We start from the raw sequence: 457,829 nt of genomic DNA on the forward strand, positions 1-457,829 counted from the left end.
CTGAGGGCAGTATTTAACGTTTGGGAATATGATATTGTTGCTATCGTGGAGATGTAGTTGAAAGAAAGGCAGGACTGATAAATCAATGTTCCAGGGTATAGAATTTTCAGTCAGAACAGGGTGCTTGTGAGAAAAAAAAAGAGATGGCATTGCAATATTAATCAAGGCGTCCATTACTGCATTAAGGACGGTGAATATACCAGTTGGTTCTTCAAATGAGGACAAATGGGTGGTGCTTAGAAACAAAAGTGGTGGGGGTGATCACTGATGGGGGGGTACTACAGGCAGGAGACGGAGGAGCAGGTATGTAAGCAAAACACAGAGAGTTACAAAAATAATATGGTAATAATAGTAAGGGATTTCAACTGTTTACCAATAGTAATTGGGTTTGCCTTACTGAAAAACCAGGAGTCAGCAGAAATTTTAATACATTCAGGACAGATATAGTCTATACACAGATGGACCTGTTCAGGAAGGAGCGATACAGATTTAATGTTAGGGTAGGTAGCTGGGCAAGTAAAGACAGTGTCAGAAGAAGAACATTTCAGAGATAGTAACCTTAACAACCCTACATAGTTATGAAGAAGGACTGGATTGACTGGAGATTAAAGGGGAAGGCTGATTTCAATATAATAAGACAGGACTTGGCAGAAGTGGATGAGGAGCAGCTACATGTAGGTAAATCTATAAGCAACTGGTGGGAGGCATTCAAAAATGAAATAGTTGAGAGTTCAGGGTCAATGTAAGGCCAACAAGTCTAAGGAACCCTGCATGTCAAGGGACTTCAAGGTTTGGATAAAGGGGAGAAGAGGTAGTTTGTGGCAGGTTTAGAGATCTGAAAATAGGTGAGGCCCTTCTGGAGTTTAGAACATATAGCGGGAATTGGTGCTTAAAAACGAATGAGGAGGATGAAGAGGTGCCACAAAATAGCACTGGCAGGCAAGATTAAGCAAAACCCAAAGCATTTATAAGTATATTAAGAGCAACAATAATGTAACCAAGGAAAGATTAGGGACCAAAGTGGCATCTGTGTGTGGAGCCAGAGGATGTCGCTGAGGTCTTAAATGAATACTTCTCGAATGTACTCACTAAGGAGAAGGACATTGTTGTTGGAGAGTTCGGGGGTGGGATGGTGGCAGTCTAGACAAATTACAACTGAAAAGGAGATCTTAGATGTCTTAGTGAGTTTAAAGGTGGATACATCCACAGCGCCTGATGTCATGTATCCCTGGTTGCTATGGGAAGCAATCAGGAGATTGCTGGAACTCTTATAAATTCTCTCAAGCATAAAAGAGACGTCAGATGGCTGGAGGATAGTGAATATAGTCAAGAATTGTTTATCTATTTGGAAGCTTGAGACCTATGGTGTACCACAGGAACCAGTGCTGGAACCCTTGTTTGTTATGTACCTGAATAATCTGGATACAAATCCAGAAGTATGATTATCAAGTTCACAGATGACAAGGGGATTTGTGGTATTGTTGATAATGATGAGGGTGGTCTTTGGCTCCAGAACAATATTAATCAGTTGGTAAAATAGACAGAGAAATATCAGATGGACCTTAAACCTGAAAAACGTGGGGAGATATATTTTGGGAGGACCAATTAGGCTAGGATATAAAGAATGAGTGGTGGGACCCTTGGAGGTACTGAGGACCTTAGTGTACACGTCCAAAGATCCCTGAAGGCAGCAGCACAGGTACACAAAGTGGTAAGGAGGCACGTGGAAACCTGCCTTCATAAGCCGTGGTGTAGAACGTAATATCAGGGTAGTCATGGTACACTATATAAATCACTAGCTAGGCCACAGTTGGAGTATTGTGTGCAGTTCTGTCATCACATTACAGCAAGGATGTGATTGATGCACTGGAGAGGGTGCAGAGGAGATTCACCAGGATGTTGCCTTGGGATGGAGTGTTTCAGCTATGATGAGAGACTGAATAGGTTGGGTTTGTTTCCTTTGGAAATGGAAGGAGGACCTGATAAAGATTCACAAAGATGGATGGGATTATTAGTGAGAAATTTTTCCCCTTAGCAGGAGTGTCAAAGAACAGAGAGCATAGGTTTGAGGTAAGGTGAAAGAGATTTAGATGGGTTTGAGAAAAAAAATTTCATCTGGTATTGTTGAAACCTGGAAGGCACTACCTGAGGGGTGGTGGTAGCAGAGACTCTCACAACTATTTAGATGAACACTTGGATCACCATGGCTGAGAAATGGAATTTGTACAAATGGCTACTTGATGGTCGGCATGTGCACAATGGGCCGAAGGGCCACTTTACATGTTGTTAGACTCTATGATCATAGTGTTTGAGGTCCCCTGGCACATCCTCCTCTCCCTCAGCTGGGAAGAAGAGATTGTGAATTTGTGACTAAAGTTTCTCTCCATTTTCTCCCATGGCCTTGTCATTTTTCCAGTTGACCTTTTTGACTTCTTGTCAGTCGAGGTGACAGTGGAGCAGAACTGAATAGTTTGCTGTGAAATGGAGTGACAAGCACTGATTCTTCAAGGCATCATTTTCAGTGGGCTCTAACTGTCCCTCTCGTTCAGTGGGCCCACAACACAATCTCAGTGCAGACTGATGTCAAACAAGGCTGTGCAATCATCCAACAGTCTTCTCAAAATTTCTTGCTGCAATACTTCACCCTGTCTCTAATGCTACCTCCACTCAATGTCATTCCAACATTACTCATGGAACCGCAGTACGCAGACGATGCTTGCCCGTGACTTAGATAGACCAAGTTCAAAGTCATTGTTGACTGGTTCATTTAAACACATGAGAAAAGGACCTGAATAAGATCTCTACTCCTGATGTAAAACACAGTCCTCCAATAATAAGTGTGGCCCTTGAAAACTCAGACCACTTCTGAAGTTTCAAAGGTATATATGAGTGATGAAATTCACCATCACCTTTATGGTGGCAACACAGACTTTGGCTATCTGCAGAAGTGTCTGGAGATCAACACCCATGTAAAAGCTCCAGGTTTACCACACCACAGTGATCCCTGCCCTCTGTATATTCTTGAGATGTGGACTACCTACACAAGGCACCTCACATACTGGAGAGATATCATCAACAGTGTCTCTGCATAACCCTAAATCTACTGGCAGGATAAGTGAACAAACATCAGCATCCTCTCCAAGGCCAATATCCCCTGATTATGTTTGGGCCACATCTATCATCGGTCTGGCTTCAGAGACTCTAAATAAATCCTCCTTTCTGAGCTCTGTCACAGCAAGAGATTCCCAAGTGGACAAAGAAAGAGGTTCATGGATATTCTCAAAACCCTACGTGAAAATGTGTAACCTGTCCACTGGCTCCTTGGATTCTGGAATCAAAATGGAGAACGAGCATTTGGGATGGCATTGGGAACTTTAATCTATTCATCATGAGCACATGCTAGCCAGCGTAAATGGCAGAGAGAGTGCACCACCTTCCAAATCACCAACCCGTCCTGTCAAGCACTCCTGCCCCACCTATGACAGAATCTGTGACTCCCATGTTGGCTTCATCAGCCACCTCAGAAACTACAGAACTGGGTGTGGAAGCAAGTTGTTCTCCACACTGAGGGGCTGTCTTAAGAGGAACAAGCAGCACTTGGTCACTGTGATCCCATTTACCAGATCAGCAAGAAGAATTTTGTTCATTGTTCATACACTCTCATTACTACATTCCTTTGTGTTCCTTGCAGGGCAACATTTGCAGTAAAACAGTAGTTTGTTATGAACGTACTAAGCTTCTGGACAATACTTTGTGTTGGGACCTTGCAGCCTAACAGCATGAACATCGAATTCTCCCATTTTAAGTAAACAACCACCCCTCCCGCTACCATGCTGCTTCTTTTCTTCCCTTTCCTAGCCCCTTTTTTCTCCTCACCTTTTTCTTTTCTCCCCCCTCTCTTCCACTCTCCCCATGGGGTGCCTGCCTCCATACCTTTGACCCATCCCCTGGTGGATCTGCTCTCCCCTCCTCCCCCACATCTCCCTATCACTATCTCTTACCTGCATCTACCTATCACCACCCTGTGCCCACCCGCCTCCCCTCTTTTGTCCACCTGTCACGGCTCTATTCTTCTCCCCTATATATTGGACTTCCCCTTTTCCTATCTTCAGTCCTGAAGAAGGGTCCTAACCTGAAATGTTGACTGCCTGTTTTTCTCCACAGATGCTGCCTGGCCTGCTGAGTTCCTCCAGCATCTTATTGTTTTTTCCATCTAGATTCCAGCATCTGCAGTCCTTTGTTTCTCCTGTACAATACTTTCACTGTCAATCAATAATTCTTTCAAACCTCAATCCATTTAGCAAGGGACTAACATGCTGGGTGTTGATTCCATCAATATCAACAGCACCCTCAGAATATCATCATTCTGTGGATAAACAAGTATTATCACTGGATATCCACACACAAGGTAACACCTTCCAAGTCTGTTATTGAAAAAAAAAGCACAAATAATTAGCATTTAAAAGTTTGATTGTGATTGATGTTGGTTTGATGAATACAATTTGTAGTTCTCAATGGCCATTTGTCAGGGTTTTGACCATCTGATATTGAAGTGAAAGAAACAGTGGCTTTTGGTGTCTTGCACTGCAGATCCTTCAGAGCTCCTGGGTACCAAAGTGGTTACTGTTTGCACAGGGAATCCCTTCCTTGAGTTTCCATTGATTGATTGAAGTGAATAATACATCTGTAGTTGCAACAGCAAAAAGAAACCGAAAGTGGATAGAAGGCGGATGTGTTGACGAGGAGAGCGGTACCAGCCACTGTTCCCTGGAGCTTGCTGGGGATAAGTCAGGAATTGCTCAAAGGTTTGTCCTCAGTTTTTATTTGCCATCTCAGGTGATGGCAAGGCTGTTCCAGGGGTATCAGTTAAGGGCGTGGGCCGATTGCACCATCTGGGACGGAACAAGCTTTTGGCACCAGCTTATCTTTTCTTGTTAAGCTTATTCTCTTTCAGCACATATCTATGAAAAATAATAATTTAGAAGCTTAGCTACATGTTTATCTTCATTTACAATACCACCACATTTTTGTTTCCACAAACAACCCTGGATGTGTTACAGGCATCAAGGCAGTCCAATTATCCTCAGCTGACCAGATTCAGGAAGGGGGAATCTACCAGCAGTCCATTTTCTCTGCTCATTGTACTGTGTGGTCAATTGTTTGACTTCTTTGAGATTAATACAGGGGCAAGGAAATTTAGATAAGGGTTTCAGAAGGAAGAAATTATTCAGTGAAAGTTTTACTGATGCACTGGTGATTTGAGAGAATTAAAAATACCCTTTGAGTACAGTGTGACAAAGCAGCTTAACAGATATTCATTTTACAGGCAGCAATTAAAGATATTGAAGTAATCCTTGGAGTTACAATAGTGAACAAATCCAAAGAAGATCGTTCAGCCCCTCCATTAGAAGTAATGACATGAAGAACCTAATTCAGAGGACCTCTAGATATTGGACTGTAAATTACTTAACTCCAGTTCTATCTCACTGGAATCCTGCACTATTGTAAGCGATCCAAAAACAAAAGTCTAAATGTGTTTCACTGTTGCAGCTTTGTATTCATGGAAGCAAAGGAAATAATTATTAGAATCTGTTTTTCAATCAGGATATTGGTGGAAATGATCAAAACTTAGTCAAAAATGGCAATTAAAATGTTAAAGTTGAGATAAACAATGATTTGGGTTCTGCTGTAAAAAGTATTATATTCTTTGTTTTCTCATTCTCCCCACATCCCAAAGTGAGCAATCTACTTCCAGCTCTTTCTTTGAAACCCCCCAATAGGAGATGATCAAAACCAATGCAAAATAAGTGAATAATACATTATTAAACGGGTTAACTCTTGGAGCATCCTATCCCAACATAAATTTGCAGATAGTTAGCACTACCAGCATTGTTAATGGGCTTCTTTAGTGCACTATAAGAGAGAGGAGAAAACAATTCACATTAAGTGTTCTTCTGCAATCACTGGCAATCCAGTGTGCCCACAATCAATTGTGCTGTCAAATTTATTCAATATCATGAACTAGTCTAAATCTTGTCTTCAGTCAATATTTATACAAGGTTACACTCACTGAAGATAGTGGTCTGGAAATAGTTAATATTTCACCCCATCCTTGTCCGAGGTACTGAGATTAATATTGGGGCTTTACTGCCACACTGGATGTAATTGGTAGCATAAGTTAAACAACAAATTGAAAGAGGTTTTGTGTTAGAAACCACATCATTTCTGCAGAGTCCTACCACATCAGGACACATCCAGTTTCCTCCTTAAATTCACCTGATCACTCAAAGATACATTCCTCTTTCATTGCATACCTACCACTGTTTTGGATAGATAATACCCTTCAATACCTCAGCAGCAGAGGAGTCATTGTTCCCTGCCAATTATTTGATCTCAGTGTATGAATCGCCACCGCTTTTCTTCAGGGGTTAATTGAGCCCACCTCTACTGGTCTCGTTGAGAATCTGTCATTAAGAGAATCATATAGATAATTAACATATCTTGAGAGAACATACAATACTGGCTTCACCAAATACAAGATGATCACTTGGCCTGAGTATATTCCATCTATCTTATTAACATAATTTACAATAGATGTCTTTCACAAAATATTAATTATTCATCTGATTACAATATTCCACTATAACAACCTTTTCCAAACCTTAGAACTAGTCAGCCAATTACCATATTGCACAATAACTCCCACCTTCTGTATCAGAGTATTATTCATGTAATTATAACAAACACAGCTGATCCTATTTGGACCGTACTGTAGCACCTTCGATGGTTCAGTTTAACAACATGGCCCTGGTGTTATTGCTGTAGGTAGAAATCAACCATCAACTAACCACCCACCCCCCCACACCACCCACCAAGCCACCAATATTTCACATCAAAATGACTGTGGCAATCAGAACATTAATACTCATATCTTATATAGAACACATTCCCAATTTCTCCATTCTTTCTGTCTGGCAGGCTATTCTTCCAGTTCTTTCTTTGCTGCAGAAGTTATCAGACTTGCACCTTAGATCAGAGATCTTATCTGTAAGAGTCACAAGAGCTCTGTCTCGCTCCCTGATGGGTACCAGAATAACTAGAACATTCTATGGAAACCATAAGCAATATTATCATTTCATTTTATGCCTCCTTTTATTATCACTAAACATGTTCATTAGTTGAGCTGCATTAAAAAATGAGGCATACTTAAAAAAAAATGCAGGGGTTGCTGGCACTGTCCAAACAAGTGTCCTAGCAGTATTACTAGATTACACCAGTAACTATCCATGTTAATAAAATGGCAGGTAAATCTAAACTCATGACAATGGCAACAACTAAGTCCACTCAACAGGTTCCCAATATTGAGAAATCCTGGCACATTTAAATGGCTGTATAAATGCAGTTTGCATTCACAGGTTTAGCATCGGACTGAAGTTAGGCCATGCCCAATGAAAGTACAGGCAGAGAGGTACTACTGAATATACTCACCAAACTGTAGTATAACTCGTGCAAAGAGTCTGGCACTATGCTTAACAATTGTCTCTATTTGTGCTGTACATTTTGTGTTAGAAAAAAGAGCAGATATTTTCTGTAGAGTCTCCACTTGTCTGATAAGGGACTCTATACAAAATACCTGCATTTGACAGGCAGTTTCAAAGCTCAGATGTCCAAATCAGGGCTGACTGACAGCCAGTGGCAAGCTTGCAGAGCTTGTTATAATGTTCAGGATTGTGCAGCAATTCAGATGAACAGAGTTCCCCTATAACAACAAATTACTGAGTGGTTCACTCAGCAAATGAACCCTTTTCCCTGAACGAACCATTCTAATTACCTGAACTTTATTGTACGTTCCTTCATGGCAATTCTGTCTTGAGCTCCCAGGACTTTCAATTAGTAGCCATGGTCTCGAGCATAGACAACCATTCTGCAAAGACCAATATCAAAAATGTAATTTATGTTTAAAAAAAGTAATATTAAGCTTAGTATTATTTCCTAGTGAACTGACCTTTTAGTGTTTTTCTAAATTAGATTATTACTATTTTACTCATGAATTTGCAACAGAACTAAATGTATTTAAGGATTCAGTGACTTTGCAGTCACATTGCTTTCAATAGTACCTCTATGAAACAAAATGTTCTGCCTTGATTCCAGTAGCTCACAATTACTTGCACTACCAGACCTACATAGATGCCTTAGATCTAGAGCTCTGGTGAAATGTATTCACTGGAGTTTTTAAAATCACATGATCTCCTGCAGTCCTGTCCCCATTATCCCACTACTCTCCCAACAAGCCTATCCTGATTTCCCACAGACTACTGGAAAAGGGAAAGACACTTCATTGTTTACCTGCATGATTCTTGACAGTCACAGCCTTTTTTTTTAATATATCATTAATGAACTGAAAAGTTCAATGCAAATTAATCTTCCAATGACTTTTTGTTCCTTGAGAGCTGTGTCTCCAGATTCCTGCATCTTATGTCTCCAGAGATGATGGTATTGGAACACAGTGGGTGCTCCTAGATGTATTCAGAGGTCAGGATATTTGCAGGCAGAGAATTGAAATTCAATGATTTCATTAAATTTAACATTTGAAGGTAGAATTAGTAATGATGGCCACAAAACTACCGGGTTGTCACAGAAACTCATCTGGTTTGTTACTGCCCTTCTTGGAAGAAAATCTGCTTTTTGGATACCTGTTAAGCCAAAGACTTATCAAGTGAAATAAAAGATCCTCTGGTAGTATTTGAATAGCAGCAAAGGAGTGCTCCCAAATGTCATGAGCAATACTTTTTTTCTTCCACCAACATCATTAAAAGTGTCTGATTAATTATCTGTTTGTTATTTGTGGAACCTTGCTGTGCACAATTTAGTTGTCACCATGTTTCTCTACAATATAATGGTACTTTCTTAAACATTATTTCACCATCTGCAAATGTACTGAGATTGTGAAAAGTGCTATATAAATGGAAGTTGTTTATGACTTTGGTTTTATATTTATTGAAAATTTAAGGGATATTTGTCCCAATCGTACTTCCAGAGCAATCTGTTCTCTTGCATGGCAGCAAGTAGCATTTCCAAGTTACAATGGTAAAGCATGAAAGTGACCTCCAATTCCTATGTGGATGCTTACATACTGTTTAAGTTTAATATCAGATTGCAAGATATACACAGAAGTCGCAGTGTGGAAAAGGATCACTGAGTTCAAGTAGTCACAGTTGTCATTTATCTTTTCTCTATGCAAATACTCTTAATCATCAAACGTCGACTGTTTATTTCCCTCCATAGGCGCTGCCTGACCTGCTGAGTTCCTCCAGCATTTTGTGTGTGTTATTCATCGTTAGTACTGCCTATCTTTTTCAATCTTTTTATTGAATTTCAAATTAATTTCAAATTAATATACATAACATTAGTGATTATACACATGGTGCGAAGAGATCGGGATTACAATAATAAGTTGACATATACACTCACAGGGAGTTAAAATATATAATCTGGACCTCCCAGTCTCTTACTAAGTGAGCATGATACAAAAAAAATTTGAAAAGAAATTTAATTGTATGAAAAGAGAACCCCCAAATCAAAAAAAAAATAACAAACAAAAGCAAACCCAAAACTTCAAAAGATATTTCGGTTAAAAAAAACATTATTATGTCGTTAGCTCCACTCCTCTATATTCAAAAGTTATTGAAAGGGATTCGAAAATGGTCAGCTTATATCATATGGAAATACTGAATAAGTGGACTCCAAACTTCCTCAAATTTAAGCGAAGAATCAACAGTACAACTCCTAATTTTTTCTAAGTTTAAACATGTTATAGTTTGAGAAAACCATTGAAATGTGGTAGGGGGTTTCGGATCCTTCCATTTAAACAGAATGGATCTCCTGGCCATTAATGTAACAAATGCAATCATATGACAAGCAGAAGCGGATAAATGGCCAGAATCCATCATTGGTAACCCAAAAATTGCAGTAATAGGATGGGGTTGTAAATCAATATTCAATACAGTTGAAATAATATTAAAAATGTCTTTCCAGTATTTTTCCAAAAGAGGACAGGACCAACACATATGTGTCAGGGAGGCCACCTCCGAATTACATCTGTCACATATAGGATTTATATGGTGATAAAAATGGCCTAACTTGTCCTTAGACATATGGGTCCTGTGAACCACCTTAAACTGTATCAAAGAGTGTCTGGCACACATTGAAGAGGTATTAACTAATTGGAGAATTTTCTTCCATGTCTCTGTGGGTAAAAGTATCTGGAGTTCTCTTTTCCATTCATTCTTAATTTTATCAAGTGTCTCTAGATGTATTTTCATAATCAGATCATAAATTATTGCTATCAAGCCCTTCTGATAAGGGTTAAAACCTAATATTTTTTCCATAATTTCAATTTTATATGGTATCGGAAAAGTAGGTAAAATAACTTTTAAAAAATTTCTAATCCGTAAATATCAAAAAAATGTGATCTAGGCAAATTGTATTTATTAGACAGCTGTTCAAAAGACAAAAAAAGTTATCAATGAATAAATCACAAAAACATGTTATTCCCTTCATTTTCCATAAAGAAAAAGCTAAATTAATTCTGGATGGTTGAAAGAAAAAATTGAATAGAATAGGACTTGATAAAATGAATTTATTCAATCCAAAAAATTTACAAAATTGAAACCATATTCGTATTGTATGTTTAACTATTGGGTTAATCATTTGTTTGCTCAATTTAGTAAGCGCAAAAGGGAGTGAGGCTCCTAAAGTAGAAGCTAATGAAAATCCTTGCACGGACTCATACTCAAGATACACCCATCAGTACTGCCTATCAACCTTTCATTTTTTTTAAAAACCTCATCAACCTAGCCAATCTAATCTTGAATGTACACCTACTTTCTGCCTCAACTGCTAATTCTAGAAACAAAATCTTACTTTTAGCAGTTCTTAAGTTAACAGTAATTACTATGAGAACACTCCAAATTAATTTCAAGAATATGATTCTAACATTATCATCTTAGATGGATTGTAGCTAGCTATCTGTGGGGCAGTGACAGAGCAGTGTTGTCTCAAAGGCTAAATCACAAGTTCAGGCAGTTATTAGGCAAGTAGTTAGTCCACCATTGGAATTAATATTAATCTTGACCCTGTTATGTTACTCACTTGTTTTAATTCAGAACCAATATTGCTATCTCAGTGACAAGTGTAAATGAGTGCAGAGATAAATGAAATAGCACATCTGCTGCAAGGCACAAGTGAGAGGTGGACACTAGTGGTAAAAGGGATATTGTCCTCTGTCAACATTACAGCTTAATACAGTACTGCTCCTTCCCATCACATGATTCACAATCACAAAAATACTTTGATTATGGGAAACTGTAGTTAAATTAGTGAATTTTAGCATTCCCTTTAACCTGCTAAGGGATAATCCTTGGAAAAGAACACTTTACTACTTTTATGAGTTGGACAAAACTTCCACATTATGCACCATGATTCCACATTAGAGCAGCAGTGGTGCAATTAGTAGAGCCACTGTCTCACAGCGCCAGGGACCTGGGTTCAATCCCTACCTCAGGTTGCTACCTGTATGGAGTTTGCACATCCTCCCTGTGACCAAATGAGTTTCCTCGAGGTGCTCCAGTTTCCTCCCACATACTCTTGGGTTGTTAAGTTAGTTATCGCTAGTGTGTAGGTGAGTTGTAGAATCAGTGGAAGGGAGTTGCTGAGAATGTGGGGAGAATAAAAGTGGGATTAATGTTGGATTTGTGTAAATGGATGGTTGATGATCAGCATGGATTTGGTGCACTGAAAGGCCTGTTTCTGTGCTGTATCTCTCTACAACACCATCTGCCTGCAGAGTCCATGCCACGTTATTGTCAGTTATATCAGTTACAATATGTAGTGGCTTCAGGCAAGGAGTATTCAAAACCTATATACAAAATAAATGAAAGACACTGTGATGCTGGAGGAACTCAGCAGGCCAGGCAGCATCCGTGGAGAAAAGCAGGCGGTCAATGTTTCAGGTCAGGTCCTGACTGCCTGCTTTTCTCCACAGATGCTGCCTGGGCTGCTGAGTTCCTCCAGCATCATCTAGATTCCAGCATCTGCAGTCCTTTGTTTTCTCCTCCCCTAAATACAAAATTCTTCATTATGCTGAAGAAATCTAAAGGATTATCTGTGCCGGGGTTCAATGGAGTTGTAAAAATTTGCTTTCCCTCCCCTACTGCCAAGAATTTGAGTTTGAGACTTTAAATATGATTTAGTTGTTTGGGTGTAAAACATAATTACTTTTGCAAACAAGGACGTTAAAATATTTACTTGTTCTCTCTGAACAGAATGATTCTTAGCTCCACAGTGCCAGACTATTAACTTCTCAACTAAATATTCAAAATATAAAGCATTTATTGTATAAAATCGTAAAACTGGGAGAGTTTGAAATAGATTAATCACAAAAATCGAAAGCTTTTGTAAAACCTGAATAATTTTCACCAGAAAATGTCAATTTTCCCCAATTTGATTTGAGTTTGAATGTAAATTAATCGTTCTTTTGGTTTAAAGAAAAAAATCGACAATCATTAAATTCTGTCAAAGAGAAATACTAGTTCAACCGAGGAGCACATCTGCTCCAGTGGTTTCAAATGCTCATTGATTTTGTCCAACTGTTGGAACCGCATCAGGACGGGAGGCGGTAGGAACCATCCGACTGTGGAACCAACGTGTGGAGGAGCTGCGGCTGGTGGGAGTGCGAGTGCGGAGGGTACGAGGATGCCATGGTAACGGGGGGACGGGCAGGCCTCCGCTCCGGGCAGGGTGTCTCCAGGGCCGGAGGAGACCGATGAGGGGCGGCCGGCTGCCTGGCCGGCCAGGGATCCGGCGCTGGCGTGAGGAGGGACGGTCCGTCACACGCAGCGAGTCACCGTCAGCTGGAGAGCGTCCTCCTGGGAGGTGGAGGGAGCCGAGCCCAGAGGTAAAGGGGGGCTGGGACCACCGGGTCTGGGCTCACTGTGGCTCTCAGCCTAGAACATCATTATTTGTGGTTATAACGCGTCAAAATGTTCCCTCAACTGTTGCACTGAGCCAGGCTTTCCCCCTCTTGTCCAAACATTCAACATCATGAACTTAAAGTTTGAAATACGCCAATAGAAAGTGTTTGTCAGGGCTAATTTATAATAAACTCTATAATCATAAAGCTAGCACAGGCGTGATGGGCCGAGCGGTCTTCTGTGCAGCAGCTTTTTATGATGGCACCTTTCACCAGATCGAAAACAAAAACCAGGGCCGGTATTTGGCCACTGGTTCTTGGCAGACACGGTGCCCAACGTGTGCAGAAATGGCCAGTGAACGTTTCTGATTGTGCAGTTTGAAAGATTAATTTTCACAGAACACTGGAGAAAACATCTGTCCTCTCATCTCATCACAGGCCCAGGGACAGAGTCCATTACCATGCCTACTTTGTCATATTGACCTTGATCCTATGGAGTGACAAGAGTTGGTTCAAGGGGCTGCAAAACCTCTTCCTCCTCCTACTGTTCCAATTGTCCCCTCCTGAATTTGGTAAAATCCACAGAGAAATGAATCGAACATAGAGCAGTAAACAATCTGCTGGAGAAACTCAGCGGGTCGAGCAGCATCTGTGAGAGGAAAGGAATTGTTGACGTTTTGGGTCTTGATGCAGGGTTTCAACCCAAAATGGCAGCACTTCGTCTCCCCTCACAGATGCCGCTCGACCCACTATGTTCCTCCAGCAGATTGTTTTTTGTTCCAGCTTCCTGCATCTGCAGTCTCCTGTTTCTGAATTGAACATGGGATATTTATTACTCTAATTTTTTTTTAAATTTCACCCCTTTTAGAAAAGAAATGATCCCTACAAAATATTATAGCTGTTGTAAATCTGAAATAAAAACAAAAACAAAAAAACAATTACTGGAACCATTAAGGACAGGGTACATCTTGTCGATGAGGAAGCCAGGACTATTTTTTTTCATCCACTAGCACATAATCTACACTGGGAGTACATCCAGGTCCGAGATGCACTTATCCTGCCTTGCAAACTCCTATTATACAGCCCACAAAGCCAAAGCCCTTTCCTTTCTTCTGACCTGTTCTGAGCCTGGATCCAGAACCCACAGCTCAAGGGATGGAAACAATTGATTAGATGGCTTTCTGTCAGGCAGATTCATGCCATGTGCAAAACTATCACTTACTTTGAATATGCAGTTCCATGTTTATTGGAGGAACATTCAAATGGTCAATAGTTAATGTTTATCTGTCCTGGATTTGTTCAGAAGCATTTTATATTAAATTTTCATGTTAAGTTCGCCAAAAGTAAAAAAAACTTATATCACCATAGATTGAATTCTTCCAAATCTATGTTGTAGATCAAGTTACAGGACCATCATCAACTTGAAAATCTACCTAAAACTATTGTACAAAATGCACAGAGGGTGTGATTATCTATGTAGCTCAGATCATTACACTAAGTAAGCTCAGTGACAGCACCATTTAACGCTGCTCCTGATGCTCACACATGGAATACCATTCTTCAGTAAATCATTGAAGTTGCAGAAATGCAATTTCAGTTTATTGAAGGCTTCCTTTGAATCTCTGTTGTCAGCAGCTGGAATCAACTGCTCACAGTAAACATTGCTATTCTCCATCTATATCCTCCAGTTTTACACATTGAGTGCCCATTAATTTCTGATATTTTCTAGTGCAGAATCTCCTCTGAAGGTACAATCCATATTTTCAAATAACAATACTCTCTTGATAGCTCACTAACTTTGAAACTTTTTTTCCCCCACAGCAATGGCTGTGGTAATGAAGAGGATCCATGGTGCCCTACTTAAGATAATCTTTCACTCCTTTGGCTCCAATATTGCAAAGCCGAAAGCATCTGATGTCCTAACACAGCATTTACTTCAGAGAAATTTTCCTTATTGGACGTCATACTTTGTTAAATACAGTTCTGTGGAAAATGATCAGTTTGGACTCTCACATTTTAACTGGAATGTTAAAGGAATCAATTACCATATTCTGAGGACAGGCTGTTTCCCGTACATCAAGTACCACTGCTCCATGGCACCCAAATACAACCTGGAACCACAAAACAAGTTTTTCACTGCACTGAAAGTTATTAACCTGGGTGAGTTATTGGAGAACTGAAAACTCTTGTGGCACTTTCAGACAGATTATTTGTAAAGACAGCAACATAGACTGCATTGGTAAAGAATTCTTTGGATGTAGAAATGTGCCTGAAATTATTTTACTGTAGATAGAAGAGAAAAACTGGGAGAACATTGAGAGAAAATTAAGAGGTTTGAGCTTGGGAAGTTTTGAGAATGGGTACAAGGTGAAAAAAGGAATGACAAAGCAAATTTTTTTATTTTAAGGATGTTCAGCAAGTGGAGAACAGAGAGGCCTAGAAATCCAATTGCAAAGCACTTTTTTCCCCAGTGATATGCAGATCAGCTGAAAAAACAACCACAACTTCATCAAAATCCTCCTACAATGCTCTTTAAGAGCCTAGCCAGAAGTTAATTCTCATCATTCCAAAGTGTCCTCAGCCCAACTTGGTTTTAACAGGACTGCTTGCTTCGCTATTGTGCAACTTGAGGGGAACATCCCTGAGCAGGCCCAAGCCCAATGCTGAGAACCTAATTCAAGTATGTACCTACTGCTCCCCTTCAAGCCCCTCACTTCCCCACCCTTGGCCAACCATTCACCACCTCATTCTCTACACCTTGCACTCCAATCACTTGAATCACCCAGGCCTGAATTATCCAAACCTCAGTCAAGTGCCACCCACCGATGTCCCCTAACTGCCCATAGCAGATCCCTTATTTATTGTTTGCTGAGATCAATTACCCCCCCCCCCCCCCCATTCAGAATTCATGATTTTCCTAACCCCTGCCTTTCGTTTCACCATTCTGACCCATTTTCCTCACTTACTCTGTAGTGGTGTGGAAAGCCTTACCCTTACACAAGGCCAATTTATTAGCATCCGATGTCTCAGCCCTGTGGAGGGGCTATTTAATTTTCAAGTGGCAGATTCATGGTCAAAATGGTGTCTAGCCTGATGTCTTTAAGAGTAATCATGAATGATGGAAGTTAGGACGTGGTGAACAGGAGGATGCTGTCAGAGGAGGGAAAGATGTCTGCAGACACGGAGTTGAACAAGTTTGGATGGGGCAAGGCCATAGAGCCGTTTGAAGTTAAAGTTGGGAAGAGAATTAGATATTGCAATTTTCACAAAGGAACTGGAATCAGAATTATGGAAGTGCTCTGAAGTAAGAAGATGGCATTGACCTTCTGAATGAGTTGTACTCTATTTGGAGGAAGGAGGCTGTCAAGGAATGTTTGTAAACTCAAATCTATGGACGACCGATAATTCAACAGTTTTTGAAAAGAGGAAAGTAATAGAATTTAACTGAATAAGAATGATGCAAGCCTCAGCACATTTGGAATATAAAGTAATCTATTTTTTCTGTTCCACTCTTCTACTGGAAACTGTACAGGTATCCCCTGTTTGGCCTATGGGATTGGTGCATGGTTTTTTGTCAGTGTCACTGAGGTTGTTCACACCAGTTCTGGTCCAGTGAATATCTACTTTCTCTACCAGGAAGATTTAAGAGCCAGACACTGAATATCATCCTGCGTGCAACTGGTCTTGAATTCACAGAGTGAGTGCAATAACTGAAAAATAAAGTATTTATCTGAAATAAAATGTAGCCTCCAGAATTTTTTTTAATACATAAAAGAAAGGCAAGAATGTCCTTTGTTAGACCTTTATTTTTGTGAGTGCTTTTGATGTACATCCTGGCCTTTCAAAATAAATAAATTCTATGTCACTGGGTATTTGGAAGGGTGAATCTTTCTTTTGCTGAGGGTTTCAGGTAATCTGAAACTGAACTCCATCAGACCTGTAAACTGTATTGCAAACAATTTGCTTAAATGCAAAAGTAAATTCAATTCACCACAAGCCTTCATGCTACCCATCCTGTGGGCCTCAGAGTAAGAATACTATCACATGTGTACAGGCAACTTTATGTTGCAAGTTTGAAAATAAATCATTTATGTATGATGGAGACATGAGACTGCTGATGCTGGAATCTGGAGCAAAACAAAAACCAACCTGCTTGGGGAACTCAATGGGTCAGACAGAGGGAAATGGACAGTCAACATTTTGGTTCGGGACACTTCACCTGACTGAAAGAACAGAGGGGAGATAGCTAGTATAAAGAGGTGAGGGGGAGGGGTGCGGCAAGAGCTGGCAAGCGATAGGTGGATCCAGGTGAGGAGGGGTGACTGGCAGATGGAGGAGGGAAGGGTGGAAATTGCGAGAGGCTGGGAAGCAATAGGTGAAGGCAACAGAGGACTCATTTATGTATAACACTGCCTACTGTTTCCTATTTTAAGTATTTCTTTCCTGACCCATTTAATCTTTAAAATGTTTGAAAATATTTTCAGTCTGAAAGACTTTACTCTTATAAACAGTCAGTAAGACTAGGGTTCCTTTCCCCAATCTGCTAGATTCACCCTGTATTTTTGATTCATTCTTGCAACTTGAATATTATCAGGTTTTCTTACTGCTTCTCACCTGCCCTTGAAGACATTGATGGGTCAGCTTTTTGAACCACTGATTTGTGTGTGCTGAAATGCCTCCAGTGCTGGTAAGCAGGGAATGAGGAAACATCAGCCTTGCAGTGGATATCACTGTCCTCTTCTCACTGACAGGTCATTAAGTGACCAGAGCAAACCTTGTAAATCTCATCCTGTCCAAATTACCCCATCCATGGATAATTGTGCACTCCAGCAATGGACCAGCTTGTCTCTGTGTTTCCCTCCAGATAATTCACAAGTTCATGGTGTATGAATGAAATTCTACCTTAATATACATCATCCACTTAAATAGGGTCTCCTTGGATAGCTATTACAGTGCTTCATTTCATCAGATCCCTACTACTCTGGTGCTTTTTTCCCAACTTATTTTCACCATTCTTGTCGTTGATCTAAAATCCCCAAACACAATTAATTCTCACTGAGATAGGTTCATTGCTTTCTTCTATAAGATTCCGCACCAAGCAATGCATCTCATTCTCAATGATTTCAACTTTCATGTCAGTTTGTCTTGTTCACTGTTCTGCAAGTTTATTGCCCTCGATCCTTCCTTAACCCTTCTTTACACAAACACAACAATTCTATTCATTGTCATTCTCATAACTTTGCCACCTCGTATGACCCATCCATCCTAGCAGGCTGCTCACAGCTAGGGTCTGATAGTTCCTTGTACTGTGACCCACTCACATCACCTGTCCCCCAAAAAACTCAATTCCATGTGTCCATTCTGGAAAGCTTCTTCCAAATCACTTGTATTTGCTTTTCTTTCCAAAATTGCAGCCTAGGACCCTCCAATCGCAATAACATCCTTGCAGCCATCGATCTGCTCTGTCATTCTTGCCAGTACTTCAAAGACAAAGTCCCCATTAAACCATTAATCAGTCATATCCTGGCCACTTTCTAGCACAGGCTTCATCTCCACCCCCTTAAACCCAAGGGAACAGACTTGAGTGGAAATGATGGCCCACTGGTTTAGGCTTCATGACTAGATCACTATTGGGCTTTGCTCTCATCTGTTAGTCATTCATTTTTCCTAAAATCCAAAGGTAACCTAGGGAGTCCTTCCTGTACTGCAGATTATCTTGCTTGTCTTGACAACCAATACTGAACGAGCAGCCATTGTCTTTGACTCGATCACAAAGTGCATTTACGAGCCAGCAGCTCCAATCCTCCCTCGATCATCCAACTGGCTCTGAACCAGATTGTTCACAACTTTATTATATTTACTTCCAAGATGGTGTCATCATTTTGGTGTCATCATTATCACTGCCTACTTCCATCTCTGTAACATCATTTGATTCCACCTCCTGCTCAGTTGAACCTCTAATCCATGCCTCCCTTACCTACAATTTGGACCAATGCAATACATTCTAGGTTGATCTCTCTTTATGTATGAACTTGGACTCATCCAAAACTGGGCTCTCTGTGATCCAAGGTCGTTGTCACATTCCTCCATCATCCTTTGCTTATTGACCTACATTGGATCCCAGTTAAACAATGCCTTTCAATCGTCACCAGTTTAAATTGTTCCATCAGTGCCAGCCATGCCTTCAGCTACTAAAGCCCCAAGTTCTGGAATTCCTTCCCTACCTCTCTTCCCTCCTTTTAGGATGCTTCTTTAAAACCTACCTCTTTGATCAAGCTTCTTGTGTACCTAATCTCCATTTGTGATTCATTGCCAAATTTTATTTGAGACTGCTGTGAAACACCATGAGATGTTTTGGTGTGCCAATAGTGGTAAATATTTACAAGTTATTGTTATGATTTTAAAGTGAGCCTCAATTTGGCTATTAATGATTCCACAGCAGTGGTTCTTACTGAGGATTCCATTATTCAAAGAGAAACAAAGAGTCCTAGTATCCTGAAACATTCCTCCCTCAGCTAAACAACCAAGCAACAGATACAGGTCTCAGGTTATATCTGTTTGTAGGATCCAGCAGTGCACACCATAATGACTGTATAATCTTATACAGCAATACCAACTGCACTTCAAAGTAATTCCTTGCACTTGACGTGCCTCGAGATGTTGAGACTGTTTATTAAATTCTCTTTTAAGACCCTAAAATCACAGTAGCATCTGTTATGAACAAAATTTAATGTATTTTATTTAAATGACAAATCTTCGCAGGTGTACAAGTGTGTTAACCAACAGTGGACAGTTGAATTCACTCCTTTCAGAAGTGTAAATGCACACTTTTGAGCACGATAATGTTCATTCATTGGCATTTAGCCTTGTCAGTGACTCTTCCTAAGTTCCCATCTCGAGTACAAACTGATAAAATGTTTTTTAATTACCAGACAGTGAATGTAGCCTTTCACTGAAAGGCTGAACCTCTTGTCAGCTAGCTTGTTTGATTTCTGATAATGTGCACTGCTGACTTTGCTTATCTGTTATTCAATAAAGACAGACAATGGGGCCTCCTGACCGCACAGTGATGGGCAGTCTCCTTTGAGAATGGGCCTGACAAACTACCGTATTGATTTAAACAATTCTCTGCTGCTTGCAGCACTAAAAACCAAGCTTGATTTCTTGCCTAACACTTCCACTGTGTAACAATTAAGCAACCGAAATAATTTCTTGTATTACATGAAAGTCAATAGACCTTGCACACCCCCAGCGTTGATCACTGTGAAGGATGGACTGGAGGCTGGCAGAGGTCAGGGGTTGGAATATAATCATATCATTCAGGGGATTAGTATTGAGAGCCCCCTTCATTAAGGTTCACTTCCCATCTATTGTTGGATGTTTAAAAGAAAGAGTGGCAATGATAAAGAGGATTGCTTTAATGTGAGCAGTGCAGTCTCAGGTGGCCCTGGAAGTTAATTGCCGGCAAGACTGTTTGCTTCCAATGCAAAATTGGAAGAAGACATAACAGCATCACTAACTAGAGCCTGACAGCTAAGAAATACAAATCTATACTGTGCTGTGATATGGTTGATTCCCTAAAACTGCAAGTGCATTCTGATTCCAAATTTTACATATTTTTTATATAATTGAAGCTTCAGTCATTTGTGCTGAAATTTTACTCTCAAATTTCTCATCCTGTCTGCTGATATTTCTGGTGTTAGTGTGCTATGTTTCGTATATTTAGTACTGGTGTTTAGTGCAGGCAGTGTTCTATCTCAACCTTGCCCAAGCAGTCATTCTCCATTGAAAAATATTGGTAGGTTTATGAAATGTGAGCCACTACATCCCCTGAAACAACACTCGCTCTGTCAGATGCCTTCAACAGTGCAAAATCTATGCCATCTTTGGTACTGTACTTGGAGAGTGCTGCATTGTTGGAGGTGCTATCTTTTAGATGTTAAATAAAGGTCGTTATCTATTGCCTCAGGAGAACATGAAAGATCCCATGTTCCATTGTGAGAATCAGGAATTTGCACATATTTTTGTCCTGACAAATATTTATACCTTACCAACATCACCAAAATATAACTTCAATTCTTCAGTATGCCAACTGGTAAAAAAGATAATACTTGATCCAGAAATACAATAGAATTCCAGCTTTGGACATCAGAAGGGTGGATAGATCATTGGGCATTACTAAAGAGCTTTTAGACACAGAATGGGTATGTCCTTAATGATCTTAACAATTTTATAATGAAGAAAAAGTGGTGCGAAAGTACACTCAGAACGCTTGATTCCTGCCTGTTATTCATTGCCAGTCTGTTCTTGATTGGTACTTTTCCAACTGTTATAACTTTATGGATTGTTCATTGTAGCTTTCTTCTTGCTCATTTGTATTTGAGATAGTGTCATTTAACTGAAAATTACCGATTATGTTCATAAAAAGCAGCCAATCAGGATTTTGAAGTATGTTACATATCTTGCAGTATTTCATTTAAGAAGTGTGAGAAAATGAAAGGAATGGACACTTCCTCATAATCTACACAAGTGCACTAGATACAAGACTTTTAATTATATAGATAAGTGCTTCTATAATCACTTTTCATGATAATGACTTACTTCAGTCATTAGCAAAGGTCCCTGTGGCTCTGACCTTGTTTTGAGTATTATTATTCAATTTCTTTTCCTAATACAATAGTTATCCTGACATTTATGCTCAATAGCCTTTGGGTGCAGAGAGGGAGGGTGCACAATCAGGAAATAATTTCATTATTTCATTTTTTTTTTGCCCTTAAGTTTACCTATATTGACCTAGAACACTTGGGAGATTAAATAAACCCACAACATTGCAATTGTATGTGGCCAATTGAGCTTCTCTTGATAAGTATTTGAAAACTCATGGGCTGAGAAATTCTATTGCATCCAACTCAGTGGAAGGTGGTTGTATCAGCAAGCTAATGACTGGTCATGGGCCTCCAGCTGCAAGACATGCCTAGATATGTGTGTTTTGGCAGAGGTGGTGGGTGGGAAGGAGGAGTTGTGAATAAGAGGGTCGGTATATGTCGGCCAAGGTTGGGGCCTGGATTGAGGCTGAGGTGGGGATCAGGGCTGAGTGTTGTGCTTTTGCTGTGGAAGTTAGGTGGATGGCTGGTGAAATAGGTAATGAAGGACCAGGCCTGGGTCATAGTGACTTAGGGGCAAGGTAGTTTGTGGGGGCAGAGGGGAGGTGCTGGTGTCACATAATGAGAGGGACACAAAGGCAAGCATGGGACCCACAGTGGTCCAAAACCAGCATTACGTTGTAAGTGGCTAGCTGTCAGAATCGAGTGTAATCATGGTCACCTGTGGGGCAACTTGGTCGTATTTTCCCCACACAAAGCTCCAAAAGGAGCACTGCAGGAGAAACAAATGACTTTGTCTGGTGTGTAATGGAGAATTATGCCTGTAAGAATATTTAGAATGGAGCAAAATGACCTGAAATGATTGCATCACATTTCAATCAGGTAAAGTACATTTACAATCATTAACAACCTGGGAGTGAAGCAGTTTTATGAGACCAAATTTCTGCACTATGTCTCCCTACGTTCCTGTTCTGTGCTTGGTAAGTTGAAGAACAAGGTGACTTGAGTGGGAACTCGGTTGCAGGGAATCCAAATTTTGATATGTGGAAGAATAGTGGCCCAAAAATCAAATCAGATCATCAAAATTATTCATTTTTAAATTTTTTTTTAAGGAGAGGAAAATTTTGCTCTTGCTGATGATACTGGTGTTAGAAAATGAGTCATTATTTTGAGCCTCCCATTCTCAATGTGGATCCTCCCAAGAATAGTGGAGGTTTAAAGATCCTTTTGCTTTATTCCCTAACTCACTGTGGTTGCGATCGCCCAATAACTAGAATCACCCTGGACTTTTCTGGGAAATTGTGGGATTTTACTGCAGTAGGATTAGAATTGACAACATTTGAGTACATGTGCTGAATTATGAACTATTTGTCTGAGGTACCATATCAATCCTAGAAGGAATTTCTAACTGGACTCTTTTCACTGATAGAGCAAAATTGGATCCCTCGGTCTGAGCTGCATTCAAGCCCAGGTACACAGTAGTTGTCCAAACCACTAAATATTGTCTCCTCAGCAATTTCACGATGATGAAATGTTGGGAGCTCAAAACAGATTAGAGCAGAGAACTTGTTCTGTTGGTGGATCACTGGCACATGGAAAAGGGCCAACAGTAAATTATCATAACTGTTTTTTGTCAACTAGCCTAGCTCACACTCATGGAGGGGTGGGAGTTATACAGCATGGAAACTAGCCCTTCAGCCCATCGTCTGTGCTAACTATCAAGCACCTATTTACACTAATCCTGCACAGTTCTGGTTATTTTTTGATGATTCCCTACTAGAAAGCGATCAGTATCAGAAGAGGATGACATCAGAATGAACCATATTCGAAAAAACCTACCCGTGCTTATTGTCCAAGACCACTCACCACCACAGTGAAAGAACAAAGTGCCAGTGATCAGAGAATCACACGCAACCTGACATAATTTCAGTAGAGGTCAAGGGAAAGAATGTATCGTAAAAGTCAGTAAAAAAAAAAGTGCAAAACTAAAGGAAATAACAACATTAATTGTTTCCAGAAAGTTGTGTTGGTCAGTCCTGGGAGTGAATGTTTGAACACACATCACTCCTTTCCTAACACAGAAATAACTGTGGGGTTAATTTTTTAAATTAGAATTACCATTAGGAAAGCAAAGTGTTCCCTCCTAAATACTATATTTTATAATGTGAAAATTATGAGATCTATGCTGTCCTTTATTTTAACTTTCAGTAAGACAGGCATAAAATGGGAGCTTATGAAAATGCTACCTGATGAATTATAATTAATACCCACAATGAATCATAAATTATTCCAAATAATCACAAGTTTTTCTAATAATTTTCACTCTATCCATTATAAATATTGCTGTGTGGAACAGATTTATGAACAGTTAGAAAGAGTAATATAAAGAAAGGACTTAATTATGGAGCATGGGGACTAAAGACTGATGAAGGGACGATCACACCGTGAGTGAGAATTCAGGGGAGTTGAGCCAGAGTGAAGAATATGCTTCTTGTTGCCTGCCAGTTTAATTCTGCATTCCATTCCCACTCTGACCTGTCTGTGACCTCTCACACTGTTATTATGAGGACCAATGTAAGCTTGAGGAATTACACCCCTTCTTGTGCCTGGACATGGTGCTTTCTCTGTATCAGAACAGACCAGTTCTTCCTTAGATCATCCATCTGCAAGACTAACTCAATTCTTCTTTCACCATTAGCACTGCCTGATCTGCTGGGGATATCTCACAGTTCCTCATTCTGCAGCTTTTACATTCCTTTGTTTGTGTTCCCTCTCTCTAATACCTTTACTTCATAGCTTCTATGTCACTTTGTTCATGTTCACTCTAACCTGTCCTCAATCCATGAATCGGGCAACTTCATCTACAGCTTATTCCCACAGCAACCCTGAGCTCACCCTACTGGAGAAACTCCCAATGTCCTATCCATGCCTCCCCCACCCTCTCTGCAACTCAAAACTAACTTGTTTTCTCTTTCCCAGTACTGATAAAGTTTCTTCAATCTGAAATATTAACTGCTTCTCTTTCTACATTTTATTGAAGAACAGGCAGGCAGTTTGAACTAAGTTGTCCATTTTTACTTGGTGTCCATAGGTACACTGAAGATTGAGTTTATTTATAGTGGATTAGTTCTGAAACTGTCAATATATTCTCCAATGTTTCTGTAAATATGATTAATAACCAGCCAAAGTTCCTAACTTCTCACATTATAGACAAAGGTACCAAAAGTGATTTCCAGCATGGAAGAAGCTCAAAGAGTGGAATATTTTTGTAGAAAGTGGGGAATATAAAATGGGATTAGTGTAAATGAGTGCCTGAAGGTCAATGTGGACTCAACCGAACAAAGGATCTCCTACCACACAGTACGACTACGATTCTCTGACTTCCACAATTGCACAGACTGTACACAATAGAAAAAGAGTCTGTCCCAGCACCTGTTGTTGTTTTTATAATGGCAAGAAGAGAAAAAAAAATCCCTTCAAGCAAATTTCTTTAAAGCAAAAGTCTTTGCCTTAAAAGATGAAAATTACAGTTATTTCAGAAATTATTTTTGGTGTCAAAAGGCAAGAGAACATTCAACAAATGGCAGAATATAGAGTTGGAGATGCCTCCCAAGATTTTTAAAAGTTACTAGAGGTAAACAAAGTGATTAAAAGGCATACAGAACGTGTCCTTTGAGTTGAGGCAGTAGAATATAATAACAGGGTAATTACAATTGAACTGAATACAACACTAGTTAGCCACAGCGAAATACTGCATACAATTCTAGGTGCCACATTATAGGAAAGGTGTGATTGTACTGGAGAGGATGCAGAAGATTTATGATGATGTTGCCAGCACTGCAAAATTACAGCCAGAAAGAAAGGTTACATTTTTTTTGGGACAGAGAAGGTTATGGGGACACCTAACTGAGTTGCACAAAACTAAGAGGGCTTACATAAATAGGAAGGACCCATTTCCCCCAGCTAAGGTTCAAAAAACAGGAGGCATGGATTTAAAGTAATCGGTAGAAGAATTAGATGGGAGATAAGGAAGAAAAGTTTCATTCTGAGTGACATTCTGTGTTGTAAGTTTTGTATAAATTTATACGATTCTTTGATTTTGAAAGTCCATCTTTTACTGATGCTTGAGTAGGATTGGTTATTGTCCCAGCTACCAATTGCAGGACATTCCCCAAGCAGCTTTACTGGATAAGCATGGATCATGATTTTATTTTTGTTTGTGGACATGCCACACAACTCTTAGCTGGGAAATCTGCATCATCAGGTGTCATACCTGCAATGGATTTGCTCCAGGACCTACACAGCACTTTAATTGGCCAGTATGTTCTGAGATTCAGTCAGACTCCCACACTAGCAAGAATTTATTGAACTGTCAAATAAATTGTTTGCATTAGAAGGGAAGTACAATTAATCAAACATACCACTCCTTAAAACTGTAGGATAATTGGCAATAGAATTAAGAGGGTTATGATGATTTTTTTATGTGACGTTACGAGGATCTGGAGTGGACTACCAGAAAGTCAGGTTTCAGAAGGGGTGTTGGATATATATTAGTGTGGCCATAGAAAATGAGCAGGTGAGTGGGAATAACTGGAGAGTTCATTCAAGAGCCAGCACAGGCATAACACACCAAATGGCTTTTGTACCTGCTTTACATTTTAAGGACTTCTCCCAACCTCCATCTTTCAGCAGATTGCACTAGAAAAAGCCTTTATGATCTTGCAAATGGAGCAACAAACCGAAGAAGGAATCTCTGTCTGCCGCAATCGTATTTTATTTCCCATGGTGTAACACAAAGCTTGTGATGGAGTAAAAATGGTGCAGATTCCTTGTCATTGAGTGATATGTAAACCATACTGCAAGATAGATTAGCAAACCATAATTGCAGTTTTAAACAGTCACTTGTTGGAAAAATGTAAAGCTTCTCATCATAGATGCCTAGTATCTGTTCCAACGACGACATAACGTAAGTGTCTGGAAACTAACCTGCTCACCACCTGTCTGATGTAACTGAGATCACAACTCAAGTCTTCACAGTATTTCTTACATATAAACTATGACCGCATCCCATCAGGCTGACACTTTAAATGAACTTTGTACTTGGGTATATGACACAATGTTCCCAGATAACTAATAATAATTTACTGCAAGTTGTACTATTTTTCTTACATTTTATCTTTATAATTGCCATGGACTATTTTCCCTCCATAAAAAAATGAAACAGTTAAATGATCCTAAAAATGCAACAGGTTCACTTGTTGAGATTGGTGGTTCTCATTAACACATTGGTTGACGTCCATTTTTGAAGTCATCATTGAGAGATTGCAAGTTTGATGATGTCTGATATTAACTGGAATAGAGAATGTAGTTTTGAATCCTTGTGTTCATACATAATTACTTTCTGTAACCAGATTCATGGTTCCGAATCACTGTCTCTTCAACCACTGAGGTGCCGTGCACCACTCCATTTCCTGCTTCTGAGATGAGAAATCAGTGTTACTGAGTCAGAGTCTTTATTTAAAATTCAAACACCCTGCAATGCCACAGGATCCACCTATATACCATAAATTGCAATGAGAGATTTGATTGCCTATCTCCCATCCTGAATCCTTGGGAAGGTCAGCTCTCTTGCAAAACATAGCACAGACCTATGCTCTAATCAGGCACACTATTTTTTTTTGATTTATAAACCAATGTAAAAATACTTGTAAAGCAAAACAAAATATGGAGTTTTCTTTTGTCAACTGAAAGAATGTTTTCCTAAGGAGTTTGTACGTTCTCCCCGTGTCTGTGTGGGTTTCCTCCAGATGCTCTGGTTTCCTCCCACATTCCAAAGATGTACGGGTTAGGAAGTTGTGGGCATGCTATGTTAGCGCCAGAAGCATGGCGACACTTGCGGGCTGCCCCCCAGAACACTCTACGCAAAGATGCATTTCACTGTGTTTCAATACACGTGTGACTAATAAAAAAAATCTTATCGCCTCATTTTGCCTTGGCATCTTCTAATGTAGGATAATTTTTGACTGTTAATACTATAAAAAAATTATACAGTATATTGCCATAGAAGTCTGCAATAATTACTCTTACTACAGAAAGTGCAATGTAATAATAATTCACTGGTTTACTTTCTCAATGCTTACATGGCATGGACCACGAAGGCTTCAAGTTTGACCCCATTTCTGTGGGGAGTAAGCTAAGCTCAACAGATCTCAGTTGGGCATCTATAGTTTTGAAGAGAATCAGTATTGCAAAATATTTGTTTTGAGGTTGGGTTTGAGCCACAGGAAATGTATGGAATAAAGCACAGGAAATTTATGGAATAAAGCACAGGAAATTGACACTTTTTTTTGTTTATTAAGAAGGGCTTAAAAGTCCCAGTGTACCGGAATTAAAGGATCTTTATATTCATGAAGGAATATGGGGAATGCAGTATCATTGGCGAGATATCCTATATTCATTGCTTCTTACTCTCCAGTATACAGTCACAACTAATTTCACAATACTGAAACTAGAGTAAGCTATATGAGATGATGGAAGTAAGTTTGTGCTAGATAGCGTTTCCTAGACTCTGATAATAAGTCTTTGGCTGTCAGCATTAAATATCCTTTGAATGAAATGTCAGAATAGTTTAATACTTTTTCATGCAATTTACGATTCAGGTTCCTTCAGGATCAACCACATTGCTGTTCCTTCAATGGATGCAGTTAAAGGGTGGTCCTCTCATGTGGATCCAAGAGGTCTCAGATTTGACCACTCCTGTGGTTAGCTAATTCTAGCAATGCCAAGATGAGGAATTGATTTGACTCAGTGATCCAGATCATTGCTCAGTGTTTACAAACTTAATAGACAGTTAAGTCATTTCTTCTGGTGGAAGAGCCCAGAACAAGGGGCAAAATAGTCTTCCATGTGTTGGATTTGCTCACCAGAGGAACCAGTTTAGTGAATGAAGACCAGAGCAAATATGGAGTGTGTTCCTGAACAAACTGTTGAAATTAGGTCAGATAACAATTTCAAAAAATGTGTTAGGCAAGCATATGGAAGATTATGGAATCAAAGTTGGTAGACTGTTCTGAGATACAAATCAGCCATGATTTAATAAATTAGCAAAAGACTTGACCTTTGAATAGTTTTATCCTAGTTCTACACTTTGTATTGCAAACACTGGGGGATGTCAGGACCAGACATGACTGCAACTTGATAGTCTGTTCACACTGCCCAATGGTCAGATGTGCAGAAAGCCCAGATGGACTTGGATTGCTGCATCCATGAGATTGTACATTGAATCACTTACATTTGTACAGTGCCTTCCACAATTTCAAGATGTATCAATGTACTTAACAGCCCAAGAAGTATTTTTGCTCTGTTGTAACATAGGACAACTTGTGAAGAACAAGTTGCTACAAACAGCAGTAGCTACATAACCTATTCCTTTTAAAACAACATTGTTTGAAGGGTAAATACTAGTTGGTGTACCAGGTAAAATTTCTCTTGCTGCTCGGTTTAAAGCAGACAAGTATAATGTATTATGCAAACTACAGCACCCCTGACAGCGTTGCACTCCCTCAGTATTGCACTGGAATGTCAGCCTAGATTATGGGCTCAAAATTCCATGCAGAGTAAAAGGGAGAACTAAAACCATGTTGAAGCAGAAGGCCGTTCAACCCCTCATGTCTGCTCTATCATTTAATAAGATCACACTTGATCTTTCACCTCAGCATACTTTCAAGGAATTTGAAATTAATGCTGGAATCTTTTAATATCTTTAGATGTTATTCTTGAATATACTCAGCAACTGAGTCTCCACAGTCCTCTTGAGCAGTGAGTTCCAAAGACTTACTACCTTCTACATGAAGAAATTTCATCCTATCTCTGTCCTGAATGGCTGACCCCTTATTTTGAGACCGTAACCCCTGGTTACAGACACTCCAAAGAAGGGGAAACATCCTTTCTTCATCTACCCTGTCAAGCCCTTAAGAATTTTGTTTGTTTTAAGAATACCACTTTGGAAATATGATTTTTAATATCAAAAACAATTGCTCCAAGGTAGGTTTTATTCTTTGTATTGTCTTTTAAAAATACAAGAGCTTATTAGATGATGTTACTGTGCACTCAGATTCCGTGTGAACCTATGCTGTGGTGTTGGGGGGAGGGGGGAGTGAAAACAAAAGGGGTCACAAACTTTAGTAGGAATTTGTATTTATACAGCATATTTGACATGGAAAAATTGTCTCAAGGTGCTTAAACCTAAACTGTCCCAGACGATCAGGTTGCAGCCTGTCTTCTTCACTGTCTAGTTTAATAGTCATGATTGCTACAGAACCTTAAACTAAACAGCTGCTTAGTATTACACATTGCCTGGGTCAACTGTATTGGGTATCGGAGCTGAAATCATGTAACTGTAAATTAACGGAAAATGTAACTGCACTTTGCCAAGAGATCAATGTCCAATAAGGGCTACACAATCAAACCTGTCGCTCTGATTGAAAGTCTAAATTGCCTTTCAAAGATAAGGTGGTAATCAACATAGGTTTAACAGTCTTTCTTCTGAGTTCAATTACATGCTAATGACTTGTGCCAAGCAGAGATCTTTAAATACTATTCCTGATTAAATCTTATGTAAGTAATGAAAAATTACTTAAGCTAGACAATCAATAGAACAGGGACCTTAATCACTATATTTCTGCTTTATATTTTCTGATCTTGTTGCATGAGAGACTTCCCCAAGTCCCAGTCACAATAATAAGGTTAATAATTAAATGGAGTCATTTGAGTTTATTTATTTTTCTGGCTCATCGAGATGGGCAATACTTTTAACATTTCGGAACTGAATTAGGCAATTGTTGAACATTGTAATAACTGGCTGAGAACTAGAAATATGATGAATTGGTAGCCAGAGATAATTTTTATTTCAAAATTTATTATAGATTTGTGTCTGTAATAAAATTGAGACTGTGCACACTGAACAATAAAGGAGGAAATAAAAAAAAATGGAGAGGTTAACAATTCCCAAATGGCAAAGAAAATTACAGACTATCCAGCACCGGCAAAACCTAGAGTTATAAAATCTGGTTTAAGTAAGAACGCAAAATCATTGCCTTCTGCACAATGCTTATATGAAGAAAGGGTACAGAAATAGCTCTTCAAAGCCAATTTCAAAGTATGTAAACAAACTCAGCAGTCAATTTGCATTAAGTGAGATACACTTTCAATTCAATTAAATGACCTTTTGATGCACAAAACAGATGCTGGAAATTTGAAATATAAACAGAAAATGCTGGGGATACTCAGAAGGCCAGACAACATCTAAAGGAGGAGAAACAAAGGTTTGGGTTTATGATCCTTCATTAGAACTGGAACAGTGGGAAAACAAGCAATTTTTAAGTTGCAGAGAGGGAAAGAAGTGGATAATACAAAATGTCTGTGATAGGGTGGAGATCAAGTTTGTCCGAGTGTTACGGACTAGGTTACTATTGGTGAATGTCCCTTTAAGATAGAGCATAGTGGTGTGTGTGGCGTGCTTATGTCAACAGAAGATAAAGGACGTAATGACGTTTTTGAAGCAGTCAGTTGAAGTCAGAGGAGGGAGGGAGGGAGGGAGAGAGAGGGAGAGAGGGAGAGGGAGAGAGAGAGAGAGAGAGAGAGAGAGAGAGAGAGAGAGAGAGGCCTGTCTGTCTCTGTCGATGGATGAAAAAAAGTAACTGTCTGTCACTATAATCCATTATGAATTTTTGGAGTAATCCGGTGGAGTCCACTTTGTCATTAACCTGTAGAGGGAAACAGGTGTTTGTGTGAACGGCCACGTCTTGGATGCCTTTCAGGGTGGCAGATGCTTCAGAACAAAGCAGTGGAGTTCACTTTGTTGTTGACCTGTAGAAGGAAACAGGTATTTGTGTGGACGGCCATGATTTGAGTAGACACTAAGGTGTCATGTGGGTTCCAGAGTGGAACATATGGATTTTGTAATTACTCTCTATCTTCCCTCTACATCTATGTTTTGTCTTCAGTGGTTGTTGAAGAAGCCTTTGATCACATTTCACCTTACGGCTTGCTGAACTGAACTTTAAGAACCATTCCTGGACTTGGAGTTTGGGAGTTTGCCACACACACACTACGAGTTTAGTTTTTGGGGTTAATGTTTAAGACTTAACATTTTTACTTCTAACATTTTTACTTTTATTTTTCTTATCATAAGTAGTTATTAATAAAGTAGTTCTAAACACTTATCACATGACTCAGAGTCTTTCTTTTGTTGCTGGTTCGTAACACCAAGTGTCACAAAACTTTGGTGCCATCTAAGAGAGGAATCAGAACCAGATTTATTGTCACTGATTTAAATGACATGAAATTTGTTGTTTTGTGGCAGCAGTGCAAAGATATAAAATTACTATAAATTACAAAAATAAATTAATATTGCAAAAAGACAGAATAATGAGGTAGTGTTCATGGACCATTCATAAATCTGATGTGGGAGGGGAAAAAGCAGTTTCTGAATCGCTGAGTGTGGGTCTTCAGGCTCCTGTACCTCCTCCCCGATGGTAGTAGAGAAGAGGGCATGTCCTGAAAATGGATATTTGTTCATTGTCGCTGATCTATATGGAGATGTATAAACCGAGTAAGGTGAATGAGGGCAGTAGAGAGAAAAAACATACCAGAACTGCGAGATGTAAAGGGTCATCAATCTGAAATGTTAACTCTGTTTCAATCTACATAGATGATGCATGGCTTGCTGATTATCCTCAACATTGTTTGTTTTTATTTCAAATGACTATTTGATTTGTTTTTCCAATGCTGATTGAGGGACCAATGTTGTCTGGCGTACAGGGTGAATTTGCCTGCTTTTCTTTCAGTAGTGCCATTAGATCTTTCTGATCCAGCTGGGCACCTTATACAATGCAGCACACTTGCAAATGCCACCTTGGATTTTGAGCTTAGGTCCAGCAATTTGGTCTTGAACCTGGGACCTTTTGATTCAGAGTCACAAATAAAATCATTAAGTCCATGGATATAACAGGAGGAAATTTTAATCTATGTTGCTAAGCAGGAAACAAATGGGAATGCGTGGAATACGAGAGCTACACTTTATCAAATATTACTTGCCACTGATTTCAACATTGTACTGTAATATCAATCAGCTTTGTAGCTGATTCCACCATTTTCTCCAGTGGTTAGGTTAAGATTGTCCCCAGGGCTCCTCATTTGATTTTTTATCTCATAAAAATAAATCTAGGAGAAACCGCTTTATTTAGAAAGCCGCTGGAATGCCAAACTCACTGCCACGAGGCATGGGGAGTGTTTAAGATGAACAGCACTGACATGCTTAAGAGGAAGCAGGATAGGTACACGAGATGGAAAGGAATGGAAGAATATTTTGTTGGCTTAGATGATAGAGGGTAGGAGAAAGTTAGTGCCGAGCATAAAGGAATTATTATGCCAAATAAACCATTTCAGCTTGTAATTACCCTTTAAACTTTAAATAATAAAGGAATTATTATGCAAATGTCAGCCGAGGACAGAGTGCGTTAAATGTGATGCCTCCGTAGCTCTCTGAAGCTGACTAAGCTTATACATGAAAAGAAGTCATCTGGGTGAGGGCAGTGGGAATCCATTATACAACACATCAGCACTTATCGCCCAAGTCCAGGGGACATGGAAGCCGTTTATGTTCCCATGTCTGCCCTTGTGGTGATCAGCCAACAGAACGCTCCATGGATCAAGCCTATGACTTTCATGGTCCACCTGACCATGAAGCCAAATACAATTCTGCATTTGCTCACTAATGAAATGTTTTAAAACAGAATGGATTAAAATGACACTTGGGCTAGACTCAACCCATTCAGTCAATAGGCTGAAATTCAGACCTGGCATTAATATTCATAGAGCTTAGTGTCCTGTTCAATGACATTGTTTATTAATGTTCATTACATGTTAAAAAAGGACAATTAAAACAGTTTTTGAAATGCATGATTGTTTTCTTTGCTTATACTTTTCATCTTTTATATCCAAAGTATTTTGTCCTATTTAGAAGCACAAATTTGGGAAAAGAATGTACCCATGACAATGTCCTAGAAGATATCTTTCACAGAGAAAAAATATCAGAGAAAAATGTGAAAAACACCAAGACACAGGAGGTTAGGCCAGTGCACTAAACAAAATTGGTTTGGCCTCTGCTAATGATTGGACTTGAATTTAAATGCTTCAGGGGTTATATAATTGTTTCTGCCACCCCTATAAATATCTGAGTAACAATAAAATTAATGTGATTTTTCTTCCTAAATAATTTATGCTTTACAATGCATAAGTACCTCATGAATCACTAATCACAGAATGAGTACTTATCTTGGGATGTATTTTATTTCTGTCATTTTTAAATAGAACATTTGTAATTTTAATTATGTAGTTTTTCAGTAAATGATTAAAACAAAAGCAATAGTCCTATCACTTAAATAATTGCTTAAGCTCTTTAGTGCTGAATGGTTAGATGTTTTTTTCTGTTATTATCTGTCTTTTTAATATTTTCAGGAGTACCACAATATCTTAAAAAGTACAATGTTTTCAAAGCAATATTAATGGGTCTTCATTAAGTCCAGTGGGAAACTCCTTTTTGGATAGATGTTATATATAACAAAACTAATGGTTAAGAAAGATTCGCAATGATGATTTTAGGTTTCTAATGCCAACTCTAGGTTAGATATAAGAAGCCGGTTCTTTTCCGAAAAAATAGCGGGACAGGTTCCTGGTCTGAAATTTGTTTGAGAGGGCTCCTCACTTTGTCATTATTTAACATCTGGGTTTGGCCTTCCTAATACATTCAGGTTTTGCATGGCACAGGGAGTGTGTATGTTGCAGAGCAGCGGGTATCACACATTATGTGAGACAGGTGAGATGGAACCAGTGTCACAGGGCCAGTTGCTTCACGCTGAGCGGGACACTTCTGGTCACACTCACTGATCTGCCTATGGCCTCAAACAGGGTCACCTAGATGTCTCTTCACTCGTTCCTCACTCTTTGTATGTTTATAATACAGGTGTTCCAATGAACCACAGGTAGACTGGACACAATGAAATTACCTCATGTAGATTCAGCAATGCCCACATTCTGAGTGGATTGACACGAGATTTCACAAATAACTTCAGGACCATTTTGATCATGATGCCTCTTGTTGTTCAATAGAGAACTGAAATTTTCAAGTGTGCTAATGAAGAGTTATTTTGCATAAGATCACAGATTGAGGCTGGAACAGTTTGAACTATATCCTTGACAGGTACACCCCAGAAAAAAAAAGTTTGAGAAATGGCCCAAAAGAATGGAGAATTTACCATTCAAGTTGGGTGAAAAAGACATTTTTCCATCTCGGGATAACATTCAGTTTGGACAGGAGTAATAAACAAAATTATACAGTTAGTCCGAAAAGTCTAAACTGAAACAATGCCAAGTTATATATTCAATATACTTAACCTTGAGAATATTACTTCAGTAAATTAGCTTACCCAGTAAGACCACACACTCATTTTGGTAGATCAAATTACTGAAATAATTGGCTAAATGAGTTAAAAGAAAGTCAGACACACTGAGAATGGGGCAATTACAGAAAATGCATTAATTGTGCCTCACTTTGGTTGTGGTATGGTCTGGCGACAGTATTCAAATGGTCCAGGGCTGCAAAAACTACAGATATCACAAAATATTGAAAACAGCATAATGTTGCATTGTAATCCCAAACCTCAAAGGAAATAACCTTTCCCAAACTCAAGCAGGTTTCAGTATCCAGTACACAGACTCATCCATCAAAATGTTTTATTCCTGACGAACGTGGTTGCAAGGTCAAGGCTCCTTTTAACAGAACAGCAGCATATTTGAAAGGGAGGAAGAAATAAAATGAGATAACTCATGAACTAGTAACAAGATGATGCCAGTCTTGGGTCTAGAAGTGCATTCATACTTATAAGTTTTACATTGTGCTAAGTGCACTTTTCAAAAACACTAAACTGAGTGTAAATCAAAGGCCCTGAAGTATTGAGCTGCTTTTATACCATAACTGTGAACTGTAACAGTATTATGCCAGGTAATGTTTGCACCTTTGAAAGCATGTAGATTTTAAGACAAGAAGAATGAAAAGCTAACATGGTTTTAAAAGTGCACACTAGGACTTTGCAGCATGCAGCAGTAAGTTAAAAGCAGAGCAAAATAATTCGTGCTTGAGATATTTTCCTAAACCGTTTGAAATTCTCAGAATTGTGTTCTTAGCAATTATGTCAATTTCTGGCAGAAAAGTATTAAAATTAGTGTCAAAATTTAAATGTGTTTCATTAAATATAGTTGTATCCCATTGCATTTGTATCAAATGGAATGCAATTCCTTCCAGCATACTATGGTATACTTAATACAGTTAGTTGTCACTGGTTAATTCCCCAATAAAGCTGCAGATGTTACATTACACTTATTAAAGTCATGGAATCCTAGGAGGAGGACAATCTGCCCATTGTAACTGTGCTGGCTGTTTGGTAGAACTAAGCAATGAGACACGCTCTCTTTCCCTTTCCCCATTTTCCCTTCAAGTATTTACTGTATCTGTACTTTCTTAAAATTACTATTGAATTTGACCATAAAACCATTTTAGTCAGTGAATTCTAGATTACAAACATAGGCAACATAAATGTTCTATCTGAACTGTTTAGGAATACTGTTAATTTGTGCACTTGGTTACCAACCTTATGCTTCTGAGAATAGTTCCTCTTAATATTATTCGTTATTCCTTAATTCTGGATATCAGTGTGCAACACTGACACAACTGTCTCAAAATAAATCTATTTGCAACAAGATTTATTAAAGGACAGTGTAAAATTCCAGTCCCAGCTATGTGCAATTCCAAATCACTTTCTCCAGATGCTGTATCTTACAGAATTAATGATAAACTGACTGGGGAGAAAAATATAGACTGAAACACAGGAGACTGCAGATACTGAAATCTGGAGCAACACACAAAACGCTGAAGGACCTCTAGGCAGCATCTACGGAGGGACCTTAGCAGGTCAGGCAGCAACTATGGAGGGAGCATCTACCATAGATGCTGCCTGACCTGCTGGGTTCTTCCAGTGTTTTGTGTGTGGGGAGAAAAATATGTCTGATAGTATTTCAGCAGTGGTGGTGGGGAGTAGAAAGTTGGGGGGGGGGGGGGTTCAGGAATTGTTATTCACTTTTGATATGTGCAAAATAAAACAAATATTTTTAGTTTTTTCAGGTTGATGATCTTTCATCAGAACAAGGTTAAGTTAGAAGTCAAACATGTTGCAGAGAAGGGGAAGTGGTTGGGAGAGCGAAGGAATATCTGTAATAGGATGGAGACAAAGAGACTGAATAACACAATCAGTGAATGTGTTGGCTGAGGGAGGGTGATAAGGATTTGTTAATCACAGCTGACCTGTCTGGAGATGTCAACAGATGGAAATGAATGAAACGGAGGAGAGAGAAATAAAACAATCCTGAATCTGTGAGATACAAAACACAGCGAATGATGGAAATACTCAGCAGGCACCTGTGGAGAAAGAAAACTGGCCAGTTCTGATACAGACAGGAAAGGCTGGATGTCTGAAATGGCAACCTGACTCGAGTATTTCTGGCATTCATTTTTTATTTCAGATTTCAAGCATCTGCAGTTTTCTTCTTTTCAAAATATTTTCTTAATGGTAAATGATTAGGAGTGAGAAAAAAGATTTGTCTTTGTATACATAGATCATTAAAAATTATTGCATAGGCCAAAATGAATAAAAAGGGCTAATGGAATATTTTTTCGTCAAATCTATAAGTAGGGAATGGATGCATCAATGGTTCAACGCCTTAAACTTCTACCATAGGTACAAAACCTCAGGAAGGATTTATTGGACTTGGAAGAGGTACAACGCAAAATGAAACCAGTGTGTAAAAGGTGAAATTATGATGCCAAGTGCAAAACCAAAGATTTAGGAAGATTAAAAGGTGATCTAATTGGGTTTTTTTTAAAGAAATCAGAGATTCAAAAGGGTATTTCAGCTATTGAGCAATCCAGACTAAGAGAGCATCATTTTAAAATTAGGGATACTGTAGCAAAGTAGTTTAGTCACTGAATTAGCATCCCGATGTAGGAACCATTGATCTAGTGACAAGATTTGGAATCCCACTAAAGGACTGGAGAAACTAAATTCAAGTGATTAAGGTGGAATTATAAGCTGGTATCAGTAATGGTCTCCATTAAACGATCAGTTTGTCGTAGAAGCCCATCTGGCCTAGGGAGTCCAGAGCTCCCTGAAAGTAGCAGCACAAGTAGATAGGGTGGTAAAGAAAGTATATGGCATACTTGCCTTTATTGGTTGGAGCATTGAGTATAAAAGTTGGCAAGTCAAGTTGCTGCTGTATAAAACTTTGGTTAGCCCACATTTGGAGTATTGTGTGCAGTTCTAGTCACTGCATTACAGGAAGGATGTGGAAGCTCTGAAAAAAGTACAAAAGTGTTCACCATAATGTTGCCTAGATTAGAGAGTATTAACTATAAGAAGGGGCTGGACAACTTTGGACTGTTTTCTCTGGAGCATTGGAGGTTGAGGGGCGACCCGATAGAAGTATGTAAAATTTATAAGGGACACAGTAAGGATTGATAGAGTCTTTTTCCCTGGGTGAAAATGTCAAATACTAGAGGGCATAGGTTTAAGATGAGAGGTCTTTTTAGAAACAAAAGAGTGGTAGGTGCATCAACTGCGCTGCCAGGGGAGATACAATAGCAATGTTTAAGAGGCATTCAGACAGGCACATGTACAGGCAGGGAATAGAGGGATACAGACCATATGCTGGCAAATGGGATTAGTTAGATTGGCAACATGGTCGGTGCAGATCTGGTGGGCTGAAGGGCCTGTTCCTTTGCTGTACTGTTCTATGTTCTACATTCTTCCACTGATTTCCTTTTCTTATTTCTTTTGATGTTGTGTGACCAGATAACATGAAAACATGGCTGGTCTTGATGTACATCTACATACCTAATGTAATGTTCCATAGGAGTTTTTGAATTTGCTGTAACCTCGCCCAAAATGACATCCTTCATGTGCAAGGATTGGCAACCAGTTATGTGAGATTTGTGTGTCCTGTCACGAACCAGCAACAAAAGAAACACACTGAGCATGATTCAGCGTTAAAAACTATTTTATTAATCACTACTTATGATAATACGTAAAATAAAAGTAAAAATGTTAGTATGTTAGAATTCAAAAATGTTAAACCTTGAACATTAACCCCAAAAACTAAACTCTTCGTGTGTGTGTGGCAAAGTCCCAAACTCCAAGTTCAGGAATGGTTCTTAAAGTTCAGTTCCGCAAGCCATAAGGTGAAACATGAGCAAGGGCTTCTTCAACAACCACCGTTGTCTGAAGATAAGATGTAGACGTAGACATAGAGAAATATAGAGAGAGTAAATACGAAATCCAAATGTTCCACAATGGAACCCAAACGACACTTCAGTGTTTACTCGGTAGTGACTTCCTCACCCCGAAAAGCATCCGAATTGTGGTCGTCCACACACAAATACCTGTTTCCTTCTACAGGTCAGCAACAAAGTGAACCCCACCGGATTACTTCCAACTTCCATACATGGATTTCAGTGGCAGACACAGTTATTGTTTCTCATCCATCGATAGAGAAAACTAGCAGGCTGGTGTCTCTCTCCCTTCTCTCTCTCTTCTTCTGACCTCTTCAACAACGTCATTACGTCCTTTATCTTCTATTGACGTAAGCACGCCCCACACACACACACACACACACAATCTTAAAGGGACATTCACTGAGTCCGTAACAGTCCCAAGTACAATTATCCAGGAGAGGGATTACTTGCTGTTGATTTTTGTTCTACATGGAGATAAAAGTCACATTCCATTCCTAATGCAGCCTGAGAGATCAATGGAAAATAAACCTAGGATCCAATCTGATTTCCATTCTTTATTAAAAATATTTATCCACTGTTATCAAAACACTTAACATTCACAAAACAAATATGATCGCTGGTTTCTTATCACCCTCAAAAACAGTTTGGTGAATAGACTTGCATACAGATGCATTTGACAACATGGTGTTGAATCTCTGCAAGGTCCTCTTGGTTGTCTACCATTGGTAAACACCAAAACAAAATGTTCAATGTTTCTCCAAGGGTTCTGAAGCAATTCCAACAAAATTACTGTGGGAAAAATCACAGTGAGAATCGATACCTTGCAGCAAATTCATTCTCTATAACCAACTTCTGTACAATGTGGCTTCTGCCACACAGTAAAGCTAAGGCAATAGGTAAATGCAAATACATTCAGGAAAGAATTAGGTTTCTCAATACTTCAAAAACTGCAAGGGAACAGCTTAGGTAAGCAGTGCCTGTTTAAAACAAAATGACTAGGAAGGATGTAACCAGCTCCAACTAAAATGCAAATGAATGCAAACTGCACAGAACAGCTCCAATAGAGAAGTAATTTTAAAAAAAACACTAAAATTCTTAGCGATTAGTCTTTAACTGTAATTGTTAAGTAAATTGCTCTTTGCGAAGGCTTTTCACTTTAATTTCTTCCTGGGAGCAAAGGGGAAATACAAATTGCTGAAAATAACAAAATCACAATGTTTTTAATTAGTCTTTATTAATGACAGTTGAATGTTCTCTGGCACACTGTTCTTTCATTTCTGGAGCCTGGGGTTAAACCAACTCAGGTGCATTGACTGCTAGTCTCTTTTCTGTGTTAGCTGCAAGGATTTTATTTGAATTGTGGTTGTACAGAAAGCACCAAATGAAAAATTTGTCTTATTAGGTTCTTAGTTACTGTTAAGGAAGGCCTTTCAAAATGCCTACAGCCAAAAAAATAGATATCCCACAGCAAGCAACTGCCTCTCTACTGGCCAAAGTGCTCCTACCATATACAAATCAAACAGTCAGGACTATGATAGAATTCTCTCCACTTGTCTGTTTGATGGTAGTTCCAACAACATACAAGCAACTTAACACTGTCCAGGACAAAGCTGTGTCGTTGATTAGCATTCCTTTTCAGTACCCTAAACTATCACTCACTTCACTGTGACTACAATGTACCAATGCACTGTGGCCATTGTGCAATTCACCAAGATCTCCTGAACAGCACCTCCTAAACCTAAAAGTCTCTACTACCTAAAGGAAGTGAAACAGGCATATGGGAACATCATGTCCACATCAAACACTATCCTGACTTGGAAATATATAGCCAGTCTTTCTTCACTGTTGGATCAAAGTTCTAGAAGTCCTACCCAAAAATATTTTGCAAGTACCTTCATCACAGGGCCTGTGGTGGTTCACACCATCTGCTCAGGAATAATTGTGATTGGCAATAAATGCTGCTCTCACAAATTTGTTACATTTAAAAGTAGATGTTTGGATGACAGATTTATAAAGGTATGAGTTGAAAATGCAAATTTCTCCCACAGATAACAGTTTTGGTAAATACATAATAAACATTGGTTAGGTCTCAGCTAGTGTATCCAATGCTGGGCACTACATTTCAGAAGGAACCCAAATCATTGTGTGGAACTGAGAGAGGATTTACCAATATGCAGGGCTTCAGTTATGTGGTAGGACCTAAAAGCTGAGTTTAGAGACATAGAAAGGTATGGTACGGAAACAGGCCCTTCAGCCCACCGAGGCCATACTGACCATCAACCACTCACTTACACTAATCCTATTTTATTTCCCCAACATTCCCCCCCAGGTTCTACCTCTCACCAACATACTAGGGACAATTTACAGCAGCCAATTCGCCTACCAACTTTCACGTCTTTGGGACATGGGAAGAAACTGGAGCACCTGGTGGAAACCCACGCAGGGAGAACATGCAAACTCCACACACAGACAGTGCCAGAGGTTGGGATCAAACCTACTGCAAGCACTGTGCATAGTTCCAGTCTTCATATCCCTGGGTCAGACCACACTGGGAGCACTGTGCATTATTCTAGTCTCCATATCCCTGGGTTAGACCATACTAGGAGCACTGTGCACAGTTCTGGTAGTAAATCAGCAAATCCAAGAATTTCACAGCAGTTATGAGAATATTCATAAAGTATTTTACTTCTGCAGTTTAGTGGAAGACCAGGGTAACTCCATGAAAACATTTGTTTCATCATCCCCACCCTGCAGATATTGTGGAAAAGCAGCCACTGTGGAAATGCAATGCCACTGATCAGAGACCAGTAACTGGAGACTGAATGTGAGAAATGATACACATAATTAATGGCCAAGTTTCATATGGCAGGTTTAAAATGTTTTAGAAATCTAAGGCTGGGCTACAGTTAATAAGGCTTGGAAATAATTGCAAGAAATTATTTATCTTGAGATGAAGTCATAATAAATAGAAAAAGTGCAAGAGAAAGCCAAAGGAATTAGTGTTTTTAGGCAAAGGAATGTCAAATAGTACTAAACCTGAAAAAGGAACCTTGCTTTTGAAGAAAATCAAGACAAAGCAAAAATGTCTTGAGGAAGGTGAGATGCACCTTCTAACTGAGGACATTATCAGAATTAAGGGGAATACAGAATTAACATGCCTAAATTTAGAAATCCTACATTTCAATATATTAGGTCTTAAGTTATGGTGAAAGTTTGTACAAGTGCTTAGATTTTTCTTAATGGGATAGAAAATCCAATAATGCAATCTTATGTACATAAGTGACTGTACAATATTACAGTTTCACAATAAGGACAGTTAATAATAATTCAATAAATGAAACCCAATTCCAGGAAAGAAGCAAAAGTTATGAAAAAGGGTTATGATGATTTGAATTGCATTTTTGTCACAGCAAATAGCGCTGTCAAATACATTGTCATATCTGTAATAAAACAAAAAAAACTAGTGAATATTGATGAGATCTAGTACAATTTAAATCATCTTCTCCATCCGTTATTACACTCACATCATCCACACCTGTGAAGTGACATGTTTTAGTCCAAAATGCTGTATCAATTTTTTTTTAAGGTGTTGAGGGTGTAAACAAGAGTTCATTATTGCACAGAGATTGAAGAACATTGCACATATGACATTCATTGGCAACCTTAGCTCCATTGGATCAATACGTCAACAGAATTAATCAGTACATTCTACCAACAGCAGTTAAAAAGCAAAAAGCCATTTACCACCCTTCAGAAGTTTTAAGCTTTGGGCCCAAACAATTATACTGGTGTGCAAATGGAGCATAATAAATAAACCAAATTCCACATTAATACAAGTTTCAAACAACTTGAGTTAATTGAGTTATGGTGTCTGGGAAATCTGAAGCTACTTTTATCAATGTCGATAAATTACCTCAGAAGTGTTAAAACTTTATTCCCAACACTGACAAACCGGTTTGCATTCTCAGAAAGGACACTCATGCTACAAGTTAATTTAATGACTTGGCATAAATTATTTTGAAGGGCTTTGATAAAGTCAGTGAAAGAAAAAAAAAAGTTTAAGAGTAACAAGAAAACACACAGATTTAGTATAATCATCAAAAACAAAGTAAGTGATTAGAACTTTAGTTTTAAGCATGGCAATGTTGACTTATTCCACCCACACAATCAGAAAATGGTCAAACATACTTAAAAAAAAGTTAGAAGGCTATGAGAAAGTAGAGGAATGGGGCTAGATGGATGACTCTTCCAGCTGGAAGGCATAAAAAGCCAAATGTTTAAAATTCCAAAGTCCAGCAGAATAGTATAAATTTTTACATCAAAATCCTTCCATTTGGATTAGTATTTTACATGCTCCATTTAAATCCAACTGGGACCAGCATACTGAAGGACAGAAAAATGAGCTGGAAGAAACGGGTCACTTTCAGGTTGGGTGGCACAGGGAGCTGTGGGCCTTAAGAAATGTAATTTACGTTGACAGCGTAAATGAAAAGACTGAGTATAATATATTCAGTTTTGAAAATTATATAAAGCTAGCTGGGAAATAAACTGTTAAAAGGATGCAATGAATTTGCAACACAGATTAAGTAGGTGATGGCAGGACCAGAGTATAATGTGGGAAAATGTAAGATTATGCATTACGGTAGGAAGAACAGAAAAACACTGAGAAACCAATAAACACGTGAACAGAGAGCATGCTAATGAGATGCAGAAGGTAACTGTATAGCTACAGCAAGCAATTAAGAAAGCAAATGGTGCGTTGGCTTTTATTGCAAAAGGGTTGGAGTACAAAAGTAAGAAGCCATGCTGAGATTGTATGCGGCCTTGGTGAAACTTCTTTTGCAGTATCAAAAGGTTATACTTGCCTCTGTGACACTACAGCTTAGATTCATGGGACTGGTTCTTTGGGGGGGGGGGAGTAGGGGGTGGTATGTGTTCTTTTGGGGACAGATTAACATTGGGTTTATGGTCAATGGAGTCTGGAAGAGGTAATCTCATTGAGACATACAAGATTCTGAGAAGGGTTGGTGGCAAGGGTAGATGCAGAGAGTTTTGTTCCTCTGATTCTCTAATTGGATGATCTGGAATCAGGTGGCAGGATCTCAGCATAAAAGGACAGCAATTTGGGATTCAGGAAAGGGGAAGACATTTCTTTAGAGCAAGGGCTGTAAACAATTAGAAATCCCTACCTCAACATGGGTGTAAATGCTCACTTTGGTTCTTCTGCCAGTCATTCCATATCCCATAGTTCTTGTTCCAGCTGACAATCAGAACAGTTTCCTTCTACCTATGTTGTAAATATACTGTTTATGTTTAAAAGCCTCAATCAGATCACCTTGCAACCTCCTTGTTTCCAAGACAAATAGCCAAGAGTAGTTACATAACGAAAGCAAATCAGCCCTGAAATGATTTTCATAAATTTCATCTGGACTTTCGCCAAAGCCTTTATACCTTTCCATATGTGGAGCTTCCAGAGGGAAATAATATGGATTATTGAATTGATATATTATCTATTTCTCTTTGCACAGCTGCTGAATGATCTGCTGAATGCTCCTTCTCATTTCCCTCTGAAATGGGAGACCCCTTATTCTGAAAATACGTCACCTGGTTCTTTCAGCACCAACCCTGTCAACCCATTCAGAATCTTATACATTTCAATAAGTTCATCTCCCATTCTTCTATATTCCAATGAGTACCGGCGCAATCTACCCAACCTTCCTTCATCTGTCAAGCCTTTCTTCCTAGGAATTTTTCTGCACTTCCTTTAGTGCAAGCATTTCATTCCTTAACCAAGGAGACCAAAATAGTATGTAGTACTCGAGGTAAGTAAAAATTCTGAGATCCCTAAATTATCTTAGTTAACTCTGCCTTTCTCCATATAGCTATATAATTTTCATGAGTAAAACAGGTTTATCCAGAGGTCAAGTGGAAGCAAACAGTTGATATTCTACAGATTAACAACTACTTGACACATGAACTATGGAAAAATGGAGGGCCACGTGGGAGGGAAGGGTTAGATAGATCTTAGGGCAGGATAAAACGTCAGCACAGCATTGTGGGCCAAAGGGCCTGTACTGTGCTGTAATGTTCCATGTACTTATAAATTCCTGATTATAGCCTTTGCAAGAGCTACACCATTAGAGTCAGAGAAAAGTCATTCACTTTTTGCTTTCTTTATATCCAGCTACATAAGAATAACAGATTGACATTTTCACCTGTCATTCCTTCTCCAGTGTGTCTACTTTAGAAACTTGGATTTGATTTCACCATGGTTCACAGAACTGACACATGGAGGTGATACGAATCTAGTTTCCCCATTTAAGTTCTCACATTCTAAAATCATCATAATTAATAAATGCATTGCAGGATTCCACTCAAAGTGCTATGTATTTCTGGAGGCTTTTGCATTACTTATTGGACAGTTTTTGAATCCTACCCCCAAGAAGTTTCAAATAAGTTAACACATTAACCTTGTGCAACCCCCTGAGCTAACACACAGACAGCATCCATGACGGTACCTGTAGTGTTGGCAACGTTAACCTCCAGGGCAGAAAAACAAAGATGGCCGCCGAGATGGAGGCCGTGCTTCCTCTCACGTTTCCGGGTGATCTCCACTTCCCGTCATTTTTGTTCCGGTGTACGGCAGCAGAACACTTCCTTTTATTTACACGGCGGAGGGACGGTAACAGGGGTGGCAAAAGTCCAGCTAAATCGGCCGCAGCCGGTTAAAACGACAGCAGGCGCTCGGTCCCTGGGAGAGGCGAAGGTGTCGGTGGGGCGAGGGCGGAACGTGAGGGGCCGGGGCTGAAGGCGCGGCCGTTGGGCGCGGGCGGGCGGACGATGTGGCCGCGCGCAAGCGATGCTCGTGCCGCGTGAGATGGAGCCCAAGGCGCAGCCGCAGCTCGTCATCCGCATCAAGGTGTCGGGCGGCGACCTGGACTGGAGCATCCCGCCCGGCTCCCAGCTCCTCTTCAGAGACGTGCTGGTAGGTGCGGGGGGGCTGCTGGCGCCTGATTGGGGGGGCTGTTGGCGTCTGACTGGGGGGCGGGGGGGCTGCTGGCATCTGATTGGGGGGCTGGGGGGGTTGCTGGCATCTGATTGGGGGGCTGCTGGCATCTGATTGGGGGGCTGGGGGGTTGCTGGCATCTGATTGGGGGGCTGCTGGCATCTGATTGGGGGGCTGGGGGGTTGCTGGCATCTGATTGGGGGGCTGGGGGGGTTGCTGGCATCTGATTGGGGGGTTGCTGGCATCTGATTGGGGGGTTGCTGGCATCTGATTGGGGGGAATGGTGGGCTGCTGGCATCTGATTGGGGGAATGGTGGGCTGCTGGCATCTGATTGGGGGGCTGGGGGCTGCTGGCTTCTGATTGGGGGGGCTGGTGGGCTGCTGGCTTCTGATTGAGGGGGCTGCTGGCTTCTGATTGGGGGGTGGGGGGCTGTTGGCGTCTGGGGGGTTGGGGGGGGGCTGCTGGCATCTGATTGGGGGATGGTGGGCTACTGGTATCTGATGGGTGGGCTACTGGTATCTGATGGGTGGGATGCTGGCATCTGGGTGGGGGGAATAGTGGGCTTCTGGTGTGTGATTGGGGGACGGTGGGCTGCTGACGCCTGATTTTTAGGGGGGGGGGGTTAGTGGGCTGCTGGTGCCTGATTGGATGGGGGTGCTGCTGGGCTGCTGGCGTCTGATCGTGGGGAGGGGTATGGTGGGCTGCTGGCATCTGATTGGGGGGGTCTGGTGAGCTGCTGGGATTTGGGTGGGGCGGCTGGCAGGCTGCTGGCATCTGATTGGATGGGGGGCTGGCGGGCTGCTGGCGTCTGGGTTGGTGGGGTGGGGGGCTGGTGGGCTACTGGTGTCTGATTGGGGGGGGGGGGTGCTAGTGGGCTCAGGCGCCTGATTGGACGGGGTGGGGGGTAGTAGTAGGAAGGGGGTGGGTTGTGGTCTGCTGACCCATCATTGGTAGGGCACGGGTGGCTGCTGGTGCCTTATTGGGTGGGGGGGGGGGTGGCCAGTGGTCTATGCTGGCGCCTGATGAGGGGTGACTGATGGGTTGCTGTGCCTGATGGGGTCATGTGTTGGTGAAACCTGCTGGCGGAGAGGTCTCTGATGATTGGCAAGTTTATAACAACAGTTTATATTTATGTAGTGCTTTCAATGTGGTAAGAAATCTTGAGTGTTTGTCCGAGTTTAACCTGTTAAAATTGGGATCTCTGAGGGCAAGCACAAGTTAGTTGCTTAATATCGGTTATTTCCTTATTCTTCTCTATAAACTCTACCGTTGCTGACTCTAAGGGACCCATATTTTTCCTCGCTAGCCTTTTCCTTTTTACATGCCTTTAAGGATTCTTAATTGTTCATTTTTGTTTCTGCCTAGTTTAGTCCCATATTCTATTTTGCACCTTTACCAATTTCTTGATACATCTATGCAGAGTTCTAAAATAGTTCCAATCCACAGGCCTACTGCTATTTCTGGTAACAGAAGATTGGTGAGGCCTCACTTGGATTATTGTGTACGGGTTTTGTCACCCTGTTATAGGAAAGATGCTATTAACCTAGAAAGAATACAGAAAAGATTTACCAGGATGTTGTCTGGACTTGGGGGCCTGAGTTACAAGGGGAGGCTGCGTAGGCTAGGACTTTATTCCCTGGAACATGGGAGATTGAGGGGTGACTGGATAGATCATGAGGGGCAGAGACAGGGTGAAAGCACATAGTCTTTTTCCCAGGGAGGGGGTGCTAAAAAACAAGAGGGTATAGGTTTAAGATCAGAGGCAAGAGATTTAAAAGGGACATCAGGAGCAGCTCCTTCGTGCAAAGGGTGGTGCATATTTGCCATGAGCTACCAGAAATAGTGGTTGAGGCAGTAACATCAGCAACATTTCCAGGCAATGTACATAGATAGGAAAGGTTTGAAGGGCTCTGAGCCAAACACAGGCAGATAGGACTAGCTAGCTGGACAACATAGTCGGCATGGACAAGTTGGGCTGAAGGGCCCGTTTCCAGGCTGTATGATTCTATCAAAGAAATCTGCCAAAAGTAATTGATAACTGAACATGCTATAAAAATGAGCAAATGTGATTTGACCCCATCATAGTTGGTGCATTTTGAATTATAAATACGGAATAGTACAAATGGTTTAGTGTTAAAGCAGAAGGATTTGGAGCCAGAGGTGCACAGTGCAAAAGCAGCACTTTGTGTTGATGAGGCTGTAATGAAAGTAAAATCTCAGGCTTGCTGCAAGTAGAATAGAAATGTCAAGAGAGAATGATGAGATTATCAGGTGGTGGCTGGTTCAAAACATAATAAGAATGGTTTCTATTTTCCAGTGCATCTTAGAAGTTATAAAAGAATTGGATAGCTGGTAAATATTAAATGGCATTGTCATTGCCACGTCTCCCACCATCCAGATCCTGGATGACTACCATTGGCCAGAAACTTAACTGGACAAGCCGCATAAATACTGTGACTACAGGGGCAGGTTAAATGTTGGATTGAATGACTTACATCCTGTAATTTAGGCTACTCAAAACAGCATCTCCCAAACCCAATAAACGTAACACTCGCATCCAAAGGAGAAGAAAGCAGAATTACCAGTTGTTATGGGATCAAGAATGAGAATCTATAGATGTAAGTTTGATGCTAGTGATTTAGAATTCAGACAAGAAATTTTGGGTGGCGATCTGGAATTCAAGCCAGGAAGGGAGTCACAATTTTGTTGTACAAGTGAATGATGGAATTTGGGAACAGGTAAAGTAGTTATGGTTAGATGTATATGATCACACAGAGACTTAACACCAAGAGATAATGTTTGGGTCAATGACATGCTTTTTACATTGTAGCTTCTATTATTTCAGTGAATGTTTTCCTGTGCGTTTCTGTATTAAGAGTTAACAGCTATTTCCACTGCTCCCCATGGTTACAGCAGCTTTTTTTCACTGCTTATGTGTAAAAGTTATTTGTGAAGGTTTTTATTCACCTTTCGTTTCTTCATAAATATATTGATCACAAATCTGAAACATTAGCACTTATAATATCCACTAGTCTGACCTTGAGTCATTTTCAGCTTTTTGTTTCAAACTTCCAGCTGATATAACGTTTTGCTTTTATCTAAATAAATTTTTAACTTTTACAGTATGGTATTTCATATTTCTCACAACATAGGCCATTCAGCCCATTGAGTCTATGCTGGGTCTTGAAACAATCCCAGCAATCTCATTCTGACATTTATTTCGCAGTGACATATTGTAATTCACATGACCATCAACTCTTGATTCTTCTACCTCTCACCTACATTAGGGGCAATTTGCAGTAGCTAATTAACCTACTAACCAGCATATCTGGAAGGAAAGCAGGAGAACGCGGGGGAAATCCAAGCAGATGCAGTAAGCCTGCAAACTCCATAGGTGCAGCACCTGAATTCACAATTGAAGCAGGAACTCTGAAGTTGTGATTACAGTAGCGGACGCATTTTAACTTGTGTGACAAAAAGATCAAATTTGGACAATATCAATGAAATAAAAAATAAATACATTTTCCTTCAAAAATAATTTGCTTTCCTAAATGCATAAATCAAATAATAATATATTTCCCCTTAGATAAGGTATCAATTGGCTATTAAAGTACATATATTTCATTTAAAGTAAATTGCTATGAAAGAATCGGCTCTTAAAAACTTTCAAGATTAATATTGAGTCCAACAAATCTGCATTTAGGTATAAAATATGCATTTGCTGAAAATCTGAAATAGAAACAGAAAATGTTCAGGTTAGGTAGCAGTTCTTGGAGACTGAAATCCTTTTAACGATGTTGAGGTTATAACATGATAGCAAAAGTTCCATGAGACTGACTTAGAATTGTCCTGGGTCTAGTCTTACATCAGAATATTTGAATATTTCATTCTACTCCTAGCTGCATAAATGAAATCTCCATGTTTGCTGACCTCCATTGATTCTACCAATGTCTGTAGCCCTATAACATATCATAAACTTTGCTTTCATCTATTATAATTTCATCATCTTGCTCAATTACTTTAGGATTTGCCTCTTCAATAAAGAGTGTACCTATCAAGTTGCTGATATTTTTGATCAACAGGTTGACAATCTTTTGCTGTCAAATCTTTCTATCTTTCTTTAAAATATTTCCCTTTTTATTGATATTATGTGAAATATTTTGTGATATTTTTGAAAGTATTTTCTTTATATTCTTTCTTATCTGTTTTTTAAACTTATTGTTCACCCATGTTCTTTAATCTTTATGATTCTAGCTCTTACCGTATGCTTCAGTTTTAATTGGTATATAGCATTTTTTATTTATCCAGATCCTCAAATTGCTAATAATTTCCTTTTTAATAGAATAAACTTATTCTGTACTTTATTTAGAGAAGGTCTCATTATTTCTCTGTGATAATTTCTCCCCATATCTTCTAGCCTCCTCCACATCTTCCTGACATTCTCCCTGATTCAATCTTCTATTCCAGTTTTGGGACTGAATTTTTTCATTTCTTAAAATGTATTGCAATTGAGTACACGACCCCCATTAGACATTTGCGTAGAGGGACATGGAGACTGTTTTGATATTTTGGCTGACATGATGCCTTCAGTGTCATTGGATGGAAAGTTAGAATGAGATTGTTTGCATTGCATTATAGGCATAGATTGGAATTTATACCCATGGTGGTTTGTGGAATGTGGGGTTGAGTTTGTGATCATCCACATAATCAACTGAGCTGCTATTTAGAAGTACTTCCCTACTGGGATCTCTTTCCAGTAAACTGTAAAGTGTTGTGATGTTGATGTTAGTAGAAGAGCTGGTCTGGTTCAGCTCTAGCTTCTTGCTTAATATTAACACAACTAGATTTGCAGGTGCATCCATGAAATAGTGGACACATGGGTGAAATACCTGAGGACTGTTTTTGTGAACAAAAAGTTCACAGCAACAATTACTACATTCACCATAGAAAAAGTGTCGTGGTCTTGTTCCATATTCAGTTGGTATGTTTTGGGGTAATTTCCACTGTCATTATCGGCTCGAAAAGAATGCAGATAATCTGTCAAAAATTCACTTTAGTTTAGTATTTTGTTTGGGGGTTTTTAATCACAAATTGAAAAATATTGTGGAGAAATCCACAACTGAGTTTACAGAACTTTCGAATTTGTGTTGGAGGACACTGTCACAGGCTTTAATCAGTAAAGCTCTTTGAGCCATCTGTAGTACCAACTGAAGATAGTACAAAAAAAAGAATTTCAGTATGGTACATTAAAATAATTTATTATTCCCATAGGCAAGGAGGGCAAACAAAATAGCAGAGGGCCATAAGCAATGTTCTACCTCAATATTATTCCTTTTGCCTGAATTGTGCTTTCACCATATTTGGTATATCTGTCATTTAACAGTGTAGTCATTAACCGAAAATTTAGGAAGAAAAGCTCGCAGACTTTAGAGGTTTGCAGTGATATAGTATATAGCACAGTAGTAGGCTATTTTGTTCATTATATTTATGTGGGTCTTTGACTTAGCAGGTGTATGCTATTCAACTCCTTGGGCCTGTCCCACATTCGATTAGATTGTAGCTGATCATTTTTGCTTTTCTCTTATTTTGGTTGATATACCACCAACAGTGGTGGTACAGTGGGCAATGAAGGAGGTTGTCCAAGGTTACAGCTGGAGATACATAAACTGGGAAAGTGGGCAAAGGAATGGCAGATGGAACTTAAATCAGAATCAGATTTATTATCACTGACATATGATGTGAAATTTGTTGTTTTTCAGCAGCAGTGCCTTGCAAAGACATAAAATTACTATAAATTATGAAAACAAAAAGTGCAAAAGAAAAGGAATAACTAGGTAATGTTCATGGACCATTCAGAAATCTGATGGCAGAGGGGAAGAAGCTGTTCCTGAATCATTGAGTGTGGGTCTTCAGGCTCCTGTACCTCCTCCCCGATGGTAGTAAGGAGAAGAGGGCATGTCCCGGATGGTGAGGGTCCTTAATGATGGATGCCACCTTCTTGAGGCACTGCCTTTTGAAGATGTCCTCGATGGTGGGGAGGGTTGTGCCTGTGATGGAGCTGGGTGAGTCTACAACCCACTGCAGCCTCTTGCGATCCTGTGCATTGAAGCCTCCATGCTAGGCTGTGATGCAACCAGTCAGAATGCTCTCCACCGTACATCTCTAGAAATTTGTAAGAGTCTTTGGTGACACACCAAATGTCCTCAAACTCCTAACAAAGTAGAGCTGCTGGCATGCCTTCTTCATGATTGCATCAATGTGTTGGGCCCAGGATAGATCCTCCAAGATGTTGATGCCCAGGAACTTGAAGCTGCTCACCCTTTCCACCCCTGACCCTTCAATGAATATTGCTGTGTATTCTCTTCCTGAAGTCCACAATCAATTCCTTGGTCTTGCTGACATAGAGCGCGAGGTTGTTGTTGCGACACCACTCCTGTACACCTCTTCGTCACCATCTGAGATTCTACCAACAACAGTGGTGTCATCGGCACATTTATAAATGGCGTTTGAGCTGTGCTTAGTCACACAGTCATGAGTATAGAGAGAGTAGAGCAGTGGGCTAAGCACGCATATTTAAGGATCGCCTGTGTTGATTTGAACAAGTACGAAGTGATGCATTTTGAAAAGTTAAACCAGGGCAGCATGCACACTGTGAATGGCAGGGCTCTAGGTAATGTTGTTGAACAGAGAAACTTTGGGGTGCCTGATATAGGATCTTGACCCAAAACATCATCTGTCCCTTTGCCTCCACAGATGCTGCCTGACCCACTGAGTTCTTCCAGCAGTTTGTTTTTTGCTCCAACATACAGCATCTGCAGTCTCTTTTGTCTCCACGATTCCCTGAAAACTGGAACACTGATAGACAGGGTGGTGAGGAAGGTGTATGGTATATTTGCCTTCATTGGCCAAAGCACCGAGTACAAGAATTGGGACGTCGTGTTACAGCTGTGCAAAGCGTTAGTTAGTCTGCACATGGAGTACTATGCGCAGTTCTGGTTGCAATGCTATAGGAAGGATATGATTGTGAGAGAGGGTGCAGAATAAACTCTCAAGGATGTTTCCTGGATTGGAGGGCTTGATTTATCAGGAGAAATTGCATAGACTAGGTCTCCCTCCCTGGAGCGAAGGAAGCAGAGAGATGACATGATACAGGCATATAAGATTATGAGAGACAATGATAAGATATATAGCCGGTTTCTGCTTCCCATGGTAAGTGTGGATTTAAGGAGAGAGGGAGGAGGTTTAAAGGGGATCTGAGGGGTAAATTTTTCGCACAGAGAGTAGTTGGTATCTGGAATGAGTTGCCGGAGGAGTTGGTAGAGGCATCTTGACAGGTAATCGAATGAGCAAAGCATAGAGGGATATTGGAATTAATGCAGGCAAGTGGGATTAGTATAGATAAACATGATGGTCAGCATAGATGCGGTGGGCCGAAGGGCCTGTTTCTATGCTGAAGACTCTATGACTCGTAACAATCTTCTATACCTATGTATCTCAGCACTGATAACTTCTCCTCACCTACTGTGCACGACCTTTTGAGGCAGAAGCTACATTTCCACTACCTTTTATTTGTGAAAAAAGTGGTTTTTGGTTTTGCTGCTGAGTGACTGAGCTATAATTTTATTATATTGCTTATAATTCTCCACCTGAAGAAATGGGACAGATATGAAGAATCTATCAGATCCTTTTTAAAAAAAAGTTAAACAAGTTCCACTTGGAGTCTGGATGTTCAGCCTTAACCAATATTTATTTGATCGATTATAAGCAAGCAAGGGATGGGAGTCTCTTGGATTGATAGGATACATTATGCTTAAAAATTATCAATATACATACACTATTACAGCAGGAAATGATTAAATTGGTTTATTATTGTCACATGTACTGAGGTACAGTAGATAAACTTGTTTTGCATGCCATCCATGCAGATCATTTCATTACAACAGTGCATTGGGTAGTACAAGGGAAAACAATAACAGACTGCAGAATTAAGTCTTACAGTTACGGAGAAAGTGCACTGCAGGCCTACAATAAGTACAAGGCCATAACAAGGTAGATTGTGAAATTGAGATTCCATCTTATTGTACTAGGGGGCCATTCAATAGTCTTATAACAGCAGGATAGAAGCTGTCCTTGAGCCTGGTGGTGCTGCTTTCAGGTTTTTGTATCTTCTTCCCGATGGGAGGGGGGAGAAGAGAGAGCTGATGGTGATGTTTCCACAAAAGTATTGCTAGTGGACAGGTACACACTTTAGTACATCCTGTTTGCCTTCCATAACACCAAACTTCAGAAGTCTTGTGACTTATAGTTGCCTCTCATTTGGTTTTCTTTTTCCCTTGTCTCCCAATTCTTAAGGTGATCCTTACTTCATAGTTATCTCATCTATTGCCCTGGTTCTCAAGGTTCTAACACAATGGACAATCTTGTGTTGCCAGTGCTGAACTATTGAATCTCTTACTCTAGTCAAGTAAGTTGTCATGCCTTGTAGATAACTTGTATCTAAAGTGTTTTAATAGTATACATTTAAGACTGCAGTTTATATAGTTAGTGGTCTTACACACTCAGATCAGTCTGTACAGACCTACTTAACATTGAATAATCTGGTGATTAAGTTTAGTTGTTTCCAAGGTCTACCTTCCTACTGAACTATACCCAGCAACTCTACCTTACACTAACACAAGCCTCTAAACCTCTGGTATCATTCTGATGAATGTGTGGTACAATCCCTCCAAGGCTAGTGTAGCCTGCCTGAAATGTGGTGCACAAAACTAAACACAGTACTTGGATGAGGTCTGTACAAGTCCCTGCAACGGAGCGTAAGTTCCTCACATTTGTATTGTGATAAAAGCCAATATTCCATTAGCTTTTTTAATTGCTTTTTGTACCTGGTCTACTGGCTTTTAACGATTTGTGTATTTGGTCTCCAAAATTTCTCTGCTCCTTTGCAGTTCTAAGTTTCTCATCATTAAAGAAAATGTGTTTTATCTTTCCTGGGTTCAAGATAGATAAACACATGGTTGAGCATATTGAATTGATTTGGCATAAATTTAATGAATGGGAAAAACTAGTTATTTGTAAAACTTCCTACTCCCATTTGCACTACCAACTGTTCCTCCTAACTGTGTCAAGTGGAAATGAGGAAATACAATCATCTGAAGCTTCATCAGTGGTGTTAATAAAAATAGCCAAAGACCCAAAACAGAAAACACATCTTTTCGCATTGCCTTCATTCCAAGCTCCTACCCTTTGTTTGCAGTCTGTGGTTCCTCTCTCCTCATCAATTCCAGTGTTTCCAAAGCTGACCTTTCTAGGAATCTTGGTATAATAGTCGTGAAGTTCTTTTGGAAATGGAAACCCATGAGTACATTGATATTTTTCTTTATTCGTGGCCTCATCTAAAAATAGAATGTTTTATTTTTTATTATAATTGATGTATTCTTAACAAAGCCATGGTAGCTCTATCTGATTAGCTAAGGGTTTGTCATACTTGTGAAAATATAGAAATATCCAGTACAAGAGACCATTCTACCTCTAACATTTTAAATAACAAATCTGATTACCCTGTCCATGCTGTTATCTGTAATGTTTAAATGATTCACTTAAACCCAATAATTCACTGTCCTTTTTGTACGGTACATTGGCAGCACAACGCTTGATACCTGGACGAGTAATCCAGAGACTAACTAACAATTGATATCCCATCAAGAAGTTGAGGAATTTGGGAAACGCATCAATTAGTCTGAGTAATCATGACTGTAAAAAGTATTCAGTTGTAAGAAAAACAGATCTAGTTCAATAATACCCTTTGGGGAAGGAAATCTTTCCTTAACCAGCCTTGCCCGTATGTGACTCTGCACTCATTCCATGTGATTTTTGGGTGTGACAATCAAAGCAAGAAAGCTTTATTTTTGTGTTTTGTGTGTGTGAGAGAGAGAGCAATCATGTACACACACACACACACACACACACACACACACACACAATTTTAGATGTTTATATACTTTTGATTACTGTTACAAGTATAGCTCAAAGCCGAACTTTCACATTACTGGTGAAGGCAAAGTCCAGTTAAAATGTTGGTTTGCTAATCAGCACTTTAAAGTGAGGAAGTTGAGAAAACTATTCTGAGAGGAAATAACAACAGCAGAATTGAATAGTATAAACTGGCTTTCAAGATTTTGTTTTTTACTCAAAGATTGTAACTTTGAGATCCATTGCCATCATTTCATGTGTCACCCTGGTAAATTGTATGCTCCACTAACTTTGCAGTGTTTGGTATTCTGGTTTTCGGTGGTGTTGAAGTCCTGAGGCTTGACTCAGCTGTTGGCCAATGGCTTGGCAAATGGAATTAAAACAGAATGAGGTATGACATCTTAAAGCAGCTGAGCTCTGATGGGGAAAGTCCCAGAGCTGCAGTGATAAACAATTATACAGCAGGCACTGTCAAGATTTTGGTAATTTTCCTCTATTAATTATCCATTGTAGAGACTGAAGTCTAAAGGTAAAAGAGAGGAAGAACTAAAAAGGCAGTGTCTCTTTGGTATTTTGTGTTGATCATATTATTTAAATTGTGCTGTTGTTCAGGAAATCTAAAAAGTTTTATTTTAAATCGTGTCACAATTTGTAGGCACAACTCTCTCAAAATAAGGTTCTGGAATTTGATAAAGCTCAATCTAAAAGTGTATATTAATCAGCAAAGGTTTAGGACAGCAAGTTATCTTTGAAGTTCGCATGAAAGATACTTTCTTATAAGCACACTGGGTGTCATGTTGCCTTGTGCTTGGAGAAAGTGTATTGGTGTCTTCTAGAACTTCATATTCTTTGTTCACATCTTCCATAAGATTTTAGTATGAGGTAAATACAGTCCGAGAGCATCAATAAACAAACATAACATCAATGCTGAAAACAGAAAAAGCAAGGGATTGTTAGTTAATACATAACACGAGAAAGAAGTATATGAGAACAGAAAGACAGTTTGAGTCCAGTACAAGAGGGCACGACTTCAGGATTGAAGGGCGCCCGTTCAGAACAGAGATGTGGAGAAATTTCTTTAGCCAGAGAGTGGTGAATCTGTGGAATTTGTTGCCATGGGCGGCTGTGGAGACAAAGTCAGTGCGTCTATTTAAGGCAGCGATTGATAGGTATCTGAGTAGCCAGGGCATCAAAGGTTATGGTGAGAAGGCGGGGGAGTGGGGCTAAATGGGATAATGGATTAGCCCATGATAGAATGGCGGAGCAGACTCGATGGGTCAAATGGCCGACTTCTACTCCTTTGTCTTATGGTCTTAATGTGAAAGTAAATCCAAAAATTTGTTACTGGCATGTAAATATTTAGGAAATGGTAAGGGACAGGGTGGGGCATATTAGGAACAAAGTAGATGAAAAGTGCACCAAGGAGGCAATGCAAGCTGAAATACTTGATGACTATTTTGTATTCAGTGTTCATTAAGGAAGAGGATACTGACAAAATATTGGTAGAAGCTGAGATACTGGAGATAATGGATGGGGTGCAAACCAATATGCATGATGTGCTGGAAAGGCTGGCTTTGGTTAGGGTGAATAGGTTGACTGGACTGGATGGCTGGCATTTTGGGTCTACAAGGTGAACAAGCATGGACAAAGTGGAAGGGATTGCAAGAATCTTCCAACCTTCTCTTGTTGTGGAGTGTGGCAGAGGACTGAAAAGTGGCAAATATGTCACACTTATTCAATAAAGGATGCAAGGATATTCCAAAGAGCATGAAATAAAAACAGAAATTTTTGGAAACATTCGGCAGCTCAGGCAGCATTGTTACACGGAGATGAGTGTTTCTTGCAATTCCCAGCATCTGCATGTTTTGATTTCCAAGGAACGACAGATTGGACTGTTAAGTGTCAGTGTGGTAACGTTTTAGAAATGTTGATCAGGAAAATGTTAACAGGAATTTAGAAGCTTGAGTTGATCCAGGAGAACAGGCATAGATTAGGAAAAGGCAGATTATGTTTGATTAACATAATTTTTTTTTATTGTTGCAGTAAGAAAGAAGGTTGATGAAGGGACTGGAATGGATGTGGTCAGTGTGGATTTTAATAAACAATGAAAGGCAGATTTGCAAAATTGGCTGAAAGGGAGAATTTTAGGAATGATGCAGGTGTGGCAGATGGTGAGGATAATCCTGATTGCTGCAGGATGGGCATTCAAGTGACAGGGTAGTGTGGAGTGATGTATTTTGGCAGAAGATATAGGTAGAGAAAGTATACATTTAATTATTAGAGTTCTAAAGAGTGTGCAAGAACAGAGAGACCTGAGAATTCACGTGCATGGCATTTTTGATGGTAGGGAGAAAAATTGAGAATTGCTTCATAAATGGAATTATTGAAAGCAGAGAAATTTATACTGAACCTTTTGGTTAGGCTATACCATGAATAATGCATCTGGTTCTGGTCACCACACCTTGAGAAGGATGCAAAGGTCCGTGAGAGGGTGCGGAGCAGATTTACCAAAATAGTTGTAGAAATGAGGGATTTTAACTACCAAGGTTGGGTTGGAAAAGCAGGGGTTGGTCTCCTTGGAGCAAAGGGGATTGAGGGAAGATTTGATAAGCAGTGAACAGGATTATGATGGGTTTGGATAAGGTAGACAAAAAGGTTTCATCTAGGCTAGCTGGTTTCTTCCCACATCACAATGACATGCTGGTTGGTTAGTTAAACTGGCCCTAGTGTGTAGAAGCTGGAGACAGGGGTTGTTGAAAATGAAGGCAGAATATAAAAAAAAAGGTGGGATTAATGTAAATGTGTGGTTGATGGTTGGTGCAGACTCAATTGGCTGTAAAACCTGTTTCCGTGCTGTATCTCTCTATAACTCTGAAAGCTGCTTCCATTAGCTGATGACACAAGGACCGGGAGACACAAATTTAAATTCTGGGTGAGAGATACAGATTGGATGTGAGGAGACCTTTTTTATGCAGCAAGTAGTAATGATCTGCAACTTGCTGCTTATGAAAATGATTTCAAAAGGAAATTGGATGGGCATTTGAAGGAAGTGAACTTGCAAGGCTGCGAGGAAGAAGTGTGGGAATGGGACTAACTGAACTACTCTACGGAGAGCTATCTGGGTTTCTTTGTTGGAATGGCATTAAACAACAAAAAATAATTTATTGAAGGACATTGCTAAATTGTGGAAAGGGATCAAACAATAAATTTAGGTCGTGTCTTTGATTTGTGTAAAAACATTGCTTACATTATTTTACAAGGTAAACCAAAAGGAAGACATTCGATTTTTAACTTTCACCACAAAATAAATGACAATCTCTGCAAGACTGCTGTACTGTGCACAACTTTTCTATCTGTTGCTATTTTCCATGTTTCCCCCGTTCATTCCTAACTTTGTGTCAATGTTACTTATTTAATGTTATGACATCCTGTTCAATTCACATTTTGTGGATTAGTTGCTTATAAATTGACTATCACGTTTTGTAATCTCTGTGAATTAAAGCAGTACTACTTCGCATGACATCCATCTTAATTCACAGTAGCAGATAAATAACTTTCCCCTTTTAAAATCCTATAGAGCAACGTTAATTTGAAAACGGTTTCTTTTGTGTACCTTTGTTTATTAGTCCACTGGTACCCTGCTTAGTGCTACCCTGTTGAGCACTGATTCATTATAGCGCTCTTGGTTCACCATTCTGAATACTCAAAGGTTTGTACCACTCTGTACCTTACAAGAGACATCTGCTTGGGCTGCACATTTGCTGGGAACCTGGTGGAAATTCTCACCCCCTCTGCTGCTGTGCAAGAACCCGGGTGCAGGAGCCTACCCTGTTCTGGTACACCACCAGCAATGAATCGCCTCATCGATTGGTGTGGAGAGGCTGCCGGTAAGGGCTGGTGTGGGGCAGGATGGGGAGAGTGGTGCAGCCGTTCAGCACTGATGTGGGGCTTGGTGCTGCATCCTGGTCGGCATGGTGACTGTAGGCCTTTGCAGGAAACTGGCAGCACCTTCATCATATGTTGACAAACCGCCCAATCATACCGTCTCCCTCATCGACACGTGTTGGATCTGAAGGAAGCTGCAGTCTCACCCACTTTTTCCCTAGTCCAGAGAGGAAGGGCAGCAGCTTCTATCGCATTCAACAGGTGTTGACCATCGGCTTGGAGTGGTTTGTCAAGTGCTTGGCAATGGGGAGGTCAGCAGTTTGCACAGGTTCCCAGCACAAGAGTTCGGTCAATAACACATCTCTCAATCTATAATGACCCCTTTTAGCACTGATTTCATTAGCACTTTCATTCTGGTAAAGCATCCTGAAGTCGAGTCAAATTCAAAACCTTATTTCCCTTTTATAGCAAAGAGGCAAGATTGCACTATGTTCCAAAACCAGCTTTGGTGATTCTTGATGGGTTTCAAAGTTGTTCATTAATTCACGGTAATAAACACAGCATTCCTGACTCTCTGATTACAAAACTCGAGGTCCTTGCATTTCCAAAACCTGTTGTGGGGATTATGGGATTACCAGGTAAAACTCTTCACCTATCCTAGAATTGATACACTGGGCCATCGATTTGCGTTTGAGCATTTGTGCTCCAACATTGGGGTAGAAAGTGAGAGGGGAGCAGAGCAGGGATCAGATATTATCTAAAAGGGGGACCATTAGAAGGACAATAATCTGTATGTTTCATGTATTGTAAAGCACAAGTAGAAGTAGCTACCAATTACCTGGATAGGCATTTTCAAAATGAGATGAAAATATTGGATATCCACTATGCGGATGATGGAGAGATAATGGGAGTAGTCTTAAATTGCTTTTTTTTACTTTTGGCTGTGATAAAAGTAATATTTTCCCAGGTTTCTTTTAGATTAACTGGTTTTATTCCTTGTTTATAGGATGTTATTGGTCAAGTGTTACCAGATACAACAACGACGGCATTTGAATGTAAGTAGATTTTTTTTCACTGTTTTATTGTTTACTAAGTAACATGTCCCATTAATAGAGAGATCTATTCATTAGTATTAACAATGTATTTTGCAGGCTTCAAAGGAATATAAATTAGGAGAAATGTGTACATGTGGATTTTTTATAATTTAGAATTATTAATTTTTGGCTTGACCAGTTGTCTAACAGTTGCTTGGCACAGTAAATTATATATAATGCAAGTTTAAAAGTTTTGAGGATTAGAGAACTTCTGTATTTGGCTGCATTTGGTGATTTTGAAATTCACTGTTTGGAGAAATGTTAACTCTAGATCTGGTCTCATTTGAATTATTACATCTGGTGCACTGGTGACAGAGGAAACTTGGATCTTAAAAAAGTTGCATACATCTATCTATCTAAAGATTACCTTTATAGCAAAGTTGTTCATAACATTTTACTTATCATGTAGCATGAATGACATCATGCTTTTTCATCACAGATTTATGATTTTTACCCATGCCCGCTGTTCAGTCATCTATTGAATGTACTCTTGCCTTGTGCTGATCTCCTGAGGAGAATTTCCTTAATAAAATTTCTGAAAGGATTAAATATTTCTAAAGTAAAGTAAAAACGCATAAATCTTGGAAAATACTGAAAAGCAATTAAATACATATAAATTAATTTTTTTTAAATTTTATTTACAGCGTGGTAACAGGCCCTCGCAGCCTTAAGCAAAAAATGTAAATTCCATAAAATTTGTCCCTCTGTCTTGTCACCATTCTTCTTTGGTTAAAGTTCTGAACATGCATCAGACCTAGCACAGGTTTAGTGCCACATTTCCCATTGTAACAGCTGGAAAACTGCTGGAAGATCATGCACTACTGTTGTACACCACGTTAGAGTGTGCTCAGATCGATCGTGGAGTCCCAAACTTCCTGATGGTTACGTAGGTAAATGCTGCAATCTGCACAAAACTGCCATGGTTTATGTATTGTTCTTGGTACAGCAGCTCCTTCCGGAGTTTTGTTGCTATACTACATCCCATATAAAGCATCCATAACTTCCATCCTATCCCTGTTTGGTTATTATCATATCCAAGAGATTTTTCTGGATGGGTCCTCCACATTCTATCCTAGGGCTGTTCCATTTTGGTAGCTTCCTTCCAGTGTCATGTGTTTTGGAAACCATTTGTCAGCTTTCTGGTGTCATTTTCCCACAGGTGCAAAATGCCCTTTGTGCTGTAACATAGCACTTAAATTATGGAGGTACTTCTTTCTGCTATTCAGTAAAATCAGTATTGTGGAAATAAGAGATAACAAGAAACAGAAAAACATTACTTGAGGTAGTCTACAGGCCGTTTAACAGCAGCAAAACAAAACAATCAGTGAAAAGTTTGAATCAAAGTTAGTGAAATCATTGGAAGGGATTTTAATCTTTTTTATAAACTGAACTGGAGGAAGAGTTCATAGAATGAATTCAGAGGACTTTTTTTGGATCAATAGGTCATGGAACCAACTTGAAGACAGGTTATTTTAGATGGTCAATGAGAAGGGGTTGATTAGTATTCTATCACTCTTTAAGACAGCAATGATCAGAATGGATGGATTTAGTTGGGAGAAGTGCAGGAGAATCTCTCTTCAGAAACAATACTGGATAGATCTCTTACAGGAGCAACATCTCCATTCACTTTGTATGGAGCAGAAAAGTTAGAAGGGAGTAGGTTAAATATTGGGTACTTTATACTTTTCTTGGACGATTAAGTCATTCGATGTTCTCAGACGTATTTAAACTTCCATTTTTACTTTTAAGTTATTATTAACATTTGCTTTATTTCAAAGTTTCTGAATGTCAGAAATGGGCAGGCGGATTCAGTGTTTCTGACAGGTTTGACAGCTGGCTGACCCAAGGACAAGGCTAGCCAGATGTCAAAAGTTTTTATTAACCGTTTCCTGTTCTGGTTTATTCTACCCCCATGTGATGGCATTTACACATGCAAGGTCCTGCACTGGGTAGGGTCCTGCCACTGATATTGAGCCAGGCTTGTGAGCGCAACTTAACAACAGTGGTTCTGCGAAAGGTAAACTTGTACTTGGCTCAATGGTCAGGAGCAAGCACAGCAAAGCAGCTTGCTGTTGACTGGGATATCAGGGCCAAAATAATAGAATTTTGCATGCAGTTTGAGCAACAGACAAATAAGTTGGAAGCTGACATTGGAACTTAAATAAGGCCAATTTCAGAGGAATGAAGAGTGATGGGAAGATTATATCAGAAGGTTTGCTGGTAGATATGCAATGACAGACATTTAAAAACTTAACTGTCTGGCTCAAGAGGACCATGAATGTTTGATTGCTGAGTATGTTTAAGATTGAGATCAGTGAAGTTTTGGGCATGAAAAAAATAAGGATTATGGGGATCAGACTTTTAAGTACAAGGGGCAAAGGATCAACTGTCATCTTATCGAATGGTGGAGTAGGTTCTCTGGTCATTTTCCCTATTGTTTTTATTTCTTGTGTTCTTCGCACACTGATCAGTGCTTTCTCTCCAATATTCACAGAATGGTGCCCATTCCCTCAGTGGTCCCACACATCTGGGCAGCCTTTCAAAAGCCACATGTGTTTATTAACCTGGATCTCCTACTGATGCACCCCTTCACTCTTCCTGCAGCACATCCCTCATTTATAAGTGCTGCTGAATCTCAGTGCTACCCTCAAGCCACTGTTTGAGTATACAGCATTCCCAACAACAGCACTGCCCTTCCATACCAATGCTTGTCCTAATTCTAAGTACTTCCTCTGTAGCCAATAAAAGCTTAATCAGCAGAAGATAATTTTTTGTAATAGTATATTTGAAAGGATAAAGCAGTATATCTTCCTATTTGCCTTAAACAACATTGTGGAAAATGTACTGAGTTGTTAAAAACTGCTCTGTAAATGTAAAGGCTCACAGCGTTGAAGAATTTTACAGCAGTAGTCATATTCTTATGACTGAGAGCTTATGATGTCATCTTGATCGTTTTGCCCCACATCCGGTACCTAGTCAGCTATTTATAGCTGAGGAGTTAATACTCCACTTTGGTGTAAACTTAGCATTGAATTATCATATATTTTCAGGGTAAATTTCTGAATGGTCCATGAACCCACGAACACTACTTTGTTATTCCTTTTTTGCACTATTTATTTTGTAATTTATAGTAATTGTGTCTTTGCACTGTACTGCTGCCTCAAAACAACACATTTCATGATATATAAGTCAGTGATAATAAACCTGGTTCTGATTCTGATTAAATGTTTCATGTTTTAGTGATGTCGGTCTCAGCATTAGTGCTATGCTAAATCATCTGACATATCTTTATAAATAAAACTAATTCAACGTATACATGGCATGAGTTAATCACAGTGCTTGTTAGAAGTGATAGTTGTATGATATTTTAGTTAGCTTTTATTAATAGGTTAGAGGTTGTAACTTGTTCTATCAGATGAGAATGTAGTATTAAAGTATCTTGTGAAATTTCAGTTGGGTAACATGCAGATACTGATTTTCTTGTAGATGTTGATATGTTTATCATATTGCAGAATAAATGTTCAATATGTGGTTAAGTCTAAGTTTATACCAATTGTGTTTTACAGGCAATTAAAGTATTGTTGTCTTGCATAGCAGGATGAAAGCAAATTTTTTTTCAAACTGCAGATACCTTAATTCCACAATTCAGATTTAAATAAATTCAAATAGTTTGTAAACTCATAGGGATGTACTGTCTATTGCTGTCTTCCACGCTATCTGCCTGGAAGGGATAAACATTTATCAATGAAATGCTTTCCAAAATCCACATAACTATAATCAAGCTAGGGCATGATCCAAAGACACTGTAACCCGCACTGCCTCATTATAAATTCCAAACTGTATATCATCTGTTTCACATTCCTAGCATTCTTCGATTTAGTATAAGATGCATTGTCCAACTTATCATATTCAAAATGCATTTTTGTTTTGTTTTAAAGATGAAGATGAAGATGGGGATCGAATCACAGTGCGCAGTGATGAAGAAATGAAAGCCATGTTATCATATGTAGGTACAGTTGGGGCATTTTGTGTTGCCTACTAAACATTCAGACTAAGCGATATTTTCATGTTGAGAATCTGCCAGTTTTAAATTTGTTATAAAGTACCATGATACAATAAACTTTAATGAAGTAGACAGCTCTTTGGTTTCCCGTGTTTCATATCTTGACTGAAAAGTGATTAGTTTTGTAACTAATAATGTAAAGATTATTGTTACTCTGCTAAATGGGTTGAATAATTTAGAATATTTTTGTTTCAGTTTTTGTTCATTGTTTTGCCTGCAAATACGTTTAAAGCAAATGTTTTAAGTTTAATACAGTTTGAAAAAGAAATTGAAGTAAATATAGCCGCATTATTAAAGTACTTTGTTAAAGGGAACAAGGAAAATTGTTAATTAGTAGGTTAATCTAAGTTGACAACTACACATTTTCAAAGACTTATGTGCATCATACTTATTGTATCACAGATGGAAGCCATTCAACCCATCAAGTCACTGCCAGCTCTTGGTAGAGAAATCCCATTCCCCTCTTATTTCCCTGTAACCTATTCTCTTACTTGCACATCAACTCTTCCTAATTCTCTTGTCACCCATCTACAGGTGGTAATTTACAGTAGCCATTTAACCTACCAGTACTTCTGTGGGATATGGGGGGAACCTGCAGGATCGTAGGGAGAAAGTTCAAACTCCACACAGACAACACTTGAAGATAGGACCAAACCTGGGTCACCGGAGCTGTGAAGCAACAACACTGGATGTTTTCTTGATCCCTTTTACCACATTTGAAATGAGTTCTAATAAATGAACCATGAACCAATTTCCCTCATTTGCATGAATTCATAGAGTGAATGCAACTGGACTGTTCCACTGTGGAATGCCTTAACAACTGAGCACAACCTTGTTTCCAGTTGCATTTTCCAACAGAAATGCAAGGATAGCTGCTGGGATCAGGACTTATTTTTCTCCACTTCGGTGCCTCCAAAGCATACCAGTTCACCGGTGCAGGAACAGAAGCTGGAATGTTCTTATAACATATTGCTATGCCCTTATTGATAGCCAATAATAATTTCTGAACTAAAAGTTTCAAGTGGCATGAAGAATAAAAGGTGTCAATGTTACATTTTCAGTTCTAGGTACTGCAAGAAAGACTCCATGTCCTACAGCTCTGTATCTTCATTTCAAGTATTTATTTATTTTTCTGCTGAAATAATGTATTGTTCTCTGTCTCAACTGCACAGTCTTTACCTTCCTAGTTGGGGTAACTTTCCATCTTAATAAGGATTTTATGTGGGTGGTATTTAGAACTGTTTCCTTTGGTTTGGGAATTAATCAACTTGTATTCACTGTGAAAATCCTACATAATTTATAAAACCTTTATTAATCTCCTGCTAGCCTCCTCTGATAGAGTGGAAATAATCCCAGCATCTCAAATCACTCGTCATTATAGTTTTACACTGTTAGCAAATTCCAGCTGCAACTTAGTACTTTTCATGCACTTAGAATAACATGAGATCTTAGAATGGATAGATGTTATGATTTTCTATATTATTCAGTAATACAACTCCAGATACATTGCTAGCTAAACCATGTGGCATAATTATGGATATTATTTAATATAATGGTTACCAAAAGAATGACAAAAGGAAATGTTTTTTGAATTACAGTTATTATGTAGGATCCCTATAGAGTGAGCTATATGACGTACCTTGTGATGAGAAGTAGTGTAAACAAGCCAGCTTGGCTTGGCTTTTTTCTCGAAGGCTGTGAATCCCTGTTGTCTCAAAATTGTTAATATTTGGGATACATGTTCACCACACTGCACATAACATCTGAAGATCTAAATTTTGGGAACATAGATTTATTAGACCTAACAAATCCATTCCTTTTTTTTTGAAATCACCAAAGGTCATTTACTTCCTCATCATAATTCCCAAATTTAATACATTTTGAATTTAAGCAGTCTTCCTTGGCAGACAACAAGACTATCACACTCTGGATCAAAGAAAAATCTGCCTGAAGCCACTTTTCACTTCTGATTTTCTAATTTCTTTGATATCAATGATAGCATTGAATACATACAAATTTGCTTTGTCAACAGGCCACACACACACACAGAATGTTGGGATTTCCTAGAATCAGGATTTTATGCTAGGAGGTTTACTGAAATAATTCTTCTTTCGGTGTTGTAATGGAAGAAGGGATGTCCATTTGATATTTGAAGATCTCTAAAGGGGAGAAGGTTAATTCTGGGTTTAATTTAACCACCGTCATTGGCTCCTCGACTTGCAATAATGTGCAGTCCTGCAGCTATGGCTTGACAATAGTGACATTTTATCTTGCTCTTAAAATTGTATTTGTTGAATCCTGATGCTACCAGATCAAAGATTAACTTTGAGATATTCTGCATGAAATTGATGTCAAGACTATTAGTTTTTTTTTGCCACTAAGATATTACACAGTGCAGTAGCCAAAATAAATCTATTTGCACAAAATATATCTTTTGTTTTTTTTCTCTGACAAACCAATGACACAAATTTCCTGAACATTTGGAAAGAGGAAATAATTTAATCTTTTTATGAGTTACTCATTTTAGAAGAGCTTACTTTTGATTTTGTTTCAAACATAAATTTAAAATGGCGAAATTGCTAGTTAACCGTTCAAACAAGTGAAAATGAAATCACTTAGACATTTTAGAACACAGACAAAATAAAAGCAATACTTTGGTTTACCCATTGACATTGAATTAATTGCCTTTGGGACATATAATTATCCCATAACTTTCAGCACTTGATATTATATTTTAGTAATAACAATAAGGGTGTGCAAATTAACATTTTACTTTGAAAATAAAAATCTAATTAGGATTGGGCAGCAAAGGGGTCTGGAAGTACAAATTTCCAAATCACTATAAGGATCAACATGGCCTTATAAAGCCACACAAGGCAAATAACCAGGATTTATTTCTAAAAAAAACTACACCTAAAAAGTAGATAAGTTACAATAAAGCAGTTTCAAATCTTGATTAGATCACACTTTGAGTACCAGCTTTTATTCCACATTATTTAATTAACTGAATTTACATTCCCAGCTGGTGTAGTAGGATTTGAACTCATCTCTCTGGATCATTACTCCACACCTTGGGATTAATGAAATAAAAACAAAATAATGCTGTAAATACTCAAGGGGTCAAGCAGCATCTGTGTAGAAGAAATTGGTCATTGAGGTCAAACAGTGCTTTGATGCTGAGCAGTCACTTTCACTTCCCCTCTGGAGTTCATCTCTTCCATGAACTTTGGAACAAAGCATGTAATGAGTTCTGAAGATGTTTTCCTGGCAGAACCCAAACTGAATATCAGTGAGCAGGATACTATAAGTAAACTCCATGTTGTAGCACAGTTCGTGACCCTTTCCATCATTTTGATTGAGAGCAGATTGTTCGTCTGTAATTAGCTAGATTGTTTTTTGATGCAGATAGAATTGACCTATGCAGTTTTCCATTTGACATCTTGGTTCCTGTACTGAAATGAGGCATGGCTAACTTGGGATCCAAAATTGTCACTACAGTTGGCACGTAATGGAAGACCCACAGCCGTTGTTGTATCCAGGGCACACAGTCTTGATACAGTAAAACTTCGATAATCCAGCACCCTTGGGACTTTGGTGGTACCCAACAAGCAGATGTTGTTTTATGAATGTTACTCCTATTAATACCCAAACACACTTTATTTCATTATTTTTACATGTGGCACAGTAATATAATACATTTTAGAGTGAACCCAGTAAGTTTAAAGTGATCAGGAAATACATAAGCGCTCTGGCTGCAAACCTATGCACGCTTCTGATCCCTGGCATTCTAGACCCCAACCCTGGCTCTGGTTGCACACTCTTCTTGTGCTCTGGATCCCAGCTCGATTTCTGGAATACTGAGTGAGACAAATACTGGACTGTCAGGATTTCTGAGCATTTAGATGATGGATTAACAGAATTTTACTCTATCGTATGTAGTGAATGGAATTGTCTTAATGTTATGTTTTGTAAGCTTTGAAATCTCAGGAGATTGATCATCCATGGGACTCTTCTGGGGAAAGATTGTTGCAAGTGCTTTGGTGTTGGCTTTTTCACTGGTACTAGGTTCTATGATTGTTGAGAATTTAAAAATAGCCTCTTGGCATCTATGCTGCCATTCCCTCTTAGAAAGTTCTGCATCTCAATGAGATCACCTCTGATTCTTCTGAACTCCAGTGAACGTAGGTCACATCTCACTCAAATGACAATCCCCCCCCACCCCTGGAACTCTATCCTGGAAACAATCTCATGAATCTACATTGCACAGAGAAATCTTTCTTCCTTTGGGTACAGAGACCAAAATTGTGCACATTATCCCAAATGAGACCTTGCTGAAGCCCCGTACACTCTCAGCAAGACTTTCTTACTTTTATACTCCACACCTCTTATAATTGGCTTCCTATACTCTATCTGTAGCTGCCTGTTACTTTCTGCACTTCATGAACTGGCACACCAAAATTCTTCTGTATAACAGATTTGCTGATTTCTCTCTGCTTAAAGGGTATCTGCTTTCCCCAAAAATGCAAAACCACACATTTTTTGAAATAAGACCATGAGACATAGGAGCGGAATTAGGCCATTTGGCCCTTGGAGTCCGTTCCACCATTCGATCATGGCTGATTTACTTTTCCCTCTCAACCCCATTCTCCCGCTTTCTCCCCGTAACCTTTGACGCCCTTACCAATCAAGAACCTATCAACCTCTGCTTTAAATATACCCAATGACTTGGCCTCCACAGCCAATTGTGGCAATGAATTCCCACAGATTCACCACCCTCTGGCTAAAGAAATTCCTCCTCATCTCTGTTCTAAAGGGACATCCTTCTATTCTGAGGCTGTGCCCTCTGATCCTGGGCTCTCCCACCACTGGAAACATCCTCTCCACGTCCACTCTATCCAGGCCTTTCAGTATTCAGTAGGTTTCAATGAGATTCCCCCCTCATCCTTCTAAACTCCACCGAGTACAGGCCCAGAACCATCAAACACTTCTCATATGTTAACCCTTTCATTTCCAGGATCATTCTTGTAAACCTCCTCTGGACCCTCTTGAACGCCAGCTCATCCTTCCTTAGATATGGGGCTGAAAATTGCTCACAATACCCCAAGTGTGGTCTGATCAACGCCTTATAAAGCCTCAGCCTTACATCCTTGCTTTTATATTCTAGTCCTCTTGAAATGAAACCTAACATTGCATTTGCCTTCCTTACTACCCCACAGTGCTGCTGAATTACTAATAATTCTTCTGGCAACTTTCTTAACCTTTGTAGTGCTTCATGGTCTCCTTGGAGCTCATTTTCCCATCTAGTTTTGTATCATCAGTAAATGTGGAAATGATTATACTGTTCTTTGTTCCATGACTATACTCTTCATTTAAGTGTTTACTATAAATAGTGAATGTCTGAGGACCCAAACAGACAACAGTGGTACCCAGCTGAAGACAACATGCTTGTTCCAGGTTGGTCTTCCACCAATCTGCCCTCCATGCCGATACGTTACCCCAACATTCTGAGCCTTTACTCTGTGTAATAATTTTTTTGTGGTTCCTTCTCAAATGCTTGAAAACAGACACTACATCCACTGAATTTCCTTCTTGTACACTCTGGTTAGAAAAGCCTCAATTTGCTTAGTCAAGTGTGATTTTTCTCTTTATAAAATCACGTTGCCTCTGCTTAACAATATTATTATTTCCAAAGTGCCCCGTTATTACGTCCTAAATGGCCGATTCCAGAAATCTGCAGTAACAGATACCAGGCTAACAACTTTATAGTTGACCATTTTTTTTCTGTCTATCCTTTGGTTTAATAGCATTTAATTTTCAAGAAATACTTCAAAGTATAGGCAATTTAATATCATCATTAATGGATTCACTGTCTCAGCAGTTATCCCTTTTTGTTTAAATAGTGTTTAAAATGTTCTGCCAGTCATTCTCTTTTGTGCTTCTTTTAAATTGGCAAATTTAATCAGGAATTTGTTGATAAAGAATTTGCTTTTCTACCACTTTGTCATGCCATAGTGAACTACACCATCATGTCATATCTATGACAGTCTGATGAACATTAAAATCTATCAGCACTAATCTGTAAGAATTAATGGGCTTTCTTATGTCTAAATGACCAAAAAAGAACTAAGCACTTTGTTTGGATTTTTGTACAATTGTTTTTACAGATAAATTCAATACCAAGTAGAACTAAAGCAGTTTATGCAAAATTACAAAGACAATTACAGAAAAGTGTCCATTTAATAGTAATGCCTTCAACATGGAAAATATTTACATTTTCTAAGATGAAAATTATTTGTATTTCAATCTTAAAGCTGTGGACAAATACAGAGAAACCAGTAAATGCTGGACTTTGGGTAGCTGCATATACTTGTCATCTGTATGCAAGTGAAAGCCAACCCAAAAGAGGAGTTTCATGATCAAGGCTTGTAATATCGATGCTGCTTCTCCATCACTGAACCAGATCCTAGAATTCCTTGCACAGTGTGGGAGTATTTTCATTACACAAACTGGAGAAATTCAAGAAGATGACTGACCACCACCTTAAGGGATGGCAATAAATGCCAAACCTTGTCACCAATCCCATATCCAATCACTGTGATGAAAATTCTGTAGGCAGGGTAATTATTTTTGCACTTCCATTACCTTGGCCAGATGCAAGAGGAGGTCTAAGATAATCTCCAGACAAAATGGGACAAAGCGTTTCTTTTGACATTTCCAGAAGTAGTTCCATAGTTACTGATCAGATCATCATGAACATTAAGAAAAATAGTTTTTAATGATTTTTTTCCATTATATAATAGCTATATGCACCATAAATTTTAGTATCCTTCTATGCATTACTTAATAGTTAACAGCTCATTAAAATGAGCCCCTGGGCTTTTTTTAAATAACACTTTCGACAAGAGATGGCTTTAACCCTAAAAGACTATTATAAAATTGGTCTATGTTGCACTGTGTGAATAACAGGTAATAACTTGACAGTGTGGTATTTTAAAATTAGATTAAACTCCTGGCATAAATTAATGGTATTTGGTCAAAATTGTGCATTGAAACATTTCTTAAGGGCAATCAAGAAAGGACAACAAATGCTGGCCCTTGCCAGTGATGGATGTGTTCATAAATGAGCTAAGTACAGAAACACAAGACTATCGTGACTGGAATTTCTGAAATCTCAAATGTTTGAACATTTTTGTTTGAATATTGTGCCACCAGCTGAGAGTTTTGACCTCAGATTCTTTTTGTTCTTAACTCTTCTTCCTACTTCATCCACAATTGACTTGCTTTGCCATCTTCAGTTATAGATAACGTTTTTGAACCTTTAAAATCGAGCTACCAATTTGCATGAAATTCTGAGCTTGTATAAATAACAGAATTAAAAGTCACAGGATCTGGCCCAAGGTTAGAAAATGCAAAGCTAAAATTGGGTATGAAGAATGAATATTTTTTGAATGCTAGTTATCAAATTCAATCTAACCCATCAGTGTGGCAGTGTTATTCAACATACCTTCATATTGTGCTTAATGATGCTGTCATGATTAATTTGGATTTTGTACAGTTAGTTCTGCAAAGTATGATTGGCATATTAGCAGCACTAAACTGGGGAAAATGGATCTCCTCAGCTATTTGCTTCAACTAATGCAGCAAGTTTACTTTATTACAACTGTGGAGAAACCTGTAATTAGGAGCTAGCAGCACTAGCCTCAATATAAAATTGGATTTAATTTCAATAGCAGTATTGTTTAGAGACTAGCTATAATTTCCTGCTCGCTGAAACTGTTAAAGGCAACATTGACTGATGTAACTTTGCGGCAAGGGAGGGTAGAAGATTGCTTCAGTGATAATGGAATAGTAATTTCCCTTCTCATTTTCCAGTTATTTAAACAATGGTACTATTTTAAATGGGTGGTGTAGTGTGGTAAGCACATTTTTTTTTCATTTCCACTTTGCTGTGTTGGAATACCATGTGAAGAGTCACAAGCCTTTCTGTGTTGTGAGCTAACCTGTGAAACAAGCTAGAGCTGACTCATTCTAACTCCTAACGACTATCAGAGCTGTTCAATAGGTTCTGACAAGGGCATGAAGACCACTGGTGTGGGTTGTTGCTAAATAGCACACTGATTCTCATGCAATTATGGAGGGTGGGGGCTCATTCTTTGTAGCAGAATAAATGGAACCTTCATGTGCTGTACTTTTATACTTGGTAGAAATTAATAGTAACACTAGGTGATGAAAGGGAAGGTTTACATTCCCAAAAATTATTTGTTGAGATTTACCCAAGTTATGCCGTGAGGCAAACTTCAAAACATTTACTCATTAATTCTTATGCAAATTCAGCTTTCAAACCCCAATCCATCTGATATTCTCATTTTCCCCTCTTCTGCTTCAGCCTACACCCCCACTTCTCCTCCTCTGACCCTTACTAATTCTTGTGCTTTCTCACCCTTCAACTATCCCACTTCCCTGTCACTTCCCCGTCACTGTGGTTCACTCTGCCTCTTGTCTGCCTTTTCTCTTTCTGACTTCATCTTGGGGCGATAGTGGCGCACGTTTATTTGCATTCTCACTTTCTCTGGGGCACCCTCCTTCCTCTGCCGCTCTCTTTTTTATTTGCAACAACCCTACACTCATTCACTCTTGGCTCCCTTTCTGTAAATCTTTCTTTGCTGCCTTCCCCTCCTTTCTCGCACTCTCTCCGGATTGCCCCTCTCGGTCTGTTTGCCTTTCAGTGCTTTAACTTGTCATCTAACTCACCCACTCTGCTTCAAATTTCCTGCACACTCCAGATACTTTACATCACAATCTTGCTTGCTGGTTGGCAAGGGAGATTCACAGTTACCTTTGCATGTTCATCCAAACACTAGATAGTTTTTCCCTTTTTGCAACAATATCCGTTTGCATTCTCAGCAAGTTGTTACACATTAAATTTAAGAGCTGAATGTCCAAGGGTAAATGTAATGCCATAGGATGACCTGCTTCCATTGAACCTGCTGTATTATCTATTCTTTTTAAAAGAACCCAAACTTGTTGACAGCAAATATCTGTTGTGAAGGTACTTTAAAGCAAATAACTGCCCCAGCAACTTTAGGCATCTGGCTCACACATTGAAAGAAAATTCTTGTTAACATACTGTCTAGTACAGATAAATATCATCCCCTTGCTTCTGCTTGTGTCGAGCTGTTGGCAACCTCTTTAGACCCACACCTAACCTGTCCTGTCAATGTAAATCGCTGACACCTTTGCTAAAGACTGCTTAATAAATTGGATACAGCTTTTAGATGAATAATGTCTTCTATGGTTTCTCTGGTCTATTCCTTTTTTATGGATCAGCTGATTCTCATCTTGCTTATTGTAGGGCTTTGTTCATCATCTACATCATTGAGCAGTGCTCTGGTATTCCCAGAGCAATGGACAGTGAGTACTCCAGTCTTGTGATAAACGCATTATGAATTATTTTAATAGCTTGTATTCCTTATAGGATACTCGAGCCCATTATTTCTCTGATGGGGACATGCTGATCGTATAGGCAATCATTTTATGCAGGCGGTAAAGAAGAATTATGGGACTTAGAGTTGATGGATAGATTGAGGGATTTCTCTATAAGATGCTGAAATGTATTTGTTTTCATGCAAATGTACTTATTCTAGTCAAATAGCAGAGATTAGGGTAATATTGTATATACGATCCTGCAAATACTGTAATGGTTACTGTTCTCCTGTGGTCATTTCATATATGTTGAATCTGTGCTGAAAATCAGTTGTAACTTATCATTTTTTTTTAAGCTTGCAGTAATGACAGTGTAATCATATATCCTCTGTGAGAAGATCATCACAGGGCCCGAACTATGGTGCTCACTGGCATGTTAATTGACCAAATCAGAATAAAAACCTGCACATAAAAACTATTTGAATTAGAATCAATCCCAAGGAGTTACTTCAACTCCTGTAATCAAATCTCAGGATTGTACTGACTCATAATAATGAACTTGCATTTTTAAAGTTGCCCTCTGCAGCTTTAGAATGCCCAAAGCACTTCATGACAATGAAATACTTTAGATGTGTAGTCACTGTTGTAATTTAGAAAAAGCACTAAAGGTTCTATTATGGTTTGTCTTTTGTTAAGCACTTTTATGTTGTTCTGTAGTATAACTCAGCAAGTATGCTACTGAAGTAACCACACTTTCCCTGAATATTAAACCACTAAAGAACTGGAAGTACTCTAGTTTAAACTTACTCTCCTCCCCATTCAATTCCCTTCTATGGAAATAATGATGGGGTCACAAATATAACATCTATTGGAGACTCCGTGTGAGGCTTTATTGCTGCCCAGCAAAGTAAATAACACAGGGATTGGATTGGCAGAAGGAGTCAGGTAGGGGAGGGAAGGGTGGAGATAGTGACAGAGGCTGGAGGTGATGACTGGAGATAGCTGCAGATTTATGGAATCTGATAAGAGAGGAAGGTGAAGAGTGGACCAAAGGAAAGGGCAGCTGTAACAGGGGTGGGGAGGGGATAGAAGACCCAGTATGAGGAGTATGTGAGTGATGGGCAGTGGGGGAGAGGAAAAAAACTGGGTGATAGGGGGCTGGGGGGAGGATGGTGGGGTTGGAAAGAAGGGTGTATATGAGAGGATATTTGTGGATCAGAAGGAGAGAGAAAGGGACAGAGGGGGAGCAGGTTACCAGAAAATGGAGAATTCAATGTTCATGCCATTGGGCTATAGACTACCCGGGCAGAATATGAAATGCTGTTCCTCGAGTTTGCATTCGGCTTCAGTGGAGGAGGCTGAGGACAGACAGGTTGGTATGGGATTAGGAAGGGGAACTAAAATGGCTAGCAATCGGGAGCTCCAGGTGCCCATTGCAGACAGAACGCAGATGCTTGGCAAAGTGGCCACCTGGTCTGTGCTTGGTCTCACAGCGTATTTCTTGCCTCTTCCACCAAAGGGAATGCCAGCCCTGGCCCACTTGGCAGCACTTTCATCCCAGTTGTAAGGTTGTGGGCTGTAAAGTTGTTTAGAACATAGAACATTACAGCACAGTACAGGCCCTTCAGCCCATGATGTTGTGTCAACATTTTATCCTACTCTACCTAACCCTTCCCTCCCACGTAGCCTTCCGTTTTTCTATTATTCATGTGCCTATCTAGGAGTCTCTTAAATGTCCCTAATGTATCTGCCTCCACCACCTCTGCCGACAGTGCATTCCATGCACCTACCACTCTCTGTGTTTAAAAAAAATTACCCCTGACATCCCCCCCATACCTTCCTCCAATCACCTTAAGATTATGCCCCCTCATGTTAGCCATTTTCACCCTGGGAAAAAGTCTCTGACTGTCCACTCGATCTATGCCTCTTATCATCTTGTACACCTCTGTCAAGTCACCTCTCATCCTCCTTCTCTCCAAAGAGAAAAGCCCTAGCTCGCTCAAGATGATAAGATATCTTTATTAGTCACATGTACGTCGAAACACACAGTGAAATGCATCTTTTGCGTAGAGTGTTTTTTGCGTAGAGTGTTCTGGGGATAGCCCGCAAGTGTCACCACACTTCTGGCACCAACTTAGCATGCCCACAGCTTCCTAACCCGTATGTCTTTTGGAGTGTGAGAGGAAACCAGAGCACCTGGAGGAAACCCATGCAGACACGGGGAAAACGTACAAACTCCTTACAGACAGCAGCGGGAATTGAACCCGGGTTGCTGGCACTGTAATAACGTTATGCTAACCGCTGCACTACCGTGCCATGCTCAATCTATCCTCATGAGACGTGCTCTCCAATCCTGGTAAATCTCCTCTGGGATCATTCTTGTGAACCTCGTCTGGACCCTCTCCAGACAAGGGCCAGCACATCTTTCCTTAGATAGCGGGCCCAAAATTGCTCAAAATGTTCCAGATGCAGTCTGACCAATGCCTTATAAAGCCTCAGTAGCATATCCTTCCTTTTATACTCTAGTCCATCTTTTAAACGATGCTTAAAAGACGTTTGGATAGGTACGTGGATAGGAAATGTTTAGAGGGAAATGGGCCAAATGGGATTAGTGTCGATACATATCTTGGTCGACATGGACGAGCTGGGCTGAAGGGCCAGTTTCTGTGCTATATAACTATAAACAGTCCAATCTCTATGACTCTTTCATACTCAAAACTTTATCTTATTTATCCTGTCTGTTTCTTCTTCTGGAGGCATTTTCCTCCAGAGGGTCTCAGCAGAACCTCCCTGATTTACTTTTGTTCCTCCCCTTCTCACATTGAGGCCAAATGCATTACCACTGTAGACTTTTTTTGTGAGGTTTAAAGACATTTGTCTCCACTATAAATCAGTCAATCTGTTGTGCATTATATTGATTTAAAATATGCCACAATAATTAGAAAAGTAAAGGCCAAAGGCATCATTATGTTTTCAGAAGGATTCCTATAGCTAGGTGCCAGAAGTTTATTTTGATTTACTGAAGATTAAAGTTGTGAACTTAAAAGTACTTTGCCAGTGCATTTCACAGAGACCAAAAATGATTACAGAAATCAAATGGAATCAAATATATCTGTAGTTTCATTTTAATCATCTTGGGATGTTTGTTTGTTGAAGTTTTAGAAGGACAGAACTATTTAATGCTAAACAAGTGTTTTGTTCAGTCACTTAAAAGGGAAATAATGAAATTAGCGGCAGCTGGCACTATTGTTTGATAATGAGTATCAAAATATTATAGTATTTCAGGCCTTGAATGCAGCATCCTTAATGTCTTTACAGTCCATCAGTCACATTTTTCTGCTGCATTGTCTTTTGATTAATATCCAGTACATACCAGTTAATGGCACACCCTGTTAATGGGAACACTCATTTAAAGGGGAACGTTTCCCCAGGCACTGATTCATTCCCTGTGTAGTCCTGGTTCTTTTTTGTTGTTAAATCCTGGAAATTAGTGAATAAAATGAATACTTTACTTGCCAGAAACCTGCTTCCACTCAGCAAGTTTTTGTGTATCATCTGTGACATTTTTTGGTGCTGGTTACTGTTTTGTTCTCCCATGTTATTGAGCAACTCATTGGAAAGTCCAAGAATTACTTTGATTAGATGATTCAAAGCATAAATTATAAGAAGGTAGGTAGAGAGACGTAGGTCCAGAGTTCAATGGCTTCTTCTTGGCGTGGAACACCATTTTCAGATGTGAGATATGATGTTTTGCTCTTGTAATGTGTATTGTCAATAATTTTCTCAGGATTGGTTCTTCAGATTGAAGTGTGTGCTTTCTTAACCTTTGCAGGGGACAGTACAGGCAGTAGTCCAATGGAGAAATGATTTTGTGCTCTACTTTTGTAGTGGACTTCTGTTGCAATAAGCATATTGGTGCACCTTAACTAGAATTCGAGTGGGACAGAATAGTACAGAACAGTAAGGAACACATCAAGGAATTTACCCTCTGTTGCCCTTTTCATCCCTTTTCTTGACTCTGGGTCATTTTTCAGATTTAATGCAGTCCTTGGTTTATACCTCATTGAAGGCAGAGAAAGGAAGCCAAAAAAAAGGAAATATTTGATTTGAGAACTTGGGTATAATTCTGTGCAAGATTACTGTTTTTTTAATATCTTCCCTGGCTGGCTGTCCTTGACATTTATACATTGAGAAGGATCAATGGTAGGCTATATGGTAAAGGATAGAATGACATCCAAAACTAGTTGTGTTCCCAATTAGCAATGTTGACGGTGGGTGAAAATGGGGAAAAAAATGCAGATGCTGGAAAACAGAAAATGACAAAAAGACCTCAACAGGTCGGGCAGCATCTGTGGAAACAGAAACAGAGTAATGTTTCAGGTCAAAGCTCCTTCATCAGAGCTGGGAGACAGAGGAAATAAATTAGTTTTAAGTTACGGAGAAGATGAGGGAGAGAAGTGTAGGACAAAGAGAATATCTCCAATATAGTAAAGCCAACTGATAAGTTATTGTGGGCAATTAGAGAAAGAGAACATGAACATAAACTTAAGAATGTAAAACCTGTGAAATGCAGGGTTGTAGGAAGTGCTCAGAAGGTCAGGATGTGCTAATGGAGGAAGAAAATCCAAGCCAATATTGCACATGGGTGACCTTCAGTTCTGATACATAGAAAGCAAGTTACCTGAAGTTCAAATTCCTGAAAGCACATACCACCAGGCTCAAGGACAGCTTCTATCCCGTTGTTATAAGATTATTGAATGGTCCCCTAGTACATTAAGATGGACTCTTGACCTCACAATCTACCTCATTATAAGCTTGCACCTTACTGTCTGCCTGCAGTGCACTTTATCTCTAACTGTAACACTTTATTCTGCATTCTGTTATTGTTTTCCTTGTACTACCTAAATGCACTGTTGTAATGAAATCATCTGTATGGACGGCATGCTAAACAAGTTTTTCCACTGTACCTCGGTATGTGTGACAATAATAAACCAACTTACCAATTTTGTAGAATTCAGTTTTGAGTCTGGAAGATTGCAATGTGCTCAGACGGAATATAAGATGTTCCTCAAGCTTACATTGGGCCAACAGTGCAGGAGACCATAGACGGACAGGTCAGAATGGGATGGAGAATTAAAGTGGCAAACAGCAGGAACCTTGGGGCATTCCCTGCAGATGTAAAGCAGATGCTCTGCAAAGCGGCTACCCAATCTGCATTTAGTTTTTTCAATGTAAAGGAGCACTGAATGTATTATGCAAGTAAATCACTGCTTCATTTAGAAGGACTGTTTGGGTCCTTGGATGGTAGGAAGGGAAGAGGTACAAGGATAGGTCTTGTAGAGGATAACAGTTGGCATCAGCCAGATAGAACTAAGGAACGTAACACAGGCTCAGTTTGTGTCTTTCCAGCAATGAGGCATTAAAACCACATAATATCCTTCCTACCACTCAATTAGCTGCTCAGCATAGACCAGAACTTGAGTTTGGAAGTCTATTTAGGTTCATTTTTCTCCAATTTACTGTTCACGTTAAGTAAAAGTTTCCCTTGGACAAACGTTTAGAAGAAATTGCACTCCAAACAGTGAGCAGTTACTTAGTAATAAAACTTCGCCATCACTTTATATGATTTAGATTATCCTCTTTTTTTTAGGAGGAGTTGTAACCATGACAGATTTATAGATGCCATTGTTTGAGGGCAAAACATCTAAAAAAAACAAAACTCTCCAGGTTTTGCATCTAGTTATTCAGGCAATTACAGTCATAATGGAAAGAAAGGCCATAAAATGATAATGATTGGGTATTGATAATGTTGGGGAGACTGATTAAATCCGAATCTGATGTTGTGACTGAGCTCACTCTAACAAAAGTCAAATACCATAATTCTATACATACTTCACAGGCGGAAATACAACAGTGGATTTGCTGAATTCTCATTCATTTTCGTAAGTAACTTTTTAAAAGGGTTATTAGCCTGGGTTTTGCAAGTGAAGGCAAATAAACAATTCCAGCTGTCAAACTTTCACTCCCCAACAAACTTTCCTATAGGTTTTTGTCATTTCACTACAACATTCTGTACAGGAAGTCTGAGATCAGCGCAAATAGAGCACATAGCTGCACATCTCTGTATATAACCAATGTTTGGGCACACAGATTTTGAAGAAGGGAGTGTAAAGTAGAATAGTTAATTCCATGCCAGATTGTGCAGAGAAGCAAAACAAAAATAGCAAAAAGTGGTATTACAAAGGAGAAAAATGAAACAAAGATTCTTCCATTATAAAAAAATTATCTCTAATAATAAATTAAAATCTGAAAAAACAAGATGCTAGTTAGTAAAAGGTTACAGCAGGTCAGAGGTTTTGCTGTAATTAAGTCTTAATAATGCCATTAAAATTAATTTCCATGAATGGACAAGCTTGTTTTCTGCCAAGTTTAGCAGTTATCTCTCATAGAAGTACTAAAACTTCACTTCCTTTCATTTATTTCATGCAGAGTCACTTGATGAAATATTTTACATCACATTTCTAGAGGAAGAGATTCTGGATTGCATATTTTTGATTTCTGCCCTTAACTGTACCTGTAAAAGAGAAATTATCATCAAAATTGAACTTTAATCACATTATATGGGGTAAGATAGGGTAGTGGTTAAATTGCTAGACTAGCAATCAGAGTTCTGGACCTTTGATCCAGAGACATGAGTTTGAATCCTACCATAGCAACTGGGGAGCTTAAATTCAGGCAGTTAAATGAATCTGGAATTTAAAAAAGGCTGATCTCATTAACAGTAGCTGCAAAGCTTCCAAATGATCATAAAATCCCATCAGGTTCACTGATGAACTTCAAGATAAGATAAGATTTCTTCATTAGTCACATGCACATCAAAACACAGTGAAATGCACCTTTGCGTAGAATGTTCTAGGGGCAGCCCGCAAGTGTCACCACACTTCTGGCACCAACAGAGCATGCCCACAACTTCTTAACCCGTACGTCTTTGGAATATGGGAGGAAATAGGGGCACCCAGAGGAAACCCACGCAGTCACGGGGAGAACGTACAAGCTCCTTACAGACAGCGACCAGAATTGAACCCAGGTCACTGGCTCTGTAATAGCGTTACCGCTAACTGCTACACTACCATGCCTGTGGCTTCAGAGATAGAAATCTGCCATCTTTGCCCAGCCTATATGAGAGTCCAGATACACCAGTGTGGTTAACTTTCAATTTCCTCCTTAATTCGGGGTCAATTTGGAATGGACATTAAATGTTGCTGTTGCCAGGGATGTCCATATCTGCAGATGAGCAACTAGAAGTATCTACGACAAGATGTTTTGTTTGAATAAAATTCATTGTAGAGGACCAGAAGAGCTGACCAGTTCTACTTGTATACCAGGGAGAAGTAAGAAGACTATAGATTTGTAAGAACTTGAATTTGCCAAGGAAATTGTCTCCATTGATTTTTTTTGTGCACTAAATCCTCGTCATCTGTAAGGGATAGGGTAGTGGACTTCCAAAGGATAACAAAGTGTAGATGCCACAAAGGGCCTCTCCTTTGTACCCAATACATTCCACAAATAAATATGAGTATGCCCTATAATATTCCAATATTCTAAAAACATTAACACACCTTAACCACAGCTAACAAATTACTTGTATTGAATCTTGCAAGCAGTGATCAGTTCTGAAATCGCAAGATGCTCTATGCAAGCAAAGACCGTTCTCAAGTGGAACCACTTGACACAAGTAGTGTAGAAACAGGTTAGTGCGTTTATACATTGGTTAGTTCCTTACTGTTTATGTGTATATAGATGTATTTGCTCGGAAAAAAATTTCAAGATGGGGGCTGGAGCTGACCTCATGAGTATGAGGATCCGCAGACAGCAGATCAGCAGATAATGTGGACTAGGTGTATTGCCACCGCCAGAAACTCCAGAAGATAACAAAAATGTAAACTTAATATGGATGATGATATTAACTATCTCAGTTCCATTCACAGACATTGCCATGTGTTTGTGATTTATTCAAGTAGTTTGATTATATAGCAAAAGATTGCTCATTCTTAGTTTGCATAAATGTGCATTTTTCATAACCGATATTGTTTTGAGGTTTGGGTAAAGCACTGGCCAGAGTAGCACTATATTGAATGTCTCATTTTTGATATGCCTATTTCTGCTGAATTGGCTGATTTCTGCCAATTATCACAATTGCAGTATTAGAGTTTGCACAGGTAATCTAGCTGGGTAAGTGCCAAGTATGCAGGGTGCCTGGTGTGTAATTGCTGCCCACAGGTCCCTGCAGAAAAGTGTGTGGTATGGAAGTGATGTAAAGAGAGTCAGTCTTGAATACGATGTCAAATGCAGTAAAATATCCATACATGAAGTTTGTTCATGGATGGCGAGAGTCTGTGACTCTGGAACTACACTTCACTAAGAGATTGCACAGTCTCAAGGGAAATGAGTATACCAAAGTGTTTCAATTGAGCTCCACTTTACGGACGTCTTTTTAGGATCCTTTCTTGGAAGGATATAAATTTAGTGACAGATAATGGATCACTGCAGCTCAAAACACTGAATGACATTGAGATTCAGCAATCCTATGTAATGGAAAATATTGCTTTGTAGATTAGACATCTGGTCCTGCGTTGCTGTTCAGTGCTGCTTAATTTTTCTATGTCTAACTGTCTGGGAAATAAATTGGTTGTCAGAAGTCACTATTCATTGAAATGTTTTATAAATTTTAATTTATTTGTATGTGGTGCTGTATTGGGCTCTGTAATGTAGAATCAGTAGCGTTGGCAAATGGAAACCAAATTTGAACTGATGAAAGGACTGTTCAGGATGCAGACATAGATCAAGTACAGCTCATAAATGAGCATTCAGTGTTGCGCACTCTTGAGTGTATTATGTTTTGGTTGTAAAGAGTTTTCCTTAAACATTTTGCAGATTTGGAGATAATTTTATGTGGTTTGGAATTAAGTTCCATAATTGAAAAGCAGTAAAAGTGCTGCAAGATTTGCGAAAGTTGTTTTTAACAGCAGGATGCCAGCAATTTGCATTAGTGAATGATCTTATATTATAATGTGATGCTAATGCTATTCAAGACAATCTAGTGGATGGGTAAGAAAAAGCAGCATTATTGAAACATACAGTACTGGCATGCTGAATATAGCACTTGCTGTGAATTAAGAAATTTGAAATTCTTTCAAAGCCATGAAATAATTCAAAGAATAATGCGGCCACAGTTGAACTTCGCTGTTACAAACTCATCACCGTGCCTAAAATAATTCTTTCCATCCAGATAGCTTTATCTCTGCTTAATTTCTTATTTTGATATCAATAGAGCCTCATCTGAAACCACAGGAAATAGTTTGTTGGAACAGGAAGTTTGAGGGGAATCTGATTGGTACACTAAATCACCTCCTAGAACTGATTTGAAATCAAGTTAATCGAGTGAAAATACCTGCTTTGTGTTTTTGTAGGGTTCTAGGTGAAATGAACTTGGATAGCTCTGATCCAGTCTTTGGTAGTAAGTGATCAAGCTAAAAATATCCTTGATTTCATTCTAATTAACAACACCACTTTGAGGCTCTAAGTATAATCAATGTGGGGAATGTAAAATTCACACTGGTATATTGAAGATGCATTATTGACTGCCTTGCTGTATCTCATCTGTGCAATACATAGTACTAAATGTCCTTCATACCAACAAAGGATGCTTGGAATAGAAAATACTCTTCTTGTGCAATATTTGTCACTATAATGCAGAAAAAATTCTCTACCTGTCTTCTAAGTACAATGGCATTCATAAGACTTAAAACCTTCCCCTATTAGTTCATTTGTGTAAAAATAACCAGAATTTCTCTGTACTCTCCAGTTCAAATGGAAAACTTAAGTGACTAACATAAGAAAGAAGGAAGGGTTCCAACCTGTAGCTGGGTACCCTGGAGTTGGATTCACCCCCATAACAGCATGCCTCTTTGCCAAGGCTCACATGAGCATATGGATGTAGCAGTTGTTGATGAGAAAGTCGGGTATGCACTGTTGGTCATGGATATCTCAAATGTCAAAATGGCTGGCATATTTCAAGTTGCCTGCCTAGGTTCATCCATCTTGCTGAAGGTAGATGTCCACCATGCAGCTGTCTCAGATTTGGGTGACAGCCATTCTAAAATGCTGCTTGTGTGTCAACTACAATATCCTGGGTTCAAATATACATGTACGCAAATATGTCTATGTATTTCAGTCTATGCATGATTAAGCTTCAGAAAGGCAAGCAGCTGCTTTAGTTTCATAGCTACTGAATCCAACAATTTCTGCTGATTGAACTCTGGATTTTTTTTTGGAAACCTTCTTTGAGTGCAGCTTGGATAAGTGGATGTGCCCCTCCTGACTGAGGACTGTGTGTTTAACTTTGGGCAACACATGGGATCTTTAGGTTTTCTCACTGAGAACCACTGGTGTCCTCGTTTTGGCCAACTATTTAAGCACAGATGGGAAATTAAACTTAGGATGTTTTGGCCTGAGAGGTTGAAGCCCCCAAATTTAATGTACTAATTAAGAGTGAACCAAAATTTTCATTCTTTGTTTATATGTGGACAAAACTCAGTAACTGCTAAGCAGGTGGTGAAGTAGTATTTGCATTAACAGCAATGGTTAAATGAACTCACATACCTCTTTTACTTTAAATATAGACAAGATGGCCAGTGTCAATTGAGGGGTTAGTGTTAAAAAGTAGGTCTGCTGTTTAGTGACTTGCATAAATGTTCTTCAGTGACATTAAGCAAATAAAGAGAGGAGGAACATGCCTGTAAATCTTATGATTTTTGACAGCTGCTGATTGGAAAGTTGCTTGCAAGTATTATAGCTGCCTTAGGCAGACAGTACAAGCTGCGGATCGATAACCGGCAAATTTCCCATTAAAAATACATGAACGAAGCTCAAAATAGCCACTGGCGTCATATTTTCTGTGAAAATTACTATGTTTAGAAATGTCATTGTATTTTGGCAAGACTTTATTTTGAACTGTTTTTCAAGACTACTTGTTAACATTTATTACTGCTCTCAAAGGTCGATCCATAAAACTGTTACCCTTAAAACCTACATGTCTTGACCATTTGAGTAACAGACAGCAGCAATTATTTTTTGCAAGGATAATAAAAGCTTTTGAAATAGTTTTCCTTAGTGCATTGTTATTTTGAAGTTGGCTTTATGTTCCCAAATTGTTGGTACCCAGATGTATGAGAGAAAGAAAGGAAAATACTGTTAGCTCTTTTTGGCAAGCAAAGGTAGTCACTAAATGAGATGCAGGTTAGGAAAATCAAATTAAGTAAATGTTCCATTAAATTAATTCTGTTCATTATTCAGTGTTCTGGTTCTTTTATGATTTAGGTTCATTGGATATTAAAATATGATTCTTATCATTGTTATAATTAACTACCAAAGTTTTATGAAGCTGCTCATCTGTATTCCCTGCCTTCTGACTCTAAAACAACACATAAAGGAGCTGGAGGAACTCAGTGGATCATGCAGTATCTATGAAGGGAAATGGGCAGTTGATGTTTCCGGACGAGCCCCTTCATCAGGACTCTGACTCTGAAATCAGGATTTGGCTCCTTTTTATTACTCATTATTTTCTAGAACCTTGCAAATCTGGAATTCCCTAGACTTTCTTCCCACTTATAATCTGCAGGCTATATCAACTCATATAAGGTGACAGCGTAAGGTGATTTAGCTCATTATATACCTTATTGATTTTTAACCTTGATGTTCTGCAGTTTGGAGTCTCTGTCCTTTCATAACTTCCATTCATAAATCTGGCTGTTTGATTGTGATTCAAGCCCAACTGATGATGATGATACCTGGAGATAGAATAGCCTGTAGATGCTGGAATCTGGAGCAACAAATAATCTTCTGGAGAAACTTAGAGGATTGAGCAGCATCTGTGGGGGGGAAAGGCCTTGTTGATGTTTCGGGTCAAAACCCTGCATCAGGACTCGTTGTCAACATTTCGGGTTGCATTCCATCCTGATGCAGGGTTTCGGTTCCCCCCCTCCAGATGCTGCTTGACCTACTGCATTCCTCCTGCAGATTGTTTGATGATGAGGATATCTGCTGTTCTTAAACAGTCTGGCTTGTATGTGATTCCAAACTGGCACCACTGTGGCTTCATCACATCTTCACACCAAAATTATTTGAGAAACCTCTCAGCTGATAGAGTACCTCATTCAGAGCACCCAAACTGTAAAACAAAAATCATCACTGTATTCTTTGTAGAATTTTTTTCACCACTAACATTAAGCTGGATTGTGCTGATCGATAGGACAGCCTTTAGAAAACCACCAGCTAGTAGGAGAGCATGGGTTGGGGCGTTCCAAACTTCTACACCAGCATCCGACCTCCTGCTCTGATCCTGGACTCGCGATTGAGTCCAAGGCAGTTGCACAGTGACCTGGGGGGAGAAGCCAGGTACATTTTCTATCTGGCCTCTCAGCATAGCTGGTGCATTTAGCATGGCCCCACAGTGGGGCTGCCAACATTCATTCAAAGGGTAAGTGAAGGTAATTGTTTTTTTCACTTTAAGTAATTTTATTGTTTTAATTAATTTACATCTGATCATCAGACACACTTGGAAATGGTGAAAAGCCTTTTAAGACTACAAACTGGTAGTCTTGCCAGAGATTTGTTGTAGAAGGAAACGGTAATTAATTTTTTCCATCACTTTAATAATTGTACAACATGATTTTCATTGTCTACTTAAGTTTCCCCTCATGAAATAACTTTTGTTATTTCAAAGTTTTCTTCTGTGTCTCATTTTGACAATTGCCTTGAAATGTCTACATTAGAGTATTGATGACTGATACATTTCAAACAAATTCTAAAATAATCATTCTGATTTGTGGTATATGGGCTCTTGTCCTTTTAATCGGATGGTTTCTCCTGGAGTGGTATCTTGTATATCTTTTAAGCAATCAGACAGGAATAAGATGTCATGACTCTTATTTGTTATGTGGTTGTCACCAAAAATTCATAAAAGCTTTATGAAGGGCTAGAAATAAAAATTGTGCTGCTCATTGAACTGTGGAAAAACAGGCATAATTCAATACAAATATTATCCTTCTAAACTTCTATTAGGTGTGAGAGACTACTTTGAGAAAGGGTAGCAGTTGTAAAGCACTGTTTTGTGGTGATTGTAATAGGAGCAATTTAAGTTTAGGGTAGGACACCATACAAAAGAAGTATTGAAACATTAAAGCATATTGGCTTTGTGTATCTTTTCCTCCTTTAGTGTTTTAGGTACTAAAGCCCTAAATCAACCTAGAATCAGTGTAACTCTTAGGAGGGAAAGGGAAACTTTAATCCTATGTAACTGGTGGTAGCAATAGAAAATATTAAAAAATAGTTGACACTTTAAGCCTTATATTGATATTCATGATAATTATTACCAATACTTCTGTAGTTGTGTAAAAATAGAATTAGGTTCAATAGTGGTGTCTGCTATTGTCTAACAGTCTGTCAATATTTACTATTTGGATTACCACTTTTACAAGATCTCAAAAAGACAACTCCTGCTCGTAAAATCGTTCCCCAAGAAAGAGTCAGTACCATGAGTAGATAGAAAAGAAACTAGAAAACAGAATAAGAAGGCACCTTAGCTAACCTTTGCATAAAGTTAAACAAACATGAAACGATGCTTTACAAATTCAGCATATGCCATTCCATAATATCACATTCACTCAGTGTTACTACTGAATGAAAGCAAGAGATGGTGTTGTGATATTGCTTATGTGGGCTAATTTGCTAAACCAATCATATTTCTGGTGGGTGCTTGTAGATAAATACCGAATTTGCTTTATAATATATGGCTGCCATGAAGTCTCCTGTTAATCAGCTGCAAATTATTCTCAAGAAAGTTGCCATAAATTAGTCAATTTGTAAATATTAGTGCTTCATTATGAAACCACTTTGGGTTTCAACCAAAGGAAGCAGAACTGGATTATCAGTTGATGTGAGGTGGCACAAAATTGAATAAAGTGATTTCCTATTATTTTAAAACTAAGTTTAAGTAATCTTGAAATTCAGATGGCAGTTTCATGGTTCCTGAAATTTGCCTTTCTTAATCAGTTCACAGGTTCTGGATTTCTTCCATTTTGCTGGATGTAAATTATCAGGATCCCCTTAAATAGATTATTAATTCCTGGATATCTATCATAAGTTGCTCATGTTTTTATACTTTTTGAGGAAAAGCTGATGCCTCTTTTTTTTCTTCATTCACGTTTTCTTCTTGTTCCCTCTGGCCTCTGCCTTCTCTCTGAAAAGCTGTGATAAATTCATGAGCATGGTTTAGTGAATTCTGGTACGCTTCTGGCACTTAAAGTGACTATCGTTCTTGGGCTTGGATGAGCACTGACTCTTTGGGTATTCTTTTGGAGGATGGCAGACTAAACACTGACACCCACAGAATCATAGTATGATCTAGTATAGAAGAAACCCATTCAGCATATACCAACTCTTTGAAAGGATTTTGTTTGTTAGTCCTTAATAGTATTGTTATGAAAATTGGTGTATTTTTAACTTGAAAGAAAGCAGAGATCCAAATGGTTCCATGCTTCTTGCTCTTTTACTTTGTACTGGTTAGTGATCTGGAGTGGGATCACTGATGGTCTTAGCAACCCTGTAGGAGTTGTATCACCACTAGAAAATACGACAATGTCAAATTAATTTGATTTTCTTTTACAATACTGTTACTAAAATTCATTAGTCAACTAGGCAACATAACTACAGTAAAAACATTTTGTTTGATAGTCCTTAATAGTATTGTTGTGAAAGTTGGTGTATTTTTAACTTGGAAGAAAACAGAGATCCAAATAGTCTCACGAATCACTCAGTGTTGTTGTCTAAATGACAGTATGTTGTTAATATGGATCGTGTTATTAGTCATGCTTTTTAAGTAGGTAGATCCCTTAACCCAAGAATTCTACCTTTTTAGTCACTGTTATCAACTTTCCTCAAAATATTCACCCATAGTTCATCCATCCTTTTCAGCAACCACCCATTTCTAACCTCTTTTCCAAATATTCTCATTGTATCAAACCATAATGTCCATAATCTTAAAAAAAAATCTAGCGTAGTGTGCTTGCTCATAACACTATCCTTATCCTAGCCAAAAAACAGAAATGGCTTACTCTGTGACTGGGACCTTTGCGTGTTACTCCACTTTGTCAAGCATATCAAATGTTTTGAGGTTAACATATCACCTTTCCTATTATGTCCTGCACTCATCTAGTTCAACTGCTACTAATCCAAACACTGGCAGAAAATCCCTTTACTAACAAGAAGTAGGCATTTCTGTCAAGACTAGTACTTAATGCCATTTCTAATAGTTTAGATATGGATGTATTATTTGCTTGAACAGATTTACTCTTTTGATGTGAAAGTGTTTGCAGAGTTCCATTAAACAAAGATTTTGACTAAGTGACACTGAAAGAATTGCAATGTATCTTGAAGTCATTGCTAGCATGTGACTTGAAGGAGAACTTGCTGACACCGACGTTCACATATGCCTGCTTACCTTGACCTAGTGGTTAGAGGTCATGGGCTTGAGGTGTGCTGTCAAAGCAAGCAGATGGCTACTGTGAGCCACGAGAGTTGAGTGAACATCAATATCAAGAGTATGGAAAAGCTGCCTTAAATATTCTGGCACGTGCACACCACCACAAGGTCCTTATCGTCCAAGGGATACGTAGAGAGGTCAATAACATGAGGACACCGATTTTACACTAAATGGCATAAGAGGTATAATGAGTGATTAGGATTTGGTACGTTTTACCTGTTAGGGATGAATATTGATTCATTAGAAGCTGTCAAAATGAACTGGGTTAATACTTGAATGAGAAGAAGATGATTTCAGGGATATGGGGGGAATGTGAAGGAGTGTGATTGCCTGGGATAGCTTTATGAGAGAGCCAGCATATAACTAAGGGACTAATATCTACATTCTGTGATTATAAGCTTTGGAAAATTGCTACTGTGTAATTTCTGAGATAAACAGGCTACAGCCAAGGTGCCCTGAAAGTGAAACTTTCAAGGTGTTAGATCATGTGCCAATCAAGTTAACTACTTTGCCCTGGATGATTTTAAGCGTTGTTGAAGCTCCACTCATCCAGGCAAGTGAAGAGTTTTCCATTACACTCCTTGTGTGCCTTATAAATGGTCGAAAGGCTTTGAGGCATCATCAGGTGTTCCCCTCTGTAGAATATATAGTCTTGGACTTGTTCTTACAGACACAGTATTTATGTGTCTGGTTCAGTTAAGCTTTTGGTTAATCTCTAGTAGTAGCTATTCTTACTGATGCTCTACTGTCATTTCTGGGGTCTTCAAGAGTCATCGAGTCTTCTGCACATTGAAATACCTCCCTTAAGTGACATCAGCATGAGGAATCAGCTTCATTACACATTCTTTTCTTACCTTATTCTATTCACAGCTCGCCATGACCCTAAAAACTTGCTAAATTGTGGGTTTATCTATTTGACCTCGAATCATCGATAATTCAATGTTTCCAATTGAACACCGGAAAGACATTCAAAAGATCAAAATATTAACTCCTCTCTTGATAATGAATGCATTCTTCACCAGCAGCTATTCACTTCACCTGACCCAAACCATGCTAAACCTTGCCATTCTGTATCTCTTGTCGTTAACAATAATATCAACATTCGTTCCTCCGTCGTCTTTTAGCTTCCAATTCTGATGTTAGCCTTATCCCCAGACAAGCAAACACTAAATCCTTACCTTTTGTTGTATAAACTTGATTTCTCCCATAAAAATGTGTTATTGATTTAATTAGGAACTTGTCAGAGTGGAGCAAGGGATGCTGGGATGAATGGACTGTGATAAGTGATACCGCACAGTGGTGGGGGCTGTTCACTGTAAATATTAATGGTTTAAGTTTTGGGGTGGAAAGCCATGTATTCAGGTTTGCTAACACTAGAAATTTATGGAGCACTGTAAAGAGCACAGGTGTCTAGAACTTAAGTTCTCTTCTTCATTTCCTCATTACTTCAGTTAGCAGGAGTGACAACAGACAGTGTGATTAAGTGTTTTCTACATTATTAAACTGTGTCATATAAATGGAAATTATTGTTACCTACCTGAAATTGTTTACTGGTCTTTTCAATTTTCCTTTTTTTTATTTAGAAAGACTAAATTATCTTTATAAAATTTTGTTTGATTTTTATGTATTTGCATTTTCTTTCCTAGTATTATGCTACTGTGACAGAACAGCAAGTTAATGGAGAGATGATCGAACCATTGCAGATATATCCACGAGGTAAGCTGGCGAATTTTATATCTGTATCTTTAGAATGAGTAAAGGGAGATATCATTGTCTGAATTTATTTGTGTTTATCTTTTTTTTTCTCTGGGATGAAGTCTACAAATCTTGATAATTAACCCATGTAATTAATCCTTAACGTTTATTCAAGCACTTGTCCACATTTGAATGTTTTGTTGTTAGCACTAGAATGATCATTGCTCGCAAAGGAATTGGGTAAAGAATAAGACCCAACAAATTTTACTATTTGTTTATGATAAATATATAAGAATGAGTCAAATGCTTTAACTTCTGTCTTGCTGGCTATTCTAAATTCCTTGTTCACTTCCATGTCATCTGAAACCCTTTAATATGACAGATGCTATTGTAGTTGCTCATCATTATCCATTATAATACAAAAGATACTACAAAAGATTTTGCCATTCTGGAATAAATCAACAATTCACAGTGACACCAATAAGATTACAATGACTTCATTGCAATTAAGGTCTATGAATATGTGTGCCTGAATGTTTTGATTAAGTATGATAATTAACATTATCAATCATTACAAAGAATAGAAAAAAGAAGTCCTTTGATCAAATTATAATTACTTTTAGTTCGCTTCCTAAAACTCCCACCCTGAGGTGGAAGAGTTTTCTCCAGCACCTCACTCTTAGGTAATTGACTTGGTAGAATGACTGCAATTAGCCTTAGTTGCATAGGAGGATGTTGTGCATATATCTGCTCCTGCTTTGACTAATTGAGTCTTCATAGGAAGGGTTAATTTTCCAAGGTCAACCTAACTACTTTAAACCAGGGTCTCAACCCAAAATGTCGACCGTCTCTATGCCTCCACAGATGCTGCTTAACCCGCTGAGTTCTTCCAGTAGTTTATTTTTTGCTCCAGATTCCTGCATCTGCAGTTCTTGTGTCTCCTAATTACTTTAATCCTATTTTCCTGCAACAGTCTGGGTACTCCCAGTGTATGAAGTTCCATTAGTATCCCCTGTATAGGGTTCATAATTTTGCCTGTTATCTGTATTTTGGCCATTAGACCAGAATGTCGTATTATAGACCTCATAATTAATTGGATTTGCTCCTTGGGGGCACTTCAGATCATAGGCTTCCTGACCAGATTTTTTTCTTTCTGCAGTTAATAGAAGCCTAGAAACAGTCATTCTTAAGTGATATTCTCTTTACTAATTGTAATTTGAAATAAAATTGCACTGTAGCAAATTTAATATTAAATGGCATCATAATGAAGCTTTAATACTGAGATTAACCAGAAGTGAATTTTATTTGAGAATTAATTAGAATGGGGGACTGCAGCTAGCAGTGGTGATAGATAATAATGCAGATTGCTCCATTTGTCAAACTGTTTCTCAACAAGATTCTTGTGTAAATCAGATGTTCCCTACCTGCCACCAATTAATTTGAATAAAATATTTTTTGTTGTACAGTAACTAAGATCAAACTTTAGTTATTTAACCTTTTCAAATCTGCCCTTCTAAATAACCTTATAAGTCCGTGTCTTGAGAACAACGAAAGCTTTGACCCAACCAATAAATCTTACTTCTTTAGGAAGTAAGATAATTTTACATCCAAGTACGTGTATTTGAAACAACAAATAATGATGCAGCAAAAAAAGCATAGGTTGTTCCAGAAAGCAAAAGTTTTTCATAAAACTGTGAACCAAGATATTCTTCATTGTTCCCTTTTTAGTATTATTCATCTTGTGGGTAATTTTTCCCAATACATGTCTCTTTAATTTTAATTGAATCCTTGTAGAATATTTATATGTTTGGTTTTATCTGGATTGTTTCAAAATTAGGTTACCCATAAGATATTGGAGCAGAATTAGGCCATTCGGCCCATCGAGTCTGCTCCAGCATTCAATCATGCCTTTTTTTAACCCCCATTCTCCCACCTTGTCCCGTAACCCTTAACCCCCTTACCAATCAAGAACCTATCAGTGTCTGCCTTAGATACACATGGAGTATACATTGATACCTTGATGACTTAAAAAGTTATTTCACCCTCCTATGCACATTAACCTGTTCATATTGTGCTGTTGTATGGGAATTGTATATGTGTGAGGCTGGGTCTGCAGTCGAAGTCCACAGATATCACATACACACCAGTATCCTGTCATGACCTGTGTGCCATCCTGTAGAAGCCATTGCCGTATTTCCTTACCAAAGGGTTAGAGGGATCTAGAGATCTTTATTTACCTCTCCATTGGCTCTGACATTTTAGGTAGTGGCCATATTATCACATTCTTTTTTGACGTTTGTTGGAAAGCGCACAAGGATCTCTGAGTGGGACATTTTTTTAAACTCCATTTTGATGACTTTACTAAGATATCTATTAATACCAGAACACCTTTTAATGTATTTTGCCTGGACAATATATTTCAACCCAATAAGGAAAATAACTGAAAAAAGTTACCATTTGATGGTGTAATTTTCCTGTTCATATCTTATGATAAAATGATACATGAGGGTTACCGCCAAAGTTCTTATGCCTTTAATGTAAAGCCATCTGAGGTTTTTGTTTTTGAAATTTGTACTAATTGCTGCTTAACATTCAAGAAGGGAAAATATACCTGGAATTTAAGAGAGAATTAAATTTTCATGAAGTGGTTTAGAGTCTGGATGGTTGATATGTTTTACATAGGAAAGTTCCTATTTAGGAAAATTGAACACTAATACTAAGTCTTAATAACACGGAAAATGTTTTATTCATTTTGATAACACAAAAGTGAAACATGCAATTTGGAATGTTCATATAAGAAAAAGATTATGGCCTTTAAATCAGTGTATATTAATTATCCATTATAAACTCTGAAGATCAGAAATTCTGGATTAAGATCTTATTAATACCTTTTGTTAAGTGTTTTGCTTTATTTTCCTAAAATGTTCTTTCGTGAATATATATCGACCATCTCGTCTGCAATCTCTTACAAATATCAACCATCCATGCTAATGCATTCTCTTACAGAAATCCATGTTTTACAGGAAAAAGGTGTTCAGTTGATTTATTTTCATCCTAAAACACAGCATCAGTTTTCACATGTATGAGGATGGCAATCAGCGTTTTCTCCTACTATCTGTCTTGCTTCCTATGTCATTTCTGAATTGCCAGACTGCCCAAAATCTAATATTCACAATGAGTAGAAATGCCCTACAACTAAACATTGGGAAATTCAACGCTACTGACTGCAGTCCCTAGCACAAACCAGTGATTCCATGCCTCTCACTGGCAATATCTGAAACCGGTCTAGACTGTTCATTAACATGGTGTTATATTTGACTCGAGCAGAACTCATGTCCACACATTACTAAAGCCAAATGGCTTCATTGTTTTCAGCAATACACAATCTGCTGGAGGAACTCAGCGGGTTGAGCAGCATCTATTTGGGGGGGGGGGGGGAGGGGGAGGAATTGTCAATGTTTTGGGTCGAAGCCTTGCATCATTTTAACTGCCTAACTCCATGCCCCTCCACTAACTGCCCCAACTTCCACCTCCCAGCTCGGCTCGTCTGCTGCTGAATCCACATACATAACTTTCTTGTCTCGATGTGATTATCCCTATGCATATCTAGCTCACCTTCCTTCTCTTACTCTCAGTATGCCAGAGGTCATTTAAAATCTCTGTAATGCCCTCTTTTTTCTGTGCTTTAAAACATGCCTTAAAATTTACTTCATAGATAGGTGGTTGTTCACCTGCCCTTTATATGTCCATATGTGCTTCGGTGCCATTTTGTATTTGCTGATGTACCTGTGAGGTGCTAAAGTCCATTCAAATACCTAGATGATTTAAAGTGAAAGTAAGTAAATACTATCAACTGTCCTGCTGAAAGAATGCCCGAGTCTTTCTGCTATTGCCAAGTAAGAAGACACATGAGTAAGTGACTGTTAAATATCTCTGTAAAAGTTAACACTCATCAGTAGCAGTCATTGTCTAATACGATGACCAAGTAGCCCAGTAACAAGAATTTATATAGCAACTTACACAAATGCAGCTTTTCAGATTGGCTAATGCATGGATGTTATATATCATGCATGTCAACAAGAGAGTTATTGATCAATCTACTTGCATGACAATACTAAATATTAGCATACGTTCAGTGAAAATTCAATATTTTAAAAGATTTACCTTTATCACAATGTGCATTAGAACATAACATCAGGAACCAAAGTAGGCTACTCAGCCTCTCAAAGATACTCCCATTCATTTGGATCATGGCTGATCTGCACCTCATCTTAATTTATCATTTGTGGTCTGTATTCCTTGCTAAATTTACCAAAGAAATATATACTTATTTCAATCTTTTAAGCTCTACTTGTTTTGGCAAAACGTTTTGCGACGAGATTTCCGGTTGTGTTTTTCAGTGTATTCTGAGTTCACCCCTGAATGATCCAGCTCTGATTTTAAGATCATTTGCCTCCTTTGTCCTAGACTTCCCACAAAAGAAAATATTTAACTTTTATCCTTCCAGTGAAATCCCTCAATTATTTAGATACCTTAAATAGGATCATTTTTCAAAATTTAAGGATATACAAGTAATTAATGCAAGTCCTCATACTTTAATCCTTTAAACTTTTGGTATCATTTCTGCAAGTTTTTATTTAACTCTTCTAAGGTCAACATGAATAATTTATTGATTAAATTAAACTTTTGAGAGTTGAACAGACAAACCAACGATTTTTCTAAGTTCAAAGCCCTTTTTTGTGCTTTCAGCTCCTAGCACTACATTTGAAATACTGACCAGGTTGTATTAATTTTCTGTATTATTTGAGACACAAATTCATGAAAACTCCTTCAGAAATATTCCTAAAACACACCTTTTTGCAGCAAAAATGATTTTGGAATATCTCAGATTTTTCCCCTAATAGTTAATATGAAAACTGTACATCCATTTTACAACACCTTTGCTAGCTTTTTTCCTGCTCATTAAGATATATCTCTTTATGCGCATCTTGCTCAGCTGGACATATTTATTTGTTTATCAAAACGCTCTAATTCTTATGATGCTTGATAGAGACATGTAGATTTCCAACAGGAGCATTTGGATAATGACCAGGAATGGAAATCATGGCGTTAGTTTTTGCTTCTAGCTGGTACCAAGCTTTTTGTTTTGGCTGAGATAAGGAAACTGCGTAGACTATGAGCTGAATGTAAGATTATCCTTTTTAAAAATGGTTTAAAACTACAGGGAACCAGCAAAAAAAAATATGAAAATTGCTGCATTTTGTATTGGGTATATCACTTGCTCTGCCACTAGGGTGAAGCACATATTCATCTGGGAGTTGGGGCGGGAGTTGGTGGGGGGGGCAGTGGGAGGGGTGGAAGCAATCGAATTGTCTTGGTGAGATGATCAATCAAGATTGACAAGTCCTTTTAACAAGCTATTTGTGGCATTGTATTTCTGAAATGAGACCAAACTATAGATTCCATCTTTTATAAAAAAAACTTTTGGTGGGGACAAATACATTTTGGTAATATTTTTGGTTAAATAGATATTGCTTAAATTATTTTAAAAGATTGTTGCTTAGGTTGCTGTATATACTGAGAATAATTAACCTAAACGATGTCAATGCTTTTATTTCTGTTTCTTTTTCCTTCTTGTTTAAATGATAATTATCAATGCAATTGCCCCAGAAAAGCCACTGCATTCAGCAGAATTGGGAAGAAGATTAATGCTAGTTGAAATAAATTTAGTTGCAATAGTTCCTGGAGTTAATGAGTACCTATCTACTGACATTTCAGCTGGTTCAACATTGTACCCAGTCACGTAATTCCTTTCTTTCTCGTACCACCCAACTCATCACATCCTGTTTTACTGCCCCACATGCAAGGCCATCAGAACTCCATTTACAGTAGCTTTCTAAAATAAAAGCCTCAGCACCAAAATAGGTGTGGCTGATTCGATCAAAATTCTCAATACCATTTTTATTGACTCTTCACTGATACATTATGTGTTGTCCTCATCTGAGAGAAAAAAATAGTAAATATACTGTTAAAAGGAAAATGTATTTTAGTTTAAATGTTACACTTGCAATTTACAGTTTATTAATTATGACAACAGATTTCTGTGTTAAGTGCATGTTCGAGGGTTAATCCAGTTCCTGGATAATTTAACTGGTTAACAAATGAACATTGAAATGGACAGACTCTTAATGCCTATTTGTATTTTATTTGTAGTTTTGATTCTTGCATGTTATACTTAATCCATTTTTACTATATATATATATATACACTATCAGTATTTTGTTGTTTTAAGTGCAAGATGGAATCACTTTTTTTAGAATAAAAATTCCCTACTCAGGTTTTTGAGCTCCTTTTCCATCATTTTCAGCTGCTAATTTTGGTGTCAATCTCATTTCTTTCAAATGATTCATTTTTAACAAATTTGTAAATGGCCCTGATTTGTTCTGCAATTTAGTCAATTACTGTTTCAGCCTGCAAGCCACCTGGGAAACGGAACATACATGGCCTGAAGGTAATAATTTCAATAATTGTTTCAGTAAAGTTGGGAATGGATTTGTAATGCTGTGTTCCAGTTATTGAAATGTCATCTGAAAACCTTGGCTCTTCAAACTCTGACAAGCAGGGGGTCTCTTGTTATACAAAGTAGGGAATATTTCCCATGATTTAATCACACAGCTGTGAATTCTTGTCTTATTTCCATTGAAGCAATTAGAGTTACAAAATAGGTTATCGCTTTTAATTTTTTATATTAAAAGGTGGTTAAATTTTTGTAATGTACATTTTAATGAGGGACAGAAAGTGATATGATTAAGAAATTATACTCATTATACAAAGTTCCAGTGTTCCAAAGGAAATAAAATGAATTCTCAGCTTTCAGGCAAATATTACTAGTTCTTCATTACCTGTTGCGTATGTGATGTGCTGGAAATACTGGAATGTTGAGAGAACAACAGGGAGGAAGAAAGCCATGCATTCATTTTACTAATTAAATTTATGAGGAAAAAAATGAAAATGGGCCAGTACCAAAATTATCATGAAATAGAATGATTTTTTTCCTTCCTAGTTAATTTAAGACATTGATTTTCAACATTAAATCGTCCTCAGTGCCCTTCTACTCATAATGGAAAAAATATTCCAAACCCTGGTAACTATTCAGTGATTATTCTTAGAAAGTATGGACAGCTGGTGAAGGTACCCTGTTACAGATGTAATGTGGTCTGTATTAAATAGATTGCTGACTCTCTCTCCTCTTACACATTCACTTTGTTGATGGTAGAGCATTTAGGGCCATAATTAAGCCAAACTGCTGCATTTAGATGAGAAAAGATAGCCAAATATTTTGTTTTCTTCCTCAGTCTTCAGTTACTATGTACAACTGGGCCAAATGTTGAAAGGATGATTAAGCATGATTGGGTAGGAACTGTAAGTGAGTAGTTAAGATTGAAATTTCATAGTTTTTTTGGTCTTATTTTCTCCCTACCCATTCACTATGGGATAATGTAGCCCTGTGCTCAGAACAACATCAAAATTTGCATCAGTAAATCTCAAACACACCTCACAGTGTGGACTGCTTTTAACAAAAGATACCGAATTAAGAAGAAAGGCTTGTCATCCCCCCTAATATCTATGTCTTGAAATAAAAACAGAAAGTGATGGACATGTTCAACAGGTCCAGTAGCACTCATTGAATGAGAAGAGAAACAATTAATTTTTCAGGTTGATGACCTTTTAATTAATTATTAAAAAGGCACAGACAGAGATATAGAATGAGGCAACATTTGCTAGGGAATTCCAAATATATGTTTAAGACAACTTCATGGTGATTGAATGTTAGAATCTACAGGAGGCCGGATTTATTTTTGTTGAAAAATAAAGAATTAGAAAGAAGATAGCAGGGCAAGGCCATGAGGAGATTAATGAGTGAAGCCAGCAATTTTGAATTAAATGTCTATAAGTGCTACAATTACATATAGAGTTTAGCATTGTGGTGAATTGATCTTGATAATGCATAGGTTGTACATTTTAACCATCAGTTCTTGGTTGAAACATGTGGCAGGACTGCAATAACAAAATGACCATAAAGTCTATTTTAGTAATGTTGGCTGAGGAACGAGTGTTGGCAAAGATGATATAAAAAGAAATGAGGGAACTATCTTAATCAGGGAAAAAAAATCAAAGCATTTTGGGACATTTTTGATTGTGCATGATTGCTTACTATGCCAGTCCATCACCCCCTAATCTGACTGCTTAACTGTCTCTCATTAGGAGAATTTATGCTCAACATCATGTCCAACGTGAGCTACATCATCTTCTAATGAAATGTAACTCCCCACCAAAAACTCCACTCCTTTTTCATCAATTTTATCTTCCTTCCTATTTTAGTGGGGGAAAAATTCAAAGCATCTTTGGGACATTTTTCTGAAGCAAGAAATATTAGCAGTTTAGGCTATTTTCCATGCACACAAAAATAGTAGAATCCTACAGTATGATTAGAATGATGTGACTGCACTCTGCTTGAAAACAAACTTTAAAGTTTGAAGAGATTCCTCACGAAGTCATAAATTTACAAAATTGCAATGATGTAACTAAAGTCCATCTTGGTCTTATGCTTGTAATCTCCGTGAATATGTTGTATTCAGTATCTCCACATCTGCCTTGTAAAAACATCTTCAGAGATTTCTCATTGACCCAGTCTACACTCTTTTGGAAAGGAAAGGTTAAGATATAATCTGATGGCAGCCTTGAAAAATATTAATATGTTCAGAAAAGGTGGACATAACATGTTTCTACTTGTGAGCGATTACAAAGGGTGTGGTAACAATGTGGATTTGCTACCACACAGAGTGTGCTTGAGGTGAAAAGCATTAATGCATTTAAGAATGCAAGCTAGCTAACTCCATGAGAAAAAAATAGATGGATCTGTTAATGAGTGAGATGTAGTAAAGTGGAAGAAGGATCTAGTAGAAGATAAGCACTAACATTAACCGGTCAAATTGCCTGTTTATGAATAAGCATCGGTCTGATTGTAGAATGTCTGGCTCTTCCTAAGGAAGTAACTAGGTAGGAAGATAAAACTGATGAAAAAGGAGTGGGGTTTTTCTATGGGGAGTTACATTTCATTGGAGGATGATGCAGCTCACCTTGGACATGATGTTGAGCAAGAATTCGCTGAAGATGAGATGGTTAAGCAATCAGATTAGGTGGTGGAGGCCTGCGTATAATATGCAATCATATGAAGGTTGACTCCATGCTCAGGACAGCATGTAGGTAAAGAAAGGAGCCAGAGAGAAATCCTTGGGGAACCCTGAAGGTAACATTTTGAGGGAAAACTATGGCAAGAGACAAGGTAGCTCCTTTGTTAAAAGGCAGGAATTAAACCATGCAGGAGTATCAGACAGAAGATAGCTATGTAAGTGCTGGTGAAAAGTCATGACCTGAAATGTTAACTCTGTTACTCTCTCCACAGTTGTTATCTGATCTGCTGAGTATTTCCAGAATGTGCTGTTTCTATATCTATTTTTTGCCGCATTTTGCTGTTGAGCATTTCTAACCAGACAACATGATGTAAAAATCTAAATTATTTATTTCCTGAAATTATCTGCTAAATATTTGTTTTTACCAAAATAATTTTGCAATTAAGCATTTTTTGGATATATTAAAACATCCTACAGCTTGTCATATATTTTGAAAGATGAACATGTTTTGCATTTTAATGTCTGCTGGTTGAACCTGAATTTTATTAGAATGTTTATTTTTCAAAAGATTGCCACTGTTCAATTAATTGAAACAAACTTAGGACAAGAAAGGCTATTAGTCAATCTAACACAAATTCCCATAGATTATAAACAATATTAAAATTGCCATAAACATCATAATCATTTTTCTATCCACTCTACTCTTCCTTCCTGGACTTATATGGGATCGTGAGCTATCCATCCATGGCATATTTTAAAATGATATAAAAAGAATAGCAGGGTAGGCAGCATCTTTGAAGAGGGAAATAGAATTAATATTTCAGGTTCAAGACCTTTCATCAGAATTGGGAAAAATTAGAAATAAGCTGAATGGAAGATAGGTGCAATTGTCCATCATTGAACACGAAGGTGGTTGATTTGATCTCCTCCCAATCAACAGTTTAATTCTGATAATAACCCTGACCAACTCCTTTTTAAAAACAACTGCAACAAGAGCTAATGCTGTCTCTGATTAAAAGATAAAATTTACAATTGTTTGTAGTGCAGAGCAAGTCAGTTAATGATCAAGAAGAACAGACGGAATAAGTTTTTGAGTATAACCATTTGTTGGAACTGAAAATGAGGTTCTGATTCTGACAGTGGGTTTACCTGTTGAGTTATCTTTCCTTGTGTGTGATGATTGAACTATTGTGTATTCCCACCATTTCTCACCTCTTGAATTCTTTACAACTTACTTCACTTCCTCTGACACTGTTTAGAAATTAAAGATTTTAGGGGCCTTTTCTGCTGTTTAGTTCACTGAAGGATGACACGGGCCAAAGTGTAGGTTCTTGGTAAATCAAATTGTTTGCTGGACATAAGTAACTCAACTTCAAACTTGTTTTTATTTTTTTCACTAAAATCAATGTGGCTGAGGCTGGCCAGAACTATTGCAGAACCAGCTGAGAGAAAGCTGCTTAGGCTTTACTAAATAACACCATACAACTTACGACATGAATTTTACTATGCCAATGTATTTTTAAACCAAAAAAATTATATCCACTAACTGTTTTGCCTCTTTTTCATCCAAAACAGCACAAGGCTTTCTGGGCCCATTTCCATTTGTTGTATTGAAGTTTAATCTGTACTTAAAAACCATTACAAAACTCAGAGCAACATAAACAACAGGTTACAAAGCTCAATTACAAAGAATATTTTAAAAGATTTTACTTTAAAAATCAGTTCATTTTTGTCCTCTTTTGTCCTCTTGTCTTCTAATAGATGGTTAGAGTTGCCATTTTTGTTTTGATGAAAACTGTACATTGTACAGCCAAAATCCAGTTTCCTGGGGAACTTTTCATCCATTTATCCAGATTTTTCCTTCTGATATTCATATCAGAAGTGGACTTACTTTAACTGTTCCTGCAGCTGGAAAACCTCCAGAGCTTTCCATTAAAATTCAACACCAGCAGCAAGGGGAAGAACATTATTGAAATAAATGTAAATTACAAAATATTATAAATGTTTGAAATCTTCATCTGGTGGAGGATGAACACCGGAAGTGGTATAACCAACTTGTTCTTTTCCCAGATGCTCGTTAGTCTGTGTATTTCCAATATCTACTGCATTTATTTCAAAAATACATCCAATTAAATTTTTAAAGCTGTTATCCTGTCCTTGCCCTCTGCCTTTCAGTTTGTAAACTGTGGACACACTAATACTTATGGCTCTGTGGTGCTAAAATGATGCCTATCTTGTGACTAAGGATCTTGTTTGAATGAAATTCCAATGGAGAAGTAATCAACCTCAGTTGAAATAAATCTTTCTTACTTTAAAGTTTCAGCAATGAATGATATCACTGAATTGAAGCCTTTTTGGTGTTCACAGACGTTTTTCTTTCAGAAAGGCATCCTGAAATTTGGCTGTATAAATTGTTTCATTGTTGTTAACATTTCACCTTCTGCAATGTCAGCAGTGCTCCATAAATGTGAGAATGGGCTTTGCACTTAACATCTGTGGATCAGAGGTCCTCTGTCACCCTGCCCCACTATACAACACTGACATTCCATTCTGAGACTATTGGAAAATATGGACTGCTTTCCCATATCTCTGGAGCCACCTCTCAGTGAAGGCAGACATCTGATAATGAAATTCCCCCATTACTAGTTTACTGGTACAGCCTTTGGCAGTCCAAGGCGGATAGTGTTTGAAGGCCAAGGTCCAAAACATGTGTAACTGTGCCCTCTTAAATGCTTCTGAAACTTGAGCTACCTACATTTGCACCTCAAGGCAATGGACAATTTACAACCCTCTCTGCAAGATGCTCTAAATCCATTGACATCCTCCACCAGCCCAATATTCCTAGAATTGAGGCCCAGTTGGCTCCAATAGCCAGACCATGTCATTTACATGAACAACACCAGATTCTTGCAACAGAATCTATTCTGAGCTCTGTCATGGTAAGTGAGTACCAAGTAGACAGAGGAAAAGATTCAGGGATGTTCTCAAAGCCTCCTTGGGAAGGTATTATATCTCCTTTGATTCAGTGGAATCCCTGGCCCATGACCACTAAGAATGGACAAGGAGCATATGGATGGCATTGAGAACATCGAATTCATTCATCAAGGGCACACAGAAGCTAAGTGTAAGTGATGGAAGGAATGCTGCACCTCCCAAGTTACCCATCTGCCCCACCTGTGGTCCCATGTTCGCCTCATTAGCCACATCTGAACCCCCAAACTGAGTGGAAGCAAGTCATCCTGAAACCCAAGGGACTGCTTAAGAAGCAGCAGCAGCAGCTGTGCCATATAAATATAGTTTAAATCTGATTAAATTAATTGATAATGAATTTAATTATTTCAACTTTTTTAAAAGACATTTATATATTGTAAGCCAGTATTTCTATTCATCTTGGTCTTATTCATCATTTCTAATATGCTTTTCTGTGAATTCTGTGCATGTGCACTCATATACTTGAATAAAACTAGAAATACGATACTATATGGTAAGACAGTGTGAGACATTAGGACATTAGTGTGCAATGATCTTGAGTTACACACAGATTCCCTGTTTCCCTATATTTACAGTGGATGAATGTTGGGATCTGGAAAGGGTGATTCAAGACTTCTGTGTGAATGATGTGGCCTGCACATCGGAGCCAACTAAGTGTAAATTCCCAGGACCTGATAGCATACGTGACCCAAGGTCCTGAAGGTAGTGTTGATGGAGTTGGCAAATGCTTTGTTTGCCATCTTCCAAAATTTTATTAACTCTAGCATGGTTCACACAGATTGGAAGATAGCAAATATACTGTAACCCTTTTATATAAGAAAGGAGGAAGAAAGAAAATGGGAAGCAGAAGGTCTGTCAGCCTGACATCAGTAGTAGGGAAAATGCAATAATATGTTATTAAGGAAGTGGGAACGGGACATTTAGAAAAAAATAATAGGATTGAACAAAACTTTCATGGATTTATGAAAGGGAAATCATGTTTGATATTTCTGTTAAGAGTTTTTTGAGCCTGTAACTAGAGAATAGATGAAGCCAAACCAACTGATTTGGTGAGTTTGGATTCAAGGAGCCAACAAGGGATTATCAAACAAAATTATATGAGGAAAGGTATTGATAGAAGGATTGCAGTGCAGTGAAGTTCTACCAGATGATTTGAGAGATGGCAGGTTTATCATATGAGAAGAGATTAAGCAGAGTTGACCTATATTCTTGACTTCAGAAGAATGAGAGGAGATATCATTGAAACATACAAAATTTTAATGGAGCTTGATAGCTCAGCTGTGTAATTGCAGTTTTCCTTGGCTGAGATCTCAATAATAAGGGATCACAGCCTCTAAAATAAGGGAACAGACTTTCATGGCAGAGATGAGAAGAAATTTTTCCACCCAGAGAAAAGTGATCCTTTGGAATTCTCCATTCCGGATGGCTGTGTGGGCTCAGATTCTGAGTATATTCAAAACATTGATCGGTAGGCTGTTAGTGTAGGAAAATGATGCTAAGGTAAAAGATCAGCCTTGATCTTATTAAATAGCAGAGCAGGAACAAGGAGCTGAATGGCTTTATCCTGCCATCTCTTATGTATTGGTGGAAATCTGCAACGTTCACCATTGAGTCTTTAAAAATAAATGCCATTTCTTCAAGATGCAGGTGGAAAAGACTTCATGCTGGTCGTAATCCCCGACAACTCCTCAAACGTTGCCATTGCTTCCAGAGCCATCTTACCAACTAATCCATATAAAGCTGGTGAACAGCATTAGAATAAGAGGAAAGTTGTATGAATTAAATACTATTTGAATGTTTTGCAAAACCTGAGAGTAAAAATGCCTATATAAAACATGCCGATGCATTTTTAAGCATGTTTTGCACAATGCTATTCATCCTTACTACAGCATAAAGTATTGACTTTTCTTATTTCTGTAAAGACTTAGTGATTTAGTATGCTAACGTCATGTGCGAATAGAGATCACGCAACCATTCGCGTACCTAGCAACAAGCCAATTAACCTTCGGATGGAAATGAGAAATCTATGGTAAATTACAGGTTAATTAGACTGCCGTCCGCAGCTCATGAATGACTGATAAAAACTCCTTATCTGCCTGCAGGTAAATACACGGGCAGGGTCCTCTAATAATAGCTGCCCAGCAGTCACAGAAGGCCTTCCGAACAATAGGTAAGAGTCAAGAGCAGAATCAAAAATGGCTTATGAGATATGTTCGCTGCATGATAACTAGTGATGCTAGGTTCAAAACTGTTATACTGTATAATTTGAGAAGTGTTTCTGCTGGGATTTCTTGACAAAAATGAGAGGAATACAATTATAAAAAGCAAATGATATTGGAATTAATATTTATCATTGCTTCTGTCATCTCATAACTATTACTCATAAAAATATCTAACATTTGCTATTCTGCTTCCTCAATTTCAAGATGTGTTGATGGTATTGATATTAATATTTAGATTAGTTTCAAACTCAAATTGCGAAAGTGCAAATTATTTAATGAATTTGCATTAAAATTTGATGATCATGTTTTTCTTTCCATTTGATTTTGCTCTTCTCTCCTCTCCTTAAGTAGGAATGTAGTTTCATGGGCATGTATTGCCAAATGGCATCTTGCCCACTATGGGGAGTTTCTTATTTAAGCCTCAGTGGTAATTACTGTCAGGATATTTTGCTGTGGACAAATTCATGGTTGTGCCTGGTCTTGCCTGCATCTGGCATGTCCCAGTTGTGGCAGGGCTTATGAGATACCAGGAGCACAAGCTGAATTTTAAGCTTCTGCAGTGCCAGTAGAAAAGTTAAAAATTGGGAACCTTGTTACCATCATTAGTCAGATTTCAAAGTTCCCCATCTTAGATATGATCAGCATGACTCAGTTTCATACTTGGCCATGAATTGAGTCTCGTTGGAAGCCATTAGCACAGTCAGTGGAAGCAATTGCTCTCACCGCTGATCTTGAAGAAAGTTTCCCACAAAGATATAGCAATCTCTGTGACATACACTTCCCCCTTTTTTGACTTGGTTACTGTTGTCCATCTGTTCAATGATATCCCTGTTGCCCAGTAGCTGTGATATCATCAAACTAGCTGAACATCCCACATCAAAAAATTCTCACTGCAAAGTTTTTTAATTGAATTTTTAAACAGATTGCTAAATAGAGATTGGAAGTTGGGGGCTAAAATATCATACGTAAACTTAATATTTTTAAAACTGGTATATTTGAAGGAATTGCAATCCACCTAGGGTATGATTAATTTTTAGATCCAGAATATTTGCAAAGCAGTAATTATGGCTTATTACCTGTTGAAGTCTTTTACCTTATGATACAAAACATCACATTTCAAGGGTTTTTTTTAGTTCAGTTGCGTAATAACAGCAAAAGGTGATTGCTTCACTGTGATTAAAATCTATTTATTTATTTCTATTTAGACTATTGGGGAGGGTGCACAAATGTTAAAACTACATTTTGAGAAATGTTTGCTTTTTAATAACGTGATGGAGTTCTGCAATTTACATGTGAAGTACAATCAATGTTCATAACCTTTTCATAACTGCTTTTGTTTCAGCTTGAAGAAGTCATCTGCTGAACTTAAGAAAATACTAGCAAATGGGCAGGTAACTGTTGGAAGTTGTATGCAAATAAAATTACAATATGTTTAATTGATGATTAGTTTCTTATTAATCTGCTGAGAATAATGGTGGGCTTATGAAACATACTGAAAACTGCAGATTCATTTTACATTTTGGATGCTGTCTGAATATAAAGTGAAATGCCCTACTAAATTATGGGAAATCACCTTTGTACTTGTGTTCAGCCCATGGACCTCCAGACCAATTATCCAAAGTCAACTCTTGTCTTGGCTAGATTCCCATCCTCCAGCTTCCATATATTTCAGCTCCTGCATGACTGTCTTGCACCAAGACCTCTTACCTCTCCTTTCTGTTCTTGACAGTATTTGGTTTACAATGTAAATTTTTGACATGGTATAAAGAATAATGCAGTGATCACAAAGTGGGATTGAAGTAATATGCAGAAATGAAGTTTGAACAATCAAATTTTTTTTATCTGAATCATAAGATGTGTTTAAGACACCAGTATGGTTACCTGTAAATCTTTAAATTGTTTAACAAAGTGTACTCTATGAGGGGGGCTCCCTTTGGGCTGTTTTACCTCTGCCATCAATATTTTAATTTGCTTCTGCAATTGCTAAAGCATGGTTGGGAATTAGTTACAAAGATGTTTGTAACTTTAATAACTGCTCCCACCCACATTAATTCTTAACCTAGTAACGGAGTTAGCTGATGTTGGCTGCTTATGTTATGATGCAGGCATTACCACCAATCAGGTGTATGAGGGCTACAGTATATTGAAAATAATTTGATGAACGTTTCCAAGAAATAGGAGCAGAAATATGCCATTTAAACCTTTGAATCTGCTCTGCCACTTTATCAAGGCTGATCTTCTCCTTCAATGTCATTCTGTTAAACTGGGGCAGAAGAAAATTTGTTATTGGATTATCCATATGAAAGCTTCTGAAACATTCTCCTTTCTTCTTAGCCAGGGGTAACACTCCACTGTAGCAAATGAACTCTTATCTGGCCCATTTCACACTTCTACCCTTGCCCTTCTCTGGCACCCCCAGAAATGAGGTCGGAACCCTGTGTCCTTTTACCTCATCACCCTCGCATCAGTGTGTACAGATGGAGGCAGGAGTGACATCCTTTGTCATTTCTGCCTCCATCCTTACATTATCCCCAATCAAAGTATTTCTTTATGTATCCCTGAAGGTGCACACAGGGGGCAGGACACAGGCTTTCTAATAAACCTATGTATATAATGCATTTCTTAAATGTTCCCCAACAAACACAATCAAATTTAAATTCCTCTGCAAATTATCGATAACTTAAAAAAATGTTTATTTATTTGTTCCCGTGATTTGGACATCGATGGTAATGCCTACAGTTATTGTTCATTTCTAATTTCCCTTAAAGTGAAGAAACAATTAAGTCAACTGCATTGTTGAGTTTGGAATAACATATAGGTCAGACCAGGAAAGGATGACAGATTTTCTTCTCTGAAGGACATTAGTGAACCAAATTAGTTCTTGCATTAATCAGGTAGATTCATGGCCATTGTTACTTTTTTAGCCACCACACTTATGTTCCTATGTGGGCATTGCTAGCAATGCTGGCATGTATTGTCCTTCTCAAATTGACTTTGAAATAAGGGGGCAATTAAAAGTCATCCACATTGGAGGGTCTGAAGTAGCAAATCGAGCTGATTGGGTAAGGAAGGCAGATTTTCTTCCCTGAAGGACATTAGTGAACCAGATGAACTTTACAACAGACCAGTATTTTCGTGATTACTGTTACAGAGATTGACCTTTTGTTATATTCCTAAATTACTTAATTACTCAAATTCAAATTCTCCATTGAGGTGGGATTCAAGCGTGTCTGGATCAGTGATCTAGTAGTTGCAACATTATACTATTATTTCCCTTTTTCTGTGTGGTTATGTTGTCATTTTTATTTTCTTTCTTTTTCCCCTTTCTTTCGATTTCCTTTTCAATATCCAAATAAAATTTCACAACTATTGCTTGGAAAAACTGTAATGGGCAAAATTTGTAGTCACAACACTGAACAAAAGTTCTCCACTTTAATGAACCATGTACAACTAGTTGGTACATTAGCTTGTAAGTCATAGAACAACAGGGTATGGGTTAATCCACTTATCATGGAAGTATCTAAACCCTGCTAAATTGCTAAATAAAATCAGCATGGTGTTGCTATTGTGATGAAAAATTAAATATAGAAACATCGGAAATGCTAAACAGGTGAGGCAGGATCTGTGAGAAGAGAAACAGGTAATGTTTCAAGTCTGTGACCCTTGTTATGTTATAGAGCAACTGATGAGGAGTCATTGATGTAAAACATTAACTCACTTCCTTCATACATGCTGGATGACCTGCTGAGTATTTCCAGCATTTGCTGTTCTTTCCAACGACTGCAGTTTTTTGCATTTAAGTTACCGTGGAAGATTAAAATTTGACCTGGGTTGTTAGTATACATGGCAGGTGGAATGTGGAGTAGTTCTGGCAGAGGGCAAAAAGGCTCTTAGATAAGAAACGGTGAAAGAAAATTATAAAGAGGGAGAAGATTATATCATTGATCAAATTGAATTCAGCTATTATATATTAGTAGATCCATTTATTGGGGAAACAAGTCGTCGAGTTTATTGTCACGTGCACAAGTATCCGTATGCACAGGTGCAATGAAAATCTTACTTGCAGCGGCATTACCAGGACACTGCATTACAGGCACAACATTCAGGGGAAAAAAAACATAATTCTTGTATAAATTTGTTTAATTTGTATAAGAAAGAACACAATTAGAACCAAAATAATAAACAAAGTTCATTGTAGTGTCAAGTGGTCATGGTGTTGCTATACTGAGGTAGTGATTAGGGTTGTGCAGGTTAGCTCAAGAACCAAATCAACTTCCTTTATTGCTCTTTTAGGTTTAATCGAGTTGCAAATAAAGTTTGTAACTTCATGAACTGTAAAGTTATGCAAGTAGACTCTGTACAGGTTACTACAAAACTATGCCTGTTGTTCCAGAGTTGCTGAATCTACTCAAGACCAAGAACAAGTTAAATTCAGCATCAGAGAAACTGATCTTAAGAAAATTCTTTCTTTGAGAGAATAATTCTCTTGACCTGCAGCAGATTCTTTTTTGCTGACTCAGTATCTTTGAAGTCCTCTTGCTGCATGAAAAAGTTTGTTTGGGAATTATTTAATTGAGCTACCAGTTAATTTGTAGGATCTTGTAATTCCTTTGCTTGCAGAATTTGGCTAGTGCTGTGTCTTCTGCATGATGTGTGGATTATCTTTTACTTTAGATGGAATAGGTTTAATGTAAATCTACCATAGTGAGATAGAAACCGATGCTGTAATTAGTTAGTTATCATACAGCTGACACTTCAATTGTGTCTCCTAAAATCACCCAGTTCCTTTGGTCTTGTACCTACCTAGTTTGTGATGTGGAGTAGATTCCACAGCCCTGGAACATCAGGCACAGTTCAATGAACATACATAGTCTGCTTGATTAGCTTCATGTTATTTCAAAGCCATATTTTTAACCTGATTAAACTGGCACTGATTTGCCAAGATGGAAAATCAGCAATATTGAATTCATATTTAAAGCTTAGTACCATGCGGTTAATCATAAAATAGTGGCAATACTTCATTTAATGAAATTGCCTACGTAAGACTGGTTTTGTGCCTTTGATGGTACCAATCCCATGTTGCTTAGTTTACTAAATGTCTCAAATAGTCAGAAATGGCTCGGTTAATTCTTTTGTAGGCTACTTTGATAATTAAAGTTGTCTGGGCAAAACATTCTGTTAATCAAGATTTTTGTATAAACATGAAATCAGCTGGCAGCCTGTAAGACATGAGTTCTGCACTAAAATTGTAATTTGCACAACTGGAGCTTCACACACACACACACACACACACACACACACACACACACACACACACACACACACACACACACACACACACACACACACACACACACACACACACACACAGAGTTCGTATTCATCATCTTGTACACTCTCTTAAATGTGGTTATTGATATGGGACAAGTAAATGTATTCACTTTGAATTAACTAATGTGATTGCTATTACTACATATCATATGGCCTGTATTGTAGAAAGGAAGGTTCTATGTTTATTACAGCAACATTGCATGATAAGTTCCCATTATAAAGAGGGAGGAGATAAAATATGAGAATAAGCTAGCAAATAATATTTTTAAAAAAGTAAGAACTTCTACACCTACATGAAAATTAAGAAAATGCTAGAGAAATGGCAGAAATTCTAAATAATTATTTTGGACTGCATTCTGTTATTTTACCTTGTACTACCTCAATGCACTGTGTAATGAATTGATCTGTATGAATGGTATGCAAGACGAGTTTTTCACTGCACCTCGGTACATGTGACAATAATAAACCAATTCCAATTCCAATTGGACTTCCTTGCAGAAGGCACTGTAAAAAAAAATCCCAATAATTATAGATTATGAAGGGGCTATAGGAAGGGAGGAAGTTAAGACACTCTTCAACACCAGAAAAAAAAGTATGAGGCAAACTACTTGGGCTAAAGGCCAGTAAATCCTTTGCACTGATAGCCTGCTAACTGAGCTTTTAAAGGAAGTGACTGCAGAAATGGTAAATGCATTGGTTGTAATCAACAAGATAACAATGGAATGATGACCTTTATTGCAAGATGCATGGAGTATAAAGGAAGGGAGGTATTGATGAAATTTTACAGAGTGCTGGTGAGATTGTACCCAGAGTCCTGGAAAGTTTTGGTCTCTATTTTTAAGGCAGAATATACTTGCATTGGAGGCATTGCAGAGAGGGTTCATGAGGTTGATTTCTGGGATTAAGGCAGTAGATGAATGAAGAAAAGTTGAGCAGGTTAGCTCTATTGGAGTGTAAAACAATGAGAGGTGATCTTATTGAAACATACAAGAGCTTGAGGGAAATGACAGGGTGGATGCTGAGAGGATGTTTCCCCTCATGGGGGGTATCTAGAACTATGGGATATAGTGTCAGAACAAGGGGTTGCACATTTCAAATGGAGATGGGGAGGAATTTCTTGTCTCAGATAGTTATGAATCTTTGGATTCTCTACTGCAGAAAACTGCCGATGGAGTCACTGAATGCATTCAAGGGGGAGACTGACAAACATGTAAATAACAAGGGCATCGAGGAGTGAGTGGGAAAATGTTGAGGCCAAGATTGGATTGGTCATAATCTTACTGAATGACGGAGCAGGATTGAGGGATTGATTGGCTTACTCCTGCTCCTGCGTGTTATGTCCAAATGACCATGCAGATATGCCTCAAGTGTCAGCAAAAGATGGGTTATTCTTCAATCAGCTTTTTCTCCTTTTAGGTTTTGTGTCTAATTTCATGTGTACATGTATCCACACACAAGTGCAGAGGTACATGCACACTACACCTGTGAGAGATATTTTCCATTGCCTACCAGTAACCCTTGAGTTTTGCTTTCTAAAAGTATTTACAGTTAACATTTGATGCTTACATCTTACTTCTGTACTGGTCTATGCCAGCAGAGAAACCCCATCAGTCCCATTCCTTCTCTCCTTATTTCCCTATAGCCCTGCAATTTACTCACTCACTCATATGCCCATCAACTGTCCTTTATTCTTATGCCACTTACCTGGACCAAGGGGTTATAGCAGCTGATCAACCTACCAGCTTTGGGATGATGGGAGGAACTACCCATGGGAAACCCCTGCAATCACAGTGTGGACATCAGGCTCCACACAGACAGGACTGAACCCAGATCCCTGAAGCTGCGAGGCAGCAGCCACCATGTATGTTATATCATGCTTATTTTGATGGAGAAGTAATTAAGCTCTGTTTTTAAAAATAGAGCAAATTACGGAGGATTCTGCCAAGAATAATTTATTTCCAAGAACAAATAGACTTTGCCTTTATTCTATCAATTGTTCATTTAGCCCAGTGAACAGATAGAGTGAAATTAAATCTTTAGGTGACCTATGGGTGCAAAATTGTAAATGAAATACATTGTCAAGTAAAACCTTTGGCTTCAGTTCCTCCCAGCATTCAAAGTACTCTGTATAGTTCATTGTGGTTTGGATGTCAGCATGTTGTTGGCGATCAGATGCTTTACCTTCATGTGAAATAGACATAGATCTGCCACTTTTCTGACAATAATTAAATTAAATTAAATTGGTTTATTATTGTCACATAGAGAATAGAGTACCACAGCACAGAAACAGACCCTTCGGCCCGTCATCGATGCTGACCTGACCTTCTGCCTCGTCCCATCCACCTGCACCCGGACGATATCCCTCCAAACCCCTCCCATCCATGTACCTATCCAAACTTCTCTTAAATGTTACAATTGTACCCGCATCTACCACTTCACTGGCAGCTCGTTCCACACTCGCACCACCCTCTGAGTGAAGAAGTTCCCCCTCAGATTCCCCTTAAATATTTCAGCTTTCACCCTAAACCTATGTCCTCTAGTTTTAGTCTCACTCAACCTTAGTGGAAAAGCCTGCATGCATTCACCGTATCTATACCCCTCATAATTTTGTATACCTCTATAAAATCACTCCTCATTCTCCTGTGGTCCAGGGAGTAAAGTCCTAATCTATTCAGCAACTTTCTTGGTAACCTCCTTGAAAAACTGTATAAGATTGGTTAGATGTGACCTACCACACACAAAGCCATGTTGACTATGCCTAATCAGGCCCTGTCTATTCCAAATTCTTATATATCCTGTCCCTCAGAATACTGTCCAATAATTTACCCACGACTGATTTCAGGCTCACCGGCCTATAATTTCCCAGTTTATTCTTAGAGCCTTTCTTAAACAACGGAACAACATTAGCTATCCTCCAGTCCCCTGACAGCTCACCCATGGCTAAGGACGTTTTAAATATCTCTGCCAGGACCCCTGCAATTTCTGCACTAGTCTCCCACAAGGTCTGAGGGGACACCTTGCCAGGCCCTGGGGACATATCCACCTTAATTCACCTCAAGACAGCCATCACCTCCTCTTCTGTAATCTGGATTCAGTCCATGACCTCACTACTCTTTTGCCTCAGTTCTATAGCCTCTGCGTCTGTCTCCAGAGTAAATACAGATGCAAAAAATTTATTTAAGATCTCCCCATCTCTTTAAGCTCCATGCATAGATGACCACGCTGATCTTCAAGAGGACCAATTTTGTCCGTTGCTATCCTTCTGCTCTTAATGTAGCTATAGAAACCCTTGGGATTCTCTTTTACCTTGTCTGCCTCATGTCCTCTTTTTGCTCTCCTGATTTCTCTCTTAAGTATTCTCTTGTATTTCTAATACTCCTCAAGCACCTCATTTGATCTTAACTGCCTATACTTGATATGCACCACCTTTTTCTTTACCAGGGCCTCAATATCCCTTGATAACCAAGATTCCTAAACCTGTTAGCCTTGCCTTTTATTCTAACAGGAACATACAGATTCTGTACTCTCAATCCTCTCAACCTCCTGCCTCTTTGCTGGAAAACATGTACTGAGGTACAGTGAAAAACAGCCTTGTGGGGCACCAATGTTGAGGATAATCATAGCAGAGGTGTTGCTGCTTGTCCTCACTGATTGCCGTCTGTTGGTCAGGATGTCAGGGATCCAGTTGCAAAGGGAGGTGTTGTGTCCCAGGGTTTGGAGATGAGTTTGCTTGGAATTATAATAGCAGGCCAGTCACAGAGTTGGTTGCACATTGTAAAAGTGGGAATTTTTTTTTTAGCATAGAAGCAGAAAACCAGAAATTCACTTTCACTTGTAAATTACCATTCGGCCACAACTGGACTGTATATTCCAAAGCCAGAGTGTCCAAGACAATTGGTGGTTACCATAAATGGCCAGCTCCAGCACTGCATTCCTGACCTAATGGACCATTCAGCTACTGTAAAGTATTTTAACAGGATCTTTGAAAATGTCTGTTACGATTTTAATAATTGTTTACATGTAACTTACTGTTGACTTGTGCATTTAAATTGGTCACAGTAAATAGATTCTAATGTTGTTCTTAAGGTAGTGTGGAAAGATGAAGCTTTTTAAGAGACCTTTGAGGAAGGAGGGCATCTGTCCATTGTGATCACGCTTGCTTATTAAGTTGTATTGACTGAGACATCTGTGTCACTGCAAATGAAAGATGCTTATTGATTTCCTAACTGCTGTTCACGTTCCTTTCACACTTTTTAGGATAAAAAGTTAATCATCTTGGATGCGTATTCATTCTCTGTGAAGGGAACAGACTAAGCCTTTTTGGCATTTCATGAATCAAGTTGTTCAAGTTGAGTGTGTCAAGCAGACAATTACCAGCTTGCTCTTTACGCCTGTCCCTTGATATCACCTGTAACAGAGTAGCCTAATGGAGGGATGTCCCCTTGACATTTGATAGTAGTGGCAGTGCTCCAATCTTGTTTGTTTGCCACAGAATCAATTCAGTACAATTCAGAACATAATATAACCAAGCATTAAAAATGTGCTATCTGGTAGTTTAACAAAATTACCAGTGACAGTTCAATATTGACTTCATATTAGATGTTAAAAAAAGTTAAAATTATGATTCTCCTGCTTGTCATTGGGAAAATCAGCTATTGACAGGTTGAAAATAGCTTTTTGCTGTGTTTCATTGACACAGGTTATGTGATATAAATATTTATTTCATATCTGTCACTCACTGGTAATGCCAAACATTGATTCCAGTATTGATAAAGTGTCACTACTTCATAGGAAGCATTTGCCCATGTGTTTTTGAATTACTTTGTGCAGTGTAAAATATTATCTGTTAGACCTTCTCCATTGCCCACAATATTCTTGAAATAGTTACTATAATGAAAAAAATTGCTGGGATTGTTTTAAAAAGAACTTAATTTAAGAAATGACATATTGACATTAAATACAAAAGAATTTTAGTATAAATTAGATCGATTTGGAAGTAAATGTTGGTATTTAAATAGTTGCTTAATAAATTAATTGTGATAAATATATGTTGTACAAAAATGATATTAAATTGGCCTTTGAAAATGTTGTTATCTTTTGGCAATTTTATGCACAAATTTTTCATTAATCATATTATTTGTCATTTTCCCCCAAAATTATAAAATCTAATTTACTTCATCTCTTGTTGGTTTAGATCAGAGGAGAAAATCAGTACTGGGGTGGGTATTACTAGGTGACAATTTAATCGGGAGTTCAAATAATGCTTTGAAAATGAGATTTTGGAGCTTGAATAATTTGCAAGGATTGTCTTGAGGTTCAGGTTTAGGTTAAAAAGTTTTGTGATAAATACATGATATAATTTCTTAAGGTTTCATACAATATGTTATTTAATTGTTTGTTTTCTGTAGAAACTTAATTTTTATTGTTGGGCTCAGCCTCTTTGTGTTTTGGTAGCTGTAGATTTGTTTGTGGTCAATTAGTATGACTTTTACTGAGAGTGCGACCACTAAATTTACTCAATGAATTGCTACCAGTTTGTGGAAAAATCACATTTAACCAAGGTGGGGTTTTATTTGTCCCACTATGCTTTCTGTACAATTGTAAAATGTATTGCCTCAAATTGCTGCCATCATTGATGACAGGACTTTAACCTACTGTTCTGTCCAATAGTACAATATCCAAGTTTGGGAAGATGCAATCTGTTGTTGCAAAGCTGGGCACTTTTCACGTTTGAAATGAATACCGTGTGAAAGACTTAAATATTTTTACCACAATCCTACAGTGTACAATATTTTCCACCTGTCTGAGATGCTGGGCTACTATTGGAGGAGAAAAAGGAGTAGCAAGCACATCTAACAAAACATGTGAAAAGTTGTTATCGTGCAAGCAAGTTTAAAGAAAATCATTTGAAATGGTTTATCTGCATGGGTTGGAATGTTGGAATTAGGCTGCTTACTTTGTTCATCTGGTCTTTTATTATGCTTGCAACGCAGAGCGAAGCTGATTACACATTCTAGTGGCAAATCAATTGTAAGGTTTAAAGTAACTGAAAACTTTGCAGAAATCTGTTTGGAAAATGACTTCACGTTGTTAGACGGTGAGCGTTACTTGAGCTGAGCTGATGAACTGCCATACAATTACATCACACCGTCAGACACAATGACAAATTAAAGAACACTTACAAATAATATCGGAAATATGACTGGTAGAAATTTGAAGTAAAAACAGAAAGTCTTGCAAGTATAACACAATCAACAAAATAACAGTTTGTAATATTCAAAGTCTCTAATATGGGGGGAAAAGGTCCCAATGCATTTTGGATGTACAAGTAAGGTTGAAGAGTCTGGGGATGTGTGAAAGCTTGGTTCCAGAGGTGGGTTTTAAGTACTGTCCTCAAGCATGGAAGGGACGAAGGAAGAGTGGCAAGGTGGCAGGAGTTACGGCAATGAGGTAGTGAATTTAGAGAAGAATTTCTAGAGCAAGTCAACTGAAGATGAAGTGGCCAATGATCTGCAAGCCCAATCATTCTGCAAGTGTAGGAAATGGGTAGCAGAGATTTGAATGAATTAAAACTTATAGATGTAGACCACATTAAAAGGAAAAAATATATTATTGCTTTGTTGAGTATTAACCTCAATTGTCTAGAGGTTTACTGTTCAAGTAACTATGAGCAGTGAACTGCTATTCAACCTGAATTGCAAATGTTGGGCCAGAACAGTCTGTCAGCAGCAGGTGGTCTACATTCACTGCTAACGCAGGAGGAAGTTTGAACTTGCCTCTTTTGGATCCATCAATGTCGTCTTAATGCCCAGTGCTAAATGGCAAGGTGTTGAACAGTGGCAGAGCTGAGTGTGACGAATTGTGGGTGGACCAGAATGAGCTTTCCCCAAGAAATGGATGAAAAAAGTTGACAGCCAACTTAACCTTGCCCCAGGCTCTGTCTGTGTAAGATCTGTCAATTGCTTCTGAATTTCACTGCCATTTTGAAAGATTTGAAAACTGTTAATAATCAGTAAATCACAGTTAACTAAACAATTCATTCAAAAATGTGAATTAACTAATATTTACCCTTCTCCCTGACAGTTCTTCTTCTCCATCGAAATGAATAGGCTTGTTGTTTCTGCAAAAGATCTGCAGAGCTGTAACTGCTGGCTAATTGCAGCAAGCTTGTGTCTACTGCTCGACCTGCTGAAGGGGTCCAAGTCAGAGTGTGGTTGGGAAAATACTGTCTAGAGCAGCCAGTAAGCTTGGACTTGAACATTTGCACTGGTATCCCAAACTTCCTGGCACTTACAGGGGTAAATGCCAGAAGTTTGACATAAAACTGCTGGCATTCCTAAGAAGTTAAAAGTGCATTAAATGCTGAAAATGAGACAGAAGCTAGTTTTGCTGCCTTATTTACCAGAAATGCTTTATTTGATGTTATGAAGAGGAACAAAGATGTGGGAATAAAACAAGGGGGGAAAAAAGCTAAACTTCATTTCTGTGTGTTTTTTTTAAACTCTATGACAAAATGCTATAGAGGTTATTTCTTAACTCTCTTACCAAGTTGACAATTGAAGTCTTTGACATTAACACTTCTGCAGCACCTGTCTCTTGTTTCTATGTGACTGGCATTGAACGCTACAGACTTTGACAGGACTGACATACACTTTGAAGGATGGCTGCATTCCTACTTGTTTGTAATGAAGACCAAAGCCACTCTCAGCTAAATTAAATTGTTTCGGTTTTGAGGCAGAATGGCATGATTTTATACCGAATTCTCATTTTTGCCTTTGTATTGCCCTCGGGGTTTAAGTGGCGCCAGTCAGCTTCCTTTCTCTTCTCCCCCAACCCCCGGCCCACCATTTAGGTTCCTCACACTGACCCACCTAAACCATGTTATATCATTCAGTTTTGACGTCTTTTATCAAACATTAATGAAATGACCCAGGCAAACAAATTGTCATTAAACTTTCCATCACTTCGTCCCTTGGTATTGTCTTTTATAAATTGAACAGCAAATGTTGTATTGATCTTTCCCCACTTGCTGCTGAACTTGAAATGACCTGGATGCTTGTTGTTTATGGCCTTGAGTTACTTTTCCTTGACATTTCTATACGCTTGCCTGACATTACTAGTTTTTTTTTCCACCTTCCCTTCCTTTAGATGAATGAACAGGACATTCAGTATCGAGATATCCTCGGTCATGGCAATGGAGGGACAGTGTACAAGTGAGTATCTGCCTCTACCTATTACCACAGAATGCATTGAAAAATGTTGGTAAAGGGTTTTTTAATGTCCTCCCAGCATCCATCATATGGTTTTGGCTGAAGGCATGCATATCATATTGATTTGATGTTGAAGAATGAAAGCGATTCTGTGGGTGCCTTTCTGTGTACACTTTACACTTAGTCATTTCCATTACAGCTATGATGTATTATCAGTGTTCAGCAAACATGACAAGGTGACACAGGTCGATGAACAGAAATTTCAACTCCTGTTTCCACCTGAATCAACTATTATTGAAATAGTTTATTGAGATTGAGGTATTGATCACTGCTTGCACTAACCTTGGCTTAAAGGGAGACTGTCTACTCTGGTTTGCACTTGTATATAAAAAAAACAACCCATTTATTTTTACAACCACTTAAATTTTATTGCAGCGGGTTGAATTACTTTGTTGTTTCTCTTTAATTTCAAAGCGATCACGCTCCTCACACACCCGGATCACAAACTCCAAATGCTAATTGACAAAGCATTTTAAAATAAATGTTGGGGTTGGGAATGGTAGGAATGACTTGTGGCTTAGCAAGCAGGCAAGCTTGCATACTGTTAGTAAGTATGACTTCCAGACTAACCTAAAACTGAGATTCTTGTCTCAACACTTTATATAATCGCCCTCCCAGTTGCCCATTATGCTGCGCAAATAGCTTTTCACTCAATTGAGTACAGTTACAATCGGTCCACAACAGCAATCTATCTTGTATATGGTAGTGAGTAAAATCTCATTGCATCACCCAGCGATGCTTTTGTGTAGGTAATAGGGTAGGTGTGTAATATTTTCAGTTTCTCTTGCTCGTTTTAGCTTATTAGAGCAAATAACAAAAGATGTGGTAGAAAGTAAAGAACAATCACTTTACTTGAATTTTCTACTTGCTATCTTCCTTAAAACATAGTTTTTTTCAAATACTTTCTGCAATTGAGTACCACCAGTATGTAGGTAGTTTTAATCACTTTCTTGTTTTGAATATAAATTACACACTTGAATATATGTTCTTGCCAGATATTAGCAGTTGTTGTGCAAATGTATTCATGTTGCAGTTGAAAGGCTTTTATATGTAAACTGCTGCATAATACAGTTGGAATTTTTTAATGACTATATTTTCTCTAATATCCACCAATACCTTTTCTTGTGAAAATAAACAAGGGAAGCGAGTGACGCACAATGAGTTGGCGCAGTAATGGTCTTAAAACACAGCAGGCCTGCTGTTTATGTCCTTCATCATAGCGGTCTGCAGTGGAGCAGCAGTATTGAGCAAAACAAGGCATTTTCATATCGAAAGGAGGAACGAATCACTTGTGTCCTTCCTGGTGGTTAAGTAGAGAGATGCTGCCAAAGTCCTCAGCAGCCTTTAAGTGTGATCCTAGTCAAAATGAAGGATTTTCAAAATATAATCTAGAAAACGTTTAAATAGCCATTGCTTGATTTTTATTGATATTGTATTTATTTTTACAAGATATCAGCAAGAAATGATGTGAAATTAATCTGGTAGTAATAGCCATAGTTTATTGTATGTCCAGGAAATTCACTTCACTTAAAAGACCAAGAGCTATAAAAACACAAGCTTTAAATAACAGTTTCAAATTTTAATCTTCTGCTCCACCACATCGCTCCAAGTTTTCTTCCCTCCTATTCTCAGTGTGCCAGGACTGTGTTTGCAAACCTATTTTCTTATAAGATTTTGCCATTGCCTGTCCTCTGTTAAATGAGCAACCGATATAAAACCAGTGTGGAAGAGGCCTGACCTCTGATAATGTCAGATTCACAGCTATTTAACCAAGCGCCTCCCTCAGCTAGTGTCACAACCCCCGTTCTCACTTTACTTGAATCACTTACTTGATCTCCACCTTGATTCTAGTCCCTGTTCTTGGCCTGAGACCACCAGCCCCACCCCCACCTCACCATCCCACTCACTTCCCATCCCTGACCCAACTTCCAGACTCTGCCTCACATGTGGCATATTTCCAAATACAGAAAGCTGCAGTGGTCTTTCAGTAGCACTCAAAGCCTCAGGACCCAATCACTAATGAAATTTGCAGTGGCAGATCCAGGATCTCGAATTTCTAAGCAGTACATCCTTCTCTCAGTTTTGAAAACTAAACTACATGCAATACTGTAAATGAGGTCTCATCAAAGGCCAGTAGAAATTCAGCAAGGTTTCTTTTCAAACTCCATTTTCCTGTAATAAAGACCATGATACCATTTTATAAAGGCCACCCTACCATCTATCAATGCATACAAAGCAAAGGAAAAATGCTTTGTGTGTTAGTAAGTGACAATTTACATGAATTATTTTCATTATGGAAATAATTCCAGGGAAGTGAAGTTGTGTATGGGTGGAAATGTACTTGCCTTTTGCCAATGAGTAAGGACTTCTTTGCGGCCAGTGTATTCCTACCTTCCACACTTGTCTATTGCACTCAGCAGTTAAGTCCAGGGGCGGAGCTCAGTTATGCAGAGATGAGGGTCAGGATAAACATAATATGGTGAAGGTAGGTGGTTTGTTTATTTTTCTGTATTTTAACTGAGATTAATATTGTTAATTAATTTTGTATCAATTAATTGTGTTTTTAAATAAGCTTATAATATGAATGGAGTTTAGGGTTCATAAATATTGCTTAAACACTAGTTTTCCCAAAATCATCAATATATATTTAAATTTGCCGCTATTATAATTCTCAACAAGCTAAATTTGTATTTTTTTGCTTTTTTATGCCTTACCAATATTATACTCTTTGTTATTACAGTGCATTTTAGAGACTACTGTTTAGACATTAAGCACAGCAAAGGGCAAAGATTTCCATTGTGAAATTCCTTTGAAGTCACTTTTGGAAAACCTAGTGTAGCGATGCCAAAATATTGGAATTTTAATGCAATATAGTCAAATTACTTTAAAATGCATCATCATTATATGCCATCAGGAATCCAATGTCAATCCTTCTGCAATTCGTCAGAACTCTTCTTTCCTTTAACTGTGGCACTTTCACATTCCCTCCTCCTACCAGCAATTTAACAGGTGTGTTCCACAGGCTAAGCTTTACGTCTGTAATACATGCCCTAAATCCTTCCACTTCTTCGTCTCCCTATGGCTCTCTTGGAGCTTCTGTGAAGCCCACCTCTTTGATCAAGATTATTGTCATTCCTGATAATTCCTTCTCCTTTGGTTTTGCATCTTTTTTTATATATTATACCTCTGGAGTGCTATTAGCTTTCTTCTGTATTCAAGAAAACATATAAATGTAGTTGCTGATGATTGACAGAGAGAGAAATATGACAACATTTTACAATGAGATGCCTAACTAGTGAACTTGCTTCAAAACAACGAGGTTGAAAAATTACAAATAAGTTTGGCAATGTGGGCTTTCCAAAGTCTGTAGATTATAGGAGGAAAGACTGATGGATTGAGATTTCTGACTTTCATAAATAATTCAAAATTATTATATTGAAAGCTTAGAAGTTTTAGACTAGATTCCATCATTCAAGTGACAAATTCTACTGTTACAGCTGCAGTGGGACAGTCCATAATTCAGTTCATAAAGTTTAGAAAAGAGCAATTCAATTTTCAGTTACTAAGTTGCAAAAATATTATGTAATTTTCCATATGGTAAGGGGTTAGCTCTCCCCAAACCAGTTGTCCCATTGCTCTTACCTGAGCACTGTTAACACATCTACTTTCCCACTGTCTTAGTCCATTTCATATTGAAGCAGTGAAACTGAATTGAGCTTTAAATAGTTTTATCTGTAACAATAATTGCATGTTTATCTTTTGCTGATGATATTTAGAAACTTTGTTTTGCATGAACCATGATAGAACCTGCTCACCGAGAAACCTGTGGTGACAGTTCCTGCCTCTGTTGGATTAGACTAATATTTTAAATATATTTTGTAAAATTCCATTTTTGTATTAAAATATTTTATAAAGCATTGGCTTGGAAATTTAAAAGCTTTTTGTTTTAGGTTTACACATATGAAAGTCGTTTTCTCCCCCACAGTGGAACACGAGTGCAACCATTTCCAGATAAAACCACAAGGTTCCTGGAAATTTGACTGGGTACCTGAGGTCACACATTACTACTTGTATCTGACATGATTTCTGCATCAGACATGCACCAAATAACATTGTTAGTAACAAAATTAATTGGCTTTGTTCTGAGGAGCACCTGTTGGTAGATGCAGCCAGAACAGCTAGGTTTTAATAATGCCATTCTGGGCTGGGATCGTACTCGGGTAAATCCCATGACTGAGTTCCTCTCTTTTGGGCCTCCCCTCCCCCTATAGTACCAATACCCCTCGCTCGGTGACGACTGAAGCCATCAGGCTGTTGTTTCTGTCTTTAATCAGTCTATACCCTTGATCCACTGACCAGCAGCTTACCATATATATTTTGTTCCTATTGACTGATGTGGTCTCGGGAACTCTTCTGACTTCAAAACAATTTGTACAAGCACCGGACTGTGGGGGGGGGGGTAAAAGTGCCAGATCATCAGGTATGAATCACAAAGGTACTACAAGGAACCTTTAGAAATACTTGCCTCTAACGATGGTTATGCTAGTATACTAGAATTGTTGTCTTTTTGTTTTATATTTATCACAAGACTCACAGATCCGAGCATCATTGGTATTTTTTTCCATGACTTAAGCTTAAGATTTGAGGGCAATGACTTTATGTGCTTTCCCAATTTTTTCCACTGCTCTAAATTCTGTCAGGTTACCATAAGGTTCTGGTTTCTTGTCATTGCAAACTTGGATAGTGTTAGCAGGCTGTGTGATCCTTGGAAGGGGACAACGGTTCCTCACATGATATCTTCACTAACTACAGTCTGCTTATGCAGTAGGAATCAAACACAGGCAGCTTTTTGATCCAACCTGCTCCAAGAAAACAGAAGTGTAGTACTTGTATCTCATTTGAGATAATTAAGGTTGACTCTGATTTGGGAATTGTGCCTTAATAGATTAAGTGCTTCTGGTTTAGTAGTGCTTGTTCAAGTAATGCGTTTACTCACAGGTGTCAGTACAGTCTAGAGCACTGATGAGACAAAAACAGAAATGCTGGAAGAACTCAGTCAGTCAAGCAGCATCTGTGGAAAGAGAAGAGAGAGACACACAAGAGACTGCAGATGTTGGAATTTGTTGCTCTGTGGAAAGAAAAGGCAGTCAATGAGTGACTTCCTCAGGGCTGGGGGAAGAGTGGAGGGTTTACAGTTTTCAATGCAAAACTGTGGGGAGGTGTGAGGTGTAAGACAAAAAAAACATATGGAGATAGGTTAAGACAGATCAGGTAATAAAGAGCATGAATACTGACAACAAGCGAGGCATTAAATGAAATGGGATGGGAAAGGAATATTGATGATGGGGAATGATGAAGTTGGAGAATTCATTGTTTGTTCCAGGAAGTTACAAAGTGCCTGGGTGGAAGATAAGATGTTGTTCTTCTCAGTTTAGTTGGGCCTCAGTATGGCAGTAGAGAAGGCTATAGACAGACAGGTTAGTGGGATTGAGAATTATAAAGTGACATACAACAGGATGCTCACGATCACCCCCGCGGACTGAGTGCAGGTGCTCTGCGAAGCAATGAACAAAATTGCTTTTAGTTTCTCCTCTGTCACTACTGAATGTAGCAGATCGGAATGGAAGTGCTTCACTGGGAATGATTGGGCCCCTGGATGGTGGGAAGGGAAGAAGTTAATGGACAGGTGTTGCAACTCCTCCGGTTGCATGGGAAGGTGCCGGGGGATGGGGACTGGTGAGTGGTGACAGAAGAGCGCGGACCAGGGAGTCACGAAGTGAGTGGTCCCTGCGAAATGCAGAAAGGGGAGGAGAGGGGAAAATATAACAGGCAGCAGGATCACGTTGAAGCTGGCAGAAATTTCCAAAGATGCTGCTTGTCTGACTGAGTTCTCCCGGCACTCCTGTTTTTGTTTCAGATTTCAGCATCTGCAGTTTTATTTGTAGACAGTGATGAAGTTTTGTATGCTAATTCTGGAGCAAAATTTAAGAGTACAATACATTTTAAACTTCAAATTTTGAGGTATTTTAATTTAAATGAAGGTTATGACCATGTTAGGGCTGATTTATATTTATTTTCATGGGATGTATTCCATCTGTTTATCTATCTGGCCATTAATGGAACTATTTTAGCAACACTTTAATCAGTTGTGAAGCTTTCAAGTGACTAGTTTAAACAAAACCTTTCCATCCAGATATAGAATGTGTTTATGTTTAGATTTAGACAGATTCAGTGTAAGCTGTGTGGACAGCATTCAGAATCTGCTTGATAAAACTGTTCAATTAAGGCAAAAGCATTTACATGGTGTAATTTACCTAAATTGCCAGTGGGCCTCTTACACACTAGCAGTGTTAGAATTGATTTAAGCAATTGATTTTAGCTGAAGCTGATAAATTTCTGCTTGTTAGTTACAGTAATTTTGCAGAAGACTTTGTAAAGCAGTATTGAAGTGTGCATTTAGCTGATGTTTAAAAGAAATGTTATTTACAGTGGGTTTTTACTGTTTGTTTAGATGTTTGGGCAGTTTGCCAGGCTATTGAAGCTTAAAATTTTTCTTCTTTAAATATTTAAACAACAAATTATCCAATTTTCCCATTTGCACTAAAGACAAACTACCTATGTAAATAAATAGACAGAGAAATTAATTCTTCTGGTTAAGGGAAATAGCTTCCAGGCCCAGAAATAAGGCATTGTTAAAATGTGATTTTAAAAATACATATTTTCAAGCTTGCATCATCTGTTTTTATTTAATATTGTATTATTTAAAGTCACACCAAAGTGCATGACTGAGAGGGTGCTACATTGTTAGAAGTGCTTTCTTTAAATTACATTTCAAACCAAAGGACATTCAATCTGATAGATATTAAAGGTTAGGTGGCAGGTGCAAGTTGTTGCCCTTGTTCCTAGTCGATATTACTCATTCAGCTAACACCTTGAAAACACGTTTGTTGGTCATTCATCGCATTGGTTTTCTGGTATCTGCTCTGCAGGTTTTACTTTTGAATCGCATGTGCAAAAGAGTGAAACCTGATGAAGCTCTACATAAATGGAATTCAGTCTCTGGGTACTTTTACACTAAGCAAGACTCATACCAGTGACTGGCTGAGTTTTTCCAGCATTGTCTGTTTTAATCCCATATCAGTACTGCCAGTTCCCTATAGTGAATCATGTGGAGCCAGTTGCAATTCAAATGCTGTGTCTGGATAAGGCTATCTACTTTGTTCAGTTGGTCTTAATTTTCCTCAGCTGTTTTATATTCAGATTGTGGAGCGGAGCACAAACTGGTATTAATGCTAGCCTTGTGCAGTGTGAATGTAACTTTTATGTCTGTTTAAGTTGATGTACAAAGCTAAGAAATGTCTCGATAATATTCAGTGTTCCAGATTTTGCTGGGTAGCTAAAATCAAATTCAGAACTAATGCACAGGCACAAAAGTCTTCAAGTTGTTGGTAACTGTTCTTATTTTTCACAATTGTGTTCAGGGTTGCAGCAGATTCCCACCACTCACATTGGGGAAACAGTACAAACAGCTGTGCCAGGTTAGATTTAATGCAGGTTCTTCCCCATTGATTTCAGATGGCAGATCAAGGCTGCGAGGAACCAAGGGTAGCATACCTATAGATTTGTAAACAGTTTATTTAAATATTTCCAATATTTTAATTTTTACATCCTTTGAATGAACAAAGGATAGGATACTTCTGGATCTTTAAATGGTTTAAGTTTATTTAAATATTTTGTGTGATTCAATTTTTACATTGTTTGATTTTTTTTCAATAGTTTATAACAATTTTTAAGATGTTTCTACAAGTTTCACTGTTTTGCAGGGTTGGGGAATCAAAAACTAGAGGGCATAGGTTTAAGGTGAGAGGAGAGAGATTTAATAGGAACATGAAGGACAACTTTTTCACCAAGAGGATGGTCATTGTATAGAATGAGCTGCCAGAGGAAGTGGTTGAGGCAGGTACACTAACAACATTTAAAAGGTACTTGGACAGGTACATGGTTAGGAAAGGTTTAGAGGGATATGGACCAAACGTGGGCCAATGGGACTAGCTTAGATGGGAATCTTGTTTGGTATGGACCAGTTGGGCCAAAGGGCCTGTTTCCATGCTGTATGACTCTATAACTGACTAAACCAGGGAGAGTAGCGTGGACAGTCGTCAGTGTTTATCAGCTGTTTGTGGGCAGGGATTGCACTTTTCCCTCACCACCCTCACCTAAGGATGTGAAAGCATTTTGTGGAAGGCAGCAACAAACCATCTGCTGAAGGAACTCAGTGGGTTGAGCAGCATCTGTGTGTGGAAGGGAATTGTTTGACATTTCAGATCAAAACCCTGCATCAGGACTGAGTGGAGAGGTAAGTATAAAGAGGAGAGGGAGATTGATGAGACAGGGGCCAGCAGTGAAGGCAATTTTGCTGTTTCTCTTGATAATCAGGGTGGCTTCTCCCAGCAGTTTCCCATCAGGAGTATCATGAGAGGTAAGTATCCTTTTTATTTCATAGTTTAGCAGTAAGTTTGGCAGCTTACCACTGATTGATGATTTGGGCTGTTGGTGTTTTCTGAACAATTTCTTTTGGTTGTCAAGTAGGAAATTTCCATTCTTCAAACTCTTTGTAATATTTCCCAGCAATGGCACATCAGATTCTAAGGACTACTATTGTCTCAAATAGCTTCCACTGATTCATTGAGCAGTCAGTATTAACAAAGGCAAATAAAATAAGAATAGTAATGAAATGTCAAAATTTGGAAAATATTACTTAGTTTTCATTGTTTCTATTTGATCTTTTGATTTTGGGTTACTAAAGGCAAATAAATCACCCTTCAAAGGGTTATGTAACTCTGAACTCCAGTGATTTAAAGCTGGCTTCTTGAAAGTTCGTTGCTGTGCAACAATGCTCTGTAATCATTTAGTCATTGTATATAATCTATAACAATTGTCCAAGAGAAATAGTACAGATTTATACACAAGGTTTTTTTTTAATTTTATGGATGTTTGTGATACTTTCACCATTAAGTAAATTGATAACACTACATTGCATGCAAAAACATTCCAAATAAAGTTACTTAAAAGCTCAAAACTGCATCAGAATCGAATACTCTAATGGCAAAAAGGGAAAATACAGCACTATTAAAGCATGAAACAAGTTCTTTACATTGCAGAAATCCCTTTTTGCTGTATTTAGATAGTCAACTACTTTCTCTATCCTTTGTTGCTATTATTTCTTTCCAGTGAAATTTTTCTCTTTGAGATGTTGGCTGTCTAGCTTTGCTTTTCCAGACATTTTTCAGGGTTTTCAGCACTTAGTTTTGCTTTCCTTCTTTTTCTTGCCTGCTGAGATTGTGTTGCTCTAATATATTAGAAGAGGACCTGTCAGGAGTGGTGACCTTTTTTCCCCCTAGTGAGATATATAGACAATGCATACTTCATAGTGAGATATAAGGTTGTAATCTAATGAAAGGGTTCAGATATCCTAAATCAGGAGAGCAAAACTGCAGCATTTCATAACCATCTGAGCCCTGAGACTAGATCTCAGCCTTGAACTCCCTTCATAGTGCAGTATCTGTTATCTTTTTAATTACATTGGTTTATTTCTTTGTAGCTTTTAATTCAGTTTTCCAGCTGTCTCTGTGCCACTGATGGCAAGCCAGCATTATGTTGCATCTTGTCCACAGTATCTACAAAAGACACATGCATGGCTTAGAGCAAAAAAAATCGCAGTTTTCACCCTCTCATAATTGTTCTATATTATTTTTGTATCAAAGAAGTCGAGAAGGTACAGAACATAATTAACTGAGATGCTGGTGTCAAAGTTAAGGAATGCTTCAAGTGTACCTTTCTTTGATAAATGTAGAAGAGGTTGATGAGGCCGTTTGGAAAAATATAAGGAATACTTGGCTTAATTATTAGAGGAAAAAAGTACAAAATCTGAGGATTTGTGGTGAATGTTTCTGAATCACTGGTCTCAGCAGCACTCTGAGAAGGATGTAAAAGTCTTGGAGGGAGTAAGTGGAGTTCTACCAGAATGCTAGCAAGGATTAAGAACTCCATTTCTGTGTACCTACTGAAGAAAAAAGGGTTTTTCTATTCAAAACAAGGAAGGAGTTCAAGAAGATTAATAAGCGATTTTTGAAATGGTTATTTCGGTTATTAGCTATGGGTCATGTGGTTTGCCCGTTCTGTTGCCAGCTGAGTTCATACTTCCCATTTACATCACCAGCCTGGCTGGTGCTCCAAACCGCAACATCAACTTTCTCTCCCCACCTCCCCCTCTCCCCCTCTTACCCCTCCCACTTATCTGTTCCACTCAGCTTTCCTACACAGCTCTAGCCACACATCAACATCTTCTCCAGACTCTCTCATCTCCATTCCTGCCCGACCACATCCTACCTCCTTATCTCTCCCCCTGAAATCTCCTCATCCCACCCCCATTCCTTCCAACTCTCTGGTTACCCAGTTTAATGAACTTGCAAGCTGTTTATTTGTATAATAGTCCATTCTTCCAACATAGTTACAATTTCTTGCTTTCAGGGTTATTATTTGAATGGTTTAATCACTAACAATTAAGTAACCAGCCTGATAATCTGACTAATTATAATTTAGTTTACTTTTGCAATTCATTTTAATGTTTGTTTTGTAAATGTGCACTTTTTATTGAAAACTTTTAAACCCCTAAAACCTTTAGTAAACAGAACCCTTTTTCTTGGAGTTGGATTGCTGCAGTTTCCATTGTATGCTGATGAAGAATTTAAGTAATAATTTATGCGTCTTTGTCAAGTCCCTTCATTAATCTCTTTCTCTGCTTTTCTGAAAGTATTAGCACCTCTGATGTGCTGTTCCAAAGAGACTAGATACACTTTCTTATTTGTGCTGGAGTTTATACTGAGAGTCCTGACGACCCACTAGATTATGCAACAATTAAAAAAAGAACAGAAAGTTTTAATGGACACTTCCACTAGTCCAGGCTAATAAGATAGAAACAGAAAATGTTGGAAATACTTAGCAGGTCAGGCAGCATTTGTGGAGAGAGAAACAGAGTTAGCTTTTCAGATGAATGACCTTTCATCATATGGTTGCCTGACCTGCTGAACATTGCCAGCATTTTCTGTTTTGTTTCAGATGTCTTGTTTTATGATTACTGAGCTAATGAAACCAATTTCAATATACAAGGTGCTACCACAGCACGCACTAGAGGTCAAAGCTGGTTACTTCCCAGCAGAAGACCAAAGACATACTATTTTTTTCCTGCTTTACACACCATCCCATTTACTTGTTGCAGCATTAATGCTTCTGATCTTCGTGAGTAGGAAAATTAATGTTTAAAAAAAATAAGAAGCACATTTAGATGATTTTTTCTTTCCAATGGCACACGATTGTTTTTTGTGTTCAGTTTTGTCAAATATATAAATATTCGTTTAAAACTCGGTTAAGGCTGTGTTTATAGAAGTGATACATTTCACCCTGTTTTATAATTTATTTGCTCCATATAAAATTCAAGCATCAATTGTTCGTGAGTGAAAAGATAACATAGCCAGTGTTTTATATCCCAGGTTTTGTTGCATTGTTTGACACCGAAATGTTAACAGTCATTGTTATGTATGTGTCCAGTACCCTATGTACAAATACATATTTTTAAATGTTAATTTTGGGACAGATATATTTTATATTTCTGTAACAATAAAGGGATTAAAATACCTTCTGCCCACATTCTAACGTGCAATGAATCACCATGGAGTGTAAACAATTTAGATAGAGGGCATTAAATTGATGTATTCTGTAATGGGTACTGATTAATGTACTGAGTTAGCTCCATGCTCTCATTTCTAGGTTTGAATCTAGGCCAAGCCAATTGACTGAAATGTTTCCTTCTGGCTGTGAGAACCCTATGTGTAATATATGCGTGGTCTCAGTTCTATTAATGAACTTAATTTGTGACTTTTGGCTGAAGAATTATTCTTTTACTTTAGTTGCATTTACATTTTTTGTACCTCCTTCAGATTACCGAGGGATATTCTTGCTGAAAAACAAGGCATCTTGGGTTTCAGACACCAATTGTCAAAATCAAGTACCCTGGAGTCAGATCTAGTAAAGTCATTGTATTGCTGCCCCATCAATGCACCTTAACATGATAATTTTGTATTTCCCTTTCAAATAGTTATGTGTCCACTGGCAGTGCTAGTTTATTTTTGTATCAATTTTTCTTTTGTTGCATTACCTTGCTTATTAAGAAATGGATTGAAACTGCTAAAACACATGCAGTCAATATAGAAAAAAGATTCTCATATGTCTAGGATCCTTACAAACAGTCTGCTTCAGGATGGATTGAAACTAGGTCCCAGGGGTGAATGACAATTTAATGTTTAAACAGGCAAGGCATAGTTATATTTAAGTGACTGTGTACTTTCAAAGGAATATTGGCCCAAATTTCCTGTCAAGTTAACAGTGAGGCAAACGACAGTCACCGTTCTTTATCTTAAATGGTACAGCAGCTTCAAGTAAGAGGCAGAACATTTAAAATATAACTATGGCTTTTTAACCTTGCAGTGGATGACACTGCCAGCTTACCACAGTAGCTGAACTTAGCAGCCCAGGTTTTACAGACATGGGCTAACCATCTGTAGTCTATTCTCCCTAACATGGAATCATGTAATGGAAGTTTACCGCATGAAGGAACCCATTCAGCCCATTGTCTCCATGCCTGCCAAAAATTGACCTATTTGGGTTGCTGTCAGTTCCTAGCTCTTGGTTCATTGTCTTGTAGTTTGCTCCTCTTCAAATGCTCACCCAAGTACCTTTTTAAATGTAATGACAGTTTCTGCCTTCGTCACTTTTCATGCAAAATGTTTTGCCTATTTCCACCATCCCCGCCCCCTGCCCCCCCACCAATCCTTTGACCAATTATCTTTTCTGCCAGAGAATTAAGGCTACACACGCAAAATACTGGAGGAACTCAGCAGGTCAGGCAGTATCTATGGAGGGAAATAAACAGCTGACATTTTGGGTCGAGACCTGTCATCAAGACTGAGGTCCAATACTGTTGAAGGATCTCGACCCGAAACGTCAGCTGCCCTCCATAGATGCTGCATGACCTGCTGAGTTCCTCCAGCATTTTGTGTGTGTTGCTCCAGATTCCAGCATCTGCAGAACCCCTTGTGCCTCAGAGAATTAAGGCTCATCCTGTTCACCCTATATAGACCTATTATAATTTTAAATCTCTCCTAGTCCCAGCCTAGTCAGTATCACTTCATAGCAATAATTCTTCAGCTATGGCAACATTCTCTAAATCTCCTCTGCACCATTTCTAGTGCTATCACACCTTTCTTGTACTGTGGTGACCAGAACTATACATAGTTCTCCAGCATGCTTTCCCTACTGTTGTATTCTGTGCCTCAACGAATAAAATCCCAGTATCTAATACACCACCTCACTCTCCTTATCTGCCTATTTTGCTGCTGTCAAAGGTCTTTGGACTTGCACTCCGAGGTTTCTCTGTGGCTCCACATTTATTGGTATTCAGTAATTTACTAAGTACTTCCTTTCTTTGTTTGCCCTACCCAGATACATTATCTTACACTTCACTGCATTGAACTCTCTTTGTCACTTTTGTGCTCACTTCATCAGTCCATTGATATCTTCCTGCAGCCAGCTCTGGAAGGATGGTCTTATTTGACCAGACTGCCTTGAAGCTGATCAATGAGGCCGCAGGAAGAGTTTTCAGTGGCCAGAAAAGCCCTGTTGTTACTGGAAACCTATGAATCTGGCAAAACCCCACTCCCAGCATTGCTGGTTGGCAAAGGTTGAAGGTTTTTTTAAATGTTTCTGAATGTCTCTGACACTTCACTGAATAGTTGTGCACTCTGTACTAACTCAATGTAACTGCACTGTTTAATGAATTGACCTGTACGATCAATATGCAAGACAAGTTTTTCACTGTACCTCGGTACAAGTGACAATAATAAACCAATACCAATTCTGCACATTTGACTAACCTGGCACAGGACACAGGAAGAGATTCCGCAGTGTAAATGCCCTGGACTCACGACTCCACGTGGAGTCTGGCAACAAGCACATTGAGAAATGGCTGGCTGATCTCGGCCAGTAAGTTCGGGATTTGAGCAGGAGACCTGAAATTTACCACTATTTAGGTGAGAAATGCAGGAAGTTCAGTGCCAAACTGACAGCTTCACCCAGCAAAATCCAGGCCTCGGAACTTAATAAATAAGTGCATCCATTTTTGGTTTTGAATTAATGTTGCCAAAGAGATTAACCAACTAAAGCAATGAAGAGAACAGTAAACGCGCCTTAAAATAATTGGCTCAGCTCCTCAATTTCACCAAGCTACTGGGGGAGCTTTGTCCTCTCATAAATATAAGAATTCCAAAATAAATTGGTTGGTTTCTATATTATATGTTGGTTTCTATTTTATCTCCTGAGAGAGTTGTATATCTACAAAAATAAACTACATTTTTGTTTTGTGGTTCTATAAGATATTATCAGACATTTAAAGCATATCAGCATTAATATATTCAGGAATGTAGGAGTGACACAGTATATTTTAATTAGGCTACTTCTGTGGTTTTTATGCAGCTTGAAACCATTGCACAGTTTTGTTAGGTTTCATAGTTTTGTTTCATACGGGTAATTTTTTTTCTGTCTCATTGTTCATTGGTTCACATAATATCCTGAAAAGGAAAATTTAGTGGCAATACAATCCTATTTCTAACTCGGTTCTCTCTTCACCTTCAGTTTAGTTATCTCCTGCTCTGTTTTCTTTTTATCTACCTCAGGGTCTACATTCTGTGTAAACATGTCACTACATTCTAAGCACAAGAGAATTTTTCTTAATTTTAGAGATTTTACATTTTTTTCTACAGGGTGTGAAATGTCATTGTTTAAATATACATCATATCTGAAACATTAATGTCTTTCTAAATCCTCACTGATGTTCCTGAACAAAAAGGAATCACATAAGTAGTAGATGGTGACTCCGTAATGTATGATAATTTCTCTGCAACTGCTCACTGGCACTGGAAGGCATTGGAGTTAAAGACTTCTTGATGTAGAATATTAGATACAAGGGAGTGATTTCATAGCTGTAATCTAATCTGTAGATTCAGGTGGATGTTCATAAACTGCTCAAGTTTCACTCTTGCGATTTATCCCGTTAGCTGAGCAACCTTGATGAGGTTACAGCCTGGTAATCACTCCCTGCTATCTCATTCTATATTTAATGCTGATCACAGGTAAAGGGTTATATGCATAACTAATGAAGTAAAACAATGTAATTAATTATTCATCAGTAGTAATTATATGCAGTCATTTCTACATTTTAATTATCCATCTGGTATACCTTTCCCATCAAGCTCCTTTCTGCCAGTAATGCTTCAGAAGCATATAATGGTAGCAGTTCACAATGCCCATTGATTATGTGTAGGATGCCCTCAATTTCCTTTTGATCAACTTGCAAATTATTTTCCAATTTAACTTTTATTTGAATTGTTAAAATGGTATTTGTTAAGCATACTTGCCCCATATCCAGCATAACCCCTGGCACAGTAAGCATTTTTGCTGTCAATTTGAATGATTGTTGGCCCTAACCTTATTTCATAAAGTAATGTCAACATAATTGAGTTGGTAGAATTTATAGCATTTTAAACATGATTTGGGTTTCAAGAATTGAGGTCAGAATCAAGTATGGCATGGAAGAAGTACTGCATGGGTACCATTTTCCAAATGAATCGTGTCTGCCTGGTTGGGTGCAGCTGAACTGTAGCACTATTGAAAGAGGTGCAGAAAGGAACCGGTGGCCTGACAAACATTCTGCCTTTGACCAACATAACCAAAAATTAATTCACTCATTTTTCATTCTTTTTGTTACTTGTGTAATCTTGTGATGTGCAAATGGGCTGAACAATTATCAGTGCAACAGTGGTGTTACTTCAAAGGTCGTCCATTGGGAGTGTTTTGTGACATCATTATCAGGTGAAATAGAAATTTTAGTCTTTCCCTTTCATCACCTTCTTTAGAAGGTATTGAGTGAAAGTCGCTAATTTTGGAATTTTAAAAATAATTTACAGAGAAGGGAGTATTTACTGTGAGAAAGCTGATGGTTTTAACGGATGCAGCTTGAAAACATAAAGTAAGAGCTTATAATGATTGTACAATGATAGTACAAAATTATCTTTACTGTGTATCAAAATAAATTGTGAATTCAGTGCAGACGGGAAAAGATCTAATACAGGAAGTATTTAATATTTTGCCTAATAACATATTGCATAGTGGAATAAATGTTCACATTGGCTATATAATATCCTGCACTTCCACGATTCACTTTCGCGGACTTCAACTCAGGAATGATAGATTGGATTGCAGTGTAGATTTGCCAGAATGACCCATGGATTTCCAGGGTTAAAACAAAAACAAGTGTTGATTTCTCTGGAATTCACAAATAGATGGGTTGAATTTTTCATGTTAAAAGGATTTGAGAGGGTAGAGAGAAACTGTCGTTGAGGAAATTAGAATAGAATATGTTGAAAGTACTCAGCAGATCAGACAGCACCTGTAGAGAGTGAAACAGCTAATTTTTCCTCAGACTGGTGACATTAAATCAAAATCGTCAGCTCCAACACAGGATGACATGCATAATAAACAGCAAAAACAGAAATATCAATCTCTCAACCAATGGATCAGATCAAATCTCTGAATCCCTGCCACACACAGTTGTGAATGGTGATGGACAATTAAATGACTACTTCAACTCATGACAACTTGAATTGAATTTCAACCTGCCTTTCTGTTAGTTGATGATTATCAGTTAATAGCCCATCCAGAATCTTAACTGTGTCTTTTTTTTTACTGAAGATCCAGCAATATCTTCCTTGGTGAAAACTCATGTATTCATCCAGTACCACAGCCAGCCGTTCTGCCTCCATGAGTAAATTTCCTTCTTGGTCCTCTCCTCTTATAACCCCTTTCCTATTCACATCCTATAAAATATTTCTGGATACCTTTTTATATTTGCTGCCGGTGTTTTCTTAAGCTCTCTCTTTGTCTTTTGTATTTTCCTTTTCCTTCCTCTCTGAACCTTCTGTAATTATTCCCACTCGCACTTGTGTTAACACATGACACGTGCCAGGTTTTTTTTCTATGCTCTATTTTGCTCTCTTTTGGTCATGGCTCTGGTATTAATTTGCCTGTCCTTCTCCCTCATGGTAATCTACCTGGACTATAGCTGAAACATCTCACAATTTGCATTTTTACCTAGCATTAAGCTTCCCTACAGTTGTTGGACCTGCAATCTTCCAAGCATAAAATAGAATAAGAGACTTTTCTTAAAACAAAAGGGCAGGCATATGTTCTAAATGCTCCTGTGTCTTTATATTACTGGGACATTTCTACAGGCCATCAACTTGTGGGAAGGATACTGAGGACCAGATTTGCACAGAAATTGCAAAATTTCTCATCCATTCTAAACATTAGGATATGATTGCACTTCCCTAGATATTCTCTCACTGATGCCTGTCCCACTTGGCATGGCTTTTCTCCCAGAACCAAATCCAGCAATGCCACCTTCATCATTAGGCCAGAAACATGCTGACTAAGAAAGCTCTCAAACTTTGGTCAGAAACTCCATCTGCCCTTTGCCCCTTGTGTTCTTGCTATTCCAGTATAAGTTGGTTTATGAAGTTCCCCACATCACTACTCCGTGGCATTTGCACATGTTTGCCGTGTCCGTACAAATTTGCTCCACAGTGTCCTTTACTCTCTCATTACTGGTAGGGAAATAGTTACCAGACTTTTAGCACTGCTTGTTGGGGGCAGTTAAAAAGAAGTTTTCCTATCTAGTTTGTTGGAAAGTTTGGCAAAATCCTGAAGGATTTGTCTAATTGTCCACTTGGATTTTCAAAAACTGTCCAGTTAATTTATCCAAAAAAACCTTCAAGCTGTTCGGATCAAGCTATTGTGATTAACCTGTAGGTCAACAGAAACAAAATAATGTGGAAGATGGGTATCCAAAAATAAATGCATAAATAACCTGAAATCTTAATTCTGCTTCTCTCGCAACCGATGGTGCCTGGCTTGCTGGGTATTTTCTGTTTTTATTTTGGGTTAGTTAACAAGATAGATTTCTATGGAATTGTTTGGATGTTGTCAAAACAGATTAAGAATTGGGAGTATTCCTCCAGAGTATGGTCATTATGCTTGTGACTCTGCTTGGAGACCGATTGCTAGTGATGTCCTGCAGAAACCAATGTTAGTGTCCTTTACCACATTCAATGTTCTGAGTGTATGTTACTGGAGTAGTCTGCATGAGTTGGAGGAATTTTCTAAATGTTTTCTTCCATGCATTGGCTTGCATTTTTCATCTTTACTGATCTGCTGGTGGATGTGGCATTTTGAATCATGTTACATGGGGCATCAAAACCGTATAAAGTAGGTCAGTAAACCAGTTATTGTTTTTCAGTCCAATATCTCCTTAGCTTTTTTCTAAAAAAAAGGTTGGAAAAACTCCTCAGTTGGAAACAAACAAGTACCCATCAAATGAATTTAAGAAAAAGAAATTGAAGCAAAATGGGTTTAACATCATTTAGGGCAGATATAACAGCCTATGATAGATATTCAGTCTTCCTGAATTAGGTAAGCTCAATTGGCATGCTGCCTTTAGGGACAAGAGGAACAAGTGCTCAAGCTTCTGTTTGTAAAACATGCCACTATGGAAATACTGTGAAGGCAGTGGCGGGCTTGGCTACGATGCTACCATTAACTAGATAAACTTGTGAAAACACCCTCTATCACACATAAAGATAGATTGACGAGAAAAAGTTAAACATCCCTTTGCAATTTTGAGCCAGCAAGAACCAACATTTTTAATGTGGCAGGGGAAGAAGTTGTCCTTACAATTCTGCAGAAGATTTTCAAAGGGAATTTATATAAGAATTGGTCAATTACTTAAAAATAGTGTTGCTGAGGAATAGTGTTAAGTCCGACTGACCATGTCAGTTTTGACAGCTCATCCAAATTTAACTTTGCACTGGAAGATGGGTCAAAGTGAGTGCTACTGATGGTTGTTATCAACTGGTTTCTTTGGGTTTACATTTGAAAGAGGCATTTGGTGTAATTTTAATAATAAATAAGTTGAAAGATTAGTCTGCTGGGTTTGCAGTAAACAAGGATAAGAGAACAGGTTAAATCTGTTGCAAATAATTAAGTGTAGAGCCCAAAAAAAAGCATTTTAAAAGCATAATACATAAAATCTGAGTGACAAAAGCACTATATGAATATGCTTTTTTTTAATATCTGGTCTTAAATCCAGCCTTTACCAAGTTTTCCTGTTAACATTCAGGTTTTTATTTGAAATTATCAAGGGAAGTCTCAATATACGTAATGAAGGCTGAAATACAGAATAAGCATAATTTGCTGCAACACACAGAAAATGCTGGAGGAACTCAGCGGGTCAGGCAGCATCTGTGGAGGGAAGTGAACAGTCAACGTTTTGGGCCAAGACCCTTCATCAGGACTGGCATTCAAATTTAGTTGAATTTAGTTCCTCCAGCACTTTCTGTGTGTTGCTCCAGATTTCCACCATCTGCTGTCTCTCTCTTGTGCAAGTATAATTTGGTATCAGTTAAGAGTTTTATTCTAAAAGCCAGATTGTTGCATTAGTTAGTTTTCCTGTTGATGTTGGGGTTGAGTAGAGAGACCACTATTTTGCTACATGAATCATGTTGTACTAGTTGTGGGCTGCTGAGTGATTTCCTGGGTGCTTCTCTCCTAAATTAAGTTAGATAACACTGTTGATCACACTTTTAGGGCAGATGACAAGGTAGATCTGTGAAGAACCCGAAGAAATTTGGAGAAGAAATCAAAAACTTGAAAAGCAGAGGTTTACTTTGAGATAACAATGTAGAAAATGGAAGAGTTTGGAATATTAGAAGGTAATACGTGACTTGATATGAACTAATTTAATCATCATTCAATTTGACATGCATCCTATGGAGACGTGGGTGCCCATTTATACATATCATCTTGACTGTAAGGAGATATGTACTGAGGCAATATGAACTCCAAAACATAATCAAGTGTTGAATAGGTTTGAAACAAATTACTTCGGAAATCTTTTGACCTTCTGCACATGAATATATTATTAGCTAGTGGCTTGGCATGAAAGAAAACAAGTTGAATGTAGTGCCTCTCAGATTCTCAGGTTTCCTGTATGTGCAGCTACAAGGTAAGTAAGCCGCAGTCGACCTCCAGTCTATCCCCAGATAATATTGTTAGGGGGGATAAGAATGGAGTTGATCATTAATAGAGAACATTAGAATGGCCACTGTCACTAATTCCAAGTTGCTGTTAATTAACACATCATTGATGTAGGATTATATTCTAGTGTAACTATACCTTTGTGCAAAGAAAAAATGCATTAATCACTTTGTAGCCAAAGTGCTGAAACGTGTTGATAGTGTAGACAATTGAGCACCCGAGATCTGTACGAAGGAGGAGAATTACTTCTGTTTCAGCAATGCTCATGTTTGGTAGAAGAAAGCGAATGCGAGCGGTACTCACCATTGGACAAGTTTGTGATGTACCTCTGCAAATGAGAATTAACTGCTGATTTGGCATGGTCAACTGGAAGACAATGCTTTATAAATGCAGAGCAAGCCAGTATCTTCGTTGGAAACTCAAACCAAGTCTTCATGGATGAATTAACGTGCATCATAATTAAATCATCAAGCATTCTTATATTGTTCAGTTAGTAACAGTAACCCATTGTTATTTCAGGAAGATCATCTTTCTTGTCAAGTAACTGACATACTAATTAACCTGTTGAGATCATACATTGGAAGAGCATTTAAAACTGCCAGAATGAAGTATACAAGTTCAGAGCATTTACTTATCTTCTAGTGATCTACTGGTAATGACTTCTTACTTACTGTAGTTTTATCTTTACTTACAGAATAGGATGCGATTTCTTATTTATGTTATTGATCTTCAAAGCTTTAATCATGACAGAATAGTTGTATGTGTCTATTATCCCTTGCCATTTTTATTTAAAAAGATAATCATTGAAAAATATAACCACATCTTGTATGCAAATAAAATACAGAATGTAACTTTCATTCAACATATATATTAAAAATGTAGTTAAGTATTTCAGTTTCAGTATTTTCCCATTCTTTTTCCTACAATGATTGAGCTGTGGGATGCAGGTTATCCTGAGAATGACAATGTGAATGAGATTCTAATGTGTGAACCCAGATAGTATGTAGGCTATTTTGGCATTACTGCTAAATCTCATTGTGTCCTCTGTTAATCACTGTGTAAATTGGTAAATTCTACCAGTACTCAATAATTATTGTTCAAAGAACTAAGCATTCATATGCCACCTTAATATCTCAAACATTTGGAAGAGTACAAGAAATTGCATTAAGCATTCACCATTATTATTGAAGTGAATACAGTAGCCATTTTGCACTTTGAAAGTTTTCACAACTAACAGTGTGATAAATAATTACTGACTTGTATTTTGGTGGGCAAGTTTGCGGGAAAAGTGTTGATCAGAGCAATGGAAGGTTTCCTTGCTGGCAATGATAAACACCAAATAAAAAATATGCAGAAAGATTTCCTTTATTTACTGTTTGGAGCAGACAAGTGTATGGTAAGTATTTCTTCATGAAAGATCATGATGACAGAAGACTATTATTTTGAGTGGAGTGGACAGAGAAAGTGGAGGGAACCAAAGCCCAGTTGGTGTGAGCTAATTAATAGGTTCATATGAGGGTGCATGGTGAAGGTCAAATCCACTGAGTTTCAGTGTTCAAGCCCCAGTTACATTCAGTCAACTACATTGCACAAGCCAAATTGCTCATATGTCTGACACAAGACTCCCAAACCAGACAATCTATTCCAAGCTTTGTCGTGAGAAATGATTATCAGGTAGACAGAGGAAAAGATTGAAGGATGTTCTCCAAGCCTACTTGAAGAAATGTAACATCCCTACTGATTCCTAGGAACCTCTGGCTCATGATTGCTTGAAGTAGAGAAGGAGAATTCAGGATGGTATTGAGAATCTTGAAATTATGCGTCAGAACCACACGGAGGTCCTGTATATGTGGCAGAAGGAGTGGAACATCTCACAAACTACCCATCCTCCTGCCTTGATACATGTATTAAAAATGTAGTTAAAAATTTCAGTCATCACCTGCCCCATCTCCCTGGTAGAAGTATTTAAGATTTTGAGAGGCATAGATAGAGTAGATAGAGTCCTTTTCCCATGGTAGGCATTTCAAAAACAAGAGGGCATGACTTTAAGGTGGGAGTTAGGAGATTTAAAGGGTATCTGAGGGGTAAGTTTTTTACATCGTGCGTGGTTTGTATCTGGAATGAGCTGCCAGAGAAAGAAAGAGAAAAAATACAATTTCTGTGTTTAAGAGCATTTTGACAGACACAAATAGGCAAGACTTAGAAGGATATGGTCCTAATGCAGGCAAATGGGATTACTGTAGATGGGCAAAAAGGTTGGCATGGGCAATTTTCATTAAAGGAAGGACATGGAAGCTTTAGAGAGGGTGCAGAGGAGATTTACCAGGATGCTGCCTGGATTAGAGAACATGTCTTATCATGGAAGGTTGAACGAGCTAGGGCTTTTCTCTTTGGAGCGATGCAGGATGAGAGGCGACTTGATAGAGGTGTATAAGATTTTGAGAAGCATGGATAGAGTGGACATCCAGCACCTTTTTCCCAGGGCAACAATGGCCAATACCAGAAGACATCCGTTTAAGGTGAGTGGAGGAAAGTTTAGGGGAGATGTCAGAGGAGGTTTTTTACACAGAGAGTGGTGGGTGCCTGGAATGCACTGTTGGGGATGATGGTAGAGGCTGACACAATAGGGACATTTGGACTCTTAGATAGGCACAGGAATGTGAGAAAAATGGAGGGTTACGAGCTGTGTAGGAGGGAAGGGTTAGATTGATCATGGGGCACAATATCATCGGCCAAAGGGCCTATACTGCGCTGTACTGTTCTATGGACATGGTGGGCCGAAGGGCCTATTTCTATGCTGTACAACTCTGACTCTGACTTTATGTCTGGATTCTCACAATGATTCCCACAACGGCCTCATTAGCAACCTTAGAACCCACAGAAGCAGGTGAAGTTTAAGTCATTCTTAATCCTGAGGGACTGCCTAAAAAGAAAAGAAGATGATGAGAGTACAGAAGTAGAGTGGGAATTCCTGGCAGGATTAGGAGATGAAGCAATAATATTGACTATGGGAAGTGAGTGGAATTTTATTTGGAACAACGTGCAAGTTTTGAAAGAGTTTGTGTATGAGACAAGTTGAGAGGTAAATGAATAATTAAAAGCTACAGGTGACAAAGGTATAGGTAAATGTTGCCGTTGCTTGCAGAATTTGAAATGCTTTATATTCATATTTTTGTAAGTCAGAAAGATCTATTTGGCATGTTTAACTGAAAACAACACAGAAAAAAGATAAGATGACAAAAGAGGCAGCAGAATCAGGTTTATTATCACTGACTTATGTCATGAAATTTGTTGTTTTGCGGCAGCAGTACAGTGCAAAAGCATGAAATTACAAAATAAATAAATAGTGCAAAAAGAAAGGAATAACGAAGTAGCAGGTTCTGGAATCTGGAACAAAGCATAGAATGCTGGAAGAATTCAGCAGGTCAAGCAGCATCTGTGAAGGCAAGAGGTGTAAGTTGACATTTCGGGTCAAGACCCTGCATCAGGAAAAAAATAAACTAGAAAATATAAATGGTGTAAGGAAATTAATGATGGAATAGTAATGATAAGGTCATAGAAATATTGCAGAAGACACTTGGTGGAATTAAATTATTTAATTCACTGGTCATACCTGTTTAAAGTTAATATGCTAAAAGGATAGATGGGGAATTTCACACCTATACTAGGTGTTAAAAGCTTTTTGATGCTTTTCTATGTTAAGCGAGCAAATTGAGGTGATTTAACCTAGAGTCTCCGTTTACACTGGAGACTTTGTATTGGTATAAATCTGTCCTAAATTTAATCAGAATTAAACTGCACTGATATAAATCTGGTATTAAAATTCACCCCTCTCATCTAAGGCAAAGCTGTTTTAAGATTGGTATCCCCAGTGTAAACCGACAAGTGGACCTGAAGTGGAAATAGTACGAATACTGCAGAATGCTTTGTCATCAGCATGTTTTACATTATGACCCTTTAAAGTTAATCTGGCCAAGACCTGGAGCAATTTGAAGCAGAACAGCTGCAGGCCCTGGTATAAATAGGCTCCAGAAACATTTATGACCTCAAATGGGCTTTATTAGGGGAATAGGAAGTGGTTTGGTGTTTGGGGAATTCAGTAAGTGGGTTATGATATAAAACAGCCTGATCAGTTAGCTGTAATAGGAGTGAATAGATGTGGTACATAGGGATTTTGTTCTTTAATTGGGTATGGATTTATACCAATTTGACCATTCTTTAAAATTGTCCGATTTCCTGGAAGCTGGCATTATGGGTAAGAAAATAGTTAATTCACTCTTATGTTTTGGGTTTGAATATGTACCAGACTGGGAAACGTATCATGGAAGATTTGTAATTTGTCTGGGAGAGTACTGAATCATACAGCTACTTCTGATATTGCAGTACCTGATCTGGGGCAGTAAAACTGGTTATTTACCTGTGGTATCTGGGGTCACAGTCAATATAGTTCAAGCAGAGTACTTTGTGGAGACATTGAATTATATGATGTGATAAACATGACCTGCTTATGAAGTAATTATTTGATGTGGGGAGAAACAGTTGTGTCTCAGAAGAATTTTTCTTGGCTATTGTTCCATAACTTTGACATTGTTCCATATTGTTCCACAATATGGCATTGATTTGGGACTTGCAGCCAATTGGTCCAGGAGAATGCTGATATGGAAACTAGAAATGTCACCGGTGATTTTTCGGGTCAGGGCATGCTTGAGGCATTATGAAAAGAACCTTTATTTTGCATCTTATATCTGACATTTCTATTTAGCCATGGTTTGGGTGTCATTCCATTGAAAAAATATTTATTATTATGCCATCCTTAGTTTTAAAGTGCATCATTAGTCTTTAGCAGGTTTGACTTTTACCTAGCAATGAGACTAATGGCTCTGAAGTTTGGCAAGATGTACGAGGTAATTAATACATAATCTGGGTCTCCCATCCACTTGGTTCCATTTGTAGAAGGAATTGTAAACGTGCTTTGCATTGAGCAGATCTTTCTTCTGTTCTGGCTGTTTTTTCAGTTGTCTTTGTAACTGCATATTTGTGTACATAAGGCTTCTCATTTATTGCCATGCCTTATTTTTATGGACCATTATAAAGGATTAACCCTGCTACCATCATCCGTATTCATATGCATTATATTTTTCTTGTATTTCCAACCCTGCATATAATTACATACTCACAACAGGTACTTCAGCTTTTTAAATATCAGCTATGTTTCTCCAGAAAGTTCCAGGGGCAGTGTCAGACCAGGACAATTTCCTGCAAAATAGCATTTTTATGTTGCATGGATGTCCAAGTATAACGTATTGCTCCACACTTAGGTTGTGATGCTTGTTAATCAAATTACTATTACCTGAAATGGCAGCATAAGTACTTGCTACCCTTCAATTCTATTATGTAATTGTGTATTTGGAGATGAAATATTGGGACAATCAGGGCTGTGTTTAGTTGTGGGGGAAGGGGCAGGGTCCTGCTGAAAATGACAGCAGATGATAAATATGTATGCCCCTGTTTAAGCAAATATATTCAAATTAGGTGGTAAGATTTGCCATTACCAATGCCTTAAGACTGTGCATCAAAATCACATGTCCATAGATGTTAATGAAGTGAGGAGGTTTTAAAAATTACAGTAAAACTCCAATAATCCACTATCTGACTATTTGGGAATTCTGATGGTTCACCATATGGCGGCATGTAACGCTATTACAGCCCCAGTGACCTGGGTTCAATTCCCACGGTTGTCTGTAAGGAGTTTGTACGTTCTCCCTGTGTGCCTGCATGGGTTTCCACCGGGTGCTCCGGTTTCCTCCCACATTCCAAAAAGACGTACAGGATAGGAGCTGTGGGCATGTTATGTTGGTGCCAGAAGAGTGACGACACTTGCAGGCTGCCCTCAGCACATTATCAGTAATGCAAAAAAATGCATTTCACTGTGTGTTTCGATGTACACGTGACTAATAAATATATATATATTACCTTATCATCAGGTGATGTTTACCAAGCTCCCTTCTCACTCACTGGGACCCCGGTTTGTGCACTCCCTTCCCACTCATCAGGGCTACACTTTCTGTGCTCTCTTTAAACTTTCCAGATTCCCTGAAAAATTTATTATATCATTTCGTGCCTGAGAAAAGCAAATTAAAAGTGTGTTGGGACACTAATAGGAATAGTTGGGCAAAGCAAGGCAAGACATTTTGTTTTCTCTTCAGCTGGGACAAGCAACAAGCAGTATTGCAGGAAATGTACAGTCATTTTTTCTCTGCAGCAGCTGAGTCATTAGAAAGAGGGCAGACCACTTGTAAATGGACCTGAGCCTGGAAGATACATCAGGGTTAACATTTATAGGGACAAGAAAGCACAAGCTGCCCAGAAGCCTACCAGATCATAAATTCCGGTCCCAGGTTCCACCAACAATTGTTCCTATGTCTCCTAATCAATCATTTGTCTTAAATAAAAACAGAAAATACTGGAAATACTCAGCAGGTCAGGCAACATCTGTGGAAAGAGAAACAGTTAACATTTCAGCTTTGAGATTCTCCATCTAAACTAGGAAAGAGAGAAAACAGAAAAAGGCGCGAAGGGTTTCAGGCTAATGAAGGGTCCCGGACCTGAAAGGTTAAATGTTTCTCTTTCCACAGATGCTGCCTGACCTGCAAGGTATTTCCAGCATTTTTTGTTTTTATTTCGGATTCCCTGCATCTGCTATTTTTTTATTTTCGTTCAATTGCCTTGCTGGTACATTCATTTGACTACCATTGAGATACCCATCAGTGAGAACATAGAGCATAGAACAGTACAGTACAATACAGGCCCTTTGGCCCACAATGTTGTGCCGACCTTTAAACCTTGCCTAAGACTATCTAACCCCTTCCTCCCCCATATCCCTCTATTTTAAATTCCTCCATATGCTTATCTAGTAATCTCTTGAATTTGACCAATGTACCTGCCTCCACCGCCACCCCAGGCAGTGCATTCCATGCCCCAACCACTCTCTGAGTAAAAAACCTTCCTCTGACATCTCCCTTGAACTTCCCCCCCATTACCTTAAAGCCATGCCCTCTTATATTGAGCATTGGTGCCCTGGGAAAGAGGCGCTGGCTGTCCACTCTATCTATTCCTCTTAATATTTTGTACACCTCTATCATTTCTCCTTTCATCCTCCTTCTCTCCAAAGAGTAAAGCCTCAGCTCCCTTAAATATTTTACTGGGGCAACACTTCGGTTTGCTTACCATTAACTGTGACTTGTGGAGTGGGATAAAGAACACTCAAAGCCATGGAAAAGTAGTTACTTAACAGTTATCCTCATATGACTTGGTTTGGCTGTAAACCTTGGAAAATAATAATCACTATTTTACATCTGTTGTTCATAATTCACTTACAAAACATATTTTTGCTGTAAATGTGTAAATGTAAATGAAGCATTTCTTGGTATTTGTAATTTGTTTCTCTTGTGTGTTTTATATTTGGGTTAATCAATGAATTTATTTGAATCTCACACAGAGCTTACCATGTTCCAAGTGGAAAAATATTAGCCGTTAAGGTAAGATGAAAATTCTGTTTCGTGAATAATTTTTGTAATAATTATTTTTAAATAGTACATTAGTTTTATTTTTCAAATGCTTATTTTTTTTACTTCCCATCTTAAACAGTTTTTATTTACTTTGATATGGGGACCTCCATAGCCAAAAGTATTGAAGCCAACCACCATCCCAAATGAGATCAACTAAATTGGCATTGATTAATTGTGATCTTGTGATTGGTGTTGCGTAGTGCCAAGCCAGCTGATATTTTTCTCCACCAAGTCATTTGGGAGCCATATTTAGGCAATATTTTACAAACTTTAAGTAATATATTTTGGAAATAAACTTGTTATGACACTGATCTTAGTAATTCAAAGATTATAAGTAGGATTTTCACTATAGAAAGTTGTGAAATTTGAATCAAATAAATCAGAAAATTTATGGCTTGCTCTATAAAAAGTGGTCATGAAAGATACCATGTTGTTGCAAACTCCAACTGGTTCACTGACGTATGAGAAGGAGATCCATTACGTTTATTCTCTGTCCGTAGTTCTCAGCATCTTGCGAAGTGACTGAGCAAGATGCCTATATTTTTTTCAAAGCAACACAGTAACACCACAAATACTATTTTAGAATATAACGGCAAGGCTGCAATCCTGTAGTAACAAGTGCACTTGAAGGAATAGAATCCTGTATATGTAACTAAATCAAAGAAGGTTATGTCTGCTACTTAAAAGTTATGTTGGTACTCTCTTCTCTATTGAAACTTCCCATGGGGGATGATCTTAAAAATCATTTTAAAATATTTTTTCTTTGATACCATTTTATGGTTGTTCTTCCATAATTTTATTATACAGCCTATATTTCACGAATTTTTAATATAAGAATGGATGTGCAGAAGAATAAAAATTGTGAAACAATGCAATAGTTTCTTGCTTGCAAGTTCAAGATAGGATTTTGTTTTTTAATGTCAGTGGTTCTGCACGATTTTGAGATGGCCAGGTGCCAGTGGGGTCTTTTCTTAAGTTTGAGGCTCTCGAACAAGGGGGCATTGTCTCAAAACAAAAATTTAGCTATTTAGTGCTGAGATGAGGAAAAAATCTTTAGAATTCTCTTCCCCGTGAGAGCTGTGTCTGCTTTGTTGTTGAAGAATATGATTGAGTTTCAGACACTGAGGAAATCAAGAGATATGAGGAACAGGTGCACAAGAGAATGAGTTAGAGGATGCCGTTGAAAGGTGGAGCAGGCTCATGGGGGTGTATGGCCATCTACTTCTATTTCTTAGTTCTTATGTTCAATTCAAAACTACGTCCTGGAAACTGTGATGTGTTTTGCAAAGTTGCAAGATAGTGAAAAACAGTATATAAATGTCATTTTTTACCTATAAGGTTCGTTAAAGGGTGCACAGGATTAAAAGCCTTCTTTTGGATTTATATCTTGTTTGTAGCATAGAGGCTATCCAGTGTTTAAAGCCATAGTCGAAGTCGAGTTTATTGTCATATGCACAAGTACATGTACGCACAGGTGCAATGTAAAACTTACTTGCTGCAGCATCACGGGTACAGATCAGATACAACAACACTCACAAGTAAAACATAAATTAACAACATAAATTATACAAGAAAGAACACAATTAGAACAAAATAAAGTCCACTGTAGTGCAAAGTGGTCATAGAGTAGCTATACTGAGGTATTGGTTAGGGTTGTGCAGGTTGGTCAAGAACCAAATGATTGAAGGGAAAGAGCTGTTCTTGAACCTAGTGGTGTAGTAGGACTTCAGGGAATGATGTAAGAAGCTGGGAGATGATAGGTGGAACCTCTCTCCTAGCCCCCCACCTGCTTATTACCCACTTCACCTGGATCCACCAATGACCTGCCAGCTCTTGCTCCAGCCCTTTCGCCCACCTTTACAGACTGGCTATCTGCCCTCTATCTTTCAGTCCAGATGAAAGATCTCGACCTGAAATGTCAGCTGTCCACTTCCCTCCATAGATGCTGCCTGATCCACTGAGTTCCTCCACCTTTTTCTGTGTTGCACTTAAAGTCTTTGATAATTTTTAAAGCAAAGTAGGTAAACTGAAATCTTTCCAAAATTCCTTGAATAATTTCCCTTTTTACATATATACACACATGAAGATATGAATAGTATGCTGTATTTACTATCCTTTAGTAACTTGCCTTGACCACTATTGGGCTTTTAATGTGTAATTTGATTAATCATTTGTATCATAATCATGTATCTCAGATGCTGCAAAAGTGCATATAAAGACAATAGTGTCAGCTAGGGATTATATAAGTAAATTAAACTAGAATAGTAGCTGAATTTGACCTGTGATTCTGCACTCCTTCCCTTAAGTGGAATGTGTGCTGCTCCTACAAATAGACGAAGTCATCCATGTCAGCCAGTGATGAATTGCCTTATTTATACTGTATATTTTAATAGCCTTGCACTAATTTAAGTTGAGCTCAAAGAGTAAATTATAATTCAGTCAGTTGACTGCTTGTATTTAACTTGACAACTCATCCTTGTTTGTCCTGGAGGTGTATTGGTAATCTGAGCAAATTTACTCAGGTACTCCACTCTCAGCCTTAAACGCTATTCCGATTAATTGAGGGACATTGGGATGTGTGGAGGTGAATTATTCCATGTTTTTTTTACACCGGGAGACCCTGAGTTGAATTTTGTTGGCGAATGACTATTGATTCACAAGTATGTGGTTTTAAATTTTCCTTGGCAGCAGGATATTACAGTTACAAGTCAATTTGGAGCTGCTTTTTATAAATCCCCCTACAGCAAGGTAAAAAAATGGGTTTTCGCATGATCTCAAATATGTCCCCCACCATTTAAAAAAATATGAAGACTTTGTATGTCGGGTTAACCAGTAATGTGCTGGTTCTCCTGTTTAGCTCAGATGCATTTTACATTTTAAGCTTTAATTTCTGTTTTAATTACAAAATACTTTCTGGTATTAGTTCAACCATCATAAGCTACAGATCACCTGGAACCAAGCATGGATTTTAATCATCTCCATATCTCCCCAGAGAGATTTAGCACAGAAAGAGGCCCTTTGGCCCATGCAGACCAGCAGCCACCCATTCACACTATCATCCTACATTAATCCCCACTGTTATTCTCCCCACATTCTCATCAACTTCCCCCAAATTCTACTACTCACCTCCATACCAGTGGTAATTTACAGTGGCCAATTTGCCTACCAACTCGTGCTTCTTTGGTATGTGGGAGGTAACCGGAGCATCCAGAGGAAGCCCACGTGGTCACAGGGAGAACGTGCACAGAGAGAGTAGATGCTGCCTAACTTGCTGAGTGTTTCCAGTGTTTTCTGTTTTAGTTTCAGATTTCCAACATCTGCAAGTTTTTTTTTGAATTTTCATTTTCAGTTATCTGATGATGGATGCTCCAGTAATGGAAGGTAGTGGAAGGCTTCTTCTTGGGAGCGGTAGGAGCAGAATATATTAGTAAAGAACACAACCTGCAAGAGGCGCGTTCTTTGAGTAAGGGGCTATAAAGATCCTGCAGGGATACAGCCAGACAGGAGGTGGCCAGTAAGGTTTCTGTAAGGAGTAATACAGCGAGTGCAGTCTATGACCACCTGTGCTTTGAAGAAGCCTGCAATGAAGGCAAATTCCCATGCCCACACTGCTTCTGTGAGCTGAAGATAAAATAAAATCCTTGAGCATGACATCTGGGTGACCTCCCTAATGCAGCAGTGAGCAGCATGCTGTGAGATGTGACAAGGATCAGCTGCAGCAGCCTGGACTGATCCTGAAGCTAAGAAGCTGAGAGCGACTATGACCTTTACCTCCATTGATAAAGCAGCCAACTCACGTGTGATGCTTCATTTGAGGTTGCAGGAGGCCACAGATCGCACTGAGGGCAATGAACGCAGCTTGTGTCTTGGCCCTTTAAAGAGCATGAATAAGGGCCTGAATTATGCAAAGAGGCTGGGCAGGCTAGGGCTTTATTCCTTGGAGTGTAGGAGACTTGAGGGGTGACCCTATAGAGGTGTATAAAATCATGGGGGGGCAATGATAGGGTGAATACACTCAGTCCTTTACCCAGGGTTGGGGAATCAAAAACTAGAGGGCACAGATTTAAGGTGAGAGGGGAAAAATTTAAAAGGGTCCTGAGGGGCAACTTCTTCACACAGAGGGTGGTGCGTATATGGAATGAGCTGCCAGAGGAAGCAGTTGAGGCAGGTACAGTAATAATATTTAAAAGCATTTGGACAGGTTCATGGATAGGAAAGCTTTGAAGAGATATGGGCCAAACGTGGGCACATGGGACTAGCTTAGATGGGCACCTTGGTCAGCATGGACAAGTTGGGCCAAAGGGCCAGTTTCTGTGCGGTATTACTCTGTGATTTCAGGGGAAAGGGTGTTAGTAAAAGTTGATTGTTCTGTGAATAAACAATAACAGTTGCTTTTCAGTCTAGTGTGGTTGAAAATCACACTGTATTTATATTTTGTACATTGATCCACTATTGATGTCACTTTGAGGATCCTTGTACTGGATAAAAATGTGCTGGAGCAAAAATTGTGTTGTAAGTCATGTGTTGAGTTTCCCATCAGACACCGTCACTCGGAAATAGGTTCAGTATTGCTCTACTCTAAGCTAAGCCAATTTTCAACAGCACTGTTTCTCTTTGGAAGTTGCATGAAGGAATTTCTCAGTCATGATGTGCCTTTCCCATGCTAAGAGACATTGTGACATAATTTCTGCTGATTCTGATGGCCAAGTGGGTAGAAGTGCCACCTGTTAAATTACACAGTGCAGAAGGCCTCAGGTTTGATTCATAGTTTAGCTGAACGTAGCTGAAACAAAAATTAATTTTCATCAGCAAATTTTAAGTGGAGAAACTAGCTTGTGATTCTGTTCCTGTGTTACAGATTCCTTGCACCTATTTCAGACTGAATCACTGTCAGCTGTGTTTCTGTCAGATATTTTCCTGACACTGCTTTAACAGTTCCCTCCAAAGGGCATCCTATACATGGATGATGTCTCCATCTTCTTTGGCCTCATGATTTGTCCACATATTGACCTGTATCTTTTCTAAGATAGCAATTGAGTGAAAAATACTATTTTTGTTTGAATGGTACCACAAGAACTTCAAGGTCCATTTAAAATGCCAGTGATTGGTTGAACATCTCATATGATGGGTGGCACATCTGCCAATATAACACACCCTCAGCTTTTCATTATTGGATAAGTTTTCAGTTGTGAGCCTTGAGCCTCGACTATTCTGATCTGAAGATGGAAGTATTGCCATTTGGGTGTCGTTACGTTCAGGGGAGTAGAAATTTAGATGAAAAACAGGCACCCTGGAGTTCCTTATCTCCCCCTTTGAGATCTGTAGCTTTTTAAAACCTGAGCTTGATGTCTCTTAAATCATTGACTCTAGAGTTACTTTATCAGATCAGTTCTTTCTACAGCTTTGGTCTCCTGCACAATTGGTATGATTTCTCAATTTAAACAAAAAAGGAATTGGTACCAATATATGTATAAATAATTACTGTTGATGGCTGATAATTGTAGCAGCTTGTGTGTTCAGGTATGGACATAGGTCTAGAAATTCAATTGGATAACTCTGTTCTCCTTTTCTGTACCAATCCAAAAATTTAACTGGGCATTTCCAGAGTGATTATCCTAGTGTTGTGATTTTCATACAGGATTATGCCATTCCTCATGGACTGGTAAAATTAGACCCTTGACTTGGGATTGATCATTGTTAGGCATTCCTGAGATAAATAGAATTGAATACTTCAGTGCCAAATTGGGATCCCGCTAAGGTAAGTCCCTAACTTGCCATTGGTCCTTCAGGCCCAGTCCCCAACCCCACTCAACCTCATTTGGCTCTTGACATTTCCTCCTTTTCCCCTAATTCCACCAGAGTTCCAGAAACACCAAGGTTCCATGCGCCCTAACAAAATACCTGCTTCTTCTTCCCTCTGACCCCTTCCTCCACCACCCAAGCCCATTCTTTCAGTAAGACGCACCTCACCCCTGTCCCATTCTTTCAGTCAGGCCACCACCCACCTCTGCCCCCAACACCCGACTTCCTAGTCCCAGTCTGTCAAACACCCATTCTCCAACCAATCCCCCGACCATTCATCTTACTCACCACTCTGACCCCAGACCACAATGCTCAGTCGACAGATCCCAATCATCTCTCTTACTGAACTTCCAAACCCAACCTCAGTCCCAGGGGAGACATTTTTAAATATGGAAATACTCACTGCTCTTTCAGTGGTACCTGAGGTTGATCGTGAAATTTGGGATGGGAGACCCATAACCGAAGGGGTAGTAAGTGTGATGCTGCAGCAACCATCAGGATACACTAGAATTTCTAGCTAATGTTATTTTAAAGAAACAATTTTTAGAAAATTACCATATGACTAACATTTTATTTTTTCCCAGGTTATTCCCTTAGACATTACACTGGAGCTTCAAAAACAAATTATGTCTGAATTAGAAATTCTTTATAAGGTAATCTTGCAGCACCAGACTGCTAAATTTAACTTTGTTTTTAAATTGTTCAAATTGTAAGACTGTTTACTAAAATGTCCTTTTTCTTTCATTCAAATGATTACAGTGTGACTCATCATATATAATAGGATTTTATGGTGCATTTTTTGTGGAAAACAGGATATCAATATGTACAGAATTCATGGATGGTGAGTTTGAGGATATTTTAAACATTAATATATTTGTAAGGCCACAAATGAACGAGGGTGCTCGTTTTTGCTCGTGTTGCAAGCTCCTGGGCATGTGAAAATCTAGCAGCATTAATGATATGTTCCTTTCTGTCAGGGTATGTAAATGAAACGTGGAAATAAATGAGGACACCAAACAGATTAGAATGCAATGGAGAAAAGGAATCTAACCCCAGATTCTGTATTGCGACCTACTGCGAAAATGCCTTTCACTTTATCAGCAATAACTTGTTACACTTAAGCTGCAGGGCTGCTGTGGATTTATCAGTGAATGTAGCTAGATTTGATGCCACTTGAACTATTAGCTGAAACCTGATTTAGATGGCAAATAGGCAACATTTCAATTTGGAATATAGCTTAAAGGATTCGTGGGTGCCTTGACAAAATGTTTCATGGTTGTCACAGATTCAAAGCAGGTCGGTTGGTGAGGCTTGTGTGGATTTCTGCATTTGATATACAAAATGGAAACAATATTTATTGAACACCAGTAGGTGTTATGTTCAGGATAGACAGCTAAATAACATGCAAAACAGTTATATAATTGAGCTTCATCCATTGGTTGTTTATATCTTTGGACATCTGTAAAGATAAAAAGTACTTTTTTTGTTACACTGCATTTCCAGCAGTTTAGGTCATTTTGTTCAGCACAGAATTATTGATCTAATATAAGTGGGAGTGTGGTCCCAGTGGCACTCTGAAACACTGAGGTTATGGCTTCAGTGGGACTGAATGATGCTGGGGACATACCCACACTAGGAATACAGTTTCACAACTAGAACCCATACTGGGAGTATTTTTTCAGAGGCACTCTCTTTCTTTGTGATTAGGGTTCCAGGGGCATTAGCTCAGGTCCAGGGAATGATTTTATTAGGCCCTAGAGCATATTAGGGTGATCATTCCACAGGCAATGACCAGTGCTAGAAGTATTTTTCCATAGGTGATGTCACATGCTGGAGGTATGGCTTTTGAGGACTGCCTCCAAACTGGAGTTGTGATTAACCTGAATTTTCCACAGATGTTGATGCTTATTTGAGTATGGTTTTACCTTCAAAATATACTGCCCTGCCATTATCCTCGTTACTGATATTTTATTAATTTCCTCCTATGATAATAGGCCGATTATCCACTTGGCTGTTTAGTTATTGAACTTAGTGCTGACTATCTAAAGTACAGGTTCACTACAGGTTACAACAGGGTTCCATTCCTGACAACTGTTCGTAACCCGAACAGTTCATAAGTAAGAAAAGCAGTCGCCCAGCAATATATTTCAATAAAAACATAGGCCAGCCAAGGACAGCATGCAGTTAAACCAGGGCATTTAACTCAGCCATTCAGATATTATCACAAACCGAGTTCACAGCAGAAGATGTCTACAGCTTTGCAGCAAATACCAAATCCATCCCCCCCAGTCTCCCAAACACTCGTTCATATGCACGGGCTGCACATATATCGGATATTCGAAACTACAACAGGATGACATGAGCTGTGTGTGGCTGCCAGTTCTGCTGGCTATGCATGAAGGTGAAGACCAGCTTTTTCTCCCCACTATCCAAGCATATAGGAATTGTGTTCCTAATGGGTCATTTTAACCATGTGTATTCCTCCACTGGTGGAAATGCTCTATCTGATCTAACACGACAGTGCTTCTGCAGATAGCCCATTACAACTAAGTTGATTGGCAGCATGCCTGTGTGTCCGATATGCCTTCATTCAAGAAAGTGATGGTTTAGCAATGTTTTCATGATGGTTTGACTACATAAAACAAATAGTTCTGTTCACTTTTAGAAATGTCAGTAAGTTGGATTTGGTTTGGAACATGAAACCTAATTGCTAATTATCTAAAACTGCAATTGTAGTATTTTTAAATAACTGTAAGCCTTGAGTAATTGATTTTTGTACTTGACCTTGAACCAAATAGAGTTCTCCAGTATATTATTCAGTCACGAGCATAAAAGTAATTTAATTAAGAAATTTACAGTTGATGGTTGTAATAATCATTTAACATCTATTTTCCCCTCTTATTATTCTTTTCTATAGGAGGCTCTTTGGATGTATATAGAAAAATCCCTGAGCACGTACTAGGCAGAATCTCTGTTGCGGTAAGTTTAAATATTATTAGAATTTATGTCAAGACATATTTTAGTAAAATATGCATTAATTTAATCTTGAATAAAGTAAATTCAAGAAAAAGATGATGACACCAGAAATTATTAAGTTATTTATTTTGTATATATTTTATATCTTTATACACACCCTGAAGAATCTTGGGTGACAGACACAAATTGCAATTTGCATATTATAATGGCCTGGGGGATGTTTGGAATTGTAGACACGGTTAACTGGCTAAAGATTACAGGTAAGTCTTGTAAAAGTAATTAGATGTAACACTTCTATAATTCTGGGCTGGTTGGGGACATCCTAATAGAGTTTGTTTTTAAAACCTTTTCTGCCTACATCTGAACTCTTCATTTGCTGAAGAAACCATAACAGCAGGTGTAAGTTTGACTTATTATTAGAACCTAAACACATAGTAGTATAATCTTTCATTGGTTGACATTACAAGGTGAAACGTACTCAAGGGATTCTGCATTTTAGGGTGTTAGGGCATCTATTTGTTCTTGTGAGTTGCCATTCTTCAAGTTCCCAATCTCCCAGCTGTCTACTATGTAAAGGTGCTTAGCTGGTTTAAGATACTGTTAGAGGCCCACAGTCTTCTCTGAGCCTCAGACTTGCTTCGTATGGTTGCTATGTTGCTTAAATTACAATAGTAACTAAAGCTTTGTGACATCCTCGAAAGATGCTCTGTAAATGCAAGTCAATCTTTTTACTCTGTGTCATCAAATATATGTCACATTGTAGTCTTTGTGTTCCTGTGTTTTATTTTAAAAAAAGACATCAGCAGTTAAATGTCACCCTGTGTACTGGTTAAGATTAAATTCTACTGTTTATAAAATTAAATGTATCATTAAAACAGGCACACAAATTGTACTTCAAGCAAGTTTTAATAACTCACAAAAACCTTTGGTTTGATTTAATAATTTCCACAAATCTTACAAAAAATTGTAGGGTGAAGAACAGATTTTTTTTAGTGTCAGTTGACTCTCAATCCCACAATAAGATCTTTATGATTTGAATATCCTTAATTTGGATTTTAAAGAAGACTTGTGGGTGGAACAAGATGGGAATTCTTGCATGATATTGTGTGGATTGGAAATTAAAGGCCAATTCAGCAATGCATAGTTCCCAGCGGGAAAACACAGAAATAATGTGTGGGAGATAAGTTTACAATGCTGCATCTGGAATCTTCAATCCATTCTTATTTCCATTGCTTCTCATCTGGCAGTATGGAGTTAGCTCACTCATGTCCATTTGGCTTGTTTTTATAAAAGTAATTGTGCTTTATTGTAGATTCAAGTAATATGCTCCTCAATTTGAAACGAAATAATTTCCATTCAAAGTGCCAGGCAAGGAATCCTTCAGTGCATTCCTTCCCTGATGCACTTAATTGTGCAGAAAATATAGTATATATAACGTGGGATGAAATCAGGATATGTGATACTCAGAACAAAAATATTGCAAAATTTATCTGCTGCTTACTAATAAAAGGATTGACCCATTTCAGGTTAATATTTGTGTCAAAAATGGATGTGTATTTAAACGTGTTGATACATTCATTATTAATATTGTAAAACAATTCCAATCCAGCATTAATTGAATCATTATTTTAATAAACATAGGCAGTTTACTAATCCATATATGGAAACAGGCATAGATCATAGAAGCAAGGAAGTTTCTCTCAACCTTTGAAGAATGCACAAGAAATTTACCTGGAATTTGAAAATTCAGTTAAAGGGAGAGACTATGGAATCTTAGAGCAAAAAAAGTTTAGTTGTGACTTAATGGCGGTGTTCAAAATCCAGAAGGATTTATAAAAGAGAAACCATTTCAAGTGGTGACAACAGTTCCAAGCTGAACTTAGTGTTTCTCTGCTTAGATGCTACCATGTTTGAGATTTCCATATTTGCTGGTGATTTCTCAACAGCTCTCTGACATTAGACTCCCCATGGAGTCCATCAGTGGAGTGTAAACTTACTGTACATTTGCAGCATTTGCATTGGGGAATTAGTTTGCTGAGCTTACTCCAGGTTGAAGCAAATAATGACTTTATTACAGTTTCATGCTACCTTTTGCTCTTGCCCACAAATAATTTTCATTTTTAATAAACGAAAGCACTTAGAGTAATTCTGGATTCGGCTTTACTTTCCCTCAGTATTGAAACTTCATCACAGTATCTTCCTACTCTTCATTTTGCTTTTCTGTCTGTCTGATCACACCTCTGATTGCTGGAAGGTTGCATTAGCTCAGGTGGCTAAGTCATTGAAAAGGGATATTGTACCTTGTAAAATAATGTTTATGTGCAGCTCTGATTAATACTCCCATCAATGACCTCCAATCAAGACCACCAAAGTCTCGCTCAAGGAAAGAGAATTTAACAGAAGGACAATTGCCTGTCTTTTCTAAAATCATTTACAAGCAATGTTTTTACCAGATTATTTTTCATTCAGTGGAGTACAACTTTCAGGAATGTTTTTTTTTACAGAGTTTTGTGGTATATTTAAAAATGTTGCTTTGAGATATTTTTATTTATAGTTTGGATAGTGAAAACATTTTCTCATAGCCAGTTGGCATAAAACTAAAACCTAAAAGATTTTGGTATTCTGTAGCTGGTTTTTCTTTCATCTAGATTTTTTTGTTTTATTTTTAATAAGAATGGATGTGATAATTCTAAGGATCGGGGAAAAGCTCTGCAATTTAGAGCACTTAATTATAGGTTGCATTTTTTCCACATTGGCAGTCTTATTCTGACATTCATTATCCCTTGTAGTGACAATTAATTTAAATCCAAGTGATCAAACATCGACAGCTATTAGTCTCAGTTCATTCTAATTCACAGACCTTCATTTTCACAAAGTCCTGTAATTATCTTTGGAAACTGCCCAAGGCGACGGAGCTTCCCTTTGAAAATTGGCTTTTGTCAGTAAATTGGTCATGATTTGCTTGTTACTGCAGTAATTTAATGTATAATTTTATGAGATCATATATTTGCACAGCCAAAATGGAAGTATTTAAATACACATATTGATTATTGAGTCGACAAACAAAAGTTCTAGCATCAGTGCATCTTACTTGTTATCTTCTCAACATATTACCAACTCAACATGCACATTAAATATTTTTGGATAAACTTTTTGTTTTTGTAAGGTGCTACTCTTGTTTTGCTTGTCTCTGTTGACATCTTTGAGTAGTTTTACGGGGTTCACTGTGTTTATGTGTGAGAGCCGTGAGCCATAAAGAACACAAGTCATGATAGTACATTGCACAAGAACTTTCACTGTATATTTATTCTATTTAATTTCACCCCATTCCTGGATTGTTCATTTCAATGCGGTATACCACAATTGATGTTATAATGAAAATTGATAACTAGAAGTAATCAAGCAAAGCATGTTTTGTGAAAATTGCATATTTAGTAAATAAAATATGTTCAAGCAAATTAGTACAACCAAAAGATTTCATTTCCTTAGAGAGCAGGAGAATTTTCACTGACCATTTTCTATTATAAGTTACTTGTACTTTCAGTACAAATTCTAGTAATAAGGAGTGTTTAACCAATATAATTCTCCTTTATGAAGTTAGAGGATAGTAGAAATGTGAATTTTATTTTCACACACCAAACTGTAAACTTTAAATTTTCATGTATTTAAAAGATCTGTGAACTTGGAAGAGGCATTATCTTATGAGTTCTGTGGACACTATTCAAATTCTTCACACTTTTTTAGGGCATAAAAATGATATCCAATCTTCTGCTGATGTCCATACTTACCACTTGTAGCACGATTTATTGCTCAGGGTTGAAGGAGGTCCACCAAGATTCACAAAGAACATCTTAGTAAGAGCATCTTAGTAATATTGATCACAATATAATATGATTAGGTCTACAATGACACAAGTAAGAGAGGATTGGAAAACATGAAATCTAAGACAAGATATCTTTATTAGTCACATGTACATCAAAACACACAGTGAAATACATCTTTTGAGTAGAGTGTTCTGGGAGGCAGTCCACAAGTGTCGCCACACTTCTGGAGCCAACATAGCATGCACACAACTTCCTAACCCGTACGTCTTTGGAATGTGGGAGGAAACCAGGGGACCCGGAGGAAACCCACACAGACACGGGGAGAATGTACAAACTCCTTACCGACAGTGGCTGGAATTGAACCTGGGTCGCTAGCGCTGTAAAGCGATATGCTAACCACTACACTACCATGCTGGAATACAAGAAATTTAGAAAAGACATTTAAAACAAAATACCATTAGATAGGCAACAGAAATTGCAAAATTAAGTTATCAAGGAATATTAAAGAAGTAAACTGTTCCATAGACATAAATAACAAAGGGAAATTGGGGAACTGTAATAGGATGAGCAAGATAAACTCTCAGAGAAATTCCTGAAGTATTGAATAACTACTTACCTCAGTTTTTAACCAAAGGAAGGCAGCAAAATGGTCACAATAATAGAATCTTAGAAAGATTATTAATACAGTTGGGACAGGAAAAGGAAAAAGAAAAATATATGTCTTATAAAATTGTGGACAGAGGAAATTTAGAGAATATTTTCAGTTCTGGGAGAATCCAAAACAAGGGGAGATAAACACATTGTAGTTACTAATAAATCCATTAGGGAAACAAGGAGACAACAGGAGATGTGTTGCATTGGAACTTTCTACCACAGGAAGTGGTGAGGTAATAGGTTAGGCACTTACAAAAGAAAGACAAGTGCATGAGAGAGAGTAAAATAGGAAAAATATGCTGTTAAACCAGGAGTAGGTAGGTGGGAGGAGATTCACTCATGGAGTATTAACACCTGCATAGACTGTTTGGCTCATAAGACCTGTTTCCATGCTGAAAAGCCTATGTTGGAGAGTGCAAGTTCTTGTGATTCCATGATCGTTTAATATAGCAATTGTTAACAAAGGGAGAAAGACTGGTTTTAGAAAATATTTGATCAATAAAACTTGTCCTAACAAATTCTTTCACTGAAGCATCAGAAGTCCTTGACAGAGGAAGGAGGAGCGGCAATGAATGTTGCTGAACTTTAGTTACAGAATGAGGTGAACAAAAGAAGGACTTAGTCATGGTTGCCTAGTTTTTATGAACTTCCCCATGATCAAATATTAAAATTGTTTCTAAGCTTACAAATTCAGTGTACTTTAATCTAGAGAAAATTTCAGTTTTAAATCCCACAGGTGGCCTTGGCAAGGTTTTAGTATGTGCAAACTTCAGTGTCTACTTTTTTAAAACACTTCATTGACCATAAATTGTCTGGGGACTTACAGGGGTTCTGAAAGATGCAACGTATATTTCAAGTTTTTTTTATACCTTTTGATCTTAATTTCACCATTTCCATTTACTTGCCCATTTTGTTTACTTTACACAGCTGGCAGTACCAGGAAACGTTCCAAACTGTTCCCTTGTCCTACTACTTGCAGTGTTCTGCTTTGGGAATTTATTAATAAATCTCAGTACAACATTGGGCACACTTCCATCTGGTTTGCTTTGCAGAATTTTCTTTGACTGCATTTTATACTCAGTCTGCTCTGCAGTTCCAGCTCCATTTTCCACAGAAGATCACAAAGGAATGCAGAAATGTACATTATACAAAAAAAGAGCTATTTAAGACCAAGATGATTTGCATTTGAATATAAAAATGTGACGGACAGGAGCAGACTAGCTGGTCCATCGAGCCAGTCTGATATAGTCATGTTACAATTAGGCATCATTATCCATACTGCTCCCACTCCAGCAGCCATGTAACCCCCTGGGAGATGTAGATAAACAGATTTTAAAAAGTCAGTTCGGGGGAAAAAGGAACTTGAGAAATTATTCTCTGACCACTAAGGCAAACAAAATATGTTCATAAAGACCCCAGTGACCATGAAACATACAAATAAATTAGCCATGATTAAATGGCGGAGCAGACTCGATGGGCCAAATGGCCGAATTCTGCTTGTGTATCTAATGGTCTTATAATGTGTAACTTTAAAATAGCAACTGAATTAAATGTGCATACTCCAACCCCAGGAATGGGCTAAGCCTACCCCTTGAGCCTGTTCTGCCATTCAGTTAGATCATGGTAGATCTCTACACCAAATTTAGCCTGACTCCTTGTGTGTCATATCACTCAAATAGTAATCTTCAAGAATTTCTCATCAGATATATGTCCTTTTTGTGTATTAATTCCCTGTGTCATGGTCTTACCATGGTGAGAAATATATAATTACCATTATGCTAGTCTTCTAATCCTCCCATTCTTGGGTAGCACTGTTCCTTCTTGAAAACCTCAATTTTTGAAATCAAAATCAATCCCACTTAACTATGCTTTAGGAAAGTTTTATTTTTATTCTTTCTGAAGCCCTGGCCCCTTCATATAAACTTTTAATGTATGTTCAACACAGTTGCTGTTGCTTCAGTTTGGATTAATCTATAAAATGTGCTCCCCATCATAAGCTTCTCATATCTGCCCTTCCTATCTGCTTCCTTCTCTGAGCTCATTCATCCTCCAATGCTCCCCAGCCTTCCATCCAATTCAATAACAAATCCAAACGCAAGTTCTCTGAGCAAGAGCATGCAATCTCTGATTATTCTTTCATTATCCCTTTTAGGGATATCTGCACACACGCTTATAGAAGTGGTCTTGAATTTGCTAAATTGATTTATCATTGTCACATATACTGAGGTACAGTGAGAAACTTTGTTTTGCATACCATCAATACAGATCCATAGAACCATACAGCACAAAACAAGCCCTTCGGCCCACCATGTTGTGCCGTCCATCAAACCACCCTCACACTACCTAACCCCTTCCTCCCGCATATCCCCCCATCCCACACTCCTCCATATGCCTATCCAACAAGCTCTTGAACCTGTTCAATGTATCTGCCTCCACCACCACCCCAGGCAGTGCATTCCATGCACCAACCACTCTCTGGGTGAAAATCATTTCATTACAACAATACGTTGAGGCAGTACAATAACAGAATGCAGAATAAAGTGTTACAGTTATGAAAAAGTGCAGTGCAGGCAGACAATAAGGTGCAAGAGGTCGATTGTGAGGTCAAGAGTCCATCTTATTGAACTAGGGGACTGTTCAATAGTCTTATAACAGCAGGATAGAAGCTGTCCTTGAGCCTGCTGGTACGTGCTTTCAGGCTTTTGTATCTTCTACCCAATGGGAGGCATGGGGAGAAATGAGAATGTCTGGAGTGCGTGGGGTCTTTGATTATGCTGGCTGCTTTACCGAGGCAACGAGTAGTATAGACATAGAGTCCATGGAGAGGAGGCTGCTTTCCGTGACGTGCTGAGCTGTGTCCACAACTCTCTGCAGTTTCTCTGATATAGTGATAGAGTGAATCTATCCTAAGGCAGTGGATAATTTACCTTGATTTGCTAAGAATGAAAGAATTGCCAACAGACTTGAATTATTTTAAGAAATTAAAGTTTTAAGTTAGCTGAGCACATAAATTTTTGTCAGCTATTTCTGGCATGTTCGCTTAAATGTAAAAAGGGAAGAAATGAATGTTACTTCTTATAATTTATGTTTAAAATTCAATTTAGTAGAAAATGCTGTTTCTAAACACCTGAGACAAGATGTGTGAAAACACAAGCACAATCTGCATGCTTCAGCTTCAGCCATAGCATAAAAGGCCAAGTAGTATTGTGTACTGCCTCACTCGAGTCTTGCCAGGTCAAGCTTGTTTTAACCTACATGAATTGGATGTTGCTTAACCCTTCCAGAATGTGTCACAACATTTGCTGTGTTGGCTGTATAGAGTTGCTGTTTATTCAGTAGGGTCTGGCTTGATAAAGGTACACCCAGCTATTTAGACCATTTCAGAGAACAAGTCTCTAGTGTTTCAGAGCATAGACCTGGGTATGATTATCTTGAATGGCATTGCAACATTAATAGAGTGACAGAGCAACAGACCTCATCAACTCTGAGTGGGCATCAGCTTTTCTCAAAACCCATCAACCTTGTATGTCTAGAAAAGCAATGTAACAATTCATAGCACCTTAATTTTTTATTTATGTTACCAAAAAGAAACAAAAAAATACTACTGATGAAGTCTGCAACTTGGTAACTTCAATAAGTCAAAATCAGTATGAAATTCTGGCCTTTCAAGAGATGATGAGTTATTTTACAGTTTATTTTTGATATATAGTGCATCAGGGACTGAAGAAGGTCCTTATTTACAGACCAGATGGATTTCATTTGTTCACCTCTCAGTTCCTTTCCTCTGGATTTAGGGAAGCTATTTACAGGTTTGGATCTAGAATTGCAAAAGAAACTTAAGAAATCTTCATTTTCCCAATTTGCGTATTACTACAGGACACAGAGTAAATCCTAAATAAACAGGTGTATGTACTCTATATTTACAAATGACTGCTCGTTTTGACACATTGTGATTATTTGGACATTTAATTACCTGTGGCTTCATCAGCTTTTTTTGAATCTGATTGAACCTTTCCAGTATTTCCTGCAGTTACTGCAGAGTTTGGGTTTATTAAATTTGATATTATTAAGAGTGGCTGGGTAATTTAAAATATTTTCTCATTTCTTCATCTTCCAGGTTGTGAAAGGCCTTACCTACTTGTGGAGCCTAAAGATTTTGCATCGAGGTGTGTAATGCTTTTTGTTAAGCCTTTTCTAAAGTGGGTTATTTGTTCCCTCTAGATATCAATATATCTGCAAGCTTAGAATAATTCATGTGGTGGATAAGTACAGAACTGGGTTTTCAACTCACTGATGTCAGCAATCTCGGATACCTTTGCTTGGAGCCATTGTAAATAACTAAATGCATAGCTAAACTTGTTTTTTGCCGTGGTTGCTCACTTATATTCAGCAGTTTTAATAATGGAATTTAGTTGTTGCCTAAAAAGTTAATGTTTTAATAAAAATGTTAGGGCAGCATGGTGATGCAACAACAGAGCTGCTGCCTCACATCTCCAGTGAGCAGGGTTCAATCCTGACCTCTGGTGCTGTCTGCGTGGACTTTGCATGTTTTCCCTGTGACCACAAGGGTTTCCCTGGATGCTCCAGTTTCCTCCCACATTCCAAAGATAAGATATTTTTATTAATCACATGTACATTGAAAAACACAGTGAAATGCACCTTTTGCGCAGAATGTTCTGGGGGCAGCCCACAAGTGTCGTCATGCTTCCGGCGCCAACATAGCATGCCCACAACTTCCTAACCTGTATGTCTTTGGAATGTGGGAGGAAACCGGAGCACCCGGAAGAAACCCACCCAGGCACAGGGAGAACGTATAAACTCCTTGCAGACAGCGGCCGGAATTGAACCTGGATCGCTGGTGCTGTAATAGCGTTATGCTAACCACTACACTAACTAACTGCAGCCTGGTAGGTTGATTGCCACTATAAATTACCCCAAGTGTGTAGGTGAGTGGTGGAATCTGGGGAGAGTTGATGGAAATGTGAGGGGAATAAAATGGTGCTTCATGGTCAGTGAGACGTAGTTGACCAAAGGGCCTGTTTCTGTGCTGTGTTATACTCTTGCCTCCAGTCCCATGGCTCAGGCAGTTCATGCGTGTTTAATAGGTTATCCAAATACTTGGAATGTAAACCTTGACAATGAATGCTGATGGAGCATTACAGAAATCATAAACTATCCTAATCCTATTATTATCAGACACACATCAGTCAGGAATAACCAGAAATATGTACCCACTCCAAACCTCCTTTTTGTTGTGCAGGGAAGTGTCATGAGTTACAGTAATGCTGTCTCTGCTCTGCCTAATGTGGGCAAATCGGATTAGTGTATCTGGGCAGTAACGTCGGCATGGACATGTTGAGCCGAAAGGTCCATTCTGTGTTGTACAACTGTGCAACTCAAAATACAGGCTTTATTTCAAACCATCGTTTTATATTTGAAGCCTATTAATTGAGACACTTTGGTGGAAGTGAACTTGCCTCATTTATCAGATCATTCCCATTAATCCAAGCCCATCAGTATTGATCTAAGCCTCCACATTAGCCACATCTCCATCAACTGGCGCCAGCTATATTTACAAGCTTTCAAAACCAAAGTAAGTTCATCCTTAGCTGATGAATCTCTTAAAACTTGTGTCTTAGATTCTCTTTTTCTCTTTACTACATGTTAACATTTGTGTTGCATTTCTTTGTACATTGTTTCATTTCCACACATTCTACTTAAAACTGAACATGGTTAGCAATCAATGAAGATTTAATTCCTTATTTAATATGAAACTATGCATTCGGTGAGTTATTTCATTGTTTTCTGAGTTTCAAAAACTTTAATGTCAAAGGGCAGAACTATTGCTTCTGTTAAATTTATTTTTGAAGTCTCTGTGCTTTATGATCTATAGAGGATATATTACTCCACAGGTGCCTGCCTACAGCTCTTGGTGGAAGGCACCTTCAACCTTTGGTTTTAGAAGGCATATTTTCAGTGATTCTGTCCTACTTGAATTTCCTTCAGTTTCTGTCACAAGTGACTTGGATTTTTGAAAATAACATTTTTTGCTGAATAAACTACAGAATTAGTCTGCTTTAATGCAGTGAAGTAGTAGTTAAAACATCAAAACAATTATCAAACCAGTTGGCAGTAAATACATTACGATCCTATGAAATAATCTTGATTGGTTCATTGTTTTTAACATTCTCTACGAAGACAGGGAAAAACAAATCGACAATAATTGCAACTGTAGTTTTAAAAACTGAACAGTGAAGCCGGTGTTTCTCAGATACACAGTTGGGTCAGTGGATAAACAGTGTACCTCGGCAGTGCGGATATAGGCTTTGTATCCATATTAAGTCTTAACCACACTAATGTAGAGGGACGCTGACGAAAGCCCAAACATTTTCCCACAGCAAAAGGGCGAGAATTAGAATAAAGCTGGTGCACCTTACAGGTGATTACATGATTTTGACAAAGGCCTTGGAAAATCACCTAACGCCCTCTGCTCCTGGAAATGTGTGCTCTTTATCCTAGAAAAGAAAATTGCTGAAGTTTTGTATGGTGAGGTCGCATCAGTTAAAAGATCCACTGGTTTCTACAATATTATTAATTCTCTTTGCCGTAATGTCAGTAGTCACAGAGAAACTGACAGTGTTAAGTGAAAATCTGGATAAAATAGCCAAAGAATGAAATCATCCTGCATAATTGCTAGGTGTATATTCCCTAACAGTTTCTGTGCTCTGATAACTGCTCTTGAAGTTTATAGTAACCGGAATCTCATCTTGCTCCTTAGCCTTGCATAGGATTTTCATTGCTCATTCCACTCGTGCTTAATTCTTTTTCTCCCAACCAAATGATTGATTGACAGACATGCACCCTCCACGTAAGATCAGTTGCACTTTGGAAGCACAAAAGACTGCATTGCATAAAACATTCATTGCAATATTGCAAGGAAGGAGGGAGGGAGGGAGAACTGGTAATTTAAAATTAAATCTAAGGAAACCACAGGGTAGTGAAATTATCCTGTTTGCTTTTTATTAATAGCAGAAATAATGCAAAAGAATGGGTTTCCCTGTAGCAGAATCCTTTAGAAAAATTATCAGCTATAAAGAGTTACCATTAAGTTGCGCATCCTTTCTGTTTGTTTCTATTGTTGGATATTTTTTGTTGAAATGACTACTACAATAGGAGAATCAGCTTAAAGTTATCCCTCAGCCATATATGAAAAAGATAAATTAATATGCAGAGTTGAAATTGAGGCACCTGGGGTTAATGACACTGTCTGCTTATCTCAGTTGCCTCATAGAATTGAGCTTGGTAACAGAGTTCAAGCCACTTCTTGATGATGATATTAGCTGCACTCTTGAAAACAAAACACTTCAGAATTATGTTTAAAATTGATTATTAATAAAGCTGATTTTTTTTAAAAGCGTCATTGGTTACTCTTGCTTCTAGAGCTCTGTTGAAAGTTCCTAGCTCAGAATTGACAGCTCCCTCCTGCATTTTACTGCAGTTGAACTGATGCCTTGCAGGAGAGAGATGCTGCCAAAACAGAGGTAAGGACCTCCAGCAGAGCTTGTGAATATTTCATTTAAAAAACGTACATTTTTTTAAAATGGTGCAGGATATATCTTTCTTGGTTACACCAACTACGATATTAATTAAGTGATTTTTTTTTTTATTTTGTGAATAAATGCTGAGTGGTTGTGTTGTAATGAGAATATTTGCTTATGTGAAAAACCTTTTCTTAAACATGTTATGCAGGAGCATTGTAAATGTGTGCAGCAGGTGCAAAGCTTGTCGCTCTAATCTATATAGCCTTTGTGTTGCTTTCATCTTCTGCATTACTGAGGCATAGCTGTAATTACAGAATCATTAAATTCTGAGGTGCTTTTAAAAGGGATTGTTTCTGTCTCCTATTTTTGTCCCTATGCAGATGTCAAACCCTCTAATATGCTGGTGAACACGCGAGGACAGGTCAAGCTGTGCGATTTTGGAGTGAGCACCCAGGTATGCTCATGGGGACATCTTTATTCAAATCACCTGGCCACAAGTCAAAGAGATCCACAACAGAGGCACCCAGCTCAGGGAGAGACTTATTCACATTTAATCTCCGGGTGACTTTCCTTCATCAGAGTATGATTGTTCATTGTTTAATGATAGAAAAAATTGCTGATATTGTAATTACTATTTAAAAATAGAACAGTTCATTGAAATGCGTATTTGATATGAAATGTTTGGCCAGACAATAGGAAGGGCAGAGCGCATGCCGTGTCTGGGGAACTGTGGAGGCCTGCAATAAAAATTAATGTGGAGATCAACAATAGTGGCGGGCATTTACAAGGCGATGCACAAAATTTAATTAATTTCCATTTTTGGCCCTTGAGACAGTTGTGGTGGTGACCTGTGAGCTTGCTTTGGTGTTGATTTGAATTGCAGTCGCCCTTTTTACTCAGTCAAAGATTTTGAAGAAATAGAAGGTCAGTGGTATATTAAAAGTTGTCAAAGTCTATTCTCCCCAGTGCATTTTATGTTCTCCATTTTGTCAATGTATAAGCAGACAGCTCATGTCATGATGGTATGCTGGTCCCCTGTGACGGAAAATTTTGTTCAGACTGAGATGTTCAGAAAACTGACTTTGTTATAAGCGTTTCTACCTTTTGTAATGGGGTGAAAGAAGTTTTTTTTAATAGCCACACTGAATTAAAGGTCATGGAATTATTTCTGCTTTCATGTATTCTACCATTGCTTTCAAAAATACAGGAAAATGTAAAACTTAATTTTAGCGTATTTTGCTACAGGGTGTAAAATCTAATTTTTGAAAGATTTTCTGCGAGTTTGGTAGGAATTCAAGGCTTTTACTTGTCAAAGGCTACTGGCAAAATACTTTGGTACTCTGGTGATTTCCAAGTCATTGTGAGAAATATGTAACAAAGCTTCCAGCTGGTTGATGGCTGTTATCTGATTCATTAGGTATTGATTTGAAGGTGGATGCAGAGGAAGATTTCTTACATTCCCCTTTAGTTACATTTCTCTGATGAGAATCAGATTAAAGTCAAAAATCCGTAACCATGCTGCTGTGGAAGTCATAGTGCACTGTAACAGACGTGCTAGATGACTGCTCAATGATCGCTGCAATCGTGGGTCCACTGTTACGACCTTCAGTAGCGCTAAAGGAAAATGTTCTGTGGACAGGGAAAAAGGCAAAAAAGCAGACAGAGGTCCTTTTTGTGGCCAGGCAGAGAGGGGCTTCAGCCATTAGAGCACCTTAGGTCTAGGTGCTTTGGTCATCAAAGGCCATTTGGGACTGAGGGTAGGGAGACAAGCCATCAGAGGACCAGGGACTGGCAAGGTGGAGGGTGCATCCATTAAGATGGGGAGCTGAGGAATGGAGATGCAGGTTTGTTGGCACAATGCTCTCTGTTTAAGGATTTTGACTGTTGAGGATTTTTGTGGATTGTGGACTGGAGTGGAGGCGTCTGCTAAGGCTATTGAAGGATCCAGAGCAAGGGCAGATCATGGCCAGTGGTGATCAGAGCAGGAGCAGTGGATGAGGAAGAGTGATGGCATGTTGAGGTGTTGAGAGAAGATAAGTTTGACATTTAATCTTAGTGGGATCCCACTTCAGATCAGTGCAATTAAAACCGTGTTGTCCCAGAAGTGGTCTTGGAACAGTGTGGTCGAATGTCTCCAAATAAAAAAAGCATCACACAGGAATGACATTGCATCAAACACAATGAGGCAATGAGGAAGTGTGTGACCGAATTTCCAGATGTGATGAATGGACACAGAAACAGTGTTTTACTCTGTAAAGTGTTCATTTTCGATTGCGTAAACAGAATCATGTGATTGAAAATCTAGGCTGCTGACACTATCTACTAAATCAGTATCTGCAGTTGCAAACCTTTGGGTAGGAAGATGTTTTACAAGGCTGGTTCCAAAATCTCTGTTGTATGTAACTCTTCTGCAGCCCAGTATCTCAAATTATAGGATCCAGTGAATTCCATTCAGGTGGCCAAGGTTAAAATTTCTTGATTACTCTATTATTGATTGTAGCAGTTTCTTTAAGTGACTGATTGTATCAACAAAGCCACAAGACTGAGCAAGAGGCACTTCCTCTTGTGCAAGACGTGATGAGGGTTTCAGGTGCCTATGACAAAATGTCAAAAAAGGAAAATGCCAATACATTGAATATATTCTTTTGGAGAGTAAAACCATCCCACCCAATTCCTTTCCTCTGTTCTTATCTCTGACTCCATTCATCCACTTTGCCATTTATCATAATTCCAGAGCCATGGTCAACAGTTTTTCCACACAACCTCAGGAGATGCCAGACCTGCCCTTTTGAAGTAGTGATTCACTTGTACGTCTTCCAATCTAGTGCACTGTATTTGGCGTTCACAATGTGGTCTCCTCAAAGTTGGACAAACCAAACACAGATTGTGACTGTTTTGTGGAGCACCTGAGTTGAGTCTGCAGAGGTGACTCAGTGTTACTCACATTAATTCTCCATCCCACTCCCTCTCTGACCTAACTGTCTTTGGCCTCCTGCACTGTTATAACGAGGCCCAATGAATATTTGATGAACATCACCTCATTTTACGTCTGGGCACATTGGACCTTGCTGGACTCAATATCAAATTCTACAACTTCAGTTAACTTTCCTTCTGTCTGTATCGGAACTGGCAATGATGAATCCCATCATCGATGTCTACCTTTGCTGAGAGATGGCTCCTGCGAAATAGAAAATGCCTAATGTCCAGAGTCTAGCCATGGACCTTGACTGTTGGAGGGCAGTGTGGTACAGTGGGGGCAAAATTTGTTGAGTGTAAGGCTCTCGGTGAATTGGGGCCTTGAACAGTATGAAGAACCCACTTGTGTCAGAGCTGTAAGCAAGTTGCTGGACCTCCTGCAGTCTTTTGCATCTTCGTAGGTTTTCTACTAGCCCTCAGCCTTCAGGTGCCTGAAGAGCTCTTTTCCATAGAAGTATGGAGGAGCTTCCAATCCTAAAATTCTTTCATGTTTGTAGTTAGTTAACTCCTTGATCTAAAGCTCCGTCTAATCAAACCAGTCCCTATGCTTCCTCTAGAGAAGGCAAGAGTCTCTTCACATGGGCTAGTTATAGTGAACTTAAGGGACACTGTGAAGCTCCTGTTGGTTGAGTCAACAAGTTGTCTGTAAAGTACTGTCTAAGGATAGCTAACTTGAGATCTTCATATTGATTTTCTTGTGGCAATGTTCAGTTGTGGCTGGTATTTTGTGGCCATGTTGATGGAGGCAACAACAGATTAGGTGGTAATCAGTCCAACATCATTGGTTGCTGTTGTGGCACAGGTGATGTCGGCAACTTCGCTGCATCTCAATCAGACACCAATATAATTCTTTTAATATTAATTTTGAAATCTGGGCTTTGATGACCAGTATTTATTGCCCATTTTTAACTGACCTTGAGAAGTGTGAACCCACCTTCTTCAATTGCTGCAGTCCTTCTGGTGAAGATACTTTCTCAGTGCTGTAGGGAGTTCCAGGATTTGGACCAGTGATGATGAAGAACCATTGATATATTCCAAGTCAGGGTGGTGTCTGACTTGGAGGCAAACCTGCAGGTGGTGGTGTTTCCAACCACATGTTGCCCTTCTCCTTCTGGTGGATGATGTTGCATGGTTTGAAAAGTGCTGTGATGAGTCCAGTACACTTTTTAGATGGTACACCCAGCAGTTACTGAGCAATAGTGGTGGAATGGATGTCTTGTGTGGTTGATAATGTGTCGGTCAAGCAGGCTGCTTGGTCCTGGATGGTGTTGAGCTTTTTGAGAATTGTTGGCACTGCACTCATCCTGGCAAATGGAGAGATTTCCATTGCACTCCTGATTTGTTCCTTGTCGATGGTGGGAAAATCTTGTCAATGAAGTGAGGCACTTACTGCAGAGACCCAGCCTCTGACCTGTTCTTGTATCCATTGTACTTGTGTGGCTCATTCAGCTGAATTTCTAGTTAATGGTGACTCCCGAATATTGATGGTAATGCCATTGAGTGTCAAGCAGGTGGCTGGATTCCCTTGTTGAGATGATCCTTGCCTGACACTTTAGTGGTTTAAATGTTATTTGCCACTTATAAGCCCATGCTGAATGTTGTCTAGGTTTTGCTGCATGGCAGGCATGAACTGCTGTATTTACTGAAGAGCTGTGGATGGAATTGACCATTGTTCAATCATCAGCAAACATCCCCATTTCAGACCTTATGATGGAAGGAAGATTATTGATGGAGCAAATGAACATGGTTGGACCTAGACATGCCCTGAGGATCTCCTGCAATAGATGTTCTGGAGCTGGGATGATTAACCTCCAACAGCCATAACAATCTTCCTTTGCATAAGGTATGACGCCAACCATGGGAGTGTTTTCCCTTTGATGCCCGATGACTTCAGTTTTACCAGGGCATTCCCTAATGCCACGTACGGGCAAACGCTGCCTTGATGCCAAAGGCACACTCTCAACTTACGTCTAGAGTTCAGCTTTATGCTCCGTGTTTGAATGAAGGCTGTGATGAGCTCCAGAGCTGAGAGATCCATGTGGAACCCAGATCGGACATTGATGAGTCAGTTCTTGATCAGTAAGTGCCACTTGGTAGCACTGTTGTTGACAGCTTCCTTCACTGTTGTTGAAAGCTTCCATCACCACCAATGATTGAGAGCAGACTGGTTGAAATTAGCCAGATTGGATTTGTCCTATTTTTGCTTATTCACATAATAGGGCAATTTTCCCTATTGTTGGGTAGATGCTAGTGTTTGTAACTGTAGTGGAGCAGCGCTTGCATAAAGGTGCAGCTAGTTCTGGAATGCTTCGGTCTTCAGTACTACCGCTAAGTTGTTTTCTGGTCTCATAGCCTTTGTTGTAACCTGTGCTGTCAGCCACTTTTTTGATATCATGTCAAGTGAATGACTTGGCTGGAGACTGGCTTCTGTGATGGTGCGAGATGGAGAGAAGGCTGAGATGGATCATTTGTTTGGATCTTCTGGCTGAACAGGTTGCAAATGCTTCAACTTCTTCATTGGCACACATGTGCTGGGTTCTGCTGGGGATGCTCTTAAAGCCTCTCCCTCCCATTAACTTTCAATTGTCTGCCACCATTCACAATGAGATATGACAACACTGTAAAGGTTTGATCTGCTTTGTTTGTTGTGAGATCACTTATCTCTGTCCTATTACATGCTGTTTTTGTTGCTTAAACATGCAAGTAGTCCTGTGCTGCAGCTTCCCCAGGCTGACAACCTCATAATTTTTAGATGTGCCTGGTATTTTTCCAGCAATAAATCAGAAAATGATGGAAATGCTCAGCTTGTCGGGCAGCATCTATGGAAAGAAAGACAGGGGTTAATGTTAGGCAAAGAATTTTCAGTTTTTATTTAGTTTTCTAACATCTTTCAGTTTTTCAACTTCATTTACTGCTCCTATTGAGCCTCTGCTTCGATAGTATTGGTCGAGTGAGGAACACTCTGAGCCATGCGGCTACAGATTGTGATGGCATACTGCTGAAGTTGATGATCCACAGCACCCCAAACATACCTAGTTTTGAACTGCTAGATCTGTTCTGAGACTATGACGTGTGCACCACTCACTGTGATGGAGGATATCCTCTGTGAGAAATTGGGACCTTTGTTTGGATCTATCTGTGTATCATGGATAAACGCAATGGCCACAGGTAGATTGTTAAGGATGAGCTCAAGTAGGTTTATATGCCTTGTGTTGTTTCACTCACCACCTGCTGCAGAGCCAGTCTGGCAGCTACGTCCTTCAGGACTCAGCCAGCTCAATCACTCAAGATGCTGAATATTGAAGTCACCCACCCAGACTACATCTGAATCCTACTTTAGGTGCTTCTTCCAAGTTTTGTTCATCTAACAGGTGCCAATGCCTGGACCAGGGGTGTTGCCATGCAAACTTGCGCCTGTCTCTTTCATGTTGGAAGGGACTTCTAAGATGAGCTGTGCTGGAATCTACACTCACATGTTTCTTCCTAAGCCGTTCACTCTCAGCAAATGGGCTCAACCTTACCCCTTCTGCATTAGGGAGTGGGGCCAGGTACCATCCTGCACAAAGTTAGACCATAAGACATAAGACCATAAGACAGAGGAGCAGAATTAGGCCATTTGGCCCATCAAGTCTGCTCTGCCATTCGATCGTGGCGGATTTATTTTTCCTTCTCAACCCCATTCTCCTGCCTTCTCCCCGTTCAAGGCTTCAACTAATCTAAAACTTAACTGTAAAATTTCTGCCTAGAGACTATACCTGAACTCAATTGCTTCCAGAACCATTATCCAGAATTTGCTGACAAAATAACTGAGAGTTGTAAATTGTGCAGAAATTTGTGAAAAGCAAATCTGCTGCTAATTTTGGATGATTTGCACCACTCTTCTATTATCCCTATGAAACTGGCAGCTCATCCACAACCTCCCACTTTGAGTACTTAATAATGCACTGAGCTTGCTATAGACCATTTGGGTTTGCATTGAACAGTGTGAACAATACAACTATTAAAGTAATCCTAATCAATCTCTACAGCCTAGGAAGGAAAAACTGTCACGTGTGTAGTAAATTCTTCTTGGAGATTTAAAAATATTTCATTTTAAAATTTTTATTTTACTCTTGTTTGCTGTGTCTTTGTACTCTCTTACTCTCTATAAATCCAATCTTTCCTCCTTTGTTCCTCTCTTCATCTTTCAGTACTCATGTTAATATACCTGCTTCAGTACGCCTTCCTCTCCATCATTCAAGTGTTCCCAATCCATAAACCTCATTGGTTAAGCTGCTATTCTCTTGACTCAAATATCATCAGGTTCCCAGATGCCTCTTATCCTCTTCTGCAATATCAGCTTTTGCTTCAGAGCAGTGGGTTAAGGTGCAGCAGGTTTACAAGAAGAAAGTTATGATCGTATGGTTATTATGTTACTGGATTAGTGATCCATAAGTCTGGAGTAATGACCTGGAAACTTGAGTTCACATCTCAGCAAGGGTGCTGGGGAATTTAAATTCAGTTAATTAACCAAATCTGGAATAAAAGGCTAGTATCAGTAATGGTGACCATGGAACAATCAGGTTGCCATAAAAACCCATCTGGTTCACTGATGTCTTTTAGGGAATGAAATGTGTCGTCCTTGCACAGTCTATCCTATCAGTGACACTAGATCCAACGTAGGTCTTTTCTGTGAAATGGCTGCTAACAATCTCAGTTGTATCAGACCACAAAAAAAAACTGAAAATGAGACTAGACTGATGACCTGGCACTGTCCTAGCCATCAGACATGACAAAGGCACATCAGACCAGTTGACTCATCTAGAGTTCTGCCAAAATTGGAAGAGCAGTTCCATAAGAACATGGAACAACAGCTTTGAATGTTCCCTTATTCAAAATACCAAATATTTTCAAAGTCGCACTCCTTTATCACAATCGCTGGGTATGAGCAGTTTCACCAGAGGTGGGAGTCTGATGATATCTGGTCAGGAGGGAGTGGACCTGGGATTGCTCAACATTAACTCTGAACTTCACGAAGACCTGTGGCATCAGGTCAAACGTGGGCAAGGAGGTTTCATAGCACCTTCCTGTAAATGTGGCTGAGTTTCTCACCCTATTTTAGACTTGACCTAAGGATGCAAATATTCATCACAGTCATTGATAATTCCTTTCTAGATCGTAATTCCACTTCGCTTTTCTCTTGCAGCTGGTGAATTCGATAGCTAAAACGTATGTGGGAACAAATGCCTATATGGCGGTGAGTAAATCCACTGATGTCACAAGTTTTACAGAATAAAGCCTTTCCCAATAATGCCAGTATAAATTGGACAATATTGTATTTCTTAAGGCAATCACAAAATACATTGTTTCAATTTATTTTCTAACTCTGTATGCTACTTTTAACAAGCAAAATTTAATAGTCATATATAAGTGCTGGAAAGAAATGCAATCAGCCCCTGATAAATACATAACTAATTTGCAGAGACATGCTGTGTGGGCATCCAGATTTTGAGTGCACAGCTTGTGTATTTTTCTGGATTCTACTGTATTTCTACAAATTTCATTGCCAGGAGATTGGAGCATTGAAGATAATACAGTTTTTATCTGTGAATGATCTGTCGTCTTCTTGTGCACTTGTAACATTTTCAGATTTGCAAACCATTGACCCAAGAAAGCAATGGAATAGAGATTAATAATAAATAAATCATTATTTTACAAGAATTTATACATCCTCAGCCACCGTCCTTGTTTAGACTGCGTAGGGACTGTGGTTGCTCCTCCAGATGTCTGTTTTGCTTCAACCTACAGATTGGGTACCCAGATGTTTCATTCTTATTTATGGTTTTGGAAAGAGACAACCATGCTGTTTTGAAACATGTCCTATTCCCATAAATTCAAATCAAAACCATACTGTTATTACCACTTGTTTTTCTATTATTAAAGGTTTTGCATAATATGTCATTCTATCCGTTATCGCAGCTTTTTTGGACTTTTCTATCATTTGCCAGTATAAGTTGTGTCAACTTCCTACTTAATTTCCCTTTGCCAGCTGTTGAGGTGTAATTGCAGAGAGTGGCCACAAAATGGCTACATGGGTCAAGTTTCTGAAGTCTTTTAAACAATTTTGTTATCTTTTAATGTATTAAAAAAATAACTTGGTGATATATATGTATATATTTAATTAACAGTATATTTCAAGTATATGTAATTTTACCTTGTTTGAATGATAAATTTCTAAATAAATCTGAATAGTGTAACTCCCAAAGTTAAAATGAAAAATAATATGCCTGTATATGTTTATGAGGCTACAGGTCCCCTTGAAAATACAAGGGCACATATATCTTGAAAGAACTTTCATTCTTTTTCAAAGCTTACGAGAAATTGTCAAGCTGTTTATTTTACCCTGTGCCTTAACAATGTATTCAGACACTTGCCTGTTTTTAATTAATTAGTTTTTAGTCTCTTACATTATCCACATAATTCTGCATTCAAGATGGCTAAACATGCAACATGCAGTTTAATGTGGGAAACTCCAGACAGACTGATTGGAGTATGCAAAGAACCATATGATTTTAGTGTTTTATTTTTCTAAGCATCTCTGGCTCTTTCCCATGGCTCAGCACATTTATCCAATGCCAAAGAGCTTTATTTACAGGAAGATTTCAATATTCGGTCTCCAGTCTGTATTGACTTCTCTCAGCAGGGGTACGGCAATTGACCCTTGTATACAGAATAGAAAATCTGTTATAACTCCCTCGTCCTGATTGCTGGCCAGTGACCACTGTCCATTTGGAAGGTATGTTTTGAATCACAATTGTCACATCTCCCCACAAGTAAATAGCTGCGTGTGCAGATGTAAGTATTGGCTATTTGAGAGTGAGCAGTGCCCTTAGATCTAAGAATGAGTTATTGGCTTCATGAGAGGTGGCGAACACATTTGAAATAAAAAAGCAAGCTTTCTTTTACCCTTTGTAGAAAAACAAACAAACGGTATTCAGCTGGCAATCTGTCAAAAATCTGCTAGTCAAGAAAAGCTCACTATCTGGGGATACTTGAAGACAAAACTATTTCTCAGCACCATATAGAGAATCATGTTATGGCACTGCATTAATAGATTAACCTACCCCAAATATATATTTATTATTTAGATGGGGACCAAATCTTTAAGTATTTTTAATTAGACTTAAGGCCTAAGTGTTACACACAGGCATATGTTTATTAAGTGATATTTTTCTGTCACTGCTCATTTGTGCAAGTGCTAAGAATAGTCTTTCTAACAATCTAATCCTAATATTGTATATTAAAGGAAAAAAGCACAGCTGGGCAAGTCTGTAAAGCTTACTTCAAACACATAAGTCTCTTTTTGTACATTGGCTTTTGCAGCACAGTCTTAATTGGATGGAATTTATTTTGTGCTTTGAGTGAAGAATAGCTCATGAAAATCCAGCTTAAAGACGCCTTTTGCCCATTAATCAAATTACACTGTTTTTCTTTGAAAGTAGTGGTGTATCAAACAAGTTCAACGTCTGCTTATTTTATATTATAATGCCCAAAAATCTCATAAATCTCATATTTTAATCAAACATATCCTTTATCTACAAGGAAGTTTGTAAGTCTGTTAGTTTAATTGCATTTATTGTGGTCATACACCAGTTAGAAAGTAAAGAAAATGGATGCTTTTTTGATTTTTAACTGACAACGGAGCATTTACATCATATAAAAGTGCCACTTTTTTAATATGTATTTTGTCCCAAAGTCTTTACTGGTACAAACTTATTTACATTATAAACCAGGGCTGAATTAAATTTGAAAATAAATGTTGCTAAATGTCTACAAAATCTGTACATTGGAGGAGATATGAATTGTGTACCTGTAGTTCCCCAAAAGGCAAATTCCTGACCTCATTTATGATTTGGCCAAGAGGCTGCTAACACAGATAAGGTGTTTCCCACAAAGACAAAAAGACTACATGTGGATACAGGGCTAATCTTGTGCAACACTTCAGGCAGATCAAGAGATAGTTGGTGACAGGGCTGCAAGAGGCTCAAGTATTCATTCTCAGATCTTGAGTATGTTTTTTTTTGTCTAGACCTTGATAGCTGATATTGCTTTCTAATTTAAAAAAAATAGCATTGATGTGAACCCCAGTGTAACCTGTAAAGGATGACACAAACTAGTGAGCCCTATTCCTAAGCTCAGAGTGTGGGCATAAGTGGAAAGTTTGGCAGCTATTGCCCATTCCCAAATGCCCTTGAACATTGCCTTGAATCATTAGGAGCGGGCCTCAAGCCAGCTCTGCCATTCAGTAAGATCATAGTTGATCTGATCTGAGCTTCACCTCCAGTTTACTTCCTGCTTGCCATTACCCTAGATTCCCTTACAGACCAAAAATCGGTCAGCCTGGGTTTTGAGTACGATTCAGCCGCCTCTGCTCTCTGGGGTAGAGAATTCCAAAGATCCATGATCCTCTGAGGGGAGAATCCTCTCAGCTCTGTCTTAAATGGGCTTTTCATTTTAAACTTTTCCAAGACTGCCTCAAGGGTAAGCATCCTCTAAGCATGTATCCTGTCAAGCTTCCTCAAAATGTTTGAATAAGATCTGTCCTTATTCCTCTTTGCCTGTTCCACCTTTCCTCAGAAGGCAACCTCTTCATCCCAGGGATCAGCCCGGTTAACCTTTGTGAAATGCCTCCAATGCAAGTATAAATAAAGAGGTCAAAGCCATGTACAGTGCTCCTGGTGTAATCTCGGCAGTGCTTTCTGTGATTGCAGCAAGACTTCCCTACTTGTACACTCCATTCTCTTAGTAATAAAGGCCAATAACCTATTGACCTTCCCAAGTACCTGCTGCACCTACATGCTAGCTTTTTTTTATTTCATGTACAAGGGCACTCATGTACAGCAGCATTTTGCAGTCATGTCTAATTGAAGCAATTTACTGCTTTGATTTTCTTCCTACCAATGAGGTTAACCTCGCATTTTCTGACATTGTACACATCTGCCAAATTTTTGCCCAGTCATTATCCCATTCTTACCCTTTTCCAGACTCTCTTCTCTCTCCTCACAACTTGCCTTCCCACCTATCTATGATCATCTGTAAACTTGGCTGCAATTCACACAGTCCCTTCATCTAAGTCATGAATATAGGTTGAGGCTTCAGCACTGATCCTTGCAGCATCCCACGAGTCACAGCTTGCCAACCTGAAAAATGAACTACTTATCCCACTCTCTGTTTTCTGTTAGTTGGCCAATGCCCTATACTAGCTGGTACATCCAATGCCATGAGCTATTAGCTTATGCAGTAATCTTTTATGTGGCACCTTGTCAAATGTTTTCTGGAATTCCAAAAGTACTACATCAACTGGTTTCCTTTTGCTGCCTCAGCTGAGTCCTAACCAGTAATATTTAAAGGCATAAATAACATAACATCCTTGCTTTTGTACTCATTGACTATAAAAGCAAAAATCCTGATTGCTTTATCTACAGTTGTAGGTTGTTCTGCGGGTTTCATTGATTTGTGTAGGTGCACCTCCAACTCTCTGCTCCCCAGCCCCTTTCAAACTGTATCACATCATTTATATTTCTTCTCACCAAATGTTCTGCAAAAAATTTTATCTGCCATGTGTCTTTGTCTTTGGTCGATTTATATTTTCCTGAGGTCCGTTACTATCCTCACCAAAATGCTATTTTTGAGATTTGCAGCATTAGCAAACTTCGAAATTATGTTCCATATGCCCAAATCCAGATATTTGAAATGTATTGGAAAGAACCAAGGTCTTAGTAGCAACTTCTCTGGTGCACCTCTGCATGAGAAATAGTCCATCACTGATGAACCCTGCTTTCTGCACCTTAATTAATTTTATATTCACATAGATGCTGCACCTTTAATTCTTTAGGCTTTAATCTTGCTAACGTGTGGTACTGTATCTGGGTCGTTTTGTAAGTCTATGTACGTAAGGCCATCTATCCTCATCAGTACTCTGTTGTTTCGTGGAACCATTCAAAACAAATTAGTCAAACATGATTTGCCTTCTGTGCTGTTTTTCATTTATGAACCCATATGTTTCCAAGTGCCTGTTGACTTTGCCCAGAATTACTATTCTCTGAAGTTACTGCCCCTATTGTGTGTATGAGAGTAGAATCTGGGGGTAGTTGATGGGAATGTGGGGAGAAACAAAATGGGATTGGTGTAGATGGGTGTTTGATAGTTGGTGTGCAGTCGATGGGCTGAAGGGCCTATTTCTGTGTAGTGTGACACTATGGTTCTGTCAGGTAGGTTTACAGGTTTTGCTTCTCCCCTTTTGTAAACAATTTTTACAATCCTCTGGTCCTCTCGATTTACCTCATATCTGAGGATTGAATGTTGTTGGAACCCATGAAATTTTCATTCTTTGGTTGTCTCAAAACACAGGATCTGAATGCTGTCACTATTCTATGTCCAAGTCTTTATTTTTATTCTGTTGCCTTTTTTTGCTATTTACTCCCGTGCAATGGCATTGCAGGACCAGCTGCTTCAGTACATAAAGTTTATTAAATATCTCAGCCATCCACTCTACCTCTCCAGTATCATCTATTTGATCCCCTATCGCTGTTCTGTTTTGGACTATTCTTTTAATATTCATATGTTTGGAAAAGACATTGGGTTCTATGAACTATTTTCTATGCCCTTATCTCCTTTTTCAGTTCTCCCCTGTACTCTCTGCATTACAATTGATGCCCTACTGTATTATGACCCTGGGATTTACCATAAACCTTTTCCTATTTAGTTCATCTCTATTTCTTTAATTATCCTGGGTGCTTTAACTTTGACTGCCCTTTCATTCCCCTGTCCAGGCTATCTTACATACTGTTTGTTTTTAAACCAACTTTCGACTCCAATCCAACTGGACCAGATGCTATTCCAATGCTGATCTCTGGTTCTGTCTGCACATTCTCCCTTTGACCATGTGGGCTTCCTCTAGGTGCTGTGGTTTCCTGCCACATCCCAAAGGCATCCTTGTTGGTAGGTTAATTGGCTGCTGTAAATTGCCCCCAGTGAGTATGTACATGGCAGGATCTGGGAGGAGTTAATAGGAATGTGGAGAGAATAATGGATTAGTGTGATTGGGTGCTTGATGGTCGGCACAGACTTGTTGGGCTGAAGTTCCTGTTTCCATGCTGAATGACTCTATGATTTTTAAACTCATTCATATTTAATTTTTACTTGTCCTCTACTATAACGACTTAATAATATTGTGTGCATAAGCACCACATAATATAAAACCTAAGTAGCAAGAGCAAACAGGTGAACTGTGACCTGATCTGATCTGGATTAAAAACTAAGGGATTGAAGGAGAATAGAATCAGCCAAATTCAGACTGGGTTTAAAGTAGGAAATCACTCATCCCAGCACTGAATGCCAATAGAATTGCAGCCTCTCTTCAAACATATGTTTTGCACAAGAAAATTGAAGGATAATTGAAGATGTTAGAACCCCTAACTCTTCCATTTAACAATTGATTGCTGAGTATTTTTGTAATACTTCCAAAGAACTTAAAATGTAGTTTTGCATTTATTGGGTTACCCTTTTGCCCTTCATTACTGTTGATTATAGCCAATTATCGCTGTGTAATTGAATGGGAAAAACTGCTTTATTTAATCATATAACCTGAAGGTTAATGTAAATTAGGTTTTGAAGGTACTCTGTAGCGGGAGAACCTATAATTACAACTGGTTGCATATTTTCTCATCCTTCTTGTAAAACAGCAGATTTAATTTGATTTTTTTTATCACTGCCCAGGCATCCTGTTCTCTTATATTTGGATATTTCTGATAAATTTCTTATAAAACAATAACCATTCAATGGCCGGATTTGTAGTTGAAAGGGCAAATGAATGCTTTTACTTTCTTGATACAATGGGGGGAAAAAAATCTGCTTTACATAGAAAGAAAAATTAAACCTTTGCTGATCAACCATTATTTGCCAATGCTTGAAAATGATGTTTGATTTTGGCCCAGCCCCTAGAAATTTGAGAGTCTTCTGTGGCTGGTTTAAAGATTTTTCCTTTACAACGTCAGATTCCAGCAGACCAGACTTAATCATTAATGAACCACTGATTTTATCACAAATTGACTTCAAACTGTTATCAGTCCACTTCTAGTGATGTGGTACAATAACAGCAGTTTTGAAAAATAATAATTGAAATCTATTTTAAGCCACAAGATTTTAAAATCTTTACTGGTAACATTTAGATCATATTTTAAGTCCATACATATTTTCATAGATGAACTCCACTAAGAATTTAAAGTAGCAGTTTTAGCTGAATGATGTTTAAATTCCTCATTAAAACTGTAACATCTTTGCCTCTACAGCATAATGGGGCACAGATTTGTGGTTCCTCCTGAGAGTCAGGGTAAAATCATATGGATCCTTTCATCTGCCTCCGAGAGCTTGGCATTAGAACAGCTTTGGTGGAGGCTGTAAGTGTGTGGTCTCTGTTTTTTCTCATGAAGAAAACCCAATATGGGTGGTAATGCTTTCTTGATTAAATAGGAGGATTTATACATTTAAGCGAAATACATGTACATACAATGAAATCAATTTAGTTAGGTTTTTAATCATGATTCAGAAATGTAGTTCTTAAACTGTTATTATATTCACTTACAGCCAGAAAGGATAGCGGGTGAACAGTACGGAATACATTCTGATGTGTGGAGTTTTGGGATCTCATTTATGGAGGTTGGTGAAACATCTGTTTATCTGTTGCATCTAAGAACAAAAATGTTCTCTTTTTATTGATATCTTTTCCCATTCTGTCTTTAAATTGCACGATTGGAATCTGCTGGAGCTTGGCTTAACAGCATCGATGGAGGCTTTGAGTAGATATGATTTAATTGGATAGATCATAAGAAAGCTTGAGTGTGTTATGGAACTGTTCCTTGTTACTAGACAAAGCCAGGGAGGATGAGACAGTCACCAGCCTACTAGTAGGTGCCTGAGCTCAGGCCAGGTTAGCTCTCTGGTTTTGATCCACCTCCAGTATGTAGAGTGAATACTACAGAAAATTCTTGATTTTTCTCTGCATTTAAGCTGTGGACAAGGCCAGAATCTTTTGGCTTCTTATTCCAAAACAATGCATGGGAGTCTGGACAAACTCAGAATTCTTGGCGAACTTCCTTTGTGGCATTCTGAGGTTTTGTTGTATGTGCATTATTTTGGGATACTCTGAGAAATTTGCTAAGACACTATATAAATACAGATTAACTTTTTTTTTATTTTAATATGTATTGGTACAACTCTTATTGCATAATTAAACCAACAGCTTCCATTTCTTGCATTACCATTAGCTTAGTAAAGAGTCCCAAAGAGCTTTGCAAGCTGAATATCAGACAGTAAATTGAAGCTGAGATACTGGGGCAGATGTCCAAATGCTTGATCAAAGGTGTATCTTAATAGTGGAAAATGAGGTTTGTGGATGTAATTTCAGAATTTGATTTGGTAGCTGAAAACACAACCGCCAATAATAGAACAATTAAATTTGCATATGAACAAGAGGGCAGAATTAGGAGTGCAATTATTTTGGTGGTTATTGGGCTGGAGGAGATTTGAGTTATGAAAGAGTTTGAAAACATAGAGGCATTTGAAAACAAAACTGAGAATGTTAAAATCAGTGCATGGCTTAATGAGGGGTCCGTGGAGGGAAGTAAGCACGGGCTCAAAATCTGGTGCAAGTTAGGCAGCAGAATTTTGAGTGGTCTTGTAAGTGTGGAGCGGAGTGTGTTGGAATAAATGACTAGAGGTTACAAGGGCATGGATGATTGTGACGTCAGCATCAAATGAACTGTGGCAGCTGACATGAAAATGGAAATAAACAATCTTAGTGATGGCCCAGATGTAAAGTCTGAATCTAAACTTTGGTGTCGAACTTGACATGAGGTTAAAAATAGTATTTAGTTTCAAAACCTTGTCAATTGTAATTAATCCCAATTAAGCAAAGAAAGGTCTTTTCAGTTTGGACTGAATTAAGATTCACTGCCAAGTGTAGACTTTGAGAAAAATATTTTCTTGCATTTAGCAAAACAGGTTACAGCCAGTGTTATAATGTTAATCTAAAGGGGAAATAAACAAGTAGTGTCAAATTTAGCCATGGATTTTGCATTACTTGTAATGTCTGCGAGTCATTTAAAGCCTTCACTGGAACTGCTACACATAAATGTCAGGTATCTCTGGAGTATCTCGTGTTCAGTTGTTTCTAATGTTTCAATTTATTGTAGAGCATTGAACCTTTCAGTTAAAAGAATAGTACACTTCAGTTCACTGATTTGTCTGCATACTTGCACTGTATATTGCGCATGGTAATTCTGTGACACTGTTCCATTCAACTGACACAAAATAGTGGTTATTAGTAATTTAGATGCCCTAATAAGACTCAATAAAGAGCTGAGCATCTATATTTCAGCTTTATTTATTCTGTAGAGTTGCACCATTTGAATTTGTTTTGTACATTTCTGTCCACTAGTAGCGGAATTCATACTCTTCTGAAATTAAATCAGGCAATTACAGTCCGTCAGGCTAATAGATTGATTACAGTTCCGAGGCAAAAAATAGCCAGAAGTTCACCTTCCATGTCTGTTTTTAGCATGTTTCTTGCCTTCATAAATCACATTAAAGGAAGCATTTATTTAAAATACTAATTAATGTTAAGTGCCTGTTTATGATCCTAAGGCAAGCCCTTATTAACGAATTATAATTTCCACATATGTGCTCAAACTTGAAGCATTGCTGTGATAGTCAGGCTGAATACACTTACTGGTGAGTATAAACAGCACTATTGTTTTTGTTGCATTGAAGTAATTCAGTTGAGCCATTGCCTACAGTGTACAGTACTTCAATTGTTCATTTTAAAATCTCTATGACATTGACAATAAAACAGGGGTACAATGCACATTTTCAATTTACTACAGTTTAAGTTTGCAGGTATAATCTTTTGGAATCTTGTCTATGTAATAAAGAGTGCTCACCTTAGAATTTAACTTTCTCCAAAACCCCAAAATATTCTCCCTTGAGTTCTCAGATAGTGTAATTCTGCTGAGATACCACAGTAGTCTTCAGTCAATACTACTTTTGATTTCCATTGTTTTTTTTCTTATTGAGCATTGGTTAGAAGTGAATAAAAAAATCCAGTTTTAATTTCCTACATATTACCTAAGTTTCAGTTGTATTAAGACATCATTGATATCTCTTGAATTAATATTGACCAGAATTCTATCCACCCAGAAATCTCCATAGAAATCCGCAATGACTTTACAATGAACTAAACAATCCTTAAATGAGCCTGCATACTTTGGAAAAAGTGCAAAACCCAAGATATCTTAAATGTGTAAAGAAATTGGGGAACAAAATCATGGACAATTACATGTGCAAATCTGGAACTATCTTGAAGCGATTATAACTTGATGCAAAACATTGGTCGCTTTAGCAAGATGAGTGCTGTGGCCAAAGATCTGTCTGCAATAATGCAAACAGACCTAAGTAGGCAGGGTTGTGGGCAGGGAGGTGACAGAAAGAGTTCAGTGTGGAAAGCTGAAAAGTTCTGATATTTAGTAGAGGAAGTATGAATCTCGATTAAATGCTAAATTGTAATGTGCTTGAGGTTTAAAAAAAAGCAGTAAAGAGACTGGGAGATTTTGATCAATAGGTCATTAGAAGCTGTGTTGCGGTATTTGAAAGTAAATAAAATGTCGGGATTTATGGTTAAGGATGTAGCTCTTAAGTAAGGAGGTGATAAAATTTTGTCTGGCTTTTGTGGGACTATATTTGCATTGTTTTGTTAGCCTGGGATCCCCTTAGGCTGAATACACTAAATGTGCATTGTGCATTGTGCTTCTTTTAATCCAGAGGCCTAAAGTGATAATTCAAATACCACCATAAATTTAAATTCAGTTAAGTAAATCTGAAATTAGTAATGCGGTAGCACTATTGGATATTTCTTTTTTAAAAACCTTCCTGGTTCTTTAATGAAGGAAATCTATCATCAAGCCTACTTGCTGCAATGTTTTAACTGCTTTTTAAAGTGCCTAGAAAGTCCTTCACCACAAGGGTATTTGGTGACAGGCAATGAGTGTTGGTCTTCCCAGCAATACCCACATTCCAAAATAACATATTTTGTTAAAAGTTCCCACTGTATTCCTCTCTACCACAGTATCACTATTCCAGATCATAACAATTTTTATGAAAGTGGTTTTACTCGTTTGTATTGACTGTTTTTCCACTTGACTTGTCACCTTCACAGTTTTGCATACAAACACTCCCTGTTCTTTGCATCTCTTTAGAATGGTACCATATGTGGGTCCTCCCCAGGTTATGACAGGCTTCAGTTCCTGAGAACTGTTTGTAACCTGAAAAGTTCTCAGAACGGAAATGCGGCTGCCTGACAATATATGTAAATAAAAGCATTGGCCAACCAAGGGCAACGTGTTGTTAAACCAGGTCGTTTAACTCAACCATTCAGATTTCTCTGCATCATGCAATGATATCATTGCAAATTAAGTTCCCACACAGCAACAGGTGCCTGCAGCCCCATGGCAGCCAGCAGATCTGTTCCACCAGTTTCCCAAAGGCTTGTTCGTATTGGGTGTTCATTACACAGAGAGGACCTGTTTATTTACCCTGTGAAAGTTAACCAATTCTCACTTCCCTCAGTTAATTTTTATCTGCCTATTTTGCCATTCTGATCCATGCCCTCCTGAAAGCTGCTAATATCCTCCTTTCTGTTTGCTTGCAAACTTTGAAATCCTACTCAAGGCCAGGTCATTAATACGTATCAAAGACTGAAATGGTCTTAGTGCAGATCTCCAGGGAAGAGCATTTTATATCCCACAATGTTCTGAATATCAATCCCGTTTTCTGTCTCCTTGCCCATTTCCTTTGCATGTGGCCACAATCCAGCCAATTAAAATGCTGTTATTTATTCTCTATCACTTTATCAAAAAAAAATGTGTTGTGAAAGTCCATATATACAATGTCAGCCACACTACTCTGACAATCCTTTCATCAACCCTACCCTCGGCATCTCCTAGGATGGACAAAAATTATCTGGAGATACTCCAGCAAAACGTGGATATTTAAAAATCATGCTGTGCACATATTTGCTATCAGGCTAGTGGTTAAAAATAAATTGAATTTTCTTTTGTTTTTCAATTTGAATCCTTTTGTTATTTTTAAAAAGTTTATAATAAGACTTTCAGAATAAATTGACAAATTCAAATCAAACGATGCAGTTACTGACTATTCTATCAATTTGCTGCCTCCTGCCAATTAAACACATTACAAGAAGAGTGTAATTAGTCCATTCAAATCTGCCAATAATCCAGGTCTTCTTTCACATTCTAATTTAAAAACAGTTGTCTTACATGTATGAATAAATATGCTTAAAAATTATTTTCTTCTTCTATTTTTCATTTATATTTGCCTTGAGGCATTTACATGAGCAGGCAGCATAGCAACCTTATACTTAAACCAAGGTCCATGTTAACTAGATGTCATGTGGGGGAGAGAGACTGAATTCAATCCTGGCTAACCAGGCTTTCCATTCTCCTGCTAAGTTTAGTCCATGCAGTAAACTTCTCACTACCAATTTCCAAGATAATAATCATACCATATTTATTAGTAGTAATGATGTGATCTAAATTCCCGTACAATATGGCGGGATTATATAAAAACAAATGTACTGTACATGTAGCAAGGTCATCAGAACCTGTAAAGAGTGGAAAAAAACAGCTTAATGGGTTCCATACTAAACAGCCAGCAATATGCCCTGTTAGTCTTGGCATTTACTCCATTCTAAAAGTATCAGCAACATCAGGACTGTAGCAGGAGTTATACAAATTCTTCTGGTGATCTCCCAGTTGTGCTATCATATCATCTGTAAACTTACTAATCTGATCACCTAAGTTTTCATCCAAATCATTTATATAGATATTACAAACAACAGAGCTCCCAGCCCCAATCCTTGTGGAATACCACAGGTCACAGACTCCAGTCAAAAAATCACTCCTCCAGCACTACCCTCTGTCATCTATGACAAAGCCACTTTTGTATCCAACTTGCCAATTCACCATGGATCCCATGTGACTCTGACTTCTACATGGAGCCCAACACTGGAGCACAGCAGGGAGATCACCAGTAAAGTTTGTGCAACTCCTGCTATAGTCCTGATACTGCTGCCACCGTGTTGGACTCCACATAGAAGTCATAAAGTCATAGAAGCATCTCCTTTAAATTTCCCCCTCTCACCTTAAATGCCAATACTAACAGGGCACATTGCTGGCAGTTTGGTATGGAACCCATTAAGCTGCTTTCTCTTCTACAGCAGCCTACCATGAGGGACCTTGTCAAATACTTTGCTAAAGTCCATGTAGACAACATCCATTGCCCTACCCTTATCAATTATCTTCATCACCTAATCAAAAAACTCAATCCAATTTGTGAGACAGGATGCTGACCATCCCTAATAAGTCCATGCTTTTCCAAATACAAGTAAATCCAGTCCCCAAGAATCTTCTCCACTAATTTCCCTACCACTGATGTAAGACCTATAATTTTCTGGATTATCCCTATTTCCCCCTTAGACAAAGGAACAACATTACCTATTCTCCAGTTTTCTGGGACCTCAGCTGTGGCTAAAGAGAATACAAAGATCTCTGTCAAAGTACCAGCAATTTCCTCCCTTGCCTCTCTCAGTATCTTGGGATAGATTCCATCAGGTTGTGGGGCTTTATCCACCTTAATGTTTTTAAAGACACTCAACACCTCCTCCTCAATATTGACATGCCTTGGAATATCAACATATCCCTCCCTGTCCTTCTCCTTGGTGAATACTTATGCAAAGTACTCATTTAGGACCTCACCCACTTCCTCTGGCTCTAGGCATGAATTCCCTCCTTTATCCTTGAGTGCACTTACCCTTTCCCTAACTACCCTCTTGCTCCTAATATACATATAAAATGCCCTGAGGTTCTCCTTAATCCTACTTGCCAAGGACATTTCATGGCCCCTTTTAGCCCTCCTAATTCCTTGTTTCTTTCCTGCTTCCTTTATATTCCTCAAGTGCCTTGTCCATTTTCAGCTTCCTAAACCTTACATATGCTTTCATTTTCATTTTGACGAAACTTGCGATCTCTCTTGTCAAACAAGGTTCCTGAATCTTACCATCCTATCTTTCATGCTAACAGGAACATGCTTAAAGAAAGGTGGCCCAGGAAGGAAGTGTAAACAAAATCCACTGAGAACCAGGATTGTGTGTTTAAGTCACTTTTGCCGGCAGATTTATTTGGTTTATTGGTACCAGTAAACCAGTGCATGAAAAATTCACTTCAATCAAGCCCTGTTAATGTTGTCCTAAAACAACTCTTGTTCGATTCCCTTAATTACCCTCAAATTATTCTTTTGCCAGTGTCCACCATCTAGCCACCAATACTTAGTGTGTCAAACCCACAAAGCTACACCAATGCATTATTTCACTGGATATGGCCAGCTTTATGGATCAAACGCGGGCAAATGGGATGAGCTTAGATGGGCATCTTGGTCAGCATGGACATGTTGGGCCAAAGGGCCTGTTTCTGTGCTGTAGGATTCTTTGACTTTACAGATTTGTGTCTTAATTATAATTACATAATGATTGGAAATTTGACGTACAGTATGTAGCTTAAAAAAGGGCAAAATATGTTATTGCATTGTTAAGACAAGAACAGTACGAAGTCTTTCACAATCACCATTATGCTTCCATGAAAATCATGAACCTAGAAATGATTGAGATATTTATGTGAATAATGTAAAACATTCATATGATGGTATAATGCCCATCATTTAATGTTGGCATTAATATTTTATTTGAAATATTTTGATTATTAAAATTAGTGGACAGAGGAAGGTGATACAAATGCAGTAAAAGTTAATGCTTCTGCAAAGAAAACCTAACATGACTGTTGTGCATCTTGAAACCACTTGTGCACAGCAAGGGCCCTTTCCCCATCGGTAGCACTGGCTGTTGGCTCCTGAGTGTATGTTCCTCACTATTTCAAGCAATAATTTCTCAGCTTTTGTGACAACAGAGGATGTTACTTATTTAATAGTTTCTCTCATCCATTGTTTTTTTCCTGCTTTATTTCTCCCATCTATTCCCAGTGTTGTATTGCAAAGATTGGTTTAATATCTGTTTCTAAAGAAATTCAAATAATGCATTTGATTTAACTGAAAGTATCAGATATGACAGTAAATCTCTCCTGTGCCTCTTCTATCTTTACAGTCCTTTTTCATTCTCTACCCCTTAATTTTTGTCACAAGTCATTGTCTCCAGAGTAAGGTGCACAGAACAATTTGGCTTTGTTGTATTTTGTTAATTGGCATGTCAGTTGTTCCTCAGAGGGCCCCTTCAACATGATGTTTTTTATTGAAGCAGTTTGAGTGATACAGTGAGTAGAGTAGGCAAGGACAAAGGTTTCAGCAGGAAAAATTGTCTTGAGATAGGTGAGTAACAGGCAAAAAAGACTGACAAGGTCACTGCCATCAAAGTAGCTCCAACAATTGAAGTAGAGAGATAATAGACACAACGTGTTAGTGTCAATTCCATTATGTCAGCTGCTACCAGTTGAAGTGTGACAATTGAACGCAGAGTGTACCAAATGATTCATGTAAGAAATAGTTTCTAAGAGCAAGTCAAATTCCAAAATCAGGTTGCTTATTTCCAATTAATTAAAATATTAATTTGTCGAATGTGCATAATGTGAATATTTGTGTGCACATTTTCCCACATGTTTTCACAACTTGTTTACTTGTTCTATACAGAAAACATGTTACCACTAATTTTTTTATAGAGGTCCCTTTTCAGTTTCTCATCTTTTCATTTGCCCTGCCTGGAAGGCACTGATACTTGCTGATGCAATCTTAAGGAGGCCCACAGCCCTTAAGGCCTTACCAAATTGCCATTCTTCATTTCTGAGCCTACGTGATGAATACTAACATGCTATTCAACTGCTGGTTCCATCACAGCACAGTCTGATCCAATCGTCATCAGAATAAAGTTCATCTTTCTGGAACAGTAACTGTTTTCCTCTCACTCCCAGAGAAGCTGCCTGCCTTGTTATGTACAGATTTAAGTCCTGATTTTACATATAAAGTCATAGAATCATACAGCACAGAAATAGGCCCTTTTGCCCAACTAGTTCATGCCAACCAAAATGCCTAATTCCATAAGCTAATTCCATTTGCCTGCGTTTGATCCATAAAGCAGGCCATATCCAGTGAAATAATGCATTGGATGTAGCTAAGCAGTTTTGACACACTAAAGATTAAGTATTGGTGGCTAGATGTTGGACCCTGGCAAAAGAACAATTTGAGGTAATTAATGTAATCAAACAAGAATGGTTTTAGAGCAACTTGCTGAATATTTGCAGGATTTTTATCTCGGATACAGTGCATCCGCAGTATTTTGTTTCCTGTATTATACACAGACACTAATTTTCCTGTAACATTCACTAAACAGCATTTGGAAGCAGGAATTGATTTTTCCTTCCGCAAATCCAGAGGTTCTGAGATGAACTAAGTCTGTGGCTACACTGGTTTGCACCCTTCTGATTAGGAAATATTTTCTCTGTTCAAAAATTAGCCATGCTGTTGATATGAATATAAAACAAAGAAAGGTATTTACTGTGTTTTTTAATGGGTGTGAGGTTATTCATTTTTATTTAATAAATTAACACAAAAGGATGTTTTGAGAGGGGACTAGTGACCAAAGGAATCTCAGTTGTTCAGTTGTTGCCATATTGCTGGAAAAGCTGAATAACGTGTGTTAACGAGGGCTTAGGTACTGATAGAGTTTTAATATTGTAAGTGGTATTTCCAAACAAGATGTGAAAGCCACATTAGTAACTTTACAGATGCAAAAATGATTTGCATTCTTTCTTACTCCTACTGTATTGCACTTACAATAATGTGTCCAATCCTCCTGTCCTTTGCAGTAAAAACCTCAGGGTTACTGTTAGTGAATCTAATGAGCACATTAATCCTTTTTGTATTCATTTCTGTGAACTGGGTTTGAAACCTTTTCTGTCTCTTGCTGGCAAAAGTCATAAATTATTCTAATCAATTTGATTTATGTATCTTTAAAGCTATGCTTAACTTAAAGCAAATAAATTGTCCTTTTTGTTTAAATAAAAAGCTCTGGTCAATAACCAAATGTAGCAAAAAAGAAAAGTCTACGTATTGAACAAAAAGCAATTGTCTGTCTTCTAAGATAAGATTTCTTTATTAGTCACATGTACATCGAAACACACAGTGAAATGTAGATTTTGCCTAGAGTGTTCTGGGGGCAGCCCTCAAGTGTCGCCACGCTTCCGGCACCAACATAGCATGCCCACAACTTCCTAACCCGTACGTCTTTGGAACATGGGAGGAAACCCGAGCACCCGGTGGAAACCCATGCAGACACGGGGAGAACGTACAAACTCCTTACAGACAGCGACCGGAATTGAATCCGGGTTGCTGGCGCTGTAATAGCGTTACACTAACCGCTACACTAACGTGCCTGCCCTAGAATCTGGAGTGATTCTTACACATTGCTTAAATTTTAACATTCATATTAACAAAATATATTTTTGGGAATCCAATTCGTATTATTCCTTTTAACCCAAAGAGAAGGGTAAGTGATTAAATAACATGCAATATAGAGATTTAATGACACAATATATGTAAAGTACCTGCATTTAGCACAAATATTCAGAAAATTTATTGGCACCAGTTTTCTTAATGTAACATTGTGCCTCAGTTCCGTCATGACTGTATCAATGGGTGATTTATATTGTGCAACATGGGATTTTGAGGCAGAGATTGCATCAAAATGAAATGATTCAGCTTTGTATCAATATAACTATATAAAGTAACTTGAAAATTAAATCAGCCAGATTGGATTCTAGTAAACCACAACACTTCAAGGAGATGGTTTCACAATGTTTCAGTTTCAAGTACCTACGGAATAAGTGCATGGACATGTCAGTTACCTTTTTAGCAACATTAAAATTCTAAAAATGTCACAGCTTATAAAAGTTCATTTTTAACCTTTTGCTAATGTGAAATTTAGCCTCTATGAGAATGCCAGAGATCAAAACTCCAGCAGAGGTCTGGATCTTTGCCTGACCAAAGAGCAGAGAAACACCGATGCAGGGTTTCGACCCGAAACCTTGACAATTCCTTTCCCCCCACAGATGCTGCTTGACCTGCTGAGTTCCTCCAGCAGATTATTTGTTGCAAAAATTAGTGGTATCATTTGTGTTTTTGGCGCAACTTAAGCAAGATAGTCCCAATTAGGTACCTGCAATATAACAGCATCATAAATCATTCTTTCAATGTCTCAAGTTCAAATACAATATGCATAACTCAGTCTCATTTCCAGTATTCACTTTAGTGAAGCAGACCTCCAAATCTGGTAGGCCTGATGTTCACCACGTGGTATATTGAAAGCTATTGACCACGTGAAATTTTCCATTTAATGCAAGGTCTGTTGCTTACAGAGACATTTGTGCTGAACTTTATTTCCACAATTAGAAGTAAATCCATCATTGTGTCACATTCCAGTTTTTCCCTTAAATATTTGAAAAATATACTTCAGTAAAAACACTGAAAATTGGCAAGAAGTTCCTTCCTAAGCCTTCTGACCATATTTGATAATTAGACTCTAATTTGTAAATGATGCAAATATGAATTTATAAAAATTATTGCTTATTTATTGTACAAAATGCAGTTGAAGGATATTTATGATGCAATACATTATTTTAAAAAGACATTTTGGGATGCTTTTGCTTTAAGTGTACAGCTCAATTTAAAACTATTGTTCAATTTAATTATATGTGACTTGTTGATGTAAGCTTAACATAAAGAAATAGCACACATATAAGTGTTTTTCTTCTCAATGATCTGACAAAAATGACAATTTTAATATTTGCTGCATGTCTTTGCATTTATTTTTACACCATGTATTTTTTGTGTTGTCAGCACTGGACTTATTTTTAAACAATATATTTTTCCTGTTTGTCAAAACAAGAATAAAAGTTGGATCTAAATTCTAGGCATCATGCTTTCAATTTTAATCTTTACATAAAATGACTAATACCAATCCATTATGTATTCTTCCATTTAGGACTTTAAAATATTATTGAAAGGTGATCCTTTGGAATTGAAAAATTCTAAAGTTGTGCTTGTAGAAGAGGATCATTCAGTTAGTACACCAGGGACTTTTTAAAAAATTTGCTCTATTAGCTTTAAAAACCTTTCATGAGTTGGTCTTGTAATTTTCTTAAGCCTAGATTGGATTTGAATAGAATGCAGAATAAAACACTTCATTATTAGCCCATAGTTATGGTTGTGAGTACAAGTATGCCCTAACGTACTTTAGGGCAATGCTGTCCAATATGTTAGCCATTAGTTACATATGGCAAATTGAGAATCCAGATGTGGCAAATTGGAATCTGGTTAGTGATTTAAAAATCAGTAGTAGTCACCATTGTTGGTTAAAGGTACCTTAAACCTTTTATATGTTTGTTTGTAAGATGGTAAAACAAAAAGCAGACAATGCCATTCTGGTTTTTTTTGACAACTGTGGATGCTTCTTCACTGAATGATGGTAGATGATGTGTGAAGTGCATTTGCCAGGTAGTTTACATTAAAATTGGAGCATGTGGCTGAAACCCTGTCACCCAAGCCACACTTGCAGCTTATGTTGTTTTTTATTTAATTTTTTTAAATGTTTTGACCATTGCAATAAAGATCCAAGTTTTACTTTTTAGAAAGAGAATAAAAAATATAAGAACAGTAGAAATATGAGGAAACAGTTTTAACCTGCCAGCTGTGTCTCTGGTAGGATCTTAGTAGTATCCATTATAAATAGAAGACATATTTTAATGCAGTATTTGCATATAGAACAAATACTTCCCTGTAATGTTGCATCATTATTACATTCTGGTTTTCATCACCAGCACATCCGCCACCGGACTGCATCCAGATCCTTTCTAATATAGTATGCTTACTGTGCGTGCTATGTTTACAAAACTTTATTTTGTAAAAATTCTTCATCATATAAATAAAATATAATTTAGTTAGGACTTTTAATATCCTCTTATTCTTCCAAACCACTTCAAAGCCAATGAATTATTTCTAAGGTATTGTCTGTCATATTTTGTATGGTATGTTATATCCCTGACTATCTTTGGATTTGTTTAAAATGATCATTTTCCTTATGATTTTTGCAGTTTATTCAAAAATTCTGCAACTTTGCAATTGAAAATCTGCCAGATATACTTGCTTTTAACCGTAAGCTCTAACTGACTGCCCCCTTACCCTTTGGTAGTTTGTCGAAATGGGGAATATTAGGAATCTGCTTCAATTATCAATGACATCCATTTCTAATGTGAACCAGGGGCAGTCTTAAAGTGTTCGCAGGTGCAGTAAAAGCTTGGTTATCTGCACATGCCAGACTTGATACCCGCTGATTGTGTGGCACAGTGGTGCTGCTCATTGAGCCACTTCCTTGGATGTGTGGAGCTTGCACATTCTTCCTATGACAGCATGGGTTTCCTCTGGGTGCTCTAGTTTCCTCCCACATCCCAAAGTTGTGTAATCTGGTAGGTTAATAAGCCACTGTAAATTGTCCCTAGTGTGGTAGAACTTGGAGGAATTGATGAGAATAAAAAAATGTAGGATCAGTGTAACTGGATGTTTGACGGTCAGTGTAGACTCGATGGGCTGAAGGGCCTGTTTCCATGCTTTCCATGACTCTATGACGCCATGATTAATTAAACATGCCAGTTAACTAAATGTATAATGCAGATAAAGGACCAGCAAGCTAAATTGCCATTCTGTCTTATTGCATTTACTCAGGATCTCATTGCACTTCCTTAAAGACTTGGTGCACTCCCTTGGGGGTAGTCAGCTTGAACATTTTGGCAAACTCCAGAAACTGCAATGAGTAAATCACAAATGAAATCCTACTTATTTGAGAGATCTCACTGCCAGCTACTAGAGTGTACTGGATAGTAAGATACCAGATAACTGGTCTTTTACTGCATTTTTAGCCTTTGGACATTAATGTTGGGTAAGAAGTGTGTAGCTTTATCTTTTAGGAACACATGTTCTTAAAATTACATTTCTTCTGTTCCTCTGTTCCTCATAACGAGAATTGCTTAGAGCAACTTACCAACTCAGGTAAGATGGGAATGACTGCAAACCTAGATCAAACGGCAGATGTCCCTAGTCCATTTTGCTATGCATGGCACTTGTCCTTAATAGAAATAGGAGAACATGGAGGGTAGTGTCATTACTGAGATTATATGTAGAAGGGGCAGGGACTCTTTAAAAGAGAATAATTTTTCCCTTTGTACTAGCTCATTGTACTTACATTTTGAAATGATCTGTATGAATGACATGCAAAGCAAAGTTTTTCACTGTAATAAACCAATTACCAATGTATAACAAAAGCGATGTACAAAGTGATAGATCAAATAGCTCATTCCTCTTCTGCACAACTGCATGTTTTCAACTACTTGCCCTCAGGTCCAATTAGACTGAGGTAGAATCATGATCTAAAGCTTTTTAAAAATTGCTTTTTTAAGAAAAATCTTTAATTACCCTGGGGAGCAAAGACATTATCTTTGTTTTAACAAAAAATTAATAAATCAAATAGAATATTTTGAAAATGGTTGGTCCTTTTAATACTATGGATTTTAATCATCTTCTAAGTTGGTTCTGGCTAAATATAGTGCACAAATGCAAAGGTTTTGTCAGAAATAGGGGACAGAGAGTTAATTAAACCTCAAGGCAATAACCAATACAGTACATTTAATGAACTCTAAAGTTTGCCCCCATTCCAGAATGAAGCTTGCGTGTTCCCTTCATTGTAGCTAATACTAAACTATAAGCACTCGGTCCCTTTAAGGAAAGGTGCAGCATTGATTTCACAAGTGCTAAATTAAGTTCTTCAAACACATAACTGTGTCAGGGATTTATGCCATCTCGCATTTAATCTGATCACATTATGATAAGTTACCTCCTAATTACAGCTGAAAATAGAAGAGTAATTGCCTTTAAAATATGTTCACATTTTAGTAGATGAGATGCTGTGCTATGGGTATTTATATTCTCTGGTACCTTGCCCATAAGGATACTGATGCCATTTATAATTGTACAGCTACTCTGCCTGAGATCACACATTTTTGATAATTCTTTAATAATTACCGCCCACTTTTTTCAAATACTTCAAGGGAGAAGCAGCAGACATTACAAGGTTTTTGGTTGAAATATCCTTGTGGTTTTGACAAAAGAGTAAGTAAACTTTGCACCAGAAAGGGTTAAAATTCTCCTAGCACCACAATCTCGCAGTGGTAGCAGATGCCTGTAATACATAGCTATGGCCATGGTATTAACAGCAGCTGTTCGACTAGAGGCCATCCACATTAACATTTGGGGGCAGCAATAAACAAAATAACTGTCAAGCCTCTTTTGCAAGTGCCAGCATTATGTAGATCAAAAGGTTAAAAATTGCAAAATAAAACCTGTGTTAAAATTAAGTTGGCAGCAATAAGCCTCAAAATGATACATTACAATAAAGCCAGGGATATATGCCAAACATTCAAAATAGTTCAATGGTGCACCATCTTCCAGAGGTGCCAAAACACAGATGAAATCGTGATCTGCCGTTAATTGCAGTTTGCAGTAACATTGGAAGTAGGGGAATGAGAAGAGTAAAGGTACTTGTGCCTTAGGGGAGGGTCATGAATTAATAATTGCCATGTGCCGGATGAGCCCTGTCATAGGAGCAGAAATGAGGAAGTTGCCTTGCAGAGGGCTATCAATCACTCACTGACCATAACTTCCAGTAATTAGTGTATTTTATGGTCACTTGCTTCAGTGGCTCGGAAGCACATATGCTTCAGTCGTGGCTAAACTTTGCTGAAGTAATATTCCAGAATGATTTATCTGCATGCTGCACTGGGATGTAACCCTATACTAGTTGCAGCTTAGAGCTCAGCTTCATATGAACAACAATAAGTGTTAGTTTAGATACATACAATTTAGAGGTTGAGACCTCTATTCTATTATGCTCAGCTGCAATCACAATTTATACAGTTAAGCTACAAGGCAAGTGATTTTCTTTCCCTTTTCCAAATAAAATGCTGAACAGCATCTGGTGAAGGAAGAGATGGTAGATATACTTTTAATTACAGTGCAAAAGCATTTGCTTTTTAAAGTAGCTGCATAGTTAATTCAATCATAAAGTAATTTTAATTGCACAAAAGGTATCTCTTAAGATTATTAGACAAATTTCTTCCCAGCTATGATGAGGCATTAGTTACCCAGTTTCTTCTGTGATTGGAGATATGAAGTAAATATGTCACTTCATTATTTTCTTTCATTGCATTTATACTGATTCACAATGTGCAGATTCCACAGGTTATCATCCACTGACTGTTGTACATTAAAAATTGAAGCCACTGTCACAACCCTTTCAAGGTTTTGCTCTTAAGCCTTGGACAGCTTTCTCAAATGTAGCAGTGAACTGGCTGCTGAAGATTAAATTAATTTTTTATGCTTTCTTGTCCTTCCCCGGTAAATCCTTTTATTTAATAGAAGCAGCACTTCAGGTTTGCTCTGTACTTTCTAGGCTATGCCATGACTTTTTGTTCTCAAGGTAACCTCACAAGCATCTTGTTTTCACTTCAGAGAAATGAAAGCATTTAAATTTATTTAGATTATGATGCCTTTTGGGAATGTAGAAAATTTATTTGGGATTAGTAGTAAATCACATCCCTACTCTGAAGTATTAAATATGATGTGTTAACTTTGCAGACAATTGAACAAATAATTTAAATATTATTCCTTTTCACTGATTGATGTGTATACTGGAAACTACAAATTACTATATTAAAATCTACAATAGTTATAAATGAGGTGGGACATTAACATTAAATTGTCAATCTCACTCAAATCTTAGATTGTTGGCTTTGAAGGTAGAATAACATGATCCACTGTGGTCATTGGTGCTCTCTGAAATTGGAAACTGGAACAAAGTTGAGTGGCCTTTGAAACTACATGTTGTTTATTGTACCTATAAAGTTTGAGGTGAAAAGTATTCTATGTCCCAGTACTAACAACAGTGTCTGTACTATAGGGCAGACTAAATTACAATAAAAATTAATTAACAACTACCTTTCTAAGAACAACTTGTGCTATTATTTTTCTGAAACAGATTGTGATTATCTTGTAAAACTTTTAGCCTTCAATTCTAAAGTTCTTTACAGATTTTGTACTACATGTATTTTCTGTTGTGTTGTCCATTTTAAAAATGTTAGTATTGTACAATAAAGCATTAATTATCAGGTTACATTGTGAAGTCAGATATCTGAACCAAGTTTAATTGTATGTAATACTTGCAGAACTCCTATGGCATTGTTCATCATCTGGAGTACATGTGTGATGCTGTTCTGTTAACCTGTGCTGTGCCTATAAGGCCACTGCTCTGAATTGTTGAGGTCAATTAAAGAGCAGTTGTAATTGGTTGTAAATTGCAGGCCTCAGGTTAGCAACTGCTTTTCTTTTTATAGATCGTTTTACATCTGTAACAAAGTGTGATGGCTAGAGTGTGACAGATGCATACTAGTTTCAAGACTTTTATGTGCCATCACAGCCAATAAATTACTTTTAGAATGTCATCCTTGTTTGTTGGCAAATGCAATATGCAAAACAAGGTCCCACAAAGAATTGAGAAAAGTTGAATTTATTTTTTGTTGATGGATAAAAGATAGTCAGGACACTGAAAGATCTCCTTCAAATAGTGCTGCCTGAGGAACCAGATAAGATTTAGCTTTAATATTTCATCCAAAAGACTATATTTCTGGTAGTATTCCACTGAAGTGGCAGTTTAATTATGCACTCAAATCCTGGAACAAGGATGAAGGATTGTAATTTAGAAGTGAAAATGAGCTCAGGTTGATACCATAGCTCCTAACGTCATTTGGAAAGTATTTTGTGTGCCTTCCTCACAGTAGTTAGAAGCTCGGGACAATTACAAGTCAGGCTGCAAAAACTTGTGGCTCAAAAATATGAATGAAAATGTGTTGACTGTAAATACCTGCTAGATATTTCATTTTTATTTTATCAAACTGATTTCTTGTGGCATTGAACAGGGATAATCAAGACTATTGTGGTCTCAGGTGTATCAGTGTTGGGCAGCAGGGGATAATTAGATCAAGACACTTGAAATTAACTTTATTTTAAGGTCATACATTCTGTCCTTATTTAATATATTTACAGCATTACTTCAACTGCAATGGAAAGTGCTCTTGCAAACTTACTATCATGTTTTATTTGCACCCACCTGAAATTTGTTGGGTTGTATTGACTCTGCTTAAACAAGGATATAATTATATTGTGACAGTTTAACATGGGCAATTTCCATTACAAATATAAGTGTAAGAATTTATGATGGGAAGTAGTACACATTAATACAAAATTTCATGTACATAAAATCATTAGTATTTAGTAGTGCAAAATGTACCCAGTTTTGAAGCCTGCAATACCCTTTTAGCTCAGGATATGGACAAGATGGAGTTCAAAACACCCTTCCTCATGAGGGAGCTAAATAAACCAAATATACCTCTTGTATATTTCTCAGAGATGAAACAGAAATATTAAAAGAGCCCTGGGATTAACTGAAGTGTCCACGCGGTGGTATGGGTAACTTGAGTAATCTAAGACAAAAAAGTGTGGAAAAATGTTTGCTTTTGGATGACTGATAGGTATGACTAGAAGGAAATGAAGCTCGGTAGAATGTTTTTTCAGGCTTTCAGAAATTTCCAGAGCACCTCGTATAATAAGCTACTTCAGATGTTCACCTACAGTTGTCCCGTAGGGAAATGGCCATTTTGATCACATCAGAAACAAAAAAAAAAGCTATATAATAATTGACCCAGTTCTGTTTCATGATAACCTAGGGAGGAATAATGAATAGGACAACCTGAAAGCTATCTTCTTTAGTGATAAGAGGCCACAGCCAAGAAAGCTCACCAGCACCTCTACTTCCTCAGGAGGCTAAAGAAATTTGGCATGTCCCCATCGACACTCACCAATTTTTATCGATACACTATAGAAAGTATCCTATCTGGATGCATCACAGCTTGGTATGGCAACTGCTCTGTCTGTGACTGCAAGACACTGCAGAGAGTTGTGGACACACAGGAACCAGCCTCCCCTCCATGGACTCTGCCTGTACTTCTCGCTACTTCAGTAAAGCAGCCAGCAAAATCAAAGACCCCACCCACCCCAGATTCTCTCTCCTCCCCTCTCCCATCGGGCAGAAGATACAAAAGCCTGAAAGCACGTACCACCAGGCTCGAGGACAGCTTCTACCCCACTGTTATAAGACTATTGCACAGTTTCCTAGTACGATAAAATGGATTCTTGACCTCACAATCTACCTCATTATAACCTTGCACCTTATTGTCTGCCTGCACTGCACTTTCTCTGTAGCTGTTACACTTTATTCTGCATTCTGTTATTGTTTTACCTTGTACAACCTCAATGCACCATGTAATGAATTGATCTCTATGAATAGTATGCAAGACAAGTTTTTCACTGTACTTCAGTACAAGTGACAATATTCTAATTCCAATTCCAATGCCTAAGGAAGTGCATGGAAGCTCCCACCCAGTTATGTCCCCCTACATGGACATACCATATCACTCATTGGAGTGATGACTGAGCAGCACTTTCAGTTAGTACACTTCAGCAATCATCAACATTATTAGTCTTTGCCTGTCTCAATAAGGATTATGTCTTGAGAGCATTAATGGGTTGAGTGAGGAAGGAATCATGATGGTGTTTGGCCTTGTTTCTTTTCCCCAAAACCTTTGAATAACCTGATGGAATTTGTTGTTTGTGCTTAGATACAGGTAAAATACCAGAGGGTCTCTAGTTCCAGTATATATTTATCCTTGTGTGAAGTGGTGTCTTCAAGAAATAAATAAGTGAGTGGACAGAATTGTGTCCTAACCATAATTCTCCATTTACCTCCATTGCATGTGGATGACTCAGTACACCTAATGATGCTACTTTTAATCATATCCCCACTTGGAAAAGTCAAAAGAATGCACAAGTTGTGATTTCAGAGTGTATTGTGCAGTGCAAGTCTGTCTTGAGAGATGTAAAAGATACAAAACTTATGGGTATTTTTCTGCCTTGATAATCCAGTAACAATGTACAGGTTTAAATTTCCAGAATTGCCAAACAGTAATGACCTCACACTAGTAGACTAAATTGTTTAATCTTAACGTGGAATGCATTCAACCACTACACAAAAAAACTTCTCATTTCTTATTATTTGTACTGTAATGATCTTACTTAAACATATTCAGCAACAAGATACTTTATTACCTGAAACAATTCTTGCATTATCCAGTTAGCTATTCACATTCCAGAAAATGGTCCGTATCATTATATATTTTAATAATATTGTAAAATGCTTTTTTTTGACTGAGTTTCACTAGAACGGATAAAACTAGCATTGTTCCTATGTAGCACTGGAAACAAAATGTATTCATGTGTCTGTGAAAGCTGTGATTTGGACTCAGAAGCGGAACGGTGGTTGATAATTTTCATCAGGGCCGCATCCTTCTGGAGATACAGTCTCTTTCAACCCCTGGTGATACTGAAACAGGGAAAATTAAGAAGGACATTAGAGCTTCATTAAATCTGAAGCACATTTAGTACAGTGAAATATCTGCAGGCTATTTCTTAGAAGATTACATACTATCCTCTGTGTTCTCTGTTAAAATAGATCTGCATAAGAATTTATCCATGATTAAAATAAAATCCAATATTAGGCTGTGTATGAATGACTTTCTTAAAATATTAACATTTTAGAAGTGTTTATTAAAATTAAAATTGTGAAGTGTTAATTTGATTTGTTTTTTTTAATGCTGGAACTCAAGCTCTTGTCTTACACCGAGGCTCTGCCCCACATGCAGATCCATAACTAGACAAATATTATTTCCTTTTGCAGCTTGCTCTTGGGAGGTTTCCATATCCTCAGGTAAGATTGTTCATTACTGGCTTTTGCCACCATGACATTCATCCCTATGTATGAAGGTGCAAGGGAGCAATCTTGAAAGTTTGTGCCACATAAAAATAAAGCTGCAGTGTTAAATTGAAATGTGCTGTCTTTCCAGTGCTTTGGAAACCATTTTGCCCCTTCCTCTGTCCTCCCAACCCCCTTTTCTCTTTCCCCAGGCCGTTATCTGTATAGACTTAACAGCCTCTGGCTTGTCTGATTTAAAGTGTTGTCGGCCTACACGCTTTGAGCATCCATTAGCTGTTATTATTATGCTAATATGAATTATATTACATTATACAAATATATGCATGGTTAGATTACGCCTATGTGTCACAAACGTAGTTATTGAATAATCAAATCGGGTTTGCACCTATTTTATTTTTATGTTCCCTCTTCCCCAAAGTTTAAAAATTTAAAAATAGTGCCAATAATATGAATTTTTTTGCCCGTTATGAAGAATTCCCAATGACTGATGCATGTTATACAGTTTCTCAGCTGATTGTAGCAAGTCTGCATACTAACCAAGTGTATGATTGATTGTATATTTCATGTATGATGTACTAGATCTACTGGTGCAAGTATAAGAAATCTTGTTCCCCTTTCCCAAAAAAAAGGGAGGAAAAAAAATGACTGACTTCTCTTAGACTGCGAAAGCACGCCGGGTTAATAAATTACATTGGAATGACCCGAAGTAAAAATAACTTCTGTGCAAATAGTGCCCCTGGTATTGTAAAGCTTTGAATGTTTTCACACCCCATTAATTTATTACTTCTCTTTCTTCATCTTTAAATTTCATTTTTTTTAAATTCAGACTCCCTGCTGCAATAGTGATTTTCATCTTGTTGTTAATTTTCCCTGCTCCATATGGAGCTCCAGACATTTCACCTGGAGGCTGTACTAGATTTTGCTGTAGTGATCGCACTTCCGGAGGCCAAAACTGTCAGTTAAGGTTCCTGGTGCATCTGTCTGCACCAGGCATTTTTTTTGTTGGCACTGAGAGTGTGAATAACAAATTGGATGCACCTGAGATTTGGATGATTAGTGTGTTTGTGTATCAGTGCTATGTATGTACTCCTTGTAAGCAGATAGCTCTGGGGGGCCTAAATAGCCGCCATAGGTGGAACTGTACTCAAACCTTACAGTTTGACTTCCCCGGATACACTGTAAACATCCCTCACATTAAGAGGCTTGGAATATTTCATCCTGCTTTGTCATTGATTAGAAAAGAGTCTTTAATTTCATTTCACCCCATGTTGTGATTAATTTGCATTCTTTGTCAGAAGTTAATGAAGTTTTTTACGGTTCACACTGAAAATCCTTGAAGACATCTTATTTGATCTTCTGTTTATACAACCGCCGGCAGATGCTGTTTTGATTGATAGCACACTTTCATTCTCCAAGTTATTTTAAGCAACTGCTCTGTTTTGAATACAATATATAACTTGTGTTTTCCTGGTTTTATGTCAATGGGAATAAAATAACAGAAATTTCTGTTAAAACTGACATTAGCCTCTGGGAGGTTAGTCCCCTCTGTTGCTACTTAACAATGTTTTTGGTCCATATGTGGTCCTAATTTAATGAAAAGTAAAAGTTTGCGGAATAGATGTCAAGTACTAATTGGAGTCAATGCAGGACAATCCCTGAAGCAGCATGTACCAAGGTTTCTTCCTTTTCTTTTGCACGTAATCCATATTATTGACACTACTTGCCCTGAAAATGTTCATTCAGATGCAGATAATTTATCAAGGATTCAAATGCATGTCTGACTTGGAAGCTGCAATTCCAAATTTTAAAAAAATTGCTTAAATAGACACCTTCAAGAATTTAAAATAAATCCTTATTTAAGTATTTACTTTAGAATAAATGAATTGCAGATGTAATCATAATTTTTACTTAACTATTTTATTGCATTACAGCGTTGACAAATAGCATGAATATTTAAATACAGAGACACATTTCAGAAGGGAAGCTGATTATTTCAGGTGCAAGACAGCATTAGAGTCTTACCAGCTCTGCAATTTGTTTAAAATTTACAATCCCTCCCAATTGCAGTTTGTCTGTATACATATTATGAAATATCTCACCAAAATTGTTAAAATTACAAGAATGGAGCACTAAGTTTTCAAAACAATCCTTGTCTGCTTTCTGAGAAATCAAGAGTTGTAATATAAGAGAGGAAGTACAAATGTTAGAAACTAAGGCACAAAGAGTTAACATTTTAATGCCATTCCAGGTAATCTTGGAAAGCTCAGTAATTCTCTGTTTTAAAGCCAGGAAGGCTTTTCTGAATTTCACAGCTCATCAAAAATGTAGTACGAGCTTTCATGTTTAAAATTGTCAGTTGAAATAAAAAGAGCAGCGGAATTGAGAATTAAAGTCTAATTTTGTTTTTGAGGATCATATTTTCTGGACTTTATAAACCTGTATTTATTTGCACAAAATCACCTGATTGATTGTCATCAAGTTTTGCAGTTGATTCCCAGATATCTCTGATTGCCCTATTAAAAGTAATTGAAGCATAGTCCAGCATTTCTTTGGTGGGTTAAACTATTTGGAGTCAGATTACAAATACGATCCCCACAATTGAAATCCACTTCCCAGTGTAAAATTCATGTGGAGATGAGAATTGCTTTTATTTTCTTTTGAGAGGCAAATACTCGAGTTAACAGAAGTGAATCAAATTTTATTTATCGATCAAATAATTGTGCATATCAGAAAGCATGTAAACAGAAACCCAGAGCTTAGCTTAAAAGAAAACTCTGGTCTTTCTTGGAAGTTTTGGTACTGATGCTATTACATAAACACACAAAACAAAACTTTGTTATTTTACATTTTGCTTACTTGAGTTGAAGAAAACGTTATTTTTATTATTTTCCCAAGAGTGCATTTTATTCCAATAATGAGTAGGCCTGACATAAAGGGTTTTAATTTGTGAGGCACATACAACTGTAGAATTAATAAGCACTGATTGAATTTCTACAATATAAACTGAGGCAATAATTAGCTCTATTAATTGCTTTACCTTATTCTAATGAAATGTTGAGATGTTCTCTGCTAGCACATGGAGTTTGGGTCAGTCTATCTATCCTTACACCTAACCGCAGTAATATCAAGTTATTTAGGGTCCAATTTTCCCACAATTTTCAGCTACAAATGCTAATTGCACTAGAGTGATTTCAAAATGGGCTGTGACATTTGCTGCTTCCCTCACCTTTAAAAAAAAGTCTAGATTCCAGGGAGGAAGCAAGTAATTGGCTTTTGAAGCGGATCACCAGTCAGTTCATTGCATTGTTTTTGTGGCTCTGAAATTAGGCTAAAGCTGAAAATAGGACCTATTAATAACAGAATTTAACGTACTATAGCTTTTGATGAAATAATGCATTTAACATGCAAATTCTTTTCCCCATTAACTGAAACATTTAATAAATGTGTATTTTTAGAGGTCTCTGGCGCTAAACCCCTTTTCTGTAGGGTTGTTAGAAACTTTTCTGTCAGGTTGTTACAGATTTTTCTGTCAGGGCTGTTAGTAATAATGAGATGCTAAGAAAGAGTGAGCCAGGGAAAACAAAATCGTTCAAAAAGCTTTGAGTATAGATGCACAGAGGAGGAAGAGCATGTACGATGGTACTCTGGCAGCTTAGAAGGAAGTTCAGAAGGATGCTCCATTTTCTTCTTAGATTGTATGAAAACATCAGACCCAATGTTAGTGGAGTATCGAGATACACAAACCTTGTGCTAATACAGCTTCTGTAGCTGGATATGGACCTAGTATTAATGCATTTCTTTAAAAAATTGCTGTGGGGGAGAAAGTGGTTTTGCACACTACTCAGTTCAACCAATTTTTAGCTGCACTCTTGTGTAATTTCTGAATGAATGTACGCAATTTGTTGCTTTTTTTACATTTTGGATGAAGAACCAGAAGAATACTGATCCTTCAGTTTCAGAACTGTAAATTCCATCAATTTTCTTTGCATTTAGTTTTTTTCAGATTTCCTTTTTAAAGGGATTTTTTCGATCAAGTTATTTTGTATGTCTCATCCCAAGAGAGCTTTGCAGCATATTGACGTCTTCAGTCCATAGTTAACTAATCAGTGTCTGGGTGCACTTACTTGGACATGATTAAAGGACACTTGAGAGCATTTCTACAGAAGTGCTGGCAGATACTCCAAACCTCCTTTGCATAGTTTAAGTGGACAACCATTTATGAACCAATTTGGATTTTCCTCCTAATCTAGCGGTAAATGAAACAGTGGGACATCAATTCATAGCAATCTGGACTACAAATTATTTTTAAGGACTATTGTATTTTGTACAACTCATTCTTTTTCTATCTCTCATCCAATCACACCCTTCCACATACTACAGAACATGTGCTTTCCACAACAAAGAAAAATTACAGAGCATAAGTTAACAGTCTACAGGTGTGCTGTTTATGCATTCTTTCTAATTTCTATTTTTCCTTCAGAAGATACCACTACTCCTGCTGCATTGCCTCTTCTACTCTTCATACCCCTTCATGTCCCACCCTCCTAACTGCCTGACCCAGATGGGGGAATGTCATACAGGGAACTGTGAAGCTAAAGCTCAAGCCTGCCATTGTGCAATCCTTTAATGCTTTGGGCCACCTTTACAATAGGATTTTAACCCATTAATTGTAAGTGTATCAGCATAACTACAGTATTTTGTACCTGGGGCCAACCATTTTTTAATTTTAGATCAGATACTCTTGAGGGACAGGAAACATTTAAAATATCTGAGTAATGCTTAACAAGTGGTCATATTACTGAAATATATAAATATTCACAACAAAAAGATTCTGAAATCTTTATTTCCAATTCATTTTCCTCCTCTCTCCCATCTTCCCTATTTTTTCATTGTTTTAGCTTTACCTTCAGAGCTGGAAGCTTATCCATTCATCAAATGCTGTATTCAACAGAGTCATGGGTTGAATTTGAAAAGCTTTGGTTAAATTCATTCTGGTCTGCCAAGGGTGATAATAGCATTCATTTAGAGGAACTAATTTGCATTGACCCAACCTCCAAGTTATTTATCCATTGTATTTGTTATGTTTTGCTTGCCTATTTTATCCTTTAACATCACATGGATTTCTGGACAGCCTAGTATAAACATATGCCAATGGTTTTTGGTCACTCTCTGGAAGCATATCTTTCCTCTTGGGCCAGGATTTAAGATTGGTTCCAGGAAGTGCAAGTCACAGAAGGAGAAACTAAAGCAACTAATTGAAAAAAGTTACGTAGTCAATGATTGAGAGGAAGAAAAGTCATTTTATCAGAAGCAGTTTTTTTGACTCCCATTAGTTTCTCTAACAGAGAATAAAGCAAGAACACCATTTAAAGAAACCACAATGTTTTTTCCCCATACCTCCTGCCTCTTTTATTTGACCTGTCCGTCCCCATCAATCTGAACTCTGTATTTTATCCATGCTGCTCAATGATCAAACAACCCGAACTGGTCTTTTTCATCTGATTCTCCTCTGCACAATGAGGTGTAAACCAAATTAGAACAGACAAATTAATTTGTTAAATTGAAGCTGCAGTTATATTTCCAGAACCCTGAGCACTAGTCTAGCTCAAGAATAGTGCAGATTTCAAAAGCTCAGCCTTAATTATTCTTTTTCAAAAAGGTTTAGTTTATTGTCCTACAAAACTTCCTTAGGATGTGCTGTGATATTTAAGTGCTAATATATTAAAATCTCACATGTTATAGCCAAAAATTAGAGAGCACTCTAATATCTGCTTTTTCAGTGAACAACCAGACAATAGTTTGAAAAGCACTGAATTTTCACTAGGTGATAAAAATATTAGAGATAAAAATTTGTCAACTGATATGGGAAGGCCTGACCCGGGTCACTAGTAAATCTCTTTGAGAAGAGCTTTAGGGCAAGTCATAATTCCTGCGTGGAAGTGAGAGATGAAAGCTATAGCTGGTTTCTTCTGTAAGTTACGTTTCAGGTAGGTGAATCCATTTTACTACTCTGATTGTGCTTTTGATAATCATGTAAAAGGAAACGGTGGAAGGTCTGCACCACCACTTTCCGTCAAAAAGCATCGCCATGGCAACTGAAATAGAAAAAATCTGACAGTGAATGTCATCTTTTTTCTTCCTTCTCCTTAACTAGAGGCTTTGATTAAATGGTGAAATGCCACGGGAAAACTGGCAAAGTGCTCAATCCACGGACACAATTTGTCGAAAACAAGACGAATGATTAAAAAGTCAAAACTACAAACACTTAGAAATGTGAAAAATAAAGTGCACAAAAATGTTGGAAATGTACAGTTGGTCCATCAGCAACTGCAGGGAGAAATGATGTCTTATCATTCTAAAGCAAAAGAAGTTTTTGTCACAACTGGTGCCTTTCTGATAAAATTGTCCACATGCAACACATCAACCCATCTTTTCACTTGATGCTGACTGATTCCTCATAGAGGATGATAGTTTGAAGTTGATCATTAGTTTTATTTTAACAGATGTGCAGCATCTTGCCATAGAAGAATTGTTTATATTTCCTTACCATTTCTTTCAAGAAACAATCAAAAAATCCACAGGCTGATTTCAACTTCTCTCCTGTTGAAATCAAAGATGCCTTTGGAGAAATTAATGCCCACTCTGGTGACAGTAAGTGTTTTTGTCATGGCGTACTTTGACATGCTCAGAGAACTTGGTGCTATATAACTGCACCTTCATTTGATATTGTGTTGTGTAAGTGGCAAATGAAATCTTGATTTTTTTTAATAATTAGCTTCGTATTCTGATTTTATAGAGACCTTAAAGTAATTTATATGCTTTTATATTTATGGAAACTATGTTCTGTGATATTTTAATATTATACTGTGTATTCCATACACAGAATAGTATTTTTAGTTCTGATGATCATTTTTGCACTTAAACTGGCAGGTACTAAGACCTGGGGAAGTTCTGAATGAAGTGGTAGGTTCCCAAATAGAGCTTTGCTTTTTAATGCTGTCAACAAGCTTCCTGTTTTGTTCCTCTGCCGCCATCTTTGTTTGCCTCTCTTCTTTCAGTGACCAAGCCTGGTGCTCTGGGCACTTTTGAACATTTGCTTCTTGTCTGCCTGTTGTTTTGGAATGCTCATTTGACAGACGCCATTGAGCCTGGTTTATGACAAAATGGTGGGGGAATGAATGACATCAAGGGAACAATTTGAGAGAATGAGTAATAAAGAGGGTCAAATTATGAATGGGAAAATTGAGGAATACAGATTTTGAGAATGAGAGAGTAAATAATTTTAATAAATTTAGAGAAATTATGAAAATATCACTTTAAATCCAGGACCTTAAATGATGCAAGTGATGAAATCTCTCTATAATCTTTTATGAGTATAGCTTTAGTTGCTAACACAAATTCTAAAACTTTTCCAACAAATTGGAAATTCAAAGTTGAAACTAATTCACCTACTATATCTGTAAAATGAGCATGTTACTTAAATACTTATTCAACATGGATAAATTAAAAACAGTGCAATATTGGCACATCCATCACACACAGATTTAAAAATAACTTGAACTGCTCCATTAACTCCATCCAAGTCGGTATATAAAGTGTGATCATTCTTAAGAGGTTGGAGATGTGATTTCTGTGACACTCAATTTTGCATGTACTAACAGGTGCAAATTAAACTGTCTTCCTAAACATAACTAATTATTTTCATGTTTAAGAATGTTACAAACTGAAACAATCCTGTTTAATTTCAACTCTCTTGTCCCACTGCAGAACAGTTTACAATATTCTGAAGCAGAAGTGTATATCAAATTGTTTTTTTACTGGAAATGGGACTGCTTTGAGGAAGAAAGCAAAAGGGGTTATGTTTGTTTGTCAATACATAAATTTGCTACCTCTGTCTTTTAATTTAATTTCCCCAAAAAGTTTGTAAGCTTAAAGCAAAATTAGCATTGTAATTGTCATCACTTTATCAGAGGCTGGCCTTGCTAGGAACTGAACAACTGCATAACCAGCCATTTGCCCTGCATTCACACTTGCAAGAAATGAAGTTCTACCTCAATAACTTAATCAGACTTAATAAGTTTTGATGATGGTTAGCTGAAACAATACCTTTTAAAAATAAAACAATTATTTGTAATTTCCAAGAAATTTATCACATTCTTTTTTTCTTATGTGTGTCTTGCCTTTTCCCTTTCTTGTTTTCCTGAGCTAGATAGCTCCTGTGACTGTTGGGCAGACACATGACTATTAACTGGCACTTGAGCATATGTTAGCTCCTCCAGAGCTGATTATTTGGGGATATTTTAAAATCAGTCCACTGATGATTAAAAATTCCACTCAGCAGTCCTCACTTTAACTGGGAGTAAATCCAGCAACCAGGTAGAGTGTGGTATTGAAGCTTCTGATTCACTTGGTTTGTGCACCAGACATTAATAGATTACAGACCCACAAAAATCCAATTTTTCACAATTGGGTAGGCTTCTCGAGCCACGTTTGGCAAGCTTCATTTCTATCAAATAACTGCTAAACCTTACTAAATTATTTTAAATGTTTTTAATTTCTTTTTGGATACCTGTCTTGCAATGAATTTCTTAAATTGATGCACCTTTTTCTCTTTTGACTTGGCTTTTCCCTTTGAGGAATTTGTTTCTATATGCATCGTGATTTTATGTCTTAATTATATTAGTAATAAGCTGTCAAGGAACTCTTAAATTCCCTCCTGTGCACCTGTTAATAGTTAAGATAGTAAAGGGCAATGATCTAGCATGAATTGTTTCACCTGCCAGGATAGTCTGTTACTGAATCTTGAAATAAACTGAATTGCAGAGAAACAGCTAATACTTCCCATTTCTTAGTTTGCCAAGGGTTGAAATGATGATGTCATAACATCTTTGCAGCACCACCAACTTGTATATTCACGTTGCAGGTGAGAAACCAGTAGGGGTTCTCAAGTTACAGCTAAACAACCACAGATCATTCCAATAGGTTATGGTTGATCTCATTTACAATTGTATTGGTCTCTATTGTCAATTCTTGCCCCTGTATAAATGCGACATTAGTAGTTACCTCAAACCTATAATTAAAATTAATCACAAATGCAAAAGTTAAAGCAAGCACACTATGCCTACCAAACATTTACTGGTTCAATTTGAATGTGTGAATAATATGATATTGGGCCCCTTTTAAATTGAACATCCTTCAATTAACACCTTTTTTGTAGAATGAAAGGAGTAGTGTTCTCCCCATGATTCCTGCACAGATTTCTAGTTCTTTTCTATAACACAACTGTGGAAATTATACTTCATTCAACTTGATAATTAACAGACAAGATCATAATATTGCGTGCATATTAATTTATTTTACAAGCATATGTGTGTGTAAAATTGATCAAATACTCAGACTTAATTGGGCCATTTTTTATGGAGGGCACATCAGTTGTGCTAGTATTTTTATAGGACAGATTTCAGCTCCACGTTAATCCATTTATCAAATTTGTGACAACGTTCCAGTGGTTTGAGGGGGCAGGGGTGCAGAGGTGGGGGTGGGGGGGGAGGGGGGAAACAGGGAAGGGAAAAAGGATAGAGCAGAGAGAGGTAGGTGGAGTTTTAAAGAAACCACTAAAAACAACTGTATAATCCAAACTGGCAATCTGTACAATCAGTGTGTCAGCATGGGGGAATTATGCATAATGAAACCATTGGACCACAGCATGCTGGTAATACTCTTTACATAGAATGTCGGTCTGGATCAATCTAAACATCCACCAATGTTTAGATAAAATATGTGCAGTTATAATAAATTGTAGTTGTGGGTAAGTAGAATGTTTCAGTTTGCTTAGGAGAGGCTGGGACACAAATATCCCCCGAACTGACTAATTCAGCTTTTCTAAAATGTTAATAAAAATTCAAAGGTAATTCAATCTTAAAAGCAGTTTATGTGAAGGAGAGCTGATAGCTAATATTTCCAACTAGCAGGTCTCTCCAGTACATGGAAAGGAGTAGGGAGAGAAAGCAAAACTACACAGCTGTACTTAATTATTAGAATGAATCAATTATACTCTTACAGCAATGTCAGATTCAAGTGAAACATTGAGATCATACATTGTGTTATTGCATAATATAATGGAAAATTATATCACATTAAAGTAGTAATTTGACAGATTTTTTAAATTATCTCTGCTTTTTTGTTGGACAAATTGGTGATGAGTATATGACCAATCTTAAGGCATTTATTTAAGTATTTTCATACAGAAAGATGACATTACAGGCGTACTGATAGATTTTAGATTAGTGTATTAGCTGGCAGCAAAGTAACCTTTTTGTTAAAAACTATTAGGAGACCTAGCTTTTTTCTTAATGTCCTTCATCCTATAGACATCAATTTGAATCTATTGAACCTACTGGGATAAAATTTCCACCTGTTAGTTGTAAAAGTACAATGTGAAATCAGTCGGGTAAGCTTCAGTCTGGGTCATATTATATATTAAGAACATAAGGAATAGAAGGAAGAGTAGATCACTCAGCCACTCGTGCCTGCTTCATTCAATAGAACCACAGCTGATCTTTCCCTCAGCACCACTCGTGTGTGCTAACCCCATATCCCTCGATTCTGTTAAAACCCAAAAATCTGTTACTCCATGTCTTGGATACAACTGAGCTCTTAGGTAGAGAATTCCAAAGTCTCACTACCCTCTGAGTGAAGAAATTTCTTCTCAATGCAGTCCTGAGCAAATGACCCTTTATTTTGAGTGTGATCCCTGGTTCTAGAGGCCTGGCCAGCAGAAACATCTTCCTTGCATCCACACTGTCACGACCCATAAGTATTTTGTGTGGTTCAATGAGATCACTTCTTGTTCTTCTGAAATGTAGAATATAGACACAGTGAGCTTAATATTTCCGCTTGTAGCTAGCCCACCATGTTAGGAATCAATCTGGTGAACCTAAACTGCACTTCCTCTATCACAAGAATATTCTTTGCTGGGTTGGGAGCGTTTGGACCCAATTTGCTTAATCTCACCTCATAGGAAAATTCCCACTTTCCACCTCTATCCCAGGAGTCAGTTTGGTAATCTTTGTGGCACTCTCTCTACCATAGGTACATTCTTCCTTCGTTAGGGAAAACAGACTTTGTACACAATATTCCAAGTATAATCTCACTTGGGCCTTGTATATTGTCAGTAAGATTATTCTTGCAGTCAAACCATCTGCAAGAAAGCCAGTGTGCCATTTGCCTTCTGAATTGCTTGCTGTACCAACATGTTAATTTTCAGTAATTTTTCTGTTCAAGGATACTGGGTCCCTTCAAACATCGACACCTAATAATCTCTCACAATTTCAAAAAATTCTCTGCTTTTCTGATATCTTCTACCGGCAAACATCTGGCCTTAACTCAGCACCAAACATCAGACCTGGAATTTCAAAGGCAGTCATCCTGGTATTTATGTCAGAATTGTATGTATTGCAGGCTTCACATGTCATCCTTACTGGAGGAAACAGATGGGGAGGGCATCTAATCAGCTAGGAGTTCACATCTGCCACCATCGCTAAAGATGCAGGAAATTTGGTCTCATGCCCTGGAATCTCTTTAAATTTTGTATGGGAACAACATAAAACTAACAAGTAGCTTTTTGGCGGTTCAAGTCACCTCCCTGGTCTAGATCTGCTGGTTCGCTCCCAGTGATGTTGGTTCAATATCTTGAAAGGCAAAAAAACTGCTAAAGCTGTAAATCAGAAATAAGAAAAAAATGCTGATAATACCCAGATCTAGTAAAAGTTAGAAGTCAAACATGTTTTAAGTGCAGAGAAGTGGCGTGGTGGTGAGAACAAAGGAATGTCTGTGATAGAGTGAGACCAAGGGAGACACAAACAGTGGAGGTGCAGACTGAGAGGAGAGCTAAAGGCTTGTTGTAACTGCTTTAACTGGAGGCTATGTAAATAGAGGAGAATAGAGGAGGGAGGGGGCAATAATGCTGGTAATGTGAGATTCAAAACACTGCATTCCTGGATGTCAAAAGAAAATACTGCAAGTACTCAGCAGGTCATAGTCAGGGGAGAGAGAAACTGGGTTAAAGTTACAGGTTGACGACCTTGAATCAGAACTGACGAGTTCTCACACAAACTGAAACTGCTGGTTATCTGAAGTTGCTGAACTCCTTGTTGAGTTGTGAAGACTGTAGTATGCCTAGTCAGAGGATGAGCTGCTATTCCTCAGGCTTGTATTGGGTTTCATTGGGACAGCATAAAAGGTCAATAACGGTGAGTTCAGAATGGAGTGTTAAAGTGACAGGCAACCTGAAGCTCAGGGTCATCTGCAATGTAGTTTCTCCAATGTAGAAGGAACCATATTGTGAGCTCCCAGTGTAGTGCACTAACCTGGCAGAATTAAAAGTGAATTGCTGCTTCATCTGGCAGGAGTCCTTGAGTTCCTGGAGGGTTGGGGTCAATATCTATTTTTGATAAGGGAAGAAGCTGCCACACAATTGTCACTTTGTGACGTACTGAGACTAAGACGACACCTTGCCTTGGCGTCTCTGCCATTGAGGACCACATTTTCTCCTAAATACAGCCCTGGATTCAAATCACAGAGGTCAGAACCAAAGGGTGTTTGGTCTAAACACATGATGCTGGAGGAACGCAGTGGGTCAGGTGACATCTATGGAGGGAAATGGTCTGTCAGAGTTTCGGTCCTTTATCTGGACTGAAAGATAGAAGGGAGGTAGCCAGGATAAAAAGGTGAAGGCATGGAATGGAAGGTCTCAACCCAAACCGTCGACTGTCCATTTCCCTCCATGGATGCTGATAGACCCGCTGAGTTCTTCCAGCATCTAGTGTGATGTTCCAGATTCCAGCATCTGATGTTTCAGGTGTCAGGTCTATCATTGCACTCCATTCTTGATTTCAAAGGCAGATATGTTGCACTCCTGCAATACCAAGAGCTTTAATGAATTCAATGGTAGATATGCTGAGAGGTAGCACAGAGCAGGCTTCACCATGCAACTAACCTGGTTATTGCTGGGCCAGAGAATGTTTGATGCAAACACTGCATACCTGAAATAGGAAAATCCACTCCCCAGTGCAGACAGAGATCCCTTGCCTTGGTAAGCAGAAAATGTCATCCAAAAAAAAATGTAATTTCCCCAGTATTCAGTAGGAACTGACACAGTTCAGATTTCAACTAATTCATTGGGGAAGAATGTATGAGTGAAGATTCTAATTAAAAAAAAAATTGCTGCTTTGAAAATTCTCTCCATGTTGAGAGGGAGACGATTGGTCAATTCATTTGTAATTTGTGCTTGTGTTCAGTGGGTATCAAGCAACCAGTACATTTTGTGCTTTGAAACATCTTTTAATCTGAAAACAACTGGATTTGAATTCCAGAGAAACAAATGCAGGCATTTAATCTTGGATTTGTACCAGAACCAGAGAATGTTATTTATATCGGATGGTGTAAACAGCACTGTAACTGTATTATGCTTTCTTTCTCTCTCACTTGTATAACCTGGAGGGTACTAAAAAGTGTTTTGCAAAATTAACATTCTGCTGACTTTCCCCTATAAATGAGAAGAATAGCTATTAACATTTGTGTATTTTCATTATGTAAATGGTGTTAACACATGCCCACAAATTGCCACCAGCTATGCAATAATTTTCTCTCAGTGATCGTAATGTGTCCAAGTGAGTCATTTTGATTATGACATGCTAATTACATATTGCCTTTCAGATTCAGAAAAACCAGGGATCTTTAATGGTAAGGTTTTATGAGTTTGCGGAGAAAAAAATTCACTTTTTTTTCCTGATGGCTGCCTTTTTGCATGCTTGAGTGCTTTACTTTAAACTTAGTAAATTGCATTTTTGTTACAACAAGCAGTAAAGTGCCTGTAGTAGATTAGGTATCATTAGAAATAATAGAACATCTAGGGTGTCAATGTTTTTATAAGACTTTCACGCTGTTGATTAATCTTGCAACATTTTACTGCATTAATGATTTTCTCAGTCTACTGTAAAAGACTGCACGTACGCTAATACTTCTCTCTATTCCATCCCCTCCCCCCTCCTTGCCATTGCAGCCACTACAGTTATTGCAGTGCATCGTTGATGAGGTGAGTCACCGTCTTATGTGCTTTCTCTTCTGAAGTCATTCTTAATGGCCTGGAAAGTTTTATTTATATAATATACACATTATTTTTCCTTAATGAAGCTCTTTGCTCAGAACAGTCTCCTAAGACCTGCCACCCAGTACAACCCTTTAGTCAACAGACCCAGCCAGGCCAGACTCGTATAGAGCTCAAACCTGACCTTATCCATGTACACCATTCAGGCACTGTACAGGAACTAGGTAGAGCCATGGCTCGAATTGCTGAATAATTACCTTTAGACTAACCTGAGCAGGAGACTTCCCAAGAGGCTCAGCTCATTTAATGGCTCTAAAACTCAATCTAGAGGATGTCAGTGGTCATGCTTGATTATTTGCCGTGGTATTTTATGAAAGCAATAAAAAGGCTTGAGACTGAGGAAAAAAATAGAGAAACGTTGACTAATTTCAAGGTTTTTTTTCCTCTGAATCGGGTCCCTTTGGTGTGACAGGTATTGTGACAGTTTCATGCTGCCTTGCCTTAGTTATTTCAGCACTATGAAGGAGTACTGCTGTGCTCCCTCAGCTTATAATTGACAAGAGACCAGAGATAGCCCCTAAACGGTGACGGAGCTCCACTGTTCTCAAACTGACATTTCGTGTTAATAAATAGCTTATATTAATGAATTTCTATCGTTTGTGGGGGGGTTTTCTGACTCCCAAACATGGGGAGATAATATTTTTCTCTGCTTAGACCCATCTCCCTCCTCCTTTGCCTCTTTATGACCACCGAGGCCCTTGATTCTTGATTGTTTGATTATTTTTATCCAGATTTTTCACAAACTGCAACTGTGTTCACCCTCAGGCAATAGAATATTGATTACACTGTAAAATAACAAAATTTGCACACAGGCTATAAGAGATCATCAGGGAGATTTTTACCACCCCCTCCCCCCTCCCCCCAGCCTTTTCCTGTGGTCTCTCTCGGTATACACATTAAGTGTGTTTGTTGCTTCTGTGCCTTTTTCTTTATGCCTGAGCACTTTGCTGACATGTGCTAATAACCAAATGCCAAGAGAGAGTCCAGTTGGTGTTACCACACACTAAACATACTGAACTTGTCCTTTAGCTCATAGATTGCAGGTAATTAATAATTAAACTGTTTCAGTTGTAATGGGTTGACCTCCCTGAACTGTTCATTACTCACATGGCAAAGGCATCACTCAAAGTATTTTTTCATTGCCCTTCTCTGTACCCTAGCTGCATATGTAGAATTCAGTAGGCCACGTAAATTTAAGCTGACCAAGTACTTGCTTACCCCACTGCAAATTAAAGCTTTCTATAATGTAAATTTTGTGCTCTGAGAAAGGGGACAATGTTTACATCCTCTTTGTGCCATTTTGTTCAAAATTGCAAATTACATGAAGGCTATTAATTGTGTGACAATTCAACATCTATGTCCTTATTCATGTGTGACTTTTTGGCACTATGCTCACGTGTGCTTAGCCATGCTTGAAGTAATATTTTTCCTATCTGATAGCTTAACAATTCTTTAACCTACCATTTTTAAATCTCCTGAATCCTGGTCTTTCCAGGTTCTTATTCAGAATTATCCTTCAATAAATAATATTACTTGGTAGATGAATTATTAGTTGAGGATACTCCTAACACATTATCATCAAATGGTGGAAAATAGAATTAATTTATTTTATTTATTTCTTCATATAATTCATTTATTTTGTCCAAAAATATAGCAAACTAGTAACACACATGAACTCTTAGGCATTGAACTGGTGCCTGGGAGTCCAGTTCTTAAATCCTTTCTTCCTTGCTTTAATCTATACAAAATAAGTAGCAAAGAAAGACATTTCAGGTAAATGAATTAAGTGTTTATACAGTAATATCCTATTTACAACAATATTGTCCTGGGCATCAGTAAGCTCTGCATTTGCCCCTAAAATTGTGCTAATGAAGAATTTGTCAGATTGGTCACATTGACATCTCTGGATTAAAAGGTCATGGGTTCAAGTCCCACTTCAAGACATGAGGAGATTAAGCTATGCTGACACTCTGCTGTAAAGTACTGAGAGAATACTGCATCATCCTTTGGCTGAGACATTAAACCACAGCCCTGTTCCTGTGACCCAGAAGAAAATAAGAGCTGTGTCCAGACCAACGTCCTTCTCTCAGCTGGGAAAAAAATTATCTTGTCGTTCATCTCTTTTTTTTATTCATTCACGGAAGATATGGCTGTCACTGAGAAGGTCTGCATTTACTACTCATCCCGAACTGACAGTGTCTTCTTGAGATGATGCAGTCTGTTTGTTGAAAGTACTCCTCAGTGTTCCTACGTAATAAGTTCTAGGATTTAGACCCAGCATCAATGAAGGGCAAAAGATTTCCAAGTCAGGCATAACTGCTTTGGAAACATGCAAGTGGTGGTGTTCCCAGATGCTTCTTTCCTTTGCCCTTGTGGATAATAGAGGTTGCAGTTTTGGAGGTGTTGCTGCAGTGCAGTTTGCAAATTGTACTGCCACACTGCATACATGTAATGAAAAAATTGATTATATAGGTTGGTGGATGGGTTGCCAATTGAGCAGGCAATCTTGTACTGGATGCAACGTAGCTGCTTGAGTGTTAATGGAACAACACTCATCTCGGCATATGGAGAATATTCCATCTTACTCCTGATTTGTGCTTGGTGAATGGTAGCAGGACTTCAGGGAATCATGACATAAGTCACTCATTGCAGAATGACTCGTATTAGCCACGGTATTTATGTGACTGGTCCAGTTATATTTCTGCTCAATGGTTACCTCCAGTATGTTGATGATGAATTTGGCAATGATAATACTTTTGAAAGTCATGGAGAGGTGTTTAGGCTTCCTCTTAATGGAGTTGGTCATTGCCTGGCAATTTACTTTCCACTTATTCCATCCCTAAACATTAATCATCCTTGTTGCACGCAGGCAGAGACTGCTTAGTTATAGGGACAGTCGCAGACTGTTGATTCATCACTGAAAGTCCACTTTTTTTTTACAATGGAAAAAAGGTCATTGATGAAGCAACTGAGAGTCAGTGGACTTGGGACACTGTCCTGAAGAACTCCTGCAGTAATGCTTTGAACTGAATTGACTGCTGCAACCATCCTCCATTTACTAGGTGTGAATCCAGCCAGTGGAGAGTTTTTCCACTATTTGTAATCATTCAATTGTAACAGGGCTCTTTGATGACAATTTTGGTCAATGTCAAGATCACTCTCACTTCAACCCTGGAATTTTCCAAGATTTGGACAAGGGCTATATCCAGCTTGGTGGCACTGTCATTGATGGCTTCCATCACTTGCTGATGATTGAGAATAGATTTGTGGAACACTAATTAATTGGATTGGATTTGTACTACTTTTTGTAAACAAGGTATAACTGGGAAGATACCTGGGAAGATACCAATCTTGTTGGCTAGATACCAATGTTATAGATATTTTGGAACAGCTTTAACTGGAGGTGTGAGTAGCACTACATCCAAAATCAGCAGCACAATAGTTGGGATGTTGTTGGGCCAATTGTCTTTCCTATATCTGGAACACCTTTCTGCTTCTTCAAACCACGTGGATTGAATCAAATTGGCTAGAGACTGGCTTCGATGCTGTTGGAGTAATTAGAAGGAAATTGAAAAGGTTCATCCTCGACAGATCTGGCAGAACAGTTCACCTGATCTCACATCACTGAGGAACAAAATGTTCATGGGATCTCCCCCTTCTATTGGGTGTTTAATTTTCCACCCATATTCCCGACCGAATACGGCAGGACTATCAGAATCAGGTTTATTATCACTGACGTATGTCGTGAGATTTGTTGTTTTGCAGCAGCAGTACAATGCAAGACATAAAAATTACTATAAGTTACAAAAATAAATAGTGCAAAAGAGGAATAACAAGGTAGTGTTCATGTGTTCATGGACCATTCAGAAATCTGTTGGCTACAAAGTTTTGACCTAACCTATTGCTTGTATCACTTCAGTTTATCAGCTGCAAGCTGCTTTTACTATACAGGTCCTCCCAGGTTACAATTGCCTGACTTATGTACAGCCCGTGCATGCCAACAAGCTTTTGGGAGACAGTAAGACGGACTTGCCAGCTGCTGCAGAGATGCAGGCATCTTCTGGGATCTTGGTTCATGGCCACATTTCCTACTTTTGAACTGTCCTGATTATGAACAGTTCACAGGGACAGAACCCTGCCGAAGCCTGGGAAGGACCTGTGTACTGTACATGTAATGCAGTTTCGCAACTTTCACAAGTTGTCTTCTCAACTTCAGTCAGATCTGGTCTGTGGCTGCTCCTTACACACTCTTCTACACTTCTCATTGCAAAGGGGTTGGCTCCTAGCTTGATGGTGACGAAGTGAGTGAAGGGTGTGCTGCATCATAAGGCTACAGTTTGTGATTGGATACAAGTCTAGTGCAGCTGATGTTCAAAGCACTTCATGGAAGCCCAATGTTGAGCTGTTAAAATTATTCTGATTCCCAGTTATAATGGTGGAAGTGTCACATAGCACAATAGAGGGTGATCTTAGTGTGAAGATGGGACTTGGTCTCCACAAGAACTGTGCAATGATTCTTAGCACAATAGTAAGTAGATTAGTGAGGACAAGGTCAATTGAATATTTTTCTCTCATGTTGGTTCTCCCACTGCCTGCCATAAACCCACTCTGGCAGCTTATGGACAGAAATTGTTCAACTAATTCACTCTTGGTGGTAGACATTGAAGTCTTCACCCAGAGAACATTCTGTGCCATTTCGATTCTCAGTGATTCTTCCATATGATGTTCAGATGAGGAGAGCCATCAGTACAAACAGAAGGAAGTCTCCTTGCCTATGACCTATGGATTCATGGGTGTATAAAATTAATGTTGAGGGCTCCCAACATCACTATCTGTTGACCATAGCAGTGAATCTCTGAAAGTCTTTCTTACCAGTGAAACAGGTCATACTCAGGTGATGGATGAACCCAGGACATTGAAAGATATGCTTTTCTGAATTTAACTTCTCAAGTTAAAAGTGCTTGACTGATTATGGAACAAAATAGTGATTTTGTTCTATGATGTTAATGAAAAAGGCCTTGTTAGTTTGAACAAATTGGTTGTGTGTTGTATCCAAATCCACTGCCTGTGTTGATGTTAAATGTTTCTTTCGGTTTCAGTCTTATCATTGTTTACATGCGTTGTGTTTAAATGGTTGTTGTATGTATCTACATACTTAATTTCAAAGCAGTTAATTGTATTTTAAACTCTTTGAGACGTGCTCTGAAATTATAAGGCACCAAATAAATGAAGAATTCTCTGATAGGTATATTGTTTGTTTTTAGCTCTTAAGCTATTCTTTTCATACTTACCGAATTGTCAGTAAAGAATGCTCATTTTTAGAAATGCCTTTTTAACCAAACTATATATGTAAATAAAATAACAAATGTCTAATGATGAATTTTAATTAATGCCTCAGTAATAGGGTCCATGCCAGTCATTAGCTCCTCAAGCTTCACTCGTACTAACTGCTTTTATATTGCCCTTGATTTAATTGGGATTTAAGAGGAACAGTGTTCATGAGCCTCTTCCTGGTGTTTGCACTACTGAATCATTCTTCTACATTAGTAGCAGGTTACAGAGCCAGTCTGTTGCAGGGATAAACTAGCTAATTTTTTTTTGGTTAAACATTGGGAGCTGACTCACAAGCACCACTGTCCCAGAATCTGAAATTAAACAAGACAAGTTTAAAGTTGCTTAAGTTTACATTGTAGGAAACATTTGATGAAGATATCATCCTTTGATTCACTACCAGACTCCATCTTAACCTAAGCCTATGTTACAATACTGCATGTATTGTGCTCGATATTTTCCTGAATTAAAACTAAGTTGTGAAATACCACTAAATTCTGTAAATATCCACATATTTTTTCCTGTTTTGCCTTTAAATATAGGCAGCCCAAATCTGTTTCCCCATTTCTTAGTGCTAATTATTTTTTGATTATCTTGGTGAACAAATAACTAAAGAATGGTAAATAGTACTACTTTGTCCCTCCCCATACAATACCTGCACGTATATAATGACAGTGGTCCTGACCCGCCTGCTTAAAAGAAATTCACACCTACTGAAACTACATGTATCAAATATAGTCAATAAAAATTTTAATTGGCCATTCATTTTTATATTCTTTTGATTCGTGCTGGCAACTGCTGCGACTTGTTCTGCCCAAGCCCATGATTACTTGCCTCTAATAATGGAGAAAAAATTTAAATAACTTACCAACCAAAAAAAATCAATAAAAATATCAGTGGACTACAAATACTGCTCTAGAAGTCGAAGTCTGTTGGCATTATGACTTCAGTCATGCTCTTGGAGATGTTCCTGGTTCCCAATGTAATTCCCAGTGTAAGATTATACTTTATGTTAAAGAATAAGATGATGATCTTCATTGTCAAATTAACTCTTATTCATTGGCTTACCCATACCTCTGCCTCCCCTTAATTTACTTATCTGATTTGATTGTATTCTTCCAGCAGCCTCCTGTTATATAAATGGGAGACAAAGCTCAGATGAGAGATCTACTTAATTTTCTCCCTTGTAATTACTGATCTCATTTTTCTGATAATTTGAAGTTGTAATTGGCTACGGCAATTACATGTATATTTACTAATCACATTTGAAGCTCTGATTGTATCTATTTGCTGCCATTGATAATAAAGCATACAAATTACAGAGGTGTTCCTCTTTTTTCATCACTTAAAAGCATCTTGAACCTTTCCACCCCCCCACCATCCTGCACACTTTTTTTCTTTTTCTTTTTTTTGCCGTAATGAATACATGCGTGCATTTGACACAGTTATATAGTAGAGAAATTGTTTGGCTCCAACCAAATGCTACACACATTGAGTTTTGCCTGAAGCATTGAAAGGTTGTATGTAATGATATATTGCTCATCCAAATGGCTGAAGCAGTCCAAAGCACTGTGAGATTAAAATAAGTCATCTCTTTGTTAATTTAAATAGGTGCATGTATCATACTTTGCAAGGTAGTTTTAACAGGGATGTCACGGAGAATGCAGCCAAAAGGTATTTTTAATGGAAAAATGAGAACAGATGAAAATGCAGTCACTTCCAGCTGCCTTTTATATTCTACTCTTCTTTAGCAATTGCAGATTTGATGAGGCAGCCATTAAACTCCCGCAGATCTTAATTTTAAGAAATTTCTGCGCATAATTCTGTAAGATTTGACTCTTTTTGTTGAAATTGCAAAGGAATTGCATCTGAGGGCTTTTGATATGTACTGGGAGATGCAATCAGCTTGCTGCCTTCAATTGCTACCGCAATAACTGTTTACTGATAATTGTAATGGTAATCTGTTTTATTGTTTTCCTGAGTTTATGAAGTCAACCGTTTGAGTGCCAAAAATTGATTATTTTAGAGATATGTTTCCAATATTCCAAATAACTTCTTGTATGTTAATAATTGGTACTTGTACTCAATTACGTCTTAAAAGTTTGAAGTTATGTGAAAAGTTTTTAAATATCCTTCCTCTTTTAGGTCTTTTCAATTCCTATGGTTGACATGGTGTATTTTAATTTTGTTTTTGTTCCACTACAATAAATGCTTCTAAGTTTATATATCAAAAGAATTAAATCTCGGGCTTTGCAGTGCATTGCAATATGTAAATTACTCTTGTGATTATCTTCTATCAATAATAATGTAGATATACAAAGCTAAAGACATTTAAAAGAATAATTGATCAGCATCTAAATTATTCAGCTTGGGATCAAAGATGGATAATTTAATTAAACAGAAAAATTGCAAAGAAAATAACCTCAATTTTGTTTTTGTTTGATCATTCTGTATCTCCCTCCTCTCCTCTTTCACATATATATATTCTTTGTCTTGCTGCTTCCCAGGATCCACCAGTCCTTCCGGTTGGAGAGTTTTCTGAGTCATTTGTACATTTCATCACTCAGTGGTAAGCTCAGTTTGCAAACATGCCATCCCCTCAGTGTAAATGATACATTCCATTAGCTCTCAGACTCCAGGAGACCTTATGGTATTCCTACTCCTTTCCATAGACTGGGAGGGACTATGGGCCGTGAGCAGATGGATAGCAGAAAAGAAAATGAATGCTGTTGCTTAAATTCTGTGAATGTTATTACATGGAAGGTCATATAACAATGTAACATGGAGCAGCTTCTGAAATTATCAGATGTCACGTAAAAGTTTTACAAAGGGGAAGAAGGGGTAACTGGTGTGAAATGTTCACAGATGTCATGCTGAAATCTAAATGATGGTGGGTAATAGCTTTGTTTTCCCTGGAGAAGCAGCTACTTTGGAATCATAGATTAGGACTGTTACCAAACAAGTCTTTAGACAGCTTGAATTGCTTGCTAATGGGTGCATTATTCCAGAGGTGCATATGTTTGTTTATGGAGACAGCAAATTGTCCTCTGCGATAGTTAATGGTTTATAACTATGCTTCTTGTTTAGTACTCGAGTCTGTTAATTTTTCGAGTGTCATCCTTTATTAGCATAAGATGTTATGGGAATACATTGCCTCAAATGACAGTTGCACTTCATAGAAAATAACCCGTGTATCATAAAAGCATTAAAATATCTTTTGATGCAAAAAGAAACTTTTGATTGATTTTTTTTAAACAAGTGGTGTAGAGTTTTGCTGAAGGGATTTTTGTTTGTAATTTAGATTTTTAATCATTCATAGTTATTTTCTGCTAAGTGACTACAGACATTATCCTTTTCCCATCAGATTAAAAAAATAAACAAATACAGTATTGAGAAAGCAGCCCAGATAGTCTGTTCTTTTACATGTCCCAGCCCTCTCGTAAAGTGCGAGTACATGAAATAAATGTAATTAAAGCAGCTGGTAGTAATAGTGATATCACAGCTGTCATCTTTTTGTCTCTGTCTCCAAAATAAAATGTTATAATTTAAGTAAATGTTTTTTTTAGGACACGAAAAGAAAATTTAGTAATTGTTTTTTGTAATGATTTGGAAAGATTCCAATATTTTCATATCTAATTTTTGAGGAGTTTACATGGGCAACTTGTGAGTATTTAGGAACTGTAAAGATGGAATTGTGTTTTCGTTAAATCTCTTAGGATAGCTGAAGTATTTTTCCATTCTTTCAGAGATTATGCAATATAATACTGAAATTGCTGATTTGGTTACAAGTATGTGCTAAGCAGAGGCAAGGTTTATGCGCCTATTTCATTCCTATCCAGTTCTGCAATTTCGTGGTTATATTTTCAAAGAACTTCGTTTAGTTTTGTTTTGAAAGAAAAGTCTTCCCTCCAAATCTTTGTGGGTAAATACCCCATAGAGTATGGACTGAGCCATATAGACTCAACTTTCAGGATTGATCATTCTGTGGTGATCTCAACAGGGGCAGCAGTAAGAGCTCGACAGTTGGTTCCTGTGTCCCCAGGCAAAGGAAGAGGAAAAAAATTGTGCTTGGGTTCCCAGTTCTAATTGCTTTACAGTGACCTCACTCTAAAATGTGTTTGTGTAAACATAAGATGAAGATGGAATTGGCCTCATCTGCCATGTCCCCATGGTCAATTAGCCCACCAGCACGTGCTGGCGTATGAAGAAAGCTTGTTCTAGAGTCCAGCTGGCATCTGTTGAAACATCTTCAAGGAAGATGTTGGAGCAAAGAAAATGGCTGTTGTTTTCCAATACAACCTTTGACTTGAACTGTCATGTACTCTTCTGCAGCCAGGAAGATGTCTCTTATAAGTACTGCTGCTAAGAATGTTCTGCTCATCTCCCTCCTAGATCAATAAGGAAAAAGATCACATCAAATTATTTTTTTTTGTCTTGTCTGCTGTTGAATTTGTGACCTTGGCCATGAGGTTGAGGTGGGATGGGTGGTCAGGGAGTATGGTGGATGAACTTGGAGTATTGTGTGCAATTCTGGTCGCCCAATTACAGGAAGGATGTGGAGGCTTTGGAAAGGGTACAGAAAAGGTTGCTGCCTGGATTAGAGGGTACGAGTTATAAGGAGAAGTGGGACAAACTGGGGTTGTTTTCTCTGGAGTGTCGGAGGCTGAGGGGAGACCTGATAGAAGTTTATAAAATTATAAGAAGCACAGATAGGGTAGACAGTCAGAATCTTTTTTCCAGGGTAGAAATGTCAAATACTAGAGGACATGAATTTAAGTTGAGAGGGGAGAGGTTAAAGGAGATATGTGGGACAAGTTTTTTTACACAGAGAATGGTTGGTGCCTGGAACGGCCTGCCAGGGGAAACAGATACTATAGTGGTGTTTAAGAGGCTTTTAGCTAGACACATGAGTATGCAGGGAATAGAGGGACATGGATGGCGTGCAGGCAGAGAGAGTTGGTGTAATTTGGAATTGTGTTCAGTGCAGACATCGTGGGCCAGAGGGCCTGTGCCTGGGCTGTACTGTTCTATGTCCTATGTTAAATCTGAGAATACAAGGTGGAACATTGTTATTTAAACCTGAAGGCCAGCTCACAAGCAACACTGGAAGAGTGCAGGGATCTGAATTAGCAGAATTGTGCGTTGATGGGGTTGTGGGGGAGGAAGAGTTGCTTCTGGCCAACATATCTGTCCTTATCCCAAATTGGATTCTTGTATAAGTAGAAGACAAATGAAGTAAGGAAATAGATTGCAGCCCATCAAGCTTACTATTTAGCAGCCTGTGCACAACTCATAGACTCATTCCTGATAGTGGTTCCCAGAGTGAAGGTGAATTTTAATTTTGAAAAAAGTCTTTAAATTTTGTACGAATGCAGTGCTTCACTGTACTAATTTCTGTGGCCACCACCCTGACATTTTTTAATTATATGATTTTTTTGCCCTCCCTTCCAATTTCTCTGGAGGTTTCAATCTTGCTGTGAGTGGTCAAAAACTTTCCGTGCAGCCTGGAAAGTGAGTCTGGACCTCACTCCTGATATAACAGTAAGCACACAAACACATGCCCACCCCATCATTCGTCAGCTAACAACACAAGCCCCGGATCAAAGAAAAGTCATTCTATAAGGCCAGCCAAACGTTGAGGATGCTCATGTTTATAATAGTTTAGAGAGACCTTAAAACAAAACCTCCTTTTGTAGTAGAAAACTTGGAAATGGTCTTTTCTAAGTCATCCATCATTAAGACATTTCGTTAACTGATTCCACACATGCTCTCCTTACTTGTTCCAGAAAATAATTAAACAAAATTGTAGTGCAACAAAAGTAAAGTTCAAGATCACAGGAATTTGCCAAGCATTTCAGTTCCCCATCAAAACCAATTGATTTCAAGGCAGCTTACAAAAACAAAAGACAAAATTCTGCTGACCCTCTTGTGCATCTTCTGGAGCTGGTTATAAAAGTACTGTAGAAGATGCCTATCCCTCCTAGACCTAGTTATAAAACTTAACTGACGGTTAGTCACGTAGTAACTACACTTAATTCCTGCATACTCAAGTCAATTTTTAAACCTAGTCTTCTGTTTATAATCTCTTCATAATTTATGAGAGATTCTTTTGTTTGGTAAATTGGTTTATTATTGTCACATGTACTGAGGTACAGTGAAAAACTTTGTATACCGTCCATACAAATCATTTCATTACAACTGTGCATTGAGGTTGTACAAGGTAAAACAATGACAGAATGCAGAATAAAGTATTACAGTTACAGTGCAGGCAGACAAATAAGGTGCAAGGCCATAACGAGGTAGATTGTGGGGTCAAGAGTCCACCTTATTGTACAAGGGGACCATTCAATAGTCTTATAACAGCGGGATAGAAGCTGTCCTTGAACCTGGTGGTATGTGCATAAGGAACTACATTCCCATTGTAAAAAGCATCAAGTGTTACCAGGTTGCTTTGGGGCGGCACGGTAGCGTAGCGGTTAGCACAATGCTATTATAGCGCCAGCGATCGGGGCTCAATTCCCATCGCTGTCTGTAAGGAGTTTGTACGTTCTCCCATGTCTGCATGGGTTTACTCCAGGTGCTCTGGTTTCCTCCCACATTCTAAAGACGTACGGGTAGGTTAATTTGGGTTTAAAATGGGCGGTGTGGACTCGTTGGGCTGGAAGGGCCTGTTACCATGCTGTAAATAAAATTTAAAAATTTAATTTAATTTAAATTTAAAAGAGAAAAGACTAGAGGATAGTTGCTGTGAACATGCAAACCTTCACTGTGTAATTACTGTGATATTGACCCTACTTAAAGAATGGGTAGAGAAGCAGCATCTTTAATTCTGGTTTTGAGTTGAGATATCTCAATGCTATCCCTGGACAACTAAATAATTAAAAATGCATTTCAGCAAGATGTTTTCGGAAGAGACTTTACTTGCATATTACATATATCCAAAAGTTATGTTAATCAATAATCTTTATTCTTCCTTAAAATTGTGAATATCCTTCACATGTCACGTGGATTGTGAAATAATTGTCGCATTTGTTTACCACAGCATGAGGAAGTTACCAACTGAAAGGCCTGCACCTGAAGAGCTCATGGTAAGTCACATTTACTTGAAATGATTTGATATGCAGGTAACATTCTCACATTTCAGTGAGACCTGAGAAGATTTAATAGTAAGTTGTCACTATACTTGTGATTTAAACCTTATTTGATAACTTATAAAATAAAGTACCTCCCTTTATTGTTATTTTACATATGTTTCCCTACTTGAGTCTGGACAATCAGAATCAGGTTTATTATCACTGACTTATATGATGTGAAATTTGTTGGTTTGCGGCAGCGGTACAGAACAAAAGCATAAAATTACTGTAAATTACAAAACTAAATAAATAGTGCAAAAAGAGGAATAATGAGGCAGTGTTCATGGGTTCATGGATCGTTCAGAAATCTGATGGCAGAGGGGAAGAAGCTGTTCCTGAATTGTTGAGTGTGGGTCTTCAGGCTCCTGTACCTCCTCCCCGATGGTAGTAACGAGAAGAGGGCATGTCCCAGATAGTGAGGGTCTTTAGTGATGGATGCAGCCTTCTTGAGGCACCATCTCTTGAAGATGTCCTCAACGATGGTTATTTACAAGAAACAAAATATAAGACAAACACACTTCTATGAGGATATTCCCACTGAAGTGGAGCTACGTGAGTGTGCCAGTGCACTTTTGTACATCTGATTCTTTCCAAGCTGAAGATACTTGTGAATCTCACAGGTTGCTCTCCATTCCTCCACAAAAAAAAGTTGTTGAAGTTCTCGAGTAATTTTCTCTTGCTGGAAACCAGCAGGTACACAGAGTACTGCCATTAATTGCACTTACTTCATTTTGCTGGTGCTAGGTTTCTACCCTTCCATATACCCAAGTAACCCTTCTGTACTCAATCCCTTCACCACTAATTGGTCTCCTGCTCTCAATCCTGCCAAACACACTGTCTCCCACTTACAATCACCCATCAAGCATTTCTTTCTGACCCTGTGCCAAACATGCTGCTTGTTCTTCATGATCCCACACCAAGCACTACCTGCTGGCTCTTCCCAATTTTTTTTCCCCACACACTCCTCTATTTTCCCTCCCCCACCCTTAACAGAAAGGTGAGTTTCAGTTACTATGGCTGACACACCATGTCTGAATGGGGAGGTGGCCAACTACCTTTTGAGCCCACTTTCCGGAAAGAAGGACCCGGTGGTACATTTTCAGCTACGTAATTGTGCAATGGAATATTTCACCAAGGGCCAGGACCCTAAACAGCCACTTCTGCCCTGTTGCTTCACCATTCGAGTGTGCACAGGGCATACTGGAACTTCTAAGTAACTGTCTTCCAATATCTGCTGTCTGACCAGGCACAAGAGTAAGATTGTGTTGAAGGGAGTGGGGAAAAGAAGTGCAACCACATACCAACATCTTAGAAAATTATAAAAACTTAATGACACCAAAGAAGGCTGTTCAGCCCACCATATGCCGCCTGTAACTCAAAGAGGATGAGATAAGGAAGAACTGATATCTGAGGAAGTGGATTATTGAGAATGCTGTCATCTTGTGTGAGAATGGTTGCTGATCACGCCTCAGCAGTGGCTGAAATGTGCTTGTTCCCCTCCGTTTAGCTCCTGCTACCTCTAGTTATGCACCACATTGTCATGGATAAGGGAGGGAAGTAGGCATCAGCGAATGCTATGTACCTGTTTGGATGATGTGCCTGTTGTGGTTGATTAAGTGCAGGCTGTGAGATGTGGATGCAAGACTTGCAGCTGTTATAAATGTGTGAGGGTGCTGAGGAGATATGGTGAATTGAGCAATTTAATATTTTAGCAGCTTTTAAAGATTCATTCTCTGGCCTTGACCATGTACAAGACCGTCAAACTTCTCGTGATACAACATAAAGGTCATCAGGGCTTGACTTCTTCAATGACTTGAACAACTATCTGACCCTGTGTCTGGAGGTCTTCTGACCACTCCACCCCTTACAGATGCAGGACATCTCTTCTGTCCACCTCCTCATTAGAGCATTGAAAACCTTAGAGCCCAATTCCCACAGTTTGTGCCATCTTCAGTGTTTACCAGGTCACATTCAATTCCTGCACAACTTATAGCATTTGCTCCAACCAAAATGCGCCTGCCTGTTAAAAGATGCTAGTTTTAAGCCATGAGAAATAATTTTAACTGATGGTCGCCACTTACACTATTGCCCCCTCTTACCTCCACATCCCCCCCAACCCACCTCCACCCAGCCCAATTGAAATGTTCAGACAATAAACAATACAGTTAGCAGTGTTGGATTCAGTCATGAATCCCATGACTTAATTATGAGGCCTCCCAGTGTCACAGTCAGTTTTAAACAAATTTTTAGTGGTTGTCACATATTCTTCAGGATTAAATATTTGTTGATGATAAATTATATGCTGAGCATACATAGGTTTTGGTGGAGAAAGATATCCAGGTTATTCAAACATTTAAAGGAATGTTACTTTTCATGTGGGACCCACCAACTTGGGCATTAGACTTGCCTTTTCACAGCAAATAATTATTACAGTTGTACTGTCGACAGTATGGCCTGAAATGTTTAATTATGTTTCCACAACCAGTCAAGAGCTTGTATTCAGCTCAACATGATGACAAAATGTGCAGATGTCTTTAAGGAAAATTAAAAATTTCTTGTTCGTGACCATTACGTCCAACATGCCGGTCCTTTTTTGATGGCTAATTTCCATCTAGAGGCCCAAAGGGCAGTAGTCTAATGAGTTTTAAAATGCAGAGTAAGTTTGCAGAGTGGAGGAAAGAACCAAAGGGTTGTTCTGTTATAGGGTGAAAGAGTTTGTCAAAGGAAGATTTATGGTAGGATGCAAGTAAGATTCTATTACTACCTTTAGGTGAAATAATTGCACCTGTTTTCCTTGCTCCCAACTATGCTTTCCACATTCCATTGTCATTGAATTCATCTCTTTCACCTTCGAGAGCTGTTACTATTTGAATTAGGCTATTTGATTGTCATTTACCCGAGAAGTACTTAAACAGTGACATGCTTTGACATTTGCTTTGGTTTGTCTTCAGAGTGATTTTTGATTATATTGTTTTGTATCCACCTAAAATACCTTCCATGTCGCTCAGTACGTTGAGGACCAATTCTAGCCACTGCTTTACAGAGGACTGTTATGTTCCTGAATTGTACCAGCACTTGAGCAGAACACTGGGTGGCAGAGTGTTGCATCTGTTAGTACTGTTGCCTCACAGCTTCACAGACCTGGTTCAATCCTGACTTGCTTCACTGGTGCTCTCTTGGCTGGTAACAGACTTTTTATTTTTAATAATTGTGGTGACCTGAATGCACTGAACACTGACCCCTTGATCAACCCACAGTTCGCAATGCCTTGCACCTTCTCATAGAACAAGAGATGATTGGGCCAGTTATCATGTAGTGGTTGGGAGGTGGAAGGGGGGAATGCCAAACACACCGGAGAGTGCCAAATTCGCCTTCCACTGTGTTTTGCCTCACCTCCCATCGCAATGTTTCTCCCAATTTACTGGGGTACAAGAGGGAGTTCTTTAACTGCGATAGTTAACACAGCAGCTATAGAAGTAGCATTCATCACACCAGAAGCACAAGATGGCAAATTGGACATTTCTTCAGAAATTAACATGTTTCATTACAGTTTTACAGTTTACCCTTTAGGAGTTAATGATTTTTAACTAAAATCCAGCGTCTCAGTTTTGCATACATTAGCAAATACAATAGGATGCCTGGTCATTTGGATACAAAAATTAAACACAAAAATAACCACAATGATGTCCACCAACCTCTTTGGAGTCTGAACTTAAAATCCTGAAATGTCTGAATTAATACAATTTTTTAAAAAACTATTTGAGTGATTTAATCTACCTGTGAAATCAATTCAAATATCAACCATTTTATAGTATTTTTAATAAACATAGTGAGCACACTTTTTTCCATGAGTAGTCATAGAGTCTCAGAGATACAGCACTCAGTCCACACCAATGTCACCATCCATTTACACTAATCCTACATTAATCCCATTTTCCCCCCATTTATTATCCTCCCAACCTTCCTATCAACTCCCCCAGATTCTACCACTCACCTACACGCAAGGGGCAATTTACAGTCTCCAATTAACTTATCAACCCAAACATCATTCGGGTTGTGGGAGGAAACCAGAGCAACCAGGAAAAACCCACACGGTCATAGGGAGAACGTGCAAACTCCACACAGGCAGCACCCAAGGTTAGGATTGAACCTGGGTCTCTGGTGCTGTGAAGCAGCAGCTCTTCTAGCTGTGCCATTGTGCTGTACTCTAAACACAACCTGTAAAATCTAAATCATACAAGGGATATAATAAAGCATGGCTTCTTTCCTTTGGAATCCTAGGAGGTTTTCTCTATCTATAAGGAAACTTTGCAGAGCAAGGAGCTCTACGTTATTTTTAAGCTGTTCATTTTGAAGACAGATTCAGGAGTAGCTGGTAAAGAATTGGAATCTGGAGGGCTTTCAGGGAGCTGCTGTCAGCTTTGGAGCAGCATTCACTGATTGTAAATGACATTTAGCAAGGGGGAGGAATGGAGCCAGAGACTAATTCCCTATAGGTCACTTATTCAGCACTGTTTGTTGATTTGACAATGAACAAGCTGTTAAGAATATCTGTGGCATCCAACAGAACTAGTAAATAATAATTATACTGTGCTTCTCCTCACTTTATCTCCTGTTGTTATTTTGTTACACTCATTTATACTGTTTCTTCACTGGGGCAGCTGAAGCTGCTGTTGTATTAAGCACTTTTGTTTTAAAGTCATTCTTCGTAATCAAGCGGCAGGCAGCCATTATAATTCAAATACAACTAGTTCTGACCATCTTAAGTGGCAACATTCTGTGAGTTTGTTAATTACATTTCTGCAGTGAAGCCCCCTTTTTCAGCAGAGATGCAGTCTTTAAACCAGGAGAGCATAAATATAAATCAGAGCTTATCAGTGCATTCACTTGGTAGGCTGATGAAACTTGGTAGCATTTTTATACCTCTGAAGTGGATTAAATCAATCCAAAGTAAAACCTTTATTGTCATACAGTTCAAGTTTGTTTTTGTGCATGTTTCTTCAGTGGGATTTGTGGATTAATCCACTGTATTCAACTTGGATCCTTGAAGAGAGAGCGGTATAAAAGTTTGAAATTGTGGAAGCTGTACAGGCTTAAATGAGCTACCTAAGGCACCAGACTTAACGTGGAATGAATGATATTTCACAAAAGGTGCGCTGTGGTGAATAATGTAAAGCCTATGTTTATGAATCCAGTTTATATAATGGTAGTACAGGTAGTTTCTGAGTTTGTTGAGGTCCGATCTCAACCGGGAGCTTCAACTGATAAGCTTACCTTTGTTTAGTTCTTGGGATCTGGATAAATTTTGCCTCATTGTTCCAAGAAAGAGGTGGGCTACCATCTCACACTGCAATTGTTTGTACAGTTGAGGATCTGCCAGGAGTATTGAGAATCATTTCCATAGTATGAAGCAGTGTCGCACATGGAATAGATCAACGAGGGTGGTGTGTTCTCTTTCAAAGATATTAGTGAACCAATTTGGATTTGAGACACTTATATAATATTCTTTGTTTGCCAACCCACAGATGAACAAAACATTTTCGATATTTTGGGCCAAGACAAATTCCTGTCCCCCCACAGATGCAGCCTGACCCGTTGAGTTCCTCCAGTAGATTGTTTGTTGCTCCAGATTCCAGCATCTGCAGCCTCTTGTGTCAACAGATTTATTCAATTCAGTTCACAATTCCTTAGGAAAGGATACCAAACTTCTCTTGTTCATTAGTCTAATGCCATGACTATTCACTGCAATGTTTCAAGATAGCATCTGCTGAAGATTAGAAGAGTTACTACTAGGATTATGTGATTAACTATTGGAATTCACCACTCTTCATATAGAATTGACATGAGAATGTAGGCTGAAAACAAATAATGCAAAACCAATGGTTCCCAATGGTTCTCTCCCAATGGTTCAGTAATAGGTTCACTAACCCAAACAGAGCGGAAGGTTTCAAATGGCTTGCTTTGAATTACCCTGCTGTCAGCTTGGCTGGCTGTAAGAGTACTAGGTTTGGCCTCTGTGCCTTTCAATATGTAGGGATAGTGAAAAGGGTTCATACACCTGATTGCAGTCTAGTCATCTCTGCTGGTTAATGCACCTGTGTGTACTTCAAGACGTAATGCTGTGTGCAATTAAATATCGGTCCCACAATTGTTATTTGGGCTCTAACGTGGTCACTCAGTGAAGGATTTGGAAGACTGCTTGTGCCCAAAGATCTATAATTTAGCAAAAGTCAATATTCTAAGGAGAGTTTTTTTTCCAAAAGATGTATATAAAGATTTTTCACTTCATGGAAATGTGGCTTCAACAGGCTGGTGATGGCACCTTAAAACTATACTCATAGTTCTCAGTCTTTTAATTATTGCTGTGTTTCTCATGCAGCAGAAAATCAAATGAAACAATTTGAAATTTACCAGTGGGTGATCTTGAACAATAATTCACTTCCCTCTGAAATGAATGGGGAAGCATTAACTTTCCAGTATTGAGGTGGGATTTCATTCCAAACGTTGAGCATAGAATTCACATTTTCTTCGTAATTACAATTAAAGAAGGAGGCTTTTATGAGCAGCACTTCCACAGAAATTAAGATCTCCCACATTGTTCCATGTTTGTACCAGTCAAGATGGTTACGTGTTTAGATACAGTTCCAGGAATGTTCGTAAACTCGGGAGAAGAAATACCTGCCCTTTTACCTCCTGCCATCCAGAGACCCAAACGCACCTAGGTGAAGCAAGGATTAACTTGTACTGCTGAAAAACACGATGATGCTGGAGGAACTCAGCAGGCCAGGCAGCATCTGCGGAGAAAAGCAGGCAGTCAGCGTTTCAGGTCAGGGCCCTTCTTCAGGACTGAAGATGGGAAAAGCAGATAGGTGGACAAAAGAGGGGTGGGCACAAGGTGGTGATAGGTAGATGCAGGTAAGAGATAGTGATAGGCAGGTGCGGGGGAGGAGGGGAGAGCAGATCCACCGGGGGATGGGTCAAAGGTAAGGAGAGAAAGGAAAAAAAAGTAGGAAAAAGAGAGGCTAGGAAAGGGAAGAAGAGAAGATGGTGGGGGGGGGGGGGGAGGAGGTTGTAGGGAAGGGCTGTGGGGATTAATTAAAGTGGGAGAATTCAATGTTTATGCCGTTAGGCTGCAAGGTTCCAAGACGGAAAATGAGGTGTTGTTCCTCCAGTTTGCACTTGGAATTCTCATGGCAGTGGAGGAGGCTGAGGGCTGACATATCTGTGGTAGTGTGGGAGGAGGAGTTGAAGTGACTGGCAACGGGGAGATGCAGGTTGCAGTTACAGAGCGCAGGTGTTCTGTGAAACAGTCACCTAGTCTGTGTTTGGTCTCACCAATGTAGACGAGGCCACACTTGGAGCACCGAATGCAGTAGATGATATTAAGGGAGGTGCAGGTGAATCTCTGTCTCACTTGAAAGGACTGTTTGGGTCCCAGGATGGAGGTGATGTAGGGGCAGATGTTGCACCTATGGCGGGGGCAGTGAAAAGTTCCCGGGGTGGGAGCGGGATGGGTGGGGGGTGGGGGGGCGGGGAGGAGTGAACTGGGGAGTTGAGGAAAGAGCTGTCCCTGCAAAAGACAGAAAGGGGTGGGGAGGGGAAGATATTCTTGGTAGTGGGGTCCCGTTGAAGATAGCAGAAGTGGCGGAGAACGATGTGTTGGATTGGGTTTCCCCTTTTCCTATCTTCAGTCCTGAAGAAGAGTCCTGACCCGAAACGTTGACCGCCTGCTTTTCTCCGCAGATGCTGCCAGGCCTGCTGAGTTCCTCCAGCATCATCGTGTTTTTCATCTAGATTCCAACATCTGCGGTCCTTTGTTTCTCCGGATTACCTTGTACTACTACCAATTTATCATACTGCATTTGGAGCTCACAATGTGACCTCCACTACATCGGGGAAACCAAATGCAGATTATACAAATGCTTTGCAAAGCATCTCCATTGAGTTCACAAGGAAAAACAGAGCCTGTTATGCTAATTAACCTTGGCACTGTCACTGTGACCTTACTGTCATTAGTCTCTAACACCATTCCAACAAAGCTGAACTTTTGAGGAAACATCTTCCAACTATATATTTTGCAGCTCTCTGGACTCAACACTGAAATTTGAATCCAACAGTCTCAGATAATCAGTCATTCCGGCCCTGTACCCTACATTTCTGGCATTCAGTTTTTTCATTGCTCTTCAGTAATTTCATATTTCATTCTTCTCCTAATTATAGCTCTCTAAGATGTTACTTTGGCAATTCACTATCCATTAGCACCATCACCACTTGTGCCATTCAGTCTTGAATTCCACCCTATCACAGATCTTTATCAGCTAAACTACAGTGTACTTTGTGACTTGCATATAAATATTCATTCTGAGCTCAGTGCATCAGACACTCTGAGGTGTCTTTATTGTATTTTCTAAAAGCTCTCAGAAACTGGCTGCCATTTAATGAATCTGTGCACAGAACAGAATTAGGTCACAAAGAAAGCCTGCATCTTATGTTTGGATCAATGTGTCGGCTAATACTTTATCAGAGACATTTGATTATCTCACGCTGATTCAATTCCTATTCTGTTGGGTACAGTTGTGCTGCAACAGGATACTCAACTGCATTCATATTAAAAACATAGACCAGTCTATCTGTATGTAAATGCAAGAAACCACAGCTGGAAATTTTATGTGGGTTGGTTTACTATTAATATATTAATTTGTTTATCCTAAATAAATAGCCCAAAAATAAAGTATGCTCTTTAATAATTTTTTGAATATGTTTTATGAGCACTGGCATATTTAATTTATGCAATGCATCATCCAAAATATTCCAATCATTATGGGCTGAAGAATTGGTATGAATTACATACATTTGATGAAGCTCTCTCTTCCCCTATGCCATTTTTGTCATTAGCACAGCCACAACCTGTTAGATTTTTTCCTCATCCTCTCATTCTTTCTTAACCTTCCCTCCCTGTCTAAAACTGCTCCATCCCTCCTGAAGAGCTTTGTGTTAGGGTACTGTAGTGCATCTTACACCTGTGCTTTGTGGCTCGTGATTGTTCTTCACAGGTAACCTTTGGCAGATTCAGGTTTGGTCTCCCTGGCCTTGCAAGCACAGAATCACAAAATGATTACAGCATAGAAAGAAGCCCTACACTATCAAGCCTCTACTGCTGCATGCAAGAGCAATCCAATTCGTCCCACCCCCCCACCATCTTCCCATGTCCTTAAATTCTTTCCTTTCAAATGTTTATCCATCTCCTTTCTGAACACTCCAACTAAATCTGCTTCTATTAATATCCCTGGTAGCACAACCCAGACTTGCATTAAAAAGATCCTACTCATGTTAGTTTTGCTTCTTTTGCCAATGCCTTTCATTCTGTGTCTCCTAGTTTTTGACACCTCCACCAATGGGAACAAATTACTGCTCTGTCTGCACCTTTCCTCTATTGGATAACCTTGTTACCTCCTTTGTTCAAAGGATAACAGCCAGACTTCTCCTGTCTTCATCCTTGGAAACATTTTAGTAAATGCCATTTATGTCCTCTGTAAAGTTGCCATGTCTTTCCTAAAGTGTGGCACCCAGAATTGTACACAATACTCCAGTTGTAGCCAAACTACTATTTCCTTGCTCTTGTACTCTATGCCTCTAATTATAAAACCTGAGATCTCACTTGATTTTTTAAGCATTTTCTCAACCCCTGCCCTGCCACTTTTGATGAACTATGCATATAATCTTGAAATCTCCCCCTCTGATCTCTCTCCTTTTGAATCCATTTTAGAAATGTGCCCTCTAGTTTACATTGCCTCTTTTCCTTCTCCCTAATGATATGTAATACTCTTCATTTCATAGCACGGCACGGTAACATAGCAGTTAGCGTGATGCTATTACAGCGCCAGCGATCGGGGTTCGATTCCCGTCGCTGTCTGTAAGGAGTTTGTACGTCCTCCCGTGTCTGCGTGGGTTTCCTCCGGGTGCTCCAGTTTCCTCCCACATTCCAAAGACGTACGGGTAGGTTAATGTGGGTTTAAAATGGGTGGCGCGGACTCATTGGGCCGGAAGGGCCTGTTACCACGCTGTAAATAAAATTTTAAAAAAAAATTTAACTTCCATCTACCACTTATCCATTGCCCATGCCATCAGCCTGTCTACATTTTCTTGAAGTCTACTGCTGTCGTCCTCACAGTTCCCTTCAAGTTTTGTGTCATCTGCAGATTTGAAAATTGTCCCTTGTACACCCAAGTCCAGCTCATTAATATATATTACAAAAAGCAGTGATCCTAGTACCACTGTACACTTCCCTCGAGTCCTTTCACTACGACTGTTTCCTGTTACTTATCCAGATCTCTATCCATGTTACTGCTGTTCCTTTTATTCTGTGGCCTTCACTCTTCCTATTATCAAATGCTTTTTCAAAGACCATCATTAATACATCAATCACATTTCCCTCATTGACCATCTCTCTTCGTACTTCAGAAAACTCTTATCAAATTAGTTGGGCAGAATTTGCCTTCTAACAATCCATGCTGACTTTCTTCACACTTGTTCAAGTGACTGCAAATTCTGTTCCTGTTTCCAGAAGGTACCCCACCATTGAGGTTAAACTGACTGGTCTGAAACCACTGGATTTATCCTTACACCATTTTTTGATTAACAATGTAGCATTTTCAGTTCTCAGGCAACACCTTTGAACCTATAAATGTCTGGAAGATTATGGTCAGTGCCTTTGCGATTTTCTCTCTTGCATCCCTCAACAGTCTAGGATGAATCCCAGCTGGACCAGGTGATTTATCCACTTGAAAGATTAGCTGCACTTCTAGTAGCTCCTCTTTAACACATCCAGAATCACAACAACATTTTTCTTTACTGGTGATCCAGCCACATCATCTGCTTTGGTGAATAATGATGTACCGATTTAGTTCCTCACTCATGTCCTCTGCCTCCATGAATATATTCCCTATTTGGTCACCTCCTCTTACAACCCTTTTCCATCTGGACCAGACAATTTATTCACTTGAAGTCTTTCTAGTACTGCCTCTTTCTCAATGTTTATTCCAAAGTCAATCTTAGCTACATCTTTGCTGAGATTCTAGGAGCATCTTCCTCCTTGGTGAAGACTCATTTAAATTGGTTTATTATTGTCACATGTACTGAGGTACGGTGGAAAAACCTTGTTCTGCATGCCATCCATACAGATCATTTCATCACATCAGTACATTGAGGTAGTACAAGGGAAAAGCAACAACAGAATATAGTGTTACAGAGAAAGTGCCGTGCAGGCACACAATAAGGTGCAAGGCCATGCCCTCTACCTCATAGTCATGAAGTTGTACAGCCCAGAAACAGGCCCTTCGGCCCACCACATCTATGTCAGCCTTTTTGCCCATCCACATGAATCACATTTGCCCATGCTAGGTCTGTATCCTCCTGTGCCTTGCCTGTCTAAATGTCTCCTAAATGTGGTGACCGTATCCAACTCCACCACCTCCTCAGGCAGATATCAACCACTCTCTGTGTAAAAAAAATCTTTTCCCTCAATTTCCTTAAAGACTCACCTTAAACCTATGCCCGCTTGTTTTTGATACCCCTACCATGGGAAAAGATTCTGATTATCTACCCTATCTATGTCTCTCATAATTTTATATACCTGCCAGGTCACCCTCCACCTCCTCTGCTCCAGGGAAAACAAACCCAGCCTATCCAATCTCTCCCCACAACTAAAGTCCTCCAATCCAGGCAACATCCTGATGAATCTCCTCTGCACTGTCTCCAGCACAACCACATCTTTCTGATAGTGAGGTGACCAGAACTGCACACAATACCCCAAGTGTGGTTTAACCAGCCTTTTGCAAAAACTTGCAATAGAGCATCCCAATTTTTATATTCAGTGCCCCAACCTATGAAGGCAAGTATGCCATGTTGATTTTTCATCATCTTATCTACCTGTGTTCCCACTTTCACAGAGTTATGGACTTGAACTCCAAGGTCCTATGTTCACCAATGTTCCTTAGCGCCCTACCATTTACTGAATATGTCCTATCCCTATTTGACTTCCCAAAGTGCATCGCCTCACACTTGTTGGGATTAAGTTCCATCTGCCAAGACTCCACCCAGCTTTCCCTCTGATATGTATCCTGGCATGGCCTGAGGTGACCTTCCTCACTATCCGCAGCACCACCAACTTTTGTGTCATCCACAATCACCCGTCCTGCATCTACATCCAAGATGTTAATGTACGTCGCAAAGAACGAGGGTCCCAGCACCACTGCAATGCACCATTGGTCACAGAATTCCAATCACTACCTCTACCTGCTTTCACCAAGCCAATTTTGGATCCAATTAGCCTGTTCACCTTGGATACCATATGCCTTAACCTTCTGGACCAGCCTACCACTGCAGGACCTTGTCAATGCCTTACTGAAGTCCATAAAGACAACATCTACCACCATGCCTTCATCAATCTTCTTCATTACCACCTCAAAAAACTCAAATTAGTGAGCAACGAACACATAATGCTGGAGGTACTCAACGGATCAGGCAGCATCTATGGAAGGAAATGGACAGTCAACATTTCAGGCTGAGACCCTTTGCAGGATCTCCCTTTCACAAAGCCATGTGAACTATCCCTGATCAGCCCCTGGCTTTCCATTTGTACGTAAATCCTATCCCTTAGGATTTTAATCAATAACTTCCCTGCCACTGATATAAGAGAAAATCCAGCAATCACCCCCTGACATTCAATGGCATTGCCGTCACTGAATCCCCCGCTATCAATAAGCTGGGGTTTACCATTGACCTGAAACTGAACTGGAATAGCCATATACACAATGTGGCCACAGGAGAGGGTCAGACACTAGGAATCCTGCAGTGAGTGACTCATCTCCTAACTCCCTGAAGCCTGTCCACCATCTACATGGCTCAAGGCAGGAGTGTGGCAGAATCCTCTCCACTTGCCTTAATGAGTACAGTTTCAACAACAGTCAAGAAGCTCGACACCATACAGGACATGGCAGCCTGCTTGATAGGCACCCCATCCACAACCATTCACTCACTCCACCACCGACACACTAGCAGCAGATTAACATCATGTTCAAGAAATAAATGTTCCATTTGTCACAAGTATTGGTGGAATCAGTGAATGGGGAATGTTTCACTTCCCATCTCTGACTGACTGTAGCACAGCAAAATGCAGTCATGCTCCCTCGATTAGAATGGCATGAGGAATAAAAGACTTTTACATGGATTTCTGTAAAAGCTGGGTTTGCTCCTTAAAGCATAGACATTAAGGATAGTTTGCCAAGTCTTGATAAACTAGGAAGGAAAATTACCAGTGTTAATAACTCAGTGAACTAGATTTAAGGTGCAAGACACTAATATGACACAAAGAACATTTATTGAATAGTGAATTGTCCATTTTGTAAAAGGATGGCGAGAAAAGTATTGAAGGGGAATCGGTTTCCATGGGGACCAGGGAGCTAGGTCTAATTAGATAGCTGTTTCCAAGAGCCATCACAGGCATGATAGGATGAATGGCATAGCATGGTCTGTGATGGTCTGACACCCACCTCCACTCAGCCCCACTCTCAGAACAGCACTCTGTACTTTATTGGTCTGGCCTTTCATTTCCATGTCTGACATGCTCTGGTCTGATTTGAGTGAGTTTATCAGTTTACGTCTGGGAGTTTGATTGGGTCTACCCAAAAATAAAAATGCTATAGCAACAGTCAACATCTTTTAAAGATAAAAGATTTGACGTTTTGCTTCATGTGAAGAGAGTATACCAGAAAAAAAGAACAAACTGAGTGTGCTGTCCTTGTCAGAGCAAAATTTGAATCTAGGTACCAGTGTTGAAGTGACTGTATCTAACTACTTAACCACCCAAATATGCAAACTTTAAGTGAAAACTGTCAGTGTTTAACACTGTTGGTTTCAAACGTGATAATTAGTCATTTTCAGGTGATTGAGTACAGACATACTGCCTTCAATTTGGGGAAAGAAAGTAAATCTTTGTCACAACAAATCTCCCTTTGGCTTATGTTTCAATATTTCACTTTGCTATCTACATATGATTTTGCTTCCCATGCTCCAGAAATTACTTGATCCCTAGTGTGCTGAAAGAACTAATGGTTAGCTTTAATCATACTAACAGTGAGATGGGAATCCATTTGCAAACATAAATTACACAAACACATTGAAATATTTATTTGAAAAATGGTAGGTTGTGTTTTATCTTTCATAAAGTAATTCTGAAGCAATTAATTTCCAAAGCTGGTCACAATGGTAGCAAAAGCAAGAAGCAGCAGCAGATACTGTAAAGTTACAATCTTACTTCACTAATGAGGCCTTCACAGGTGACAAGAATGTGGCCTCTTTCTGCTTTTATAAGGAAAGAAACAAATGACTCTCTTGCCCTTCGGAGGGTTAAGGAAACAGAGCCAGTTTACTACTTTTAAGGGTATGGCCCCATTCGAGGCTGGCCAGTCTGTACAGGAAAAGGATTTGTTGGCCAAGGATCACAGGTTTGGGGCCAGAAGGATTCAGCAGAATAGATTTACTTACCCCGAAGGCAGGCTGGATAACAGTGGTGGTGCTGGTGTCACACTTTGCACTGGAATCAAGGACAGGGCCAGAACATAAACAGTATATAAAGTCCAATTCACTACAAGGATTATCAGAATGGCTACAGGGCAGCTGTAAAAATCATCAATTAAGAGGTCATTGCTTTAGTTTGCTTGAGTAAACAGCTTTGACGTGCAATAAAGTGAATGTGCCTGGTGACTGCATAGTCGCATAACACTATACTTAATGGGTCACATAATGTGTTCCTTAACATAGGCGCAATACCATTGCAATATTGCATCCACAAACTGTTTTTAATAGGATCTGCCTTTAGTATTTTTAGTACCTGTTAACATGGTGTGAGGGATATGTTTAAAGGAAGTGGAGATAGTGTTGGATAGGAAAGGTAGTTTGGTGTGCCACCTAGTCGTGGGTGAGAAGGTGAAAGTGGTTGTTTAGGACCCAGAAAAGGGGAGAATCAGTCATAGAATCATACAGCACGGATACAGGCCCTTCAGTTCTTGTGTGTGTTAAGTCTATTACCAATTTTTGTTCTTTGAGTTCTTGAATGGACAAACGATTCTAATGTGAACATTAATTCAGGATGAGGAAGTGCAAAAATAAAAGAGGAATTTATTATTTCTGTTGAACATCTACTTACAGATATTAAGATCATCATTGTAATAAAAGTTAGAATGCAAAATTTGGGCAGTAGAATCAATTATCTGTAAATGGAGTATATTTTTTATTAAATTTTCTGATCTTTCTGAAGGAATGAACAATAATTTTTCATTGAATGTAAGCAGACATTATAATTTCCCAATCATTTTTATGTCTGTTTAGTAAAAGTCAGTGAGCATCATTAGAAAGTAGTGCCAGCAAAATCCCCTTCAATTCAGTTCCATGTACCAGGCAGCAAACGTGAGTACATTTTCAGTGCTTGCTCTTGACCCTTCATGTTTAGAGGCAGCAACGTATCATTCTCTCTGAGTCAGAACACTTCATTTTAGTCAAGTACCTTTTGCACCACTTTTTTTTCCCTTTTGGGCGGTTTAAACCTAAACCTAATCTTTACCATAACTGTAATCCCAGTCTCGTTCCTTGGCTCCAATAATTGACATTAGTTTTTGCCTTGAGGCTTAAACAACAACTCTGGACTTTGTCTTTTTTTTAAAGGACAGTATCCCTTGTGTTTAACCTACTGCGCTGTTTTTCAAGATCACTATAAATCACAGCTCCCTAGCATTCTGCTTATTCTCAATCCCTGTCAGATGAAACATAGATTGTTTCTTGAAAATGTAATCGTTAAGGTTGGATCGTTATTTCATATTATAAACTTTGGATTAAAATGGCAGGAGATTATACATCTCAAAATGATTACCTGGCACAGGGATAAAATAAGTATGCAGATCATGCTGTTATTTATGAACAGGAACATCCTATTCAATCACGAAAGAGATTTTTGTAATCTGAGAGGTTTTTTTCTACACATACAGAACAGCATATAATGAGTCGTAATAACTACTATTCTAGAAATTCAGAAATTGCACAGTGAAACTTAATGATCACATGCTTAACTGTTATCCAAAATTCCTTTCTGCTATTTTATCAGAAATATAATCCATTTTATAATTGACATCTCTGTTGAGGACATTCATAGGAACACTGTGTGAATTTGTACACTTGTACAGAAGTATGGGTCCTAGCTCAAATTTAGCCATTTGTTTTCCAGCAGCTTTCTCTACTTCCCCTCCTGAAAGTAATAGTTCATTCTTGGGTATCCATTCATAGATCAGCCTGGTCACTCGGTGCTGGCAGGCAAACCAAGAAATCACAGCTGATTCTGAGCCTATCCTAATCACAGTTTATCTCTAGGCAGAGATCAGCCACATAAACCCAGGCTGATACTATGTTTTATCTCTCCTCTTTCATAACCTGATGAGATTAAGACACATGAGAGTTAACTCTACCATTGCACCAACATTGACTTTAACTGATGCAACACAAGTCAGTGAGCAAATCCATGATCTTGTACCAGCATCACAAGATAATGTATAATGTCCTCCTTTGGTGTCAGATTCCTTCAAAGAAATGACTTGGACTAAGTTTCAAGCTTTGATACCTTAGTAAAGAAAAATCTTTTGCTTCCGTTTTTGAATGATAATTATGAAGTGAAAAATGACTTTATTATTTCATGTTGTTAGGCATTTAGTTCTCGATTCTGTATAGGAATTATTTTTCTAGAAGTATAATTATGACCTCTAACTTGGGACAAGTAAAACAAAATTAATTTTGGATATAGTGGCCCTTTTAATTGACCCAAATTGCAGTTTTAAATCACGTACTTGTCCTTCAAAATTCACTAAAATGATATAAAAATAATGCTCTCATTCCATGAGTGTTTTTACTTGGCTCCTCAAAGTTGATGATTATTTGCAAAACTGAGATAGTGCAGCAATGTTGACAGTGCTTTATGTGGATGAGCTGTTGAACTGGGGCTCTACCTGCCCTTCTGGAAAGATCCCATTATATTACTTATGAACTAACAGGAGAGTTTTCTCGATTCCTGATCAATATTTATCCCTCAGCCAATGTTACAAAGAAACTGATTGCCTAATCATTTATCTTGACTGTTTGCAAGATCTTGATATGATTAAATACAATTCTGATGTTTCCTAGCATTATTTCAAAAATAGTTAATTGGTTGCAATACACTTTGGGAGCATCCTGAAGTTCTGATGGTTGCAAGTTGAAGTTCAGTGAACCTTCCTTCATTTTAGCAATGTCTCTAAGATCTTCTTTCCATACTGCAGGAGAACCACCGAGCATGTCAAGATCTAAGCACTCATTCACTCTTTGCTTAATACATCTCCAAGTCAATCTGGGATGCAAATTGCATGCCACAAATACACTGTGCATTCCCTTGCACTTCATAGCACAGGTCTCATGCAATTTACATATATTAAAATAAAACCAATATAATACAAGAATACCCAGCTTGAGCCCTGAGCTAATTGAGGTAGGAAGCCTACAGCAGTAACTTTTAGTACTAAGCATAATTTCCAGTTTCCAAACTTGAAGAAGATGATTTGAGATAGAAAGCCCATCAAGTTGTCCAGAGTGAGGTGATAATGCTTTCAAGTGAGTTTAAGGTAGATAACTCCAATGTTCTATTTCTCAATGTAATGTCAAACCATACAAATCAAAATTTCCCAGATTTGACTTCTAGTCTATATCCAAGTTAACTAATCCCAAAAAGGACAGCACTTGGCCCCAAAGATTTGTGGAATAAACTGGATAAATCAGGCAGGGACTCTGCTTCTGATTACAACAATTGACCTTTGCCGAGATGCTTAACCAGGACATCAGGTGAGGTCAGGATTAGACATGATTCTTCTCTGAGATAGATTTACCCAATACCGCTTAGACATAAACATAAAAAAAGTTGTGATTCTAACAGGTTGTTAATGGCTTTAGAACTGTGGCACAACAAGTGACAATGAATATTGGAGAGGAAAGAGAAAAAAAGATACCAAAAAGGCCCGTACTTTATTAAAGTCCACTTAAGCTATAACATTTGCAAATTGCGATCTGCATGCCATTACTTTTGTGAGAGAGGTTACAAAATAGGTAATTCCTGCTCTTAAATCTCGCACTTAAGCATGAGGTTGTAACCTTTTAAGAGTTAGTGATCATTTGGGGATGAATTTGTTAAGAAAGAATGTGGCAACACTTCATTTTTCAAATATGGTGTCATTTTTATTGTAGACTCTCTCTTCCATATGTTTTTAATCTTATCCAGGAACCATTTTAGTATTATTAAAAACATATTGTGCCTTATTTTGTGTCAAATTAAATGTTGCACTTCAAAAATTATACTTCCAAAAGAGGTGTTTTTTCTCCTTTCATTGTACATAATTTGATTTTTTTTAATTAGTTAGGCCATTAAGAAATGAGGATAAAAATACAAATATACTTCATCTTTGGGGTTGGGAGTGTGGCTTTTTAAATATCTTAGAATCTGAGAAATTTAGAGCACAGAGTGTGCCCATTATTTAACCTATCATGCCCCCACTAACTACGAAAGCTATCCAGGCTAATCCACTTTAATGCTCTTAGTTTGTCTTCATGTATATTATGACACTTAACTGTACATCCAAGTACTTGTTTAAATGTGGTGAGTGGTTCTGCCTTTATCCCTTTTTCACCCTCCATCAGTTAATTTAAATTTATACCCCCTGTTTATTGACTTGTCTGCAATGGGAAGTAAGTTTTCCCTAATCTCCCTGCCCAAACCTCCCTCTGTCTAGACTTTTCATAACCTAATACCTCAATTGTATCTCTCCTTGGTCTCCTTTATTCCAAAAAAAAAACAATCCCATCTCATCCACTTTTCAAGACTATAATTCTCTTGGGAATGTTCTTGTAAATCAGTGTGTTCTCTCCAGTGTGATCATTACATCTGTCCTGTAATGTGAAGACCAGAAACCTGGGAGTGACCTAGCTAGCAATACTACAATTCCACCATAATCTCCTCATTATATTCAATATGTTGGCTAATAAGGGAGGTTATCCCATATGCCTACTTGTCCTGCTATCCTGCTTGTATTTCTCTTTATATATTGTAAAACGTTCTAAGGGATTGTCTTTATTTTACTTCCAAGTGTCTTCTTACCTTGTCTCTCTTTACTTCCCTAATTTCCATTTTACTTTCATCTCTACGCTTTCAATACTCCCCAAGATTTTCTGCAGTGTTGAGCTCACAGTGCTTATACTACCAGGAACTTCTCAACATTGGGCTCTCAAACTGGAGATCCCACCTGTTTTCTTCATCCAGGTATATTATGATCTTTAATATTTCTTCCTTGAATCAATCTGTCCGCCCCTTTGCTGATTTTATTTCTGGCTTCTTCCAGTCTTTTTTTCTAACTCGTATCTCAGCTTAGTAATATTTTTCCCCAAATTAAGAACTTTCATTCCTTGTTTGTCTTTTTCTTTACAGAATTTTAAATGAATCTAATTGAATTGTGATTACAGTCACCAAAATGTTGTCCCACAGATCTCGTTGTGGTTTACAGCAAGTGTTTATCCAAGCAGTTTTCAAAGGTTTCTTCCTCCATCGTTTCAGTTTTTCTGTTTCTTTTCAAACAGCTGTTTCCAACCCACCTCAGCTGAATCAAATCCTAGCCTTGTAAAAGTGGCCTTACTCTAAATTAGAGATCTGATTTATCCTTTTTTTTAATACCCTGTCTTAAACCTAGCTGAATTGTGATTGCTATCATCAAAATGCTGTCCCACAGATACCTTTCCACTTGCCCAGCCTCAACCCCTAAAACTATCCAAAACCATCCCCTTGCTTGGAGGTCTTGCTTACCTGTTAGCTGAAAAAGGTTCTCCACCATTCTATGCCCTCTGTATCTTTAATGGATTCTGTCTTGGGGTTAATCTTTGGCTAATATTAACGCACTGTTGTTTCTCACTTATCAGAAATTTGTCAGCATATTTGCTCTTCTGTCCTCTCATTCGGCAAATGTTTTGATGCCCACAGAAAACTCCCATCAGTGTAATTGCCCCATCTTTGTTCTTCAGTTAGACTTAAGTGGCTTCAGTTCGGGGATGAACTTGAATTTCTTACTGGTACAGTTGTATTGCTAATATTGCCAATTGCCAATTTAATCCATTTGTACTGATTGCATCGGCCTCTTTCTCACCTAAACACTGTACAGGCTTACTTTCACCACTGCTTCAATCAGCCTTTCTACATCATACTTATTACAGCTGTACTTGTTTTTGTTTTAACAAATATTGTGAACACACGATATTTTTAATAATCCCTTATCTCATCTAAAAATCTTCTAACCATGAATATTGATCTGCAGTTCCTGCACTTTAAACCATGTTCCTGTGAGAACCATTACACCACGATTCCTGTGCTCTTAGCTGATCCACCTTATTCACTAAATTCCTTGGTTTGAAGCAGTTGCAAATGCTGATGTATTCTATTTTTTTAGCTTTTATATCCTCTACTGTTAGTTATCCAAACTTACTTACCAGTTCTGTGCTTTCCATTTCTAACTTGGCTTCTCTCCCTTCCAAATCCACACACAGGCTCCCATTCCTCAGCTAAGCTAGTTTAAACCTCTCCCTTCTATCAAACTATCTCATAACCGACTCTGCTGAAGTCCAATCTTGCTGTTCAAGTAGCACCTGCTTCACTATTGCTTTCCAAAGCTCCAGCCTTCCCCTTCCTGACACCCTGATTCTGAGCTTAGATATCCACAGTGTGTTAACTTGGTTGTTTTTGTATTGTGCTTCTGTAACTAAATACTGGTTAGAGAAAAAGATGCCCTCAGTGGAACTCCCCTTATACTTGGTTCACCTCATCTGTTTAGGGAGTCACCCATTCCCTCTCTGTCTACACACTCTTAAATTACATACTGTACATCTGTCTCTCAACCATCTGTTGCTGCAGTGGTACAACTTACTGCTCAAGTCCGTAGTTTCTCCAGCTAACAATACTCTCTGCTTGTGTTATTCTCAAGGTAATGGGAAACATCCCAGAACTCCCAAGTAGCACAGTTGTGCATTCAACAGGACTGAGGTGCCCTGCCTTGCCTCTAGTTATTAGACTACCAAATAAAGCTTACCAAAAATAAAGTTACAATATCTGTGCAAACAGAAAAGAAAACTTTCAGCAGCTGCTTAGCAATCGACTCCTTCCATTGTGCTGATTTCAATTAAGATTTTTTTTTAAATTTCTCACCCTGACATTTAAGTCCCACCACCTCTGGGCTCTCTGCTGGAGGCCATTTTGGAGAGTTTCTGCTTGTAATTCTTCCTCTATTCTGCTCCAATGTATGCCTCTCTCAGTTTGACATCTTTTCTGTCCATCTGCTGTGACTGGTGGAATAAAACACTCCACATAAAATCTCTTATTCATCTAATCAAAATTTATTTCCTTACGACAGCTTTTATTTTCACCTTTTGCAATAATTATTGGTTTATTATTGTCACATGTACAAAGGTACATGAAAAACTTAGTTTTGCATGCCAGCCACACATCATTTCATCACGTCAGTGCATTGAGGTAGTACAAGGGAAAAACAATAACAGAATGCAGAATAAGGTGTTACAGTTACAAAGAAGGTGCAGTGCAGGCAGACAATAAGGTGCAAGGGCCGTGATAAGGTAGATTGTGAGGTCAAGAGTCCATCTTATCGTACCAGAGAACCATTCAATTGTCTTATAACAGCAGGATAGAAGCTGTCCTTAAGCCTGGTGGTACGTGCTTTCATGCTTTTGTATCTTCTACTCAATGGGAGGGGGGAGAAGAGAGAATCTCCGAGGTGGGTGGGGTCTTTTATGTTGGCTGCTCTACCGAGGCAGCGAGAAGTGTAGACAGAGTCCATGGAGAGGACGCTGATTTTCGTGATGTGCTGAGCTGTGTCCACAGTTCTCTGGAGTTTCTTGCAGTCTCGAGCAAAGCAGTTGCCATACCAAGCCGTGATGCATCCGGATAGGATGCTTTCTCTGGTGCATCTATAAAAATTGGTGAGAGTCAACAGGGACATGCCAAATTTCTTTAGCCTCCTGAGCAAGTAGAGGCGCTGGTGAGCTTTCTATTATTTGATCTAGTTTTTATAAAGTTGCATTTCTTTATTACATGTTTGTCCAAAATTTTGAAGTTAAAGTGAATAAAATCTGGAGAGATCCTGCTTATAATTTGTCATTTTGCATGAACTGAATCCACTGCCATCCAGTATTGAAAACCATTCCCACCTCAACCTTCAGACTGAGAACCAAGTGCCATACATACTGTATGTTCACCACACTTGCCTGTAAAACCTTTAAGTGGCAAACACATGGTTTACTCCTTCACTAAAACAGACTCCTTTAAACAAATAACAAAATAGATGCATTTGGTACAAGAGGACTGGAGCTGGGCTTGTTTACAGAATGACAGCTGACAAAAGCCTGCACATACCTACAGCTTGATTCATTTTTTATTATATTAAAGAGGCTGCAGTTATTTTCCTTACCCAGTTCCCCAAGCTCAGTAGCATACTTTTATCTCCACTGAAGCTTTTTCTCAATTTACCTTCCACTTTTTATTTGATGCCTTCACTTTTTCTGTTTTTCTCCCACTAAGTTTTCAGGGCAGCAGACATTTGATGAAAACCTTTTAGCACCCCTCTTGTCACTGTCCCCCAGTGATGATTGTGCCTAGCTGCTCAGGGACAAAAAAAAATGTTTGGCTTCAACAATTTTAAGAGACCATTCCCTCAAAGGAAAACCTGTTGAGAATTAGAAAGTGCTTTAGATGAGAATTGAGTGTTAAGTATTAGTGAGATGGAGATTATGGCCTCGGGGATGTTTGGAGATAAACAAGTGCAATTAGGAAGGGAGCTGATCGAGTAAACAAATTCATACCAAAACAGATGCTTTAATCATTTTAGGAATTGATTTGAGGGAACCAAAGAATCGATTTTTGTCTTGTTTAGCTGGTCAAACCTCTGTGACAACTGAGACGTTAAATATTTCATAGAGACTGCTTTTGGTTATTTTCCTACTCGACACAGTAGGTAAACTGCTTTAAAGCAGTCACCAGGCCGGTGTTTGTTCAGTATTCATATGGAGGAACTAATTGTCCATGTAGCACTCCTGTGTTCAAATGAGTTTGACAAGAATTTCAATTCATTTCAATCAACTTAGACCCAGGCAGATTGCACTAGTTGCTAATATTAATTTTTCCTCTGCAACATGGACTTCATAAATGTGCTAATGTGCTCACTCACCAGCCAAGGCATTCAGGCTCTTCTGCACAAAGTCTAAGCATATAATCAATAAAAAAAAGGATTAGACGAACTGTGAAATGTCTTTCATTCATATACACGTCTGTGTCAATGAATGCCTAGCAAAAGAATTTCTCTTACTATTGAAGAGGGGATTAATTAACAGGGTACTTAATTTGTGATGTAGTTGAACCAGTAAACTTATTTAACACCCTTTTTTAACAGTTTAAGTTGCTTGTGTGCTTTATTGAAGCCAGAGCAAGTGTTAGACTGATGGTTTTTATATTGGTGCATTTTTTCTCTGACCCACATCAGTATCAGGATGAAATAATTAACATGCAAATGTAGGTGGACATCTCTTTAACAATGACCTATTGTTGAAATGTCAATGCAGTTTTTGAGGATGTACATTTGTCTTCAGTAAAATAACCCTAAATCTGTCTTTTATATATTCTACTGCAATATCCTTGCTACTTCCCCTAATGAGGTCTTGACCAAAAGTACTCTGTAATTGCTTTAGACTCTTTTTAATTTTCAAACTTATTAATCATAAGTAGAGTTATTTAAAATTGCTTATATTAATTTTAGTGAAAAACTATTACTGGCTGAGACCAATTAAGAATTGCTATAATATCCCCAGCCAACTAATTTTATTGTTGTACTTGAGGAGAGTATCGTGACGCTGATGTACTTTAATGCTTGTTGTATGCAATGGGGTATATTAAATGAAATGAGAGCATTGATTTAAATATTAAATTAAATGAGATAATGATCTAAAACTAAGTCTAATGGTATTATTTGTCACTTTTATTTAAGCCTATATTTGTACACAGCAGTGGTCTCGAAAATATGCTTGCTATCTCCATACAAATCCATACCTTAATACAAAGGTGATCTTTTAATAGACTTCATAAATATAACAATTCCTTTTCAGTAAGCAAGCCCTTTCTCCTCTCTAAGATGACTATTTTTAAAGCAAAATCTCATGGGAGTACAGTTGTAAAGATGATATTAGCACGGCAAATGAACAGCAATCTTAGGATTTGTTCTCGCAGTTACAGCACCTATATCTCACACGAGTGCCACCATACAAAGGCCACCGTGTGAATACAGCCAGTAAGCACCAGACCCCAATCACCTTATACATCTGTGCACTTGAGCAGAATTGTGGTACAACAATCTTCATGCCTCAAGGCAATGTTATTGAAAAGAGAGTAGAATACATGATTGTAAACTGTGCTGGTGTCACACCAGTACTAACAGTGTGAATATGCTATTAAATTCTCAGCACCCAAATTAAGTCTTCCATTTAAGCATGTTAATGAAGTATGATTAAAAGAAGGATCTGACGTGTATGATCAGGTTTTGCCTTTACCAGTAATTGCTTTGGCATAAATATTAGTTTGGGGAGAAGACCTTGATATATGCTCCATCTTTCATTTTTGGTGGTAATTATCGCTGTCTCAGGATGTTTTACTACATTAAGGAAACAACATAAATGGATGTCGTCTTTATTGTATTCCCAATTTAATGGTTTAATTTTGAAACAAAGTAAATAAACTAACATTAATTCTGAAGATGAATTGCTTGCAGTTGCATCAGGAATAAATCCACTGAGAGAATTGTTGAAATTAATTTTCAGAAGCATACCCAATATTGTGGTCACTGGAATTTTTTTGAAGTATTACGTGGTCTCCCATCGTACTGCTTTATGAGTTGTCTCGAGCAAAATTGTAGAGTTTAAGTACTGAGATGGAACTATTCTCAACCAGGCTTGGCCCTTTAAGACCACTGTACGGGAGTAAACTAAACAGGCAGATCTAAGTAATTATACTAACTCATAAATTAGAGGGCAATGTAAGTTTCCAGATCAGAAGAATTCAGCACAATGTCTTGTGTTTTTTTTGCTTCTGAGGTAATTTTACATTTGTGTTTTTTTTTCCCCACAGTTTGAAACTTTGTAGGATAATGTGCTATGTACAAGACTTTTATAAATATGCCACACAAAAGCTTGCTTTTTGTATTGTGCTGATACAAATAATGCACACTCTCAAATCACTTCTGCTACTTAACAGTAACACAACTATTATCATCAGTATTTCATCCTAGATTTATACAGCTCTAAAGGCTTTCTTCAGACAAAACAGAATTTAAAAAGCAAGCATTTATAGTAGTACTGCTAGAGCATTCCATCATTCAAGTAAACTGAAGTGCAGCAACTTCATGTGCCAACTTTTAAATTTCCTGGTTGCCATAGTGACTATAGCTACTGCTTCAGTGGTAAACTATTAGAGATGTTCAGATTTTTGAAAATCCAAAATCATAGACATCTCTTTTCCAAATTCATTGCAAAAATAAATTAGGCTGACAGTTCATTTCTTTTCACAGTCTATTCGTATTAAAGGTTTCCATAAGAATATTGAGATGTGCTTCAGATAAAAGACCAGCCTTAAAGATTTCAACAGATCATTGCAATTTACTACTAGTACCACTTAATGTTACTTTTCTTCCTTTTTCTATCTGGTATTGGTTAGTTGTTGTCAGTTGTACCGAGATACAGTGAAAAGCTTTCGTTTGTGTGCCATCCAAACAGATCATGCCATACATAATTACGCTGAGGTAGTAAAAAGAAAAAAACAGTATGCAGATTATAGTGTTGCAGTTACAGAGAAAGTGCAGGTAGGCAAATCAAGTGCAGGGGCCACGACAAGGTAGATTGAGAGATCAAGAGCTCATCTTTTAGTGTACGAGAGGTACATTCAAGAGTCTGATAACAGCGGGATAGAAGGTGAGTCTGATGGTACGTGCTTTCAGGCTTTCATATCTTCTGTCTGACAGGAGAGGAAAGAGGAGAGAATGTCCGGGGTGATTATGTTGGCTGCTTTCCGGAGGCAGCGGGAAGTGTAGACAGAATACCACAGAATCTTGGGTACTTGAACTTGTTTGATTAAGATCTCTGTCACATTTGCCTATTTGCTCCCTGTATTCTCCTGCCCATTAGTGCTGTGGCCAGTTGTAACTTGCAATTGTTTATTGGGAGAGGACAAGATCAGCTGTGATGCTCCGCATCGGAGGAGCATCTACAAAACACACCCGCATATCCAATATATATATGGCTTTCCTCCATGACTACATTCCCAGTACAAGTAGGTCCATCTCTCATGGAATCAAGTGGAAACTTGGCCTGCTCCAAAATCTTGCCATTTTCTCCACAGTTTTAAATTTACACTGTGCAAATGTTTGCTACAAGCATTTAACAGGGCCATATGAAATGTCATTGTCCCTTGTGTTAACTTCTTTATTTCATGCAAATGTGTTAAAATAATTTAAGGTATCAGAGTGATAGGCATTCAGTTGATTAAGTAAAGCAATTATGGGTTGGATGGCAACTTCTGAACCATTGGGATTTGGGAGTCAAACCTTTAGTTGAATTAATTGAAGACTTTTTGTTCTCAAAGGAATCCACCCTGATGTTTGACTGTTTACAAAACAAATGTTTGTGTGCATATATACTGTTGTTTCTCCCTGCTGTTCCACTGATGTGTAATTCCTTGTGGCCCTTCACCATAAATGTGCAATAGTTCTCAGATATGACTGATTTAAAATGCCATTTGCCACTGATATATGGACTTAATCATGTTTTATTTAATTTGATACCAATTTCACACACACCGCTCTCAGGTCATGTACTCATACCCCTCCAAAAAGGAGACACACACATGTTAAGTTGGTGGAACTTCCCAGGAATGCTGAGGTGGGGAGGTGATTGGTGGATACAAGGCCGGAGTGAGGTGGAGTGGCAGAGAGTGGGTGGGGAAATCCAGAGCCTGAACTAATGGTGGCTGGGGCAGATGGTCCCTTGGGAAGATTGGTGGTGGGGGGTGGGGGAAGCTCTGTAGATTTACTTACCCTGTGAGTCCATTTATTGTACTGGGACACCTTGGTCTAATATCCAATGCAATGCTCCAAAGGGAACACTGATTGAGGAATGACATCCATCTGACTTGTGGGAAATGCCTGGATGAATTTCCAGGTTAATCCAGAATGCCCTAGAAATAGTCATTATAGTGTTTCACTTTTACATTTTCAATCACATTGCACTGAAATAAACAGCTCAACGCAATCAAATTTCTAGACAGAACCATCGAACTATGCAGCCTTTCCAGATTTGATTCCCACCCAGTGCTGAGCATGACAACTTTCCTTGTAGTCCCTCGCTGGGGAGGGAAGGAATCATGCAGGGTTCCTGTACCTGATTTTTGTAAAATAAATCTCTCATGCAAAGCACATGGACTTAGTTGAAAGAGTTACCTGTGAAGTCCCAGCGGCTGTTCATGCAGTCAACCCTGACTACACTCATACTTGAAAAATGGCCACTTGAATTACATTGAACATGAGTCAGTGCCTTCAGTGCAGCGAAACCGTGATAAAGGAAAATATTTTTTTACTGTGAAGGGAAAGAATTTGAGGAATTTATAGAGGATGAGAAAACTGGAGGTCACCATCAAATTTATGAGAAAGATTGGATCACTCAGAGCATAGAACGTGATGGCAATCGATGCTTGCTTTCTCTTGCTTATTTGTGGAGTGTAACCTTGTCCTGACCCAGATATTTCAATGTGTGTCACTTTATTTGTAAGCTTTCTGGAGTAAAAATCCATGCAGAGGAATTGAGGTTGTTGAGGGAGATGGCCTTAAAATGTGACTCACTCAGTTCAGGGCCAGTTCTTCCAAATCTGAGTTATATGTACACCGCAGTTTATGGCAATGTTTTTATTTCACAATTGTTCAAACAAGCAAATAGAATTAAAATCAGTGTATGGATGCCTCAGCATTGTTGTGAGAAGATCTGTTATATAAGACCAAATGTAGGACCCTACCCAGTTTTTTTTAAATATCTGAATGACCCACGTAGGGTGCTGTTAGCCTTGAAGTTTAACCTCTATTAGAAAACACTGTTGGCTGCCAGTAGCTGAAGATTACCCTTTCTCAAGAAAATGAGAACTGACAAGTTGATTTTAAGAGGCTGGTTTGTCACTGTTTACCTAATTTTCAAAGTTGACACAGAAAATTAGTCTGGCTGGCACTCACTCTGTGGTCTGCTTTCCAGTCCATTGACTCAGCCTCTTCCTGCTGACCTCTTCTCAGTCAGCGAGTGAATGTCCATGGAGCACCATAACATTTCTTACCAAATTCACCTGATTTTTATATTTTTTCCTGAAGCTGAAATAGTTTCATATTCAAGCTTTGCTGTTTATCCTTTTGAATTCATTTACTGTTGTGGTTTGTGCAAAATAATATAAATTAGAAAATGCTTAGCCTGAAAAATTTAACCTTACAATATTTGTGTAAATAACACAATTAAATTCTGAGTGCTGTTGCACTCTTCTCAGCATTTATGGAAGGTTTAAAAGCACAGCAACAACTGGGGCATGTAGATTGCAGCGCTTGTGCTTGAGTCCCCGTGTGCCTTGTTCAAAAACAGTCTGTATTTTGGTATGTTACCGTGAGGGAGAGAAGATAGACTCTTGACCTCACAATCTACCTTGTTTGACCTTGCACCTTATTGTCTACCTGCAATGCACTTCCCTGTACCTGTGACACTTTACTCTGCATTCTGTTATTGTTTTTACCCTGCACTACCTCAATGCCCTGTGTAATGAATTGACCTGTACGAACGGTATGCAAGACAAGTTTTTCACTGTACCTCGGTACAAGTGACAATAATAAACCGATACCAACACCAATTTGGAGCCAGAAAAGAGCATGTGGAAATGGAGTTGCTCAAAAATGAGAGACCTGGAGTAGTGAGTGAGAGAGAGAGATTGGTACAGAGTTGCTGCTAGTTCAGCTTCATGTCTAGGATTACTGTTCAAAGTTTGCTTTTTGTTTAACAATTACTGAACTTCGATGTATGGATCAGCATACCTATATTACTTCCTCTATAACATACGACGAATATTGTTTTATAATGATCCACATTAAGAGCAATGTTTACTCACTTGTAAGCATGCTCAGTAAACTAGGGTTTTAAAAACAGGTCAGCTTGTATTATTTAGTTGTACTTACTTCATGCTTTTCATTCCTCAGCTGACACTCTGCACCACTGGAGAGAATTAAGCAATTTAATTTTGCTACCAGTGCCAGGGTTCCCACACTATCAAACTTAACTGATTTGCATTTACCCGCCGTCTTCAGCTGAGACCTCTTAGAGGTTTCTTCTGCAGACCAACTCCTCCAGGGTTTGAGGAAAATAGTCAAAATTTCTCACAAGCATCAGCAGACTTGACTGGCTATATTTTTTGAATGTGACTTCAAAGAGTACTATCTTGATTACTAAATCCATTTTAAGATTTGCATTCTTCTTTAGTGCAGGTGCTGAATTAGTTGCATTCACTCTGTGGGTTATTATGCATAGAAATCGGCTGCTCCTGATATCAAAGTTACCCAGTCCAGATACTGTAATTGCAAGGAAAGAACTAATTGTTTTTTTTCTTGCGGCTGTCTGCATTACCGTATAAATTGAAGGTAAATTAAGGGACAATTACTTTCATTATGTACCTTCTGCCCTGCTAGCCCCAATGAGGTAAGATTAAAAACAATCACTTCAAAAAGCTGACTTAGCTGGGCGACATTTAAAGTTTTAATTTTCCTTCTCTATGGAGACTGGCCATTACAGGTTTGTACACTCAGTAGGAAGTAGTTGAGTTGAACTCAACCAGCAAACCTGTCACTGAGAGGCATCATAGGGAGTAATGGTCATCAACCTTTTTGTTTTAACCTGAATGCCAATCAAGAAATATCAAAGTCAAGAAACTTAAGTACCACCTGGCGTGCACAGCAGTCCTGAAAGTTTCCTGGCTCAATTGCCAAGCAGTTTCATTTCCTGTGGAGCCATTCACTGACAGCCCTCCAGCAGGCTACTTTCTGTATATTTTTATTTGTCTTCCTTTGTTCCCTTATTCCGTGGTAACTTCTTAATTGCTTTCTTCTTTCATTTAATTGCCTTTTAACTTAATATCGTTAATAATATTAATCCACAAAAAGCCATATTTGTATTTTGAACATTAATCTCAACCTGTGTATTGAGTGGATCTTTCTATTTATAAAGAGTATATTGCTGCTGGTTTGAATCCAGCACACAGTGCTTGATGACAGTAATTAAACTATCACTGTCTACTTCAGAAACTGCGATTTAAGGAATGTGTTGTTTGAACTCCACCTCACAGTATGTCCTTGTCCTAACAATAATGGATCATCTCCAAAAAATAGATATGCTAAAAGTGACATTACCCGGCCTTGCAGTGTAGCTAATGGTCTTATTGGTTAGTGTGATAGTTACTGATTCCAAATCAGGCAATAGCAGATTGTATGAGCATGGAAAGGTCATCTGGAATACTGTAAATCTGTGCCATTTTACCCAGTATCTGTACCACTCTATGTACTCGCGATTTAATGTTTCAATTAGACTGGCATTCAGTGAGATCTTGAATGTGCTGCTCAGTATGAAAAATTTTGAATAGGTCGCCATACACAATGCATTACTGTGAACCCATTTTGTTAAAAGTTTACAGATGCTGTGGTGTGTTATCCCGGTATGAATCAAGGCTTATAATTTACTATATTTGGCAGACAAAAAAATCAAACTCTAAATTCTTTAAAATAGCAGCATCCCCAGGGTGTAGCATGCTTTCAAGCTTATTCCTTTTGTATATAGGGCATAATCCACTCATTATGGATTCTTCCCAGCCCAGTTAGACTCCTAAGCAAAGAATCTGCAAAGTCTGATCCTGAAGGTTTATTTGATAAGAATCAGAATGCCAGTTCATCCTGGACTTGTTTTAATAATGCAATGACCAGATACCTTGACACTCCGTTCCTGGTATATTGGAAGCTTTGAGTCCAGAGAGCAAGTCCCATTATAAACTTGAAGTATTGTTGCTGATTTCATCTGATGTTCAGTTCATAGCAAAGCTAGTCCTGTAAATATGTTTTCCTAAAGCCAGGGCAATTAAAAAACAAAAAGTCTTGGATTTTTATCTTGATATCTCAGGAACATTTGAGTTTTTCCAATGGTCTACCCACAAGTACTTTTCCTAAATATAGTGTTTATAAAATGAAAGAACAATTATTCAGAAAATGGGTTTAAAAAAAAGACTTGCATTCATAGTCTAGGGAGCATGACAGCCAATATATATACGTAGCAAAATTGTACAAAAAGGTATCATAATGGCACAGGTAAAACAGGGTCCATGTTTTATGGTCTTTCTTTCCAAATGGCTAGTTTATAATTGTGGGTAGACCACTGGAGAAAAAAGTAGATGTACAAGCTTCACCTCATGGTCAGGAGCAAGATTAATACCTGTTTTGACTCATAGTCAACTACACAAGAACAGCAAAGTGGTTTTAGCTATGATCTAATAGAAATATCAGGCCATGTTCAAATAATATGGAAGTTATGATATGGTAAAGTCAATTTCTTTTAATGGATAAATGTTTCTCATGGCATAGAATTGGACAGGAAGATTCAAGTTTTGCTGTTGGATCTCTGTTATAATATTGGTTATCCTGTGTCCTTACTTTATTAGAAGGGGGAAATCAGCCAAAATGTTTGATTGTGAGCTGGAGACCCACAAAATCTGGAGTCATCTGTTCGAACATTTGTAATGATTCCCATGCATACACAGCCAGTGGGCACCTAACGTCTAGCAGTGAAACAGGATGAAACACTGAGTTCAGTTTTGGAAAATCCCAAATAATTGATTTGTTTATAGAACCTTAATATTGTGCATTTTAACATCCAGCAGTGAATGAAGCTGAGAGGTTCCCTCACACATTTAGTAATTCATGAGCCTAATCGTATTAATAAAATTGAGGAAAGTTAGATGGTAATTATCTTTTTGTCTTTCTATAAAGGGTGTTATTTTACCACCAAGTGATTTGTTATATGCAAAGTGGTTAATGGGGTTTCTCCAGTACTGACAAAATGAAGATTGCTTAATTCAGAAAATAGGTCAATGTTTCATCACTAGATTTCTCGGGGTTTAATCATCATTTTAGAAGTTATCTCTTCCCTGAATCTGACCCTAAAAGAGCACTCCCTTCCTGATGATTTTCCCCATGTAGAAGTTTCCAAAAGGGAGAAATTGTGTGGAAGAGAAGATGTTCATACTTTTTTTCTTTGATGAGTTCTTTTCATTTCAGTCCAAGATCCACTGTCTGTTGCACCAGTCTGACTTGCTGGTATTGGGATGAGAATGTCTGGCAGTAACTGCTGAGGGAAGTGAAATGGCACTTCAGCCATTCCTTCTTCATGCTTACACAATCGCTTTGAGAATTCCCCAGTGTTTTGCCATTGGCCCCTATTTGTCATACCACAAAAAAAAACAGAACGCTGGAAGAACTCAGTGGGTCAAGCAGCATCTGTAGGCAGCCTGTGTCTCATCACTCCCTCAAACTATTATATACTGAGAATCGTTCCTCTTCCCCCTCAGAACTGATGCAGGGTCTCGACCCGAAACATCAACATACGCCTTTTTCCTCCACCGGTATTGCTTGAGTTCTTCCAGCATTCTGTTGTCTGTTCCAGATTCCAGTATCCGCAGTCTGCTTTCTTAACATGATACCACTCTTTAATTGACCCCAAAGTTATTGTCACTCAGGCCATCCAGTTTTAAGACTTTCCCCAACTAAATACTGATATCACAGCCGCCCTCCTTAACTCTTACATACTCCAATGCACATTCAACTCCTTCACCCTCTGGCTGCGTTTAACTACAAATTTCCTTTTCTGCCTCTTCCCCCAGCTCACACACACCTCACCCTCATATCTGAATCATTGATTTTCTGTTTCCTTTCCTCGTGATCATCGTTCATTGCCTCTACTACCTCTGCCTCTCTGTTGCTCACATCCACAGCTTTATCGGTTCAATACACCCTTCTTCCTAACCACCAAAATACAAGTCTTCCAAAACACTCCAGCCCAAATGCTAGTCCACACCTCCTCAAATAGGTCTCCACAATCCTACTAATTGATTTTAATATTCCCCCTATCAAAATCTGATATGGCTTGGCTGTTTGGACCTCCTCTTATTTTCTGCTCCCTCCACTTTGAAAAGCCTCCTCATGCTTGTCCTCTTTCCAGTTTAACATGTGTAAACACCCATCTTCTCCACCCCAGCCACCCACCATCCAGGTGACTCCACTTCATCCACCTTATTTAAACACAGTGCGTTACAGTCATGTTGTTCGGTTATGTGCAACAGTGTTTACTTCCCGATGTAAGACCACTCAACACAACAGTGTGCAAAAGCTTGAATCCTTTGAGTCAGGCGATGTAAGTAAAATTTTCTGTAGTGTGTAATAGCAGGTAATTTCAGCAATGATGTGTTCCTGCTGTGGATCCACACTTAATGTGAGCTAGGTCGCAGATAGGTCCCTTAATATTATAGGGCTGTTCTGGGACCCACACTCCTGTCAAACAAGGCTCCGTGCCAAGGGTATACATCGCTGAATTAGGATATTAAACTACAGGGAATGCATGTTTGCATGCTTCCTTCTCTGGTCACTTCTTAAGGAGAATTTCCATACGGAAAAACCTCAAAGTGCAAAAGTTATTCACCTTGTTCATAAATGTGTTTTGCTTTACTTGGGCTACTTGCAAAGTAACATCAGCTTTGTTATATTCTATTTAATTTTTTTTTTCCTTAACCTCTCTTTGCAGGTTCACCCATTTGTTGTGCAGTACAATGACAAGAATGCTGAGGTGGTTTCCATGTGGGTTTGCAGGATGCTTGAAGAGAGACGTTCTCAACAGGGGATCCAGTGACCAGCATCAACACCAGTGACGTTAGACAAAAGAATATTATCAAGACAATAAAATCTCCACAGAGCAAGCAATTTTATTTTTCCCCCTCCAGTACTGCCAGATCAATGTGGCAGAGTATTCCGTGACCACAGCAGGCCCTACATTATCTCTCGTCTGAGCAGACGACATCTGTAACTGTCCTCTGACTTGGCAGGTGGTCTCAATTACTGCCATCATGACGTGATCTATAGATAGTCTATGAGAAGGGTTAGATCGCAGGGGGTCCTCGCATTTCAACCAGCAGAGTCCAGGAGTTTCACATCTAATTCACTGCACCATTCATGTGTGCCCGTTTGTCCTTTGTGAATTCTGACACGTTCTGCCTGCTCTTGTTAGACCGACAATGTTGCTGTTAGAAAGAGTGATCCAATTATTGGACATGAAGTTACATTAACATGGAAAGCAAGACAAGCATCACTCATCCTCCAACACTGAAAGACAGTTAGAATTTTGGATGCCTGCTTATTTCTGCAGTTGCTATAATGCATTTTGAATGCAAACATATTGGGCCTTAAACTTGTTTTCTTTTGTCATTTATTTGAAGTAATATGATACAATTTATAACAAATGTCCAAAGCTGAGTTATACAATTATGGTGTATGATTTTCGAAAAGCAGATTTTGGATAAAATATGCATAATATGTACAGTTTTGTATTGATTAAATCACCAGTATATCCCATCATTGTGCTCTGCATTGCACTTAATCACTAGATTATTCTGTGCAGTCACACATTATGCATTTTTCTTCTAAAGAAGTTGCTTGTTTTATTCACTAGTGTCCATTTTCTGTTGATTTCCAAACTTTAAATAAAATGTTAGAAAACACCTAATGTATCAAAACTATATGCATGATTAAAGTGAGTTTTAAGTGCTGATTTCTCAAGGCAGCTGCAAAATGTGCTTCTCCGAAGATGAATTCATGATACATTGGCCAGAAGGAGGAGCCATGGTAAAATCAAAAAGGAAAGAAACTATTTCCATGTTCATTTGTGGCATTTCATCTCTGTGTCTGCCATGAAGGCAAAGTTTTGAATCAGCAAAGTAGTGTTTATTGCAGCAAAAACGAAGTGCACATCAGTGAGGAGAAAGGAATACAGCTGGTGTCTAAGGTGGATGATCTTTTAGCAAACATTCCAGAACTGCTAACTCCGTTTCTGCCTAGCCATAATGCCGTGCTGAGTATTTCCATCTCTTTAAGCCTAGCTTCATGTGATCTGTGTACAAGGAAATCCAGGTTCTTCCGAACACCAACATTCTCACCATTTAGACTTTAATCCAGTGTTATGTTTTTCTCTACTGAAGTACATGTCTGCACATTATATTCCATCTGCCATGTCCTCGCTCCTTTCCCTTAACCGTTCTTTATCTCCCTGAAGTTTCACTGCATCCTATTCACAGCCCATGTCGCCGACCAGCTTTGTATCATCAGCAGACCTGGACTTCTAATACCTGGATGTACTTGATCCCCTCGTCCATCTCATTGATATAGATTGTGAACAGCAACGCATAGCCTCCTAACAGAAAAACGATCCATTAATTCCTGCTCTTTCTCTTCTGTCCACACAAGTATATTACCCCAGTATGTGCACTCAAATCCTGCTTAATTATTTCTTATCTGGCATCTTATTGAAGGCCTTTTGAAGCCCTACTACGTAACATCAACTGGTTCATCCTTGTCTGTTCTACTGGTTGCAACGTAAAAAAATCTTTACAAATGTCCACCTGCACTGATGGATATATCTTCAAAGCATAACACCTCCAACCTTGCAGTGTTCATTTAGTGTGTTACACTAAGGATTAAGCACAGATTATGTCCTCCAAAGCACCAAGCTCACTTCCAGTGAAACTACTTCCGTTTTCACTAAAATGGCAACAGGTAATGTGTAAGATATCTTTATTAGTCACATGTACATCAAAATACACAGTGAAATGCATCTTTTTCATAGAGTATTCTGGGGCAGCCCACAAGTGTCGCCACGCTTCTGGTGCCAACGTAGCATGCCCACAAGATAAGCCAAAATAAAAGAAATGAAACTCACAGATCAATCATACTGAAAATAAAATTTAAGAGGCTAACAACACAAATAATTATCGCAATCGTGTATAATTGCAGTAACCAAGATTGGATTGTTAGAAATAAGATCTTATTTCTCAACTTGTTAAATAAATTTGGAGTCAATCTAGTCAGTGGAGCAACTCTCTGTGATTGGCACTGTGTTGACAGTCTGCTAACGATGGCTGGTTTGCAAGATTGAGATTTAATCTTTAAGATTAGAGTTAAGGCACGTTGAGTAGCTGGGTTTCACTCTACATTTTTCACAGGTCAGAAGCTTTCCAAATGTTTAAGCCCATAAAATTTGAATAGGCAAACCCGGACAATAAATTAGCGATATAGTAGTTCTGGAGCAAAAAATCAAGCTGCTGGAGGAACTCAGCAGGTCAGGCAGCATCTGTGGGGGGAAATAGACAGTCAACATCTCGGATCAAGACCCTTCATCTGGACCATACAATGGTTTTCTCCAGGGCTCCAAATACATCACACTCCTGTACTGACATATCCATGTACTAACCTGAGTATCTGATCTTGACAAAGCTGCTGTGTCTTTAATATGAAATCTTTATTTTTAATCTCATGAAATAATGACCACAAAAATTACATGTTGACATGATTATATCGCACAGCACACTTTCCCTCCACGTAAGAGTTATCAAGAAACATCCTCAATTGATGCCTTCATGTGCATCTGCTCTGACCTGCTCAGTAAGTCCCTGCTACTAATGATTATGATTGACCTACTGTCAAATCTAATTGGGATTAATATGCATATTTTCATTTTGCAGCGCATCGGGTGATTCCAGTTTGTAATTTTTTTATTATTATTATTTTTGTCAATATATAAATTTTAAAAAGTAATTCAGTGCAGCATGGTAGCGTAGCGGTTAGTGCAACGCTATTACAGCACCAGCGATCGAGGTTCGATTCCCGTCGCTGTCTGTAAGGAGTTTGTACGTTCTCCCGTGTCTGCGTGGGTTTCCTCCGGGTGCTCCGGTTTCCTCCCACATTCCAAAGACGTACGGGTAGGTTAATATAGGTTTAAAATGGGCAGCGTGGACTCGTTGGGCCGGAAGGGCCTGTTACCACACTGTAAATAAAATAAAATAAAAAAATATATAGTAGGCAATTGCAACTAATCTGGTTGGGATGGAGGGATCATGTTTGCTGTTACGGACTTTTAAAGAAGATTGAATATTTTTGGATATCAAAATATATTTCCCCTTAAAGAAAAGTTAAACTCTGCAAAGAGATAGATGCGGCCTTGGGTTAATCCCAGGTTGAGAGTTGGGGCAGTGCAATAAATCCATTGTTTAAAAAATAATTACATTTCAGAGGTTCCTCTGCCCTACTTTCTTTGGCATCTTCCTTTATTGTCAGGTTAGAGAGTATGCATTGTTCTGCTGAAGAGTACAGACCAGTAACTCTTTACAGATGTGACTGAACCCCTGTATATTTCTAGATTTTGGAGTTTTTCTTTTTTTAATTTTGAGTTCCTTATATGCATCTTAATAATTAGTTAAGGTAATGATACACCATGAAGTGACCCCTTTGGTTTATTTCCCAGTTAATGTGGTCTTCAGCAGCTAAGAAATTTGCAAACGCAACTACTATGAAATATAGAACAGGTCTCAATGCTGCTTCCCATTCTTACTTGTACACTAAAGTTATCTTTAAGAATGTACTACTTAATGCACCTAGGCACACTGGTTCAATTTGATCAGAAGGAGAATCTAAAATCATTTTTGCCATGCTAATGATGACATAACTGACAGAATGGCATTTTACGTCACTGTTTTATGCATCTACCAGACATGTACAAAACCTTTTCTACGGTGGGATAAGTATCTACAAGCAAAGGAAAACTAAGTTTAAAAAGAGAAATTAACAACCATCCTGGTTTATTTGATTGCATTGCACTACGGGGATGTGTTTTCTTTGCAGCTGTAACTAAGTGCATTTTAATTTCAGCACTGATGCAAAACAATTTCTCTTTTGAACCAATGCTAAATTTGTAATGTGAAATCCAGAGTCAGACCCTGAAACCACAGAGAGTTTAAATCCAATGCAGTGTGAAACCAGGTGTAAAAAGTGCCTTGGGGAGGTCCCTTGATCCTCTCGAACACTTTAGACTCACCTGCAATTAATTAAAAAGTTTAAAGAGTCAAAACATTTAAAATGTAACCATTGGGAGAAGAGCTTTGCACCTGGTATATACGTTCTTTGAAGCTGTGTATGTAAAGTGTAAGTGGCATAGGGAACTGAAGCTGTAACCTGTACTGGGCTTGAATGGCATGTGAAATCTTTAATGCTTTGCACCCAGGTGTATTACCTTCTAAGAGTAGTCAGTAAAGACTGAAGGAAACCTACACTGGGTATTGGTTGTAAGTAGCTAATGATGAGAGGCATGGCTAGAATTTTTGAAATGTTAGAAATGTCAATGGCAAAGCTTGCATGCATTTTCCACCATTAATTTCCTATGTTTTGATAGGCTGAAGTTATATTATAAATAAAAGCTTGGTTGCTAAGGCCAACGTCCCCAGCAATGAGGCCTGGTTAGACTCAATTGGCTCCATTGGGCAGGCCATGATTTTTGCACGCCTGACACCAAACTCTGGAAACAGATTCTTTTGTTCCCAGCTTTGTCACTGGAAGAGGTTAACTGGCAGACACAAGAATAGATTCAAGGATAGCATCAACAAGGCAGAACCCCCGACCCATGACTGCACAAACTGCAGAAGGAACATTCAGGATGTCGAGAACCTCGCATCAGGAGCACACACAGGCCCCGTGTAGACAGCGGAAGTCCTCCGCCTCACAAACTACCTACCTGCCCACCCAGCAAGCACCCCCTGCTCCTGTGTGGAAGTTCCGTGTTTCCAACACTGGCCTCATTGGTCACGTCAGAACGAAAGTGGAAGCAAGTTATCCTTGATCCTGAGGGACTGCCTTAGAAGAAAAAGAGTTGCTAAGATGACATCCTGCAGTAAAGTTGAGTAGTACAACTGCAATGGCTCTATTTTAATTCTTGGTTTATGCTGGGTTGGCTAATCTCAACTGGGGTCTGAGAAAAGGCATTGCAATTAGGCCCAGCACTGGGCTACAGAGTGGGTTGGGGCTCTGACGGGAAGATATGGGTCACTTCTGCCAGAAGTATTGATGTACAAATTAGGAGCAGGAGTACACCACATGGTGCCTTCAGCCTATGCTGCCATTTGATAGATTCATGGCTGATCTAATTGTAATCTCAACTCTACATTTTGCCTTTGCCCAATACCTCTTCACCTCCTTACATCAAAATCCATCTGGAACTCACCTTCCACAGCTGTTTGAGGAAAAGAGTTCCAAAGACTTATGATCCTTTGAAAGAAAAAAATTCACCTCATCTCTGTCTTAAATGGGCACTCTTGAAAGGACCTCTCATACGTTTAAAGATGAACTCCTGATCTCCCAATCTATCTTGTTATGGCCCTTGCACCTTATTTGTCAACCTGCACTGCACTTCCTCTGTAACTGCAGCATGATATTCTACATTTTGTTTTCTTCTTACTACCTTGATGTACTTATGTAATGAATGATCTGTCTGGTTGGCATGCAAAAAGCTTTTCACAGAATCTCAGTGCATGCGACAACAATAAACTAAACTAAACCCCCGATTTTTAAACAGTTCTAGATTCTCCCACAAGTGGAAACATCCTTTCCCCTTTCACCTTTCCAAACCCCTCAGGATCTTGCATGTTCCAAACAAGCTACCTCTCACTCTTCTCAATTCCAGGCGATACAAGCTAAACTCATTTGTCCTTTCCTCGCAAGGCAGCCCACCCATTCCAGGTACCCACCTGGTTTGGACATGATCTGTTCCTCATAAAATAGCTTGATCCCGGGTCGTATCTGAAGAAGGTAGGCCGTGTCATGGCCTTCAGAAGAAAGGAAAAGCACTTAAGGGATTTCAAAACTCTGTTGCTGATATATGTAGGTCATAGAATCATAGAATAATACAGCACAGAAACAGGTCCTGTGGCCCAACTCGTCCATGCCGACCAAGGTGCCCATCTAAGCTAGTCCCATTTGCTACACTAGGCCCCTGTCCCTCTAAACCTTTCCTATCCATGTACCCCATCCAAGTGCCTTTTAAATGTTGTTAATGTACCTGCCTCAACCACTTCCTTTGGCAGCTCGTTCCACATACAGACCACACTCGGGGTGAAAAAGTTGCCCCTCAGGTTCCCCTCTCACCTTAAACCTATTCCCTCTTGTTTTTGGTTCCCTTTGCCTGGGGGAAAAATACTGCGTGACAGACGTTAGGATTTTTTTCTGATGAGCATTTGAATATTGGCATTTCCTTATCGCTTCAGTGGTAGAGGCACAGAATTATACAAGAAGTAGAGTAAGTCTGATACTGATTGCAGGAGCCTAAGGTTTTACATTATCAGATGGCTACTGCTGCTGGATCAGCTATAATCCTATTAAATGGCAGAGTGGGCTCAAGTGACCATGTGGTATACTCCGGTTCCTATCATCAGATGGTCGGTGTTCAGAGCTTTCAGTGCAGATTGCTTCTCTTCAACAGGTTATCAGTGAATAATATATTAAATGACACAGTGCTCCGTACAATCCAACCGTCTATGCCACATAAAAGGAATTGGAGCATTGGAAACTATACAAAAGGGATTTAAAGGGTAAAATAAATTAAAACCAGAATTGAGGAGATGAAGCTATCAAGAAAGATTTAGCAGCGTAGCGTTTTTTCTCTGGAAAAGAAAATTCATTACAGTAATAAGTTCAATATGTTTGATTTAAAGAAACTATTTCCATTTGTCAGTGAGGTCAGAACAAAGGAAAAATAAATATAAACCATTAATAGAATTTAGATGAGTTTGCTTAATTACAGGTTACAGGGATGTGCTGAACTCAGTGGCTGAATTAAAAGGGTATTAATGCATTTAAAGGGAGGCCTGATGCAAGCTTGAGGTGGAATCAAATTGGGGGAAGTCAAGAAAAGGTGGGGAAAGATTTGTCTGAAGACTAAACACCAATACTGACCAATTTGGCTGATTCTAAGATGCAGATTGCATGCAATCTAGTTAGATTACTTGATACAGTTCCTGCTTTCATTGTTATGCTGCTTGCTAAAACCAACATCCTGATCAGCACACATCCACTATCAGTGCATTTCAAGGGAGTGCAGTGATCTTACATGATCCATGTTATTTTTAATGACAAGTTAATTTCTCTACTTTAAGTTAAGGTTGCCCATTACCAACATGAATTGTGATTTGTTTTGGTACTTGCCTCGAAGGCCGATGTCACCTTCCCAGATGAATTTCTAATGGATTATTCAACAGGAGTGGCACAGTGGTGCAGCAGTTGGCATAACACCATTACAGAACCAGCGATCAGGGTTCAATTCCCACCACTGTCTGTAAGGAGTTTGTATGTTCTCCCCGTGACTGCATGGGTTTCCTCCGGGTGCTCCGGTTTCCTCCCACATTCCAAAGATGTACAGATTAGTAGTTTATCATGAGTGTAATTGGGCAGCGCAGGCTCGTTGGGCTGGAAGGGCCTGTTACCGTGCTGTATAAATAAAGTTAAATAAAGCTAAGCAACTTAGAAAGGAATGAGATTCTGCCCACTGCCTATTTATTTCCTTTCCATGATATACTTTGCTTTATTAATGTGCCTCGATGTACGTAAAGGCTAAAACCACAATGTTATTTTGTTGGATGAGAAGAATTTTTGCTTATGGATCATTGGATCTTAGTTGTACAATACTGTACTGTGAATATGTAAAGATAAAACTTGACAATAAAATACTGAAGTGAATGGATAATGGTACTTTAGGTAACTGAATGCAATACAAAGCGTCTTAGTACAGGCCGTCCCTGGGTTATGAATGCCCAACTTATGGACACCCCTACATAGGGACGAGCTCCCATAATATTATTAAATTTGAAAGTCCGACATACATACATGCATTCATTCCTACGAATGGCAGAATGAGTTTCCCCTCTCTCTCCCTCTCCCTCTCCCTCTCTCCCTCTCTCTCCACTTTTAGTAACTTTTGTTCTTTCTTATCAGTCTTGTGTGAATTTTGATGCCATTCATTACAATACTGTGGAGGTCTGGTTACCGTATCGAGTGACTTTTGTGTATTTTCTGACCTACGGACGAAGTCAACTCACGGACGTCTGTAAAATCAGAACCCATTTATTACCCAGGGACAGCTTGCATTAACGTGGCCTTTCAGCCTCTCCCGGTTGTTGAATTGCTATGCATTGGCCATTTTCCAGGGTGCCATCATGGTATCGAGTGTGTCCAGTGACTTCGCTGCATCTGCACGTCTCTGCTGGAAACCTATAAACAGATCTCATAAAATATTTATCATTCACATGTCACAGAAAAAAAAGGTCCATATATCTAAATGACAAAATGAATGGAAATGATGCCAATTTTGACTTTCCGTGATACTGTAAAATGGGTGTTATTGGATCTGTCCTCTCTGTCCTGACTTAATTCTATTGAAAAAAATAGCTAATCCCACGTCTCAAAAACTCCAGCTGATCTAGAATCATGGTTCCTTTGTTTATGTAAGGAAATCAATCTGCAGATTATTGTGGGGGAGCTGGTCATCCACACCTTCACCATTAAAGTGCTTCCTGACTTCATACTGAAATAGTCCAGTTGTAGCTTTGAGAGCACGTTCCCAGGCAGAAAATACAGTTTACCTGTTAACTACCCTATTGAATCCATTCATCATTTTAAATATCTTAATTAGATTACTGCTCAACATTTGAAACACAAAGAAATACAGCCTTATACCTGGTCCCTGGCCTTTTTTCATTGTGACATCTTGGTGAAACTATGCTTTATTCTTTGCAAGATCAGTATAAAGTTTCTTATTTTATTAACTACTTAAATACTTATCTCAGGGTGCCAGCATTAATCAGAGTCCAAATGACTAGTTGAGAGAATACAAGCTTTTTTAATTTCACTTATTCCATTTCTCCAAGAGATAAGATGAATAAATTAGATTTTGCACACCCTTGGTTAAAAGTTTTTGATTATCATTAGATTATCATTATGGCAGCCCAGGGATAATGGGACTGAATACATTCCCTCTACCACAGCAAAGTTGACACAGACCACAGCTGGAAGTGGTATGTTCTTGATTTGAATGACTTTCTCAGAGGCCAATTTTAACCTTATTCCATGGTCAAGAAACTGGCAGGTTCGAGTGCAAAGCTTGATTTACTCCCTCCTTGATTGCAGTAGAGAGTTAACATGCTCCCTCATGGTAGGCTCATCCAGAAGATTAAGATGCATGGCATTCACAGTGACTCGGCTGTTTGGATTCAGAATTGGCTTGCCCATAGAAGACAGAGGGTAGTGGTCGATGGGACTCATTCTGGCTGGAGGTGTTCCGCGGGGATCCATACTTGGACCTCTGCTGTTTGTGATGTATATAAGTGATGTGGATAAAACAGTGGATGGGTAGCTTTGTAAGTTTGCAGATGACACAAAGATTAGTGGCGTTGTGGACGGTGTAGAAGGTTGCCAAAGGATACAGCAGGATATAGATCAGTTGCAGATATGGGCGGAGAAATGGCAAATGGAGTTTAATCCAGCCAAGTGTGAGGTGTTGCACTTTGGGAGATCAAAAGTAGGGGTAAGTATAGAGTTAGTGGCAGAACCCCTAACAGCACTGATGTACAGAGGGATCTTGGACTCCAAGTCCATAGCTCCCTGAAAGTGGCCACACAAGTCGATAGGGTGGTAAAGAAGATATATGACATGCTTGCCTTTATTAGTGGAGGCATTGAGTTCAAGAGTCAGGAAGATATGTTCCAGCTTTATAAAACTCTGGTTAGGCCACATCTGGAGTATTGCATTCAGTTCTGGTCGCCCTGTCATAGGAAGGATGTGGAGGCTATGGAGAGGCTGCAGAAGAGGTTTACCAGGATGTGCCTGGATTAGAGGGCATGTGCTATAAGGAGAGGTTGGACAAACTTGGGTTGTTTTCGCTGGAGCGGCAGAGGCTGAAGGGATACTTGATAGAAGTTTATAAATTATGAGAGGCATAGATAGAGTAGACAGCCAGTATGTTTTTCCCAGGGTCAAAATGTCTAATATTAGAGTGCATGCAGTTAAGGGGAGATGGGTTAAGTTCAAAGGAGATGTGAAGGGAAGCTTTTTTTTACACAGAGAGTGGTGGGCGCCTGGAATGCACTGCCAGGGGTGGGGGTGGAGGCAGAAACGATAGAGGCACTCAAGAGGCTCTTAGATAGGCACATGAATCTACAGAGAATGGAGGGATATGGATCACGTGCAGGCAGAAGGGATTAAATGTCATCAGCTTAATTAGTTCGGCACAATGTCATGGGCTGAAGGGCCTGTTCCTGTGCTGTTCTATGTTCTGTGTTCTAATATCAGGCAGGTTCTCCATCCAGTAAGGGTGATGGTGTGTGATATGGTGGGGCTGGAAGGGACAATCCTAAACTACGTGCCAAAACTATGAATCATTCACTAATCCGTCTCTGGGCAGTGGTAAGAATGTGGAATATGCTACTATATGGGGAGATTGGAACATATAAATGCTACATAAATACATGGGGTAAAGGAATAGAAGATACATTTATAAGGTAACATACAGTATAATAGAGTGAGAGCACCGAATGACCTGTTTCTGTGGCGTATATTCTGTGCAACTCTTTCCAAGAGCTTTCAGAGCAGCCTGAATTTAAATACGACTAAACCTCTGACTTTATTTTTTAAACACTTGGAGCAGTCCCAAAATATGTTTATATAAAAAAAACTTCATTTGTGAATTGTACATTTAATTTTAAATTATTTCCTCAGACAATTTTGCAAAGATGCCTACATTTATCTAATTGAAGACTAGAATTCTATATAACTTCTGCTTGTGAACCCTTATTCTCAATAAATTTCTTGATTACTATTGTGTGATAAGATCAAAATAACCCCCTGTTTGGCCTCACTGAGTGGAGAAATCCATATGTAAATCATTAAGAACTCTACAAAAAGTGTTTATGAAGCACTTTTTGCTCATTATATTTTCCTTCTGAATGACCATATTGCTGCTACATCATCTGCTCAAAGCATTGCCTGTGCTTTAAGTCACATTATCTGCTTATCTGGGAGGAAAGTTTCATTATTTCACATTTAATTAAGCATTCTACAATCACTGTTTACGTACAGTAATTTTCACTCTGCGACTGATAATCATAATTTCCTAACCATTAATTTCTATTGTAATGTGTGAACAAGATCAAACACAGTTACAATAGAGTGGAGCTCTTTCAATCTATTCCTGCATCATTTCAATGCTATTTTCCTGCCTTGATCTGTTGTTTTAATTGCTGTGTCATTCCTCACCACAGTTCTATAATCCAGGATGATTGGGTGAGCTCATAACTTGGCTATGTACAAAATTCCTTCAAACACGAGTCTAAATTGCCTCATTTAGCGAACTGCAGTTATGAAGGTGTACGGAGATTTGTTTTCCTCTCCCCACCCCCCCCCCCCAAGTTTGAGAACACAGCAACCAAATGTTACAGCAAGGTTGTGGGGGTCACAGACCACAACCCTAATGCTTCATTTATGCCTTGCTGTCAATTTTACGATGACATCACTCTCAGCTTGTGGCTTGTTAGGAAAGAGCAGCTATTATTAAAGCAACAAATCTTAGACCCTGTTGAGTGAGGAGGGGTCTAGCACTGTTAAATGTCTCACATGCAGTGGATGCACATACACAAGTCGTCACACACACATACACGCACACATGCATACACACAGGCACATACATACACTCACACGTACACACACTTGCAAACAAACACACATGTATACACATGCACAAATGCATACACAAAGGTGTGTGTGCACATACACACTCACACACACACACACACACATACACGTGTACACACACACAGTGCTTCTAGTTTCTTTATCACCTTCACAACCCACCTCATCACTTCATCCAGCCTTTCGTCAGTCTGTCTTCACAGGGATGTGAAGCTGAAGATTGCAAAGCTCTGGATGAAGATAGCAATGCTCTGTAATGTTTCCACAAATGCATTGAGACACAGCATGTACACATCCAAAGAGGTAATGGTTTATTTGTTAGGCAGAATTCTTAAACAATACACATATAGAGACTTTAAGCACCTGGTGCAGACTGACTATGATATTGTTGCAAAGCAGTCACACTACCTTCTGTCCAATCAGAATCAACTTATCAACTCATACACCGATAGCAGCATGTCCATGCTTAAAGATACCCTACGCTGAACTCCTATCTTTTAAGGGAAGGATACTTTAGTCTCACTCTCAATTACGCTTTCAATCAAGCTGAACATTTAATGAACAACTATTAATCTCATCTAGTAACCAATTTCAGAGTCTTCCCGATCTCCACACAGGCTTTGGTGTTGACTCACCATTTGGGCTGTTTGGTTCTGGATCTGAACTCAAATTCCTGGTCTGATTTCTGGGACTTGGTTCTTCATTTCCTGAAATCAGCACTGGATCCAACTTGGACACAACTCTGTGATCGAATGGGTCACCTTCCAGACGTGATTCACCTCTGGCAGACAGTACTTGACGGACACTGTATTTTGTCACCATATACAGCAATTCTTTCTTAGTTCCGCACACCTCTCTTATGGTTCCTATCCCCCTATGGTTCCTATCCTCTTTTTGTGTAAGAGTGACTTGTTAAGTGGGTTAAGAACACAAAGCACACTCATTTTTCTGACACTGTATTCCTTCTGATTTTTTTATCTGGATCTGATTGACCTGATGGCTGCTCCATTTGTAGCCAGAAGACATGAAGGAGCAGGCATAGACAGTCATACAGCATGGAAACAGCTCTTCAGCCGCAGAGCTCCAGCCGACCGTCAACCATCACTAGTCAAAAGGTAGGTTTAATACAATGTTGCTTCATAAAGCTTGAAATAGACTGGATCAAAACTGATAAAAGTCATGTCGCACTGTAAACCCATTCTGGCGAGGTTCACAAACATTGAGGCAAATGCACAATGCAGACATGGAGCAAGAAACATGCTGCTGGAGTAACTCGGCAGGTCAGGCAGCATCTCTGGAGGGAAAGGGATGGTCAGTGTCTTAGCTCGAGACCCTTTATCAGGACCCTGGTCCTGTCCTGATGAAGGGTCTCAACCTGAAACATGGATTATCCATTTCCCTCTACTGATGCTGCCTGGTATTGGTGTTGGTTTATTGTTGTCACTTGTACCAAGGTACAGTGAAAAGCTTGCCTTACAAACTGATCGTACAGGTCAATTCATTACACAGTGCAATTGCATTGAGTTAGTACAAAGTGCATTGATGTAGTACAGGGAAAAACAGTAACAGTACAGAGTAAAGTGTCACAGCTACAGAGAAAGTGCAGTGCAATAAGGTGCAAGGTCACAACAAGGTAGATCATGAGGTCATAGTCCATCTCATTGTATAGGGGAACCGTTCAATAGTCTTATCACAGTGGGGTAGGAGCTGTCCTTAAGTCTGGTGGTACGTGCCCTCAGGCACCTGTATCTTCTACCTGATGGAAGAGGAGAGAAGAGAGAATGTCCCAGGTGGGGGGAGGGGGGTCTTTGATTATGCTGGCTGCTACACCAAGACAACGAGAGGTAAAGACAGAGTCCAAGGAGGGGAGGCTGGTGTCCGTGATGCGCTGGGCTGTGTCCACAACTCTCTGCAGCTCCTTGCAGTCCTGGGCAGAACAGTTGCCATACCAAGCCGTGATACATCCAGATAGGATGCTTTCTATGGTGCTTCGATAAAAGTTGGTGAGTGTCAAAGGGGACATACTGAATTTCTTTAGCCTCCTGAGGAAGTAGAGGCGCTGGTGAGCTTTCTTGGCCGTGGCATCTACATGATTTGACCAGGACAGGCTCTTGGTGATGTTCACACTCAGGAACTTGAAGCTCTCGACCCTCTCGACCTCAGCACCATTGATGTAGACAGGTGCATGTACACCACCCCCTTTCCTGAAGTCAATGACCAGATCTTTTGTTTTGTTGACATTGAGGGAAAGGTTGTTGTCATGACACCATTCCACTAAGCTCTCTATCTCCTTCCTGTACTCCGACTCATTGCTGTTGGAGATACAGCCTACAATGGTGGTATCATCTGCAAAGTTGTAGATGGAGTTCGAGCAGAATCTGGCCACACTGTCGTGAGTGTATAAGGAGTAGAGTAGAGGGCTGAGGACGCAGCCTTGTGGAGCACCAGTGTTGAGAATAATCATGCCGGAGGTATTGCTGCCTATCCTCACTGATTGCGGTCTGTTTGTTAGAAAGTCAAGGATCCAGTTACAGAGGGAGGTGTTGAGTCCTAGGTCTCGGAGTTTGGTGACGAGAATTTTTGTATTGAAGGCAGAGCTATAGTCAATAAACAATAGTCTAACGTAGGTGTCTTTACTTTCCAGATGCTCCAGAGCTGAGTGTAGGGCCAGGGAGATGGCATCTGCTGTAGACCTGTTTCGCCGATAGGCGAATTGCAATGGGTCCAGGTTGTCTGGTAGGCTAGGATTGATGCATGCCATGACCAACTTCTCAAAGCACTTCATGATGGTGGATGTCAGAGCCACTGGCCGGTAGTCATTGAGGCATGTTACCTTGCTTTTCTTTGGTACCGGGATGATAGTGGTCTTCTTAAAACAGGAGGGAACCTGAGATTGAAGCAGGGAGAGGTTGAATATGTCCGCAAATACTTCTGCCAGCTGATCAGCACAAGATCTGAGCATGTGACCCGGGACACCATCTGGGCCAGGTGTTTTCCTCGTGTTCACTCTCCGGAAGACTGATCTTACGTCCTCCACTGTGATCACAAGTTCAGCTGCGTTGGTAGCTCTCAGGGTGGATGGTGACAATCCACTTCCCTTTTGTTCAAAATGCATATAGAATGCGTTAAGTTTATCAGGAAGGGATGCGCTGTTGTTAGCTATGCAGCCCGGCTTCGTCTTGTAGCTTGTTATGGCGTGTAAGCCCTGCCATAACTGGCGGCTGGTCAGGGACTCTATCTTGAGTCGGTATTGCCTCTTGGCATCCCTGATAGCTTTCCGAAGGTCATACCTTGATTTCTTGTACAGATCAAGATCACCAGATTTGTGTAAGTTCCTCCAGCAGTTTGTCTTTTGCTCCAGATTGCAGCATCTGCAGTCTCTTGTGTCCCAGTAACAGACATCACTTATGGTTACCCAACAGCTATGAAAACAGGCCGGCTTTAATGGGAAAGAACTGACTGAGACAACTCAGGCCAGACTAAAAAATGTTTTCAGCGTTGACAATTCAAAGTCATCCCCACCTGTTGCGATCTTTCCTTTTCACTAAAATACTCCCAAGAAAGGGTAAAATTTGGCCAAAATTCATAATAAAGTCATCTTTATGTGACACTTAATCATGCTCCAAAGTGTCTCCAAGCACTGAATGATCAACAAGTTCACCCAACTGTGAAGTTCAAGTAGAATCAAAGTGAAAGACATTTGGCCCCCCCTCCATTACCCATTTTTATCCCCCTCCCAGTTCCACAGCATATTTCACCCATCAGATCTCCCCCCATCTCCCCACACCCCCACCACCCCACACCGTCTGCTTCTGGTTTCACCTGCCCTACACCTCTCCCCTAATGGTTCCCACTCTCACCTTCCTTACTTACCAGGTTCCAGCGCTGGTAGCCTTTGTGTTCCTGCTCATCTCCCTCCCACAGCTGTCTCCACCTTCACCCTCCCCCCCTCACCTGCCTCCTTATGCCTCTATTTTTGTCTGCCTCCATCTATTGTCCACCTGCCTCTGTCTCCCAACTCCATCCCTCCTCCTCCCCCACCTGGCTCCACCTGCCATCATCCTTCACCCCTCCTCGATCCACCAATCACCTCTGGCCCATGTCTCACCAGTCCTCCTCTCCTCTTTATACGGGCTCTCTCCACTCTTCACTCTCAGTCCTGATGCAGGGGTTTCAACCCAAAACATCGACAATTCTTTTCCCCCTCCCCCCACACAGATAGCGCCTGACCTGCTGTGTTCCTCGAGCAGATTGCTTGTTGCTCGGAAAGAAATATAAATTGCCTCTTAGAGCTGCAGATGCACATGGCATCAGGTGCAGTGTAGGCAAAGATCCTCAATGTTTGCTCTAAGTGGGTAATAAGAAAATAACATCTGTAGGTTTGTTAATCGTGTCTGAAAGAGGCCTTAAAATTAGGTCTAGGTGCTGAAGTCTTTGTTCTCTTTCTCTTCCAAGTTGTGGTTTAAACCATGACTCTATGACCAATTATTTGATCACTTGTCCCAATGCCTCCTTCTTTGCATGTCAACTTTTATCACAGATTCTCCCATGAAAGCACATCAAGATGCATTTTATATATATATAAGATAGATAGATAGATAGATAGATAGACAGACAGACAGACAGACAGACAGATAGACAGACAGACAGACAGACAGACAGACAGATAGATAGATAGATAGATAGATAGATAGATAGATAGATAGATAGATAGATAGATAGATAGATAGATAGATAGATAGATAGGTAGATAGACAGACAGACAGACAGATAGATAGATAGACAGACAGATAGAGATATATATTTGCAGTACTTCTACCACAGCAACTGTAGTATGAAAGGCCAGGGGTCAGATGACAGTGACAACACTACTGATACATATATATTATATACATATTATATACACACATATTATATATATATGGAGTTGAAGTCAATTTTTTATGTCCAAAGAACAGCCGTATCATGAGATCCACAACGTGCATGCTGGATCAGTGTTTCAAAATAAAGGTATATAAAGATGCTGAAAGTTAATCTGCTTATAAAATCCATGAATGTTTCGGCTCTTTAAAGCATATGTCTCTGTTAGCCTCTTCTGCAAATATCATCTTACTTGTTTACATGTCAAATTTTATCTGATTCCAGTCCTATAAAGTCCCTCGGGTCATTTTACTACATTAAACCTGCTAAACAAATGCATATGGTAACTGCAGACATTCCAGTTCGGAGCTGGAGAAGGCCATTCAGCCCCTCAAGCTTGTTACACCATTCAATATTAACATGGCTGGTCTGATTGTAACCTCGAGTCCACATTGACATCCGACCCAAGGTGACATTTCACCCACTTGCTTATCATGTATTTATCCACCTTAAAAATATTCAAAGATTCTGCTTCCACCACCCCCTGAGGAAGAGAGTTCCACTGATTTATGACTACCTGAGAAACTTTAACCTCACCTCGGTCTTAAATGGATAGCCCCTTATTTTGAAACAGTGACTCTTAGTTCTATATTCTCCCAAGAGAGGAAATGGGCTCCCTACATCCACCAAGTCAAGTCCCATCAGGATCTTGAATGTTTCAATTGTTCCCACTCACTCCTCTAAACTCCAGCAGATACAAGCCAAGACTACTTAACCTTTCCTCATAAAGCAACCCACCCATTCCAGGTGAACCTGCTCTGAAATGCTTTCAATGCATTAACATTCTTCCTTGAATCAGAAGACCAGAACTGTACACAGTCCTCCAGAACTGGTCTCACCAATGCCCTGAATAACATAGGCACAACCTCCCTTCTTGTATATTGAATTCCTTTTGCAAAACATAATAACATTCTTTTAGCTTCCCCAAGTACTTGCTTAATCTGCATACTGTTGATACATGCATTGAGACACCAAGACCCTATTTCACCTCAAACTTCTCTCACCATTTCAATAACATACTTCTTTTTTGCTTCTTCTTCCAAAGTGAACAACTTTACATTTTCCCAGGCTTTACAGTATTTGACAGCTCCATGCCCACTAAGTTAACCTACCTATATCACTTCTAGCATCAGTATGTCCTCTTCACTCTCTTCGTATCATCAGCAATTTTATTAACCATACCTTTGGAGCCTTCACCCAAGTCATTTATATCCATGTCATTATGAAACCATCACATAATTCACATTGAGGTACAGAATATATGGATTCCTTTCCATCTCCGACAGAAAACTGAGGAAATCAAAAATGTGGGTGCTGAACTCCAAATTGCCTTGGGAATAGGGACCTGTAGTCCATATGTATCCAAACTTCCTCGAATTAATTCACAGTCATTTATCTTGGACTGGACAGCAATTGGTTCTTAGCAAGAAAAGGAAAAATGTCTTTTAAAAAAAGCAATCAGTTTTCCCAAACGTTATCACTGTGCAGTAACTCTGATTGGAAATGACTAAGACTGAGGGGTCAGGATCACAGGTGATTAAACAACACTCCCGCGCCCCCCCACCCCCCCCCCCCACTCACCCCACCTCCCTTTTTGAATAGCTGCCAATCTCTAAGAAAGGGAAGAATTTGCATTTATACAGCACCTTTCATGACTTCATGACAACCCATGTGACAAAGTACTATTAAGCTGTAGACTGTGCTTTAATGCAGAGAAATGCAGCAGCCAATCTGTGTACAACAAGGTCCTGTGTTTCATATACAAAGAATAGTCGTTAGCATAACCCAGCTTCTAGAGGAAGATAGCTACAAAACCTCTCTGTGTATCCATGTGTATGTGTGTGTGAGTGTGTATGAGTCTATGTGTGTGGTTCTGATTTAGACTGTCAGTCACCAAGTTCCCTCACTCACTCCCATTAAGTACCAGATTGGCCAATTATTGAATTGTGAGAAATTATATATGGACTCGTGCACCAGAGAGAGAGACTTTTCTTTAAATAATATTTGCTTTTCCTTGTAGTCACAGCAGGAGCAAAGTATCAAATCTTCTGGAGATATAGTTTGACAGAATGACTGCTGCTTGTTAATGCAGATGTTGTGTTGATCTGTTTCTGGTCATTTTAGAATGCAGACCATGTGGGGGCCAGCCACAGGGATACAACAGCTGAAATCATATTGCAAATACTATCAGTCATGACTGGAAGCACAAAGGTTGCAGACTAGAAGTTATAGACTTAACTTTGCCTTAATCGCATCCTGTGTCACAGCCTGCTTGCTGGCAGCTAACAGTACGATGAATGAGATCGCTGAGCTATTGCCTAACAGAACTAGACTAAAGTGTGACAAATTTATTTCCTTGAAGGAAGGAATCTCTTTAGGCGGAGTTTTTATCCGTTTATATTTATCATTTTACCATTTCTTGTGAGTTCTGACAGATGTAGTTCTGTGTAGCAGTGTAGGAACAGCCCAAGAGAAAGTGTTGGCTTTTATAGATCCTTTTGGGGTGAAATTTATAGCTGATGGTTCAAAGTGAGTGCAGACTGATCCTTTAACAAGCGTTTTGCTTTATATTCTCTGTTTACAGTTGCTTGTGAACTATTTTTTTCTGCTTGTTTTTGTTAACATCTCTCCTCATATTAGTGAATGGTAAAATGATGCTGTTCTCTAGTCAAGAAGGTAGAAGGAGTCGCCCTGTGACATTCCATCATCAGCTATCTAGCTGCCAGACCTCAGTGATGCAAAAATATATTTTCAGGAAACCAGAAGTGACCATGAGACCCTAAAGCAAAAATAGAAAGAGCAAAAGATATACACCAAAGGAATTGATCCCACAAATTTAACCAGGTAGAGCAATGGATTGGAAAGCAGCAGATCTGTGTTAAACGTCTGGAATTTTGGTTAGAACACACATGGTGTACTGGGAATAGTTCTGGTCTCCAATTATTACAAGTATATGGGTCACTTTACTAGGTAAATAAATTTTGACCATGATAATAATACAACTGAGAAAATCTCCTTAATAAGAAGGATTGAAAAGGAATCTTCAGTGGAGAGATTATGGGATGACCTATGGATTTCTTTGACTTCAAAATAGTGTTTCCATTGATCTAGAAGAACAAACTAGGGCTACAAATAGAAGAGAGTTACCCATAAATCCAGAACGGAATTTAGAATAAACCTTTTCACCCGGAAATGGCAGAATATGAAATTTGCTATCCTCCAGTAGCTCAGGCATCCAGTGTGTGGGCATTTACAGAGAAGCTACAAGATGAGGGAGGAAGAAGTATAGAATTTGTTAATGGGACTGGATGGAGGGGAATTGTGGAGCGTGAGGGAGTGGAGGGTGGAAAGATGCCAGCCAATAGGGTCCTCTTCATTGCCAGCACCAGCTCGTCCCCCTTATAAAATTAAAATTTATTTATTTACAGTGTGGTAACAGGCCCTTCCGGCCCAATGAGTCCGTGCCGCCCATTTTAAACCCCAAATTAACCTACCCGTACGTCTTTAGCATGTGGGAGGAAACCGGAGCACCCGGAGGAAACCCACTCAGACATGGGAGAACGTACAAACTCCTTACAGACAGCGTCGGGAATTGAACCCTGATCACTGGCGCTGTAATAGCGTCGCGCTAACCTCTACGCTACCGTGCCACCCTTCCTCCCTTCCAGAACCAGGACATTATTCCCCTTGTCATCACTTTCCACTCACTAGCCTCTGCTTGCAACTAATAATCTCTGCACTTTCTGACACAGCCAACTGGATGCCACTACAGGTGCATTTTACCCTCTCCACCCCATTCCCCTCAGATGTTCCAGTCCACTCTTTCTTCTTCACCAATACCCACTCCCCTTCCCACAGCACCTTCCCATTCAGTCTCAGCAGATGCAGCTCCTGCCCTTTTACTCGCCCTATTACCCCATCAAAGGCCCCAAACATTTTTCCCCCGTGATTCTACCACTCACATAAAAACTCGGAGCAAGTTACAGTGGCCGACAACATACCAACTCTCTCAAACTCACTTTGGGATGTGGGAGGTAACCAGGGCATCTATGGGAAACCTATACGGTCACAGGGAGAACATGCAAGTTCTAGCACCGTGTCTCTGGATCTGTGAGGCTGCAACCCTACAAGCTGTAGCTCTGCACCACTCTGCTCTTCCAAGCTCAGCAAGCTGATGCCTTTCCAAGGTTGGGTGGCTAATAACATAAGACATAGGTATACAGGCCATGCTTAATGTATGAGGATGGCTCTGGGCCTGTACTTGATGTTCAGAAGGATGAGGGAGCATCTCATTGAAGCAAAGAACATAGAACACTACAGCACAGTACAGGCCCTTCAGCCTATGATGTTGTGCTGACATTTTATCCTGCTCTAAGATCTATCTAACCCTTCCCTCCCACATAGCCCCCTATTTCTCTATCATTCATGTGTCTAAGAGTCTCTTAGATGTCCCTAGTGTATCTGCCTCCACCATCTCTGCAGGCAGTGGGTTCCACGCACCCACCGCTTTGTGTGTGTAATTAAAAAAAAAGCTTACCTCTGACGTCCCCCTTATACCTTCCTCCAATCACCTTAAAATCGTGTTAGCCATTTGCGCCCTGGGAAAAAGTCTCTGACTGTCCTACTGAATACTGAAAGTCCTGGACAGAGTTGACATAGAGGGGATGTTTCCATTCGTAGGGGTGTCTAGGATCTGAGGCCGTGGCCTCAGAATAAAGGGACTGAGATGAGGATGAATTTCTTTAGCCAGAGGAAGGTGAATCTGTGGAATTTGTTACCACAAAGGGCTGTGGAGGCCAAGTCATTGGGTGTACTCAAGGCAGAGATTGATAGGTTCTTGATTGGTAAAGGGGGTTAAGGGTTACGGGGAGAAGGCAGGAGAATGGGGTTGAGAAAAAATAATCAGCCATGATTGAAGGGCAGAGCAGCCTCGATGGACCGAATGGTCTAATTCTGCTCCTATCTCTTATGGCCATATAGATTAGATAGTTTTTTGGGAACCAGTTAGAATCTTGCAATATGGTCAGAAATGGAGACTCCACTTATCAATGTCACACAGTGAGAGGTGGTGATCCAGCAGAACTGCCCTTGGATGGACCCTAGAATTGTCAATGTCCAGAGTGACAAAGCATGCACAGTGCTTTGTTGTTACAAATACTGTCATTATTATTGGTATTGGTATTGGTTTATTATTGTCACTTACTGAGGTACAGTGAAAAATTTGTCTTGCATACTGATTGTACAGATCAATTCATTACACAGTGCATTGAGGTAGTACAGAGTACATTGAGGCAAATTTAAAAGTGTAGAATGATTATTGTAAAAGTAATGAGTAGATCTGCAGACAGCAGCTTGCAACGGGTCATAGAAATATGAAGAGGGGCAAGGGCATTTATTATTTTCATTAACATCTTTTGTTGAAAGTTTTTAAAGCAATAGAAGAAAAAACAATACAATTGCTCAATTCGACAACAGCAGAGCAGTTACACAGCAACAGAAATAAGACTGACAAACCAGAAATACTCAGTAGGTCAGGCAGCATCGTGGAGAGAGAAACAGAATCGTTGCTTTACCTCTGGCACAGTCTGTGTGGGATCTGTATGTTCTGCCTGTAGCTATGTGGATTTCCTATGCATGCCCTGGTTTCCTCACGCATCCCAAAGACATACGGGTTGGTAGGTTAATTGGCCATTTATGTGAGTGTAGAATCCTGGGGGAGTTAATGGGAATGCAGGAAGATTAAAATAGCATTAGTATTAGTGCTTGATGGTCAGTACAGACTCGATGGGCTGAAGGGCCTGTTTCTTTGCTGCATGCCTCTATGACCCTATAGTTGTCCCTTGCCCTCCCCCCTGCTCCTCTGCCTCACCCTTCTGCCTCCCTCTCTATCCTCTTGCTGCTCCTGCCCCAGGCTTGAGTGTGCACTGCTGCAAACCACTTGGCCTGAGTGATGCCTCTTATTCTAGGCAGCTCACGATATTATTTCCCCTCTCCTGTCCTGGAAGCTCTCTCCTTTACCAAAGCTGCTGAAGCGCCTCACCCAACGGGTAATTCTTCATGTTCAAGAAAGGCAATGGGTGTAGCAGGGTATTCAACTATTTAGACATCACCGACAAGGCAGATACTCCCCTCACTAACATCCACCAACACCCACCTTACTGCAGGGTTCACTGGAGCAATTGAACCAATTCTTCCCCTCTCTTTCTCAGTGGCGAGGAGTCCACTTCTAACCTAACCTGGCTAAAGTGAGTGACTTAGCGGTGCCCAGAGGTCAAACCTGAGACCATCTGATGGGTGGAATGTATTTCTGCTCTGGGCTACACCTTTGTCTCTATTTTTCTCCCACAGTCTCACTGCCTGATTTCACTTTGTCTCGTTCACTGTTTTTCTCATACACACGACTGACCCATTTCACCTGAGTGTGTGTATTTGTGTGTGTGTATTTGTGTGTGTGTGTGTGTCTGTCTGTCTGTCTGTCTGTATATGTGTTGTTTCTGCATGTGTGTGTGTGTGTGTGAGTGCGTGCGTGCGTGTGTGTGTGTGTGCATGTGTGTGTGTGTGCGTGTGTATGTGTGTGTCTGTATTTGTGTGTGGATTTATCTGTATATGTGTTGTTTCTGCGTGTGTGTGTGTGTGTGCGTGTGCATGTGCGTGTGTGTGTGTGCGCATGTGCATGCGTGTGCGTGTGCGTGCGTGTGCGTGTGTGCGTGCGTGTGTGCGTGTGTGCGTGCGTGTGTGTGCGTGTGTGTGCGTGCGTGCGTGTGTGTGCGTGTGTGTGTGTATCTGTGTGTGTGTGCGTGTGTGTGTGTGCGTGTGTGTGTATCTGTGTGCGTGTGCGTGTGTGTGTGTGCGTGTGCGTGCGTGTGCATGTGTGTGTGTGCGTGTGCGTGTGTGTGCGTGTGTGTGTGCTTGTGTGTGCTTGTGTGTGTGTATCTGTGTGTGTGCGTGTGTGTGTGCGTGTGTGTGTATCTGTGTGTGTGTGTGTGTGCGTGTGTGCGTGTGTGTGTGTGTATCTGTGTGTGTGCGTGTGTGTGCGTGTGTGTGTGTGTGTATCTGTGTGTGTGTGTGTATCTGTGTGTGTGTGCGTGTGTGTGTGCGTGTATGTGTGTGTGTGTGTATCTGTGTGTGTGTGCGTGTGTGTGTGCGTGTGTGTGTATCTGTGTGTGCGTGTGTGCGTGTGTGTGTGTGCGTGTGTGCGTGTGTGTGTATCTGTGTGTGTGCGTGTGTGTGTGCGTGTGTGCGTGTGTGTGTGTGTATCTGTGTGTGTGTGTGTATCTGTGTGTGTGTGCGTGTGTGTGTGCGTGTATGTGTGTGTGTGTATCTGTGTGTGTGTGCGTGTGTGTGTGTGTGTATCTGTGTGTGTGTGTATCTGTGTGTGTGTGTGTGTGTGTGTGTCTGCATCCCACTCTCACTGTCTTCTGTCCCACCAGTTCCCTCCCACTGACTTACTGTCCACTGTCTCATTTCCCGACTATCTCCCGTTCCCTCAGTCTCTCTCTCTTTCCCTCCCTTTCTGTCTGCTGCTCTCCCTTCTCCCTCTCCCAGTGTCTCTTTCCCGGCCCCCCTTCTCTCTTTCCCTCCTTCCCTCTTCTCCTGCTACTCCTCCCAACCCTCCCCCCATCTCTCCCTTCCCCTACAGAGAAGAGCATGATTTCCGAGTCTTAGCGAGTCTCCTTGGCAAGGTTTTCCCCAGATCTGTAAACCGCTGATTTCCGTAGCAGAGATGTGAATTGTTTTGGGACACTGGTTTCCTCAAGATGCACGATTGCTGAGGGGAGCAATGATCCTGCTCTGTGGCGCAAGAGAGAAGGGCTATGAGTGGCTTCTGCTAGGGGCGTGATGGTGCAGCAGTTATGAAACTGGACCAGCAGTTGGGAGGTCATGAGTTTGATTCCAGCAAGGCAAGTTATGAAATTGAATTCAATAAATCTGTTAAATTGTAGCTGCTACTAAGAGGAACAGTAAAAGCTGCTAAATTGTTGTTTAAAAAACTGGCCTTCATGTCCTTCAGGAAAAAAAAAGATTTGTGTTTAAAAAGCATCCCTCATGACCTCAGAACATCCCAGAGCACTTTACAGTAAAGTAGCTTTTGAAGTGTAGCCTCTGCTGTTGGAAATTCAGAGGAGGAACTGCTGCCCCTGAGTGAAGCTCAATCTTACACCACATATGTGACTCTAAATGCCCTCCTGACTGATCTGTCCAATTAGTGGAAGGTCATTGCATCCTTCTAAACAAAGGCTTTTCAGTCCTAGGAAGAAATATCTGAGAATATTCTGGAGGTAGATATTTTAGAGCAAGTAAAGCTGAAAAAAGACCCTGCATTATTGAGGCACCTTTGATGAACTCTGGATTTTCAGAAGCACTCTGCAGTTAAATTAGTACTTCTTTGGCATATAGGGACACACAGCAAGATCCCATAGAGAAAACTGATAAATAAATGGAAAATAAAAATGCAGAAAATGTTCAGTGGGTCAGGCAGCATCTGTGGAGACAAAGAAATGGTGTTAATGTCACAGGTCAATGAAGTTTGCATCTGAATTGGATGCAGATATCCAACATTTGGCAGTATTTTGTTCCTCTTTTAGCAATGAGGTAATAGCTTAATCCACTTTTTAGTGATACTGGATGTGGCATGCAGGGAGAAACCCCTTTTAAAAGGGTGGCAAACGATCTCTTAATCCACAAGAGATCAGACAATCTAATGATAAACCAAACATCAGAGCATTGGACAGGTGGACACATATTCTTTGTGAAAAAGGTGTGACTATCAGGTAAGGTGATGGAGGTTAGACACTGGAGTAATTTAAGAACAGATAGCCACAATGATAGGAAGAAACTGAGGTAAATATTCTGGAAGGATGAAATCAAAGAGAAGCCAGTCTCTTTTTCATCCAGCCTACATTATGTTCACTCAGTAACACAGTAAGTCATTGTACCAACCCATAGGGGCCACACAGGGTATTCATTTTAAATTAAACTTTAAGAATGTTAATATTCTCCCTAATAACTGTAATGGTATTTTTATGCAATAGATCACAGTGTATCTAACTAGAAATCTCCAACAGAAAGATAATGCTATTTACTGCTGTGCAGACAGTAATGTGGTCGGAGTGGAAATTAGTGGATCTTTGAATGATTTTGTATGGTTTCACAGCCTACTAATAAAGTGCTGTCACATTTAGTGTGATAAAGAGTTGAATCAGCCCCAGTCAATTTTCTAAGTTATTTTTAATCATCCCAGTGTAAGTTTCTCGGTTACAATTGTAGGTCTAAATATTTCCCTTGATTCGCATTATTCTTTGATGCAGAGGTTAGTGTTTGGTGTTGTTCAGCTCTATGCTTTAAAAATGCATTGTTTCTATATAATGGTTTTTCTGCAACCATTTCACATCAAGGCAAAGCATTTATGATTGGAACAAAACAGCAACCAAACTCAAAGGCTATACTTCACTGTCTGTATTATCTTCACACTTTATTTCCTCACAAGGGAAAGCCCAAGATTAGGAACACAGTGGGGTAGAGGAGAAAGTAAAGATGCAATTACATGAACTTATAATGGAGGTGGGAAAGTCATAGAGTCACTGAGTTATATAGCACTGAAGCAGGCCCTTTGGCCCACAACATCCATGCTGTTCTTTTTGCCCATCTCCACTAATCGCATTTGCCTGCACTGGGACCATATCTTTCTATGCCTTGCCTATTTAAGTGTCTGTCTAAATGTCCCTTACACCTAGTGACTGTGTCTGATTCCACCACATCCTCTGGCAGCATGTTCCAATATCAACCACCCTCTGTAGAAAAAAATTTACCCTCAGGTCCCCTTTAAAACTCCTTCCTCTCACCTTAAACCTGTGCCCTTCTGTTTTGATACCCCTAACATGGAAAAAAGTTTTTGCCTCTCTCCCCTATCTATGCCTGTCATAATCGTATATATTTCTATCAGGTTACCTCTCAGCCTCCTTTGCTCCAGGGAAAACATGCTAAGCCTATCCAGTCTCTCCCTATGACTAAACTCCTCCAATCTAGTTGACATCCTGGTGAATCTCCTCTGCACTCTCTCCAGTGCGATCACGTCCTCCCGTAGCAGAAACAGAACACTGGAAGAACTCAGCTGGTCAAGCAGCATCTGTGATGGCAGAAGGGGTATGTCGATATTTCAGATCTAAACTCTCCATCAGGACTTACGCAGAGACGTCAACTTACACCTTTTGCCTCCATGGATGCTGCTTGACCCATCTAGTTCTGTTTTTTGTTCCAGGTTCCAGCATCTGCAATCTCTTTTGTCTTTCCTATAGTGTGGTGAACAAAACTGCGCACAATATTGTGCACAAGTGCTGCGCAACTTACGATCCCAACTTTTACATTCTCTGCCCCAAGCTATGAAGGCCAGCGTGCCACGTACCTTCATCATCACCTTATCTACCTGTGTGGCCACTTTCAGGGAACCCCAAGGTCACTCTGTTCATCAACATTCCTTAGTGCATTCCTATTTACTGTACATGTCCTACCCCTCCTTGACTTCCCAAAATGCATCGCCTCACACTTGTCCGGATTAAATTCAATCTGCCAACACTCCTCCCAATTTTCTATCTGACCTATATCCCACTCTAGCCTTAGATAACCTCCTTCACTGTCCATGATGCCATAAGCACCTGGAGATTGCATTACAGTTCAACCTGACTGCCCACAGAGTGCACTCTCTCCAGTAAGAGTCACTGAGCAACAATTAAATAATGAATTTAGATTGAGGTTCCTAAAAGAAATGAAAGCAGTTGAAATTTTGCCATTTCTGCAATTCATAAAATATAGTGGCAATCTTTTACACAGAATAGGTTATTTACTGGGTAACAAAGTTGGTACAAAATGCTAAGTAGCAGTTTTCTTAACATTATACATCAGTACAAGATTTGAAGAAGATCTTTCTCACACTTCCTTAGATGTATAAATTGTCACACATGCAACTGGTGGGAACTTCTAGAATTCATTAACTGTGATGCCATCATGCTGATACCAAAAATCACTGACAACACGACACAGGGGACTGTTCAAAATGTTCAAGTCTGCAGCCACTCTTTCAAAGTGCAATCAGTACGTGGCACTCATCAACACATTCCCGTTGTGCTTGTGTTTTTTGTCTTCTTTAAGTATTTATCAGATCTCTTGAATTGAATCTGTATCCGTCATCTCAACAATCCCAATGTTAACCATCCATTTTGTTGAAACACTGTTCCTCAAGTTGCCCCAGATAGGATACATAGAGTCTTTTTCCCAGGGCAGGGGAGTTTAGAGCTAGAGAGCACAGGTTTAAAATGGAAGGGGAGAAATTTAAAGGAGATCTGAGGGGAACGTTTTTCACACAGAGGGTGGTGAATATCTGGAACGAGCTGCCAGAGGAGGTGGTGGAGGCAGATACAATTACGTTTAAAAGTGACAAACAATCTGCTGGAGGAACTCAGTGGATCAAGCAGCATCTAGAACATAGAACATAGAACAGTACAGCATAGGGACAGGTCCTTCAGCCCATGATGTTGTGCCAAGCTAATTAAGATAATTACACCTAATCCCCTCTCCTAATCCCCTCTGTCTGCACATGGTCCATACCCCCTTCATTCTCTGCATATTCATGTGCCTAAGAGCCTCCTAAACACCTCTATTGTATCTGCCTCCATCACCACCCCTGGCAGCACACTCCAGGCACCCACCACTCTGTGTAAAAAACTTGCCCTGCATATTCCTTTGAAATTTCCCGCCTCACCTTAAATGCATGCCCTATTAGACACTTTGACCCTGGGAAAAAGATACCACTGTCTATCTATGCCTCTCGTAAACTTCTATCAGGTCTCCCCTTAGCCTCTGCCGCTCCAGAGAAAACAACCCTAGTTTGTCCAACGTCTCCTTATAGCACATAATGCTGCATCTGTGGGAGGAAAGGAATTGTCAACACTTCAGGTTGAAACACTGAGTTCCTCCACCAGATCATCTGTTGCTCCAGATTCCAGCATCTGCATTCTCGTGCGTCTACGATGTTTAAAAGGCATTTGTTCTTATCTGGACTCAAAATTTCAAAAAATCCAAGTTTTCTTTTTTCTATTGCTCTGACTTACTGGAGTCAAAAGTCATGCAGCACAGAAACAGGCCCTTCGGCCCACCAAGTCCATGCCAACCATCAAGCACCCATTTACATTAATCCTACACTAACCCATTTCCTTCCTTTGAAGGCAAATCACAAGAGTGACCAAAATAGTTTGCTATTAATAACCCTTAATTAAATATGATCCATCTGTAATGATGTCATATGGTGAAGAAAAAATGATTTGTTGCTGTACACTTTTGTGAAAAGCCTTTAAACATCACTTGAAATCTGGCAATGTTGGAAGCTGGCAATTAGGAGGCAATGTTTGATTGAGTACAGGGCAGCAAAGCTGTCCCAGCTTTGTCCTTGCGACGTCATGTGTGAGTGGAGAATTGTAGACAGATTGGCAGTGAAGGAACCATCCAATGGTTTCACTTCCATATGCAATACAGCAGGCAAAAATATATCCCACAGTCATACCGTGTATATAAGCCAATGGTGGGTAGCCACACTCAGAATCAATTATCTGAATAATAATGTAGGGAAATGAGGCAAGAGCACAATAGAATGTTCCTTCCTGTTTTCCATTTTTAAAGAGGGTGCCAGCTTCCTTTTATGAGGACGTCATGTGAAGGACTCTACAATGAGGGATGTCAGTACCAAAAGTTCTCACTGACAAGACAGTACTCTCTGGTAGTATTCACTGGCTTCGCATTAAGTGGGAATCTTGACTGATCCTTCTGTAGCACTGAGGATAATTGAGAACCTCAGCAACTGAGAAGTTAATTCAGCACACACTAGCAGCTAAACCAGCGACTTTCTACCATTGAGAAAGAGCTGGATTAGTTCTTGACTGAGATATCATGGTGTGTCTTTTCAGTGCAATCTCCTGGACTGATAATGATTGCCTCTGGGGTTGGAGAGGTTGGTGCAACTTTTCCCCCTAATTTGCCCTGGGATTTTTCCCTTCTGTTCTTTTTCTGCCTATTGTATGAAATGACATGGTTATAAGTGAGGAGACCAGACATGGACTGCACTGCCTGAGTTAGTGGTGGATGCAGACACCCTCGCATCGTTTAGAGTCATTGAGACATACAGCATGGCAACAGGCCCCTCGGCCCAACTCATCCATGCTGACCAAGATGCCCATCCAAGCTGGTCCCATTTGCCTACATTTGACCCATATCCCTCTAAACCTTTCCTATCCACGTATCTGTCCAAATATCTTTTAAATGTTGTTATTGTACCTGTGTAATGAATTGACCTGTACAATAGGTATGCAAGACAAGATTTTCACTGTACCTCAGTACAAGTGACAATAATAAACCAACACCAATACCTCAGGCAGCTTGTTCTATATACCGACCACTCTCTGTGTGAGAAAATTGCCCCTCAGGTTCCTATTAGATCTCTCCCTCTCACCTTAAACCTGTTCCCTCTAGTTATTGATTCCCCAACCCTGGGGAAAAGGCTGAGTGCATTCACTCTATCTATGCCCCTCATGGTTTTATACACCTCTATAAGACTCCTACAGTCCAGGCAATAAAGTCCGAGCCTGCCCAACCTCTCCCTATAATCCAGTCCCTTGAGTCCTGGCAACATCCTCGTAAATCCTTTCTGCACTCCTTCCAGCTTGAGACCCACTGGATCTGTGAAGTATCAAGAAGTATCTAAACAAGCATTTGAATTGCCAAGGAATACAAGGCTATGGACCAAGTAAATGCGATCAGCATAGCTGGGCACTTAATGGTCAGCACTGACGTAGTGAGATGAGTGGCCTGTTTCTGTCATCATGAGTGTGGGTTGGTCATGAAAGACCAATTGGTATTTTTGTACCTATTAGCTTTGTGTATATCTATGTATGTGGGTCAGCATTGCACTGTGTGATGCAATTCCCCTCTGGGTTATCAGAAGAGCTTGCTCTTCAAATTAATTCCCAGCCTTGGAAAGTCAAGCCAATCACATTCCACTTTTGCAGTCTTGGTGAATCACCTACTTAAATATAGCAGTGTTATTTATGAACGCACGAACTTTCATCTTTAATCATCAGCGTCGATGTACTTAAAGCTGGTTAAGTAGGGCATTGAACTATCGGATGTCTTACAAACATTTGTGGAATGCAAATGTAGTGACCAATGGGCATTGTGAATTTTTTGCGCTTTGTAATGTTTTGCAACAGCCACACCCTGGGGTTGAGATTCAACGCTCATAAAAATAACTCACCAGATTCAGAAGCACTCTCATTAATTTCGAAGCCCTGACTTGTCTCTAAAGAGTCCGTGGGAAAGAAAGTTCTGTCACTTTATCCTCTGGCAGTACGGAGAACTCATGTCACATCTCCGTGAGTGTGATACTTCGTCATCCTGACCTTGTTTAATTTTGTTTCTGACATCCAACTGAATTCACTTGCCTCCAACGATTCTGCTGCCTCTTGGCATGTTTGATGTGGTCCCATAGGCAAAGTCTGACTCCCACTGTGTCTCCTGCACATCTGATTCTTAAGTGTCTGCTCTATTAGTTTCCCAGTTTGGGAACTCCATGGACATCAACCACCTTCTGCTGCCTTGGAAAAGCAGATTTAATCCGGTCTGTGGCTAGAGAGTGAGGCCTTTCATTCACAGATCACAGATCATTTCATAGATGGAAACCTTGCCCTGCCAAAGCTTCCATCTGATCCACAGCTCACTTGGTGTGTCACTTGAATAGCAGTAAATGTCCACTTAACAAAAGGAGGCAAACACTTTGTTTGAATTGGTGGCATAGTGGCAGATCTAATATAGGTACTGCTTCACAGCTTCAGAAACCTGGGTTCGATCCTAACCTCCGGTGCTGTCTGCATGAATTTGAACATTCTCCGTGTGACGACTTGGGTTTCCTCCGGTTACTCCTGTGTCCTCTCACAACCTAAAGGGGTGCAAGTTGGTGGGTTAATTTACCACTGTAAAATGCTCCTAGTGTGTAGGTGAGTGGCAGAAGCTGGGCTGAGTTGATGAGAGTGTGAAGTGCAATGATCTCCTCTGGAGTTGGTGTACTGGAGTGGAACAGAGGCCCTCCATTCTCTGTCTGTTTTCACCTTCACATCAGCAGAGGTCAGACAAAGGAAGATGTCAGCTGTTTCTTTCACACCTGCACAACCCAGATGAACCTTTGATTCACTTGTTATCCCTCTTCCCAGTATTTGTCTCCTCGAGGTCGGCAACACTGATGAAGGATTGAGATGCCTCTAAATGTTTTCAGTTTTCTCGCCCTATCGCGGTGTGCACATTTAGTTGTTCCCACGCTCTTAACTGTTACTACCAAGGAAAATTCCACTCTCTGTTGCACCTTCTAAACCTGTCCAAATCTTCACAGAGCTATTGCTAACCAGTAGCCTAGAGAAAATAGCACAATTACATTTGAAACCCCAAAACCTTCCAAGACACCTGAATGTTGGTAGCCTGTTCCATGATGTACATATTAAAGCTGGTTCTCGCCTGAATACACACATGCATACACAAAGACATTCACACATCTTGTGCTTAAATTCACATTCAGAATCATACATTCTTTCACACACAGACTCATATTTACATTCTCTCTTTCATTCACTAAAACACAGACCCAGTGGGTCTTTGGATAGCTCTCATGAGGAGGAATTCTGGAGAGATCATAGAACATAGAGAAAATAGAACAGTACAGCACAGGAACAGGCCCTTTCAGCCCACAATGTTGTGCCAAACTAATTAAATTAGTAATCAAATGCCCAACTAAATTAATCCCTTCTGCCTACATAATGTCCATATCCTTACATTTCCTGAACATTCATGTGCCTTTCTAAGAGCCTCTTGAATGCCTCTTTTGTATCTGCCTTCACCACCCACCCCTGGCAATGCATTCCAGGCACCCACTGCTCTCTGTGTAAAAAACTTGGCCTGCACATCTCCTTTGAACTTACCCCCTAAATGTATGCCCTACAGTATTAGACATTTCAACCCTGGGAAAAAGATATTGGCTGTCTGTCTATGCCTCCCATAATTTTATAAACGTCCTTGAGGTCTTCCCTCAGCCTCCGCCGCTCCAGAGAGAACAACCCAAGTTTGTCCAACCTCTCCTTATAGCACCTGCCCTCTAATCCAGGCAGCATCCTGGTGAACCTCTTCTGCACCCTCTCCAAAGCCTCCACATCCTTCCTGTAATGGGGCGACCAGAACTGAATGTAATACTCCAGATGCGGCCTAACTATTGTTTTATAAAGCTGCAACATAACCTCCTGACTCTTGAACTCAGTGCCTCAACTAATAAAGGCAATCATTCCATATGCCTTCTTAGCCACCCTATCAACCTGTGCAGCCACTTTCAGGAAGCTATGGACTTGGACCCCAAGATCCCTCTGCACATCAACACTGTTAAGGTTCTTGTCATCATCAATGTACTGTCTCTTTACATTTGATCTCCCAAGGTGCAACACTTCACATTTGGCTGGGTTGAACTCCACCTGCCATTTCTCTGCCCATATCTGCAGCTGATCTATATCCTGCTGTATCCTTTGCCGGTCTTCTACACTATCCACAACACCACCAATCTCTGTATCGTCTGCAAACTTACTAACCCACCCATCTACATTTTCATCCAGATCATTTATGTATATCACAAACAGCAAAGGTCCCAGTACGGATCCCTGCGGAACACCACTAGTCACAGACCTCCAGCCAGGATAAGTCCCATCGACCACTACCCTCTGCCTTCATGGTCAGCATTTCAGTCGTATCCTCTTTTGAGACTGACCGACATTGTGCTCACCATGGATGCAGATTCAGTTACATTTTGCCTTTACAAATGACCCATTGGGAGGGTCTGCAATTTGCCATCTTAACATTAGCATTGACATTAACTTAGTGGTCACAAGGATGATTTCCTTATAAGTGGTATATGAGGGGGTGGACCTGCACTCCCCAGGGTTTAGAAGTATGAGACATTATCTCATAATGTCATAAATCACATAAGATTCTGAAGGAGCTTGACAAGCTAGATGCTCTGAGAATATTTTTCTTCATGTCAAGATAAAAGGTTGGCTCTTGACTGAAAAGAAATGGAATTTCTTCTCCCAGACAGTTGAGAATTTTTGGAATTCTCTCATCCTGGAGAGCTGTGGGTGCTGAGTCATTAAGTATATTCAAGGTTGAGGTAAGTTTCTAGACTTCTGAGGAATCAAGAACCATGTGGATTGAACAACAAAGAGTTGAAGTGGATCAGGGGCAGGCTGGCGTCCTTCTGTTTCTTATGCTCTGATGTTCTGCTGATTCTGCTCTTTTTGTACCAATGAGGTAAATACATGAGGAGCTACGAACGAAAAAACAAGTGCATATTTCACCAGTGGTTGGACCACACAACCCACAAGAAGCAAAGTCATTCTTCCTTGCATCTCTTTGGCACAGCACAGAGTTCCATGTTCTCCGTTGCATTTCACACAGATCTTTCTTTCAAGCGTCTTTGGTCTCCTGCTGTAGGAGGTTATTAAACTGGAAAGGGTGCAAAAAAGACCTACAAGGATGTTGTCAGGACTTGAGACTGAGTTATAGGCAGAGGTTGGACAGGCTAGGACTTTATTCCTTATTGGAGCATAGGAGGCTGAGAGGTGACCTTATAGAGGTGTATAAAACCATGAGGGGCATAGATAGAGTGAATGCACTCAAGTCTTTTTCTCAGGGTTGGGGAATCAAGAACTAGAGGGCATAGGCTTGTGAGTGGGGAAAGATTTAATAAGGACTTGAGGGGCAACTTTTTTACACAGAGGGTGGTATCTATGGGGAATGAGCTGCCAGAGGAAGTGGTTGAGGCAGGTACAATAACAACTTTTACAGACAGTTGGACAGGTACATGGATTGGAAAGGTTTAGAAGGTTGTGGGCCAAATGCTGGCAAATGGGATTAGCTTGGAGGGGGCATGTTGGTCAGCATGGACCAGATGGGCCGAAGAGCCTGCTTCTGTGCTGTAGAACGCTATGACTCTATGTTTATCCAATTCTGCTTTAACAGTTGCTCGCACCTTCCCTTGAGATTGTGCTGTCCAGAGCAACTCACTGTAACCTCCCCTGGTTATTTTGCCAGTTATCTGAAATCTGTGACCTCTGGTTACCTACCCTTCTGCAAGTTGAACAACTTTTTTTCCTTATTTACTCTTTCATTTCAAACAAACCCTTCCATTTCTCTATAGTGGTATTATAAGGTGAAAATCACCATTTCAACAACGCCCACAGTCATTCTGGAAACGTGCTGAACACAGGCAAGCAATTCATCCCAATGTGCATCATTACATTGCGATTGCATAACACCTTTTCTGAGTTAGACAAATTGGGAAAAGGGTTAAGTGGGAAAGGGTTAGGAATCAGCCAGACTTCCTCCTCCTGGTCACTATCGACCTATCATTAGGCAGGCGTGTGAAGGGAGATGCGGATTCGATTTAGCTGTGATACTGTCTACAGACAGTCGACCATTTCATGTGAAGAACAGACATCTGATGTTGTTCGGGCAACTGCCTGCATTTTGGTGAATGGGAAGGCAGGTGAGAGACAAGATAAAGCTCTTAAGAATTCTAGTTTGACATAAATCAGAGGCTGTACTGTTTGTTTTTGAGAAATCCTGGGCCAATACACCTTGGATTTTACTTGTTACTGCTCCTATAGTTCATGCTGGTCAATAGGTCAGGTAGACAAACCCACCATGGCCATTAACGTCGGCACACTTCTCTGGTTGGAGGATTCTACTGTGAAAAATGGTTAACCAGTCCAAACCAACAATGTATGTGATTACCAAGAAAACTTGCAACAATAGAATAACTGAAATCCAGTTCTGATCAAAGCAGTTGGGAGCCAAGATGTATTTCTATCTTGAAAGACTCTGTTGATCATCTACATTCTGGACTGGGACATGACCTGTTCTACAGTTCCATTATCAGGAGATCCCAGGCAACTCCCTCTGCTGTCATTGTTGATGACTTTTATGGTGATGCTCCTGTAGAATCTTGAATTCTAAGTCTAATTATTCAGAATAAATAGTGTTGTCTGCCAAGAGTGTACAATTAGGTTCCGCTCTGCCTATAGCTTCAGGTCCTGTAACACACTCACAGACATTTCTGTGACCCTTTAGGCAATATTTCAGCTGCCTTCAAAAGCAGTCGTCTGTGTTTTACTTACATCACTGAAACACCCATAGACCATTAGACCGATTCCATTTCAAGATACTGGCTACCTCACTCCAGCCTTAGGCCATGGATACCTCTTGCTTGATCTAAAATTAAGCTTAACCTACAGTGGGCATCCCATGATATAACATTAAATGCAATTGGAAATCATTGACAGCTAGGGTCCAGTATCCCGAGCTAAGAGCTGTATAATGATGTCACAACATGACAATAAAGGCAGCATCCTCAGTATGTTAGCTAGTTTTATTTCCCAAATTAATGTTGGCATCAAATTCTTATGACTTATTTAATTATTGGCTTCAAAGACCTTGGACTATGGTCACTGGATTTTGTAAAAATATGTTTGTGTTTTTTCAACCATTTTAATTTGTTTTCTAGTCCTTTATGGGCCCTCTTCCCCTCCCCCACCATTGCAAATAAACCTCTTGCTTGGCCTCTATTTACCATTCCCTAGCCAAATGATGGGAGATGATGTACCAATTTTTAAGGCATATGTAGGGTTTGCAATGAAATGAAAATTATCCATATAGATTCAAGGTTCCAGCATAGAAACAAGGAACTTGCCCCATCAGGTCTGCACAGATGCTTTTTCCATTGCACGAGACATCTTGTCCAACTCCATTCACATGACCAGACCCTTGCTCGATATAAACCAAAGCAGAGTTCAGCTAACTGGACACAGGGTACAGATCAAACCAATTGCCTTCCTAGCCTTTGCTCAATACCAGACAAGGTGGCATATTTACTGACAGGGTTGCCAAGATCAAGTTAAGAGAACTAATTTCAGATTACTCATGGCATACTAATGGTTTGTCCACTGTGCTTGTTGCAGGAATTAAGCTCCCAGGAGTGATTAATACACATTTGTTGTAAATTACCACCATGACTGTTAGTCTTAACTGATCCCACTAACTATAAAGAGAAACAAAAAGGCAGCAGATAGTTTAAGGATAACAAAGCAGCGTCTGTATTGTTCCTCGTCCTTGAAAACATTGTAACAAACATTTCAGCCGGCATTTATTTTCAGTCTGTGCTGTGTTGGAAGGTTTTGATTGTGACCGTGCTGGGGATTCTCTAACGAGTCTCCTGCCTTCCTAGATCATGGAGACAAAGTGTGCCTGGAGTTCTGATGTAAAGAACATGAGGGTTCTCTTTGTCCAAGAAATGGTTGGTGATGCCACTGTGGCAGAAAAGCCTGCCAACACAAACAGGCCATTCTCCATGGCTGAAGACAGGCCACTTGGAACTAGTGCTCTGCCATTGAAAAACTCCAGCAAAAGAGGGGAGAGAGAAAGTGGGGGGGGGGGGGGAGGAAATAAACCGGTCAAATAGTACAGTTGTGACCATCACAAATAAAAGCTTTTCACATTTGACAGAAGCACTTTGACTGTCCACCTACTTACAGTGATATCTTGTGGGATATATCTTAAATTAACAGCACTCCCTTTGCTAAATTGCTAGAAATGTAAGTTTCAGTGATGTAAGATTATTAATAATTAAGGACTAATTGGAAAACCACTTCCGAGCATTTTAGTCTCTTTTGCCTGTGACACTTGCTATTAATGAACGGCAACGATGGATGAATACTGTGGGGCAGCATCTATTGCCATTAAAAATTTACAACCTTTAGCTAATAGGTGAAAGCTCAGGGTTTGCTGAGCTTTACATTATGAAAATATCAACTGCAATTAACACAAACTTTCTCTGCATGATGATAATCATCTCTTGAAAACAATTTTACTGTAAATATGGAAAGCAACCTCATTCTCAAGGTACTCGTGCATGTGGTTTACAGGAGCTTTAATTGTAGGATGCAATTAGTCACTAGGTTAATGCTTAAGTGTGGTTAAATATCACTGCCTGAAATTTCCAGCAACTGCTATTGTATGTTTAAAGAGTCTATGCTTAATTCTCCATCTTCACTCCCAGCATCCGTTAACTGTTCCATTTCCTCTTCTGTGGCCCCTAACTCTTGTTGGATGTCAGCCTCATGGACAAGAGCAACTGTCTCCCACTTCTCCCAGTCGGAGTCCTGGAAGTGAGCATTGTCAGGCTATTTCAAGCCCCATTTGTTCTCACCCATATTACTTACCCAGCAGAAGTCACTGAGTGGCTACATTGCTTGGAACTTTATAGCCCAGGGTACTGAGGACAACTCTACCATTGTTGCTATAGTTCTACAATATGGGGGATTGTACCTGAGACTTTTTTGTCTGAATAATTTAATGGACAAAAATACATTGCTTTTCTGTGGCAGTTTTCATGACCAAGGGACACCATTAAAGCACACAGCAATGAAATATTTTCTGAAATGTAGTCATTATTGAAATGCAGCAGCCTTTTTGTACACAGCAAGCTCTCACAGACATACTGATGGCCATTGGTCAGATGATCAGCCTTGGGAATGTGGGCTGGGGAATAAGCATTGACCAGGGAACAGGTGCTCTCTCCTGGTCTCTTCTGAAATACTGCTTTGGGGATTTTTACGTTGTACTCTCTCAAGCCAACGGAGAAGGTTTCTACTGAAAGACAGCACAGCATTGCCACATTTTTTGTGGTCAAAAGTTCATCATGGGATTTGAACTCTCAACTTCCTAACATGGAGGTGAGAATGCTGTGGTGATGCCTTATATTGTCATCATGACCAATGCATTCACGAAGCTTTTGGGGACTCAGCATTCTCCTCTGGCATCTGTTAAACTTTAATAAGTTCAAGTTTACACACTTACTTACAGTCCGATTATAAATTGTGTGTCTCATTAAAGAGCTTCAACTACACAAAATACTATAAACCTAAGGCAGGCGTGTATGAACTTTGTGCAAGTGCAAAACCTTGCGGTAACTTCTGCATGGGTAAGGATGCTGTGGCTATAACTCAAAGTTTGGGTAAGATGGTCAGGCAGTGACCCTATTCTATCACTGAGTTCTTGCATATCTGCTCCTGTTGTGTCAGGGTAATACTGTCCTTAAAAGTTGGCGTATTTTTCCTTAAATTGCAATCAGCTTGTTTACAAGTCATTTTGTCCTTTCCAGTATAGAACCTGAATTTAGCCACTTTTGTCTTTGTGCTTTGTTTTTTCCCACTTCCACTTTCAGATTTTAACACATCAACGTCAATCAACTGTTCATCAGTTTATTGCAGTTTAGTTGTATTTCATTTTTAAATAAATACATACAAAATGCCTCATTAATGTAAATAAGGCTCATTTCTTCTAAGTAAATGAGTTTTTAATATTTTTAGGTCTGCCCGGTTTAAGTTTACAAACCTGATTGATGAAAATCAATTTACAACCTTAACAGGATACGCTGTAATTCATTTCAATTCTCACTCACTCGCTCCTTCAGTCGCTGTAGAATTCATGATTTATTTCACAGATTCACAGGGAAGTGAAGTTCCTATCTCTAACCAGAGCTTGGGATATTGGTTGAAGCTACAGAACTACCTACTGGCGTCTACAGGACAACAAATTCCAGTCCAGAGTTTGCGTCAACTTATGTCAAAAAAGTTACTGGTCAGGTGAGTTTCTCGTTTATCCTGATTTTAATAGTTGTTCGTGTCTCTACTGTTCTCTGAAGTTGCAACAAGGAATTTCTTGTGGCCCGTGGTCAATGAATGTATGTGCTGAGAATGAACGAGATGAAGTGCTGGTCGGGAACTCTTCAATGAGACGTTAACGGGGAAGGAAGGTGGATGGACGGGGGCAGATTTAGCAAGGTGAAGTGAGGTGAAGATACTTTCGGGAAAGAACCACCTCCCAATTTTAACAACTCGTGGAGAGAAAAGACACCTCACCTGAAGGTCCAGTCTTTATTCAGTACACCCCGCTCCAAACAAAAAAAATCCATTCTTTGTGCTGGAGGCCAGACTTACAAAAGTTTTGGAATTACTGAATATTTTTCTATTCTTCGGAAACCGCAAAACAACTCGCAGGAATAAGTTTAGTTCATGAAAAGACAGGGAATTCCGTTTATTTTGAGGAGGGAAAGATTCAAATCTAAAAGGTTTAATCAGGCAACCCTCGTTCTCCCCGAGGGTTTGAAAATTAATTGTGTCACCTAAACTGCGGTTGGAATCCGTCTCTCTGTCTGTCACTGCTGGGGCGCACACGCTCGGTGACAGGCACCGAAACCATTGAAGGTGATGTTAGGAGGGTGATTCTGCCTTGATTGTTAACCATTCCTATAGTTACAACGCCAAAAAGAACTGATGTCTAACCTAATCGATAAACTTGTGTCTATCGATTAGTTAAAATTTCATTTTGCAAACCGAGTTGCACTAAGCAGTGGCGTAATTAACTAAAAAAGGAAATCATAGCAGGTAGATTTAAAGTCGGAATAACATGAATGAAATCATTTCGCAAGAGGTAACAGAGCCTTCGACCCATGATCATGCACTAAACATCCTGAAGAACGTACCCTGAGGAGATAGCGGCTTTGTGGAACATTACTAACAAAATAGTGGGTTTATTAAAGATAGCTATCTTCAAACAGTGATGACCAGTGGTTTGGGAGGCGTCTCCCTGGGTAAGGTTGCAGTGTATCTGTAACAAGGACGGCAGAGAATGAGATACAGGGGCAGTGCTGGCGAACCTTGACCCTTCTGGCTTCACCTTCTTGCTATCCGTCAGACCCAGGCACCCAGTCACAGGGTGAGGAGCCGGTGACAAGAGCCACTCTAAGTAACGTGTCTCAGTGTATTTCTAGTTGAATATGTCTCAGTCCCTTTAGATCGTTATCTATACACCTCCATCCTTGCCGAGGAATAAAGTCTTGCCACAATCTTTACATTTCTCCCAGTCTGTGAAGGAAATCGCACCGCAAACTGGCAGTGCAAAAATTAACTCCTTGTTATCAAATGAATGATTGAATTCTATTTAACACACCTCGGCCCAGTGAAATGGAGAATCCGAGTGAGTATTGACCCGGGTTGGAATTGCACCTGTTTCAACCACATCCCCCCACCCTCTCGCCCCCATTCCCACCCCCCGCCCTCCTCCACTGCTCATTTAGCTCCCTTTTTCACAATCTATCCAGTCTATTTGCCAGTGTCTGACCTTTGCAAACCCATCCAACTTCATTAGCAGACCGGGTCATCCAAACCGTACTAGGCATGTAAACAGCCATTAAAGGGATTCTTTTATCAATAGACAGTAATTAAAATGTCAACGTTTAATTTTCAGTAGACTCCCATTCTGTTCGAGTAATCTCTCCCCTTAATAAGACTGTAATCGAAGAGAGAGAGAAGCCTACAGAGAGAGCGAGGGAGAGAGAGGGGTGATCTAATGTATGGGGCTGTTCAATCGATACAACAGTGAATTGATTTGCCTCTAAAATTAAATTTATTGGGGTCATGGTTTTATATGCTGCTGATACAACGGTTAAATGGAGAACATTCATTTTGAATAGCAGCGTTTATTAAACTTCCACTGAATTAGACCGCCATGATTTATGTTGCAATCTTCGCCAGGAGCCCTCCAGGAAAGGAGAGTTGCTTTTTTATATGACACGGCTTTGTAAGTTTTAACCGAAATATAATTCGCCCGCCTGCTCCAAAAGTAAACGTGCTGCTTTGGCTGCCGGGCAGGAAGTGGGGAGGGGGAAGCGGGGTGCCGAGAGAGTGCTGAGTTGTTTGCAAGCCAGTGTTGACTCCAGTCCCACTCACGGCCCCTGACATAAAAACCTCTTAAAGGCACAGGCCTCCTCGCCCTGGCTGGTGGAATGGGTATTGGGAATGAAACAAAAGACCAGAGACTCCTTGAGGGATGTGGTGTTATTTAACCTGTGAACCTACACACACACACACACACACACACACACACACACACACACACACACACACACACACACACACACACACACACTTACCAAGACAGACCCACAGACATATCCGGCTCGTTGTAAGCATTAAAAGTCTCTACACCAACACCAATCTTCTAGAAGTTCTAAATATAAACTATACACATCGACCTAAACACACTACAATTCCTCTACATAATCACTGCCCTCTCTATAATATATATCGACCGTAAATATCGACCCTCTAAATACAACCTCTACATATTTATACATATACTTAAACATAGCCACGCTTATTTTCCGGGCCAATATCTTAGAGTGATTGATTGTCAAATATTGCTTTTACTACCTTGGTTTTAACGATATTTTACGGGGACCGTGTTTCCGTTCCCCCTCGCCACTCGGTTAAACCGTAAATCGATGCTTATAACTCTTTTAATTTTTCACCATTAGCAACTCGTGCATTGATAAGTTAAAATAAAAAAGATGGTAGAAAAGTCTGTTGTTTTAAAGCGAGGCATCTGGCGTTAGTGAATTCATCATCCGATTGTTAATTGATTTTTGGAAGATGTGTATTGGATGGATGGAGGATTACAGGAGGTCCGTGAGTGCAGACAGCAGTGAGGTGGTGTCTGTGGTCGTGACTTTGGAGCTTGTTCGTATGAATGTGTTGAGTGCGCACGGGCAGAGAAAAGAGTGCGAGTGTGTAAGCGAGTTTGAGAAAGTTAGACGTGAGGCAGTGAATGTGTGGGTTGATAAACTGCAGTGGATGCTGATGTAAGAGTGAACGAGTGGAAATGTGAAGGTCTGAGTGTACGAGTGAGTGTGTAAGATACAGGAACGTGTATTCGCACAACTGCGAGTGTGAGAGCAGGTGTGTGCGGGGAGCGGGTGGAACACACTGACCTCACTAACGTAGTTTCAAAGTTCGACAACTAGCTTCTACCTTGTTTAACAGATTGAAATCTGATTATACAAGCAAAAAACCCCTGAAAACAAGTTACATTTAGAGATTAAATCTATACTTCCCAGAAACATTGACAGCAAGCCATGGGCACGCACCTGTTCCACACTCTATCATAACCCTCTGGTGTCTTAAACCGGGCAAAAACGGAATTCAATGCTGTTTTAAACTATTAAAACTTTAAATAAAATGTGACATAGTGCACTTTTAAAAATCTTCACTTCAAATTAGACAACGCCTATTAACATTTCCTGAGCTTAGTTCACATTTGACAAATAATCGTGCATCATTTTAATAATGATGAAAACATAAGTGGATAATTTTTGACAACCACATCCAATCTGATGCTAGGGAATCAACATGAATGAAAGGTGCCAGCGTCGCCCGGTATCTGCATCAGGAGGTCCTTTCTAAGTGGATGAGTTGGTGATATTCATGAACATTTTTAAATACTTGGTTTTAAAAAGCCCTTCTAATCCCCCTTAATTCTACAATCCCCAAACCCGCACATGACATCCATCCAACAGAGCGATTCTCTTGACGCCCAGGGTTGGGTAGCAATAGGTCTGCAGTTCAAACGTACCTATCGTTTTGGTTTAAAAAAGTGAACGCTGAAATTGTGAGCTGGGGACTGGGGAGAGATTGTCAGTTCCGGGAGGATTTGATGCGGTGAAGCAACACCTTTAATGGAAAGACTGAGTTAGTGAATATCCACAAATGTAATACCACCGTAACAAAATGCAAAGGTGCTTCACTGAAGATCGCATCACTCAGAATCTAACGTGTTCATGAGGGTTTGAAGAGAGGCTACGCAATATTAAGACGATGAGTTGTTTTAAGACAATCTGATCTCAGCCACTTGCAGTGTAACCTTAGCTATTACCGGCCTGACTGTATTGAACGGGTCCTTATTGCAGGGAGAGAAGGTGCTGGATTGCCTAATTGTTCTTCCATGCTGAGTATTTACGAGAATTCCAAATCCAAGGAACGGGGTTAAAGCGAGTTTAATGATGAAGGTGAAGGAGTTTCGGCAACTTTCAGAGCAAAGTTACGAACTTGTTTTATGACTTTCCCTGAGAACGACCAGGTGTAGTAACCTCTTTCTTGGAATGATTTTTTTGTGTGTTTTAAGAATCATACCTTATTAAAAAAAATCAACACACATATAAGTAGCAAAAATTCGCAAATAGAGAGCGAAAACATCTCTCTCTCTCTCTCTCTCACACACACACACACACACACACACATCCTCCTAATGAAGTTATATTTATATTGACGTTCAACAAATTGTTTCTATTTTTGGACACGCAGTGCTCTGTGAGACTACGCTCCAAACGCATAAAAGGATTTGGGGTTCATACAAAAATTGATGACACGATGTACACCATGTACACAAAACATAAGGCTGAGACCCGTCCTCGCAAGGGGCCGACTTTTCATACACGTACCCTCAACCGAGACAGCTGACAGCTGTGGATCAGACAGCGGTTTCCAAGACCCCCTCCGGAGACATTCCACTGCAGTACTGAGGGAGGGCTGCACTGTCTGAGGTGCTGCTTTTGAGATGACAAGTTAAACGTCCTCAACGTCCTGGCCGATATTTATCCATCTCACAACGTCAGTAAAAATAGCTTACCTCGTCATGAACATATTGTTTCTGGGAACTTCCCGTGTGCGTATTGGTTCCCATGTTCCCTACATTACTTTTAGTAATTACAGTTCAATTAACCGCAAAGCACTTAATGTTGGGGAAAATGTTTTACACACCCTCCTCTCTCACGTCCCACCCCACAGCACGGACACAACCCCCTCCCCCTCCCCATTCCCATTTTCACCCAATGCTTACGTGGACACTTCCAATCTCCACAAATATGTCCCAGTTGGTAAACAACCAGATCATTTTCTGTCCAAATCTGGCCCACTACATTTTCCTTTTCAAAATTGCTCCACATTAATGTGTCATAACATATTTGGAAATGGTATCTAAAAGTTGCTGACTCCGGACCCCGTGCTGCCTAACTAGAGCGAGAAAGCACCGCACTCGTTACCCTTTGAGATGGATTATTATTGTGTAGACACCCAATGTAAGGCAGATGTATTTATACAACCATGCGCGTATACGATAATTCTCCTTATGTTTTATGTCCGGAGAACCACAAGCGAATTATTCGCATAGAGAGTAGCTGTGGGGATATTGTGCTGGATTTTTTGGACCCTGGGCCTACGCGGAGATCTAAAACGCCATCATGCGGGAATAGGTGAATAGATCACTTTGCAATTCGTTCGGTTAAATTATCAGCGCCTAGTTTTGTAATAATAGGTCTTAATAACATATACTTAATAATTACCCTGGGGTCACCCCACGTGGAGGCGGTGGCATAAATCTAGATGGCAAAGACTGCACAGTAGGTGTTTATTAAACGGAGCTGGGAAACTCTCCTGCACGCTCGCAGCTTGGAACTACAACAACTAACTTCATTAGATTTCAGTCGCAGTGATGTTCAATTCTCAATCCCCTTGAAGTTGACAGTAATTGTATTTGGAAGTTACAACGCTGAAACCCAGCACTCCCGGCCATTTGAGTCTCTACCCCACGAGTCACCTCAAGTTGAAATATTCCTCGTTAATCTACATGCGCCTCTCACGGCAGCGTCCTGTACAAATACATCAACGCCCTTGCAATGAGGGCAGGTACAACACTCACAAACACCACTCAAGGTGCATTGAAAATTATCCTGGTCAATCGCTGACGTTGGTACACGAACCCATCAACGTGTGATTTCTCAATAGTTTGGAGAACTTACAAACAGCGCTTCAAATTTGGAGTTTGTTAAATTAAATTTTATAGAGTCATAGTTTGAGAGAAATTGTATTTTAAAGTCAGATTTGATGGATTGGGACAGAATTTAGAAATCATAAAAAAAATCAGGGAATGTATGATGCAGATTCTGGTCATTGGGCCTGTCTCGAGATAAAAAAATAGCTCCCCAGCTCAATCCCGCATCAAACAGCGGGTCTGTAATGGGCAGATCCCGGCTCTTCAAGTTAACATCCAATAATTTTTACAAGATTCTCTCTCCGCCACCCTCTCAGGCCGCGAGTTCCAGACAACCGCCACCGGGTGAATTAACTTCCCTCGCCTCTCTCCAGTCCTTGCAGAAAGTACCTTAAATGTATACCGCCTGGTAGTTGACCCCTCTGCTAAGGGAAACAGGTCCATCTTATTTACTCTATCTTGGCCCCTAACAAGTGTCTACACCTCCGTTCAGTCTCTCCGCAACCTCCTCCGTTCCAACGAAAACAACGGCTGTGCAATCTACCCTCCCTGCGACTATGTTCCAGATACATTCTCCTGCATCTTTCCCGCACCCGCTCCAATTTAATTCCGTGTTAGATTTAGTTTCCCTAAGCTAATGAGTGATTGCACTCCGAAAGTACTTCATTGGCCCTAAGTGGGGTTGGGACGCCCTGCGATAGTGTAAGGCGCCATTGAAATGAAAGTCTTTGTCTCTGATAACGCACAAACCCCCAAGTATGGATAGGTAATTCATTTCAAATTCAGAGTATCTACTTATATCTTTAACTAACTGTAAAGGCCATTATTAGGATTCCGTGCAGTGGTCGCTTGTGAATTGTTGAAGCACAAATCACGGTTAAAGCATCTCTGGATTCAGTAATGTTTCCCTCCTTTCAAGTTTATGTACGAGTCCCAGGCAGTCATTAAAATACATATTGTGTTCACTGTTGCCCGGAGTCCCGCTTGAAGCTTTGCAATTCCCACAGACAGTATGGCGTCTAAAAGATCTATTTCTCTGCCCCCAAAATACTCCAATTCCCACTTTAACGTTGCAACTATAAACGTTGTGGTGAATTCATAAGGAAAAAATAAAAAAAAGCGGCGCATTTGAAAAAGAGATTTCAAACAGAGGGATAATCTTTAATGTAGCACCTGCTTCTGCCAACCGAGTAAGTTTGTGCTCAATCTTGGTCCTAGGATTTAGAGCAAGATAAACTGTGGGGGCACGAGTGAAACACACTGGAATACTTACTGGGCTCGCATGTATGTGCGAGACTGTGTATGAGAGTCTGTGTGTGTGTGTGTGTGTGTGTGTGTGTGTGTGTGTGTGTGTGTGTGTGTGTGTGTGTGTGTGTGTGCGTGCGCGCTTGTGAAGGCAATGTACAGTGAAAGTCAATGTGCAAACATTCTGTAGTGTAACCCCCAGTGCAAAAGCAATAATATTATGATTAAATAACCCCTTTATAAAAATCGGATTTAACACCTGAAACTGAATGCATTTTGATTTTACCCGAAGTACCTGATTTTCTGTATCTATTTGTTAGGGCCCCCACTATAAAGTGTCACGTATAGCGGACTGACAAATAGCCGGTATTACAATTAACATTGACTAATGGACAGATCATTAATGAAATGTTCCACCCATTTTTACAGAGCTCAGTGCAGGGACTGGAGATGTACGCTTTCCTCTCAGAGGCTGGTGTGAGCTGTGTGCAGGAGTGGTGTTGTTTTAATCTCCATCCATCTCTAGCCCTGCCAAGTGCCAGCTCTGGTTTCCACGCACTGTGCATTCACATCAACACCGCAAGGGCCCCTAGTGTCAGCCCTTCCGTCCGCCCGCCGCCGCGGCGTCACGTTTCCTAACAAAACAACTTTGGGGACGAATTTCGATTGACTTATGGATTGATAAAAGGGATAGGGTCCACAAAAGAGAAAGGCCCATTGACTGAGATGAGACGAGGTTAGTGACAGATGGGACCTAATCATCCGACGTAACCCACTCCATTTATGTTATTTTTTTAAACGTTCTAGGACTGAATAGAATAGGGATTTGTAAGAACGTATGTTCTTTACATTAAAAAAACACATTTTTTGATACAATAACTTACACCTGCCCTTTGTAGAACAGATCGTCTTGCTGTGTACATTTCTATTTTGAGAGGGTTCTTTAACAAAACTTGATTTAAAATAAATCAATATTTCGCTCGCCGTTATCCGTATCGAACACTTACGAGAAAGACACGACTTTGGTTTGTTAAAAGTCTTAAACAGGTGAGGAACTTTTTTACAGGCAGTCTGGGCAGATTTCTCGGGACTGACATCTCAGCACAAGATACTGTTACTTGTAGAAGTGTAACCTTGTCTGAAATGCAAGAAACGTTGTCGAGTCTGAGTTCAGTGCATGTGTGAGTGCGGGTGCATTGGAGGACGCATTGCAATTAGTGGAAATCTTCATTGTAAAGGGAGCATTTTGGCTTACATCAATTCTCGTGGCTTCAACTATGTGCGGATTCTACCCTAAGCCGTTCACTGTCGCTTTCAATGAATAATATCAAGCTTGAACAATATATATTTATACATATGTTTATGTATACATTTATATTAAAAAATATCGCAAACTAATCTACAACCTAGGTGACAATCCAGGTGTGCTGTGGTGTTTACAAGGGTTGTTCAGAGACTAAGGCCTTTTCGCTGGGCGCCCGAAACTCATATGACTGTAGTCTAGGAATCATTGGTCGCAATGATACACACGCTCTGACCTCTGAATAATTAAAAGGAAGCGAATAATTACCGAATAAGATTCTAATTATTGAGGAGCGCTGAGAGAAAGGGCTAACGTCGACGCTCCAGAAAGCTGAAACGAAATGCAATATCAGGTTTACGTCGATAGGCCTTGCTTCATAAATTTTACATTCACTCCTTCTCCCTGAGAGAGTATCAAATCCACCATGTCAGTTAAACAAATAATACTTTACAAAAAAAAAGTTAAACGCCTTTTAGTTTCTATCTCGACAAACGGACAATTGTTAAGTTCGTGATGAAAAGTGGGATTTCATTATACTGGAAATTGCTTTCTCCTGAAATTCTCCTGTTTAGATGCGGTGCAAAACACATATGGCCAGAACTGCTGCCAAACCTTTCTTTAGTTCAACGCAAGTCTGCTTAACAGAAGTAATAGCTCGGGGCAGTTTCGTGGACGTTATTAAGTTCTGTTTGATTAGTGTAACTGTTCAAATTTGAATCCAGACAGTATGATTAATTACAGTTTAATTAACGTGTCCATTAAGAGCAGTAAACGGCGTCATGTTGCAAAAACAAAGGCAAAGCCTGAAGATAGATAGATAGATAGATAGATAGATAGATAGATAGATAGATAGATAGATAGATAGATAGATAGATAGATAGATAGATAGATAGATAGATAGATAGATAGATAGATAGATAGATAGATAGATAGATAGATAGATTGAGAGGGATAGATAGATAGAGAGACATTGATAGATAGGCAGACAGAAAGACAGATAGGTAGATAAATAGACACTCGCTTGCAAAAAGGAAATTGGAAACCTAGATACTTCGATGTACAATAAGAAAACAGGAGATAGAAATTAGACCTCACTGAAACAATTTGCATTTTACTTTTCCTATATTTCTATTGCTGTAGGTTTTATTGAACTATAAATCTAAACTAATAGTTGTTTTATCAAAATTACTATTTTATAAAGTATCAACTTCACATTCGGATGTATCGCTTGCTCTCCACGCAACTCTCCCACACTATTAGCGCCAGTGACTTTATGTTCATTTCATCACAGAAAAGCAAACATTTGCAGCAAGCCGTGTTTAGACAATACTGCGTTTATTACACATTTTTGTACATGGGATACAATTGAAATTGTACCTTAAAATGGGTAATAATTTTAGGAAAAATATTTTGAAGATGATGCAAGTCGGGAGGCATTGATAGCGCAGTTGTGTCCGCAGCGGGGCTAAATGATGGTTATTGATCAGGTTATAAATAGTTAATAGAGTCAGCATTGCGTTCCACCACTTACCGCAGAATATTGCACAAATATATCAGAGTGTTTATGTACACAGAACAGCATCAGCCGAACCACACGTCGCAACAGACTGGCGTTTAAAGCCACATTAAAGACAGTTCATAATTTTCCACTAAAGAACTAAGTTACAGTAATTTTAATTGAAGGACTCCCGATATGTACGGCTGCGCGCAAACTTTAGCTGACTATTTTCCTCTTAAGTTTTACGCCATTGCTTCACTTTTCGAATTCATTTTCTTATTTTGTTGCTGTGCTTTGCTATTGCACGGGATCTTATTCTGGTGACATTAGATTTAATTAAAGACAATTCTGCAAACGTAGATGTTCAATGAAAGCTGTTTCGCGACCAACAAAGGAAGGCTCCCTTTAAAAAGTTCGCCTCCAGGCACAACTCAGCGAACTGTGCAGGCGGCCGGCCCCTCGAGGTGATTCTAAACACCAAGTGTGTTTAAAAAATAATCACTACATTCTGATTTTCCTGGTACGCAATTATCTCCTGTAACATTATTACAAATAGGATGAATTTCATGGTGCCTTTTCTTCTAACATCAGTTGGCTTTATAAATCCTACAATGGTCTCAACGACGTGGCAATGAGACTCTCTCTGTTCCTTGCTCGCTTTTTATTTGCTATTTTCCCCCTTGCTGTCGCGTTGTGTCCCCTCTCGCTCCCTTCCTTCAATCGATGCGTTTATTTCAACCCATTTCAAATTTACCCCAATTGCATGGCGCAAGTGTGTGTGTGTGTGTGTGTGTGTGTGTGTGTGTGTGTGTGTGTGTGTGTGGATCTGTCCAGATACATTTCGCCTGATTGAAAACCCTCTATTTTGAAACACTTAAAAACAATAAGCTAAATGGTTTAGCGGCGGTTGGATTTTTTTTACTCAATTGCATTTTTTTTCCTTTCCCTGTGAACAATTCTTCGGAACGACTGTAAGTAAAAGCCGCACATGGTCGCTGGTCAGGATGCGTTTGATTTTCTGAAATAAACAGGAAGAAGAAGGAAGCAAAAAAAAACCCAATAAAATTATCGCCTCCACCCTCCACCCTTGGTCACCACAAGCTTCATAAAAACATGCCGCTTACCTGCAAGTGTCAGAGCTTAAAGATTTCGCTCTATTTTCTCGCACTCTGGCCTGTTCAAGGTGTAACTGGGTGAGACATCACTTGATTGACAGAAAATAATGATTGACGTTCAGGGGCGTCCCGTAGACAAACAGTTAATGTAAATATGCTCGCGCTAAGTGGGTGTGTCTTCGTATTATTTTAGCTGTCACTTGATCGATGTAAACCTATTCAACTAAAGATCAGCATCGCACCCATTGAGTTACCATGTGGTTGTTCTGTTGCATTAAGGAGAAGGGACAATTTGGGGACATGGATTTGCCAGACCTTCCTTGAAGTAAGCAATAGCTCTGCACCCCACCCCCACCCCTTCCCAGGGAGAGAGGGAGAGAGAGAGAGAGAGAGAGAGAGAGAGAGAGAGAGAGAGAGGAGAACGAGGGGTATAGAGATTACATACTGCGGGACAGGAGTTCCGGAGCCCCCGGCCGCTTTGTAAAAAGGACCAGGGCTGTGGTTACGAACACCGTCGCCTCATGTCTCCCCAGAAGGAACTTTTAATTTCTGAATATTGGAACACTACATTGCGTTCGGATTGAACACACATATCGGGTAAAGTTAATTCCTTTTTAAAATATATTTTTAAAATTATTTCTCGCTTGTGTGTGTCCGAGAGAGAGACGGGAGCGATTTTAATTACGATTCCATCTTCCTAAAGTGGATTTCTGGTATTTTCGGTATAATTACACAATGTTCCGGTCGGTTTAAATAAGCCTATTTTACTTGGTTGGTCTAGGATATGGTTCTAACATGTCACGTTTAAAGTAGCAGTCCTCGTATACTTAGGGTTTATTTAGTTTTCACCAAATAGGAGCTTTCCTAAACGGTGGTTGTGATCTATAATGTAGGAGGGTATTCCCGATTTAAACCCATTCACTTATCTGATCCGGGCTAGCGGTGTGATGTAAATACTAATTGACCGTATCAATCGTTACTGTAAAATCGCTGGAGTACTTAAACCGCGTCGTTCATCCTCTCGCTCGCCGTTTCTGGATTAAATACCTTTTGGCAAGATGATGCCTCTCAAGAACTGCACCGCAGTGGAAGCGAACTAAGTTTATTCAAAGTGAGCATTTAAAAAACACACACATCTTGTTTTAAATATTGAAATAGTCGGTGCAGCTGAAAATACAGTTTCTCTTTTCTGCATCACAGAATCACCCTGTCCTTCAATACACGGCTCTTCTTCAAACCTGGAGTAAAGCAGGGCAGGTAGGAACCGAACCAAAAAATAAAAACAACTCGGATTTTTAAAGGGAAATTCCGGTCCTTTTTTTGTACAAGTATATTAGTTTTGTATTTGTAGGATCTGGAACCGATTATTTTTGCAATTACTGGGATATAACAGCAGTGTGTCGCTGGCCTCAGCAATGGAGAAGATGCTTGTAATATTTTTTAAATATAAATGATTAACATCCGATTATACTTTTCATTTACGGGTCAATTGGGATTTGTGTTCTAGTAAAAAGAAATGTACAATTATCAATTTTTAAAACATTGCACATTTAGGGAAGATTGCAGTTATTTGGAATAAATTGCAATTTTAAAAAAATCTGCTTGTGATTCATCTTTGCATAATGGATATTTAGACAGAGACAGCGTTCTAGATATTTATAAATGAGAACCCCATTTATTTAGATCGGAAATATTTCTCTCAATTATCTCACTGCGTGATGAATTATTTTAATTATTGGTCACAAGTTGACTGCGAGAAACAGGCAACGCGTCGCGAAATTGTGTGCGTTTTCACAGCGTGGCTAGTTTTCGAAAAAAATAATTACTTAAAAGATATATTTATATAGAATTCTGGCGCATTTTATTTGCATCCTCTCCGCAGATACTCCGGAATGGAGAAGATTTCTAGCCAGTTGTCAGTAGTAAACGACACCGCCTCTTCTCCAACCTCTAAACAGGAACTGCAACCTTACAGCCAGCCTGACCATCCCGGCTCCGGCAACCTGAAGACCAACTCTGTCGGAGAGGCTGTCCTGTACGGGCTTCCCATTGTATCTCTGGTGATTGACGGTCAGGAGAGACTGTGTCTGGCCCAGATCTCCAACACGCTGCTGAAGAACTACAGCTACAACGAGATCCACAACAGAAGAGTGGCTCTGGGGATCACCTGCGTCCAGTGCACACCCGTGCAGCTGGAGATCTTGCGCCGAGCCGGGGCGATGCCGATCTCCTCTAGAAGATGCGGCATGATCACCAAACGGGAGGCGGAAAGGCTCTGCAAGTCTTTCCTAGGGGAGCACACGCCTCCCAAACTACCCGAGAACTTTGCTTTCGATGTATCCCACGCGTGTGCCTGGGGTTGTCGCGGTAACTTCATCCCAGCGAGGTATAACAGCTCTCGAGCCAAGTGCATTAAATGCAGTTATTGCAATATGTACTTTTCTCCAAATAAATTCATCTTCCATTCTCACAGAGTCCCGGATGCTAAGTATACCCAACCAGACGCAGCTAACTTCAACTCCTGGCGGAGACACCTCAAACTTACAGACAAGGCACCGAGTGACTACTTGGCGCATGCTTGGGAGGATGTCAAGGCAATGTTCAATGGGGGAAGTCGCAAAAGGACCCTCCCGAACCCCGGATCCGGAGGGTCGCCTGCCCTGAAGGCCCACGGACCCAGCGCCATCCCGCCGAGGAGTTCGGAAATTCCTCATAAAGCCATGAGGTGCGAGGAGGAAGGAAGAGGTTTGAACCTCGGGAACAACGTTAGGAGTTACCCCGTCATTCCGGTGCCCAGCAAGGGTTTCGGCATGTTGCAGAAGATCCCACCTCCCATGTTCCCGCATCCCTACGGATTCCCAACTTTTGGCTTGTGCCAGAAGAAAGACGACGCCAATGTAATGGGAGAGAAGGCGCAGGGGAGTCTCCCTGGGATGTTCTGGTCGGGTAACAAGGACACTGTCTACCCCTCCTTCCCCATGTTCTGGCCGGCGGCCGGCACTCTGCCCGTGCCTCCATACCCACAGGCTCAGACTAAAGTCACCGACAACCCAAACGGTCGGCAGAACGAGATCGACGCGTCGGAGCAAAGTGACCGAAGTAGCAATACACCCAAGGACAGCCTTGCGGACAGCGAGAGGTGTTCGAGCACCCACTCCAGGAACGAGGAGGAGAGGTCGGGAGATGAGGCCAGGTCCATAGAAGGAGTTTCCCTAACACCACGGAAACTCAACTACATCTCAGCCTTCCGGCCGGTGGTGAAAGACGCGGAGAGCATCGCCAAACTCTATGGCAACAGGGAAGTGTATAACGGCGCCAGGCCTGGTTACATGTCCCCGGATTTTATGAGCGAGACCTCGAGCTACAGGTCGGTGTCCCCGGACATGGACAGCGGCGGAGAAGAGCCGGAGGTGGACGTGGAGTCGAACCGATGTCCAGAGGATGAAGCTTCGCCAACTGTCCAAGAGACAGAAATTCCACTCCAGGAAACTCCCACTAACCCAGAACCCGCTCACGACATGTCCCATACAGAGGCCCTGGGAACGCCTTATACCGATCAAGGATCTGAAGATTCCAGACACGTCGAACAAAGTGTGGAAGAGAAAAGCCACGAGGTACCTTTCCTTTTGCTACACTTTCTTGAGTTACAAGTTACATAGTTTAAAACAAAATCAGTCGAGGTCTCACATTCAGTTTGCAGACAGAAAACTAACAACTTTGGATGAATCAAAAACTAAGCCCAAATATTTAGAACATAAGAACAGCCTTGTAGGATTCTAAGCAGGAACAGAAAGGCAATCCTGTGGCGTTAGTCTGGCCCGCTGACACCTTAGAATTAGTATCCAGTCACATTTAACTGAGAGTAATTAACCAAATTATCAGGCTCTGTTTAATACGTCTGAAACTTGGGGGGGGGGGGGCGAAATCATTAATAGGGGTTTTTTATGTTCGGTTGCATTTTAGTTTGGGCCATTTTTTTCAGGTATTTCATAATTGCATTTTATTAAAACGAATGCACGCAGATGGAGATTAATGCCAACTAGAGGGTTGAAGGTCACTTTTTAAATCCCAAGGACTTTCGTGGGGAGGGCGTGCTCAGAGGGACGAATTGATGGAATTATCCCAGGACCCTCATTTCAACCCTCCGACAACCGAGGGGGGAATTTGAATAGATACAGCGACCAGGGGCATTGGGGGTTTAACACAATGCAGTAACCTCTTGGAGCTTGCTTTGAAATGTGTGTCTGTTTCAGGTGTTCCCGCACGAACAGGAGGGTCACTTGCACAACGTGAAAAATCCTGCCACGGTGGCTCTCGCTCCCATTTACATCTGCAGCACAGACGCAGCCGGTAACCACTCCCCCCACCCACCCCCTCAACCCCCTCCACCTCACCCTCCAACCTCCATTAATTTGACTGATGGCGTGTTTCATCTTCCAGCAGGGATGTGAAACTTTTCCTGAAGTGTAGTCTGCTCTCGTCATCTGTGAGTGTGCGAGGAGCCACCAGACTGAAAGTTTATGTGGGATTCCTCCACTCAGTATTGTTCCTTGGTGTGTTGTGGGGGGGGGGGGGGGGGGGACGGTTGCACAAGAGAATCATCTGGAAGGGCGGAGGAAGCGGATTCAAAATATGCTTCCAAAGCATTAAAAAAAATCCGGGGCTCGGATAGGGAACTAATCAGTACTCTGTCAAAGAGTGGGTAGGTGCGCGATGGGCCGATCGGCCTACCCTTTGCTGTGTCATTCTACAGGTGTTGCTTTTCACGTGAATTCATTCATATTCTAAATTTGTAATTAAAAACTGTACAGAATATGGAATATCACACGTATGCGAGAACCCTGTTGATAGAAAGGATGTGGTATGCCTACAGGGGTAAGGCTTGATTTAGTTCATGGGCTGTGGAAGCGAGCTCCTTTGATAACGCCAGCCAATTATGGGGGGCCCTGATGCGGTCTATTGGTTGTCAGACTTACATTTAGAATCAGAGCTTGGGATTGCTCACTCTGAAAATCGGTTTGTTGTATTCCAAGAGCAAGTTAAGGAAGACAATCAGTGCTCGGCGGAGGACTCGGAGTCCAGGAAGTCCTTACAGGAGCAGGGCAGCGTCTCCCAGGAAACCTCTGGCAGTACCGAGCGGGGTGAGTTTCAGGGCTAAGGGACCAACAATTTTAACCGCTGGAGTTTGGGTATTCCAAGTGTTTCAAGTCACAACAAATCAGATCGTTCTGTCTTCCCCAAAGTTTGCATTTGGTTATTGAATGTGAAAGTGTAAAGACAGTAATGTCAACGTATTAATGACATCTTTCTATATGCCAGTCATCTTCTACACAACGTTGCACCTTCATTGCAATTCCCATGAGTTCGCCAGCAGATTGTTCCCTAGTTTTGTTTTGGGGGGGGGGGGGGGGGAGGAGGGTGATAGAATGTGTTCTATGTGGTCGATTTAATTTGCGAGATCCTACAAGAGTTTCTTTACTTGAAAATACACACTGATTCAAATGGCTGGTGGTGTTACGATTACCACAAACCCCATTCTCAGCAACAGATTCCCAGAGACGTGCCTTGAGCAGATCGACGATAAGGTAGCTTTACACAGGATACAGGTCCTTGTGTCTGTCTGAGTTCATCTGTACTTTTGCTCCTCGCACAGGTGAAGATGGGATTACACTGGAGAGCTCGCCAACACAACTGGTGGAAAAAGACATCGAAAATATGGGCAAAGGTATGAATTTTGACTTTCTACATTTAATGCAACCAATTCTGCTGAGGGCCCGAAAACATTAGTAGATGTTGCCCAGGTCACTTTTGATTAGGATTCTTTCGTCGGATTACCATCCTCCTGTTGCAGTTACGTGTGCATGAAAGGGATCCAGGACCTTTATTAATTAAAATATTGTTAACAATTGTCGCCTTTAATCATTTATCACATTTTATTTTCTTCTGACCGATTCAGTATTTTCCACCATTTAAAATTGAGACAGAAGTTTTAATCAAACTTTAAAAACACTAATTTCCCAAAGGCCTTTCACCGCGCCTGCATAGAAAGGCTCAAATGCTGATTTTATTTATTCGTAGACTTGCTTTATAGAGTTTGGATTTAGTTTATTACGTATGTGGCCACGTGTGCGTCAATCTTAAATCTCTTGTGTCTTCACATTGTGTCCATCCGACGTTTGACTTTCGATTTGCAATACAAATTGAGCCAGAAATGGCTTGTCATTTTCTATACACACAAAAAGAAAGATTGCAGAGTTATCCATTGGTCCTGACCGATGATTAACAGATTAATCGGCCCCTTGTACATTAATACTCAAGGTCTGCGTTTGATGTTGAGAATTGTAAACCACTGCTACCTGGTTTAACTTTCTCTCGCATCAGAACGAGTATTGATCGTTGATATGTGATTAAGCGTGGGTGAATTTAAGAGTGGGTGAATTAAGATGTTACATTATATAAAGACACAGAAAATACTGGAAAAAAACTCGGCAGGTCAGGCAGTATCTGTGGAAAGAGAGATTGTTAATGTTTCAGGTCGAAGACCCTTGTCAGAACTACAGAATTTTTATTTCAGATTCCCAGTGACTGCAGTTTAAAAAAAAATGTTACTGTTATTTTACCTAACGGGGCATGTTGGTTAACAGTGCGACAGTATACGTGGGCTACTCGTAACGATGGGAAATTCTTGTGATCGCTTAACATGCAGTTAATGAGAACCGGAGCGCATTTAAGCCTCAATAAACCAAGGCAGGACTGCTGTAAAATTAGTACCGGAGCTTAGCAAGTGACAACATTCTCCTGAATGGCTTCGGAGCCAAACCGCTGGGCATCCATCCCCCTCCCGCCCTGTGTATCTGGATGAGTTTGTAGTCCAGATTGGCACTGTGACCCTAATTTGGAAACCTGTTGATTTATTACTCCCTTTGTTTTTTTTATTTCAGAGGAACTTCAAAAACTACTCTTGGAACAAATGGATCTTAGGAAGAAATTAGAGCGGGAATTTCAGAGCTTGAAAGGTTAGTCGATCTGAAACTGTTGTCTGGGAGAAAGTTAACACGGGAGATCACATGGTCAAAAACCACTTGTTTCACATAGCTGACGAATACTGTTAAAGTCCTTGTGGATACATCTGATTTCAACTTGTTAACAAATTTATTATCGTATAAGAGCATTTCCATGCAAGGAAAATGCCTGAACGCTGTTTGGGTTCAAATATATTTTCGTCATCAATCAAAGTATAATTCAGCTGAATTTATGTAAAGTCTAAAAAAAATAGGACAATCGTTGGACGAGAGAAAGGGAAGGGCATTGGTGACAGTTGCAACCACAAGGAAAAAAAATAATCGTTAATTGGGATTGAACCCAGTGGAACAAAACGAAGAGGCGTTCTTTTTTGGAAGTAGATCTATTCTGGATGGTACAAAAAGTGTGTCAATAAATATTCACTTGAAATCTGCCCTACTTTCCTACAGATAGTTTTCAGGATCAAATGAAGAGGGAATTGGCTTACAGAGAGGAAATGGTTCAACAACTCCAAATCGTTCGAGGTAAAATGCAATCACGTGCCGGTGTTTCTAGCAATGAATTGAGCAATCTCTAGTAAGCATCTCACCCAGTGCATTAAGACCATTTATAGTGAAATTATTTTTCAATAACTTCAATTGCAATAGCACTGACCTTTTGCTATGTTACCGCGGAACGCGCCCTTCCCTTTTAGGTATTCTGTATAGCCTCTGTATTTGAATCTATGTTCAAACAGCTCCAAGGCATCATTATAAATAAATGATTGAAATTTTTCTTCCACTGAAATTTTCAAGCTGTCTAAATTAAAAACCGAGGCGTAAAATTACCTGTGAAGTAGTGCCTAACTTTGGTTTAATTTTCAAGTGTGTGCCTTCTAGCGCCGTTCACCTCAATGGACAATTGGCTGCGTCGCGGATGAATCTAAATAGAGTTTTATTTCTGTTTAGCCAGCACTCATTTGAGTTTGCGAAGAGAGATTAAAACAAAATACGAGCTGTGGCTGTTTTATTTTAGTGAGACTGGCTGAAGTTTCCCTTAGTTTTTGTTCAGGCGTTTCTGCTGCTTTCTCCGGTGACGGGATCATTTGATTTTCACAGACACGCTCTGTAATGAGCTGGATCAGGAGAGAAAGGCGCGGTACGCGATTCAGCAGAAACTGAAAGGTAAGAGTGACTCCATCCCAGTGATGTGCGCAGCTCGGTAATTGTCAAAGGGTAAGGGGTGGGGGGTAACAATGGAAGAACACACAATGCTTATTCTAGCCGAAGAGGGCCACAGGTGGGGGAGAGAATGGGGATCTGGGAGAAAGAATTGAGAAGGACAAAAGATATTAACAGAAGAAGAATTGGTCATATAAGGCAGGTGCGAGTGGAGAGTGAAAGAGATGGCTAATGTGCTAAAAGTGAATGTACATGCTGGCTCGGGAACAAAGATCAGTTTTAGGCCAAAAAAAAAGTATAAGACACTACAGCATAATTGTACACTTAATGAAAGGAAATGAGATGATTATTCCCCCCCCCCCTCCCCCGCAGCGAGTTGCCCTGATGTAGGCGGTGGACGCAGTTTCAACGGGAACTCCCAAAAGGCGATTGGACAGTCATCCTTTTGCAGAGTTGCAGGCGAAAAGGGGAAGGGAAGCGAGCAATAGTTCTTTCAGAGGCGGAATGGTCTAAAAATAGCATTTAACAGCACATTGAGTTAGGGTGTGAATCAAGTTAAGGTTCACGGGAAAGACGTTCCAACCGATACCAGTTTCTGACCACTGTCTCTGTTCCCTCCCCACCTCTCTGTACCAGAAGCGCACGACGCTCTTCACCATTTCTCCTGCAAGATGCTGACCCCAAGACACTGCACTGGAAACTGTTCCTTCAAATCTCCTCTGCTCCCGCAGTGACACAGCAGCCGTTTACACACCGATTAAAGCGACGTTATAATATAATATCATAAGTACTGTAAATAATAAAGAAGTTTTTAATATAAAGGTGCAAACCAGGACACATAGAAGCTGAGGGTACGCACACCACCGACATCCGAGAGAGGCGCAGGGTATCTGTACCTGTCGATGGAGATTGTGAATATAAATCCAAGGACTCTGGGCACGAAATTTTCTATATAAAGAATGAATCGATGACCTCGGGGTCACCGTCACACACTCAACCTGTTTGGCTTTTAATGTCCACTTATTTTAAAAAATATTGTTCATAAGGAATAAGTGGTTATGTGCAATTTATCTTTATGTAATGTGATTTCGTTCGTAAAGTATTTAATGGTTGTAATTTATTGATTTATTTATTATTTATTTGCGTTTCTCTTCCCAAAATCTATGGGAAAAACAAAACTATCTTTGTATATTGTCGATGTTATTACAAGAGCACTTTAAGAGGTAATTCAGTGTATAAAGATTCCGTTTGGAAACTGTTAAGTGATTTTGTTCTTAAAATAAACTCGGCCTTAAACCGTTTTCTTGACTTTGAATATTTTAATGTTGTTTTTTGTTGTGCTGGTGACGGGGCGGGCGTGGGTAATAGTCGCCTTCATTGTCTTGAGACTGGGAGAGGCAAGACGGATCCCCGCGACCCGGAAGAGGGGTTCAGTAGGATGAGTGAACGAGGTGAAGTTTGGGGTGTGCTTCACTCTTGGCCGAGAGTGCGAGGGTCTGGAAGGCGGAGGGCTGAGATTGTGAGGGGTGTTTGGATGGGGTTGCCGAGGAGGAGGGAAGGTAGGAGTATGTCTGGTGGAGAGGTTTCAGATACCGCTCATCAATCACAGTAACACTTTACAATGTACGTTTGCCATATTTTCCATGGGTAGAACGCGCTTGGTGTCTACACTTCCTGTTCTTTTAATGGTCTCACTTGAGGCTAGGATTTAGAGTATTAAGGATTACAAGATTAACACTGAATTAAAACCCCTTATACCCCCGCCCGCCCATTGACTGACCGTAGTAACGATTGGGCTTCACTGTGCCGTGTGTAATGACATGGTAAATTGCTCCTGTAAATTTTATCGGTTGGGTGTTTTTCCATATAAAATGGTAGAGGAAAGATGTTGGTGGCTTCATTAGCAAACACCACACGAGCCAACCTTTGTTGCAACATTTCGGACTTAAAGCGATAAGCCTGTTCCGCAGAAGTCAATTTCACAGTGCTCAAAATGTTCCAAGCATAAAACACAACTAAATTACTGTAGACAAAATATATTCATCGCTAGTGAGAGTACATATTTACTCCTGAATTCATATGAACTCAAATTTGGAGAGTCAACTCACGGGGCTGAACCCTTCTCTGAGGGGCAAGGTCCCGTTTGCAAATAGTTTCGATAATAATCACCTCAGAAGTCCCTCTAACTCTTATTCCATTTTTTGTTGAATGAGGGAAAATCCAGAGCTCCAAATTACCAACACTATAACAATCCCCGGAAAATTTGCTTATTGATTTTTCCTGATGAGAAAAATAATCAAACCTTGTACGAGAAAGTCTGTGGAATATTATCTTGTGTAACCAGCTTCCGAAATTTTAAAGCACGTTGGCAGAGATACCTGCCAAACAGACCACGAAACGATAATTGCCTGGGGATATTTTAAGATGGAAAGTTGAAATATTTTATGATGAAAGACTGGGTTATTAAATACTTTTCAATAATCATGTTCTGTGTACCTTACTCCCTTTTAGGACTACTTTGTCCTCTGTTGCGGGCTTGGATCGCACAGCCAAAGGCAAACAAACTTCAGATCAGTTACAACGGAAAGAAAATGCGAAAGTGCAAAGGGCCAGAGTAGCTCCGAACAAAAGCCTCCGCATGGAATTCAAGATTTCTTTCTGAGCGAGGGTGGGGCGGAGAACTCATCAACAATTCAAAGTGTTGTGGAGTCGGGAAAAAACTTCAGATCCTGGTTTGTGTGTGTGTGTGTGTGTGTGTGTGTGTGTGTGTGTGTGTGTGTGTGTGTGTGTGAGAGAGAGAGAGAGAGAGAGAGATGTATGTATGTATGTGTGCGCGCACGCGTGTGTGAGATGTACATATGTGTGTAAAAGTCTGTGTGTGAGATGTATGTGTGTGTGCGTGTGTGTGAGGTATGTGTACGTGTGTGAGAGATGTATGTATGTGTGTTAAAAGTGTGTGTGTGTGTGAGAGAGATGTATATGGGTGTGAGAGAGAGATGTATGCATGTGTGTGTTAAAAGTGTGTGTGTGTGAGAGAGAGATGTATATGGGTGTGAGAGAGAGATGTAAGCATGTGTGTGTGAAAGTCTGAGAAAGTATGTGTCGTATGTGCGTGAGTGTGTCTATTTGTATGAACGTGTATGTAAGTGTGAGTCTGTGTGTATCTGTATGTGAATGTGCGTGAATGTGTGCGAGAGTGAGCGAGTGAGTGTGTGTGCGTGAGTGTGTGTGTTTGGATGAGCAGATTGGCGATAGTTGCTGGGCGTGGACGAAAATCATTTGAAGTATCCAACCCCCCTGTGAAATTCTTTACAGTTTCCCCAAAGTAAAACACACCAAGTGCACACGCGGCTGTAGGAATGCTTCATTTTCAATCCAGATGTTTGTTTTTGGCAGTTTTCCTCTTTTGTATCGATTTAGAAATATTAACGTAGGGGAAAAAAGCCCTTTCGCACAGAAGACAGCGAATCTTCATAATATTTCCGAGCTCTCTACCCTGGTTGTGAGACCAGAACTCCCTGGCGGACTGTGCGCTTCAAGCATACCTGGGGTATTTGTAGAATTGTCTGAGGTTCTGGTGCTTTTCCTCCCTCGCCCTTCGAGATTGCAGAGTTAGTGGGCGCCCTCCCGATCTTCGAGAGGCAGTGCGATATTCGAAATTGCAATTGGAAGAAGAGCAAGTTCCATCTCTCCAAAATAACTGGTGTCCTGACTAACATTCCTCCTTCCAACCAACACCATCGACTGTCCATTTCCTTTAGCAGGTGCTGCCTTCCCCTCCGCTGACTTCCCCCTAGAGTTTTGTGTGTTGCTCCAGATTCCAGCATCTGCAATCTCCTGTGTCTACCGTTTATTGTGTGTGGCACTTTGCTGCCCTCAAATTGCCTGCCTGCAACGCAATGGCTGCATTTGATACATTGGTTGCAAGCATTTTGAGAATACAATGGACAACTTGAAAATATGATTGGAGCCATATAAATGCAACTCCATCTGTTTCTGGAGAATCAAGCCACAGGAGAGTTTTGAACTGCAAACTGATGTAGACACAAGTGAATGCAGATGCTGGAAACTGGAGCGAAAAAAAACTTACTGGAGGAACTCAGCGGGTCAGGCCGCATCTGTGGAGGGAAATGTAGTGCACTGTAGTGTAGCGGTTAGCGTAACGCTTTGCAGCGCCAGCGACCCGGGTTCAATTCCGGCCGCTGTCTGTAAGGAGTTTGTACGTTCTCCCTGTGTCTGCGTGGGTTTCCTCCGGGTGCTCCGGTTTCCTCCCACATTCCAAAGAGGTACAGGTTAGGAAGTTGTGGGCATGCTATGTTGGTGCTGGAAACGTGGTGACACTTGCGGGCTGCCCCCAGAACACTCTACGCGAAAAGATGCATTTCACTGTGTGTTTCAATGTACATGTGACTAATAAAGATATCTTATCTTAAATGGACAGTGGATGTTTCAGGTTGAGACCCTTCTCGACCCAAAACGTTGGCTGTCCATTTTCCTCCACAGATGTTGCCTGAGTTCTCCAGCATCTAGTTTTTTTTACAGATTGATGTAGTTCATCAGACTTAACTGTAAACTGCCCTGATGCAGGGTTTTGACCCAAAACGTGGACAGTTCCATTCCCCACACAGATGCTGGTCCGCCCACTGAGTTCCTTCAGCAGATTGTTCGTTGCTCCAGCTTCCAGCATCTGCAGTCTCGTGTGTCTCTGAACTACAAACTCCTGGCCTAGGAAAGCATACTGTGAGAGATTAGCCAAAGATCATTTTAAAATTTGGTATGAAATGGCACTGCCGTTAATATTATCCCAATTACAATCACCTGGTTCATGATGATGTGGCCAAGCTATCCAATGCATTGGATTCAACTCACCATCACACTAGCCAAGGATATGAATCCCTTAACTGCCAATAAGCAGATGAATTTCAGCCTTGTTCATGAAAGAATGCTAAACATTTACATGCAATGCTGTTTCTGGGCTAGAGTGAGTTGTTAACTGTAACTGCCAGAGCTTCTCATTCAGCGCTGGTTGCAGGGATAGCAAACTAATGAATTTATTTTGTTATAGGAAAGAACATTTTACTTTTATCCCAACTTCTTCCCTACTCTGCTGAAAGAACTGACTGCTGAGTAGTTTTATGTCGCACACCTTAAGGTTCAACAACAGCTTCTTCCCCACTGCCGTCAGGTTCTTGAACCAGCTGAAAAACCCCAACACTACCTCAGAGTATTTGTTTTCCTCTCTCAATCTTGCATTAGTGGCATTGAATATTTTGTTACTTACTTTGTACACATGTAAGTTATGTATAATTCACACGTTAGCTATCTATAATTTCAGTTTATGTTAACTCATTTTGTAACGTACTGTGCTGCTGCTGCAAAAAGCTAATTTTCATGGCATAGAACATGGAACACAGGAGCAGGCCCTTCGGCCCACAATGTTGTGCTGAACCAATTACATTGGTAATAAAATGTCCAACTAAACTAATCCCTTCTGCCTACACAATGTCCATATCCTGCCATTTCCCTCACATTCATGTGCCAATCTCAGAGCTGCTTGAATGCCCCTATTGTATCTGCCTCCACCACCACCCCAGGCAGAGCATTCCAGGCACTCACCACTCTCTGTGTTAAAAACTTGCCCTGCACATCTCCTTTGAACTTACCCCCTCTCACCTTAAATGCATGTTCTCTGGTATTAGACATTTCAACCCTGGGGAAAAGATCTCCCCTCAGCCTCTACCACTCCAGAGAGAACAACCCAAGTTTGTCCAACCTCTCCTTATAGCACATGCCCTCTAATCCAGGCAGCATCTTTGTAAACTTCTTCTGCATCCTCTCCAAAACCTTTACATCCTTCCTGTAATGGGGCAACCAGAACTGAATGCAATACTCCAGATGCCGCCTAACTGAAGTTTCATAAAGCTGCAACATAACTTCCTGACTCTTGAACTCAATGCCTTGATTAATGAAGGCAAGCATGTCATATGCCTTTTTTATTAGCCTATCAACCTATGTAGCCACTTTCAGGGAGCTATGAACTTGGACCCCAAAATTCCTCTGCTCATCAACACTGTTAAGAGTCTTGCCATTAACTGTCTCTTTACATTTGATGTCCCAAGGTGCAACACTTCACATTTGGCTGGGTTGAACTCCATCAGCCATTTCCCTGCCCATATCTGCAACTGATCTATATCCTGCTGTATCCTTTGCCGGTCTCCTATGCTATCCACAACACCACCAATCTTCATATCATCTGCAAACTTACTAACCCACCTGTGTACATTCTCATCCAGGTCATTTACTGTATGTACATCACAAACAGCAGAGGTCCTAGTACTGGCCCTGACATCTCCCTTCCTCTCAATCCCTCCACTTTCTGACCTGATGCTCTGGTTCCCATCCCCCTGCCAAACTAGTTTAAACCCTCCCGAGTAGCACCCCCAAACCTCCCGGCCAGGATATTGGTTCCCCTCCAGCTGAGGTGCAACCTCTCCACCTTGTACAGGTCCCAGAAGAGGTTCCAATGATCCAAGAAGCTGAAACCCTGCCACCTGCACCAGTTCCTCAGCATTTATACCCTGTGTATGTATGTCTATGAAAACAATAAACTTGAGCTTGAACTTGACTGTAATCTCCAATACCACATCATCTACATCAAGCTATTTGGCCATGGAAACCATCAAATGGAAGCTCACTCAACATTCAAACACACAGACACATTTTTCAGCATGAGAGATTGGACAGAATCCCTGATTCAATAAGCTCAGAGCATTGAAAACAGCTGTGATGTTTTGAACTGTTGCAATTAAGATCAACTGACTCAGCACAGATCGGTGAAGTTCACTGTTTTAGTACCAGGAATAACTAGCAGAATGTAATAATGTTCATATGTGGTGTGAAAACATTGTAATACCTTAAAGCAATTTATACAACAAGTTATTCAAGGCAAAATGATTGCTGTTCCAAAGGGGAATGTCATTCAGTTGATAGGGTGCTGTGTAATATCAACAAGAACCACAGGTGGTCAGATTATTTAGATAAGTAAATGAGACAAACAAAAATACATTTAGCTATCAACTGTGAATGATGTCTGAAAAGATTTTATAACCTGTGATTAATGCCTGGAATGAATTACTAGCTGGAAGAGTGGAGAAGATTGCTGCATTAGGGTTGGATGGATAGTCAGTGTGTCCATAGGAGTGAGGTGGTTGGATTGAATTGCCTCCCTTTTGTGATGAACTCTAATATGGTTCAGAAATGTGAGGGTTCAGAGGTTTTCTGTGGGATTGAAGAGAGAGGAGCCTTGATGAAATGATTTGTGTGAATGTTGGGAGAGAGATGAATCAAACAGTGAGGGTTTTGGTAAGTGGGGACCTTGTGGAGATTCGAGAGATGATGTCCATTTCCTATTCCCCCCACCTGTACCTCCAGCCCCAGGCTCAGGAACTCTCTCAAAATGCTGGGGGAACTCAGCAGGTCAGGCAGCATCTATGGAGGGAAATAAAACAGTTGACGTTTCGGGTCGAGACCATTCATCAGGACTCGAAGATGATGAAGGGTCTCGACCTGAAATGTTGACTGTTTATTTCCCTCCATAGATGCTACCTGACCTGCTGAGTTCCTCCAGCATTTTGTGTGTGTTGCTCCAGATCCTAGCATCTGCAGAATCTCTTGTGTCTGGGAACTACCTCCCCAACTTCCCTGCTTCTCTCACCTCCTTTAAAGTTCTCCTCCTCTGACAATCCTTTCCTTTCTGGTTTGGTGTTGGGTTTTAATAAAGGATGAGAGAATGGGCTAAAATCAGCAACGTCTGAAGAGGTTTGATTGGGTGGCCATGGGAATGTCTAGATCATGGCTTTGAACTAGCTCGGAATGATCCAGCACCGAGAGCAGGAAACCATCCCATTGAACATGAGGGTCAGATGGCTGATCCAACCCTTGACTCATATGTCAGTCCTCGGCCTCCTCCATTGCCAGGAGAAGTCCAAGTGCAAACTGGAGGAACAGCACCTCATTTTCTGTCTTGGAACCTTGCAGCCTAATGGCATGAACATTGAATTCTCCCACTTTAAGTAATCCCCTCAATCGCACCCCCCCCTACATCCCCCCCAACACCCCCTCCCCCCACAACCATGCCTCTTCTTCCCTTTCCTGGTATATCTCTCTTCTTCTTACCCTTTTTCCTCCTTACCTTTGACCCATCCCCCGGTGGATCTGCTCTCCCCTCCTCCCCAACACCTGCCTATCACCATCTCTTACCTGCATCTACCTATCACCACCTAGTGCCCACCCCGCCTCCCCTCTTTTATCCACCTATCACTGCTCTGCTTTTCCCTTCTTTATATATTTGGCTTCCACTTTTCTTATCTTAGTCCTGACCCAAAACGTTGACCGCCTGCTTTTCTCCACGGATGCTGCCTGGCGTGCTGAGTTCCTCCAACATCATAGTGCTTTTCACCTTACAGTTCAGTCAGAGAACTGTACACAGCTGTGAAACACCAGCCTGTGACAGCGAAGCAGTAACGTATACAGAAGGCTGGTGGGTGTGGAAATAGTCTGTTTTGAATAGAAAATACCTTAGCAGGCAACTGTGATAAGTGATGGAGAAGAGCATAGGATATAGGATAAGAATAAGATGGATGTTTAATTAAATTGGTCCAACAGAGGACTGTACTGCCATTTTTGCCAAGAAGTTTAGAATGGGCAACTTGATAAAGAGAGTGATTATAGCTTTGCTCTGGAGATGTCAGACTGTCAGTAGTTTGGCTTGATATGGTGTATGGGCTGGTTAGTGGTTTGAATCCCAAGGAACAAAGTGATTGGTCTTTCTCCTCTCTTGATGCATGTTGCTGCATTACTCCACTGTGTTTGGATGCAGGAGGATAGTTCACCATATGTTGTTTTCAAGAAGATTGATGTTTTATGATATTCAGAGGTGGTTTACTGGGGGGCATTCCCTCACCTTCGTGTCAGTAGATTATGGATTTAGGTTCTACTCAAATGACTTGAGCGCACAAATCCATTCTAACATTCAAACACAAATCTGAGGGAGTGCTGCATTGTCTTCTAGATGAGAAGTTAAACTAGAATCCATAGCACTATATCATTATATCAAAGAGAAAGGATTCATCCCTGTCATCCTGACTAATCTTACCCTTCAGTCAACATCACCAATTATCACATTTCTGTTTGAGGGATCTAGTGTGCATTCTTGGCTACTGTATTTTGTGCTTTACAACGGTAACTGCACTCCATAGATACTCAATTGTTGCAATTACTTTTGGCCAATGTAAGTTGTGAGCGGTGCCATAGAAATGCGAGTGTTTTTCAGTCTCCTGTGGGCGCTGTGGAACTCCAGTCTGCTCTGCCCACAAACACAATCTCTTTCCAAAATGTATACCATCATTAACAAGAGATGGAAGAAATTTTTGCGGTGGTTTAAGACCTTTTTTACCATTCAAAGTCTCTGGTGGTTGGAAGTGTTGGATTTGATTTCATGTTTCATGTGAAATATATTAGTGAAGTGAAGGTGTAACTTATATCAAATTTGAGCTGTTGATGGTCTTGCATTCCAACAACAGCTAGCCTGTGAATTATAAACCACAGCTTATAAAAAGGGAATTTTCATTTGTCCTGGATGGGAATTTTTTGGAGTTGGCCTAGGGTTGACCAGCCGGCCAGGTATTTTGTTGGTGGGGTCATTGAAATGGTTCTTGGACATCATCAAGAAGTAGTTGGCCAAAGATCAGTACAAGACTGTTGAGGGAGCAATGTTCCTGGGGTTGGACTTTCCAGTTTGTATTCTCTGATGTAGGATCTCACAGGTCTGAATGGGATAAAAAGCCATTGTTCTGTATGTTAACCCTTTCTTCCTCTCTCTACAATTGTCGTCTGAAGTGGTGCTGAGTGTACGATGCAGTTAATACCCTTACGTTGGGTATGAGGAAGGTGATATTAGTGGGGAGAAGCAACAACAGAAATATATGTTGCTCGACTTTTATTAATTAAGGTTCTTTACATATATCTTCTTAATAAATGGAATCAAACACATTCATGTCACGATCTTCTATTATCCTTTAGCATCTGTAGAACGATCAGCACTTGGGGACTGATTGCTAATGGGTACAGTCACTTGGTGGTTAACTTAGAACATAGAACATTACAGCACAGTACAGGCCCTTTGGCTCACAACGTTGTGCCAACATTTTATCCTGCCCTAATACCAATCTAAATCTTCCCTCCCACAGAGCCCCCCATTTCTCTATCATTCATATGTCTATCTAAGAGTTTCTTAAATGTCCCTAATGTATTTGCCCCCACAACCTCTGCTGGCAGTGCGTTCCACGCTCCCATCACTCCCTGTGTAAAAAAACTTACCTCTGACATCCCCCTTATACCTTCCTCCAATCACCTTAAAATTATGCCCCCTCATGTTAGCCACTTTCGCCCTGGGAAAAAGTCTCTGACTGTCTACTGTGCCTCTTATCATCTCGTAAACCTCTATCAAGTCACCTCTCATCCTCCTTCTCTCCAACGAGAAAAGCCCGAGCTCGCTCAACCTATCCTCATAAGACATGCTCTCCAATCCAGGCAGCATCCTGGTAAATCTCCTCTGCACCCTCTCTAAAGCTTCCCCTTCCTTCCTGCAATGAGGCGACCAGAACTGAACACAATACTTCAAGTGTGGTCCAACCAGGATTCTATAGAGCTGCAGCATTACCTCACGGCTCTTGAACTCAATACCCCGACTAATGAAAGCCAACATAACATATGCCTTCTTAACAACCCTATCGACCTGCACAGCAACCTTGAGGGATCTATGGACGTGGACCCCAAGATCCCTCTGTTCCTCCACACTGCTAAGAGTCCTGGATTACCAAATTACTGGATTACCAGTCATAGGTCTGAACCACTGCTTCAGACAAGAGTCTGAATCCCACTCTGCAAGGGGAGAGTTTCAATTCAAGTAGTTAAATTAATCATGGTGTTCTTGGAAAGGGTGATCATGAAGGTAGGATGGTAGGACTTTCACTGTGAACGATAGGGCCCTGGGGAATGTTGCAGAACAGAGGGATCTTGGAGTTCAGGTATATGATTCCCTGAAAGTAGAGTCACAGGTAGACAGGATGGTGAAAAAGATTTTTGGCCATCTGGTCTTCATCAGTCAGGACATTGAGTATAGTAGTTGGGAGGTGGTTATACAAGATGCTGGTGAAGCCGCACCTGGAGTATTATATTCAGTTTTGGTCACCCTGCTGTAGGAAAGATGTTATTAAACTGGAAAGAGTGCAGAAAAGATTTCCAAGGATGCTGCCAGGACTCGAGGGACTGAGTTATAGGGAGAGGTTGGACAGGCTAGGACTTTATTCCTTGGAGAGTAGGAGACTGAGAGGTAATCTTATAGAGGTGTATAAAACCATGAGGGGCATAGATAGGGTGAATACACTCAGTCTTTTTCCCAGGGTTGGGGAATCAAGAACTAGAGGGCATGGGTTTAAGGTGAGAAGGGAAATATTTAGTAAGAACTTGAGGAGCAACTTTTTTATGCAGAGGGTGGTATCTATGTGGAACGTGCTGCCAGAGGAAGTGGTTGAGGCAGGTACAATAATGACTTTTAAAAGACAGTTGGACAGGTACATGGATTGGAAAGGTTTAGAAGGTTCTGGGATAATTGCAGGAAAATGGGACCAGCTTCAATGGGCTTCTTGGTCGGCATGGACAAGTTCAAGTTCAAGTTACTTTATTGTCATTCATCCATGCTATAAAAACACATGGTGGAACGAAATGTCGTTTCCCCCAGACTCACACAACAGAGGACATACATAGAACAGAAGGCACACAATAAACACAAACAAAAAACAAAAAAAATCAAAAATAAATAGTGCAAGTACAACAAGTGCAAAAAAACGGTATTAACAAAATACAAATTTAGTGCAGAGTTAATGCAAAACCGAGTTGGACAAGAGAAATACAAGCTCAGTGTGTTGTACTCATTGTATAAACATGTTCAGCAGCAGCCAAAGTTCTTATACGCCGTTGTGCAAACCAGAGCTTTTGACGCTGCATTTGTCTACCAGGGTATTCAGTTGGGCCGAAGGGCCTGTTTCTGTGCGCTATGACTCCATGAAACCATCAGATTGCCTTAAAACCCTTGTGATTCACTTATTCTCTTTAGGGAATGAAATCCTACCTGTGACTCCAGACCCATCAATGTGGCTGATTCTTAACTGAGAGGTAATTAGCAATGGACAGCAAACTCTGGGAACATCCACATTCCGTGAAGGAATAGGTTAAAACAAAACCGCACCAGTGGGAACGGTCTGAGTGTTGGTAAGATTCTGCTCTCAAACTGGCAACTGCAGTGTGGTGCTCTGAGGAAACCAGGAGACCAGACGAGTGAGTTGGACACAGATGGAACCCACGTGTACAAGGTTATTAGTGAGATAATCAGAGATATTGTTGAATATGTTACTGGGTTGGCGGAGGAGAGAACAGGAGTCAAACCCTCAATGGCAGTGTGTGAACTTCTCTTCTATATTTTTTTCTAAATAATATAGTAACAAAAACATCTATGAATTGCCACAGAAAATCTCAGCAGGCTTTGCAATATCTGTGGAGAGAGCTAATGTTTTGGCTCAATGACCTGTTGTCACTCTGTAATGGTGGTGAGTGCTGATCATGGATGGAAGGTGTTCTCTATCTCCAAACTGTTTGCCATTTCAGCAGGGATGCACATGTTTTAAACACAGGGGCCTTCGCTGGCTGTGACTGCAGAACCCTTCATTAAATGCTATGCTATTGCAGGTGATGTAAAAGTTGGCTGCATGGTCGACTGTGAGTAAAATTTAGGACAGCGGGAGGAGGTCGATGAACAGAGGTCTGGGCAGAAAGGTGGCAAATGGAATTCAATCCAGAGAAGTATGAAATAATATTTTTGGGGATGTGCAGTAAGGCAAGGCCATGTACAATAAATGAGAGGTGTGGAGGAACACAGGATTCTCGGAACGCGAGGATGCTTAAAAGCAGGAGGTCAGTAAGGTGGTGAAAAAGCCGAACAGGATGCCTTATTTACTAGATGAGATTGTAACTAGCAGAATAGTTATTGGTGCAACAAGCAATCTGCTGAAGGAACTCCATGAGTCAAACAGCATCTGTGGGAGGAAAGGAATTGTCGACATTTCGGGTTGAAACCCTGCATCAGGAACTACTAATTGGTAATTGGTTTATTATTGTCACATGTACCGAGATGCCGTGAAAGGCCTCGTCTGCATGATATCCAGGCAGATCGTTCCATACGTAAGTGCATCGAAGGACCACAAAGGGAAAAGCAATAGCCGAATGCAGAATATAGTGTTACAGTTACAGAGAAAGTGCAGTGCAGGTAGTCATGATGAGGTAGATTGAGAGATCAGGATTTCTTTATCGTACAAGAGTCCATTCAAGAGTCTTATAACAGCAGGATAGAAGCTGTCCTCAAGCCTGGTGGAAGGTGTTCTCAAACTTCTACTGATGGAAGTGGGGAGAAGAGAGAATAACTGGGGTGGGAAAAGGACTTTGATTACGTTTGTTAAAGGGATCCAATTGTTGTGGTGCATTTGGACTTGTGGAAAACCTTCAATAAAGTGCCACCTGAAAGATTATTAAGCAAAAATTAGAGTGCAGGGCACCGGATACAATATACTGGCGTAGACTGAGGATTTATTAATGAACATAAAACAGAGCAGAAAAAATGGGCCATCTTCTGTTTGGGAGGCTGTGAATTGTGGTGTGCCTCAGGCGTCAGTGCAGGGTCCCCAGATGTTCACAGCCGAGATCAATGATTTGGATGAGGGGATCAGGTGTATCTGATGATACAAAGCTGGGTGGCAGTGTGGACTTCAAGAAAGATGCAGAGCTGCTTCAGGAAGATGCAGACAAGTTAAGTGAATGTACAAGGCAGGGTTGGTGGGATATCAGGCAGAAAATGTGAGATACAGTTTGGTAGAAAAAATAGAAATACAGAATATGTTTTTTAATCGTGAGAGTTTGGGAAGTGTTGATGTTCAGGGGGACTGGGTGTTGTTGCACACATATCACTGAAATTTAATGTGCATTTGCAGCAAACATACAGGGTCCTGGTGAGCTCACACCTTGAATATCGTGTATAAGTTTGGTCTCGACCTAAGGAAGGATATACCTGCAATAAAGAGAATGGAGCAGAGCTTCCCCAAATGGATGCCTGAGATGGTGGAATTGAGGAGACTTGGCAGGCTCCTCCTGTACACCTTTGAATTTGGAGGCATGAGAGCCATCTCATTGAAACATACAAAATTCTTGCAGGTTTTGACAGGGTAGCTGCAATGGTGATGTTTACCTTCGCTGGGGTGTCCAGAATCAAGGATCACAGTCTCAAAATCAGAAACTAACTGTCTACAACACTAGTTAGCCCACAGTTTGAGTGTACTGTTCTGATCAACATATTGGGGGAAAGATGTTATTTTACTGGGGATAGTGTAGAGGGGATTCACCAAGAGCAACAAACGATCTGCTGGAGGAACTCAACAGCTTGAGCAGCATTTGTTGGGGGAAAGGAATTGTCGAGGACTCAGGTTGAAATCCTGCTTCAGGAACAACTTTTTGTTGCTCCAGATTCCAGTCTCTGGTGTCTCCAGATCCATCAAAATTTTGCAAGGACTAGAAAATGTTAGTTACTAGGAAAGCTTGGCTGAGTTTGTTTTCAATGAAACTTTGGAGACTGAGAGGAGATTTAATTGAGGTTTATGTAACTATGAAGAGACAAAATAAAGTAAAAAGGAAGCACAAATCTCCCTTAGACACAAGTTTGAAAACTGGGATAGATATTTAAGGTAATTTGTAGAAAGGTTATAGAGGAAATGAGGAAAATCTTTTATGCACAAAGGTTGGTAGGGACCGGGAACTAGTTGCCTGGTGGGAGTGGAGCAGAGACGTGGTTGAATACCATTTGGATACATACTTGACGAGCTGTGACCTGCAGGGCCAGAGATCAGGCTGGAAGTGGAGTTAGGCTGGGAGCTTGTCTTTGATTAGCACAGAAATGATGAACTGAATGGCCTCTTTCTGTGTCTTGAATGTTCTATGTAGCGATTAGCATAAGGCTATTACAGCGCCAGTGACCCAGGTTCCATTCCGGCCGCTGTCTGTAAGGAGTTTGTACGTTCTCCCCGTGTGTCTGCGTGGGTTTCCTCCGGGTGCTCCGGTTTCCTCCCACATTCCAAAGACGTACGGGTTAGGAAGTTGTGGGCATGCTATGTTGGCGCCAGAAGCGTGGTGACACTTGTGGGCTGCTCCCAGAACACTCTACGCAAAAGATGCATTTCATTGTGTGTTTCGATGTACATGTGACTAATAAAGAAATCTGATCTTATCTTACAAATGTCAGGCCACAAAGAGGAAATGATGTATTAGTCTGGTCAATAGTGACCTAGGAATTTAAAGGAAAGAAAGGTTTACTTTTATATAGCAGGAGGGAGCAGATGGCGACTTCATCCAAAAGACAGCACCCCTGACAGAACAGCCCTCATCAGCAGTGCACTAGATAAGATAAATTTCATCATCTTAGCGCTAAACTTTGCAATTCCCACTGCTAAATCTTTACCTCTTCCCTCTTTGAATCATCTCCTTTCGTTGGCTCAGCTGATTTTGTTCAATAACACTCCTGTAAAATGCCTTACTGTGTTGTAGATACCACTGTTCACCTCAGCCACTGCCAGTGGTAACAAGTTCCACATCGTCACCACTCTCTAGGTAAAGATGTTGCTCTTGACTTTCCCAGTGGATTTATTAGTGACCATGGATTATTTATGAATTCTAATTTCCTCTTCCAGGCTGGAAAACAGAGGCCAATTTGAGCAAATCGACTATTTCACAGACGCCTTAGCATAGGGGTGGGGGGTGGCGGCGGTGTATTGGGGGGGGGGGGTGGTAGGTGGTAGATATTGTGTCTTCTGGTCCCTTTGTCCATAGCTGGGCCTGGCAGATAAACCATTTTAGTTGTGGGTAATTATTTGCTTAACATTCCTTCTGTCATGAATAACACTGGTTGTGCAATGGTACATGGAGCAGAACAGAGACTTAACCAATCATTACTCTCCCATTTAATGACAGGAAATTAAACATTGGTTCTGAAGTTGCATAAACTGTGACATTTCACCGTACGGATAAATTATTTCTATGCTTTTCAAACTGCTCTGACCCTGAGAAACAGGAAGCTGGAGCAGCTCAATGTGGTATCATTCCTTTTTTTTAAATAACAATGCTTTAGCAATTTTTCTTTGCCCCGGTCACGTTGTGAATCGGAAGGGCAAGTTTTCCTTTGTCTTGTTTTCCTGAGGTCTCCTGCACTTCGATTGAAATTTTCCCAAACTCATTTCACCCAAGACCCTCAAAGCAATCAGCAAGTGAGAATTTCATCTTGTGTATTGGAGCTCCATTGAAAGCTGGGTCCCTGAGGTGAAAGGGGAACCTGGCTTTGCCTGTTCAGCTATTTCAACAAGCAGATTGATACTGAGCTGGAACAGGCCAAAGAGAAACTGGATGCTGATGAAGGTGGCCCCCATCTCCATCCACTGTTTACCTGCTCCCTGCTGTGTGTGGTTTCCCTGTCGTTCTCTCTCTGCATCCAACACTCTCTGTTTACCCGGGTTTGCCTATGTCTGCTTTTGGCTGTTCCTCATTGCCCATTTGTCTTGTTCGATTTGTCTATGTTTATCTAGGTCTCCCTCTCTCTCTCTCTTTCTCTCTCTCTCTCTCCTCTTCTCTCTCTCTTCTCTCTCTCATTTAACTGTAGTTGTCTATTTCAGTCCATATCTGTCTGCTTGTCTGTTTATCTGTCTGCCTCTGTTTTGTTCTCTTTCTCTGTGCATATTTCTCTCTCTCTCTTTCTCTCTAATTGTCTGGTTCTATGTCTGTTTCTTAGTCCAGCTGCCTCTGTTTCTGCCTCTCTTTCTCTGTCTGTCTCACTCTTTCTGCCTGTTTCTGTTCTCTCTCTCTAATTGTGATCTGATTCATCTGCCTCTCTGTTTCTGCCTGTTTTGCTCTTTTTGTCTGCACATTTCTCTCTCTGCCTTCCTTCTCATCTGCCTCCACGTCTGTTCTTTCAGTCTGCTTGTTTGCCTCTGTCTGCCTGTTTTAGTCTACCGGTTGTCTCTGTTTTGTCTGCATGGATCTCTCACACTGTTATCCACGATTCTCCCTTGCCGCTTCTCTCCGTCTTTCTCAAGAATTCAGTCAACAGCATTTAGAAAACCAAACATTGCAAAGGCTAGCAGAGTGAAGCTTGAACGGATGGAGCCGACTGTTATTTTGAAGTACCAAGAGAAATTGCAAAAGCAAGAAGCCAGCAAAAAGGCAGAATCAGAGTAAGAATCAGGATCAGATTTATTATCATTGATTTAAGTGACTTGAAATTTGTTGTTTTGCGGCAGCAGTACAGTGCAAAGACATAAAATTACTATAAATTACAAAGATAAATAAATAGTGCAAAAAGAAGGAATAATGAGGTAGTGTTCATGGGTTCATGGACCGTTCAGAAATCTGATGGCGGAGGGGAAGAAGCTGTTTCTGAATTGTTGAGTTTGGGTCTTCAGGCTCCTCTACCTCCTCCCCAATGGTAGTAACGAGAAGAGGGCATGTCCTGGATGGTGAGGGCCCTTGGTGATGGATGCCACCTTCTTGAGGCACCGCCTCTTGATGATGTCCTCAATGGTGGGGAGGGTTGTGCCTGCAATGGAGCTGACTGAGTCTACAACCCTCTGCAGCCTCCTGTGCATTGGAGCCTCCATACCAGGCTGTGATATAACCTGTCAGAATACTCTCCATCTCTGTAGAAGTTTATAAGTCTTTGGTGACATACTGAACCTCCTCAAACTCCTAATGAAGGAGAGCTGCTGGCGTGCCTTCTTCATTATTGCATCAATGTGTTGGGCCCAGGATAGATCCTCTGAGCTGTTGGCGCCCAGGAACTTGAAGCTGCTCACCCTTTCCACCGCTGACCCCTCAGTGAGGACTGGTGTCTGTTCTCCCGACCTGCCCTTCCTGAAGGCAGCTCAGAAACAAAAACAGAAAATGCTGGAAAAACTCAGCAGGTCAGGCAGCATCTAGGGAAAGAGAAACACTACTTATATTTCAATTCAAAGGCACCGTTAATTCTATTCCTCTCTCCACTGTCGCTCCCTGACCTGCTGAGTGTTTCCAGCATTTTCTGTTGTTATTTCACATTTCCAGCATCTGCAGTTTTTTGATTTTCAAAAAAGGCAACTCACTCCTGGGGTGAGAAAGTTTTTTTTGCTGAACAGAAACACTGATGTGAAAATTAGGTAATCTTTTGCCTGCGTGGAAATCTTCTTCAACATAGGAAAAGACAATATAAAGTGCAAATAATATCCGATAAGGATTGCACAGCCTTTGGTGAGTCTCCGTCTCTGCCTGACAAGAAGTGGAACAGAAAGGTCTTCTATTGAAGGATCCCAATGAAATGCTCCATCTAGTGGCCCACTACAGAACTGACCAGGCCACTGCATTTCGCTGCACTGGGGAGCAATATTTTGGCAGTGCAGGAAATCCATCAAAATTGATAGAAAGATGGAACTAGGTGAGTCAAGTGAGTGATCAGATGATGGCCAACTAAGATTGTGAAAGCCTTGTTTATTTGGTGCCTTTTGTCAGGTCCCTCAGAAGTAATTAAACCATATTACAAACAGTGAATTAGTCATAGGGCCACAGAGCTACAGATTCATATTAGAGTCCTAGTCATAGAGTCATAGGGCCATAGACCCACAGAGTCACAGAGTCCTAGAGTCACAGAGTCAGTCATAGACTCCTAGAGTCATAGAGCCACAGAGCCTTAGACCCACAGAGCCACAGAGTCCTAGAGTCAGAGTCCTAGAGTGAGAGTCATAGAGTCTTAGAGCCACAGAGTCCTAGAATCACAGTATCCTAAAGTCAGTGTCATAGAGTCCAAGAGCCACAGAGCCATTGAGTCCAGGAGTCACAGTCGTAGAGTCACAGAGTCACAAGGTGTCAGAATTGTAGAACCATAGAGTCTTAGAGCCGCAGAGCCAGAGAGTCCTAGAGTCATGGAGTTCTAGAGCCACAGAGGTATGGAGGTACAGAGTCATACAGCCACGGCACAAAAACAGGCTGCTTGCTCACCATGTTCACACCAACCATTAATTACCCATCTACACTAATTCCATTTACCAGTATTTGGTCCGTTACTTGCAGTACTGGTCCCTGTTCTTATACAAACCCAACAACTTCACAGCAAGGCCACTCAGTTAAGAAAAAACTTTGACTTTTGCTGAAAGTATTGTTATCTGTAAAATGTACAAGATCTCTTGGATGAGAATTTAAGCCTGTCCCCAGCTCGTCCGACCCCTCTAGTGGGCATGGAAGATGCAAGACGACAGTGTACATCTTGTACTGCTGCTTGTCTGTGTTCTTTGTAAGAAGACTGATATGCCATGGTATTTTGGATGTTTTGGAAGACTTATATTGGTGGCCCAGTGGATAACACTTTCTCACCTCTGAGTCAGTAGTTTGTGGATTCAAGTTCACTCCAGACACTTGAGAACAAAATTCGAGGTTAGTATGCAGATGCGGTATTGAGGCAGTGCAGCACTGCCAACGGTGCTGCCTTTCAGATGAGATGTTCAACAGGGGGGTGTAAAAGATTCCAATGCCAGTCTTCAGCAGAAGAGCAGGGGAGTTTTCCAAGTTGATGTTTATTCTTCAGTTGGGATGGTGAAACAACTATCTATTTGGACAAACTTGCGTTGTTTTCTCTGGAGACCTGATAGATGTTTATAATATTCTGAGAGGCATAGATAGAGTGGACATTCAGAGTCTTTCTCCCAGGGCCAAAATGTCAACCTAGGTTTAAGGTAAGAGGGAGAAAGTTTACAAGAAATGTGTGGGATGGATGTTTTACACCAAGAGTGGTAGATGCCTGGGATGTGCTGCCAGGGGTGGCGGTGGAAGTAGATGCGATAGAGGCATTTAGATTGGCAGGGAATGGAGGGATATGGGTCATGTGCAGGCTGATGGGAATAGTTTAATTTGGCATCATGGTCAGCACAGGCACTGTGGGCTGCAGGGCCTGTTCCTGTTCATGGGAGCTTGCTGTGTACGTTGGTCACTGTGTTGTCCTAAAATATGGTAAGGGGACTAATGCATACATAGATGGACCAAGGTGCCCAAAAGGTTCTCCACATTATGGTTGGTTGGATGATTTTCTAATGTCTGAAGCAGTGCCACCTCAGGCTGGTAATCTCAGGATTTCTCCACCAAGCTTGGCTGTATAGAGCACTGCAGGTTTTGGGTTTCTCCTATCTGAGCCAAGAATGCTCCCCCCAGTTCCTGAGACACATGAGAATGAAGATGCTGGAATCTGCAGCAAAAAATAAACTGCTGGAGGAACTCAGTAGGTCAGGCAGCATCTGTGGAGGCAAAGGGATGGTCAATGTTTTGGGTCAAGACCCGAAAACCCTGTCTCGACCCTGAAACATCAACTGTCTCTTTGCTTCTACTGATGCTGCTTGACCTGCTGAGTTCCTGAGTTTGTTTTATTCCCCCCCCCCCCATTTCCTGATCCAACTCACCCTCTCAACTTTGGCATCTCCTCCCATCTTTCCCAGTCCAAATCCTTCTGCTGGCTGGGACCTCCCAATGGACTCATCAGCAATCTCACTTGGAATCTTAAAAGAGATGCACTGCAACTTGCTGCAGTTTCAGTAATGGTAAAGAGACAAACGGCTCAATTCTGTTTCAGACCTTGGGGTTCAGACACTCTACTGTTGTGCATCCAAAATCAGGCTTTCCCTGTTCAAGTCTTTGTGAAGTGGTAGAGGGTGGGGAAGGAAACAGCCCCCTAAACTGCTGCCTCCAATTTTAGTACCACTTGTCCCATCATTAATTTCAAAACATCTTTAACTAATGGATGAGCAAAAGTGAGTAATTTAGAGCAAAACCATGTCCATAAATAAAATTATAAAAAGTAATAATTATTTAGCTGTGTGAACAATTCCGTGAATGTGTCTTTAGACTCACACAGATGAGTTAGTCAGTGCAGACTTCCTGTCTTTGCTGGGTTCTGTCAGATGAAGCAAACAGATCAATGAAATAAATATAAACCGTAAGCTCAATTACTATTTAATGATCGTGCATGTATGTCTCTACATTGCCCAGCGTCGTAGATACCGCATTTTGGTGCTTACAATGAAGGAGGTCACTTGAGAAGATCATTTAGCATTTCAAGGGTTTTTTTGATTTATTGGATAATGTGTTTGTCCTTACACAAAACAGAATGAGTGATGCCAGTGATGTGGCCGGCTTGTTGCGTTAATATTTGCATTGGATGCATATGCCACTCCTGAGACTTGAAGCTCAAAAACTTACCTAGGGTGAGACTTTGCTGCAGCATCAAGGGAATGCAACACTGTTGGAGTTACAGTGATGAAATGTTAAACCAAAGTCTCTTTTGTTCTCTCAATTGGGCAGAAGCAAACCAGGAAAGTTAAAAATAAACTGGAAATAGAACATAACACGGAACAGTACAGCACAGGAACAGGCCCTTCGGCCCACATGTCTGTGCTGAACATGATGCTGAATTAAACTAAACCTTTTCTGCCTGCACGTGATCCATATCCCTCCATTCCCTGCACGTTCATGTGTCTGTTTAACAGCCTCTTAAACACCACTATCTTATCAACTTGCACCAGTCTCCCAGCATCCTGATCCGGGCACCACCACCTTCTGTGTAAAAAACTTGCCCTGCGCATGTCCTTCAAACTTTCCCTCTCTCACCTTAAATGCATCTCCTCCAGCAGCTGACATTTCTACTCTGGGACAAGGACTCTGATTGTCCACACTATCTATGCCTCTCATAATCTTATCAACTTCTCGGAAATCTAAAATAAAAACAGGAAATGCTGAAACATTCAGCAGGTCAGGCAGCATCTGTGCAGAGAGAAAAGGAGCTAATGTTTCAGATCGAAGAAATTTTCTGTTTTTAAATATCCTATGATACTATTTCAAAGAGGTGCAGGGGAGGTAATCCCAATGTTTATCCTGAAGCTCTGTTCCCTCAAACTCAGCAGGACACACAGCTGTTGGAAGATTAGTGTAGATCATGAACAACAGTGCAGGAATTTAAGAAGCTGCAGAGAGTAGTGGACTCAGCCCAATACATCACGGGCACATCCCTCCCCACCATCGGTAGTATCAACAGGAGGTGCTGCCTCAAGATAATATTCATCATCAAAGATCCCCACCATCCGGGCCATGCCATCTTCTCGCAGCTACCATCGGGCAGGAGGTACAGAAGCCTGAAGTCCCACACCACCAGGTTCAAGAACGGCTACTTCCCTTCAACCATTCGGTTCTTGAACCAACCGGCACAATCCTAATCACTACAGTTTAGCAACACTTATGACCACTTCAATCACTTTGCATTAAAATGGACTTTGTTTTAATTGTGTTCTTTCTTGAAAAAAATGTGCATAATTTATGGTCAATTTATATTTTTCTTGTGAATGCTGCTTAACTGATGCTCTGTGCCTGTGATGCTGCTGCGTAAGTTTTTCATTGCACCTGTGCACACATGGACTTGTGCAGATGACAACAGATTCAACTTTGACTTTGACAAATGTCTGGCCCTTGGTTTTGGCATTTGACACTTTCAATTGACCTCTGACCTTAGCAGATTTTTGGCTCAGTTTTCCTGGACTGTGTTTCAAGGTTATGATCACTTGTTCTGGAACCTCTCCCCTTCTCCCCATCAGGAGGGGAAAAGGTTGCCCTGTAACTCCCCCATTGACACCTCTAATTATCCTACACACCTCAATTCCCCAGGGATACATGCCCAGTTTGTGCAGCCTGCCCTTTCACCCGGACACTGGCGGCGCCAACTGTGACAGCTCCTGTAGCAGAAGAGCCTCCTTTTCTCCTTGTGATTGCTTGACTTGCATCGTAATGAAGAATTGTCACTTGGGTGAAACACTGAGAGGGGGGGAGAATTGTCTGGATCCGCCAGAACCCTCCATATCTTCAGGAGATGAGGGGAGAAAATCAGAAATAAATAAAAACAATAAAACAAAAAGAAGGAAATTAACCTTTCTAGGATCTAGCTCTCAGGGGATCCTCTACCCTTGGGCTGTCCATTTCTTTAAGACTTCAACAGCGACTGCAATGTTGAAGAATCACTTAACATTACTGTTAAAATTACCGTAGTAATCTTATTGAGAAGATGGGATTGTTTTATCACTGTAATATCTTGACAATATTACTTCAAAAAAACTTCTAAGAACTTTGAATTACATATTAATTGCTTCTACCCTCTTCTGTGTTCCAATTTCTCTTCTCAGTCCTGGAACCAATGACATTTGCTGGCCTTTGGTTTGAGTGTTGTCAGCTGGAACTCTCTCCTTTCCATCTACAAGGCTAGAACTTTCCCTGGGCTGGAGTGAGCTCTCTGGGACAATGCTCTAAACTAGGTGACTATTTCAAAGTGATGGGATTTTCAGCCTGGTACTGGTGTTGGTGTAATATTGTCACATTTATCAAGATACAGTGAAAAGATTTTGTTTGACAATTTATTTCTTTTTACAATCTATTCCTGTTAAGAATGATGAAATGTGCTTCACAGATAAAAGAACAAAAAGATATCAACAAATCATTGCAATATAATTGCTAATACTATTTAATGTTACTCTTCTTCCTTTCTCCATCTGGTATTAGTTTGATATTGTCACATGTATTGAGATACATGAAAAGCTTTTGTTTGCGTGCCATCCAGACAGATCATTCTGTACGTAATTACATCAAAGTAGTAAAGAAAAACAGAGTGCAGAATACAGTGCTACAATTACAGAGAAAGTGCAGTGCAGGTAGACAAATAAAGTGCAAGGGCCACAACGAGGTAGATTGGGAGGTCAGGAGTTCGTCTTTAGCGTATGAGAGGTCCATTCAGAGTCTGATAACAGTGGGACAGAAGCTGTCCTTGTGTCTGGTGGTACGTGCTTTCAAGCTTTTGTATCTTCTGCCCAACGGGAGAGGGGAGAAGAGAGAATGACTGGTGTGGGTGAGCTCCTTGATTATGTTGGTTGCTTTCCTGAGGTAACCTCCCTGCCACGAGTTAACCAAACATCCAACTGTATGGACAGTTGCGGTTCAGCGAGTTTTAAGTGTCCTTGTACACAAATCAGTGAAAGTCCAGTAGAATGCCCTTGGTGTTAGCCATCACCAGAAACCAACATCACCCAAGTGAAATAGTGTAAAGGTCAAGAGACAGAACAGCCATCTGACCAAGATGTTGGTTTCCTTGGGGAACATTTGGGCTCTTCAACCTTGCAGCTTCTGCAGAAACATGAGTGGACTGTGATGCTGTCAGCACACACCCAGCTGATTGATCAATCCAACAGTGCAGATAATCTTAGAATGTCAGAAAATAGTAGGAGTTGGTCATTAAAAGCCCCCTGTTCCTACTCTGCTATTGAGTACGGTCTTTTACCCCAGCACCACTTTCCCGGCTATCCCTTGATTCCCTTAATATTTAAATATCTATCAATCTGTCTTGAGTATACTCCAAGTGACTGAATCTCCACAGTGCTTCTGTGTCAATTCACCACCCTCTGGGTGGCACGGTAGCATAGTGGTTAGCATAATGCTTTACAGCGCCAGAGACCCGGGTTCAAATCCGGCCGCTGTCTGTAAGGAGTTTGTACGTTCTCCCTGTGTCTGTGTGGGTTTCCTCCGGGTGCTCCGGTTTCCTCCCACATTCCAAAGACGTACGGGTTAGGAAGTTGTGGGCATACTATGTTGGCGCTGGAAGCGTGGCGACAATTGCGGGCTGCCCCCCCAAAATCACTACGCAAAAGATGTATTTCACTGTGTGTTTCAATGTACATATGACTAATAAAGATCTTATCTTAAGACATTTCTTTTTACCCCTGTCCTGAATAGCTGACTCCTTGTTTGAGGCTGTGACCCCCAGTTCTGGACAGCCCAGCCAAGGGAAACATCATCCCCTCATCTACCCTGTCAACTCCTGTAAGAATTTTGTTTCAATGAGACCACCTCTTAATCCTTCTAAACTCCAGAGAGTGCGCGGACAGGGACAAATGTCCCATCCCAGGATTCAGTGTGGTGGACCTTTGCTCTCCACTCTCTCCCACAAGTATATCCTTCCTTATGTGGGGAGGACGGACCGGTAAACAACATTCCAGGTGCAGTCTCACCAGGGCTTTATGCACTTGGAGCAAGATATCTCTACTCACGCCCTCAAATCCTCTTACAATAAATGCTAACTTACCATTGGTCTTCTTAATTGCTTGTTAGTTGTACATTGATTTTCACTGATTTGTGTACAAGAACACGAGGGTCTCTCTGAACACTAACACCTTTCCACTCTCATCATTTATAAAATACACTGCCTTTTCATTTTTTTCTGCAACAGTGGATGAGCTTACATCTTTCTGTACTCTATTCCACTTGACCTGTCCTTGCCCATTAAGTGCTCTCCAACCAGTTCAGCTCCTGTAGCTCCCTGTGCTGAGCCACGTCACTGGCCCTCGTGTTCGGAGGACGAGTACAGCAGGCAAGTTGCTCAAGCATGTCTGTCCCAACCCAAGCCTGCCACCCTTCGGCGATCTTGTCAGCCACCAGCTCCACGTCTTGACCTGAGGCTGTCATACCAGGATAAAGCAGAGGAGGTGCTGTAGTGGGAGGACTGACAATGGTTATGAGTCACCAATGGTTCCTTGTCATGGCCCCTAGATTTCACCTTAGGTAAGACCTGCATGTTGTCTACAGGACATTGCACTAGGAGAGATTAGGCAAACTGCCCCTGTACTTATGTTCTAGTGGAAGTCAAGATTCCCAGTCCTGAGAACCTCCAGTAGCCTCTTGCTTATCCGAAAGACGTGCAGCTTGGTGGGTTAATTGTCCATTGTAAATTGGCCCTGGTGTGCAGGTGGGGGAATTAATGGGAATGCGGGAAGAATAAAATGGGATTAGCGTAAGATTTGTGTAAGGGGGTGCTTGATGGTCGGCACAGACTTGTGGGCTGATGGGCCTATTTCTATACTGTATAACTCTATCCCTGATTTTAATCACTTTGCCTTCAGTTGCCAAGCCCCAAGTTCTGGAATCCCCTCCCTAAACCTCTGCACTCTCTCGTCCTACAAGATGTTCCTTAACCTCTTCTAGTCATCAGTGTTAGTACATTCCTTTCTGGTTCAATGCCAATAGTTGGTAATGCTCCTTGTGAAACACTGTGATGTTTTCCTACATGAAATGTGCTATGTAAATGAACGTTATTCCAAAGAAAGCGATTGTTACATTTTTTTTTGATGTCAGGGCCAAAATACACCTTTTTTAATGGCCTAACATTTCAGTTAGGGGAAGTGATCAGGACAAGAAGTTTAGGTTTGCTGCCCTGTTATGATCACATTGGTAGAGTGCTCTCCCTGTGCGACACCACCACCTAGTGGACAGGGAACAAAGTTCCAAACTTAGACTCAAAGCTGAGCAGGTATCTTAGAAGTTGAAGTTGGGGACACCTATTACAAATCAGTTCTGTTAATTTAAAACAATGGGTTCTCCTATCTTCAACTTTATTTGGATTGATCAATGTTGTAAGATCTCTTTACTACTAAGAAGGATTAATCATTGTTTATTATGTATAATGTAGAAAAATGTGAGGTCATCCACTTTGATACACAAAACAGAAGGGTTTTTTTACATGATGACAGATGTTCCAAGGTGCTGCGTGTCCTTGTTCACAAGTCACCCAGAGTTAACATGCAGGTGCAGCAGGCTATTAGGAAGGCAAATGGTATTTTAGTCTTTATTATGAGAAGCTGTGAATGCTGGAATAAATATCTTACCACAATTGCATAAGGCCTTGGTGAGACCAGACCTGGAGTACTGTGCACAGTTTAGGTCTCCTTACCTGTACAAGGAATGCAGTGAAGATTCATCAGACTGGTTCTTGGGGTGTCTTGCCACGTGAGCAGAGATTGAGTGGAGGAGGCCTGGATTCTCCAGAAGAATGAGATGGTATCTCAGTGAGGTATAACTTTTTTTTGGAGGGCTCAGCAAGGTAGAGTGTTTCACTGGCTGAGGAGGTTAGAACCGGGGTAAATCTCTCAGAATAAGGGGAAGGCGAGTTGGGACTGAAGCTTGTTCACCCAGAGAGTGGTGAATCTTTGGAATTCTCTATTGCAGAGGGCTTTGCGGGCTCATTCATTGAGTTCTTTCAGGACAGAGATCGATAGGTTTCTAGATATTGAAGGAATATGGGGATAGTGTAGAAAAATGGAGCTGAGGTCGAGGGTGAATGGCGGAGCAGGCTCGAAGGGCCGAATGGCCCACGCCTGTTCGTCATTCTTGTGTTTCATGAGAAGAGTGATAAACTATGATTTTTGAGGTTAACGGTTGCATGCAGAATTACGTGGATTTTACAGCTCAGAAACAGTTTGCAGCCCAAATAGCCTGTGCCTTTGTTTACACCCTCCACCAACAGCCTTCCACCACCACTTCATCTTACCTCATCAGTACTGTCTATTGTTTGATTCCAGATACAGTTACAGAGCAACCCATTAAGTTCTGTTCTCTGCCAAAACCTGTTCTGGTGTTTTCTTATGTGGCTGTCTCAAATTTTGCCAAATATTTATCCTGTGAAACATCTTAAATTTTACCTTATTACATACACTGTATAAAAGCAAATTACAGGTCCTCACCGGGTTACGACAGGGTTCCGTCCCTGTGAACTGTTCGTAACCCGGACAGTTTGCAAGTCAGAAATGCAGCCACAAGCTGAGGTACACGGCAGAAGGTACCTACAGCAGCCGGCAAATCCATCCCGCCGGTCTCCCAAATGCTCGTTTGTTTGTATGGGTTGGAGGTTCATAAGCTGGGGAGAACCTGTGTTGGTGTTGGCGAACAGAGACACACAGCATGGAAACAGACCCTCGACCCATTGAGTCCGCACTATCAAGAACCCATTTGTGCCAATCCTAAATTAATCCCACTTAATTAACCTCACACTCTCAATAACTTCTCCCTGATTTTACCACTTACCTACACCAGGAGCAGTGTACAGTGGCCAATTAATCTACCAACCTGCACATCCCTGGGATGTGGGAGGAAATCAGAGCACCTGGGGGAAACCCACGCAGTCACGAGGAGAATATGCAGACTCCACACAGACAACACCGGAGGTCAGGATTGAACCTGGGTCACTGGAGCCGTGAGGCAGTTATTTATTCCATCATTTCCAATTCCGGACACTGTCTGTAAGGAGTTTGTACGTTCTCCCCGTGTGTGCGTGGGTTTCCTCCAGGTGCTCCAGTTTCCTCCCACATTCCAAAGATGTACGGGTTAGGAAGTTGTGGGCATGCTATGTTGGCGCCGGAAGCGTGACGACACTTGCGGGCTGCCCCCAGAACACTCTGCGCAAAAAGATGCATTTCACTGTGTGTTTTGATGTACATGTGACTAATAAAGATATCTTATCTTAAGGATGGTAGCATAATGGTTATATAGAGTGAAAATCAAAAAAGAAACTGCAGATGCTGGAAATCTAAAATACGAACAGAAAATACTGGAAATGCCCAGATGGTCTTGATGAAGAGCCATCGACCTGAACTATTGACTCCATTTCTTAATCCACAGATGTGGCCTGACCTGCTGAGTATTTCTGGCATTTTATGTTTATATTATAATAGTGGTTACGTTACTGGATAGTGATCCACAGGCCTGGGCAGAGGTTGCACTGTTGTGGGTTGAAAATCCCTTGCAAAAGCTGGTGGATTTAAATTCAGTTGTTCAAATCAGGAACTTAAAAAGCTATTTTCCGTAATGGTGACTGTGAAGCTGCTCGAATGTTGATTAAATACTCATCTGTTCACTGCTGCCCTCTGGGGAAGAAAATTTACTGTCGTCATCCAGTCTGGGGACCCTGTGCAACGCAGTCATCTCTTAATTGCTCTCTGAACTAACCCAGCAGCACATAGATGCAATCATAAGGAGATCACACCAGCATATTTACTTTCTTCGAAGGTTAAGGAGGTTCGGCTTGTTACCGAGCACTCTAGCAAACTTCTACAAATGTACTGTTGAAAGTGTCTTAACTGATTGCGATCTGGTACAGCAATTCGAATGCACAGGAACATAAGAAGCTGCAGAGAGTAGTGGACTCAGCCCAATATTTCACAGGCACATCCTTGCGATTGCCTGAAGAAGGCAACATCCATCATCTAAGATCCCCACCATCCGGGCCATGCCATCTTCTCGCAGCTACCATCGGGCAGGAGGTACAGAAGCCTGAAGTCCCCACACCACCAGGTTCAAGAACAGCTACTTCCCTTCAACCATTCGGTTCTTCAACCAACCGGCACAACCCTAATCACTACAGTTTGGCAACACTATGACCACTTTGCACTAAAATGGACTTATTTTTCTAATTGTGTTCTTTCTTGTAAAAAGTATGTATAATTTATGTTTAATTTATGTTTTTCTTGTGAATGTTGTGTATCTGATGCTCTGTGCCTGTGATGTTGCTGCAGGTAAGTTTTCATTGCACCTGTGCACACATGGACTTGTGCGTGTGACAATAAACTCAACTTCGAATTTGACTCAGTTATTGGGCAATGAACATTGGCCTTGCCCATGAATAAAAATGTTCCTGCATTTGTTAATGTTAAAGCTAAATACACAAAGACAACGGGAAGACCTTCAATGACATAGTTATTAAGGTGGGGCATGATTGTTGGAAGTATTATTGCCATTTGCTTCAAATATTCCCTGTGATATGAATTCTGCATTCTCACATCCACCTGATTACACAAAATTCAACTGAATTCCCTGGTGGATTTGCTGGTGACTACCATCTGTTCAGCTTCTTGTTTTGGAGACATAAGGTATCGCAATTAGAGTCATAGTGTCATACAACATGGAAACAGGCCCTTTAGCCCAACCAGTCCATGGGGCCATCTAAGCTAGGCCCATTGGCTTGCATTTGGCCAATATCCCTCTAACCCTTTCCTATCCATGTACCTGTCCAAGTGCCTTTTAAATGTTGCAGCCACTTCCTCTGGCAGCTCATTCCATATACCGACCACCCTCTGGATGAAAAAGTTGCCCCTCAGGTTCCTATTAAATCTCTCCCCTCTCACCTTAAACCTGTGCCCTCTAGTTCTTGATTCCCCAACCCTGAGTGCATTCACCCTATCTCGGCCCCACATGATTTAATACACCTCTGTTAGATCATAAACACCTCCATAGGATCAAAAACCTCTATAAGATCCATGAATCTGTATCGGATTAAAAGATGCTGGAATCTCGAGCAAAAAGTGAGTCGCTGGAGGAACTCAGCAGGTCAGGCCGCATCAGTAGAAGGAAATGGACTGTCGACGTTTGGGGTTGAGACCCTTCATCTGGACTGAAAGAGCGGAGATAGCCAGCATAAAGAGGTGAAGGGGAGGGTTGGGGCAAGAGTTGACAAGTGATTGGTGGATCCAGGTGAGGAGGGACTGATTGCCAGGAGAATTCCAAGCGCAAACTGGAGGAACAGCACCTCATTTTCTGTCTTGGAACCTTGCAGCCTAATGGCATGAACATTGAATTCTCCCACTTTAAGTAATCCCCTCAACCACCACGCCCCCCCCCCACCCCCCAACCACGCTTCTTCTCTTCTTCCCTTTCCTAGCCTCTTTTTCCCTCTCTCTCCTTACCTTTGACCCATCCCCCAGTGGATCTGCTCTCCCCTCCTCCCCGCACCTGCCCATCACTATTTCTTACCTGCATCTATCTATCACCACCCTGTGCCCACCCCGCCTCCCCTCTTTTGTCCACCTATCACTGCTCTGCTTTTCCTGCCTATATATTGGGCTTCCCCTTTTCCTATCTTCAGTCCTGAAGGAGGGTCCTGACCTGAAACATTGACCGCCTGCTTTTCTCCACGGATGCTGCCTGGCCTGCTGAGTTCCTCCAGCATCAACGTGTTTTTCATCTAGATTCCAGCATCTGCAGTCCTTTGTTTCTCTCAGGTAAGGTGAGCAGATGATTCTCGTTTTGGTCTTTGCATTTTTGTTTTGTATTTACCTTATCAAATCCCTTTTAAGGGCCCCAATAAATCATGTCTCTTTCCTAAAGGAAAGCCCATAAAGTTTGTACAGCTTTTCCTGATACTTCTGTATTCTGTTATAAGTTCTGTGGGAAGTTCAAGGGAGATATCAGAGGGAGGTTTTTTAACCCAGAGAATGGTTGGGGCATGGAATGTGCTGCCTGGTGTGGTGGTGGAGGCAGGGACATTTGTCACATTCAAGAGATTGCTAGATAAGCATATGGAGGAATTTAAAATAGAGGGATATGTGGGGGGAAGGGGTTAGATAGTCTCTAGGCGAGGTCTAAAGGTCGGCACAACATTGTGGGCCGAAGGGCCTGTATGGTGCTGTACTTTCTATGATATGATTCTATGATAATCCTTGTTGTTCATTTTCCTACTTTACCTTTTCCTCAACATCCTTCAACATGGGGCGTAGGACTATTCTCAGTACCCAAAGTGTGGTCTAACTAATATTCACTATAAGGAACATTGCTTTTCAATTCTCACTCTCCGGGAAAAAAGCCCAGTGCTTTTATCAGCATTTTTGTGGCTTTGTTGGTAGTTAATGGCCTTAATTTTGTGGTTGTTGTGGTGGTGAAACTGTCATCACACCATGAAATTGACAGCAGCTTCTGAAGTACACACATACAATTAAACATGGAAATCCAGATGCTGCTGTTTATCATCTCCTCCAGGATTTGCAGCTCCAATATGTCCTGAAAAATCAGTGAACTGATGAGAATTTCAGATGTTTGTGAATTATGCTTGCTGTTAAATACCATGAAAATACTGGACTTTGTTGCATGAGATGTGAGTTTTAATGACATGCTCATCCATAATCAAGTCAAGTTGAGTTTATTGTCATGTGCGCAAGTACGGTGAGGTACAGGTACAATGAAAAACTTGCTTGCATAGGCGCAGACAACACACGGAACATAAATTGTACTTGACGGTGAAGAGAAAAAAAAACTGTGCAAAACAAGACGCTGCAAAAAAACACAATCAGAGACAAGTCCATGGTAGTGCAAGAGGTGGTCTGTAGTGTTCTGTTGCTGAGGTAGGGTTAGCTATCATTCTGTGTCCAAATATACCTACATATAGAGTCATAAAGTCATACAGCTCGGAAACAGGCCCTTCAGCCCAAATGATCCATGCCGACCAAGATTTCCATCTAAGCTAGTCCCATTTGCCTGTATCCTTCTAAATCTTATCCCTCTAAACTATATCCCTCTAAACCATATCCCTCTAAACCTTTTGTATCCATGTACCTGTCCAAGTACCTTTTAAATGTTGTTAATGTACCTGCTTCTACCACTTCCTTTGGCAGCTCGTTCCATTTACGGACTACCCTCTGGGCGAAAAAGTTACCCCTCAGGTTCCTATTAAATCTCTCCCCTCTCTCCTTAAACCTATGCCCTCTAGTTCTTGATTCCCCAACCCTGGGATAAAGACTGTACATTCACCCTATCTATGCCCCTCATGACTTTATAAAACCACCTCTCAGTCTCCTGCGCTCCAATGAAAAATGTCCCGACCTGCTCAACCTCTCTCCATAACTCAAGTGATGGTAGTTCCCTCTGTTACACATTTCAACCATTAGTGGTTTTCAAACTAATTTTCTTTCAAGTTTCAGAAAGAATTGTTTACAAAATGTCAGTTTTGAAGTTAAAGATATTCCTGAATATTACCAGAAGTTTTTGTTGGGATCCTATTATTTTCTTTTTTCTTTCCTGTAGTTAGAGGTGATTGAAGTTAAGTGTGGTCCCAGAGCTCCAAGTGAGATTAACTCACTCTGCACAGACTGGGAATTGGTGTTGGCATCTGTGTGATCCAGTAACTCATCACATGCAGCCTGTATCCCTACCAAACCAGACAAGGGAACAATTTCAGCAGATAAGTTAATTATCTTTAAAATGTGCACTTCCAGAGAGAGAGAGAGCGAGAGAGAGCGAGAGCGAAAGAGAGAGCGAGAGAGAGCGAGAGCGAAAGAGAGAGAGAGAGAGAGAGCAAGAGAGAGAGAGAAATCTCAGGGGGAACCAATGAGAAAATTTAATAATGAGTGCCACCTGGGGAAAATCCATCAACATTTTTGTTTAACAAGATCTGCATTAAACACAGACTTGGCCTTCGGTATGAGACAGTCGGAGGAGCTGAGGATATCCCACCAGGTGGCGCCCAAGTACAGGTTGACACCACAATGGAGCTCATCAGTCAGAAGATCACACAGCCCACAAGTAAGTGCCCCTCACTAGGGTTGGGACTTATGTGCATCAGTGGTGGTTCAACTGGTAATATCTGGCACTATCAGAAGTTTGTATTTTTAAGTACATTTTTAAGACACAAAAGTCAAGCCTGTTGGCCAGTGAGCTACCGGGGGGGAGGGCTGCACTGTCTGAAGTGCTTTCTTTTGGACGTAGTACTAATCAGTGGCTCTGTCCACCCCTTCACATGGATGTAGAAGATCCTCTGGCTTGAGTGCCTACACCCAGGAGTCTCAAGTCTCAAAATAACTGGCTGGCCCTTCAGGACGGAGTGGAGGGAGAATGGAACGGCGCATGGCGCAGCTGGTAGAGCCTTGCCTCACAACGCCAGCGGCCGTGTCCAATTCTGAACTTGGGTGCTGCCTGTGCAGAGTTTGCACGTTCTCCCTGTGACCTCGTGGGTTTCTCCCTGGGTGCTCTGCTTTGCACCCACAGCTCAAAGATGTGCATAGGTAGATTAATTGCCCCCAGGGTATAGGTGGGTGGTAGGTTCTGGCGGGGAACTGACAGGGATGTCGGGAGAATAGAAATGGGATTAATGTAACTGGAAGCTTGAGGGTTGGCCTGGATTCAGTGGGCCGAGGGATTGTCCCTGTGCTGTATGACTCTATAATTCTCACAGATGAAATTTCTTCACCCAGAGGCTTGGTCAATCTTTGGAATTCTCCAATTATGGAGACTCAGTTACCATAAGGCTGAGACTGATAGATTTTTAGATATTGAGGGATATGGGGTTAGTGCAAGAAAGTAGCTCTGAAGTCAAAGATCAGCCATGATCACATTGAATGGAGGAGCAGGCACGAGGGGCTGAATGGCCTCTATTTCTTTTTTTAAAAATTTTATTTACAGCATGGTAACAGGCCCTTCCGGCCCAACGAGTCCGCGCCACCCATTTTAAACCCAAATTAACCTACCCCTACGTCTTTGCAATGTGGGGGGAAACCGGAGCACCCAGAGACACAGGAGAACGTACAGACTCCTTACAGACAGCGACGGGAATCGAACCCTGATCGCTGGCGCTGACATTGTTCTGTTCTGAACACCAAAGCTGTTAGATTCCCCCTCCCCCACTTTATATTGGAGACCTGGGGTAGAAAGTGTTGCTCAGGGAGGTACTGTGTAGCAGATTCTTAAGTCAGTTTGCAGACTCCCCAGCCACCTGTCTTTTCTGTGGCCAGGAGGAGACGGTGCATTGTGTATATACGGAGCATGAGAGTATCTGAAGGGGCTCCTCCTCAAGTTTTGGCTGCACTTCAACCCCGCGCTCCTGATCTTCGGTCACCCAGTGTGCGGGGTGGGCCGGTTGGGGGATCTCCTGGTCGGTTTGCTCCTGGGCCTGGCCAAGGTGGCCATTCATGGGTCAATGCAGCAGGCAGTCGAGTGTTCTGCCCGAGCCGATTGCCTGCCCCCTCTTCCAGGGTTACGTCCGTGCCCATGTGTCCCTGGAGAAGGAGCACGCGGTATCCACGGGTACAGTGGGGGATTTCCAGGACCACTGGGTGCTTCAGGGGCTCGAGTGCATTCTGGATAGAGATGACCACATTATAATTTGAAGCTGTAAATAGTGTGCGTCATGAGGTACTGTAATATTATATTAATGTGATTCTGTAATCACTGAATCACCTTTGGAAAAGGAAAAAAGCTGTTGGTCCCAATTGTATGGTCAAAATTTATCCCTCTGTAGGTCCTCTCCAGCTTACAAACCCCGACTTACGTACAGCTTGTACACAGGAGCAAGTGTTTGGGAGACCAGCGGGATGGATTTGCCGGCTGCTGCGGGGCTGCAGGTCTCTTCTGCTGTGTGGGAACTCAGTTCACGGCTGCATTTCTGACTTGCGAACTGTTCAGGGTGTAAACAGTTCCCAGGAACAGAACCCTGCCGTAATCTGGAGACCGCCTACAGTAGTATCACTTAAATGGTTTATTCAGTCATTATCACGTTGCTGTTTGTGAGATCTTGTTGCACGTAAATTTGCAGCCATTTTTCATACATTGCAACAATAACTTCATTTCAATGACTTAGCCACATCCCTGCCTCACTCTCCTCCTCTGAGGCTCACCTTAATACCTCAATCTCATCCCCTCTAGTATTTCCCTATGTGGCTCAATTAAATTCTGTTTCATCACACTTCTCTGAACCTCTCTGGTATGTCTTAAGATATTTTTATTAGTCACATGTACATTGAAACACACAGTGAAATGCATCTTTTTGCGTAGAGTGTTCTGGGGACAGCCTGCAAATGTCGCCACGCTTCCGGCATCAACGTAGCATGCCCACAACTTCCTAACCCATATGTCTTTGGAATGTGAGAGGAAACTGGAGCACCCGGAGGAAACCCACACAGACACAGGGAGAACGTACAAACTCCTTACAGACAGTGGCCGGATTTGAACCCGGGTCGCTGGCGCTGTAAAGCGTTATACTAACTGCTACACTACTGTGCCTGCTGTAATGACCGTGCCTGCCAGAAACTCTCTCTCCTGCTGCTGAGAGGGTGGCATGTTGGCACAGTAGATGTGTTGCTCCCTCAAGGCTACAGGGACCCCAGGTTCGATCCTGACCTCAGGTGTTGTCTGCGAAGAGTTTGCACACTCTCTTGGATGTTTTGGTGGGTTAATTAGCTGCAGTAAATTGTATACATTAATGGCAAGAAGGGGAGTTTATGGGAAGGAGTGAGGGACAATAGGTTGCAGGGATGCAAGAAAGTCAGTAGAGGGGCACAGTAGAGGGGCACAGGAGACTGCAGATGCTGGAATCTGGAGCAACAAACTGCTGGAGGAACTCAGCGGGTCGAGCAGCATCCGTGGAGGGAAATACACAGCTGATGTTTCGGGTTGAGACCCTTCGTCTGGACTGGGAGGGGAGATAGCCAGTACAAAGAGGTGAGGGGAAGGGGTGGAGCAAGAGCTGGCAGGCGATTGGTCGATCCAAGTGAGGATGGGTGAGAGGCAGATGGAGGAGGGAAGGGTGGGAATAGTGAGGCTGGGAGGTGATCGGTGGAGGCAACGGAGGGCTGCAGATGGTGGAGTCTGAGGAGGTGGTGGCGGTAGGAAGCTGATTATAGAGGGGCAATTGGACCTGTGGGACTACTCCCATTGGAACCATCAGGGATCGATGGGCTGCATGGCCTCCCTTCTCTGCCATTATAAGATAAGATATTGTTATTGTTATCAATGTGTAAAACCAGCCTTCAATTTGCCATTGCCAATAGTTGGCCAATGACACCCCCACTGCCACAACCAGACTATCTTCCTCCCCACTCCCCCTCCTGTCCACCTGCCAATCACAGGCTTGACATGACTTGCTCCCTGTTGTCCAAGTGGCTGCTTTTGAACCTCTCCTGGTCCATCTTGAGGTTCTGGGTTATAAGGAGAGATTGAGCAGGCTATGACTTTATTCCTTGGAGTGTAGGAGACTTTGAGGGTGACCTTATAGAGGTATATAAAATCATGAGGGGCATAGATACGGTGAATGCACACAGTCTTTTTCCCAGGGTTGGGGTATCAAGAACTAGAGGATGCAGGTTTAAGGTGAGAGGGGAAAGATTTACTAGGAACCTGATGGGCACCTTTTTCACACGGGGTGGTGTATATATGGAACAAGCTGCCAGAGGAAGCAGTTGAGGCAGGTACAATAACAACATTTAAGACATTTGGACAGGTACATGGATAGGAAAGGTTTAGAGGGATATAGGTCTAACGTGGGCAAATGGGACTAGCTTGGTCAGCATGGCTGAGTTGGGCCGAAGGGCCTGTTTCCGTGCTGTATAACTCCACGACTCTATTTCCCCAGTTCTGCCTCTTCACCTCATTTCTGCCACTGCCGTATTTTGCAAACCTGCAGCAGGGGAAGGGTTAACCAGAGACCTTGAAGGTTTTCTAATTCACAGGGTGTTGCCCAACTTCCATTGTCCCTGAAGCCTCAGAGGAACTGGTTTGAACCAGTCTGAGGCGGCTGTGCCCGGTCCAACAGGCCAGAGGGTCAGCCTGTCTCCTGCGTTAAGCTGTTTTTCTGCTGATTTACATCCTCTCCTTGATCTGCTAATCCCGCCCCTCATGAACCTTGCCCAAGGCCCCACATCCAAACCATCGCCTTGTTCTGCCCCTGATGCTGCTGGACGCACTGAGTGCTTCCAGCGTTTACTCTATTTGACCAACGTAAACATATCACGGCAGCCCAGGCCAAGATTCTCAGCAACATCAGCGACTGCACAGGGCAGATAACTGCCCCTCCCTCCTGTTCTCCATCACACCCCACCCGAGAGTCCCTGTGTCTGCCCATACACTTCTTGCTCCAATTCACCCTTGACCCTCTCTCTCTTTCTATCTTCTTCTGTTATTTATTTTTTTCTTTCATTCTTTCGACCTACACATACCTCTCACGTTTACTCTCCTCTCAAACACTTTCCCTCTCTGTCAAACAAACTTTTCTGTTACCGAATTCCTCACTACCCTTCTTTCTCTCTTTCAATCTTGCAATTTTTCTCTCACACTCTCCCTCTCTCTTTCTCAGCCTTTCTCCCTCAGTTTCTTTCTCACTATCTCTCTCTCATGCTGTGCTCTCTAATTCTCGTACACACGGTCTTCCTCTCTCCCCACCCCAGCTTTCTCTCTCATTAAACGCTCGGCCCCAGTTACTCTGACTCTCCAGGCTGAGTTGCCGTGAAACGGAAGTGGTGCTGTGAAGATATTTGACCCCTGACTGGCCTCCTGCAGTGGGGTTGCTGCCCTTTTACCCTGGGCTTGTTGAACTGCTGAGGGACACGGTGAATAGATGGAATGACTGTGCAGAGCACAGCAGGTCAGACCTAGCCTGTGTTGATCCTTGGAAATCAAAAGGCCCTTCAAAGGCTTGGGGAGGAACCCAGTTAATTCCCAACACCCTCCCTTTCTAATGAAGCCACAAAAAGGAATTCTAATCCTTGCTGACAATTTGCTTGAGGAACTCATCAGGTCAGGCAGCATCCGTGGAGGGAAATGGACAGTCGATGTTTCAGGTTGAGACCCCTCATCTGGTCTCAACCCGAATGCTGACTGTCTATTTCCCTCCACAGAGGCTGCCTGACCCACTGAGTTCCCCTAGGGCTTTGTGTGTGGCTCCACATTCCAGCATCTGCAATCCTTGTGCCTCCGTTCTTACAATTACCTTTCTGGGATCAGCTCGCCCAGTATCCGACACAGAACCTGCAATGTACATGTGTGGGTTACCTTAGTTAACTAGGTGTGCCACGTGACATGGCTTTGATACCTTGTTGTACCAGACACTGCTGGTTTGTTGACAGTTGCTGCCTTCAATAAAGGGACATTCTGTTGGGAGCTCTCTCTCTCTGTTATTTACAAATGCATGCAGCAATGCAAAAGAGTCCACAGATCCTTCAGAACCGTGACCTGATCTTGGGCTAAAATGCTAAGGATCTCTAAGTCCTACAGAGATTATCTCTCCTGCCTGTGACTCCCAACAACACCCCATTCTACCCACCATTGAGAACATCTTCAAGAGGCGGTGCCTCAAGAAGGCAACCATCCATCATTAAGGACCTTCACCATCCGGGACGTGCCCTCTTCTCATTACTACCATCAGGGAGAAGGTACAGGAGCCTGAAGACCCACAGTCAATGATTCAGGAACAAGGCAGGCACGGTAGTGTAGCGGTTAGCACAACGCTTTACGGCACCAGCGACCTGGGTTCAATTCCGGCTGCTGTCTGTAAGGAGTTTGTACGTTCTCCCCGTGCCTGCATGGGTTTCCTCCGGGTGCTCCGGTTTCCTCCCACATTCCGAAGATGTACGGGTTAGGAAGTTGTGGGCATGCTATGTTGGCGCAGGAAGCGTGGCGACACTTGCGGGCTGCCCCCAGAACACTCTACACAAAAGATGTATTTCACTATGTGTTTTTATGTACATGTGACTAATTAAGAAATCTTATCTTCCCCTCACCATCAGATTTCTGAACGGTCCATGTAACCATGAACACTATTTCCTTAGTCCTTTTTTTGCACTATTATTTATTTTTGAAATTTATGGTAATTTTATGTCTTTGCACTGTACTGCTGCTGCAAAACAACAAATTTCATGTCATATAAGTCAGTGATAATAAACCTGATTCTGATTCTGGGTATGCCAGTGACAGTCTGCAAACATCTTCTCCCTGAATGGTCGTTCCTTTGCCCTGGAAAAAAATAGTCTCTGAGACCTCACCCCAGGAAGAGCCTTTCATTGACACCAGGACAGGTGAATAACTCCACCGACACCATGACACCAACACCGGGAATTGGAACAAAGTCCAAGTTGTCAACAGGAGAGGGCAGGGCACTAGGAATTTCTGCCTTAAGATAATGAAAGAATAACCATCAGGTCTAGATGGCTGATTGATCTCTGCTGGAGGGATACACAAGCACAGGGTCACTGACAGTATTTAAGAAGTGTCCAGATGAACACTGGAATTGCTTAGGCATAGTGACCTGTGGACCAAATGCTGTGCATTGGGCTGAATGTAGAAGGGTACCCACTGGTCAGCATTGATGGTTTGGGCTGAATGGCCTGTTTCCATGCAGTACAATTCTATGATTCTATGAGTAAGTCTGGCTCCAGTACAGTTAGGCTCAGAAGCACCCAACAAAATAAGACTGAAACTCTTGAGAGATACAGAGAGAAAAAAAAGGAAATTGAGAGTGGAGGTGTGGAAAACAGGAGAGGGAATTAAATGTCTTGGGGTGAGAGTTCACGTGACTTCCAGCCATTTTAAAAGATTCATTCAGGGGCTTTGTGGGCTTCACAGGCTGAGCCAGCGTTTAATTGCCCATCGCTACTTGCCCTTGAGAAGGTGGTGGTGATCTGCCTTGAACCGCTGCAGTCCGTGAGGTGTGGGTGCACCCATAATTTTGTTAGGGAGAGTTCCAGGATTTTGACCCAGCAACGGTGAAGAAACAGTGATATATTTCCAAGTCAGGATGGTGTGGGGCTTGGAGGGCAACTTCCAGGGGGTGGTGTTCTCCGGGCTTTTGCTGCCCTTGTCCTTCTAGCTGGTAGAGGTGGTGGGTTTGGAAGGTGCTGTCTAAGGAACCTTGGTGAGTTGCTGCTCCTGAGGATGGTACAAACTGCTGCTACTGTGTGTCGGTGGTGGATTGAGTGAGTGGGTGTGGATGGGGTGCCTATCAAGTGGGCTGCCATGTCCTGTATGGTGTCGAGCTTCTTGGGTGCTGTTGAAGCTTCACTCATCTGGGCAAGTGTTCCAACACACTCCTGACTTGAGCCTCATGGAAGGTGGACAGGCTTTGGGGAGTTAGGAGGGGAGTTACTCACCACAGGATTCCCAGCCTCTGACCTGGTCTTGTAGCCACACTGTGTATATGACTACTCCAGTTCAGCTTCTGGTCAATGGTAACCCCCAGGATATTGGTAGTGGGGGACTCAGTGATGGTCACGCCATTGAATGTCAGGGGGTGATCGCTGGATTTTCCCTTTTTCGATATCCTCATTGCCTGGCACCCGTGTGGTGCGAATGTTACTTATATTGAGCCAAAGAGGGCAAATGTGGACCCTGTGTTGAGGTATTCCATTCAGTCTGAGCATTGTACCTCTGGAAGGATATATTGGCCTTGGACAGTGTTCATTTGAATGATACTGGAGCTAAAAGGGTTAAATTGTGCAGATAGGTTACGTAGACTGGTTTGCATCCTTTGAGTGTAAAAGGTTAATCAGTGATTTTATCAAGAGTGTAAGCTGATTAAAATATTTGATAGGGTAGAAGCAGTCAGGTGAAAGATACATAACTTTAAACTTGGCACCACGCCGTACAGGAGTGATGTCAGGACTGACTCCTTCATACAACCAGTGGGAATATGAAACCCTTATGTTCAAAAACCTATCAAGGCTGGAGGTCAATTGAAAGTATCAACTCAATTTTGTTAGTCAAGGACATTAATTGACTTCAGGAAAGGGGGCGGTGTACATGCACCTGTCTACATCAATGGTGCTGAGGTTGAGAGGGTTGAGAGCTTCATGTTCCTGGGAGTGAACATCACCAACAGCCTATCCTGGTCAAATCATGTAGATGCCACTGCCAAGAAAGCTTACCAGTGCCTCTACTTCCTCAGGAGGCTAAAGAAATTCCATATGTCCCCTTTGACTCTCACCAACTTCTATCGATGCACCACAGAAAGCATCCTCTCTGGATGCATCACGGCTTGCTACGGCAACTGCTCTGCCCAGGACCGCAAGAAACTGCAGAGAGTTGTGGACACAGCCCAGCTCGTCATGGAAACCAGCCTCCCCTCCTTGGACTCTGTCTTTACCTCTTGCTGCCTTGGCGAAGCAGCCAGCATAATCAAAGACCCCACCCACCTGGGTCATTCTCTCTTCTCTCCTCTTCCATCAGTTAGAAGATACAGGAGCCTGAGGGCACGTACCACCAGGCTCAAGGACAGCTTCTATCCCACTGTTATAAGACTATTGAACGGTTCCCTTATACAATGAGATGGACTATGACTTCACGATCTACCTTATTGTGACCTTGCACCTTTTGCACTGCACCTTCTCTGTGGCTGTGACACTTTACTCCGTACTGTTATTGTTTTTACCTGTACTACCTCAATGCACTCTGTACTAACTCAATGTAACTGCACTGTGTAACGAATTGACCTGTACAATCAGTTTGTAAGACAAGTTTTTCACTGTACCTCGGTACAAGTGACAATAATAAACCAACACCAATACCAGAGTAATGGGGTTAAAGTACAGTTCTGCCAGAATGTAACTGAATGGCTGAATGGTCTCAAGGGACGAAAGGGCCTAATACCGTTTCTTCGAAGTCTACATGATCTTTCCAAAAATACAGGCTTCTGGAAGAGCTCATTGGACCATGGAGCATCTGTTGTGGGTGTCCAGGTTGAGACCCTGCATTGGGGACATAGCCAGTATCTCCCTTTACACTCCGTACTCCACCTCTCACCTCCCAGCCTCTGTCGCTATTCCCGCTCTCCCCTCCTCCATCTGCCCGTCACCCCCCCCCTCACCTGAATCTACCCATCACCTGCCAGCTCTTGCTCCACCCCTTCCCCTCACCTTTTTATACCGGCTATCTCCCCTCTATCTCTCAGTCCAGATGAAGGATCTCAGCCCGAAACGTCGACTGTCCATTTCCCTCCACAGATGCTGCCTGGCCCGCTGAGTTCCTCCAGCATTTTGCGTGTTATTGTCATCTCTGAGTCTGAAGGCCCAAGGCCTTGATTGACAAATCACTGTGGTGTTGAGGGAGAGTGAGAGGTCCTACCTTTCTGATGAGATGTTAATCCGAGGCCCTGAGCATCTTCATATTCAATTCCACAATCTCATTCCAAGAAGGGCAGGGAGTCTTCTCATTCGAACAAAAGCCACAGCTCACTCAGCCATTTGTTCTGCGTTACCTGTGGGATCTTGTGCGCAAATCGCCTGGCATATTCGGCAACATTACAATAGGGCCTCCATTCCAAATTAATCCAATGATTGTAATGTGCCTAGGGAACTGGGAAACAGAAGAAATGCTGCAAGATCTTTCCCCTTATCAATGTGATGATGAGTCAGAGACAGGAAAGGATAAGATCAATGTGGGTTAGTTCAGTTGAGTTACAAATCCACCATATCCAAGTGAATGGTGGAACAGAATTGATGGGCTGAAAGGCCCTCATCTTGTTTGTAAAGGAGCCCCTTTATTCCATTGGGTACCTTGAGGAAAATCCTTCAGTAAAACACTAGGACGATCGAGAGTGTAGGAGGAGCTACATTTTATTTTAAAAAGTATTTACCCAGCATGCTAGACAAGCAAACGTTCTTCACATTTTGACCTGTGAGTAAAAATAGCCACGCTGATAGTGTGTCACATGCATATCTTCAAGTAGCGCCGCAGTTAAAAAGCTTTCCTCCTGAAGGACACTGTCTCCTTGGGGTCGCATATTTGATCTGTTTATTTACCTGATCCCATTTTATCCTCAAAGCTGTCATTAAGTAGCCAGAGGCTGCTTCAAGTGGCCGGCCCTGGTTACATCAAAAAGCTGCTGGGACCAGATGGAACTGTTTAGCGTCTGGAAGATTTATTGGTTTCTGTGCCGGCTCTCTTTCCTTGACTTCAATCAACAGAATATCCAATTAAGAAGCTCCTACTCAAATAAGGATGCTGCATTTGGAGTGGACATTTGCAGTTACCCAGGCTGCATGGTTGTAGGACACATCACCAAACACAGCACAACATCTCTGTGAATAGGAAGATCCCAGACCTGACCTCATTATTTCAATAAGTACTTCATTGGCTAGAAACAGATGCTTGCATTTCAATAGCACCTTGCCCAACCCCAGAACATGAAGTTTAAACCAATGCTTTACACCAATGAAATGTAGTCATTAATAGCAGCAGACATTTTATGCACAGCAAGCTCCCACACATAACAATGAATCAAGGACCAAATAATCTGTGTTCAAACTGATGCTGAGTGAATACCTGAATTGTAGGATGAACATCCAAGAACTCTGGCTGAGTTGTAGACAAGACAGATAAAATTGTGGAAAAGTTATGCTCTTAGCAACGAACAAGATGCTGAAGGAACTCAGCGGGTCAGGCAGCATCTGTGGAGGGAAATGGATGGTCAACATTTCAGGTCGAGACCCTTCATCGGGACACTGCATCTATCAATTTCCCCCTACAGATGCTGCCTGACTCGTTGAGTTCCTCCAGCATCTTATTTGCGGCTCCAGATTCCAGCATCTGCAGTCTCTTGTGTCTCCATCATGCTTTTATTATTTGTTGTACTTTTTAAAAGTCAGGTTTATTTGTTTCTGGGGAGAAAAGCTGCTTAACCTATGCAAACTTTTATTTAGGCTTTTTAAAAACATTTATATCATTCTGTAAAATTAGTCTAGGCACCCATTTACTGTTGTCTTCCCTTGATGCCTTGTGATTCATTACCCCAACCCAGGGCCGTGATTGGTTTGATTCATGGACTCTGCCGTGGGAACAGACAAGCCTGGGGTCTGGGATCAGCTGGGCGGATGCCAAGCCCAGACAGCAGCTGTAGTAGAGGTCAGAGACCCTGACAGTAATGTGGTGGATCCCGATATTATGATCGAGACCTGTTATTTGTGGAATCTGCACTTTCGGCTGTCTCACAATTTAGGCCTTATGAGTGAGGGTTAAAATTTGTTGAAAACTGGGATTAACTCCCCTGCTTTTCTTCAAAATAACATTTGGGATCTTTTATGTCCACCTGAGCAAAGATATGGATCTTCTCCCTTGTGGATAGTGGAAAGGATTTGGAGTGTCAGGAGGTGAGTCACTCACCACAGGATCCCCAGCCTCTGACCTGCTCTTACATATGAGGTTGATTCAGCTGAGCTTCTGTTCAATGGTGACCCCCAGGATATAGATGGTGGGAGACTGGTGACGGTGATGCCAGTGAATGTAAAGGGTAGGTAGTTGGTCTCTTGTTGACATGGTCATTGCCTGGCACTTTCGTGGTGCAAGTGTTACTCGCCTCTTATCTGTTCCTGCCTGAATATTGTCCAGGTCTTGCTGCATGCAGGGGTGAGCTGCCTCATTTGCTGTGGAGTTGCAAATAAGATTGAATATTGTTCAATTATCAGCAAACATCCTTCTGCCTGACCTTTATAATGGAAGGAAGGTCGTTGATGAAGCAGCTGCAGATGGTTGGGTGTTGGATACTGCCCCGAGGTACTCCTTCAGTGGTGTACTGGGGCTGGGATGACTGACTTCTGACAACCACGTCCCATCCTTTGTGTACGAGGTATGATTCCAGCTGTTGGAGTCTTTTCCCTTTGGTGTCCATTGACTTCAATTTTATCAGAGTCTTAATGCCACTCGGTCAAAAGCTGCCTCATGTGGAGAACAATCACTGTCACCTCACCTCTGGAATTCAGCTCTTTGGTGCAGGTTTGGGGTCAAGGCTGTGTTGAGGTGCTGGTGAAACCCAACTGGGCATCAATGAGTAGGTTATTGGTGAACATCAGCACTGTCGATAGCAGCTTCCATCAATTTGCTGATGTTTGAGAGGAAACTGATTGGGTGTAGTTAGCTGGACTGGATTTGTTCTGCTTTTTGTGAACGGAAGACAATTGGTCAATTTTCTGTGGTGTTGGGCGGACACCAGTGTTGTTATGCACTGAAAGAGCTTGGCCAGAGGCACAGCTAATTCTGGAGTGCAGGTCTTCAGTACTGCAGCTGGGATGTTGTCTCGTCTCATAATCTTTGCTGCATCCAGAGTTCTCCACTGTCATCTATTGGTATTGGTTTATTATTGTCACATGTACCAAGACAGAGTGAAAAGCTTTGTGTTGTGTGTCATCCAAAGAGATCATTCCATATATAAGTACATTGAGGTAGTAAAAGCATAGCACATAGAACTTAGAATGCAGAATGCAATGTAGCAGCTACAGAGAAAGTGCAGTGCAGGTAAACAAATAAAGTGCAAGGGCCATGACGAGGTAGACTGGGATATCAAGACTTAGTCTTTAGTGTATGAGAGGTCTGTTCAAGAGTCTGATAACAGTGCGATAGAAGCTGTCCTTGAGTCTGGTGGTACGTGGTAGTGAATTGAATTGGAGACTGCCTCTTGTGATGGTGGGGATTTCAGGTGGAACCGAGATAGATCGGCTATTTGTCACTTTGTCAGAACATGGTTGCGAATGGTCTTTCCCTTAGCACTCATCTATGGGCCCCGGCATTGTTAAGGACGGGAATATTCTTGGAACCTGCTCCTCCCATGAACTGCAACTAACTGATATCCAGAGACTTTCCCAGGATTCACCGGAAGGAAACCTAGTCCATTTTCCCTTCCTATTGACCATGGTCAATGAGGTCATATTCAACCTCAGTTATAATGCAGTTTTACCACATCCAGTTGCAAATGGTTGGAAGAACTTCCAAGAACACCTACACCCTCATTGGGCCCAACATGTGAATGCCGAAGATACGTGAAGTATTTTCAACCATGTTCATTTTAAAACATCTATTGACAACCACATTTATAACAACAGCAGAATAGAATTATAGAATTGATATTGCGCATTGAAGCCAGTTTGTTGTAGAGCAAATCAGACAGTCTCACTCACCTGCTCTTTCTCTAGAACCCTAGCAAATATTTTCCCTTAAGCGCCAATCTAATTCCCTTTTGATAGCCCTGAGTGACTCTACTCCCCTTACAGCCAATGAGTTACAGATCATAACCACTCCCTGTGTAAATACATTTCTCCCTACACCTCCCCTGTAAATTCTATTTACCTTGTGGTTTTAATATAGTAAAACATTAAAAGATGTTTCACAGGTATGCAATCAAGCGAAATTTGACATTGACCAGTGGTGATATTCACTTCTTGTTTTTATACTTTATTGGGAGCCCTGGTGGTTTTTACAGCAATTTCTTTCTTAGTAACTGCCTTGATCACACCAAAGCCATCGCCTGTCTCATCACGGATGGCAAAGGGACCAAGAGGTGGATATTCCGAAAAACTCGACACACATGGGCTTAGTTGGGCAATATAAGGAGATGCTAGGACAGAAGACCAAAAGTTTGGTCAAAGAATTGGGTTTTAAGGAGCATCTTAAAGAAAGGAGAGGCAGAGAGTGGAACTTCACAGCAGTTGAAGGCTGCTAAAGGTGGAGAGATTGACTCTGTGGTTAAGAAGGAATATACTGTATTGTCCTTCATCAATCGTGGAATTGAATTTAGGAGCCGAGAGGTAATGTTGCAGCTGTATAGGACCCTGGTCAGGCCCCACTTGGAGTACTGTGCTCAGTTCTGGTCGCCTCGCTACAGGAAAGATGTGGAAGCCATAGAAAGGGTGCAGAGGAGATTTACAAGGACGCCGCCTGGATCGGGGAGCATGCCTTATGAAAACAGGTTGAGGGAACTCGGCCTTTTCTCCTTGGAGTGACAGAGGATGAGGGGGGACCTGATAGAGGTGTATAAGATGATAAGAGGCATTGATTGTGTGGATAAGCAGAGGCTTTTTCCCAGGGCTGAAATGGTTGCCACAAGAGGACACAGGTTTAAGGTGCTGGGGAGTAGGTACAGAGGAGATGTCAGGGGTAATTTTTTTACTCAGAGAGTGGTGAGTGTGTGGAATGGGCTGCCGGCAATGGTGGTGGAGGCGGATACAATAGGGTCTTTTAAGAGACTCTTGGATAGGTACATGGAGCTTAGAAAAATAGAGGGCTATGGGTAAGCCTAGTAATTTCTAAGGTATGGACATGTTCGGCACAGCTTTGTGGGCTGAAGGGCCTGAATTGTGCTGTAGGTTTTCTATGTTTCTATGTTTCTATTAAAGATTTAGAAAAGATTTACAAGGATGCTGCCAGGACTTGAGGGCCTGAGTTAGAGGGAGAGGTTGGACAGACTAGGACTTTATTCCTTAGAGCACAAGAGACTGAGAGGTGATCTTATAGAAGTGTATAAAATCAGGAGGGGCATAAATGGGGTGAATGCACAGTCTTTTTTGGGGTCTCAAGAACTAGAGGGCATAGGTTTAAGGTGAGAGGGGAAAGATTTAAGTGGAACATGAGGGGCAACTTTTTTACACAATGAGTGGTATCCATGTGGAGCGAGCTGCCAGAGCAAGTGGTTGAGGCAGGTACAATAACAACTTTGAAAAGACAGTTGGACAGGTACATGGATTGGAAAGGTTTAGAAGTTTATGGGTCAAACACTGGCAAATGGGACTAGCTTGGTTGGGGGCATCTTGGTCGCCATGGACCAGTTGGGCCAAAGGGCCTGTTTCCGTGCTGCATGACTCTATGATTCTAAAGACAGGGATGAACAAGAACCCAGAATTGGAGGAGCACAGAGAACTTGGAAGGTTATAGGGATGGGAAGAAGAACAAATAGTGAAGACACAGAGGTATTTGAAATCAAGGATGAGGATATTAAATCTGAGGGTTGGATTAACTGAGAGGTAGTAGATTAGTAAGGAGAGAAATGATGGGTGAGTGAGACAAAGTCAAAGTCAAAGTCAAAGTCGAGTCTATTGCCATATGCACAAGTACATGTGTGCACAGGTGCAATGAAAAACTTACCTGCAGCAGCATCGCAGGCACAGAGCATCATACAAGCAGCATTCACAAGAAAAACATAAATTAAACACAATTTTTTCAAGACAGAAGACAATTACAAAAACACAATTAGAACAAAAGAAAACAAAGTCCATTTTAGTGCAAAGTGATCAAAGTAGTCAAAGTGTGGCTAAACTGTAGTGATTAGGGTTTTGCCAGCTAGTTCAGGAGTTGAATGGTTGAAGGGAAGTAGCTGTTCTTGAATCTGTGGGACTTCAGGCTTCTGTACCTCCTGCCCGACGGTAGCTGTGAGAAGATGACATGGCCCGGATAATGGGGATCTTTGATGATGGATGTTGCCTTCTTGAGGCAGCGACTCCTGTAGATACTACCGACGGTGGGGAGGGATGTGCCAGTGATGTATTGGGCAGAGTCCACTACTCTCTGCAGCTTCTTACATTCCTGCACATTTGAATTTGACAATGCAAGTTCAGCAATATGGATGACCCCAAGGAGGCAGAATGGCTGTTAACTCTGTTCCTTTCTCCACAGATGCTGCTTGACCTGCTGAGTATTCCTGCTTTATTTTTTAAATTTCAGATATCCAGCATTTGAGCACTTATATTCTGTATGACAAGAGATGCTGGCTGTAAGTGCATTGAAATAGTCAAGTCTGAACATAACACAGGCATGAGTCTTGGAAACAGCTGACACAGTGTGGGAGCATTAAAAGCAAGTGTCCGGAAATCTCTCCAACAAGACTGCAGGCCATCAGGAGAGAAGAGGGGAAAACAGATTCCTGTTCTTTTAAAAACAAGTTAGAATTTAACTGAGTGTTGTTTTTCTTGGTCTCAGCTTTGCAGTATTACTCTACCAATCTCAAATAATAATACACACCCCAATTGGATTGATCTGAAGGAATTAAGGCCATTATTTCAATGGTCAATCCACTATGTGCCTTAAGGTTTATTTTTCCTCAGTTTTGAGGAGTCACTATTCAGGCAAATAGAAAGCAAACCATCTTCTTCAGTCTGCTTCACAATGCCTCAGTCTCATCTTTAATACTCACATGCTGGGCCCCATGAGGATGTAGGTGTTCTTGGGGCTACTTTCTCCTGTTAGCTATTTCATCATCCACCACCAAAGCCCTGGAATCCTGAAATAAAAAAAAACAGAAAGTGTTGGAAGAGCACAGCTGGATTGGGAATTGATAATTGGTTTCCTATTGTCACATGTACCAAGATACAGTGAAAAACTTAGTTTTGCAAGCCATCCATATAGATCATTCCAAAACGTATGTGTTTTGAGGTGGCACAAAGGGAAAAGCAATAACAGAATGTAGAATATAGTGTTACAGTCACAGAGAAAGTGCAGTGCATGTAGACAATAAGGTGCAAGGGCCACGATGAGGAAATAGAGAGATCAATTCATCTTTAGCGTACAAGAGGCCCATTCAAGAGTCTGATAATAGTGGGTGGTGAGTATTTTCAAGCTTTTGTATCTTCTGCCCGATGGGAGGGGGGAGAAGAGAGAATGACCAGGGTGGGAGGAGTCTTTAAATATGTTGGCTACTTTCCCGAGGCAGCGGGAAGTGTAGAGGGAGTCCCTGGAGATGGAAGCAGAAGTAGGCTTTTGTTCAGACCTTACATTGTTAACTGGATCTGTCTCATGTGATCCCAGACAATGTGGACCATTTGGCCCATCTGAACTGATTGACTGTTGAGTCTTGCATTGCATGGGGAGCATCTGGAATCCGTTGCTGCTGTTCAATCACAACAAGGTGTCAATCAGATGGTGGTGCCACAGTGTTAGACAGAGGAGAGACCTCCACAGGCTGGAGATCAGTCATAGTGGCATTAACATCTCAACACCTTTTGATGCATTCTCCTGTTTATTTGGCTGTTAATGTCTCTGTTAGAAACATCAGACAGATGAATTTCATTGGAACAGAAGTTTTTTTCACAGCAAACAGTAATTTTTTAGACTGAGAGCCTCAGGCTGCGAGTTGGTCAACAACCCCTCATTTATTTAAGCAAGGTTAACATGCTAGAGAACTGAACTAATTCAGAATTTGTTGGCTTTAAGTACAAAGCAGAAATGGATGTAAAACAACTCAAGGCATTTCTTTGAAGAGAAGCTCTCCCCATAGTCCCATCTCTTTGCTGCCCTGTTTCTTACATTCTGTGAGGATTATCCTAAAGTAATTTTTTATTGTAAGTGAAGCACTTTGTGAAGTCCTGGGGTTATGAAGGTTTTTGAGGAGAACTCAGAACAGCTACAGGGGATCATTTACATTCACCTCAAGAGAGCAAGCTGTTCCTTGATTTAACTTCTCAATCTTACTCATTATGATGCAGAAGAAAACCATTTAGTTCATCATGTCTATGTCAGCTCCCAGCAGAGTAATCCCATCATCCTCAATAGTCCCTCTCATTTCCCTTTAACTCTGTAACTTATTCTCTCTCACGTTTCCATCAGTCACCCTCTCTGATTTGTTTTTGGAGCTTATCCACACTACGGGCAATTTACAGTGGCCAATTAACCTTTGGGATGTGGGAGGAAGCTGGAGCACCTGGCGGAAACCCACCTGGTCACAGGGAGATTTTGCAAACTCCACACTAACTGTGCTTGAGGCCAGAATTAAACCCCGATTTGGTATTGGTATTGGAATTGGTTTATTATTGTCACTTGTACCGAGGTACTGTAAAAAACTTGTCTTGCATACTGTTCGTACGGATCAATTCATTACACATTGCACTGAGGCAGTACAGGGTAAAAACAATAACAGAATACAGAGTAAAGTGCCACAGCTACAGGGAAGTGCACTGCAGATCTGGGTCCGGGAGTTGGGTCTGCTTCACAGTCATTCCTGGAGGTCGAAGATCTGTAAGAAGATTTAAAAGAACATTATTAGTAATAGTAAGTGACAGCGAACTTAAACTTAAAAGAGTAGAACGATTATAGTGAAAGTAATGAGTAGATCCGCAGAGAGCAGCTTGCAACAAGTTGCCATGCTCCGGCGCCATCTTGTTGTGACAGGTACTCTTTCACTCTTGGAGGCACTAATGGCCAATGGTCAGAGGAGCTTGGTCTATGTGACATTGGCATTTGAAAGTTGTGCTTTTATTTTGGTCTAAGATGATCACTTAGAGTTTACAAGGAGAGAAACAGAATACTACAAACATTTACAGGAATTTTTCATTAGTTTCATTTGTATTGGTGTCACTGAAAATATTGTGAAGCTTCACAACTTCATAATAGCCAGAAATTGCAGTGAGAACTCAGACCACAGACTAGGAACATGGATGTTCATGCCTAGGATCAGATTCGTAAGGAACAACTCGTTCACAAACTGCCCTGTGCAGAATTGAGCCATGCCACATTAGCAGTAGCAATAAACACACATTTCTAAAGATGTGATGGAGCAGCTTATAGTACAAGAATGTGGAATGGGTATGGAACGTCCACAGCAGAACATGATGTGTGGCCCCTGGCACATAGAATCTGGGAATACTGGGCAGACTGAGCATTGCTGGGGATTGCACTCGATGCAAGCAAGCACCTCGGTGCAGCAACCCACCAATTAGCTGTGAGGATTACCAGTACAACTGGTGGCCTGTAAACTTGTGGTTGCTTGCTAGCACTGTTGCATGGCTCAAGTAGTTGTGAGTTCAAATCTCACTTGAGCACAAATTCCAAGCTGCAGTGTAGCTGATGCTATCTTTCAGATGAGATTCTATTCAGCCCATTAAATCCAGTAGCACTATTTTGAAGGAGAGCAACACTTATCTCTGAACCAGCACTTCTAAAGCAGATAATCAGGTCATTATAAGAACCAGAAACAGGTTTATGTCACTGTCTTATATGACTTGAAATGTGTTGTTTTGCGGCAGCAGTACAGTGCAAAGATATAAAATTATTATAAATTACAAAATAAATAAATAGTGCAAAGAAAAGGAATAACAAAGTATTGTTCATGGGTCATTCAGAAATCTGATGGTGGAGGGGAAGAAGCTGTTCCTAAATTGTTGAGTTTGGGTCTTGTACCTCCTCCCTAATGGTATTAACAAGAAGAGGGCATGTCCCAGATGGTGAGGGTCCTCAGAGTTGGATGCCGCCTTCTTGAGGCACCGCCTCTTGAAGATGTCCCAATAGTGGGGAGGGTTGTGCCCATGATGGAGCTGGCTGAGTTGCAACCCTCTGCAGCCTCTCGTGATCCTGCACAATGGAGCCTCCGTACCAGGCAGTGATGCAACCAGTCAGAATGCTCTGCACCGTACATCTAGAGAAATTTGTAAGAGTCTTTGGTGACTTACTGAAACTCCTAACAAAGTAGATCCGCTGGCATGCCTTCTTCATGATTGCATCAATATGTTGGGCCCAGGATAGATCCTCTGAGATGTTGATGCCCAGGAACTTGAAGCTGCTCACCCTTTCAACCATTGACCCCTCAATGAGGACTGGCGTATGCTCTCCTGACTTCCCCTTCCTGAAGTCCACAATCAATTCCTTGGTCTTTCTGACATTGAGTGTGAGGTTGTTGTTGTGACACCATTAAACCAGCTGATCTATCTCACTCCTGTACGCCTCCTCGTTGTCATCTGAGATTTGAGTTGGTTGCAAGGTGGTTGTAGATTCTCCTACATTGCAACAGTGAAGTACTTCACTGGTTGTAAAGTGAATGTGCAAGTTTTCTTTTTTTTGATACCCCTGCATAGAACCTGCCTCAAAAGAGTTGGTAAATCGGTTTATTATTGTCAGATATACTGAAGAACAGTGAAAGACTTTGTTTTGCATGCCATCCATACAGATCATTTCATCACATCAGTGCATTGAGGTAGTACAAGGGAAAACAATAACAGAATGCAGAATAAAGTGTTACAGTTACAGATAAAGTGCAGTGCAGGCAGATAATAAGGTGCAAGACCATAACGAGGTAGATTGTGAGGTCAAGAGACCATCCTATTGTGCTAGGGAACCGTTCAATAGCCTTATAACTGCTGGATAGAGGCTGTCCTTGAGCCTGGTGATCCGTCCTTTCAGGCTTTTGTATCTTCTGCCCGATGGGAGGGGGGAGAAGACAGAATGTCCGGGGTGGGTGGGGTCTTTGATTATGTTGGCTGCTTTACTGGGGAAAGGGAAGCTTGTTCAATAATAACATTCAAGGGAGAATTAGTAAGTACTTCAAGAGAGAAAAAAGCACAGACTTTGGGCAAACATCAGGAAAGTGACTTAACTAGATAATTCTACCAAAGAACCATTACAACCACAGTGGCTCAGTGGCCTTCCCTAGTGTTATGCCATTATACTATCCCCAGATACAGATTTCCAATAGAAGTTGCAGACAATCATAGGTGTTGGGACAGTGACACGACTTTAGTCTCATACAGTAACCTTATATAAAATGTCTAACATGCAGTGCAGATAAATACATGGTTCCCCTCTGTCTATTAACTTAAATTTCCACTACCATTCTGTAGTCAGAGAGCTTAAACCCTTAGAGTGATCGAGAAACACACACTGCTTGCCCTTTCATTTTTCAATACCTCAGTGTCAGTTCGTTTGACCTTGTCCCTCTAGAGCTGAAGGTAAATCCTGGGAGGGATGCTTCTGTGTCAAGGGAATGGGACACAGTTGGGAGTATTCCATTGTCCTACCTTTTAATTTCATGCCGCTAACACAGCAAGGCATGTCTTTGGGGTGGGAACAAATCGAAACATTTTTAACACCCTTCCCCCACATGAGAGTTTGGGTGATGCAGCCAGAGGTGATTTGGGGGCCTGGGAAGCATTCCTCCACCAAGAGGCACTAAATTCAGGCTAGCAACACAGAATACTAGCAAAAGTACTCCAAGATTGTTGTTTTAAATGTTAAAATAAATCTTGAACATCTTGCATGCACCAGGTGCATACAGCATTTACAAGTAAGAGGGAAAAAGTTATCATTTTTATTTTATTTTGAATTCCTGACTCAAAAATAGTCTGATTATAATTATTTTAACATTTTTAAGAATGGGTGCAAATTATTCAACCTTTATATTTAGAAGATGTTAATGCAGTACAGGGTTTTAGGTTGAAAGTAAAATTCTTCACTGCCTTCTTGTTGAAGTATTGGTTGCTTGCTGTACACTTAGATTTTGGCTTGTTTTGGCAAATGAGTGGATTGTCAATGATAATATTCCCAAACCCTTGGCAAGTGGTGCAGCTGATGGAGCTGCTGCCTCATAGATCCAGTGATCTGGGTTCAGTCCTGACCTCAGGTGCTAAACCCTGTGGAATTAGCATGTTCTCCCTGTGACCACAGGGGTTTCCTCTGGGTTCCCTCCCACATCTCAAAGACGGGGTGGTAGGTTAATTGACCACTGTAAATTGCCCCGAATGCATAGGTGAGTGGTAGAATCTGGAGGGAGTTGATGGGAATGTGGGAAGAATAAAACAATGGGATTAATGTCAATGGATGCTTGATGTTCAATGTGGTCTTGTTGGGTTGAAGAGTCTGTTTGTAACTGGAATTGGAATTGGTTTATTATTGTCACATGTACAATGAAAAACTAGTCTTGCATACCATTCATACAGATCAATTCATTACACAGTGCATCAAGGCAGTACAAGGTAAAACAATAACAGAATGCAGAATAAAGTGTAGCAGCTACAGAGAAGATGCAGTGTAGGCAGACAATAAGGTGCAAGGTCGTAATGAGGTAGATTGTGAGGCCAAGAGTCCATCTTATCATACTAGGGAACCATTCAATAGTCTTATAACAGTGGGATAGAAGCTGTCCTTGAGCTGGGTGGCACATGTTTTCAGGCTTCTGCCTGATGGGAGGGGGGAGAAGAGAGAACGTCCGGGGTGGGTGCGGTCTTTCATTATGCTGGCTGCTTTACCAAGGCAGCGAGAAGTGTAGACCGAGTCCATGGAGGGGAGACTGGTTTCTGTGATGTGCTGAGCTGTGTCCACAACTTTCTGCAGTTTCTTGCGGTCACGGGCAGAGCAGTTGCCATACCAAGCTGGGATGCATCCGGATAGGTGCATCGATGGATAAGTGCACCTATTGTGCATCGATAAAAATTCCATACTGGTTTCCAAAAGTTTCCATACTGTATGTCTCTATGACTGTGAACAGATCATATGTCTACTGAGGAGAATTACTAGTTATAATATCAACAGAGGCTTAAGGATGGATATGTCCTCTGATGTTTTGCAGGGGAAAACTTTGCAAATATGGAGATGTTTGTGCCTAACCTGCCTCAGGAGATCCTTCCCAGAACAGGCACAATGGTTTATTCTAATCTATATCAACCTGAGAGATTAAATGGATAGAAGATGACCTGTGGGTGGTTGAAGCACCCATTTTTTTACCCATTCGTGTTTGCTTGTTTGTAACTTTAAGAGGAAGGAACAATGTAAGGAGGCATATTCTCAGGATAAGGAATTGACCATTTAATACTAAGATGAGGAATTTCTTCTGCTAGAGCTGTGGACTCATAGCGTTATAGAGAGAAACAGCATGGAAACAGGCCCTTCGGCCCACCGAGTCCAGGCTGACCATCGACAACCCATTTACACTAATCCTACATTGATGCCACTTTTTACTCTCTCCACATGCCCATCCACTCCCCCCAGATCCTACCACTCACCTGCATGCTAGGGACAATTTACAGTGACCAATTCACCTACAACCCACACGCCATTGGGATGTGGGAGGAAACCGGAGCACTCAGAGGAAACCAGTGTAGGGAGAACATGCAAACTCCACACTGACAGCACCTGAGGTCAGGATTGAACCCGGGTCTCTGGCGCCGTGAGGCAGAGTCCTCTACAAGCTGCAACTGTGCCACTTCAAGCCAAGGGGAATCGATTATGGAGAGCAATGATCAGATTAACCATGATTTTATTATATGATAAAGCACTGTCGAGGGGCATTCTGTTCCTCTCCTGATCCTAATTCTTTTATTCTTGTTCAAAATGTAGAGTGACAGGGTTTCAACTAGGACTCGCTTTTTGTGGCCGCAAGCTTGCAGACTGAGGTTGGAGGGATCAGACTGTATGCAGACAACCACATTGTTTCAACCAAATAATTTGGTTGGATCAGGAGATCACGGCAATTATGTACAGGGCAGGACCAGGTTGGATATTGGGGACTGGATCCTTTTCCAAAAATCGGTAAGTAGGCTTCCAGCTCATACAGGTCTCTGAATTATCTTAAGGGTAGTCTGTCCTGTTTCTGACTGGGGTGGAGAACAAGATTGATTTATTTATTCAATCATGGCATAATGAAATTGCAGGTATTGTCCATCCCTGACTGAGTGGCTTGCTAGGCCATTTCATTGGAGAGTTGAGAATCAACCTCATTAGTGACATCTAGGCTAGCCTGGATAAGGATGACATATCTCTCTCCTGAAGGACATCAGTGAACCCGATTGGCTTTTAGAATAACCTGGCAGTTTCATAATCATAATAACGGAACTAGGTTGTTTTGTTTTCCAGATTTATTTAATCACCTGAACCTAAATTTCCTCACTTCCATGGTGGGATTTGAATTGAAACCCCTGGATCAGTGGTGCAAGTGGGTACTGCAGAACGTTAATCAGGCCATGAGTGTCCTCAGGATACTGAATAGGATTTGGCTTGGATTTATTCCTGTTTTTGTCCCTCTTCCAGAGATCTCATGGTTTTCTGGTGGGATGGAGTTATGTGTAATGATGTACGAGACATTGCCATTGGACAGGATTGGCTGGGTGGATCAGAGGGTCCTGATGAATCAGATGAGATGTTATTAAACTGAGCTGTGTTGCTTCCTTCCCCTCCCCAGTTACCCTTACAGTACACCACAATACAAAGGAGCTTTGTATAAGCCACTGGTGCTGGAGGGAGCTGGATGAATCATCTATTCCAGAGAGTCTGTGGTTGATTTGGGAAGGTTAAGGATGGTGAACCAGGCTTCAAGTTAGCATAGCGCATGAAGGTGTCCAGGGACATGAACTTCGCTCAACCTCCCACTCTAACTCTCTGATACGCCACTGGAAAGGCAGCAGATGTCTTTGGTGTCACACTTGGGGCAGTTGGAAACTGAACCTAACAAGCCACAAGATCATAGGTTCATTCCCCAGCCTGGATGGAGGGAGTAGTTCTCAAATGGATACTGGTGGAGATTTACTTATTTATTATGACATAGAAGGAGTCCATTCAGCCCATAAGTCCATACTGGCTCCCAGGGGAGCAATCTCATTTGTTCCATTCTTGTAACCCTGCAATGTATTCCCTTTCATACACACATCAACTCCCCCTCAACTCCTTTGCCATGTACCCACCCGAAGAAATAATTTACAATTAACCTACCAGCATGTCCTCGGGATGCGGGAGGAAACTGGAGCACCCAGGGGAAATCCACATGGTCACAGGGAGAACATGCAGCCTCCACATAGTCAGCACCCAAGATCAGGATCAAACCCAGACACTCGAAGCCGTGAGACAGCAGTACTAATTGCTGTGCCCCCTTGCCATAATCAATCTCCGGGTGAAGAAGGTATCTAGGATTGCATCTTCTGAAGACTGGTGAAGGAATTGCACTTGAGGCATCACTCAAACTCCCACTCTATTTCTGGAACTTTTTAATGTCAGTTTTAAGATTTTGATCGCCCAGACAGCAGAATTTGGGTCAGTGGATGAGCAGTGATGTAAGGCTGAATTAATTGATAATTCAATACATTATTGAGTTAACTGAGGGATGTAGTTGTACGTAAATAAGGGAATAGTTGCAGAAGTCAATTGGTCAGTCGGCTCATAAGAGACATGAAAATCAGAGAGGTTGAAACAGCATGTCACAGAGACATAGTTATGGAGCTATACAGCATGGAAACAGGCCCTTCAGCCCAACTTGTCCCTGCCGACCAAGTTGCCTACTTGAGCTGGTCCCACTTGCCTGCATTTGGTCCATGACATCCTTCCTATAGCAGAGCGACCAGAACTGCTGTAACTTGACGTCCCAGCTCCTTTACTCAGTAACACACACAAAAGGTGCTGGAGGAACTCAGCAGGTCAGGCAGCATCTATGGAGGGAAATAAACAGTCGACGTTTCGAGTCGAGACCCTTCATCAGGACTGGAAAGGAAGAGGGCAGAAGCCAGGATAAGAAGGTGGGGGGAGGGAGAGGAGCACACACAGGCAGGGGAGAGGTGAGCCCATGTGAGAGGGGGAAGGTAGGTGGGTGGGGGAGGGGGAGATGTAAGAAGCTGAGATGTGATGGGTAGAAGAGACAAAGGGCTGAAGAAGAAGGAATCTGGTAGGAGAGGGCAGTGGACCATGGAATAAAGGGAAGGAGGTGGGGAATAGATGGGCAGGTCATGAGTGTGGGGGAGGGGGGAGGGGGCCACAGGAATGAGGGAAAACAAAGGGAGGGGAAGGAGGCGGAAAAAAGGGGGAGAGGAGGGGAGGGGTTATTGGAAGTTAGAGAAATCGATGTTGAGGCCGTCAGGTTGGAGACTATGAGGTGCTGTTCCTCCAACCTGCGTTTGGCCTTAACGTGGCAGTAGAGGAGGCCGTGGATAGACATGTCAGTGTGGGAGTGGGATGTAGAATTGAAGTGGCTGGGCAGTGGGAGATCCTGGCTTTTGCAGAGGACAGACCGAAGGTGCTCGATGAAGCGGTCACCCATCTGCATCGGGTCTCACCGATGTAGAGGAGGCTGCACCAGGAGCACCGGATGCAATAAGTGACATCCCCGGATTCACAGTGAAATGTTGCCTCACCTGGAAGGACTGTCCAGAGCCCTGAATGGTGGTGAGGGAAATGTCCTTCTTTTTCAGTAAACAGGGTTTCCCTCCCACCACAATCAATGCTGCCCTCACCTGTATCTCCTCCATTTCCTGCACATCTGCCCTCACCCCCCCCCCCCCCCCCCCACCGACATAACAGGGACAGGGTTCCCCTTGTCCTCACCTACCACCCCACGAGCCTCGGCATCCAACACGTCATTCTCTGCAACTTCCGTCACCTCCAACAAGATCCCACCACCAGGCACATCTTCTCCTCCCCTCCCCTCTCTGCTTTCTGCAGGGATCTCTCTCTTCGTGACTCCCTTGTCCACTCATCCCTCCCCACAGAGGACCCTGCCGGCACTTATCCCTGCAAGCGCACTAAGTGCTGCACCTGCCCCTACACCTCCTCCCTCCTTGCACCGGATGCAGTAAATGACAGCACCTTTTTTGTGTGTTGCTCCAGATTCCAGCATCTGCAGAATCTCTTGTGTCGTCTGTACTCAGTGTTCTGACTGATGAAGGCAAGTGTGCCAAACGCCTTCTTCACCACCCTGTCTACCTGTGTCGCCACTTTCAAGGAACTATGTATCTGCACCCCCAGGTCTCTCTGTTCTACAACACTCCCCAGGGCCCTACCATTTACTGTGCAAGTCCTACCCTGGTTTGTCTTACCAAAATGCAACACTTCACGTTTATCTGAATTAAACTCCATTCGTCATTCCTTGACCCGCTGGCCCAGCTGATCAAGATCTGGTTGTAATATCAGAAAACCTTCCTCACTGTCCACTGTACCACCAACTTTAAGATAAGATAAGATAAGATAAGATAAGATAAGATAAGATAAGATAAGATAAGATAAGATATCTTTATTAGTCACATGTACAATGAAACACACAGTGAAATACATCTTTTGCGTAGAGTGTTCACTTACTAACCATGCCACCTACATTCTCATCCAAATTATTAATATAAATGATGAACAACAGCAGACCCAGCACTGATCCCTGCGGCACACCACTGGTCATAGGCTTCCAGTCTGAAAAACAACCCTCCGCCACAACCTCTCTCTCGTGCTGTCAAGCCAATGTTGTATCCAATTGGCCAGCTCACCCTGGATCCTATGTGATCTAACTTCCTGGACTAGTTGACCATGCGATACCTTGACAAAAGCCTTGCTAAATTCCTGTAGACAACGTCTAGCACACTTGCCTCATCTATCTTCTTGGTCACCTCTTCAAAAAATTTGTGAGACACGGTTTCCCATGCACAAAACCTTCTTGACTACCCCTGATCAGTCCTTGCCTTTCCAAATGCGTGTAGATCCTGTCTCTCAGAATCCTCTCTAATAACTTTCCCATCACTGATGTTAGGCTCACCGTTCTGTAGTTCCCAGGCTTTTCCTTGAAGCCTTTCTTAGGTAAAGACACAATATTAATAGAAAATTTCTGAGAAGTTCATGGTGCCAACAGCCAGTGTGATTGCCAAAGAGGCAATCACAGCAAAGCATTTAATTTATACAGTAGTTGTTATGATCTGAAATGCCCCACTTGAGAAGCTGGCACAGACAGATTCAGCAATACAAAAGAAAATTACACAAATAAGGTGAAAATATTTAGCAGGAATGTTGGTGAATAGGATTCATTGAATAATTCTAACTAAGAACTAGTACAGGCATGATGGGCCAAATGGTCTTCACCTGTGCTGATTAACTCTACAATTCTGTGAAGACTCGATGCTGTCATGCCAGAAGAAAGAGGGTTAAAACAATGTGGTAACTCGTAGATGAAGGAGATCATTCTTTCAGCCAAGAGATGCAGGGAGTTGCAATAGTTAACTGCACATTAATTTGGTCAGTTTAGCTTGGCAGAGTGTGACATTGGCAGATGGTAAATAGCAATGCTTGCAATAAAGACAGCAATAAACTCCACCTTATATACAGTCCCCGATTTTAAGTGCATGTTAACGTGAGATATTGGGTATATTTGTCTCAGGGGAAGCATGATATAAGTAATTCCAGGTTTGATGAATTTTATGAGAATGTGTCTAGAATACATTGTGGAGCTGAACCATGGCATTTTGAATCCACTTTAATTTAGCACAGTCAATCAAAGTAAACACTTCAAACCAGCAGAAATCTAACACGAAATCCTCCCACTCAGCCGCACTATGGAAAATAGCCTGAGATGATCTGGAAAGCAGAAAAAAGCAAGGGTTCTAACCAAGGGCTGAGTAGGGATCCTTTCAAAATAAACTCTTGAATTTTCTGATCAATGTTGTTTGAACCCATTTGATCTCTTGCTGGCTGGCCAGAAAATTCAGATTACATTGCACATCTGGAAGCTGGGGCCCTGATCAAAGCAGCAGATCTTATTTATATCACCCTAAACAGTTCAATTAGATCACCCTTTCATCTTCTATGTTCAAGGGAATACAGATGCTGGTCTATGTGGCTTACTCCCAATAACTTAACCATTTCACCTCCATGTCATTGTGGTGAATCTAAAATAGGATTTTCTTTTAGGTGAAGTGCTATGAACAGAGGTAGTGACAGATGCTAATGCAAGAAACAAGTTGAAATATTTTTTTTCCAATCTCCCCTTCTGTTTCCTCTATCAATGACACCAGCCTCTCCCGAGAGACAGGAACACAGCCTCCAGTAGTTCTGCTCTTTGCATTTCCTCAGGAATCATTCTTATCACCAAGGGAGACTTTAGCAGGCTGTTTGGACTTCCTGCTCAGGCCCAACTGTTCCCTCACTGGCCATCCACTCATATCACAGGAGGGTGACCACAATCAGGGACAGCGGAGGATTTTCTTCCCCTCGGCAAGATGGCCTGAAAAGAAAGAAACGCATGTATATGGCTCCTTTCACATCCTGCCAAAGTGAAGTCCTTTTCAAGTTAGGTTGTTGCTTTATGTAGAAAATGCAATAACCATTCAACACACAGCAATCTAATAATCACCCAATAATTTACTTTCAGTAATGTTGGGATAAATACTGGCTTACTGGCCAGGGAGAACTCACTTGTAACGGTGCCACAAGAAGTTTTACATTCACCAGAGAGTGCAGACAGGGTCACTGTTTGGTACTCTTATCTGAAAGACAGCATCTCCGAGAAAGAAGCAGTCCCTCAGTACTGCCACTACAATGTCCACCTGCACATCTCAGCTTAAGTCATTGGAGTGGGATGTAAACCCAGAATCGTTTGACTCAACTGCTACCAACTGAACTATGGCTGGCACAGTTGACACAGTTATCAGCTGGGGCCACAAGGTTTCACCTCTGAGTCAGAAGGTTTCACTGTATGGTTTCCACACTAACCCTTGGATGAGATACTGAAGGAGTCCTGCACTGTCTTATCTTTCACATCCTCCTATTGGTGGTGCTGCCACTTTCTCCAACCCTTAATTCTACCTCTTCTGTTATTGTCACTTTAGCATGACTTTTTGCACTGCTTCAGATTGCACTACTGTACTCCACGCACCACTCTGATGTCCTGTGCTCTTCATTGTATTTATTATTACCATGTTTACTGCTTACTCTGTGAGCTTCACGCGAGCAAGGAATTTCATTGCACCCTGGTGTATAAGACAATAAGCTACTCTGAATCTCTGGGATGGAGCTTTAAGTTGAGGCTCACCTGGCCAATGTTTGGTGACATCCCACAAAATGTAAAAACATTTTGGAACGGCTGAGATGACAGAAGTCTAAAAGCAAGTGGGAGTAAAATGCACACAAACCAGCAAGGCCCCAGTCTAATTGCTTGACTCTGTTCAACTCATTCATTGATCATAAAGGGACTGGACTGCAATTAACAGTCAGAACCCAGATGCCTGACTAGTATGCACAGTTTTTCCCTGGAGAATACATGCGTTTGGGTATCAGGGTGTAATTTAACTAATTTTTGCATTCATTAGCTTGTGCAAAAAGGATTTTACAACACAGTAAGTAGTGTTTGGTGTGGAATAATGTTCCTAGAGTAACTGATACTATAATTAAGGGGAGTAAATAGAATCATAGAATTATAGGGGAGCATGTATGGAAGAGATGCAGAAATTAACATTTCAGGTCATCGACCTTTTATCAGAACTGGGACAAATTGGAAACCAAACCTGTTTTAAGTTGTAGAGAATAAGGGGGCGGGGGGGGGGGGGGGGGGGGGGGGGGGGGGGGACGGAGCAGGCAGAGCGAACAAAGGGAATGTCTGCGAGAGAGTGGGGACCAAGGGAATCTGAATGACACGTGGTGGTGGTGCTGCTGTCTGAGAACGACCGGTGAAGGCGTGCTAATCACATGGACAGATGTGAGTGAGAAAAGAAAAGGAGAGAGAAAGAGGAAAAAACATACTGCAGATGCTGAAATTCTGAAATAAAGATAGAGAATGTTGGAGATACTCATCAGGTCGGGCAGTGTCTGTAGAGGACGAAAAGCAAAGCTAATGTCGCAGGTTCCCATACAACTGCATGTGATGCAACGGCTGCCCTCTTACTCCTTCCCTTCCCACCATCTTGGGAGCCAAACAGTCCTTCCAGGTGAAGCAGCAATTCCCCAGCCCCTATTCCAGTTGAGTGTCCTACATCCCATGCTCATGATGCAGTCTGTTCTACATTCAATCTCTCCTGGTTACAGACGCCACTCTCTGCCCTGCCCCACTCCCTGGAACATAAAACATCCTTGATTTCTAACTTTTCCCAACTTTGGAAAATTAACTCTGATTCTACCTTCTCTTGCTGGATACTTCTGGCATTTTCTATTTTTATTTCAATTTTTCACCATCTGCAGATTTTTGCTTTTTGATGTACTTTTAGAGGTTAGTTACTGTGATAATGTATAATAAAGGGAGCTAATGTAGGATAAACTCCCCTTGCACTGGAATAGCTGTGGCAAATCTCTTCTGCACCCTCCCCATTGCCTTTACATTGGAAGCACAACTGGGCACAGTTGTGGCTTGAACTGTTTTTTATAAAGGTTCATTATGAAGTCCTGGTTGAGGATGAAGGTACATTGTTGAGGCAGTGCAGACAGAGCTCTAATATATACCCCACTGTCTACACCAAACTTCATGTTGTCTGCTGCTGAGAAAACACAGGTTTGCAAGTTTGCTTAATACCAACTGTTTTGTTCTTTGGTTAAGTCTCTTCCTCATAATATATCCATCTAGCTCACCCTAGGTATAGAATCTTAGAAAGTTTATAATGCAGTAATATACGGCTCATTACACCTGTACATTGAAGAAGAGCTACCCAACCCATTCCCACCTTCCAGTACTTGATCCAGAACCTAGCAAGTCCTGGTTCTTCATCTCTCAGAAACATGATCGTCCTGAGCAAACACATCGTGCACAGAAAACAAAACTAAAAGCTTATCTACAAGGATATGGTAACGTTACTGAACTCTCAACACACACTAATGGGACTGAAAATATGACTTCAAATCTCACAGTAGCAATCTGAGAAGTTGGACTCAGTTTAAAATTGGCAATTAATAACATGGCATTAGCAAAAGTCTGTTGGATCAATAACAGGAAAGAACATCTTCACTAATGTTCCAATGAAGATGGGAACCTGCCCACCTTCATTTGATGTGACCAGCAGTCACACCAACCCGGTTAATTCCTAACTGCCCCCTGAGATGACCTGTTATTCAGCACGTCTTCAGAGCAACAAGAGATGGGAAGTTAATCCTGGCCTTACCAGTGCCAATGTATCTCAAAAACAAATATAAAAAGTGCAAAATTGATGGCTATTTTCCAAGCCTCATTTATTTTACACGAGCTAATACCCTGCCTAATATAGGATCTACAGGAAGCAGTAAAGCAAAGCAAAGCACTCGTTTCTGAACTTCACCAGTCAGAAGATGTAAGAGTGTGAGAAGTAGGAACAAGGGAGGCCATTCAGTCCCTCAAGCTTGCTCTGCCATTCAATAGCGTCAAGATGATTCAAGGTTCCTCAGAACCACTTTCCTGCCCAACCTCCATTGCCCTTGATTCCCTCATTGATTGGAGATCTATCACAGCCTTAATTATATCCAAGGGCACTGTACCCACTGCTCTCAATGACAAGGAGTTCCAAAGATTCACAACCTCCCAAGAGAAGAAATTATTCCTCATCTTAGTGTTAAACCGGTACCTCCTTACTCTGCGACGAAGAGAGGAAACACACTCTCAGTATTTACTCTGTTTTCCCCTCTAACAAGCTTCATTAAGGTCACCTCTCATTCTTCGAAACTCCAATGAGCAGACTCCTCAAAGGTTTAATCTTTCTTTATAGGCTACTCCTTGATGTCCAGGACCATCCTAGTGAACCTTCTCTGATTCACCTCCAATAAAATAATCTATCCTTAAATAAGCGTACCAAGATTGTTTATTGTCCTCTGGATGTGGTCACACTAGTGTCTTGTACAGTGCAGTAAGACCTCCCTCCTTTTATATTCCAACTCCTGTGAAATAGGGAACAACATCCCACTGGCCCTCCCTATGATCTGCTGCACCACGCGACGCCTTTCTGCGCACGAACCCCCAAATCTCTTTCTGCTGCAGATTTCTGCAGTTTTCTCTCCTTTTAAATAATACCATTCTTTTGTTCTTCCTCCAAAAATGAACTTCACACTTTTCCCACATCTGCCAACTTTTTCCCCATTCACTCAACATATCAATTTCTCTCTGTATCTTCCTTGCAAATCGCCTTCCCAACTATTTTTGCTTCGTCTGCATATTTGGCCACTGTACATTTGTTTCCTCCCTCCAATTCATTAGCGTCTATTGTAAACGTTGGTGGTCCCAGCACTGATTCTTGTGGTACCCCACCTGTCACAGGTTACCAACCTAAAAATGACCACCTCATCCCTACTTATTACCCCCTGCCTGTCGGCCAATCCTCTATCCTTAACACGTGACGTCCAAGACAGAGGCTCTTATCTTGTGACTGAACCTTTTGTGAGACACCTTGTCGAACACCTTCTAGAAGTCCAAATACATCTATTGGTTCCTCTCTAACTCGTCTCATTGAAACTTCTTCAAAAAACTCCAACGTCTGTCATGAAGCCATGCTGACTCTGCCTGTTCAGATTATGATTTTCCAAAGGCTCTATTACTTTCTCAATAAATGATTCTAACATTCTTCCAGTGTGGGACCTATCTGCCTATAGTTACCTGCCTTTTGCCTACCTCCCTTTTTGGTAACAGGACATATTGGCAGTTTTTCGATCCTCTGGCACTTCTCTGGAATTTTTGGAAGATTATAACTGATCCATGCCCTATCTTGGTAGTGATTCCTTTTAGGAAAGTAGTATGCAAGCTATCAAGGCCAGGGTCTTTATCAGCCTGTAGCCCCAATAGATTACCTAATACTATTTCTCTGGTGATGGTGATGGTATTTAATACTTATGGTTACAGATTATCCAGTATTAATGGGATGTTTGTTGTATCTTCCACAGTAAAGAATGTTGCAAGTTATCTGTTTACCTCCTCTGCCATTTTCTTGGCCCCTCTGTTATTTCTTCAGTCTCATTCTCTCGGGACAACATTCACAAGGACTTCTCTCTTTTCATATTCCTGAAGAAACTCATTGTCTGGTTTTCTGTCTACGTATTTCTTTTCCTACTTCTTCCCTCTCTATTACCTTTTTTGTCCTTCCCTGTTGGATTCTGAATTTATTGCAGCCCTTGAATCCACCATTAACTTTTGTGTCTCTATATGTTTTTTCTTTCAACTAAATACCCTCCTTAACTTCCTAGTTTAGCTATGGTTGGTTCATCCCTCCCTTAGAATCCTTCCTCCTTACTGGGATAAATTTCTGCTCAATATCACGAAGTAGATAAATTCTGCCACTGCTTGCCGACTATCCTCCTTGCTAACTTATCGACCCTGTCACTTTAGAAAACCCTATCCTCATTCCATTGTAATCCCCTTTATTTAAATTGAACATAGTTGTTTCCCACCCAAGTTTCTCGCTCTCAAATTGAACACAAAAGTCCGTCGTGCTATGACCACTACTTACTAGCGTATCTTTTGCTCTGAGGTCATTTGTTAAACCTAAAGTCCGTCGTGCTATGATCACTACTTACTAGCGTATCTTTTGCTCTGAGATCATTTGTTAAACCTACCTTGTTACTCATTACCAGATCCAAAATAGCCTGTCCCCTGATTGGCTTCGTAGTGTATTGCTCAAGGAATTGTCCTGACTGCACTCTATGAATTTGTTCTCAAGGCCACTCTATCCAACTTGATTAAGCTGATGTGCATGAAGATTAAAGTCTCCCACAAGTATTGCAGTGCACTTTTTACACCTTCCCCCCAGTTATTTGTTCATTTATACCGTTACTTACAGTGTGGCCACTACTGGGGGATCCATACATCACTCCCACCAATGTCTCCTCCCCCTGCTGTTTTTTACCTCCACACATATGAACGCAACATTTTCTGAGCTTATGTCATCTCTAATAGCAGTAGTTATTTCATCTCTTATTAACAGTGCTACCCCATCAGCTTTTCCTTCTCTCCTGTCCTTCCTAAGGTCAAATATCCCCAAATACCAAGTTCCCAGCTCTGTTCCCCTTGAAACATCTCTGTAATGTTTATCAGATCATACCTGCTGACTTCTAATTTTGTCATTAGTCCATTCACCTTTTTACAGGTACTTTGTCCATTCCCCTGCCCAAGTGCACAAGCAAACATCTCTGCTGGGACATTGGTCCCAGTCCTGCCTGGGCATAAGCTGCCTCACTTGTACAGGTCCCACGTTCCCCAGAACTGGTTCCAGTTTCCAAAGAATCAAAGTCCCTTCCTTCTGCACCATCTCTTTGGCCAACTGATTCTCCTGTTGCTATGCTTGGCATTGGAAGTAATCTTTGCATTACTGCATCTGAGGTCCTGCTTTTTAATTTATCTTCTACCTTCTTAAATTCAACTTGTAGAACTCATCCCTCTTGTTTTAACTATGTCGTTGGTACAGATATGGATCATAACTGTGCCAATGGTGCAGAGAATGGAGGGATGTGGACTCACGTAGGCAGAAGGGACTGGTTTAGTTAGGCTTTCAATTACTAGTTTAATTAGTTTGACACAACATCATGGACCGAAGGGCCTGTTCCTGTACTGTACTGTCCTATGTTCTACGACCACTGGCTGTTCACCCTTCCTGTCAGGATGTTCTGCAACCATCATGTGAGATTCTTAGCACCAGCACCATCCTGGAACCACATCTGCAGCCACAGAAATGCTCAGGCGTTGTCCTTGTAATGGAATCCCCTCCCACTACAGGTCAACCACTCTCTTCCCTTATTTCCTTTTCAGCGGAAACATGAACATGACATGTGCTTCGTTTCCCTGGGAAGCCACCTCTCCCAACTACATCCAAAGGGGTATATCTGTTGGAGTGAGGGATGGCCACAGAAGATTCACAGAATCATAGAGTAACACTGCACAGAAACAGGCCCTTTGGCCCAACTCCTTCATTCCTACCAAGAAGCCCATCTAAGCTATTCCTGCACTACCTGCCCTTCCTCTACTCTACCTGGTGGTCATCAGTTCCCCTCCTGCTTGTGCCTTCCTTACCTGCAGTGTGACTACTTCGCAAACACCTTATCCAGGTTGATCTCAGCATTGCAGACGCTGCATAGTGAATCGGTCCACAGCTCCAGCTCCTCGCTGCAGTGCAGCTGGAGACTCTTGGTTGCCATGGACACTGGAAATGTCCCTGAATTTCCCCATTGCACAGAAGGAGTGGTCTATTGGTCCAAGCTGCCCGGCCACACAAATTAAACGCACCCTTAAGTTAAACTCGTTATTGGCTGGCATGGACAAGATGGGCTGAAAGGCTCACTTCTGTGATCCTCCTGAATATTGCCACATGTACATCATTGCCTGGATTGCACCATCAGTTGTTTAGAGGCTGTGAAAGGCAGTATAGAAATCGGTCATTTCTCTCTGTTATATTACTTCACTGATTTCATTCAAGCTCTCTCTTGATGCTGAAATGTCTGAAGCAACTAGTGTTTCTCTCGGAAACTTCACTCAAGCATGCTTTTTTTCCCCTGAAAAATGTACTTTATTCATTAAATTTTTACAATATGAGAGGTAACTTTATCTACTCTCACTGTACCTTTCATACCATTACACTTAGAGTCATACAGCACAGAAACAAGCTCTTTAACCCACCATCAAGCACCTACACGTCAGGCAGCATCTGTGGAGAGACAAATAAGTTCTGATGAAGGGTCATTGACCTGAACCATTAACTCTCTTTCTCTCTTCGCAGCTGTTGCCTGGCCTGCTGAATATCTCCAGCATTTTCTGTTTTTAATGCAGCTCCCCTTTTGTAGCGGTTAGCGTAATGCTATTACAGTGCCACCGATCAGGGTTCAATTCCTGCCGCTGTCTGTAAGGAGTTTGTATGTTCTCCCCATGTCTGCATGGGTTTCCTCCAGGTACTCTGGTTTCCTCTCACATTCCAAAGACGTATGAGTTAGGAAGTTGTGGGCATGCTATGTTGGTGCCGAAAGCGTGGCGACACTTGTGGTCTGCCCCCAGAACACTCTACGCAAAAGATGCAGTTCACTGTGTGCTTCGATGTACATGTGACTAATAAAGATACCTTATCTTATCTTACCTTCTTTAGAAACATGCGTTCCTGGAGGAGATGGATGTGCTTCTCATTACCATCCTAGCTGCCTCGAGGGTGTCCTTCAGCACATACTCCTGCACATAGGAAATGTGCCAGTCTGCGAGACCCGGATGTGGACAGCTCATTGTACCGGAATTGGGCAAAGCAGAGGTCCATTTCTCAGCGAGTTGATGATCTTCCAGCCACAGCCAACGTTTGCCACAGTGTGCATCCATGGGAACGGACCGCACATCACAGAGTTAAGCAGCTGTTTGGGATGGAGCTTGACAAAGATCACTGCATCCCCTTCCAGACTATCTCTGCAAACCCACATTCCAGAAGAGATGGATGATGATCTCATTCTCACTGCAGCTGCCTGCTTGTTCGAAAGTTCTGCTCGTGAGGCATTCTGCCAAATGACTTTGACAGTCTTCCCAGGGAACCATTGACAGAATCCACTAACTCCTTTTCCTGCAGGGCTTCAAGGACATTCCGTGTAGGGCACTACCTCACTGACTTGTGGCCAAAGGTGTTCTGCATAAACGTCCACTCGACCCAGCTTTTGGCTCACTGTACCTCCCCAGCAGATGGTGGTTTCAGGAGGATGTCTTACCTGACCTTTCACCTCTTTTCCATTCAGGGGGCACCTACTGACTGAGTTTAGTTAAGTTGCTACTTCTCTACCATTCTTTCTTATCACCTAAACTGTGGAGCAGAACCTGGCTGCACTCAGTGTTATATATTGAGATAAGTAGGATTTAACTACTTACTTATTTTGAAGCCATTCTGCCCATTGGGTCTGTGCTTGCAGTGTAATCTCCTCAATCCCATCCCCCCTCTCCTCTGTAGCCCTCCAACATGCCCGTCAACTCCCCCTTTGACTCTTTTGCCACTTATTCACAATAAGGGGTAATTTAGAGCAGGTAATTAATCCACCAGCACATCTTTGGGATGTGGGAGGAAACTGAGGCACTTTGAGGGAAAACATGGTCACAGGGAGAATGTGCAGAAGGTCAGAATCTCTGGAGCCAAACCACAGCATCACCAACTGCTTCAACACTGCATCACTGAGAGTGCCGATCCTCCTGAGGTATTATTTCTTTGAAGGATGTTCTTCCTTGGTTGGAATCTTTAATTTGCCACCCCAGTTGATAATACTAAGTCAATTTTTGTTGGATGTTTTCCTTCCATCACAGGTGAAGGAGGAACTCAGTTGGTATTGGTATTGGAATTGGTTTATTCTTGTCACATGTACTGAGATACAGTGAAAATCTTAGTTTTGCAAGCCATCCATACAGATCATTTCAAAACATAAGTACTATGAGGTAGTACAAGGGAAAATCAATAATAGAAAGCAGAATATAATGTTACAGTTACAATTACAGAGAAAGTGCAGTGCAGGTAGACAATAAGGTGCAAGGGCCACGACGAGGTAGATTGTGAGGTCAAGAGTTCACCTTTAATGTATAAAATGTCAGTTCAAGAGTCTTATAACAGCAGGATGGAAGCTGTCCTTGAGCATGTTTTCAAGCTTTTGTATCTCATGCCCGATGGGAGGAGAGAGAATGTTTGGGGTGGGAGGGGTCTTTGACTACGTTAGCTGCTTCACCAAGGCGGTGAGAAGTGTAGACAGAGTCCATGGAAGGGAGGCTGGTTTATGTGATGGACTGAGCCGTGTCCACAACCCTCTGCGGTTTCTTGTGGTCTTGGGCGGAGCAGTTGCTATACCAAGTGGTGATGCACCTGGATAGCATGCTTTCTATGATGCATCTATAAAAATTGGTGAGCGTTAACCGGGACATGCTGAATTTCCTTAGCCTTCTGAGGAAGTAGAGGCGCTGGTGAGCTTTCTTGGCCATATTGTCTATGTGGTTGGACCAGAAAAAGCCAGGGTGATGTTTGCGCCTAGGAACTTGAAGCTCTCAACCATCTCCACCTCAGCACCATTGATACATAACGGGGCATATGCTCCACCCCACTCCCTGAAGTCAATGACCAGCTCTTTCGTTTTGCTGACGTTGAGAGAAAGTTTGCTGTCCCAACACCGTGCCACTAGGCTCTCTATCTCCTTCCTGTACTCTGGCTTGTCGTTTTTTAAGATCCAGCCCACTACGGTGGTGTCATCTGAGAAGTTGTAGATGGAGTTAGAACAGAATCTGGCCACACAGTTGGGTGTATATAGGGAGTAAAGTAGGGAGTTGAGGACACAGTCTTGCGGGGCACCAGTGTTGGGGATAACCGTGGCGGTGGTGCTGCTGCCTATCCTTGCTGATTGCAGTCTGTTGGTGAGAGTATCTCTTCCTGTCCTTTAATAGAAAATGTCCTTCAGAGCCAGATCACCTTGGCAACCCTGTCGTTGCACTATGAGGTATCCCCTAGTCCTCACCATCCCTCTCCCACCCTCTCTCTGCTAACTTATTTCTCACTTTCACAGATCTGAAGCATTAGCTCCGATTGTCTTTCCATAGTTGCTGCCTGATCTGCTGAGTGTTTCCAGCATCTTTCAGCTTCCAACATTTGCAATTCTTTCATTTCCATAAATAATGATTCAAAATCAGACCTTTTATTTCAGTCACTTCTAAGTATAGCCAGAGCTGTCCTCTTCCAGTGGTTTCTCCACTTGTGTCAGCTCTGCAACAGTTTTTACCAAATCAATTTGGGTCTCGACCTGAAACGTCGACTGTTCATTTCCCTGCATAGATGCTGCCTGACCTGCTGAGTTCCTCCAGCGCTTTGTGTGTTGCTCCGGATTCCAGCATCTTCAGTCTCTTGTGTGTCGTCAACTTCAGTTCCGGGTACATTTCCACTTACGCAATGACCAACATCACTCTGTCTAAATTGATGCACCTTCTTTCTGCAGCCCCCACCACAAAAATCCACAGTGTAGCATTTAAAAAGAGCCAAATCAACAGAACCTAGAGACTGATCCTAGAAACAATCTCCTTACAGCATTGGCATATGTATGGTAGACTGTGAAATCATCTCTACCCTGCACTCAGTAGGACTGGTAATTAAGTGCAGGTGACAGTCAATAACAATAGGAATGGAAAATATTTATCTCCAAACCTCGAGCCATGCAGTATTTTTCATCAAAGTACAAACTAACATGTTTTGGTGGTAATGAAAGAATGAAATTGGGAATGAATTTTAACAATAGTTGTCCTCACTTCCTTTTGTCAACTTTCTCAGTTTATTTAGCAGACTGTCTGTTGTAAGTAAGTGGAATCGCATCACCCAATCACAAGTGAGGAAACAGGCCTCGCACCATAATTGTGTTATTCACATCCAATTGGACTTATAATGCATTAGTAATGTCAAACACATGAATACTGTGCAAACAAGGAAATACATCTTTCGGGCTGGCATTGGCATGATGTCAAAAATGTGGACCAACCTTGGGTTTTACATTTTCATAATTTTCTTAAAGGCATAACCTAACTGGACAGCATTCTACATCATCGGACTAAATTTCTTTTTCCCTCTCTCAACCTGCACTGATATTTTCATGTTTATTTTGTTTATTCTGTTGTGTAAGTTATGTATAATTTATGCTAATTTAAGGTTATGTTAACTTGTGGTAGTCATATTTGTAACGTACTGTGCTGCTGTTGCAAAAAGCTAATTTTCATGGCATTTAAATCCTGGGTGTGTGTGCCTATGACAACGAACATGAACTTGATTTTGACAATGCATCTTTACACAGCTGAAGAGAAACATCAATGCTGATTTCATAGTTTTTTCCATATACCCCTATCCACAGTCTTCTCTGAAGGCACACTAGGTCATCGGCATCACTCTCAGCCTTTACCTGACTGGTCATCCTTGGGGTTGCTGCATTGTACCTCACGAGTGGTGAACAAGAGTTGGCTTTGTTTCCTTAACCCAGGAGTGCTCAAGGCCATTTGAAACTCCTGAACGTAATCTCTATTATGTTGCTGATTAATAAATTATTCTACCAAGTAGTAAAGAAATATTCCAGCCTCTGAGGGACAACCAATTTTATTTACAGCTGCCACACTGTGCATTGGGGAATGTGCAACGTGAAATTAAATGCTAAAAATTTTACATGCATTGTGGATTTTGCTGAGGGGTTTATTCAGCCATCGGATGTTTTACTGATACTCCCTGTCCAATCCAGAGACTGGTATAAAAATCTAAGCCAACAATCCAGAACTGTTGGGGGCAGCACAGTAGCGTAGCGGTTAGTGTGACACTATTACAGCGCCAGCAATCGGGTTTCGATTCCCGTCGCTGTCTGAAAGGGGTTTGTACATTCTCCCGTGTCTGTGTGGGTTTCCTCCGGGTGCTCCAGTTTCCTCCCACATCGCAAAGACATATGGGTAGGTTAATTTGGGTTTAAAATGGGCGGTGCGGACTCGTTGGGCCGGAAGGGCCTGTTACCACACTGTAAATAAAATTTAAAATTTAAATTTAAAAATTTGAAGAATACTTGCCAGAGGAGTCTTCTTTCAGAAGTAATGTTAAACCAAGGCCCAATCCATTCACCCAGATGGACTCGAAAAATCCTACAGCATTATTTCAAATAAGGGAAGGAAGGTTATGTCTCAACATTAGAGAAACAAATTATCTGGTTTTTATCACTGGGACCTTTCTGGGAATTTGCTGCATACAAACTGACTGCCTTTATATATTATAGCAGCAATGTACAAAGGGCAGCATAGTGGTGTGGCCAGTAGAGCTGCTGCCTCACTGCTCCAGTGATCAATGTTCAGTCCTGACCTCTGGTGCTGTCTGTGTGGAGTTTACATGTTCTCCCCGTGACTGTGTGGGTTTCCTCCCACGTCCCAGAGATTTGCGGGTTGGTAGGTAAGTTGGCATCTATATGTTACCCCTAGTGTGTAGGTGAGTGGTAGAATCTGTGGGAGGGGACAGTTGATGGGAATGTGGGAAGAATAAAATGGAATTAGTGTAGGAGCAGTATAAATGGGTGCTGGATGGTCAATGAGGACTCAGTAAACTGTAGGACCTGTTGCCGTGCTATATAACTCCATGACTAGCAACTACACTTGAATAATACATCATTGGTGGGGAACTCTTCAGAGCCTCCTGAATTTGGGAAAGGTGCCATGGGAATGTAGTAAGGGAGAATTGACACCCATGAAACAACCCTTGAGGACAGAAGTAGAGGAAAGGAGAGATCCTGGAAAGAAAAGGGAAAAATAACATGCAGGATTTTGAAATCTCCAGCCTTCAGTTGATTTGCCGGCCATGCTTGTTTTTGTAGATTGCAAGATGGTGACAGGATTCCTGCTCAATCTAACATTTTATTTTGATTAGATGCAAGTGGAAACTCCACCATATTAAATAGTCTCCAAGAGACCCTGTTGGTATTGGTATTCGTTTATTATTGTCACTTGTACTGAGGTACAGTGAAAAACTTGTCTTGCGTACTGATCATACAGGTCAATTCATTACACAGTGCAGTTACCTTGAGTCAGTACAGAGTGCATTGGTGTAGTACAGGTAAAAACAAGAACAATAACTTGAGGTCAAGTTTGTGCTGAGACTCTTTCTGGGATATGTTCCATCTCCAAGCACCCAATTGATTGTACAACTTCAAAGAGCTCAGGTGCAGTTGTCAATATTGTGAGGATTCCCTTCCCCCTCTGTAATCTCACCCACCTCCGCCGCCAGCCCAGACAAGGGTTGCCGAAATCTCCATCTGTTCCTTTGCTACGTCAGGACTTGACTACTTCTCTGATTTTGCATCTTCCACCTGCAAATATTTCAGCTCATCCAAGACTCTGCTGCCTGTTGTAAAATGCATGGGTCTGTAATGTGTGTGCACCCCTCTAAGAATTGTACCACATAGCCAAGTGTTCCTTGTGTTTATACTGCTGTTGAAGAAGTCAGAACAGACTGTAGTCTGGGAGCAGATACTTAGGAAGGAAGTCCTCTCTCTCTCTCTGTCTGTGTTCATTTGTTTAATAAAACACTTCATTAATTTAGATTACCATCTACCTTGCAGTATATCAGGCAATGATACTTAGGCTTAAATCACACTAACCCCTGTTTACCTTTCACTTTCCCAGTCCAGCAATCGCTTGATTTTAAAATCCTCATCCTTGTGTTTAATTCTTCCTTGCCCCTACCCCACCCCTTTCTCTGTAACCTCCTTCATCTATATAACTCTTCAAGATAACTATAATTCCAGAAACAAGAGACTGCAGATGCTGGAATCTGGAGCAACACACAAAATGCTGGAGGAACTCAGCAGGTCAGGCAGCATCCCTGGAGGGAAATGGACAGTCGATGTTTCGGGTTGAGATCCTTCATCTGGACCGGCTAATTCTAAATCTAGACCCCTTGTGCATCCCAATTCCTTCAACCCCATGAGTTAGAAGTGTGGCAGTCAACTGTGGAGTCTCATTTCAATCCTTGCATGTTGTCACTGAAGGCATGATCACAGGAGATCTCTGAGTCCATCATCCCATGAGTGGAAGGAGCGCTGCTCAGGCTGGAAAATATGAAACGCAAATCCAAAGTACTCTGGATAAAAGCACTCAGCAGGTCAGGCAGCATCTGTGGGACCAGAATTGGTTCGTGCTTCAGGCTGTTGACCCTTCGGAGAGGATTTGAACCGGGAAGGTGTTTGGCACGCTAGGCTTCGTCAGCTAGGGCACTGAGTATAGGAGTTAGGATGTTATGTTGCAGTTGTACAAGATATCGGTGAGGCCGCACTTGGAGTATTGTGTACAGTTTTGGTTACCATGTTATAGGAAAGATGTCATTAAGCTGGACAGAGTGCAAAGAAGATTTACGAGAATGTTGCCAAAACTCGAGGGCCTGAGTTATAGGGAGAAGTTGGGCAGGCCAGGAATTTATTTCTTGGAGTGGAGGAGACTGAGGGATGACCACATAGAGGTGTATAAAATCATGAGGGACATAGACAGGGTGAATTCACATCACGTTTTTCCCAGGAAAATGGAATCAAAAACTAGAGGGCACAGGTTTAAGGCGAGAGGGGGAAGATTTAAAAGGGACCTGAGGGGCAACTTTTTCACGCAGAGAATCTGGAACGAGCTGCCAGAGGAAGTGGTTGAGGCAGGTACAATACCAACATTTAAACGACACATGGATAGGAAAGGTTTAGAGGGATATGGGCCAAACACAGGGAAATGGGACTACCTTAGTTGGCCTGTTTCTGTGCTGTATGACTCTATGACACCACAGGTGGCTGTGCCCAGCCCTAGGGCTCAAGAGCTCTGGAATCCTCTCTCTACAGAAATCTGCATCCTTTAAGATCTTCGTTAAATAGGATCCCTACTCCGAGCTTTTGTTCCTGTCTTTATATCTCTTTCTATGGTTTGGTGTCTGATTACACTGTTGTGAACCGCCTTGGGACACTCTACTTCTGTAAGGACTCTGTACAAATGCAAGACAACATTCTTGAGGGTGAGGGAAATCAAGGGAACTGCAGCAAAAACATTAGGGTCTGTCTCATTTTCTGCACCAGTGACTTACCGCCTTTGCAACTTCACACCAATGCAAATTGTAATATCTTAGCACTTGGAAGCGACTGATGTGACAAGATGAAAGGCAGCTTAGTGCCAGGGTTGTGAATGTGTAACATTAATTGTACAGAAGAATAATGGACTCATTCAGGTTGCCTTCAAAAGTACAAAGTTTGGAAACAGGAGGAAAAATGCCTGAAGCTTCTGTGGCAATTAGGATAACTGGTCGTTGCTAATTCAAAGCAACAGAGTAGGTGGGTGATAATGTGGTCTCATTAATACAGAAGCCTTTGCAGCCTGGAATGTGATGCAATGATCTTTCTCTGTGGGATGGCAACATCTGTACTCGAAACAAAAGATGGGTCTTCGCTCAGAGTGAGATGATCCCTCTGCTTTCAGAGGCAGCAGGATATCCCTGTCATAGTCACAATCCAATCCCATCTTGCAACAAGCTATAAACAGGTGCAGAGAAGATGTCGGAGTCTGGGGGGGGGGGCTGTTGGGAGGTTGCTGGTGGTGAAGGTCAGAAGCTCCCAGCTCCTATTGGTAATGGTATTGGTTTATTATTGTCACTTGTACCGAGGTACAGTGAAAAGCTTGTCTTACAAACCGATCGTACAGGTCAATTCATTACACAGTGCAGTTACATTGAGTCAGTACAGAGTGCATTGATGTAGTTCAGGTAAAAACAATAACAGTACAGAGTAAAGTGTCACAGCTACAGAGAAAGTGCAGTGCAATAAGGTGCGAGGTCACAACAAGGTAGATCGTGAGGTCAGAGTCCATCTCATTGTATAAGGGAACCGTTCAATAGTCTTATCACAGTGGGGTAGAAGCTGTCCTGAAGTCTGGTGGCAGCTCCTAGTCAGTGGTGGGGAGGAATAATGGAAGAAGTGCCATGGAATCCCAATGGGAGTACCTGGGCTGCACGGCCCAGGACCCGTTCTTCTGCAGCTCTGGAGAATCACGCCTGCTCCTCCAGGAATGTTTCAGTAATAACTGCTCCTTGAAAGTAGTAAAGCATCACAAGGTGCTTCATAAACTTGTTAGCAAATGAAATTTGGCAGCTTGCCCTTGGTTAGATTTTCTCGTAGTTAGAGAGAGAAAGAGACATTTAGGGAGAGACTTCCTGAGCTCAAGGCCTTGACAGGGGAATGCACGGCTGCCAGCGGAGAGGGATTAAAGTCAGTGATGCACAGGAGCCCAGGAGTGGAGGGAGCAGGGATCTTGGAAGAATTTGGGGGTGAAGGAGGTTATAGAGAAAGGGAGGAGCAAGGTCATGGATGGTCATAAAATAAGGATGTAGGGGCCGTGACATTCAATTGTATTAAGCTAATTTTTCAGTATCATGTAATTGAAACTTGATTGTTCTTTTCTGAAGTCAAATACATTAATAACCATTGCTGGGTTGTTCTCTGTGTTTCTCTGGGTTCTTCCCATCAATTCTCAGAGTGTTGTTTTAGCAAAGCATCGCTGGGTCAGGAGCAGTGTATGGAAATGACTTGGTTACCATTCATCCTTCTGACAACCCCTAATTCACACTGAAACACCAACCCACCCTAAGACCACCAATATCACGAGGTCCAAGTCCCAGTCCTATCCCAACCTTCTGTGACCTCAGCAACACCCCCATCCCCCGATCCTTGGCCCCAGTCTTCAGCCTGAGACCCTCCATTCCTTGGCACCATCCTGTCCATCTACCCTCAACCTCCTTTCTTGGCCACCACCCCTCTCTCCCCGTCACATTCCCAGGGAACGTCACACTCCTACCCAAACCCTGGGGCCTTGGGCAAAACCCAAGTTAGTAGCAGGGGGCCCACGATCATTAGTACCCAGCTGAGACATCCACCTGGTGTCTAGGGCCAAAGGTTTTAAACTGGGCAATCTGGACAAAGTTCCATTGTAGGTCAGCAGGCAGAGGTGAAGAGGATTTGGTGGAAGTCAGGGCGAGAGCAGCAGAGATTGTGCTGAGCCTCTTCTCTCTGGCCACCTGCTTCTGGATTATGTGAAAGCTCACACTTCCCAGCTGAAAGCTGCATCAGTTCCCTCCTGCAGCCGGTGACAGACTTGGACTAAAACTCAGCCTTGGCACTTGAAGCTCACCACTCCGGCTGAAGTCACTGAAAGACGAGGCTTTGCATGACTCAGCAATGCACAGTGACGCAGCTGGTAGAGCTGCTGCTTCACAGCTCCAGTGATCCAGGTTCGATGCTGACCTCAGGTGCTGTCTGTGTAGAGTTTGCATGTTCTCTCTGTGACTGCACGGTTTTCCTCCGGGTGCTTCCAGTTTCCTCCCACATGACAATAGGTTTATTGGCAACTGCTAATTGCTTCTAGTGTGCAGGTGAGTGGTAGAATCTGGGGGGAGTTGATGAGAATGTGGGGAGAAATAAAAATGAGATTAATGTAGGATTAGTGTCGTTGTAGGCCGTATCTCAAACAGTAATGAGGCGGAGTACAGGAAGGAGATAGAGAGTTTAGTGGAATGGTGTCATGACAACAACCTTTCCTCAATGTCAACGAAACAAAAGAGCTGGTCATTGACTTCAGGAAAGGGGGCGGTGCACATGCACCTGTCTACATCAATGGTGCCGAGGTCGAGAGGGTTGAGAGCTTCAAGTTCCTGGGAGTGAACATCACCTACAGCCTGTCCTGGTCAAATCACATAGATGCCACGGCCAAGAAAGCTCACCAGTGCCTCTACTTCCTCAGGAGGCTAAAGAAATTTGGATTGTCCCCTTTGACCCTCACCAACTTTTATCGATGTACCATAGAAAGCATCCTATCTGGATGTATCACGGCTTGGTACAGCAACTGCTCTGCCCAGGGCCGCAGGAAACGGCAGAGAGTTGTGGACACAGCCCAGCACATCACAGACACCAGCCTCCCCTCCTTGGACTCTGTCTTTACCTCTCGTTGTCTTGGTGAAGCAGCAGTATAATCAAAGACCCCACCCACCCAGCACATTCTCTCTTCTCTCCTCCTCCATCGGGTAGAAGGTACAGTTCATGAGGGCATGTACCACCAGGCTCAAGGACAGCTTCTACCCCACTGTGATAAGACTATTGAATGGTTCCCTTATACAATGAGATGGACTATGACTTCACGATCTACCTTGTTGTGACCTTGCAACCTTAATACACTGACTTTCTCTGTACTGTGACACTTTACTCTGTACTATTATTGTTTTTACCTGTACTACATCAATGCACTCTGTACTGCACTGCACTGTGTAATGAATCAATACACACTGTACTGTAACTGCACTGTGTAATGAATTGACCTGTACGATCTGTGTGCAAGACAAGTTTTTTCACTGTACCTCGGTACAAGTGACAATAATAAACTAATACCAATACCATTGGGTGGTTGATGGTTGGCACGGACTAGGTGGGTTGAAGGGCCAGCTTCCAAGCTGTATCTCTCTATGACTCAAGTACCTACAAATCAGAGCAAAACAGAACAAGGATAGATTATTTTTTTTATTTTGTTGTTGCTTACGCTTTAAAAAATTCTTTTCCCCCAAAGGGTAGCGCACTGATTGCTGAGGTCATGGTTCTTCAGGCATTCGCCAGAACTGCCTTCAGGTAGTCCAGACCTGTCTTCCGCCATTACCAGTTTTCACCTCAGTGTGTCCTGCTGTGGAGCTCAGGTGAGGATGACATTGGGTTCAGGTGCGTACTTCTTCAGTTTGGTTCCTTCAGTCATTACAGTAGTGGAGATAGGACAAGGGTAGTGGCAGGGGCTGGGGATAATGGATCGAGGAGGTTGGAAGTGGAAAAACTTCAGGAATACATGCAACAGGGGTCGGCAGCCTTGGTTAGAGAGTTGGCAAAGTGGTCAGCTTCAGAGGAGAGACCGACAGAAAAAGGGGTCACAGAGGGGCAGATGTAAGGAATCCCAAACCTGGTCACAGAAAAGCATGGCTTACTGGTCTTTGAAGTTTTTTTTCGGTCTGTTAAAGGTGGCTGCACTAAAAGAGTCATTGCAGAGGGTGAAATTCATTAGAAAGACAAACAGAGACCAACATAGCACTTAAGCAGAGATGCTTTTATTTATATGCTCCACAGGATTGGGGAATCACTGTCAAGGCAAGCATTTATTGTCCAACCAAAAGTGCCCTTGAAAAAGCTGTGGCGAAAATCTGAGATCTTTTGGGAAGGTGCTTCTGTTTGGTTGGGAGTCTCAGGAGTTGGAACAAGTGACCAGTGAAACAGAAATGATCTAGTTCATTGACAGGATGGTGTGTGGCTCAGAGGGGCACGTAGGGGTCGGTGACCCCATGCACATGCTGCCCTTGTCCTTCTGGATTCAGAGGTCACAGGTTGAAAGGAGCTGTCAAAGAAGCTCTGGTAAGTTGACCCTTTGGCATCTTGAAAATGGTGCATACTGTAGCCATGGTGCATCATGGTCGGAGAGGGAGGGAGTGTTTAAAGCAGTGGATGGTATCCTGATTTAGGGAGACCACAAGACAGTGCCGGTGCTGGAATCTGGAGCAAAAACCAGCTTCTGCAGAACTCAGCAGGTCAGGCAGCATCTGTGTCAGGCAGCCAGTCCAGATGGAGGGTCTCAACTTGAAACGTCAACTGTCCCATTTCCCTCCACAGACGCTGCCTGACCCACTGAGTTCCTCCAGCAGCTTGTTTTTTGCCCCTAACTTAGGGGCTTTCTTAAGTGGAAGACAGTAACATGCAGATGTTCAGGTAATAATCTGCAGCTGAAGTGTTAATCTGGTTTCTTTGTGGTTGCTGTCTCCTGTGGGACCATGAGACACAAGACACTGCAGATGCTGGAATCTGGAGCGACAATCTGCTGGAGGAACTCAGCAACAAACAATCTGCTGGAGGAACGCGACTCGATGAGTTCCTTCAGCAGATTGTTTGTTGCTGGTATGGGGCCATTCCTGGAGTCCTCATCAATGCCTTTTTCTCCCCTGGCCTAACAACCCACTTTCACATTTTTATACATCCAATATTAAATTCTTCAAAGAAAATAAAGAAAATGCACATTTGATTTAAACCTCCCATTCCCCAGGGTTAATTACGCTAGTGACAAGGAGATAGTTGTTTAATTCTTGGAGATTCAGGGCCATCCTGGTCAACCTGACCACCCACCTGAAATGGTGGTGTCATCTTTCCTCTTCAATGTTACTGACAGATTTGGCGCACATTTCAACCCTTATTTCAGATCTTACATAGTACTGATATATGTATCTTACATAGCATTGAAAATCGGGTGATGCGCCAACAGTGTCTGAAAAAATGCTGCCCGATTCGTTTACCGTCGCCAACTGCATTGATAAGAAAATTTAAAAGAAAGATGACTAATTTAGTGGTCCATAAATGCTAAACTGGGGGATGTTGTTTGAAGAGTCAGAAACTGGTTTGAGACCTTACTCACTATTTCAAGTTAGCACCCCACAAATTCCACAGACTTGGGATTACTAGTCTGTCTTGATTGGATCCGAACCCAAATGTAACTCCCTTTATTCAAAAGAGAGTGAGACAGAAAGCAAAATATACAAGGCCAATTGGCATAACATCTGTCATTGGGAAAAATGTTAGAAGCCAATTAAAGGTGTTATAGCAGGATGCTTAGAAAATTCAATGTAATCAGGCAAAGCCAACATGGCTCTGTGAAAGGGAATTCATGTTGACCAATTTAATGGAGCTCTTTGAAGAAGTAACATGTGCTGTGGATAAAAGGGAACAAGTAGATGAACTGTACTTAAGTTTCAAGAAGGCATTTGAAAAGGGACTGCATCAAAAGTTATTCCTGGAAATAAAAGTCCATGATGTGGGAGGTATGATTGGCAAGGATAGAAGAGTGGCTAGGTAACAGGAAACAGAGAATCAGCGTAAATGGGTCTTTTTCTAGTTAGCAAGATGTACTGTGTGGTCCAGTGCAATGGGGATTGGAGCTGGGGCCTCAGCATCTTGCAATTTATATAAATGACTTGGACAAAAACTACAGAGGTATGTTTGCTAAGTTTGTGGATGGCACAAAGTAGGAGAGGAAGGCTTGAAGAGGACATAAGGATGGTACAAAGGGATATAGATAGGTTAACTCAGTGTGCAAAGATCGGGCAAATTGAGTATAATGTGGGAAAAATGTGAAGTCGTTTATTTAGCATTAAAAAAACATTTAAATCCTGAGAGTTTGCAGATCTCTGAGATGCAAAGAGATCTGTGTGACCTGGTACATGATTTGTAAAAGGCTATAATGTAGGTACAGCAATTAATTCGAAAACTTACAGAAGCTCATCATTTGGTGCTAGTGGAATTGAACATATAAGTAGAGAGGTCATGCCTCAGTTATGTAGGGCATTGGTGAGACCACATCTGGAGTACTGTGGCACAGTATTTGTCCTCCATATCCAAGGGAAAATGTTATCATATCGGAAGCAATACAGACATGTACTGGACTGATATTGGAATGGGCAGGGGGTGTGGACTGCCTTATGGTCTTATAAGCAAAGGTTGGACAGACTAGGTTTATATTGCCAGAGTTTAGAGGAGTCAGAGGGGACTTGACTGAAACATATGGGATCCTGAGGGTTCTTGTGGAGGGGGTGTTTCCTTGAAGAGGAGAATCTAGAATTAGGGGTCATGTTTGAAAAGAAGGGGTCACCCATTTAAGACAGAGGTTAGACTAACTTTTTCTCTCTCAGAGGATTGTGAGTCTTAAAATTGTCTCCTTCAAAGCAGAGCCTTTGAATATTTTCAAGGCAGAGGTAGACAGATTCTTGATGAGCAAGAGGGTGAAATGTTACCAAAGTTACCCTGGGAAAGTAGCCAACATAATCGAAGACCCCTCCCACCTCGGTTCTTCTCTGTTCTCCCCCTTCCATTGGGCAGAAGATACAAAAGCACCAGCAGGCTCAAGGGCAGGTTCTATCCTGATGTTATAAAATATTTATATATTAGTCACATGTACATCGAAACACACAGTAAAATGCATCTTTTTGCATTACTGAGGATGTCCTGGGGGCAGCCCGCAAGTGTCGCCACTCTTCCGGTTCCAACATAGCATTCCCACAACTCCTAACCTGTATGTCTTTTGGAACGTGGGAGGAAACCGGAGCACCCAGAGGAAACCAAGCAGGCACACAGAGAGAACGTACAAACTCCTTATAGACAGTGGCAGGAATTGATTCTGGGTCGCTGGCGTTGTATAACGTCACGCTAACTGCTACACTACTGTGACCCTTGAATGGATCTCTTGTACGATAAAGGTGAAACCTTGATCTCTCAATCTAGCTTGTCATGGCCCTTGCTGCTTATTTGTCTACCTGCACTGCACTTTCTCTGTAACTGTAACAGTCTATTCTGCATTCTGTTATCGCTTTTCCCTCTGTTATAACCTCAGTGTACTCATGGTTTGGAATGATCGGTATGGATGACATACAAATAAAGTTTTTCACTGTATCTCAGTACGTGATAATAATAGACCAATTACAATTACTATTTCATGTGCAGGCCATCACCAGACGGGTTCCGCTTTACAGAGGTCTACAACTCAATTTGACCATAAGTCAGAAAATGCACAAAACTCACTCTATATGGTAACCAACCTCCGCAGTGCTGTAATGAACGGCATCAAAAGCACATCAGACTGATAAGAAACAACAATTAACAATAGTGGCGAGAGAGAGAGGAAAACTAGTTCTGCCATTTGTAGGAAATGAACAGATGTATGCGCGCCAGAATTTCAAATTTAATAATATTACAGAACTTGCTCGTATGTAGGGGATGTTCATAAGTCAGGCATCTGTAACCCACGGATGCCTGTACTTGGGCTGGGTTGAAGCAGCATCTTCACGGCCTGTCGCCATGCTGACAGCTTGACAGAGCTTGGATCCACCTACAAGGGAAAGCAGAAAGACAGAGTCAACATGTTGGAAATACGCCTCATGTCTTTCGTCATTTGAAAGAGGAAAGACAAATTAACATCTGGGTGTTGTGGAGAGAAGCAAATGTGTCCCATTGTAGGAATGAACTATCAAAGGGATAAGTGGATGGGGAGAAAACAAGCAAAGATCACAGGTCATTATTAACTCATAACTAGAACAAAGGAGCTGCAGTAAAAGCTCCCAAACATGTATAATAATCTGCAAAAGGCTTTCCTTAATTAAAGGAATGCTAATTATTAAATCAAAGGAAACTGATGGCAGTGTTACAGGCTTCGACATACAGCTGCTTGCCACACTCTGCTTGAATTAGTCCTGAAGAGGAGTGAGAAACCAACACATGTACCAGCATGTCACACACATGCACACGTTACGGGCGAGTCCAAACGAAAGCATTTGTGGAATTTTCTCCAAGTCAGAGAGGCCCTTGAGATTCTTTGGAAGTCCCAGGTCAATAGTGGGAGGAGCAGGTATAGAGGGGAATGGAATCCCTGGACAATGCCTTCATTTCCCTACCCACGGACACTGAGGCAACCACGGTGACCCCAGCAGTGCTTCAGTTACAATTATCTACACTGACCACAGACTGATAGCCCAGCATCATATGAATTCACTCTGAGCTATCAGAGTGCTACATCTGCTTGTGTTTTCCTACCCAAGTCCTTGTCTCTTCTTGTATTACACCAATCACTACACTTTACTCTCTAAAGCACTTTGGAACAGTCTGACATTAGCTAAGATTGCAAAATAAATTCCTTCCTTCCTTTCCCTCCTTCCTTCCCTCCCTTCCTCCCTCTCTCCTTCCCTTCCCTCCTTCTGTATCTCCTTATTTTCCTCTCCTTTCCCTCTCTCCCTCTATTTATTTCTGTCTCTTAGCACTGCACAGTTAGAGCAACAGGAGCCTGTTCCAAACTAGTTACACAGTTTATATGTTCCAAGGCAGTGGCACTGTATGTTGCTACGTGGTACAGAGTGTAGAAGGAGTAGGGCAGGCCTACTGTCCTTGGCCGCAATTGGACTTGCTAAATCGTGACTCCTCTCAGTTTTGTGAGGCTGAGGTTAGTACATTGTTTTATCTCCAGCACCTGAATGCTGATTCCACTAACAGCATTTAAAAGCTACGAACATTGCAGGGATCTTTCCAACCACCAGAGCTTTGAATAATTTCTTCCAATTTTTCCCCATTTTCCATTGAAAGTTCTGGGTTATCAGCTGAGGCACAACCATTGGCATTGGTACTGGTTTGTCATGTGTACCGAGATAGAGTGAAAAGCTTCGTTTTGCATTCCATCCAGATCATGCCATTTATAATTACATCGAGGTAGTAGAAAGAAAACAGAACGCAGAATACGCTGTTGCAGTTGCAGAGTAAGTGCAGTGCAGGTAAACAAATAAAAAGCAAGGGCCACAACGAGGTAGATTGGGAGATCAAGAGTTCATCTTTTTGTGTATGAAAGGTCTGTTCAAGAGTCTGATAGCGAGACAGAAGCTGTCCTTGAGCCTGGTGGTTCATACTCTCAGGCTTTTGTTTCCTCTGCCTAAAGGGAGAGGGGAGAAGAGAGAATGACCTGGGTGATAGTGTTGGCTGTTTTCCTGAGGCAGCAGGAAATGTAGACAGAGTCAATGGGAAGCTGGTTTTTGCGTGATGGACTGGGCTACATTCACAATTCTCTCTGCAATTTCTTGCAGCCCTTGGGCAAAGCAGTTGCCGTACCAGCTGGGATGCATCTGGATAGGATGCTTTCTATGGTGCATCTGTAAAAATTGGTAAGCATACCCAAGCAACATTCCTACTTGTGAGCCTGGAAAGTGAATTGGAATTGGTATATTATTGTCACATGTACCGAGGTACAGTGCAAAACTTTGTTTTGCATGCCATCCATACAGATCATTTCAAAACATAAGTACATTGAGGTAGTACAAGCGAAAAGCAGCAACAGAATGCAGAATGTAGTGTTACAGTTACAGTGAAAGTGCAGTTTCAGGTAGGACAATACGGTGCAAAGGCCATGACGAGGTAGATTGTGAGGTCAAGAGTTCATCTTAATGTACAAGAGGTCCATTCAGAGCCTATAACAGTAGGATAGAAGCTGTCCTTGAGCCTGGTGGTGAGTGTTAGTGACTGACTGAACATAGAGATGTAATTGCTAAGTTTGGTTCTAGCCTATATAAATGTACATTCTCACTCAAATATACATGCTAATATGGATTACCGGAGGGCAGTCAAGGACGGGAACTCTGGCCTATTCCCCACTGCCTAATTCTCTGGTGTTGTGGCCTATTATAGCATCCCCATTTATAAAGGGAACAGGAGGAAACCAAGCATCGCTTTTGATTTTGAATTTGTATTTGATCTTGGTGTTCTGTATCTTAATTCCTGGAGTTGGTTCATAACCATGAAAGCAAACAAAAATCTATCACTCTCAATTTAGATTGAACCGGAGGATTTTTTGGTTCAGACTTCAGAACATTAATCCAGAAATGGAACACCAAAACTTCTATTTATATACTACTAACAACCAAGCAAAAGGTCCCAAGGTGTTTTACGATAGTGTTGACATCCAAAACATTTGATGCCAAGCCACAACGGGAGAGATGAGGAAATATAATCAAAAAGCAGCATCTTAAAGGAGGAAGGAATGGCAGAGGAAGAGTTTTAAGGAGGGGAAAGAGCCCAGTATTAGAGGAGTACAGACATTTTGGAGTTGTTTTAATGCTGGAAGAGATTCTCTCTGTCCTATGCAATCTTGATATTGAGGATGATTTGCTTCCTCCCCAGTTCTATGATGGCTGGTAAGGTCCAATATGGGATGAAGGGAATACAGAGATAAAAAGGGGGCAAGACTATGGAAATATTTGCTTAAGGCATTGTTCAATCAGCAAACTGAAGGGCAAGGGATCAGCAAAGATTGAATATCAGCTTAGGAACAGGTCATACCCAGTGATTGGTCATAAGGGAACATAACAGGAGGTTACAGGAAACTGAAGGCATCTTGAGATATTTCATTGCCTTTAGCTGAGTGGGAGGAATTGAGCAGGCAGAGGAGAGAAGCAAAGAGCATAGACCAGCATCATGTTACTCCAACAGAAGGGTAAGACACTGGGTTTCTTTGATACCTTTAAAAGCTCTCCCATGCTCAGCGGATCAGTTGGCTTTTATATTCCTGAAAGATGCTGTCCACACCTTGTAATCTAAATTTTAATGCTCATAAAGAAGGCAATGTGCTGAAGATAAATTAGACAATAAACTAATTGAGCTGTTCCCTCATAAACAGCCGGGGACTAAACACTGCAAGGCCCCACTTCAAGCCCTGGTCTTACAGTTGTTTGTTAACCTTAGCAAGAGCTACAACAGGAAAGTTTCTCAGTGTCTCTGGACTAGTGGAATTATTGTCACTTTAGTTGTGAAAATCTTATTTGTCATTTTAATCTGGAAAAAAAATTGGTTCCTTATTCCCCTCTAAATTTTGTTGCCATAAGAACAGAGAGTGCTGGAAATACTCATCAGGTCAGGCAGTATCTGTGTAGCGAGAAACACAGTTAACATTTCAGCTCAATGATTGCTGAAACGTTAATGGTGTTTCTCTCTCCTCAGATGCGGCCTGGCCTTCTAGGGTTTTTGATGCTTTTTGTTTTTATTTCAGACTTCCAGCATTTGCAGTTTTCTGATTTTAAAATTTCTTGCTGTACTATTGCAAATGGATTGACTTTGTAATGTTGTTGGCTGCAGATCTGAAACTTCAGCTTTTTCAGTGAGACACAAGAGATTCTGCAGATGCTGGAATCTGGAGCAACACACACAAAATGCCAGAGGAACTCAGCAGGTCAGGCAGCATCTATGGGGGGAAATGAACAGTCAATGTTTCGGTCGTGACCCTTCATCAGGACATGGTCAGGTCCTGATGAAAGGTCTCAACCCGAAACGTCAGCTGTTTATTTCCCTCCATAGATGCTACCTGACCTACTGAGTTCCTCTGGCATTTTGTGTGTGTGTGTGTGGCTCAGTGAGGCAATGGGTAAAGGTGTTGCCTGGTGTGGTGCTATTCCAGTCTGTGCTGAATGTCAGCCAAAGATTCACATAGTGACACCATCTAACAGCTAGGGTTCTGATTCCAGGCCCCTCTCTGAAGGTATCTGCTGTAAAATGTAAGGAGGTTATCTTAACCTTGGGGAATAGTGCAAAATGGCAATATTGAAATAGCTTCCCTTACACACTCTGAATTGAAATGATTGGAAGGCAGACTCAGACATGGTCTATAACAAGCAGTCAATTCAATATCATTCACCTTGCACCTTACATTGTCAGCTGTGGCTGGGTTGGTAGCATTCTCGTCTCTTGAATCAGATGGTTAAAGGTTCACAAGTCCCATTCCAGAGACTTGAACCCCAACATCTGGGCACTACAGATGACCACAATGCACTCTCAGAGGTGCTGTCTTTCAGTATCAAATGTGGGATAAAACATCCCACTGAACTTTCTCAAAGAAGAGCAGAGGAATTCTCACAAGAGACCTGGCTGCAATTGTTCTCTTAATCAACATCACTGAAAGTGACTCTCAGGCAAACGTCACATTAGCCAATGACCCGAGCTTGCAGTACATTAATTAGCCCCCATGTTCCCTGCAGTACAATGGTGTTCAACACATCATCAGCCAATGACACTCTTTGTTGTGGTACGTGTGGCACTTTCAGTGAACATGCAGTACATGACGTGGCCTCACCAATGTCTGATCGCTACATATTCATCATTCCGAGGAGTGAGCATCACCAACAGCCTGTCATAGTCCAACCACGTAGATGCCACGGCAAAGAAAGCTCACCAGTACCTCTACTTCCTCAGGGGGCTAAAGAAATTTGGCATGCCCCCTTGACCCTCAACAATTTTTATCAATGCACCGTAGAAAGCATCCTATCCAGATGCATCACGGCTTGGTACAGCAACTGCTCTGTCTGTAACCGCAAGAAACTGCAGAGAGTTGTGGACACAGTTCAGCACATTACGGAAACCAGCCTTCCCTTCCCTACACTTCTCGCTGCCTTGGTAAAGCATCCAGCAAAATCAAAGACCCCACCCACCCCAGACATTCTCCCCTCTCCCATTGGGCAGAAGATACGAAAGCCTGAAAGCACGTACCACCAGGCTCAAGGACAGCTTCTATCCCACTGTTATAAGACTAATGAACAGTTCGCTAGTACAATAAGATGGACTCTTGACCTCACAATCTACCTCGTTATGACGTTGCACCTTATTGTCTGCCTGCACTGCACTTTCTCTGTAACTGTAACACTTTATTCTGCATTCTGTTACTGTTCTACCTCGTACTACCTCAATGCACTGTGTAATGAATTGATCTGTATGAACGGTATGCAAGACAAGTTTTTCACTGTAGCTCGATACGTGTGACAATAACAAACCAATTTATCAATTCCTCATAGCTGGAAGGATGCCAAGGTACCAATGTGGCAACACCAAGAAATACAAGGGCCTGGTAGAAGGAGAGGTTGGACAGGCTAAGAAATTAATCCTTGGAGCACAGGAGACTGAGGGGTGACCTTATAGAGGTGTATAAAATCATGAGAAGCATAGATAGGGTGAATACACTTTCAGAGTCTTTTTCCCAGGGAAAGGGAATCGAAAACTAAAGGGCATGGGTTTCTGGTGAGGGGGAAAGATTTAAAAGGGGACCCGAGGGGCAACTTCTTCACACAGAGGGTGGTGGGTATATGGAACGAGCTGCCAGAGGAAGTGGGTGAGGCAGGTACAATAACAACATTTAAAAGACACTTGGACAAGTACATGGATAGGAAAGGTTTAGCGGAATATGGGCCAAATACAGGCAAATGAGACTGTTATGTTGGCATCTTGGTTGGCATGGACCAGTTGGGCCTTCTTCTGTGCTGTGTTACTCTAGGTACTTCATGGGCAGTAAGGACCTTGTGAAAGCTGCAGTAGAAATGCATGTCTTTCTTTGTCACCCCGTATTAAGATGATCCTCTTAAGTGTGCAGTCAAACAGCTTACATCCACTCACATGTGGAGAAGGGGAGGTGAAGCTGTGGGCTAGCCACAGGCTGTGGATTTGTAGCCTCATGAAGAACTGTAGCTTCAGGAGGAGAAGGAACATGTGGGGCGGATAGACGGTAGAAAAGTAAAACTCAGGTAGTTCCAACAACTTTGATTCAGCTCGGAAACTTCAATTCGCTCACAGACAGGGGACGCATGTGAGTTGAATGCCAGGTGCTCTGAGTTGCACGTAATCTTTTCCAGGTTGTTCCAAGATGTCCAGAATGCAGAAGTTAGAAAAATCTGTGAATGCTTCAACCCAAATGTTGCGCTGCTCTATAGGAAAAGTAGCTGGTAGGATGAATGCTACACCATATGGGATTCAGTTCTGGTAATTGGTTTATTATTGTCACATGTACCGAGATACAGTGAAAAGTTTTTGTTTGCCTGTCATCCAGACAGATCATTCCACACATAAGTACATCGAGGTAGTATAAGAGGGAAAAAGAAACAGAATGCAGAACATAATGTTACAGTTACAAAGAAAGTGCAGTGCAGGTAAACAAATAAAGTGCAAGGGCCATGACGAGGTAGATTGAGAGATCAAGAGTCCCTTGGAATAAGTTTTTCATAATTGATTAAATTTAAATCCTTCTGTTGAAAGGCATAAGCTTTGTTTCAATGGAAGAGATGTTAAAGTCATGGAGTCAAAGGGTAATATACTATGGAAACAGGCCCTTCAGTCCAACTTGACCATGGCGACCATGGTGCCCACCAAGCTAGGTCCATTTGCCTGTGTTTGTCCCACATCCCTCTAAACCCTTCCTATCCATGTACTTATCCAAATGTCTTTTAAATATTGTTATTGTATCTGCCTCAACCACTTCGTCCGGCAGCTTGATCCATATACCCACCACCCTGTGCATGAAGAAGTTGCCCCTCGGGTCCCCTGTAAATCTTTCACCTCTCACAAACCTCTGCCCTCCAGTTTTTAGTTCCCCTCCCTGGAACAAGACAGTGCGCATTCACCTTATCTATGCCCCTCATGGTTTTATACACCTCTGTAAGGTCACCCTTCAGTCTCCTATGCTCCAAGGAATAAAGTCCCAGCCTGCTCAACTTCTCCCTTTAACTCAGGCCCTCGAGTCCTGGCAACATCCTCGTAAATCTTTTCCGAACTCTTTCTAGTTTAATGATGTCTTTTCTATAACAGGGCGACCAAAACTGTGCACAATACTCTAAGTGCTGTCTCACCAATGCATTGTTCTGGAAATCAGGTATTATTCACAGTGACAAGAGAAAGAAGAGAGATATCAAGGGGTGTGACTCTCCATTCCCTCCTCGATGTTTTCGATGTTGATATGGTTTCTTCTTCACTCTACTTTCAGAATTGCTCCTGATGTCTCCTCAAATCTCTTCAGTTTTGGCCTCCTTACTTAAGAAACAACATTCTTCCCCTAGAAGGAGTCCTAGGAAGGGAGGATTGTCAGCTGATGAGGGATTGAGTCAACCAGCCCAATATCTGCTAGAAGTTAGAAGAATGGAGTCATACAGCATGGAAATAGGACCTTTGTCTCACCCGGTCTTCGCTGACCATCAAACACTAATCGTACATTAATCCCACTTTTTATTCCACTCACATTCTCATCAACTCCCCACGGGTTCTACCACTCACCTGCACACTAGTGACAATTTACAGCGGCCAATTAACCTGCCAGCCCGCATGTCTTTGGGATGTGGGAGGAAACTGGAGCACCTGAAGGAAACCCACACAGTTACAGGCGGAACATGCAATCTCCACACAAATCTCATTGGAACTTACAAAACCCTGACAGGGCTAGACGCACTGAATGTAGGGTGGATGTTCCCCATGGCTGCATTGTGTAGAACAAAGGGTCACCATCTCAGGATATGGGGTAAGATATTCAGGACTGAGATCAGTTCAAATTTTTTCACTTAGAGGGTGGTGAACCTGTGAAATTCTTATCAGAAATGGCTGCAGAGGCCAAGTCACTGAACATATTTAAGAAACGGCAAATAGATTTCTAGATGCAGGGGGAAAGTAGTTTTGAAATAGAGGATCAGCCATCATTGTATTGAATGGCAGAGCACGCCAAATGTCTTACCCCGCTTATAATAAAAACTGAAAACGCTGGAAATACTCAGCAGGTCAGGCTGCATTTGTGGGGAGAGAAACAGAGCTAACATTTCCAGTCAAAGACTCTTCATCAGAACTGGGAAGGACACATTCCCGGGAGAGAAGTGGCGGTGAATTCTACAAGCAAGTGAAAAATCAAAAGAGCTGCAGATGCTGGACATGAAATGTTAGCTCTGTTTCTCTACCCACAGATGCTGCCTGACCTGCTAAGTATCTCCAGCATTTTCCATTTTTATTTTAGATTTTCAGCATCTGCGATTTTTTATTGATTCCAGCTTACTCCTGCTACTATTTTCAATGTTTTTAGCTTCACTTATATTTATTTCTTTTTCAGTTCCCATGAGTGACCATCCCACAAGTTATTACTATGTATCTATCATCATTGTTTTAATCTACAACGTACACGACCAAAAGCATTATGTGAAGAATACTATACCATCAATGTGGAATATTACACTTATGTGTGTTGACCACAGCCACTCTAGTACAAGCCAGTGGCAGCTTAAAAATAAATCAAGCATCTGTATATTAGCTTTCAATGTGCCGAGCTTTAATTGTTACCATGGTAACCTTCTCACCATGACTGATCTGAAGAACTCTGAGTGTCATCAGCATTGGTCAGGGGTGGGGTGTTGTAGTAGAAAGCGCTCACTGACACCAGAGGACTGACATTCTTAATAAAAAAAACTCATGCTTACAGCAGCTTAGGAAAACAGAACAAAGAAATCTGAGCAGCAGTGTCAATTGCAGTTTTCCCCTGCACCGCCGAAGGTTTGAATGCTTCAGATGTCCCAGTGTTCGAAACCTTCTAAATTTCTGCCACTCTCAACCAAACTACCGTTATCATGAAACAGAAGGGCAAGGGAGCAATGAGTGTGGGATTTGTTGGTAAAGAAGGGCTAGCAAAATGGAGCATGGAAATAAGTTGGACTAAATTGCAGCAGTTATTGCTGGAGCTGTGAAGTGGATGGCCTCCACTTGTAGCCAGAGACTCCATGATTTTACATCATTAGATGGGACCCTCAAAACTGCTTACTGAAGGGAAAGCTGTTGTTCTCTCTGAGCCCACAATAAGCAACAACTCACGTACAATCCTCAGAGGCTTCCAGCAATTCTTGGACAAGAGGCAGGATCAAGAACTTGATCAGAGGAATGAGCCTGCTGGGACGGTTGGCAGAACCAAAATGAGCAGGTTGATCGTCCTGTGACTCAACTAATCCCTCACCTGTCCACTGAAAAGTTATCAGAGACCTCCCTGGAAGATGTGGGTTGCTAAGCTGGCAGAATTGCTGGTGGTTGACATTTGATTGTTCACCGTTAACCCCTTTCTGTGGCTCATAACCAAATCTGCAAAATCCAAATACAAACCCCTGAAGGTTATTGGGATTAATAAGCACAGGTGGCACAGGGATAATGGACCAAAGAGACTCCTTCTGTAACAATAAACAGAAAGTGCTGGAAAAACTTAGTAGGTCAGGCAGCATCTATGGATCTAATTTTAAGGTTTGCCATCAGCGTCTTTCCACAGTTGCTGCCTGGTCTGTTGAATATATCCCACATTATCTGTTCTCGTTTCAGATTTCCAGCATCAGAGGTTTTCATTTTCATTTCAATTTTCATTTCTTGGCCTCGTTCTCTACTATATTATACCTTGCTCAAAAATTACTTAAAGGTAGCTTTTAAGGGCAGGCACGGTAGTGTAGCGGTTAGTGTAACGCTATTACAGCACCAGCGACCCGGGTTCAATTCCGGCCACTGTCTGTAAGGAGTTTGTACGTTCTCCCCATGTCTGCGTGGGTTTCCTCCGGGTGCTCCGGTTTCCTCCCACATTCCAAAGACGTACGGGTTAGGAAGTTGTGGGCAATGCTATGTTGGCGCCAGAAACGTGGCGACACTTGCAGGCTGCCCCCAGAGCACTCCACGCAAAGATGCATTTCAGTGTGTGTTTCGACGTAAATGTGACTAATAAAGAAATCTTATCTTTATTCCGGTCGTAACTACTTACGCTCTGATGCAAGGGGAGCTAGGCCTGCAGGGGGAGTGAGCTGACAGCAGTTTGGGGAATAGAAGAGGTGATGCGGGTAGAGGGTGGGGGATATCATGAGGAATGGCAGCTCCTAGTTAGAGAGATACACTTGCACCTGGGTTCTTTTCAGTCGCTGACATTGGTTCAAGCAATGCTAGAAGATGATCGAACTCAAAGTAGGCCGATGCTAAGAGAGAGAGGTGAGGCCCCTTCAGTCTGAAGTTTGTAGTTACCTTGGAAGAGATGCAGCAAAGAAGCAATTGCCCTCTCTGGTGCAATAGATTCAAAGGAACAAGATAAGCTCTTGCAGCTCCTCGATAGATGTTGGCCGATGAGTATCAAAGTCAAAGTTGAGTTTATTGTCATGTGCACAGGTGCAATGAAAAATCTACCACCTTTTTTTCTTATCTCTTAACATTCTTGTCTCAGAAATACCCATTCAATCAAGGTCTTGACATTGTCAGTGGATCCCTAAAGCCATCGCCTTTATAGAGCAATGATTTCCCCATTATCTTTTTTATGAAGCAGTGCTATCTGACATCACCTCTAGATCTATTTTTAACGTTATGCCGTCTGGTTCAGTTTAGTCTATCAACTTCTTAAGCAACTCATTTGGCTCACCGCTTAGCCAAGGTCAAGGAAAATATAAGCCTGCATTTTGCAATCTCTTCTCATAACTTTTAGTCCAGTTTGGGTGTGAAACTTCTGTAACAGATAAGCATTAACTTACATTATGAAAAATATGCAGTGGTAGGTTACAGAATTTGAGTTGTGTCTTAAACTGTGGACAATACTTGCAGAAGATGGACTATCACTGGTGATAAATGCAGTCGACCCTCAACAATTTTTATCAATGCACCATAGAAAGCATCCTACCTGGATGCATCACGGCTTGGTAGGGCAAATGTTCTGCCTGTGACTGCAAGAAACTGCAGAGAGTTGTAGACACAGCCCAGCACATCACAGAAACCAACATCCCCTCCATGGACTTTGTCTATTCTTCTTGCTGCCTTGGTAAAGAAGCCAGCATAATCAAAGACCCCACCCACGCTGAAAATTCTCTCTTCTCGACCCTCCCTTCAGACAGAAGATACAAAAGCCTGAAAGCACATACCACCAGACTCAAGAACAGCTTCTATCCCGCTGTTATAAGACTATTGAACGGTTGCCTGGTATGATAAAATGGACTCTTGACCTCACAATCTACCTCATCATAGCCCTTATACCTTATTGTCTGCCTGCACTGCACTGTCTCCGTAGCTGTAACACTATATTCTGCACTCTGTTATTGTTTTCCCTTGTAGTACCTCAGTGCACTGGTGTATTGAATTGATCTGTACAAACAACATGCAAGACAAGTTTTTCACTGTACCTCAGTATAAGTGACAATAATAAACCAATTCTGAATGCAGAGGAAGCTGAGAAAGTACGTTTCTGATCATTTCTTCCTCTTGCTCTAATCTTTCTCCACAGCCTCCAGCTGTCCCAATGTGGACTCTCCTCTATTAGCTCTCCCATCACCTGAAACAGAGTAATTAGATCATCTGTCAATCATCTTTGCACGAGGAAGTAAGCCAAGTCTATGGAATTATCCAGGTAGAAGGAAACCTGTAAGCTCTCCGTTCTTCCAGGTCCAAGCTCAGTGAATGAATAATCTTTTGTGATTCCCATTTGAAAAATAGACATTCCAGTTTGTGGAAATTTGGCAGGAAAGGACCCTGTTCCATTTCTCACAGATTCATGGAGCGACACAACACAGAAACAGGCCTTCAGCCCATAAGTCCAAACCAACCATCAACCTCCCATCAACATTAATGCTACACCGGTCCCATTGTTCTTCCATATTCCCATCAACTCCCCCTGGTTCTGCCCCTCGCCCACACACTAGGGGCAATTTACAGAGGTCGATGATCCCACCAACCTGAAAGTCTTTGGGATGTGGGAGGAAACCAGAGTGACTGGAGGAAACCCATGTGGCCACAGGGAGAACGTACAAACTCCATACAAGTAGCACCAGAGGTCAGGATTGAACCCAGATTGCAGTAGCTGTGAGGCATCAGCTCTACTAGCTGTGCCACTGTGCCACCTATAATGCAAAAGCATAAGTTCAGTTTGGGTAATTCCTACCTCAGCTCACTGATGTTGAAACACTCAGCCATGCCTTCATTACACCCACACTATCACTGTTCCAACTGCTCCCATCCAAGCCCCTTTGTTCTACTCTCTGTAAGTTTGAGATGATCCAAAAGTACCAGAGTCACAACTGATATCAGGTTCTGTTCACTCACCACACCTCATGTTGCTACACTGGCTCCAGATTAAGCAAGGTCTCAATTTTTAAATTCTTTTCATTCTTTCAAAACCTTCCCATGATCTTTCCCTCCCTGATTTCCTTCAGCCCTGCAACCCACAGAGACATCTGAGGTCTTCTAAATTCATGCCTCTTGTTTATTCCTGAATTTCATTACTCCAGCACTGACAAGGCCCTAAACTCTGGAGTTCTCTCCCTAAATCTCTCTGTCCCTCTACGCCTATCGACCGACACTCCTTAAACCAAGCTCTTTGATCAGGCATTTGGTTTTCTGTCCTGACACATCCTTTCGTTGCTTGGCAGAAATTTTTAACTTGAAAGCAGTCATGTAAATAGCATTAGGGTGATTTTGCTACACTGAGACTGCTATATAAATAGAAATTGTTTTGTTGATCTTTAATTTCAGAAAGCTGTCAATAATGTAACTGTCTGAGTAATTTCCAATTCTCCAGTAAAGTACCATGCAGAGTGCGTACAGTAATATGCGGGAAATGCCGAGTGCTCTAGGAAGTGAATTTGGTTTGTTCAAGGTTCTTCTGAGGTTCCATATGTGCACACAACAATACACGTATGATCAAATAGCACATTCAGTAATGTTATGATTATTTATATATACAGCACTGTCACCTTTATGAATACAGTAATACTGTATTCATGTGAATACAGTGAATAAATCAGCCCATTTGTATGTGTGATGTTTCCTCCAGCTGCCTAGACGTCAGTTCAATAATCAGAGGAATTATGACCACTGGTATGGCTTTTACAACAGCTCCAAGCTCCTTGACTCAACGTGATTCAAAATGTAGGTTTGAATGCAGAATGACTGCTTGCTTATACTTCCAAACATCAAATAGTTCTTTGCCTGCACCTGCTGCCAGAAGAAGGGTGGCCTGAGAAGAAAGGAGTGCGGTAGAACCAGTAGGAGTCCAGCAAATGAACCAGCAAAGAGAGGAATTGATCCTTGAGATCTTGGGACTTGGCTCCATTGCAGAAGGAGTGATGGGTAATGCTGGGCTCTCATTGGTTTTCCTTCCTCTCCAGCTCACTCACATACTCACTTTGCTAATCCCAAACAGTTGATGCAGCACAGTAGCACAGCACACTGCGTTCCATTAATTCAGCTCTCTCACAATGTGTGTTGTTGCTAGTGTCGTGGCATGTGTTCCTTGGCACTTCTACAGATTGTCCTTGAGGAGTCAACTGCCTTCAACAGATAGTGAACAGCCCAGGTCACCCTCTCCACCTCTCAAGAATGCTAATAATACTCGCACTGAAGATTCAGGCACTGAGATTCCTGAACACTAGTCAACTTTGCGAAGAGTAAAATTAAAAGTAGTAAATTTGTTTATCACTGTCACATGTGGTACAGTGAAAAACTTTGTTTTGCATGCCATCCATGCAGATCATTTCATGACAACAGTGTATTGAGGTAATACAAGGGAAAACAGAATGCAGAATATAGTGTAACAGCTACAGAGAAAGTGCAGCGCAGGTAGACAATAAGGTGCAAGGGCTATGACGAGGTAGATTGAGAGGTCAAGACTATCATACTAGGGAACTGTTCAATAGTCTTATAAAAGCGGGATAGAAGCTGTGCTTGATCCTGGTGGTACGTGCTCTCAGGCTTTTGTATCTTCTTCCTGATGGGAGGGGGGAGAAGAGAGAATGTTCATGGAGGAGAAAATGGATGTGGCAGGTGGAGGACATCTGTTGTTCATCCTCAGTAAGTTGGGCCCAGGCACCAAAGATCAATTGAGTAAGTTTCTCAATGAATGGGGAAGGATTTTTCGAAGATTTTATGTTGTTCTTTTATTTAAGAAAGACAGCAAGAATAAGCCAAGAAACTACAGGCTGGTGAACATTACATCAGTGGTGGGAAAGTTATTGGAAGAGACTCTGAGGGACCGGATTTATTTGCATTGGAAAGGCAAGGACTGATTAGGGACAGTCAGCATGGCTCTGTGCATGGGAAGTCATGTCTTACGAACTTGATTGAGTTATTTGAAGAGGTGACTGAGAGGATTGATGAGGGAAGGGCGGTAGATGTTGTCTACATGGACTTTAGCAAGGCCTTTGACATGGTCGGCTGGTCTGGAAGATCAGAACATAAGGCATCCAGTATGAGCTAGCTCATTGGATACAAAGTTGACCTGGTGGTAGGAGGCAGAGGGTGGTAGTGGAGGGTTGTTTTTCAGATTGGAGGCCTGTAAGCAGTGGTGTGCCACCGGGATTGGTGCTGGGTTTTCAGCTGTTTGACATCTATATTAATGATTTGGATGAGGACGTGGCTGGCATGACAAGTAAGTTTGCAGGTGGCACCAAAATTGGTGGTATAGAGCTCAGTGAAGAAGGTTGTCTGAGGTTACAATAAGATGTAGCTCAACTGAGAAAGTGGGCCAAGGAACGGCAGATGGAATTTAACTCAGACAAGTGCAGATTGATGCATTTTGGGAAGTTAAACCAGGCCTGGACACACACAGTGAACGGCAGGGCCCTGAGGGTGTTGTTGAACAGAGAGATCTTGGGGTACAAGTACATAGTTCCCTGAAAATGGCAACACAGGTGGTCAAGGTGGTGAAGAAGGCATATGGCATCCTTGCCTTCATCGGCTGAGGCAATGAGTATACGAATTGAGATGTCATGTTACAGTCGGACAAAGTGTTAGTTAGGCCACACATGGAATTTTGTGCGCAGTTCTGGTCATCCAACTATATGAAGGACATCATTAAGCTAGAGAGGGCGCAGAAAAAATTCACAAGGATGTTGCCTGGATTGGAGGGCTTGAGTTATAAGGAAATATTAGATAGGCTATGTCTGTTTTCCCTGGAGGAAAGGTGGCTGAGGTGACGAGATAGAGGTGTATAAAGTTATGAGAGGGTAGATAGCCAGTGTCTGTTTCTCCTGGTAGGAGTATCTAAAACTAGGTTTAAGGTGAGAAGGAGGAGGAGGTTTAAAAGGGATCCAAGCGGTAAATTTTCACACAAGGACTAGTTGGTATCTGGAATGAGCTGCCAGGGAAGCTGGTGGAGGCAGGAACAGTAACGACATTTAAGAGGCATCTGGATGGGTACTTGAATGAGGGATTGGAATTAATGCAGGAAAGTGGGATTAATACAGATAGTGATGATGGTCAGCAGTGGGCCAAAGGGTCTGCTTTTATGCTTGTGACTCTTCTTTGCCTTGGGATTTTTTGCTTGTTATTTTTACCTCTCCCAAGAGTGTTCACAGCTGTTGGTGTGGTTACAGGGAGAAGGTAGGAGGGAGGACATAATGGAAAGATTGGAGAATCTGAGCTAGTTCCCCTTAGACCAAAATCAGGGTATTCTAAACTTTGAAATGTTTTGATAAAGTACATGAGAGGAAACTGCTTCCTTTGGCACAGGTTTCCTCTGGCCAAGGGAGAACTATATCAGTGGCATCTTTAAACAAAATGTTATCTCGTGTCTCACAGGAAAACAACCATGGGATTTTGTTTTTTGCCCAAACTGTTGGCATCACTGGAGATTGCCAAGGATTGAAATCATTCTAATGATGCCAGCACATGTGATTTCAGCGCTGGTTGTCCTGGGACACCTGGACACACCTACCATGGAAGATGTCCCTGTTCAACGTAAGTCACGTGGTTTCCATCTACAAGATGCTTAGAAAGGGCGAATGCCTTCAGTCCTTTTCCCAGGGAGAGGGAACCAAAACTTGGGGGCATATGTTTAAGGTGAGAGGGGAGAGATGTAAAAGGGACATGAGGGGTAACTTCTTCACGCAGAGGGTGGTCGGTGCATGGAATGAGCTGCTGAAAAGAGTATTTGAGGTGAATATAATAATGACATTTAAAAGACATCTGGATGAGTGTATGGAGAGAAAAGGTTTAGAGGGATTCGGACCAAATGCAGGCAAATGGGACGAGCTGAGGTGAGCACCTTGGTCGGCATGGACGAGTTAGTCAGGAGGGCCTGTTTCTGTGCTGTATTACTCTTAAGTCTTGGGCTTTTAGAAAACTGGCCACAGTGAGCTCCTTCACTGAAGTGTAGGAAAGGATCGGTCTGATATTTAACTTATGGAAGACAAAGGTCCGTTTGAAATTCTACAGCACAATTTTTGGGAGACTGGAGAAAAAACTGTTTGGCAACCGACAGCTGGTAGTGGCAGCTTTCCATTGGAAAAATTGTGCAATTCTTTGCCCTCGCAAGCAACGGATGTCAACAAAGGAGCTGTGCACGCTAGCTGATTAAGTACAGCATATGCTCAATCAAGACAACTTGGAACAAACCAGCCACTCACATTGAAAACTGGAAGGCAAAAGACTGCAGAACAAAAAAGACAGAACCCTGGAAGATCTCATTGGGCCCACCAGCATCTGTAGAGGCCAAAGGTTTAAGTTGATATTTTGGGTCGAGACACTGCATCTCTTCTTCTTGGGCAGATCTGTGGGTTCTGCTGAAGAGTCCCATGTGGGATCTGCACACTGCCCGGGTGAGGCAGGTGACATTCATGGGGCAGGTTGATGGGTTGTTTGTAATGTTGTGCATTTCCTTTACTGTTTGTGCATGGGCTTCCGTATGCTGCCTTTCTAGGGACTTGTGGTGCTCATTTCCTTCCTGCTTCCATTGGTCACAACCCTAGTAGTCCCATGAGTCAGTGAGCATGTTGCACTTTTTCAAGCCAAGTCAAGGCATTTTCAAGGCAAGGCATTGTTTTCAAGCAGAGAATGTCCTTGAAACATTCCTTCTGTCCTAGAGATCTCTTGCTGTGACAGAGATTGGAGTGGATTACACAAGATGCTGGAGGAACTCAGTGGGTCAGACATGATCTAGAGAAAGAAATGGACAGTCAATGTTTCAGGTCTAGACCCTTCAGCTAGACTGGCTAAACGTTGACTGTCCATTTCCCTCCACAGATGGTTCCTGACCCGCTGAGTTCCTCCAGCATCTTGCATGTTGCTCCAGATTCCAGCTTCTGCTGTCTCTTGCGTCTCCTGTTTATTTCAGGGGTCTGGTGAACAGACCATGTGACCACCCACTGGATCAGGATCGGAGACAAAATGTTGAGGATGTTGGTCTAGAAGAGGATATTGGAATCGGTTGACTATCCAGCAGATGGATTTGTAAGAGTCTGTGGATACAGTGTTCATCATACTTTTCTCAGGGAAAAGCTAGTGATTTGAGGTGGTTTGAGGTGTTCATGTCTCCAAAGTAACAGAGTGGGAATCACTGATACTTGGTGGTGTATGATCTTTGTGATGGGGTTATGGTCTTGGTTTCCACACTCACGCAAAGACTGTGCCATGGAATTTCACATGGACTTTTGCCTTCTGTATGTTAAGTATCAGGCCCATCCTTCCGTACACATCAGTGAAGGAGTCAGCCTGAAATAAACCAGTCACTCTCAGCGGCTTGGGCAAAGTCACTCCAGTCCTTGGCATGATTGTGAGTCAGACTGGAAGAGATGACTCATTTTGGAGAGTGCTTCACTCATCTGTAGGTAGTGACATACGACGTCCTTTAACCAAGTAGCTCTGACGGAGTCTATATCTTTAGATGATAGGTTTTTTCAGACTGCCTGATGTGTGACTTCAGTTTACCATCTCAACTGATAGACTGTGCCGTTGACACTACAGCACACTATCAACACAGTACTCAGTTCAAACTGATACCTTTGGAAAAAGAAAATGTCAAACAGTTGTACAAAATGCACCAACCAAATTTCAACAAATGGGGCACGCATCTCAAAGGTGCTCAGAAACTTGCTCAACTTAAATTAAGTAATTCACATAGGCAAGAAAGTGACATCTTCAGCTTGTTCACATTATAGGATCAGGTTATGGGAGAACTGATTGAAAATCACAGACAGCGATTTTAATTGATTAAAATAATTCTTAAAAAGGCAGACAGTGGAGACACAAGAGACAGCAGATGCTGGAATCTGGAGCAACAAACAATCTGCTGGAAGAAATCAGCGGGTCGAGCAGCATCTGTAGAAGGAAAGGAACTGTCGACATTTCAAGTCAAAACCCTGAATCAGAACTGAGAGTGGAGAGGCGAGATGGCTGGCACAAAGAGAAGGGGAGTGGTGAGAAATTTCTTCCAGCAGATCGTTCATTTCTCTTAAAAAGTGAGTTTCTTTCCGTCAACACAGTCTGGTCATATATGCAGGAGAGGCTTTAAGGCCCAATCATCCAAAGGTCTGATGGCTCCCAGTGTGTGCTCATAGCTGAACGATATTGGCTAACCTGGTACATGTAACTGTAAGATTGTTATAAAACCTAATGCTCTGACGTAAAAGAGATCTGTTGCCCGTACCTGGGCTGGCCCAAATATATCTCTAGGCCCACACCAGCATAGGTGAACTGCCCTCTGAAATGGCCTTTTAAATTACTCAGACTGAAACAAATGGTTTCAGACAGCAATGGTTCAAGAAGCAGGCCCAACTGTATCTTCCCAGGACATCCAGAGGTGGACAATAAAAACCAGACTTGCTAATAATCCTTCCAACATCCTAAGTTCCTTGTGATGGCATCGTTGGTGTTGTTAAAGGACTCGAGGCCAGAGAATGTCAGGATTGATCAAACAACATGTTGATTCCATGAGGAGTGCTGGATTTTGTTAGTGATTTCTCCAAGCTGTGCACAAACCACACTGGAATGCTGGAGATGTTTAATTCAAAGCAGCTGGAAATGCTTCTTGAAGTCTTCTCCTCTCATCCTGGAGGCAGTGACTCATGCTTGGAGCAATGCAGAGCCACCTGGAAACATTCTGACAACTTGCTGAAACAATCATGTGGAGCTTTGGATCATTGGTCGACAAGATGTCAATCAATAGAGTAAATGTCACCAATAGCCTGTCCTGGTCCAACCACGTTAACGCCATGGCCAAGTAAGTGCACCAGTGCCTCTACTTCCTCAGGATGCTAAAGGAATCCAGCGTGACTCCATTGACCCTCACCAATCTTTATTCACGCACCATAGAAAGCATCCTCTCCAGATGCATCACGGCTTGGTACGGCAACTGCTCTGCCCGAGACCGCAAGAAACTGCAGAGGGTTGTGGACACAGCCCAGCGCATCACGGAAACCAGTCTCCCCTCCATGAACTCTATCTACGCTTCTCGCTACCTCACCAAAGCAACCAACATCATCAAAGTCCCCTCCCACTGTGGACATTCTCTCTTCTCCCCCCTCCCATTGGGCATAAGATACAAAAGCTCGGAAGCATGTACCACCAGTCTCAAGGACAGCTTCCATCTGCCTGTTTGAACGGACCTCTTGTATGATAGGATGGACTCTTGACCTCACAATGTACCTCGACATGACCTTACACCTTATTGTCTGCCTGCACTGTACTTTCTCTGTAACCGCAACACTATATTCTGCACTCTGTTACTGTTTTTCCTTGTACTACCTCGATGTACTGATGTGATGAAATGATCTGGATGGATGCACGCAAAACAGTTTTCACTGCATCTCTGTGCATGTGACAATAATAAACCAATTTACCAATTTAAACTGTGGAGAGTGGTCATGTCCAAACTTCATCCCATCTATCTTCCCTGTCTAGCCACAGTCTCGCACATCACAGTCTAGGGTGTGAATCTTTTTCTGTTGCCCTGTGTAGGTCCTCTGACACCAAATGCAGGCTTTCCCCACTGAGATCATTGAACTCATCACAAACCAAGGATCTCCCTGGAGTCAGTCTCTCATTTTCTGCTCCCTTCCAAGTCCACAAGGCCACCCAGACTTTTTTTACATGAAGTTTGAGTGAGCTAAAGGTTAAAATCCTTACCTTGCAAGCTACTAGTGCAACTGGAGATAACAAGCATAAATGTGAATGAAGTAAAGTTGGAAAAATATGCAGGAGGTATCTCTTGGGAGAATAGTCAGTGTGCTTTTATAACGACTCAGGTTTGCAATCCAGTACAATAGCAGTAACATCACCTATCGAGCCTGAGCCTTCATTGCACACACATGACTTAAGTTTGTAAGATATTGATCAACAGTTGAATTAATTGCTGCATCCTGTAGAATTCATGACCTTGTAAATGCTTAGAGACATTTAATTATTTAAACTTTAGCCCCGATTCAACCAAATAGAACGTAGACACAAGAGACCGCAGATGCTGGAATCTGGAGCAACACACAAAACGCTGGAGGAAATCAACGGGTCAGGCAGCATCTATGGAGGGAAATGAAAAGTCAATGTTTGGGGCCGAGACCCTTCATCTGGACTGAAAGATAGAGGGGAGATAGCCAGTATAAAAAGGTGGAGGGAAGGAATGGAGCAAGAGCTGGCAGGCAATAGGTGGACCCAGGTATGAGAAGATGACAGGCAGATAAAATATATATTGTTAAGAAGTACACAGTTGAAAGATAAGGATGAACGGCACTAAAAGAACAGCTACAGAAGCTCAGTTGCTAAGTAATGGTTTTGAAACTGAAGTATTTAGCTGCACTTTCTGTGAGCTCTGCCTTGGAAGAGGATGGAATAAAGGAGGAATGTTGGTGGGAACAATCCCACCTTTTTCAGAAACACATTATTATGGCTCACATGAAGTGTTAGCTTACTGGCTTACAGTGGATGGGATGCGGCAGGTTGCAGGATCGAGGCACTAGGCTTCAAAACAAACAGCCCACTTGCATTAGAATCAGTAAATTGGGTGCAAGGGTGACGATGACTCAGTGGTAAATGCTGCTGAGCTATTTTGTCACATGGTACAGAAAAATCTGATCTTTGCCAAAGAAATAAGGAGAGGGATATTACTGAGATAAATTGTTAGCACTACCTGAAAGGGCTTTGGAAGCACATTCAGAAAGGAATTAGATAAATATTACAAGGGAAAAGGCATGGAAAAAAGGCAGAGGATTGATAGAATTTATTTTCCAAACAGATGACACAGACACAATGGCTGGTTGGACTCCTCCTGTGCTGTGTGCTTCATTATGCAAGATCATGTCAGACCGTGGCGACTCGTTGCAAGCTGCTGCCTGCAGATCCACTCATTACTTCCATTATAATCGCTCTACTATTTAAATCTAAATTCTATGTCTCTAAGAATTACTAATAATGTTCTTTTAAATCACAGTAGTGTAAGGCACGGTAATGCAAGGGCAGGCATGGTAGTGTAGCAGTTAGCGTAACGCTATTACAGCGCCAGTGACCCGGGTTCAATTCCGGCCGCTGTCTATAAGGAGTTTGTGTGTTCTCCCCGTGTCTGCGTGGGTTTCCTTCGGGTGCTCTGGTTTCCTCCCACATTCCAAAGACGTATGGGTAGCATGCTATGTTGGCGCTGGAAGCGTGGCGACACTTGCGGGTTGCCCCAGAACACTCTATGCGAAAGATGCATTTCACTGTGTGTTTCGATGTACATGTGACTAATAAAGATATCTTATCTTATCTTTTTACACTTTATTCTGCATTTTGTTATTGTTTTACCTTGTACTACCTCATTGCACTGTGTAATGAATCGATCTGTATGAACGGTATGCAAGACAAGTTTCTCACTGTACCTCGGTACACGTGACAATAATAAACCAATTCCAATTCCAATTCTGTGCAGGCTGAGCTCAGCCGTATGGTCTACAATATTACCTGATCTTACCAGGCCTCAAATGGGGTAAGGCCTACTACACACACACACACACACACACACACACACACACACACACACACACACACACACACACCACACACGCCACCCACTGGAATCCTTCCCCCATCTGGTTCCGTCTGCCTACAGCTCTCCCCTGATGGTTCCCATTATCACCTTCCTTACTTCTCAGATTTCAACACCTGCAGCCTTTGTGTTCCTGCTCACCTCCCTCCGGCCTCTGTCTCCCTTTTACCCTCTCCTCCCCCAACCTGGCTCCATCTGCCGTCTGCTTCCACCCATCAACCACCTGCCTCTTGTCTCCCAACTCCATCCCTCCCCATCTCCCACCTGGTTCCTTCTGCCTGTCATCCCTCACCCCTCCTTGATCCACCTATCACCTACCAGCCCCTGTCTCACCCTTCCCCTTCTTCTCCCTATACCAGTTGTCTCGCCTCTCCGCTCAGTCCTGATGCAGGGCTTTGACCAGAAATGCCGACAATTCCTCCCCCCCCCCACACCCCCCCACAGATGCTGCTTGACCTGCTGAATTCCTCCAGCAGTTTGTTTTTTACACAGAATGCTTCAACTGCCTATCAGTTCTTGATCTCCACTCACTGATATGATCCGCTTCCTGCAGAAGGATTCCTGTTCTCAGGCATTTCCTCAGTAGTGAGTAGTGGGAGGAGGGGATTGGGAGTATGTACAGGGAAGTTTCTGTGAAGGGCCTGACTTTTACAAGCACACAGATTCACCTGTACCAGAAATGAATCCAGGTAAGTTGATTAATATCTCACAGACAGCAGTGATTTTACACAGTGAAGGTGCAATTGAGGAAATGATTCTCCTTCATTAAGATCCAATTGATATTTTAAAATGGAAACTGCAACTTGACTAAGGCCACTCAGAATAACGAGGAGATAAGGAGATTTGGGGCAAGTAAATAGTTTTTAAAATTATGAGAGGCATAGATAGGGTGGACAGTCAGAATTTTTTCTCCCAGAGTGGAAATTTCAACTACTAAAGGCCATGTGTTTAAGGTGAGAGGGGCAAAGTTCAAAGGAGATGTGTGGGGCGTTTTTTACACAGAGAGTGGTGGGTGCCTGGAAAGGGCTGCCGGGGGTGGTGGTGGAGGCAGGAACGATAGTGGTTTAAGAGACTGATAGATACTGTAGACACCTGAATATGCAGGGATTGGAGGGATGTGGATCATGTACAGGCAGAAGAGACTTAGTTTAACAAGAGGCTATCATCCTTAGAACATAGAACACGCTTGTACAGTACAAGAACAGCCCTTTGGTATTGCATTTGGTGCCTACATCGTGGGCCAAAGGGCTGTTCCTGTGCTGTACTAAGCACGTTCTATGTTCTAAGGATGATATCCTCTTGTTTTCCCCATGCAGTTGCTGAGATTGGATGATGCTGGTTACTCTTGATGCTCCAGAGAAAATCTTCACACAGAGCCCCTGACCAACGGGACGTCAACAACCTTCTGGACCATGCACAAGGTCACAACTGACCCCAGTCCTGTTTTTGGCAGCCAGCTGCATGTGAACGCTTACAGTGGGAGTGGAGAGAAGGGATTGGGAGCACAACAGACAGCAAGCATAAGTGAGAATCTGGGCTTTGGTGTTTAGAGGCACTGGGGACGATTGCACCCCACACCCCCCACTGAGGCTGGGGCTTCCAATCTTCAAGGATTTAAAGATTAATCTCCTGAGCAAAGGTGAAATCAGCATTTCAGGAAAAAAGCCTGAAACAGGTCACCTTGTTGTAAGAAAGATGTTATTAAACTAGAAAGAGTACGGAAAAGATTTACCAGGATGTTGTCTGGACTTGGGGGCCTGAGTTACAAGAAGAGGTTGCATAGACTAGGACTTTATTCCCTGGAACATAGGAGATTGAGGGTGACCTGATAGAGGTAGATAAGATAAGATATCTTTATTAGTCACATGTACATCGAAACACACAGTGAAATGCATCTTTTGCATAGAGTTTTCTGGGGGCAGCCCGCAAGTGTTGCCACGCTTCCGGCACCAACATAGCATGCCCACAACTTCCTAACCTGTACATCTTTTGGAATGTGGGAGGAAACTGGAGCACCCGAAGGAAACCCACGCAGACATGGGGAGAACGTACAAACTCCTTACAGGCAGCAGCCGGAATTGAACCCAGGTCACTGGCACTGTAATAGCATTACGCTAACTGCTACACTACCGTGCTTGCCCTACATTACCGTGCCTGTACATGGGGGCATAGACAGGGTGAAAGCACACAGTCTTTTCCCAGGGAGGTGGTGCTAAAATCAAGAGGGCATAGGTTTAAGATCAGAGGCAAGAGATTTAAAAGGGACATCGGGGCAGCTTCTTCATGCAAAGGATAAGATATCTTTATTAGTCACATGAACATTGAAACACACAGTGAAATGCATCTTCTGCGTAGAGTGTTCTGGGGGCAGCCCGCAAGTGTTGCCATGCTTCTGGTGCCAACATAGCATGCCCGCAACTTCCTAACCCGTAGGTCTTTGGAATATGGGAGGAAACCAGAGCACACGGAGGAAACCCACGCAGACATGGGGAGAACGTACAAACTCCCTTACAGACAGTGGCCAGAATTGAACCCGGATTCGCTCGTGCTGTAATAGCATCACGCTAACCACTACACTACCATGCCTAGTTGGAATGAGCTGCCAGAAATAGTGGTTGAGGCAGGCATATTAGCAACATTTAAAAGCCACCTAGATAAGTACATGGCTAGGAGGGGTTTAGAGGGCTATGGGCCAATGTGGGCAGATGGGACTAGCTCACTGGGCAACACGACCGGCATGGACGAGTTGGGCCGGATTCTGTGCGGTATGATCCTAATACTCTATGAAAAAGCCACTGAGCAATTGTTAACAACAGCAATATCTGAGGTGGGTCTAAAAGACTGATGGTCAAAATCTATCCAATCAGATAAAGCATTTCGTTACTTTCAGCTCAATGTGGGATGCATTGCAAATGTGATCGCACTGAGCATCCAACGTCCAATGTTAGGAGTGTGGGAATGGGGCCACTGGAGGCACCAGGTCACATGATGACACCTCCAGGGACACAGCCACCCAGAGCTAGCAGCAATCCATCCCCTGAATTCAAGAGGGTCATTTTTGCCCAGTGTGTAACTCAATTCCTCACTGGTGGTGTTTTTACCAGTGAGGTCACTGGGGCTACATGGGAAAATCCAACATAATGGATTATGTTTTAGTTTGCCAATGAATCAAAATAAGTCCATATTGTTTCCTTGCTTTGTGAAGGAGGGTTCTTCCAGAACAGCTGAATTCTGATATGTGTAAACCTTTCCAAATAAAGGATTAGTATTATGCTTGGATCACAGTACAAAGTGCATATATGAAAGAAGCTTCACTTTTTGTACTTACACCTCTTTGAGTATTCTGCAATAAAATCTAAATTTATATTTTTCAGCATGCAACCATACAAAATGTTTTGAAACATATCTATGATGAGTTAGAGTTCATGTGTGCAATGTCTGACCTTTAATATGGGGTGTTGTCCTTGGGTAACTGACAGACAGTATGTTGAGTGTTGAAATGTGAAGAATTGGGAGGTGATTTGGTCGTCACATCAGGATTATACATTTATGTTATGTTTGGATCAAGATTCTACATAATTGAAATGAGTAGGAAGTGATTTAGTGGATTGGAATTCTGCTCTTGGGTTGAAGTTATGTTTGGCCTGGGTACATCGACATGGAGTCAACAGGGTTCCAGTTACATCTCAAGCAAAATAATCTATTAAAACACTACGCTCATGTACTTAAATTTCAAGAGAATTATATTTTAATGCCAGATCAAAGGCGAGGCGAGAGAGTTTCAAGAAAAATAGAAAGAAAAGATCTTTAGTTTTCTGTATCCAGCTCCTGTACTTCCCTCCAGAGGATGGTGCCTTCTGCTGGTTTAAGATTCCACGTTGTCAGCAATTCCACATTATCTCACGCAATAGCCAATCTTCATGTGTGGGCTGGTTCACCATGGTATTCCATGGAATGTTCCTAGTACTCAGGCAAATGATCACGGGTGGAATGTAAGCCTCAGGTGAGAGCCTGGGTCAAGGTAAGAACAAGATTGCAATTCAAGAACAAGATTTCGTTGCTGCTTCCCCTGCCTGCAGGGGAATTAAAATTCCACTTACCTTTCTGACCACTCTTGGGACCAGTGTGGAAACCACAATGGCCAGTCATCAGTTAATGTGGTGATGATTATGGGCGAGCAATCCTGAGGTTTGGACAGGTGATCCAGGTATGAGGTAAATTCCACCTTGGAACTGGGGAATGTAAATTAATTTTACAAAACAAAGTAAAAACCCAGTGTTGGTATTGGTGACCACAAAACTATCAGATTGTCATAAACCACACCTGGTTCGCTGATGTTTAGGGATGTACATGCATTTAAGGTGACGGGGGAGACACGAAAGGAGATGTGCGGGGGCAAGTTTTTTACACGGTGAGTGGTAGGTGACTGGAACAAGCTGCCAGGGGTGGTGGTGGAAGCAGATATGATAGTGGCACTTAAAAGGGGCTGTTAGATAGACACATGAGTAGGCAGGGAATGGAAGGATATGGATCATGTACAGGCAGAAGCGATTTAGTTTAATTTGGCAACGCATTCCAGGCATCCACCACTATCTCAGTAAAATATTTACCCCTCACATCTGTTCTGAACCTACCCCCTCGCACTTTAAATGCATGGCCTCTGGTATTGGATCGCTCAATAATGGGGGAAAAAGATATCACTTGTCCACCCTATCTATGCCCTCATTATTTTATACACTTCCAACAGATCACCCCTCAGCCTCCGTCGCTCCAGAGAAAAGAGCTCAAGTTTGTCCAGCCTCTCCTGATAGCTGTTGCTTGAGATAATGTGGAATTGCTGTTAATGTGGAATCTTAAACCAGCAGAAGGCACCATCCTCAGGAGGGAAGTACAGGAGCTGGATACAAAAATACTAAAGATCATTTCTTTCTATTTTTCTTGAAACTCCCTCGCCTCGTCTTTGATCTGGCATTGTGGGCCGAAGGGCCTGTTCCTGTGCTGCACTGTTTTATGTTCTTTGTACATCTGTCCTATTTGCCTGTCGTTGCATATATCTGACTGTAATCTGTCTGGTTGACCCTCAAATGCCCTCTGCAATGGCCTTCAGGAAGAAGAAATTTGGCCAGAATTATGCTGCCTGATTTTTCCACTCTGTGGCTTCTGCTGGAACTGTTCGCAAACACAGAGTGATTTGATTTGGCCGATTTGGCTGTGTTGTATTAAAATAGGTGGCTGACTTGCTTAGCTGGAAGAACATGAGGAGAGCCAAGCTCCCTTCATCTCTCTCGCTCACTCCCACCAACATTTCTTTCCTGATATTTATGTATGTGTCACTGGAAACCTGTCTGAATTTCTCTGCTGAAGTGAATCATGGAACACCTACTGACAACTCAGCTGCCACTGGTCCTCTGAGCATCGGTACAGAAAATCCCAATAGCTTGGGACTTCTCTGAGATGTTTGGTTGCACACACAGCAGGAAATTCACAGACTAAACCATTAAGGAATTGAGGACTTGTACAATTGTGACATTCAGCTGAAACTGCAGTGTTTGAGCTGCAGTAAAGCTGCAGATACAATGCAGAGGAATTTTCAGAGGGTGGAGTTGAACAGACATCTGTAAACTATCTAGCATTTCTAACTTTTATGTTATATACTTGATATCTCAATACAAATAGTTCTGAGCACAACAGATCAGGAAAATCCCAAGTGTTGAAAGGAAACGGGTGTCTAAATTGACTGCTGTCCTGAATTTGGTAGTTCTACCTAACTGTGTGTGTGTGTGTGTGTGTGTGTGTGGCGTGTGTATGTGTGTCTGTGTGTGTGTGGCATGTGTGTCTGCGTGTGTGTGGCGTGTGTGTGTGTGTGTATGCCTTTGTGTGTGTGTGTGTGTGTGTGTGTGTGTGTATGTGCGTGTGTGTGTCGTGTGTGTCTGTGGCGTGTGTGTGTGTGTGTGCGCGTGTATGTCTGTGTGTGTATGTCGTGTGTGGTGAAGAGTAAATGTCTGTGGGGTTGGGCTTAGCTGTTATGGTCTCCATTAGGAGAGCATTGATACACATAACACAACCACCCACTCCATCACCAACAATACCTTTAGGTATGGAGTATTACAGTCGTTGAAATGTTTCAAATGCAATGGAGTCAACAAGGGAGGCACGATAGTCATGTGTTACCATGGCAGCTCATCATACACCCGAAAACCTCAAATAATTCATATGCAGTAAATTATTTGAATCTGTGACAACAAACGTGTGAGCAAAAGCTGCAGTTATTTTGTGGATGGCAAGGTCCAGCAGGTAAATGAGACATCTGTTAACTTGGTAACACCCATGTAAGCAAGCAAAATAAGGCAGACATTTTGTTGCTTTTGTTTTGACTGCGCAATAAATGCACATTGTATTCAAGTGAGAGAAGTAATTCCATTTATTTATCGGTTGTGACTCGCTGGATGGCATTCTTGCCTCTTGGTCAGAAGGGTGGAGTTTCAAGTACCACTTCACCATTTATGAGGATGTTTTGTAGTTGGATTTATGAAGATGTTTCCAGGACTGGTTTAAAATCATGAGGAGAGACTGGCTAGACTGGTGTTGTTTTCTTTGAGCCTGGGTAATGTTCAGGCGGGATAAACACAGAAAATGCTGGGGATAGTCAGCAGGTTAGGCAGCGTCTAGGGAGAGAGAAACAGAGTTAATGTTTCAGGTCAGTGCCTTTCATTAGAAATGGAAAAGTGCAGAATGAAATGCAACTTAAGTTGAAGACGGGGGAGAGGTGGAGACAACAAAGGAAATGTCTGTGATACTGTGGAGAACAAGCAACACAAATGCTTTTGGTGCGGTTTCAGAGGGGGATATGAATGTTTGTAAGTTATAGTTAATTTTTATGAAGGGATGCAAATAGAGGGAAATGAGGGCAGAAGAGAGGGAGAAAAAACAGCAACGTACTGGAGCTGTGAAATGAAGAACGCAGCAGCTTCTAGAAAATGAACTAACAGACAATATTGGAGATATCTTGTGTCTAAGTTGACTGCTGTCCTGAATTTGGTAGTTCTACCCGTGTGTGTGTGTGTGTGTGTGTGTGTGTGTGTGTGTGTGTGTGTGTGTGTGTGTGTGTGTGTGTGTGTGTGTGAGAGTATGAATGTGTGTGTGTGTGAGAGTATGAATGTGTGTGTGTGTGTGTGTGTGCGCACGCGCAAGTGTGAATGTGTGTGTGCGTGAGTGTGAATGTGTGTGTGTGTAAATGTGAATGCGTGTGCGTGTGTGTGCGTGTGTGTGTGTGTGTGTGTGTGTGTGTGTGTTTCTCTGTGTAGCAGCATCTGTGGAGAGATAACAACTAGTTAGTGTTACAGGCAGATGCTCTCACTTCAGTACTGGCCAGTTCTGACACAAACATGAAAGATTGGTTATTGGAGATTGTTGAACTCAGCATTGAGCTCTGGTAAGAACAGGTCCCGATGAAAGGTGACTTGCCGTTCCTTGACCTGGGTAGCGGAAGAGGCCAAAGGCAACAGCTTTGTGTTCCTTGGGACATTCAAAGAAGTTCCTGGAGCAATGGTAAGATCCTATTGAAGAGAAGCTGGTAATAGACTTCACCGTCATCTGAGAGTTACTTCAGGGCTAAACTGTTTCTAAAACATCTTGTCTTTTCATTGCAGGGTCCTGAGGTTATTGCAATACTCAGCAGTCAGGTTCTAACAACTCTGTTGACTTCGCTCAGGTCATTGTCCTCCACCTTCAGGATCTCGTGCCCTAGCCTGTGAATCAGCCATGTCAACCTCACACCTACATTATCTGCACCAACCTGTGAACTCATTTGAGCTTTGGGTGCGATTGATAGGGCTTGTAAAGACGCAGGTCAGTTTCAACTGATAGTGTCAGGTGTTGAAGACTAGCAGAGGAGATTCATTGAGGTATTCTCAATTCCAGATGAGAATTTCTTAGAAGATATGTATTTCAAAATTCCTCCTCCAACCTCCACCAGGAGTGTGGTTTGGCACTTTGGCTGAGCAATGCGACTTCCAAGTTCAGAGGTTATATTTCTCCCAGCTCCATCAAGATGTTTGTTGATCAATAGTTCGTGGAACTGCTACATGTAATATCATTGGTATGGCACGGGTAAGATCGTTGCTACTTTTCTGCCTTCTTTTCCTGGTTGTATCATGTGTCAATCAATAAATCTTGATGGTCCATTGTGTTTCGGTAGTTCAGCTGGGGCTTTTCTACTCTGCTGGAAAGCAAAAAAAAATTGATAGAAGTTTGTAAAATTATGAGAAGGCATAGATAGGGTAGACAGCCAGTGTCTTTCTCCCCCAGGGTAGGAATGCCAAATACTAGAGGACGTAAGGTGAGAGGGGGAAATTTAAAGGAGATGTGAGTGGCATGTTTTTTACACAGAGGGTTGTAGGTGTCTGAAATGTGCTGCCAGGGGTGAAACTGGAGTTTAAGAGGCATTTAGACCGGCACATGAACATGCAGGGAATGGAGGGATATGGAGCATGTGCAGGCAGATGGGATTGGTTTAATTTGACATCATGGTTGGCACAGACGTTGTGGGCTGAAGGGCCTGTTCCTGTGCTGTTCTGTTTATATTCTATGTTCTATCTTCTATGTTCTAAGCCAGCGATCAGGGTTCGATTCCCGTGCTGTCTACAAGGAGTTTGTACGTTCTCCCTGTGTCCGCGTGGGTTTCCTCCGGGTGCTCCGGTTTCCTCCCACATTCTAAAGACATATGGGTAGGTTAATTTGGGGGTTTAAAATGGGCGGCGCGGACTTGTTGGGCCAGAAGGGCCTCTTACCACGCTGTAAATAAAATATTTAAAAAATTTTAAAAAGAACAGAAAATGCTGGAAACACCCAGCAGGTCAGGCAGCAGCTGTGGAGAGAGATGGTGTGTTAAGTGTCAGTTTGACAACTTTCATCAGAATTAGGAAAAGTTAGAGATCAAAGGCGCTTTAAGTTGCGAAGAAGAGAGAGGGATGGAGAGAACAAAGGGAATATCTGTGGTAGGATGGAAACTAAGAAAGACTGAATGACACAGCCAGTGTTGGTGCAAACTGAGAAGGCTCATTAATCAGAGCTGATTTGTGTGGTGGAGACGTGAGTGCAAGGACATGACTGAGAACAGGGGAGAGGGAAGTAGAACAACGCTGGAACTGTGAGGTACAAAATACTGCAGTTGCCAGAATTCAGAAGTAAAAGAGAATGCTGGAATTACTCATCAGCATCTCTGGAGAGAGAAAAAAAAATCTGAGTTAATATTACAGGGTGCTGATTTTTAAGCAGAACAACCACATTCTGATACAGACAGGAAAGGTTGGTTACCTAAAATCACCGATCAGCTGTGACTAACAAGCTTCACAACCTTACTCTCCTTGCCCTCTGTCCTTTTACACACATTCCTTTTTCACCCACTCCATACTCCCTGTTTCCTGGATATCAAAACGTCTTGCTAGCCAACTTTTCCTAGTTCTGGTTCTCCGCTGATGAGAACTTCTAACATTTTCTGTTTTTACTTCCCTACCTTTTTACTTGCATTAGTTTGGCACAGTTTTTCCTTGATTGTGAATTGTTTTACTTGTCTAGTGGCTAACAATATCATTGTTTGTTAGCATCTAACTGTGCTTGATTGCATTGCAATTGTCTTTTAATTGAATGTTAGATAAACTATGTTTGTCACTTAATCCACTAAATGGTATTGCATCTGAGGTCAGGTTTTACTGCAACACTGTGTTTTTCCATTATCACTTAAGTACATCTCCTCTTCAACTCCAACTGGGATTACTGACCATTTAATCCGTCTCCATTCCTGAGTGAATCCTGGAGGCATTTGCTCTGTGTTGCAGCATCACTCAGAGATTCAGTCCTTCCCTGTGGGAGATTGAATGATGCCAATTTTTATGTTTGAACGTGGACATTAAGAGCCTATGGGATATTTGTCTGCCCTAATTTTAATTCTAGGTCGCTGCTTGGTTTAAATCAGGACAGCATTACTGGGTCCACCATTAGACAATAGCAGCAATGCAGGTATCCAGCAGTCCTTGGGGTAAAGAATATTAACTTTTCCATAGAAAAATCATAGATAACAACTGATGTTTGGATAAATCAACTGGGATTCATCTCTTGACATGGATGGACAATATCTGACCTGCAAACCTGTCAGTCTCCTTAAATTTAGGCATTCCACCATCACTTGTGTCAACTTTCTGCTCGAGACCTCTTTGCTTCCTTTAAGTCCCTCTGCTGCCTCTACACATTACCATTATTTTTTCCTCCCTAGATTAAATCATTACTCATCTGCTTTTGACTGCAGCTCAGTACATATTTCATCATTTTCATTTACGGGTCACTCTTACATCTGCAGGTGGTCGACACATGTCACAACATGCCCACGGCACTGAGCTACTTTGGCACGTATATCACTCTCCATCCATTATGTTTGTAGCTAAACCTCTTGGATTTTCTGTAAGGTTTCAGCCTGGGAGTGTTGAGGTTCTATCTGAGGTTTCTGAATTTGTTGTTTGTCTTCAATTGTCCTTGACTATTTATTTCTTGCCTGTGCTTGCTGTATTTTGCTGCTCTGCGAACATTTGGGTTAAACCTGCTGGTATGTAATGGTCGAATGTAACATTTCTCTCTATATTGAGCAATAGTGGAGGTATTTTTGGTGTGTTACTTCATCATGCACATCTTAAGTCCTTTCCTGTGGGGAATTTCACTATTTTAGCCACTTGAATCATGGCAATTTTTATATGTGAATCTGAAAGATCAACATAATTCATTTGTCTGAATTTTAATCTTAGAGTTAGACTTGGTCGAAATCAGGGCTGATGTAGTGTGTGTCTCTGCGTCTGGACAATTGCCCCAAGGGTGGTGTCTAGCAATCTCTGATATCAGACAAGAACTGGGTCAATCTTAGTAACTGTTCCATAGAAAAATCATAGCTCTGGGATATTATTTAGACTAAAATGAGAACTTTTTTAGACCAAAAAAACAAATTGCTGAAGGAACTCAGTGAGTCAGGCAGCATCTGTGGAGGGAAATGGACAGTCAATAGTTCAGGTTGAGATTCTTCACCTGGACTGGTGTCTTGACCTGAAATGTTGACGGTCCATTTCCCTCCACAGTTGCTGCCTCTCCTGCTGAGTTCCACCAGCAGATTGTTTTTAGCTCCAGATTCCAGCATCTGCAGTCTCTTGTGTCTCCACTTGGTTAGACCAACTGGTAATAAAGATTTCTTCCACAAGATGTGTATGTGGTTTATGGGTGTATCCAGATCTATTTCACTGATTAGTGATTGTATTGGCTGGTGTGTTACTGAGCCATACCGGTCAGGTTTCCACAGTCATTGAATTCCTCTCAGTGGCATTTAGCATAATGGGATAGGAATTAGGAGCAGGGGTAGATTGTGTATCCCCTTGAGCTTGCTCCACCATTCAGTAAAATCATGACGAATATGATTTTGGCTTTAACGTCACTTTCCCGTCTGTCCCCCATTACCGGGACATTGGGATTAACCTTCAAATAATCCCAACCATCCCACTGCAGTGACTAAGGTTCCAGTCCAACCATGGCCGCTACACTAATTTGTATATGTGTGTGTGGATGTTACAAGAGATTGGATGAGAGTCATTCGCATTGCCTCTCCTCATCTAACAGTGATGCTCCTCATTCTAGGCCACTTGTGTGAAGGTCAAAGCGATGTCAAAGCCTGTACAATTCTTCCCAGGGAGAAAGCATGAAGTATATTCTTGATACAAAATTCCACTCTCACGGTTAATGTGAAGGCTTTAAAAATAACGTTAGGAAAGTTATTTCAAACTTTGGAATCTTGAAAAATACATATAATGACGAGTTAGTTGTTACACAGTAGCAAGACTGGCAGCACTTCTGATGTTACCAATTTTGCCTCAATTTTTAATAATGCTCCAATGACCTGATTAAAACAAAGTCAAGAAATCATTATTTAAATTACATTTGTGCAATGTGTAGAATTTCGCTTGTTCATCAAATTGTCAGACTGAGTTTCAACAAATTGCGCTCATGTCCACTTGTTTTTGTTTGAATACTTGGAAGGGTCTCTGTGAGGAAGAGGGTTGCCTAATAAATCTGTTATTGCACATTAAGTTGATGCATGTGCATTTTTGCACCAAGGGAATATTCCTTTAGTGCAATATTCTATTACAGGACCCCATATTGCAGAATTATACATTATGTTTTTTTATTAAGTGTTTCTACATTTCCTCCCCTTCATAGACTGTCTACATTTCTCACTGCCTCGATAAAGCAGCAAACATAATCAAAGATCTCTCCTACCCCAGACATCCTCTCTCCTCACCTTTTCCATTGGGCAGAAGATACAAAAACCTGAAAGCATGTAGCACCAGGTTCAAGGACAGCTTCTATCCCACTGTTTTAAGACTATTGAACGTACCTCTTGTACGATAAGATGGACTTTTGACCTCACAATCTACCTCATCATGGCCTTGCACCTTATTGTCTCCCTGCACTGCACTTTCTCTTTAACTGTAACACTTTATTCTGCATTTTGTTATTGTTTTCCCTTTGTACTACTTGTATATACTGATGCGATGAAATGATCTGTATGGATGGAAAGCAAAATGAAGTTTTTCACTGTACCTCAATAAAAAAACAATTTACCAATTTCAATCTTTCCTTCCTTTCTTGGGATGCATTTTGCAAACACTAGCTGCTCTTATTCCCTTATCCTGACATCTATTCTTCATTATCTTAGCCCAGGCAGTGAATGCTCAGAGGGTAGAGGGGACTGGAATAAACCACAAACAAGCCTGATTCTGTCCTTGAAATACAAAAAACTGAAGATGCTGGTAATCAGAAATAAAAAGAGAAAATGCTGGAAATACTCAACAGTTTGGGCAGCATCTGTGGTGAGAGAAAGGGGGATAACATTTGAGGTTCATGATGTTTCATCAGAACTGATAAAAGATTATTGATGTGAATTGTTAACCCTGTTTCCCTCTGCAAATTTGGGCTGACCAGCTGACTACTTCCAGCAATTTCTATTTTTATTTCTGATCCTATCCTTTGGTGCCTTCGCTGCATCAGCAAAGCAGAAACAGTGGCGAGCAAACAGCATGAATCCCTGAGTAATCTGCTGTTTGTAAGGCAACACCCCTATTTTACAATGGTAGTTTATCTCACACTGAGGATCAGATATTCCTAACCAATTTCCCAACCTCACCTGAAAGTATAATCTAAGCAGTGATCTAGAAAACCATCAGTTCAGTCCCTCAAACACACACAGCACTGCGCAAATGTTTGTAAGTGTTCCCACCTAGGCTTATCTGAACAGAATCAGGTTTATTATCACTGACTTATATGATGTGAAATTTGTTGCTTTGAGGCAGAGGTACAGTGCAAAGACATAAAAATTACTATAAATCACAAAAGTGCAAAAAAAAGGAATAACAAGATAGTGTTCATGGGTTCATGGACTGTTCAGAAATCTGATGGCGAAGGGGAAGAAGCTGTTCCTGAATTGTTGAGTTTGGGTCTTCAGGCTCCTGTATCTCCTGCCTGATGGTAGTAACGAGAAGAGGGCATGTCCCGGGTGGTGAGGGTCCTTAGTGATGGATCCCGCCTTCTTATAAGGCACCACCTCTTGAAGATATCCTCAATGGATCCTTAGTTTATCATAACCATTACTCACCAGTCAGTGTTTCTCTGCTCTTTAAATTGAGGAAGTTAAAATAACTCACCGGTTGCTAACTGTAGATATGAAAACTCTTGGCCATTTTTCAGAGATTTTTCCATGCAATGGTTAATAAACTAAAGATCAAATCTCCCTTTTAATTCTTCCAAGGGTTAATCATGTGTAAGCTTTTAAGTATGTGCCACATTTATAGCATGTGTCATCTTGTGCATCAGTTATGCAGCAGCTTGGACTTGCTGTGGGTATTTCTCAAATACCATCACTATATAAAGCTATATTTACCTGTAGTATTTTGTTATGTTTAGAAGGAGGACATTTATTTTATTCTGGTTCTCTTTTCTCTCCCCAACCTGTTGACTTTTGGCCACCTGCATCATTGGTTGGCATTTCCCTTTTCAAATGCTGATGGCTTTGTAACTCTAAGGGTTTCTGTTCTTTTTCATTACATATTCCCAGCTTTTAAGAAGAAATATTTTCACCACTTGACACCTGCCCTGGAAATAGCTAATGCTGCTATATAGTTCAACAGACTATATCAAAAACTGTTCTAAGTACTAATATTTCTCATATTGTTGAGCAAAAAGGAGCAAAATCTGACCTAATTCATCAGAAGAGAGCCAAAACATAATCAAATTCCAATTACAATATGTAATTCTCTAGAAACATTTAGTGCTGTATTTTCACCTTTACATTACTCTGCTCCATCATCCAACCATTCTCTGACCGATTCTTATTCCAGAGTGTCCTATCTTTTTTCTCATATACTTGACATTGGAACACATGATGTGTTATAGTCTGTTGCTTTGTCTGTACACACAATCAAAGCCACCTAGTTTTCCTCCAGCCTCTGTCACGTCTTGGTATTTATAGCCTTAAAGCTGTTCATGTTGGCACATCTCCAAATTTATTTTAATTCCCATATTTTTGTACTGTAAAACATTCACTTAATATTCCACACATGGTCCTTAAATAAAGCCATTGAAATTAAAACATATTTTTAAATCAAGATTAATTGAATAATACAGCATTTTTTTTCTTTCAGAAGGACGACGATATGGAACTTTTCTGTTTTTGTTTGTTCTGTTCCATTTTTGAGGAAGTAATTGGCAGGGTTGCCCCTTGAAAATTATCCTTCAGTAGAGTGCCATCTGCCATCTGCCAGTTATCACATCTCCCACCCTGGAAACTGAGGAACAAAACCAAATATTTTCTCCATGGAAACAATTGAAATAAGACAGCCACCCAATTCACACCCACGCACAAATACACCGACATAGACACACAAACAAACGTGTGTGCACTGTGTGCACACACGTACTTGCTTGTACTTGCCTATATAGAGCCACACTCTCAATCACACACATATTAGACTAAAAGAGAAATATGTTGAAATTGTTCTGTTATTTTGCAACCTGATATTTTCTCAATGCTCTTATGAATAATATTCATGTACAACATGAATTTGAGATTAAAAAAAGGGCTTAGAATGGGCATTAGAACTGTTGTGTCTCAGAAGTTACTTACAGGAGACACACCCAGAGTAGTTTGCCATGTATGTATTATTTTCATTCAGTTTGTGTATTTTATTCCCTCCTTCTTCTCCCTCCTCACCCCCCAATAGAGCTAATGGGCTAGTTCAGGGTTCAATGGGATCAGCCCTCCTCCTGAGTCTGTGCTTCATGTGAGAGATTCAGACATTGAATGCCGACAGGCCCTCTGATGGGGGATGGGTGGGCATCCGAGCCCAATCCTGTCCTCTCCTGAGGCCCAACTCATACAAACCTTCTATCAGGAGTCAATGGATAATGATGAGTTGTGGGAACCTGGCTGAGATGTGCCTTCTCTATTTCAGAAAGCAATGGTCTATTAATGCATAGCAAATACAGCTGCTGTTCTGGCCAGCTAATGACACACACTGAGAAAGGTCCTGCAAGATTCCTGATTAATATGGCTCCGTTCCACATGAGGCAGTGCATCTTGGGAGCTATATCTTGGCATGGATTAAATAAATAATTGTCCATATTATGCCAATTTGAATTGAAGGAGACTGCAATATGCAAATTGAAAAATTTTAACTTTGTTTTTATTCTTTAGAATCAGTACATTCTTTGCAGGAGGTTACAGATCTCTGTTCTCTGACAACAGAAATAATAAATAAACCTTGCACAATTGATGCAATGCGATTTAGGATTGAAGTATCTTAAATTGTCATTCTATGATTGAAAGACGGATGGTAAAATTGAGGACACTCTCATGTGACTTGTTACCAGGCAGTCAACAATAGCCTGAACAACTGGATTTTTATTACATGAGCGAGGTTGACCTACATCTCCTTGCAACCGAATTAAAAAGATTAGTCCCAGAAAATAAATTAAAAACATTATCTACTGTCTAATTTTTTTAAGGGTATATATATTCATGCTGAAATAAATGTATTTGGCTCTTTCAGTATGGCATTTATGAATAATGTTGTTTACCCCATGAAGTACTTATCACAAGCTGAAGGTGTGTCAGTGACTCCTATGCTGTCATGTGACACTGGGGCTTACTCCACTCCATCCAACCAACAGTGTTCAGGCAGTGTACATCTGGTTGCCATGAGGGAAACATCTCACATAGTGCTGTATAAATTACTTCAGAAGAAAACATTAATGAGCTCCCCAGATAAACACAAAGCTACTGAGCAATATAGAAGCCCCCAGGCTCGATTTCTTCTTGGTTTCTTCTGGGGTGGCAGCAGTACCATAATTGCTTTCAACACTCCCGTGTTGGAGAAGATAGGAGCAGACAGAATTCATGTGCTGATTGTTATCCAGTGATCCGTGCAAGAAAGCAACTGTGACTGTCAGTACATGGGACACAATTAAGCTCAATCATGATGCCCCATGTGGTGGAATAGTCTGCTGGTGCTCACTGTCTGGGCTCATACCTGAAGAGTGATCACTTGGGCAATGGGATTTTGGTGCATCTGGTGCCTGTGGTATTAAGCTCCACCAAGAGTTGGTTCCTTCATTAAGTAGGGGCAGGGAGTTTGGGTGTGTGTGTGTGTTTGTGTGTGTGTGTGTGTGTGTGTGTGTGTGTGTGTGTGTGTGTGTGTGTGAGTGTGTGTGTGTGTGTGTGTGTGTGAGAGTGTGTGTGTTTGTGTGTGTGTGTGTGTGTGTGTGTGTGTGTGTGTGTGTGTGTGTGTGTGTGTGAGGTGTAATGGGACGGGAAGCTGGGCAAATAAACAGTCCTGATGCAGGGTCTTGACCCGAAACATCAACCATCCTTTGCCTCCACAGACTCTGCCTGACCCGCCAAGTACCTTCAGCATTTTGTTTTTTGCTCCATTTTACAGCATCTCAAGGATAAACTACTTGATGCACAGTAGATCCTGGAGGTACCGCTTGTATGGCGTTGTGTTATCTCTACCTGTATCCCGGGGTTACTGAAGCAGGAACTGCATCTGATTCCACCTGTTCCGAGCCCAGGGATATTTATCCTAAGTACAGCATTTCTGCTGTAGCCTGACCAAGACAGCACATGGTATTTACCTTATCTACAGGGCTCAGACAAGCACCAACTATTCCACTTCTGTATTGAGCTAGTGGGGAATACTTGCCTTCAGATATTTACAATTAATTCAGAGGAATGATCCTACATTTTCTGGATTGATTGTTCACAATGGGAGTTATCTGGGACAGCCCTTGTATAAATAAAACTTCTATTTCTCTTCTCAGAACAATCATTTCAAAGTAATGTAAATCTCTATCAGTTTCTGTTGCCTTGCAGTGAAGTTTATTGTTTTCATTGACACTAATAGGAGTCAGATTACACTTGCATTAATAATGTGCTTTCAATTAATTTTGAAATGTTGGTTGATGGTGGGTGTTATTCCCCATTGTGTACTCTAGTGATTGGTACAGAGTGAGAACCATACCTTTATCTCCCATGGGGCAGGGGCAGACAGCTCCGAGCTGTCACATGATGGCTGCCATGGGAACAAGCAGGTTGAACGTCAGGAGTAAAGCTAAACACTGTCATGCACAGTGTGACAGGCACCTGCTGAGCATCAGGCATCCTGTCATGCAGTAGCACTGATCTACAAGTTCCTGCCCCACGCTGTCCCTTGTTACTATCCCAGATTCCCTCAGACCTCTCCGTCTGCCTCTTCCCAACTCTCACATGACCCCACTTCTGCACCCTGAAACTCAGCAGTACAAGAGTAAAAGGTGAGTTGCAAATTTTATTTTTAAAGATCCCAGATGCACAGGAGTTAAACCGTCAAAAATGCGGAATTAATTAATTGTTGTATTTTTCCTGGTGCTTTCACATTTCTTGGACTTGTGCAGAGGAGGGTTTTACCTGCTGACACAACTTGATAATTTTAGTCATTACATTTGTGCCTGGAAATGTTCAACACACTGAAAACCAAAATTTTAAATTGAGTGTTCTGATGGGTTGTCAAGTTCATACAACTAGATGTAATTTCTGCTCATTCTTAAGCAAGTGTCAGAACTGACATCATTACCAAGCACAAGTAAGGGCACAAAGACTCCTGCTTGCTGGTTTTCTAAGCATTTGTGCTTGAGAAGTGGGTGGCACTGTGTTGGCAGTATTCAATCCCCACCCACATTTTTCTGTTACAGTATTTAAAAGCCAATCACGTTGATTAGGAGTGGAGTCACATGGGGTGAGATGGTATGTGGGGAGGTGGGCATAGGGGTGATATTGCAGAGAGGAAACCTGATGAATTTTCTAGTATTAGCCCAGCAATTGGTAGAATCACCCGAAATAATGACACAGCAGTTAAATCACTTGACTGGTAATCTGGAGTCTGCACTGTAGATGTGAGACCCAACCCAATAGCAGCTGGGAACTTTAATTCAGTTAATTAAATAAATCTGAAGGAAAAAAAGAAAAGTTTTTTATTGGTGACCATGATACTATTGAATTATCTTAAAACCCATCTGGTTCACTGATATTCTTTAGGGAAGGAATTCTGCCCTCCTCACCTGGCCTAGCCTATACGTGACTCCAGAAACTACAGTTCTTGGCTGGCCTCTGAAATAGACTAACAAGGAACTGAGTGTTACCAGACCTCCACGTTGACTGCTGTCATGAAAGAAAGTAGCTCAGTGCTGCCTTTAAAAGGGCAATTAAAGATTGGTATTAAGTACAGACTTTGTCAGTGGTAGCAACTTTCGTGAGAGAATAACTCAAAAAAAACTACGGTGGGAGTTGTATTCACAGCCTCCGCATTGATGGTCCAGTGCTCTCACCAACTGTCCCTGATATGTTATGCAGTTACCTCATCGGTAAAAGTGAATGTCAAGTTCATCTGGCGTGGTACACAGGCCAGACAATGGCAGATTCAGTGGAAAGGGTGAGCAGCTTCAGGTTCCTGGGTGTCAACATCTCAGTGGATCTATCTTGGGCCCAACACATTGATGCAATCATGAAGAAGACACGCCAGTTGCTCTACTTCACTAGGAGTTTGAGGAGATTTGGTATGTCACCAAAGATTTTTGCAAATTTCTATTGATGTACGGTGGAGAACATTCTGACTGGTTGCATCACCACCCGGTATGGAGGTTCCAATGTGCAAGATCGAAAGAGGCTGCAGAGGATTGTAGACTCAGCCAGCTCCATCACGGACACAACCCTCCCCGCCATCGAGGATATCTTTAAGAGGTGGTGCCTCAAGAAGGCAGCTTCCATCATTAAGGATCCTCACTATCTGGGACATGCCCTCTTCACGTTACTACCATCAGGGAGGAGGTACAGGAGCCTGAAGACCCACACTCAATGTTTCAGGAACAGCTTCTTCCCCTCCACCATCAGATTTCTGAACGGTCCATGAACCCATGAACACTACCTTGTTATTCGTCTTTTGCACTTTTTATTTATTTTTGTAACTTATAGTAATTTTTATATCTTGCACTGTACTGTTGCCACAAAACAACAAATTTTACAACATACTGTATGTCAGTGATAATAAACCTAATTCTGATTCTGAGATTGCCTTTCCTAAAGCCCTGGAGGAGACTGGTGAACCTGCTGGATTTTATGACAGTCCAGTGATTTTGTGGTCAATGTTACCAATTCAAGCTTTTGAATTTCTGGTTATTTAATTATCTGAACTTACATTCTGCAGCTGCCATGGTGCTTAAAGTTGCTCATCTTAGTTAATGACACTGTCAGAAAATTGTTTGTGCTAGTTCCACTCCAGTCCTTGAGCAGAAAATTTGAGAGTGTTGGTCAATATCAAAGGAGTGCTCCACTTACTGTTGTTTGCATCTGAATTTTCACCTGGACACCAGAACTTTGAAGAAAAGTTATCCTTGGCGTCCTTGCAAGCATTTATTTCTCAATTAGCATAAGTAAGATTATCTTTTTTGACCAACAGAGGTATTTCTGTATGATTCCAGATGTATGTGCAAGACTACAGCCACTTCAGCAGTGCACATTTGATAGTCTGGTATTTTAGTAGCTGTGGGTCAGCCAGGATCTTCCAGTACTCAATGGCATCTCACAAGTCAGTGGCAGAATATTAGAGAGAACTGGTAGCTGTGGTGGAGCCACTGATTATTCTCAATGCATGACTGATTTGTCTGTGATAAGTTTTGATTGGGATTGTTACATATTATTCAGTATATTGTCTTGTTGAATGGACCAGCACAATGTTTCTGTCTGTAAACCTGAGTATTTCTTGTGAGTGATGTTATTGACTAATACCTATCAAGAAAGTTCTTTCTCAGGGTATGCAGAGTCTACAGATCTCCCTTTAAGGCATCAAACCAATTTCATTGGATAGGTCGTCCAGAATTGATGCTTCTGATCCTGGGGCTGAGATGTTCATTCATGGGTGCATGAATATGTGTTTCCATCCAACACACGGTAAGTGATCAAGCTGGGTGTGGTGGCGACTGGGACCTCATCCCTACTTCCTCCCCCATCACCCCTGCACTGGAGTATGGTCACATGGTGATGAACTGAACATCTCCTAACACTTGCTTAGCCATTTATTGTAAAGCCTCACTGATCCAAATGTCTTCTTCTTTGGCTCAGTATCATTTTCTTTTGCCTGATCCTGCTCTTGTGCATTTCCTTGCGACATTCACTATGTTACAGATATGAAGTCAATGTGATTTGTTGCTAATCATTCAATAAAAGCGTCTGGTTTGCCAAGTTGAGGAGGTGTCTGCTCTTCACTGCATGTGGACACTGCTGTCTTAAGATTTTCTTCACGCTCGAGCTGTGCAGAACGCTTCACACTTTGCAATAACAATATGTTAAACTTCTCATAACATCAACATGCAGACCATCTGCCCACACGCACTTTACATGAAAAGGAATATTTGAGCCTGTAACACAGTGCTTCTGCTTGCATTTCAAAATCAACACTGAAACATTTTTATCCTTCACTCCACCTCTGATGTATTCCTGGGATCTGCACAGTTTGTATAGGTGTGATGCACTGGAGGCTGTTGGATTAAAGGTAGATGGAAAAACATGGAGCTTGTGAAGTCCCCCTTGACGTCTGAGTGTTTGAAGCACAAAAGCATGGCTTTGATGTGAGGCAGAATGACTGTTGATGCTGCAGGTCGGCTGATAGAATCAGAATCAACTCTCTCTGCTCCTTGACCACATTCTGACCCAGATTGGCTACCTCCCCCCTATCCTTCAGTTCAGATGAAGGGATGACTGTCCATTTCCCTCCACAGATGCTGCCTGACCCTCTGAGTTCCTCCAGCATCTTGTTTGTTGCCTCAGATTCCAGCATCTCCAGTCTCTTGTGTCTCCATTTTGCTACTCCAATGCGGTCTCGTCAAGGTATGCCCACTTTGAAGAAGTTTTCTTCCTCCCTTCAACAGGAGTTCTGTGAGATCTTTTCTCACTGCCCGCCCTCTGTGATCTCTGCTGCTCTCCTGTTCTTCGACCGCGTTCTCACCCAGACAGGCTACCTCCTCTCTGTCTTTCAATCCAGATGAAGGGTCTCAACATGAAATGTTGACTTTCCATTTCCCTCCACAGATGCTTCCTGACCTGCTGAGTTCCTCCAGCATCTTGTTTGTTGCTCCAGATTCCAGCATCGGCAGACTCTTATGTCTCCAAAGCATCTGAAGGCTGTCTGTTCAAATCCTACTCCAGGAAATTGAAATCAAAAATCCAGAGTAATATTTCATTGCCATAATGAGGGGGTGTTGCATAATGGGCAGCACAGTGGTACAGCTTGTGGAGCTGCTGCTTCACAGCTCCAGCGACCTGGGTTCAACCTGACCTCTGGTACTATCTGTGTGGAGTTTGCATGTTTGCCCTGTGACCACTTGGGTTTCCCTTTAAGACACCTTAAGGGTATAAACATTATATCTTCAATGCTTGCATCTGTCTCATTTTATAATTAACCCTTTTTCTCATTAAAGCCTTATAGATCTGATTCATTTAATCTTTTTCATTCAAACCAGCGGATCTCCTTTGACACCAGTCACAAAGTAAAGTCTAAACAAATGTTGCTCAGAACATCTGAAATATTTCAGCTGCTACGGATCTGCAGCTAGTAGTTGAGGTTTAGAGCCAATAATGAGGTCGAATGCAGGAGAGAGTGATGCACAGAATGTGTTTTATGTATCATGCTTGAATGACAAATTGAAAAGCCAGCATGCAATCTTTTCTAAACTAACTGAGAAAGATTGCCTGTTTCTACAACCAGAAACCAGAAAAAAAACCTTTCCTTATTTCGAAAGGGCTAATAATCAGAAAAAACCAAAGGGAAACATAAACTTTGCAATGCAGCATTGTTTTCTATATATTCAATTTTCAAGGTGTTGGAGTCACTGACGAGGTCAGCTTTTATTTCCTATTCATAACTGCCATTCAGAAGGTTTCTTAATTTGCCTTCTTGAACAACTGCAGTCATTCTGATGAAGGTGCTCCCACAATGCTGATGAGTGGAGAGTTCCAGGGTATATACTCAGTAGTGATGGACATGTACTTCCAAATCTGGATCAAGTGCAATTGAAGGAGAACTAGCCAACACTGATGTCCCCATACATCTCCTGTCTTGTCCTCTGTGAAAGAGGTAAAGGGTTTGGGAGGTGAGTAACTGCAATGCACTTTGTAGATGGGTCAAACTGCAGCTACTGTGTGCCTCTGTGGAGGTGGTGGATGGGGTACCAATCAAATGGGTTGTCTTGTCCAAAATGGTGCTGAGCTTTACCATTATCCACAACACACTGACCTTAACTACAAACCCAAAGATCCAATAAAGCCCAAATGATGTTATTGCTATTATCCTATCTGCCCACGGAGCTGCAGCTTAACAGCAAAAATGCTTCTATTCATGTAGTGCCTCTAATATAGGTTCTTCACAAGAGTGTTATCAAAGGAAATTTAACACTGAGGTCATAAGGAAAGATGACCACAAGATTAGTCAAAGAGTTACTTTTGAAGGTATGTCTGGGTAGTGGAAAGAGAAATAGAGAAATGGGGTTTTGGAAGGGAATTCCAGAACCTAAGAAACTGACAGCTGAAGACATGGCCAACAGAAGAAAACAAATAAATCTGTTGATTATTAAGAGCCTAGATGTGGAAGAGCACAAATATCTTCTGAGATTACAGGACTGGAGGAGATGACTGAGATAGGAAGAGGCAAGGCACAGAGGTTTGAAAACAGGAATGGGTATTTTAAAATTGCGGTGTTAATTATTTATTAGGTAGTATGGGTCAGTAAACACAGTGGTGTAGGTGAGATTTAAGAAGTACTTCATTGGTTGTAAAGTGCTTTGTGACATTCATGAAGTTCTACATTACAAAATCACCGAATCATAGAGGGTCTCACAGCATGGAAAGAAGACACTTGACCTGTCACGTCAGCACTGCCTTTACATAAAATCAACCTATCTAGTCCCACCTTCCCATAATTCTACAAATTCTTTCCTTTCACATACTTTTCCAGTTTCCTTTTCAACACCACAGTTGAATCTGCCTCCACACTAACTCTGATTATTTCTGGCAGGACATTCACATCCTAACCAAAGAAAAACTTTTCTTCGTACACTTTTGGTCCTTTTACCAAATCCTCATTCTGCACCTCCTCATTCTTGACTCTTCTGCTCATGGAAACAGTTTCTTTCCAACAACTCAGCTATAACAGTCATGATTTTAATACTTCTGTCTGATTTTTTTCACAATATTCTCTATGCAAGGAGAACAGTCCCAGCTTCTCCAGTCTATCCATATAGCTAAAGTTCCTGGAATCATTTTGATGAATCCCTTTTGCATCCTCTCTACAGTCTTCATGTTTTTCATGAAGGTTGGCTCCAAGAAATGAATAGAACCTTCTTCTTCTCAGCTGGTCCTTTGAGATCCACAGGGACTTCCTTCCAATTCAGTTCCATGGGTTTTGGGATAGATGGTGTGGCAAGTGTGGGATTCACAAAGTCCGCCACATGCTATGCAGTCAGTGCTTGATGGGATGGGTAGATGGGTGGTTTCCTTCTGTACTCCCAATGCATGGACTTGTGGTTACCAGTGTTATCCTAACTGTTCCTTCTCTGCAATGACTGGCCATAGACCAAGGATTCCCAGGACGGAATGCTGCATTTTCTTAAAGAGGCTTTGGCAACATCCTTGAATCTTTCTCTCTGTCCACAGGGTAACCTCCTTCCATGACTGAGCTTGGAATAGAGCATCTGTTTCGGGAGTCTGGTGTTGGGCACATGAACAGTGTAACTAGGGCCTCAGTGCTGGAAATGTTGGCCAGGGAGAGGACACTGACATTGGGGTTCACTTATGATATTGCTCTGTTTAAGGGTTTGGTGAAATTTCCAGAGACAGCATTAGTCCTATCTCTCCAGTGCTGCGAGTCACCCGCTGTAGACAACTTGAGATGCTGAAGCATAAAGGAGGCTGTCCAATAGGCCATGGGTTTTATGCTGGATTTGCGATGTCGATCTTTGAATATTTAAATGACCAAAGGCAGTGCATGCTGAGGAAAATGGTGAATTCCATCATCAGTTTTACCTTCACTGAGAGATGTCTCGCGAGATAAAGGAAGTGGTCCATGTTTTCCATGATTTTGTTGTGAACCTTTATTTTCAGAAAGCAGTCTTGTACAGTGGGGACAGTTTGATAGAGAACCTTTGTTTTATGGATGCTTATGATAAGGCCCATCATTTTGTTTGCTTCAGGGAGTGAAGTGACAATGACTTGGAATCTACTTTCCAAAAGCATGCGGACATAAGTATCATTGGTGTACTGCAGCTCATCTACTGACACAAAGAATACTTGGTTACTCAAACAGTAAAGATTCAGGGACTGGGAGGACTGAGGATGTCTGTGGTCAATGAGAGAGTGGGTGAGTCTGGGGAAGAGGGGAAATAGGAAAAGGCTATGCTCAGGACATCTCATCAGTGACCACAACAAGGTGAATGAATTAACAATGCAAATGCTCATTGACATACAAGGGACTGCAGATGCTGGAATCTGGAGCCGCTGGAGGAACTCAGCATGTCAGGCAGCATCTGTGGAGGGAAATGGACGGTCAACATTTTGGGTTGAGACCTTTCATCTGTACTGAAAAATAGAGGGGAGATAGCCAATATATAGAGGTGACGGGAAGGGGTGGAGCAAGAGCTGGCAAGGGAGAGGTGGATCCAGGTGAGGAAAGCGATAAGCGGATGGAAGGAAGGGAGAGTGGAAAGTAGAGGCTGGGAGGTGATTAGGTGGAGCCAACAAAATGCTCCTGCTTCCTTTCCTATCAGATTCCATCATCTGCAGCCCTTATGGCTTTTATTATCATCCTCAAATTTCACCATGCCTCCAAAATTTGTGTCATCTACAGATTTGGCAATTGTGCCTTGTACACTCAAGCCCCAATCACTAATATTCATTGATCTCTTTCCCAGGTCCTTCAAATCTGCTTGTAAGCCTCCATCCCCTTTTCTACCAACACTTTTAATATGAAATAGGTCCATGACCTTTGACTCTTTACCCTCCCCCCGAGAATTTTCCAGAGCATTGCAATGATCCCTTATTCTTGGCAGCAGGGAGACAATGTACTAATGTACTAAATGTATCTTAATATCAATTCTTTTGTGACCATTGCTCTTTTGATCTTTCTCCTCTCTTTGTGTATACTTGAACCACCAAAGGTGCTATGTCCTTGGCTGTGGTGGCACCACCCAGGGGAAGCTTCTGTTTCATTAGTATTCAGAATGAAGACTGGTTAGAGAGTGAGATGTCCCCAGAGGTCACCTTAACCAGGTGCCTGCTCCTTTTTGTTTGTCTAGCAGTCATCTCTCTGTTCCTTCCTATTTGCATATGTCTGAAGCAACATTTATAAATTATGTGTGAGGTTGATAAACTGCTGCATGGTCTTTTGGGAGAGTGGATATATCTCAAAAACATCTCCATTGAATTTGTATGGAGGGTAAGATGTGGCCCAGTGTTTCATTCATGTTAGCACATTCATGGGTCATTTGTGTATTAAGTAGCCACATTGCCCATGTCTCATTCGGATCCAGTTTCAAACACATGTGTCCTTCAAGGTTATTGAAATTCAGGGAAACTTGCCACTGGGTATTCTGACTTCGGATAGTGTTACCAGGTCAGACTTTATCCCATTTATCGTTAATGTTGAAATTGGTGAAGTGAGGGAGCAAGAC

The 457,829-nt window shown here is 40.6% G+C and overlaps 3 protein-coding genes and 1 long non-coding RNA gene across 7 annotated transcripts; 3 read left to right on the forward strand and 1 right to left on the reverse strand.

Moving 5' to 3' along the window:
• Nucleotides 1-4,753: 4,753 nt before the first annotated feature.
• LOC127583935 (uncharacterized) lies at nt 4,754-45,622 on the reverse strand. Of its 2 annotated transcripts, XR_007958315.1 has the most exons (4): nt 45,493-45,583; nt 7,832-7,924; nt 6,351-6,464; nt 4,754-4,961 (listed from the first exon to the last, which is right to left on the reverse strand). It is a non-coding gene; the product is annotated as an uncharacterized LOC127583935 (long non-coding RNA). The 2 variants fall into 2 exon arrangements; XR_007958314.1 differs by lacking the exons at nt 4,754-4,961; nt 6,351-6,464; nt 7,832-7,924 and adding exons at nt 38,749-39,763; nt 44,164-44,261 and having other exon boundaries at nt 45,493-45,622.
• On the forward strand, nt 12,740-16,706 carry c28h15orf61 (chromosome 28 C15orf61 homolog). Its single transcript, XM_052040368.1, has 3 exons — nt 12,740-12,955; nt 14,792-15,130; nt 16,503-16,706. The coding sequence occupies exons 2-3, from the start codon at nt 14,794-14,796 to the stop codon at nt 16,628-16,630; spliced, it is 465 nt and encodes a 154-aa protein (XP_051896328.1). The 5' UTR covers nt 12,740-12,955; nt 14,792-14,793; the 3' UTR covers nt 16,631-16,706.
• On the forward strand, nt 45,612-266,070 carry map2k5 (mitogen-activated protein kinase kinase 5). The gene is made up of 23 exons (XM_052040367.1): nt 45,612-45,959; nt 60,842-60,890; nt 64,868-64,935; nt 91,663-91,732; nt 98,182-98,222; nt 105,999-106,066; nt 107,461-107,509; nt 119,598-119,662; nt 147,477-147,516; nt 153,933-154,001; nt 154,108-154,189; nt 156,266-156,327; nt 164,920-164,968; nt 168,724-168,797; nt 176,505-176,555; nt 183,944-184,015; nt 204,378-204,407; nt 211,344-211,376; nt 218,130-218,156; nt 218,476-218,508; nt 226,419-226,480; nt 230,954-230,999; nt 265,104-266,070. The coding sequence occupies exons 1-23, from the start codon at nt 45,834-45,836 to the stop codon at nt 265,206-265,208; spliced, it is 1,371 nt and encodes a 456-aa protein (XP_051896327.1). The 5' UTR covers nt 45,612-45,833; the 3' UTR covers nt 265,209-266,070.
• A 50,197-nt stretch (nt 266,071-316,267) lies between these two features.
• LOC127584038 (SKI family transcriptional corepressor 1 homolog-B-like) lies at nt 316,268-325,392 on the forward strand. 3 transcript variants are annotated; one of them, XM_052040563.1, is made up of 10 exons: nt 316,268-316,592; nt 317,196-317,252; nt 317,878-319,609; nt 320,249-320,345; nt 321,029-321,136; nt 321,649-321,720; nt 322,937-323,011; nt 323,468-323,542; nt 324,116-324,181; nt 324,815-325,392. In XM_052040563.1, exons 3-10 carry the CDS (start codon nt 317,888-317,890, stop codon nt 324,910-324,912), a joined length of 2,313 nt encoding a protein of 770 aa, XP_051896523.1. In that variant the 5' UTR covers nt 316,268-316,592; nt 317,196-317,252; nt 317,878-317,887; the 3' UTR covers nt 324,913-325,392. The 3 variants fall into 3 exon arrangements, with proteins under 3 accessions (XP_051896523.1, XP_051896525.1, XP_051896524.1); XM_052040565.1 differs by having other exon boundaries at nt 324,818-325,392; XM_052040564.1 differs by lacking the exon at nt 316,268-316,592 and adding an exon at nt 317,016-317,106.
• Nucleotides 325,393-457,829: the final 132,437 nt, after the last annotated feature.

The sequence above is a fragment of the Pristis pectinata genome, chromosome 28 (genome assembly GCF_009764475.1).
Source record: "Pristis pectinata isolate sPriPec2 chromosome 28, sPriPec2.1.pri, whole genome shotgun sequence".
NCBI classification, from domain to species: domain Eukaryota; kingdom Metazoa; phylum Chordata; class Chondrichthyes; order Rhinopristiformes; family Pristidae; genus Pristis; species Pristis pectinata.

Bases quoted from the DNA above. Each gene is read 5' to 3' on its own strand.
- map2k5 (XM_052040367.1), top strand. From the start codon at position 45,834: ATGCTCGTGCCGCGTGAGATGGAGCCCAAGGCGCAGCCGCAGCTCGTC. The intron at 45,960-60,841 runs GTAGGTGCGGGG...CCTTGTTTATAG, and splicing joins TCCTCTTCAGAGACGTGCTG to GATGTTATTGGTCAAGTGTT. The intron at 226,481-230,953 runs GTAAGCTCAGTT...TGTTTACCACAG, and splicing joins GTACATTTCATCACTCAGTG to CATGAGGAAGTTACCAACTG.
- c28h15orf61 (XM_052040368.1), top strand. From the start codon at position 14,794: ATGGCTGTGGTAATGAAGAGGATCCATGGTGCCCTACTTAAGATAATC. The intron at 15,131-16,502 runs GTGAGTTATTGG...GAAACTGTACAG, and splicing joins ACTGAAAGTTATTAACCTGG to GTATCCCCTGTTTGGCCTAT.
- LOC127584038 (XM_052040563.1), top strand. From the start codon at position 317,888: ATGGAGAAGATTTCTAGCCAGTTGTCAGTAGTAAACGACACCGCCTCT. The intron at 320,346-321,028 runs GTAACCACTCCC...TTGTATTCCAAG, and splicing joins CTGCAGCACAGACGCAGCCG to AGCAAGTTAAGGAAGACAAT. The intron at 324,182-324,814 runs GTAAGAGTGACT...TCTCTGTACCAG, and splicing joins GATTCAGCAGAAACTGAAAG to AAGCGCACGACGCTCTTCAC.